This window comes from Antedon bifida, chromosome 8 (assembly GCF_963402885.1).
Source record: "Antedon bifida chromosome 8, ecAntBifi1.1, whole genome shotgun sequence".
Classification (NCBI taxonomy): Eukaryota; Metazoa; Echinodermata; class Crinoidea; order Comatulida; family Antedonidae; genus Antedon; species Antedon bifida.
In genome coordinates this window covers 11,282,249-11,766,104 of record NC_136233.1, presented here as the reverse complement: position 1 = coordinate 11,766,104, position 483,856 = coordinate 11,282,249, and the positions used below count along the sequence as shown (strand labels likewise).

The 483,856-nt window shown below is 33.0% G+C and overlaps 20 protein-coding genes, 1 long non-coding RNA gene, 3 other non-coding genes and 2 pseudogenes across 40 annotated transcripts; 11 read left to right on the top strand and 15 right to left on the bottom strand.

The window, feature by feature from the left end:
- Positions 1 to 5,606: 5,606 nt before the first annotated feature.
- On the bottom strand, positions 5,607 to 5,725 carry LOC144851202 (5S ribosomal RNA). The gene has a single exon (XR_013614162.1). It is a non-coding gene; the product is annotated as a 5S ribosomal RNA (ribosomal RNA).
- A 368-nt stretch (positions 5,726 to 6,093) lies between these two features.
- Positions 6,094 to 6,212, top strand: LOC144851199 (5S ribosomal RNA). The gene has a single exon (XR_013614161.1). It is a non-coding gene; the product is annotated as a 5S ribosomal RNA (ribosomal RNA).
- Positions 6,213 to 6,523: 311 nt separating this feature from the next.
- Positions 6,524 to 6,642, top strand: LOC144851184 (5S ribosomal RNA). The gene has a single exon (XR_013614156.1). It is a non-coding gene; the product is annotated as a 5S ribosomal RNA (ribosomal RNA).
- A 1,200-nt stretch (positions 6,643 to 7,842) lies between these two features.
- Positions 7,843 to 23,788, top strand: LOC144849733 (vang-like protein 1). Its single transcript, XM_078706760.1, has 3 exons — positions 7,843 to 7,946; positions 18,540 to 18,843; positions 20,464 to 23,788. The coding sequence occupies exons 2-3, from the start codon at positions 18,598 to 18,600 to the stop codon at positions 21,850 to 21,852; spliced, it is 1,635 nt and encodes a 544-aa protein (XP_078562886.1). The 5' UTR covers positions 7,843 to 7,946; positions 18,540 to 18,597; the 3' UTR covers positions 21,853 to 23,788.
- A 6,106-nt stretch (positions 23,789 to 29,894) lies between these two features.
- LOC144849503 (uncharacterized) lies at positions 29,895 to 42,489 on the bottom strand. The gene is made up of 12 exons (XM_078706431.1): positions 42,147 to 42,489; positions 40,245 to 40,679; positions 39,553 to 39,921; positions 38,414 to 38,800; positions 37,834 to 38,196; positions 37,255 to 37,611; positions 36,676 to 37,032; positions 32,354 to 33,142; positions 31,745 to 32,119; positions 31,160 to 31,319; positions 30,642 to 30,806; positions 29,895 to 30,403 (listed from the first exon to the last, which is right to left on the bottom strand). Exons 1-12 carry the CDS (start codon positions 42,202 to 42,204, stop codon positions 30,262 to 30,264), a joined length of 3,957 nt encoding a protein of 1,318 aa, XP_078562557.1. The 5' UTR covers positions 42,205 to 42,489; the 3' UTR covers positions 29,895 to 30,261.
- A 2,448-nt stretch (positions 42,490 to 44,937) lies between these two features.
- LOC144850970 (uncharacterized) lies at positions 44,938 to 45,762 on the bottom strand. Its single transcript, XM_078708491.1, has one exon. The coding sequence runs from the start codon at positions 45,760 to 45,762 to the stop codon at positions 44,938 to 44,940; it is 825 nt and encodes a 274-aa protein (XP_078564617.1).
- Positions 45,763 to 47,057: 1,295 nt separating this feature from the next.
- Positions 47,058 to 47,995, bottom strand: LOC144850566 (uncharacterized). The gene has a single exon (XM_078707861.1). It carries the CDS (start codon positions 47,959 to 47,961, stop codon positions 47,173 to 47,175), a length of 789 nt encoding a protein of 262 aa, XP_078563987.1. The 5' UTR covers positions 47,962 to 47,995; the 3' UTR covers positions 47,058 to 47,172.
- Positions 47,996 to 48,989: 994 nt separating this feature from the next.
- Positions 48,990 to 61,008, bottom strand: LOC144850943 (coatomer subunit alpha-like). The gene is made up of 24 exons (XM_078708461.1): positions 60,856 to 61,008; positions 60,118 to 60,386; positions 59,793 to 59,869; positions 59,593 to 59,702; positions 59,214 to 59,329; positions 59,003 to 59,102; positions 58,583 to 58,801; positions 58,103 to 58,320; positions 56,000 to 56,075; positions 55,786 to 55,868; positions 55,261 to 55,486; positions 54,815 to 54,953; positions 54,458 to 54,720; positions 53,836 to 54,072; positions 53,491 to 53,586; positions 53,234 to 53,322; positions 52,788 to 53,102; positions 52,433 to 52,576; positions 51,968 to 52,104; positions 51,646 to 51,832; positions 51,199 to 51,312; positions 50,926 to 51,087; positions 50,215 to 50,327; positions 48,990 to 49,672 (listed from the first exon to the last, which is right to left on the bottom strand). Exons 1-24 carry the CDS (start codon positions 60,893 to 60,895, stop codon positions 49,531 to 49,533), a joined length of 3,672 nt encoding a protein of 1,223 aa, XP_078564587.1. The 5' UTR covers positions 60,896 to 61,008; the 3' UTR covers positions 48,990 to 49,530.
- A 100-nt stretch (positions 61,009 to 61,108) lies between these two features.
- Positions 61,109 to 91,804, top strand: LOC144851093 (ATP-binding cassette sub-family G member 1-like). Of its 2 annotated transcripts, XM_078708617.1 has the most exons (14): positions 61,109 to 61,182; positions 67,147 to 67,828; positions 77,325 to 77,507; positions 80,107 to 80,224; positions 80,338 to 80,527; positions 80,918 to 81,063; positions 87,299 to 87,422; positions 88,085 to 88,199; positions 88,482 to 88,729; positions 89,098 to 89,193; positions 89,623 to 89,791; positions 90,118 to 90,218; positions 90,720 to 90,878; positions 91,125 to 91,804. In XM_078708617.1, exons 2-14 carry the CDS (start codon positions 67,252 to 67,254, stop codon positions 91,470 to 91,472), a joined length of 2,574 nt encoding a protein of 857 aa, XP_078564743.1. In that variant the 5' UTR covers positions 61,109 to 61,182; positions 67,147 to 67,251; the 3' UTR covers positions 91,473 to 91,804. The 2 variants fall into 2 exon arrangements, with proteins under 2 accessions (XP_078564743.1, XP_078564744.1); XM_078708618.1 differs by lacking the exon at positions 61,109 to 61,182 and having other exon boundaries at positions 67,118 to 67,828.
- A 2,558-nt stretch (positions 91,805 to 94,362) lies between these two features.
- Positions 94,363 to 106,270, bottom strand: LOC144851087 (uncharacterized). 2 transcript variants are annotated; one of them, XM_078708610.1, is made up of 16 exons: positions 106,136 to 106,270; positions 105,183 to 105,600; positions 104,648 to 104,781; positions 104,138 to 104,333; positions 103,586 to 103,701; positions 103,399 to 103,429; positions 103,118 to 103,310; positions 102,561 to 102,758; positions 102,181 to 102,397; positions 101,754 to 102,034; positions 101,333 to 101,465; positions 101,070 to 101,130; positions 100,800 to 100,974; positions 100,329 to 100,556; positions 100,020 to 100,087; positions 94,363 to 99,934 (listed from the first exon to the last, which is right to left on the bottom strand). In XM_078708610.1, exons 2-16 carry the CDS (start codon positions 105,576 to 105,578, stop codon positions 96,806 to 96,808), a joined length of 5,556 nt encoding a protein of 1,851 aa, XP_078564736.1. In that variant the 5' UTR covers positions 105,579 to 105,600; positions 106,136 to 106,270; the 3' UTR covers positions 94,363 to 96,805. The 2 variants fall into 2 exon arrangements, with proteins under 2 accessions (XP_078564736.1, XP_078564737.1); XM_078708611.1 differs by having other exon boundaries at positions 106,148 to 106,221.
- LOC144851099 (epoxide hydrolase 1 pseudogene) lies at positions 102,517 to 109,406 on the bottom strand (annotated as a pseudogene). 2 transcript variants are annotated; one of them, XR_013614145.1, is made up of 2 exons: positions 107,049 to 109,406; positions 102,517 to 102,527 (listed from the first exon to the last, which is right to left on the bottom strand). The product of XR_013614145.1 is annotated as an epoxide hydrolase 1 pseudogene, transcript variant X2 (transcript). The 2 variants fall into 2 exon arrangements; XR_013614144.1 differs by lacking the exon at positions 102,517 to 102,527 and having other exon boundaries at positions 106,906 to 109,406.
- A 10-nt stretch (positions 109,407 to 109,416) lies between these two features.
- Positions 109,417 to 110,870, bottom strand: LOC144851100 (epoxide hydrolase 1-like). The gene has a single exon (XM_078708627.1). It carries the CDS (start codon positions 110,795 to 110,797, stop codon positions 109,427 to 109,429), a length of 1,371 nt encoding a protein of 456 aa, XP_078564753.1. The 5' UTR covers positions 110,798 to 110,870; the 3' UTR covers positions 109,417 to 109,426.
- A 151-nt stretch (positions 110,871 to 111,021) lies between these two features.
- On the bottom strand, positions 111,022 to 114,148 carry LOC144851104 (glyoxylate/hydroxypyruvate reductase B-like). 2 transcript variants are annotated; one of them, XM_078708634.1, is made up of 5 exons: positions 113,859 to 114,148; positions 112,586 to 112,951; positions 112,186 to 112,363; positions 111,782 to 111,960; positions 111,022 to 111,657 (listed from the first exon to the last, which is right to left on the bottom strand). In XM_078708634.1, coding segments are annotated over exons 1-5 (969 nt in total). In that variant the 5' UTR covers positions 113,860 to 114,148; the 3' UTR covers positions 111,022 to 111,412. The 2 variants fall into 2 exon arrangements, with proteins under 2 accessions (XP_078564760.1, XP_078564761.1); XM_078708635.1 differs by having other exon boundaries at positions 112,586 to 112,848; positions 113,859 to 114,146.
- A 176-nt stretch (positions 114,149 to 114,324) lies between these two features.
- On the bottom strand, positions 114,325 to 118,030 carry LOC144851103 (glyoxylate/hydroxypyruvate reductase B-like). The gene is made up of 5 exons (XM_078708633.1): positions 117,912 to 118,030; positions 116,293 to 116,664; positions 115,675 to 115,852; positions 115,194 to 115,372; positions 114,325 to 114,865 (listed from the first exon to the last, which is right to left on the bottom strand). The coding sequence occupies exons 1-5, from the start codon at positions 117,913 to 117,915 to the stop codon at positions 114,621 to 114,623; spliced, it is 978 nt and encodes a 325-aa protein (XP_078564759.1). The 5' UTR covers positions 117,916 to 118,030; the 3' UTR covers positions 114,325 to 114,620.
- A 1,729-nt stretch (positions 118,031 to 119,759) lies between these two features.
- On the top strand, positions 119,760 to 124,546 carry LOC144850969 (uncharacterized). The gene has a single exon (XM_078708490.1). It carries the CDS (start codon positions 119,834 to 119,836, stop codon positions 124,544 to 124,546), a length of 4,713 nt encoding a protein of 1,570 aa, XP_078564616.1. The 5' UTR covers positions 119,760 to 119,833.
- Positions 124,547 to 132,018: 7,472 nt separating this feature from the next.
- On the bottom strand, positions 132,019 to 134,153 carry LOC144851098 (epoxide hydrolase 1 pseudogene; annotated as a pseudogene).
- A 267-nt stretch (positions 134,154 to 134,420) lies between these two features.
- LOC144851107 (uncharacterized) lies at positions 134,421 to 157,439 on the top strand. 2 transcript variants are annotated; one of them, XM_078708639.1, is made up of 2 exons: positions 134,421 to 134,470; positions 155,960 to 157,439. In XM_078708639.1, exons 1-2 carry the CDS (start codon positions 134,459 to 134,461, stop codon positions 156,611 to 156,613), a joined length of 666 nt encoding a protein of 221 aa, XP_078564765.1. In that variant the 5' UTR covers positions 134,421 to 134,458; the 3' UTR covers positions 156,614 to 157,439. The 2 variants fall into 2 exon arrangements, with proteins under 2 accessions (XP_078564765.1, XP_078564764.1); XM_078708638.1 differs by lacking the exon at positions 134,421 to 134,470 and adding an exon at positions 155,336 to 155,529.
- Positions 135,496 to 138,840, top strand: LOC144850423 (death effector domain-containing protein-like). Its single transcript, XM_078707699.1, has 3 exons — positions 135,496 to 135,853; positions 136,230 to 136,559; positions 136,885 to 138,840. Exons 1-3 carry the CDS (start codon positions 135,514 to 135,516, stop codon positions 137,253 to 137,255), a joined length of 1,041 nt encoding a protein of 346 aa, XP_078563825.1. The 5' UTR covers positions 135,496 to 135,513; the 3' UTR covers positions 137,256 to 138,840.
- LOC144851088 (immunoglobulin superfamily member 10-like) lies at positions 140,661 to 154,358 on the bottom strand. Of its 2 annotated transcripts, none has more exons than XM_078708612.1 (21): positions 153,978 to 154,358; positions 153,583 to 153,876; positions 153,185 to 153,318; positions 152,699 to 152,956; positions 152,293 to 152,446; positions 151,583 to 151,873; positions 151,086 to 151,177; positions 150,068 to 150,245; positions 149,650 to 149,784; positions 149,156 to 149,290; positions 148,580 to 148,891; positions 148,085 to 148,363; positions 147,543 to 147,797; positions 147,165 to 147,289; positions 146,594 to 147,062; positions 145,502 to 145,572; positions 143,858 to 144,071; positions 143,287 to 143,497; positions 142,081 to 142,329; positions 141,680 to 141,786; positions 140,661 to 141,418 (listed from the first exon to the last, which is right to left on the bottom strand). In XM_078708612.1, the coding sequence occupies exons 1-21, from the start codon at positions 154,312 to 154,314 to the stop codon at positions 141,015 to 141,017; spliced, it is 4,704 nt and encodes a 1,567-aa protein (XP_078564738.1). In that variant the 5' UTR covers positions 154,315 to 154,358; the 3' UTR covers positions 140,661 to 141,014. The 2 variants fall into 2 exon arrangements, with proteins under 2 accessions (XP_078564738.1, XP_078564739.1); XM_078708613.1 differs by having other exon boundaries at positions 143,287 to 143,494.
- A 495-nt stretch (positions 157,440 to 157,934) lies between the features above and the next one.
- LOC144850638 (protein turtle homolog B-like) lies at positions 157,935 to 199,259 on the top strand. Of its 4 annotated transcripts, XM_078707976.1 has the most exons (18): positions 157,935 to 158,374; positions 173,321 to 173,641; positions 180,431 to 180,694; positions 181,637 to 181,924; positions 182,104 to 182,254; positions 184,163 to 184,296; positions 185,355 to 185,470; positions 187,585 to 187,735; positions 188,546 to 188,657; positions 188,991 to 189,169; positions 191,294 to 191,356; positions 191,987 to 192,277; positions 192,443 to 192,622; positions 194,064 to 194,106; positions 195,157 to 195,479; positions 195,703 to 196,674; positions 196,836 to 197,510; positions 197,856 to 199,259. In XM_078707976.1, exons 1-17 carry the CDS (start codon positions 158,266 to 158,268, stop codon positions 197,489 to 197,491), a joined length of 4,353 nt encoding a protein of 1,450 aa, XP_078564102.1. In that variant the 5' UTR covers positions 157,935 to 158,265; the 3' UTR covers positions 197,492 to 197,510; positions 197,856 to 199,259. The 4 variants fall into 4 exon arrangements, with proteins under 4 accessions (XP_078564102.1, XP_078564101.1, XP_078564105.1 ...); XM_078707975.1 differs by having other exon boundaries at positions 196,836 to 199,259; XM_078707979.1 differs by lacking the exon at positions 180,431 to 180,694 and having other exon boundaries at positions 196,836 to 199,259.
- Positions 199,260 to 199,558: 299 nt separating this feature from the next.
- Positions 199,559 to 207,266, bottom strand: LOC144850639 (double-strand break repair protein MRE11-like). 2 transcript variants are annotated; one of them, XM_078707980.1, is made up of 20 exons: positions 207,132 to 207,266; positions 206,212 to 206,344; positions 206,061 to 206,098; positions 205,838 to 205,938; positions 205,303 to 205,463; positions 204,874 to 204,961; positions 204,551 to 204,692; positions 204,174 to 204,288; positions 203,850 to 204,035; positions 203,307 to 203,466; positions 202,983 to 203,063; positions 202,679 to 202,805; positions 202,444 to 202,547; positions 201,970 to 202,137; positions 201,641 to 201,706; positions 201,050 to 201,305; positions 200,566 to 200,615; positions 200,424 to 200,464; positions 200,308 to 200,326; positions 199,559 to 199,790 (listed from the first exon to the last, which is right to left on the bottom strand). In XM_078707980.1, exons 2-20 carry the CDS (start codon positions 206,238 to 206,240, stop codon positions 199,740 to 199,742), a joined length of 1,983 nt encoding a protein of 660 aa, XP_078564106.1. In that variant the 5' UTR covers positions 206,241 to 206,344; positions 207,132 to 207,266; the 3' UTR covers positions 199,559 to 199,739. The 2 variants fall into 2 exon arrangements, with proteins under 2 accessions (XP_078564106.1, XP_078564107.1); XM_078707981.1 differs by lacking the exon at positions 207,132 to 207,266 and adding an exon at positions 207,027 to 207,045.
- A 7,716-nt stretch (positions 207,267 to 214,982) lies between these two features.
- On the top strand, positions 214,983 to 249,789 carry LOC144851095 (dixin-like). 4 transcript variants are annotated; one of them, XM_078708623.1, is made up of 19 exons: positions 214,983 to 215,130; positions 233,661 to 233,790; positions 234,099 to 234,224; positions 239,274 to 239,517; positions 239,904 to 239,972; positions 240,140 to 240,282; positions 241,419 to 241,543; positions 243,335 to 243,424; positions 243,663 to 243,767; positions 243,972 to 244,076; positions 244,316 to 244,462; positions 244,618 to 244,722; positions 245,032 to 245,124; positions 245,291 to 245,392; positions 245,645 to 245,707; positions 246,086 to 246,106; positions 247,649 to 247,715; positions 248,114 to 248,234; positions 249,525 to 249,789. In XM_078708623.1, the coding sequence occupies exons 1-19, from the start codon at positions 215,047 to 215,049 to the stop codon at positions 249,706 to 249,708; spliced, it is 2,124 nt and encodes a 707-aa protein (XP_078564749.1). In that variant the 5' UTR covers positions 214,983 to 215,046; the 3' UTR covers positions 249,709 to 249,789. The 4 variants fall into 4 exon arrangements, with proteins under 4 accessions (XP_078564749.1, XP_078564746.1, XP_078564748.1 ...); XM_078708620.1 differs by lacking the exon at positions 214,983 to 215,130 and adding an exon at positions 230,018 to 230,427; XM_078708622.1 differs by lacking the exons at positions 214,983 to 215,130; positions 239,904 to 239,972 and adding an exon at positions 230,020 to 230,427.
- A 5,135-nt stretch (positions 249,790 to 254,924) lies between these two features.
- On the bottom strand, positions 254,925 to 266,558 carry LOC144851110 (uncharacterized). Of its 3 annotated transcripts, none has more exons than XR_013614146.1 (5): positions 266,214 to 266,558; positions 262,231 to 262,251; positions 257,458 to 257,588; positions 255,648 to 255,984; positions 254,925 to 255,615 (listed from the first exon to the last, which is right to left on the bottom strand). It is a non-coding gene; the product is annotated as an uncharacterized LOC144851110 (long non-coding RNA). The 3 variants fall into 3 exon arrangements; XR_013614148.1 differs by having other exon boundaries at positions 255,648 to 255,979; positions 257,454 to 257,588; positions 266,214 to 266,557; XR_013614147.1 differs by having other exon boundaries at positions 257,454 to 257,588; positions 266,214 to 266,549.
- An 8,339-nt stretch (positions 266,559 to 274,897) lies between these two features.
- LOC144850351 (paired box protein Pax-6-like) lies at positions 274,898 to 278,197 on the bottom strand. The gene is made up of 6 exons (XM_078707616.1): positions 278,140 to 278,197; positions 277,269 to 277,406; positions 276,866 to 277,021; positions 276,394 to 276,711; positions 275,928 to 276,151; positions 274,898 to 275,443 (listed from the first exon to the last, which is right to left on the bottom strand). Exons 1-6 carry the CDS (start codon positions 278,153 to 278,155, stop codon positions 275,237 to 275,239), a joined length of 1,059 nt encoding a protein of 352 aa, XP_078563742.1. The 5' UTR covers positions 278,156 to 278,197; the 3' UTR covers positions 274,898 to 275,236.
- A 9,430-nt stretch (positions 278,198 to 287,627) lies between these two features.
- LOC144851086 (uncharacterized) lies at positions 287,628 to 422,347 on the top strand. Its single transcript, XM_078708609.1, has 88 exons — positions 287,628 to 287,759; positions 291,438 to 291,545; positions 292,093 to 292,272; positions 301,111 to 301,236; positions 301,503 to 301,676; positions 302,630 to 302,755; positions 303,021 to 303,188; positions 335,646 to 335,768; positions 336,080 to 336,253; positions 336,473 to 336,589; positions 337,973 to 338,092; positions 338,402 to 338,575; positions 339,253 to 339,363; positions 339,665 to 339,787; positions 342,270 to 342,395; positions 343,616 to 343,738; positions 344,742 to 344,864; positions 345,174 to 345,296; positions 346,413 to 346,535; positions 346,684 to 346,806; positions 346,955 to 347,077; positions 347,226 to 347,348; positions 347,497 to 347,619; positions 347,739 to 347,861; positions 348,628 to 348,750; positions 348,894 to 349,016; positions 349,360 to 349,482; positions 349,678 to 349,800; positions 350,059 to 350,181; positions 350,400 to 350,522; positions 350,703 to 350,825; positions 351,630 to 351,752; positions 351,859 to 351,981; positions 352,125 to 352,247; positions 352,591 to 352,713; positions 352,909 to 353,031; positions 353,350 to 353,472; positions 353,790 to 353,912; positions 354,925 to 355,047; positions 355,381 to 355,512; positions 355,696 to 355,818; positions 355,967 to 356,089; positions 356,649 to 356,771; positions 357,080 to 357,202; positions 357,450 to 357,572; positions 357,866 to 357,988; positions 358,208 to 358,330; positions 358,623 to 358,745; positions 358,900 to 359,022; positions 359,427 to 359,549; positions 360,083 to 360,202; positions 360,469 to 360,591; positions 361,034 to 361,156; positions 361,583 to 361,705; positions 361,991 to 362,113; positions 362,461 to 362,583; positions 362,929 to 363,051; positions 363,491 to 363,613; positions 364,033 to 364,155; positions 364,590 to 364,712; positions 365,115 to 365,237; positions 365,425 to 365,547; positions 409,437 to 409,559; positions 409,683 to 409,805; positions 409,922 to 410,044; positions 410,226 to 410,348; positions 410,752 to 410,874; positions 410,992 to 411,114; positions 411,488 to 411,610; positions 411,878 to 412,000; positions 412,094 to 412,216; positions 412,461 to 412,583; positions 412,676 to 412,798; positions 412,912 to 413,034; positions 413,125 to 413,247; positions 413,477 to 413,599; positions 413,698 to 413,820; positions 414,163 to 414,282; positions 414,784 to 414,903; positions 415,571 to 415,687; positions 415,883 to 416,002; positions 416,101 to 416,220; positions 416,429 to 416,548; positions 419,682 to 419,795; positions 420,244 to 420,333; positions 420,707 to 420,739; positions 421,025 to 421,171; positions 421,479 to 422,347. The coding sequence occupies exons 1-88, from the start codon at positions 287,696 to 287,698 to the stop codon at positions 421,664 to 421,666; spliced, it is 10,935 nt and encodes a 3,644-aa protein (XP_078564735.1). The 5' UTR covers positions 287,628 to 287,695; the 3' UTR covers positions 421,667 to 422,347.
- A 36,242-nt stretch (positions 422,348 to 458,589) lies between these two features.
- Positions 458,590 to 460,256, top strand: LOC144850422 (uncharacterized). The gene is made up of 3 exons (XM_078707698.1): positions 458,590 to 458,674; positions 458,793 to 459,031; positions 459,315 to 460,256. Exons 1-3 carry the CDS (start codon positions 458,590 to 458,592, stop codon positions 460,254 to 460,256), a joined length of 1,266 nt encoding a protein of 421 aa, XP_078563824.1.
- Positions 460,257 to 483,856: the final 23,600 nt, after the last annotated feature.

Sequence of the window (483,856 nt, the reverse complement as noted above, 5' to 3'; positions counted from 1 at the left end):
AGTATTTGCCTAGTACTAGTATATATTCATGTCTATGGAACACCATTTCTATATCATTACATAACCTTGAAGGTGCAGTTCCATTAAAATATTTGAACATTAAACGTGATATCGCATAATTTCTTCTTATTTGAAATGTTTTCCGAGATAGATCGTTTATTATGTCGTCACCATGTGTTGTTTTATAATTAAAATTGTTTGTAACAATGCGTGCAGCTCTTTTTTGTAATTTGTTGTATTTTCATTTGATTCTCTATGCTACAATTACCCCAAACTAAAAATATAAAATTTAATCATTTCTTTTGTACGGTTGTGACGTCATGGATATATACGTTAAGTTGTAGAGACTGAGGCAGTGATTGGACTGTTGTAGAAGATTTCTACAGGTTTTAGAGCTGCTTTGCAATTTCATCTGAAAATTCAGACTTTGTGATTGGTCTGTTGTAGAATATGTTTGTCTGTGGAAGCGAAACTCCAAAAAAGACAGGAGAGGGACTCTTTTATTGATAATGATGGAGGTGGCGGGTGAAAATTCATCTTTGTTTTGTACCTAGATTGTAACTATCACCAGTTTAACAATTGCATTTAAAAACTAACCTTAATATGATATAGTATATAGGGGAGTTCTAATAGCCTCTCCTTCTGCCAACGTGGATGGGAACTGGTTTCTCTTTGACTGATAAAAGCATTGAGTAGCCACTTTACCCAGCCTACATCATTCTCCAGCAATATTTGCCAAATGTTATCACTATGCTTGCTTTCCAAAATAAGCCGCATTTGTATTTTTGCAGTCATTTCAGTTGACTCTGACGACATTATCCGCTGTGTCGGAACTTTCTTTGGAAGTTGGCCATACTGTATATAAGCGCTTCTTTAAAGCACCTCAATTGTGCCACTCCAGGCCTATATGTGGGTATTGATGTTGCCTCAAATGACTGATTAAATTCTGCTTCAAAGTAAATGTTTTACCATATGTAACGCATACGAAACGCTTCTCATTATATGTCTTTATGGTGCCTCGTTAAATTTGATTTCACAGTGAATGATTTTTGACATTGCTATTTGTATGACTGTTTCTCCATAATTATTACCCGTTTGAAATAAAATAAATGGGTTACAACTGCTGTATACTTAAATCAGTCAACAGAATGTAGGTTGAATATTAACAATTTAATGTAGATAGATAAGATAGCCTAGGCCTACCGCCAAGCCCCTAAACATATTAAATACATCTTTCATTCATTATTCCCATATTTTTAGGCCTAAATAATAATAATACAATTTAGGGCCTAGTCTAGCCCAGCCTACAACCTTAATTTTATAAATGCCTACATTTTATATTAAATACAAAGGTAGAAATTACAGGTTGCACTAGGCCTAGGCCTAGCAGCACAAAACAAAAACTGAGAATTTGACAGGTACCCCCGGCCCTTCTTGATTGTGTGGTTGAAAGCCTAGCCTAGCCTAGCCCTGCATTCCAAGCATTCTGTAACCGATTGGAGCATCGGATATCATCAGCTGTATAAATATTATTTCGATTGAACGTTGGTAAAGTTAGGTTGTAGATACTCACATCAAATGTTTTACTTCGTATATACTATAAGTTTACCATTCACATCATCAGTCGACCGCCGTCCAGGTCTTTGGTGATCGCGAGGGTCCTCCTAAATACCAAGACCTACCAAGACCTACCAAGACCTACCAAGAACTACCAAGACCTGTCAATTTAAAGTGTTAATTTAACGAAATATGATATATATAGACTTCTAATAGCATTTCCAACAATAAAACCTCAATTTTAGCGCTATATAGACACCAAAAATGTTAAATAATCGACAAGCTTCGCGTTCGCGAAACGGGTCCTCCTAAATACCAAGACCTACCAAGACCTACCAAGAACTACCAAGACCTACCAAGAACTACCAAGACCTGTCAATTTAAAGTGTTAATTTAACGAAATATGATATATATAGACTTCTAATAGCATTTCCAACAATAAAACCTTAATTTTAGCGCGATATAGACGGGTGTGTAGAAAGCGACGACCTCGAATTGGACGACCCCACCAACGACCCGGGCGACCTCGAATTGGACGACCTAGAATTGGACGACCCATAACACGAAACCGACGACCCCTATAGCCTAGCCTAGCCTAGCCTAGGCCTAAGTGTGGTATAACATCCCGAAGCCGAACATAGCCAAAGATCTTTAAACCATACCTTATATAATACTCGTAAGCAAGCAATTGATTGAAAAAATACAGAAATATCGCCATTTGATACTGAATGTGTCGACACGAACAAACGAACATATATGGAACGCCAAGAGTGCATCATTAAAACTGCATTCGACTCGATTAGCACACAAAATATCATAAACATGGGAAATCAGGTCAAAACGGCCCCTTTTTCAGCGGCGGGTAAGGTGATTTGATTTGATTTGATTATTTGGGTTAGCGATGTCCAATCCACTGAGCAAACCTTACCCGCCGCTGAAAAAGGGGCCGTTTTTTTACCCGGTTTGCCATGTTTATGATATTTCGTGTGCCAATCGAGTCAAATGCAGTTTTAATGATGCACTCTTGGCGTTCCATATATGTTCGTTTGTTCGTGTCGACACATTCAGTATCAAATGGCGATATTTCTGTATTTTTTCAACCAATTGCTTGCTTGCGAGTATTATATAAGGTATGGTTTAAAGATCTTTGGCTATGTTCGGCTTCGGGATGTTAATACCACACTTAGGCCTAGGCTAGGCTAGGCTAGGCTATAGGGGTCGTCGGTTTCGTGTTATGGGTCGTCCAATTCTAGGTCGTCCAATTCGAGGTCGCCCGGGTCGTTGGGGTCGTCCAATTCGAGGTCGTCGCTTTCTACACACCCCGATATGGACACCAAAAATGTTAAATAATCGACAAGCTTCGCGTTCGCGAAACGAACTGAGTTGATGCATACATTGCGTCACAAATGTCCGTATTGCGTCAACTAGTATGACCAACCAAGACCTACCAAGACCTGTCAATTTAAAGTGTTATTTTAACGAAATATGATATATATAGACTTCTAATAGCATTTCCAACAATTTCAGCGCGATATAGACACCAAAAAATGTTACGAAAATGTTAAATAATCGACAAGCTTCGTGAAATGAACTGAGTTGTTGATGCATACATTGCGTCACAAATGTCCGTATTGCGTCAACTAGTATGGCTCACTGACACTCGACGCAGTTCTCCTGTCATAGGCCACTGGGTCGTAGGCCTACATTTAACATTTTTGGTGTCTATATCGCGCTACAATTGAGGTTTTATTGTTTGAAAAGCTATTAGAAGTCTATATATATTATATTTCGTTAAAATAACACTTTAAATTGACAGGTCTTGGTAGGTCTTGGTTGGTCATACTAGTTGACGCAATACGGACATTTGTGACGCAATGTATGCATCAACTCAGTTCGTTTCGCGAACGCGAAGCTTGTCGATTATTTAACATTTTTGGTGTCTATGCTAAAATTGAGGTTTTATTGTTGGAAATGCTATTAGAAGTCTGTATATATCATATTTCGTTAAATTAACACTTTAAATTGACAGGTCTTGGTAGGTCTTGGTAGTTCTTGGTAGGTCTTGGTAGGTCTTGGTAGGTCTTGGTATTTAGGAGGACCCGTTCATTTCACGAAGCTTGTCGATTATTTAACATTTTCGTAACATTTTTGGTGTCTATATCGCGCTGAAATTGAGGTTTAATTGTTGGAAATGCTATTAGAAGTCTATATATATTATATTTCGTTAAAATAACACTTTAAATTGACAGGTCTTGGTAGTTCTTGGTAGGTCATACTAGTTGACGCAATACGGACATTTGTGACGCAATGTATGCATCAACTCAGTTCGTTTCGCGAACGCGAAACTTGTCGATTATTTAACATTTTTGGTGTCTATACAGCGCTAAAATTGAGGTTTTATTGTTGGAAATGCTATTAGAAGTCTATATATATCATATTTCGTTAAATTAACACTTTAAATTGACAGGTCTTGGTAGTTCTTGGTAGGTCTTGGTAGTTCTTGGTAGGTCTTGGTATTTAGGAGGACCCGATCGGGAAACTTTATGCCTGTGATCTGACGTTTCATAATGACGTAATCCATTTTTTGCTCAACGATTTGTCTGTTTAGTAAATAAAACATCTGCTGAACAGGAGTAGATGATTGGTCTGTTGAGCAGATTGTCTGCTCAACGGAACTCAATGATTGGTCTGTTGAGAACCCGGTTAGGACCTTGGCTGGATATGAACGCCTGGTGGGGAATACCCGGTTGCTGTAGACTTTTTTTCGTTTTTAGTCGCGACTCTACATACAGGTTATGTATCACGATTATGTGGTGCCCTCTGTAGTAAATAATATGACACCATATTAAAGTTGTCTACGGCCATACTACGTTGAAAACACCGGTTCTCGTCCGATCACCGAAGTTAAAGATGTATTGTCCCTTTGACTTATTCTAAAAAAATAAAGATTTTTACAAAAAGTGGATCATTTTGAAGCATCATAATAGTTATTAACTTTCACCAAAAATTAGTCGAAAAATAACCATTTAACTGAAATACAGACTTTTTTTTGTTAAAAAAATAACTTTGACTTTCAGTCTAAGTTTTCGATCAAAACAAATCTCATAATGCAACGCGCTTGTATGCATAATCATAAAACTTCCTCGCGATTTGTGTGAAAATATCTTCTCAACCAGGGAGATTTCATTATTTATTTATTTATTAATTTACTACTCCCTGTTCTCAACCGTGACGAGTTGTAAACAATCCTAATTAGCACCATGCATAATGCATACTCGTGGTTTAAAATCTTTGTTTACTTTCGCTCTCGCGACGATTTTCCCGACGAAATGTAATCAAATTAATTTACCTGTCAATTACGTAAACTTGTTGTTTTTGGCTCGAATTTTTGACTTAAAGTGTATAACTTTAATATTACTTTGATATGGCCAATTTAAATTTAGAATATTTTGACCTTCATTTTTTGTGTTTCAAGGGACAATACATCTTTAAGCAACGTCGGGCGGTCCTACTAAACACCACCAGATACCACCAGATACCTACTACTAGAGCAATAAATCTTACCACCAGAGAGCAGCCACCTGTTTGGAATTGATTATTAAGGGTATATTGCAAATTTCAAAGCTTAATTCTGTCAGAAACTGATAAAAATTGAAGTTTAAAGTTGAATTTCTCGCCGTCGTATTCCAGAACCGAATGCGTTTCATAAACATTATAGCAACGAAACGAACGCATTCATCCGTGTCTCTCTCCAAACAGGTGGCTGCTCTCTGGTGGTAGGATTTATTGCTCTAGTAGGTATCTGGTGGTGTTTAGTAGGATCCACGTCAAGTTGCAACAAACATCATCTACCGATTAGTGTATATTAATTTCTGAATTTATGTATTAAATGTACGAGTTGCAGAACAAATAAATCAACAATTATTTATTTTTAAATAGTGCACCTTTGATACGTTGGTTGTCAACAAAAACATGTTAGCTACGGCAGTACTAACAGGTCTGATTATAAAAAAGAGTTTAGAACTGAAACGAAAAAAAAACGAAAAAAAAGTCTACAGCACCCGGTATTCCCAGGCGGTCTCCCATCCAAGTACTAACCGGGCCCGACGTTGCTTAACTTCGGTGATCGGACGAGAACCGGTGTTTTCAACGTAGTATGGCCGTAGACAATCAAGGTATTGCACTATGGTGTCATATTTCGTACTATAGAGGGCACCACATAAGCGTGATACATACACCACCACGGACCCACCCCCCCCCCCCTCCCCCTTACTATCAGGTTTAATGATGGTCGAAAATATTGCAACAAACATCATCTATCAATTAGTGTATATTAATTTATGAATTTATGTAATGTACGAGTTGCAGAACAAATAAACCAACAATTATTTATTTTTAAATAGTGCACCTTTAATACATTGGTCGTCAACAAAAACATGTTAGCTACGGTACATGGGGGGAGTGTTGTGTATGTATAACGCTTATGTGGTGCCCTCTATAGTAAATAATATGACACCAACGTAAAATACGTTTATTGTCTACGGCCATACTACGTTGAAAACACCGGTTCTCGTCCGATCACCGAAGTTAAGCAACGTCGGGCCCGGTTAGTACTTGGATGGGAGACCGCCTGGGAATACCGGGTGCTGTAGACTTTTTTTTCGTTTTTTTTTTCGTTTCAGTTCTAAACTCTTTTTTAAACATGTTTTTGTTGACAACCAACGTATTAAAGGTGCACTATTTAAAAATAAATAATTGTTGGTTTATTTGTTCTGCAACTCGTACACATTACATAAATTCATAAATTAATATACACTAATCGATAGATGATGTTTGTTGCAATATTTCCGACCATCATAACCTGATAGTAAGGGGGTGGGGTTTTGGAGTTGGGTGTATGCATCAAGCTTATGTGGTGCCCTCTATAGTACGAAATATGACACCACCATAGTACAATACTTTGATTGTCTACGGCCATACTACGTTGAAAACACCGGTTCTCGTCCGATCACCGAAGTTAAGCAACGTCGGGCCCGGTTAGTACTTGGATGGGAGACCGCCTGGGAATACCGGGTGCTGTAGACTTATCTTCTTTTTTTTTTTTAAAGTTAGAGAACCCCATGACATTGTTGATTATAAGCCTATCATTTTTATTATTAACGTTTATTGTATATCGTATTCAGAACAAAATTTTCATCGCCAGAGGATTACTCATTCAGAAGCTATATCAAGCAGCAAGTTATACTTCTAGAGCCTGACGTTTTTGATAATTTGTAAACTAGGACGGGTCATGCTCAAATTACAAACCCCAGAGCACGTCTGAGAGAAGAGAGTCTATGAAACATTTGCTGATAATACAGTATTATATAGATGCATGACTGACTGTCAATCTAGGCCGATATTATAATACTGTAATTCGCTGTCAGATCTGATAATCATTGAATTATTATCAAAACAGTCCACCATATAGGCGGCCCTACCTAATAGTTAAATTTTTGTTTGTAATAGGATACAATTTGTTCACGCTTTAAGCATCTAGGCTTGACCTTAGCAATAAAATAAACTAAAGTGACAGAAATTGAGTCTGTCTAGTATAATAAAGCAATTATTTAGACATCATTTTTATTTAAATTATTTAATAAGCACATCATCTTTTACAGATTCAGTATTTTTTATTTTTCAATTTCAATTGCACAATTATGACATATCAAAGTATCAATTCTTGTTGTATTTTACTTCAAATACAAAAGTTATTCACTTCTCTGTAACAAAAAAAAAATATATTTATTCACTCTTATAAAAAGAGAAAAGAAACGTTTAATTATAACCCAAAAACCACAAGACAATTTAAGTATTTTTTGCTTTAAATTACATTTTTTCAGGTAAATAATTGTTTGGTTAACGTGAATAACTATTATGTGACAATAAAATGACACATTAAAAAACTAATTGGAAATAAAAAATATTTCTATAGTACAGTATTATTGATCCCATGTATGTAGGCCTACTAAACATGCTTCGGTTTCTTTATGTACAGTAATTAATTTGTATTGTTTATAGACAAACGATTGACCAGGTGACCATGATTATATCGGCATGTCATCAAATGTTATCAGAATAATACGTGTGATATACATCACATTATATAATTCCTTAATTAAAGACGTGTTATTTCGTGTTTTTAATCCGTCATAAAACATTAAGAGATTACGTTTTTAGTGGCCTATGTTTTTATACACCCCTACTAATTGAATGGTTTCACCTATACAAATCATTGATGAAAAGGAAGGTTTGGTTTTGGCGTCGTCGTCGCGAAGAAGAAATATTTTGGGCTAATGGATGTTACTTGTTTTGTGGAATTTCATCGTTATTTCGCCAGAGTTGCATAGGTAAGACATCACATTTGAATAAACCGTATCTGTAGTTTAATAATAACAACAATACAATATATTTTGAAAACCAATGCGTCGAAGATGTGAAGTTAAGTTGATAGTTAAAAGTGTGTTCTCAATGTAGTGCATGGTATGCTAGGTAGCTGAGCATCGGTCGGTCGCCTGCGGTTGGAACAATGTGAACAAGCACACCAAAGCAAGCTAAGATTCAACAATCTAAAAACGCATACGATATAGCAGGGAGGTATCTCCCTGGGAGTATGGTCGAAGCGGCCGCCAACCAAAGCGGCCGCCAATTTAATATCGTCATTTGTATGGAACGCCGTGTGCGCTTTAATCTTGGATTGATGTTGTCAACGCCATGGCCTATAGCGAGTTGAGTTACAGCTCTTCTTTATATTTCTATAACAAGTTGTATAATAAGTTTGCCGGCCGTTAAATCAATGTATATTTTATATGTATTTTAATATTAACTTACATGCTATCGAATCTTATATTCTATTTTTAATATTTACATACTATCAAATCATTTAATAATTTACGTACTTTGTATATCTCATTATATTGGTAGTGAAGGGAAAATATAACGTTGAACTGACACGACGTTTCTCGACCCTCTCCTATCGAATCTATACATTAATAATTTACGTACGGTATTGTCGAATCTTTATATCTCATTTACATACTATTGAATCGTTATACAGTATTGCATTAATAATTTACGTACGGTATTGCCGAATCTTTATATCTCATTTACATACTATCGAATCGTTATACAGTATTGCATTAATAATTTACGTACGGTATTGCCGAATCTTTATACCTCATTTACATACTATCGAATCGTTATACAGTATTGAATTAATAATTTACGTACGGTATTGCCGAATCTTTATATCTCATTTACATACTATTGAATCGTTATACAGTATTGCATTAATAATTTACGTACGGTATTGCCGAATCTTTATATCTCATTTACATACTATCGAATCGTTATACAGTATTGCATTAATAATTTACGTACGGTATTGCCGAATCTTTATACCTCATTTACATACTATCGAATCGTTATACAGTATTGAATTAATAATTTGCGTACGGTATTGCCGAATCTTTATACCTCATTTACATACTATCGAATCGTTATACAGTATTGAATTAATAATTTACGTACGGTATTGCCGAATCTTTATATCTCATTTACATACTATTGAATCGTTATACAGTATTGCATTAATAATTTACGTACGGTATTGCCGAATCTTTATACCTCATTTACATACTATCGAATCGTTATACAGTATTGAATTAATAATTTACGTACGGTATTGCCGAATCTTTATATATCATTTACATACTATTGAATCGTTATTATACAATATTGCATTAATAGTTTGCGTACGGTATTGCCGAATCTTTATATCTCGTTTACCTACTATCGAATCTTTATACAGTATTGCAATAATAATTTACGCCAGTCGAGTTATTAGCAAAAATTGGCGTAATTAATTACCGTACCGTACAGACACTTGCATCTTATATTAGTATTTAAAACTCATTTTAAATTGATTTATATATCTGAAGGTATAAAATCATGTATATTGTAAAAAAAATTAGAAAGAAGAAGAAACTACTAAAGTATAGTTACTTTACTGATTAATTAATATAGGCTACAATAACAAAACTATATATTGTGATATACTTTATTGAAAAAATGTATATCATTCTTAATAATTGGCTTATTATACAGTATATTATATTAATATACAACACAAACACCACAATGAATGTTATTGACTTTATTATTAAACATATATATCATTTATTTAAAATCATTTAGTTAAAATAAGTAGGCTAATCATCGATTCGCCATTTCGTTTAAAAGAACGTATCACATTCAATCTGTAAAATAAAGAGAATAAATTACATTACAATAATGTAGATTGTTATTTACGTCCGAGTAAAGAAAACCTGTCGAAACAATGACAATCAAAGATTACATTACAAACCAACGACAATCAAAGAGCACACGGCGTTCCATACAAATTACCGTTATTGAACTAGCGGCCGCTTTGGTTGGCGGCCGCTTCGACCGTAATCCTCTCCCTGGAAATACATAAGTATGTTTCGGTCTAAGTATATCGTTCGTTCAATTTACTTAACTTCCCTCTTTCACGCGAATTTGACTACATTAACAATTTACAAAAGAAAAATGTGTATCTGGTATTTTAAAAGACATTCAATCGAAAATATACTGTCTGATGAGCAAATGCTTCTTCTTCACCATTCTGTTTACCATCTAGATAGATAATAGGCCTATTTAGAAATCTAGTATTTTTTCAACCATGTACTCATTTACAGTGAACTGGTACAGTATCTTGTCAGGAATTGATGTCTTTCTGTGGTTCACGCTTTCTGTATGACTAGGAAAATGTCCTAACCAATTGGCTACCGCAACTCCTACAGTACAGTTTACTTATTTTTTAGCATTATTCTAGCACAATTATCTCACACCGTATTTCTGCTACGCTATCATAATCTGAAGCTGTTTAGATTCAGACTTTATTCAAACGATATTAAAAGAAAAAAGAAGAAAATAAAAAGTGTAATTATTGTCTAGCCTGCGTTCATCTTTTTCTATTTGTGTCTCACCACTGTTGTTGGATAATAATCAGGTATTTCAACATTGTTGAATTTATTTTATTGCTTTCAACTTGGCCTATATTTTATTTTTTTACAAAATAGGTAGGTATTTATGTCACGGTGAACTTTCGATAAATGATGGAAGTCCTCTCATTGTCAAGTATGTTTACTGAATCTTTTTAAATGATACTATATTTTAAGCAATTTCGATTAAGCATGACATTCGGATGTGGCTTGCCAAATATGATTTTATCCTCCAAGCTCAACATCTGACAGATACAGTAGGAACAACAAAGGATTGACAATGAAAGAGTTGTCGGTTAGTTAAAGAGAGTAAACCTTGCATTATCCAATTGTTAATTTAAAATATTGGAAGATTAATATATTATATATTATTATATTTTTTACTTTATTTTTGGCATTGCCAGGGTTATAACTCTTTCAACTCCACTTCCTTAGACTCAAATGAAACTTAGTTTAGAAAGTTTCTAAACAAAAGCATGATTATGAAATACTGTAGTTTATCCATCGAGTATTTGGCGAGTTGCTCGCTGTTGGATACGTAAATATAAAAAAAAACCATTATAAATGGTAATTTGGTTTAACCATGAATTTCTAATTTAGCTCATGTTACTTAGTGAGTTAATTTTGATCACAGAATTTCATTCTAAAACACAGTGCTTGTCTACAACAACAGTTTGAATATGTTTTTGTTGTACAAAATACACAATAGGGTGATTGTTAAAAGATAAACTTACCAGTTATTTTATCATAATGCAAATATTAGTTATATTAGCTATATATGCTAATGTTTAAACTTTAGAAGGTTCAGTGTGTACTACCTGATTACAGAAATTCAAAAGATACTGTAGGATAGTACTGTAATAACTGACAAATGTAATGTTAATAATACTGTGTTAAAGTAATGTACACAATTCTCTAGTATAATTGTATTTGTATAGTTTTATTTTTCAGTGAGTGAGTCTTCTTTGATGATTTTTTATAAACAAATGGATAATAATTTGTTGCCAGTAAAAATGAGGCTCATAAAAATACTGTACACTGCCATAGTGTACATTATTAATATTTCTCTAAATTGTTTGTTGATTTTATTTGGTGTGCACTCTATTTCGTACATGTTCTATACAATACTTGTATACATACATGTACATATAGTACATGTACTGTCAAGTACTGTGCATTTCAATAAAAAACATGAATTGTGTGTATCTGTTGTATAATGCTATAGTTTTATTGCTTATTTTAGTTAACATGAAGTAGAAACAGGCCCTGGCTTGTCAGGGACATTTGTAATTCTTACCATTCAAATTAGTTACCGAAAACATGAAAGGATATTTTTGAAATTCAGACATACAGTAACTTTACCTGTGTAATGTACTCAAGAAAATTGTAGGTTGGTTGAAAAACCTATACACATCCATGGACAATATATACAAAGGTAAAAGAGATAGCCATCTTAATTGTACTTACCAGCTTATTGTTTACAATATTGGAATAACGAAAATATTAAGAATAGTACTTTATTTTTAACCACAATCAGATTATTTGATTTCAATAGTTCATTTGCACTATATAACTACCTTATCTACTGTACCATACCTATTTTTACTGACACAGTTTTGTGACCTTTGTTTTGAAAATCATAATCCTAAATTTGTAAGACTTTTATTTCTTTTATTATATCTTTTTTAAGACGTTTATCTTGACAGTACAGTAGTACTGTAATTTCTTTCTTTTCAAATATGTTATAAGACTTGGGTATGGTACTATACATAAGAGTTTAATTCCACATACTGTACTGTATACTTTGAAGATAATTCTTCCTACTTTAAATTCTGAATGCAACTAAAGCAGATACGTACACAAGACCATGGGTCAACAGTATTACTAAACACATGGACAGGACGCAAGATTACTTTTAAAATAAACAAAGATTTGTTGAAATGAGATGAAATGATTGGCTTTTTTGAGTTTACGTTTTATAAACTTCAAATATTGCAATTTAAACTTTTACAAATGCAATTTTTTTTAAGGATGTCAAGATAGTTGTAATTTTCACAGATAGAAATGGTTTACATAACCACATCAGCTCTGATCTGTAAATATGATAGTACTGTGTTTATTTTCTGAAAAATGAAACTCGCACTTAAATGCCAAAAGTTTTGTGCGGAGTTATTTTTAATTGCAACTAAAGATCTTTTAAATTCAAATATTTCAACATTATTTTTCAGTACATTAACAGCTTGAACAGGTTGTAAATTATTCTATGACCTGACTGACCCTACTAGAAAAACAACACAAGTTTCCTGAAACCAACAGCTTAGTAAATCAAAAAGTTGATCAGAAATACCTTTCAGGATTGTGTTTGTATCCTCCACTCAAATTCATAGATATTAGCAGGAACAAAAGGCTTACCTTAGCAATTGTTGTGCTAACTATAGGCTCAGGAATTTGCAAAAGAACAGGTGTAAACAAAGAAATGGTTTTGATGTAAGAAAGGTGTTTTGTGACTGTCCAATTTGTCATAGTTTTTAGCAGGTAGTGAGTTTATTCATGCGTGTAGTTTGGCACTGTAAAAAAAATTGTTCTGACATTTTTTATTAAAATACTGTAATTTTTCCAACACAATACAGTGATTTCTAAACAACTTCAAACAATAAAGTACCACATCATTCAAGGGAAGTGCTTGATCGAATGTACTCATACAGTTACTGTACTGTATGTACATTTTTAACTATCAGCAGTGGCCTCCAACACTGGGTATTGCATTGTACTGCTCATGTTTAGATATCAGAGAGTTAACTGATCACAAGCACTTGCAGCAGATGTAACTCAGATACGCTAGCATTTATATTATAGACTACCAACACCACTTTGATTTGTGTAATTTATTTGATTTACAGTACTGTATATTGGAGACTCAACATAACTACAATAAACTGAAAATGTACTTAAAATAAAATCATTATACAGCAAGAAACCATAAAGAAAAATAGAACTTGAAAATACTGTACTGTATGAATTGTTTTAGATGTTTAGATATTATAAATCGGTGTATTTTTCCTAGCCAGACATTGTTTTTTGCAGTTGTAATATTTCATAATTGTGAAAAGTTTGGTTTGGTTCACACTTGAACACAACACAGGGATTACAGTAAGCCCTGCAAGTAATTTGACAAATCATGACCTGATAGATCATATAAACTTCTGCTTGTGATTGGTCAACTCAAGTGTGTCGTGCCTACAATACATTGGAAAGTGGGAAACATGTTTAATTTGCAATACCTTTGATTATATAGCATATCATTAAATTATTTCATATTTTTGACCTTGGATAAAGTTGAAATAAATAAATTGTGTCACCTTGCAGATGTACTTGTGTAGTACAGCAGTATTTTAGTAGTTTGTTTATTATCATATTGCTTCCTATTCAATTACAAAAGGAAGTAATTAATATTGTTGATTGTTTCTATGAGTGTATGATTACTTGACAACTCATTTTTCCCAGCTTCTGATTTCATTTTGTCAAATTTAGCGTCGAAATCGGAAAATATTTTCTACTGTATTGCATTTACCTTTGCTAGTGAAATACAATTTTAAATATTAATTTGTCTTTGCCACAGTAAGCATGCTTAAAATTTGTTTCTGATGAAATTATATTTAAGAATCTTCTTTAGCATAGTTGTTAATTTTATGTTTACATGCTTGGTTCGCTCTATTCTAGCATAATGTACACAATTATCTACAGTGACTGTTCAAACAATCTGCTGCATAATAGCTGTAAATTATTCTAAATAGATTGAATTGAAGATGGTATAGAGAACTGTTTATAATTAATGTAGTTTATTACAGGGTCAGTATCAAGGGGAATGTCTGGTCTTTCTTGAAATCTGTTCACAAAATGTACAGTAGTAATATTTGGATACAATATACTGTACGTACAGTAGTGTTGGACTAACTGGAGATCTGCAATGTGGTTTTAACTGTTGAATGGAATCATGGGAAATGGCAATGTTTTTCCATAGGGAGTGGTAGCGATAGTTGTAATTAAACTAATGCATGCTTTTTGTATTAAATCTTGGTTGTGTGAATACTGCAATTTGTACTACAATAAAGCATAGGTATTGGATTTCAGCAGAATTATAACCTTTTGTGAAGCTTAATTTCACTAAATACCGATTTGAAAGATGTTGTTTTGCGAGAAAGAAAATTGCAAATTTGTAGTATGTACTGTTTAGCTTTAGTTACACTTTACAGTACAGTAATGTATCAACACATTTTTTTATTTGGCCTTGGTACAGTACTGTGTTCTAAAGTCATGTGGTGTAGTGTACAATGTTGAATATGAGGTGCCAAATGATTTAGTCAAGTGTACAGTATTTTTGCTAACACCAGAAGGAATTTTTAGCCTGCACTGCATACTGTCATGTAATCTTATTCAAGCACAAAACCGCATTGCTTCATAAAGTAGAAGTGGATATAGTTTACAGCCAGCCTGGCATTAATTGTAAACATACAAGGCTACCGTAGGCTATAAATCGTGCTTAGGGAGAGGCAAAGAAAGCAGTTTATAAGCTTTATGCCATCAAGTTCAATAGGGGTGATATTTAAGTGATAATGTTTAAAAATGAACTACAGTAATTGACTGGCGGCATGTTAAAAACGAAATACCTGCTTCTACTGTAAATCAAGAATAATAGAAAACTGTACAAAAAAACATTAAATACAACTTACAAGTGCAATTTTTTTAGTGTAAAATAATTAACTAGATTCACATACAGTTCAGAGTTTGGTACTGTTAAGTGTATTGAAATATGAATGCTTGATATGCTTGAATAAATTAGTAATATTTAGATATTCTGTGAATTTACAGTAATTCATTCATTAATAATTGCTAACACCGTCTAATGTTACAGTATTTGATCTAGATACATAATTTCAACAGGTCATATTTGCCAACTTATCAAAGTCCAATGATAGTATACAATACAGTACATATGTACTTATATAAAATCTGGCTTGTTACCAACAAATTGATTTCTGTATCTGTCAATCTTTACAATATCTGCCATAACAACACCGCACATTTGAAGAGAATCTTGCGACTTTAGTGTTCCGTAAAATCTTAAAAATTACGCAAAATAATAATTAAACTTTAAGGACCTGAGCACAATGTGTGTTGCAGCTGGCGATGATTTAGAAAAGGGTGAAGTGTTTGAGCCGCCAGCCATGCAAAATGCGATCCAATCGAACAATTTTGCAGTCAGGCTTACTCTATGTGTGCGTAAGAAAAAAATATAGACAATTGCTTTCTACCAGAAACAATACAGATAATGTTTGCCATCATTTCTAATATTAATTGTGTAATTGATTTAATACTGGCATGATACAGTAATCTCTGTTTTCTTCCTTTTTACTTAATGTGGCATATACAGTACATACATACACACATCTGTAGGAGCATAGAGCAAAGAACCTGGTAAAGAGAAATAGGAGAGAGTACAATACAATAGCCCTAGACATTGTCTGCATTGTTTCCTAACAAAGCAATCTGCATAGACATGTTTACCTGACCAGGCATTGGATCAATAAACCAACAGTAACATTAAGCTTGGTTCTTAAGTAAAACATTCCATGCTTATTCATGTCCTTATGATAATTCTGAAGCTATGCAACATCCCTCAGGGATGATATGATCATTCAAGTTGTCTGAAATTGAAAGGCTGTACTACTTTTGAAGAATTTTAATTAAAAGATTGTGATAGTGGTATGAAAAGTAGTTACAACTCTTTAAAGCGGATATAATATTTGGTTCAAATGTACATAAATTGATAATGTGTAACAGAAATCATGGCGAAAAAAAAAATACACTAGATAGGTACAGTACTGTAGTACAACCTGATGGTGCCATATTTGGTTATTCCACAGAAAAGGAAAAAGTTTAGATCTCAATGGAGATGCAAAATAAAATAAGCAAAAACCTAAATAAAAACCTAAAGCAAAATAGTCAGAAAAATTTGCAGAGCTTTCGGGCAACACTAGCCCTTCATACTGATCAGTGAAAGTTATATTTACCAGGTTTTTTCCCACACAATTTATTTTTTTTTTTTTTCAATGCCCTTCTATTTACAGTATTTGTATACAATATTATACTGAAAGTGCTTACTGTACTGTAAAACTAGTTCATATCCATTTTTTGTGTTTATTATTCATTGGAAGACAGTGGGAGGGAAAGTCATTCCTTTTCAAAATGCTTTGCCAGATATTTGACTTCCTTGGCCTTGGTGTTGGCATTGACATTGTCTGAGAGGAGGCTGGTATAAATGCTTCATGATGAATGCAAGGCCTCCTGGGGTAAGCTAAGTGGATCTATTACCTGCACTGTGGTTGGTCATATCAATTGGGTCAGGTTGCAAGATATATTTTCATAGCATTCCATTATGTGACTGGTTCAAATTTCACATGAAATGTCAAGTAGTTTCTTTAACATCTTAATTTATATGAAGAAACATGCATATAACAGTTCTGTAAAGCAATAAACTTTAGATTGATTGATGGATTGATTGATTTTTTTACTTTCAGAAATAAATCCATATAATAATGTTACCAAGAAAATACTCAAATTGTATTCACAGTACATACATAGTTCAATTTTCCATTTAAAAGAATTTTTGTTGACAAGCAAATGTTCAGATAAGATACAGTATTACTATTATAGTGTTTTTAGGCTTTCAAAATGTCATAATAATAATATGATTAATTTGGCTGTACACTAAAAGCTTTTAGCTGTGGCAAACACCTGTTCAAATGCAGGGTCATTGTCTATGAAACGCTTCCTCTATTGGATCATTATTGACATTCTTATTTGTTTTTTTCTTTAATGCATACTTTCTTTACGATAATCAGGCACGTTTCTTCTCCCTTTACTATAGAGTGTATAGAAATATAAAAAACAAAATGAGGCTTCTAAATAAAAAAAACAACCTGAGAAAGAGAACTTTAATGTTAGAACATTATCATCTGTAATTTAGTAAACAGTTTCTTCATTTTGTGAGAAACTCATATTTTATTTATAGTTTGCTTTCTCATCTTTTTCAAATATTTTGATCCTTATTGGAAAAAAAATGTTTATATTAAAGACGCATATAAAGAAGAAACATACTACAGTATTTGTTTTTAAAAACCAACAATTTATTTCAAAGTGATGTATTAAAAAAAAGTGAATATAGATTAGAAAGTACAGTATGGTTGTGTCTGATGTTGGACAAACAGCTGAAATACTCATGCAAAGTTTATATGTGGTAGTAAAAGTCTACCCATGTCTGATAAAGTTGGTGATCAGACCATAAAATATATAATTCTGCATTGATGATTCCGTACCTTGCTGGTGTTGACCAATGAGCAACAAGTTTTTCCTAAAATCTTCAAAAGTTCTCTCATTTTACTGTACTGTATACATTATACAGTACTGTAGCTCATGTAGTACATCATTTTATTCTAATGCAGTCAACTAATTATTTTTACTGCAATATACAGTTCAATATCATAGGAGAACAATTTATTTTTAATAATATAACTGTTAAAACTAAATCAATCATCATGTTCAAGTACTGGGTAAAAGGTTGTAAACCCTTCTTTATACCTGACTGGGATGTTCCATTGTTATAAAAGGGGTTATTTTTAAACTACAGATAATTATTATTATTATACAGTACACGCTGCTGCTCATCCTTTAATTCTCATATGTGATATTATTGACTTTATAGTGTCAAGTCTTTATTTGAAAGTTGACTTTTATAGCATGTTGTACAGATTTGTTGCAATTTTTTTTTCATGTTCATGTACTGTATGTACAATCTGAACATCTGCCTGTATCCATGGTACTGTAGATTGAATATTTACTATTTTCATCTTCTTGTTGCAGATGAATTAGCAATCTGTCTCTAACAGTAGGACTTGCGCAACCCTCCCTCCACACCAACATGGATTCGGACACAACTATTCAGTCCGAAAAAAGCAACCATTCACGGAAGAACAGGCGTTACAAGAACCGGGACACCGACTGTGACGATGACAGTGATTATAACTATGGCAGACGAGGGCGGCGTTCACGCAATCATGAGAACTCGGATCATGAACCATCAAGGAGAAGGAGTGGGATGAATAAAAGCGATCGATCGGTGACGATACAGACACCACCAAGATCAGAGGGAGATGATCGAGATGAGGTAGAGTAAACTACTGTAATACTGTATATGTAAAATGAAAAATAAATCAATTATATCTATTTTTATTGTGAGTATGGTCCTGTTTATGCTGCATAATGCTGAAGAACTATTTATTTGAAAATAGATTAAAATATTTATGTACCAAGTTTGTGATTTTTAATCTATTTTCACATTGATACGCAAATGCAACTCAGACGGTCGAAACGGTACAGTATGATAGTTGCTGTAATGCAAGGTCAACAGTGGTCAATTGAAGAACCATTATTTTTAGTTTAAGCTGTCCATTATATGACAAATAAATAAAAAAAAAAACTTATGAGCGTATGAGAGTTGTGACTGTGAGGGTTGGGAATATTCTGTAAGAAGTTTATTGCATGTTTAAACACAAACCCAAAAATAATATTTTTAGAATCAGTATTACCATAGAGTAATATCTTGATGGTCACAGTACTTTATACTGGAATACAATAGGCTTACAGAGGTTGAAGATATCCATATTAATAGGCGCTGAATGACCCAATGACACACAACTTGAATCGCGTGCTGTCATCCACTTGGGCTAGAAATTAGAATTTGAATCATCCTGCATCTAAATTACTATTTAATGAGTTTGGAATAAACAGTGCATAATTTGATGATAATTATGTGGGTGATAATGTTATACAATGCCTTGTACTTGAACTAAGAGAGAATGAGAATTTGATGCTATGCTGCACTGTACTGTACGTATAAAGAGTTTGAATAAAAAATGCATATTTTGATCATTATCATAAAAATATGTCATCTGTTTAGTAATAACTACTTACTAATTTTTTTTTAATAACAATTGGTAATAAGGGTTATTGTATGAATAATTGTACAATATCATTGTACACAGTAAATAATGTATGAAATTGATGCACATGAGTAAACTTTAACAGATGTTACTATATTTATGGAAACTTACTGTACATACAGTAGAAAGAAAATATGCATTAAAATATTACTAAATGAGGGTTGCTCTTCCCCAAAATAGCCTACTGTACTGTACTGTAAATAATTCAACACATATTATTGAGATAATTACACTAGAGTAATGACCATGAAAACATAATGACTCATGCACTATACATCGATTCACTGAATCTATGGATGTGGATTGCTAGATAAAAATAAAATAAATATTACTAAATGAGGGTTGCTCTCCCCAAAATAATTCAATAAATAATATAGAGATAATTACAGTAAAGTAATGACAATGAAAACATAATGACTCATGCACTATACTGTACATCGATTCACTGAATCTATGGATGCGGATTGCTTGATAAAAATGGAAGACTCGATGAATCATCCATTAGTACAAACGTTATGATTACGTAGTTCCAAGCTGTTACCATGGAGAGTTAATTTATTTGTATTTTGTATAGTTAATCTTGCACTGCACTTATTTACTATACATTAATTAATATTAATTTGTTTGGTTGATTTTAATTTTTATAAAGGATAAACTACTTTTTTTAACAATTCAAAAAAGAAAGAGCACTACTGTAGGGCACAGTTGTTGAAATACATTTCGTTTACCAGATAAAAGTCAAAATATTTACAATTATTAACACAATTGAAATATTATTTTTGTAGGTCATTGAAGTCCAAATTTTACCTCAAGATGATAACTGGGGAGACAACACAACTGCTATTACCGGAACCTCCGACCGTTCGTCAATGGACGACCTCACAAGGATTGCCAAAGGTATTGAAGATAGTGTGGGATTTGACTGTAGTCGTTATTTTGGATTATTAGTAACAGGAATATTGTCGTTTATTGCATTCCTGTCACCAATTGCATTTGTTGTAATACCACAGATTATGTGGGCAGACGAACTTTTTCCATGCGATACCTCTTGCGAAGGTCTTTTTATAAGTATGTCGTTTAAGCTGCTTATCTTAGCTATTGGTAGCTGGGCATTATTCTTCCGAAAACCAAAATCAACACTGCCACGCATATTTGTTTTTCGCATGACACTCATGGCGCTCGTATTTGTATTTCTCGTCACATATTGGTTGTTTTATTGTGTTCGGATTGTAAGTAAGCGAGACAGTAACTATTATGGGATTGTTCTCTATGCTGTTTCGTTAGTCGATGCTCTTGTATTTATACATTACGTTGGAGTAATATTACTGGAATTACGACAACTTCAAACTTTGTACACACTTAAAGTTGTGCGTTCACCAGATGGAGCTAGTAAGTTTTACTCGGTAGGACAATTAAGTATTCAACGAGCTGCTGCATGGATCTTAGAACAGTATTACCGTGACTTTTCCATTTATAATCCTCATTTGTTACGAGTGCCAACTTCTCGTATTGCTAAACGACTCTCAAATTTTAAATTTTACAATGTGGATGGTCCTGGTAACAATACAGCAGAACGGTCGCGTGCTATAATGGCAGCATCTGCTCATCAACGAGACGCTCGCCGCAATGAGCGATTTTACGAGGAAGAGGATTATGTTCGCCGGGTTAAAAAGCGACGAGCACGTCTTGAAGTTGCCGCAGAGGAAGCCTTCACACATATCAAGCGACTGCACCAGGATAACGGACATCATCAAATAATGAATCCAACAGAAGCTGCACAGTCAATCTTCCCGTCATTAGCGCGAGCATTACAAAAATATTTACGTGTCACGAGACAACAGCCGAAATGGTCTGTGGAAAAAATTATAGAGCATTTAGCGACATGTATCAGCTACAATCTATCGGCAAAAGCTTTTCTCGAGGCATTCCTTCAACCAGGTCCATGTATAGTGGAAACGCATCGTGTGGAATCAAAGTGTGAAAACTGGGAACTTGTGTCAGACACAGTTGTTTCACGTCCATTAAAAGCAGATCATACATTTCAATTGCGGCAAGGGGAGGTAATGCTACAAGTGTTTGTGATGAAAACTCCGCATTTTAGAATGTTTGAAGAAGCGTACGATTATAAAGATAATAAATTTACATTACGTCTTCAATCCGAGACCTCAGTTTGATCAGAGCTTTTAGAAGTTACAAATTAAAAAGAAAACAAATTTTGCCATCTTGATTCATATTATTAGATATACTGTACCCTGTAGCTCCAATTGTGTCACCAATCAAAGATAATTTTTTAAAGAGTTTTTTTTTTACTTAAAAATCTTATCTTTTAGTTTTTACATAAATTCATTCAGAAATTGTATTTTCTATGAAAAAGATCAAATTAAATGTCGCAAAACAATGTTGGATTTTCAAATTTAAAAACCTGTAAATATAAGATTATTGTTTTTGATCTTAAAGGCAACATTTAAACAGTTTACTGTATTTTTCATTTGGATACTGTGCACGTTTTCAGAAGTATCAATTATAGTACATAATTTCTTTGTAAGAGTAACATTAATAATTGTTAATAATTTCCAGCATAAACTAAGAGATATCTTTTCAAAATAATTATCCTAAAATTAGAGTTCTTTAATATTGAAGACGTACAATACTTTGATTGATACTTTGATCCCATTCTGCAGTATACCAAATGGTATCTTATTAGTAATTGGTTTAGTTGAAAATGTTGCTCAGTCATTTTTGTTTTCAAACTAATCCGGCCTAGGCAATTTTGGTTAAATTGTAACATTTTTAATTGCTATTTTATATAATTTTATATTTTAAAATTTTTTAATTTCAAAAAAGATTTTAAACATAATCAAATGGTTACGACATGACAACATGTTTTTATTATTAGAGTGGGTGAATCAAAGGAACAGCAATTAATGTAAACTAGAATTTGGGCTGAATACCTGTGTTTGGCCCTACAGTACATTATATTTTTGGAACAAATAACAAATTATTTACAATAAGTAAAGACCTATCACTGTAACAGGAGGCTCATTTGTATATTTTAACATACAACCAGTGGTACAAAGTGCTACAAGAATTTATCTTGTTTAATTACAGTACATTAGTTCATTAAAAAAAAATCGGTTGTTGAAAACTTTTTTATTAATAGTGTCAAATTTACATAACAATTTGCCAAGAATGCTTCCGAACCAACCTGCAGATCCTTTTTTTTAAATTCTTTTTTTTTGTGTAGTATTTGTACAAAGATTAAAACAAACCAAACGATGTATATAACTTTTTTTTAGATGAATATTATAGAAATGTGTTTTTGTTGTATTTTCTGAAATGACAGTTAAATAAATGCATTATCTTCTTGTAGTAATTTGACATTTGACCTTGCAGTATTGTATCCAAGATATCATTATTTGAAAATTGATGATACAACCACACTGTCATTTATTTTATGTTGAATACAGTGAGAGAATTTTAAAATTATTAAATGTATTCATTATGGTTATGAACACTATGAATTGACATATTAATACCCTTTTCACACCTGCATAAATTGTTACAAGTTGTAAGGAGTTCCCGACTTATTACATTTTTCATACACGCATATACAAACTGTGAGAAATCTCGGAAGAAAGCATAGTTGTATGCTATTTGATTACTATTATTGGTCAGTTTGATACCAGGGCAACACACGCGTGCGCAGTTGCATCTTAGGACATCTTAGAACAAATGCAGGCCTCTTATAAGTGAGTCCTTTTTGAAATTTTGGAGAATTTCTTTACACAAAACCTGGTTACAACTTGTTACTTTTTGCAGTGTGAAAAGGGTATTTTGATTGATGTTACAGTAACATCCATTACTTGAAATGCTGTACTGTACTTCTCTCAATTATCTTCCATTTGAGTAGTCTAACAGCTACTGGACCAAATTCTGGGCCCTATAGCCTCCTTACCCTGACCGCATGACCTCTTAATAAACATACCTAGGGACCGAATGCACACCCACTTAATGTGCTACAGTTAATTAACCTTTTTCATGTTTGTTAATATAAACCATGTCCAACTAATAGATGAAATAAATGTGTATGTTCTTGTAGAGAGATCTGAATATTTGTGGAGATTTTGTATGACTCAAAACAATGCACATACAAGCCAAGTTTAATAAAAAGCATAGACTTCACTTTAATATCATAAATGATTAATAGGCCTACAGTCCAGTTGGCCTACTACTGTATATAATGCAATGCCATACCTCATAACTCCTTTATTGTAACATTAGAAAAGCTTAAAATAACTTGTATCTAAAACTATAGCTACAGCTGCATAACAAAAAAAGCAATTGGAATGTTTTATTTGTATTGTATCCAATCTAAATATGTTTTGTATTCCAAAATTCATTTCAGAATAATAAATACTGCATTTCACCTAATATTCCAATCTTGATTTCAACTTGATAATAACTTCTGATGAATATTGGTGACTATTTGTGGTTATATAGGGTCTTTGATCCTGGCAGCTGTGGATAACATATTACTGATATTTCTGTTAAACAAAATAAACACACAGTTAACATGCTTTTAACAACAACAGACCAATGTGCATCTTTTCATTCAATCACCATAAAGTATATTTTATGACTGTTATTCAGACATACATCACATTACGATGAGGTGGGCTTCAATCAATTGCAATCACAGTGCAAAAAGTAAAGCAAAAACAACAGTTACAATACATTTGTTTTATTGATACATTAATTTTTAAACATACTACAAAACTATATTCAGTTTAATCACTACAGTCTACAATAATTACAAGAGAAAAATAAAACTAGAATTTAATTCGTCACTTTGACGAATTATAGGTGATCATTTTTATCATTTTACTGAAATTAATTTTTTTTAAACATGCACGTACGTTAACATACGATCGGAAAATGTTGATGTATGCCATCCTATTATATGCTTATAGTGCTGAGTTGTGCCTATATGCCATATACAATATGTACAGTATATACTGTATATCTATATACAGTGTAGCATAGGTGAAATTACGGGACACACATGTTCTAATTTTTTGGCATGATGACGTTATCAAACTAAACTTTAAGATGACAATTTCGAAAGATAATTAATTGAGCAAAAAAATATAAGATTTGGAAAAAAATTTGGCACGTAGAAGCGCTGTGCGCGCTCTTTGAATTGTGTATAACTTTGACGAAAAATATGAAAAAACTACTTTTTCACTCCAACTGGCCATATGTTAACGTCACAACATCCGATAGGCTTAATTTTTATATGAATTAATATCTACATTTCATCAGCTTTCATAATAAATTATAATCATCAAGGTAACCTTCAATTCTGAAGAGCTGTAAGATATTCAAATTTACTGCGAAGGTGAAATTACACGGCCTACGTTATTCAAGTTTTTACGCGTGATGACGTCATTAAAATGAAGATAGTGTCAACTCATGATAAAGCTAATTAATTAAGCAAGCACATACTGAAAGTTGTGCGAAATTCGAGCACACATAACCAAGATGCGCTCTGTTGAATGTGATAATCTACACAAAAAGATAACAAATCCTAATTTTTAAATTCAAGTGGCCATTTGATGACGTCAAAACATTTTGTACGTAAAATGTGTACATGAATTCATATCTACAACTCAATGGCTTCCAGAATAAGTTAAAAAAATCGGGGGTCATCTTGCATTCTGAAGAATTATTTTCATTTTAAAAAAGACCTATTTTTCACCATTTTCAGAACTTTTGTAAAATTAATGTGCGCATTTTGTCATTTTTAACGTGCTCGTATAGTGTTATTTTAAGTCGGAACTGACTCAAATTTGGTGAATGTACTAAGGATGGCGAGTAGAATGAGATTTGTAAAAAAAATTCATATTTTTTACGCTTTTTAAGTATCGCGCGCGCAAAATTTTTTTTTGCGCAGTAATTTTTGGAAACACGCAAATGGCCTAATTCATGCTCTAAATTGATCAAAACCTAATTTTGCGCGTTTTAAATTTTTAGCGCGCGATTTCACATGCATGACCTTGAAACGCGCAACTTTTTATTTGCTAATATTTTTACCCTTGATCTGAAGTTTACGTGTAGTGAATTCCATTAATATGTGATAATGAATTTTGGAGATATGATTGATAATGTGATTTCGCAAAATGGCGTATAAATGTCGTCACGGATGAGTGATCACGCTGGAAAGCTTATTAGGATTAAGTTATATTATTTGAAAGATATTCTGAAATTTTTGTAATCATTGACATTAAACTTTTTTAGATAATTGTTACACAAAATAGTGTACAGAAACAATAAAAAGAAAAAAAAGAAAAAAAATAAAAAAAATAAAAAAAACTAGAATTTAATTCGTCACTTTGACGAATTATAGGTGATCATTTTTATCATTTTACTGAAATTAATTTTTTTTAAACATGCACGTACGTTAACATACGATCGGAAAATGTTGATGTATGCCATCCTATTATATGCTTATAGTGCTGAGTTGTGCCTATATGCCATATACAATATGTACAGTATATACTGTATATCTATATACAGTGTAGCATAGGTGAAATTACGGGACACACATGTTCTAATTTTTTGGCATGATGACGTTATCAAACTAAACTTTAAGATGACAATTTCGAAAGATAATTAATTGAGCAAAAAAATATAAGATTTGGAAAAAAAATTTGGCACGTAGAAGCGCTGTGCGCGCTCTTTGAATTGTGTATAACTTTGACGAAAAATATGAAAAAACTACTTTTTCACTTCAACTGGCCATATGTTAACGTCACAACATCCGATAGGCTTAATTTTTATATGAATTAATATCTACATTTCATCAGCTTTCATAATAAATTATAATCATCAAGGTAACCTTCAATTCTGAAGAGCTGTAAGATATTCAAATTTACTGCGAAGGTGAAATTACACAGCCTACGTTATTCAAGTTTTTACGCGTGATGACGTCATTAAAATGAAGATAGTGTCAACTCATGATAAAGATAATTAATTAAGCAAGCACATACTGAAAGTTGTGCGAAATTCGAGCACACATAACCAAGATGCGCTCTGTTGAATGTGATAATCTACACAAAAAGATAACAAATCCTAATTTTTAAATTCAAGTGGCCATTTGATGACGTCAAAACATTTTGTACGTAAAATGTGTACATGAATTCATATCTACAACTCAATGGCTTCCAGAATAAATTAAAAAAATCGGGGGTCATCTTGCATTCTGAAGAATTATTTTCATTTTAAAAAAGACCTATTTTTCACCATTTTCAGAACTTTTGTAAAATTAATGTGCGCATTTTGTCATTTTTAACGTGCTCGTATAGCGTTATTTTAAGTCGGAACTGACTCAAATTTGGTGAATGTACTAAGGATGGTGAGTAGAATGAGATTTGTAAAAAAAATTCATATTTTTTACGCTTTTTAAGTATCGCGCGCGCAAAAACGCATTTTTGCGCAGTAATTTTTTGAAACACGCAAATGGCCTAATTCATGCTCTAAATTGATCAAAACTTAATTTTGAGCGTTTTAAATTTTTAACGCGCGAAATCACGCGCATGAACCTAGGTGCGCGTGCGTTTTTATTTGCTAATATTTTTACCCTTGATCTGAAGTTTACGTGTAGTGAATTTCATTAATATGTGATAATGAATTATGGAGATATGATTGATAATGTGATTTCGCAAAATGGCGTATAAATGTCGTCACGGATGAGTGATCACGCTGGAAAGCTTATTAGGATTAAGTTATATTATTTGAAAGATATTCTGAAATTTTTGTAATCATTGACATTAAACTTTTTGAGATAATTGTTACACAAAATAGTGTACAGAAACAATAAAAAGAAAAAAAAAAAGAAAAAAAATAATAATAAAGATTTTATACAATAACAATAGGTGATCATTTTATTCTAAATGATCACCTAATAATAATAAAGATTTTATACAATAACAATAGGTGATCATTTTATTCTAAATGATCACCTAAAAAAACTAGATTTGAACTCGTCACTTTGACGAGTTAGTTAATAAACCGAACAACAAACGCAAAGTGCATGTCATACATTAGAAAATGCGCACCGCCAACAAAGAGGCACTACTGCTGTTTCGCACCACACCGTTATATCTTCGATTTCTCATACAATTTTTCTCACACTCGCATCATACCATTTTGGGCCATTATGTTACATGTTCACATGATAATTGCCACCGTTAATTTACCATTTTGGTATATAAGTACTCTAGGCGTTGTTTTCTGTGTTCTGATGATGAGAATAGTTTCTCGAAACATGTCGAGACATTTTATGGCAGCTTGCCTATTTATCAAATGCCTCACAATCGACAGTTTGGTGGAATCATACATGATTTATCTAAATAATAATTTAAATATGAAATGTGTGGAACACAAAATTAGGAAAACGAAGTCCAGCTGCATAAATGTGACCAACTCATGTGCGACTATTATACTGAAATGAGGTTCTGCAGACTTCACAGTACAATTATATAGGGACTTTTATTTAGATTGAGTGAACGTGCACACGACGGTTCTCATCAACAGATATATGAATAATTAGATAGTGGACATTTACGTTGACGTAGTAACCTTGGGATCTGACCTTGTAATCTCCATAGTAGCACTCGTCTTTGGTGCTATTTCACCGCGCTGGGTCGGTGGAAGTACACGGGCTTAGGCCAGGCTAAGTGTGTAGCTTAGGCATAGCTGGGCCTCTACTCTAGCATAGATCCTTAATCCTTTCTGAACAAAGGCTGGCGTCCTAGTGATAAGAAGACCCAGGCCATAACCTGTATTATTAAAAGCTTTATTTAAAATAACCAATACAAATGAATAGTAATACATATATATACAAATATAATTTGACTGAAATTCACTTTACTACATTCTCAGAAAATCATCGCGAGATTCTCGACCATGATTTTGGGTAAACTTTTGCAGTGTTATGACGTCATATACGTCCACTGGTACTCCCAGAGAGCGAACGTCAAAATGCCACTGATATGAACAAAAGCGCTCAAACTTGCCAGCAGTCGACGTACCAGTCGCTTAGCGCAAGTTAAGCGCGTATCATAAAAATGACGTAGGGTAGCAGTCGACATAGTCGACGTGAAAATCTAAAATCTATACATTGACATTGAGGGGAAGATGTTGATGATGATGATGATGACAGAAAATTGCCAGAAATCAATGTATGTTTTATTTATATTTTTTTAAAATTTAAAACTGTAGAGGGCGGTAATCATACCACATGAATAATAATACTTTATGCTGACGTACGTAAAACGAGAATAAATAAAATATTATTTTGTTTTTTAAAAACAATACTGTTTTAAACCATAGGCACATTTCAAAATCATATGTAAAAAACGTTTTGATTTTTAATTAAGTTATTATCTAAAATCGTCTAATCATAGATGGGGCAAATATTGCTAATCCTACGTCGTATTAACAAATTACAGAAAATGATTTTTTGTGTTAGTGAAAGTATTGTCATTGATTAGTGACTGAGATTAATTTTATTGTATAGGCTCTAGGCCTAATACAAATAATAATGATAATATATTAATAATAATTTATTGGAAGTTTCACTTTTACAACAGTGGCACACTTATGGTGATAAAGGTGCGTCCAAATAATAACTTAAATATTAATTTAACTTCTATTACGCCAGCTGAAAAAAAGTTCTTGCCTTTTTCAAAACTGAAAACAAACAATATTTTGTCGTCTAAATTTATTAATATTGTTAAATAAGATAATAATAATAATAATAGGATTTTTATAGCGCACATACCACTCAAGAGTGCTCAAGGCGCATTCGAAAAAAATAAAAAACAAGTCATACAAATTCCTGACAAATAAAATTTCTTTGGAGGGTCCGAAAATTCCGCAGTATGTTGTTGACAACGAGTTCAGTATCGTTTAAAATGTTTTGAAAGGTATTATTATTTTTTCGTGATGGTTGAATGTTGTGAGTGTGAAAAAAGTTTAGTGAGAAATCGAAGATATGGCTGTGTGGTGCGAAACAACAGTAGCGCCCCTAACTTGCCGAATACTTCATTGTATAGGCCTAAAAATGCCAAGTCAGACAGCGCCGTACGACGAGTCGTCTCGTCGGGAGAAATATAAACATGTTTGATTCGGACTACGTGCAAGTTTTGTTTCAGTTTTATTTCATACATACAGTAGTTTTATTACGTACATAACCAATATGTCCACTATAGGACGCAACGATGTCGTATGCGCAACACAAGCGAGTTAATCAAATGGTTCGGACAGTTGTAATTGATTACTTGCGTTGCGTCTACGTGTTTGCGTTGCGCCTACGTGTTTGCGTTGCGCCTACGTGTTTGCGTTGCGCCTACGTGTCCTATGGGAACCAAGTATTACAAAAGGAAATGTTGTTATTGATATGTGCCTATTTTACTGGACTTATTTCTGCTATTAATGTTGCAAATGATGGTAAAATATACAATAGTGGAACGGCCGACAGATTAAGAATCAATCTAAGAAAGGTTCATCTTTAAAGTGGCTCATTGACGTGGTCCAATGAATGGATCAAACTGCTCTATGCCACAGCCTTTAACGTCCACTCTGAATTCTTGACCACCCATAAATCCTTCAGCCATTGCAGGTATACAAGAGATGTATAGTTCTTGGTCACGATAAACACACCTGTTTAAATGTAGATATGACATTTCCAATGATAAATAATCTTTATTAAATGCTCATTATGATACAGTATCAAACATGTGTTCCTTTGATGTAGGTGAGTGGATATTTATTAGACTCTGGTTTGCATTTTCTATTTCTGTACAGTATTTTCAATGAATGATTTGTAGTTTTTGTGTGGGGTTCTGCCAAAGAGAGCAATGTTCATGTATCAAAGATTTGATTTTGATTTGAAATTTACCTGCAGTAGTCATCTCGTCCGTCTCCATTTTGATCTCGAACATACAATTCTCCGGGACGACCTGGTTCAAACATTCCATCAAATCCATAATTGAATTCACTCACACCTTCGCTGCCAGCTAGAGCGCAAGTGAGGTCTAAGTTGTTGTTTTCATCCCTAATAACTCTGACAAGAAAGAAAATGATATAATATTTGTCATTACTTCAGTAAGATCAAGTTTGCGACAATGGTTTCATACTCGTTGAAACCTACGTTACTGCAGCTGTCATCATCACAACTTGTTCAGCATTGTCCACTCTGTTATTATTATGTACCCAATTATTTTTGATTTACAATATTGATAACACAATTTTCAAATCATTACGATTTCGATTTGCGACGACCAAGGATATGACTCCATGTTATTTTATTTTGGTTGGGCAATTGTTAAGTTGTCAATTCAATGACGTAATGCACATTTAACGTATTCGGAAATCGAAAGCTCCATATAGTGTATATTATCAGAATACTGTAGTTACCTGCAGTAATCATTAGCAGCTCCCTGTCCTTGGACATCCACCCAGCCTCGGAAGTATTCCGACAGGCCAGGAGTAGTGATGTCATATCGTCTGGATTTAATTTGTACACAATTTGAGGAAGATGATTCTTCGCCATCAATAGGTTGGTCGATGCTCTCTTCTGTAAGTGAAGCGTGAAAATGTCAGTCTCCAACATAGTTAGCCCTACCATATGTTATTATTATAGCACATCGAGAACTAGCACGGCGGGATAAACGAAAGGGCAAAGTGCCTCGCGGTCGTTTTCAAAAGACGTTTACATTAATCTTTTGCTTTAGCTTTAACGTTGAATTAGGGCAATTAATGACAGGAACGATTTACCAGAGAAGGCAGTTAAGGTATCATCTGTTAATAAAGTCAGAGGTTGAGAAACTGGTTAAATCATCCACTGAAGTTCAACCAATAACAACGCGTGGGAAGGATTGCTAGAGGGAGGGGCAAGCATTTACTACGCCTAACAAAGTAAAATCTCAAGGTGCCATTACGTTCCGTCTCAAAACAGAAAATATAGTAGTGTACATTAACATTAACAAAAATATTCTGTACCATTATCTACTGATCCTGTATTGCAATTGTCGGCAGGCATGAGATGACATTGAAGAAGTTCACTTCCACTCTGCCCCAAAGATGCAAATGCATTTCCACATTTACTGGCAACTGCTTCGCACAAGCTGCGACAGGGAAGCAGTAGTGGTCTATCTGTACACGGTGGGGAAAACATTGAGCAGGCATATACTTTCAAATCAGGAGCACAGTCCGATGAGATAAATGGAAAAAACGATCCCATAATACTCGCTGCTTCATCTTGCGATGTACTTCCGATGAGGTTTGGAACTCGTGTTGTATTATACGACAATCCTTCACAGTATGGATTTCTAAGTGGTTCACATCCGCCCTGTTGAAGATTAGGCACTGTTGGACCTGAAAAGAAAATGGTCATATTTTACTTATGGTAATTTTCCATGAATATGAGAAGGGCTAAAATGAATTTAAGCCAAATAATTGTTTAGTGTATACAATGTCGAACGCACCCAGCGACGTGAAACCCACACACATCCCATCGGCAGGAGACTCAAAATTCATTTACAACAAGCTTTCAAAACTCATGGATGTTCGATAACATAGGCATCTATATTGAAAAGATAATGTGCTTACTTGTTACCGTGACATTCTCAACATTTATGTCTTCATTGCATGTATCTTCCTCATTCGTAAACTTCGAACACTCCAATTCTTCAGGCCATTTCATGCCCACTAGTGACAGAAAATCCTGGCAATCATTACTTACTCGTTCACACATGTTGCGGCAGGGTTTAGCGCTGCCTTCTGGCGTGCACTTTGGTGCGTATACTGAGCACAGAAATGAAATCATCTCGGTTGAGCAATCTAAGCCAATCAGCATAGTGTTTTCAATGAAACCGTTCATGGCATCGACCTGGGACGTGTGCCCTAAAACGTTTGGTAAACGTGTCATGTTGTATGCCATATCAACGCATACGGGTAACGCCATATATTGACAAGAACCGTCTGCAATAATCCCAGTATCTGAACCACCAACGACTTCTTCAACTGTGATTCCACCATCATAGCAGCCTTCGTTTGGCAAAAATGAACACTCTAATTCATTAGGCCAAGCAAATCCAAACTGATTCATCAAAGATAGACATCCATCTCGTGCCATTTCACACAACCAACGGCAAGGCTTCATCGGTGCGCTTTCAACGGAGCAGTTTGGAGCATAGGCACCACACAAAAACACCTTCAAGGCAGGCGAACATTCAATTTTAACTAACGGGTAAAATTGATTGATAACAAGTCCAGCCGTTTCTTGGGTTCTATGTGTGGCCATGTTGGGCATCCTTGTGTGAGTATAACCTATATCTCTACACATTGGAATCGTAATAGGTTCACACTGATCATCGACTTGAGGTGGCATTGTTGATACTGGAAAAACAAAAATATTACAATATTAAATTTCATGTAATTTACCATATGATATATCATAACGTAAGTTATGTAATGTTATATAGTTCTTTCGCCCTTATCATGCTTCCGAGTTTTCATTCTCTCAGGTGGCATAATATCAGTCTTTTTCGAAACAAAGATGATTTTTTACTTAGCACGTTTAATAAATCTGACCCCTGATGCTTACTACTGTACTGCACTAGAATCTTTTAACCTACGACAATACACTAAAGGCGACGAAAAACGAATACGAGAATAAAAAGTACGCTACACTGCAAAGATATAACGAAACGAATAGCTGACTTGTTGTCAGGTACATTATGGATGTATGTTGCGTCTGTTTTACCTGCATCATATTCTGCACATCCAGGATATTCATTTGTGAATTGTGAACATTCCCATATCTCTGGCCACCTTATCAACACCGTCTCTCGGCACTCATTCTGCACACGTTCACACAAATTACGACATGGTTTCGCATATCCTTCTGTCGTGCACTTCGGGTGTGTATAAAGAACATACGAAGGGTATCATCGACGTTGAACAGCGAGTTGCAAGTATCTGTGTGTTATCAAATAAGCCTGCAAAAGCTTCCTCTTGTGTTGTATGACCATGGATTAAAGAATAGAAGGATATGCATCGACGTGAGATCAAGGGTTCCTTGACTCTCGCCGACAGACCGCGGACCACCCACAATGTTACAGTTTAATTAATAGCATGGTAACAACGAAACGGTCGCGTGCCTCATATTGTTTACTGTACATGTGCAACGACATTTAACCTTGTTGGCTACGCTTCTTTCGCGTGTTCTTTGGTGGCATGATGTTTTTAGCGCTAGCAACAATACATATTTGAACAGTATAATCAGTGGCGAACGGCTATGTGCGCTCACTGGCTAAACCCAGGGGCCCTGAAGCTTGGGGCCCATGAGCAGTGCCCAGAGGAACAGGCATAAAATATGTGTAGGTCTACTTCATCAATATACCAGATAAAAACAATACTAATTTAAGATCACAAACTATATTTAATGTAAAAATAATACTATATGGTCCTATTGCGATAACTTTTTTCGTCTTTAAACGGTTAAAAATGTGAAAAATAAGTCGATTCTAATAATTATAGCGGCCCGCTATAAATCCCAAAATGCATTGCGCGCGGATTGATATTTTTGTTTTTCACCTGTAATTCGCCCACTTTTCGATCGATCGTGAGGCCAAAACAAATGGAAGACTCCTAACTTTTCAGCGAAAATACCGGGTTTTCCCCAATTTGATCAACGGAGTCTGGCAAAAATAGAAAGACAATTAATGCAGCAACTATACAACGTCAGGCTAGGTATATAGCTAGCGTACGATGTTTGTACGTTACCGATGTTTACCAGCTAGGCCTACAAAACTAAGCCTAGCTAGGCTAGGCCTAAGACCGTCCACGAGAGGTCGATCGCCGCGAGCTACTTAGGTAGTGCATTGTTTCTCACTTTTTATCATAATTTACCATAAAACGTACATTTAAGACAAGGAATGACATGGTTTAATGTTTTTAAAGTGATATATATGTATTATTTTTCAAAAAACGTCCAAAATTGCAGGGAAGGGGTCTTTAAGTGTAGTAGATACAACGTGTAATCATGATCTATATACTCACCGTTGTCTTACTTCTTGTGTGAATAATAATAGGTACTTCGTTTGTTCGTGATTAAGTTTGCCCTGCGTGTACTTTTCAAAACGACCGCTAGGTAACGTATCGCAACTATACATAGCCAGCCAATCCCGGATCAGGGATCGCTGTTTTCATTCAATTAGGCCCGGTGATTGGATGTGATGTGGATGACATAACCACTAGCCAATCACCAGGCACTACAATTTAAATATAATCACATCGATAATTAAGGAGATTTATGAAGAAACCACTGCTTAGCCATATATTAAAAACACGATTGTTGTATATGTGAACACCGGCCACGCTAACAACATACATGGTCAAATGCATAATTTAATATTCTATAGATTAACGCAATTTTTAATGACAGAAGATGGCAGGCAAATAATGATAATTCAAATATAAAAAATGCATATTTTATTAATATTACCAACTACTTAAAATTACCAGTCGTAAGAAAGTGAATTTTTCGTAGTCCGATTGTGATGAAACTAAAACAGAATTGTTCAGCAATATATTTTTGTTGTCAAATAATCATCGACGCAGACATGTCAATAGAACATTCAGACTGCGCATACGATTTCTACATGGTTACGTTTTGGTCTAAAAAAAATGTAACAGTTGATTCGCAGCGTTCTACAGAGGGCCGCGGTTAGAGACACGGAGTTCAATGAGCGTGTTTGTTTGATTGGCAGCAGTGCTTTAGTATAGGCAAGCGCGTTGTAAAATCGTTTGATGTCACCGTCGATGCATATCCTTCTATTCTTTAATCCATGGTATGACCAAACATATATGGCAGACGTGTTTGCTTGTATGGAACACAGTGAACACGTGAGCAAAGTGATGTCTTCACAAACAGGTTCCACAGTGTGTTCAACTTCTCTTTTAATCCCACCGTCAAACAGTTTTCGTTTGGAAGAGACGCACAATCATAGTATCCACCATCAGGCCACTGGAACCCGTAACTGGGCATCAAAGGTGCACATCCAATCTTCGACATTTCACACAATGATCTACACGGTATTATTTCAGCATCGGTACACTTAATTTGGTGCATACATCGCACACAGGTATGGTTGCAGTGCTAATGAACATTCAATTTCCACTAGTGGCCAGAATTGATGAACCTGCAAAACTGCTGATTGTTGGCTGTATTCGCCAAATAGGTTAGGAACCATCGTGTGCTTATAGTTTAGGCTTTAGCACATTGGGATTATCAGTGGTTCACACTGAAGCGGTCCTACCGCAGTTGGTGTTGCTAATTCTGCAAATGTAAATTAAAAGAAAATATACATGCATACATGCCTGTTGGCATACCGTTGCCTAAAATAGGACTACATATTTTGAACGGGTAAAATTAATCCACTCAAAGTTTAATCGTAACATTTACCTTCCCTTGAGAATCCACCGTCAAAGCACTTTTCTGTTGGTAGTGCTTCGCAGTTTAGTTGTGGCGGCCAAGCAAATCCAAACTGCTTTAAAAGTGATGAACAGTCACTTTTAGCCTTTTCGCAAAATGACCTACATGGCGGCTGTGCAGGTGTGCCTTCAGAACAGCTTGGTGCATACATAGAACAAAGATATGGTTTAAATGCTGGAGAGCATTCATATTGAATAAGTGGTGTCAATGACGTCATTACAAGTTGAGCATCTTGTTGAGACATTTGCCCCATCATGTTTGGCACCACGGTATGAGAATATCCTAGAACATGTGATGCGCACTAACAGCAGTTTGTGCCACATTGTAGAGTCATATGCATTTTCCGAGCGAGTAAGTCCAATCACTAACATATTTTTCCTTTATTGTAGAGGACATCTTCATAACCACCGACAATGTAAAATTTAGTTCTTACCTTCTTCATCTTCGCTTGAGATTTCACCGTCAAAGCACTCTTCTGTTGGTAGCGCTGAGCAGTTTAGTTGTGCCGGCCAACTAAATCCAAACTCCTGTAAAGCAGATGAACAGTCACTTCTCGCCTTTTCACAGAAAGACCTACATGGCGGCTGTATTGGTGTGCCTTCAGAACAGCTTGGTGCATACAGAGAACAGAGGAATGGTTTCAGTGCTGGAGAGCATCCGTATTGTATAAGAGGAGTAAATGACGTCAGTATAAGTTGAGCGTCTTGTTGAGACATTTGCCCCAGCATCATGGTTGAAGAATATCCCAGATCTTGACAAGTTGGAATTGTCAAAGGTTCACATTGTGAATCTAATTTAAAAAGTACAATACATCATTATAATAGTTTTTTACAACTTTTTTCTGTGACAGTACGAATAGACATAAATGTGATACGCAGTGCGTGTCAAGTTTGTGTCTCATCGTAGAGCCATGGCAATTTTCTACAAAAGTTAAAGTCAAATCACGAACAACTTATTTTGAAATTTTAAAGACTTCTTCAGAGCCATCAACAATGTTAAGTCTAGTTCTCACCTCCTTCACCTTCGCTTGAGGTTCCATCGTCAAAGCACTCTTCTGTTGGTAGCGCTGAGCAGTTTAGTTGTACCGGCCAACTAAATCCAAACTCCTGTAAAGCAGATGAACAGTCACTTCTTGCCTTTTCACAGAAAGACCTACATGGCGGCTGTATTGGTGTGCCTTCAGAACAGCTTGGTGCATACAGAGAACAGAGGAATGGTTTCAGTGCTGGAGAGCATCCGTATTGTATAAGAGGAGTAAATGACGTCAGTATAAGTTGAGCGTCTTGTTGAGACATTTGCCCCAGCATCATGGTTGAAGAATATCCCAGATCTTGACAAGTTGGAATTGTCAAAGGTTCACATTGTGAATCTAATTTAAAAAGTACAATACATCATTATAATAGTTTTTTACAACTTTTTTCTGTGACAGTACGAATAGACATAAATGTGATACGCAGTGCGTGTCAAGTTTGTTTCTGATCGTAGAGCCATGGCAATTTTCTACAAAAGTTAAAGTCAAATCACGAACAACTTATTTTGGAATTTTAAAGACTTCTTCAGAGCCATCAACAATGTTAAGTCTAGTTCTCACCTCCTTCACCTTCGCCTTCGCTTGAGGTTCCATCGTCAAAGCATTCTTCTGTTGGTAGCTCTGAGCAGTTTAGTTGTGCCGGCCAACTGAATCCAAACTCCTGTAAAGCAGATGAACAGTCACTTCTGGCCTGTTCACAGAAAGACCTACATGGCGGCTGTATTGGTGTGCCTTCAGAACAGCTTGGTGCATACAGAGAACAGAGGAATGGTTTCAGTGCTGGAGAGCAGCCGTATTGTATAAGAGGAGTAAATGACGACAGTATAAGTTGAGCGTCTTGTTGAGACATTTGCCCCAGCATCATGGTTGAAGAATATCCAAGATCTTGACAAGTTGGAATTGTCAAAGGTTCACATTGTGAATCTAATTTAAAAAGTACAATACATCATTATAATAGTTTTTTACAACTTTTTTCTGTGACAGTACCAATAGACATAAATGTGATACGCAGTGCGTGTCAAGTTTGTGTCTCATCGTAGAGCCATGGCAATTTTCTACAAAAGTTAAAGTCAAATCACAATCATTTTGAAATTTTAAAAACTTCTTCAGAGCCATCAACAATGTTAAGTCTAGTTCTCACCTTCACCTTCGCTTGAGATTCCACCGTCAAAGCACTCTTCTGTTGGTAGCGCTTGGCAGTTTAGTTGTGCCGGCCAACTGAATCCAAACTCCTGTAAAACAGATGAACAGTCACTTCTCGCCTTCTCACAGAAAGACCTACATGGCGGCTGTATTGGTGAGCCTTCAGAACAGCTTGGTGCATAAACAGAACAGAGGAATGGTTTTAGTGCCGGAGAGCAGCCGTATTGTATAAGTGGTGTAAATGTGCTCAGTACAAGTTCGGCGTCTTGTTGAATCATTTGACCGAGCATGTTCGGCATCATGGTAGATGTATATCCCAGATCTTGACATGTCGTAATCGTCAGAGGCTCACATTGTGAATCTTCTGCGGTTGCTATTGTTGAAACTATAATTATAAAAGACAATGTTATTCAAATTAGTGTTTATAAAATAAAATTATGCTACCATAAACTAAATACCGAAGTTGAAAAAATAAAAACCCGGTTTTAATTGTATGTAGTTTATTGCAATGGAGTATCGTACGGTAGGTACGTGCCGGTTACTGGAAATAAAGTAATTTGTAAAAATGTAAATAGTGCAAATAAAACAGAAAAGAGAAAAAAAGAGGAAAAGCACTAAAAAAGAGAGTAAACAAAAAGCACGGAAAATGCTATACTATACAAGAAAATTGTTATTGAGTTGCTGGTGATTCTTTATATTTATTGATAATGTTTATATGTAATATAAATGAATGATCTCTTGCAGAGTTTTTTTTTTAAGATGTAAGGGGAAACTTAATATTTATAAATGAAAATATTTATTTATTTATTTAAAAAGATAATACACAAATATAAAAAAAAAATTGTTTATTAATCAAAATGATTATATTTTGAAATGAAATAAAGGTGAGTGAACCTCACAAAAGAGAGAAAAAAAAGGTACGTGCCCAGGGAAAGGATATATTTCACCAAAGGTTTGAAAAATCTTAAGCCGTACAAATATTTCGAGTAATTCAGCAAAATTTCCATTGATTCCTGCGTTAAGATTTTACACGACGCGCCTGCTGTGTCGTGAAAACAACAACCTACCTATTGCGATTAGGTGTTGCTTCAACCGTTAAAGGTGGATGACGGTTGTGCGTGTAAGATATCAACTTACCTGGTTCACTGGCATCAGAACCCTTCGCAGGAAAACCAGCGTCGTAACAATTATCACTTGGGAGACTTGAACAATTTAAATGATCTGGCCACTTATATCCAACACTTTCCATGACTTGAACACAGCCGTCTTTCGCAGCCTCGCACAACGATCTACAAGGAGTTGCCAGTGAGCTTTCTGGACAAGGAGGCAGGTAAGACACACATAGATAAGGTTTCAATGCCGGTGAGCACTGAATTGTAATCAAAGGAGTGAATTTATCCACCTCTGATCCCGCTGCTTGCTGACTTGTTTGATTAAATCTGTTAGGCATCATGATGTCGCTGTATCCTACGTCATTGCATTGGGTGTAAGTAAGAGATTCGCAGGCTAAAAGATACAGGGGAAAGAGTGTATTAAAAGAGACTACACAGAACTGAACAGTGTTATCGATGTTGTAAACATTTCTATAAACATATCACAACAGACAAACATTTATACAGCTTTGTTGCATCATGATGATGATTTATTCAGTTTCAAAAAAATTGGAAGTGATTCTAATTTTCAACTAGCAAGTCTAAAATATATTGAGATATTGCGATAAATTTCAGTTGCATATAGATTCACAAATTGCGCGAGAAACACACATCTAATAAACTGTACCTTTAATATATGTCATCTGCTGAAACAAACAAATCATAACTGTTACTTACCAGGTGAAGCTAGAGTTGCAAGCTGGCTAGTAGGAGCCATGGTTGTCAGAGAAGACGGTACAAGCTCATCCATAACCGTTGCACAACCGCTTGTTGGAAAAGAACCGCATCGAAGTTCAGATGGCCATTTAATTTTCAGGCGTCTAAAACTTAGTTTACAGGGTTTGAACGCGCTGTTGCAGAGTTTTCTGCAAGGGTTAAAAAGAACATCTACTCTGACGTTATTTTCTAAAGTGCACCCTGGGAAATAAGCGGCACAGACGAACTTTCCAAAGTCGTCTGAACATTCGCCATCAGCTGCAATGAATCTTTCAAATGCAGTTACGGCTTCGGAAATGCTTCGGTGGTAGAAATGATTCGGGAAATACGTTCCTGTAAAGCCTAGTCGACGACAGTATTCAACAGGAACATCGATGCATCTACCTTCTGTGGTACCTGAAGTAAAAAGCAAAATATTGATTATTGATTGATTGAGTAGTCAATATCGATCAAATGTAATTAATATATAATTGATGTCTATTAAAAATGATCAATCTAGTAGGCCTAATCGTAAAAGCCATTATAATATTATTCTTGGCTTTAATTAAATATCTTTGTAGGGATCATCCAACTTTTTTTTATGTAATTTCTTCTTTCAAAGTTCAAATTCCTTTATTGTAATCAATTGATTGTATAAAATACATAGAAGTTGAAAAGAAATAAAAATATTAAAACGTTAAGATAAAAAAGTAACACTAAACAGTTTTTTAAAGTAATACATTGTTGAGTCAATGGATATTGGACATTTTCATATTAACATAATTTATTCTTATTTATTTCACATCTTCAAATGTTTTGTTTGTAGGCGGTAGGCTTATTTTCCCGTTATGCCTTCGTTGTAGGCCTATATATCATACGTTTCCCTCTTTTTTAACAACAGTGTATTTCATGGAGAAATAATCTCCATGGTGTAACCTAATCAATCAAATAGAAATCACATGTCAATTTTAATCAGACATATTATTTTATGTATGTAATGTGCAGATTTCCCATTCCATTGTTTTCACAATCTTGTGCCTACTCATGTTTGGTTTGAAGGTCGTATCCCATGTGTAAAGATACCAATCACTGTGGGTTATGTAACTGGTGTTGATTACATTAGGAAGCTACAAACAAACATTGCTATATTATACCTTTAAATTGTTGTTAAAAAGGTTTTAAGTAGCCGGGCTACTTAAAGCCTTTTTAACAACAATTTAAAGAAATAACATAACAAAAACAATTGCCGTTGAAACCACTAAAAATGTATAATTAATATACAGTAATCATTACAGATACACTCTATGCCACCCTATTGCTACACAAAAATGATATAGCCACACAAAAAAAGCAAAATACTGCAAATTCAGATTTTTATTGTTTCGCGGTATATTGCTAAAATCGACATTTTATACTGAAAATGTTCGTTGCAATGCATGTAGTAAAATATATATTATTTCCATTAAATATGGTCGTCACTCACATTTAATTTTAGGAGAGGTAGGTAGGCCTACATTGTAATTTGTTTTTATTTCGATTTTATACAGGCATAGAGTAACAACATTATTAGTAATAAGTGATCATGGAAACATTATTTTACTGCATTTTATTGCAATCGTAAAATTGTTAAATGTTTTTTTTTTCAATGGAGCAGTAGAAATATTATATGATACATTTTGATTACAATACAATAATGTGTCTAATAATTAGTCTAACTAAAAGTTTTCTAAATAAAATTGCATACATTTTACTGCAGCAACTGTAGTAGAATAATGATCCTTAGAGTCGGAATGAAAAGTTAAGAGTAGTTTATTTAAAGAGATAATTCAATAAATATCGACCGATGATAGATGTGGAATGGAGGAAGATGGTTTAAAAACATACCTGATAAACACGCAGCAACAAAGAACAGTATCGAAAGGCAAACTTGGATGGTCGTCATCTTCAAACGTCTGATGCGTTTGGAGTCTGAATCAAGTTTGATTAAACTGGGTGATGACTTCTGTATAAATGCCAAGCCAAACTGAGCCTAGTGCCTTATAACATGAAGCAAGCAAAATACCCGCAAGTTAATAGGCTATTTTGTCCGGACTTGCTAAACAATGTCGCAGGTACAGACTTATTGCGACTAGTCCATGTAACGGAAGATAATCGAATGACACTCAGCGCCAGGTACTAGCTACTATTACCTTGACATCCTCCGCTTACAGCATAATTTAACCTCCTGAACTATTGAGTATTATCGGATTTTAATGAACGGGACCTCACACATAGCATCTCCGGGCCTACCCACTCATCTCCAACAAACCGGGCATGGTACTGTAATTCTCCGCGTAGGAGTTTCAATAATAATTTAAAAAAAATGAAGATGCAACATAATAACACATTTTGTTATACAAATATTGTGAACATCCTATCCTCTGAAACTACATTTTAACGTGTTTTTTAAATGTTTGTATATAACCTAAACCATAAACTCGCCATTCGCCACTGATAATAACAGACACCGATTAAACTATTTGTTCAGCACATATAATTGTTTTTAACTGACAAGAATTACTGTACCATTACCGACATTTATATTTGAAATAAAGGAAAGATTGATTGATTGATTGATTAAATAATTGATTAATTGGTTGGTTGGTTGATTGATTGATAAGTTCAACAAAAAGTTAGGCCTAATTATATTAAACCTATAATAATTCCTCCTCTCATATTCAATCCCTGTTTGTTTCTTCTGGATGGAAGCTGCAACCGGTTGGGGTTATTTTACATAAATTAGTTGACACGTCCTTCAAAAAGTATGTAATTCCATACTACAATGTATTAGAGGACAGGAAGTGGGCCTATTTATGCATTGAAACATGCTGGTAAAAAAGACTGGAAAACTCATTAGTGGGTTACAGATTCCAGGATGTATAAGGGCCTATTTATAAATATATTGATATTAAAAGCAGAATTCTTGGAAAAAGAAAATAATTTATAATTTGTTTTGATATAATTTCATCGAGAAATCAGGGTTAGGGATGATAATAATAATAATATGCTAATTCCTACTTTTTTTCACTTTACGCCTATTAAAATATAATAGCACGTGAACAATTTTCCTCATAAAAATTGTTGTATGTGTTATTATATTTAAAACAATCTCCTTTTGTGTATCTATTCTTGTGTCTTTCACTTTACTCCTCTTCATTTCCTTTCTCACGGTTCCTAATGTTATCCAGATAATCACAGCTCTTATCTGATCGATTAAAGATGCACTGTCATTCCCATGCACTATACGAGGACTTATTTTAATTGCATTCATATTACTAAACAATATTTTAAAATTCCGGGCTTTTTCGTATTGTAAGTAAGCTACATTTATTGGCGATGGTCTTTCAAACATTCGACCGATCACGCCATCGTAAAAACAATAAAACCGTGAAACTAGTTTATCTCATCATTCCGTTGCTAGGCAACATTTGTAAATAAAATCCTGTAGCCCGGTTTTTTATTTATGTCATCTTGACTGTTGTCAATCCACTGTGGAGTAGACTTCAGTGTGTTAATTGTAAAGGTCAAGGGTAGTATCGACGTACCGGTAGTTATTAATACTGTATAAATCATAATCAATAATTTAACCATGACTTGATTTTATTTGATGAATAAATCATCCAAAGGGATGGAGTTCGCATGTTACAGGGTAAGCTGCTACTTAGCGCATGTTTTAGTAACAAGGCCAACAGCCATAAGTCGCGTGCTAAAACGCATAGTGATACCGGACCGACAGACAGACCGACAGACCGACCGACCGACATAGCGAACTATAGAGTCGCGTCCACGCGACTAAAAAGCAACGACCATGGGTTTATATAAAAACAATAAGGCTACAATAATGGAATAACCCTTACTCAATTATTCCTCTGTCAGGTAGTCTTCTAGCGATTAAGCGATTCGGCTTGTTGGTAGCAATTTTCGTGTCATACGTACTACTCCAGCTTTCGGTCGCGCTTGACTGCAACATGAAAAAAAATATAACTGAAGATTTGGGCAAGTCTAACTGTCAGGAGACATAAACAACCAATGTTGTATGATCAGCAGACAAGGCACATGGCTGTTTATTGTCGTCATCAGGTGTAATACCGTACCGTAATGAATATTCAACATACTTTTGAAAGAATTCAGAAAAATAATACTCAACATAGCATGAATTTGTGATTTCAATAATGCATTTTAATATAAACAGTAATATCTTATTTGTCTATTGCTTTATTTAAATCATTTACCAGTAATAAATGGAATAGTCCAAAAAGGAAATGGAATATTCTCAGGCGCATCAGTATGCAGCAATTAACTGACAAAATGTTCTAAAGTATCGTAATAACTATAACTATAACTATTATAAGATATATTTTTCCCCTGACATTTTTTTCTCAAATATGTCATCCAAAATTTGGAATGAAAAACAATTATTTAATTGAAAAACCTGTAACCTAAAGCAAAAAATAGTCAAATTGTCTGATCTTGTCTGAATTTAAACGTTTGATTTGTCTTTTATAAGTGAACATTTTCCATGTTTTTTTAGGGCATTACTTCTAGCTTTAAACTTACAATTAACACATTATTAGTTCAATAATTAATTAGATACGATTAATATAATATTAGGTAATTGCTCAATAGCCTAAACAAATTACACTGTTTCGTTTGCTAACATCTTATTGTAATGTTCAACAGCAACGGAAATCACCATCTTGAGCATTTCTGGAACTTCTTTGTTGGCGGAAGATTCTGTTGCTACAGATGGTACAAAGCAACAGCTATCAAGGGCCTTTTTGTAAATACCCGTCTTTTTGTTCAACACTGTCTTTGTCTTAGACACCCTCCAATTATCTCCGACACCCGGTTTCCAATGTAGAAGGTTTTCAGTAAATTCTAGGCCTACCTTGGTGCAAAACTTTCTCATGACAGCCTCCGGGTCTGCGATGAGGTCTTTTGTATCAATAATCATCGGACTTTGGCCTAGAACAGTTTTTATATGTTCCATAAGTTTATACAGGTCAGTAAAAGGACTGCCTGACAAATAATCTTCAATTGTAGTTTTCGCAGTGTTCCCGACATCCGTAAACTTATTTTGTAATGCCATAGCTTTGGTCGCTATTACAAGTGGATCCCGAATAAGAAAAACATGCGTGAAGCCTTTTGGTAGATATTCATATTTACCTGTCATTGCTAACGCACTATCTCTAGCAAACACGACGTCGTGTTCTGGGAAATCAGCCTCTAACATCCGTTGTACGTTTTTGTAGGTGTAGTCTGTTTCTACGCCGCATGGTAGGTCTTGTTCTGTTGTATTGTGCTTTCTATCAGGACCGTATAAATAGGCTGTGTGGAACGGTTCTTGAAAGACAACGCATTTATCCAGATTGGCGACTGCTTTAGTAAAAACCGTTGAGAGACTTCTTGGCGATGTCCAGAACATAACTTTTATTGGTTTAGAAGAAGGCGTCTTAGCCATATTGATGTTTTAGCTGTTTTAAAGATTAAAATAGAGTTATCTTTATCAAATCGAAATTTCTGACAGAAACAGCTAACTTGCCTAGGCCTAAGGTAATGTCCAAAAACAATTATTCATATGCCACCAACATTATAAATAGCTATATCGATAGGAATACCTGGTACCATTTCCTATTAAGTTACTATTTGTAATTTGTTGAAGGTACTGTGGTTATACCTACCGTTAACAGAAGATAGTTTCATGTTTCATTGGTGCCACTGCGCCGGATTGATCGTCGACGAAGGCTCGTGTGTGCGAATCATCGTCTTGTTAATTTCTGTTTACACTGTCAAACTTTATGCAAAAAATGTGATGTGCCCATATATGGATACGATGACGTGATATCACTGCCATATTTGGACACATCACACTTTTGTTGTCAAACTAGTTTGATAGTGTACACTGCGTGTTTCGCGTGAATGAGTTCCCTGAGTTCTTTGCATCATGTTTAAGGCTATTTTAGTTGTTTCTAAAGTAATGAAGCAAACCAAACACCAGTTTCTAAATGTTATTTATTATCATGGAGATCAACTTTATACCTAATGTATTCAATCCTAAGTTGATAATATTATTAGAGTTATTATATAGGCCTTCATACTGTAGACATTACAATTAAAAACAAATAAAAATGGCCTAAATGAATTTTAGTTTACAAGCGATAATGGAATAATCCACAAAGGATGAGAGTAAAAATGGAACTATCCCAAGCGCATGAAATGGAAAAAAACAACTGTTGTGTATAACATTTAAATGGTATATTTTTAATATTTCAAGTTGAAAAATGTTCGATTCTTCCATCGGAAAGTCATCGCATACGATGATGACATAAAATAGTGGGTTGTAAATTAAATTATACAGAGAAAAACAATGTATTAAATTGAAAATGTTCACGTTTTTTAATATCTTACCGAATACATTAATTAAAGTAAACCAGTAATTGACATGAAATAAAATAATCCACAAAGAAGAGCAAAATGGAATATTCCCAATAAAGCAACTGTATGGAAGTTAAAGTATGGTGCTTTTCCGTATCTAACCGCTAAATAGTTCTCATTTATCAAAAAGTGAAAGTACGTAGGCTACAATTATTCTTGTTATTCATTTCATTCATTCATTCAATCTTTTATTTCGGAAACTCTGGTCCATAGAAAGTAAATTACATATAAATGAAATAAATAAAATAAACAAAATTACTACTACTCATCTCAGGATGGCATTCCATCTGGAGAGCATCTTCGACTTAACTAAGACGTTGCTTATACATACAATTTAATCGTTAGTTAGGTTAACTTAGTTCGGTTTCGGTAGGATTAAACTTCTGTTCACACTGGACATCTAACAACAATGACGTTTTCCATGGGCTAAGAAGATTTATACTGATTCGTTTGCTAACATCTTATTGTAATATTCAACGGAAACGGTAATGGCCCTCTTAAAATGTTCCGGAATTTCTTTGTTGCCGGAAGAATCTGTTGCTACAGACGGTACAAAGCAACAGCTATCTATGGCCTTTTTGTAAATACCCGTCTTTTCGTTCAACACTGTCTTTGTTTTAGACACCATCCAATTCTCTCCAACACCCGGTTTCCAATGTAGAAGGTTTTCAGTAAATTCTAGGCCTACCTTGGTGCAAAACTTTCTCAAGACAGCTTCCGGGTCTGCGATGAGGTCTTTTGCATCAATAACCATCGGGCTTTGGCCTAGAACAGTTTTTATATGTTCCATAAGTTTATACAGGTCAGTATAAGGACTGCCTGACAAATAATCTTCCATTGTAGTTTTCGCAGTGTTCCCAACATCCATAAACTTATTTTGTAATGCCATGGCTTTAGGCGCTATTACAAGTGGATCCCGAATAAGAAAAACATGCGTGAAGCCTTTTGGTAGATATTCATAATTGCCTGTTATTGCTATCGCACTATCTCTAGCAAACACGACGTCGTGTTCTGGGAAATCAGCCTCTAACATCCGTTGTACGTTTTTGTAGGTGTAGTCTGTTTCTACGCCGCATGGTAGGTCTTGTTCTGTTGTATTGTGCTTTCTATCAGGACCGTATAAATATGCTGTGTGGAACGGTTCTTGAAAGACAACGCATTTATCCAGATTGGCAACTGCTTTAGTAAAAACCGTTGAGAGACTCCTTGGAGTTGTCCAGAACATAATTCTTTTTTGTTTTGACGAATGCGTCTTTGACATTTTGAAAGTAGAATATCTTTAATATAGTGTTTCTGGTTGGAATGGTAAGGCAATTCGAAACTCCTGGCAGCATTACCTTGACAAGTAATATATACAGCTCAACTTGATTTTATATAGGCCTACCGATAAGAATACCTGGTACTGTACCATTTCCGTACTATATATTAAGTTACGTAGGCCTAATTTTATAATATAATAATTCATGTTATCTTTTGTCTATAGGTCTATTACGGTTTCACGTTTCGTTTATGACGCACTCGATATCGGATGCATGTCAAATTAAATAACTTGACTACACTATCAAACTAGTTTTTTTTATAGTGTAGACAAGGCTTTAGTTACAAGTTGTTGCAAACAATTTCTATTGAGCACACATCACATACATAAGTTTCCACTTTTCATATTTTTTGTTCCCTATTCTTTCGTAAGGTTGTAAAAAAGCATAAAAAAAACTTATGGCAGAAAAATGTGTTTTATTCAACTTACTTTCGCGATATTATCAAAATCATTCACCGTATACCGACCGACCGACCGACCGTTACAAATTATCTGTATTTTATTTTCATTTTCTTAGGAGTCATCCGATATGGATAAACTACTGAAAAAAGTTTCTGCCATTTTTTTATTCATGTTTTTTTCGTTGTGGTATATGTTACACATTTTAAATCCATGTACATTTAAGTGATTAAATGGTATTTATTCTGGTTCTCAAGCGCAGCAGCAAGTGCCTCCGAAATTAAAGCATGTAGCAGCTGAGGTTATTTTTATTTCATACGCATCTTCAGCTCACTATGTCGGTCGGTTAGTTGGTAAACACTAACTTGAACACGCGACTGAAGCCATGTAATGGCCTTGTTATTTTTTATTTCATACGCATCCAACAGCGAGTAACTCGCCAAATACAGGATGGATGAGGGGGTGTATGATGGATATGTTGTAGTGTCAACGAAATACTGTATTATCAGAAACATATGCAAGTAAAAAAAAACACATTCATTGGAACAATAGTTTATTTATTATACATTTTGTTAAGACCGTCACCTTACGAATAGCAGTACAGTATAAGATAAGTCTATTTTTCAGTACAGATGTTGGCCTTAATATTTAATTGTTTCACATACTGTCATATAGAGTCGAGCCCAGTTTATGTGGTTCACGCAACCAGTTTTGACCATACCAAAATCATAGTGCTTTAAAGTAGGCCATTTATTCTTTTCATTACCATATCTTTATATATTTTACTTTTACACATTTTTCACAAGTGCAGTACAGTAATGCAGTAACATTTCTTTCATTACAGTATTTTGATATTTCAGAGATAGGCAATATAACATCACAAACATTACCATTTATGTTTATGTAAAAACTTTACCTATAAGTAGATTTATATGCATTGTATACTATAAACTACTTGAAATTTAATAGTGGTTTTATATTTTATTATTGTCATGGTTTCAATAATGGATCAAAGTTCACATAAAACATAAAAACACATGTGAGGTTTTCGCATGATAAAAGTTCTAAACGTGTGAATTATCTGAATTGAAGAATACTGATACGAAGGCCCTTTGTGTCCTTACCAATTTCTGTGCATAACGTCACATTACAAATTTCACCTTTGAACTTTGGAAGGTAACATGTTCCGCTGAGTGGGCATTTTTCAACTGGCTTTCCTCTGTGAATAGAAATAAAAAGGTTGAACATTAAATAGTTGATATGGTTGGTAAGTTGATATGCAATTGAAGCCCTTAAAACAAACTTTAGGCAGGTAGTATCAAGTCTGCTAAGCCTTGCATTAGTATAGTTAGAATTTGATATGGTTAATAGATTATAATTCTGTTGAGTTTGAAGGCCTTACCACCTTTAGGCAGGTAGAATCAGTTTGGCTAAGCTTAAGTGCAGTAAACTTAAGATTATTTAACAAAATGCTGGTATTAAACAATCCGATGCAAGATTAATGAAATTATATGATCATAGTTTAAAGGTCAATGAGAAAATGAGATATATTTCAAATGTAATACTGTACATGGTTAACAATAAAGAAACTAGGTATAGTTTGCAAGAGCAGAATAAGAGTGGTTTAGAAGTGAACATGCCTGCCTTACAATAGTAGAGGTTTTGGTACACATCCAAAATTCATCCTGTACTAGTTATCTTACTGTGGTAATATTATTATGGATATATGTAGTAGTAGAAAAAATAGACTACTATTTATACCTGTAGATTGGTTGATAACTGCTGCCACAGATATCAAATGGGTTATGCTCATCATAGTTCAGTTTGTGAGCATCAGTCGGGCTCTTCTCGCATGCCTGAAGAATCTTTCTTGTCTGAAATAAAATAAATAAAGAAAATATAAATAAAAAATAAACAGCAATAAAAAGCAGGTTTTTTGTCCATTTTATTTTCCTTACTAATGCACTGGAATAGTTTTATTATAGGTGTTCATTAAACAATTATGCATCCTACAGTGAGAAAGAATGGGATTTTAATTAATTCCTTTAAAGCTTTAACTATAGATCGATAATTATTGGTCAATAGAAACTTTATGCCTGCACCTGGCCTTTTATGTAGAACAATATTTAAGGCATAAGAGCTTCAGAAATGAACTTTAGTATGGAATGTCTTGAACAGAAATATTTATATATAATATATATATATATTTTGGATTAATATATATATATATATACTTGCACTGATGAAGGGCTAGTGTTGCCCGAAAGCTCTGCTAACTTTCTGGCTGTTTTACTTTATCGTTTTGATTTAGCTTTCCGCTTTTTTTTGTATCTTTATTGAGATCCACCCACTGATACCCACAGCATTGTCATTTTTTCAGTAACTTGCCTTTGGATTAATATAACAAGTGCTATGGGAATTTCCCTTGTTTTCTTTGAGGGAAAATTATTAATTGTGAGTTTGGAATCTTACCTGTTGGGCTACGTCTGGTTTTGGCCCTAATTCTAATAGTCTTCTAGCAAATGATGCAGCAGTTTTGAAGTTTTTTAATTTAAAGAAGAGATTGAGAGCGGTTCGTAAGGTCAAGATTTGATGAACTGGTTGTAAATTGCAATGTGTGAAGTATGCTGCCATCTATAGTAGAGAAAAAAATAAAACAAAAATAATAATCCATACTTATTTGGGCCAATGTACATAAAGTATTTTTCAAAAGTATATTTCAAAGTATTTAAGGACACAACTTACCTCACAATTCCTCTTCATACCTTCTATTCCACCTCCTTTGGGCATTTCCTTTCTTTTTCTTTCTAAAGATAAACCTAAAATGTATTCTTTGCAGATACCTATTAATTGCTGGGCCTGTTAAAAAAATAATTGTTAATTATTTACAACAACCAGGTCAATTATTCTTAACTAAACAAAACATTTTATTTATAAAATTTGTGATTTGTGAAGGGTAAACATAGCGCTTAGTAGAACTGTTATTCAAGACTAGGCATGAAGAAATATTGTTTTATGCTTCAATGAACACAGATCTGTTTTTAAAACGCTTCTTGTCCTTAATACCTACTGCAACAACCATTTCATCTTGTGTAACACTTGGTTATAAGGTTATTGTGCTACCCATTACCATTACTGTACTTATTCTTTCTAACATAAGGTACAATTCTAGTATAAAACATGTTGACTTACTTCTGTAATGTCTTGCTTTGTGTCAACAACTAGTAACGGAACACTCAGCAATATTGATCGGAATTTTTCAACAGCCTCTGCAAATTTTCCTTGCGTTGTACATTGGTAAGCAAGCTGTAATCGCTGGACAAGGTCGTTCAACTTTAAACCAACCGCCGCCATTCCACTTCTAGCACCGGCTTCACGCCTTTAAATGAAAGTACTGTATTAGTTTACAGGACCATGCCTAAATATTCTACTACACTTACTGCAGTAACTATATTTTCACTTTTTTAGTTAGCTTCTAATGATATGCACTGTTTTATTTATGGATTTTACTTACCAATTTCTATGTGGATATCCCATGAGAGGTGGTAGGCTAGGAATGCCCATATAACATGTTCTACTTCTTGCATATGTTTGAATAAACAATGACTTGTACGGAGTGAAATCAATGACGCCAACTTGGTCGTGTAAAAGCTTTAAAACAGAAAAAACAAGGAATTTGTTAGCAACAAAATAACCATGTTAGTACAATAAGAAGGTATTTTGCTCTAAAGGTTTCAATGATTATACAATTGAAGACCCAATAAGGTGACACCTTCAGGACCCCAAAAAACCTTCCCTAAATAAGGATGTCCTCCCAATAGGCTGTAGTGTTAAAACATATATTGTAAATTTCTGTAATTTACCTTGAAGGTAATCCAAAAAATTTAATTTTCTTTTGAGGATCTAAGATGCCTTATGTCAGATCCAACTTGTCCAAATACATCCCTGAATATATATTACCCTAGTATTCAGTACTCACCCTAGTTGCTGTCTCGAATGAGCCTGCTAGTATGTGGTCTACAGGTAGCTGTGAGTTGCCGGTCCACACTTGTGTCTGGCTCATTCCTTTAGTAGGAGGCGTAAAGAAGCCTTCGTCCCCTCCACCTGGCATAGGACCAACGTCCTGAATAAAAAATAGAATCATTTTTTTTATGAGAGAATAGAGAATAGTTAATAATAATCACAAAGGTGCTCTATACAAACAAAGCATTATTACAAGTCTTTGGGAGTTTTCTGTCATCAGAAAAAAACCCTGGCATCTGACAGGATTTGAACCCAAGATGCTGGGATTTATCTCAATAATTTGTATCCATTAAATTTTAAAATAGCCTTACAAGATCTGGAGGCAGATCCAGTTCATCATCATCCACATCCCATCCTCCTCCTTGTTCGTCATCATCCCCGACCAGAAGTCCGTCATCGCCACCCATTTCATCATCCACGTCCAAATCAGCGTCGGCACCCCAGCCATCTCCGCCGCCATCATCAGCAGCTGCAAAGTCGGCATCCATAGCAGTGGAGACTCCTCCTTTTTTAACTGAGCTGTCGAAGAAGCCTTTGGTGACGGTGAGTAGAGGCCAATTCTCCTCAGACTGTAACACTGGTAGGCATGGTTGAAGGAGCTCTGCATTGGGATCAACTTCAGGAATCTGAGAAAATAAAATGCAAAGAAATTGAAGCCATTGAAATTATCTAAACCAATGCTTTTATGAGTGTGAACGCAATTTGTATTCACACATGTGCACATAACTGGTATGTTTAACTATCAAATTTTACTGACCTTATCTGTCTCTGGGTCAAATTCTGCTTTAAGTTCTTCAGCTTCATCCTCTAGCCCGTGAGTTGCTGCTGTTAAGTAGGCAAGAGATTCTAAAGAGAAGAAATAAAACTAATGTAAACTGTCACACATGTATCATATGTATTATGTTAAGGTTCTGGCTTATGATACTTCCATCATATGTGATATATATGACACTGTATCACAGCCTTTGCCTAAGCTGTACAAATTATAGATATAATACTTAATGTATTACTAACTTTGTCCACAGGTCTTTAAGATCTTTACACGTTCATTGACATCGCCCAGATAGAGGGCATTCTGGTACTGTCCACTCGTATCTTTTCTGATCTCAGCTATTTATAAAGAAACACAATTTTATTAAACATTGAATAATAGAAGATATATTTTGAACAAGGATAAAATAAAACAATTTATATTAGCTGTTTTTTTCCCATGATGTATTCTGTATCTTTAATTTTTCGTTTGAAAGTTTATGTACCTTCTTTATGTTTTTCCTATATAATGAACAGTTTGGATATCTGTGGTTCACTTTTAAATCTGTATTGTGATACTAAAGGTGTTATCAATACATAAATACTTACCAATCTTCATCATTTTACGAAGCTTCTCCAAATTGCCAGTGATCACATACAGGAATGACAGTTTATCAAAATTCTTGGTTCTCTGGTAAGCCATCTCCACCACCTGATGGTTACCCTGCAAGAGGGCTGCTTCTCCAAGCTTCTCCCAACAGGCTTTATCATCAAGTGATTTAGCAGAGTCTAATGCTACCTCAATGTTGCCGCATTCAAGTGCAAGAGCAAATCGGGTCTTTTCATCTAAAAATAATAAATCCATCAAAAAATAAATTTAGTTAGCTATTCAAATTCTTTTCTCAACATCATCATTAAAGTCTGCCTAGACTATCACTATAACATTATATGACAAAAAATGTGATGGTAGTAATATAACATCATGTCATTACCATATTTGGGTACATCACATTTTTTGTTGTCATATAAAGTTTGATAGTGCAGTATCAAACTGGTAGTGATGTGCCCAAATATGGTAGTTAGATGACATCATCATGTCTATATACAGTAAGGGCACATTTTTGTTGTCACATAAAGTTTGATAGTGTAGACACATTTATGTTGTCACATAAAGTTTGATAGTGTAGACAGTACAGTACTTAAATTTGGTAACTACAAAATTATTAATTACCTTTAACAAAATGCAAGGCCACCTCTGGATAGCCTTTCTTCTGGAGGTAAGCGATGATTGACTGTCCAACCAGTTTAGCGTTACGTACCATATGCAACACTTCATCGTATTTGCGATGAATCAACGCCAATTTGAATTTGAACTCTGTTGGGTCGATTGTAAGTACTCTGGTTCGGCATTCACGGTCAAGACAGTACACACTTTGACCTTTGACACGAGTGATGTAAATGGGAACGTCTAGTGTTCTGATGATTCCATGATCACTGTACGGTAACAATTTGAAATTATAGGAGAGTAAGTCTTTTGTAAGTAAGCAAGGTAGGAGGCCACAATTACATGATAAAATGAGATACTTACCCATTGGTGATAGCATATTTTATGTGGTTACTGGTGGTGTAGATGAACACCCCACTCTCATCCCAAGCACCGCTCTTTACACGGATATTCTCATGAATCGTGCAGAGGCTTTCCAACTTGCGATTACAAATTGCAATAGCTGAAAGACAACAGTTCGAAAAATCAGTTTTTGGACTTTTGGACACCCTGATTGAGGGCCCCCTATTAGGAGACAACTGTAAAACAAGCAAGGGGGCGATATGTGTTTTAAGACTTTGGTCAATACCTATTCAAGGAACAATAGAAGCCTCTTTTGGACACCACGATTAATGGTGACACACCTGTGAACAAGCAAGGGGTAAAGTGTGTGTTTTTAATTTTATGGTCAACACCTATTTAAGGAACACCTCATTTTCATTCATGCGAGATAAATCTTTATCTAAAAAAAATGGAGCCTTATAACTTACTGTGTTTACTGAGCAGGGCAACATGTGTCATATCAGATGTCCAGACAGCATACTTGGCCTTAGCAATCTTAACAGAGCCTAGGCTACGCTTCTGTTGGACATCAAACAAAGTCACAGCATCAGGGTCTCTCAACAGCAACATTCCAGTTCCTGCATAAAAAATCTCATCACAAGATGGTGTTTCCACTTTCTTTGTTACTTCGTTTTTCAAGTTCTTGATGATAACCTAAATGAGACACAATGATATCGTTCACTGAACGGCAAATGGAAATACAGCGATTACTCTACATCCTTTAAAACTACAGTGGAAACTTCTCTTTTGGGACACCCTATTCAAGGGATACTCCTCTTAAAGGGATATTTTCCAGTGAAATGAAAAGGGGCAATACATGTTTGAGTACTATGACCAACTCCAAATCAGAAGACACCCCTATTAAGGGGACACTTTGTTGGTTGGTTTGTTTGCCTTACCTTAATGAGGCATTAGCTAAACTATAAGTCTAAACATCTACTAGGCCTACTTACAGCATGAGACCTATCGAGCACAGCAAATCGGTTTCGAGCAACCCACACAGCATTCAGGCCTGCTGATCGTTTGCCTTCTGGAACTAAAAATAAAAAGTGTGATGTACCCAAATATGGTAGTGATATGCTTAAATATGGTAGTGATATGACATCATTATGTCCATATATGGGCACATATGTTTATTTGATGGTAGTATAAAACATAGTTACTTACAATCTGGACTAGCTGAATCCACATTCTTGGGTACTTGATAAAGGTCGTATGTGCTGTTGTCCACTTGAGGTGTTCTCTGTAAAATTACATATTATGATCTCAACTTACTTGATATATATATGTGACCCGATCTCGCAAAACCCTCTCTTTGTCGGCAATTCAAAATTCACGTAATCAGTCAAAATACGTCCAAATCGACTACCCTGGCAGATTACATGTTTTTGCATTTTCGAAATATTTCACTATTTAAGAATACGTCTACCTGATTTAAACTCCCGAAATTTAATTAAAATTATGAAAAAAGAGAGTTTTAAAAACATGTATTTTCCTCAAGCCTAACAATTTATTCACGATCTACGCTAAAATTTTGCGTAAATTCAGTTGATAGTTGCCGAGTTTGACGACATTTTGATCGCCAGTTCGCTGCACAATGTTGAAAGGTCACACATCAAAATAAAGCTCATCCATTTGACATTCCAAATATGGAAGTTTTAGGGCGGAGTTTAAAGAAGGAACCAATGAAAACTTTGATTTACTATGACATAATTTCAGAAAATCCGGTTCTTCGAAGTTTCTGGAACGAACAGCGAACTGCGTGTGTTGCTATGGCGCATCATCGCAATAACAAACGTTATTGGTCAACGCGCTAGATGTTATACGCTCTACGCGCGGAAATAAAAAGTTGTTTACATTTTTGTGAGGTTATTTTCATTTTACACACAGCATGTCGTAAATTGGAATAAAAACGATTTTAATATTCAAAGTAAAGTGTTCGGCGTGTTCTGCAATAGCTGTAGCCTGTATTTGTTTATTCCATAGTAAAATAGACATGTCAAAAACAATTCACGTCATAAATTCAATTGTATTTTCTATATTTTTTGGGGCTAGGCCTTAATTGTATTATGGTTGTACGCCTACCACTACTGGGCCTAGCTTTATTGTCAATAAATAGTTTTCTTTATACATTTTATATATCCAATCGGCTCTTAATTATTTATTTAATTTATTGTCCAGTCCTTTCATCTTAAATTGGATTCAAGTCCAAACATTACAGCGAATCTTCCACGTTATAAAAAAAAACAAATGTATTAAATCGTCAATACAATGTTAGTAGCTAGCAAGCTGTGACTCTGCAAGGCGCCAAACTTGTCTAGGCTAGTTTACTACTAACGCCAGCCCCAATGTCGATGCACCGCTGCCATACACGGCCTGATGAACACCCATGGCATCAGTGACAGTAGGTCTTACAGGCGATGACGGCGAAAATCTGAATAGGCCTAGCTAGGCCTAGGCCTCCTTGGTTTTTCGCTGTTGATATCGTATCGTAAACACCTCCGAAACCAGTTAAAATCAGCTTGACGTTATAATGCTGCTTTTCAATAGTGCAAAATAGTTAATTCGAGTGACTAAATAGGTTAAAACGGCGTCTGAAATCAGTCAAATTGACTATGATGTGCACGCTGCTATTATATCGCACACACTTCCTGGTATGACGTCATTGTGCCTTAGACCAAAATACCGCGTTGCTACGGAGTTAGTTTTCAGCGCGTATCAAAAAGAATTTCATTGCAAACTTCAAACGCGATTTTCTCGTAAACTAATTGAATGATTTGTAAGTTTTTAAAATGTAATAACTTTTTAAATATTTACTCAATTTTTATGAAATAAACACCACTACAAAGCTTATGATTCAAGTAATCCAAATATATAAAAAAATACAAAATGAATATTTCCGACAAAAGTAGGGTTTTGCCAGATCGGGTCACATATTTTCAGTTATGGATATTTATAAAATTATTAGGATTAAATGATGTAATTTATTTATTCAGGTATAATTTAAACATTTTACAAAAAGCAGACATTTGTCTATTTTGTGTATTGTATTCACACAAATTCACAAAAAACACTTCCCATCAAAACTACATATAAAATTTAAACATACAAAAAAGATATTGAAATAGATATTTAATTATTATTGAATATTGATTTTTTAACGGTCCTTACTATAAATTCTGAACTTTCAAGCTTCCATATTATGGGATAATTACTTAGGTTCATTTTAAAATTCATACAGAACTTTTCAGAAAAAAACTGAATACTTACAGTAATAACAAGTATAGCATTTTCGGCTTGATTATATGACATGCTGACTATCGTTCCTTTGTTTCCGCTGCGTAATTGCATCATGGGAACGTCTTTGGATGTTGTGGAATCAAAACGACGAAGGAACCGTTCCTTGACATAGTACAGAAGGTTTCCTTGTACAGCATATGCTGGTCTTTCACGCTCCAATTTAAAGACAATCATACCACTGTCGTGACCTGAAATGTCAGACAGAGTTTTAAATTAGTAAGCTTTTTGATGTGGGGTCAAATTGCAGTCCAGCTCCCGGTCGAGTTCATGTTAGATCACGTATATAACATTAAAAAAATTCGCTTTTAGGAACTGCAACGCAGCATATCACGTAAAAAGTTTGGTATGAGTCGTGTCATGAAAACGAAAGATTGAGACTAAGATTATATTTGTCTCCCCGGTGCCTGAATCGGAGATGTGAAAGGGCCTTTAATCAAAATGCGCACATACCTGCTGCAAAGAGGTTAAGAGTAGGATGAGCGTTCACAACCCAGAAACGGTCATGTTCTCGACGGAATGTGTTCAGGCAAGACCGCTTGGACATGTCCCAGACTCGGATGCTCTTGTCCTCTGAGTTGGTAATGATCAGTTCCTGTCTCGGGTGGAACAATACACATGAGACGTTGTTGTAATGACCTCTACACGTGTCTACCTCCCAAGCCTTGGCATCTGAAATTAAAAAAAAAATCTTATTAGAGATATTATACGTATGATTTGTCATCTTCAGAAATGAAGATGAATAAATTAAGTTTTAAATATAGAATCACAATGGCTTGCGGCTTGTTTTTTTTGTCAACAATTGATTTATATCATCATATTGGTATTAATTGGTAATTGGTATGACACTATACACACTGCTTCATAACTCACCATTCATTCTCCACAATTTGACATAACGGTCGTCTGCTGCTGAAACAATCAATGGCATTGTGGGATGGAAGGCAACCCAGTTTACGCCTCTATCATGACCCTAAAGAATAAGATAAAACATTGAATACAACTTACAGTATGGATAATAATGAATAAAATGAGCTTTTGTGTACACAGCATACTTTTTTTTCTAAACCTTAGAAACACTTACCTCGAGGACATGTTTAACTGTAGCATCGCTTGTTCCAAAAAGATCAGGTGTAATTGGGTTGCGTAGATGATCATCTAGGCCTGCTGGTCCTGGTGCTACATTTTTCTTCCTAAGGCCTAACATAAATTTATTAAAAACAATTGTGTCAGAATACAATATATCAAATATATGAATAAAATTACACAAACCAAGTGGTGTTGGTAGTCTATGAGTGCCGCTTATCTGGATAAACCAAAAATAGCCTATCCCTCCGAAAGAGGAATACATTACAAAAGGAACTTTAACATAAAAATATATCGCACCCCCTTCGGAAAATGGTATAGTCCATTCCAGAGCGTCAAAAATGTTTTGTTTTATTCACTTCAGATTATTTCCTTACCTGAAATGTCCCAGACACGAACGGTTTGATCCAATGAAGCAGACACAACAAGATCCTCAGTTGGGTGAAAGTTTGCACACATTACATAATGATTATGACCAGTCAAGACACTGAAAAAGAACATCAATAGAACTGTTAGCCTTTTGAGGGATACATACATTTTAACAGTAACCTGAGTTGTCAGTTGTAACCCTACTTACCAAATACAACCTCTAGATTGCCAATTCCAAATCCTAATTGTCTGGTCATCAGAAGCACTCAGAATCCATGGATACTCCTGCAAACAAAACAAAAGAACTTATTATTTACATGAGGACTAAGACTTTTGATGTCATATGGAAGTACTACTATCTGCATATTACAATTTAGTTTGGCAATTTTTCTCAAGTCGTCAGACTCAATTTGATGGAAGGTCTCTAATATCATAGATTTTGAACTCATGCTGTGAATTTCTTTCATCGTTAAAAAGTACACTAGCAAACGTTCACAATCGCCTGGGCTAACAGAATTAATATGATAACGTACATGATGGAAGAAGGTTGTTCTAATGTAGTCAAGATGTCCCAGCAATGTAAACAGGCATCGCTTCATTTTGTAGTTCCACACTTTGATCTTGTAGTCATCACCTCCGGAAACGAAGAGAGGTTGCTGAGTGTGAAAGCAAATACCACGCACTGGGCCGTCATGCTCATCAAACTTTTCAAGAAGTGTGCACATACGGTAGTCCCAAAGTTGGATTACACCATTGTGAAGACTGGTAAGGATCCATGGTCTGTTCGGGTGAAAAGACAGTCCTGTAGGAAGGGTAGGGAAAAATATGATGATGCAGATGTTGAAAGATGATGACTTGAAATATTATTTAATTAGGCCTAGCTAGGCAAACAAAGTACAGTAGTAGGCCTACCTACGCAATCTTTCGTTTTTGTACTGCGTGTGTACTGTAAACTTACAAAAAAACATGGAGTAAAGAATTAAAAAAAAACACTCACTGCTGTGAATGGCGATGTAAAATCGTTCATGCCTAACTCTAAAGCAATCTTATTTACAGCTGGCTGTTCTTTCTGACTAGCTATCCTCGTAAGACATTTCGATTTTAGCCTAGGCCTAACTACGCTAGCTAGCCTATAATGCCTCTACTAGGCCCTCTAAGACTAGGCCATAGGCTGCTATAATAGACCCTACAAACATCACTTTATTTATAGCCTTGCTTGCCTAGCCTAGCTAGCTAGCTTAGCAAACATGATTTTTATGCTCTAAAATTACCTTTTACCCTTGCAGACTTAGTTTCAAATTTTGTCAGCATTTTATTTATGTTCGCATGTGTCTTTAAAATCTCAAATGCATAAAAATAACGTAATTTTACCAACTTTAACCCGGCGAGTATGTCTAAAAAACCCCACCGATAATATCGCGAGACACGTCACACTTTACACGTGAACTTATCAAAAGAGGGCGCTGTGTAACAAAAAAAAACTCCGTCACAAAATATTATTCATTGCTGTCAAAAAAAAAAAAGTTTCAAGCGTGTAACAGCACCTCGGTGGCGACTGAGCAAGTACTGGATTTCTTTAAAATTATAACTAAACAATGGTATGTATTATTTTATAATAGTATAAAGTGTGTGTACATTTATTTGCTTAAATTTTACAATTGTATTTTTAGAGTTACAACAAAATATAAAATTGATCGGTTGATCGTCTGCATCTGCAGTTGAGCACACCGTATGTACTTTAGTCTAGTGTGCTGCATGTCGCACAAAAGGAACAATACAATGAATGGATGGGTTACGCAACCTCCAATCTGGAGGATTGTCTGCAGGGGCCTACATCCAGGGCCATATGGCTATGTACTGTACTACGTCTGTTGTGGCTCTTTAATAAGCATCTTTTAGTCACTGGCTGATGTTGCCTAGCCTATCCAACCTGTGCTCACAACAGACAGTGCCTCCGCTGACAGTAAAGTGTACTGGTTCATCATCATCCTCATCTTACCTTTCTTCATCAATAAAAACAATTTTTAAGACTATGAATCAAAGAGTAAACTATGAAATACTAAAGTTTCGACATCTCAACTCATAGACATAGGTGGATTTACAATGTAAAGTTGGCCTGATACGCCCTCATAAGTCTCAGGAGTAGATGTGTTACTTTCGCGTAAACAAGGAATGTAATGATACGCGCTACCGAAATTACTTTAAAGTTTACAAGTAAAGATTATTTATATTATGTGTCAACATGATTGCCGCTTTCCACTTCCAGCAAATTTGCACCAACTGTAATAGTCTACTTCAGGAAAATGGGGTGATGTATCGTATTAATTAGCATCGTGTGGATGTTCATCCATAATTAATTTTTATGTTTGATGTAACTTTTCAACAGACTACAGTATTATAACTATACTATCATGTTAATTATTGGTTCAGTACACCTATTATCAAAGAACCTTGTTCTTATTTGCATTCAAAACAATAAACCAACTAATTTATCTGTTGTAATCTTCAAACTATTTCACTCAAGAAACCTACAGTACAAGGTCCATTTAATAAGATCTTTCCTTCAAGACATGCGCAGAAAATAAATGGTAGCAAAAATGAAACTAACAATTTACTATTACGTTTTTAGATACCGGTAGGCTTACTGTACAGTAGTTATTCAACAATTTCCGCTACCTTTTTCACAGTTGAACAATCCAGCCGATGACATCAATATTATATTGATTCTTTAAAACCTTCTGTTCTAGTTTGCATTGCCCATTAAGTATTATGTATTGATTGATATTGTAAAATAAAAATGTATTTCAATAATAGGTATGGTCTTGTACGTGTGACACTTGTTTAACCCAAACACTTAAATTAATACGGTTCAGACAACCTTTTGTCTTTGATATTTCATTCATTCTAATAGTGAACATGAAGCATAATAGTTTAGGCCTATGTGCATTGAATTATGCCAAAATTATTCATTACTGCAACAACAAATTTATGTTATTATGCAAAAAAAACCCAATGTATTTGCTGCAGTGATGATAGTAAAACTGCAGTAGAATACCTTTGACATGGTCCCTAAAGTAATTTGTAAATTAAACATAGTTTTAGTTTCAGGTATTATAGGTTGATACTAAACACACCCATTTTAAAAATTAATATTACTATATGATATGATATTCACTCTGTTTACTGTGAATTTCTTACTGTATTTGAATGACTAACTGTCAACATTTTTGCTGCAGTGATGATAGTAAAACTGCAGTATAATACCTTTGACATGGTCCCTAAAGTAATTTGTAAATTAAACATAGTTTTGGTTTCAGGTATTATAGGTTGATACTAAACACACCCATTTTAAAAATTACTATATGATATTCACTATGTTTACTGCGAAATCCTTACTGTATATGAACGACTACTGTAAACATTTTGAAGTTTTGCTTTAATTCAAAATGTTCTTTTTTATAGTCTGGTAATTTCCAGTCATTAAATCCCTTTACTTCCTTTTTCAGTGTACAGGATTGACTCACTTAAAAAAAATGTTTCTCAAATAGTCACATTAATTTTGGTAAAAACTGTGTTTCTTACAGTAGATTACGTTTCGTTTAATAAATAATACACTTTAGAACAAATTAAAACCAAATTGAGCTTCGGAAATATTTTGATTTTCGCCATGAATATACATACTGCTACTAGGTTTCTGTTTTAAATTGTATATATATTTAATATTTTTAAAGGTATTTCTTAGCTCTATCTATTTAAATTAACAATATTTTATATAATATGCAATTGCAGAATAACTTTTTATTTTAATGTTATAGGAACTGATGTTTTTTATGTGTGTAATTAATTTTATGTGTGTATTTCTATTTGGAGAGAGACGGTTATTTTTATTTATAACTTTTAGGTGATCCTGCCTCATTGATTTACTTTTGTAATGTTTTTATGTCTTTCTTTGTACTTTGTTTGGCGAAATAAATGATACGATATGATACTATACAGATGAGTACAGTATGTGTGTCCACTGTATAAAATCCTTGATATTTGTATGATCTAATTTTTAAGATTATTTTTAATTAGATTTGCAGAAGTGTTTTTTTAATTCATATAGCAAATTTCCAGGATACTGTAAGACACTTGATACTAGTATCCTAGTTATTGAAAAATGAGTAGGAACAAAGAACAGGAAATCCCTGAGATACTGTAGTATATTATGTCTGTTTTTCCCAGCTTTGTTTTTCCCACATCACCTTTTTTTTTTATTTAAAAAATAAATGTATTTAAAAAAAATTAGTTCACAGTTTATAATAATGACTGTTTTTTAATGAAACTTAATTTTAAGTTCTGTCTTGCAGCTCTAAAAAGCTATATTTGTTGAAAAGTTTTAAGAAAAAGTTTTAGTTGGCTGATGAAAAGTAATATAAGTAATTGGGTACTCTAAACAAGCTTAAAATCAGGTTTTATGATAGAGAAGGGAATGTGAATTGTTCATTTGTTTATTTACTTTGTTTCCCCATAACAAAACATGTCAGAAAACGACCAATAGATTTCGTAGTATCAAATGAGACCATAAATGAACAATGGTCTACAATAGATAAATTAGATGACATCATCAACTCCTTAATTATATCACTGTCACCATTATCACTATGTCACTATCTATACAATACCGCTAATGTTGCTTAACACTACATGTATCTTATCATTATTTTATTTATTTAATCAAAGTGTAGTGCCCTTTATCTTGTAATATTAATATTATCATTACATGTGTAGATAAGCCATTTCAAAACTTACTGTACAGTAGTGTATGTACATATCACAGTTTACCATACAGCTGACAGTGATGTAATCTGTCTGTCATTCTGAAAAAAAAATAACTACAAAGACCTTACAGAATATTATATTGGTTCCACCTTGTTGGTTAGGACCTTATCATGAACTACCCTGTTTGGTCCATATTGATAATAGATAATTTGTTTGTTTAAGCTGAGTAATTTAAATAAAAAATAACTTTCAATTTCTTTTTAAGGAACAAGCCCACAGAATTGTATTGACATATTGCAATAATTTTGTCTACTTCACTTATTTTTAACTGAGGAATTGAATATAAATGACGCAATACTCTTTGTCTACAATTTCAATCACTTTGTACAGTAGGCCCTTTGGATGACCTTCTCAATTTACTCATACTGATTTTCTAAAAAAGACCTATGCATGGATACCTCCATGACCTATAGGAGATTGTTCAGTACTTCCTATATCAATTTCATATTGAATTGTACACAATTATTTCATATAATTTCAGTTGTAATACTAATAGATTTAGAGTCGAATTAATATATCAGTCAACTTTCATAAAAAACATCCTGATATATGCAAAAATGTTGATTAGGTCCAAATATCTTTGCTAAAGTCTATTTCCTTAATGAAGCAGAGATTTTGGTAAAACAAGGGTCTTTTCACTATTGAAAAGTCTCAAAAGAATGGTTTTCTCCTTAATAACTGGTTTTGGTAGTTTGTACTCAAAATAAAACTGGTTTCCATCTGTGACTTTTGAGTAGACAGAATCAGTTGTTGTCTGAAATCATTTTTAGAGTGGGTTCTTTTCTTTGGTTTTTTGTGTTACAGACCAATTTCTGTTGACAACTGAAAAGAACGCTCTTAAAACTGTATTCTTTCAATAGAAACGAGCCACTGTATGAAAAAAAAAAATTGCATTTAGTAGCCTTCAACTATGAAGTTTGCTCCTAAATGGAAGAAAATCTTTGATTTGATTTAAACTATTTCGGGACAACAAAAATTACAAAATACAAACAATACACAGTAACAAATTACTAAGGAATCCCTGTATGAAGACTTTTCTCTATGTAACAAAAACTAATTTTATTTCCTTTATTACAGTAGGACAGTCATATGAATCAGTGACTCAAGTTTCTGTAATATAATGATGTAATGAAGAAGATCAACAATGAAATGTTTATGTACTTTAGGTACTGTACGACCATAAATCTCCATGGAACTCCCAGGGTAGTTCGATGTTATGAGAGTGTTTTATGTAGGAAGTATTGTGTAATGCATTGAGGTTTAAAGGTTGCATAGACATCACTATTGGCCAATATTAAATATGAAAATTTATTGAGTTGAGTATTGGGCAATATAAAGTTATGGTCACATGCACTAGTAGTGTTAACCATGCATAGAATGGATTTAAGCCGATCCGAATCGTACTAGACGATCTGAACTTGACATATGTCCTATATTATTGCATTGTAATTAATATCAAATTTAGAGCCCGCCTTGGATCACATATATGTACTCTACAGCACTACCGGGCATAGATATTGTACTGTACATAGATATGGCTGATACTTTATGTGGAGCCATTTTCTTTTCACTGCGACTGTACTATTTCTTTTCATTTATTAAATTTAAGTCAAACCTAATAATTCATTTCATGATAAATAATTCAGAATTTCTAATCTCAAGGTTGTTACAAATATTTAAGTTTAGATTCTTTCTTGTTTATCAAGTTTAGTTTTATAATTTTTTAATAAGTTGGATAAATAATTTATTGCTATTCAATTTTTCTGTGATGAAATGCTATAAATTAGTTATGATAAGTGCAGTAAAGTAGCAATTAGAATATCGCTGTGCTTTCATGCATTCAAACCATATTTTTTTTAAATGTGAAGTCTGTCTACAAACAATGATGTCATACCACTACCATATTTAAGCGTATCACTACCATATTTGGTCCATTTTGGTCTACTTTGTTAAGTGTAGACAAGGCTTAAGTAATAGTAATACTCAAACAATTCTTGCTCTGTGCAATGATAAGTACGAGTTTATATTTTGATCGCTAGCCAACCTGCTCTTCAACCTTGATAAAATTTCATGATTTTATTTTGGACTGTAAAAGATTATTTTTTTTATATTCCTTTTTCTAGACTCGATGTTCTTAAAAACAGATTTACTTGTAGATTACCGAGATACTTTGACTCCACTATTGATATTTTCTTTAATTGTAACTTGTTTATCTTATTATTCAAATCCAAAATTAAGAAATGTTTTTAATTGGTTTTTGTGCCCTTTGTCGATGTTCTTTTATTTCATGTTTTATGTATTCTTCCAGTCTGTAAATGGCAGGCTCTCCGCTGTTGATTGTGTATTGAAATTACATTTAACAAAAAAGTGAATAAAATGAGAAGTGGAGATCATCAGGTAGACGATAGATGCTACTGTAAATTACCGGACAGAATTATTGCCGATTTTGAACACGTACAATGCATTGTTAAGATGTTGACATCAATTGAATACGTTGAAACTGTATCAACTATCACACCATGTTGCTTTGAGTTTACTGTAGTAATATAACAATCGTATTTATGTTGTTGGTCTGTATAACCTGATTGTGCACCAGTAGGCCTATTATATTCATATTCAAAAGTAGCCTTACTTTTGCCTGAAACAACCAGAACATCAACAAATTCTTTAATGTATTTTGTTTTGGAAAACTGACTTAACTATTAATTTACTATTACAAATATTCTTTTTATTTCTTTCAGATGGCTTTTATAAATCTAGCCAGCAAGTGATCTCATCATTGAAGTGCTTGTTTAGGAAACTGTTGTTGGGTTTTATAGTTTTCATTCCAATATTTATGTTTGGACATGTCTGGTGAGGGTCTATTGTATCCAAGTATAGCCAGTACTGTGTGCAGAAAATCTGAGCGTCAAAGTGATTCAGAAAGTAGTAATCCAGTGATACAAACCACGCAAACCGACATGGATTCTTCTGACGAAAAAATGGACTCTGTGATTTGCGATCTTACTGAAATGAATGATTTATTAGAAAAAGAAAATCATGCAGGCATAGTAACACGACCGGCAGGGACCGACGTGGAAAACTTAGGGAAGGATGGTGGTGGTGATCGCAAGCACATTATGAGTTCAGTACACACACTGATGAGCCATATAAAACAATTAACAGATGCTACGCGGGATTTAGCGCATGAGGAACTGAGCTTACGTGGTGAAATGGAGCGTGTCGCTGAGCAAGTCGAACAGCAATGTAAACAAGAAAAGACGACAAAGTTGCAGGAAAGCTCCATGTTGATTTTACCAGATGTAAAAACAATCATGCAGCCAGAAGGTGGGAATTTGATTGGTCAGTGCATGTTTCATCAACACCAATGCGATTGCCCACCACAACCTTTGACCTTGCACGTAAACCCCAATACACATATTGGTGAGTTTCCTTTACTTTTCGTTTATTTCTTTTATTATTACTATCAGAAATTTTGTTATTTTTTGTTTATTTTTATATAAAAATATTTCATTTTTACACAAAACATATCTTCTTTTAACTGATATATTTTCTAAATTTTATATATTTTGTTGGCAATTTTTCAATTACTACCTTTTAAAATTTTCTCTTTTCATCCAAACCCAATTATTTTCTGCTTTTATCACTTAGTAATAAGTGCAACCTTGGTGGCTATTTGCTTGTTTGAATACTAATCACATTTTCCTGGGTTGAAACCCATCTCCTTAGCTAAATACAGTGTCACTACAATCCTCATATATATGCGCGAGCAGCGTCGTGAAACAACTAAAAAGTTGCTAATGCAATCTGATGCGAACCTGAACTGGAGCTGGTATTATAGCAGATGTGAACAACCCTTTACTCCATTACATGATAAAGATGATCCAAATCATATCTGCGGATAACACACACACTCTCTGAACACTGTACCACGATTGACAGATTTCAGAATGTGACATTAGGCGAGCACTTTACATACGTACGGATGTTTACCCAGTGTTTGTGTTTTAAGACTTTAAACAAGCTAAACCGCAATGTAACTGTGCAGTGATAGAGAAAAGAGCGTTATTTTTGTATACTTGGTTAAATTTTTTATTGAATTTGATTTTGCATGCTCAGCTTACAGGTATTTACAGTACATTTATGATTGGAAATGTCTTGTTCTACTATTACAGGCCTTTCAGCTGATTCATCAACCTCATTTGCATAAATCTTTAGGTCCTTGTCAAAATGTATGCTTTTAATATTCATTACAAATCAATCATTGTACAACGAAAATTAAAATGATATTTCACTATAAAGGAACATTGATTTACTGTAGTCATTTTAAATTCCATTTCAAACTTATGAATTAATGTTGGAACCTTAAAAATCTTCTTATTTTGCTGGTTCATGGAACTTTGGAATTTGTAAAGTGCATTGTTTATTCCAAAGTACTATAATGAAAGACAAGATAAATTGTTTATTTGTAGTTTTGTTGAAAGAAAATAACAAAATATTAATATTCTTCAGTAATATCTGGTATAGAAATGATAGAAAGGGCAGTAGAAGAAGAGGTTTAGGAGTACCAGATCTTAAGGAGGGGAAGAGTTTTAAAGTATTGTTTGAGGAATAGAAACTAGTGTCATTTGATTTTGTTTTGTATGGATCCACCACCGTTGAAGATCCATAAAATGTTGTTCTACAGTAACCAAGAAACTTCTTTTATTGAACATTCATCCAACTAAAGTAATAAAAGTAAAACATCCACTTCAACTGCTTGTTTACTATTTAATTGATACTAAAGTTTAATTATCTGTTAAAAGTTTATTATTTTCGTGAGAGCTAGCAATATAACATAATTTGGATTAAATTTAGATAAACTAAACTACCAACTTGACTATTAACTTGATAATACAGTACTGTAATTTAATTGCCTATTTCGTCAAACAAAGACTGCTTTATGCTGCAGAAAGAAAGCTCTCTCTCTTTCTTCCACCTTTTTCCTTCCTCCAAATGGAACATAATAATAACAACTTTATTTAAAAACGGATGCAACACTTGAATCACCAGATTTGTGTGTTTCACAGGGCCGTTACTTACTATAAAACTATTTACACAAGTTATCATTTACAGTACATATGATTAAAAAACTATACAAAAAGAGACACAACTGATACAATTAAAAAAAAAATGATTTCATGAAAAACATAGAGTTTCAATTATATGCTGCTAAAGATATTACCCATATCAAAGTGGGAGCAGCAATCCACATAAACGAATCACCTTTTAATATTATTCTTTCTGAAACATTAATGATAAAATATGTGCTATAAAATCAAGATTTAAAAATAAGAATTTAGATTAAATTTATTTGAATATTCTCTCATTGATACATTATCATTTTATTACAGTATAGTTTATTTAGAGAAATTCTTGATGAGCAATTTAAAATCTACATCATTAACGCACACATGTTAGTTACCACGGTAACTGATGTTAATCAAAGCCATTTAACTAAAAACAGCTAAAAAAAGTCGAATACATTGTATTGGATAAGAGCTGATCTAGGTAAAGACTGGTCAATATCGTATGATAATTTTACATGGGATTGGCTTTCTACTCTCTACTGTGATATGCATGCATGCTGCTTTAATTATTAGGAGTTATCGGTTGAGTGTGCACGAGCAGGTTAGATGCTGACAGTGATAGCTACAGTATATTTCTTCAACATAATAGCCGGCTTTGGCCTAGCTATAATGTACTAGTGAGTATCATTTTGTGTTTTCAACATTTAGATATTCACTGTATTTAATTTTCTATGTGTGTTTTTGTCCGATCTTATCTTACTGTATCTCCAGCTCAAGAAAAATGATGCATTGACTGGCCCATGCTCCTTATATTCCAGGATCGGCTTAACCCCTTCAGTGTATATGGTAGCCATCTTTTAATGTTCCATATCCGGAAAAGAACTTCCAGTTTTTCTTATACGTTTTTCTGTTTGACTGTATTCTGATCAAGGTAGAATTTAATTTCATTTTTTTAGGCTTTATTTCTGTGCTCTGTTCTGGGTTGATCAACTAGCATAGATGTTTAGCACCTGTTTGGTCTTTCCTTGCCTTTTATATTTGTTTTGTCTTCTTTGTATTGTATATGGCAGAAAATTGAATAAATAAATAAATAAGAAACCGTCATTTATTCATATAAAAATCTTATCCCCACCTAATACTTCTATGAAATTTAATACTCAACAGTACACATTTATGTAATTTAAGAACATGTACAAGATTGATTCTGTACACCAGATGCTATATTGAATTTGCGAAAAGGAATAAACAAATCTACTTTGCATATAATTGACTAAATTACCCACAATTATTAGATGTTGAACTTTGTGTACTTGCGTACATTTTTTGTAGATTAGGAATGAAATAGTCTTTTCATGATCAAGTAAAAAATGTTAATTAGCAGATTTTAATAGGCTTCTGCAAGTGGAAAATAGCTTACAAAAAGACAGAAAAAATGTGAAAATGCGAACAACATAGGCCTACTGTAGTCTCTGATGAGTTTGTAGATTTTACCTGGTGTGTGGAGGTTGTACTCAGTGCCTTGAGGTTGTGCCAACTTGGCAATTTCGTGTTTTCCTTATGTTTTATTGTGATATGTCATAGCCATGTTCACATTGAAGAACATAATGTTTTTTTCTTGGGCTTTGCAAAATTCCACAATGCTCGATTTCATGATTTCAAACAGTGCAACATTCCTAAGTGATCCATATCTATTAGAAATCTGCATGATTTATAAACTAAAAGAAATTTTTTATTTAGGTAGCAACAAATTTGACACGTTCAGTGTAATTTACCTTGTTTGACTGTAAACATTTTGGCTAATATTTCATTTGCAATATTATTTTTGTTCTAAGTGATTAAAATTACATTTATGGAAAGAATAGTTCAACTATTAGCTTGGTCCATTTCGGCTGTGGTGTCATCAAGAATCGGAACAAACAGTACTATAAGTTTGACATTAATGACCTTTACTTTCTTGAAATACAGGCTCAAGATATATAAACTTATAATCTTAAGTTGCAATCATATTTTATATCTTTCAATTCTCTTAATGGTTATGTATAGTATGGGGTGATGATGAAATAAAAAAAAAATTAATTAATTGTTTCTTGGTATTAAGAATGTTTCAGGTGTCCATACTTAGAAAAATTAAATATTAAAATCGGTAGTGAGAAACCATAGCTGAGTGATGCTATAATAAAACTTAGTACTAGGTTTCACTTTCAGTTTAAGAAAAAGGAGGCCGACACAATATATAACAATATGAAACTATCAATCCAATGTATTTATGGTTTATTTACAAGATAATGCAAACTATGACATTCCCTCATAACTGATATTTATACTACTGTACTTGTTATTGTTTCGAATGCTAATTTCATTGTCGCCATTATGGCAATAGAAAGATGTCATCTTGAAGTATAAGAATGAATTTGATGAATTTGAATTGAAGACCATCCCTTAATATATTTCCTCTTTTACCTGCGAAGATAAACATATAATTTAGCTTGTATTGTCAATTCACCTCCCTGTGGATATAAATTATTTAATGTTAGATATGTAATCATCTTTTAAGTAAACATTGAACATAGTCATTGCCAATTCATATACTTGTGGACGATATCAATATTCTATTTTAATATTATATTTATTACTTTATTTATTACTGGTGCCGGTAACAATTCAGACAAAGCTGTGGTCAATTTACATTAATGTAAATCGAATACAATCTTTAAGGATTAGGGACAAACTATTGTTAAAAACTCATCCCTCTTTTATTTTGTCCTGAATCTCCAAAAGAACAGAGATTATCTCATTTTTAACATAAAGTACCACTGATAAATTAGAAGTTATAAGGAAACAAATTAATTACAGTGATTTATGTGCTGGTAGTATGTGGGTAGTTGTCATTGACAATGGTTTAAAATGAAATGAATATTAATATTAAAATGCATGCGTTTTGTATTTATTATTGCAATGAAATGTTGACACTTAGGCCATGGCAACTGAAAGAAATTGGCCTACCTTAAAAAGGTAATTTCATTTTTAATTCATTTCTTGACCTACCTAGGTAGGTTACAGTACACCTATGCAGACCATTGGTGAGGCGGATGTTTGCTAAAGGTTGAGAGGTTCTGATAATGAACAGTCACTGCATTCAATAAACGCGGTACATCTGGCTAAAAGCCTATTTCAATGGAGTACACAGGTGGTTCCAAATCTTTTTGTGTACTATTTATTCATTTTACCCATTCAATTGTTTATTAATTGCACCTTTTATTAAAATAATTTTGCTTCAATGATTAAAATGTAAACAGACAAAAAATGTAAAAAGCAATAAAAAAATATGAATATGGATTGTGTATTTTTTTTTCTTTACAACATAAAGTGATTGTATGTTGTTTTGCTCTGATATTGCCTGATATAAAATGAATGTGGTAATTAGTATGTATTATCTATTAGAGTTGATCTTGGGGAAATACTGTATAAATAATGACTTCTTTACTTACTTTAGAGCCTTGTCAAGTCTAATTAAAATTTATAGTGTTGTTTTTGTTCATTTTTTTTTATTGCCAGCTCAGATAATCTATGTATACATTTTATTATGCTCATCACAATCTAGAGATGATCTACTTGATTCATTTTGCACAAATTGAAAGTTTATGACTGTTATAATATTAATAATCACCAGCTTTGTTAATAATGAAATGTTACTTTTTTTCACTGTCTTACAAAATATACAAAAAGATAATATTGTCTTTCTTTTGTAAAAGAAATTCAATGACATTCATTGCATGTCTTATAGTAAACATTATTAAAGTATTTCATGGTAGATGTGCAGTATGTTTATTGGAAACCTAATGAGATGGTTTAATGGTAATTTTGATCGACAAGTTTAATCATGAATAAACAGTAAAAATGCGTGAATATTGACCTCGGTTATAGATGCTTTCAGATAGAAAGGTCTTGGTTCAAATCATGGTTTGGATATTCTTTTATGAACAACACATTTCTATTCCCAATGACCTTGTATTTTAAAACAGTTTTATCTTTACATTTGTATTTATTAAATGTTTATTTTTCTTATACTACAGTATTTGCATCATTTGCCTCTACTCATCAAGCTTCCTTGGTCTTCCTTCCTCACTTGTTTTTACCCTTCCTTCATTTGTTCTTCCTTCCTTCATTTGTTCTTCCTCACTTCATTTGTTCCTCACTTCATTTGTTCCTCCTTCCTGTAGTCTTCCTTCCTTCATTTGTTCTTCCTCCCTTCATTTGTTCCTCTCCTTATTTGTTCCTCCCTCCTTGACTTGTTCTTTCCCTTATTTGTTCCTCCTTCATTCATTTGTTCCTCCCCTTATTTGTTCCTCCTTCATTCATTTGTTCCTCCCCTCTTCACTTGCTTATCCTTCATTCATTTGTTCCTCCTACTGTACCTTTATTCTTCCTCTCTTCATTTGTTCCTCCTTCTTTTATTCTTCCTCTCTTAATTTGTTCCTCCTTCATTCATTTGATCCTCCTTCCTTCATTTGTTCTTCCTTCATTTGTTCCTCCCTCCTTCACTTGTTCCGCCCCTTATTTGTTACTCCTTCATTTGTTCTTCCTCCCTTCACTTTTTCCTCCCCCTTCATTTGTTCTTTCTCCCTTCATTTGATCCTCCTTCCTTCATTTGTTCTTCCTTCATTTGTTCTTCCTTCATTTGTTCCTCCCTCCTTCACTTGTTCTGCCCCTTATTTGTTACTCCTTCATTTGTTCTTCCTCCCTTCATTTGTTCATCCTTCCTTAATTTGTTCTTCCTCTCTTCATTTGTTCTTTCTCCCTTCATTTGTTCTTCCTCTCTTCATTTGTTCTTCCTCCCTTCTAGTTGTTCTCATCCATCTTTGAAATATATTCTCCATTTGCTTCTTTCATTCATACATGTTTCACAAGCTTTCTTTTGTAAAAAAAAATGATGTTATCATACTGCTCTTTGTTTTAATATCTAATCACTACCTTTGGGATGTACACCACTGCAAGGTTTGATCTATTTTGCCCATTAAACTTAGCTTAATTAACACATGTCAGTAGATATAATTAAGCTTGTAAATAATGTAGGATTTCATTGTGCTAAGACTCATAATGTTAATTGTTATCAACGAGGAATGTTATGTAATATTATGTTGAACTTCAGCAAGTAAATTTAATTACATTGAGTTGATGAAGATGAAATGATGGCTTAAAGTTAGATTAAAATAGCATACCAAAAAAGAAAAACTCCTGCGGAAACGAATGATGTATTGTAAGTATTTGTAATTTATCATGCAAACATTAGTTATAGCATGAGCTCCACATCTAATGCAATAAATAGTTTGACCTTTTCAATTTTACAATATAATTTTATAAATTTATTTTTAGCACAAGCTTTTAAAATGGAACATTCACCTGTTTAGTAATGTGAAAATGATGTTCAGAAAAAGTATAGCACAATTTGATTCGTAATCAAACCTTTCCACAATGATGAGTAAAGTATTAGTTCTTAAAAGCATATTGAGTCATTTAGCTGATATACTATAGATATGTAACATGCAGTGTACATGTGGAAGACATGCGCACTGCGTACGCCATTAGGGACTTTTAGAAACATGACGGGAAGCCACAGGACGGTGCTCATGAATAATTTATGCATAAGCTTTAACAAAGTGGGCGGAGCTTAGCGTGAAATCCGTCGTCTTAACTTTTTGAGGACGATAAAGTTGCCATTTTCCTGTTTACGAGGAAGGGCTAGAAATAATGTAAACCTTAACCTTAAACTTAAACGTGGAATTTTCAAAACTCTAAATAATATTTGAACTTCCAATTTAATTGTTTAATGATATAACATTTTGATTGGGTTAAAATGGCTGTGTTAAAAGCGGCGTTTTAATGCAAGGCCCTAGCTAGGCCTATGCTGTATCACCAGAGTCAAGCGATTTAGAAGGGCTCCGCGACACGAGACAGGGGAGGGATCGGAGAGAGATACTGCAAGTCGTCGTCTTCGCGCAGTGTGCGTAACTAATAAAACGGCTATGTTGACTGTATATGATTTTATGCTCTAGCGAACACAGGATATTCGTCGTCCTCCCCTAACCGTCGTGTTTCGTAAAGTCCCTCTTACAGTAGCTACTGTAGACAGTTATATAAGTATATCAATTTGATAGGCATGTAGGGTTCATTCAGGCTTAGATTTACCTGGGAAAGTTGGTGACATAACTACCAAGTTATTGGTAATTGACACTTGAACTTTTTCTTTGTTGCTATTATTTATACCTAATTGTCAACTTCATCACAGTATACATGATAAAGTGAATAAAATTGGGAAAAAAAAATTGAACTGGAGTGTCACTGATTGGGGCTTCAATATGGAGTGTTTTGATTAGTTGTCAAAATCATTGATGCATGACTTTCATATCATATGCGTCAAAAACGAATCTTGTACCTTGAGCTGTTGTAACGAATGAAACGTCAGTGTGAAAGAAGTGGCTTCCACTAAATCTTTACTGAATTCAAACATTGAGTTGTACATAACCTATGATACGAAAGCATAACTCCGTACGTCTGAACAGGCCCTTAGTTTGTAGTCACACCATGCTAAAAAGCTAACAGCTGTTAACAACCAAATACTGTAACTAATAAAACAGTTCAGTTTGAAATCACATATGTACTTTTGTAGTTGCGTCTCTGGAAATAGAAAATTGTACCTGCATTATTTTAACACAATAGTACATACTTTCTGGTTATTGTTTATCTATTATATTTAATAAATTACTACACTCCATAAATTTACTGGTAGTATATTTATTATATTCTTAACAAATATTTAACAGCTACTTCCTTTATTTAACAAGCTCTTGTTATAAAGCTTACAAGGCAATGGTATTGTTTTCTCCATGAAACAATCCTGGTTGACCGACACCACATATACATATTTACAAAATAAGACAGTTGTTTACAGAAATATGATATCATAAATAACTAATTATGACTAATATACAAATGTCCAACATCAAATGTCAAGTTTAATCTAAAACAGATGCAGCTCTCAGCCTACTATTGTCACGGTTAGAACTATATGGATTTATTAAGCGCTTATAGTGACCTAAATAATATTTACAGTAATACCATAGCAATTAGTTTGTAGACAAATTTTAGTAGAGAAAATAAAAGCTATTAAAAAAAAAGCTATTCTAAACAATCATATTGTACATAATATAATATTTTAATTTATTTTATTTCAAAACCCAAACCAATAGCAAAATTAATTTTCAGTGAGGAAATAATTGTGATTTATTAATGATCATTAACCTGACATGACATCCCCTTCCTACATTTTAAACAAAGCCATTTGTTTTAACATTTCCTTTTATCACAATTGATTAGAAAATGAATGTTTTATTGGTTTATTTATTTACCTAGCAACTTTGACTTTGACAATGACTTTGACATCTCTGTGTAACCAAATTAGGTTGATCCTTTTCTTAGAATTTATCTTAGAGAGGGGTAAAAATAGATTTCGTAATTGCTTTTTTGTTGTTGCAGATTCATGGTTTAGCAGTCTGTTTCGTTCCTAACTTACCTGGATAAACAGACAATAGCCCTTGCTCTCCCAGAAGAGAGCATTTGATATTTTTGTACAAAAAATATTTTATATTTCAACTTTTAACTGGACTCCATTTAATACTTACAATTTATTTTAAGGTTTTTCTTTTGAGTTCCATTTTATTTTTTATTGTACTGCTCTTTTTTATGAAATAAATAAAGATAAAGATAGAATAAATTGCTACTTATTGCTATTTATGATGATTTGTGGGGGAAATTGGGTACTGTGTATGAATATTTCCTGTTGTTTGTTTCAGATCATGAACCTAAGGGGATTGTACCAGTTGCCACTGCCACCAACGGTGTTCTCAAGAAAGTTGACAACCGAACAATGGAGGCACAGAAGTTGTCACATCTACCAAACAGAAATCCAGTATCATTAGAATTCCGCAATATCTCTTACTATGTAAAAGAAGGTGGATTTATGTGCCGAAACAGAGGTAAGGAATTGGTTTACTATGACTTTTCTCATATTAAGCCTTAATTTTAATTCTTGATTATATATGTTTTCATTGTTGATTTGTTGTATACAAAAAAATAAAAACATTTCTATTGCAATTTTTCTTGTATATTGGATCACTTTATCTTGAAGTATATCTCTTTTGTTGTCTAATCCTATGTTTCAGGTCTGGAAAATATTTGAATGGCCATAAAAGATAATATTTGTTATTGAAATGATTAATAATAATTGTTCTACAATTGTTTCCTGTCCAGATTGCCTGGATAAACTACTGTAATATTATTATTAAAGCCACATTCACACTGGGTTGTAAACAAATGGAAACATTTAAGATTAAATGTTCATTTGATAGCAGCACTGTTTCAATGCACATCATTGTTGACCAAGAGCAATGTTAAAACCTGTGCAGACAGGCCTCACACAATCAAGACTTGTTGTTGCCTTAGGGCAACCAGTGTCTGATATTTGGTTGCCCTCTCAGTCACTGTTGTATTCCACAACTGATGCAAAAGGTTGTTGAAATCTTTTTTTCTGGACTAACCCTTTTAATTTTTTGTTGCCCCAGGACCGAGAACTATTAAACTACTGTATGTACAAAGATATTTGTCTGCGATTGCTGTTATTGTCTAGAAATTTGATACATAGGCCTACAGTCAGTAGTAACAGACAAATCTGGTTATGATTTAAAACTAATTTTAGAATTTTTTATTTAATTTAATGACATTGCCAATACATATAGCTCCAAAAAGTATACTACGTACGTATATGTACTTTTAGATTTCCTCTCAATCTCCAATCCTCTTTCCCCTTACAGTCTCCACTCCCCTTTCTCCTTACAGTTTCCACTCCTCTTTTCCCTTACAGTCTCCACTCCTATTTTCCTCTCAATCTCCACTCCCCTTTCCCTATACAATATCCACTCCCTTTTCAAACCCTCGAATAGTGAAACAATGAAGGAATTGTTTAGTATTCAAACCTCAAACCTCAAAGTGGAAGCACAATCAACTTGTATGATGCAATGACAAAAAAAAGATTGCAAGAAAAAGAAACCGTCTGTCATATTACATCAGTAGGAGAAACTGTAGTGCACATCATCAAGGAGTTAAGTAGATTGTGCAAAAAGGTCACAAGGTCAAGTTAAATTGCACCAATAGGATGTTCTGATATGTCTAGATACCCATTGTATATTTATATTGCTTTCTCATGCTTGAATATATCTTATTTTACATTGTATTCTGATCCAGCTTTCCTTAATTACAGCTCTGTCCCATTAGGTTTGGTAATAATGTGTTTACAATCATTCTGGAGTACCTCCTGTGTATGTTGCAAATTGATACCACTAGGTTTTAATATCATAGTCTACATTGCAATGTACTATATGTACTGTACAGCCAAATAAACCCATTAGTGAGAGGTTGTTTCTTTATCAGATTAGGAAGTATAACAAAATAAAAGAATAATAAAAAATATTATATAATAAATAAATATAATTTTGTTCATATTATTGAATGGACCAATTACATAAGATTGTGTTATTTTATTTTATCAAAGAAAATAACATTCAGTTGCCTGCTGTGTTGTCTCGAAACATTGCAATTAGTTGCCTAAGCTACCAATACCCGGTGGGTTACAGTTTATTGAAATCCATATTTTTGTTTAAAATGTGTTTCAAATATAGTTTAAAAACAGAAATTGGAGGTGTTTACTTTACTGCTACAATTAGCTGAAAATGTTAAAATATTTATTATTTTATGACTTATTTATGAATATTCTTGTTGATTACATGTTCTTTTAACCTTTTAATCAGTGTCCTATTTCAGTTTACAAGTAATTATTGCCAAGGTTTCATAGATCATTTCCAGACTACTAATTAAAAGCCTTTGCTTGATTCACCTGCAAGATATACCTTGGGTTTACCAGCTACCCTAGATCTAGGGACCGAGATAATCTATCTCTAGATATAGATATTTTGAGTAGTATACTGGCTAACCTAATATTAACAATTCTGTGATAGTCTATGGTGTAGGTTTACATGTTAACTACAAAAACATGGTCAATTTGCATCAAGTAGAAAAATGAATGATATCTATGCAATTTTGATTGTCATGCTGTTTTTGTATATGCATACAGTAATAATTCATCAATTCACACAATTATTTATTATTTGAATACAAACACATTACATAGGTGTTCAGTATAATATTGAATTTTTTATAGTTGGCAGAATGAACAGTAATTATATTTTCTTTTATTGCAGTAACTACATTTTTACTGCAATAATGTGTGTTTTTAGTTTGTTTGAATGTTGAAGGTATCACTGCAATAAACAGCGAGTATGATTATCAAAAGGAAGCTTGCTAAATAATTGCATGTAACTGTATATAGTTAAGTACTGCAGTAACTGCAGTGGAATAATGTTCCCTTAATATCTTATTGTACTTTGTTACGATTCCATGGTGATCAGGAGAATAAGGGATTTTTAAGTAAAATCTTACAGACCAATCAGTTTTAAAAAAAAAGTATCTTAATCTAGGCCTACACACATTATTAATTAACATATATTCGTTTATATGTTGCAGGCAATAAGACAATATTGAAAGGGTTATCTGGCCACCTGAAACCAGGAGAACTTGTGGCTATCTTGGGCCCCTCAGGGGCAGGCAAGTCAACGTTTATGAATGTGTTAGCTGGCAGCAAGTATGTCTTTCATTATTTACAAGTTACAATAATTTGCTTTTGGGGCACATTATTATTTCATTGATAGTGTGATGTATGATAATAATAAACATATTCGTATTTGTACATTGTAGGACACAGAATATGCGTGGTGACATTCTTGTTAATGGGAGACCACGTGATCAGAGCAAGTTCCGTAAGATCTCATGCTACATCATGCAGGACAGTCATTTACTGCAGCATCTGACAGTAATGGAAGCAATGATGGTGTCTGCCAACCTGAAACTCAAATCTACAGTACCAACTCCAGATAAAGAAATTGTGGTACGTTTACACATTCAGCATTCATTATTCATTGTCTGAGCATAGAGTATCATCAATAACATCACCACTACCATCATCATATTCGTCATCATCATCATCATTTATCACTGTTATCATTGTCTCGGAATACAGTATCATTAATAATATCATCATCATTGTTTCATAATTCAGTATTAATACAATCATCATCATTTATCACTATGTTATTATTTTGTCTCGGCATACAGTATCATCAGTAACATCATCATTTATCACTATGTTATCATTGTCTCATTATTCATTATTATCAAAGCATCATCATTTATCATCATGTTAATATGAGTGCCTCCTTCATTTTTATCAACAACATCATGTCATAAAATATTTTTATATCATTTTTATATCATCAAGGTGGAAGAAATAATGAGTCTGCTGGGACTGCTAGAATGTGCCAAAACGAGAACAAGTAACCTTTCAGGCGGTCAACTGAAGCGGCTGTCTATAGCAGTAGAATTGGTTAACAACCCGCCAATCATGTTCTTCGATGAACCTACCAGGTAATAATAACAATTTTATTATAGGTTGATTGTGCCAAAGCTTAATGTCATTTTAATGGATGCTACAATAAAATTTAACTTTAATGTCTGATTTTACCTAGATTGGTGGTGGATTTTTCTATTTGTACATGGGGGTGTTATTTTTTGTTGAGATGGGGTTATCTTGTCTACCAAAATACAACCAATACCACAGTTTTTGATTTGTGTTCAATCTCTTTTGGAAAATAGATTGACATAAATTATTACCATTTCTTTGAAAGTCAGCTCAGAACATAAAATGGTGGTAAACAACTTAAATCACCTCCCATTGGGCTCAATGTGAACCATGGAGAACATAAGGTCACAGCATTGGCAGTTGATGTTTTGATTCTTAATATTTGGTCAAATTTTTTTTCTTTCCTAATTTTGCTTTCATATTTAATAAAATACAAATAATTGCCTAAAAATGATACAGTATATTAAACAAAATGCACTTACTGCAGTAACTGCAGTAGAATACTTTTGTCATGCTCCATTAGAAAATATTAAAAAGCTATTTCTGATTCTACTGAGAATATATATATTATCGTTTAACTATTGAATTGGCTACTGATTGTTTATATATTGATTTTCTTGTTGAATTACCCTGCAGCAAAAATGAATACAGCACAGTTTACAAACAATTTGAAATAATACCTACATATGCAATTCTATTTCTAGTTCAAATAATTTTACTCAATTTTGTGAAATTTGCATCATTAATTTTCAGTATGACATTTAAGTCTGGTTAGCAATGTATAGGAAGCTGAATATTCACACACTTTAGGATTTTTCTATCTTCGTTGACGTCACAGAATCGTACCATTTCCAATTTAAGAACAGACGCATCGCAAAAAGCAGTTGTTATACTTGAGAGATTACATAGCTTGGAATAGCCTTTTATAATAACAATAATAATACTTTTAATAATTTTATTAAATAAAAAAAGAAAACAATTATAAAAGCTGAGGATCTTCAAACTGAAATCAGATTTTTTCAACTGAAATCCTTTAAATTTATTAGAGTTTAGAAGGAGTTTTAAATTTTTGCGACAGGACCAGGTTATAGTACAACCTACAGGTATATCAATTTGTATACAAGTGAAAATTTAGTACAGTGGCATTTCAAAAAATAAATACAATTGAGAATTTCTTGATGTTTTGATTGTGATGTTCTTCTACAATCTTCTTATCTGTAGCATAAAGACTAAAATATCACATTCTTAGCTCTACAATATTTTCTTTTCGGAATCACATGGTGTACCTCAAACCTTTATTTTACTAATTGTTTATTTGCCATACAAACCAACATTGCGAGATATTAGATTAGAATTCAGATCAATTATTTCTTTAAGCGAAGTAAAGGTATCACATGATATCATGACATCACGGTTTTGTATTCTAGTTGGATGGTGGTAACGTGATTCACAACTAATTCAAAGCCACCTTAAGAAAAATATTTTAAATTAATAGGTTAATCTAAGTATCTAACACCCATTATCAAGCACTTTCCAAGTGCGAATTATTTTTTTTTAAAGGTTAGAGTATTAATAAGTACGAGCAAATCAATAACTTGGTGCTGAAATGGGTTCCGAACCAAATAGCAGTCAGATTGATCAAATAAACAAGTAGAACACATGCTGAAGATTTGATTATGTATAATTATGATACTCGAGTATTGAACTCATGACGGCGAACGTTGTGTTGTTTTGATTTGAAATTGCGTTATGTAGTTATTAACTCAAATGAACCTAAGTGCCTTTGAAATTGCATATGAAGTTATTAATATAATATTAAATAGGATGCAATTACATGTAAAGTTAATTCTTGGTATATGGTTGTAGTTTGGATCAAAAGCCAGAGAGCAGCTTATGGTATGCCTTTTTTAATCAGCAATCAAATTTAGAATACTGTGTATTAAAAAAACATGTAGTAATCGGTAAATATCATGAAATAAGATCAAAATTGTTCAAGCACCACTGGAGTTTAACTCCATGGTGTTGTTTAAGATGGGGTATAGCTGTAGGCTATGATACGCTAGCCTTACTCCAGCCTTAGTCCGTCTGTGTGAAAGTCTACCAAGATTAAGAAAAACAGAATTTAGTTTGTATACTGGAATTGGTATGTCCAAAAACTTAAGAGACTCTTCTTAGGAAGATAAAGTTGTTCTATGCAACATTATCTTGTGGCTACATCACTCTGTGGTATATAATTACCGGTACCTAATATCTACAAACATTACTTTATTTATTTCCAAATTTGTCATTTTTATCAACAATAATAACTTAATCAAAATTCGCACTACACAGGCAACTGTGCGTATTCGAATTCAGGTATTATATTCTACCATGTAAGTGTTACAATAATTGCTTCGGGCTATTCTTACTTCGTAAGATACATACACTAGTAACTGTATAAACGATGGAATCCAAAAGCAATTAACCCTAAACCATTATCCATAGCGATCTTTCACTTCGAATATTGGAATATATTGAGGTTAATCTTGCTTTACAATAATTATATTCATTGTATTTTCACATCATAATAAATTATGACCTTTTTACTGATGGATATTAAACAATATGATTATTGTTATTAGCTTAATTTCAATATTTATGAATGTTTTGTGTATATTTTCCAATTTTAATAAGTGCATTGTAAACCTATTATATTTTCCCCAGCAACATTATAGATTTTGTTCATAAAAACTAAAAACTAAACTGAGTGTTTAGAATATTACAGTTATCAGAGGTGGATATAAGAGATAAGGTAGTGGTTGAGAGTTAGTCTGGCATTCATTTTCTTCCATTTTGTATTTTCTACTTCATTATCTTCTTCCCAAATTTTTTCTAACAGACTCGCCACATCCGAAAGTACAATGTTTGTAATATATAAAAATAAACAAAATTGGTTAATTATTAATAAAATGAATGTACTAATAACTGTACAAACTGAACATTTTATTATGTGTTAAATCACTCCTGATAACAGAAATCTCATTTAAATTATTTTAAAACAGTCCACATAATATGAGCAATTACTGTAACAAAATTAGCAAATGTATAAAGATACTGTACAGTGTAGGATGAACGAGGTATTTAGATTAGAAGTAGAGATCTTGACAATCCCCAAAAGACACAACAAAAATATTCCAAAATTGTACAATTGTACTAGAACAGAATTATTACTATTTATTCAATTTTGCACAACCTGAGAAATAAACAAATAAAATAATACCCCAAATGAAGAGCGATACATACATGCTGACATATCCCTATGGTATAAAAGCAAATAAAATAATACTCCGGTAAAATGTCCTTTTGAATGGGAACAGCGATAGTGATGTACAATATACACAGTACAATACACTTGGTACATTTTATCTTCAAACACACAGCCATATGGATTGGACCATTCTGTATTCCCACACATATGCCATCTTCAAAAATCAATTGTAGACAACTATTCAGGAGTCTGTTGTCTGTTTGTTGATTTATTGATATTTGCATGTCCACCATTACAATCGACTTTTCAGTATTACATTATTGATGAAAGCTAACGTTTTATAGACGTTATCTTTATTTATAGAACTCTAAAGCTATAAATAAAGGAAACAGCTAGAGGGAAATGCCAAACCTTTATCATTTAATATTATTTATAACCAAATATAGAGGAAGCGAGAAATGAATAATACAATACGTATTGTTATTATTGTGTTTTGACGTTAATGTTGTATTGGATTTTGTCAAAAAATAGTCACTGCAGTAACTGCAGTAGAATGATTTTGACATGGTCCCTTATACTATGGCATCTTTAGAAATGTACATCAGCTTATAGTCTAGTTTCTATGACATGTAATAGTGATCCTAAACCTAACTGAGTGTTATTGACTTGTTATTAATGGTTTTCATCTACTTTGTCAATGTTCAATGAAATCTGTATTTATTTTGATGGTTAGAATTTAAAGATACACTGTTACTTTCTTTAATCTTTATTACAATAACAATACATTATAGATATTGTAATGTTAATTGATTGATCACTTTATTTCAGAATAACAAAATTCCATATCCAAAAATAATAATACAAAAAAACGAAAATCACACTAAAATAGGATTTTCTCCCCTTAGTGAAGATTTGATAACCCTAAAGCCTTGTCTACACTATCAAACTTTATTTGTCAAAAAAGTTTGATGTGCCCATATATGGTAGTGCTATGCTTAAATATGGTAGTGATGTGACATCATCATGTCCATATATGGGCACATCACATTTTTTTGACACATAAAGTTTGATAGTGTAGACGAGGCTTAACAGGTAATGAAAAATGAAAGTGCAAGATCATTTTCACTATTAACTTTCTTTTTTTTCTTCTTATTTTGTATTTTATTTACTTTACTAAATTTGTCTATAACTACTGTAGCCTAGACAAATTAATTAATTTATACATGTTGAACTTCACAAAAGGCTGACAGCCAATTGAAGAGATTGCAACAACAGTAACTTCAATTTATAATGATAATATTAATATAGGAATATTATAAAAAATATAATGTCATCTACATTTGTTTACCCGAATAAAACAGTTGAATCTACATCCTGCTCGAGTTTGGAATACAGTGCAGTACACAAAAAAGGCAACAGACAAAAACCATCAAAGAAAAAAAAAGCTGTCATTTAAAAAAAGCCAGAGTTATCATCTGAAGTTAACAACTTGTGTTAAAATAGCATTTCAGAGAATGGCATCTTTAAATGATAAATGGAATACAATAATGATAAGTATGCTGTAAAGAGCTTGAAGATTAGAGAAAATCTGAAAACATTTATGAAAAACATGTTTCTGCCGAATAAATCAAGTAATCATAATGCTCTTATACAAAACATTAATGCTAAGCTTAAAGAATAAATCCTTTGTTGCTATGACAATTAAGTAAGTACAGTTCAAAAATCGAATAAGATTTTAAAACTTTGAAAGTTTGATATTTTGTGGGTTAAATTTTTAATATTTTCCTACTATGAAGCACCTACAAATGCCTAGAAATTTAAACTGAAACAAAATGTAGTTACTACAAATGGTTGACATGGCCGATATGCTCCATGTTATAAGCTGCTGAACTATGCTACAGGCTATAATGATCCACAAATAATTTATATTAAATTTCATTAAAGCAATCAGAACATTTGCTCATTAAATGACGCAGCCGTGTGTTGCAATCATATTTTTCTACATACTGATTTAATGGCATTTTACATTGACATATTATTTCAGTACAGTTACGCGATTATGATAATTATTGTAGATGATGATATGCGACATTCTACGCATTACATGATGAATGAAATCAAACGAGCATTGTGCAAACAGATAAAACTGTCTGAATGACGAACTGAGGCACATTATTTTCTTTTTCACATAAGATGTCACGATATTATAATTAGATTATATAATATGAATTTGTGCATCAACTAATCCTAAATTGCTTTTTAGGAATATATTGAAAAGAGTATTTAATCTTTAAGTAATGTGTACCAAACCGAGACAGAAAGGAATCTCCTCCAGTCAATATATATTTATAGACCGTGTCATATTTATTCTACTGCAGTTACTGCAGTAAACTAAATTTATGCAATTAGCGCGAGCGTACCATTAGTAATCATACTTACTACAATGGCTCAAAAACCTCTACATTGAAGAAAACTATACTCATATGTTCCTGTAGTAACAAAAAATGTAATTACTGCAGTAACTACAGTAGAATGTTGAAATGGCCTTCTTAAATATAAGTAATACATTAGACACAGCGAGACGGAAATCACATTTTCCTATAATGCATTAGAATAAATTATATTAATAGTATTGATTAATTTCTTGTCATCTGTAAAATGGAAGTTTATTATGTATTGATTTGGTTAGAATGAATTTAAAATCATTAAAATAGTTGTTGGGTAACTATGAACATTATGTATTTAAAAACAAGTACCTCCTAAATTTTGAGGAGCAGAATGAACAATAATCTAGCATAAAATCAAAGCATAAAATGTTAAAAAACTAGTTTTAATTTCTAGTCCTTATCCGAGAAGACTCATTTTACCACCTGAACCATGGAGCGAGTGAGCTTCGAACCCTTGCCCGTGTTATGGCTATGTAATTATGGCCACTCAATTGTAATGTATTTCTAATTTTTTTATTTATATTATTTGTCCTTTTTTTCTTGCAGTGGTTTGGACAGTTCTTCTAGCTTCCAATGTATTTCCCTACTCAAGTCTCTAGCTCATGGTGGTCGTACAGTCATCTGTACCATTCACCAGCCCAGTGCAAAACTCTTTGAAATGTTTGATAAGGTATAAATCATTACCGTTAATATTTCTTATTAGTTGGCAAAAGTACTTCACTCAGTTTATGAGTGCTTTCATTATTTTGTTATTTTCCATATTTGACCTTGTATAATCTCATGGCATCTGGCCAAGCACCTTGACAAGATTTAGGATGGGATTAGATATTGAAAATTAATAATTATGCCCATGACTTTAATATTATAGTGTAACTGAACAAGATCAGCTAGACTTCCTCAGGTCAAGCCTTGTTTCTCAATAATAGGCCAAAGGAGTTGTATTACGGGGATTAAGGGGAGATATTAGTAGGAGATACCACAATATCTCTCCACCCAGGTGTATAAATGGGTACCCAGTTTTAGATCAAGGCACAACTTTGCGCTGATTACTAGCCGCATTATGGGAGTATGTTTCCACACATATTTGATTTTTTTAAAATGGCCGGGGTAATAATGTGGAGCACTTAGAAGCATTGTGCAATAAAGCGCTATGTAAGAACGAATATTATTATTATTTCTATATTTATATATCATCATTATCATCAAATGATGATCAGAATGATGATCAGAATTATAATGATGCAATAGTAATCCATCATCTATAAATCATTAGGTTGTGCTCAAACAAAACATATATAAAATAATTTATTTCTACTTATTTTATTTCTTTAGTTGTACATCCTTGGTGAGGGTCGTTGTTTATACTACGGATCTGTGAGGTCATTAGTCCCGTACATGAGTTCCCTCGGGTTCACATGTCCGCCCTATCATAACCCAGCGGACTTTGGTAAGTAGATAATTGTGTTGTCAATCTGTTAATTACTTTTTTTTTTTAAAGATTGTTAATGTTGTGTTACAGCCAATCAGCAACAGGATATTTTACGTTTTAGTATGCATAGTAGTTTAGTAGTTACCTTATATGTGCATATTATTTCATAGCATAAAATATCACAAGGTATAATTTGACAGTTATATATTGTTATATATGAACTTTGATTGAACTGTGATATAAACTGTATAATTTTTACACCTAATACAAAACAATATATATTTTTTTCTGAATTCTTAGTGATTGAGGCAGCCTCTGGTGAATATGGTGATGCCGTTATGGCAATGTCGAAAGCCGTGCATGATGGCGTTTGTGATGAGTACTGGCGCGCTGATCAGGAGAAAGGTTGTGACTTGGGTAACCTTGCAGCAGCTGGCTCTGCGTCGTTTCTTAAGGCTAATTCAAACCTGTCGCTAAATGCGATCAATGCCGCTCACAGAATAAACGGGAATGGTCATCGCTTTAACCCAACTAAGTTAATGTCACAGGTTTGTTTAAACTTATTTTGTATCATGTTTGTATTGTATATAAGATTTTCAATTAATATATCTGACTTAATATTTCTTCTTTATACTGGGTGACCTCTTTTCAGTAAAAGACTGTTCTCTCAGTACTATACAGGATATGGACAGCACACTGGGAGATTACCCTCCACTCTTTTTTTTAAATAGTGTACCCTGTTTTTTATCGAACACATGTGCAGTGTATGTACACAGGATATCACAATCGAAGTATGAGGCAATAGAAGTAATGTATTTTAGGACACAAGCAATATGGCACATAGGTCTCAAAGTCATGCCTCAATACCTGCTATTATATTGCATGTGTTTTTATGATTATTTTTCTTGTTCTACAGGAAAGTGAAGAGGATATTGCTCATTTTGCCACTGGCTTCATGACTCAATTCTGGGTTCTTTTTGTCCGCTCAATGAAAACTATTATTCGGGATCAGGTTAGTTCACTTTGCATGAGAAAAGTATGTTTATTAGATTCATCATAATGATTAAAAATTAATGTTAAATAGGAACCACATGACAAGTTACTATGTGGAAATATAAGGCCATGGATATAAAGGGTTATATAAGCCTTGATCGCACTGGACTTAATTTGGTCAAATTAACAGACTCGCCAGCTAAAGTGATCAAGAAACACATGACCTTCAACATGCGAGTCAATCATAGTTTTTCAGAATAAATTTTGGTGAAATTATCCAAGTTCGACTAATGGACAAATTTTCCAATGACATTGAGTAAAGTTACCTCAATTGGTTAAATTTACCAATTTTCAAGTCCAGTGCGAACAAGGTTTTACTGTTCTTTCTCTTTCAAATGCAAAACGACAAACATTTTGTTTGAGACCTTCAATCAACATTTTATTTCAGGTTCTGACACATACTCGTCTGCTTTCACATCTTGGTATTGGTGTTTTGATTGGCTTACTCTACATGGGTATTGGTAATGACGCAAGCAAGGCGTTCAACAACTCGGGATGTCTGTTCTTCTCAATCCTGTTCCTCATGTTCACAGCTCTTATGCCAACTGTCTTAACATGTATGTATATCTACTGTGTAAACAAAGTTGTTTAATTATTTAATGGCTATTGGCTATGATCTCTCGCTGGCTAACCAGGTGCCCCAGAGCTTAAGTCCAATGCAACTACCTAGCGTTGGAGGGCTGGTACTGGTACTGAACCAGGGCCTTTTCACCCTGTGTTACATCACTGACCAAGAGCAATTAAACCATTTAAAACTGGTTTTTTTTGTTTATAAATGATATTTATCAGAGTTCCCATTAAAGGTGCAATATCTCTACATTGTTATGCATATTCAAAAAACACCTATTATTATTGTTTTTATAATTAATTTTTTTTTCTTAAGTTCCAACTGAGATTCATGTACTATTAAGAGAACACTTGAATTACTGGTACAGTTTGAAAGCGTACTATTTTGCTAAAACAATGGCAGATCTACCATTCCAAGTAAGTGCATGCTTCTATATTTTTTAGAGATAATACAGTAACTACAAACCTCATATTTAGTGTATGTTATACAGCCAGATGAGTTGCTGAATTATGTTAAAAGAAAATAATTATAATTTAACTTGTCTTGTATCAAATGTTGTGATCTACCATTGCTGGAGAGGAGAAATTATGCACTGTACAATATTTCAGTTTATTTCACAAGATAACTGTGGCATTTGTTCTTCTTCTCTTCAGTAAAAACAATAATTAAGTTTGTTTGTTTTGAATTCTACTTTTTCAGTGCTTACTTTTAACCAATATAAACCAATTTTTAACTACTGTATTTTATACTAACTTTTAACCTGGAAGTTGTTGTATTAAATCTGTATTTTATTTTAACTTGCACAAACACCTAGAATTTCAAATCATGTGTGCTTGACTTGAATAGTAATAAATGAAATTAAAACTCATACAAGGAATATTCACCTATTTTGACTGATATTGTGTTTGTATTGACAGGTGGTGCTTCCTGTTATTTACTGCACTATAGTCTACTTTATGACAGGACAACCCCATGATGCCGGCAGATTCTCTATGTTTGTCGCGATATCAATATTGACGTCATTCGTCGCTCAATCTCTTGGTCTGCTTATAGGAGCAGCTGCAACAACAATGGAGGTAACATACTTAATAACAAACAAACATTAACTCGTATAAATATTTAAATGTTTTGTATGTTTATGAAAAAGTATTTTAAATATATTTTAATTACCTGCACTAAAAAAACACAATTCAGACTTTTTATTAGTTTTTATCAAACTTATTCTCGAATTTAAATAATTTAAATTTAATTATCTGAATCAATTCGGTTTGATTTTTTTTGTAATCATTTTATTAACATTTAGTACTTTATCATTTTTCTAGCTTGCTGTGTTTATTGGACCAGTTAGCAGTATTCCTGTGCTTCTTTTCTCTGGATTCTTTGTGACGTTCAACACAATACCAAACTACCTTCAGTGGATGTCCTATATATCCTACATACGTTATTCGTTCCAGGGTGTCCTCATATCCATATATGGTAATGACCGTGGGGATCTACATTGCGAAGCTGGTGATGAGTGCTTGTTCAAAACAAGTGAGGACGTACTGAACGAGTTTGATGTCAATAATGGCAAAGTTTACGTCGCATTCCTTATACTTTTATCGTTCTTTGTTGTATTGCGCTTTTTCACATACATTGCGCTACGAATTCGCTTGAAGGTTAGCCAGTAATATTACAGTGTTTTTAAATTGGAATAGTCTCATACAAATATTGGCTTATACTGTTTCCTTTTACACATTTACAAGGGAAGGCAATATAAACAAAATATTTTCATTCAGTTATACAATCAGTCATAATTCTACATACTGTATCACATTAAAAAAATCTCTGACTGCAACCTTTTGCAGACAGACTATTGGATATTGGCTACAGTTAAATATATCCTATGTATAAAAAACCAATCACAATCACAATTGTTTGCAGTCAAACTTTTCTATGTTATTTACATTATGTTGCTAACATCTGTAAGTGTGCCTATCAACAATAGTTAAAGTCAGCATAAAATGTGTACAAAAATGTTCTTGAAATGCAGCTTTTTGCAGTCAGACAAAACTTTTGTACAACATGGATAAAGTTTCTTTCTCCAGGGTTTATAGCAAAGAAAACATTTTTATTATAAGAAAGTACTACAATGTATCTTCACCTGTCTGCAAAGGACACATCTTTATTAAACCACATGCCTTCTAAAGAGAGGAACAGGATTCCTCACAGAAAAAAACAAAGTTGTTCAGACCGAGGGCAACACCTATTGTTCCTTCATAATAGGAAATGGTATTACTAATAAAATACAACGCTGAATTGCACTGTATGCTAAACAGTACAGTAGACTGTTTCACTAATACAGTTCAGCGTTGACATATAATACTCACTGTACAGACACAACAGCGTAGTATTCTTAAACACCGTGTCTCTAAGAGTGTGAACAGAGTCTAAGATTGAAAATGACGGATTCCATGGCAATAGTGTGATTGAATGTTCCAACATTTTACAGCCAAATGTAAATATTGAGTTGTCCAGCCATCGCTTATTATATTCTTGCCAAACTTTTTTTTTTTTTGAAAATTATTTTAATCTTGAGGCTGATACAGATAACTGTTGCAACTATGTTATTCAAATTTATCAAGTACAATTGCTTACCGATAATTGTAATTTGTACATATATTTAGAGTGCTTACTTGATTTGATCATATATTATTATTGAATAATAATTTATCTATTATAATAATATTGTACATTTAGGGGAACATTCAACTTTGACCTTCAAATATGATATGTTTTATCCATCCATAGTTGTATGTATTTAATTGTATATATACAAAATTATGTGTGTCTAAATTGAAGTTTGCAGAACAATTTTTAGAAATATATAAATATATTTTATTAAGATATAATTGCCTTTGTGAGGCAAATTTTAATAATGATTTCATGAATCAGCTATTATTATAAATTTGTAGAATTTCATGTTATATATAGCGCAGCTCACCTCTTCAAGATTTTTTTTTTGGATTTGCAAATTTTACGGAATTACAATCAGTTTTAGTGTATAAATATAATAAGTAAAAGCCTAGTAAATAAGCATATACTGTTGCTGTTGATTCTTTTTATGCTTTACCATTTTGTTCTAACTTATTTAGTGCAGGTCATTTGCTTTAACCTTCTGCAATTACAACCTTAAAGATGTATTGTCCCCCTGAAAAAATAATTCTTAACAAAAATTGTTTTGAATATTCCATTTTAATGTAACATACTTTGACCAAAAATTGGATCAGAAAAAAATGTATTTGCCTGAAAAAATGTAATTTAAAGCAAAAAATGGTCAAATTGGCTGTCAGCCAATGGATTTTTGGTTGAATTTAACCATTTATTTTGTCATTTTACAAGTGAAAACATTATTTTTTTCGTTTTTTTTTTCTATGGAAGTGATTAACTTTATTTAAAAAATAACATATTCAAAGTCTGATTTAATTAATCTTCATTTTTCATGTTTTTGGGGGACAATACATCTTTAATCTTTATCCAAAGATGAAGGAACCCTCGATCTTCAGTCTGTTAAAGTGGATGTTCGGTCTCAGATCAATTTTTTACCTTCTGCAATTAGAACCATTAAAACTTATTGTTTAACCAAAGGTGATGGAATTACATTTGACCTAAGATTTCAAATCATATATTGACCTTTAACCTTCAAGGTGAATAGGTTGCATAACCGTTCATTTTTAGTCTGCATTTATTGAACATTGCATAGCTGTACAAAGTACATTAGGCTAATTTCTTCTTTTCTTTTGTTTAGTATAGAATTATTGAACATAATATTATCATTTACTCAATAATTATATATGGTATATTTAGCAACTAGTAACAGAGTGGGCTAGAATAGATCAGTTGATAACATATTACATGTTGATGTTCTATATAAGTATGCCTATCAATGCAATGTAAAATTGTACTTGTTTGAGATTTTCAAACACTAAAGAGTTAATTAGCTTAAATTTTATTATTTTATGTAGGCTGTAATTTCAAGTATCCTGTGTTTTATTGGATGATTTGAATAGTTTTTACTTATTTTAATTAATATTAGGAACCAATGAAAATCATTGGTTCATAAAATATAAAGATGGTTTGGAGAAGTGTGCTCTTTGGATTAATCAGTAGGCCTAATATTTGTCTCTACATTTATTTTAATAGAATGTAGGCTATAACTAGGAAAGCTGTATCCAAGTTTCTACTGGTCTACAAATGTTAAAAGTATTTTGGTCAGAGAATGTCCAAGTTTTAGTTGGATGATTATTACTTGTTATGATGAATAGATTTCATAATGTGGAAGACAAGTTATCATTCATATTTTAGAAGTATTATTTGGATAGGCTTAATTGAACAAAGAAAGTCTGCGAGAAGAATATGAGAACTTTAAACAATAACATAAAAACCCTGCTATAAAAAAACAACCTCAATCTTATAATCAATGCAAAATGTGTCTGTTATTTTTAATTAAGAGTGTGTTTTGAAAAAAAATCAACAATTACAATAATTGTAAATAGTATAGGTGGTTTTAAGTAATGCATATTAATTGTATTTGCTAGTATGAGTGTGCTACTCTATTCAGGACCAAACATTTACTTTGTTTTCTTTGTTTCATCAAATTATCTTGTCTGTATAGGGTTGTAGATTTATATAATCTTTTATCTTGGTAAGATTTGTTTTTACTTATTCAATTGAAAGGTTATAGTTTTGGAAATTGTAAAGGGAATACTTAAGGACTACTGTAAGTGCAGTACATGATCTTGGAAATATAGAATTTCCTACAAAATTATTATTATTATCAAGCTTGATAATACAGTGGCAAGTTATTTTTAATGGAGCTAGGGGATCTTTGGTTGGAGACCAACTTTCCTGCCTTCTAGAGTTTGTTTCTAGTGTAAGTGTGTATAGAAATCTACTGTATGGTTGGGGAGGTGGGTAGTGGGAAGAGGAATTGTAATCCTTAAATATGCATATGAGTAATTATAATATATTGATTATTATTGGTTTTCCTATCTTCTTATAAACCATATAAAACCAATACCTGTTGTGGTGGTAGTGGTTCGTCACTATAGTGATGTCTTAATAGAAATGTTGTGTATACAACTGTAGAATGATACTCTTATATTATAAACTTATTCTACCAAATTTTAACCAATAAGCATAGGCCTAAATACAAAAATCCCCACAAATGTATGTTATGCACAGTCATATGACAATCTGATTGGTTTATGTTAAACTTGGTATTGTTACCTTTTATTTGTCTGAGAAGAACGAGATAATCCCAGTCCCTTCATCATATTCTCTTTAGGTTGGTATGTCTATAATCTTGAATTTAAACTATATCTATAATTGTATACATTTTATACACCTTTCTACTATGTATTTGCATTTGTTTGTTGCAACTTTTATATAATAGTTCATCAGTTTGAACATAGAACTGAACAATCTTCTACTGCAGTAACTATTTTGCATGGTGTCTGCAATATTATTATGTGTACAGTAAAACAAAAACAAAAGAAAGTACTGCAGTAGAATAATGCATGCTTCCTAAAGCTTGGTTTTCACAAGGACGCAAGCGCAACACAAGTAATTTGAACAATCACGATGCAATGGATCCTCCAAACTGTCGTAATTCGACTAACTTGCATTACATGTACTGTGTGAACCAAGCTTGAACAAGATTTGTGCTGGCTGAAAGAAAATTCTTGCCAATGTTATATAATTACCTCAATTATATCATGCTAAAGTGATCTCTGAACTTTGAACCCTGATATGCATTATTAGCATTGGGATGAGATGGTTTTGAAGAGTAAAGCTGACTATTACAGTCTCTCACTCTTGTTAATTCTTGATGTTTGTTAAGCAGCTTTAAATAGGAAGCTAGAAATATTTAAGATTATTCGTTGATAATTGTAAATACAAAAATAAGATTGGATAAAGTACATGTAATATTTTGTACATGTAATTTAGTAATGATGCCTTTTGGTGAAAAGAAAATACATAGAAGATTCTGTTGCGATTAACAGACTTTTGTAATCCAAATACTCCTTTCTGTTGTGGAAAATCTTATCAAGTTTAGTTTTAAACTTTTAATATTATTGGCAGGATACTATTACGATTGATTACTTCTGTGGTTTGATTCTTAAATTGCTATCCATGAATTTCTAGGTAACATAAATTATCTAATAAATTACTTTATAAAAATATTTGTTGACACATAACTTATAATGCTTTTATTATATGAAATTATACGAAAGATATAGTATAAAGAAATATATATAAACTATATATGTATAAACTACATAGTCCTGTAAGAGTTTTAAACTAAATTTAACCTTTGAACTATTCTATTTGAATAGTAAAAAATTGTATTGGTGGTGAAAAAGGCTGAAGTTAAATTCATACAAAATATAGCATGTACACAAAGATGGGCTTGCATTTAAAAGCTTTTTTAGAGTGAATAAAATGTTTGAAAGAGATCAAAATATGTTGTAAATTGTTTTTTGGGGCGGATGCTGCACTACGGATTTGGAATTGCTTTGACCGTCTACCCAGTTGTTAAGAACAGTAGCCTGAACTTATATAGAAACACCTATGACCTTTGGAATAGAATAATGGTAGATGGAGCATAAGAAGAATGCAATCAACAGTACAAGTCATAGTGTCATGCTTTAATAAAAATATATTCAGGAACATACAATAAAAAGCATTATTATACATAATTTATTATCCCTGTTTAAATAATACATTTCAAGCACATTGTGTAAAAAATTAATTAGTTTCTTAGAATAAATGTACAATATATGTACCATAGTCAACATCCAAAAGGTCCCACATGTTTTCTTACTCTCTAAAGTTTCCACTGCAGGCAGCCAGCAAATGTGTGTCTGGGAGAGATGAAAATTTTAGTAGGTTAGTAACAAAATGAGCATACTTAATAAATTCCTGGTTAATATCACATTTCATTATTCTTTCGTTACATTGATCAGGTCTTTTTTTCGACGTCTTTGTTTTTAGAACCCTTTTGTACCCCATATTTACTGTTTTCTGTTCCTGAACCACCTGACGGATTAGAGGCGGCTGCTGCTGCGGCGGCAGCTGCAGCCGCGGCAAGTCTAGGTGATTTCCTTCCTCCTGTTGATGAAGGAGGTGTCTTTGAAACTGATATTTGACTTTTTGTAGGAGTAGTCGTATCGACAGATAGTGCAAAACTTTTGACTGGATTAGTCTTGCATTGCGCTGCAACTGCTAAAGTAGGCATTACTGATTCACCAGCAATAGTGGTTGATGGTGGTACAGATGTAGATACAGAGGTTGTCGGTGCTGGATCACTTGGTGTTGTCACAGCCTTTTCAGAAGATGTAGAGACTGCAGATTGCATTTCAGATGTCACTTTCTGTTTGGTGAAATCTATATTTGAGGTTTTAAGCACCTGTGCCTCCTTGGAACCACTTGATGTTGTCGGGACTTGTGTCAGAGTGGACGAATAAAGTACACCCGCTTGAGACCTAGTGATTGCTAGAGCCTTAGTAGACAAAGGAATAGATGTCAGCACATGACTTGGACGGTGAATACTCTGACCGAGTGCAAGTTTCAAACCAGAGGGAGTTACTACAGACTTGGAGACAACTTGGGGCACACCATGTGTAATCTGAGTGACACTGGAACGTGGTCCTAAAGTTGAAGGTTTCACCTGTGATTCCAATTGTGCAGTTGACAGCTGTAGATTCTTAGCAGTTGGCAATCTGTGAATAGTCTGTGCAAAACATTTCTGAAATGCAAGTGCTTCAGATTGCACAGGTGTAGAACCAGATGAAGTCTTAACGAAAGAAGAAATGGCTTTAGGTACAGGAATAGGATTTGATATCATTTGTGTATTCCCAGTGATTGTTTGTGTATTCCCAGTGACTGATGACAGAATTATGTTCCTTGGCCCAATATTGATAGCACCACTCACTTTGGTACGTTTAGCTACCAATTTTGCATCAGATGTGGTCATAATACCAGTACTTTGTGTAACAGTTCCAGAAGCCTCCTGGAATGAAGGTTGTTTACTTGTTAGCCTAACCATAGATGGTGTTGGGATTGTGTGCGTCAATGATATTCCAACCTGTCCCATTGACAGCTTTTGTAATGTATTAGACCCAGGTGGTCTGATGAAAGAAATAGGTTGCATAGCAGTAGAAGCGGGTGAGGAAGCTGAAGCACTGGATATTACTACATTTGTAATAGGTTTGCTTCCTGGTGGGAGAAATTGACCTTTACTTAAGGAGAATGTACTGAATGAAGGAATCGTTCCTTTTGTTTCCATTTGTAAATTTTGTGATGATGCAAGTGATAAAGGATGCCTTGGCGCCTGCTGATGAAAGCTTGAGAAAGGAACAGCCATCACAACCTGCGGTTTAGATATTGATACTTCTGTGGCAGGACTAGTGGCAGGACTCTCAGATCTAGTCGAGACAATTGGAGACTTCTTAACAGTTGCACCAGCAGCTAACATGTTACTTATTAATCTTGGGTTGGCTTGAACTAGTTTGGCTCCAGGAATATGTAAAATCATTTCTTTTTGATTTAGACTTGTAGTACCATGAATCACAGGATGGGATCCTTTGGAAATATTATCAAGCGTTCCAGATTGAGAGCTTTGTAAAAGTAAAGATACTGGTACACTAGCAGTCTTTTTTCCATCCACTGAAGTCAAAACATTTACATTAGCATGCAGTTGATCCCCTGACGCTTGTTTAAAAATAGTTGAAACTGGTGGGATTCTAGTCTGTTTAGCTGCTGTTGAAGGTGTTTCAGACAGTGGTGAGGGAACTCTTACTTTTGGAAGGGTACTTTGAACTGCTTGCAATGGTATTTGAGCTCTCTGAGCTTGCTGAATAATAGCACTTACTGTAGCCTGTTTGCGACTTGTAGAGCTTTTTCCAAGAGCAGCTGCAATGGCACTGATTGTTGCAGATTGGCTGTCAACAACTGGTGGTGATACAATCGTTGACGTTGGTGTTTTGACTCTCAAAACAGGTGTTGGCTTACCACTAGTAAGTTGGATTGCAGCTGGGGTGCCACCCTTACTTCCAAGTACATACATCTTTTGTCCAGCTGATGTAGCAAATACATTTGTAACACCAGCCGGAAGTGATGATGCAACTTTCTGTTGGTGCTGGACAAGTGACGTTACTGCAGAAGTGTTTTGAGTGGGTTTTGCTTCTTGAGCAGCACTGGAATTATTATGAATCATAGTCCCACCTGTAAGAAGACTTATGCCACCTTGGTGAGCCAATTGTGATGTTGCTTTGTTTATGTTCTGTACATTTGCTTCTGAAGTGACATTACCTTGAAGCCCTGCAAGCGCAAGAGCAATATTTAATTGTTGTGGAAATACCTGATGTAAACCGTCTTTCTTTAGACCCAATCCTTGTTGAAAAACAGCGTTGATCTGTGCAGCTTGCTTTTTGGCTTTATTGTCTTTATTTTGAGTTGGCATTGGCGGAATCATACTTGGTGGTTGTTCCATTCTAAGGTTTTGATAATGCATAGCTTGAGTCTGAAGAACTTCTAACGCTGTTAGGTTTCCTGTTGCGGGCATTCTGACCATAGGTCTAGGTTGTGTACCGCCAATAGGTGACAACATACTGGAAAGCGGTAGTGGAGAAGTTTTCACTACACCAGTTGTTACAGGAACATCAGCCTGCCGTGATTGTTGTGCCATAATCTGAGCTTGAATAGCTGAGAGAGATGCTTGAGATGCACTTAATTGAAGCTGTTTAGCTTTCCCTGCTTGTAACGCAAGCTGCTGAGCCACTGTTTGCGCTCCAGAAGAATTATGGCTTGACTTTTGTGGACCTACACTGCTGGTACTACTGTAGTGAGAGCTACTAACGTTCGTCAGTCCTGGCATGCTAGCTGGGGGTGTGGTTGCTGGACTTTGCATATTTATAAGAGAGCTCTTTGAGGTTAACTGATGGCAAAGAATAGATGACACTGGAGAAACACCATGGGAACTGTCTAATGGAATACTACTGCTTGCCAGACTATCGTTACTACTATCACTCATAACATTTGGAGGGTGGTTCTGTGGTGCTTTCATCAAGGCGTCTTTAATAACAGATTTCTATAATATAAATCAAACATTTGAAATTAGCATCTATTTAGTGATTTGCTACGTGAAAGAATGCCTGAATAAAATGATTACTTACCACTTTAGTTTGCTTCAACATTGCTTTCTTAGCTTTTGCAGCTGCTCCTTGTTCTTGATGGATACGCTCTGTAAAATTTATAAATTGTATACAGTAATAATTCAATTGTTTGCCAAATGTATCAAGAATTCTGTATATCAAGTGTTTTCATGGACTTAACCAGACATACATCCAAAAAAGAGAATACAATTAAGTAGCACACTACCTTATACATTGTGGCAGAAGAATAAGTATTTTCTTTTTAATTCAATCTGTGTATACTAATACAGAGTTGTATACTAATACAGAGTATATATTATTTTTCCTTACCAAATTCTACTTCAGATCGTCCTCTGTGTAAAAAGATCCAGAGCCTTCTGTTGACATCAAATTTCACACTTGGGTCTTTCTCGTAGTGTAACCTATCCAGAGCACCACTTACAACTGTATTTATCTGCACATCAGGAGCTTCTGCTAGGAACTGAGAATCCTTAAGCAGTTCACAGACCTCTGCTCTTGTACCTTCTCCATTTGGTAGTCTTGCCACAGAATCACGAACTGATGAGACATAGATTTAAAAGTGACAATTGACTTCGAACAATTTACATCATTGGCAGCTTAGTTTTAGAAGACCACTCTAATTTAAGCTCTTGACTCAGACATTTTGATAACATGTTTAATTTTAAATTTTATTTATTTATATTTCAAAACAGTACTCTAATTGTTATTATTACTTTGAAATATACCAGTGTTAATGACAATCTTACCATAGATTTGAATTATGGAGTATTTAAAACTTACCAAGGCTAAGAATCGTAACATATGGTGGTCGTTTTGAGACAAGCAAAGAATGTTCCCTAGCACGATTCAGAGACATTTCTTTAGCAAACACTCCTTTTACTGGGCCAACGACTGATTCATAGCCATGCATACGATATGTGAAAGCTTTATGTGGTTGTTCATAGCGCAGTTTTTCCTATTACAAGAAAGCAAAAATATCTGTTTATAAAAGCAAGCATATACAGTTTTTTAAACATTATAATATCTATAAAGTATGATAAAATGCGTCACCTGTTCCCTAAAAAATGCTTTCTCTTCTGCGGTAGTTGGCTTCACAACATATTCTGTTTTTCTGTTGAAAAATGACATCTTAATACAATTAATCATAATAAAAATAGGAAAGCATTACGCTATTACACCATCACTTATTACACATCATTATCATCATTGATGTGTTGCCATTCCGAGATGGATTTCACAATGCAATTCATCATCTGAATCAGTAGGCCACGAATGAACTGGTTGGTGTCTCTTGCAACAAAGAATTAACTTACACTCTTGGGCTTGGTATGTGGTCTTTCTTGTCTGAAGTGTCTGCTGTAAAGTTGATTTTATCATCAGTTGAATAAGTCATCCATTGTTTAAAGAGGTTTGCTAATTCATCTTCACTGTCTCCATTTCCAGTTCCTGCAAAAGCAGAATGTGTAAAAAATAAAGGCAACTGCTGCAGATACAAAGAAAAGCAATTAAAGCTTAAAACTTGCAACTTTTTTACCTACAATTTTGAACTCTTCTTACATTGTATCTAGTGGTGTAATGGCTATGAGCGCTCACTGGCTAAACCCAGGGACCCCAGAGCATGAGCAGCCCACTGCATCTACCCCCAGCAATGGAGGGCACCTTGGTGCTAAACCAGGAGGCCTTTGCCTCTCGCGTTAATGCCACTGATTGTAAGGTTAATATAAAATACTATACCTATCCATGTCCAGTGTAGTGGCTCTCCTGGTATGAATTGAGCACGAGACACCAGTGGTAGGGACCCTTTACGCTCTCTGCTCAGGTAAACTAGGGCTTCTGTCAGCACCTTGCACCATGATGACTTTATGGGGTACCAGGGATTCAACATGCTCGTTGGAGATTTTTCCCACACTTCTACTCGTTCTTCAAGACGACTGTGCTGCATACGCTTCTCTGGGTTAGATGTTATCCACTCACGAAGAAGGTGAAAGAAGTTGGTATATAATCCGTAAGGTTGGCTGTTTGAAATAATAATTATATGTATATACTATTATATGAAAATTACAACATGTAGTACAGTAATACTTATGGGCAGCCTTTAGTGCCAAAATTGATAACATACAAATATTACTGAAATAATGTTTATTGTTGGAAACAAACTTACAATCTAGCTATAGGCTGCATAGGAGGTTTAGGAGGTATTTCTTTTATTAGCTGTATTTGAGGTGGAGGAATCTTTTGCGAACTTGCCACTTCATCAAGTTTACTCAATAATGAAATATCTACGGGTTTTGTAAACTTCCGTTTCTTCTTCCTTAACTTCTCTTTTTCTCGCTCTTTTTTCCTCTTTTTGTGATGCAATGATAGTATTGATGATTGTACTGTTGAAAAATAAGATCAAAATGATTAGAATATTTCTATATTATTATATGTTCAAGTTTGTAATCTAATCTATGAATTTATTTGGATTTTATTTCACTTTTTTTAAATGTATGTAAGAAGTTCACTATTGACTAATATTTGAACTCTACTGGCGACTCTTACCTGGAGTTCCTATTGGTGATTTCTTTTGCATATAAGTTCTTGCAATCACATCTTGTAATTGAATCATGTTGGTATCTAACTCTGGGTGTTCCTCATTACGTGCACGTCTTTTACGATGGCGCTCAACGACAGCTGCAAGGTTATCTTCTGATACCTCAGCAGGGGAATGAGTTCTCAGTTCACTTATGTGACCTTGGGCTGTAAATGTGAAAAAAATATGATTGGGATTAAGGAAGAATTATTTTTAACTTGGGGCACTTGGTACAGCTTCAACTTCATGATTACAATTTGTTTTGTTAAACTCTGTCATTATGTGACAACAAATGTGATGTGCCCATATTATATGGACTTGACTTGATGTCATATCACTACCATATTTGGGCACATCACACTAGTTTGATTGTGTAGACAGAACTTAAAACAACTCAATTTTTGTCTATCCATGATTAAACAATAGTGAGTACAAAAGTACTCTACTCTGGATGAGCTATCAAATCAAACGTATAATCATTTTGCAACGTTTTATTAATTACTTATTTGTTATTGTTATGACTTGCCTTTTTTTGAAGCTTCACTGGGATTAGGTTTCGCAGCATATGTAGATTGAACACGTGGAGTCAAGGGAGTAGGAGGGAATTCTGGGAACGGGTTAAATGAACAATATAAATCTTCATTGTTGACCTTTGACATCTGTGCCTCATTTTGATAGCTGTCAGCATCTGGATCTTCATCTGAAGATGTGTCCAAAACCTTGGAAGAAAAAATGTATTCATGTTTTCAATTTAAATTATTTACTTTGGCAATCCATTCATTGAAACTTTATAGTATAAAAACTTACCCCTGCTTCTTCACGGCATTCTCTCAACACTCTGTAGTCAAAAATAGTAATTAAACTCTTGATTAAAAAGTAAACAAAAATGCTAACAAATTGTAATCTGTGTCTTATCTTTAATCTAAATTTAAATCCAATCTCATTTACTGGTTGAGCTATTGTAGTACATCAATTATAACAAACTTAGACTTACTGTTTATATCGGTTGTTGGTATTTTTCTCCAATTTCAGGTGCATTTCTGACTGTTGAGGCTGCTTTACAATGATTGGTTCTTCTGGCGCTGTACTCAAAGCAGCAGCAAGAAGTTTCTGAAATAAATACAATTTTACCTGTCACCAAAGCTAATTAATTGCTACCAAGCAGTGTATTTGAGCTAAGGATTATGATCATCAACAGTATTAATAGAATATGGTTGTTTAGCTAATTATCAAAGTTAAACACAACAGTAGTAAATGTACTAGAATCAATGACTGAATATTTGAGTTGAAAGATTGACTGTTAGATTTTCAATTAAACAGATGTTTCGATCTTAAATCTAGGCCATGCGATGTACAGTTCACTCTATGGATGGATTTTCACGTCATGCAATAATCAGCAATTTCAAATTTTATACAAAATGTTGACTGTGCAATAGTAAATTTAATCATTGAAATAACCAAAAACTGCTTTGCTCCTGCAGTAACAATCCGAGATCTCTCCATTCAACTCATAAACATTCATTATTTGTAATAATGCAATAATAACCTGTCTTGATATCAAAACATCTTTCAGCAATCTGTGATGATACTTCTGTTGCTGAAACTTGTATTCACGATACTTAGCCCTTCGGCTAATCTTCACATACTTAGCAATTTCTGGGTTTAAGAAGCCATTGTTCAGCTTCTTACCGAACGTGGTTAAAGGATTTCCAAATTTGAAATTGTCACCTCTGAAAAGTTTTCTGAAAAATTAAAAATGTCAACAGATTAAATCATTATTTAACACAGTTTATAAAAAGTATGCTAATAATAAAGAGCATTTAATTTGTGATGACAATTTTATATTGTAAACACAACAGAGGTTCAAATGTGCATTTCTGTGATTACAAGGGTCATCTTTACCTAGGCCTAGAGTCAATTAAATTGTGCCCGGTTGCCAAACCACACTCAACACTTGCAAATAGTACCTCCATATGAAATCCTAGTCCCTGATCCTACAGTAGATCAATGCAAAAAAACCTAAAAGCTCCCTAAAGTAAAAACTAATAAAACTTACTCAATGGTAATTTCTTTTTCTTGTTCATCATTTTCTGGAAACACAGGAAGCAACTTTGATAACCTCTGTCTCTCCTCATCAGTTAAATGTGTCTTCCAGGTTTCTAAGCTCATTATTTGACTAAATATCGATGGCTATGGAAAATATATAAATCTATTATATTTCTCCATTCATGGCTATTACATTTCAATGAAAAGTTTTCACCATACAAATCAGGATTTTGTCAAAATAATATGTTTATTACTAATAATGTTTATTACTTTAACACTAATAAATAAATGTACGACCTAGCGGACAAAATGCAATTGGTGAGGCATAACGCAGAGGCGTAACACAGAGGCGTAACACAGAGGCTTGAGGCCGCTAAGTGGCACTCCCAACGCTGGAAGCATTGGCCCATTTTTAGCCCTTTTAAACATATTTGAATGCTTTTTTTCGCACTGGGCCCTGCTCAGGGTTCCCCATAAGCCCCTGGGTTTAGTCAGTGAGCGCTCATAGCCTTTACGCCACTGCATTGTTGAATATGAAAGCTTACATTCTGTGCTATTTCAACTGGAACCATCAGTGTCGTTTTTCCTAAGAGACAAGCTTCCACTTTTGGTTCTTCATCATCACCATCATCTTTTTTAGCATCGTCAGTTTTTGGCTTTGTTTTTCTTTTTGTCAACTTTACTTTCTTGGGCTGTGACTGGCTTTTATCATGCTCACCACTTGATTGGCGATCCAGGTCATCTTCTCGTTTTCTTTTATGCTTATCCTCAAGAGTAACCTTTGATCCTTCCACTGAAGCATCAGGGCAATTCTTGTCATCCTCTTGTTTTATTGATTTTTCCCTTTCATTCTCTATATTGATTTTTTTTTCTGCTTTTGCTTCTTCATTTACAGTGGTGGCTTCCTCTTCTTTCTGTGTTGGGGTTTCTGTTCTATCCATCCTTCACCTTTTACTGGATAATCTGAAAGTGAATTTTTGTATTTAGCAAATCAGAATGTTGGCAGTGTAGCCTCAACATTTTTAACATAGGCTAGCTACCAGTTTGCTAAACAAAAATGGCCTATTTTATATTTTGTTAAATGTTATAATATAATAGGCCTTGCTTGGCCCAAGGTCTACTACTACTTTACTAACTAGTACGAGCCTACGTACAGTACACAATAGGCCTATATTAGTATTATTGTGTTTTATTGGGTTTTTTTATGTGGGTGAAAAACCTACTAAAAAGAAAACACTATACTGCTACCAAGTCTAGGCCATATGCAGTAGGCCTAGTCTTCCTAGCAATCCTAGCCGGCGAGCCTAGCTAGAATAAAAGAAACAAAAGAGCTAGCCTAGCCTGTAAGTGTATATAAACTAGCCTTTAGTTTAGGGCCTAGGCTAGGTAGGCCGGTTCCTACCTAGGCTAGTGTAGCCTGTGTATGGGGCTAGCCTAGTAGTAGGCCTAGCTCTCTAGGCTAGCTAGGCCGTTTAATCAAAATAAGGAGAAAACTTACCTGTAGATTTACCTTACATCATATAAACCATTATTTGAGTAAATCTAGGCCTAAAATTAACACAAATAAAACCAAGAATGCCCTGTCTGTCTGTTGAACTTATCTTTGGTTTTGTTCATTTATTATTTTCCTCCATGAAAAGCAAATCACGCCCTCTATTGGCGACAAACTTGTTGGGGGGGTGTGGTGTGGCGGCGGCGGCGGTGCTGGGGAGGAGGAGCGCGACGCCGCATCGCAGAGTGAGAAGGGCCAGCAGAGCAGTACAGGGGGAGTAGATTGGCATAATGAGCTGCACGTGGTTTATAGTGTGTAAAGCATAGTTTAGGGCCTACAAAAACAGTGTAATAATTTAAGCGTAACATTTTATATTAAGAGTCCGTAGGCAAGTTTAGTAATAATAAAGTTTATACAGTAGCATGTATTGTTGGAGGCGGAGATTAATATAAGCTTTGCATCTCTTGGAAACCAGCATTTAATGTTGATGTAAGCCCAGCTAGGCTAGTTCAGGTTAGTTACACTTAGTCTAGCCACCCTAGCTAGGCCACCACATGTAACCTGTAGTTAAGGCCCCCAAGGCCTACATTTTATTTTTTTTAATTTCTTGTTCACCCCTTATTATATAGGTAGTAGTAGTACTGCATTGTGATTATAGAAATTTAATTTACACAATATACTAATTATCAATTAAAGATACAGAGAAACAGCAATCATTGATGCAATCGGATCTTCATTGATTAGCCATCAATCAAGAAAGGAGGCTGGTTATAATGTATGTTTTCATTATCACTCTTTTATTGAATAACCTGTTGCAAATAAGTTGTCATTGTCTACTGCAAATGTTTTTGATCATTAAAACCTAATAGTTAAAAAAAGGTAGATTTAAAAAAAAAATTAAATTGTTCACTATTATATGAATTATTATGTATTTTAAGATATGTGTGGTAGGATATACTGTATGAAGATCACAACAAGCCAAACAGCTGTACAGTTCATGGTTTCTTTACTTTTCTCAATTCTACGCCAGTAACAAATTTACAAATATCATCTGCAAGTAACTGAGGTTCTTCAAATGCTGCAAAATGGCCTCCACGTGGCATAGTAGTATACTGCATGAGGTCAACATACTCTTTACGAACCCATGGTTCTGGTGTACGAGACAACTCCATCGGGAAATCTGCAACAGCTGATGGAACATTTATTTTATAAAACGGTTCCTGAAGAGCATTTGCAATGTTTTCCTTATAAAATCTCATGGAAGGAGTTATGGAACCTGTCATCCAATATAGCATAATGTTTGTTAGTAGTTCATCTAATTTCCAGTTTTTTTCAATGCCACCGTCATCCATATCACGACCTTTAGGGTCTGTCCATGTCGAAAACTTTTCTAATATATATGCCGCTAGTCCTATTGGAGAATTATTAAGAGCGCTGCTTACAGTATCTGGTTTTGTTGCCTGTATATGCATGTATCCAGTTTCAAGCATAATATGAGCCATCTTTTCACCAGCAGGAAATACCTTATCTTGATCTTCTTTTGAACTAAATATCAAACTGGGGAAGTAACTACCAATCATTAAGAAAAGTGGCTGGAGGGGAAGTCGAGTAGTTGCCATGTTGCTGTGAAGACCCAAAATGGAACTTGGAGTGATGAGTGCAATTTTAGTAATTATATATGCTCCCCAATCACCACCTTGGATGTAGTACTGTCTGAAACCAAGTCTTTTCATTAGTTTGTCAAAGATCCTTGCAACTGCCAAAGCATCAAGACCTTTTTTATGCGATGCTTCTGAAAATGTGTACCCTGGAATAGACGGACATATCAGCTCAAAAACAACATCAGATTGGTCATTGGCCTTTGTCAACAAAGGAGCAATTTTCAAGAATTCATAAAAAGATCCGGGCCAACCGTGAATCATCAATAATGGAACCGCTTTCTGTCCAGCTTTAAGAGTTGGCTTGACATGCATAAAATGTATATCCAAGCCCTCAATGTTGGTTTTAAAATGATCAAATGTGTTTATCTTCTCTTGCTGCTTCGTCCAATTATAACTACTTAGCCAGTATTTTGCAACCTTCCTCATGTACTCTGGTCGTACACCATAATTAAAGCGACTGTCCTCAAGTCCTTCACCAAAACGAGTATTCCGAATCCTAGATTTCAAGTCGTTGAAAACAGACTGTTCAAGTTGAACTTCAAATGGCACTATGGACTCATCCGGAGGGGTGTTAGGTCTTTCACCCTTTCCCCACCAGCCATCTCCATATTCTGGTGGCTCGGGAGCCGTATCAAACACTCCACCTAACATAAGAGCAATAACAACAGCTAGAAGCAAAACACAAACAGATATAACTTTGAAAATCATTGTTATTTCTTGTTCTCTACCGATTAATATAGAGAAAGAAGTTAAGCTGACAAACGTAAAGTGTACAATCGTACCAAATGTTTGTTTTGTATTCAAGCCTACAATGGGTTTTATCACGCTTGATTTGAACTATGAATGTTTATCGTTTCCATAGTCCATGGTTCTCGGTTATCATGTGTGCACAGCACAATTAAAGGTCAATCACAACTGCTGGTAATTGTATGGGCGGCCGTTAGTGCCAAAACAGACAATACATAAGAAATTTCAGTGTTTTGATTTTCTTAAAGGCATAACTAACTTTATTGACTTTGGTGTGTATTTAAATGCTACATTTAAGACGTTTGTGGAATACGTGTTGACCTAGTAGTAGGCTAGGCCCTCAACGGTCTATTTAAGATGTTTTTTTCTTGATTTAGCCCATATTATAGGCCTAATGTTGTACTGTACTTAATTTATTTTACATGTAATTTACATTACATACAGTAATTATCAATATAAGAGATCACAGTTATTGTTTACCATCAATTATCAACAAAGAAAAGAAAGGGTAAGACTATCAGTGTCGTATGTTTTCATTTGTTAACTCTGTTTTATTGAATAACCTGTCACAAATAATCTGTCATGGTCTACTGTAAATTAAAACATTTTATAACACCTGATTGTATTCTTACAATGTGGTTGGTCAATTACGAATTACGTGTCATTTGGAATTAGCCCAATCTAACGAAAAAGTGATGTATAATGGTGATAATTAACGCGCTCACCATCAACTCAAAAATTAATTATTTTTATAATATTTCATGTTATTTGGATCATTAGAAGATAAAATTTAAAGGTAGATTTTTACATGAATTCAAATTGTTTATTATAATTATTTTAGATAGGTGGTAGGATATAACTGAAGTTCAACACGAGGAAACAGTAACGTTCACGGTGTTTTTGTTCTCAATTCGACGGCCGTAACAAATTTACGAATATCATCTGCAAGTAACTGAGGTTCTTCAAATGCTGCAAAATGACCTCCACGTGGCATAATAGTATACTGCACGAGGTCAACATACTGTTTACGAACCCATGGTTCTGGTGTACGAGCAAACTCCATCGGGAAATCTGCTACAGCTGATGGAACATTTATTTTATAAAACGGTTCCTGAAAAGAATTTGCAATGTTTTCCTTATAAAATCGCATGGAAGGAGTTATGGAACCTGTCATCCAATATAGCATGATGTTTGTTAGTAGTTCATCTAATTTCCAGTATTTATCAATGCCACCGTCATCCATATCACGACCTTTAGCATCTGTTGCTGTTGAAAACTTTTCCAATATATATGCCGCTAGTCCAATGGGAGAATTATTAAGAGCGCTGCCTACAGTATCTGGTTTTGTTGCCTGTATATGCATGTATCCAGTTTCAAGCAACAAATCGGCCATCTTTTCACCAGCAGGAAATACCTTATCTTGATCTTCTTTTGAACTAAATATCAGACCAGGAAAGTAACTACCAATCATTAAGAAAAGCGTCTGGAAGGGAACTCGAGTCGTTGCCATGTTGCTGTGAAGACCCAAAATGGAACTTGGAGTGATAAGTGCAATTTTAGTAATTATATATGCTCCCCAATCACCACCTTGGATGTAGTACTGTCTGAAACCAAGTCTTTTCATTAGCTTGTCAAAGATCCTTGCAACTGCCAAAGCATCAAGACCTTTTTTATGCGATGCTTCTGAAAATGTGTACCCTGGAATAGACGGACATATCAGCTCAAAAACAACATCAGATTGGTCATTGGCTTTTGTCAACAAAGGAGCAATTTTCAAGAATTCATAAAAAGAACCGGGCCAACCGTGAATCATCAATAATGGAACCGCTTTCTGTCCAGCTTTAAGAGTTGGCTTGACATGCATAAAATGTATATCCAAGCCCTCAATGTTGGTTTTAAAATGATCAAATGTGTTTATCTCCTCTTGCTGCTTCGTCCAATTATAACTACTTAGCCAGTATTTTGCAACCTTCCTCATGTACTCTGGTCGAACACCATAATTAAAGCGACTGTCCTCAAGTCCTTCACCAAAACGAGTATTCCGAATCCTAGATTTCAAGTCGTTGAAAACAGACTGTTCAAGTTGAACTTCAAATGGCACTATGGACTCATCCGGAGGAGTGTTAGGTCTTTCACCCTTGCCCCACCAGCCATCTCCATATTCTGGTGGCTCGGGAGCTGTATCAAACACTCCACCTAACATAAGAGCAACAACAACAGCTAGAAGCAAAACACAAACAGATATAACTTTGAAAATCATCGTTATTTCTTGTTCTCTACCGATTACTACAGAGAGGGAAGTTAAGCGGACAAACGTAAAGTGTACAATCGTACCAAATTATCGAATGTTTGCTTTGTATTCTAGCCTACAATGGGTTTTTATCACGCTTGATTTGAACTATGACTATTTAAATAGTGTACACATTCCACGGTTCTCGAGTTACAGAAAATGTATAATCTATAGTAGTGTGCACAACAAAAGGTCAATCAGTAGGTAATACTGGTTATAGTTTTATATTATGAGCGGTTAGTGCCAAACAATAAATACTGTACATAATATCTGTACCACTAAGTGTAAGTGTAATTCATAAAGTCAAATGTAAAAGGCCAATTCTACGTGTAGGCATATGGCCTGTATTATGGTTAGATCTCATGATACAAATGTAACCGCAAAATCTATGTGACTTAACAAGTTTTAGACACATACTGATACCTGGTTTTGTAGCATACAAGTCATGTTCGATAGTTTACAATTTTTAGAGCAATAAACATATAATGATTGCTTTTTTAAATAAGGAAACCATGCGAAAACAACATAGTGCATTACAACCAGACTTATCTTTGTGCATTCTACAAGCGGTTCAGATCATATTATTTAAAGTTCAATGTTCATGACTCCTCCTGAAAGACCCGCTTTTAAATTTTGAACAGCTTGTTGATTCATCTCGTTAATGCATTCCACCGTTGCCGTTGCACTGTGAGGTGTTATTATAACGTTCTGCATGTGACGGAGTGGATGATCTTGTGGTAGAGGCTCGGGCTCTGTGACATCCAGGCCAGCAGAAGAGATTGTCCCGTTTTGCAAAGCTTCAACTAAATCATCAGTGTCAACCACGCTTCCTGTGGAATACAAAGAAACCCTATTATATTGATACAGTATATTGATGAAAAAGAAGAATGACGTCACAATGTGGATGGCGATGATTATTTGTTTTTCTGTTACTAGTGTGTTTGACATGCTTACCTCTTCCAACGTTTATAAGTATTGCTGTAGGCTTCATGAGAGCTAATTGTGGCTGTCTTATAAGTTTTCTGGTTTCGGCTGTTAGTGGCACAGCAATCACAAGAAAGTCTGCCTGCTTTAGGAGTGCTTCTAATGTATTGCAATATTTAGCATTCACACATTCTTCGTCTAATTGTGATCTATATACAGTAAAAATAACCATACTGAAGTCTTATGTTTAATTATCATCTCTCACTCCGACTTCGTATATACAGTAGGCCTATCAAGCTAGGTTTTTGGTTGTATAATCGTCGAAATTATTTACTTTTCTAAACTTAGTGTTATCTTTATCACTTTTCCATTTAACTGCAACTAAAATTGTCTTTCATCTTTTAATATTCAGTAAATGAAAATATATCACTAACCTTCTTGTTCTATTGTGATACAATACTTTCATTCGAAATCCCATTGCTCGTTTCGCAATACAGTAGCCTATGTTACCCATACCAAGGATTCCGAGTGTTGCTCCAGTGACATTTCGGCCTATTAGTTTAGAGTAAGCCGCATCTATGGTTGCGGAGCCTTTTTTTGAAATTTCAAGGGCTGTAAAGATAACTTACTTACTTAAATCGTAGAATACAGTTTTAGTTTAGAACTTATTCCTAGATCAAAGAAACATCTAGTAGGCCTATTCTATCATATGGCTATTTTTCCCCAAATTATGTTCTTCTTCTTATTTTACTTCTACACTGAAACAAAACTTAATGTGGTACAGTGCACATAACATAATTTTGACATGATCCATTAGTATTTTACATGTTCTACCTTCAGTGAGATTTCTAGCCGCAGCCAACATCATCATATATGCAAGATCGGCAGTTGGCTCAGCAGTGACCTGAGGAATAATCGACACACGGACTTTCCGCTTACGCAGCTCCACGACGTCCAAACCATTTATTCCGGCGCCACATACACTAACAGCTTTCAAGTTGGAGAACGACGAGATGTCGACACAATTCAAAAATTTCGAAATGTCCATAGGAGTAAGGATAATTCCCTCGACGTCATTTAAGTGTTGTTTGATATTACTAAAAAACGTATCAACATTAATCACCGTAAAGTCAGTATTCAAATCTACGGTGTTAAACCTCTCCAGTTGTTCCCAAATTAACACAGTTTGTTTACATGCCACTATAAATATTGAACAGTATATTACAGTATTGTATGTATGTATTTTGGCCGACGTTTGTCGCAAACGACAATGTCAATTAGATGAAACTAAGCCAGGACTGTTTAAAGCACCTTGTTGTTTGGTCCTATCATTGATCAAGGGCTCTTCTCGTCCAGTGCCCACCTTAAAGATGTATTGTCCCCCAAAAACATGAACAATGAAAATCGGACTTTAAATAGGTTATTTTGTAGTTTTAATAAAGTTAATCACTTCCGTAGACAAAAACGGAAACAATAATGTTTTGACTTATAAAATAACATATGGTTAAATTCAACCACAAAAATCCATTGGCTGGCAGCCAATTTGACAATTTTTTGCTTTAAATTCCATTTTTTTTTTCAGGAAAATACATTTTTTTTCAATAACTACAGTATTATGTGACATTAAAATGGCATATTAAAAAAAAAAAAAAAGTAAAAAATTATTTTTCAGGGTGACAATACATCTTTAACCGGAGGAGAGGAAGCCCACGTCTGAGGCAGATACTAGAAAAAGCTAAATAAAAAACGATAAAGCCAGCCAGAAAGAAATTGCAGAGCTTTCGGGTAAGTTAACATTATTAAACCTTCCTCAGTGCAACGTTTTAATCAATTGTGGAATAAACGTTAAGGAACCATGTCAAACTTATTCTACTCCAGTTACTGCTTTGTATTTGCTGCAATAACATTTTGATTATAGTTTCATTGTAGAATTAATGATGCAGTCATTTCAATTAATAAAGAGTGTATGATTTCCAAAAAAGGCTTGGTAAATAGTTGCAAACTAAGTTGCAAAAGGAAAGAGTAAAAATATAATTAACTGCAGTAGAATAATGTTTCATTGTCCCTAATCTGTCGATGTTTTCTACAGTATCAAATAAATACTTACTGATTTTATCAAAATTTTAAATAAACCTGCCGACGACTGCTCACTTTGCTGCTACAACATTATAAACGTACTGAATTTGTTGTTCTGGTTTATAATTGCTACCACATGCCTACGTCACAGATCGTAGGTGCGGGTAGGCGATTTTATAAAGATGCTCTAACGAAACATATGTCACAGATGTTTGTGCATAAAACCAGCAGTAGGATGACTCATGTAGGTTAGAGACGGCGGGTCCCCGTTTTCAGAAGAATCTGGTCATCGAGTCAGGTGGTTTCATAATTCTAATTTGTTGCTCTAGGTTTGTATAACTGATGAAAAGCACAATATTAGCATAATCTGTCACTCAGGTGGTGTATGCATTTAGATGCGTCTTACACGACGAGTAACACCACACAATAGTGAGATCTAAAGAGAGTGCAGTAGTGTAATTGTAGGCTTATTGATGCCTGACGTGTAATGTTTTATTTTCAAATAACACAGTGCAATGGTACATACATCACACTGGTAGGCCTACAGTAGCGCGTGCAATTTTGTATATGGCTCTTCTCTCTTAACTTTAAGCCAACCACTGAACAATGTACTTGAAAAGAAAATAAGCTGTGGCCATGGTTTATTGAAAAACTTAACACTCAGCTCACCGACTAACGTGCTCCAGAACACATGTGACTGATTGGAGTATGGCATACATTTAGAAACATTCATAATTCAAGGCAAATAATGTAATTGATTGTGTCTTAAAAGTTAACTACAGTATGAATATAATCAAAGTTCAGTGTTTATGACTCCTCCTGAAAGACCCGATTTTAGATTTTGAACAGCTTGTTGACTCATCTCTTCAATGCATTCCGTCGTTGCCGTTGCACTGTGAGGTGTGATTATAACGTTCTGCATTTGAAGAAGTGGATGACCTTCTGGTAGAGGCTCAGGTTCTGTGACGTCGAGACCAGCAGCTGAGATTATCCCGTTCTGCAATGCATCAACTAAATCATCAGTGTCAACCACGCTCCCTGTGAAACAAAATATTTGTTTGTATGCTACATCAGAATATGTAGAGATTCTTGGATTAGAGTTATTAGGCCGACTACGGACTAAAAATGGCACAGGTTTGTCGTTACAGTGTAACAGATATGCCTACTTACTTGAGAATAATACATTTTTATGTAATCTAAAAAGGACATGTCATTAAGACGTGGGGAATTTTAATTTATATACGCAGAGGGACAAGACAACGACAAAGCAGAATAATGTCAGGATAACCATCGTACAGGTATAAGCATGCGCAGATGATGAAAGCATATGCTGTTTGCTTTTATAGAAGTATTTTGTTATACTCACCTCTTCCAATGTTTATTAGTATTGATGTAGGCTTCATGAATGCTAATTCTTTTTGGCCAATTAGCTTGTTGGTTTCTGTTGTTAGTGGCACAGCAATGACGAGAAAGTCTACCTGTTTTAACAGTTCTTCTAATGTTTCGCAGTATTTAGCATTAACACGTTCCTCGTCTAATTGCGATCTGTTTCATTTAGATATTTAAAAACAAATGATTATATTAAATTAACACATGCATAGGTTGACCATTAAGTATGTCTTTCTAGACTACTAAAGGACTATTGATATAGATAATTGCATGAAGCTATGGCGAAATTGACAACTTTCAAATGCCACCAGCAACGAGTTCAGTACGGTAGTAATGGATCTAAACTTTAACTTTCATAGATTTTGTAGATCAAAGGTTTTATGTTTGGTTGCGACACGATCAGTTTCACGCCCCTAAACAGAAATCGAAAACTCATGCCTATTAAAATGAGAACATACCTTCTTGTTCTATTATGGTACAATATTTTCATATTAAATCCCATTGCTCGTTTCGCAATACAATACCCTATGTTACCCATACCAAGGATTCCAATTGTCGCTCCAGTAATGTTTCGTCCTATTAAATTGAAGTAAGCCGAGTCGTAAATTGTTAGACGTCCTTTTGAAGCTGTCACGGCTGCAAAAAAAATGTAGATGAGAATATAAGCTGAGCGTCTTTGCTAATTTACCATTTTACATTGAATTGAATTCTTTCACCTCAAAGAGGGAACAGTTTGACATCAAGTGACAGATGAGGAATTTTATCATTTATATTGTAATTGCCTAATATAAAATTATTGGTATCGATTTAATATTTATAATATATTGCCAAAGATACACATGCAGTGAATTCATCATTCTCTATCTGACAATGTATTCAAAGACAAAGTGGGTAATCCACTTGATAGTTGATTAAGTTTACTTTTTAGATTTCCTTTCCCTTTGAATGAAACCAATAAATGAAATGGAAAATGAGGAGAAAAAATAAAGGCTACACACTCTACAAAGTCTCAGATTGGAGTTTCATACTAATTGTAATACTTTAATTATAGATATTTTATATGAATACCGAAGTACCTTCAGAAAGTTTTCTGGCCGTAGCAAGCATCAGAACGAATGCAAAATCGGCAGTCGGTTCAGCAGTGACTTGAGGAATCGCCGCTATACGAACATTCCGCTTACGGAACGCCACAACATCCAGACCATCTACTCCAGCACCACGAACGCTAATAATTTTCAATTTTGGAAGCGAATGAATGTCGACTAATTTTGGTAGAGTAAAAACATCAAGAGGAGCAAGAATAATTCCTTCAATGTCGTTGGCGTATTTTTCCGTATTTGCACACAATTCATCTTCATAGATTACCGTAAATTCAGCTTCGAGGCTCGATAATGTTGCCATGTATCTCTTCAGTACTCTACCAACTAGCACAGTTTTTTTGAGTGACACTAAAGTAGAAAAAAATAAAATACCGTTTTACAACATAGTTAAACCAGGGAAGAGTTAAATTAGAAAGCCACTCCGAGATTGCATACCTCCGCCTACTATAAAATTCTTCTACCTGACAAAATGGAACTTTCGCCGATGAGGAGCTATATGCTCTACGCGATTATGAGATCATGTTCCGAATATGAGCACTGTTTCAATAATTTGATTTATATATAAATCATACTGTCAAATGAAACAGTGCTCATATTCGGAACATGATCTCATAATCGCGCATAACTCATTGGCGAAAGTTCGGTATTTTTTAGTTGTATGAAAAAGTGTCTCTGGCGGGATTCGAACCTGCAATATTATTTTTTTTAAATTGTTGCGTATTTAAGTTTGAATGCGTTTGTTGTGTGAGTGTATCTGGTGGGTGAAAATCTGTGATAATACCATAGGCCTACTATATGGCTGTGGTCTAGTGGTATGATACTCGCCCTGTAAGCGAGAGGTCGCAGGTTCGAATCCCACCAGAGACATTTTTTCATACAAATTTCAGTTTACTTTAAGACCGGCTTTTGAAAATTCTGTCGTATCTTTTAACAATACCAGGTCTGAAAATAATACTAAAAAGTGGTCCAGAATTGGGACCGTGGACCGGATTGCCTCAAACATTTAATGGAGTTGTCCTTAACCACATATCTATCTGTATTTTCATTTTGGAAAAAGATCTTGCAATAGCATTTTGATTAATCCTGCTAACAAACAGACAGAAAACAGACAAAAGACACACGCGATCGATTACATATACAGCACCTCCTTGCCGGAGGTAAAAAAAAAACAACAAAACGTCAACCCAAACAGGGCTACTAGTGTACGTAACTATAACTTCGTTATTGTATTTATTCATTTCATTTAGCATCCATTCAATACATTTAAAATACATAACAAAGAAAAAATACAAACAAAATTGGAGTATTAAAATTGAATAAAACCAAAGTGAATGGATGCATATATATTGTGTATATGTAAATCAATTGTGTTGCCTAGCACAGTGTAAATTATATATAAATCATACTGTAAATTATAAAAACATGCTCATATTCGGAACATGATCTCATAATCGCGTCGAGCATAGCTCATTGGCGATGCCTATATAGTGTAATTTTGTGAGAACCCTGTGGCCATTTTGCAGCTGATATTGTAGATATAGCAGTTTTAGTATTAGGCCTATACTGAAACTTACGTTTACCTGAAATATACTTACTCATAAACCGTTTCAATCTCACGTACAATTACCGTACAAGCCTGGTTTTATTCAATTGTGTTACAAACTAATCATGTTTTCTGCATAAAGTCGTTAAATCCAACATAAAATTATATAATATCATCCCGCCACATCAGCACGTTCATTGTATGCAAGTAAACGGATATACGGTTCAGTTAAGTTAAACATCGACTAAGCATGCCAAATTAGTCACGTCAAAATTAATTTCTCAATTATTTTCAAAATTCTACATAATTGGTTAAAAAATACATGACATAGTAAACAATATATATATATGTTTTACTTTATCGTTTTGATTTTTTTTTCTCCATTGAGATCCAGCCACTGATACCCACAGCATTGTCATTTGTTCAGTAATTTGCCTTTGGATTTATATATATATATATATATATATATAATATATATAAACACAGTAGGCAAAGAACATTAATTCTAAACCGCCCGGTGATATACTGAAATTTAATTAATTAATTTGAAACGATAAAGATGAGGAAATCTGTGAGAATGAGAAAAAGTCGCCCCAACCGAGACAGACGGTCCGAGTTCGAGTCTCGGTTGGGGCGACTTTTTCTCATTCTCACAGATTTCCTCATCTTTATCGTTTCAAATTAATTAATTAAATTTCAGTATATCACCGGGCGGTTTAGAATTAATGTGCTTTGCCTACTGTGTTTATATATATAAAAGTATCTCTTCGGAGATCCCGCCTCGTGAATAAAAATACTGAAAGATGAGGGCGTATCAATTTGATCTCTGTTGCGCGTGCGTACAACTGAGGACTAGTGCTGTTCCGCCGTACCACGCCGAGAATGTTAAAGAGTCGCTATCCAGTCGGAGAGCCGCGTTGGGAAATATGACCGTTATCGCTGAATTTTCGACTTCGCATGACGTCATAAATTTTAGAAGCCCTCTCTCGGCACAGAAGCATCAACGTTTCGCGCGAAAACATTAGCATAAAGTATACATCATTTAATAGCTGTTTAATAAACATTAGTAGGCGAAAAATTAACCATATATGGTAAGATCAGTTCCTTATATGTTTAAGATGTCGCAGGTCACCTAATTTTCTGAATAATTTGTTGGATTTGTTGTCGGCGACAATTTCTTTCCAAAGTTCGTGTGCGTCCGTCAAAACTGAAGTTTTCTAACAGGTGTTTGTTTACAAATTTTCTATTAGTGGGATTTGCATCCCATACAGTGAATTACCAAAAAACCGACGTATATGGATAGAGTAAGTATCAATAGTCTGTTTTACGTTAAAATTGGCTTGAAACCCTATTTAAGCTTCCTATAGCGAACATTTTAAAAAAGGTCCTCATGTCTAATTTGTTTTGTGTCAGCGTAGGAGAGAAGGCAAGAAGGAACGATATTGTGGACATTTATTATTGTTTAATTATTCATCTTGTGATATTATTGTATTTGAAAGGGGGGGGGTTTCGGGGATTTATTTAAAAATAAGAAGATTGTTGATATTTTGTTTGGAAGGATTGGGAAATTCGGGGAATTGCATAAAGTTGTGGGGAATAGGAATACGGTATCATTGTTTGAGAATTGGTTGGGTTTTTTTTTGTGGGTTTTTTTTTTGGGGTTTGAATTATAAAAGAAAGAATTGGTTGTCAAAGATTATTATTAAATTTTACTTTTTACATTTATATGTGTACGATTGTGGCTATTTACCGTTGTTCATCGTTGGTTACCGGCAATTACATGTCCGAAAGAGCCGTAATTGCGGCTGTGTGACATTTATGGGGGCTCGTCCGGGAGATTTTGTAACCTAGCGTGAACATTGGTAGATGAAACAATTGTACGTGATTCTTGGATTGTTTATTTGCCATATTATTGGCATACTGTATACTTATATTGGATACTTATATATATATATTTTTTTTTTTTCTTAAGAAATGGATCTCACTAAAATTGTTGACGCAGGAAAAGCGTTGGGGTTAGATGGAGTGGAATTAAGAGAGTTTGTGGAAAAGAGAGAGGAAGCTGCCAGAGAGAGAGAAGAGAGAGCACTAGAGAGAGAAGAGAGAAACAGGGAGAGAGAAGAAAAACAGCGAAACAGGGACAGGGAGAGAGAAGAAATGGAGCGAAACAGAGACAGAGAGAGAGAGGCACTAGAGAAGGAAGAGAGAGAGAGAAGAGAGGCACTAGAGAAGGAAGAGAGAGAGAGAAGAGAGGCACTAGAGAAGGAAGAGAGAGAGAGAAGAGAGGTATTAGAGAGGGACGAAGCAGAGAGAAAAAGAGCGAGTGAAGAAAAAGAGAGAGAAAACGAACAGGCCTATCTTATAGAAATGCGAAGGTTAGAAATCCAATTAGAACAAGAAAAGAATCGGGCACGGCCGGGTGGTAGAGTATTACCCAATCCTGAGTCACGGGTTAAGGCCAGTAAACCTAAATTACCCCCTTTCCATGATCGAACAGATGACCTAGATGCCTATCTGAAAAGGTTTGAACGGTATGCGACTAGTCAGGAGTGGAAAGAAATTGAGTGGCCGGTTAACTTAAGTGCCCTACTAACTGGGAAGGCTCTCGAGGTTTATTCCAGGTTGTCGTCAGCTGAAGCTAACGATTACAAACTGTTGAAATTGGCTCTTCTAAAACGGTTTCAGTTAACCGCCGATGGATTTCGACATAAGTTACGAACAGCTAAGCCCGAATACGGAGAAAGCGGCCCGCAATTTGCTGCGAGGATAAGCAATTATCTTGATAGGTGGATTGACCTAGCAGAGGGGGAAAAAACCTTTCAGGGGTTAAAAGATTTATTGCTGCGAGAGCAGTTTACCGATGGGTGTGGGAAGGACCTAGCTCTGTTCCTAAGGGAACGTCAACCGAAAACGATACAAGCGATGGCTGAAATTGCGGAGCAATATTTGGAAGCTCGTGGGGGATTATTTGGTAAACCAATAGAGTTTAAACAAAAAGAGCCAAATTCTCCTCAACTCTCCTCTAATAATGTTCCCAGTACATCCTCATCACAAAGCCCTTCTAGTTTCCGTAGTCCAACTTGTTTTATATGTCATCGTGTAGGTCACCTAGCTAGAAATTGCAGAGCCTCAACTATGCATAAGCCAAACTTTCCTCCAAAATGTTACCGATGCTTAAAAACAGGACATATTGCCAGAAATTGTAGACAGGACGCCAACAGTTGCGCTGGGTTGTCTACTTCACCACAAACAGAGTCTGATTGCCAGAAATGTACAAAACAACACGAATGTAAAGCCAAAGAAGAAATTCCCGATGTGGGTGCCAGTATGGTTACGAAAATGTCAGAGTCTTTAAATCAATGTTGTATCAATAATGATGGTGATAAGGTCACTCTTCAATGTGGGCACTGTCTTCCAATTATGACAGCGGCTCTAAATAATTCAATTAGTAAAATGCCCGTTTATACAGGTTGTGTTGGGTCACGCTGCGTCTCTGTTCTTCGTGACAGTGGCTGTAGTGGGGTGGTTGTGAAGAAAGATCTTGTATCAGCCGAACAACTTACTGGGAAGGAGAAAACCTGTGTGCTGATTGATGGCACGGTCCGCAACTTACCGGTTGCATTAATACATGTTAATACTCCATTTTTTTCAGGAAAGACGTATGCACTATGTATGAATAACCCTATTTATGACTTGATATTAGGTAATATTGCAGGAGTACGAGCACCAGGAAATCCAGATCCCACATGGACAGAGCGAAATCTTCAAGGATGTTCTGTTGTTACCCGGTCTCAAGCTAACACTATGGATAAACCATTCAGAACACTTAAAACTACAGAAATACACAAGCAAATCATCACAGCGGGAATTATGAAAACCGCCCAGCAACAAGATATCAGCCTTGCAAAATTCAAGGATCTTGCAGAGAAACAAACTACAACTGTGAGTAACAAACAAGCCGAGGCTAGGTTCATTTATCATAAAGACCTATTATATAGGCAATTTTCCTCTCCTAATATTGAACACGGGGATAAGTTTACCCAACTAGTAGTGCCAGCTGACTATCGACGCCAGGTAATGCGCCAAGCCCATGAAACCTTATTAGGAGGACACCAAGGGGTAAAAAAGACGACAGATAAAGTGTTGACAACATTTTGGTGGCCTGGGGTAACTGCAGATATTACTCGATATTGTCGATCCTGTGACATTTGTCAGAGAACTGTACAAAAAGGTAGAGTTACGAAAGTGCCTCTAGGAAGCATGCCTTTGATCGAGGTGCCGTTTGAACGGATTGCCGTTGATATAGTTGGTCCCATTTTCCCCATGTCTAAAGGTCGTAATCGTTATATACTCACAATAATAGATTTTGCTACTCGTTATCCAGAGGCAGTGCCTCTACCAAATATTGAAGCTGAACGGGTTGCTGAGGCCTTGGTTGGTGTTTTCTCTAGACTTGGTATCCCGAAAGAAATGCTTACCGATAGGGGATCACAATTTACATCTGAAGTCATGAGGCAAGTTAGTAAGTTGTTGTCTATACGTCAGGTAATGACATCTCCATATCACCCAGCTTGTAATGGTTTGGTCGAACGGTTCAATGGAACACTCAAACAAATGCTGAAACGTATGTGTGCAGAAAGGCCTACTGATTGGGATCGTTACATTGACCCACTACTTTTTGCGGTTAGGGAATCTTCACAAGAAAGTTTAGGGTTTTCTCCTTTTGAACTGTTATATGGCCGTACCGTACGAGGACCCATGTCCATCCTAAGGGAATTGTGGACCGAAGAAATCGAAACACCAGAAACAAAAACCACCTACCAGTACGTTATGGATTTACGGGAACGACTACATGAAACCTGTCAGATGGCTCAGAAGAATCTACAAAAATCTAAGGTCAGGTACAAACAATATTATGACAAAAAGAGTAAGTCTCGGGAATTTGAGGTTGGGGATAAGGTACTACTTTTATTACCCACAGACAAAAACAAACTATTGCTTCAATGGAAAGGTCCTTTTAAGGTTGTAAAGAAATTTGGGTATCTAGACTACCAAATTGACCTTAACGGGAAATTCAAAATATTTCACGCCAATCTCTTGAAAAAGTATTATGAGCGAACCGCAGACATTAGTGCTGCCTTAGGGGTATCCGAGCCTTCTGGTATCCTTGAATTAGCTAGCACCGCTGTTATTGAATGCGAACCTAATGAAACATTTACAAATAACCAAAATTATCATCTATCGAATGAGAATCTTTTACAGCTCCACCCTCTACTAGCAAAAGAAACAACAGCCGACATCCACATCAACGAAAGCCTGGATGATACACTAAAGCATGAGGTGCACCGACTTATCGGAAACTACAAAGATGTACTGACGGATTTACCGGGTAAGACTACACTTGGGCAGCATGAAATCAAGCTGGAAACTGATGATACAATCCGTTCCAAGCCCTATCCACTTCCACATGCGTTGCGAGGTACCATTAAGGATGAGGTAACTATGATGTTAAATCTGGGTGTAGTGGAGCCTTCAGGGGCACCGTTTGCCTCTCCAATAGTATTGGTAAAGAAACCGGATGGGTCAAATCGATTCTGCGTGGATTTTCGGAAACTTAATCAGGTTACAGTTTTTGACGCCGAACCGATTCCGGACCAAGAGGAACTGTTCACAAAGTTGGCCCATGATCATTATTTTACTAAGATAGATTTAAGTAAAGGGTATTGGCAAGTTCCCATGGATGAAGCGTCAAAACCTTTAACAGCCTTTCTAACACCAGATGGTTTGTTTCAATTTAATGTCATGCCGTTCGGCTTAGTCAATGCACCGGCTACTTTCAGTCGTATCATGAGAAAATTACTCAAAGGAATGGATAATACACTTAATTATATTGATGACATTCTAATTCACACAGCTTCTTGGGATCAACATATGAAATGTTTGTCTGAATTGTTTGGACGTCTCCGCAGGGCCAATCTAACTGCTCGACCAAGCAAATGTTTCATTGGTTATGAAACAATCGAGTTTCTTGGCCATGTGGTAGGGAAAGGACATGTTCAACCTCGAGTGGAGAAGATACAAAGCATCTTGTCAGCCAAACAACCAGAAACAAAGAAACAACTCCGGTCATTCCTTGGGATGACCAACTACTATAGAAAGTTCATTCCTAATTACTCTGTGATTGCTTGTCCATTAACCGACAAAACGAAGAATCGGGAACCTAACCGAATATGTTGGGAGAAGGCCCAGGAAAGTGCGTTTGTTAAACTTAAGGAAAAATTAAACAGTACTCCAATTTTATGCCTTCCTAATTTAAACAAAGATTTTATTTTGAGAACAGATGCGTCCGAATATGGAGTGGGAGCGGTTCTAATGCAGCAGTATGGTGACGTGAAGTTTCCCGTGGCGTACGCTAGCAAGAAACTGCTTCCTCGAGAAAAAGCATATTCAGTGATGGAGAAAGAATGCTTAGCCATTGTATGGAGTGTACGAAAATTTGAGTCTTATTTATATGGACGAAACTTCACGTTGGAAACTGATCACCAGCCGCTTGTGTTTATGCACAGAGCGAAATTGTCCAATGGGCGAATTATGAGATGGGCCCTGGCGCTACAACCGTACAAGTTCCGAATAGAGGCGATTAAAGGCAGTGAAAATGTAGGAGCTGATTATTTAAGTCGAGTGTAAATAGGACCCGTCACGGTATGGAGAAAATGTTGATACATTATTCTTTTAGAGGGGAGTAAATGTCACAAGTGACATATAGTTGTGTATATATTTTGCAAGTCATTCTTACTTTTCCTTTGTTTTCACTATTTGAACCTTTCTTTTGTTTTAGGAAGCTATTGTGTGAAGCCAGTGGAGCAGAGTTTTTGTGTTGCAGAGAAGGATTGTGTGGTGTTTGCTGATTGGAGGAGAGGTATAAGAGTTAAGTTAGTGTGTGAGTTGCTGATTGGTGGAGAAGGATAAGGTGGTGATATGTGGAAAATTGAGGGAATTTTGAGGTAGATGGAAATTGAGAGGAGACAGAGAAGGAGGGCTATGTTATGTTAAGCCAGAAAGGGATAGGTGAATATTGATATGAGAAACTAAGACGTACAGGAGAAGAAGTAATTGAATTATGGTGATATAGAGCTGAAGCAGAAAGGAAATAAAGAGATATACATGAAGTTAATAAATTGTGAGTTGGAGATAATTATGGTGATATAGAGCTGAAGCAGAAAGGAAATAAAGTGATATACATGAAGTTAATAAATTGTGAGTTGGAAGTAATACTATAAGGCTGTACTTAAATGTAGAACTGTTAATTGTTGAGATTACTGAGGATTAATTTAAATTGTGAATGTACATTGACGGAAGAAATAACTGTTGGAAACAGCAGACGTTGTTGCATGTAAAGAATTGTTTGGAAATATTGAAGAGTAACTGGATTGATACTGATATTATTTTACGTGGAAAGGAAAAAGAAATAATTGGTCGGGGAGCGGATTGCAGTGCAGAACGACATCAAGAAACAATTTAACTTTATATTTGATTTATTTATATGTCAGAAAATAGGAAGAATTATAATTGATAATACAAGCAGAACGGGAGCAGAGGCGTGGGAGTTGTTTATTTGCGGAATCGCTTTAACTTTTATCTTTCTAATTTGTTTTGTGTCAGCGTAGGAGAGAAGGCAAGAAGGAACGATATTGTGGACATTTATTATTGTTTAATTATTCATCTTGTGATATTATTGTATTTGAAAGGGGGGGTTTCGGGGATTTATTTAAAAATAAGAAGATTGTTGATATTTTGTTTGGAAGGATTGGGAAATTCGGGGAATTGCATAAAGTTGTGGGGAATAGGAATACGGTATCATTGTTTGAGAATTGGTTGGGTTTTTTTTTGTGGGTTTTTTTTTTGGGGTTTGAATTATAAAAGAAAGAATTGGTTGTCAAAGATTATTATTAAATTTTACTTTTTACATTTATATGTGTACGATTGTGGCTATTTACCGTTGTTCATCGTTGGTTACCGGCAATTACATGTCCGAAAGAGCCGTAATTGCGGCTGTGTGACACTAGCTAGTTTGTTATGTTTGATGAACAAGGCGCTATTTAAATAAAAGCAAGTTTTTATATACAGTAGTAGTATTTACTATTTATATCAGTATTGTTTGAAAGATATTTGTATTAAAAACTGCTTTTCACATTCTGTATACGTAAAAAAAAAATTGGTTGCTTGTGTGAAATGCAAGTTGTATCTAATAAAGTAATATTTATATACAAGTGTGACATTTACTGCCAGATACTGAAATACTGAGTACCAACCAATCACTGTAACAATACTCAAGTAAATGATGGACTTATATTTTTATATCTTGGTTTCAGCTGGGCCCATAATTATCTTTTTTTAAAACATGACCATATAAAAATACACGTTTGAGTCTCTGAAACAAACATGCCCGATTTTAAAAAACATTCCCCATATATAAATTGAAAATGGGTTATTTTTTTTGTTTTTCCATTTATTGTTTTTTTAACAGTTTTTTATTTGTTCTGGGCCTAGTTTCTCTCTCAGGCTTCTTCATAGTTAGGGAATTTTAGGTAAAAAAAATGCCAATCTGTGAAATAATTATTAACAAAGGTTTTTCAGTGGATTCATGTTCTAATGCATCCCAAGTCATCCCAAAAAATTCCTCCATGAATTTTGACCTGGGGAAAGGGGGTCATTTTGAGGTCAAAGGTCATTTGGTGTCAAATTAGAGATACGCCTGTTATTGTTTTAATAACGTTGTGAATTTTGAATGTACCTCATTTTATTTAGTATCAAATGATAGCTTACTAAATTATCTTTATTTTGATATACAGTTATGCAGGTATATATTTGGTTATAGTATGAATTTTGGTCAATTAATACTAATTTATAAGCATTTTTTCCAAAAAAACAAAAAAATTATATATTTTACACCAAAAAAAAAAATTAAGGTAGCACTCAATGGTAATGAAACTTCTCTAAAAATATCTCTCCAATATAATGATCATGTGTAAAAAAATTTGAATCATTTGATATTTGATTGTGGACATGGGTGTAGATTGAAGTTATTGAGACTAAAACTAAGTTTTTCATGTACTCTGTACTGTTTATCATGTAAACAAAATGGCCACTATTTTCATACAACATGCTATATTGTATTGAGTTAATTTTGGTGTCAAATTGTTCACAATGTATATGTTAATATTAGTTCTAATAGAAAATTTTTTTTAAAATTGACCGGAAACCCCATTTCCAGCAATTTTGACCTTTGACCTCTTTTCGCCATATCTAAGTAACGGCAGGTCGGAGAGAATTAAAACTAGGAGCAAATTGTTCCCAATATGTATATTTATATTCAGTTTAACAGAAGATCTTGCTTGATAATGACCGGAAGTGTGGTTATTGACCTTTGACCTCTTTTCGCCATATCTAAGTAACAGCAGGTCGGAGAGAATTAAAACTAAGAGCAAATTGTTCCCAAGATATATATTTATATTCAGTTTTACAGAAGATCTTGCCTGAAAATGACCGGAAGTGTGGTTATTGACCTTTGACATAAATTTATAGTTTATTTATTCTAGTATTACTTCTATCACCCATTTTTTATGAAATTTTAACCTTTGACTTGTTTTTCTCATCTAAATAATGACATGGCATAGACAGTTGGAACTAAGCGCAAATTGTTTATAATAGATATATTTATATTTAATCTAATGGATTATATTGTTTGAAAATAACTATACAAGAAGTACATAGGAGCCTCTCGGGATGGATTTCAATTCAAAGAGGTGATGGGGCGGGGGTGTCTGTGTGGTGGTTGTTTGGTAACATATAATATTATATCTTAATTTAAAGAAATATTTACAGAATGGTCAGAAGTTATTGGACAACATAATACAGTGTTAATATGTCTTATGTTTCCGATTCAAGGCCAATTTATAGGCCATAGAGTACCCAAAAGGTTCATTTGGGCAAATCGATATGAGTTCCTTAAGAATCGTATGTAATAGCTTTTTCCTATATGGTCGAATCCATATTATAAGACAAACAGTTTCATCCAGATATCCATGTATCTCCAATAAAGGGCATGTATGGCCATAGAGAATCCAGAGGTTACCCCTGGTTCATTTTGGCAAATCCATATGGGTTCCTTAAGGATCAGGGTTGCACAGATAGGCTGGAATCCACAGTTTTACCCGATATATTTCTAATACAGGGCCTTATGTAGCCAAATGCATTGATCTGATACATGGGCTAAATGTAGAACTGAACATAATCATAATAATAATATCCTGGATTTATATAGCTCCTAATATTGTGAAACCTCTAAGCGATGTACACAAACTAAGACGATTAAAGAGATTCTAACCATGCCAAAAATAAAACCCAAACCGAAGTAAGGGGATACGCTCTCGTCACTAACCAGAGATCGGTCTAATTGAACCGCGGACAGCACCAGTTGTGTCTCGGTCATCCTGGACTTGGGCGCCTCCTGCCCTACTTAAACTAGATCTAAAAAAATCTAGGTGGCATGGAAAAGGAGAAAAAAGGGGAGTAATATGCTTTATTAAACAATATATATAAAATATGTCTTTTAAGAAGCCTCTTAAAAAGAGCCATTGACTGTGCATCTTTAATGCAGTTTGGAAGAGAATTCCAAAGTATAGGAGCTGCATAAGATAATGCACGGTGACCATAAGATGGTCTTCACTTTAGCAGGAACAAGATGATTCTGAGAATTGGAACGAAGACTGTGACAACAGGATAGTGGAGTGAAAACATGAAGAGATTTATATGTGAGCAGCAATATCTTGAAGTTGAGACGCTCCTTCACAGGAAGCCATGAGTGCAGTTCATGCAAGATAGGTGTTATGTGGTTCGACACACTATACGGGCAGCACTATTTTGTAACATCTGCAACTTCCTAAGCAGGGTCTTGGGCAGTGCGACATGAATACTGTTACAGTAGTGCAGACGTGATGATATAAAGGCATGCAGAAGTCATGTAGTTGTTACCCTATCCAGAAATCTACAAATTAGACCAATCTTCCTAATCCCAACCATAGCAGAACGATGGCATTGATGTTAGCACCCATCTGTAAGTGGGAATCCATGTAAACCCCAAGATTTCGAACTTCTGGGGATGGCTTAAAATCTAATACAGAAGAGGGTTGCAATGGCAGAGATGATGTAATATGGATAAGCATACAGTAGAGAACCACGGAAGGGTCTAAATAGATGACCTGCTGTTGGTTCATTTTAGGCAAATCCATATGGATTCCTTAAGAATCGAGAGTGCACAGGCAGCTTTATTCCATGAACCCACATTGTCATCCATTATATTTCCAATATGGGGCTTTATGTAGCCCCAGCCACATAGTGAACCCAGAAGGTATCCATGAAGGACCTGCCCTTGGGTTAATTTGGGTAAATCCATAAATGTTCCTTAAGTATCGAGGGTGCACAGGCAAATTTATTCCATGGACATATCTATATGAACCCACATTTTCATCCCACATACAGTATTTCCAATATAGGGCCTCTTGTAGCCCTACATAGAGAACCCAGAAGGGTCCATGGAAGATCGGCCCTTGGGTTCATTTGGGCAAATCCATAATCAAGATCAAGGGTGCATATTTAGTTTTATTATATATGGTCCAATCTATGAACTATTTACCCCATATTAATTACTAATAGTAATACAGGGCCTTATGTAGCACACCACATCATAGAGATCCCAAAAGGGTCCTTAGAGGGTTCATTCGGGCAAATCCATATGGGCTAGGTTTTTCTTTTTTAGTTTATCCTGTTATGAGACAGACTATATGGGAAATGTTTGACCCATGTCCATTACAGAGCCGGTATGGCCCCTGGATATATTATGTGAGATTAGGAGGAGACAAAATTAACTTTTGGGATAAGGGTACTTTATTATACAATAACAAAATATGTGAGGTCAGAAGACATAATTAACTTTTTGGAATAGGGATACATTATGGGTGTGTGTGTGTAATAGTGTTTTGTTTCCAACCTTAGTTAATATATCCCACTCAGACTTGCCTTTTGGACTTTGCCACCTTCTTTTGCTTTCTATTTTTTATTACACAGAATTGAAATTTTGACATTCTTTTAATGATTCTCTGATGAAACTTTATTATATGCCCATAAGAAACATTAAGTCTCTACGACCAATGATCTTCAGAATACAGCTTCATGACCATCTAAGGTCATGATTTTCCACCATTTCTAATTCATTATTTATAAAATACTTTATTACAAGTAATATAAATATGCATATAAGAAACATTTTGATGCCAAAAGTAAGTCTCTAGGACCAAGGATCGCCAAGATACATGTGTTATATGCCTTAAAAGGTCAAAGGTTATTTTCCACCATTTCTAATGAATTTTTGAAAAAATACTTCATTATAGAAAATATAAATATGTATATAAGGGACATTTTGGTGCCAAAACTAAGTCTCTAGGACTATGGATCACTGAGATACACCTGTTATATGCTTAAAAGGTCAAAGGTCATTTTCCACCATTTCTAATGAATTTTTGAAAAAATACTTCATTATAGTAAATATAAATATGTATATAAGGAACATTTTGCTGCAAAAACTAAATCTCTCGGACCAATGGTTACCGAGATACAGTGTCATATGCCTTGTAAGGTCAAAGGTCAAATTTAACCACTTTCCCCATCCCCTGATGTCTGGAGGAATTTTTTGGTGTATATTGGTATGTGAAAGAGTATGAATCTGCAAAAAAACCTTTGTTAATAATTTTTTCACAGAAAAATCAAGATATTCCCTAACTATCAGGCTTCTTCTTGCTTGGTATATGAGCAGAGCTGGGATAGACCTACCACCAGCCTAGACTATAGAATACCCAGCTACTATTATTAACACTCACTAGGGTAGGCCTACCTATCTAATATTAGTATTATATCAGAATTACTCAGCCTAGCTAGGCCTAGAAAATACTATTTTTAGGCCTAGCTAGGCTAGAAATCAAGTAAGTAATTATAGTAGGTAGCCTTTCCTAGCTCAGAAACCAAATAGAACAATAATCGGGGAGCAAATTGAAATCTTAGGCCTATGACGTAATACGCCTGCATGAAAACCGTATTGAACACAGACACGATTCGGTCCGGGACGATTCGTACCAGCTTCGTAAAACGTAAACAAAGTTTCAAAATGGCGATTTTTCGATCGAAACAGAACAGAAATGTAGTAGGTTTGGTTTGATTAGTGGGAGTTGCATCCCAAGAAAGCTTAAAATTAGATTTTTATTTTAATAGATAGCTTAATAGTTTATCTTGAAAGGATTTTAAATTCGCTTTGAAACCTTATCTAGAAAATATGAAATTTAATGATTTTTTACCATCATTTAAAAAAAAATTAAAGTAAAAAAGTTTATACATAAAATAATGATATTTCTTGAAACAAAAAATCTGTGGAATTTAGATCACAGTTTTTATCATTATTTACGCTTGTAGTTCAACTATTGAAATACGTTTATTGATTTCATTTAATATCAAAATTATACCATTTTCTAAGTGTACTAAAATAGCAAAAATTCCAACATTTTCCACGAAGCGCGCCCTCACAATGAATGAAATCAGTGATGCGTTACCAACGCGGCTTTCCGACTATATCCAATCGAGTTTGAACAATACCATGAAAGCCCCAGTGGTCTAATGGTTAGGTCAACTGCATATCAAGCAGACGGTCCGAGTTCGAGTCTCGGTTGGGGCGACTTTTTCTCATTCTCACAGATTTCCTCATTTTTATCGTTCATATAATATTGTATATCCAATCTGCAGACAGTACTGTTTCGATCTTATTAGATCTCGTCACGTCAGTGCAGCTCAGGTTTCGAAATGAAATGTACCGCAGAACTGGCACAATATATTTATTAGCTAAGTAGAAAGCCAGATCAACTGGAGCAAGTGCTCAATACCTGGGTAGAGCTTAATACAATAATAAATATATTTATTATATATATTATATGGCTCAATATTTCCGTATATCTGAGAATTTAGCTCCATGATCTCAGGTAAGTAAGAGTTGAATTTAATAGTGTTTACAAATAGGCGAGTTATTAAAAAGAAAATGTTTGTAGGATGTATTATAATTTGTTTACAGTATTTCTTTAATCCGGTAGGTCTACAACAAAACTCTACCAAAATTTAAAGCATGTCTTAAAAAGTATGCTGCAAAAAAAAACTGGGGTTCAAAAGTTACAAACAGAGTAAAATAAACGAGTCCCTTAGGCCTAAATTTACCCATCTGAAATCATAATTAAATCAAAATTGTATATTAATGTTTCCTAAAGTTTTGGGATCAAAATTTAGTGATCATAACTCCAGCTGAACGATTTTAGATTCAGGAAAGATGTTGACTCATAGTCGCGTTCCTGTACTTCGTTGCTGTTGCACTGTAAGGTGTTAATACAACCGTCTCTGAGTGTGAAGAAGTGCTCTTGTGACGTCCAAACCTGCCATCACGCTAAGATGATCTCGTTCTGTAAAGCTTCAACTAAATCATCGGTATCAATTATCAAAACATTTACAACATATAATACCCTTGAACCATAGTGTAAAATGCAATGTATGTCTCTATTTAGAGACTATGGTGTGCATTGTACATTGTACCATATAGAACATTACATGCTCCAAGTTGTACCTCAAATTCAAATATAGGCATATTGTACGTAATGTTTAGATTGGGTGTTATACAGTAAGTAGACCTTTTAACTCTTCCCTGACCTGATTAAACGTGTTTTCTCTTATTTATCGCCTTAACAAACTTTTTAAGGTCTTCTGCTAACAAACCTGGAACCTCCAAAGCAGCAAAATGTCCTCCGCGTGGCATAATAGTATATTGTACAAGATCAACATACTGTCCATGAAGCCATGGTTCTGGCGGTCGTAAGAGCTCGTCTGGAAAAACTGCAACAGCTGATGGAACATTAAATTCATACATAGGATCTTGAAACACCTTTGGCATGTTCTCCTTGTAAAACCTCATTGCCGTTGTCATTGAACCAGTCATCCAATATAACATAATATTTGTCAGAAGATCATCTAAATCAAATTTTCCTTCAATGCCACAGTCATCCTTATTTCGATCATCCTTATGTTTCGTTATCGTCGTAAATTTCTCCAACATGTAGGCAGCTAATCCAACAGGCGAATCGTCAAGCGCGTGACCAATAGTATCTGGTTTGGTTGCTTGTATGTGTGAGTAACCGGTTTCCTTTATAAGTTCCTTCAACAGGTAACCCGCTGGAAAAACCATTTCTTGATGTTCTTTGGAGCTTAACACCAGACTTGGGAAATAACTTCCAATAACGAATCGAAGCAATTGGAATGAAACAAATGGTACTGCCATATTCGAATGTAAACCTAAGATTGAATTCGGTGCTATTAGGGCCATCTTAACAATTACGGTAGCTCCAAAATCTCCACCTTGGATGTAGTATTGGTTAAAGCCAATTCGTTTCATGAGTTTATCAAAGATTCTTGCAACGACGACAGCGTCGAGACCCATTTTGTGAGAACCTTCTGAAAAAGTAAAGCCTGGTATTGAAGGACAAATGACCTCAAAGACCACATCTTCATCACTACCATCCGTGGATTTTGTAAGCATTCGAGAAATCTCAAGAAATTCATAGAAAGAGCCAGGCCAACCGTGGATTAGCATCAATGGAACCGCTTTCTGTCCAGCTTTGAGAGTTGGTTTGACATGCATAAAATGTATATCCAAGCCCTCGATGTTGGTTTTAAAATGATCGAATGTATTGATCTCTTCTTGCTGCTTCGTCCAATTATAACTGCTTAGCCAATAGTTTGCCACCTTCTTCATGTACTCTGGTCTTATACCGTAGTGTGACCGACTGTTTTCTAGTCCTTCGCCAAATCGGGTATTTTTTATTCTCGATTGCAAATCGTTCAGAGCAGAGTTGTCAAATTCAACTTTAAACGACGTTATAACATCTGATGGCAGCGTTGTTGGTCGGGGCCCTTTACCCCACCATCCGTCGCCATACTCGGGAGGCTCTGGTGGTGAATCAAATACCCCAGCCAACAGTAAGGACAGTACAATGGCTAGAACAAGCACGCATATTGATAATACTTTACAAAACATGTCTGCCCGGCGGTCGTGTCAGTGTTTACTCGTGTGAATCGACGTAAACTACCTCTTTTCACCAACACACGATTACAATACCTTATAGGTACCTGGACGATCGAACGTGCAGGTCATGTACAAAATAATGCTGGTTTAGTCTACTTACTTATGTAAATAATGATTATGAATGCTATGCAACGGTTAAATCGGATCCAATCAAAACTGACTGAACGGGTTAAAGGTTGTCTGTAAAAGCAATTACTCAAATACCCGACAGCTCTATTTAAATCAAACAATACGTTATTTCCGACTTGGCTTCAACAGATCGTGGTGGATCAAACTTTGTATAGTTGGCTATTGTAGTCTATTATAAATATAAATTGCCATTGCCTTTTTGAAAGGCAATGGCAGTAGGCTTGGCTACCAGCACTTAACCTGACCATATGGACGTTAAAGTAGGTCTACGAACTTATTCATCAATATTCAACTTGAATTGCTTTTAGTTCGGAAATATTTCATCCTCAAAAAACTCTATAATTACAAAAAGAAGAACAAAATTTAATATGTCTCCATCTACAATACATTTTGGCAAAAAAACATTCGTATCTGTGTGAAATGCACTGCAGTAAAAATAATTAGTTTGAGAGAAAAAATAAATGAATGAATAAAACAACGGGTCCGCTATTGCATATAACATTTATTTAATAATACAATTTTATTTAAATTTTTATATTTAAATTTTATTTTTATTTAATTTTTTATTTAAAGATATATTGTCCCCCTAAAAAAATATATTTTTTTAAATTTTGTTGTTGAATATGTTATTAATAATAGTTATTCACTCTCACAAAAAATTGAGTCTGAAAAAAATTTATTTACCTGAGAAAAATGTAATTTAAAGCAAAAAATGGTCAAATTGTCTGGAAGACAATGAGTTTTTGGGTAATTTAACTGTTTATTTTGTCTTTTTATAGGGGAAATAATTTTTTCCCCCGTTTTTTTTCTTATGGAAGTGAACAACTTCATTAAAACTGCAAAATGGCCTATTCAAAGTCCGATTTTAAAAATCTTTATTTTTCATGATTTTGGGGGACAATACATCTTTAATTTTTATTTAATTTAATTTTAAATTTATTATAATTAAACCGGTAACAAAAACACGTTACGTTCCCAACATAACAATGAAATAATTAATGTTTGTTATTCGCGTTTACACATGAGAGCCATAGGAGCAATCAGATATGTAAATCAAAAAACTAGTTTGACAAAAATAGTGTGGTGTGCCCAAATATGGTAGTGATATGCCCAAATATGGTAGTGATATGACATCATCATGTCCATATATGGGCACATCCCAATTTGTGGTCACAAATTTTGATAGTGTAGACCATAGGGACAGAGCTTAAAGTTTTCACGGGTCGCGCGCAAAATGCATCGTAAATTCCGCCCTCTGGAATACGCCTGCAACATGCAAAATTCAATCAACAACAACAGAGAAATGGCGACTCTTAAAAGTTGCAAGTACTTTACTAAGTCAGGAGAAACGTCAATGCACACGTTAGATGAGTTATTTCAGAACATTTCAAAGCATCTGACGTTGAAGAATTTTGAAACGATAGTTTCGGTTTTCATTAGTGATCCTAAAGGTGAATGGTTGGAGGATTTAGATAAGGTTGCCGAGGACAAGGCTAGGGTGCGAAGCGGATACGATTTGTTCCTCGCCCTCAGAAGACAGGGGATGTGTGATGAAGGCAACTTGAATCATCTGTTGACAGTGCTGCGTGTAATACGACGTTATGATCTCACACGACTTGTGACTCTTGCTAAACCCTCGACAAGTACGATATTGGTGTTAAACTATCGCTTTCTATACAATACAAGTAGCCTAGGCTAGTTTTAAATAAATAAGGGCTAGAAAAGTCTGGCCCTAGCCCTAGAGGCTAGGCCTAGGAGGCCTAGTTTGTAGTACAGTATATAAGGCCTAGTAGAATGTAGAGGGCGTGTTTCTATTATTATTAGAGGTACAGTGTATAGGCCTAAAATGCTGTCTAAATGAGTCAACACTCTCATGTACCCAATTCTATATGTAGGACGTGCCACGTGGCCTATATACGTATCATATGGATTTTGTTTACAACATAATTATTAATAATAATAATAGACATTTGAAGACTATTTTTTTTAACATTTTACAATTAATAATCTTTTCCATAGTTTTACCAGATCCAGTGAATGAGTATTTATCAAAGACGTGTTTGAAAACTAAAAGATATCAAAATGAAACGTCTGACACATCATCATCAGAATCGTCATCATCAGAAGAAGAAACGGACAATGAAAGAGACATTCCTGAGCATGAACAATCTTCCTCTAGTAGTTTTACAAAAAATGTTAGAAAACGAAGATTAGAAAAAAATGTAAAAATGTCATCGAAAAGACGGAAACATTGCAAGGATAGTACTGGGAAGAAGATTAAGGGCTGTCGGAAAGATGAAACTGTTGAAGATTCTTTACAAGAGAAGTACTTCATACATGTGGTACATAGTTTCCATAGAAATAATCAAAACAAACTAATTTAATATTTAGTTTAATTTATCTAATTGTTAATACTTTATTTAGGGGAGACTTTGTTGAGTCTTAATGTTGCACCTTAAAAAGGGATTTACTGCATTTCATTTTATTATGATGTATTTAATTATGTTAAATGTTTTATGTGTGCCTTATCATTATGTATAACTTAAAAACTGTAAAATGATTTTTAATATTAATCACCATCTACCTACTGTATACTGTGCAAAAACTTACTTGAGTATAGTCTCACATTGGTTAGTATTATAATTAATAACTTATTATTCTATGTCTTATCCAGATGTGAAGCTAAGAGTGAGAGCAGAATACATCCGCCATGATGACGAATTACACAATCACATACACTCCAACAAACAACACCGCAAAGAAAAGCAATTTGAGCTGTTTTCCCAGGCAAGCACAATCCTGCGGACAAGAGATCTTGGCTCAATCGTCTGCGATATTAAATTCTCCGAGATAACGTATCTAGATGCTTTCTGGAGAGACTATACAAACGGCGCTTTGCTAGAAGCGTTGAAGAGCGTGTTCATATCGGAAGCGTTGAAGGAGGAGATTGGTCATAATGCCATTCGGTTGTTAGTGAGCGTCGATGAAAATGACTATGATAGAGGCCGTAGAATTCTTATTAAAAATCTATGCACAGAAGTATAAGTTCAGTGTCAAATCAGATTGTTAAATACAAATTCTTGCAGTATGCTATGTAAATGTGAAGTTACACCACACAGATAGAGTTGGACCTACATTTTACGAACTGTACAACAGTGGAAAGTAAAAGCTTCATGCCTTTACACGACCTTCTTTCCAAAGTTTTAGTTCTGTGTGGTTATCACATTCTGTGGCAAGATCTCGCAAATATTTCTACCCCAGAACTTTTTACCTAGAAAAATGTTTTAAGAATTTTTCTGGAAGCAATTATACTATATCAAATACATAGTAGTCAAATATATTTTGCTTTTAAATATTTAATTAGATAATAACATTATATATACTTATGACAATGAAGATGAAAAAAATCAGACTTTGAATTGACCATTTTGCGGTTTTACTAAAGTTATTCAAATCCTCATGATAAAAAAAATGTTTTCATCTTAACAATAAACAGTTAACCAAAAACACATTGTCTGGCAGACAATTTGACTCATTTTTGCTTTAAACTACAGTTGCATATTTTATTTTTGGTTAAAGTGAATAACTAATGTGATAATTAAATGGCATATTCCAAAAAAATCTGTTTTTCAGGGAGGGATCATCTCAAAATTTACTCAACAGCGGTATTTAACTACATTTTTTTTACTACAATATTGGTTTTAGTTAAGTTTTTTGTTCAAAGTTTGAGGCAGTCTTTGCAATAAACTGCTACCTATATTATATTGATTTTATAAATACAGCCCACATAGAATATTTAAAGCAGTTTTATGAACAAATGATTTTTCATTTTAGATTAAGAATTCAACATTTTACTGTTTGCCATACATATTAGATTATATGAACTAACTCTTCTGATTTTGTTTCAATTTAAAAATATAATTCTGTTTATACTTTGAATAAATATATTCAGTTCAACCATTGCTTATTTGCTGAAGTAACTCGTGGAATTCACTCTTCTCACAATATCACAAAATGACAGTCCCTACGTTGGCCTTACCACAAGTCTCTTATCACCTTTTTTATAGTGTTAGTAATATTGTGTGAGTGCTATATCGGCTATTTTTGTTTCAGTCTGTCTAGATGAACTCAAATATACATGTATTTAGCTTTTTACCAGTATTAAGCCGAATCGATGTTTAGAGCCTAGGCAACCATAGTCTAGTTATGTCACTTCACATGGTGCCACCAGTTGCTGTTTTGATTTAGCTAGCAATATATGTAATATTATTTGAAATACAATGTGTACCAAAATCTTTCTACGATTATTAATCAAGTCGCCATCAAGATCCTAGACTACAGTAGTAGTAGTACAGTAGTTTCGCTTTACCAATCAGCATTTTAATTCTAGACCGACTGAAATAATGCAAGACACGCCATGTGTGTACCAAAATGTCTTTCTACAGATATTAAGCCGTCTGCTGTCTAGACTATAGTCTTGTTATTGTTTCGCTTAACATGGTGTCGCCAGAAAGACTTTTTTTTTTACGAACCAGTTTAAGTGTAATTATATGCATATTATATGTGCAAAAAATGTTCTTTACAAATATTAACCCGAATCGCTTTCTAGAACCTATAATTTTTACACAGTAACAGCAATGTTCATTTGTTTCTATTTTATCTATTCTAAAAAGAATATACATATATATCATGAAACAACAACAACAGTTAAAATACAAAAATAGGTTATGTTTAGTATTTATTTTTCAAAAAAAGACCTCAATTTTTAATATTTTTTTCATGCTGAAGTATTAAGGCAAGAAAATATGCTGCTATAGATCACCCTGCGTTAAAAAAAAAAGACAGACTAAATCTAGTGGACGGAATGCTAATAGAGTAGACATTGTAGCACCCCTATTAAGAGGAAACACTTGGGACAAACAAAGTGTCCTCTGAATAAGTGAGTAAATAGTGATATATATTTTCCCTTCTTCGTTTCACTGGAATAAATAGTGTATTATATAAATAAATGAAGGCATAAACACAAAATACCTTGTAGAGACTAATATTAATTGTGGACGGAATTCTATTTTATCATTTCTTTTCTACTTTTACCAGAGCTTCCAAGCTATCACATTGTACTGTTACAAATGGGCTAATTTAAATATCTACGTTCATATTATAAAAATTACTCAATATATAATACTATATATAATTTAAGTACAGAAGGAATGCATGGTCATTGGACGGAATATTTATATACAATAGATATATAAGTATGTTAGTAAGCAAAATAAATATATAAAACAAACTTGCAAAGGAATATATCATAAAAGTTGAATGGAATACAATATTGTAAATGATTTTGTAAAATTTAATTGAGGAAGCAAATATATCATCCGATGATGTATAATGCACAATTAACATTGTGCATCACCCTGTAAAATGCATATATAATACTAATGTTAAAAAACAATGGTGTTTGCACAAATGACATAAATGCAGACACAGTAGTTTCACTCATCGATGACATCACAGGGTACACACATTGGTTTCACACATTGATGATGTCACAGAATGCACACACATTGGTTTCACAAATTTATGATGTCACAGAATGTACACACATTGATGAAATCACAGAATGTAAACATTATTTCCACACATGGATAATATATAATGCCAGTACGCATTGGTTTCACACATTGATGTCACAGAATGTACACATATTAATGAAATCACAGAATGCAAACATTATTTCCACACATGGATAACATATAATGCCATTACGCATTGGTTTCACACAAGGCACACTAGATTCATGTTTGTCAAAAACGTTTGATGACGTCACACACCTTTGAAACATTATTTCACACACATTGATGAAATCACAAAATTAACATGTTGACAAGAACGGTAGAAAACACACAATACATATAAATATGTGTACAAATTAAAAATATATGTAGCACTCATCAAATTTAGTAAATGATGTTTCTATATTTTTTAAATCAAAATACAAGCGATATATTATTATTGATTGTATATTACATGAATAAAATTGGTTAATATTTTGTTTATCACTGATTTAAACATTAAAATCACACTTATCAAGGCATTAATGATTGTCCAACTTAACAAAATGTTAAAACGAAAATAACTAATATAACTCAAGCAAACACAGGTTAAAAAGCATTATTATTATTAATAAAATATATCGTAATATACTGACAATCCTAAAATTGTAATGCAATAAACATATTTGTAGTATTTCTATGAACAAAAGGAATGAGAACAATTTTACAGTACAGTAAATAATTTTTGTAAAAAAAAAGTAAATTCTAAAAACAAAACATTTACTTTACAATAGTACATTGTATTGTACAAAGCCAGCAATACTGTTTTATCTAAAAATTCATTATTTACATTAAATGTACAGTAAGTAGAAAATACTATACAATAATGCTGAAATTATTATTAAAATTTCCCACCCATACATAACATGTTGTTGATACAATATTAATTTGTAATCTCAACATAAATATGAAAAAAATTGTATTTATGATCAAAATAAAATAGGACTGATATCATTAAACAGCTTGGCTGCCAAACTCTTTATCTTGCATCATTGTAAAGAGTAAAGCTCTGTCTACACTATCAAACTTGTTTGACAAAAAAGATGTGATGTGCCCACATATGGCAGTGATAATGTCATCATGTCCATATATGGGCACATCACATTTTTTTGTCACATAAAGTTTGATAGTGTAGATAGAGCTTAAGACTGAAGATGCTGGTGGTCTAAATCGTGAAATTACACTACAATTAATACAACCCAGCTTCTTCTGTTTGTCTTTTCCACATAGATTCCAAATCCAAATCAGATCCACTTTTTTCTAAAGAACTTTCGCTGCTTCCTACTGCACTAGCACGTAACCTTTCACGATACTTCTCCTGCTTCCGTCGATGTTTATCAGCATCTCTTTCTGAACGATCCATGCTTTTTTGTGCTGCTTTCAAGACTTTTTGTCTTTCACGTTCAGCCCTCTCCTTGATCTTTTTATGTGTCTGCTCTAATCGATGTCGTGCTGCCAAGTTGTGGTCAATTACCTTCCGCCCATAGACATGTGTGTTTGGAAATATAGGTTCTGGTTCATTTGTGGGATTTTTGTCTGGTGTCTCATTACTATCTAAAGAATCACCTTGTTGGTCTCTTGCATTGGAAGTGCCTGGTGTATAGTAATAAAAATAGCATAAATGATCGCCATATTTATCATCATAAAAATATGCTGTATACGAGATATCCCAGTTTGTTTTTTTATCCATTTTTGACAGTACATCCCATAATAATCGTTTATGCATGCCTTCCCATGAACCTTTTGTCCACTTCCTATATTGTGCTACATGACTACTTAAACATTTGATACATAAAGTTGAATACATTTTCAGATATTTTACCTTTATTTTATTCGAATATGTAATAATCTTACCTTCTTTTCGTTCATTGAAGGAGTCCATTTTTAATGATTGGTTATTCTTGTCTGGCGTGTCTTCAATTACTGCTTTACCAACAAGAACGACACCAGGATCATGGGGACTGTATTGAAAGCAAAATCATATAAATTATTATTAAAATATAGTAACCATGTTATCTCTAAAAACTTGTTATTGCCTGCCACAAAGGTCCTGATTATCATCAGATGTCTGGAGATTGGTTGACCAGACAGCTGGCCTTCATTTTGAAGAGAAAGTCTGAGATTTTCAACTAGAAAACTTCAAATTGTTCTGCCATTAAGAAATGGTCTACTGTAAGAAGGGAGGAAAAAGTGTTCAATGTGCAATTTATCACATTAGGTTGACTTATCTTCAATATCATTTTCAAAAATCTTACTTTTTATAAAGTATATCTTCGCTTCCGTCCAAAACAAGTTTTCGTTTTGTCGTCAGCCAACTTCTTCTCTTTACTATTTTACTTCCCTTTACTTGTAATTGTGACTGTGAACCAACACTTCCTTCAGCAGGGACATAGCCCTCATTGTTGTAGCTGATTGCATGGTTCTGATTCATACTGTAGCTTCCATATTGGCCAGACTCGGTGCTTCCAATTGAGCCTTCAGAGGAATTCTCTCCAAACATATTACTAAAATGTAGAATTTTCATTAATAGTAATTTTTAATTTATTTTAAATTATTTTATCATTGCCATTCACCAGGTTTCAGTCATTTATTACCAGCTCTCATTTTCAGGTCTCACTCATTCCTTACCAGGTCTCACTCATTCGTTACTAAGTCTCATTAAATTATTACCAGCTCTCATTTCCAGGTCAAAGTCATTCATTACCAGGTTTTAGTCATTCGTTACCAGGTCTTACTCATTCGTTACCAGGTCTCACTCATTCGTTACCAGCTTTCATTTCCAGGTCTCACTCATTCGTTACCAGGTCTCACTCATTCCTTACCAGGTCTCACTCATTCGTTACCAGGTCTCACACATTTATTACCAGCTCTCATTTCCAGGTCTAAGTCATTCATTTCCAGGTCTAAGTCATTCATTACCAGGTTTTAGTCATTCGTTACCAGGTCTCACTCATTCGTTACCAGCTCTCATTTCCAGGTCTCACTCATTCGTTACCAGGTCTCACTCATTCCTTACCAGGTCTCACTCATTCCTTACCAGGCCTCACTCATTCGTTACCAGGTCTCACACATTTATTACCAGCTCTCATTTCCAGGTCTAAGTCATTCATTTCCATGTCTCACTCATTTATTACCAGCTCTCATTTCCAGGTCTAAGTCATTCATTACCAGGTCTCACTCATTTATTACCAGCTCTCAATTCTTGGTCTCACTCATTTGTTACCAGGTCTCACTCATTCTTTACCAGGTCTCACTCACTTGTTACCAGGTCTCACTCATTTAATACCAGCTCTCATTTCCAGATCTAAGGCATACACTATCAGGTTTTACTCAGTTCTCATTCATTTATTAACAGGTCTCATACTCATTACAAAGTGTCACTCATTTATTAACAGGTCTCATATTCATTACCAAGTGTCGCTCATTTATTAACAGGTCTCATATTCATTACCAGGTCTTACCCATTGCTGATCCAGTATTTGTCAGGAATCATTTTCTTCCTTCTTCCATAAGTTGAAATGTGACCAGTTTTTGTTGATCTGAATCTATGCCAGACAACTACGGTAACAACAGCGACAAGTATAATGAACAATACGGCACATCCTATGATGGCTGCAAGTAATTCGGTGGTTATTCCGTCACTTGTATTTGCACTTGTTTCTGTTACTTCTTCTATAAAAAAAAAGTATGGAAATAAGTTTAATTCTATCAAATAAATTAAGCAGTTTACATACTCGTTTTGGTTAGGTGTAGCCAAGTTTATTTATTTTCTTATTTAGATTTATTTGATACTTTTATGAAGTTCATTTGAAGTTTTTATGTGTTTCCTTTTCATCTCTTTATCAACCTATTTTTCTGATTTCTTTATATTTATTTATGAATAAAGTATATTTGATTGATGTAGTAGTAACACAGTAATAGTTTTTAACAACTATCATGGTTTAAATTTGTCAGATTTTAGTGCAATTGCTCCAATATTGTCAGTCTTTTTTGTATGCACTGCCACATAATGTATGATATTATAATATTAACCTGGATCTGTGGTAATGATCACTTCATCTGAATACAACCCTGTACTTGTCCAAGTTGAAATGGCCATCTGAAAGCCATACGTTGTGTTTGATTTTAAGTCAGTGATGATTCTGCTAATTGCGGTAGGCTCAGATTCGGACAACATAAAAATTTCATTGGTATCCAATCGGCGGTACTTAATTGCATAGGATTTAAAAAGTGATGCTTCCACAGCCTAATGTTAACAAAAAGTTATATAAAACATTGTAATATGTTACTACCAATAGCAATTAAGGCCAATTTACACAGACGAGCAGTAACAGCAATAAAAATATAGAATTTATGTTATTCCTTATGACCATGTACACATAACAGGGAGGAGACGGGCGGTTTCCGCTCAGGAGAGATTCAACGTGGAACAAGCTATGTGGTTTTCCGCTTACCATTACTGCTCGCCTGACCTTTATCCTGTGCAAAGCATTGAACTATTGACCTTTTAGGTCCCTGGTATGAATTCCGGCTGCTGCTGCTCTCATTATAATAATGCATTTTATATAACACCTAAATAAATTCCTGTCATTTGATTGGACGATTGTGGGTCACATGGCGTGCAATAGTACGCACTATTAAACGATCGTTTAATAGTACTTTTTTAAACATTTTGTGTACGAAAAAAAAAAACGTTTCGCGGATGAAAAAAAATTTAGAATACAAAAATTACATTGAAATACAACAGCGCCACCTGTCGTCCTGCCTCTGTTTGTAAACACCACCGCGAGATATGCAAAAGCAGCAGATTTTTGTGTACGATTTGGAGATATATGTACTAATTTCATTCAAAAAGGCATTTAAATTAGCTTTAGATCGTTTTTAGGATTTTGATTACTTAATGGGGACATCCCTACAAGACGTGGAATCGTTGTAAAAACCATAATTAGTCAAGATAAGTTCCAATTGTCTGTCGAAGTTTTGCCTTTCAGCCAATCTAGCCTAGTACTACTACACTAGGTCTAGCCTAGCTAGGCCTGTTAGTATTAGGCTAGGCCTAGCCTAGGCGTTTTAGCCTTGCTAAGCATAGGATTATTTGGTTGTTTGTTGACATAATTAACACTAAAGTAGGTGTGTTTATAAAATCCATATAAATATAACATTAACATTTAATATTATAATATTACTGTTTTAATCAATCTGAATGAAATGTAGGCCTCTTGGCTAGGGCTACCTTATATTTGATTCAAATGACAGGAATCTATTTAGATGTTATATAAAACAAATAATGAATGTTTAATATTCGTGTAATGGTACAAATAATGGCATTTGGTGAATGATGAAAGGTTACATCAACTCGGCGTTGCCTCGTTGATATAACCTTTCATCATTCACCTCATGCCATTATTTGTACCATTACACTCATAAACATTCATTATTTGTATATTAATACATTACCATATTTCGTATTTAACATGTACTAAATGAATAATGGAACTCGTAGTTATATAAAGTACAACACATTCAGTTCATATTTTAAAAAGTCATTACATTACATCATTCACAATGCCGTCATGTTTTCATTTATTCTTTGCCGGTACTCTTATGATTAGAGCAAACATAATACATTAGTTACTTTCTTTTCAAACATAAATTATGCATTTAAATTGTCCTTACCATCCATGATAGTCTAACAGCATCTGTTCCGAGGACAGCAACACGCACACCTTGCACTTTTAATGTCAATACTAGAATGGAATAATAATGTATAGTAAAGTAGTTGATTAATTAGGTTTCTTAAAGATGTATTGTACCCCAAAAACATGAAAAATGAAGACTTTGAATAGGTTATTTTGTAGTTTTAATAAAGTTTATCACTTCCATAGAAAAAAAAAAAATGTTTTCATTTAAAAAATAACATAATGAATGGTTAAATTCAACCAAAAATGTATTGGCTGGCAGCAAATTTCAAGTTTGTTTGCTTTAAATCACAGTTTTTTTCAGGTATGACATTAATGGCATATTCCACAAACAAAATTTTTAAAATTATTTTTCAGGGGTCAGTACATGTTTAATATATAATTTAAGTTTCAATTAAGTATTCATTGAATAGCTTATTGAACAGTTTAAAGATGTATTGTCCCTTTGTCAAATTCCAAAAAAATAAAAAATAAAAGATTTCGAAAAAAGTGGGTCATTTTCAAGTATCATAATAGTTATTAACTTTTACCAAAAATTAGTCGAAAAAAAAAATCATTTAACTGAAATACAGACGTTTTTTGGTTAAAAAAATAACTTTGACTTCCAGTCAAAGTTTTCGATCAAAACATATCTCATAATGCAACGCGCTTATTTGGCTACTATGTATGCATACTCATAAAACTTCCTCGCGATCTGTGTGAAAACACCTTCTCAACCGTGAAGAGTTGTAAACCGTCCTAATTAGCATCATGCATAATGTATACTCGTGGTTTGAAATATTAGTTTACTTTCGCTCGCGACGATTTTCCAGACGAAATGTAATCAAATTAATTTAGCTTTTAATTACGTAAAATTGTTGTTTTTTAATTTTTAATTTTACTTTGATATGGCCAATTTAAATTTAGAATATTTTGACCTTCATTTTTTTGTGTTTCAAGGGACAATACATCTTTAACAATTATTTGTTACAAATGGTATCAGCACTTATTTAGTTTTGTACGTATCCTCACAAGGTCAAACCATGGAGGCCAAACAATAACCTACTTTGTCTTTATATATTATACTTACCGTCTGCTTCTGTTTCAGCAACCAGTGTTACAAATTCACTCCAGCCGTACACCTCCTTATTTCCAGCACGTATGCGCACTTGGTAATACATGGCATACTCCAGATTCTCAATAATTGTTTCTAAAGGTGGAACATTCTCAAACTGAACTACAGTCTCCTGAAGTGTAGAACTATTTAATCGGTGGCGTAACTCATATATTATGTTGTCTGCTGGGCCGTTTAGTTCTTCAGGCTCCCTCCATTGGATACTGAAAGAATTTGCTTGTGCTAAGATGTTGAGATTGTATGGAACGGTTGGTATGCTTTGCTTTGTAGTTACTTGTACAGAAGGGTTACTCATTGGGCCTGATCCCAGATCATTGATGGCCCTTACGCTGAAAATGTAACTGGTATATGGTTTGAGGTCAGTTACTGTCGTTGTTTGCTGTACAATTATTTCTGGAAGTTCCGTGTACACAATGCTGAGGATCTAAAATTAAACATTATGAACAATAATCATATTATAAAGATTAATAATTCATTATTTACAATATGATGATGTAATTACAATACTAGCGTAATATAATATTACCTCTTTATATAATACTTTAAAACCTGTGACCGGCAAATCACTATTAGAGGGAGGTAGGCTCCAAACCAAACCAACAGATGTAGACAAAATGGAAGTTAGGCCTGGTGGTATTGGTGCTCCTGGAACTGGAGAAAAAAACAAAGAAATGTTAGGAATATTTTAATCTATTGTAAGGATTTCAGAGCCTTGGATTAACAAAATTAATAATAAATAATATTTGATATGCAACAGAGAAACAGATATAATGGAAACTAATTTATAAACACTGAAGATGAGGAAATATGCAATAATGAAAAAAAGCTGCTCTACCTCATTTTCACAGTTTATAAATATAATTTGAATGTACATCACTCTAATCTAAAAAATTAAAACACCAACCTTTCAATGACCTTTGATCACTACCTCTTGCATTCTGGGCAAGGCAGGTATATTCATTTGTCTCCACTAAATCCAGACTGTCGACAAAAAGAGCTCCCTCTGTTGTAATTAAATGATTCTGGAAGCCAGAACCTGTAAGTCGGATACCATTCACATCCCAAGCGATTGTAGGCTCTGGTGATCCAATGGCATTGCATAGAATTGTCAGTGAGGTTTCTTGGTGGGTTATTTGGACTTTAGTTATAACTGGTGGGCCTGCATAAAATAATAATACAATACAATAAGAGCATTAGATTGTACATTTGACTCTTAACAAAATCAACAAGAAATTCCTTTCATTACTGTAGTTATTTACACTGGTATACTAGTGGTGGTGTAGATTTAGCATTAGCACAAAGTGAATCCCATATTTTAGGTTAGGATTTAAAAAGAGTAAGTTTAGTTAGTGTCGATTGTGCACTTTTGTGGGTTATTTTGTTTAATACTATTGGTAGATTTATGTGCTTTCCTAGATGAAAAATTAAAACAATGAATTGTCTTACCTAATATTGTGACCATAACAGACTGGTTCGCTATTCCTAGTTCGTTGGTAGCAAGACATGTGAATTCCCCATGATGCGCACTGACTGTTGGATTACTGATTGTTATAGACCCTTGAACTCCTACGATGCTAGCATCACTACTTGTTGGTTGCCCAGATGGAAGAATCCATTCTATATGTGGGGTTGGCCTTCCTTCTGCTATGCATTCAAGTGAAAGCTGGTCTGTTCCAGAATCTTGGGTGTATGTTACTGGAGTTATTGGAATAATTCTAGGTGGAACTAAATATAAATGTGTGATTCAAGAATTTGACATTGATACCAGAAAAATAATCGAAAAATATGGGAGAAGAAGAGTACTTTGTGTCCCTAATTTCCATCAACTAAAGCTATATGGACATATTTGGGCACATCACTTTTTTTTGTCAAACTAGTTTGATAGTGTAGACAGAGCTTAAGTTGTAAATATGAAAATTTATGTAAAATGTTTTAACTTACAATTTACTGCCAAGTATGCCAATCCTGATAGTGTTCCTACAGAGTTTTCTGCTTCACATTTATAAAAAGAACTATCAACCTCTTTCACAGATGCAAACACTAGAGAACCACTAACTGAGATAAAGGTGCCTTCTCCAGGCATATTTGAGCTTGTGGTTCCAGTACCAACAGCACTCAACTGACTGCCATTGGCATCAGAGACATACCACGAGATAATTGGCCTTTCTCTTGCAGATGCCAGGCAGATCAATGAAGCTGGGTTTCCCAGATTGGATGTAACATTAGTAGGTGGGGTTATAAAAACTGGGAAATCTGCATTAAAAATAAACATGAGAAAACAAAAATTATTAACTAATCAAGGAGCACAACTGACATTAAAAACTGGAAGTAGTCGGTTTCAATATCCTGTCTGTCTTGTGTAGTCAATCTTCTCCTCCATCCATGCCTCCGAGAAACATACCATGGAGAAACTACATCTGATTCCTCTAAATCTAAACATCTGTTTCTATTTGCCCCTAACATTGATTTTGATTTTTTAATTTAATTTAATTAGTAATTTTAAATTTCCAATCATACCTAAAGTTAAAATGTTGACCGAAATTTGGTTGGAACCAGCACTACTAGTAGCTACACAAGTGTACGTGCCTAGGTTCTCCTCTGTAGCACCATTCACTACAATACTGCCATTCAACAGTAATTGTAAATTATTCACTGAAAAGAATAAGATATTATTAGTTAAAGCCGAGTTTTTGAGACAAGGGCACTGCAAACAACAGCCACAATATGGGCACAGGTTCAAGGCAGTCTTTGATCATAGTCTGTAATAGATAAAGACTTGGTGTACACACTGTCTTTGTGTGCACTTACAAGATCCCAGTGCATCTTTCGGAAGAGTAAGGGGTTACCTCAGTATTCGGCTGAAATTTCAGCCCTTACAGTTTACCACTGCATTATTAGGCAAAAAAACTTACCAGTTGAATTGTTACAGAAACCCCAAATGAGACAATAAATATAAATCAATCTCAATCTCTCTTTTTAAAAAATGTTATATATAATGCTTGCGGGTTTACCTAAAATCAGTTCCTCTCCATCTTTCATCCAAGACACCTGCGGGCGTGGATCTCCATAAGCGACGCAGTCTAGAAGAAATGACTGCCCAAGAGTTACCGTTTGTTCTTGAGGGCGTACACTGAACTGTGGTGGTACTGAAAATGAATAATAGTTTTATGGAAAAGTGTTAATAGAGCTATTGGCATTGGTGTAATGCTCATATGATAGTACATAATTAAACAGTATTTTTCACTGATTTTTGGTTTGTCTTGGTAAACCTTTAGTTGACAACAGCCTAGGAAGTCAATCAACCTTACAACTTCACCTTCAACTCCTAACTTATGTACTACTCTCTAGGAGGGTGACATTTATCTATTTATAGGGTTACAATTATACCTCGATGAGGCTTGCGTTTTATCGGTGCAACAAAATATTTACTTAGCACTGATAGATAGAACTGAGTTTGATCGTAACCCAGTAGATTAGATACTTCGCATGTGTAAATGCCTTCCTGGCCTTTTTGTATGTTGTAGATTACTAGGTCACCATTACTGTATAACTGATGATTAGGGTCACTGGTTATCTGCTGCTCTTGGTAGAACCATGCATACATAATCTGAGAAGAGAGCAAAATAGAGAGTACTCTATATATTTATATATAGATAAAAAAGGATGATGGCTTCTAACTCCTATTAAGGGGTCACTTCAGGGCCCGAAAAAGTGTCCCCGTAATACAGGTGTCTCTTGAATTGGGGTTAGCAATGAGCGTCAACAAATACTGTATATTGCCCATCAATCGTTTCATAGGAAAATGTCCACTTAATAGAGGTGTCCCTTGAATAGGGGTTGGTAATAGTGTTAACAGATATTGCCCCTCATTCCTTTCACAGGAAAATGTCCCTATAATAGAGGTGTCCTTTAAATATGGGTTTCCTGAAGGGAGTACTACTACATACTGTCCTTTAATGCCTTTTCATACTTCTTTTGTTTAGTTATGTGCTAAGATTTCTGATTCATGCGAGACATTATTTTGGTACTTTTTAAAGTTGTGAATAGGACTCTTCTATTATCTAGGTTTTGTGTTATTTAATACTAATAGTAGTACACTATTAATTTTAGTTTGTAAATGCTAATACTTCACAACATGCTAAGTACACAAATCAATAAAGCCAGAAATAGGTTATATGATACACAATACCAAACCAGATGGTTTTGAAAGCAAGTAGCTATTGTGTGAAGGTAGTACTATGGTTTGAGAACTGACAATTTCATTATGTAGGTTTGAATGGGAAAGATGGTATATATTGCTTTATAGGGACAAAGCAAAAACATAAACAAAAATATTACTTTATTTTTATCTCACAAATTTTTAATATGCTTGTAATCGTTTAATTGAGGATAAGTCCGTATTTTAGTAACATTTTTAACTTAAAATACAACAAGTAAATCTTCGCACCTGAGGATTTCCATCAGCCCTGCACTGTAGTGTTGCTGTTTCTCCCTCTACAACTTGTTGATTTGAGGGTAAAAGCGTAAACCTTGGGGAGCCTAGAAAATAAACAGATTTTTAAAACTTGATTTGTCTAGTGACAATTGTTAACTTGAAGAACGATGTTGACCATGCATAATCTAGAATAATCTAAAATAATTATTATTTGTTTTTTGAAAGATTATGAGAATTTTTGTTATCAGATACTAGGAAAATGAGTGGTTTGTTATTATTCCAGATGTTCTAACCTAATTGAAGGCCCAAACAGATAATAGTGTTGATTTTGAAACTCTAATATTTCATAGTACAGTATGTTGTTTTATTGAATTTATCAGATGTATAACACACAGGGAAGGCATACTATATGTATTTTTGTTAATTAAATGGCCAATATGAAATTTCTATTCAAAAATTATAAAGTAAATTGAAAATATAAATGTTTATAGAATTTAAAAAGACCTTACTTTGAACTGTGAGTACTGCTGATGTTGTATCTCTCCCAACTGTATTTGTAGCACTACAAGAATATGTCCCTGACTGATCTGTGGTAGCGGACATAATGACCAGTGAACCATTGGTCAAAACTTGGAAGCTTTGACCATCACCTCCAGGGGCTGGAATTGGGGCTCTGTAAGGGTCAGGTGTAGTCCATTCGATGAGTGGGGTTGGTTCACCGCTGGCCTCACAGTGTAGTGTGACAGACAATCCCTCCACAACAATTGAATCTACTGGTTCCATTGTTATTACAGGAACAACTATTTTGAAAAGATAAGCAAGCAAGAAATAAATAGAAAAACATGTTGCATTTATATTCTACCAAATCTGAGTGTACTGATTGTTATAAATTCCTTTTATTAAGATAAATCTAGACAGAGTCACTACCCTTTGGTACAAAAGTTGACTTTTAATTCAAATATTTGTTCGGAGTGAAGTCTTGTGAGAAAGAGTAATGAACATTCTTCAATTTGTAAGGCAACTTCTGAAACAGATCTTGTACCAATTGTATTGTCTCCCTTTCCACTGGGTTCCACTAGCAATGGCAAGATTCCTGACAACTTAGGAGTTCAATATACTTTACTCAGGTATACTTGTAGAGGTCACTCTGTATGATGGCTTATGAATGTCCATAGTCATTCTTTACTGCTGAAGGATGCCTGATTGATTGCTATCATACCTTGAATCATAAGATGTGCTTGTGCTGACCGGCTTGTGTACCCGTTACTCGCTGTGCACTCATACACACCCTCATCTTCCTCAACAAGGTCCAGAAGCCTGAGCCAGCCCTGTCTAGGTTCTTCCATTCGATCAGCAAGTATGACACCAGTTGTCTAAAATGAAGTGAAAAATCTTTCTTAAATTTCAAATATTTTCATAAACAGTAAAATATAGAACCAATATGAAGGGGACATCTTTGTGACAATAAAGCATCCTCTTATATCTTAATAGGGGTGTTCTACTGTATACAAATACAAATACTTGTGCAATAATACCTTGATTTCAACTAGTAGTAAAAAATAAACTATATTTATGTAATTATATTTAACTCAATAGATACAACATTTCTGTGCAAAGAATACTACCTTTCTCCACACTATAGAAGGTGTTGGGCTCCCCGTCGCCTCACATTTGAAAGTAACTCTGTTTCCAACCAACGCTGACTGATCTGTTGGACGTAGTGTCAGGGTGACATCTTGAAGTGGCGGGTCAACAACGAGAAGTGCTGAAGCACTGTTTTCACCCCAGCTATTAACGGCTGTACATGTGTAATAGCCAGCATCTGACTGCTGTATATTGGTGATTGTCAGGGAGGTAGACGTGATGGTATAATGACTGGAAGACTAAAAACAAGAGAAGTATTATATTGTTATAAAGTTAGGCCTAGGATGCAACACAAGGAGGTAGACACAACGCAGGCAATTCGACCAATCAGAACCAGAGAAATGTTCAGAACTGTTTCTTATGGTTGGTCACATTATGTTGCACTTGTCCTAGTGGTAACGACGTTTAAGCAATACTACTTGGTGAAGTTTCTCTGCTAAGCTGCGTACCTTGTGTTACTTTCTTACCTGAATTTGTTGTCCATTATTATTTAGCCAATGGACAGTGGCTACTGGACTTCCTATTGCGATACATGAAAATGATACACTTTGACCTTCCGGTGCACGTTGACCTTCAGGTGGCTGGAGAAATCCTGGTCGCCCTAAAGTAAAACAAAAATGAAAGTGAATTATTAACTATTAGACTATTTTTCACATAACGTTTTGCTAACTAACTGTACAATAATTTCTTGAAGATGTATCAACTACTCCCTAAAGGCTAGTTCAAATGAGACTTTGTAAGCATGATATAGTTTAACTGTCTTGTAATTGGAAAGTTCCTTGCTGTTCGATATTATGCAATTCTTAAGCCTCATTCACACCGTTGTACCTGCGTTGCTGTGCGAACAAAATGAATAACAAATTACCAATGAGAGTTAATGTAGCAGATTCGCTGATAAGCTGTAACTGCAACAACATATTTTCAGCAGTACAGGTGTAAGACCCCATATCTTCATGATTGGGTGACAACACTGTCAAGCTGCTTGATGTCACCATACCAACACTTGTTGTGGTAACAGACGCTTGTACAAGATCTTCACCATTGAGTTGCCACGACAATGTCGCTGGTGGGTTGCTATTAATACTGCATTGGAATGTTGATGTCTGACCTGTATTTGTGGTCACAGAGGATGGCTGGGTAATAAACGAATCTGAAAAATCTGTTTTATAATTCAAAACCATTAAATGACAATAAGGTGACTGACAATAAATAAAAATTTGAATTAATTAATCAATGCATCTGTAAATTTGTAAAACTTACGAGCTAAACTAAGAGATGACCTCTGACTTGTGATAGTCTCCATGCCAGAAGTTGCCTGGCACATGTAATTCCCAACAGCATCTTGAACCACACTAAGAATATGCAGCGTACCATTGGGGAAAGTTTCAAATAGACTGCCTCTGACTGGCTGGTTATTGAACAACCAGGTAATGGTTGGTTCAGGATTTCCTCTGGCAATACAATGCCACCAAACTGGCTGAAGCTCAATGGCAACAAGTGGTGTTGGTTCCTGGATAAACTGCAGAGGAAGGGCATTGGTAATAATGCTGCAGATGAGAAGTAGTTGGATGTGGTATCTGCTTTCAAAACTGACCATTATTGTTACTTGATTGCACTGGTCACATTCCTAAATGATTGGTCTATTAATAAGTTATCTGCAAACAAAAAATATATATTTATTATACAGTATTACTATTATTATTATTATTATTAAATATAATGAATAAAATGAAAGAATGTTAAAAAATATATTTGATTTTAATTTAGTAAATACAATTTGTTTAATACAACTTTCGATATCATTTATTCTAGGCCTAGCTAGGCCCTATACTATATTGGAAAATTTCTTTCTACCACCAGCCTGCCCTTGCCCTTGTGTTATTTACTTTATTTATGTGATTCAATTTCAGTTCGACTGATCAATGTGCAGTACTGTGTTACTAATAATAATGTTTGTTTGGCTAGGATAGGCCTACCACAAAACAGTTTCTTTCATTTTTGTTGACTTAATTTATTTTAAATTGTGTGTGGTAGTGTACATTAGGCCCTGGCTGGACATAGAACTAACTGGGACCAGGTAGTAGATATTCAAATTTTAGTCTATACCATAGATATGCAACACAACACAAGGCCACCACCACTAACTAATCAGGCCAGCACAGGCATTTGTGTACGGAGTGGAGGGAGCGCGCGAAGCGACGACTGTTCTGTCATCACACTCGCTTCTTGCTCAAAATCCAGTCGATCACTCACTAACTGACTGAACAGTTTTATAGCGTACCTGGCAACAGCCTATATTTCACTGAATAACACATTATTTGAAGCCACATATAGTAAATTTAATATAAATATGAAATATAAAATTCACACACTACCTTTACTTTAAATTTACATTCGTACTTCCTCATTTATACATTAGGCCTAGGCTAGAAAAGATCGATTACATTTCACGACAACAACTTTGTTTGCAACAAATGCCATAAATTTAATATTGATGTCAAAGGTTGTTATATAGCGGTAACATATGGTACTAAGCGGTCTATATCGATCCAAACATAAATCGGTACGCGAACATGTGATACATTTCGTTCTTTACAATTTTCTTTGGGAAATTCTTCACTCTCATCTTTTTTCGTGTGTCGTCGCCGCGCTCTGTTTTTTTAAGCTAAAATTAGGCCTTATTTTAACGATTTAAACCCCTTAAATTTAGAAATTAGCAAATATGGACGATGACAAGGCTGATAGAACCCTTTATGTAGGAAATCTTGATACTGAAGTTACTGAAGATATCCTTTATGAATTATTTTTACAGGTAACCCAACTTTAATCTGCTGGTGAGGAGGCTAGCTGCTATAGCTAGGCCTTCCTACGCCAGACCTGAACAAAAATGTATGCCCGCTTCTTTCCGTGGTTTGCGTACACATTGAAGAATTCGTGTCTGAATGTGGGCCTAGCTGTAGTAGGCTAGTTTTAAACCATACCTCCATGCTTAAACCCATTTGGTGTGATCGTTTAAAATGTGAGGCCTTGTCGAGAATATAATTTAATTTGATTTCTTTAAATTAAATGTGGCATAAATAAGTAATGAAATAAAATTTAAAATGAATTATTATATTATCATGATGATGGATATATTATTCATTCTTTATCATATGTATATATATATGTATTCATTATACAACTAAAAACGTGAGGTATAATTCTCTAACCCCAGAAGGTAATACCTATGTTTTTTTTTTCAGGCTGGTCCTTTAGTTTCTGTGAAGCGTATCATTGGTAAACCATTTGCCTTTGTTGAGTTTACGCATGATGTCTCTGTACCTTACTCAAAGAATATTATGACAGGAACGCAACTCTTTGGAAAAGAATTACGCCTTCAATTTCGTTCTGGCAGTATCCATGAACAGCAACGGCAGCCACAGAATCTTCAGCGTTCCAATTCATATCCACATCCGACTCATCAAGGACAGCAGTCATTTTCTCCGCAATATCAGCAATTTCAGGACCAAGATCCTGTACGAGCAATGTACTATAGACAGCAGCAGATGTGTGACAATTATAATCAGTATTTTCAAAGAGAAATGGAACGAGACCATAACAATGATTTTAGAAGAAGCCCCCACTTGCATAGAACCCAAAGTTGCAATGAACAGGAAGACTCTAGAAGAGGTCATACTAATTACGATGGTGGTAGGTCGCGACACCATGATAGAGGTCAGGATGATCATTATAGGAATTCGGGAGGCAATAATCGCGGTCATCACATGCGAAACGAACCTCAAGAACTCATTGAAAAAAAAATGCGTAGAAGTGCAGAGTCCGGAATGAAGCATTCATCTTCTAGGAATTCATATCAGGATTCGCGATCTGGCGGTGGACATTATTATAGGAGGTAGCCTAATTAACAGTGTGATTTCAATTAAATTCTTTTATTTGCTATGCATTATACTAATTTGACAAAACTTGTAAGTTAAGAAAAAATAAAGTATTGGTATTGCATTTAAAAATTAAATTAATATTAGTCAAGTTATTTAATAAAGGTATTTTAAAATTTCATCAGAATTCATGGAATTTCTGATTGGTCATGCATGACTGGAATTTTAAAAATAATGGTTCCAAGTAAGGAATTTTAGTTTTAAGTTTAATTTTAACCCAAGTCTTTTAATTCTCAATATTTTTTTATCTTGTACCAAATATTGTAACTTGTTTTAACGACTTGTCACAATTCTTTTAGGAAGTAACATTTATTTAAATTTAAACCTACTGTACTTTTTAAAATATATATTGTTATATAGTTATGCCATAATTTTATTGATCAACTAAACTGGATTGTTATGTACCTGTAGTTGTCACCAAAAGATTTTCTAAAGAAAAAGTGTATTCATAAAAACTCCAAATGAGCTGTGATACATAATAAAAAATAAATAATAACACAATTATGTAAATGTAATTTATACTTTACATTTATTTATTTATTTTGTTTATGTTTCAATTGTACCTTTTTGAAAATGTTAATTTTTTTTTAATAAATGCACAGTCATATCTGAACTCTATAATTTAATTATTACAGTTATTTATTTTTACAATAACACTTTTAAATGTTTCTCGGTTTTATCATTTCTAAATGTGTATTATTTATGATTTAATGCTTGAGTTTTCATTGTAATTTTTTTCATTTACAATTTATGTTTAGATTTAAAAATAAATTGAGGCTGAGAATCCTTTATTGTTTGCTGTGTGTTTATTTGTCAAACTTCAGAAGGGTGAATTTTCGAAGGGTGCGGCTTTGTTGACACTAAGAACAATACTGTTTAAAATAAAAAATTGCCTATATTGATAAAATTTGTTGGAAGATATGATTGTTTCCCCATAGATAATAAATTGAGTTTTAAATCAAACATTTATTTATAGTATTGGTTGGATAGAGCATCAAAAGTCTCTTTCATTTGTCCATGGATGGAGTTTTTTTTTACCATATGGCAGTTTAGAAGGCTTTGGCCAAATTAAATTTAAAATAATTGGGAAGTAACTTAATATTTAATGTATGCTTAACTAAATCCTTAGAATAATAGTACAGTACTAACTTTATAGAACACTGATGATAACAATTGTATGAAATAACAATTTATAGCATGCATCATTTTAATTGTTGTCACATAGTATTAGTACAGTATTAGTATACAGTATTTTCCTGTATTTAAATAGCGTCCTCTTTTTTAAAAGAGCGTTCAATAGGAATCTGATTGGATTATCGCTTCCATCCGCTTACTTAACGGCAACTGTGATTGGCTAAGTGTTTATAGACGTTTATCAATGGGACCATTTGTATAGCGGCTTAAGCGGTATCACTGAACGGTAATGAGTTTGCGGTTTGATCGTCTGCTGTCAGTCACCTCATCAACTGTCAAGTTATTCCAAAGTTTAATATGATAACTACAGCGACTCTTTAGGAATGATATTGTGTTTTTAGGCCTAAGATATCGCGGTTCTAATATTTAAGCTTGTTCAAATGGCGTAGGTTGAAGTTTTACGTGCTTAAGTGGCACTTATGATGGAAGTTGCTACCGTGCGTTTGTGGTGGATTTGCATGTTGTTGCTCGCGTGTGATGGAGTAATATTTGCCCAGGAGGACGGTGGGACCAGCACGGCAACAACAGGTAAGCATGGGGCTAAAACGTAGTCTAACTAAGCATCGTCTAATTTATCCTAATTGCGATCATAGGGTGTTCAATTTGTTGTCATTTATTTATGATAATAATATTAATAATATGAATATCAGAATTGTTAGTAAATTTATTATGATTTTTATTTAAATTATGGATATGCATAATTTAAATATAGATAGGCTAATTGTGTTGTAAGCCCCATCCATTGTTTGTTAATTCTGTAAAATATTAGTTGTTAACATCATTATGTTTGTCATATATATATCATTATTATTTGTTATCATTAAGTACAGTATAAGACTTTAAAATTTACAGATAAGTTTTTTTGCATTAATTTTATTTGATTTGATGCTTGGAATTGAATTTTATTTTTCATAATTATTGGTTTATCTTTTTATATTGTTTTAAACAGTTTTAGGACTCTTGCCTTTGTTTATAAATTTGAATATTTTTACCGTTGTAACGGTTTTAAAATGTATTTCTTTAAATGTATTGTATTTATGCATCTTGAAAATTGGTATAGTTAATTTTAGTGTAATAGTGCGTATGTAATGTGTATTATAAATAATTGCAAATGGGACAATCATTTCCATTTGGTTCGTAGTTGCACATGTTCTATGCTTAAACTACAATAGTAATTACATAAATAAGTACTGTCTTATACTTGAATTAACTATCAAAAAGTATTTAATGGTGTGTAAAATTTGGTTTTTTTAAAGGTCTGTTGAAAATCTGTTGTAATAATCATTTTTATTTTAGTTAAATGTTTGTTTTGTTGTTTATGGGTTCTTTGCTTTATCTTTCTTTTTCCAACTATTTGTATTATTAAAACTACTTAAAGTTTTTATTGTAGAACATACAGTGTGTTAGTATATGTAAGCTACTATTTTGACTGATTAAGTAGGTACCTGGTGTTTTACCTTATTCCGTGGAAAAATTATCTGTTCATGCTTATTCTGAAGATAAATAGTTTTGGACCGGTACATTTTGATTAAATCTTTACCAATGAGTATGTACCTTAAATTACAACTACAAATGTATTTATTTTTGGAACTCAATGGAAATAGACAAAAAAGTGTTACATTACAGGCCCAGCAATATTGTTAATGCTGAATTCAATGTGTAAGTGTTATGCAGAAAAATTATTAATTTGAACCATAATGTAATGAGTTTGATATTAATAATCCAAAATAAATAGATCAAAAGCCAAGCTTACAGTAGTAACCATAATTGTTTTGATAGAAAAATTCTTTTAATAGTATAGTCAATTTTGAGTTATTAGTTGAAGTTAAGGAGATTTTGGTCATCAATCATCAGGCATATTTTCAAAATGAGCATAATTTGAAACATTCTGGAGTTGTCTGGAGACATCTACTCAAGGACGCACTGTATACAAATAGCAGAAAGCTAAAAAGAAAAAGAAAATCTCTTCTAATAATCCCAGAAAGCATTGAAAATAAAGGTCACCTGCGTAGAGTTCAGTGAGCATTTGCATTTGGCCCCAGGACCTCAGAATCTACAGCAGCTTACTGTAGCTACCTGGTTTAAATCTTTAGGGATGACATTTATCGCAGGGCCTGTTTCTGCAAGAATGTGAATTTTTTTGGCAACAGAAACATGGCTAATCCAAACTTATATAGTCTATTTTTTTTTGTAAAATAAAAAAGGTTGTTTCACTTAAAGAGGAGCTATTTTAGAGGTGTGTCTAGTCAGCTGTCTCTCCCTTTAATTGGCACTGTTTATCCTGTGTGTCTTGTCAAGCAGCTAAATAGATAAAAATAACTAATTTATTTAATATAATTTATTAATTACAGAATATCTTCTGTTCCATGAAATAGAGTAAGTTTGAATACAGAATAAAGATCCTATTCCTGTCATTTTTCTAGGTTTTTATAATTCTAGGAATGTAGAATATTCAGTATGATCATTGTAAATCACAAGTGCTTGTCATCTACATTTGCCACTTTATATTTGATAGTACTTTATTTACCTTTTTATAACCTTTCTTTTCATCCATTTATTACCCATAAAATATGGGGATATTGTAAAAACATACAGTTTAATAACTCATTTAAGTGAACTGTTCTAAAAAAAATGTGAACACTTTGTACTTTTACTAATAAATTATGATATTTTTCAACTAGTTCTTCTGCAGTCCACACTTTTAATCCACAGAAAATTATTCTAGAAATTAGAGTCAGAATTAGAATAGCCAGTATAGGATGCATCTTGCCAATAGGAAAGTGTCAGATTTAATTTTTCACATTTCTTGGAGCTGTTACTCTTAATTCTGTATTTGAAGAAGATAAGAAGAATGAAACTAGCAAGTATTTAAAACGGTATAAAGAAGATTTTAACTTAGGTTTGATCTAAGTACATTGTCTGTTCAATTGTTGGTATCCAAAAATGTATCCAGACAAGAGTTTTCAATTTCTTATTTTCAATTCAACATGGTTTAATAAATATCCAAGTAGGTTTCTACATTAAAGGTATTTAAAATTTAACATTGATTAGGTTTTTGGTTTTGGTGTCCATATGGTAATTGGTTGATGATACAGCAGCAGGAATCCATCTAAATGACTTTGTGCATTTTATATGATTCTAAACTAACCTTTCTTTAGTTTTTTGTTTTGTTCATTGGCAGATGTTATACTGTCCTATCATGTATATCGTTTTCAACCTATATCTTTGTGACTGTATACAAATAAAACACATTTTAACTATCCAGTTCTTATTGCTTCAGGCCTTCACACTATAGATAGTGAAACTTTTCCATTTGTGCGGAGACTCACACTCACAGTATTGCTTAATATAGCTGATACTTGATTCCACTAAATAATCCCAGGACACATAGTATAAATATGATATTGATCATTTCATCAAACACATTTACACCGATCAAAGGATATTTAACGGCTGTATTTACAGTGTTCAAATGATTTCTGAGCAAATGGAAACTGTACAGACTTTAGAGTGATATTCTATTGTGTAAATATCCTTAAGATGTGGTTATTGACTTCAAATAGAATACCATTGAATACAGATGTAGTGCCTACTTAATAAATATTCTGTATGACAAACATCACTTCCTCTTTGTTTTGGACCAACTTCAATCTTAGGATATTTGATAATGATTCCAAATCATACCGTTGGATGCACATTATTTAAAAACATTTTGGCAAATACTGTTAGTTTTTCTTTATTTTAAATATCAATTTCACATTTTCACTAGTGATTACCAAACCATTACAGATGAGAACAAATTGTTTAACCATTACGTTATTTATTCTAAATATAGATGACTTTCTCTTTGTCTTGGAACAACTACAGTACAGTAAGTTGTATTTCCTCAAGATATTTGACAATCAACAAATAACAAACCATTATATGTACTGTAGATGACAAACAGTTGTTTGGAAAATGAATACTGTTTAATATTTAAAGATCATTTTCACTTTGTTTAGGACTGGCCAACTTGTATTTCCTACAGTGAATATAAATGGTTAACCGTTAGATGCAGATGTTTTTGTTAAAAAGTGTTACTATAGTATTATGCTCTTTAATTTATATTTTAAAAATCATTTCTCTTTATTTTGGACCTACAGACTTCCTCAAGGTATTTGACTATTTTAAATAGCAAGCTGTTGATGCAGATGGTGATACCCACACTACAGTGTCAGTTGACTCAGTTTTTCTTGTTTACCTGCTAACAATGAAATAAATGTTCGCAAATATTTAATGTACACAAATTGTTTATTCATTACTGGTGATGCGAGTAACTTAGCGTGTTATTTCTGTACAGAAACTCTGCTGCAGTAAATTAGCCCAAGTTGAAGCGTGTGTTTTATTCTGTCATTATACAAAGATGTTTTGTATTTAATTTGTTGAATAAAGGATTTAAATGTAGGCTTTTGTGTTTTAAGGATATTGATTCTCTGTGGTTGAATCCAGGGTGCACTTCAGCCACAAAGAGTCAAAGAAGCTTATTTACATATAACGGTTTGGATTGTCTGACAATGCGACATTTTAAATAAGAAGACATTTTGAGGCCAAATAAAACAAATTTTGCATCTTCTTAGATCTCATTAAACTTTAGAGGTTCATGGAATTTAGTACTACAGTATTTATAGATTTTAGGTTTTTTTCCCCTTACAAAATCTGACTTGCGTAATAAAGAAAAAAATAAATGATTGCTATGCCATTGTATTGCTCGTATGTTGGGAACAAAACTTTATAAAGTGTCTATCATGCAAATCATTAAACAATAATTATAACATATTCACCCAATTTGGTAATAAGGTGGGATTGTTATCATGAATACCCTAATGAAGCAAAATACAATAATGTGGCTAAGCTACTGTAATCTCCTTATTGTAGCTAAAAATTCACTAATAGTTCAAAAAATGTTCTTTTTGTTTTCTGACAATAAACGAACTTGGATTCTGGAATGTAGTATACAGCTCAATAATGAGTTTAATACTGAGGTCATTATTGATAGAATTTAACCTTTAAGTAATTATACTATCATTGGGTTGATTGATTTTATTGGAGAATTTGTACTTTGGAAGTCAACATGATGCATCTTTATCATCAAGTTTTAAAGCCTATTTTACACTAGCAAACTTTAGTTTGAAAACACAAGCAAACCTAACAAAAAGCAAGGTTTACCGGTACATGCAATTTACAAGTGTACCAGGTTTACCACACTATAAAGTACATACAAGTATGTAAGTTAGAAAACTTTATTACTCTTTATATCTGTTATTTACAAACTAGCTATGAGTTTGCTCCTGTTTGGAAAATAAAGTTTTCTCCGGTAAATCAAAAGAAGTATATCAAAAAGGAACTAAAAATAAATTTGATTTTTTTGTCAAAGTACATAGACATTGACAGGAAATATCAGACCCTCAATCAAAACCTAGCTGGGTTTGATAATACCAATATGCTGAAATTAAATAAACATGATGTTTGTTGGTTTTCGTGTAATCCAACACGTTCATCTTTATATCAAATTGAAAAGGTGTGCTTGTCATATGTTTAGGTAGTCACTAATCTGTCATATGCTCCGTTTACGATTAGCATCAACAAAATGGTGCTGAGATATTGATCTTTTCAGGTGTTAATTCAATCTAGTAATCCTATTAAAAATAAAACCATTTTACTATTATTTCATTGGTTTAATTCGTAGATAGAACCGGGGACATATAAATCTCCCTGGATAGAATAATGAAAATTTAGGACATTTGTTTTATAAGAATCAATGGCACAGAATGCGTTTTGGTATTAGGGGTAATAGTTTGTACCAGTTGAAATATGTTGGTTTGATTGAAATAGTGCTTACCAACAAGTGTTGTGTGTAGTTAACCACCAACAAGACAATGATAAGACATTGATAAACTTTATAGTTAGTTAGTACTAATCAAATCAAATTTTCATTTTGTGGAGTTCAGTTTTACAGCTGAACAGTAGCAGGGTATTTTAGATTAAATCTATCTTGGGTAGACTACACTTTTCTACCTATATTAAAGTTTGTAATTTAAGAACTACCACTTGAGGAATTGAATTGCATTGTTTATATTCTCTAAAGAAATAATGAACAATATGGCTTGTGCTGTGGTTTGAGGTTACCATAGTTCAGTTCTTGTCAATTCAATATTTGTGTGTTGGCACACTTCTTGCCTGATATTTCTTTTATACAGGTATTATATTGAAACCCATTGACAATTTGTTTTCCACTATTCTTTCTTCGTTATAGCTTCAAGGGATATTGTAATATTGTCTTGCTTTCCATCCACCAAAAATGGAATGTGTAAAGATTTGAAGTCTAAACATTTTTCATATTCTTCCATCTACCTGTTTTATATCATTCATTTAGTACAGTTTTGATAAAATGATAGAATATAATATAGCAATTGAATACCCGATAATTATGTAACTACAGTAGCGACAAAAAAATAGCATGCTCTTCTGAAACTTAAGTTTTTCGTTTTATTCTGTTTATTGATTGCATCATCAAAAAAGAAAATCCTATAAAAAAAACCTTCATTATAAAATACAGAAGGTTATACTGTACTTCAATGCATTACTGGTACTGATTAACATAATCATAACAAATTTTACAAAAAAATCAAATGTGTTTTAATATTAATGATTCTACATCCTTGTGGATTGAAATGTTTATTTCAAAAGTCATGAAAAACATAGACCTCACAGAACAAGAGTTTGATTTGTTTATTGTTACCCAAGTAGATGACCATGAACAAGGCTCTCATCTTTGATGTTTTAAGGTCAAGAGATGATGGAATTATCATGCTGGGTTTGTCACAATAGGTTTTTATTGTTGATCTTGATCAATCACAAGGTAATTGATACCAGAAAACCCTGTTCTCTTTGCTTTACTTTATTCATAGAGATATTATACAGTAGTGTAATATCTCTGCTTTATTCATGATATTTTTACAACAAAGTCAAGATTGTTTAGCACCAAATATGGAAATGTTGTTCCAAATATGGACGATACTGATCCAAATATTGAAGATATTGTTCCATTGACAATATTCTCTCAAATATTGTCTGGGTTTTTTTTTCAAACATTGAAGCTGATTTACCGAAAATGGAATTAATACCAGATAAATATGGAATCTGTTTTTACTAAATATAGAATTTGTTGTTTATCAAATATTAGTTATTAAGTTATTTTTTTATTAGTGTTTTATATCAATATAATTTATTATTCTGTTGGATACATTTCCTTCTGTATAAATCAATGTCCAGTTTTAGCATATTAAATATCATAGAACTGTCTATGTCAATTTTGTATGAACAAATTTATGTATTTCAATGTGTGAGGTAAGTCTATAAGGGGTTATTTTAGTATTCAGATTTACATATTACACCATATTATTCTACTAGAAAATATGTTGATTTTACCAAGTTTCTACAGACATTTTGTCAAAAATGAATTTATTGAATATTCATAAAATGGTTACTCATCCATAGTGGGACAGTATCATATCTGATTGCAAAGTAAATATTTACATTGTTCTCCTAAAAAAAATCAATTTGTGGATATTGATACCGATGTATTTAAAATGGCTCCAGCTACTATGAGTATAGTATGTAATAATATGATTCTTTATATATGTATTATTGATGTCGCTGTACTGACTTGAATAAACACAACTGTACTAGCTGGACTATGGGATGCCTAATCTAAATAACCGTACCATATCATATTTTGGACTTGGGTCCATGTTTGATCCACATTATTATGAATACACAATTTTTTATGATTTAATCTACACCTACATACAATAAAAACCATCTTTTTACTGTAGTTCTTTGAATAATAAATGTATCACAATAACAAATTTCTACTACTTACAATTTTACATATTTTTGTATAATTACGAACTATTCAAAACTTTCTAATAATTGTTTTTAATGATTCATCCACTCAATACAATACTTGCTTGATTGAGTATTTATTCGAAGATGGGTTTGAAGTTTAGAAATGAAATTACTGCAGTAATGTTTACATTTTCTCTCATCATAACAGTACTCAATGTGTGGGCTTAAACTTGCTAAATTCAGTGTTTTCATTATTCTCAAAGATGGTTTTGATTAAGAAATGAACAACTAATTCTGTAATCATGGTAATAAAGAGCTGACTTGCTATTCCAAGTATTCCTAGTAAGATACCCTTGAACTACCACCAGGCTGATTGCATTTAGTCCAACCTCCTGCCTAAAAAAGTAATTTTCTTTGCCCTCTAACCCACCCATGGTGGTTTTCCTCTGTTGGGATTGTTGAAGAGTTTCTTGTCTAACAAGGTGTGATTTTTGAACAAATTGGAATTTAAAATGACCTTTGAGATTATATTTATGTAATTTTTACTTGTTAGATTCTCTTTAGGGGAATTCAATCAATCAAAACACTTTCCTTGAAAGTGAATTTTAAATGTACCGTTATTATTTTTATTCTATAGACTTTATTTGATTTTGACTATCAAATGTTTACATAGGCTGTACTATGTACATTAAGGTCTAGGTGTACAGTACAACCCCTTATCTGCAACACTAAAATTCAAGGGATACTTTCCTGTGATAATAATAATACGAATATGAGGCAATACACTAAAGTAGGCCTACAACCAAACCAACAACCCCCCTATTCAGAGGAAACTTCCAAGTACATTTATGTTGAATCCAAAGGTTTTCTAGAGTTCTTATGGAGTTGAAAATAACTTGTCTTCCTTAAAATAAGATAAAACTTCATAAATAACTATTCTCCTAGAAATATTGATAAAAGTATAGCCGTTAACAATTTTGAAAAATAGTTTTTATACATTTTTAAATACAATTTTAATATGTGTGTTGAGGATTATATACAGTACCATATGCTACACCCCTGTGTAGTAGCCAGCTACCATATCTACTGAAACACCAACGTAATATAATTTTGACTTGATATTATTTTATACCACTTTATCTCATAAGTGGCTATTGATCCCAGCCTTTGGCAAAACAACTTAATATGCAAATTTCATGTAATACATACTGTTTTGAGATATCTAATTTATGGTAACCACTTTTCATAATATTTTCTCATGAAGCTTATCAAAACATATTTCTTATTTTAGCCTTGGAAATATGATTTAATGTGTTTCACAGGGATTAATTTCCGTAGGTCTTAATGTAGAAAAAATAAACAAAAACATGTTTTGTTCTTAAAATCTAATCTGATTGACTATATCAAGTTAATGTTGTTTTTTCTTTCAGAGTACAACCCCCTATTGAGGGGACACCATTGGGACCTATAAAGGGTGTCTCCTGAATAGCTTTGTTAAAAAAGTCAATGATTTTGCTTAAAGTCAATATTCAAAATAACCTATAAGAAGAACATGTTTTGATAATTATAGCCTCAGATTTTCAATCAAGTAATTCTTGGCTTGATCTTGATTTGATATGCCAGTCATCTATATTTAATTAATATAAATTAAAAATATAATATAACCAATTTATTTTAGGTGGGACAACCAACAGACATTTTTTTAGAAAATTGGTGTAAGAAATAAATATGCAAATTAAATCTCATCTTTTCTTCTTTAAATATTTCTCAGGCCTATATCCCACAGAACTATATGAATTATTAACTAAAATAGAAAATGCCTTATCACTAAAAATTAGGACAGTATAATAATTGTCCTCGCATTTGCAAAAAAAAAAAATAATAATTTGGGTCTTAGTCATTATAAATGATTCATTTGTCATTAAGCAAAACACAGTTGTACAGTATATTTAATGTTGATTGCATATTAGTTATGTGTGTCACATACAGGTTGAAAGCTTTGAAAAATGAAACTACTAAATAAATTACAATAATTGATATAAAGAAAACATTACAACGCCTGAGGCAGAAAATCTGCAATTTTATTAGTTGGAAAAAGGTAATTATGTCATAAATGTTATTAACTAAAGAATGATTTGACCAATTTCTCAAACCTTTGAGTCATTTATTAATATCGTATAATTTAAAATGTGCATTTTGTTTTAGAGTTTCCATTCAAGCAGAATAAATTTAAATTTATTCATAAATACCCAGCTATTCCTTAATTTAATTTACAATTTCTGTATTTATTTCCTTATTTATACAGACTTGTATTGTCTTGTTATTTGCTGCAGAAATTGGATGCTATGCCATCCTTAACTAGCACATTTGACCCCTTTTACAAAATATATTCTGTAATTGCTCTTTTTTGAGTATAATGTTTAGGCAATTTACCAATTTATTTATCCAATCACTCCTACTTGTATTTTCATTGTCTACCAAAGAGTGGGCCAAGATTATAGTTTGTAGGTGTTTTAAGTTTCTGGCATATTGCTATATGTGTACAGGTCAGTTTAAAGGATCCTCTCAGTCATTGCCCTTTGGCAGCATTTTTTGTCCTATGGCAACATTCAGTTCTCTATAATTATAGCTATTGACAAGAAAGCTCAATTTTACAGTAGGTCTATAATAGCATGTCTGTTAAGCTCTGTTTACACTATCAAACTTTATGTGATGTGATGTGCCCATGTATGGACACGATGACATCATATCACTAACATATGATATTTTGGTCCATCATGCTTTTTTTCAAACTACTTTTATAGATAGATTTTTGTAGATAGCTTAAGATCAACATATCTTGTTGTGTGTATGTATATATCTTGTTGTAAACGTATCTAGGATTGCAGTGAAGCAAAATTTTGTTTATATTTTTTTTTATGAAACCACATTTACATTTAAAAAGGTGGGCGATTGAAATCTTCAGTTAACATACTCAGTGAGTGCCAAGATAGCAATAAAGGTTATAAGAAGACATTTCTCGGTTCATTGTTTTTATGTCAGCCATTGAACTTGGATGAAGACACTGGAAACTTGATCAGGATTAACCCAATTAGTTAATGAATGTAATCGCATTCACTCAATGTAGAGTCATGCTTGCTTAAGTATTAGTAATGAATCTAATATTAAATTGAATTTACTTTGTTTAACGATACACAAGCGTTTTATTTACAGATATGTAAAGATTTCATAGTCTGTCTGGTTTTTGTGTAGTGAATTATGGTAGATATTGGAGTAAGTAAGCAAACAAATATACATTTACTGCTTTTAAGATATTATTGGTCTAATACACTATACTGTACAATGGCAACATTTATATTGTAACACTTGAACTCACTTGCAAAGGATGGACATTTTTTAATATGTGGATGGGCACATTTGAGTCAATGATACTTTCGCCTTCAAGTAACTTAAAAAATAAGAAAAATATGGATAATATATAATATAATACAGGCTGTGTGTAGTAGGAAATGGAGCATATATACACCTTAAATATTCATTTCATCACTGTGTTGTCGAATCCTGTAAATAAACGTTTACTATGAATCAAATAAAAAATGAAAAATTCATAGAATTGAAATAAAAAGCCTGTTTTTTTAATCGAAAGCCTTTTAATTTCCTCTCCTGCTGGTAATTTTACGGTAAATTAGATCCTTTGTTGGTGAGGGCCATCAGCTCAACGACTCGTTCAAGCGTGTCACTATGGTTCTGTGCTTTACTACCTTTAGGCAGTAGGCTATTCATACTGTGTCAAAACATTTTGTAAAGATCAACCCCTCACACTTCATATAGTAGCAGATGCATTTTTGCAAAGTGTTCAGTGTAAAACATTGTGACAGAGATTAAAAATAGAATCTTTATTCATAGTTCAATTATTTATGAAATGTGTTTTTTTTTTATTGTTTATTTATATATTATTGTAAAGATTCAATAAAGTTACGAGTATTAACTATTAGTGACATGGTTGGAAACTGCTGTTAATATTTAAAATGATGCGTCAATATTAAGGCAGATTTTATAGAAGCCGACATTGTTGAATGATGTTGAAATGTCTATATATAAATATGTAGTGGCACTGTTGATTGGTGGTTCACATACTTGCTTTCTTATTCAAGGATCATTGGTTCAAATCCTGTCAAAATTACAATACAGTGCCTTACAAAGCCTATCATATGAGTTTTAATCCTGTAATTAAGTCATGTGTCTATTGCATGATAAATAACGAACCATATAACATGTTAAATAACTAAAACAAAAATATTGATTATTTATTCTTTGTCAGTAGGTTTTTTTAAACCATAGCGGACATTCATTATATCCATCCTTACCTTATATCTCTCCTAGATTCACCTTTCTTTCATTTTAAAAATTCTAAAAAAAAAAATTTGAAATAAAGTATGTGACAAAGTTCACAGGATAAAAGTTAGATTATGTATGCCTACAGTAGTTCATACAGTAGCCGACATATTTAAAAGGCCTCTTTGGATTTAGGTGCATAAACTGATTATTATGTATTATATATATAGACCTAATAATACATAGGTGACACATTTTCAAAGGCCCTTTAGGTTTAGGTGCAGAACTCAGATTAGCAAGCTGTTGGGATGTGTACAGTACAATGATTTACACCACAGACACCTGTTGAATTTCAATCAACTGTAAATGAACAACAATTTAGAAAAAACATGAAGAGCTCTTTAATTGATGGTGTTTTCATTTGATACACTTCAGTGAAGCGGCTCAGTGAAGCCGCAAGATATAATATGAAAAAAAGATATATAAATGTGATGATAGCTATAGTACATGATAATAATTATATGCAATAAAATTTAACATAAGTAGGAAGGCTAGATATATTTATGAGTAGGGTTGCACCAAGATAAATTGTAAGCTCAAACACTGAAATAGAACATTGTATCTTATAAAATTAAAATAATGAATTATATCATATATTATTTCATATTTTTAGCTGGCCTGTAAAATATTTTTAAAATGTCATAAGAACTTTATCCAAAGCTAGTAAAATAGAAATACATAGAATACAACAATAAAATTCAAAAAAATATTTATCCTTGCAAAATGAAATGAATAAATAAATTCATATTAATACAGAATACATAAACATTATAAAAAAAACATACAATGTCATTATCATATCAAAAGGGCATTAATTTATAAATAAAAATAATCAATTCTATTGAAATTATTTGTAATTCAGTGCGTGACGTACCATTATATCATCAATTCACTGTAAACGTCACAATATTATCCAAGTATTGCTTCCATGTATCAAATTACTATTAAACATTATTTGCAATACAGTAGTTGTGAATAGACGCCTACTTTTGATGGTTATCGAATAAGCATTTATAATGACTCAAATTAATTTCACTGTATATTAATGGAAAGACTAAGGTTCTATATTACTGTTATACTATTAAATAGTGTTGAGTCGAGTGGTTCACTGATTAAGTCAGTGGGCACTGCAAACCACTGCCATGACATCGGCACAGGTTCAAGGTTCTCTTTGACCATAGTCCTGGTGGTAGGACAAGTCTTCTCAGATAAAAGATGCAAAACTGGAGGTCCAATATGCATATCTGGCTTTATGTGCACTGAAAATAACCCAGTGCATCTTTTAAAATGAGTAAGAGGTTACCCCAGTGTTCTGGTGGTCCATTTCAGCCCATGCCATTTATCTCTGGCCTTGCCGTATATCTCTGTATTGGGAGTATAATCACTATTTGTTATGTAACCAGAACATTATGGAACTAACTCACATACTATAGTATATACTGGTATAGGCAGGATCAATGGAGAATTAAATATACTGCTGTAAATATATTGGTACTTGTTGTAGTTTCCTCCCACTGTTTAATTGACGATGAATTTAGTATTGAACCCTTCAATAGTCAATACCCAGACCTTGGTGGTTTATTATGCAAGAAGAAACATTAGGAACTGTTGTCATTAGTTTCTATGGCAATCTCTGTCTATTGTTAAAGTGCAGATGCATCGTGCGATTAATTTGTTTAGCGAGACAAGATAGGTAATCTAATGATTGAAACGATTTAGCTGATTATAAAATATGTGAATTTTATGTCATAAATTAAAAAGTTGTCAATACATTTAAAAGACTTGATTTTAGAATGAAACTGATGTTGGTTATATTTTTTGCCAGTCTTACCTGGACAAAACAACATTAGCCCTTTTCCTATGAAGTGGAGGAAAATATGAAAAGACAAATTTTCAACCTCACAGTCGCAATGGGACAGTCTGCTAGTGGGAGTGATGGTTTGTGTATTTTTCTCTCTTCTCCTTCCTCTATTATTCATAATTGCCTCAATCTCTCTCCACTCTCCTTGTCTTGCTACCGGTTGTCTGACCTTTAAATGACCTTATATTGCATTAGTATGGATATTATATACTATATATAGTATATCATATATCAATTCAACATTTATTATAAAGAATTTGACAGATTAAGACAGGAATTATGGAACTGATATATTGGTTATGATAGAGAAATCAATACATGGATTGTACCATCACAGCAGCTGGAAAATTAGAGGTATTTCCCAAACAGGAACCAGGAATGTCAATTGTCTATTAAATTAGTATGTTTAATTAAGTTTGGACTTTCAAAATAGCCATACAAGGAGATGTTTATCACATTTGGCCAGCTCATCTTTGCACTACAGTACTTATTCTAAACTGTAATTAATTACAAAGGTTATTTATGAAAGTTTGTAGGAGTAAACATTGTTATGACCATATTTATTACAAATTAGAGTCCAATAATAACAAACATTATGTTGTGATTTATAATAAAGTTGATCAATCAAATAATATTCTTTTTATTTGTACTGAATTGTACTATGAATGTTGACATTTTTGCAAACTACTGATTCTATATCTTTTGTAATAGAAATTCTGATTGGTAATATTACCAAGTTTAAATGTGTTTCTATTTACACAAGGCTAAAGGTCAAATAAACAACCAAATTGCTTTTTATAGCAATAGCCATGCATTCTCTCTGTTTAGCCTTGGTAGCGTTGTTGACATAAGAAATTGACCAATGACTATTACAACATGGTTATATCACCATTGAACTTGTTTGAGACTTTTGTGTTTCCCAGGCCATGTTGTAGTTCCACCATCAGCTATACTGACCCTCAGCTAGGTTGACCATGGCAAATCTGACCATCAGATATGCCATAATAATTGGCACAGTTCTTTTAGTCTATTTCGTGCCTAGCTTACCTGGATAAACCAACAATAGCCCCTTCTCCTCGAAGAGTGAGATATAACTCGAAAAGTAGAAGTTGGTTTGTGTAATTAACTGTATTGTTGATCATAAAAATGTCATATTCATTTGATAAATCAGAAACAACCTGGTAACATCTCTAATGAGATACATAATTAACCATTTTTAGGTTAAACAAATTGATGAATATTTAAATCTTTAATTAAGTATACATATTTTCTGCAGAGAATAGTATTTGTTATTATTATTAAAACAGTCAAATGTTAATTTTTTGTTGTAGGTGAATCTGTCAAGATTGTAGAAATTGGTCTTGGAGAATCTGCCATCCTTCCATGCTACCAACGTGCCACTGGTCCTTTCCTTCTGGAATGGAAGCGCAGCGATCTCACCGAATCCATATTCATTCTACTAAGTCCGAAGACCACCGAACCACATATTGATTCACGATATATCGGTCGTATTGACATAGTCGATGATGGCGTCTCTCTACAAATGGATGACATCAGAGTAGAGGATGCTGGGAGTTATCAGTGTACAGTCAACCCTCTTACAAATTGGGATCGAAGTTCCAATTTTACTTGGATAAATTTAGTCATCAAAGGTTGGTATTGTAAATGGCTTTTGTCTATCTGTTCAAGTTTCATGGCTTGGTTTTCTATTAACAGTTTTTAATAGGAATCTGTCATTCGTAAATAATTTGAATGGAATGCGTTTTTCTTGAAGAATGAGAATTAATGTAATCAGGCCACCACCTCTGTAGGCCTATATGAAGTGTGTTTGGCTCGTTCATTTGTTGTCCCATCTCAGCTCCTTTCAAGTCTTGTTCTCATTGAACTTGAAAAAGGGTAGATTTAAGAACAGTAAACTTAACCAAGACCAATTAAGATTTAATAGCAACATTTGAATTTTGGAGTTTAACCAATACTTATGGGCCTGTTCAGACCTACAGAGTTGTTATGCTTTCGTATTGTACGGGGCGTACAACAACTCCATAAGTCTGAACTAGGAAAGGATTTGTGGAAGCCACCTCTTACGACACTGATCTTTCGTTCGTTACGACAGCTCAAGGTACAAGATTAGTGAACGTCGCTTACGATACGAAAGTCATGCATAAACGATTTTGACCTCTAACCAATCAAATTCACTCCTGCATACTAGATGTTCGCCCAAATCGGTCACTTCAAACGAATGCGTTAGCAAATCTGAACACTTTGCTGTTACGACGCTAATTATAATATGAAAATTGCTTGCGTAAATAACTCCATGGATCTGAACATACCCTTAGTAAGTTGTACTCTAAATACAGAGGTCAATAAAATTAACCATTGCACTTAATTTAACCCGGTGGAAATTGTAGCCAGAATTTGAATTAAGATTTTTTTTTATTAACTTAGCTGACGACTAGTTTAAATTGATCAAATTAAATCTAGTGGAGCACAAGTACTAGTTCAACCCATAGTTCTAGGCCTAAATTTTATTTCTAATATCTGCCCCTCAGTAGTTTTTCTTCACTTCATTTTCGTATTTAGTAGATATGTGAACATCACATAACAAGTCTTCTCACGAATAAGCAATCAACAAGTCTAGTTTCACAGTTCATTGGCTATGTAATGTGAAAAATGTTGTTATTAGTGAAATGATAAAAACATTGATTCACAAATCAGCAACAGATTAAACGCTTTAAACATAGACTTGATTAATCTTGGGATTTAGCTGGCCTCACATATACACTGTTCTACTTTTTAGATCTATAGTGTTTTTTTGTATTCAAGAGGAAACCATTCATCCCATCTACCAGTCCGCCTCCCCCATCCTCAGGTTAAAGAGTTTAGAAATAATTACTGCATTAGAATAATATGGTCCTAAAAATAAAATCAATAACAATGATTGTTTTATAATAAATTTAGCATGAACATAATAGTGGATTTTGCTGTAATTTTCTTTTCAAATTTGTCTTTCTTTTTTTTTGTATTAATATTAAATGTTTTATTAATTAATTAATATCACCATTTTGTAATATATAAAACTTGTTTAAAAATAATCAATGTTGATTGAACGAGTGGTGCTGTATACACCAGTGAATAAATAAAGTTGATATATATATATATTTTGAGGTTCAGAAATATAGATTTGAAATAGTGTGAAGGAAATTGAACTGCATCATGGCAGTCTAGTTTCTTTATTTGATGATTATTGAACACCACCTTATTTAATTATTATTGATTATTACATGGATACTAGGTGGTAATTGAGATATAAATATTGACATAACATCCTAGGATGAAATTGCCTGATAATTCCTGTTGAGTGAAAGCTTTATGATGGAGAATGCAGAAAATCACCTTGCCTAGGGGGTGGGTTATGTCAGCATGTGGCTGTCGCCCTGGGGTGAGGATGTGTGACTAAATTGGTATTATTGTTACTCTCAGACAGGTTTATAAATGTTTTGTTTGGTAATTTTGAGAAGCATGGTGAGACCAGGAGTAACAATTTCTTGGAAAAATAATATATAATGATGTACTGTATACACTTTTGTGTGCAGTACTTTGATAATATTAATATTATAAGAACTCACTTTATTTAGAACAGTCAAGTTAAAAATGCCTGGCAAAAGAATAGTGTTTTCTGAAAGCTTGTAGCTTTATCATTTTGATTTGGCGTTTTGCTTATTTTTCTCCATTTGAGATCCAGTCTAGAATTGTCATTATTTCCAGGAATTTTAATAAAAAGCAATTGAAATATAAAAAGAAAGCCGTAAACAAAAGTTACAATTCAGAACATCTGAGGACTGGAAAATGAATTGATTCTCATGAAAAGTAATGAACAACCGTTATACATACAGTATACACACACAGTATTATATACACACAGTATCATACACACAGTATTATACACACAGTATTATACACACAGTATTATACATACAGTATTATACACACAGTATTATATACACACAGTATCATACACACAGTATTATACACACAGTATTATACACACAGTATTATACACACAGTATTATACACACAGTATTATATACACACAGTATCATACACACAGTATTATACACACAGTATTATAATAAAATATACACAGTATTAAATTATTTGTTATCAGATATTCATTAGCCATACTTTTTTAGTGTTCTAGTAATTTGAAATTGATTTTAAATAAAATGCAAGGAATAACAATGTCTCCACATTCTATAATTTAAATGGATTTAATTTAAGTTTTTAGTATCACCAGATTTTCAAGTTTAGAGTTGATTAATTTTAAATGTCCTACAGGTGTAAGTTGCTTATTTATTACAAAGTGTTGAGTTAAGAACATTTCACCTCTTGCTCTCCTTCATAAAGAATCTGTGTCTTCTGGTGGTACATATATTCTTTGTGCTGTGACGTAAATGAATTTGCTGGTTCTTAAATTGTGTTTCTGACATTCTACTAGGCATCCTACTTTAAGGCCTCAACAAAATACTTCCAACTTGTTGACTCCACATCCTCCCCATGATGTCCATCCTCATCTATTTCTTTTTTTAACCACCCATCTCCATGTTTTTGTTTTGTCTTGTTCATCTTTGCTTTCCCCCATGCCAAAGCAATTTTGCACTTATTCCTTTACTTGTTCCTTTCTTCATATATCCTATATAGAGATAGCCACTTCCACCTTCTATATATTTCTTTTCCTATTGGTAATGTATCAAGAAGCTGGCAATTAATGTTAAACAGAACACACCATAGTGATGTTTTAATTCATGTACAGTATGTATAAACATGTTCTGTATTCATAAACAGGATGTAGATGTAGGAGTAAGTAGGTACAGACAGACAGTATTCATTATTTCACCCACAGTATTAAGTCATGGAAATATAATGACCTTTCTTGGCCAACTTTTGGCAGATACAGAATTTTGAAATTGGAAGATCTGAGGGCTTAGTTATTAAATTGAAATTTGGAAATTAACCCTTTAGTGTTTTTTTTATTAATTAGGTGGACGATTCCTCTACCGACACCCACACCCCCACCATGGGATTTGCATAAGTCTGTGAACATTACAAAGATAAATTGATTAAACCTCATAAAGTGTATGGAAAATGTTTAGTGTTCTTTATTTCATCAGAAAGTTCTGGCAAGCTGAATGTTAAGCTTACTATGAACATTAATAAGTCTCGAAGATTAACTACCTATAAACGGGATTATTGTATATCAGACACAGTGAAAGTCCGGGGCTGAAGGGGTCACTAAATCTCATAAATGGTTGTAAGAGTGTCCCAATGGTTAAAATCTTTCAGATAGAAGAGACTAATGTTAGTGCAACATGTGCATTTGTTTAAAATTTATTACACAAGGGGCTTGAGATTAACGTTCCAATCATTCTATAAAATGAGACAGATTACACTTAATGTATTTTTTTAAAGATTTCTTTTTAATTTGTACAGAAATTCTACCAGCTTTTTTGAAAGCTAAAGTCATATAGCTAATCATTAGATCTACCTGAGTGATGCTCTTTTAAAATCTTTGGTGTTATTTTATCCTTCGAGGAGCAATCAGAATTAAATTCAAGATTGTTTTAGTTTGTATACTGTTACATTGATGTACTGATCTGTAATTTGAAAGTAATTTGCAGTGTCCCAACAAAACAAAAGATATTCATTTACTGAAGCTATCACAAATTATTGTTTTTAATTTTATTTTTTCCAGGTTGCAATTGGACCCAGTACACAGTACAGTCATATTTTCATCCCCCTCCCTTTGTATTGTGATGTACTTACAGCTATGTATTCCACACAAAATACTGACGTTTTGTACATACAGTATGAAATAAGCCTACATAAAATATCCATCTAAACCTGTTGCAGTTGTCTTCATATTTTCATCCTTTTGTTTTGACCGTTAATTGACCTTTCATTCAAGTACAAGGTGACAACTCTACCATTGTCACATTGTACTTGAATAAAAGGTGACAATTTTACCAATTGTTGAATAAATTGATTACACTCCCAACTTCACACTTCCAGAGCATCCTATAGTATGACAATATGCAGGTGTGAAATCATTACAACTGTTTGCAAATAACAAATTACATTTTGTAATTAGCAATAGAGGTTACAATAGAATGAATTCTTTTGTATATTTTTTCATTGGTGCCTATACAGTACTAAGTGAAAGTTGGTGTTTATAGCAAATTAATTAATATAAGGGAAATGTTTGATTTTAATCAGCTCTATCTACACTATCAAACTAGTTTGACCAATCAAATATGATGTGCCAAAAAATGGTAGTGATAATGCCCAAATATGCCCTACTTTTAAAATGGCTAAATACTATGTAAAATGTGTGTTTTATCACTATTATTTTAAGGTAAATAAATGAAAACAAAAACATTTATTATGTACTACAGTAGAATCCCCATATACACTTGGATAGGGGCTTCCATTTACACGAGAAATACCGGTATGGTGTACCCTAAATAGAAGTGTCAGATGAAAGGGATTCTGCTGTAAATTTTTTTCTTTTCAATTTCAATTTTTTCTATCTTTTTTGTCATATTTATATGGTGTTGTTTTTTTTTGTAATATCATGAACTTGTGTAAAAACAATCAATATTGATTGAACGAGTTGTACTGCACATCAGTCTCGTGAATAAATAAAGTTTATATATATGTATGACATCATCATGTCCATATATGGGCACATCACATTTGTTGTTACATAAAATCTGATAGTGTAGACAGGCCTTAAACTAGTTATAACAGTTATAAAAAATTAATCTTATTTTACTTTTATATGGGAAAGTCTAAATCTAGATGCAAGACAACAATTGATTTTTGTAAATCACCGTAATAATATTACAAAACATGTACATTTCAAGAATACAGTAAAACACAATGTATGAAAGGATAAAGGTCATTAAGTCTAAAGAAAATAGCAAACAGTGATAGAGTTTTAAGCTACTTTAATTAATCTGTCTTTAGTTTTCTTTAATTCACCTTCAATCTTTAAATCAACAAATTTGGTTTATTCTTCTTCAATATCATTAAAAGTCATATAAATTACACAGTATACAAATTCCCATGTCTATCAAGCACGATTGCACAATAGACAAAACTTTTAAAAAAGTTGCTAAATTTTAGTCTATTTTGTGCTTATCTTACCTGGATAAACCGATGTTGGCCCTTATCTCCGGACCAAGAAAATGATAGGAAATAAGAATTATTAGGTAGTTAATACCTATACCTAAAAATGGGACAGTCACATTTTCCTCCCTCCTCCATATCCCTTTTTCTAGTTGGAACATCCCAGCTTAAAATCTCGAAGCAGCTGCAGTACAATATGACTTTCATGTCTGTATCACAAATTTTTTTTTATCTCAAGCTGTGTGGTTGATACTTCATCTATGCTTTTCACTCTATCTCTTTGCTTATTTCACTATTGATACTTTGAACTATTACTTTCCTCTGTTTGTTTCTGTGTGTTGTTTTTATCTCATGTTGTGTGATTGATATTTCATCCTTACTCTCTTCTGTCTATTTTATTGCTTGACTATTGATACTATTAACACAGTGTGCTTTATGTTTTTCTTCTCTCATGTGGTATGATTGATATTTCATCCTCACTGTCTATTTCTTTGCACGAGTGTGACTATTTTCATAGCAGGTATTCCTATTCTATATACTTTACTGTTTTTTATGTATCTTTTCACAGTGTGTACACACTGTGAGCACATCCTTGGATCGATTAGCATCAGTAGTTTTCCAGTCCAACCTGGCTTATAAAAACATTTATCCATCTCAATGCTCATCCTAAGCCCCATGGTGTTAACTAAATTAATGCAACATTTGGTTATATAACAATAAGATACATATATAATAACATGGACAAAGTCTAAAGTTTGGTAACCTCAAACCTCAGATTGTGTGAGAGGATTACTACCTCCAAATGGAACGCATTTTCAGCTCTTTTCCCTGCTTATTTACAACATATCTCTGGTCAAACAGTGTTGACAAATCAACCTGTAGGTGTCTATATCAACTTTTAAAGCTTTAATAAAGTGATAATATGGACAACACAAATTAAAAGTTTCCAAACATTTCTTTACCAACAATTTAATTGAAATTACAATCATTTCATCTTCTGTTAACAACATTTACTGGGCCAAATGCAATGATTATTGTGTTTACACAGATTAAATATTGGTCAACCCTTTGATTAAATATACCACATTATATACATTCCCGATGTACAGAACCTCCGATTATGTAAGATTTTTCCACATACATTTGAACGAATAACAAGTAGGCCTAAACTAATTGATTTGTTTAATTTAAAAATAGAATGTAAAGACTTTAATCTGTCCTTCACTGACTACATTTCTTTTCTTTTCTCTTTACAGCACCTCCAGTCTTTCTAAGCACCTCACCCTATCGCACCGTAGTAGGCCTAGGATCAATTGTCAACCTCTTCTGCATAACTGACTCATCAACTACAATAACATGGCTTAAAGACAATAAACCACTAGTGTTGGAGAATCGCTTTGAGATACTGTCCGATTCTTTGACAATATATCATCTTGTTATGCGTGATGGGGGAGTGTATACTTGTCAAGCAGAGAATGCCCTGGGGACTTCAGAACATGATATGCTACTTATTGTAGAAGGTATATTTTATTCTTGAATTTAAAGTCTATTTCAGCTTTGAAGAAATATCTAATAGAACCTTAATAGAAAAAGGATACCTTTGGAAAAACAATTTGTTGTTTTAACAGGAAAGTGTCCCTTTAATAGTGTGTATCCCCTTTTGGGTATTGTCTAAAGGAGGGGTTCTGCTTTATTAAAAATTGTATAATAAATTCATAGTATTAGCAACAATCAAATTTCAACTGGCGATATTTCAGTTAATATGTTTGTAATGTAACTGGTTATCATGGTGCTTTTTTTTTTAGCTGTAATGCAAACTAATACTAGTTTTTAGTACATCGGAGTTAAAAGAAATCTTAATGACATTTTTACACAACCACAGGCTATCGACAAATACAGTACACATTATTTGGGAAGTTAATAGATATTTTTAGTAGTACTAGTAGCTGATTATTTAATACTAATTGTAAGGTATTTTCCCATGACTACATAAACTTTGTGTATTGTAGAAGGATACATGGCTTGAATGCTCAATGAAAAACTTCTACAATAGGTTTTGCTTGTAAACAACATTGTTAATTGATATCAATGAAATCAGTCTCCCATGACTTCTGTTTTGATTCAAAGAGATCTTTAAATTACTATGTTATTGTTACACAATGATTTTAGTAACTCTGTAAGTGATAAACAGAGTAAATTGTAAAAAAAGATGGTGAACATAGTATTGAACAATGGTGTAACGGCTATGAACATCCTGCGCTTACTGGGACCCAAATGTTTCGAAAGGCTAAAAATGTCAGAAGCCTCCAGCCTTGGAGGACTTGGGTCCCTAAACCAGGGGCCTTGGCAGCCTTGGGTCTCTGTGTTACGCCACTGTACAGATATGATGAACATAGTATTGAAATAGTGTTATTTAGATAATGTTGTATCACATTTACCATATTTGAAATTTATATACACAGGTGCCCCTTACATCGTCAACCCACCACAAAACGTAACAGTACGTGAAGGTATGTCAGCTTTGTTCTCGTGCGGATGGGATGCATCACCGGATAACGTCACCGTTAACTGGTTCTACGACAATGAACCAGTACATTCACTTGCAAAGTTTGGTCTTTATGCTGATATTCTACCTGATGGATCGTTATACATTGGTGATACGGATAAAGCGTTTTCTGGTTGGTATACATGTAGTCCCAGCAATGGCATTGGCATGCCACCATCGGCAAAAGGATTTCTTTCTGTGCAATGTAAGTTTACATAGATTAATGTATACCACAGAGGACAGTAAATCGGTTCTTCTTTAGTATGATTTAAAAGTGTATTACAGTACTATACTCACTTAACCGATACATTAACTATATTTTAAAACCTATAACATTCTAAAATATTTTTCTTGATTTTATTTTTTATATTTAATTGATTGTAGATCCATCAACCCCCCAGCCTATGCCAAGCGAGATTGTTGGAGCTTTAGGTTACTCTGTTACTTTAAACTGTCATGCGGACTCGAACCCAGCCATTTCAAATACAATATGGCGCAAAGATAGCATCACACTTTATCCAACTGCAGATCAAAGGTACGGTATCTTAAGTTTATGTAGTGTTTGCTTTTAATGGTAACCATAGTTATTATCACAAGCTCGGTGGCGGTCTAGAGATATGAACACCAGGCTAGTGATCAGAAGGTTGTGGGTTCAAATTAAAAGGATTACTTTGGAATTGGTTCGCAAATGTTCATTGATTGTCCGTTGGATATTGTGCTCCGCCAACAGAGCAAACAGAATTTCTATGTTTTTTCTTAAAACAAATGACAATAAATGATACTTGACTTGACTTGATTATGATAAAGCCTTTTAATAGCTTTTTATACACTATTTATTTAAAGATGTATTGTCCCCCTGAAAAATAATTTTTTACAATTTTTTTGTTGCATATGCCATTTTAATGTCACATAATAGTTATTGACTTCGACCAAAAATTGGATCGAAAAAAAATTTATTTACCTGAAAAAACTGGAATGTAAAGCAAAAAATGGTCAAATTGGCTGCCAGCCAATGGATTTTTAGTTGAATTTTACCATTTATCATGTTATTTTATAAGTGAAAACATTATTTTTTTCCGTTTTTTTTTCTACGGAAGTGATTAACTTTATTAAAACTACAAAATAACATATTCAAAGTCTGATTTAATTAATCTTCATTTTTCATGTTTTTGGGGGACAATACATCTTTAATACATATACATCATTAGAGAATAGAATATGATATGAAAAACAATGATAATACTTTGAATGTAGATCTTATTTTATGTAACTTAAAACAGAAAAATCACAGTTATCAATCAGTTGTGAATTAATAGCAACTTACTGCTATTAATCAATATAGCTAAACTACACGACATATATGAGTTAATAAATCAGACATACGTACACATATGAATTTAAATTGAAACAAGAGGTACATGCAGCAACTACATTTAACATTTACTACAACTTATATAATATGTCCCTATTGCATGTTGATGTATTTTATCACACTAGTGGGGATCGTAACTTTTTAATGATACTACCCATTTATTGTATTTGATTTATAAAGCTTTTCTGCATTACCACTTGTCATACTGTAGGGACTTCAAAGAAGGAATTGTGTATGTAATGAGAGTGTGCTTGTTTAATATGAAATATGAAAGTATTTTCCTACAAACTTTAATTCTGATGCCCTCTTGGTCACAGTTTTATATCTCAATATCGAAGCTCTGTTTACACTATAAAACTAGTTTTGCAAAAAAACTGATGTGCCCAAATATGGTACATATAATATCATGTCATTTTTTTGTCACATAAAGTTTGATACTGTATACAGAGCTTAAAGATGTATTGTCTCTTTGACTAATTCCAAAAAAATAAAAAATAACAGATTTCAAAAAAAGGTGGGTCATTTTGAAGTATCATAATAGTTATTAACTATCACCAAAAATTTGTCGAAAAAAAAAATCATTTAACTGAAACACAGACGTTTTTTTGTTAAAAAAATAACTTTGATTTCCAGTCAAAGTTTTCAATTAAAACATATCCCATTATGAAACGCGCTTGTTTGGCTACTCTGTATGCATAATCATAAAACTTCCTCACGATCTGTGACGAGTTGTAAACAATCCTAATTAGCATATGCATAATGCGTACTCGTGGTTTGAAATCTTTGTTTACTTTCGCTCGCCACGATTTTCCAGACGAAATGTAATCAAACTAATTTACCTGTTAATTACGTAAACTTGTTGCTTTTGGCTTGAATTTAACTTTAATATTAATTTGATATGGCCAATTTAAATTTAGAATATTTTGACCTTCATTTTGTTGTGTTTCAAGGGACAATACATCTTTAAGAATCAGTAAACTACATAGGAATTTCTATTTCTGTCAGGGGTCTAGTTTTGTATGTAAGTAAATTAATAATGTTAATTAAATATTGAAATGTGTATTTTTCTAGGTTAAGCCTCGGTAAGTCTGGATCTCTTACCATAAACGAAGTAAAGCAAAGCGACGAAGGCTTCTACTCCTGTCAACCGTACAACTCACTTGGATCTGCCGGTGAAAGCTCCAGCACATACTTACTCGTCAGAGGTTAGTTACCATGACAACAACATCATCAGTCACTTCGTTTTTTCGAACCTAATATTTCATTTAATAACAACTTTTAAGTGATTGGTAATAGTTACCACATGTAGTTAGAAATGGTTAGTCGCTAATGTGTCTCCAATTTTCTTACGGAATGTAGCTTAGTTCGTAAACCAAGTAGATGAGTCAGTCTTGGGAATATCCATAATTAACAATCCATGGAATAACAACTAAAATCATGGAAAATTGCAAAGGATATCAACGGAGATCAAAGGGCTCAAATTGTTAATAGCTAATGTGTCTCCAATTTTCTGAAGGAATGTAGCTTAGTTTGTAAAGTAGATGAGTCATTCTTTGAAATATCCATTTTATTATTGGGAAAATCATGGCATGGAATAAAATACATGGAACATTCCGGGAGGATTAGTAGGAGTAGGACATTAAAGAGCTTGTATGTCTGGTTCACAGAAGGGCATTCTGTCGATATACATTGATTAATCGTAGAGCTATGTATGGATAAATTATAATTTACAAAAATAATAAATGTTTTAATAATTAATATGTATTGCCATAGCAAATAGAAATCTCTAGGGCATTGGAAATCCATAGAAATCTCCAGGGAATTGATTTACATTCAAATACTTCATTTATATTAGAAATCTTTGAATTTGTGTATTATAAAGTTGACATTTAAATTTAACTCAAGTGCAACTATGTTTTTAACCATTCACTAACTGTTGATCTCCATTTAATGTCCATATCAATCAGCTTATGAATATTTTATTCCAGAATACATTCCATATAAAACTCACAAAATGCATAAAGAAAGTGTTGAAGAAACACACCTTCTCCAAGGGGACACTTTCCCTTGAAAAAAAAACAGAAAAAGGGAACAGTAGCCTATATGTTTTAACACTATGGCCAACCACACTGATCATGAGAGACCGACTTTAAGGGGAAAAGTTTTGGACACAAAAAAAGTGTGTGGTTTTACTGTATTTTGGTAACACAAAGAAGATTTATGTAAATGCATTGAAGAATAATAAAAGTGTTTTGGTTTATAGATGCACCCATATTCACCTCAAGACCAAAGGCATACTACCAAAGAATGGCTGGGGAGGAGATTAGCATTCCCTGCACAGCTTCTGGCTCACCACCACCGACTGTAACATGGCGTAAGGTAAGGATTATTCCAAAGAAAATGAAGATATCACTTAATTTTTATACCCATGCTTCCTCTATACAACATTTCAAGATCTATGCGTGTTATTCTATAACTGATCCTCATTTAAAAAGCACAATTTAACTAGAGTAAATATGGAATATAAATATGTAACCTAAATGTTTGCATTTATATCTATCGATTTTAATGCCTTTGCCCTTTGCTCTGATTTTGATTGTGAATATGCAAACATTTTATATTTTAGAATTTTATAGTTTTATGCATTATCTATTTATGTCTTTATATATTTTTATATTTACCTGTAATTCGCAACTCGCTGTAATAAAATAAAAAATTAATTTGAATTAAAATAACAACATATTAAGAAGGATCTACATAGTTGTATAAAGGTATGTTTATTTTTAATATATGTATTTTTATATTGCAATTCGCAGTTGTATTTGTATAGTATTAGGTGTAATTAAAATAAAAAATAGAAATTAATTTGAAATAAAATAAAGAAAAAAATTGAGATAGTTGTTCAATGGCTATGAAGGTATGCATACCAAAATGAACTTGTGAGTTGTTAACACAACTATATTAATACAGGTCGTTTCAACTTGACAACTTTCGTCTTTTAGTTATTTTAGCGTAAATGTATTTTTATCTTTGGAATAATTAGTCTCCGCCAGAAAGACAACACTTCTTAACTGATTAACACACGATGTTGTGTAATGTGTCACAGGTATAATGTTACGCAGAAACATTGAATTAAGCGTCTCTACACAGAAAGACAATACCCTGGCGTCCAGCTGAAATACAGTGAGAGAGAAAGGGGAGATGGTAGTGAACAATGATTCATTGTGACACAATTTCAACAGTAGTTGTAATATTCATAGAATATTACCTGCTTTAAAAATCCATAATGATAGTTGACCTATTACAACATTGTCTCACTTCAAGTTCAATAGTATTATATGTAATACATTTTTTATTATGATTAGAAAAAAAGTGATAAAAATGATTGAACGTTTGCTAATTAAGTTTTGGCATACTTTGATTTCATTAAAACTTAGATACATACAAAATTGGAGATAATACTATTGAAATATATACTGAAAAACTCCGGTAAAATAGACTTCACACCATGAAAAGCCTTCCTTTCATATTTTTCACAGCAGTAAAAGTGTTAAAACACATTGTGGTAGCTTCATTTCATGCTCTAAGCGACTACACAACTGTCAATTCATTTTGCGCACTCTCAGATATCTGCGTGTGCAGCACATAATGGCTGTTTGACATGACGCATAAAAAGCTACTGACATTTTCTATTTACTATGAAAAGACTACTGAAATCAATTGTAGCAAGTTGATTGACTGTCTGCTGTAATAAGTTACAATCAGTTATGCTGTGTTTTAAACATGGAAGTGGCATAGATGTAATGGATTGAATATTTAGTGGTTTGATAGATAAGGTGTACAGAACAAATTCATTCTCATTCATTTAGTGATGAGAATGCCAACTTATAATTTATGAGACATATGGGATGCATGTTTGACACGATCTTCGCTTTTTTAATGTTTCATCTCATACGTGGAAAGACTATCTGACTGTTCTTTGATAAATCGCTGCCATTTAAAATTAATTTCACTTCCTTTTTTATTTATTTTTTTTTATTTTAGAAATTTTTTTTTGTAATACATGACTATTAAGAACATTAAAAGGATTAGATGTACTAACAATTCATTTTCCTTGGCCTTATTATTACTTAAACCAGTTGAATCATCTTCTGACATTAGTTAAAGTTTGTATTACCGTATATCCTTGATACCACTATGGGTCTAATCCTACTTTATCTCTGATTTCATAAACATGCATATCTCCGGGTATAGTCCCATTAATTACTTTTGGTCTGGATGTAGGCCTCTCTCTAGCCAGTTCAGATACTTTATACCAATCATTTTTTCCTGAACCAGACTTTCCTTGGGTATAGTCCCACCCCACATAGTTAGCCCAATTTCATGTTCTATGGGGGTGGGATTATACCAGAGGATATACGGTATATGTTTTTTGTATAAGTATGATGCTCTCAAGATTGTTAACTAAAGTTGAATAATGATCTTGTTTGTAGGTTGATGGTATGCTCCCCAGGTCACGTGCAACCACGCTGGAAGGCACTTTGCGGATTGTCCAGTTGCAGAAAGAAGACCACGGATTGTATGAATGTCTAATCAGTAATGTGGTTACCACATTGGTGACCAGTACTCAGTTAATAATCGAACGTATGTCCAACATGAAATCATAAATTTTTATTGAGAGAGGGAAGCAATCTAAAATACTTGATTTGATTTGATTTATTTGCATCTCCCTTTTAAATCATAAACATTGAGTCTAATGTAACGACGTACAGTTTCATGGTCTGTATGGCCTAAGTCTCTTATGCCAATAATTGTCTAATTTAAAAAAAAAATGTTCAAAATGTTAGTGCACTGACTGCTGTCTTGAAAGGAATTTAACTGGTTAATTATTTGACAAAAGAAACTAAAAAGACAAATCATTATGTCTTTACTAGTGTAGGATGACTAATTAGTAATAGATTGAAAATGAATTAACTCCATAAAACCCATGTAATTGTAGAGTAAATATCAGATTACATGTAAGAGAAGAAACGGATAAGCCTACTGATAGACATTATAACGTGAAAATGAATTATGTACTGTATGTGACAAAGCAATTAATATAACAAAATACTTTATACACACTTTGAATGAAAATAACTTATAGATTGGAAACTACTGTAGTAGCCCTAAATTCTCCTGATACGGTAGTTCTTTGGGAGACTCCTATTCAGTGGACCCTTCTATAAAGTGGACCCTCCTATAAAGTGACACTTTCCCATGTTATGACTGAGAAGCAATATATTAAGGGGACACTTTTTGGAACCCATATCCCCTTAAAGGGCATTCTACTGTAGTTTTGGATACACTAGTAAATGCAACCCTGCAATATTTAAAGATTAAGTAACTAACGAGTCAGTAATGGCTATTACCGGTAATTGCCATTTAATTTAACACTATACATGTTTTTTACAGAAACATCACCTCATGCACCTTACAATGTCACTGTGGTAACAACAAGTAGATCAGCAGTGATATCCTGGCAACCAGCATATGACGGAGGACTAACTCAAAGTTATACTGTCTGGTATGTATATTATTTTTCCTCATAAAATATTGATGATTATTGTATGTCTTATTATTTATTATACAGTTAATTTACTCTACTACTACTCTGCCCAAGAATACAACAATACTACCTGGCCTCAATCATTTATATTCTCACAGCTTAATTTCGTTTCATCTTATTCTCATTTAAACATCTTTTACGCTGCTCTGTTCCGGCTCCGGCAAATATAATTGAACCTCAATGTGTCATTTTCACAACGCTCAGAACAGCCATATGCCCATGCACTTGGTGCGTCATGAAAACGAAACATCTAGCAGGTGTAAAAGACCATTTGTCCATGCTCATTCACAGGTTTCGTAGTCACAACGTTGATGATTCCGAATGGACAACGCTCTCACTACTACCAGAAGACGTCACATCAGCAACGCTGTATAACCTTCGACCCAACACTCAGTACGAATTCAGCGTGATTGCTAGCAATGAACTTGGCAAAAGCATGTTCAGTGAGGTTGTGATTGCTAGTACTAAAGGTATGTTTTATTCCAGAGGCTGACAAAATTTGTTTAATTCTGTTGTCAATCGTTACAGGAAACTATAGTTGCATGATCAAACATTAGATGCACTGTGCTGATAAAAAATAAAACTATAAACCATACCTGTTGATATGATATCATTAATAATTTTACATGTATGCAGGGCCGTAGCTACCAGAGGTCATATGATAACCCTTTGGCCAGCACAGAAATTGACCTATTTTCTTATGATCACCAAACCACGTTATTTCTTGTGGCTACGGCACTGGTATGATACACACAAATCCTGCACACACCTTTATCACAATGCATTTGTGTGACATCTAATGTGTTTGTCACATTGATGGTAGGAAGACATATTACAGTGTTATGGATTTTTCACTTCCAGAAGCGAAATCTATGTGTCTTTTTCACATACTTTACTTGAACTGTGAATAGTGCCAAGCAATATGTCAATCTATATAAAACGTATATCCACATTATACAACATTTAACATTATGTAGTTGAAACCTAATATTGTCATAAACAATACACATTTAATTAACTATCATGCTAAGAAAGGAAAGAAACATCACAATGTTAAGCTCTGTCTACACTATCAAACTAGTTTGATAAAAAAAAGTGTGATGTGGCCATATATGGTAGTGATATGACATCATCATGTCCATGAAATATATAGGCACAACACATTTTTGTCACATAAGTTTGATAGTGTAGACAGAGCTTTATGGAGTGTCAATTCTAGAATTGAAAATCTTCACTTTTGCAACACTTTTCTTGATGAATGCTCTAATAAACTCTGAATATAGAGGCAAGAAATACATAAATCTAAATACTATCGTTGTACACATTATAGTATAGTCAACCTAATATGGTCATAAACACATCATACATATTTAATCGACTATCTTGCTAATAACACTGCTTTCTGACAAATACAAGCTAATTAATTGGTACTACACAATTAATTCATGCAGAAAAGATAATATCTGTATAAAGGTATTTTGCAATTAATAATTCACGAGAAGTGGTGATGTTTGCTGAATCACTACTGTGTGTGGGCTGTTGACATCAAACGTAATATATTTTTTTTGGGCTTTGATACGATCACAATAAATCTATGATAGTCCTACATAACACTAGGCTTGTAAGGATGTCATTCCACTATTATCTTACCCATTTGTCTGGTTAGCCCGTCTAAATCCAGCCATAGTTGTTTTCTATATGTCGGCAGAAAAACAACTTTGTTATTGATGATCTAAAGGTATTGTTTTGCCTAACTAGCACTCAAGATTATTAAAATCATTTCTAAAACTCATATGTGAAATATGAAAAATCAAAGATGTTTATTGTAGTAATATGTCTACTTTTAGAGAAAAAAAAACAATTTTGTGGCTCATGGATGTATAAAATTAACCACACTAGTTTTATACCTCCTTAAGTTCTCCATAATTTATATTACTCCTTCCTACATTCAGAAAACTTTTAAACTGCTAAACATTAATAAATACTATCCCAAGTTATTTATTGCAGTTTGCATAATTCATGTCATCATAATGATGCAGTTACAAAGCTGGCCCTGAAGTACCAGAACATAGATCTTTAATTTTAAAGACAATTATATTCTTTCAACTTTGTACATTTTCCTTTGGGTATTTCATCTAAGTTGGCTGGCTGGATTGTATATACAGTAGTTAACAATTAATATCTATAATCTCTTTCCCTTGTAGCTCTGTTGACATTCAGTAGAGAGTATTATTATGTTATCTCTTGTTTTTTGCATGACATTCTACCAAAACATTAATCTCAAATCCTCTTAACAGATTATTTTAAACTGTGCATTTTCTATTTGATTAAATGCTGTTGAAAGATATATTTTGTTTTTTCATAATCAGATATGTGTGAATTATTATTGTTGAGAAGTTATTTTTAGAAATAACCAAATGGATGCATTGACGTCAAACATTATGCACAGTTTCAATTGAGATAATGTTTTAAAACCAATAATTTCATTTATCATTTTGTACTAATGAATTATAGTTTGTTTTGTATTTATATTGTTTTGTTATTAACCTCTGCTCTCAAATCTTTCTCTATCATATTTCTTACTAAAATCATAGATCCTGATAACATAATCGTTCCTACTGACACTTCGGGACGAACGCTCCTACCGGCTTGGAGTGGTAAGTTCTGCTTTAACACATTCACACAGTACTCACTGCTATTCATTGTTATGCTCAAAATGAAATAAATATAAAAAACATTTAAATACTGTTAATGGAGTTGGACGCTGTTTAAATAGGTCTACTGTTAATTATATAGAAATTTATTATTACAATAAATATTATTATAATAAATATTATTTAAAATATATATTAAAATAATGTTGAAAGTTGGTTAAATGTTCTTCTATTGGTTTTTTGGTTCTGGGTTTTACTTTGAGTCACTTAAATTACTTTAAAAAATATTTTTTTGGCAACAGAGTATTGTTATTTAGTCACTTATGTAATATCTTTTGAGTACAATTGAAAAAATAGAAATATTAATATTGAATTCTTACTAATTGTATTAACATTCACATTACTAATGTCTATTAATCATTTTCAGTGTTTATGCATTTTATTGTTTTATTCATTCACTGTCAACAGCACCTTTGCTAATATAATGGTTCTTTATTTGTTATGTTTAATTTTGTTATTTCAGTTCTTTTTAAAATCAAAGGGAATAATTTGTTTGAATTGAGACATGCATGCAAAACTAGGCCAATATTAAAACTTAACTATTTAATTAAAATACTTTATCTTTGTTTTCAGTATTAAGCCCAGGCCCTCCTGTATCTGTCACAGTCAACAGCACCTCATCAGCCTTAATACTTAAGTGGGAGACCCCTCGTGAGTATCCAGAACTTGTCAGCTTATACACCGTTGAATACCGCATCAATGGAGAAATTTATTGGAAAGTTCTTATTGATGACATTTCCTCGGAAACCAGAGAAGTTAAACTGACCGGTCTTAAAGCTCAGACTTGGTATGATTTCAGGATGTTTGCATTTACCCCAGGATCGTTTAGTATACCCAGCAATATTGTTACAGGATTTACTGGTGGTAGGTAGTTTGTGAAATCTTAACAATTCATTCATTTTTGTATTTGCCTACTTACTTAAGTCAATCATCTAAAAAATGCATGAAAATATTAAAATGTATAGTCGACAATGTATCCAAGTAAAAAGTTAAAAATTATAAACAACATCCTATTTATCTATTCCATAGAACTTAGTACTTATACAGTACTTGGAGAGGATGATAACAGTGGCGGCATAGAAGGCGCTGTGCTGGCTGGCATCATATCTGGTCTGGTCTTTCTCATAATTGCTCTGATACTAATGATTACAGCAGTGGTCATTGTTCGACGACGGCGGCAGAAGAAGAGGGAGTTACATGAAATTTTAGGTATGATAGTTTCAACTTTTATGCAGATACTTTTGTAATGTGAATTTGTGTTATTTTTATTGTTTTTTTTTATTGGCATTGGTATTAAATGGTTTTCAATTCTAAGATTTCGTGTTTGGTGTTTTATATTTCCATATATTCAAGTTTTAAGGCTGGTTTCTTAAATCTAAATACAAAGTCATTTTTAGTAAATTGATTGGCTTATTCCTCCTTTCTAAGTACTGTACATCCGAGTTCTACTAAATGCCATTTTTATTCGAAATATTTAGGTAAAAAGAATTCCTAAAAAAATATCATGTTATTGTTTCTAAAATCCACTCCTCTCTCATAAATACAGATAACATGATGTTCACACCGATCAACAAAAACCCATATTAATCCAACTTCTCACAAATGGAACCTCAGTCCCCACAGGGGTAGTTTTCTTGTCGAAACCAGACCTTAAATGAATGTTTTGAATTACCAGATCCATGTATCAATGTACTCTTATTGTAAATATAAATAACTTTAACCATCTGTTGTATTTGTGAAGAAGTAGAACAGTATAATTAGTTCTAGTTAATCATGAATGCTTGATATGTTCATAATTAATAATTAGTATTTCATATGTGTGAACATGAATTAGATATAATACTACAATATTTGTGATGTAATGTATTAATTTTTGACAAAGTAATAATATACTAGATTACAACACTCCGCTCCCAAGCCCATCTCAAAAACATAAAAATAAATAAGTATAACAACCTGATTGCTGCTATCTTCAATATATATATCATTTTATCTTTAACTCGATGCTCACGTAGGATATAGGTTGTAAGCAAGGTAAAGAATGCTTAATGGCGTGACATACTTAGCTATTTAATACAATATTGCTTATACTAAGCCTTAGGGATAGATCTTTTTAGTTGTAAGCAATGTGTTACTTGACAGAGCTTGTAGCATAGGTTGTATGCCTTTACTACCCACCTATATATCATATTCTACTCATATAAGACATATAAGAAATTTTGTAATTGCATTACACGGTTTTCTAGGAACAATTTTTTTGTAGTGTAAAAGATTATTGAAAATGTATGATGTGTGTATAAGTCTGTTTCGGTTATCATAACTTATTTAAGTTTAATTCAATAGGGCAGACTTATACCATTATCAATATTAATATTAACAAACACATTGTATATATATGATTACCTTACTAACTATTTCAATGCTTTATTATGTAGTAGATACAGTTGATCACATGTAGTACAGTAGGCCTATTATATTATACAGTAGAACCCCATTACAAGGACATCTTAGGGACCCAACAGAGTGCCCCCTTAATAAAAGTGTGCCCTGGAGAGAGATGTCCTAAAGGAGGGCGTTCTACTGTTATAGTTGCTTCTTGCTAGGCTTTAGTTGCCTTGCTGAAGTGCTTTGTAACGCATATGTCTTACAGGTTTTCCATCTTATGTGCAACCAGGTCATAGTTCAGCAGCAACGTAAGTGTAGTATGCGCATGTATGTGCTGTAATAAAACCCTAACACTAACAGTTTTTTGCTCGTTTTGTGATTGGTTGAAACTCTAACACATTAGTTTATGCCTGCGTCATGATTGGTAGAAAACCCTAGCACTAACAATTTGTTTATGTCTGTGATTGGTTGAACACTAATAATAACTTGATATGATTGGCTGATTATTGTAGAGACTGAAATTTACCCTTCAATTTTTATTTTGCACATATGAAAGTTATGGTTTTAAAGTATATTTATTCTATTATACTCTACTATATTTCAATATTAACAACCACTCATCTAATATGTTTTCTTCGACATTTTGTTTTCTTTTCTTGGTATTGAATATTTTATTTTTAACAATAATATATTTGCCTATTTATTATTATTTGAATCCTTTGTATCATTGTAGATCATGTATCAGTTTGTTTTTAAAATTTTCTATTTAATAGACTTTAGTTTTCAGTGGTTTTTAAAAGTTGCATTTAAAGTGTGTTTTAGTCTATGTCTTATGTGGCCTATATGTGTGTAGATTATAAAGATAAGAAACTAACATGCAATAGTAAATACGGTTACTCTGAACTGAAGTAAAATAAAGTCACTACTGACTGAGAGTGAAAAAAGTCACTCTGCACTGGGATTGAAATAAAGTCACTACAACCTGACCGAGAGTGAAAAAAGTCACTCTGCACTGGGATTGGAATAAAGTCACTACTGACTGAGAGTGAAAAAAGTCACTCTGCACTGGGATGGAAATAAAATCAATACAACCAGACCAAGAGTGAAAAGAGATCAAAAAAAATATTCACTGCACTGATTGTTAAGTCTTTTTACCATCTTTATACAGTAAAATTAACACATGTTTTGAAACAACAGTACGCCTATTGGGATGGATCAATAACATTAGATATTTTGGAATATTTATGTATTACATTTGGACTAAAACCAGGTTCACATTTCATTCCTCTTGTATTAAATGCATTCTACCCGTGTTTGCATTAAAGAATTAATTTGTTAAATCTCATTTTCTTTTTCAGGTCGGCGCCCTCCTTTACTTTACTTAGGGAAAGTTACTCGAGTTTAAAAGCTAAATTTAGTCCAGTAAAAGTTAATCCCCCAAAAACTAGAAACCGTGACGATCACGGTTTAAAACAGCGTGTTGTTCATAAATCAAGAACCAAACATATACGAAAGTCTCCGAGGTCACTACATTTTGATGACATCACCGAACCTTCCATGGTAAATAATAGTTTACAAGATAGGGTGCTAGCAGTTGAAAATAGTGGAGAGGATTATGAGGATGGGACCAGTAGACATCGTCTGGTGTTGTCACCTAGACCAGATGAGGTCCTTAGTACAAGTAAGTGGAAAAATCAATAGAGTTGCCAGTTCACTAGTATATGCAGCTTTTGAGTTTGAGTAAGTAATTCTGCCTGCTCTGAGAAACATGAATGACTGTTAGACTCAATAGCCACGTTGTTGAGTGACGACTATTTTTTGTAATAAAAACAATATCATTTATCATGGCCTACACATTGTAAACATGCATTTTACAATAAACATAATCCATGTTTTATTTATAGGTGAATATGCATTAGAAGTTGACATAAACGATGAGGTATTCACCCCACCTCGTCAGTTTGCTGATGATTATGGAAAGACGTCAAGAAACACAAACAATGTCCAATCACAACACCAGCTTGTAAGAGCTGCTTCTGGTGCTCCGAATAAACCTGCCCGAGTATTTACAACAAGCAGTCCACTAAACGATATTACACAGTGGAGTTTCGCATCAGATAATGTGAGCTCTGTGCGTCATTCTTCGACGAGTGTTAAAGGCTACTTTGAAAGTGGTACCGGTCGGTTAAAAACCGATCAAAATTATTATGCAAGGAGGGACGAAAACGTAAATATGCATTCCCGTAACCGTGACAAAACTATGACCATGAGGGAGTTATCGTTACAAAATAGCCAAAGAACTAAACACTATTCCGAAAATGTAGATTTTTCACACCAAAGAGCGTATAAAAATGATCAATCAAATGGAATGTTTGTATTGCGTGGAGACAACAGTACTAATTATATTCGTAGAGAGAGAATTGCTTCTCCAGATTCTGCCGAATTTTATCGGCGTGAACATAAAGTTTTTCGTCCAAAAAATCCAAGCAATCTTAGTTTAATACAAGAATCTTCTATTGACCCACCTACAACTCAAAAGGTATCTGCGGATGTTCATAATAAAGTGTACACCCCTATTAAACCAATAATGGGACATTCCAAACAAGTGGACACCAGATATGATGAGTATAAAAGGACTGCACCATTTTTAAAGCGGAGGCGAAGGACTCAAGAAATTGATACATCTCGTTTACCGCAATTGCAAAATAGTGATTATTCTCTGGATAGAAGGAAAGTTAGGTCTGTTGGTGATTTGAGAAGAAGTACGAGGGAATCGAACCCAGGACAATTGAATTGTGAAAATTATAGGCCTACAATTAACCCCAGAGCATATGGACCGCTCAACCAAAGGAATTATAATACAAGTGTAAATCAAGGTAATGCATTGTAGAATGCATGATAAATTTTTTTTATAAAGAAGGCTTACTTGATTTTAAAAAGTTTAATATTAGAAAATTTAGTTTTATTTATTAATTACAAAGTAAAAAAAGTTAGTTTTATCACCATATAATTTAATAGTATTACCATTTTACTTCAGATTTCAGAATACCATTGCGGTATGAGTTACCCCATGGCGAGCGTTTACCAACCATAAATCTACCGTACATGCAACCTTCACCGAATGAACATGACACTTTAGAAGTTTCTCCCAATTATAGTGGAGTGTCTTCATCGACAAGTGGTGTAGGAAGCATGGTGCCATCTCTGAACAATGTTAGTCCCAGAACTTCAACTGGTCCACTATCTCCACAAAGTCAGGGCAGTAGTGGGTACGGCAGTCGAAATACATCGCAGAGTGTTTCTGTAAACGGTCGTAATAATAGTGTTGTGAGTAATAGGCCACATGTATCGAATAGCAGTTCCTTAGATAGTACATTTGAGGAACCACTTCAAGTCATCGATACTTACACCCCATCGGGTTATCCTTCCACATCTGGTGATCCCTTTGATGGAGTTACAGACATTCTGCAAGAACGTTACCACAGTTTTGGTTCCGAGTCAAGAAAAGCCAGAGTTCAAGATGAAAACATGAGAGTTAATGATAAGCCCAGAGTTGTCCACTTTGATAACAATTTGATAGTTGAATCACCAACGGAAGAGGAACGCTGGTTTGCAAGACTCAAAGAAGAGTTTAACGAATACAAAAGACAACAACAGGTCATTCATAGAAGGAAATTGGTTTCTTCTGTGTGATTTTCTGTACCAAAACTAAGTACGCCTTCACCATTTTGCCTCAACCATTTTATTGAAAAGCAAGTCCATTATTTTGTAATTATCAACATAATTTATTTCTGTATGTAAAACATTCCATCATTCCATTTTTTTCCAATTTACTTTATTATTGCTAAAGTTTTATATTATTAGTATGCATTTATTACATAAAAATGATGTTTTTATGTTTTATACATTTGGTAACTAATACACGTTAAAAGGTAAGGCATTTTTGGCTGGCAAAGGACCAAAATATTTTGTTATTATTAAATATACAATATTTATATTAAGGAGCAATATGTGCATGGCTAATTTGCATATATTATATTTTTACCTTTTTTTAAAGGTAGGTGGTGTTGAAGACCATAATGAAGATGAAATTCCACTGTATGCAAATAATTTGCAGCAATAATTTGCATATGGGGATTATGTGCAATGTTATGCAAATCTTTTTCATTTTTTGTCATGATGATCCCAGAAAGGAGGTCTTGAGATAAAAATTGAGGATAAAATAAACCAGAAAGCAAAGACTGATATTAAGAAAAAGAAACCGATTATTTTTTTCTAATTAAAAAAATATTATAAACAGGCTTTCGCTTTATAAATATAGAACTCTATATTTTTGCAAATCTGAAATTATAAGGGAACGCGACTTCAGTATGTTTGAACTTTTTGTACTTTTGATAAATGTTATAACAGATTACCTCTAAAATTATTTTTAATGCATATAGTTCATTGAATACTGTACTGTATATTTGTTATCTATTGTTATAAAGTTATTCATTTTTTGCCCTTAAATTCTATTCAGGCAAGTCCAACAGCAGTCGATTTTCGTAGGTCAGTTCAGACAAAAACGTGTGTATGACGCGTACATAACTCTGCAGACGCCACAAATATGAATATACAATTCTTTTTTAAAGCAGAATAGTTTTGTTTACACTTTTGAATACAATACAAAATCGTTCACTCTACTACACAGAGAGGTTTATATTGCTTAATGGTCATTTCATGTGCGGGACAAACCAAAGAATGGATAACACTACATTGGGCATTGAGACATTGATAGCTAATAACTAACAGCAGTCTCTACATTGCGAGTAACAGTAGGGCTAGTCTAGGTACGATACTGTATTCCACCTTAACATTGGTTGGTAAAAAGATAAATATTTTGGCACACATGCCGTTCCATATGTATAATACTTGAGCATCAAACAAAAAACGAAATGTTGTCTGGTGGACTAACATAAAAAAAGACGGGTTAGCTTGATGAAAATCACCTATTCAAGAGAAGTGGAAGAATAGTCACATGCAGCCTAATCTTCCAGACAGATTTAAACATTTTTTTGACAGTGATTTTGCTAATATTTGTAAAGACACACATGGCGTGTCATACCTATACTTGAGTTTGACAAAAGAAGAATAACTAATGTTGTCTGGTGAAAATTATCTATTCAAGAAAAGTGGAAGAATAGTGTCGCATGCAGTCTAATCTTTCAGACAGCAAGTTTACATATTTAAACATTTTTTTAGACAGTGATTTTGCTAATATTTGTAAAGACACATGGCGTGTCATGCCTACTTGAGTTAATTAATGACAATAGAAGAATAAGATAACAAACAATAACTAGAGACTTAGAGCAGAACTGAGCAACATTTACAACCCAAATCAATACCAATGCTTCCAATTATTTTATAGAAAAGTGAAGTTTAAGTTACTAGTGACCATACTTAATTATTTGTGTGTGTACTCATTACGTCTCCTTTAAGGATCGTTACTGCCAAATTGTGTGTGTTTTTTCTTTAATTAGAAAGGTAATGCAAGAAATTACTTTTAGGTGGACTAACATTCATCTATTGAAACATTGTAAATAAAATTGAATAAACTAAGTGTTTCTGTGATGGTTGTTTTAAATTCAATCAAAATAGACAACTAAAAACAGTATCATTGTTTAGAATTTATTACTGTAATTTCAGCATTTACTTGAATTTATATATACAGTAAATTTATTATTATTCAAAATCTACCTTTTTCTATTTACTATGGCATTAAAATGTATGACACACAAAAAATCTTTCCAGGCCAAAGCTGATAAATCTATTGTATTATATATTTAACAAATGTTGAACAAAAAGCAAGCAATAAATATAATATTTAAATGGAGAAAAGATGATATTATTGTCACTGGTGCTGAGACAACTTGGCAGAGATTGCAAAACGCAGCAAATGCATTCATCTCTTTCGTTTTTTTGAAGCACTCTGCATTGAAAAGAAATCTTCTTCCTGAATAATGAATATACATAAAAACAGTATTTAAACAAGCACAGTGAAACTGGTTTTATGGAATCTCTGAGACTCTAAAAATGAGGGGCTCATAAGCAAGTAAAAAAAGTAATTCCAAACCATTGCCAGTGTGTCTCTCTATGCAAAGGTAACTTTAATTTAAATGCAGTGTATAACCAAATGAGTTATTCATTGTATTACCTGTTGAAGTCTTCTCTACATGGTAAACTTGATTTTCAAACTCAAGAAAACTCAAAGTTTGTCAAGAAAGTTTTCCAAAGTTTGCTAGTGTGTACCGAGCTTCTGAAAACCGTACAAGCAAGTTTACAGACATCAAGTTCAACTTTATTTAACCATGGAGGCCTGGATCAACACAAGGGGCCGTGCAGTGTACACTATCATGCTAAAGTGTGATAGTGTAGACTAGGCTTTAGTATTTTAATGAAGTGAAATGGTTTGTAAATAGATAGAGCAAGCTACATTACTCCCTTTGAAGAAATACACTTTTCTTACTTACCTCTGAATCACTTATAGCTCTGAAATTGAAAAAGGAAAACACCATCAACTTTTTGGACATAAAAAGTAATTAACTAGTATACTTTATAGATAAACACAAGAAATATATGAAAATACCCAGTTTGTTTTGTAGATAATGCTGTATCGGAATCAGAATCCTAGAAAGATAAAAATATTTAAAAAAATAATATTCAATATTATCAAATTGTATAAGTCTGAATAACTAAGTATGAATTGATTAGTAGTTTAGTAGCCATACCTCAAACTGAATTCCTCCTTTAGGTTGTCTTGTTTTCTGTGCATTAATTGCTGTTAAAATAAAAAGACAATGGAGGATGTACTTTATCGTTGCATTATCATTTTACTGATAAGGAGTTTCTAGGAGGCAAATATTTTTGCCCAGTAGTAATAGATTATGGGAGTAATTTGTGAATTGCTAGGTTAGATGTATTTGTATATTATGCTGTATCAAGCAGACGCGTCAAAGATGATCTCAATCATATTTTGAGACAGATGGAGGTAGCCATCTGTTTGACAGGGCTGTGATATACTGTACCATAATACAAACCCCCTACACTAGCCATATGTGTACACTGAACCCCCAATTATGGTTCATATCTAAGAAGACATGTTGTCAAGAAGTGGGGTCAGGGAGTACCTGGAACTTTGAATATTATGGCTAATGTATATGTTGTGATTTAATATTAATGTCTCTCTTTATAAACAGTTTGTATTGAACATACAATCTACAATGGAGCCACCAGTTGATACCGCACTTTTCCTTCCTCTTGCAGACCCACGAGTGGATGTAGTAGTTTTGGCACCTCTCCCTCCACGTGACCCACGGCCACCTCTTGACCCCCGTCCTCCTCTTGACCCACGTCCTCTACCCCTTCCTCTTGTGGTAGCCTTTTCGCTATCCGAGCCTGAATTGTCATCACTGAATCCTGTTAATTCTTCACCTCTGTCTTCTCTATTTTTTTTTACTTTTTCCATGACCTGTTGATGTAAACAAATTTTGAAGCATTAAAAAAACTATGTGTATTTCATGTGGTTAAGTTATCAGATAGTCTATGTTATTTGGACAACTCTTAACTCACTTTGTAACATGACCAAAGCCATTTTTCCCCTAACTGTTAATTGTAAGGTACAGTATGACACACAATGTGATGTGTTCAGAAGGTGTCTCTTTAATAGAGTTCTACTGTATCTCAAACCTGAAATATTTTGTAATTTTGAACATAAAGAGATTATTCTCAAACAGTTAATAAAGAAATTGAGTAACTGATAAAAAAACCCTTCCAAATGTCCACTTAAACCTGTTTAGAGCTTACCGTACTAACTTCCTCCATAACTTCTTCTTTGGACATTTTTTTTCTTTCGGTTTTCAAATATTGTATCTAAGAAAAAGCAATCCTAGTTCATTATATATCAAAAGATGTGTTATAAATATGCATAAATATTGAATTAGTGTTGTTCGCATTTGAACCATACCATATTAATGTCTGCATATCAAGCAGAAGGTTCTACATTTGAATCTTTCTTAATACAACTTTTCTTGTTTCACATTATTTATATATATTATAAATCAATTTATATATATATAGAACTATATATTGTCCACAAGGCGAGTTTCTATTGAAATAATCCTAACCAGTTTTACCTCATCATCTATAGTTTCTTCTGTTGGTTGTCGTTTATGTATATACCCCTGCGTCTTTTGTAGCTGATAATGTACAAGTTCTATAATTGCTTCCTTCTCTTCTTTGTCTACAAATTCTTCCACTGCTTTTCCTAATCCCTTTTCAGACAGTATATGAAGCTGGTTTTTCTATTTAATAAAGTTTTTAAAGTACAATTAAAACAAATAGTTTCATTCACAAACTTACATTGAGCAATTAGTATCAATTAGAAACCTTGCCGAAATTATTCTAATGCAGTATCTACTCTTTTTGTGTAATCATGACTCTATTAACATTATGTTAATGTGTATAGCACCAATCAATGGTGCTGTGGCCTCACTTTTTAACTACATGCTTCTCCCCAAGGTCATGTCAATCAATTCAAGCGCTCTCTTCTGCAGTGACTGCAGTAGACCATTTTGACATGATCCCTTTGAACATAATCTAATAGTTACCTCTGTTGCATCTTCAAAGTATTGTTTGACAAGATCTTCAACTCTGGTCGAGTCTAATGCCTCTGGTTTTAAAAACTTATCCAACTCTTCTTTACACACTTTACCTGTTTCAAATATAAAATATGAATGGTAAACATGAATTTTTGAGGTTTTTAATGACCCATGAATCCTGCCAGAAATTTTCAGAAGAATTTAATATGTTGAATTAATTAATAATAAGTATGTATTTTCTCACCTTTAGTGGCATTTACTTCTTTTTTCCTATGAAACGCAAGCATGTCTTTTGGGTTTGCAACTCTTTCTACAAACCTTTGTCCAAATCGAGGATTGTTTATCACATCAAATCCACCACTATAGTCAATCTAAATAGAACAATAAATACAAGACTTTTTCTTCCTTCCTATCCACTTTATTATTTCACCCAAGAATATCTACAGATGTTTATATTCCTGTGTGAATTGAACAAAATTCATTGTCAAGACACCATATTTGTACTGTACAATGAAGTCACATTAGTGAACATGAGTTATATACTGTACCTTGAGTCGTATCAATGGTTTCTTTGGTTGTTTGGGGTTTCCTGTGTGTTCTTCAGCAGCTCTATCTAAAAGGTTTTCAACCTAAAATAATTGAGAATATCTATATTATTTTTTATTATCAGGATGATAATTCTCTTTTGTTTGTGAACAAATGTGCCTATAATTCTTGGGTGGAGTGATTCCGACAATCTCCCGAACACTAGCCTGGTATTCATATATCTAGACCACTAAGCTGGTGCTGATGGGTAAGGTTAGATTTGAGCACAAAGAAGGAGTTGGAGCTACACCAACATGATAAATTATAACCATCATGTGAAAACAGACCTTCTCTTCGCAATAGATTCTCAATGTCTCAACATTATCAACTGGATCTAGGCTTGTCTCGCTCAGTACAATTTCTTCAAGGTAAAACTGACGGACAGTCTCAAGTCGGATCTTGGTACACTTCATGGCTTTGTCTCGTATCTGTAGTAAGCATACATGCCTATCAAAATGAAAAACAAAATAGTTAGCATTTTCCCTGAATTTCTGAAAAAGATTTTCATACGACATCAATACTTTCAATATTATTAACTTTATTAGGCATTTCTCATTAGTCTATTTAGACTAGATTATGTTGCGTATATATTAGATCTTCGTCTACCAAGTACCCAAGGTCATAAGTTCAAGTATCTTCTTATATGCAAGAATATATGATGCAAATGAAGTATTAAAATTATGCAATTCTGTTAAGGCTAGTGTCTAGTCTATTATAGGAAATAGAATCTTTTTTAATATGTACCAAAGTAAAATCTTTATTTTCTAACATTCATTCTATGACAGCTGTCATTCTATAACTCTATCTGTAAATTTATCTAAAACTCTCACTTCTGTTTGGATTCTCCTTCACTCAGTGACGTTGCTATTGAGCTTCCAGGTTGACTAACAAAAAACTTGCGTTCTGGATTCCAGCTTGGTTCAATCTTGCACTCATGCTCATGACCCCAGATGATGAGGTCAAGAAAGTTGTCTAGGAATTGCTCAGGAATGTAGTTAGTTTCACCATGTTTCGACCTGCATAGATTTTGAGCAATTATTCAAGTCAAGTCATTTTTCCTTCTGATTGTTTATGTTATTTACAATTATTATTTAGGCTTTACTACTAGAAATTTCTAATAAAACGAAAATAGTACTAATAGTTGATAGATTAACCTATTTTGATGAAAAACAAGAACATTGAACCAGGAGTCTTTGTCTTCTTTTGGCCGCAGCATGGACAAGTTGCCATCACGGAATATCCGATGTAACCTTTCATCACGTATACTGCCTGTAAATGAACGAAATGTGCTTTAGTTAATCCTCTTTTATAGCGACATGGGAACACCGTTAAACTGGCAAGATTGTTAGCAATTGTTTTAAGCTCTGTCTACACTATCAAACTTTATGTGACCAAAAAAGTGTGATTTGCCCAAACAGGGTAGTGATATGCCGAAATATGGTAGTGATATGACATCTTCATGTCCATTTATGGGCACATCACATGTTTTTGTCACATAAAGTTTGTTAGTGTAGACGGAGCTTTATTTTACCTAAACCGTATAAAGCAAGCTTTGTTCTTCCTTTCTGTAGTAGAATTGGTGACATCTCCACTGATTCCAACGATGTTGCTTTCCCAAAGTAGTTCACCAGGCCAGCAACACTTAATATGTCCAGAGCACACATGTTACCTAACTGCTCTTGCAAACAAATATAATAATTACTGTACAACCAATTGACTGTAGCATTCTTTTCTTTCATCTGCAATGAGGCTTTTGAATATTCTGTTAGAAAATATTTCATACTGCAAAGAAATACTCTAAAGGGAGTTTATAAAAACATTTGTTGAATAAATTATTGGTCCAAGGATACTTACTCCAGATGGGTCGTCATGATTACCATGTATAGAAAACACTGGTATTGAAACATTTAAATTTGGGTCTTCATAATTCACATGTGCAAATCTAAAATACAAATATACACAAATTGTATTGACTGTGGAATCTCTATTTGAAGGCACATCAGAAGGATAGGGGATAACATTGTAAAAGAGCTTTGATTGTAGTTAGTGTATAAATATATTCAGCCATCAACATTGTACGAGTACCAATGAATTTAGGAAAATGGATGCTTTGACTGATTTACCATGAGGTTAGGAGTTGACTATCAATCTCTCCACCATAGTATAAATGGATGTCAGGAAGTATGAGAGAAATGTTAGTCTTTGGAGCTACTGTACATGGCTTGGACAATGATTTAGATTATTACATTTTGATATTAGAAAATTACTTATGATAGTACGCACTTTGATGATGCGAAGTTGACACACTGATCACTGAGAAACTCAATCTGGATTGGTTTGTCTCCCATACAGTATCGTCTAATGAGTGCCATAACGCCGTGCATTGCTTTCCGGGATGGTTTATTTTCATGGAATAAATCACCACCGAGTAATACCATATCAACCTATGTAAAAATACGCTTTTATTTAGTAGGAATGATGTAATATTATCCTTTATGTAAAGTAAAATTGGCCTTGTGCTTTTTACACCAGGCATTGTATATATAACCTATCTAACGGTAGTAGACAATAAGACGAAGATAGTTTTTTCAATTGCTACAGTTACCTGAAGAAATCTAGATAAAGGCTGTACACAATTGGCAACTTATGTTATCTAAATACACAGCAGAACCCCTATTATAAAGGGGATGTCTTTTAGGACACAGCAAAATATACCCTCAATAGGGATTGGTCGTACTGTTAAAACATGTTTCCCCTTGTTAGTATCACAGGAAAGTGTCCTTCGAATAGCATTTCCCAAAGGAGGGTTCTACTATACCTCATTCTTTTTTGCATGTTGTAATATTTCTTCAAATGTTACCAACGAGTCATTACAACGTTCAGGATCTTTATCTTTATACCCAATGTGACAATCTGTGGCTAAAGAAAAGAAAACAGACATTTGTAATTGATGATTTTTTCTCATCTATATTCTTGTTTAGAAATAGAACTCTGGCATAACATCTCAATCTTGTTGGGTTTAACTGAACAACATTTCTTACCTACAAGCAACTTGAAAGTGTTTTCGCTATCATCATCACTAAAAAAGGAAATAGAAAATTAGCATTGGTTTTGGTTTGTTATGAGGGGTTCGGTTGGTAAAATATCCTTTGGTTGGTAAAAATGTGTTGAATGAAAAAAACATAAACATACCCATTTGCTGAGTCTTGATTGTTCGACATTTCAAATCTTTTAATACAAAACAATCAATGATGAATGATGTTTAGTTCATAAACAATAAATTTTTATTCTTCTGACCAGCTGTCCACTTCATTCAGATGCGTTTCTAAAGTAAATAAGAATGCACAAGACGCATGCCTATTATTAGTAGGCATAGTAAATATCTATATAATTAATAGATTACATAATGACTTTAAAGCCTTCCTCCCCAGTACTTCCTGCACTAGCCTAACCACTAGTAGAATTTAGGAAAATGGATGCTTTGACTGATTTACCATGAGGTTAGGAGTTGACTATCATTCTCTCCACAATAGTATAAATGGATGTCAGGAAGTATGAGAGAAATGTTAGTCTTTGGAGCTACTGTACATGGCTTGGACTTGCACTAGTAGTAAGAGCTGTAAGCTCCCATCATTCAGCAGTTGAGTTAGTTGTTGGAGTTTCTTTAATTCATATTTTTATTTTCTAAAACTTGCTTATTTTCAATGATTCCCTTTTCAATATATAGCATAGCCTCGACTCCGGATCTCGCAAAGTAAGTAGGCCTAGTAATAATTAAATAGTATAGGCCTAGGCTAGCTAGGCCCTATTTATTATATTTTAGTCTAGGCTAAATATAAAAATAAGGCTAAATGCTTTTTATTCTATTATAATTATATTTATAGGCCTACACCAGCTAGCCCAATACAGTATAAGAAATGTCTAGGCCTTATATGCCTAGGGCCTAGTCTAGCCTACTACTAGTATACTAAAAGAAAGTGGGCCTAGAGGAGGCCTAGCTAGACTACCTACGGCCTAGGCTAGGCCTAATGCAATGGAATGGGTAGGTCCAGGCCTAGCTAGTTTTTCTTTGTTCTAGGATATGATCGACAGCATGACAATAATTGATTTACACCACTAATACAGTAATGAATACTAAGGTTTGTATTGTCTTGCTTTTCAAGTTTAGTAATACATAATTGGCTTATTTAGAGAAACTTATAAATGTAAACACGCCGATCATAACATGTGTTGGTGGTGTGTGTGTAGACGGAATTTCCGCGAAAAACCGCCCTCATCGTTTGATGAATTCAGAACTTTTTGATCAAAAAATAGCCAATCCAAAATGAGTATTCGATCTTTGGCCTATCTGTTTTTTCTATCAATTTTTAAGGTTTAACATTCCACATTAATATTCATAAACATCTCCTTGGGGCAAAATATAAATGCATGGTGACTTCAAACAGCATACAGAGCATATACATATTATTATTAAAATGTGATGTTTATTTTTTTAGTTATCAAAAAGGAAGTTTTTACTTAGTCTATTACATTTAATTCGGTTTCTTCTAACCGCTCTCATCAATTTCAATTTGTAGATGGAAGGACGATAGAATGCCTTTTCGATATTAAAAATGTGTATGCCTACAAGCTATATTATTCGGTATTATTTTGAGCCTGTAAATGACATTATTCCTTGTTAAGTATCTGTGCTTACAAGTATGCTAAACATGATTACTTTACAAAGCAAGGACTTATTATTACTAAGTATCCATTTAGTAACAACAATTCAATATCTTTGTCAATCGATACAGATTATGTAAACAATATAACTACAACTCGTCGTTAAACATTGCCAACGGCGACTGGACCCGTAGAAGGACGAATGTTATGAAAGATCCAGTTTCAGTAACGTCACAGAAATGAAATCTATACTCTTTTCAGTTGATGGATTAAGCTACTGTTTCTTATTTAATACGTTTTTGCGAATCATTCGAATTCATTATAATTTTTAATACGGAATCTAAGGCTTGATTTTGTTCATAGCACTGTGCAGGAGCAAACACTGCAACTCCGTACATCAGTAGGCCTACGCATGATCTTCAACTGAAACAGAAGTACTTATGATTTAATACGGTATTAGTTGGGTAATTGAGACAACAAGATGTTTGATATATAACTTTACTTCTAAGGTATGTAGGCCTACATTTTCGATGATCCATTATGCCATGATTTTTTCAGGAGTGTTCTGTTCAGAAAATTTCATATGTACTGTTTATACTGTCAAACTAGTTTTACAAAAAAAGTTTGATGTGCCCAAATATAGTAGTGTCATCGTTTCTATATATGGGAACATCACATTTTTTTTTGTCACATAAAGTGTAGACAGATCTTTAGCTATTCGTGTTACATCTCTGGTCTACTGCGCTCGCTTTTTGAGACGGTTCATTATAAGAACACAATAGGCCTATCCATTGCATTTTTGCAAAATTTTGAAAATAATTTCGTCCAAGCTTTTCTGGTTATCTCTATTCTTCTTGGTTAATCAAGTATTGGCTGACGTAACGTGAAACAGAGATGGTGGTCCGAATAGTAGAAATAGAAAAGTAAAATTATCTTACTAATCAGTCGCTAGACCCACAGATACTTTAACACCACTTTATGTTCTATTTAAATACTAAACTTATTCCTTACTCTATTTGTGATGCAGGCCTAATGTGCCAGTCAATGAATGTTGATTTCTGATAAAGTTAACGTGTTTGAATGATTACCGCCGCGGTTTCTGCAACACTGACATGTGCACGTGAGAAGATGAGAATGTTTAAAGATGTATTGTTGAATGTTTATAAATGTATAATTCTCAAACATTTTTTGTTGAATATGCCATTTTAATGTCACCTAATGGTTTTTCACTTTGACCAAAAATTTGAGCGAAAAAATGTATTTACCTAAAAACTGTAATTTAAAGCAACAAATAGTCAAATTGGCTGCAAGCCAATGAACTCCTGGTTGAGTTTAACCATTTATTTTGTCATTTTATAAGAGAAATTTTTTCCGGTTTTTTTAAAGTCTGATTTTATTAATCTTTATTTTCATGTTTTTGGGAGACAATAACTCTTTAATGAATTAGCGCAGTATAAGATTCGATCATAATAGAGCATCTTGTAGGCCAACAAACACCCAGCTGTATTGAAACAAATCCAAACGAGCTTGACCATCAACTGACACTACGATGTTATTGCTAGGCAACAGTACACACCAGGCATGCATGTAACTACATGGGTTATGGGGTTAATGTTTAATAATACGATTCATCGTGATGCTCTTTACATTGGCGTTTGTTTGCTGTCATGTGGACTTTTGATGACAGATATAGATTGGTAAAACAATATGCAACTAGTGTTTGAGCTTAAAGCCAGCTCTTATTTTCCTTTCCACATTTTTTATTAATAGAATTTGCTTAAAATTGAATCGGATGCCAATTCACAGAATATGTTTAAATAAAATAGTATAAAACTGAAACTAAATAACGATAGGCAAGCCGTGATTCAACGTTTCGATCTTTATTTGATCCATCATCATCGGATGCCTTTAGAGACCGAGAATATACAAATCGAAATAGTGAAGCTTCAACACAGGCGCTACTCATATGGTAGGCCGCCTACTCGTTTTATGTTCTGTTCTGCTCGGTTCCTGGGTTCAAATCCAGATTGTTTTCTTCATGAAAACAAAATCCAACTGCGTTGTGAACCGATCACACGTAGGCCTATGTCAGACATTATACCGTATTGATAGAATCGGCTGACAAACATTATACGGTTCGAATCGTGTCTGTGTATATTGTTGGCCGTTGAGTTTTGTTTAATTATCATTTGATTGAATCAATAGAATTAACAATTCGCGCAGCCTTCCCTAGGGTCTGCCTCTCATTCACTTCCATTAGACAAATAAGTATCGATCTGTCCATTCATCAACCCATTTAGTTTTCAGTCTTAGCGTCTTAATTGTTCACAACCTTTTGTGTTGTTGAAGTAGGTTGACACAGTTCGTTTCATCCACAATAACATAACTGGGTAGGATATGTAGGCCATTGCATGCATTTAGCTTGGGAACATTAATATACATCTTTGATTTACGAGGATATTACTTTATAGCGGATATTAAACCGATGTCGAATACAGGTAGGTGCTTATATTTTATCTATGCCGTATAAAGTGAATGTTTCTTGGTTAAAAGTCAACACAACTCCGTAACTAGGATGAATGCAAAATGGGGGTTTCTTAGTTAGCCTGCCCGTACTTAAAATAAGTGACGAATACAGAAAGTATTATTTTGACCATTCACCATGTCATTCATAGCATTGATGATGGTGGCAACCATTTCCCCGACAATAATGGTAGTCTATTAAACGAGGTGTTTGAACTTAACAGACCTACTGAATCTATGTATCGTATAATTACATTGAGTTAGTTTTTATTATTGGAGCTATAATATTATCCATAACTATCGATACGTATTTATAACTACAGTACTAGAAAACTACAATCTGATTTTTTATTAATTATGATTTTTTTTTCGGTTTAAATAATATTTTGGATTATATTATAGGCCTATTCTAATTATTTTACCACGAATATTACTCAGGATGTAGATGATAATTCAATTTCAAACGTATACAATGAATCCATTATTTATGTTTTATTATAACCTCCGCACGAACAATAGTACAACGTGGAGCAATGTGGTGCAGGTACTCCAAAATTTACTACTTTTAGTCTAACAATAGAAAAGGTGTAAACCCGAGCGAATATCTAGGTTAATGCTCCTTAAGTTGTTGTTATTGATATCGTGAATCAGTCTGGCTTGATTTATTACTTAAAGAACATTTCGACGATCTTATTTAAATGTAATTTCACAACGGGCTTAATGTACAATTACGTGCATCATTTACAGAGACACTTACAGTAATTTAAAGTTAGCAGGACAAACTAGAATAGGCCTACTATCAAACTCATTAATTATTAGGTTTGTAAACTTGGCATCATTGCATATCATACAGTACTATTTGGCCGTCCCTGCTGAATAAAACTAAGATATAATTATGACCAAATAGGCCTATAAAATGATACAATGATGTTATGACGTAGTTGAGACGTAAACAGTCATTTTTTGGCATTGAGACGAATTCGGTTTTTATATGACGAGTTTTAACCATTAAAAGATGCCGTAAAATGTTTGCTCGTATAACTTCGAATGAGAATGTTCCATTTTTCGGTTGCTTCACATGCGGCACATTTTTATAAATATGTCATCAATATGATGCCAAACCACCAACCAACCATAATATTTACTAACATGAATGCGCATTTTGATAGATTTACTATTATGTCAAAGTATGGTGTTGTAACATAAACACTCTTGTATTGGTTGGAATGCATATAAACAGCCAAATTTAATGACAAACTGTTTTCGAGCAAGAAGCCTACTATGGTCTATTCACTTTACCAGATTTGTATTTCGGAGTTGCTCTAGTTTGCAAACTAAAATTTGCTAGTTTTGTCTTTTTGCAAATACGGTTTTCTGTTAGAAGTTCAGTTTGTCAACTGGTCTATACGTTGGAAAACGGACACGGACATTCATTAAAACTATTATCCGTTTTAAAAGAAGGTTTTTATAGAGCCTCTAGACTTGTTTTAAAAAAAAAATCAATAAGGATTTAAAAGTAGTAGCGCCTGTCGTAAAAATGTGTTAACTGCCACATGGAACCATTTTGGAATTTAAGTAGAAGAATTGCTATAGGCTAGCTCGAACGTGACTGGACTATTATTAAACCATAAAACCCCCATGAGAGGTACACCATGCTCGTGACGGTTGTCACTATATTGTTTGAAAAATCCATGCTTGAATGGATTTTGAATTTAAAGAAGGGAACATGTACTGTAAACATCCTTGCTATTTAATAACGGATAACTCTAGTAAGTACTGTCGTTTCGGATTTGGTCATTACAAATATAGGTAAGATAAGTTGAATTATTAAATTAAGCCTCTATATGAACTTAAGCAAAGTTGTTCGAGTAAAACGGGAATGCCGCTTGTGGCCACATGACTTTGGTATTTGAAAATCATCGTAAGTTAGAGAAGTTATTCAATTATTAATGTACGACAGTGGTATGCGAGTCTACCATTAAAGCTAGACTTCAAAAGAAGTTATGTATAATTATAATTATATACAGTATGAACCAAGTTTAAAATTATATGAGAGTGAGGGCAATCCTAGGCCCTATTAGTTGTAGTTGGCTTGACCATCTCCGGATGAGAGAGCAATCGTTTACGTTTTAAATATGAATAGTGTTCTGATGAATTAGCCTACGGTTTCTTGGAACACCAAGTGAATTCAAAATAGGCCATTGAATGTTTGTTTTCAATATCTGAGAAGTCCCACGACAGAACTGTTATTATGTTCGATGATTCTCGCCCACCGTGCGATACGGTGCAGTACATGCATGGAAGTTGACATGGGAAAGACATTCTAAAATCTTCTTTAAAACCTTACTCAAAATAGATTGGTATTTGTAATAAATATTGGTTCTAAACTGATTCTGTGAAGATAACATTAAAACATCTTTCACTTTATTATATTAATAGATTTATTTCGATTCAATTTGAGGAAGTATTCAAACAAATGGAACTTGTAAAATCAGGGAACAGTAGCCTAAACATTTCATTCTTCATTGCATACTAATTATACATACACCTAAAATGTGCTCAGCTGTTGCGATACACCATGGATATTGTTGTTAATATTCTGTACTGTATACTTAAAATCTTTTTTACTATACAATTTTGTTGAGGATTTATTTTTTTGGTCTATATCTAAAGACGAAGTGTATACTTCACCTATCTTCTTTGTGTGACGATCATAGATGGATTTTGTTTAATATTATTTAATTCTCTCTACAATTTTAGGATTTCACTAGAAAAGTAGGTATATGTCTAAAATGGAAAGTTATAGACGTTCACCCGATGTGGTCGGTGTTCGCAGCGGTGGCGACGGGTTTCACTCTTCATCGGAACAACTTTCTTTAAACTCAACCTATCCGATGACATCGTTTCAAAAGAGTTTTACTCCTCCTCCACCATCTCAAAGACTTGCCAATGGCAGAATAGTTTACCAGCACTCCGTTGATGACACTTTAAATGGTAGTCCTACAAACTACATCAGGAATTACGCCATGGAACGTATTGAAAGACATTCCACTAACGGAAATAATAATTACAGACGAAGCCATGAAGAATGGGATGTTGCTAAAACACCACAAACTAAGACACAGAAAAACGAAGAACAACGCCAGGTAAGATATCCCTCTTGGCAGTCTGAGTTTGAAAAGAAAGTCAATCTGCTGATTTTAGTTTTTACAATTTATTTGAAAATTATTTCTAATGTGTATTCAAAATTACAAAACCAAAGATTCAAATGTGAAGAAAACTAGAAATGAGTAAATTTTATGAACGAATGAGGGCGACATTTGCACAACAACAACAAACAAACAGGAGAGAATTAAGAAGAGAGCCGACGAAAAATATTGTCCTGCAAGTTTTTTACCGAGAAAGTGAAAAAGATCTTCTATCAACTTATAAAACGTGTTTAATTGTAAGTTTTTCAGCCTAATTTCTATCAGAGTTCCTCTTATGTCTTGTGTTTGTTTTTGATTACTAAGAAATGATTAGTTATTAGTCATAAATGCTAGGCTAAATAGCATTAATATTTTAGGCCTAGGCTAGGCCTGGCCTAGGCTAGAGGCTAGGCCTAGGCCTAGTTAGTCGTGCTAGCTAGGCTGCCTGGTCACACAACCGAGACAGGGCCCAGTCGTTCCCCCAGTCGAGGGTATTTTACATGCTTGAATGGTCGAAGTGAAAGCGTCATTTTATGGGAAATTATTTATTTGCCATAATAACAGGGCTAGATAATGATGTAGGCCTACTAGCTATAGGCCTAATAAGCCCTAATTATTTTTATAAATTCTAGCTAGGCTAGGCCCTATAATCAAGGCCAGGGCATGGAGGTACCTCCATGCTCCAGGGCCTATCTATATTATTAATAACTAAGAAGGGCAAGGAACACCTAGGGCCTACCCTTTTAAAATAGGCCTAGGCCCTAATCAGATTATTTTGTGGTAAGAGTTTGCATAATTAGCAGACAGATGCTACAGGGTGTTCTAAAAATATCTATCTTTTTTTCTTGCAGAATTAGGACAATTTTCACCTGCTGCAGCCATGAGCAAGTTGTAACTGAGCAGAACATTATGTGCAATATACACAACACCTTGATATAGCTAAAGCCTTGAAACGTTGCATTACTTTACTATCATAAATCCAAATTAAAAACATAAAATATACAACAAATAATAATTAAATGCTGCATGTATGAAAATTTTTTTTTATCAAACAATTAAAATTACAAATAAAATTATAATATAATTTAAAAACCAATAATATAACATTAACAATTAAGTTTTAAAAACGTGTGTTCAGTAAAAATGTTCATTTTTACTGTAAGGACTTAAATTAACATGTTTATTTGCAATTAACAGCAAAATATAAAGTAGGTCTACTGCAGTAGTGTAATAGTTATTTCCACACTCAGTTCTTAAATTGAATAAATAACTTTAAAAGTGGAATTTAAAAATTTAAATATGCCATATTGTATAATAATCAAATTCATAGTAAAAATCCAATTTTAAAGAATACAAAATTTCCCAAGCATTAAATGTTTGTGAATTACTACTACTGTATATCAAAAACTCTTAATCTGATCTGGTTAAATGTTTAAAAGTTGAAAAACAAATCAGACTTACAAAAATTACCTCGAACAATTGAAAACACAATTTTGAATTTAGTTCATTATTGACATACACAACTGTGCAACTGAATATATTGGACTGTATTTTGAATCTCCTTGGATATTTATAAAGATGTCATCAGTGTACTTTTTTATGAAAACGTGTTAGAATTGAATAACTTTATGCCAGTTTGAAGAAGCGGTGAAATATGAATACCAATGGTCATCGTAGCTCACCTGTCGCAGGAGCACGGTCAGTGAAGGGAGCATCGGCTCAATGGCAGGAATGGACAGTAAGTAGAATCTTGTTCTTAATAATTTCAGAAATAATCACTTTTAAATATTCATAATTTTGTATGCAGAATTGCAATCAACAGGATTTTTTAACATGAATTGTAAAATGAAAAGTAAGTTTATTATTTGGAGAGATTTATGTTGTAATTTTAAAATTTATCAAGCTACTGTATAGTTTAAAAATTCACAAGAGAATTAAAAAATGTTCTAATACATTTATTCACATGGCTTTAATTATTAATTCTGAAATCTTTAAAAAAAACCCAGAATAATACCACAAAATACTAAATGTATAATTGTTGCTATTGCTAAACTCAAATTGTAATAGCCTGTACAATAAACTCTAGTTTAAAAACTACAAGCAAACATACTGTAGTTGAATGTTTAAGTTCAGAGAATTTCTACATTTACAGCACTGAGATGAGGTAATTATTGAAGGTTGTGTAGCAATATGCAATCATTTATCATTAGGTTACAAATTGATGTGGACATTTCATTCAAGTGATACTCCTGCTTTTCAAGCAGATTTAAACATCGTTTTGGAAATATTTTACATCCCAAGCGTAATCCCCAATGTTTGCCATTAAAACAGCTGTCTAAAGGTTATTTATCAAATACTACATAAATTACCATTATTTCTATTCAAATGATTATTTACTTTATCTAATTAATACTGTACAACATACTGTGATTCAATATGATTGACAATAAAGCATACTGTAGACTGAACATTCAATAAAACATTGTGTATTTTGTTTTGATATTGTTGTTTCATTTCAAGTTACCAACTTTGGATATTTCCTTTGGGGGACTGTTTTCTGTGAAATGCATGAGGAACATGTTTTAAATAACACTACGGCCAACCACTATTCATGGGGCTCCCCTAGTAATAAGAGTACACTTTGACCCAAAAGTGACCTTATTATTAGGGGTACAAACTGTAATTGAAATTTTTTTATTTTAAATATTTTTGAGATCCAACAAAGTAATCTCAAAATCTAAAGTTAAAAGGTAATAAGGTAAAGGTATTTAATATCTTCCTCAAGCTTAAACTGAAAACTGATGAAATTCAAATTACTGTAGGTTCTCCATGCCAGCCAGTAGTGCAGCGCCTGCCAGATCAGCACACATCTGTCTGAGTGTTAACATGGTGAATGTGCAGTATATTACTGGTTTTTGAGAACTACTGTATTATTAAGGTCACACCAGATGAATGGATACAGTACCTGGGCCTAAAGTATCGTACAGTAATAATACTGTAGCGTGATATTTTTGTATTTAAGTTGGATATCTTGATCCATTCTACTGTACTCAATTACTGTATAAACAATGGATTATATTTTAATTTCAATATGAAGAACATGTCTATACTCTGGTAAAATACAAACATGTCAAGTGTTTGCTTGGCCAAAGTTCCGGAATGCTCACCAACTACCTTCAGATTTTCATCAGTATGTTATTCAATGCATCCATACTTGATAGACCATAATAGTCATATTACATACCAGTCATGTTAAACTACAAGCCCAGCCAGATGGTACTTTATTAGCTTTAGAATTAATCTTTAGAATATTCAATATGAATATTCAATTTATTACTTGATGAATTAACTGACTGATATAAATTATGAATCATATTGAAATAACCATGCTACTGTAGATTTTCCATTATTCCAACCACTCCAAAATAGATTTAATGATACTGTATTGTACAGTAGTTCTAAATTCATGGAATTTTTAGTTAAATCGTCAACTTGTATGAATTATGACTTATAAGAACATGGATTGAAAACTAAGAACATGGATTGAAAAATAAGAACATGGATTGAAGAATACGAACATTGATTGGAAAATAAGAACACGGATTGAAGAATAAGAACATGGATTGAAGAATAAGAATATGGATTGAAAAATAAGAATATGGATTGAAGAATAAGAAATGGATTAACAAATAAGAACATAGATTGAAGAATAAGAACATGGATTGAGGAATAACAACATGGATTGAAAAATAAGAACATAGATTGAAGAATAAGAACATAGATTGAAAAATAAGAATATGGATTGAAGAATAAGAACATGGATTGAAAAATGAAAACATGGATTGAAAAATAAGAACATAGATTGAAGAATAAGAACATGGATTGAAGAATAACAACATGGATTGAAAAATAAGAACATAGATTGAAGAATAAGAACATGGATTGAAGAATAACAACATGGATTGAAAAATAAGAACATAGATTGAAGAATAAGAACATAGATTGAAAAATAAGAACATAGATTGAAAAAAAGAACATGGATTGAGAAACCTACATTTATTATGTCGTCTTCCTAGTTCTTGTTTTTTAAAACACTTTGTTCTACAGTTGTACTGTATCCACTATTAAAGTACTTTTAAAAATGATTTTGCTGATCATATTATTGATCATCTTCTTTGACATTTTCTCCTTGAACAAACCAAGTCAAATATTTTAATTAACACTATTATTGTATTGCCAACCCCTGTAAGTGTCAATGACAATTAGGCTTCTACTTAATGTCATTGTCAATATTGTATAATCATGGACCTACTGTAAATAGGTCCATGTGTATTATTTAGGTGGTTGTTCTTTGTGCACCTCTCTTTCTGTGAGTATGTATATTAGAATACAAACTAACAGTATCTGAGGTAATCTCTCATTTAGCCTTTCTGTTGCTATATATCCAGGATGTAGTCTCGCATTAATCAAATGTGTCATTTTGCTTTAATGTTTAAATCAGTCAGCCTGCATATTTATCTCTAATTTATTAATGCCTTTGCTTTAAAATATTCCTCATTATTCTTGTCTAGAATTTTAATATACTCTATACAGGAATAAGTGACAGTATTAAAGCAATGTTTTGACTGTTACACTTTTTGTATAATGAGTGTATTTTACCCTTGGGAATTTACACTTTTTACAGTAGTAGTTTCACTCAGTTCAAGGTTGTAATATATCTTGGAATAGACAATAATTGTCATGAGCAGTAGTTGAATTAGATAGTTCCTCCTTTGACTCCTCTTTTCTTCATATGCTATACTGTGTTACAAAGCCTGTGTTAGCTTATAAATGTTTTACTTGTGAAGTTCTGAAAAAAAGAGTTGTCTATTGTACTACTAGTGTAATGCTAAATTTCTTAATATGTTTGATTATTATCTCAATAATTTGTAAGTTGCAGCACCCCTTCCTGTGAATACTGCAAATATATTTTGAACTAACGTACACACTAACACTACTGAAGGGATTCTACGTGGAAGTTTGTTCTATATACAGTAAAAACTTTCCTTTTGTATACTGTATTTCTTATTACTGAATACTGACTGGCCTCAGGTCTCTCATTAGCAACATTAGTACTCTACTACTAATTATTTTCTAATTATAAAGCTACAGTAGTGGAATCATTACTATGGGATGGTTACAGTAAAATCTAACCATCCTTATTAGGTGTGTGTAAATAATATTTTTACGAGATGACTATGCAATGATTCATAGTGTCTACTCAATTTGTATTCTCCATTCTGTTGCAATATCTCAATATATTAACTTTTATCAAATGTTATGGCATAATTTAAAGCCCTTTTTTTTCTCATTTCAACAAACATTTATGGTTTTCCTCATTTCAACAAATCATTATTTTATTTCTTGGCAGTGATTGATCATAAAACGAGAATGTTTTCATCAATTTTATGATGGATGTATAGAAAAAAAATATCGGCTATGTTATGGTTGTTTATAGCATTTTGAAAGTTTCTTGTCGTTTTAAGATTTTTTTTAGTTTTGTAAAGTTTAAGGGGCCTGTAGTAATCTTCAATCAACTATACTACAGTAATATTGAAATTATTCAAATAATGAATGTTTACGAGTTGAATGAGGAGAATATTTGTATGAGTTGACAGTGTTGATTGTTCAATGAGTAGTAGTAGGCTACAGGTAGTGTTAGTAAACTTTTATTAAATTTAGTAATCAGAAGATTCTATCTTAAATCAAATGCCAAAGACAATTCTATGCATGAGTTTGGTACTCAGTCAGATTTTGTCTGCAGGACCAGAACAGTATAGAAGGTGTACTCTACTGTACAGATGTGTTTCCCATAAACTCAATATTCAGGCTAGGGAAAATTTGCTACACAATACCACCTTATTGCTACTGTACAATAATCATAATCATTTATCAAATGGTATAGCCTAAAATTAAAATACAAACATTTGTTTCCTGCTACAAATTCAGTTTGATAAGCAGTTAAAGCCCCCTTCCCTACGTTTTTTAGATCTAATTTAAGATCACAAACTATATTTAATGTAAAAATAATACTATATGGTCCTATTGCGATAACTTTTTTCGTCTTTAAACGGTTAAAAATGTGAAAAATAAGTCGAATCTAATAATTATAGCGGCCCGCTATAAATCCCAAAATGCATTGCGCGCGGATTGATATTTTTGTTTTTCACCTGTAATTCGCCCACTTTTCGATCGATTGTGAGGCCAAAACAAATGGAAGACTCCTAACTTTTCAGCGAAAATACCGGGTTTTCCCCAATTTGTATCAACGGAGTCTGGCAAAAATAGAAAGACAATTAATAATGCAGCAACTATACAACGTCAGGCTAGGTATATAGCTAGCGTACGATGTTTGTACGTTACCAATGTTTACCAGCTAGGCCTACAAAACTAAGCCTAGCTAGGCTAGGCCTAAGACCGTCCACGAAAGGTCGATCGCCGCGAGCTACTTAGGTAGTGCATTGTTTCTCACTTTTTATCATAATTTACCATAAAACGTACATTTAAGACAAGGAATGACATGGTTTAATGTTTTTAAAGTGATATATGTATTATTTTCCAAAAAACGTCCAAAATTGCAGGGAAGGGGTCTTTAAGGCTAATCAACATTTTGTAATGAAAACGTTCCTTATCAGGCCTTTTCTGTAGCAATCTAAGTTGGTTTATAAAATGTATTTTGTTGTCATTTTTTAAAAATACTTTTGTTTTACTTTGCTTTATTTTAACAGCAATGATGGTTGTTTATAGTTAGTATATACATACTATGTATTACCTATTAGTAAACGGAGAACTGAGATATCTACATGTGCCAAACACAATACATTACTGTTCTGACCAATCTCTAAAGAATTTTATCAATGGATCTGTACAGTACATTACATCATCTCTTTTGTGTCTATCCAACTGGGAAATCTGCAGGACAATGCCATCCTCTTAAAGGATAAAAGAATAGTCGGATCTCACTTAATGATCAATAATATGTACTGCTTGTACTGTTGAGTCTTCCATGTAGTTCTAAATTGTGTTATTGTTTTTTTAAAAAAGTATATAAGTGATGCCAGATGGGAAGAATATAGTTAAAAATCATAGACAAGAAAAGGCATAATAACAATTATAATTTGTCCTCCAAACTATAATGATACTCTTCATTTGTTCATTATAAAAAAATGTATTGTAGTATGCACGTAAAATTAAAATAAGAAAACAAAATTTCATTTCTAATCTTGATTTCAACTTTACTTAAAACATTATTTTGGCGATTCTTTTGATAACTTAGTGAGTTAGTACCTGTACCTATAATCATGGAGGTAACATTTTTTTTTTAACCTCCATGCTATAATGCATTTATTTAGAGATCTTTTATAGTAAAATAAATTGTTATATTTCAACATTTTTCTCATGGTAAAAATGAGTTTTAAGATCAGGGAGTTGTTAATTAGTTAAATCTAAAGCTCTGTCTACACTATCAAACTTTATGGGACAAATAAATTTGATGTGCGCATATGTTGTATTATGACGTCATATACCATATTTTGCCATATCACTAATAATATATTTGGCACATCACACTTTTTGTAGTTTGATTGTGTAGACAGAGCTTAATATCAACTCCATGCTAAGATTGACAAATTCCAGCTAAGAGTTGAAGATTAACTTAAGAAAAATATGTAGTGAAATTAAGCACTCATTGAAATCCCATTCATAATTTACAGTGTTGACATTATACAACAGAATATATGACTCAACCACCTTCCACACACCCAAACCTTTACATGACATAATTAATTGAATATCATGTTGTTGAAATAATAAATTCCCTTTGTTTGGTGAATAGAATAGCCCATTATGTTGCCATGGAAATTGTACACAGTACATTTGGGAGTTAACCTGGTGACTCATTCTGACTTTCAATCATTGTTAAATGCTGCCCTCTATAATTTTGTATTCACTGAACATTTTTGAAGTGCGATATTTCTATATTGATAATATATGGTTTGATGTACGCTTTGGTGTATACACACAATGAAATTGATATTCTTTTTACCACGTTTTCAGATTATGCAAACATTTTGCAGTAAATTAAAAAAATTAAATGAAAATATTAATTAACAACATTTCTTTTCAGAACTAATACACGTGGTGTACCGCAAACTTTATATCAACATTTGATTTCGCCATGCAAACCTTCAAACAATATATAACAATTTATTTTGAATGATGATTCTGTTTTGAATATTATATTTAGAATATAAAATAATATTAATAAACGGCCTATTTGTGTCATTAATTGAAATGTAGCAGAACCCTCCTTTATGACATCCCTATTAAAAGGAACAATTGCCCATGAAATGAACAAGAGCCAATATGTTTTAATACTACGGCCGACCCCCTTTCAAGGAACATCCCAATTTAGTAGGTATTCTATTTGTAACAAGAGAACATTGTAGGATTGGGTGCATCATTTTATTCATAGGGGACAAATGATTTAGAAAAAATCAAACTATTGATTAATCTGATTAAGATATGAAAACAATGATGATCAGTATCCCTATTGATTGAATGGACTTTCCTAAAATTATAATAAAAAAGTAATTTAACCGAATAAATACTGTATTTCATCTTTTATATCCCACTTTGCACAAGTCGTTCAATATTGAAAGTAATGTTTAGTCATAACATTAGCTTTATTGCTAAATGATCAATATTATTATGTCAAAGGTCATCAGATTATTCCATTTTTGTTCATTATCATGTGGTAGATTGAAGTATCCTCACGCATGACTGGTTCCAGAAGATTGAGTTTAGTTTGATTGAGTGTTTTGATAAACATAGTGGTATTGGACTGTCATCTGTTAGTCTGCCATACTTTAGTTTATGGATTTTAAATATCATTTTTCGTAACAAACGCATCGCTAACAATACTCTGTATTCCTGTTTCTATGGATGTCATACTTGGATATTTTTACTTATAATACAGTATCTTGTCAGGATTTGGATATATCTTTGACTCTTAGTTTTTGAGTTCGCAAGTTCAAACTATTTTTTTTTTTTATGTAATTGTAAGTTCATTATGATTTATATTATGGAACTTATGTCTTTATTGTGGAACATCATTTCAGCATTTTGGTTAGTCTTTATTATTTGCCATTCTGAGTGGATTTTAATATTCTGACTCTGAGTTTTTCAGCATTCGACCATGGAGGACAGTATATTTTGTTACCTCTATGATTGGACCACTTACTGTACTTCACATTTGTCACCCAGTTGTTATTTCTGTTCAGAGGACATGTTTTTACGTTTTTCCATTTCCAATTTTAATTGAAGTTGAATTATCTCTTATATTAATATCTGACAGTCATCAGTAATCATTTTTTGGAAAGTTTACACTGGTACAAAATAATTTATTAATTCACGCTTAGTAGTATTAATCTTAAGCTCTGTCTACACTATCAAACTAATTTGACAAAAAGTGTGATATGCCCAAATATGGTAGTGATATGACATCATCATGTCCATTAAAAGTAAAGCTTGATAGTGTAGACAGAGCTTTAAACCAGCTGTGATGTACCCTGTACAGTAGGTATCCATATTACTTTACTATATTGTATTGTATATGGTGGATATTATTGTAACTAATAGGATAAACATTTACAGTGTTTTACTCTTTGTATATATCACCTGTATCACTCAGGTGTCTAAGTTGTATTTTGGTTGTTACTTTATATAATCGTGTCATTTTAAGTTGCATAATGAATGAAGAGCCACTTAAATTAGTCTAAATATTGAGGTATTTTTTTTATTTACCTCCATGACTTAAAAACCTGGTGTCAACATCTTGTCAATCGGTCATTAGATTTGAATGATACAATTAAGGAATAACATTTATCACATTTAACTTTTAACATTTATAATATTTTTTCATTTCCAACCAATTGTCTTATTGTTCCACCTGTGGAAGTATTTACACTTTTTACAACCACCATGGTGTTATAATTTTTTCATGTTCCAACTGGGTTTGAAGGTCAAATATGCGAGAGAATTTTACAATTGGCATTAAAAGAACGTTATGAAAATAATCCGCTGTAGTGGGCCAAGAGGCGGTCAGGATTAATGAACCATTTGACAGCTGTAGCAATTGTAACAAAGAAAATAGAAATATACTTTTAGGGGTTGAGAATAAACTTGTATTTTAGTACAAGTGACGAAATTCTACAGTAAATACTATAGATTAGAATAAGTGTAGAGGAATTTATACTTTGTGTATTTCAACAAACGTCGCTATATACTGAATGCGAGTGTTTTTCTGTGGTATACTTGGTAGACAGCCCACTAAGGCACATGATTGGTCATAAGGGTCCATTCCCAACACCATAACTGACAATTTTAGTTACATAAAAAAATTAAAATAATAATAACAATTGAATGTTAAATTTAATATAGTACACAATGCAGTGCACCTCAAGCACTGAACAATCAACAGAAAAAATACTATAGTGTTCTCTTTCCTGACTAATGGCATGCTAATGGCACCTTGCTGTGTGTGCTTTGGTTCTTAATATATTTTTGTCTCTACTGATAGTCTAAGACGATTTGTGGCAATGGTCACTTTATTTTGGGTCCTGTACTGTATATACAGTAAAATAAAATGAAACACCCAGTTAAATTCTTTGTCCGGTTATAAGTATTCTACTACCATCGAATATAAATCATAAATTTATCTAAAATTAGTTTTAAATAAAATACTGTGTTGTAAAAAATTGATACATTTTATTGTACCAGTCAAAAAAAACAAAAAGCAAAGGGTCATAAAAAGATGAATTGAAATGAAATGACATAAACAATTAATCAATGACATTAATTAAATGGTTATTCTTAGATTTTTCCATAGCAGAGAAGACTGAAATTAATTTTACACTCTTGCCTATTCTGTAGTTATACCACATTGGTCTATAAATTATCAATTTCCATTAATTATCTATATATTCATTTATTTATCATCATATTACTGATTATTCTGTTTGAAAATGTAAAACATTTTTTAGTAACTATTATATCAAAAGTCTTTGACCCAGTTATCAGACATCAAGAGGCATTTTAACAAGGATCCTATCAGTAAAATACATGTGTCTCTATTGGTTACATTTGTAAAGCGCTGACCTTGACTTGCAGTTGTCAATCAGAAATTGTTTGGCTGTAACGGTTTGTGTGACTTTCCAGTCATAACTCCAGTCAACCAGTAAGTACTACGGAAATATATTCTTCACACAGTTTTACTACAGTAGACATCAGGATTATTTATATAGGAAGTAATACATTGAATTGGGATATCTACAGAATTTGGATAGTAATTAACACCAAGTTTTATTTTGAATTTTTCTGTAAGCCAAGTTTACAGACATGTTCTTCAGGATTATATAGTGACGAGGAAATTGATTTAATTGGGATAACTACAGAATTTGGATGCAGTAATTAACAGCACATTCTATTTTGGACTGTTCATATGTTGTAAGCAAAATCTAAGGAAATGTTTTTAAGATTTTAGGATTATATAGGAGACGATAGGAAACATGTATTGGATAATTCAGAAACTATTGAGTTTGTATATTCCCAACCCTTTCAAAATTCAACATCCTTTGGCTACCACAAAATGTCTGGGTTTTCTGGAAAGTATGGTTTCAGAATGTATTTTTAAATACTTATGGTTTTGACCTCGTCTAAGGTGTGCCATCATCAAGTGCCTTCTTCCACAGTCTTCTATCATGGCTGTCGTCTTCTTGTAATTTCAGGTAGAGCTATTCATTTTGGTCTCTTTTTGCCAGATTTTCTTAGGTCGGCCTATTTTGCCTCTATATTTCCAAGGATTATTTAATAGTCAATGTAACTGGACTTGATTTTACATTTAAAACACAAATTGGAATTCCTAAAGTCTGGAGGATACAAATACAAATTTATCACTACTTCGCCAATTTGCTATCGCAATAGAATTGTCGATAAATAAATTGATGCTGTATTGAAATGCTGTTTTAACCATGTGAATATCTCGTTTTAAAGTTACTACTGTAGCATGTTCATGCAATAATAAATATTTATAGAGACTTGTTGAAAACGTGGAGACATGGGAATCGACTGCTTAAAAGCTCAATGGCTGCTGTGTTTATTTCCTAATGTTAATTCATTAGCATTTTCTTTGACAATTTCAAAAGTGCCTTTACAGTATTCTGTAAATCTAGCATACATACTGTATGTTAAATACTAGTATAAACTAGAATTGTTGTTGTTAGTGTATTAATATCTGGAAAACTGGACTTTTTGGGTAGCCAAGGGACTGACATGTAATTACTAATTGCGTTGAATTTACAGTAGTCTTTCTTCCATTTTTAGACAATAAAAATTAATTTGGGTGACTCATGTTTTTGTATCAATTACTACTAAATGTGCAATGAGCATATTAACTTCTGTAGGCCTTTAGTAAGAATATTGTGCTGTGAAATGTTTGTGTTTTTTTGTTCAACGCTTATAGCGATCATTGAAATATTATCTAGTTTACTGTAGTGTAGTCCTCTTCGTCAACACTAAACAAATTGACAAAACATCTTATCTGATGTCATTGTTATCCAATTGATACCAAACTGAATATAGCTTCATATCATAATCAACCTCTGACATGTGACAACAGCTTGAACATCTGATAATTTGTAGTTGTTGAACACATTTGTACAAAGAAGTACTTTAGGGTGTTTTATTCACTTGCTACTGTTCGGTGAGGAAAGTATATCTATTAATGCTAAATACAGTGTAAGATCAAATAGCCAAGTGAACTAGATCTTGTTAATTAGCCAACAATTCTGTTCTTATACTTTGAAGCAATTAAAAACTCAATTTGGTCTTAAAAACTTAATTCATTTGAAAAATAATTTATTCAATATTCTTGTTATTGATCTAGACTACAGAATTATAAGTCCTAAAAATGGTTTCATTTACTAATTATTGGACTGTGTAGAGAAGTAAATTAGCTTATCTTTTAACTCCTACATAATTCTAATTCTAATCTATACTATCCATCTAATTCTACTCCATGTTTGTTTTGAAATCTAAAATCTTACATAACTATGTTGTCAAATTTGTGTTAAAAACCGGCTTTATTTGAACTGAGAAGGAACTGTAAAATCGTAATAAAACATCAACTTTAAGCCTTAATGTACATTCTACAATCTTTATTACACAAGACATACAACAAAAATTACTTTGTCTTCAAAAACAATAAATTAAGATCGTGCCTTAATACTGGCATGTTTTGTTTATAATTTTTTTTTGGTATAGAAAGTAATGCTTACGTGACATAGTGATAACTTATGCACAATCAATGATAGTAAATCCATTAGTAATTTATTGGGAGGTTTCGTCAGGTACAGTATTTTTAGTAGTGTTGTGTTCATATGGATTTCAGTAAGCTACTGGATCAGTGAGACTATAAAAGATGTTCATTATGCTATAATTCTTATAGCCTTCTATATTAGCACTCTAATAATAATAATAAAATCAATAATTGAAGTTCCTAGTACAACTAAGATATATTTATAGCATTTTCAAAGAATAATTTATTATTTTGTAATTTAAAACATGGTATTAAAGGAAAAGGAAGGAAAGAAAAGTAAAGAATAGTATCAAAGTTTCGGTTGTTATGCTCTGTAGTGTCAGTAGATACCAAGGAGTAATGCTAGTTTATTACACCATGCAAACCATTTAATTACATTTATAAAGGTAGCCATAGAGAGGCTCAGTTGTGTGTGATTGACAATGACATAAAAGAAAATGTGTAGGTTGTTTAATTAATTTAGTATTGGAGCTAGAGCATAATTACATCCAATTATTAATTAAAAAATTGTGTTAGCAAGTTGGACTTTGTCCTTGCACTTGTTAAATTATGTAAATTAGTCAGTCTGATCGATACAAACTTGAGTTAAAAATATTAAATTAATTCCACCAACTGTTACTTTGCCCATCTAGTAATAATAATATTAATAATTACTCCAAGGGGGCTTAAAATATGAGCTATGGTACATTTTTAGCATTTCTATTGTTATGATGAATTATGTTATGAATTTAGTGTCATAGTTTCCATGGTGACACTACAGCATAGTTATAAACTCTTCTGTTTGTTGCATTGATAGATAAGTAATTGTACAATTAGGATCAGTATTTCAACATTTATGAAGTCATCGTCATTGTGTAAAATGAATAGCAAAAGCACTTACGTGTTATACATACAGTATTTATGTTTTTGAAAACTTTTCTGTAAATGCCATAGAAGATTATTTAGCTCAGGTATGCTTTTGTGGGCTTAGGTATAGTGGGTTACAGTATAGATGTTAGTTTCGCTTGATTGCTTTAACAACCAGGATCTATCTGCTGTAAGTTGTTATTATTTTTTAATAGTCATTTTGTAGTTTAGATTTTAGTGTTACTAGAAACTATACAGTAGTTGATTTCTTTCAATGATATTAAATGATTTGTCTATATAATGAGTGTTATTGTTTCTAAAGCTACACTATCAAACTTTATGTTACAAAAAATATGTGATGTGCCCATATATGGACATGATGATGTCATACCACTACCATATTTAAGCATATCACTACCATATTTAGGCACATTTTTTGTCATTGAACTAGTTTGATAGTGTAGACAGAGCTTATATAGTTGAAGGTTTTGATTGCAGAAATTTGATTTCTAGAACTTCCTTCTTCCTTCTACGGAGGAATGAATTTCCTCAATAATTGAACATACAATTATAGCACCCTAGGATCTACTGTATTCAAACAGTAAGGTAGGCCTACTAACACTACAGGTTGTTAATTAGTTACCATTAAAAACCAATCATTTAATCACTCTCTTCCTGCTTAAGATTTTACTGTTAAACTCCAAAATGGAAACCATACCATCACTGCAGGAGGTTTCAATTGATTCCTTGTTGAAAATAGAATTTCTGAACATGTGTATGCATTTAGCAACGATTTATATTTAAATTTAGTTTTACTTTCATTATTTTGTTTTGATAACATGTTATTAGGAAGTGCTTGCTCCTTCATATGAAAGTTGTTAGTTTACAGTAGGTCTTTTGTACTATGGTACCCTTATGTCAGTAAACCATCATGTACAATGATGATGTGTTCTTCATTATAATATTGAGTTCTAGTAGTAGAGATTTTCTTGGTAAATATGAAAAATGCAAAAATCATCATAACTGACTCGAACCCGGGCCTTCAGCTTGGCATGTCGATGCCATACCATTAGACTACCATACGACTTTAGGTTCATTAGACTGGGCTCTCTCATCTATTTATTTCAAAATTGTTTACTGTAGATCCATCGCTGATTGAACCCTGACCCTTGAGATTAGAAGAATAGTACATTAACCACCAACCTACAGCTCTTTTCCTTTTTATAATATTCTTAATTTTCAAAATGTGACAGTTTAGTCTTGTTTTTACATAATCGTGCTTTTAGTAGATTCAGATTGGTTTGTAGTCTTAAATTATAAATTCTACTTACATTTGCCTTCCTAATCCATCCCACTCTGACACAAATTAATTGCAATACTAATTTACTATTGTCTATGTCATGGTTACCATAGTGATATTAGCTCGTAGTATCAATTTTGATCTTTTTATATATTTATTTTGTTCTTAAATTTCTAAATTTTAATGTCAGTCCTCAAAAGATTATTTTACAATTGAAATTTTGTTTGAAAACTGATTAATAAGATAAACAATGGTTAATATACATTTAAAATATTTTATAATTCTAATGAATGTTCTCGGACCCATATTTACAGTTTTTAAAATTTAACCATTTACTTTATTATTGTAAATATTATATAATGTTTTGACAGTTAGATTTCTTTAGAAAATGTGATCATCTCTCTTTAATCATTTAGAAAGTTTTTTTATTTATTTAAACCAATATTAATATTATTAAACTGCTTGACAGTTTGATTAATCATTCCTATCTTATTGAGAGTTTTGACAACCAATACTTTTAATTTTGAGAGTTTTCTTCTTGCATCTTTCTCTACAACCATGATGTAGTAATTATCTTTCCACGGTACAACACATTGGAGCCTGTTTTCAATGTACAAACATAATTGATTTATTAATTACTGTATAAATGTAATTAATAAATTGATTAATATATTTAATCTACTAAGCATAATTATTAATTGGTGTATTTATCGCTCACTTAGAGCCAGTCTGGAGCCTGTTTTACATCTGATTGTCATGGATGAGTCCTCGCAATGTTGAAGCCAAAGTCGTGTACGATTACCAGGTTGAAGGATTTCACGCAAAAGTATAAATCACGGATTGATGAATAAACATTCAATTATTGTTCAGTTTTCCTGTGTGAATGCGAATCAAACTAACAATGAGGGTCACATTCACATTGATGCTATTATTTCTGTTCAGTGATTAGTTATGTTATGGAATTAGGCTGGTCCTAGTTACCAAGAAAAAACAAGGAATACGTCCACACATACTTTCCATCGAGTTTGATATGATTCACTATTATTGATTATTTATTGACATTCCAAGACATGGATTTTTATTAATTATTGATTGACATTCCAAGACATGGATTTAGCTGGTTCTCAGTGTCATCTTTTGATTGATTAATCTATGTATTGATTAATATTGATTATTTATACATTCCATGACATGGATTTCTATTGACTATTATCAATTATTGATTGAAATTCCAAAACATGGATTTAGCCGGTTCTCAGTGTCATCTTCTGTTTGAACTTGAACAATTTGATTCACATGACGAAACCAGAGACTCGTCTCCTGAACATATCAAACAATCGGATTCCCTCCTTCGATTTAAGAGGGCGCACTTACGCAAACATGCGCCAGGCTCTGTGTGTGGCTTGGTTCGTTCGTTGTACCAAATTTTAAAGGCGAGATGGAGCATATTACATGCATGGAATTTATATCAAAAGGTAAGGTGTACTAAAAGAATTCAAACTTTAACTTTTTTGCCAAAGACTCTTTAAAGGAGACACATTCAAGACCCAACAAAGTGTCCCCTTAATCTGGAGACACCCATATTAAGGGATACATTGTTATGTTCTAAATAGTGTTAAAATGCATGCCCCTTGTTCGTTTTACAGGAAAGTGTCCTCTTTATGTGGGTGTCCCCAACTAAAACTGTAAGTGTTAAAACATGATTACCTTACTGTAGGTTGTTTTGAAAGAAAACATTCTCTTTCTAGGGATATCACTCCCCTGATATTGACGATAGTGTTAAAACATGATTACCTTACTGTAGGTTGTTTCAAAAGAAAGCATTCTCTTTGTAGGGATATCACTCCCCTGATATTGACGATAGTGTTAAAACATGATTACCTTACTGTAGGTTGTTTCAAAAGAAAGCATTCTCTTTGTAGGGATATCACTCCCCTGATATTGACGATAGTGTTAAAACAAGATTGCAGTACCCTACTGTAGTTGTTCGTTTTATAGGAAAATTCCGTCTTAGTAGGGAGGTTTACTATAGCATGTATTTACCTAGTACTGTATTAGACCCTTAACTGATTAACCTTGTTTAAAGTGGGAAAAAGAATGTCAGAAGTATGTCATTTGCAGCATGCCATCTGCTGCTGTATTGTTTTAATGGTATTTATATTTATGATTACCTTTGGAATGATGATTTATGGTTAATCAACAATCCTGAATATAGATTTCACTGGAAAAAAAAATAGTCCGGACCATTTGATCATGGTGTGTAAATATATTCTTTTTAATAATAATTGGCCTCTTTTGGTTTATCCGTGTACAATTAGCATTTACAGATATGTAAAACATAAATTTTGGTTTAATGTTTACAATTGCATTGCAGTAATAAAATTAACTAATTAACTTTTTGAACGATATTCAATTTTTTGTCTACAAACAGAATTCAATATATTACAATTCCCATGTGACTCTTGGTTTTATGAAAATCAATATTGCTATGAGTCACTATATTAATCACTCCTAATGAGCACCATTTTGTTCAAGTTTATTACCTCAACTTGGAAACGATGAGTCATAGAGTAGTGTTATTGTCGTCGTAACGTGTTAAAGTCTGTTACCGTAGCAGGCTACTGTACGTAAAGATGCAGAGATCTGAAAATCAATAAATATTGAGATCAATATTATTAAGGCTGTGTTTGTATCAACAGCTGTGTGTAATGGGAAAATGAATCAGTCTTATATTAAATTGAGATGAACCCACAACTTCCCTATTTCACAATTCATGCATCCTCATCATATTGAACTTTCGACAAGTACACCATTCTCTTTATATCATCATTTTGGCACACCTTAAAAATCTTTTGACAATAGCTAAATCTTTAGTAGTCATTTGTAATATCCTGAAGTGAATTTGTTTTACCTTTTTTGTATGTTGGAGTTGTGATCAATGTACTACTCCAGTAATACGAAGCGGAAACCAACCTTTAGGACAACCCTATTTAGGGGAAACTGTTCCATGAAATTAACAATTATGTTTCAACACTGCTGTAAACCTCTACTCATGGTACAACCACTAGTTAAGGGACATTTTGTTTTTGTCCTAAATGTGGCCCCTTGGGAGGCACGGGTTCTACTGTACTATGGTTTTTTAAAATACTTTTATCATTTTTAAATGATTACTATACTGTACATTTATCTTTACTTCATTTGCTGTAATTTGTAAACAAATTGTACAAGTACAAATATCACATTTCTCTTTATTACAGATTGATTATAAAATCATCATTTATTAATATCTGAAATTTCTGAAAAAGTAACAGGTTGTTTCCGCTTGAATGAGTCTGAACTCAACACATGTCTGTTTCACAATAAGATCTCTGGTAGAACACAATACCTATAACAATGCTCTTTGTTCATTCTAATATCATATTGAAGAATGGACAACAAATGGAGCAGAAATAATGAATATTAGATGCCAGTTCCTACTGTAACTTCTCTTTTTACATGGATATGTTATTGTAATCTCTCAACATACAATGCCATACTGTTGGTGCTATAAGTAATGAAAAATTATAATAAATATTATTTATAATTATTTAATTTTCTAAATAAAATATTGTAACTGTAGAAAAGTTAATCAATTGACTTATTTAATAATTTTACATACAGTATTCAAACTTATGCAACTAAAATGTACTACTATGCACTTGTCAATAAATAGATCAACATGTTCATAGACTTCTTTTATTTATGATCCATACATATGACATAAACTGGTACAAAATTGTAAAAGTAACAGCAACACCACCTTTCTCAACTATCAAATTCAAGTTTAAATAATAAGAGTGTCGTTAGATAATAACAGGGAATATTTTCGCCAGTGTAGCATACAGTAGCCAAATGCTGCACAATACCACCTTATTGCTTACACATTTATCAATGGTATACGCAATTTTAAACGCAATATAAAACTCTTTCCTACTCCAAATTTAGATTAATCAGCACTTATTGATATCACAATTTTGTAATGAAAATCCCAGTGAAATTTGCTTCATATTTTAATACTGTAATTGCATGTTTTTTCTACTGTATGATATTTGAGAATAAAATTGCAAATATTTACATTAAATACACTATTTGTGTCGTTTGTCTGATTTGCTTTTGTTGTGTGTTTATAAGAGATTCACCATCTGTGTCAAACTGTGTAAATACAGTCATGATACTTATTATGAAAGGCAATACATTGAATTGCATTGACGTAATATTTGTTCTATGTCTGAAATGAATGAATCAATTCAAAGAAGCTTTTAAATCTGAATAATGTTAACCGTTTGAATGTATTCCATTTTTGTTGAATATGTTCCTATTAAAACATTCATTTTAAATAATAAATTTTGAATATCTTCTCCTTATCATGAAGAAATAAGAAATAATTATTTCTTCATGACATTGGAAGTGCAAATGTATACACTCCTTTCTGTTGGTTTATTAACATGAGGGAATAGTTGGGTGGCACATGCAGCCACTTCTTTGACATCAAAAATTTAATTCATGACCAACACAGTTTTGCCTTAATAATAGGGATGTACCCTAATCTATATACAGTGTTGTTTATTAAAGGTGTCCAAAGATGTACACTACACGTACCACATCAAAACTTATGAATTGAAGGCCTTAGATATGTTACAATTCATATCATTTTTTTTTACAATTACAGCAACAACTTCAAGCATACGTAGCATGGGTAAACTCACAGCTGAAGAAACGGTCAGGCTGTCGACTGGTGGAGGATCTACGCCGTGACATGCAAGATGGCGTCGCTCTTGTTCACCTCATTGAGATTGTCTGTAAGTTGAATTAAATGTTTTCTAAATTGTGTTCAACGGGGTGTGCAAAATATTTACACAGTCTTTGGTGTCGCACCAAGACATACAGTACAGTATGTAGTGGAGACAACATGGGAACAAAAATACTACACTGTGTCAGTTAAAATGGTTCATCTTTTGGTCAACATAGTGTGCCATACGTTTAGGTGTTACAACTTACACTCAATATAGTGCAAATTCCTGAAACAACTTGATAACCCAACATAATATGCTTTGAGTCCATGACCAGTGTACATAAAGTTGCAATTTATAATGGTTTTTTTATATAGCTGGAGAGACACTAGCAAGAGTGGACTACAGTCCGCAGACACCCATTGCAATGCGGGAGAATGTAGAGCGTGTGTTACAATTCATGGCATCTAAACGAATACGAATGCACCACACATCATCTAAAGGTACAGTATTAAAGTTAAAATATAATTGTTTTATCATCTTGCTATGTTGTGTTTCTTCTCTAGCCTTCTACTATTATGTTATGTTTAGTAGAAGAATAGAGAGTGTGAATACAGAGAAGTACGCTCTCTATCCTTCTACTCAATATGTTATTGCTATTGAACCACTATGGACAGAGCAACACAGCAAAGCCAGATGTCAGCTCTCTAGCCTTCTACTATCTCTATATAATCAACATAATTTATTGTAAAATCTACATTACTATAAAACATGGAATAAAGAAATAAAAAAAGATGAAAACAAAGAGATGATTAGCATGGACCCATAAGCAAGCCTGTGCCCTGTAGCCAAGATTTTTGCAGGAGGGGTTTTTTCCGCAAATAGGAGCAAGTGCAAGCCTACATAGTAAATGAAAATAGTGTTCCTATGTAGGATTTCCACGACTTAAGCCGATTTACTATTACTTTCAATGTTGAAGATAAAAATGGGGGTTATTTCGAACCCCGCTGGCTACAGGCTTGATAAGTGAAGCAAATTAATGTAACAAGTCTGTGACCCATCTTCAGAAAGGTGTTGCCGTTCTCAGAGAGGGTTGCTGTTCTGAGTAGAAGTTTTGATCTGTTTCAGAAATGAAATATTCATTGTACTTTCAACCATAAATCATAGTAATACAATTGCATATTTCCAACTGTAGAAATACTAAATCGTATTGTTCAAAGTCTCTACATTGATGTCATCTATGTGGGTGACATAATAAACTGAATTCACATCAATACTGTCATCAATTATAAATTACAGAAACAGGAAAGGTGACATTTATATTAGAATGACATCAATACAGTTAGGTACAATGACGTCTATAGGTAGTTATAATTAAAGATTTACGTACATTCAGTTTCAAGATTAATATCTACTGTCTTAACAAAATATAGATCACCTCAAATAATGATACTGTATTGGAAGATACACTTAATAAGTTTAGAAAAATAAAACAAGGATTTACTTAAAATAAAGAGAATTTTAAAAATACTGTATATATATATAAGTATATGAAAAGATAATTCAAGCTCGTTGACTTCTTTAATAATATGTGTTCTGATTTTGAGTTACAATATACTGTACTGTACTCCATAATGTAGAATTGAATTATAATATCTGGTTTAGCTTAAAAAACCATGAGAAAAATTATCATATTTCTATTTCTGTTACTATTACTGAATAATAATACTAAAATTTTTTTACTGCAATAATAATAATGGATGACTTACGGTAGTTTGTTTTAATGTACATGTTTATGAGGCAGTTGCTGCAATAAACAGTATGACCCCCAAAAATGCTTGCTATACAGTAATAGTCCAGTGGCAGGAGGGGGGAATCACCACCCGAAAGGGGACAAATTGCCATCCAACTTTTCTAGACCAGAATTTTCCGTAGATTACGAATATGGAAGGTAATCGATCAGGATAGGAAGCGTTTTCGAGATATAAGGGGTCAAAGTTCAAAATTGACCAATTACAACAATGTATTATGTATATGTATTATAACAAATTTATTGAAGCACAATTTGGTCTTTTATTACATTTTTATGATTATAAGTGTCTATTCAATCACCTTGTGAAAAAAAAATCTTTTGTAATTAAGGGTCAAATGTCAATATTGACCAATCATAGAACGTACCTCTAAAACCAAATAAAAACTTATATTAATAAAAATTGGATGTTTTCTTATCCTGTTAATCAATCATACGCAATGTAAAAGAGCGAATACATCATTTCATCAGTTGACATAAGGTCAATTTCATCAGTTGACATAAGGTCAAAGGTCAACATTTTAATACACGTATTAGTTAACAAATAAATGCAAAGTTGTCCAAACTATGATTTTGATGGTTTTACAATTAATCAAATTATTTGATTAGTAAAGTTATGTTATTTCATTATAATTTTGATTAATATAATTATAATACTGTTTTTAATCAAATCAGACTTCGATCAGGATAGGAAGCGAATAGGAAGAGATAAGGGGTCAAAGTTCAAAATTGACCAATTATAACAATGTATTATATACATATGTATTATAACCAATTTATTGAAGTTCAATTTGGTCTTTTAATACATTTGTATGGTTATAGGTATCTATTCAGTCGCCTTATAAAACAAATACTTTTCAATTAAAGGTCAAATGTCAATATTGACCAATCACACAATTTGCATATAAACCCAAATAAAAACTAACATTTAGGACAAAATGTTATGTTTTATCATTCTGTTAAGACATCTATCAATCATACACAATCAAAAGAGCACATTTATCATTACACAAGTTGACATAGGTCAAAGGTCAACATTTGAACAAGTGATATACTAAATAATGCAAAGTTATGAGATTGATGTTCATAAATGTAATCACGTTATTTGATCAGTGAAGTTATGGTATTTTTATATTTTTTCTAGTGCGCATTATTTTAAATGTATTAAAATAATACTGTAAAATAAATAATAAAATTATTATTAATATTATTAATATTATGACGGTTAAAATGTTATGATGTTAAAATGTTACGCTGACCTTCAATGATTTGCCACTATACAGTTGCATTTATTAGAGCTACAATATTCGTTTTTGGAAAATAAACTACTATTCATCAGAACCAGAGAATACCAATTCGTACAGGATAGGGCATAGGCAGATCCAGGTGGCCAAACTCAATCCACAACTCAATACACAGACAGACCACAATTTGTATATAGCCACAGATAGTTTGGCCCATACAGGAAAGAGTTTCCGGTACACAACAGATTCTAAAATAACCCATATGGATTTGCCTGAATGAACCCTCTAAGGACCCTTTTGGGATCTCTATGTGGTGTGCTACATAAGGCCCTGTATTAGAAATTAATATGGGGTAAATAGTTCATAGATGAACTATGAAATAAAACTAAAATGTTCACCCTCAATCTTTAAATAACATTTATGGATTTGCCCAAATGAACCCAAGGGCCGATCCTTCATGGACCTTTCGGGGTTCTCTATGTGGGTCTACAAGAGACCCTATATTGGAAATAATGTATGTGTGGTGAAAATGTGGGTTCATAGAGATATAATAAATATCCCTGTGCACCCTCGATCATCCATAAGGAACATTTTATGGATTTGCCCAAATTAACCCAAGGGCCGGTCGTTCTCCATGGATGGACATTAAGCCCCATAATGGAAATATAAGAGGTGACAGTGTGATTTCATATAGACAGGCGCGGCCCATGGAATAAAGCTGCCTGTGCACTCTCGATCCTTAAGGAACACTTATGGATTTGCCCAAATTAACCCAAGGGCCGGTCCTCCATGGATGGACATTAAGTCCCATAATGGAAATATAATGGGTGACACTGTGGGTTCATATAGACAGGCGGGGCCCATGGAATAAAGCTGCCTGTGCACTCTCGATCCTTAAGGAACACTTATGGATTTGCCAAAATTAACCCCCCAAAGGCCGGTCCTCCAGGGATGGACATTAAGCCCCATAATGGAAATATAAGGGGTGACAATGTGGGTTTATATAGACAGGCACATGGAATAAAGCTGCCTGTGCACTCTCGATCCATAAGGAACCGATTTGGATTTTGCCTAAAATGAAACAACAGCAGGTCATCTATTTAGACCCTTCTGTGTTTCTCTACTGTATGTTCAGTTCTACATTTGGCCCCTGTATCGGATCAATGCACTTGGCTACATAAGTTACTGTGTAAGAAATATATCAGGTAACTAAAACTGTAGGTTCCAATATTAAGCCATGGGAAAAGCCTGTCTGTGCACCCTCAATCCTTTTAAAAGGAACCCATATGGATTTGCCAAAATGAACCAAGGGTAACTTCTGAATTCTCTATGAACCGTACATTCCGTTGGAGATACATGGATACCTGATTGAAATTGCTCAAATGTTTCTGAAAGACATTGTACTGTATAGTAGTAGTATTCCCCTTCCACACCTCTTTGCATTAAATCTGCCCGATAGGCTCTTATGTACAGGATTTCAAAGCAATAATCACACTTGTATTTTTCAAGCAGTATAATCTATTAGATTGAATAAAAATATCTATTATAAACAATTTGCCGTTAGAAATCTCTATGCCATGTCGTTATTTAGATGAGAAAAACAGGTCAAAGGTTAAAATTACAGAAAAATAGTGTTTCAGTCACTTTTTGAAAAAAATGTTGCATTATGGCAAGTATAAACATATATATTGTGAACAATTTGATACCAAAATTGGCTCCTTACGACAAATATTTATTAATTTATGTTTTTATAACCTTATTCAATTATGTCAAAGGTTAATAACCACACTTCCGGTCATTTTCAAGCAATATCATCTGTTACACTGAATATAAATGTATATCTTGGGAACAATTTGCTTCTATTTTTAATTCTCTCCGACCTGCCGTTACGTAGATATAGCAAAAAGAGGTCAAAGGTCAAAATTGCTAAAAATGGGGTTTCCGGTCAATTTTACAAAGAAAGTTCTGTTAGAGCTAATATATACATATACATTCTGAACAATTTGACACCAAAATTATCTCACTAGGTCTAGAATTTCCAGAGATATAGCATGTTTTTATATTGGTCAATTTTGAACTTTGACCCCTTATATCTCGAAAACGCTTCCTATCCTGATCGATTACCTTCCATATTCGTAATCTACGGAAAATTCTGGTCTAGAAAAGTTGGATGGCAATTTGTCCCCTTTCGGGTGGTGATATCCCCCCTCCTGCCACCGGACTATAAATAAACATGAACAGGTTACAACAAAAATATTTACTGCAGTAACTTCAGTAGAATAAGTTTGAGATGATATCTAGTATTTTTTTGGCTTTCAGTAATTTGACAATATTATAATCGGCTAATACTCTGTGAAAAGGAAAATAATATTGTACAGTAAGCCTTAACACATTTGCATATTAATGTCAGTAGATAATAATTATTCCTTGTTGTAGTTGATTAAGAATATAATCACTGAATAAATTAACCACGGTTAACGTGTCATTTGTTTTTGCAGATATTGTTGATGGTAATTTGAAAGCTATAATGCGTTTGATTTTAGCATTAGCTGCTCATTACAAGCCTAGCAGCGTGAAGCAAACACCACAGACCCCGCAAGGCACGCCACAGAAGCCTCAGAGGCAGCAGTCGCTTGCTGCTATGGCTGCAGGAGCGGCAGCGGCAATCAGAGATGCTCGTAAAGATGTCCAGATGGCAGGCGGTTCATTAAGAAGGTCAAAGGGGAAAGATCCGTCAGCTCGGTAGGTTTATTTGTGACCGTGACAAACTGCAGTAGTTTCATCATGTGCGCATGAAGGAACATTGGGACATGCTTCTTTGCCTGATTCCTCAGCATAGTTTTTCTGGATTTTTGCTCCAGAGGACAACCAAGCAAGTGTAATGCTTTGTAATTCATTTGTTGTTGTCTTGCTGCATCTACAGTACTTCCATGAATTTAAAAAGTTTATATTTTTTAACCTAAACTAATGTTGCTTTGTTGAATTCTGTACGATTATTTTTGTTTTAACTATGAACTAATTGATAACTAATCTTTTTAAAGCATTTTCAGTATCTTAGCTTGTTTGTATTGTCCTTGCTTGTCTGTATTGCTTAACATTTGCTTTGCATGCTTTGTGTATTAATTTAGCTTGTATGGACATTCCGGCCTGTACCGGTCAAGTCCAGCTCCAGTGGAAAGGTCTAACATACATAGAAGGTAAATAACTAATGGTACATAAATGTAAAACTAACACTTCTCCTTTGGCACCTCCCTATAAGAAGATAATTGCTATTGTTATAATTATTTACAAGATAATTTTTAACTGTGCTACGAGAATCCAAGAATACAAGCATTAACAGTGTGTCTTGTTCTTTCACTTTTAGCCCACATGGCAGTCCTGCACCTTCTGCTACCAACACTCCTCTACATAGTAGGACAGCGACACCAGTACGTGCCTTGTTAGAGGCTAGGAACAGTCCCTATCCCTCCAGGACTTCAAGCTTTGCATCGGATCATTCAGATCAAGGTATTTTATGTACAAGATTACCACCATCATCATCATCATCATCTTTTATTTGAGTGGGCTTTCTTCCTCTTCCGAGAGGTTGCTCATTCCAGACTGTTACACCATCTCTCCACTTCTACCTGTCTTGCCATCATTTTCCTCCAAACCAATTTTCCTTCTTTCTTTCTTTACCATATTTTTCCATGTCACCTGTGGCCGTCCTCTTTCTCTTCTACCTACAAATTCTAAATACCAAGCTCTCTTACTGGTTCATCTTTTCTTAGAATATGTCCCATCTATCTCAAGCTACTCCTCCCTCATATACGATTAACATATAATAAAAAAAAAACATGACAGAAATGAAGATTTAGCATCATGGAAGTAAAGGTGCATTTATAATATCATTTGCAATGTATGTTAATAAAAACGTAATAAATACTGTAACAGCAATTGACTATAAAACAAACCAAACTAATGTTAGATTACATTTCAACATACATTAAAATGCCATGTAACCAGTGAGATATATATACCCTGAAATTTGTGAATTTTGGAAAATTAGTATTAAAATAATGATCATGATTTATTTCCTATTTCTTCAATTAAAATAATTTTTTTCTAATTGAGTAGTTTACAAATGTTGTACTTAAGGAACTCTTAAAGTCTCAATGATAATCCCACTTTAAGATTTGGTTTAAAATGTTAAAAGCCTACTTGAACATCCAAATAAATTTTTTATTTATTATTAGTTTCCTGTAATGTAAGTGTAATATTATTTTGTGTTATACAATATGTTAAGAAAGTGAAATATTATATTTAGCATAATGAAATGCATACACAGTTTGGCTATGTTTGTCTTCTTAGATCAACACATAAAATGATATAATAATCTGTTTATGCTGCGTTTGGTCAATGTTAAAACAGTTTTCTTGGTGTACGTTGTCGGCAGTAAAACCTCGCCCATTGCTTTTTATAGAGCAGAAAACTTACCTTGTTGAAAGATTCTTTCTTGTCGTTTTTAGATTCTATTTAAAAGATATATACTTGTGGTATTTTCTTGTGGTGAAGTTATCAGTACATCGGAAGACAGTTCTAGAGCCTAAAGAATATCCATTGTAGTACAAGTACTGACTTACACTAATTACTTATCTCAACAGGCAGCGAATGTGGCTCTCTTCCAAGAAGAGGCTCAATGGCATTAAGTGACGTTGAAGATGATCATGATGCTATGCTAGTGGATGTTGAGGATACCAAGAAAATGCTACTAAGTCTCCAAGAAATGGTAACTTGTTATAATGAAAATTTCTGATTCTTCTGAAAAATATGAATTTTGTCTTAAGGCCCATTTACATTAGGACGATAACAATCGATGATAAATATATAAGCATGCATTTTTATTACATAAAACAAAAGAGATGAGAAAGGTTTTTGTTGTAGAACTATAGGATAATCATTTATGCTGTCTTTGATAAAAATAATATTTTTAAAATTCCAATCAGATGTCATGATAAATAAAAACAATACAATCGTTGTATTGTCACGATATTATTGCTCTTACTAATCATGACGTCATTTGATTGGACGTGTGCAAATATCATTTTCATCAAAGGAAGCATAGATGGTTATTCTATAGTTCTAGAATGAAAAGTGTTTATATTTCTTTTGTTTTATGTATGAAAAATGTCTATTATTGTCTATTGTTATCGTCCTAGTGTAAATGGGCCTTTAAGCTGCTTTCACATCGCACCTGGATTCGGTCCAGCACCCTGAGAAAAATATTGTGTAAATTGGTGAAGTATAGGATTGTTAACACCAATTCGTACCAGATTCTAACTCCGAATTCGGAGTGTTGAATCAAGAATCCATTAGTTTCCAGAAATCGTACAATTTTTTCTTTTGACCAATCAACATTGAGCATGAATGACGTCGATTGACAACGAATAAACGGATTCATGCTCGATGTGAAAGCATGTTTAATGTTTGCGATATTTTTCTCAGGCTGCAATGTGAAAACGGTTTTAGGCTGACAGTAAATGTGCAATGCATGTAACAAAATTACCATCAAGTGTTCAATCTATGGTAATTTGCATGTTTAACCTAATGAGTGCTCGCTATAATAGCAGGGAGAAATAGATGTATTATATAAAAGAAAAAAGTAAAACTGTTTATTGGATTGAATAAGAAGAATTGTACTTGAATTTGGATATGCAAATGATTATATGCAATGCAATATGCAATACATTAATGGTCTCCACACTTTCTTATAATGAGTAATGAACTAATTGATGTCAGATTAATTAATTATATAGTGATTGTTGTGAATTCACAAAATTTATCGTATATACTTTGAAAATCATAATTTATCAAAGATAATTAATTAGGTAAAGGTCAAACACATCTAGTAAATAAGGAGAAACAAATGCATGGGTCTTAATTGACAAATTACACATACAAAATAGGGAATTAATTATACATCATACATTATGATGTTAGAACATACAATTATGCTGTGAGAAAATCCATTATGTACAAAGTTTAAAGGTAAATATAGGACAATTTAATCAATGTATGAAATAGCCTCAGAGAAAAATGTCCATTTACCGTAATTGACTCATCCATTCACTCAGACTTTAAGACGTTATAAAGGTATGAAATTAACTTGTCTACTGACAATACAAAATATATATTAATCTGAAAGGCATTTTTTAAGTTTGAAATATGAAAAGAATAAGAAATGCAATGAAATATCCAGATATATTAGAGAATCGATTTTGTAATTTGTGACTCAATTTTCATCTGCCAACATTAATAGAAAACCAAAATATAACATAAGTAGTTATATATTAAAATATAATATGAATATACATAATACCTGTATCATACTTTTCTTTATAGAATACCATAAGAAATAACATAGATGAAATATATATAATTGGTTCTTGTTTATACAACTTTGAAATTCAATTCAGTCCTTGAAGGGTGGGTACCTGCTGTTTTGAAGTTGGTTGTTAGACATCCAAGGTGTTTATTAAATGCTTCAATTTAAATCTTTCTATAATTTTCTCTCTATTAGTTACTCAGTGGCAAGGCAGCAGATGAGGAAGGTGCTGGCTCAGATGCTGAGGAGGATCAATTTGATAGTACTGCTTACAAAGACTATGTGGTATGATACAATTAATCACTAGCATTGTTACAATTGCCAAATATTACAAAGTGTATAATAAGAATCAGGTGCTAGGCTGTGGTCTTTGATGCCCAGTATCAATGAAGGCCTACAAGTACAGGATGCATTTGTCCTCCTTACTTTAGGAAGCATTACTAAGTATAAAATAAATAAGCACCATTAATTTTCAAATTCTTTTGTTAAAATGGTGACCTTTTATTTTACTTTTTTTTATCAGGTTGTTCTTCAAGCCAGATTAGACCAACGTCAAGCAGAGCTTAAAAAAATAAAAGCTGAGCTATCAACAACCAAACAGGAATGCCGAAATCTACAGGGTACAAAGGTAAATATTTTAAAATTTATTAAATAAAATTAAACTTGACAGTAGTTTTTTTAAGTTTTTCTTTTTAGGTGTCTATTTTGTGCCTAGTTTACCTGGATAAACAGACAATAGCTATTGCTTCTCACAAGATAACAGATAAAGATCCTTGAAACGAACTACTCCGACAACCACAATGTTACTTTTTTTACTTTTTTTGTATTGCAGGCTGGTTTACAATCCAGATTAACAGATCAAGACAATGCATTACTACAGATGAAGGCGGAACTTTTGAGGGTTGGATTTACACATCAAAATTTAGAATCAGATAATGTAAGTGTACATAATACAAATACATTGAAAAATTGAAAAGATAAAAGACCAACAAACAATTTTGTTTTCTTTTAAAAATTGAATAGAGGTCAGAACTTGCTCTGAATCCAACTTCCACTTTGGCTACCAACATCCACAACATGCAGCATATTTTCACACTGTAATGCATTTATTGATACTTTCCTGGCAATGTTTGTTCAAAAGATTGCCATCCTTAATTAATGTCTTGTTTTTATTAGGCCGATTTAAGACGGCAACTGGAAGAGAAGTCAAGAATTGCAGAGGATGTCACGAAGCAGCTACAGCATAAAGGCAAGTTCTTGATGCAACAACAAGATCAGATAGAGATCCTGACACAGCAACTGCAAGAACTGAACTCTCTAAAGGTATAGCCAATTTGCATTAAGGATGGTTGTGATGGTGCTAGTTACTACTGTTTCTTCACCATGCAAGCATTTATTACAAAGAAAACGTTTTGCAACTTTGAAAAATAATTTCCTCCAAACACATGTCCTGAAATATTATGTATTTATTGTTTTAGACCGATCTTCAAAATAAACTTGAGGAGCGTGGTGGCAGTGTGCATCAATTTCAAAGTCAGATACAACAACTCAGTGATAGGTTAGAAGATGTCAACTTGGCAGAGGTATATATCTTTCATTCTTCTCAAACTTAAATTTGACTTCCAACATTATTGTCTACTGTGTGTGTCACCAGACTTCCTCTTCCATACCCTGATTTTTTTTAAAACAAAATATGCCAACTTTAATTACTTTCATTTATAATTTAACTCAACCCAAAAATCACAGATTTTAAGTTGAAACGTTTTAGGGTGTTTTCCCTCTACCTTATGAGACACCACTAATCTGGTATCTTGTGGCCATTTTTTACTAAAACTGTAGTGTTTTCATTCTGTTAGTTAATTCTTCTGTTTATATTCTGTTTCTTTCCGTAGACCAACTTAGGAATGCATATCACGTCACAAGATAACAAACTTAGCAGTATAGAAAGTAGATTTGGTCTGAAAGACCAAAGTACATATAGAGAGGTAAACAAACTATTCTGATTGTGAACAATAATCAAATCTTATATTAACCTTTTTTTGTAAATCAAATTTATTACTGAATCTATTTTAAGAAAAATTGTTTTATGAAACTAAGATTTTTATTCTTCTTTTAAAACAGTTAATGAGAAATGTTTTTTTAAAATTGCAGTCATCTGAAGAAATGCAAACATTAAAGACCGCCCTCAGGAGTTTACGATCTAATATGAATCTTCATGATCCCCAACATCATGCCTTGGACACATTAGAACAGGTGCGTAAGAGAAGGAAACAATTAGGTGATAGTAAAGTGCGCTCTCCAAAAAAATATTCAAGGTTGAGGAGAAACTACGCACTCCCTGAAATGTATTCTTACGCCTAAATTTTGATTTTCAATTATTTGTTTGTTTGAAAAATTCATAGACATGGTGGTAAGAAAAAACAAATTTAGAAATTGGAATGGAAAGTTAAGAGAGTAATAGTAATTCAATTATTTTACATATGTGTTTTTTTTAATTTTATTCAGGGTGTAACATCTATAATGGAAAGGCTGCAGTCTGGCATTGCCTCAAGTAGAAACAGTGATACAGTAGGTTGCATTCAAGCTCAATTATGACGTTCACATCCTCATTATAACCTCGTACAACATGATTTCATGTCCTCTTTATGATATGATGATTATATCTCATAGCCATAGAGAGATATTTTGAGCTAAGACAAGTTGTATACTGCCCTCTACTTTTGGGTGATGCTGAAGAAAGTTTGGAAATAATGCATAAGTTGTACTGCCCCCTATTTTAGGCATAGAAATTGCATTAAACGGCTCTCACCTGAAGGATTTTGTTTAAATAGTTTGATTTTAATTGCAAGAGTAAACAGTCACATGTCCTTGTTTTGGTGAAATATTGCTATTTGATACATATTCCAGTTGTAGTCTTATAGCAGCTTTTTATTCATTTTCATGAAGGAAGAAGTTTTAATTGTTCTGGTTTGTTATCAACTTGTTAATATTTTATCAACCTAAAATTTATCAACTTGTTAACATTTTATCAACTTGTTAATATTTATCAACTTGTTAACAATTTATGAACTTGTTAATATTTTATTAACTTGTTAACATTTATCAACTTGTTATTACATTTATCAACTTGTTTTTACATTTATCAACTTGTTATTACATTTATTAATGGGATAACGTTTATCAATTTAACATTTATCAACTTGTTAACATTTATCAACTTGTTAACATTTATCAACATGTTAACATATTTTAATTCAGAACATTTGATTTTTAATTGATATTCTGTTATTGTTGCAAGTTTATACATGTTTTTACAGTAGTCTTTTAGTAGACCATTTATTATTTCTATTTAACTAAAAACCTTCACTACGAATATTTTATATTTTACACATTTTTGTTCTCTATACAACTAACTAAAACAAATCAAAAGGAATTTCCTGTACTACTTATTTTGAAAGTTTGGCCGAAAATTTGAATCTGTAATTATTCAAATTTAAAGTTTTGACAGGTCTTCAAAATCTTCAATCAATCAATTTCCATTTGAAATTATAAATACATTTCTTCTGATAAAATGATAAAAGACATGGAGGAGATAAAACAAGAGGCAGATTGCCAGTACCACCTTTTACACAGATTAATCTATGCCATAACAAGAAAGAAATCAAGCTTAAACAAACTTGGCAGAGATTTCCTGTAAAAGCAATGCCATTAAGATTTATAACCATCCACTGTATAGTTTATTTTAACGTGAATTTATCCATTTCTCGAATTGTGAAGCAATTTATTTTAGACAATTGGATAGTATTTAAATTGTGCTATAAATTTAGAATAATAAATCTTTCAACTTACTGAGACAATTTTTTCATATCGTTTGAAATTGAAGTTAATTCTCATCATTTATCTAATGCTAATAGTCATCTCATCTTCCTTTTTTTACATCATTTTTTAATTTTAAATACATTGTTTAAGCAAATGTAATTTATATAAAGAAGTTGTGAAATTACAAACTTAATTCATAATCATATCAAATATAACTCATCAACTAACATTTAATTTTTTATGTCAGTTGATGTTGAATCCTGCTACAGATGCATATAACGAAATAAAATGTTAATCTTCATGTCCCCTTGCTTTCATTTTAAACATTTTAAATAAATATTGTCAACCATAAAAAATAGACTTAATATTTATTTATTTTTTATGTTTCGGCTACTTGCATTGGTAGCTAACCTAAATCATTTGAAACCTGTTAAGTTTACAACCAAAATGTATTTTATACAAACAGTTGTGAAATTATGAACCTCATTCATAATCAAGTTGAATATAAATCATCAACAAGGTTCCATTTGTTCAAATCAGTTCATTTTGCACTGGCAAGTGTGGACCTAACCTGGTGGGTGTATTTTTCCACTTACGATATTTACGTTTCTTTAAATTTGTTATTACTAACATTCAGTAACCATTGCCTTGTTTTGATTGATTTATGCAATTGTATTTTTTATTTTGTAGAGCTCAACCGAGAGTGCACGTCACGCATCTCCTCGCAGAACGCCTCGTGAGGAAGCAAACTCACCGAGTAAGTGCTCACTCGTGTGTCCGTAAACAAAGTCGTTAAATCTGTTCTGTGTATTATTAAGCATGTGAATTTAATAACTACGTCATAATATAAATACCTACATTTATCTGCATTGAACATTTATTATATTTAGAGAAAATACTACAATAAATTATTTTTTTTAAAACTATGAATATAACTGTGCTTTGATACAATACCAGTACCTTGTAAAACTATTTCAATTGGTTTTGGGGAGTTTACATTTTAATAGAGTTTAGTATTGGGAAAGTCAACTGTAAAAATATCTTTACAGATCTTTTTTTATCTGAGATGAATAAAAGCATAACCATATGTTACTGTATCTTTCCACATTTTCTAGTGCTTCAATATTAACTTACCTATCATCTTATCTCATATAGGTATAAATTCATTAGATGCACATTCAGCAAGTAATGGCGGCCCGCCTGTTATAAACTCTACGAAGGTGCTGTATTTCACAGAGAGAACCGTAACCCCTTTCATGTCTTCCATACCAAAACCGTACGTATATTTATGTCAACTCAATTGTTATCATGTACATAAAATCTAAGTCAATCACTAAATCTTGATTCGCACTCGCAACAGGACGCAGATGCAACGCAAGCGAGTTCAATACTTGTAATTTGTCAAACGTCTTGCGTTGTGTTACGTCTCTACTGGGAACCTAGCAATACAGATCCCATCAGAATTCAATTGCAGTTACTTCAGTAACTACATTTTTGTTTACTGCAATAATGTAAGAGTTTAGTTTCAATTTAGAAGTTTATGAGGCAGTCACTGTGATAAAACAGTGTGTGTGGTTACCCAACATAAAAAGCTTGCTAAGTAAGGTTGCTAAATATATGCATAAACAGGTTAAAGAGTAGTTGTGTATAAACAGGTTAAAAAGTAGTTGTGTATAAACAGGTTAAAGAGTAGTTGTGTATAAACAGGTTAAAGAGTAGCTGTGTATAAACAGGTTAAAGAGTAGTTGTGTATAAACAGGTTAAAAAGTAGTTGTGTATAAACAGGTTAAAGAGTAGTTGTGTATAAACAGGTTAAAGAGTAGCTGTGTATAAACAGGTTAAAGAGTAGTTGTGTATAAACAGGTTAAAGAGTAGTTGTGTATAAACAGGTTAAAGAGTAGTTGTGTATAAACAGGTTAAAGATTAAACAAAATGTAGTTACTACAAATAATGTTAACATGGTCCCTTAGTATGTGAAGTTTTTCCCATCACAACACTTAGAATACTTTGTTTTGTCATAGTTGTAATTGGTCTTACGGATATATGCTACTTTACCTGAAAATGTAGTGGTCATTTGTATTTGTCTTGATTGTAGTCCAACTGGCCAATGGCTAATTACACAGTAGGTGTCTGTCTAGTTGCATTCAAAATCTTAATTGATTTTAAAGCATTTTGGCAAAGGACTTAACGCATCAACTACCTTAATGTCCACAAAGAGACTTGGTCGTAAAATATACTTGTATGTACGGCAATAACTAGATTGATTGCCTCTAGACTAATTGCATAGTTTTTGGACTGTGACCCACTATCTTCTTAAAGGGATAAAACACCTTGGTCGTAAACATACTGCTATCTATGTTAATAGTTAAAACGATTCCCGTGAGTTTAATTGCATTGTTTTTGTTCTGTTACATTGATATGATACTTAAGAATTCTTGAAATTGAAACTTTGATGACGTAAGTTTTTATAGAAATTTATTATGAAAAGTTAACTTTTGGTATTGATAATTCCTCGATTTTGGCAATAGAATCATTTTTGTTTTTGCCTATTTTTTTTTATATCCAGACTTGGTCAAGTAACACTACGAGACTTCAAAAAGATATTTGACCGTGAGGGTCCTTACCGATATCACTTCAAAGCACTTGATCCTGAATTTGGAACCGTGAAGGAAGAGGTGGTTGATGATGATGACATCATCCCTGGCTGGGAGGGAAAAATTGTGGGCTGGGTTGAAGAGGATATAGGATGAACCAGCGGGGAAGAATGATGGAAGAGAAACCTGTTGGCTGAACCTTGAGAAGGATGTGTGGATGACCAAGAGTAAACTGGGTGGTGGGCAAGGGATGTATGTTATGGGGGACGGGAGGGGTGGTGTTTTGTATATGGTGTAGTAAGACATATTTGTACCCACCTACAACACACTATGTGATAAAATGCAAGCATAACACTGACTATATACAGTATGTCTGTCACCTATTATTACATTCCATACTAATATATTATGCCAGATACATTAAGATACGATTATATTAAATATTATTCCAACGATTTTTTAAAAAAACATTCAACACTGATTTTTGCATCATAATTCCATAAATTATTTAAGATTTAAATTTTCATAACAATGCAAATCAAACTATTATTTGATGATGGATATTGTGATTATTGTCCATTTTTGTTGCTGTTTACAAAATGTCTGTTACGGTGAATGATGTTGTTTGATTATTAACTTATTTTTGATTATTGTGTTTGGTCTATTATAAGCTAATGAATTATTTAACAATATGATCGTATCCACCGAATTAGATGTCCTCAGAGTAATCATATAGTATTTGGTACTACTAATAATAATACACTTTCATTGCCATTCCTAAAAACCCTATAAAATAGGTGCTACATGTTATATAAAGCCATTCAGTGTTTTAAAATATTATTTAAAAAGTCAGTCCAACAGCCATTCTGCGCATTTTTTTCTGAGCGTACGCAGAATTTCTGAGCGTACGAAGAATGAGCATGTAACTCAATAGGCGAGTAGACGAGAGGTCGCTATTTCGGTATCACCGTTTTATATATTATGTAAGATAATAATGGTAATGTAGTGTATTTTCATTTCTACAACGGCAACGTCTTCATTAACAGAAGGCCCTCAAAATTAATTGAACATTTTTAAAACTAACACCTTAAAAATCAACAAGTTAAAATGATTAAAAGAAATGACAAAATATTTTGTGACCATGCAGCCACAGCTACATGGCATATGTTACCAAATTAAACAAAGGTACATATAAATAAAAACAAAAAAATCACAATGATTATCCGCACTAATGAACTAAGTAGTTGCACTCAAATGCAACGTAACCATGAAACCAACTTAGCTGATAGCCCTATTTTCGTTTTCGCGTCATGTTCCCGGGAATGCCCCCTATTTACCTTGTATCGTGGTTTAAAAAGTTAGCATTTGATATTTTATGATAACGATTTTAATATAATTATTATTATTATTAATTGGTCACATGTTTTGCCCTGTATCCGACCAATTACCTCAGCTCCCTGACGCAAAGATAATTCGCAGTAGTTAAACAATCGTCACTATTAATATAAATTGTTTGAAGAACATTATCATTATTATTTCGCATATAAATAAATGAAGATTATTTAAGACCGTATAATTAATATAATATCTTGCTTAAAGATGCTAAATGAAATAGATATATTATTATAACTGCTTAATTTATCAATAATTGTGTAATAAACAATAGCTTAAAATATAATTATATTTAATTATTAACTTCTATTGTTACATATCTTGATGACGTAATTATGCTAAGTAGATATCACATCAAATCAGATATATTAATTTACTAATGTTAGTTACGGTATATGTTTATAGCTTAAAAAATATTACATACACAGTCTATATAGGTTTTAGAATGGATCCGAACCGCTGTGGATATTTTACGAGTTTATTTCTGTAGGCCTACTTTTCTTCGAGATTATTTCTGTAGGCCTACTTTTCTTCGAGATTATGTTGTTTCATCGAGTATCTCTTGACTAAACCTGCTGCGAATAATATATTATGTATATAATATTGTATCAGTATATCCATGAACTGCGCAAGTAACCGAACTTATCGAATCATGCAATGTGGAATAGCCTACTCATCTTAAATTCTTATCTGTGAAGAAGATGGTTTAAGCATACGACGATGAGACACCCACATTATTTAAAATGTTTTTCTAAATCTCGCTGACGATCCAACGATTCTCAAATACATTCGAATTTATTATTAGAATTATTGATCCATGTTACAGAGTATTTTTGAAATGTATTTGAATTTTATGTTTGTGTTTGATAAAAGTATAGATATAAAGCAATAAAAGGGCAGTGGTGTGTTTTTAGTCCCACGACGAGAATTACAAACGCGGTTAAATAGTTTGTGGTATTTATAGCTTTTTACAAGGTGTATTAAGTAGATTTTAAAAATTATATTATACACTTGCCTATTTGTACGATGACGTACAAATAGACATTTAAGCAAAATGTATCTATTGTGAAACGTATGGTATCTATTGGTACATACGTTGTGTCGGGCCGGGAATTTATTACATTCTTTTTTAATATATTGTATATTTTATCATTCCATCCATACAAGCTCGTTTAGTTTATGCACATTTACCCGATGTAAATACTGAGAAGATACGATAATAATTCATGTAAATACGTTTGAGCAATATCTATCAAATATTTGTGTTTTAAATTATGTAACATGTTGGTTTGTCTTTTAATTTTGTTTCATTCTAAGTATTTCCATTAAATATCAAGTGTGTCTTTATAATTATTTGTACTATAATTACATTTATATTGTGGTAACGTTGGTTTATAACGTAGTTAACTTACCGTACCGTACACGCCTGTCTTTTCGTTGGTGGTTTAACGGTGGTACACCGTCGAGTTTTGAGTTTGGAATGGTTAACGTGTAGTCTACCAAACCGTACACGTCGATCTTTTTGTTGGTTCGCGCCATAATCACACGAATACGTCGGTGTTTCTCCGTAATCGATTTTTTTCTCCAAATTCGGTATTCTAAAACATTGTTCGGATCGTGTACAAGTACCGTAATGTATTGATGTGAACTCGTTCTCGTTTTAATGTACTTTATATACAGTATTTAAGGCAAAGCATACAATATATTATAACTTTTGTGTTTATATTTATGGTAAATGTCTTAAAATACTTACGTTGTTTAAATTAACGTCAGTACTCGGAAGATGGCCATGTCTTGTTTTGACAAATTTCAATTTAAAAGCCTTACAAGCAAGAAAGAGATTATAATATAAAGTTTTGTGTTTGTAATATCGCTCCTCTACAGCTTAAACATAACCAATATGACAAGGATAAGTGAAGAAGTCAGGGCAAGGCAATGGAAATGGATAGGACATGTGTTCAGAATGGAGTATAGCTGTTTCACAACATGATGTCCAGAAGTCAAGAGGATAGACGTCCTGTTGAAATAAAACATGGAAACGGACTGTTGCAACCAAGATTTACATCCTAATGCAATGCCAGTTATTCCTCTTGAAGAGGAGAGAATGGTATTGGAATGGGTTGGAACGAAACTCTAGGCAAGGCAATGCAACTGGATTGGGCATCTGTTACGAATGGAAGATAGTTGCCACGACAGCTTCAACATGGTGTCCAGAAGGTAAGACGTCCTAAAACAACATGGAGGCTGATGCAAGAGGAGAGAATGGCATCGGCATTGAGATCTTAGAAAGAAGCAAAGATTGTCGGCTTTTGCCAAACGGGCCGAAGAGGATTAGTAAGGTAGGTCTTATTTTAATGCTAGTAGGCCTATATAGTAGGTTTTGTATTTTGTCAATTTACGTTTTCAGTTAATGACGTGAGTCATGCCATGGCCATCGGTCGCTTCTTAATACGGGTGCACATAATCTGTTGCATTTGGCCCATTGAGGGTCACTCCCTTCTACTGACGTCGAGTCAAAACCTCTCCATTCCCAGACGACTTATGTCCATAATGTTTTTTGGCATGCGCGAGTACATCTTTATTTTAAAATTAGCGTTAGTACGCGCGATGTCGTACTTTCATACACTAATAATTTATTCAAAATAAACATAACGAGATTTATTGATTAAAATCTTAGAGGCATTCTATTAAATCCGTAAGCACAATAAACCATAAAACGAAATCTCGTTCAGACGAGTATTATTGCATAGCACATGTATGGTTTTATATTACGGCAATTTCCAACACATTGTTAACGATCTCGTAAAACAACCTATTTTATTATAAACATAATTGTATTTCCTGTGATTTTCTTGTAAACATTGCTGGAGGCCCACGCACCAAATCAATTTGTAGATTCATCTGCTATTGTCAAGCCCGTAGGCTTTTATATGATTCTTTTTTCGACAGAAGTGAAAAATCGTCATGAGTCGGTTAGTTACTATGTAGGCTAATCTTCGTTCAACCCCTTATCTTTTTCTTCTAAATCATCTTCTCGTGTAATATACATATTCAGACCCGAATAAAACAAGTTGTAACAGTTTTAAAGATATATTGTCTTCCTAAAAAATTTGATTTATTCACTTTAACCAAAAAATAAATAAATAAAAAAAATATTTACCTGAAGAAATTTAATTTAAAGCAAAACATTTTCAAACAATGGTTTTTGGTTAAAATTAAACGTTAATTTGAGCATGACCCGTCCGATTTTACAAAATTCCAAAACTTTCAACCTCTAGAACTATAACTTCCGCTTGATATAGCTTCTGAATGAGTAGTCCACTGGGAATATAGCTGGCTAAAGCCGCGGCGCGAAAATCTGATTAGAGATTTTCAACGGATTAGTGTGCAAAATGATTGAATATCTTGTCTTGAGAACATTATAACTTTGGTCTTATTTCATCCACGTTTTTCGGTCAACAAAGTTAATGACATAATATACATATCATTTTCTATTTTAGATTAGCATACTGTGGTTATGTAGTTTATTGGTAATCGGATCTTAAAGTGTACGTGCACAATGCAAAAGGAGGCAACCTAGATGGCTCTCTGTCTTTCAAACCTAGTTACGTTCCATCACTGTAAACCTATGAACTGTTTAGTACTTCTGTTCATTTTGTTAGGGAAGTTATTGTAAGGCGTGTAGGGCGCAGTGTGTTTGACGATGGACTACTGATCGTGAGTTCGAATCCAAATTTGCAGCATTGCTTGTATTTAGGCAAGACATTTTACCTACGTTTGCCTCTCTCCACCCAGTTGTGCAAATGTGTACCTGGTATAATAAGTCAAAAAAACAAACAAATGCGCTGATTACGGCTGCAACATTATGGGAGTATGTTTCCATACATTTGCATTAAGCGCTAAATAATATATTATTATTGTCGACAAAATCAAATACGCCATAAAATAAAGGAAACATACAATGTAAAGTCTATATAAAATTTGATATCCAGGTTTATTGTATTTTAGCAGAATATTTGAACAGTATAGTATTATATTTTATGAGATAATCAACGCATCTAGTTTCGGTTTGTTAGACACTATTTGGAATGAACATTTTGTCATGAGATACTTTAAAAACGGGGTCATTTGGTTCATTATTTGACATCTATTTGATAGTTGGTACGTAAATCTTTCAAATAACTGAACTTGCTACACATTCTTCTCTATGATGCCAAATATAATATATATAGGAATAACCAGTGTATACGATCATTTGTTCTCATACATTTTAAATGTTCTTGCTCAGACTATTAACTTTCGCAAGTTTTACCTTAATGTTTCATTTATAGCATCATCATTGGTACATATCTGAATTAGCCTGTGAGTGGCGTAATGTCAGGTCTGCAGGGTATATATTAAGCACTAAGAACATGTTGTTGATACGTGCACGTCGCGTTCGTTTGCGAGCCACCTAACTCGTCCTGGTGACGACTTAATCTACACTTCCGTGTATTGCCTGACCTACTATGACCTAGCCGATTGTTAATGTGATACAGTCTTTAAATATACATTTTGCCTAAATTATAAATACGATGATACATTTTATTTGTAACATCATGCACACAAAACTATAAACTTTATTATTGCAATAAAAATGTATTCGTTTAATCAGTCAAAGAGTTGAATAATCTTCAATAATAATCAACTAAATAATGCAATACATTCAATAAAATGATTTGGAACAGTGACGTATTCAGGATGTGTGTAAACGGTTGAGAATATCATTGAGTTTCATGTTGATCTATGCAACTTTAAGATCGCTGGCAACCTTTCTAAAGAGCTTTTTAGTTATATTTATAGTATAGTACAATTTCAAATACATATTATTTATAAAAATTGGGTTCTTTAGAATTCCGACTGGATGATACATCACGAGATAATAGCTGTTAATAATAGAAGTTATTTACATGGAATTATACAACATCTATAATTTGCAAAACTAATAATTCTAATTTTAAAGATCATCTAAAGAATAACCTTCGTAGATAGTCATCTTTTCTGAAATAAAAAAAAAGAAATATTAAAAATGATTAATTGTAGACAATACTGTCTTTTCTGGTGTTTGGAAAAGTTCATGTTTTTAGTACAGTCTGAGATAATGATTGGAAGAGACATTTGTAGAATACCAAATTAAGAATACGTATATATTTTCTACAAATATGTCAACAAAAGTTATCTGGTTTCTGAAGGCTTTGTTGATATCACTATTTTCTGTCATGCATATTTTAAGGTATTCTATCAATACCATTATTATTTTTCAGCTGTGTTTTCTCTGCCTGTGGAGATGACAATCGGCTATTCTTGATTTCGTATCGTATGTTCCGATGTTGGAGCAAATGTGAATTAATATTAATCGCATCATCTTTCAGTTTTACGTAACTTATATGATAAAAATAAAATCTGACACTACTATTCTATATTGACAAAACTATGTTGTTAAGCATTAGTTCGTTTCTTTTAAAGTTTGTTTTGAAAAGAATATTTCTAGAGACTGGAAAGAAAGAGTGTTGTGGTATAATCGATCCTGTTGTTAGTCGGGATCGGTGTCTTGTCATGGTATCACAGGTAACCTGTTTCAGACGTATAATGGTGTAAGACATGAGGTTTTTCTTACAATTAAACGTTGCTAGGGCTGTAAATAGATACCGTTCCTAGGTTTATTCCACTTTTCAGAAGAATGAAGTTTTGGATTGGTTCATAGCGTAAGTCGACTGAAGTGTATTTTGTTTGGTCCAACTTTTCCGACATTTCTTTTGCTCTCATGTTTTTAGTACAGTCTGAGATAATGATTGGAAGAGACATTTGTAGAATACCAAATTAAGAATACGTATATATTTTCTACAAATATGTCAACAAAAGTTATCTGGTTTCTGAAGGCTTTGTTGATATCACTATTTTCTGTCATGCATATTTTAAGGTATTCTATCAATACCATTATTATTTTTCAGCTGTGTTTTCTCTGCCTGTGGAGATGACAATCGGCTATTCTTGATTTCGTATCGTATGTTCCGATGTTGGAGCAAATGTGAATTAATATTAATCGCATCATCTTTCAGTTTTACGTTGGTGTTTGGTATTCTACAAATGTCTCTTCCAATCATTATCTCAGACTGTACTAAAAACATGAAGAGCAAAAGAAATGTCGGAAAAGTTGGACCAAACAAAATACACTTCAGTCGACTTACGCTATGAACCAATCCAAAACTTCATTCTTCTGAAAAGTGGAATAAACCTAGGAACGGTATCTATTTACAGCCCTAGCAATGTTTAATTGTAAGAAAAACCTCATGTCTTACACCATTATACGTCTGAAACAGGTTACCTGTGATACCATGACAAGACACCGATCCCGACTAACAACAGGATCGATTATACCACAACACTCTTTCTCTCTTATATCTACTCTAGTTCTGAAGCCTATTTTCAAATAGTGTGCCCGGGGATGTTCTGTCAAAGTGGCTACGTACCTACCGGAGGTCTTCTAAGCAGATAAAGTTACGGTCTTTTGGCGAATAATCGCAAATGAAACCATCTGTGCAAACGCATCGAAACCGGCTTCTAACTCGTCCACCAATGCATGGCATATACGGATCAGCAATGCACTTTGGAAAGAAAATACAATGTAATGTTAGTTTTCATCTAGGCCTATATGCAATTTGATTTTGTAATTTATGTTGTGCTTTTTGATGTTATTTATATAACCTTTATTAAGGAAAGACTTTCAGGACCCAACAATTATCCAATAGAGGTTAATATGCGTTATAACCCTTTGTGACGTAATAGTGTGATCATTCATACTTAGTTAATAAGGATATCTCAAGTAACCGGTGGACTATTTTCTTTCGAGATCGATGTAAGTTAAAAATATCTCTATTGACCTGTAATTATCCATACTGTTTGAATAGATTAATGCGCATCATACAAACATAACGAATACAGTAACCAATTTGACACATTGATTTATTCGATTTCTCTGCTCGTATGAAAAGTTATAAATAGAACAAGTAAAAGATGTATGAATTTCAATTCAACGAAATTGATGAAACAAAATCTATATCCAACCTAATAGTCTTATTGCAGCTGATAAAGTTCAAACTCTTGATTCAATATTGTCGCATTGTGCGATTAATTAAAGTTGTATAAAATGCTCAAGAAAAGTAGGTCCTTTTCAATGTTCGGTGTCGATCTACTTAAGTATTATTGAACGTGGTGTGACGTGTTCCTAGAGGTTATTGTTTGTGTATTTGTATGAGGTTTGGTGCCACTGGATAGCATTACATAGTAAATATTTGTCACCGAAAGCTATCTGTTATTGATAGTTTTGGTATTTAGGAATATGTCATTCCTAAGAGAATTAACTAAGCCAAAAGTAAAGAGTTTTATATTATTACGACTTTGTACTATTACTGTAGTGCGACTATTATTAAATATTAGTTTATTATGAAACAAAATCATAAGCAATGCAATCAACAAATTGACAATCATGTTAATTTTCAGTGATCGAAAAACCAAAGTTATGAATTCAGCAAAGAAACCAATAACACTAATGGTGATATAAATTAGATGGGCCTACCTAAATAGGTTTAAAAAATTGTCAATCTATTTGGTTAGCCATTCTTTTAAAAGGTGAAGAATTTGAGATTTGAAAAAATATAAAAGTTAACAATCCATTGTGTAGACATCTAATGTATAGTTGTGCATTCTATCTGGTGTCCCTTCTATCTAACAACCCAAGTATTTAGATGTCTCCCTCATTCAACACATGTACCATGTGTTTGCATTGCATTCGGGTTCAGCTCAGAAGAACCCGAAACAACGCACCCCAAAAAACTGACCCGAACAACAGAATATCGCGTCAATGAAATTGGTCCCTGGGTGTGAATGCAAGTGATAGAGAAACACATTCATGATGCAATAGTCACGTTCTCACAAGATAAACTATCTAAGGGATTGAAGTCTGATCGGCTAAAAGAGATAATATCTGCCATAATATCTACAATGTGATGCCATTACTAACTATCCAAGGTTAATAACTATAATAATGGATGAACAAATGTACAAATTAATTACCTCAAATATAATAATTAGAAATTAGTAATCTTTTCCTGAAAATAATTGTGTAATTTGTCTGCTACTTATGTGCAGACGTGCAGTTAATTATTAAGTATGAGTTAGGGGAGTGTTTTTTTAATCTACAGTTTTTTAATCATTCAGATCCATTCACGATAACTAGATTTAAATAGTTTAGTGCGAACTAAGTTGCAATTAAGTTCACTAGCTTATTAAAACAGTTAATTAATTTAGTGCTTTTTTCTGATTTGCTCAGTTGCACGCAGAAATATCCAACTTTGTAGTCTGATCTACTATCGAAATGTTAGTGATATTACTATTGTGTTGGTATGTTACCGGATTCTCAGTGCTGTATCTCTACAAAATATTTTCCCAGTACCACAGGATTATAAATTGTTCACAGAAAGTCAATTTGGTAATAAGCTAACTAGTTTAAATAAGCTAACTAGTTAAACTAAGCTAATTTAAATAAGCTAACTAGTTAAACTAAGCTAACTAGTTAAACTAAGCTAACTAGTTAAAATAAGCTAACTAGTTAAAATAAGCCAATTTAAATAAGCTGACTGGTTAAACTAAGCTAACTAGTTAAAATAAGCTAACTAGTTAAAATAAGCTAATTTAAATAAGCTAACTAGTTAAACTAAGCTAACTAGTTAAAATAAGCTAACTAGTTAAAATAAGCCAATTTAAATAAGCTGACTGGTTAAACTAAGCTAACTAGTTAAAATAAGCTAACTAGTTAAAATAAGCCAATTTAAATAAGCTGACTGGTTAAACTAAGCTAACTAGTTAAAATAAGCTAACTAGTTAAAATAAGCTAATTTAAATAAGCTGACTGGTTAAACTAAGCTAACTAGTTAAAATAAGCTAACTAGTTAAAATAAGCTAATTTAAATAAGCTAACTAGTTAAACTAAGCTAACTAGTTAAAATAAGCTAACTAGTTAAAATAAGCCAATTTAAATAAGCTGACTGGTTAAAATAAGCTAACTAGTTAAACTAAGCTAATTTAAATAAGCTGACTGGTTAAAATAAGCTAACTAGTTAAACTAAGCTAATTTAAATAAGCTAACTAGTTTAAATAAGCTAACTAGTTAAACTAAGCTAATTTAAATAAGCTAACTAGTTTAAATCAATACTTTCCATTAAAGATGTTTTAAGTATTTTGGTTCCTTTTTTATTTTAATGGCTGTGTTGAAGCTATCTAATATAGAAATATAATAGGCCTATTGTTTTGAGAATTTGTATAATCTAAAACAGAACAGTTTACCGTTAAGTACACCATGTTATTTCTATGTTTGACAAAGAGTATTTATTAATGTAGGTTAAACTTCTCGTACTCAACTCAATAAACGAGTAAGTAGAATATAATTTCGATTCTTATTAAATTGTAAGTCGTATAAATCACTACGCACTTTTACTGCGTCCTTAATTACATGAACCCGTCCTACCCGCGTATGATGTTCCGCGTTTGAAGTAATCTTCCGTCATTGAAATCGAGGAAAATAAGTTCAAGTAATCTCATTACAATAATCAATGTGTCACAAAAATAGAGCTGTGTTTTATTGCTCCATCAGCTTGCCGTTCAGAGAAGGCAGTGAGGTAATTACTGGAAGAACGCGACGTTAAGTGACTGAATTTGAGACGCTTAAGTAGATTTCATAACATCGTCAACGTTTAAGTGCCGGACTTCTATCTACACAAGGATGCAAAGTGTGTTTGGTCTGTAAACTCATATTCATTTGCATTGCTTCAAGCTATTAATCTAAATTAATTATTCGTTGATGAAGATGATGCGAGAATTAGCACTCTCCTGTGTGGCGACAGTTTAAGTTCCATTGAAAATTAGGTTTTGCGAGTTATTATGTCTACTTGGTGTGCAAGTATTTTGCATGTGGAATAATTATGACTTAATTATGAAGTACAAAAATTATAGACTTTTGTAAGAGTATATCTACTGAATATGATTTGCTTTACACATTCACCAAAACATCTCCTTTTGTCTTTCAATGGATACTTTTACAGTATCGAAATATAAGAAAATAAAGTTTGTTTTGAAATCATCATCGTCTGCCATGGTCGGTCCACTGGTGGAAGAACTCTTAGAATGTCAAGAGGTCTCGATATCCGTTGTCGTCCGCCGCTTCTTTGTCTTTCTATTGGTATCCAAACTGTCAGTATTGTATACTCCATCTGTTCTCAATCTGTGACATGCCCAGGTCCATTTCCTGAATTTGACATACATAATGTTGATTTGGTTTCGTTACACGCCCATTTGTTAATTTGATGGTATATATCTGTATGTTATTTTGAGTATTGTACTTTTCAATTCATGGTGTACTATGTTGTAGAAAGTTTCTTTCAATGTTCGTGGTTAGTGACCAGGTCTCTGCTTGGTTTGCAAGTTACAATTTGATTATAACTTTCCTTTTCAAGCATGTTGGTAATGAGGTTCTCCTATTAGGCATATTTTCGTATTTATATCAACTGATTAAATTAATAGGCAAATTGTTGGTTTTGAAAATGGCAGCTTAATTTGGGCAAAAATGATAGGATAACATAGTGAAAATGAAAATAATCCTTTTAAAAGTAGTAGTAATGGATAGGAAATTTAAATGAGGACATGTATTAGATAATAATAGTACAACTTTAGATGAGGGTATTTTTTAGTGATTGTAATTATCATATACTGTAGTTTTTCAATCTGAGATTTGTGTTTCCAAGTATATATCGACCTAATATAACCAACCGTAATAAAACGGGAAGAGCACAACTGTTCTGAGTAGTGTTTCTGCTTTAACGTATGTATTTCAACAGTAATTGATGCTTATGGAAAAGAATGGCACGAATTATATGACCACTACTGTGTTCAAATAACAACGCTGTAATTTATGACCATGCTATGAATGGTCTGCAATTTATGATATGAGTTATATGTACTTTGGAAAACTCGAACGATGTCATAAAATTAAAACATAATTGAGGTTAGATTAATAATTGGACCTACTTATGTGGCCAATGTAGTCAGAAAATAATATTCTCACAACTCAATACGTTTAATTCGTCAGTTTCTAGTACAACCGTCGGATGTAGCCTAATAGTAATAAACCACCATTAATGATTATAAATGAATGCTTAAGTTAATTTATTTATGAAGTTTTTAAACAGTACTTACCTTGTATCCATAGTTTTTATACTGAAAGAAAAAAGAAAGAAAATGTTTTGGTTTATTTATTATCTCATTTTTATTTATAATATACCATGTATCTAATCTGACCAATGATTAACTTGCCTATTTGACGCAAAGCTACTTCGCAGTATTTATAAAATTATCCAAAAAATGTTATAATTATTATATACAAATAATAATAAAATGTTTATGAAATAAGGATTGGTGTGTATATATAATTATTGTATACGTGTAATATTTTAAAACAAGAACAAATTTCCGTAAAATATGAAATTAATTAATTAATTGAATAGAACTAACTACATAAACTTTTATAACAGTTTTACGATTCTTATAATACAGCACTGTAGTAAATACTGTCGCTCTGTAGCGGATACGATACTGTTGATAGAACGTGTCATGTATTTTATTTCTTCTATTTATAAAGATCGTATTTTGTTTGTGAAGATATTGGAAGCTTCACTCCAACATTTTTAGATTTAGTTTCTAAGTTTGTATATTTTTAGTATCATTTACATGCCATATCCACAAGGGCTTTCAATGACTACAGGTCAAAGTTCAGTTTCAGGAATTAATGTTGATGCGACAAATCTGACAACATTTTTTTCATGCAGGTTTAATTGCCTAATGGGCACTTAAAATAACAGCAGGTGTTTTCTAACACATTAAAAGACATCCCCAATTTACTCTAAGATCACTGCGTCTTAAAACAACTTCTCACGTTATTATGGATCATGGATAATTTTATTACTACAGTAACTTCTGCACAAATTATTACGCGTTATGATTTAACTGAACATTTTGACAACTTCGGTAGATATTAAATTATAATAAAATGTTGAATTTGTCCTCAAGAAATCGTAACATTAATGATGCGAATTACAGTGTAATGGAGTTCAGGTAATCGGTGTAGAAAGCTGTCATTGAATATATAATTCTTGATTGAATAAAAATTCTTAAAGTTTTCTAATTTTGCGTAGAATCATTAGAATAATCATAGAAATCTTGAATGATAACATGCACATTTTTTAAAACTCGGAATAACTGGTTTATTGAGAATGTTCAGGTAACTGTTAACTGAACTTTTCTGAACAATAGTTGCTGTTATTGTTCAGATGTTTCATCCATTTTGTGTTTGCGTGGAGTTCAAATTTAGTTTTATTTATTTATTTGACACGACGATAATGGGGTTTGCAAACCAGATTTGCCTTAATCTTGTTTCCCACTAGGACGCAACTCCAGAAAGTAAGCCGCAACTCAAGATAATTGACCAATGAAAAGGAACAGTTCGAATAATCCATCGCTTTTGATTGGTCAATTCGCTTGCTTTGCGGAACACTACAAAGTAATTCTAGAAGGTTGCCATGTTATTGTTTACTATTCCTTGTTTGCATAACTGCGTCTCTTGACAACTATAATTGAGTTGCTAATGCCATTTATTTCTTGATAGCCACGTGTACATCATTAATTTGTGATTATTGACGGTAATTGTCGAAAACATTGCAAATTAATATGTAAATTCACTATGTTTAATAACAGTTAATTGCCTTTGTTTACGCATCGTAAGATTTCCCTAAGTACGTTATTTTCTTGATTACGTAAGTTTAGGTAAAGGTATTGATGACTGATCAGATTATTTGAAAAATGCATTCCCATACATTATTGTATAATTATTGCCTCGTTATATTACACTCACGTAGACTGTAAAGTAACAAAAATACAAAATGTTCTTATATCGACACTTAATTCTAAACGTTTTGTGATTGTAGATGATGTTGGTCGATTATAATATAGTAAACACTCTTAGACGGCTAATGTTTATCAATTTTTGGTTTGGAATTTTCTACGAGCTTGCCTGTCCGCAGGGCCACATAGACTGTTTAAAATCACATCCAATACTTCTTTAAATATATTGATTACCATCTCCCTTCTTATAAATAATAATAAGAATAAGCGTTTATTTATATTTTTCGATATCTAAGCATCTATATTTTTTGTTTTTTGTCGTCTGTTATGTTGTCTAATTTCGTTAATGGTAAAATCCTAAATGGGTAAGTATTATATTTTGCATTCTTACTCAGATCAGTAGATTATTGTGTAAGAAAAGTTGTCTTTTGAATATTATCATTGATAGACGATTATTCGTATTGGAAATAACAACAATGCCACCCACAAATTGATTACGTAGTTGTAGCAGTATAGTACAGTTATTACTACACATATAATTCAATGAATAATGCCATTTTAATAATAACGAATAAGTGAATCGTAAATCAATGACATTAATTACAGAATGAAAAATCGCTCCTGATGGAACTGATTTTAAATTAACCGTTTTGTTACGTCACAACGAAGACCAAAACGAATGATAATTTAAAGTGGCGTTACTGAATGTGTTAATATGTCAACACTAGACGCCTATCTCGCTGCGTTACGGAAAAGATAGATAGCATTTAAAAAAAATGCCTCACATTTACACAATAATCAAATTACATAAAAATAATATAACATTTACCTAATGCCTTTTTATGGTAGTTATGTTTGTTACACAACGAAGACCATAACATTTTAAAACGTGTCGATAGGTCGACGCTTACTCGCTGCGTTAATGGAAACATAGTTAAAGGTTTCTTTTAATTTTCATCACATAAGGCCTACACAATAATCAACAATAAAAAGTAAATAATATGAACTATTTACCTATAGAACAAGGAGAGAAAATAACCAGATACTGTATATAGGATTATAGACAAATTTAGGCTCGAATTCTTTTTTGATTGAATTTGGCATTAAAGCAGCCGTTTCTCGGTACTGTTTCTATTTCCGAAGTATAATATGAATATTTGGTAATACAACATGTGTTTCACTATATGTAGTAGTAACCTAACCCTTAACATAACCTTGCGTGATACAAGCAGCACATGTGATATAAATGAGATACTGTATTACCAAATATTCTTATGATACTTTGGAATTAAAGCTACTATTCACACTTGTTCCGTTTCATTGTTAAAGAACAAGTGTGACGTTAATGTAGCTTACGTTACTTGTTACGGGAGTTATTATTTCAAAACTCAAGTTAGTCTACCTTTTGAAATAATAAATATGAATTAAATCTTAAAATCAATTTATCTTTTGAAAATGATTTTCTGACTTTCCGGTTAATAACCTGTCAAAGATTAGAAAATGTGTATTAAAGTTGTAATATTTTGGAAATATAATTTAGAATTTATCTTATAAACAGTTTAGACAAATGAAATACTTAAAGAAACATTCACTTAGTACCATGACAAAAACAAAATCAATTTTCTTTGGATAATGAAATAAAATCGTCTTTTTTATTGGTTTTCTGCATCACTGAACAGTTTTGTTATTAAACTTGCGATAACAAAATAAAATTCTACAGTATAGGCCTAAAGATAATGGAAATTGTTCCGATATACTGCATATTGGATAACGTTGTATATTTGAAAAGTAAACATCACACTTATCCGAACCAGTCCTGTTTGTTATCGATTTTATAATGTAGGCCCATTTTTGTGGTTTTTGTGTATTGCCATAAAAACATGAAAATGAGGAGGAATAAATCAAGTTTTGAATAGAATGTTTTGTAGTTATAATCACTATAGTCACTTTACTTTTTACAAATTATTAATTTCGCTTATAAAACATTTAAAAGTCGTTTCAGAATACGCTTTGTAGTTTATGTATAGAAAGTTAGGCATAAATGCTATTTTTTTTATTTACGGTAGTAGGTAGTTGTATAAATCTGATATGAGCAGCTTTCCAACGTAGATCAGTACCAACTTCGATAGGAACGATGATTTAACGGTTTCCAAACAAACGTAGACATAATGTTCCTTAAAAGGCCAATTTGACAAATTCAAAGTATTTTCTGGAATAACTAAAAATAACATACAACATTCATTATGCCTAAATTAAACTTATAGGGAAAAAAAACAACTTACCGGTGCATTTCCTATTGCGTTTCCGCCGCCACCGTATCCCTGTGAATTAACAATATAAAGCGAGAATAAGACGCAAATTAAGACAACTTTCGACATTATTATTATTCTTTTCCTCTTTCACTTCACAATATGTATTTCTTGAAGAATTCCTATTTCTTAGATGCGTAACGTCACCAGTTTCAAAGAATGTTCTCAACCCTAGCGATGTTGGCGTATGAATGACGACTTAGCGTTTGCATTGGCTATTTATAGATGTAAAACTCGTTGTACAAACTCTACCGTCAATATTTTGATGAGTGGTTTGCAATAGTCAACTCAGTGTGAATTGTTAGCAGCAATGACAGAAACGTTTCAACAATTATGTTAGAAATTGGCGTAAAATATAATATTTACACACGCTCATTAACACAGTAATTCCATCAATTATGATAATCTTAATCGTTCATAATTATCGATTACGTAAATGCATGACGAGGAGTCAGGCAAAACGGGTTAACTGTGTTGTTTAAACCTAATGACCAAGACTATAATTGATATTGTTCATTCAGTTTTTATCAAATACAATTAAAATAATTAAATTCACAGAATGGTTGAATAAGTGAACAATTAATGAGTTACTTTGAAATACTCCAATGCTAGTATCGGGCGCTGAAAGAACATACCAGTATTAGTCAGGTGTTTTTGTTTTTATTGAAACACTGTAGCACATCAAATTTGAGCACACAAAATAATATTATAAGAAAAAGTATTGATAACAAAAAATTAAAGCTTAAAAAAAAAACAAAAAACATTGGACTCGCATACGAGAAATACGTGAACATTGGCCTATTCAGCAAAAAAATAAATAAAAACAATAAAAAATATTAGACAATTAGTGATAAATTTGAAAACTACCTGTAGCTTTATATTTATATTTTTTCTGAGAAAAATATGAATTATTTGATTGCATTTGAACATTTGGATTTGCTTCCGTTTGAATCACCATAAACACTTGAACGAGTTGTTCTACTTAGAGTATTCGATGTAGAAAATGGAGATGAAACACATTCCGTATAAATTATTACCTTAATCGCCAACCTCAAAGGAAAGCAAAATAATAAATTATATTAACTTTTAAAAGTTCACACGTGACGTCACAGAAGCTGATCTGTTATGATGTATTTTTTCTTAGAAACTCGGTGGTTATTTGTGCGAGTCTCCACTAGACTGTTTGTAAGAAATAGATTGTAATAATTGTGTCGTTTCTTGAAATGTTTTTCTCCAATTGATGTCCTTTATTCGATATTAAAGTTGTATAATTCAATTCAACTTTATTTAACCACGGAGGCCCAGAGATCAACCCATGGTTGCTCTTCCCTGGGGCCGTGCACATACAACACACAACAATTTCAACAATGTATGTACAGGTATATAAATATATTTAAAAGTGTTAATGAAGTTATGTTTAATCGATTGTAGGGTCGTGGACGGAAGACGATGTCGAAATCCACATGCACATGTCCATAATCGTTAGGTTTATAATTCAAAATAATATTATTGATATGATTTTATGTTTATATGTGGGCGTTTGCGGGGGAGAGAATGATGGTGTTACATCAATATATGGATTAATGTTTGGTCGAAAAGAGAAACCGATATTATCAAAGGAAATTGACCAACTTAAATAAAGGATATATAATCCCATATAGAATACGATATCGGTGTGGAAGACTATCGAATATTTTTAGGCTACACCTTCCAGTTCTGTTATTTTGTTGGGTAGCGTACTTTAGAGTCACAAACACAGAGTTCAGATCATTTATCAGTGGCCAGAGTACCACTACGATTTTAAAATAGAGTTTTAGAATGCATACAATGAGCTAATACCGGATTACAAAAAGCAATAACACATTTTAACTAGCGCGTGAAAACGTTGTACATGCCCATGTTGCATTTTTGTTGTATGTATGAATCGGGTATTGTAAGGTAATATTGGCCAAACTTTGAAACGTTTACCCTGTTCTTCTGCTTGATACGTTTAGATATTCAGCAACGGGTTAGGTCTTAATTTTGCTTTCATCGTATGCTTGAAAGCCTCTGGATTGGAATCCGTTCAGCCTCAGTAGTTTACGATACATGTGCTCTTTATTGGAGGTGTCTTGATAGAGATTTAGCTTTAACTGAAGCTAAATCACTTAATCTCGTAATGTTGTTCCGATATCGTCTGAGATTACTATAGCAATCTCAGATATCATTATGTCTGTTAATGCTAGCAAAAAGAGAGTTTATTTGTTATTTTTTCAAATTGTAACATATATAGTAGCGATACCGGACCAAGCGTACCCAAGGGAGATACATATTGCTTCTACATGGTTTAAGCTTAGTAACGGATTTAAATACTCGGTAAAAACGTATCAAATTTGAAATTTTAGACTCGGAACACCAAGTATATTTGGTTAGCTATTTATTATAGATCTATCACATACAGTTATGTTTTTATAATAACGTCATGTTGCTATTTTGTTACTGCCAAAAGCTCAAGTTGATGCCCATAAAATTGCAAGAAAGCAATAATAAGAAAAGACCTATATCTTTTAGTATATTATGTGCTTAAAAGGCGATTAAAAGAAATAAAAACTGAACTATGTATTTATGGTATTTAATATGTTATGTATTAAAAAAAACCGATATTATCATATTATTGACGTCTAGGCTACATACACACATCTTCTAGAAAATTGTACATATTCAAGTATGTGCTTTTTTTACATTTGACCTGGTAATGGCACTCTATTGATGGCAGACAGCAACCTTTGAATGTTATGAATTTGTCGATTCAGCGTATCACTTTGTACGTAAATCATGTTGAATTAGAGTGCGTAATTTACACATTATAGACAGATCTTACAGACTAATTAAAACGTTCCATGCTTTACGAGATAAACAACATAATATTTATTTGTATTGACGTATAGTTTTCAGTTGCTTCACTCCAATTTTGGAAATTAAACAGGTAACTCAACAAAAGAATGGATGAAACTAAAGAGTAAAATTCAATAAAGAATAGAAAGAATGTTTCTGTCAAAAGACGCGATGCTGCATTATGTTTATTGTCTCTAAACGTGATAACGCTCATGTATCGGGTGGAAAGTATGGGTTGGACAGTGTATGTAAATAGTAAGACTACCATAAGATATTTCAGTTTAGCTTTGAAGAAGAAGTACATGGCAAAATAAAGAAGCCTTTGGCAGACGATCAAAAGCCACGTTGATAGAAAACGTGATTAGTTAGTGCCTATCATTATTTTGACGGTGGATATTATTACTCGGAGGCAAATACATATATTTTTTTTAATGTTTCAAGATTTTTAAACATTTTCAGCAGTTTCGGTCGGTAGGTCGGTCGGTCAGTATACACTGACTCAAATTTGCGCACGCGACTGACTTGTATAATGGCCTTGTTCCTTTTAGTGAGGCGATAATGAAACATAAACGACATCAACATTCATTTTACTATTATTATTCTTGAGAATAATGACTCTTACTTATTTTAAAACTGTCATCATCTTTATCGGCTCAGACGTAACTTGGGCCTGAGACGTTAAACTGCTTTATTCTGTGTTAATACTTGATTCACAGGAGAAACAAATAAGTAATGTTTACGTCTTGTTTATATAACATTCCAGCCGTAATATTTTAGTGGTTAATTGATGAACTTGTTTCTTCAGCACTCCTGAATAACAATTAAACGAGTGGATATTAATAGTGTAATAAAGTCACCAGCACCACAATCATGTAAATTACTTACTAATGATATCAAATGGTCAGTAAGGATCAAAAGCTGAAGTAAACCGGACATTGCATTTTAAAGAGAATATTTCCATCCTAGTATGAATAGACTGTTAGTTGTTATTTGATTTGGAAAAAGTATAACTAATTCTTTGTTGTTGATTACAATTAGTAAGCGAAGTTGCAATTAATTGAATCGGACCGCTTTAATGATTGAGTGACAGTGAGCATTATTGAGTAATTAATCATTGTTTTCTAATAATGCTTTTAATGACCTCCTCTTAATTTCAAATCAATTTGTGATGATGTCATCGGGAAAGTCGATGAGGTATATTAATTAGGAATGACTCGATCCTATCAATCATGATGAACGATACGAGTTGAAAAGAATAGCAGTACATTCACCATAAAACGGAGATATTCGATTGAAATTCGAGCGCTACACTTCTCGTGTATACTTTATGCTACCGTGCTATAATATTTGTATAGGCTAAATTTTCCACATCACTTCTTGAATTAAACTAAGTACCTGTATTTTGCAATCAACATTAGAACACAACAACCAACAATGTTTTTAAAGTAGAAAATATATGAAATATTGATACAGTAAACAGAGAAATATTTAATTCAAACTTATATATCTGCAATACTTTAATTCAACAGAAACTTACCTTCATTTCTTTAGTTCAACAAACACTTGCCTACAATACTTAAATTCACCAGAAATTTAACTGCAATAGGCCAACTTTAGTTTTATTGAAGAAATATCTTCATTTTCTCATCTTTTGTTTTCTTTCATCAGCAGTTTCCAGTATGCCCTACATTGGGATGTGAATAGCGGTTACTATTGTCATTATTACAGGATCACAGGAAAGATCGCTTTACAAAATAACAGTTGCAGTAATACTATCGTCTACTAATTTATATTATTACGATACCAAATAACCATTGATGATATTAACTCGTCACCAGGACGAGTTATGTTATTTTTACTATAAAAAAAAACTCTCATGTTATAACACAGTGATTTATCTTATGAAATAAAATTGAATTGAATGTGACCCGCGTGGAAATACTTTAAAATACCAAAAAATGAAAATGTCGATGTTTCTTTACTTTATAAATATACTACTATACTATAAAGACCGAACTTGTCTGTCACAAACCAAAAAAATTAAAAATGGCTACAATATACATATCATGCATGCCTTAAAATAGATAACGTGCAATGTAGGCCTAACTGGTTAGATTAAATTATATTATATACAAAGAAATATAAAATGTTGAGTGAAATGTTGTTGCTATAAATTGACTATAGGCCTATTGACGAATATTAGGAGAAAATGTAGTTTTTATTGCTTGACTTGTCCTAATCTTTATTTCCACAATGCTAATAATATACTTGTTTAGCTGTCTAAGCGAGTTTTGCAATAAAAATATTTGTACGATCGATATTGCATCGACCTCTCACAAATCCCAGTACACCCATGAAATAAGTCTAGAAATTACAAATGATCGTGTCTAACATTTAATTTGAAAACATAAGTACGTGCGTGTTGGAATGAATTCTTTTCGTCAATCCATTTTCCACTAATTGTGAGGGCGCCAGTTTGTATCAGTGTGTTGTTTTAAATCTTATTTTGAGTAAGCAAAAAAAAGGTTTGTTATTGTAAAACCTGTAACGGATGACGCCGTAAAAATACCAATGTTTTCTGTATTAAAAGCAGATCCATGTAAATATTTTTACTTCGTTTTGATTCGCGGTTTTTAATTTTAAAAACATTTATGAAATATATTACACGCACCATGGTGAACGAGCCCACGTTTCTCTACATGTTATTACGTTGTTTTGTAAAGTGTACCTACCCCGCCGGCGGCAAACACGTTCGTTCAAAAACAAAAAAAACAAAATACTCACAACACAGGTAAGTTACATCGGCACTTTTTTCCGAATTTCACAACTACCTCTAGTTTCTTCCACTGTGTAATACTTTACAAAATGAATGCATGTACTGTATTTATTATTATTATAGTATGTATTGTACATGTGGACAGCAGCCCCAGCTGCATCCAAATGAACTTACAATTGTTTCACCGGCACTTCGCCATTGTATAATTTCGTGCATATCTCTGGCATGCAATAACCATGATGCTGGTAACTCTTTATATAATAACGTTCATTATTAGTTATCCGCTTGGTATACCAAGCGGATAACTCCTTGTAATTGTATGAGATCAATATTTTTTTTCTGTATTATTCTTCTTTCCTTCCTTCCTTTTTGTGAGTCGTGTTCCTCTAAAATGTGTAAACATAACATTTCATAACTTTGACAACATATGGGCATTTACGTGAAGTTGTGCACCTCCTATTTTTGAATGACGTCATAGTTGCGCAACGTGACTTATGCGCAATTTTATGAATTTCAATGATTGATCATAGATTAAAAACCAAAAGTCATTTAGTATTGACACTTTGACAAAATTTAAGTCATATCAGGGGCAAACTTTCTACGGATTAAAAATGGCATGTTTGACAAGAAGTTACGCGCGCACGCGCATTTAAAATTTCAAAATGCGCAAAATTAATTTCTAATCAACTTTTTACGCGTTTCTTGTCATTTTGAGCATGTCAAAAATTCCCACGGGCGCGCAATTTTTTAAGCGCGCGGTGCGCACATAGCGTTAAAAACATATTTTTTTCTCTTGAATTATATTTTTCAAGCCTTTCCCAGTGATTTTGAAAACAATTTAGACCTTTTCCAGTTTAAATAACGCCATACGAACACGTTGAATTAGACAATTCGTGCGCGTTTTTTATGAAAAAGCTTAAAAAATCGTCAAAATTATGTCTTTTTTTAAACAGTCATAGTTTCTAAAGTAAACCGTTAACCGTTTATTTTTATTACAAAATCTAGAAGTTGATGAGTTGTAGATATCGGATCATGCATCAATAAGGCTAAAAAAACATTGTGACGTCATCGTATGGCCACACGAATGTAAAATATAGGATTTTTGTCTCTTTCGTTATTGCTCATCACATTCAATGGAGCGCATCGCGCTTATCTGTATTCCTTTTTCTCCTACATTTATATATTGTGTAGGTCAATCAACTTTCTTTAGCATGAGATAAAAATATTTTAATTTTTATGACGTCATCATGCCTAAAAATTTTAATTACGTGGGTCATTAATTTCATCTTTACAGTAAATTTTAATCTGTAATAGCTCGTAAGAATAAAATGTGATAATCACGATTAAAACGTTTTCTGGAAGCTATTGGATTGTAGATACGAATTCATGTAAACATTTTGTCAATCGGATGTTGTGACGTCATCATATGGCCAGTTGAATAAAAAAAGTCGTATTTTCATATTTTGCGTAATAGTTCATCACATTTAAAAAGGTGCGCATCTATATTTTACGTATTCAAATTTCTTCTACACGTTAATATGTTGTTCCTGAGATAATTTCCTTCTGAAATTGCTATCTAAGTGTTTCATTTTGATACCGTCGCCATGTTAAAAATTGGAATAAATGGCGGGTCCCGTAATTTCACCTATTCTACACTGTATGTAATATGTATACAGCTTATACTGTTTGCATGTATATACTATATGACACAAAATTCAGCACTAACAGCATGTCATATTCTTCAGTTCTTGTCATAATGCCATAATCTTTATCTGTGTGCAATATTCCAACGTATGACGTGCACGTGGCGTTTGTCGTGGTGCGGATAACTAACTCGTCAAAGTGACGAGTTTCATGTCTAGTTAAACATTTGACTTTGGAATATGAGTATTTTAATTGTGCCATTTACAATGGGTAATAGGCCTTAAGTTTCTTCTCCGTGTTTGACAGATTATGTTGTTTCTTATGTTGAAATACTGAAAAACGGAAACATTTCAACATATAAGCTCAATTGAATTGTTGGCCCCACTTTTTTAAACCACCATTGTGCATGCCTTATATTATTGTCTTCGTACATTGAAAGAGGCACGGTTTCACTAGATAGAGAAATAGACTATATAGAATGATTGATATTAAATGATCACATTACACGGTTTAATAGTATGCTGAGATCGATATTTTGTTGAGTTTTCTTCTGGTTTCACTCATATACGGGGGTGTGGAAATGGCCTGGGGCGGTTGCCATAAAACAGAAGTAACGTATAATCTAGGCCTGATAATTTAGTACATGAACCAAAACTGTATAATAAACTTTTGAAACAAGTTGAATCAAGAATTTAATTTCAAGAACATAATACATTCGGACGAGTACACTGTTTTAACGTAAACTTGTATCCAATTATTAATCCGCCACTTTCATATTAATCAACGTTCAAAGTCTGGACGGGATGTTATGCCATTCAAAATGTCAGCGCTCCAATTATTAACGGAGTAGAACTGATAGACGGTACACACTACAGGTTGGTTTTCAACGCCGAGAACAATTGCTAACCGCGCGTAGCACAGAATTATATTTTTTAAGAAAAAGCTGTCGTGTAATAGAACGATTAAATTGAAACTTCAGTAGAACTCTTACTGAACGGCACGTGATAGGAATGGCATGCATACACTCAGGTGTGTTATAATTAATGGTATTCAACTACTTTTGTGCTACTTTAACGAGCGGTTCCGGTTTGGTAATTGAAGTATTGCTGTAGGCCTATATTGAACCAATATATAGAAGTAATGACAATGTCTGTAGGCAATGCAATGGCAATAGTAGGCCTAGGCCTATATAGTTCATTCCCTTTAAGAAAATCTAATAACGACATAATTACACGAATCAAGAGACGGAAATGGGTAATGACCATTGTTAATAACACAGCATAACAGAACTAGAAGGAAAAATGTCACATTACATTTAGGTTACAACAAATTTATTTATTGATGTTTTTAATTGATAGCGAGTAATTGCTTGTTAGCTACGATGCAAAAATAGGTTGCTCTGACCTCTAGTAGTATTGGAAGACATTGATTTTGTCATAATTATCAAGTACTTTGTTCCTGTACCTTTTTTGGTATTTAACCATATCTCTAACATTATTCTACTTACAGTTACTGTAATGACTAATTATTCGTTACACTTTACCTGATTATGGTGTTATTAAGAAAACTTCCTTTGGTTAATAAGCTTCTACATTAAACATTATTAACTGTACAATAATGTTGGCACGTTCTATTCAATGTTAGTAAGTTATATTATATACATGTTTACCGAAGAGAAAATGTTTTTTAAATGTTAATTATATTACTTAGTTGAACAAAACGCCGAATCTCGAGAGGGCGTTAGTACGAATGGCTTGTTGATCTGATGGCGAGACTCATGATCGTAATCTTGAAAAGGAGTGGATGAAGATGATGACATATTTATGATGGAAGTTGAGAAATGATGCTGTTTATGGGATTCGGACTTCTGATGACGTCTCCATTTCGCTCTTCTGTTTGAGAACCATACCTGAATAAATTAGAAAAAAATGGAGATTGAACTATACGCCTACTTCTGGACAAATGTATAATTTGAATTTAAATGACAATTAAATTCTGTTTAATCGTATTTAGAGGATGTATTGTTGGGACAGGCGTTGTAGCCCAACCACAGAATTCAAGATGTCGTGTCGCGTACCTTGATCGTCAATGGTATTTTGCCTTAAATTATTTCTCTAGTCTTAGTTTCCTTATTATATTCTGCGATTCTCAAAATGTCGCCATTTGTAATATTTAAATTAATCCCCGTCACCTATATGATATCCAGTGGTAAATTATATGACAGGCAAGAATACATGTGTGATATACACATTAAATCATCGAAAAGGTCGAGATTTGGGCATTCATTTGTTTCATACTTTAAACTCAATTCTACCAACAAATATATATAGTTTATATAGCAAAATCTTCGAGATCTTTGACCTTATTTTTTTTAATAACTTCCTAATCCTTACCTGAACTCTGGCTTCTGACAACTGTGTCAGAGTCGCAACCTCTTCACGTGTATTGACACAAGGATAATGTGACTTACAAAATTCCTTTTCAAGTATATCTAGTTGTTCGTTAGTAAAAGTAGTTCGGCTTCTCCTCAGTTTACGCTTACAGTCATCGTCATCTAAATTAGAAGTTAATGCGCCATTGAAAAGTTTACTCTGAATGTGATCATCTTCTTTGTGACCTTTGGGGACAAATAAAGTGAGATTAATGAACTGATTTTGTGATACAAAAGTAGGCCTACGTAGGCTACTGTCTCTTGATTAAAAAATGGAGGACAATTGGTAGCGAATCTACCAGATACACAGTTGGCAAATATGTGTCATGAATGGTCAAATTACTTGCGATGTGTTTACGTTTTTGCGTTGCGTCTAAGTGCAAAATTTAAACCAAGCTTGATATCCAATGTAACGCTATCCTACCAACCTTGTGACGAGATTGCTCCCGTACGTTTGTCGTCAAAAGAGTAACGGTTCTGACACATGGTAGACGAACAAAGTGTTGCTCTAGGCCTGTGAATCAGTACACGATTACCCGAATCTGCCAAGTTCCGATTTTGACTGTATAACCCGTTATAGGAGCAGTGAATTCTTGGTACGGTGATGTTAGGTAGGAATGAATATGAGGAGACAAGTGCTTGCTCTGTGGCTCTGGCGTACTCTGTGGCAGCACGCTCGGCTGCTCGATTACGAAGAATACGGTTGATGGAACTAACACTAGGTGTGGTTGATGCTGTACAAACACCTAATGAATAAATCGAAATAAAAAACATTCAAGTAACTGTGTAGCATACATTAGTATTACACAATATTTTCACACAGCATGATTTTATAATATAGACTTACATTTTCTCTTACGTATCTTCTATCTATTATATGCTCCTTTTTTATGAACTTACCGTCTGCCATGAGCTTATCGCGAATTTCCCACGCAAAAATGGACGGGTTTTCCTGTTTGTATTCTTCGATTTTCCCAACAACTTCTGGAGTTGCTACTTTGGGTTTGCTTCCGCCAATTGATCCATTTCTGGTGTTTGTATCTAGGTAACGTTGACCTATCCAGAAAAAACGTCTTACTATTATCAAAGTAGACAGAGTTTTGACTTAATATTAGTTAAAAGATAAATATTTATGACGTTTCATACGTGTACTACTTGAGCTTGTAAATATCGAAAAGCCTCGAAATAACTACAGACTTGGGGAAAGTCTATAATCAAAGCTCTTGTTAAGTGTATCTGTGTATCTAAAACAAAGTTTGCACATTGGATAAAGAACCGTATTCATATGAGTCGATTTTCTTACCGAAAAGTTTGCTAAAACATTCCTGTGACATCATCAGCTGCCGTGAAAGTTCATTGTAACGATTCGACATCATCCTGTGGCGCCCTACGTCAACATAGTGAGCGTTTCCAATGTGGAATGGAGAAATTGTATTGAAACCTACAGATATAAAATAATAATTGCCAGTGTGATTAATGTCTGAATTATTCTTAAGTTTTGCACACATAATTGGTGTAACGTTTCCCTATCGAGGTACCAAAAGCGCTCTATTACACGAGTGTAACTCGCGAATTTGTTTATGGATAATAAAATCAGTACAATTAGGCCTATTTACATTTCTGTGGGTTGTTCCATATTTCGTTTCGAATAGAATTGAGACTTATCTTTTGTGTTGATACAAAATAACATATCTAGCTATCGACTTCTTTAAACTAATGTAGGCCTACTTTACTCGTAATAATACTTAATATAACTTTTCTGAAAGAATTATAAACTGTTCTGGTTATATTTAACTCATCCTAGAAACTGTTTTAAACGTTAAATTAAGTTAAACCACCACTTATTGAATAACGTTAAATATAGAAATTATAAGTAGTATTACTCTTTAAGTAAAAATAAACAAAATATATAATAAAATTAGTGGAATCATTAAAGATATTTTTCCCCTGAATAAATAATTTTATTTTTTGTTGGATAATAATATTTAATCATTTTGACCACAATTTGATTGTTTTGTTTTTTGTTTTTTTTTAAAAAGTGAACAACTTGATTAAAACTATGTTTTGTGAGGCAATATACATCTTATAACACCACTCAAAACATTCCAATTAAATTACTTTTAAATGTAAAACTTAATACAAACAGTATAATAAAAAGATAGATAGTCTCTTACCTGCTGAAGAAGCCATTGAAGTGCGAGAGGGATTAGCTGACAAGTAGATGTACTTCAATTTATCTGACCACCAACAAGTGGTTTGCAATCTCGCGTATCAAATCTTATATTTATAATATTCTCAAACAATGTAGGGATCTGTCTATTGTTCTTCCACAAACATATCGTATTTCATTAATTAGCTCATCTCATCCATAGATATATACTGAACAATTGGGTACAGAAATCAATATGTGGTAAATATGTAATTAACTATGTGACGAAGTGTGTAATTGCAGATTCGTTTACAACCGAGGTCCACAACGATATCAATAATGATACGAAAGAGACCCTAATTAATAGTTGCAATAAGTAAGTAAAGGCAGGTAATTTAAGTCTTAATGATAATAGTATGTTCACGCATAAACTAGTAAATTGGGCCTAAGCCTAATGGTATTCAAAATGAAGTAGCCCGCGCGAATGTATACGTTTTAAAAATCTTTCACCCGGTAAAAACCAGCTGATTATCGGTCAATCTTCATCATAGGCAAATTTAGTATTCATAGGCAAATTCCGTGATACAATGTTTCATGTTTTCACATGTGACGATGTAACATCGTGCACATGCACTACACGTGAAACAAAAAACATTTCGGAATTGGCCTATGATACTATTAATAATATCATATGTGGAGATAAAGCACAAATCGGGTTCAAAAGTATCCAAAAGTTCTCACCCGACGCTAATGATTTGCGGTGGTGTAGGTCTAACTCCAGGCTTCATTGTCTATACGTACTACATCTACCTCAGCAAAACTGCCTGTCAAAGCAAAACAGCAGTATAGGCCTTTTTGATTATTTAATTCCCTTTTTATTTTGCAGGGCTGTTCAAATCGTTCTATAAGTTATTGATTGTTTTTATAACACATAGGCGAGTTATACCAATTAGTAACGTTGTTTGCTATTTAGTGCAAAATCAGAGCAGCCAACACGAATTTAATTGATAAATGAGACAATTAAAACATTTTCGCTTGTACATAGTGTATGTGAAAAAATAATATTTATTCTTTGACTTTCATACATTCATTGATACTGCCCTATTTCTGTGGTTTGCTTTATCGATACAGAAGCGTGTGTCGTGTGTGAGTAACGCTGTTATAAACGAATGCTAGCTGACGTTTTGCTTACATTGTACCCAATTATAAAGCGATTAATGAAAACGAATTATTATGTTTTTTCACAGTAAATTTGATGCATATATTAAAGAAAAATTTTTTTTCACATTTTTTGTTGAATATGCCATTTTTATGTCACGTAATATTTATTGACTTTGACCAAAAACTTGATCGAAAAAAAGAATGACCTACCTGAAAAAAAGAATATTTTTAACCAAAAAAGTACTTAATTTTTTTATTTTTGGTTAAAATTAACCGTTTCATTTGTCTTTTTATAAGTGAAATTATTATTTTTTAATATTTTTTTGTTACAGAAGTGAATAACTTTATTAAAACTGCAAAATGGCCCATTTAAAGTCTGATTTTATTTATCTTCATTTTTCATGTTTTTGGGGGACAATACATCTTTAATTTATATTATATATATTAGTAATGAGGTATAATTACTGTTTTCTATTTCAAACTGATATATATTATTGTAGATGTATTTGTATTTATTTTATATATAATATTATTGAAGATGTCTTTTTTATTTATTTGATTTATTAATTTGAGGTTTAGTTTTTAAGTATTGAATACAACTACACGCCTTAATTACCATGTATGATAACAATTGAATATTAATAATTGTAACGGAGATTACTATCCTATTTTGTATTCATGGGAAGGAAAACATTTCATTAATAAATTAACAGATGAGAATTGCTTGCTACAAAAATCGATGCGATATATTTTGTTAAATAATAATATTTACTCGTTTTTACGTCATTAATTTATCGCGATTGACCCGGATGACAATACTACTACAGAGCGCCTACACTGAAATAACACGGCGCTATTAAATTACTAGTGTTATTACAATTGTAAATTAATAAACTAATTTTGAATTGGAATTAAATTGAGATTAATAATAATAGACTTGTATCTAGATAATGGGAACAATTCAAAGCTTTATTGGTTGAACAACTATTGGAAAACGTTCAAATTTAATGAATTCGTTTAGTGTAAACAAACGAGCAAATAGCAAGATTTACTTTCATTATCATCAGTGCTTTGATTTGTATAACCAGGGAGTTGTTATTAGATGGAGTAACAACGAATTTATCAACTGATCTACAGCCAATAAGCGACGATGATGATTTAAGTAGGTCTGACGAAATTAATGATTAGATTGTTTTGGTAATGGACGAAACAACTAGGCCTAATAATTGTAAAACGGTGTCAGACGTCACACTGTATTTATGAATTGTCATGGAATACAATATACAGTACATTATAAAATTTGGTCTACACATTGTCCAGATGAATACCATATATAATGCACGCAACAGCCTGCAGAATTAATACGGCAATCTTCGTCCAACATCGTCTGTGATGTTATTTAGAGGGTTAGATAGGTGTAGGTTTGACACACCTTAATAAATATAGTTTTGGTAAACTTTATTCAACGATATTTTGTCATCTATATTATTATACAAATAATGAATGTTTATGATGAAACAGTAACATTTATTTGGGTTTTTAAAATAATATATTAAATATAATATTTAAGCGCTTGGACCTCGCCTAATACTAACATGCATGCCGCTACCTAGAAAGACAGCGATACCATTACGAAACTTCGACAGGCAACTGGAACTCATCTAGGCTAATTCCGTTTTTTTTCCAACGATTCCACATCTTGTAGAGATGTTCCCATATTAATCAAAATTATACAAAGGATCTAAAACCTAATTTTTAGATTTTTTAAAATGCTTTTTTTGGTCTAAATTAGTAATATGTCTTCGTCTCCGATTCGTGGAAAATTCCATTCATTTCAACAATAAAAAATACCCTACCAGTTTGCGTTCAAGAGTACAACCTGCTTAGTTTTTAATATGAGTACTGCTTTCTATACACATAACTTTTGATTTCTGCAAAAAAAAAATTCTATTAATCTGGTTATTACATAACGTTACGTTGTCTCCAGATAGGAACCTAATTAGAGAGATATCGTGTATTAAAAGTACTACAGTCAGATATAATAATAATTAGTTAATGTATTGGAAACTTCACTTTTACAACAGTGGCACACTTTGATGATAAAGGTGCGTCCAAGTAATAACTTAAAATTTAACAAAATAAATGTTGTGTGAAATACAGCATACAAGAATAAATAAAATTATTATCTTAAAAATGAGTCAAAATAAATGTAAAAATAATAGAATGTAGTGTGAAATACAAAACATAACTCTTACAAAAAAAAACAAAAAAAAACAAACTTAAAAAGAATAAAAATAAATAAAAATGTTTAGCCTAGATACACGCAAAATAAATAAATAAAATTAATTTCATGGAATGAATCAAAATAAAGAGTATAACGGTGTGTGTAATACTCAACACTAAGACAAAAAAAGAAAACAAACATACTTAAAAACGTATCAACATTAACTAAACAGAAATCAAAATTTAAAAGAGCACAACGTTTCTTCCATAAAGATTTAGCCAATGATTTACAGAATGTGTCGATTAAATAAATCATGGTCATTGCCTAGAATAAGAAGGGTTTTGTTGAATAAATATAAATTGTGAAAATATTCATAGAAATAAAAAAGATTACATTCCAAAAGTTCTTGTTGGAATTTAGCAATTTGGTTTTTTTCTCTCTTCTTCTAGAGTGGTACATGTTAACACAAAGTGCATAATGGTTTCTTCTTCATTTCTGTTGCACAATTTACAACAGCCATTAGCATTAGGGTCATTTGACCATTTAGATGTTTTTAGTCGCGTGGACTCGACTCTATTGTTCACTATGTCGGTCTGTCTGTCGGTCTGTCGGTCTGTCTGTCGGTCCGGTATCACTATGCATTGTAGCACGCGACTTAATGGCTGTTGGCCTTGTTCTTTCAAGGGGAAGGGTGTTTAATTTTTAACGATGCTCCTTCAAAGTCAGTTTTATCAAGTAGATACTGTTCAAGTTTTGGTTCATTTTTTATATACATATAATATTCAATTGACGTTTTACATTTACCGTCTTCAACTCAATGAGAGAGAGAGAGCTAGATCTTTCATAATTATTTTTGTATTGGAAGCCCAGTTGGCATCAAAGTTATCATTACCATTTCGAATATCAGAAAAAATATCATGTGTACCACAATTATCAATGATATTTTGAACAAATAATGGAATTTTAAATGATAGATCATTAAAGTTCTCTGTCAATTTAACTAGTGTTTTCAGTAATATCCTAGGCCAACGATCGTCTTCCATCTTTAAAATTCTTTCCATTTAATTAATTCTATTTATATTTTGAATATATGAGATTTTTGACCACCCAAATTCCCCATAAAGAGTAGCACAGGGGGTATTCCGAGAGACCTTGCCATTTGTAAAGTGTAATCTTTCAATTCCTTCACAATCACTTTTGCTGCCAACCCAAATAGTACTACCATAATTTATTGATGGGAGTGCAATTGTTCGCCAGAGGATATCACCATAATATACTCTATTAAAATTGTTTAAATTACCAATTATGGCTTTTATATAGCCTATGAGTCGGATACATTTTTGTATAACGTATTCTACATGGCTATGGTCATTTGCACCTCCTGATATCATTACACCTAGATATTTATATGTTTCACACTCGGTTATCGACTGGTCTCCTAATTTCCATAACTTGTGTTTATCTATTTTCTTACCTACAAGTACATTTGATTTACTTTGGGTTAATTTGCATTTTCCAATCAATGGCAAATTTTGCAGTTAGTGAGTCATTTGTTGCTTATTTTCAGATAATAGCACAGTATCATCTGCCCAGAAAAGGGCTCCTTGCCATATGTTATTAATATGTACTCTTACATCACTTATTTTTAGAATTTTTGTGAGCTCATTATACAAAACAGAATAGGAGATAGCATACATCCCTGTCTAACTCCTTGTTCAATTAAAAATGCATTAGTTACAGTATCCCCATATTTTACTTTCTTTTGACATTTGCACACATGTTATCAATAATTCTCCACAAACGCCCTATTATACCTATATTCCATTTGGCTTTCAGGAGCCCATCTCTCCAAAGAATCAAATGCCTTTCGGAAGTCCAGGAAAGCCAAACCCTCTTTTTTTCTTAAAGCAGCTATACTTTTGAAAAAAAAATATGGTCTTCACACGTCCTATGATCTTTCCTGAAATCACTCTGGACTTCCGTCAGTGCATTATCACTTTCCAAATAGTTTACATTCATTGCAATTACTCTATTAAATAATTTTGATACACAAGATGTAAGAGAGATTCCATTTTTCAATTCTCTCTTATCACCATGTTTAAAGATAGGAATAATTAAACTTAAATTCCAGTCTTCTGTTGGGTGTTCAAAAAGGATGATTCTATTATATAAATCTAACAGAGATTTTACCATAATATGACCACCATTTCATTAGTTCATTAGTAATGTTATCTTCACCTGGAGATTTACAATTTTTTGCAATACTTAATACATATTATATTGTGCCTATTGTTAGACCTAAAAGAAAAATGCCGCCATGGTTTGATAATGAAGTTAGAGTCGCTCTTAAAAACAAAGAGAAATGTTTTCATATCTCTAAACGACTTAATACACATGAATCAAAACATGCTTTTTCCGTTGCCAGAAAAGAATTTAAAGTCCTTATGAAACTTAAATATAAAAGTTATATGCAATCACTCTCTGGTAATCTTAAGGCAAATCCCAAACGCTTCTGGTCGTGGATAAAGACCAAAACTAAATCGTCTTCTTATCCGTCGGTTATGTCGCATGGGCACAAGGTCGCGGAGACAACTAATGATAAGGCTGCTTTATTTAACAGTTATTTTCATTCAGTTTTTAGATCTGGACCTTCTGTGACTGATGAACACCAACGTCTGCCTGAGGCTTCTGTCGGCATTCTCAATGCTCCAATTATTCAATCTGAAATTGTTAACTCGTTACTGTCATCCATTCAGACTCATAAGGCATCTGGATGTGATAATCTCAGTAACCATGTTCTTAACGTTTATTCTCGTCCTCTTTCTATTCCTATTTCTTTCCTCTTTAATAAATCTCTTCAAACCGGTAAATTTCCTTCCGTTTGGAAACGTTCCAATATTGTTCCTATTCATAAGGGGGGGGGGGGGGACCAAGAAATTGATTTCTAACTATAGACCTATCTCTCTGTTGCCTACCATTTCTAAATTGTTTGAAAAAATTGTTTTTAACCATATTTCGACTCATGTTTCTCCTGCCATTGCTTCCTGTCAGCATGGCTTTGTAACTGGTAGGTCATGTGAAACAAACCTTGCCACCCTGTTGACCACAGTTTACGAAGCCATTGATGGCAGGAAGCAATGTGATATTATTTACACTGACTTTTCTAAGGCGTTTGATCTTGTTCCTCATAATTTACTCTTATTAAAATTACAACGTTTTGGTTTTCATAATGATTTTATCTCCTGGTTTCGTAGTTATCTTAATGGTAGGTTCCAGAGAGTGGTCATTGAGGGTATATCCTCTGAATGGCTTCCTATTCAGTCCGGTGTCCCTCAGGGATCGATTCTTGGTCCTCTCCTTTTCAATCTTTTTGTCAATGATATCCCAAAACTCTTCACCCACTCCAGATGTCTTATGTTTGCTGATGATGTTAAGCTATACAGAATTATTGGTAGTGTTGAGGATGCTGACAGGCTTCAGGTGGATTTGGACAAGCTATGTTATTGGGCTGCTTTATGGGGTATGTCCCTCAATCCAGTAAAGTGCAATATTTTAACTATTACTTTGAAAAAGAACATTTTATTTTATAATTAAATAACTTAATGACAATCCCATTAATAGGGTGCAATCGCAAAAAGATCTTGGTGTTTTTATTGATAGTTCCCTTTGTTTTTCTTTTCATATTGATTATCTTGTTGGCAAGTGCAATAGACTGCTTGGGCTGATGTGGCGTAATTGTAAACATTTTGACAGGCAAACCAAAATCCACCTTTATTATTCAATTATCCATCCCATTCTCAACTTCAGTTCTGTTATTTTTAATTCTATTTCGAAAACTCAGTCTACGCGCATTCAGCGTCTGCATAACCGTTTTTTACGCTACATCAGCCACAACCAGAATCCTGACTTTCATTTCCATGTCCGATCTCCTGAGTCTCGTAGAACCTTTTTTGATCTTGTTTTTTTGTATAAATGTATTAATTCTTTATTTGACTGTAACTTAGTTAGTAATTTTTATCTTAGAGTCCCTAGTCGTCGTCTTAGAAGAAATACTACTTTTCATATTTCTTTTAGTAGAGTAAATGTTTTAAAAAATGGTTTTATTAGTAGATTAAGTCAAACTTACAATTCTTTTACTTTAAGAAACCCTGAGTTAGATATTTTTAGTAATAATTTCCGTAAGTTTCGTAACATTGTTAGTAGTTTAGTTTAATGTTTGTTATTGTATATGTTCGTGTTTGTCTGTGTTCCCTCCTGTAAGTGGTGAACCATGAGCTCACTGTTGGTTGGGAAATGAATAAATAAAATAAATAAAATAAAATAAATATTTTATACTTTCAATATCAATAGAAATATCACATAGAGGATCTGTAGCCTCATCATCTCTGAACAAGTTGTTTCTAATGTTTTGTATACAGTTCTCAGCAATGTATATATTATTATTGAATGTAATATTTTTAGAATACTTAGTGATTCTCGATAGTTTTTTAATGTTTCGGCTTTTTTTCAACGCTAGTAACAACTTATTCAGACACTGGAACCTTAAAACAATCAGTACTTTGTTAAAGTTAAACTTTGACCCTCTAATTGTTTGCCAGAATTCCTTACAATTTTTACCTCCTTTGTTTGCAATAACAATTAATTGATTTATCTACCCTCATTTCTAATATCTTTTGTTTTATCAAATTCTCAGCAAACAACCGCTTTTGTTGGTAATTCTGCCAAGGAAGTCACATGTTGCAGCATCTTTGTCTTTTCTTTTTCTATGAATGTGTGTTGCTTTCTTTCTATTCTCAATTTCCTTATCAAACCATGGTTTAGATTTCCCCCCAACCCCTTTTTTTTACCAATGCCTTCTTCTGCGCATTTAATTACAATAGACTTCCAGGAATTCCATAAGTCATTAACATTATCAAACCTATTTGCATCCCATTCTTTAAAATTCCTTTCTAAATAGGCATTATACTCACTAAAATCTTCACCAAACTTAATGTTCCATATATATTTCTTACTACACCTATTATCTTTGTTTTTCGAGTTATTTAAGTAGTAACATATTATGGTCACTACCCAAGCTAAGTTGTCCTAATTCGTCCATCTTCATTTCGGAAATAGTATTATCATTAAACATGTTTTTTGAGGACAAAATATAATCAATGGTACTTTGTTATTTGCCTCTACAGCATGTGATTTCGCCTTCACAGAAAATAGTTACTAAACTCAATTAATCTATTACCATTCGTGTTGACTATTGGGTCGCCCCCCATTACAAAACTACCTATTCTAGCATTAAAATCGCCTAAGATTAAAATATTAGGCTCTTCTTTTTCTTCATGCATGTTTTTAATTTGAATGACATCTGATAATAATTGATTACATAATTATCTGGTAGACTGACTACAGTCTTCAACAGAGACTCTCGTGACAGCCACAGACTAGGGTGTTATTTTTAACAGTTGCTTCAACTTGTTATGTTAATTTTGAACTTTTCTTGTAATAGTCTACGATTAAAGTTCTAACCGTGCAGAAGAAATATTGAAACAAATGTTGTGGACCAATACATTGTTTTCAGTGTAGTATATAACAAATACATTTTATAAATTCACTGTTAATTACTGAGAACAGGTTGTAGAATGACAGTTGTTGGATTTTGTCTTTGTAGCAATTGCACATTAAGAACCTACTAGGACGATGACTCTGGTGAGATTAAAAAAAGAAGGAATAAGTAGAAAAGAAAAATGTATTTATATGAGTGATCGTTCTATAAACTTGAGGCTTGTTTTCTCAGTTTTGTCTGGTACCCACAGGTACGGGATTTGTTTGTAATTCGTTTATATATTTCAACCGAAGCGTAACCTATTCATTGAATATCTACTCTATTGTTTAGCCATCAATATTCTGGTACTACATGGCAGAGTGTAGCTCACCAATCAACGCCAAGGCTTAGATATTCCTTTGTGGTCTCTAGCCTACTGATCATTTTACTTATTATTATTACTATTATTATCATTATTATTGTTATAATAATAATAATAATAATAATAATAATAATAAAATCTTTATTTTTAAAACGGAGGCTCGTTCACAACAAAATTTATTCTTCCACGAAGTAGTTTAGGGTTTACTAGGTTGGGAAAAACGATATATTCTACGCACCTGTACGTTCGTAGGCCTATTTTCATTTCTGCCGTTCACAATGGGATTTTCGGGAGCATTTATGATATTTTTGACTACCATTACTTTGGTTAACTCTCAGACAGGTAGGCTACATTTTTTGCTAGTTTCAACTTAGTTATACACAACACGTTATCGATGACCCAGTTACCTTGTACTTTGATGATGAGACAATGTGATTCATTATTTACTACCCATAATCGGCGTTATGTTTAAAAAAGCAAGAACATTACTGAGCAAAAAGAGGTCTCTTTTGTAAAAACCAAGCGTTCCTGATAATTCCTTTCCTTTAGAATTGAACTTGATTGATTTCTTTAGCGTTCTATTCAAACTGTTATTCTGCTTTTAACTTCTTAGTAGTGTAGTGCTAAACAACTAACCAATAATAATAATAATATAATAATTTATGTGGAAGCTACACTTTTTGAAACAGTGGCACACTTCCTGAATGAAGGTGCGTCCAGAGTAACAATAACAATAGGCCTATTTACAGTATAAGGAAACTTAAACTAAATTATGTACAAGATATAAAAAAATAACATTAACAAAAGTAATAGGCCTACTTTTGAAACAGTGTCACACTTCTTGAATGAAGGTGCGTCCATAATACAGTAAGTAAAATAAAAATGAGTTAACAATAGGCCAATATTGTAGGCCTGAGTAGGCCTACTTGTACAGTAATAGGCCTACTGCTTAGGAAGCAGAGCTGTAATTTACCTCCGCTAACAAGGAGGTTTATGTAATCGATCGCGTGTGTTGGCCAAATTGAAAATTGGCCAAGTATGTTGATCTGTTCGGTATGTGTGTTTGTTACTTGGCCAAATTGAAAATTGACCAAGTTTGTTGATCTGTTCGGTTTGTTTGTTTGTTTGTCATCACTCTAGCGCTTACAATTTTAATTCCAATAACTCCACATTACTACCATACATATCGTCTGGTGCAAGGACGACACTGTCCAATTTTAGTGAAAATCCGGACCACGGTCCCAATTCTGGACCACTTTTTAGAATTTCTTTCAGACCTGCTAGTGTTAAGAGATAGGACAGAATTTTCAAAAGCCGGTGAGCAGTCTTAAATTAAATTAAACTAAAATTTCATTTTCTCGAGAACTACTATTCCAAAAAACCTCATTTTTGTACAAGAGGCAAGAGTTATAATTTGTGATTTGTAATTTTAAAACATAATGTGATTTAATATACAAGTTTTTTCATGCGAATAGTTTAAAAAACCTATTTCTTTTCAAATTTACCCGTGTGTTTTTCGCGTTGCTGTTCTAATTGTTAGTCGACTGAAGCTATTGTTAGTTGAAATGCTGGTTACATAACCTTTACACCAAACTCGTATACACATGATTGTAGTGAAATTAGCCTAAATCACACAGTATATTTCCTCCATGGTATAAGACAATCGGGAAAGAAAAAAAAACCGGGTCAAGGTCAGGAAGCAATTTTGATTTGGCCAAGTATCGTGCTATGCGCGAGGGCTAGTTTGTCTGTTACTTGGCCAAATTGAAAATTGGCCAAGTATGTTGATCTGTTCGGTTTGTGTGTTTGTTACTTGGCCAAATTAAAAATTAGCCAAGTATGTTGATTGGTGCGGTTTGTGTGTCTATTGTTAGTCGACTGAAGCTATTGGTAGTTGAACATAACCTTTACACCAAACTCGTAAACACATGATTGTAGTGAAATTAGCCTAAATCACACAGCATAAGACACACACTTTTGGTGAAAATTGGGTCAATGTCAGGAGGCCAATTTTGATTTGGCCACGTATCGCGCTATGCGCGAAGGGTAGTTTGTTTGTTTGTCATCACTCTAGCGCTCACAATTTTGATTCGAATACATGTCCCCTGGTGCAAGGACGACACCGCCCAATTTTGGTTAAAATCCGGACCACGGTCCCAATTCTGAACCACTTTTAAAAATTATTTTCAGACCTGGTAGTGTTAAAAGATAGGACAGAATTTTCAAAAGCTGGTGAGCAGTCTTAAAGTATCAAGTAAAATTGCATTTTCTCGAGAACTACTTGTCCAAAAAACTTCATTTTCGTACAAGAGGCAAGAGTTATAATTTGTGATTTGTAATTTTGAAACATAATTAGATTTAATGTACAGGTTTTTTTATGCGAATAGCCTAAAAACCTATTTCTTTTCAATTTCACCCGTGTGTTTTTCGACTGAAGCTATTGTTAGTTGAAAGGCTGGTTACATAACCTTTACACCAAACTCGTATACACATGATTGTAGTGAAATTAGCCTAAATCACACAGCATTAGACACACACTTTTGGTCAAAATCGGGTCACGGTCAGGAGGCCAATTTTGATTTGGCCAAGTATCGCGCTATGCGCGAGGGCTAGTGTTAAGAGATAAGACAGAATTTTCACAAGCCGGTGAGCAGTCTTAAAGTAAAAAGTAAACTTAAATTGCATTTTCTCGAGAACTACTTGTCCAAAAAACTTCATTTTTGTACAAGAGGCAAGAGTTATAATTTTTTATTTGTAATTGTAAAACTTAATTAGATTTAATATACAGGTTTTTTTGATGCGAGTAGTTTAAAAAACCTATTTCTTTTCAAATTCACCCGTGTGTTTTTCGCGTTGCTGTTCTATTGTTCGGTTTGTGTGTGTGTTTGTTTGTCATCACTCTAGCGCTCACAATAGTAAATACACAGAGGAATCTTTCTTCAAATGTTAGTCAGTTGTGTATGGTGTCTACAGCATTCAAGTTACCAAGATCGAGTCTCAACTTGGGAAACGAAACGAAATCGTTGTTTATTTCATAGTATATAAATTATACGCCTGATTTATAATGAAATCTAGAGAAATTATGTCTCTATATTTATGTAACAAGGGAGGTTTATGACATATACATAACTTTGATCGGGTTAAAATCGGTCAAGGTCAAGTGTGTCAACTTATCAATCCTTCTGAATGCAAAACAATAGTATACTGATTAAAATATATATGGGTTGATAAATGAAAATAAAATGTTCTCTCTTGTTCTGTCTTGATTGTGCTAGGCCTACCGTATGTTGTTATTCTTTTTTGGTATAATGTTAATGGTCTATAGCTGCTCAGAACTAGCTATTACAATAGTACTCTCAAGGAACTTACAATAGAAACGAGCATAATGGTTCATTTGTTCGATCGTCTTTTCTTCTAAGGTATTTAGAGGTGTGTGACCAAGAATGTTCTTTTGTATTCTACTTCATTGCCACAGAAGAATAGATATCTGTAGTATCGGAACTTCTGCCATCCAATCAAAATCGTTGATTCTGTTTAACTTATTTCTACGTATTAGAAACTCTGATGAATGTGGTATTTAAGCTCTGGTTATATATTCTTTCTTCGGTTTTATTGTCAATCCATGAATAGTCCCTGTGATCGTACGTTCTTTTGGTCATTGGTGGAGATTGGGGCAGTCCCGGTTACCAATCAATACACCGGCATTATCTGAACAAGAGTATTCAGAAAAATGATTACTGTATGACTTTAAAAATATGCGATTCTCAACTGAAGATCGCATGCAATGCATTTCAGAGATTATTTTTCTTGTTTTGTCAAATAATTAAGGCCAAACTATGCATGCTTTATACATAGAGATTTTACGTCTCCCTACCATATACAGTATAGTCTTGCGGGAAAAAGTATGTATATTCTGTTTTCAATGCTGTATAAATGCTGTTTATGATGCTGTATCATGCCTTGTTACAGAGTATGTTATTTACAGTACAAGAAGGTTAAAGTATAATATTCTTTTCTTAGATCCATGTACCAGTAATCCATGTCTTAACAGTGGGACTTGTAGCAATGGTATTACATTTTACACATGTGCATGTACAAGTGGATTTAGTGGAATAAACTGTCAAACACGTAAGTCTACATAACATTTGGTTTATTTTAGACTTTTACTCCACTTAGGCTGTATCCACGCTAATTTGGTACACCATCATTACCTAATGGACGGTGCCTAAATACCTAACATTTAAAAGAAAATAGTACCCGTACAAATACGCTAAGAGCAATTAGTAATTGCATAATATGTCTTAGAAAGTTGGCAATGCTCAGTCATTAAATAGTGTCAAGAAATAATTGGACACATTTTGGTCATCTAAAAGAATATTAATTTTTTTACATGTATTCATCTTTTTACTGTTTCTTAACATTAAGTAGGCCCAAATGTTTATTTTCCGATGGCAGACATTTTATTTTTTAATTCGGGAGACTTTTTTTAACAAAATAAATTGGTAACCTGGATTACATCTGTAAAGAAAAAGAAAATAATAGGCATATCACATTTTTTATTTCAAAAAGTAAATACAAGAACAATTTGCTGGAATGACAACAACACATTTGCTTTCCTTTTTTGAAATATTGTGAGAAATTGCTAATCATTAAGATCATCATCTTTAAATCACAGCTACAATAACGGATGCATGCACATCACCACAGGCCGTGACTGATGATCAAATTACTTGTGGAACAAATGGTCTACTAAGATATTACTACAATGGAGCAGAATGTGTAGCATTTGCTTTTTATTGCAATGGAAATGGGAACAACTTTGTAGATATTGGGTCATGTCAAAGTACATGTGTAGGTAAGTATTAAGTGGTTGCCATTGTCTAAAGATCAGGAGGTAAATATTTAAATTAAATTCCATCAGTCTACTTCAAAGATTTATAAGTCTAAGTTTAAAATATAATTCTAATGCATTAACCATTGAAGGTTTTATTGATTTTAATTCCATCTGGGTTTTTTTTGCGGAGCGCATATTAAGAATTGTGTACATTAAGTGAAAAGGATAAACTGATTATGGTTTGTTGCCCTAATTATATTATATTGTACAGTGAACTATATAAGTACCACCTCGCATGTTACCTGATTATTATCAACATTATCTTGGGGTGATTCCACTCCTTTAAACTATTCCATCATTGTGTGATTATCTTTAAAGAATGATGAGTCTTCTGCTCAAAATCTGAAATAATAACTATTTTGGAATAACTCACTTTATTATTTTATACCCGTTGTGCTGCTATTAAATTTAATTTCAGGTAACTCTGTGGGTTCTTTAAAATGCACATGGATGAGTCAGTGTTCACGAAACCGCATGAAAACCTTTTTTCTTTTTGTCCGGTTTTTTACAAAAATTGTAGGCGAAACATAACCGATTTTCTTGACTGTTGTACCCTGTGATCCAAGAATATTTAAAATAACAGTTTAAATACTGTTGTCATCATAAAGGCTGTATGCTATCTTATTATTATCATTATCTTGTGGTCAGTCCACTGTTGGACATTACTTCTCCAACCCAGCATGTTTCTCTGGAACATCCTGTGAAACAGGTATGATAAAAGACAATGACAAAACATGGTTTTACTATAAAGTTGTCTTTATTATATTTTAGCTTTGACTGTTTTTTTTAAGCTGTTAATAATAGGTAATTTTACAGTTTCTTGCTTTTTCTAACGGACAGAGTAGTATGTAGTCGTAGTATGACTCAGAATTGTTTAAATATATCCTGAAATTGGTGTTTAGGATGTGGTATGATTGTATTCCTAGCTATGGCAAATCCATGTGATTCAAATTTTTGTCAGAATGGAGCCACCTGTTTCTTAGTAGCTGGTTCATGCACTGATTATACATGCACATGCCCTGAATGTTATTCCTCAGTGAATTTTTGCAAAATTGGTAAACAAATTCTTTGTGAATTAACTGCATTATCAAATCTCCTAATCATAATCTTATCATCTAAAGCTTATACAGTACTTATAGTCTCTTGACCATAATCCTATGAGTCTAAATTTCAAGATCTTAATCTTCATATTCTAAATCTGAAGATCATAATCTCATATTCTAAATCTCATGATCATAATCTCATATTTTAATTCTCATGATCAAAATCTCATAATTATTTTAAATATATCTCATGGTCATAATCCCATATTGTAAATCTTATATTTTAAATATCATAGTCTCATAATTATTTTAAATCTCATATTCTAAATGTTACGATCATAATCTCATATTCTAAATACCATGATCAGAATTTGTGTATAAATCTCATGATCCTAATCACATTTAAATTTTATAATTCTAATAACAATATAAGTATCATGACCATAATCTCAGTATGATGCTCATTATCATAATCACATAGCCTTAATCTCATTGTTTAAATTTCGTTTTCAACAATTTATTGGAATTTTATTCATGAGGGCCTACTTTTCAATCGAATGACACTATGTCGACATCCACTACCCACTATTTTGCATAGTATTAAGATCTGTACAGATCATATAGACTTAATTTATATTATATTGCTCCTGCAAATTATAAAAGTATAACCCCTGTAGCAGTCTATTGCTTCTAATCAAAGACTTGCTAGTATAAGAAATAAAACATTATCATTATTTATTTCATAGACTATTATTCTATATTGTAATATTATTTTGTTTGTCTTTGCAAGTTTTGCTATTTTCTATTATTCATATTTCCAGTCTTACTAATTTATTTATTTTTATTTATTTATAAACATATTTCCACTGGATAACAATATCAACGTTGTCCCACAACGGGGAAATTGTTGTTTTCAAGGTTTATATATAAAGGTTACATAATATATAGTAGTTTCTTAAAAATAGTAAAAAAATGTTAACAGTGTCGATTCAATGCGTTATTATAATAATTAAACAGTCTAAAATAATACTAAAATGTGAGAACCATACAATAAAAATACAAAATTAAGATTAAAAATCAAAGTTAAAAAATATTCATAAAAAAGAATACACCACATAAAAATATACATTGAACAGATTTAAAATTTAAAAAAAGTATTTCCCTAGATAAAAAAAGTGTTTTTATAACTCGATTTGAACGCATTAATGGAAATTAAATTTTGAATGTCAAAATGTATGTTATTCCATATGTTTGCCCCTGCGACCTTCAGTGATTGTTCTTTCATTTTATTCGTGTTTGGTATCGGGGGAACAACATCAGAAGCTCTCGTGTTATATCTATGTCTGTCTATTACCATCTCGATTTCATTACAAAGTCTATCTGGTGCAGCACCAAAACTTTGCCAAGATAATTGTTTAATTATGTTTTCACCTCTACTGTTTATGAAGTCGTGGTTCTTTGTAATTATTCTTGCCGCTCGTTTTTGAAACCTAAAGATTTTACTTATTATGTGTTTCTGATGTATTACCCCATACAGAAATGAAATAGTCGCTACATGGCTGTATAGCCATTCTGTAAATTTTTTCTAGAAGGCTTTCGTTTAGAAATCTACTTACTTTGTTAAAAATTGTAATTTTGTGTCCAAGTGACTTACACAGATTCCTAACATGATGATTCCACGTTAAATGTTCGTCACAATAAAAATGAATATAAACACAAATAAATTCTATTGTTTATAGATGTTTGTGTATAATATTGGCCTTCATAATCTCAGACTATTTCTGCAACATCTTGTGTTTTTAATTATTATATGCAGGAACGTTTCGAATGCTTGACAAGAAACAACATGTCATTTAACATAAGGCTTTTCCTCTAGATATATGCGCCCTACCACTAGTACCTGGAACATGCTCCGTAACTCCAGTTCTGCGGTATTACTTTGACGGCACGACATGTCAGCCATTTGCCTTTTATTGTAATGAGAATGCCAACAACTTTCAATCAAGCGAAGATTGTGAAGAGGAATGCGTAGGTAAATATATGTGAACACACAAGAACATATGCCGTACATAAAGGGATTTTTCTATTTGCGACTACCTATGACTTATGTAAATTATGTAAACTAGATGGTACGCTCGCTTCGCTCGCGTACCATCTAGCTCGTGTCCACAGATGGTTCTCGAATACACAGTAATTTCAGCGTCAAAAACTGGCGATTTCAAATGTACGTTCCGCAGGACTATAAAATACATTGTCGTTTTCAGAAACGAATAAATAGACACAATGATTAATGTAGTCAACTAAAATTAGCACACTGTTACAATATTGTCAAAGTATTGCAACGCTAGATCTCAGTTTTAAGTTTATTCTCAAAGGGCCCATAAATATACCTACTTGTGTTAAACCATGGAGGGCTCATAAATTTACTTACAAACTGGGAGTCTGAGAGATTGGAATGTTCCATTCATCGCAAATCAATACATTTGTATAAACGTATATTAAATCTATCAAAATAGCATTTTTTAAAGAAAATCGGCCTGTCTTCAACATTATGATACTGTACTCGAGCTGTTCAACTGGTTTTCAACCATTAAAAGCAATTATCGTAGGAGGAGATAGGAAAATGCAAATTATCCTCGTATTATTGTATGCGGGTATTTTTCAAGATTAACATGCATTAGACAGTGTATACCACGATCGGAAAACACCCCTATTTGGGGCAAATCGTTGAACCTAAATTCGTTTTAATTGTCAATAACTAATTATCTAACTCAATTTAATTAGTAAACAGGGTTACATCTGGTGGTTTAAATCAGTATCGAGATTCTAAACAACTTTATATACCATCTAGTAAACATCCTAGAAATAACGCGCGATTTACCGAATTTTGCCCTTACGTAAATTTATATATAGATCATTTGTCCCATGTCATCTTCCACTAAAGTCGGTTTAGACTTTTTCACCACGACTGTGTACTAAAAATAGTTGAAATGCGAATGCTTTTTAGATACAGAATCCAACATCGCCATGTGGACGTATAATCGACTAAATTGTGTCAGACGACATGGCCGAAATTCCCAAACCAAATTCAAATGCATGCGCACAATAACCCTCTGCGTTCTAGGTAAATCGCTCACTCACAAACATGAATTAATAAATGCGGAGATAAAACAAATTATTACTTGGCAAAATAGAATTTTGCCAAGTATAGTACTTGCTTTGTTTGTCTGCACAATAGTGCCTAAAATATTCAAGTTATCATTCTAAATTTTTCGGAACATGCCTATTACAGTTTTTTAAAATCGGTTGATTACTAACTTTAATAAATTGTATTCTTTTAACATGGGCCGAGATATCAACATGCGCCCTCTGTGTGGCTATATTTTACCGAGTACTTCATATCTAATGCATTAACCATTGAAGGTTTTATTAGTTATCCGCACTATGGCGGATAACTCCTTGTAACTGTCCTGTTTCATCATCTTATTTTTTTTTTAGTTATCCGCACTTGGCGGATAACTCCTTGTTATTGTATGGGATCAATATTTTTTTCTGTATTATTCTTCTTTCTCTCTCGCTATTTTTGTGCAGCGCGTTTCTCTAATTAGTTATCCGCTTATAGTTATCCGCTTAGTAGCGGATAACTCCTTGTTATTGTAGTGGATCATTATTTTTTTTCTGTATTATTCTTATTTCTTTCCCGTTTTTTTGTGGCTCACGTATCTCTAAAATGTGTAAACATAATATTTCATAACTTTGACAACATGTGGGCATTTACGTGAAGTTGTGCACCTCCTATTTTGAATGACGTCAGAGTTGCGCAACGTGACTTACGCGCGATTTTATGATTTTTAATGATTGATCATAGCTTAAAAACCAAGCGTAATTTTTTTTTTACCCTTTATGAAAATTTAAGTCATATCAAGGGCAAACTTTTAGTTAACTAAAAATGGCGTGTTTTACAAGAAGTTACGCGCGCACGCGCATTTAAAATTTTAAAATGCGCAAAATTAATTTCTAATCAACTTTTTACGCCATTCATGACATTTTGCGCATGTCAAAATTTCCCCCGCGCGCGAACAATTTTACGCGTGCAGTGCGCACGCAGCATGAAAATCATGTTTTTTTCTATTAAATTGTGATTTTCCAGCCTTTCCTAGTCATTTTTAAAAAGATTGACATCATTTCAAATTAAAATGACGTCATACGTACACGTTGATTTAGACCATTTGCATGCGTTTTAGTTGCAAAAGTTACAAAATATTGTCAAAATTATGCCTATTTTGAATCTATTATAGCTCCTCAGGATCAACCGTTACCCCCGAGTTTTTTAACTTAATATGTAAGCAGATATGTTGTAGATATGAATTCATGCAGAATTTTTTCCTTACGGATGTTGTGACGTCATCGTATGGCCACACAAATTTAAAAAATAGGATTTTTGTCTCTTTCGTTATTGCTCATCACATTCAATGGAGCGCATCACGCTTATCCGTCTTCCATTTTCTCCGAGATTTTAATATTATCTAGGTCAATCAACTATCTTTCGCATGAGTTAAAAATATTTTAATTTTTATAACGTCATCATGCCTAAAAATTTAAATTACGTGGGTCATTAATTTTATCTTTACAGTAAATTTTAATCTGTTATAGCTCGTAAGAATAAAATGTGATAATCACGATTAAAACGTTTTCTGGAAGCTATTGGATTGTAGATGCGAACTTATGTGAACATTTTGTCAATCAGATGTAGTGACGTCATCATATGGCCAGTTGAATAAAAAAAGTCGTATTTTCATATTTTGCGTCATAGTTCATCACATTTAAAAGAGCGCGCATCTATATTTTACGTATCCAAATTTCTTCTACACGCTAATATGTTGTTGCTGAGATAATATCCTTCCAAAATTGGTATTTTAGTGTTTCATTTTGATACCGTCGCCATGTTAAAAAATGGAATAAATGGCGGGTCCCGTAATTTCACCTATTCTACACTGTATGTAATATGTATACAGATTATACTGTTTATACTGTATATACTATATGACACAAAATTGACAGAATTCAGCACTAACAACATATCATATTCTTCAGATCAGGTCATAATGCCATACTCTTTTTCTGGGTGCAAAATTCTAACGTATGACGTGCACGTGGCGTTTGTCGTGCGGATAACTAACTCGTCCGTAGTGACGAGTTTCATGTCTAGTTTTTTCTGTATTATTCTTCTTTCTTTCTGTCATTTTTGTGCAGAGCGTATCTCTAAAACGTGTAAAGTTAACATTTTATAACTTTGTCAACATATGGGCAATCACGTGAAGTTGTGCTTTCCTATAATTGAATGACGTCAGAGTTGCGCAACATGACTTACGCGCGTTTTTATGAATTTCGCGTATTTAACATAGATCGAAAACCATATAACAATTTAAATTGAAACTTAGCAAAAGTCTAATTTATATCGTGCGCTAACTTTTTGTGAACTAAAAATGGCATGTTTTACACGAAGTTACGCGCGCACACGCGTTTAAAATTTTACAATGCGAAAAATCAATTTCTAATCAACTTTCTACGCGTTTCATGTCATTTTGAGCATGTCGAAAATTCCCACACGTGCGCACATTTTTACGCGCGTGGTGCACACGTAGCGTTAACAACGTCATTTTTTCAAGTGATTTATGTTTTTTCAGCCTTTTCTAGTAATTTTACCAACTTTTAAACCATTTCGACTTCAAATTACGTCATACTTGCACGTAGAATATGATAATTTGCGCGCTTTTTTGATAAAAAACTTCAAAAATTCGTCAAAATTAAGCCTTTTTTTAAACAATCGTAGTTTTTAAACTAAACGGTAAAAATTATTTTTATTAAACATTCTGGAAGTTGATGAGTTGTAGATATCAGATCATGCATTCATTTGGCTAACTGGACATTGTGACGTCATCGTATGGCCACGCGAATATGAAATTTAGGATTTTTGTATCTTTCGTCATAACTCCTCACATTTAATAGAGCGCATCTCCACTTATCCGTTTTCCATTTTCACCCCGATTTTGATATTGTCTAGGTCAATGAACTATCTTTAGCATGAGTTAAAAATATTTTAATTTTTATGACGTCATCATGCCTAAAAATTTAAATTACGTGTGGCATTAATTTCATCTTTACAGTAAATTTCAATCTGTTATAGCTCGTAAGAATAAAATGTGATAATAACGATTAAAACGTTTTCTTGAAGCTATTGGATTGTAGATACAAAATCATGTGAAAATTTTGCCAATCGGATGTGGTGACGTCATCATATGGCCAGTTAAATAAAAAAAGTCGTATTTTCATATTTTACGTCATAGTTCATTACATTTAAAAGAGCGCGCATTAATATTTCACCTATTCAAATTTCTTCTACACGTTAATATGTTGTTGCTGAGATAATTTCCTTCCAAAATTGCTACCTTCGCGTTTCATTTTAAAACCATCAACATGTTAAAAATTGCAATAAATAGCGGGTCCCGTAATTTCCCCTATTCTACACTGTATGTGATATGTATACAGATTACACTGTGTATACTATATATGAATCAAAATAATAGAATTCAGCAATAACAACATATCATAGTCTTCAGTTCAGGTCATAATGCCATAATCTTTTTCCGTGTGCAATATTCCAACGTATGGCGTGCATGTGGCGTTTGTCGTGCGGATAACTAACTCGTCAAAGTGACGAGTTTCATGTCTAGTTGATTTTAATTCCATCTATCCTTTTTTTTGCGGATCGCATATTAAGAATTGTGTACATTAGGCCTAAGTGAAAAGGATAAACTGATTGTGGTTTGTTGCCCTTATTATATTGTACGGTGAACTATAATATATAATAATAATAAGCACCACCTCGCATGTTACCTGATTATTATCATCATTATCTTGGGCTGATTCCACTACTTTAAACTATTCCATCATTTTGTGATCATCTTTAAAGAATGATGAGTCTGAAGTAACCGCCTTCTGCTCAAAGTCTGAAATAAGAACTATTTTGTAATAATTCACTTTATTATTTTATACCCGTTGTGCTGCTATTAAGTTTTATTTCAGGTAACTCTGTGGGTTCTTTAAAATGTACATGGATGAGTCAGTGTTCATGAAACCGCATGAAAACCTTTTTTCTTTTTGTCTGGTTTTGCATGAAAAATGTAGGCGAAACATAACCGATTTTCTTGACTGTTGTACCCTGTTTTAAAATTGTCCAGGTTTCTCTTCAATATATTTATCCTGCTCACGATGAGTATCAAACATATTTACGGGTTCTGTTTCTGTCAATAAGAAAAACATGCTAAGTACTAATTGGTTTTCATTGTCAAAAGATCACATGATAAACGCAATTAATAATAAATTATAAGTGATCCAAGAATACTTAAAATAAAAGTTTAAATACTGTTGTCATCATAAGGGCTGTATGCTATCATATTAGTATCATTATCTTGTGGTCAGTCCACTGTTGGACATTACTTCTCCAATCGTATCATCATTTGGCCATTTTGAATTGTCTGCTAACCATTAACGACAAAGGCGGGATGAACAAGACCAGAGTATCCCCCTACTATTTCCTAAAGATTCACTGAGTTATTTTAGGTTAATTGTGGTGGTTTTATAGCTATAATGGTTTGCAGTACCTTTTCCTTCTGCTCAAAATCTGATAACAACAACTCTAATAACTCACTTAATTATTTTATAACCTTTGTGCTGCTATTGAATTTGATTTCAGCTACTACTACTACTCCTTGTACTACAAACCCATGTCAGAATGGTGGAGCATGTACTGCTGTAGATGGTTCTTCATATTCGTGTACATGTGCTAGTAGTAGATACACAGGAACAAACTGTGAAGTCGGTAAGTGTCTTAAACTCTCACTATATTCAATGATGTACAGTAGATCTTGCTTTAATTTAATTTGGTAATTTAAAGTGTTAAAGTTATACTAATAAAAATAGTTTTCACTGTTATTGTTACAATTATGATAAATATATAGTAGGATAGATATTTAATGTTATTGAGGTGTTATTGCCTTCTTTTGTAATTACTCATTTTTTATATTTACTTATATTTTCTTTGAATAAATAAAATACTTTGTAAAATGAATACATGTTTTTTTTCAGATATCTGTACATTAACACCACAGGCCACTGATGACTCCACTACCTGTGGAATAGCTGGTCAATTAAGATATTCCTACAACAGCCAAACTACAAGCTGTGATGCATTTGCTTTTTACTGTAATGGAAATCAAAACAACTTTTTGGACTCTACTTCATGTGAGAATACATGTGGAGGTAAATATCTAAATTAAGTTCAATCAGTCAACTTCAACGATTTATAAGTCTAAGTTTCCAATAAAATTCTAATGCATTAACCATTGAAAGTTTTATTGATTTTAATTCCATCTATGTTTTGTTCGCGGAGCGCATATTAAGAATTGTGTACAAACTGATTATGGTTTGTTACCCTCATTAGATTGTACGGTGAACTACAGTATATAAACACCACCTCGCATGTTACCAGATTATTATCATCATTATCTTGGGGTGATTCCACTCCTTTAAACTATTCTATCATTGTGGGATCATCTTTAAAGAATGATATATCATCTCACATGGATGAGTCAGTGTTCACGAAACCGCATGAAAACCTTCTTTCTTTTTGTCTGGTTTTTCATAAAGAATGTAGGCGAAACATAACCGATTTTCTTGACTCTTGTACCCTGTTTTAAATTTGTCCAGGTTAAATATATTTATCCTGCTCACGATGAGTATTAAACATATTTACGGGTTCTGTTTCTGTCAATTCAAACATGCTAAGTACTAATTGGTTTTCATTGTCAAAAGATCACATGATAAACGCAATTAATAATAACTTATAAGTGATCCAAGAATACTTAAAATAAAAGTTTAAATACTGTTGTCATCATAACGGCTGTATGCTATCATATTAGTATCATTATCTTGTGGTCAGTCCACTGTTGGACATTACTTCTCCAATCGTATCATCATTTGGCCATTTTGAATTGTCTGCTAACCATTAACGACAAAGGCGGGATGAACAAGACCAGAGTATCCCCCTACTATTTCCTAAAGATTCACTGAGTTATTTTAGGTTAATTGTGGTGGTTTTATAGCTATAATGGTTTGCAGTACCTTTGCCTTCTGCTCAAAATCTGATAATAACAACTCTAATAACTCACTTAATTATTTTATAACCTTTGTGCTGCTATTGAATTTGATTTCAGCTACTACTACTACTCCTTGTACTACAAACCCATGTCAGAATGGTGGAGCATGTACTGCTGTAGATGGTTCTTCATATTCGTGTACGTGTGCTAGTAGTAGATACACAGGAACAAACTGTGAAGTCGGTAAGTGTCTTAAACTCTCACTATATTCAATGATGTACAGTAGACCTTGCTTTAATTTAATTTGGTAATTTAAAGTGTTAAAGTTATACTAATAAAAATAGTTTTCACTGTTATTGTTACAATTATGATAAATATATAGTAGGATAGATATTTAATGTTATTGAGGTGTTATTGCCTTCTTTTGTAATTACTCATTTTTTATATTTACTTATATTTTCTTTGAATAAATAAAATACTTTGTAAAATGAATACATGTTTCTTTCAGATATCTGTACATTAACACCACAGGCCACTGATGACTCCACTACCTGTGGAATAGCTGGTCAATTAAGATATTCCTACAACAGCCAAACTACAAGCTGCGATGCATTTGCTTTTTACTGTAATGGAAATCAAAACAACTTTTTGGACTCTACTTCATGTGGGAATACATGTGGAGGTAAATATCTAAATTAATTCCAGTCAACAGTCAACGTCAACGATATATAAGAACCTTTATTTCACTCGACTAAATACTATTTAGTTAACCATTGAAGGTTTTTATGATTTGAATCTATTTTGAGTAAATATTTAAGGATTTGGTACAGTAAGTGAAAACGATAAACTGATTCATTATGTTTTATGAAAAAACATATTATCTTGGAATGAGTCCATTGTTGGACGTACTCCTTTTTAAGATGGTCTGTGCCAACTATTTGACGTCAGGTGTTGACGTCCTAAAGACTATGTGGGTACTTTTTAAGTGCACATAGATAAGTCAGTGTACAACAATCAGTAAGAACACCTTGTTTATTTTTACCTTGTTTCGGATAAAAATTGTAGGCGGAACATAACCGACTTCCTAGACTTTTGTACAGTTGGTGGATGATGTATGATGAACCATCATATAAACACCCTGTTTTCAATTTTTCCAGGTTTCTCTTAAATATATTTATCGTGCTCACGATGAGTATCAAACATATTTACAAGTTGCGCTTCTGCCTATTAAAACATGCTATAGTTTTCACTGAATACACATACAGTTGGTTTATCAATCATAACATATTTAATAATACAACAGCATTTTTAAATAGGAATGATGAGTTTGAAAAAACAAACATTTGCTATATTATTTTATTTTTAGTAAATGTCTGCTCACCAAACCCATGCTTCAACAGTGGAGTTTGTAACGTTGCTGGTTCAACATATACCTGTACCTGTCAAGGTTGCTTTGGAGGAACCAACTGCCAAACAGGTTGGTTTGTTTTTAACATTATACAGTAATCTTAAAAAGAAAGAAAATCAGAATCACTTTGGGAATTCATACTGGACTTTTTAATATATTTTGTTTTATGTAGAAAAAATGTATATTTATCTTGGTTCGGTATCGTCCTAGTATAAACGGGCCATAGTAGTAGCAGGAGTTGAAATGATAAATTAAATGTTAATCTGCAATTTATTTGACTGTTTTCTGATATATTTGTTCATTGTATTCTTTAAACAAGGAGGTTGAAAACATGATTTTAAGAGTGAATTGTATTTATATGCATTTCATTTCAGCTGCTGATGGCTGTTCTAACAGTCCTTGTCAGAATGGAGGTGTTTGTAACGCTGTTGCTGGTTCCTGCACTGCTTACACATGTTCCTGCCCAGCATGTTTTTCTGGAACATCCTGTGAAACAGGTATGATAAAGAACAATGACAAAACATGGTTTTACTATAAAGTTGTCTTTTTTATATTTTAGCTTTTTTTAGCTGTTAATAATAGGTAATTTTACAGTTTCTTGCTTTTTCTGACGGACAGAGTAGTATGTAGTCGTAGTATGACTCAGAATTGTTTAAATATATCCTGAAATTGGTGTTTAGGATATGGTATTAAGATATATTGTTAATAACAAATGGTCGAAAGCCCACAAGTAGAGACAATTAATAGACGATACTGGATTTTATTTCCCCAAAATCCTGATCAGAGGTATAGAACCTCAGTGATTGTTGGAAAACAAAGCAAGATCACAGTATTACCTAACTAGCAGGCAGCTAGATAATCACACTACTTTCTGCCGAAGACATACAAAACAAAAATTTGCTTTTGTTATTACTGCTATTTTAAAATAATTGTATTCCTAGCTATGGCAAATCCATGTGATTCATATTCTTGTCAGAATGGAGCCACCTGTTTCTCAGTAGCTGGTTCATGCACTGATTATACATGCACATGCCCTGAATGTTATTCAGGGAATTTTTGCGAAATTGGTAAACAAATTATGTGTATTATTGCATTTTCAAATCTCCTAATCATAATCTCATCATCTAAAGCTTATAAAGTACTTATAGTCTCATGACCATAATCCTATGAGTCTAAATTTCAAGATTTTAATCTTCATATTCTAAATCTGAAGATCATAATCTCATATTTTAAATCTCATGATCATAATCTCATATTTTAATTCTCATGATCAAAATCTCATAATTATTTTAAATATATCTCATGGTCATAATCCTATATTGTAAATCTCATATTTTAAATATCATAGTCTCATCATTATTTAAAATCTCATATTCTAAATGTTACGATCATAATCTCATATTCTAAATACCATGATCAGAATTTTTGTATAAATTTCATGATCCTAATCACATTTAAATTTTATAATTCTAATAACAATATAAGTATCATGACCATAATCTCAGTATGATGCTCATTATCATAATCACATAGCCTAAATCCCTTAATAGTACCCTCATTGTTTAAATTTTCATAATATCAACAGCAATTTAAACAACAATTTATTGGAATTTTATTCATGAGGGCCTCCCTTTCAATCGAATGACACTATGTCGACATCCACTACCCACTATTTTGCATAGTATTAAGATCTGTACAGATCATATAGACTTAATTTATATTATATTGCTCCTGCAAATTATAAAAGTATAACCCCTGTAGCAGTCCATTGCTTCTAATCAAAGACTTACTATTATAAGAAATAAAACATTATCATTATTTATTTTATAGACTATCATTCTATATTGTAATATTATTTTGTTTGGCTTTGCAAGTTTTGCTATTTTCTATTATTCATATTTCCAGTCTTACTAATTTATTTATTTTTATATATTTATAAACATATTTCCACTGGATAACAATATCAACGTTGTCCCACAACGGGGACATTGTTGTTTTTCAAAAGGTCCATATATAAAGGTTACATATATAGTAGTTTCTTAAAAATAGTAAAAAAATGTTAACAGTGTCGATTCAATGCGTTATTATAATAATTAAACAGTCTAAAATAATACTAAAATGTGAGAACCATACATTAAAAATACAAAATTATGCTTAAAAATCAAAGTTAAAAAATATTCATAAAAAAGAATACACCACATAAAAATATACATTGAACAGATTTAAAATTTTAAAAAAGTATTTCCCTAGATAAAAAAAAGTGTTTTTATAACTCGCTTTGAACGCATTAATGGAAATTGAATTTTGAATGTCAAAATGTATGTTATTCCATGTGTTTGCCCATGCGACCTTCAGTGATTGTTCTTTCATTTTATTCGTGTTTGGTATTGGGGGAACAACATTTAATGTCTCAGAAGGAGTGGAGTTGTGGCTTGGTGGTTATGATGCTTGGCTACCACTCCAAGGGTCCTGGGTTCAAGTCCCGTCACATGTCAGGATTTTTTCTAAGGACCAAATTACTCCACTCCCAAAGACTTGTAATAAGACTTTGTTTATGTAAAGCATCTTGTGTATATGTTTGTCTTGTGAACCTCTGAGGGTCCCTAATGATCAGCAATAGCTGGATGGATCACCCTCATTAAATATGGTTAAAAGAAAAAAAAAGAAAAGAAGCTCTCGTGTTATATCTATGTCTGTCTATTACCATCTCGATTTCATTACAAAGTCTATCTGGTGCAGCACCATAAGGGTAGCAAGGGAGTAATTTCTTCTCTGCTCAAAACTTTGCCAAGATAATTGTTTAACTATGTTTTCACCTCTACTGTTTATGAAGTCGTGGTTCGTAATTATTCTTGCCGCTCGTTTTTGAAACTTAAAGATTTTACTTATATTTGTTTCTGATGTATTACCCCATACAGAAATGACATAGTCGCTACATGGCTGTATAGTCATTCTGTAAATTTTTTCTAGAAGGCTTTTGTTTAGAAATCTACTTACTTTGTTAAAAATTGTAATTTTGTGTCCAAGTGACTTACACAGATTCCTAACATGATGATTCCACGTTAAATGTTCGTCAATTTCCACACCTAGATATCAAGTGTGCTTAGAATTTTCAAGCTTTTTACCATTTAAGAAAATATTAATATCACCATCTGGGCTAGAACGTTGTCCTCGAATTAACATAACTTTTGTTGCCCTCATACCATGAATTGACATTATCCATAATAGTTTGAAGCTTTTGATTGATTTCGTTTGTTGAACTCCCATTAACATGTACTGTGAAATATCATTAATAAATATTAAAAATTTAATAGGACCTAACGAACTTCTCTGCGGTATACCTATGTCAATATTGGTTGCTTTGGATTTACTACCGTCGCAAACGACAATTTGTTTTCTATTGCTTAGATAATTTCTGAACCAATCTATTTCGACGGTATTGAATCCATAGTGTGAAAGTTTATTTATTAAAATTGAATGATCAATGGTGTCGAAACAATTAGCAATTTACTATCAAAACATAAACATATCATTATTGCTACTATCCGGTAGACTTAAAACAGCTTTAAATATATCTTCTTCTGTCAATTGTTCAAGTGAAAAAGAATTTCTACAATTTGGATTTGTCCAATCTAGAGTCGTGTTATTCAATTTACTTGGGATGGTTTGTCCTATGATTGCAAAATAATCACTAATTGCGTCGCAGTCAATGTCGGGATGAATTGGCTCTCTCTGCTTTAACAGTAATTTGATTTAGTTCGCGCCACAGCTGTTTTGGGTCATTTTTAAATTTGTTTCCTATATTATCGTAATAGCTAGATTTAGCATTTTTTATACTCTTATTCACTAAATTTCTAATTTTACGAAATTCTTGTAGATGGTGTTGTGTTTTGTGCCTATCGAATAGTGTCTTACAATAATCACGTTTATATATTAACTTAATACTATCGGGTGCCATCCATGGGTTATATCTATGTTTTACTCTAGTTGTTATGAATGGTGCATGCTTGTTACAAATAGCTAAGAATGAATTCCGCCAATTTGTCCACATTTCATTTATATCTAAGGAAATGTCGATATCTTGTAATGATTCGCATTCCCGTATATCATTGATAAATGCATTTTTGTCGAAGTTTTTGAAATTTCTAAAAGTAACAGTTTTATGTTTAATAGGTTCCTTAATTGACTTCAAACAAGTATATACCATGAAATGGTCACTGAGAGCAACTTTGGCTACGTCACTTATAGAATGTTGGTCAGGCATTGAGCTGAGAATAAGGTCAATACAAGTTGACGTTGTTTGAGTAACTCGTGTTGGTTTGGTAATTAATTGTTGCAGAGAGAACACATTAACTAGGTTCTTATATAGATCCTCATCAAATTTATAATCAAATTTATAATCAATATTTAGATCACCCAAAATAATTATTTCCTTGTTTTCAGCTGATGCCGTTTCAATAATATCAATTATTCAAAGTAATCACTAGTACTATCCGGCGGACGATATAATGCATAGATTAAAATATTATCGGATTTTTTTCTTGTTAATTCAATCCAGACACCCTCCACAACGTCATTACTTAAGTCATGTCTTTCTTTAAACGATATACCGTTTTTAAGATATATGTTATATATATGTCTATCTCTTCTATCGTGTCTAACTATATTAAACCCATCAATACTGACAAAAGCGTCGGTAATATTCTCGTTTAGAAAAGTTTCGCTGATGCAAAGAATATCAATGTTTAGTTTATTTAAGATAACTGTAAGTTCATCCATTTTATTTACAATGCTCTATGGATTTAAATGACCAAGTTTTAGACCTCCGGCTTTTGCCATTTTCGTAGCACATTGATCATAGCATGACAGTCTGTTAACGCTTTGCCTGTCGTTTATGATAGGTCTAATAACATGATTATCTAAGTTGGAGTTAATTTTGTCATTTACAGATTTAGTTTCATTGTTCTTACTTGATAGTTCTGCTGGTTACCCGGCACTCGTTACATGGCCACTAACCTAGTTATGGTCTTGATTCACAATATCGAGCCAAGTGACTTGATTACATTGATAATAAGTTGTCGCAGTTAAAGCACCCTCTATAGTTCCGGTTAAAATTCCGGTTGTTTTGACGGTCCGCAAAGTTCTGGGTTCTTTGGTTTACAAAATTGGAGTTTCTTTGATTCGCGAAGTTTAGACGCTTTCTATTGTCATTGCCTTGAAATCTTCCGTTTGGATTATGTTGTCGTCGTTGTGAAGGCTTGATGAGTCTATGATAGCTATTTATTTTGTGAAGGAGTTTTCTCGTACCTGCGTTTGATAGGTGTAGCCCTCTCCTGTCGAGTCAATTTCGATTTATGCGCGATCCTGAGACAAACATTGCTGTGTTATCTACAACTAATCATATTACTTTCTCCCATCTCTATTTTGTTTGTTTCCAAATATTTCATCTTTGTTTTCTCATATCATTTTAACCTTTAATATTCTATAATAACTATAATAATAACTCTTTTGGAATATATTACTATTTTGGTGAATCTAAATATATTCCGTTTAATTTTGGTGAGCGGTTATCATTTAAGTATCATTTAATCTAATATTTCTAACACTTCATGTCATTTCATTATCATTGTAAATTGTAGTTCAAAATCCGTGCAACGGAAACTTGTGTCAAAACGGAGGGGCTTGCACCGCCTTTGCAGGCAGCTGCACCGCATACACTTGCGTATGTCCATCATGTTTCAGTGGAAGTTTCTGTCAAACAGGTATTGTTTACCCTGAGATATTTTCCACGGAAGCGGAAGCAGAAACAAAGGGTTACATCAATGGTTGAAGAGTTATCAGTGGGTGGAGAAGAGTTATCAATGGGCGTAGAAGAGTTATCGATGGGTGTAGATAAGTTATATCAATGGGTGTAGAGGAGTTATACCAATGGGTGTAGATAAGTTATATCAATGGGTGTAGAGGAGTTATACCAATGGGTGTAGAGGAGTTATACCAATGGGTGTAGAAGAGTTATACCAATGGGTGTAGAAAAGTTATACCAATGGGTGTAGAAGAGTTATACCAATGGGTGTAGAAGAGTTATACCAATGGGTGTAGAAGAGTTATACCAATGGGTGTAGAAGAGTTATACCAATGGGTGTAGAAGAGTTATACCAATGGGTGTAGAAGAGTTATACCAATGGGTGTAGAGGAGTTATATCAATGGGTGTAGAGGAGTTATATCAATGGGTGTAGAGGAGTTATATCAATAGGTGTAGAACCGTTATATCAATGGGTGTAGAGGAGTTATATCAATTGGTGCAGTATTGTGACATCAATGGGTGAGAAGAGTTATATCAGTGGGTGTAGAGGAGTTATATCAATGGGTGTAGAGGAGTGACATCAATGGGTGAGAAGAGTTATATCCGTAGGTGTAGAGGAGTTATACCAAAGGGTGTAGAGGTGTTATACCAATGGGTGTAGAGGAGTTATACCAATGGGTGTAGAGGAGTTATACCAATGGGTGTAGAAGAGTTATACCAATGGGTGTACAGGAGTGACATCAATGAGTGTAGAAGAGTTATACCAATGGGTGTGGAAGAATGACACCAATGGATGTAGAGGAGTTAGTTATATCATGGGTATAGAAGAGCGAGACCAATGGGTGTAGAACCGTTATATCAATGGGTGTAGAAGAGTTATATCAATGGGTGTAGAAGAGTTATATCAATGGGTGTAGAAGAGTGACAATGGGTGAAGAAGGGTTATATCATGGGTGTAGAAGAGTGACAATGGGTGAAGAAGGGTTATATCAATGGGTGTAGAAGAGTGACAATGGGTGAAGAAGGGTTATATCATGGGTGTAGAAGAGTGACAATGGGTGAAGAAGGGTTATATCAATGGGTGTAGAAGAGTGACAATGGGTGAAGAAGGGTTATATCATGGGTGTATAACAACTTTATATCAATGAGTGCATAAGAATTATATCAATGGGTGTAGTAAAGTTACACCAATGGTTGTAGGAAAATCTATTGATTATTATACTAATTTCCTTTTTAAATAACTTTACATTAAAAATTGTTTATGACAATCCTCTGATGTTATGCAGTATTAATAAAAATAGAATAAAATTGCTCTAGTTTTTGGTATTCTTCACATTATAACATTTATTAATTTCTATCGCACTTCGATTCCTTTTCTACCATCTGAATTTGCTATTAAATTCGATATTACTATTGTTGAAGCAAGCAAAAGGATTGACTTTTTTGCATTTTTTAGAAATATTACCTCCCCAAACGTGACACAGTCTGTTAGAGAGATGGGCTTATATTAGAGTATATGTTAACTTTCTTTTTCCAGCTTATTCGAATATTTCTTCTTATTTAAATGTTTTAACTACTGTATGCTTGGTTATTCTGAATGTAATTTCTTTATCTGATTTCTAGTTTACATGATTTTCTTTTCTCAAAAACTATTTGATCAACCATTTGGTTAGTTGCATTGGGCTTTTAAAGCTTTTTAAATGGATGAGAAAATATATCCTAATTTACGGGTAGCCTAATGTATTGTAGATCATTTTAATTACTATCATTATTTCTTTGATTCCTTAGCATACTCTCATATTTTATGAGATCCTACCTAATGTTGACTGGTGGCATTTACCAGGAATGTATACACATCGAATAGATACAAAGGAAAAATGCAATTCTTCAGAACGGCTCCCTTTTCTTTTTTTAGGGTTTTTTCTCTAAACTTAATGGCGTCTGTCCTCTAGTACTCTTACAAAATATAATGTTAAAATTGCTCATTTTATATGAATGACAGTTCAACATTTACCTTTTACAGTATATCTATTTTAAAATTACAATATGTTATTAGATAGTGAGTATAGATAAAATGTTTATTTTGGTTCTGATTTTTTTTTTCAAATGAGCAATTTTAAATCATTCAACTTCCCATAATATAATAATAATAATAGTACGAATTTGTAACGCGCCAATTCCAGCAGTAAGTGATCAACGGCGCGGTGTATGAAAGAGCTCAATCTGAATAGACGAACATGATCTAATAGAGGCTGGTAGGTCATTCCATAATCTTTTACTGCATGTGTTTTTCTTAGGGCAAGTTCATTTGAGCAATTTTTGAATGTTTGTATTATGAAAAAACTGTATGCAAACATGTACAAATTGCTCTGATGTTCAACAGTAGCCTTTACTAATGTCTTTGCTTTTACGTGTACCTGTAAATGTATGTGCTGGTAACTTATGTGAAAATGGAGGAGTTTGTACTGTTGCTGCCGGTACCTATAATAGCTATTCTTGCTCATGCCCTTCTTGCTATAGTGGCATTTTCTGTGAAACAGGTACACAAATAATTGCTTTTACTTAAGCTACATGTTCTAACGAATGTGCTTTTTACAATTATCAAGATTTATAATCAAACATATACTGTACCATCAATGTACATTCCAAAAAGGTAAAGATAAACACCAAAAGCTACCTACACCATAGATGAAACATTTTACTATTTTCCTAATTTAACTATTAAGGCGCATTATTTGTTTTATTTAAATTACCACTCTTATATTGTTTATTATGTTTTTATTATGCTAAATGTATAAATGTAAGTAATATCAAACGTTTTTTATTTTAACTAAATGTTTTAGCTGTCAATGTATGTGCCAATAATGACTGCCAGAATGGAGGAGCTTGTAACACTGTCGCTTGTACTGCTTACACATGTACCTGTCCATCATGCTTCACTGGAACATTCTGCGAATCAGGTAATCTTATATCATATGTATTATTAAGGCACGTCATTTATTTAATTTAAATTGCTATTACATTTTTTTTTATTATATTGTAATTATTTTTAAATGTATGAATGTAAATAATAACAAATGTCATGTGATTTTTCATTGAAATGTTTTTAACTAAATGTTTTAGCTCTCAATGCCTGCAGTGGAAACCTCTGCCAGAATGGAGGAGCTTGTAACACTGTCTCTGGTTCTTGTACTGCTTACACATGTACATGTCCATCATGCTTCACTGGAACTTTCTGTGTAACAGGTAATCATATATCATATGTATTATTATGGCACGTCATTTATTTTATTTAAATTACTATTACACCTTTTTTTTATTATATTGCAATTATTTTTAAATGTATGAATGTAAATAATAACAAATTTTATGTGATTTTTCATTGAAATGTTTTAACTAAACGTTTTAGCTGTCAATGCATGTAGTGGAAACCTCTGCCAGAATGGAGGAGCTTGTAACACTGTCGCTGGTTCTTGTACTGCTTACACATGTACATGTCCATCATGCTTCACTGGAACATTCTGCGAATCAGGTAATCATATATCACATTTAATTATTAAGGTGCATTATTTGTTTTATTTAAATTACCACTAATATATTTTGTATCATGTTGATATTATGTTAAATGTATGAATGTAAGTAATATCAAATGTTTTTTATTTTAACTAAATGTTTTAGGTGTGAATACATGTGCCAATAATGCCCGCCAGAATGGAGCTGCTTGCTGGTTCTTGTACTGCTTACATATGTTCCTGTACATCATCGTGTTTTACTGGAGCATTCTGTGAAACAGGTAAATATACTGGTTTGACATTCAGTATGATTGCTGATGTTTCGGTTGGTACTTAATTAAGCCTGGACGGTTTCATGATTATGTTTGGCAACTTGCACTCCACTTTTAATTCAAAAGAAATGCTTACTCTCTCTATGAAACTCTTTTAACTACTCATTTTTAAAATAACAATATACAATTAAACCTTTTCATAATACCATAAAAGGTACTATTTATTTAAGTACTTCAACGTGAACATTTGAGATTTTATTAACAGACCAGGGGTGGATTGCTATAAAACAGTCTTAACTGATGGTCTTAACTCCCCGATTAAAGCCGGCTTTATCAGATAGACGGTCTTATTAAAGCCACTCCTGATAGACCATTGCTATAAACCAGTCTTAGATAAGACCGCGTAAAGTAACAAATTGAGGGCGTACTTTGCGCGTAGAATACCAAATAAGGTAATGTTCGTCACGCTTGTTCAATTCACAATCATAACAGTACGTACATTTCTACGCGAGAAAATCCATTCTAGGCCTATATAACAATAAAATCACCGTTATTATTTGATTTAACACTTAAAACTCGTTCAATTGGTTTTCTTTGACGATAAATAATACGTAAAAGCAACAAAAAGAGAGGTTTAAGACTGTTTTAAGACTCCTTCGAGTAGGCTTTAATTTTAAAGACCGTTTACAGGTTAGACCGCGGTATAGCAATGGTCTATAATATAAGACTACTTGCTACGTCACGAATTATAGCCGGCTAAGCGCTAAGACCGGTTATAGACCGCTTATAGCAATCCGCCCCTGTTCTTTTAAATTATGGAATGGACTTGGTTTGTTTTGAAAACTGACTTAAGCAAAAACATTGACTTAACGTTAACGTTATTTTTTTCATTTTTTAGAAATATTACCTCCCCAAACGTGACACCGTCTGTTAGAGAGATGGGCTTATATTAGAGTCTATATTTTAAATTTCTTTTCCCAGCTAATTCGAATATTTCTTCTTATTTAAATGTTTTTACTACTGTATGCTTGGTTATTTTGAATGTAATTTCTTTATCTAATTTCTAGTTTACATGATTTTCTTTTCTCAAAAACTATTTAACCAACCATTTGATTAGTTGCATTGGGCTTTTAACGCTTTTTAAATGGATGAGAAAATCCTAATTTACGGGAAGCCTATACATTTATTGTAGATCATTTTAATTACTATCATTATTTCTGTGATTCCTTAGCATACTCTATTTTATAAGATCCTACCTAATGTTGACTGGTGGCATTTACCAGGAATGTATACACATCGAATAGATACAAGGGAAAATGCAATTCTTCAGAACGGCTCCATCATATTTTCTTGTTGAGGGGGTTTTCTCTAAATTTAATGGCGTCTGTCCTCTAGTACTCTTACAAAATATATGTTAAAATTGCTCATTTTATATGAATGACAGTTCAACATTTACCTTTTATATCTATTTAAAATTACAATATGTTATTAGATAGTGAGTATAGATAAAATGTTTATTTTGTTTCTGATTTTTTTTTTCAAATGAGCAATTTTAAATCATTCAACTTCCAATAATATAATCTGTTACTGCATGTCTTTTTCTTAGGGCAAGTTCATTTGAGCAATTTTTTAATGTTTGTATTATGAAAAAACTGTAAATGCAAACATGTAAAAATTGCTCTGATGTTCAACAATAGCCTTTACTAATGTCTTTGCTTCTACGTGCACCTGTAAATGTATGCGCCTGGTAACTTATGTGAAAATGGAGGAGTTTGTACTGTTGTTGCCGGTACCTGTAATATCGATTCTTGCTCATGCCCATCTTGCTATAGTGGCATTTTCTGTGAAACAGGTACACCAATAATTGCTTTAACTTAAGCTACATGTTCTAACGAATGTGCTTTTTACAATTATCAACATTTACAATCAAACATATAGGCTATACACTACAATGTACATTCCAAAAAGGTAAATACCAAAAGCTATATATATCAATCAATCAATCAATCAATCAGATTTATATAGCGCCAGTATCCATAATAATGTTCAAAGGCGCGGTCGCGTTTGAAATCGGTCGCGATAAAATCAACTTCCGGTATTTTGTATGGCGCGCCGCTAGAGCTAAGACGTTTGATGATATCGGTCGCGTTTAAAATCGGTCGCGCTATTTTGTATTTAGCGGGATGCATGCTAGCGGGATATACATTTTCTTCGTTTATATAGATTTAATTGATATTTTTTATTTGGTTAATAAATATTTATTATCAATCATTACTTTTTTTTTTAATTTTACAGGTCTCGGAAATATATTATATAGAGAACATACGTCTGTGTCTGTTATCATGCAAACAATTACGAAAAGAAAACAATAATTTTACAATGTATAGCCCGTAAAGCCAGCATACTGTGGCAGATACATCATACAATGTTGTTAGCACCATATTATTCGATCACCTTATTTTTATTTATATTTTATGTCCCTTATGTAGGATAATATTAAGTTTATATTGATTATTGTTGAGGCAAATCACGTGTATATTTTTATTTATAATGTTTAAAATAGTTTAAAATGATCATTATATGCGGATGGTTAATTCAATTATAAACCCCCGAATAAGCCATATCGGAGATGCGCCTTCTATGATCGTGCAGATGTTTCCTCTATAACAGTACGTTATTTTGCTGACGGGGATTCCCCTTTTTAAAAAAACACTCAAGTTGTTAGTGTGTCAAATCATGTACAAAACACGTACGATCGTTGTCCATGGCCAGGTAAAGATGACGTCTATTACTAATAACCATACGTTTGAAACGTATATAGGCCTCCTGCACGTGTTTTTGTGAAACGATGTATATAATTTACGTATATTCGTCGGCGATACTATAGTTTTTAATGTGAATATCTTTTATTTCTTCATTTATAATAATCATTTAATATAAATAATTAAGTAAGTACAACTCAGTGTCTCGCATCCATACGCCGTTCGTAAATCTAAATGTTTAAGTTTATCTGTGTTTTGTTGCCATAGTAACGGTCATTTTTTAAATTACAGCATTTTCCTATTATTTCACTGTCGGTAAACGTTGATTTTAATTAATTCTTACACGGATTGTTGAAATTTAATTTTAATTTTTAATATAAGATGATGAAAGACTTATAAACAAACTGAAAGCAATAAAGTGTTGGTCGGTCATGGGAATGGACCGTACCATTTATTTTCAATAGGGGTATTTTTACTTGTGGTAAAAAATCCAGTTTTGGCTAAAGTTTGGAGCTTCAGCTTCTATGGTAACACTTAAATTGCGTTGTTCTTGATTATATATATTCTATGGACCTTGTGTGAATGGATAAAAGGCAAACAACTTTGGGGAATACATTTTTGTTATACTGATGTTGTCACCAAAGTTTGTATTTTTTCTGATTTCAGGATATGTTATATGTAAAGTAATGGCATACAATTTGAACTGAATTCAAAGTGAATCAAATATTAAAACCGAAATGTAGAGCAGACATTACTCTATACATTGATATAAAGAATTAAATGTTTGAACAAGAAAAAATGTACTTATGGCTATTTTTTTATCAAACCCTACCCAAAATTGTTTAATAATCTAGAACTCTAGAAAGTTGTGTTTACTTGTGTACGTACATATTCATAGCTATAAACATGTGCATAACGATGCCTAAATGAATCAGAGTATAGGCCTATATTATATATATATATATATATGAGCATTTTAGATTAAATGTTCATTATTTAAAGATGTATTGTCCCCTGAAAAAAAAATGTGTTCTTGTCCACCTTTATTATCCATCCATTATTATTTTCACATCTATAATATTGTAGGCCCGGTTGATTGATTTATAACGGCATTTTATCTATATATTTTATTATTATCCTAAAACCATGCTCACGTCAGAGTGGCGGATAACAGCAAAAAATTGATTTTGTATTGATATAAGGAAGCAAAAAAAACATTGTTGGCATAGTGAACATAGAGGGTGCAGGTGAACCCTTTCTGGCTCCCCAACTAATTAAACAGTTATTACGTATTAAAATATGTTTGTTTAAATAATATTTGTGACTGTCCCTTTAATTGAATATGAATAAAGGAACTAGGAACTAGTAGCCAACTTCACAGACATCCCAACATATTAGTAACTTTGTTGTTTGCTATTTAGTGCAAAATCAGATCAATAAATCAAATACGAATTTAATTGATAAATGAGATAATTACAACATTTTCGCTTGTACATAATATATGTGAAAAATAATATTTATTCTTTGACTTTCGTACATTCATTGATACTGCCCCTTTTCTGTGGTTTGCTTTATCGATACAGAAGCGTGTGTCGTGTGTGAGTAACGCCGTTATAAACGAATACGAGCTGACGTTTTGCTTACATTGTAGCCAATTATAAAGCGATTAATGAAAACGAATTATTATGTTTTTTCAGTGTAAATTTGATGCATAAATTATATTAAAGAAACATTTTTTTCACATTTTTTGTTGAATATGCCATTTTGATGTCGCGTAATAGTTATTGATTTTGACAAAAAACTTGATCGAAAAAAATAATTACCTACCTGCAAAAAAGTAATTGAAAGCAAAAAAGTACTTAATTTTTTTATTTTTGGTTAAAATTAACCGTTTCATTTGTCTTTTTATAAGTGAAATTATGATTTTTTAATTGATTTTTTTACAGAAGTGAATAACTTTATTAATACTGCAAAATGGCGCATTTAAAGTCTGATTTTATTTATCTTCATTTTTCATGTTTAAAAAAAAATTACATTTTATATATTAGTAATGAGGTATAATTACTGTTTTCTATTTTACTGATATTTAATATTATTGTAGATGTATTTGTATTTATTTTATATATAATATTATTGAAGATGTCTTTTTATTTATTTGATTTATTATTTGAGGAAGTATTGAATACAACTGCACGCCTTAATTACAACGTATGATAACAATTGAATATTAATAATTGTAACGGAGGTTACTATCCTATTTTCTATTCATGGGAAGGAAAACATTTCATTAAAAAATTAACAGATGAGAATTGCTTGCTTAAAAAATCGATGCTATATATTTTGTTAAACAATAATATTTACTCGTTTTTACGTCATTAATTCATCGCGATTGACCCGGAATACCATACTACTACAGAGCGCCTACACTGAACAACTAACACGGCGCTATTAAATTACCAGTGTTATTACAATTGTAAATTAATAAACTAACTTTGAATTGGAATTAAATTGAGAATAATATTAATAGACTTGTATTTAGATAATGGGAACAATTCAAAGCTTTATTGGTTGAACAACTATTGGAAGACGTTCAAATTTAATGAATTCGTTTAGTGTAAACAAACGAGCAAATAGCTAGATTTACTTTCATTATCAGCGCTTTGATTTGTATAACAATGATTTAAGTAGGTCTGACGAAATTAATGATTAGATTTTTGTTTAAAATGGACGAAACAACTAATTATTAAGTCCAGTATCATAGGCAAATTCTGTAATACAGTTTCACATGTATCACGTGACGGCTGTATCTATATATAAATTATGGTTAATTCTGACATAGGCGAGCACAATGCAAAAACTTCGGTACAAATCTCCGCCTTGGATACCTACCTTTTCTATCTCAGATGTACCGCGAAACGTAGATTTGATAACATTAATGTGCAGTTCGACGCTATTTTTCCATATTTCTATCTTAGCAAGATATTATAAAGAGTTTTTTAACAACATTTATGATTTCAACAGTAGATTTTCTACTCAATTTCAATTCTTGGCGGTCAAGTTATTTCCGGGTTTATGATAAGTTCACCTTGCAGCAACTTGGTTTCAACTATTTTCTCTCTTTTATACACAAGGGAGCAGTTAAAATAATAGATTTGACCCTAAAGGTGACTGGAAACAGGCACTTTCCATCAATCAATACAGTGTCCCTTTGGAAGACGGAAGAAAAAAAACAGATACTATAGTAGGACTGGAGCTTAAGTTGGCCATTAGTCATAGCCATTTTAGTTTTTTGTTTATTTTAGGAACGGACCGCGCGTGTGAAAGGTACAGTAGTTAAAAAATAAAAATTATACTGCAAATTAATAAAGATCAAATTAAATATACGCCATAAAGAATCGGAATATATTGTGGGGAATAGTATTATAAAATTACATAGGGAGATTTGATGATAAGACATTAATCGAGTGAAATCCCGATAGCTGAGTTTTTATTAAATAAGCTGGCAGGAATAACTGTAGGCTATCTGTGTCCTGTTAGGACCGAGATGTCTGCCCATGTTGCAAGCCGTAATGTTTTCTTTCTTGGGCCGAAATGGCCCACTCTGTCACGGCAGTTAGTTTCAAAAGATGTTTAAATTAAATAATGTATTAATACTTATTAGGATGATATTTATTTGAATAAACGCCTCTCCAATAAAACATCACTTTGAATAATAATCACCCCCCACCCCAAACCCCATCCACATTTTTAATAACACAATTATACTATTTGTAGTAGAATTCATCGCACTGTTATCTACAATTTACCAAGCATTTGTTATTCCTTTTTTACCACTTTTCATATCTATTAGATAGAGGATTTCATTTGATTATGTTACCATATTATTAAAACTAAAAAATTTAACATATATCCCTCGAATAAGCCCCTCCCTCGAGTCAAATGAACTCCGCCTCCTCACCTCCGCCCTACCAAATAATAAAGACTATACTTTAAAATGTTATTAATCATCTAAGACACTGTGAAACAGAATAGTTTAGTTTTACGAATGTCAAGCATTTTCAATAATGGTAACCGACAGAAAACGTAAAAGAAGAACATTATCATTCCGAGAACCATCGTCTACACTTCCTAGAGGGGGAGCGAGCGAAGCGAGCTCACCCTCTAGTTATACTAAATTGGGTTAGTAGGTTTATAACAGGTGCATACAGAATTTGCTTATGATTGTAAAAACAGTGTCGGACGTCACACTGTATGTATGGCGCCCCCTTTCTTCTATTGGTACACCTTAATATCGTTTTGGTGAACTTTATTGTCTCTATCAACGATTTTTTGTCATCTATATATTAGTATACAAATAAATCCAAAGGCAAATTACAAAAAATAATGACAATGCTGTGGGTATCAATGGCTGAATCTCAATGGAGATACAAAATAAAATGAGCAAAAAGCTAAATCAAAACGATAAAGTAAAACAGCCAGAAAAATGAGCATCTTAGCTTATTATACAAATAATACATGTTTATGATGTAACGGTTATGTGTTTGTTTTTTTATATATTAAATATTTTATTTGGATTTTTTTAAACACACCTAATGTAGTGTTAATTACAATCCTAATGCTAGCTAGGCTAAAGCGTCTAAGCCTAGCCTAATACTTTACTAACAGACTTAGCTAGGCTAAAGCGTCTAAGCCTAGCCTAATACTTTACTAACAGACTTAGCTAGGCTAAAGCGTCTAGGCCTAGCCTAATACTTTACTAACAGACTTAGTTAGGCTAAAGCGTCTAGGCCTAGCCTAATACTTTACTAACAGACTTAGCTAGGCTAGAATGGCAGCGATACCATTACGAAACTTCGTAACTTCGTTCTTGTGAAGATGTTCCCATTAATTAATCAAAATTATACAAACGATCTAAAGCTAATCTAAATGGTTTTTCTTTGGTCTAAATTAATACATATCTCTCCAAAAATGTACTTCCGTCGCGATACCCATCACACTGAATCTTCGCGGCGGAATTAAAAAATAGGTGGCGCTGTAGTATTTAAAAAACAATAGTAAAATGTCCAAACGCGTAGTACAATTCAACGACCGTTCAATAGTGCGTACTATTGCACGCCATGTGACACATAATAATCCTATCAAATGACAGGAATTTATTAAGGTGTTATAAAAGTGAATATTGATATTCATAACACCAGAATCAACTAAAGCATTTTTCAACCGGCGTCACAGGAACACTTGGTCCAATTTCATAAATAAGGTCTTTGATTGAAAACAATTTGGTAAAGTTGTCTAGATATTGTGGACGCGATCTCTTACAAAAATCCAGACTAATTGTTATTAATAAGTCTGTATATGATACTGTAATTGGATTTTATATGTAAATAGTGTTTTTCATAACCACCAAATGTATTATATTTTTATATTATATAAAGGAATTACTGACTCATTGAGTCATAGTGGCCTATGTCGCTTTTTTTTTCCTGACCTGTTTTTATTGTTGTTTTTGGTCATTTAAAAAAATGAAATAAAATATTAATTATAATAGTTATGATTTTAAGCTTATCATATTTATCCTTATGAAAGGAATTTGCTATTGGGACAATCTTCCGTATATGAGTATGATTGACGGCTAATTAATAATTAAAGATATATTGTCCCCTGAAAAAATAATTTGTTTAAATGTTTTTGTTGATTTTTTTACATTTTAATGTCGCATAATGATTATTCGCTTTGACAAAAAAAAATTGGATCGAAACAATTTATTTACCAGAAAAAATGTAATGGAAGCATTTATTTATTTTTAACGGAATTGATTAAATTTTTCTATAATTTTCATTTTTAAACATACGATGATCCATAGGGGAAGCGGCTATTATATAGTATGTTCACTTGATCCATTTTAGTATAGCTTTCATTTTACATTCCTAGAATATACAATATAGTATAATTATGTGAAACTGACTTTTCATCATCTTTGTGCTATCAAGGCTAGAAAATTAATTAGTAACTTAGTGTTACTACAATACTGTATTGATATCACGTATTGTTGGTTGATATTCAACTATTATTTTGACCTAGACCCACTAAGTCACACCATATCACCAAGATAATTGTTAAGAGTGCGGTACCTGCGCACCTTCGAAGCGAATAATTGATCATTTGTGTGGTTTACGAAAGTATTTTGGGATTGGCTACATCAATAGGCATGCCCATTTAGATTTAGTGATATCGGCACAGATTGGTACGATGTTTCCGGCTTAAACAAAAGAACAGGATCATTAGTAGTCCTTCCTAAAGCTCGAGTAAACTTTAGGGGTTAACATTCTTGAATATTTTATATGAATGGTACTTGCGTGTCAAATGATGCACTTTTCCTCATAAAGCACTCTAAGTTTCAGTGGCCGTATTCACAGTTATTTCCATTAAAAATATTACACTTAAGTAAGGGATTTTCTAAGTGTTATTTTTTATTTAATATTAATGGTGTTTTCTTTAGCATAATGCTAGGCTAGTTCTCATTAGGACGCAAGAGAAGGATGTAGGCCCATCGTAAGTAATTTGACCAATCACAACGTGATATGGATCATTTGTGAACCGCCGGTTGTGATATGTCTTGCCTACGTAATTGCATTGCGTCAAATACGGGCACAGATATCACAAAATAATGTATGTAATGAGTAGGTGGTCTTTCCAGAACGATCAACGTTGTGTAGGCTTAAGAGATTAGATTTAGTCTGAACGATTGCTGGGGTGCAGCTTTTTTATTCTATTCGTTTTATGGAAACAATACAGGGTAGACTTACACTATATGAAGGCTAGTACAATTCGGCAGCAATAACCTTTATTAAACCAGGTAGTAAAAAAAATCAGACTAGACGCATTCTCTTCCTCAGCGTGACCACTGCTGGACACTATAGCTAAAACGACCTTGGTTCGGCCCACGTTTTGTCTAGATTCAACCAGGTGTATTATATTTGTTACCTGTGTAAACACATAATAACCTATAGTTTGGCAAAAGTGGTGGACACACGTACGTCATAGCTTTGTGAAAACAAATTTACCAAGCAACAAGCATTTTCTTGAACTATTTTTAGTGAATAAAAAAAAAGTTGTGTGACCACAGAAGTAGCCTACATTTAAGCCCACAATAAGCGTTTACACAAAATTTCACCATTGTCTATAGTATATATAACAATAATCACTTTTCATTTCATAAAGCTTGCATTACGTTCATTATGCACGTATTCTATTATGCTAGACAAAGGCCTTTTAAGGACACAAACAGAATGTTCGAAATAGGCCTACTTTTCCACTGTTTCTTTCACTAGATTTTGTAAGAATTATGCACATCAAGTAATAATATGACATATTTAAGGCGTAGGCCTTTAATGCTTAAATCCTTTCTTTTGCGGATTACAGTTAGTACAGTCATGGAGAAGTATTAATTCTACATGATACGCCTGAATGTTGGGTGTATATAATATGCTGTAAGATGTTACATCTAGTACCAGACAATAACGTTTCATGGATCAGTACCCTTTTGAATCAGTGCCATGTTGTGCACGGGACTTATTATCTGCCAACACAATCATCTATGTTTAGTCCTTTATTCTAGGTATACAACAAAAACTGAGATAGGACAAATATGACAGACATTTCGAACACAGAATAGATTGAAATGCACACTATATACACAATGGTTGAACGTATTCTTAGATTGTTATGCTTTCTTGACATTATGTAAAATCCACATCACTTGCATTGATAGTAATTTGCTGCGTTGTGTACTCGTTAATACTCTGCTCTTGCGAGATTCAGTAGAAACTTAACTTGAGGGCGTACTTCAGCAATTATGTGAAGATGTTTAATATTGTGTGTTTACGTAGAGTAAAACATGGAGTGGCTGCAACACCACATCAATCAAATTAACCCATTATTATGCTATTTATAAATCTACCGTATATTGTTTTGCAATAAGTATTCTATTTGTGATAACCCTTACTTTCAAAGCCAGATCTCGAACATCGTAGACACTTCCGCTATATTTATGTTGAAACTTGAATGACAATCTAGGCCTACTAGCTTGATTGCACCTGATTCGCGTTTTGTCGCTTTATAAAAATTTGAAGAAAAAAAAATCGTTGCAATCTCCTTCTTTAGATTATATCATTAGTAGAATGTTAACTTAATAACCTTTGCTTGTGTTATGGTATCACCACTCCCACATTTAATCCTGTACATGGACGCTTGTTTTTTTTTACATTTTTATTTTATATTTTAATATACTTTGTACGTAGCCTAACATAGAAAACAAAATCATTGAATAGTGGAAAGAAATGTCAGAAAGTCTCTTTCTTTATTTACAACTGCAAACCATACTAAATAATTTCAGCTTATAAATAAAAAAGAAGCCTGATCAATCAGGTAGGCCTACGTGTTGTTTTACTGTTTGTTAAACTGTAGGCCTATTATATTTGAGGGTGGAGAAGGATTATTAACTGCCAATCAACAATGGAAAAAACACTCTTGTATAGTATAGTACAAGCGCAGAAGGGTAGGATTGGAAAAAATGTCCCCTTTTCGTTTAGTAAGATCGTAAAACACGTTGTAGAATTGTTATTTCAAAAGACAACAATAGTAGCCTACATGGGCCTAGCCTAATATTTGATCATTCACTCCTTCAAAAGATTAAAAACGGTTACAAAAATAATGTATTTTTGTAGCCGGTCTTTATTGAATTTTACTCGAATAATCTCGCAGTGTCAACGTTTAATGCTTGACCTTTTTTCTGCTTCTGTCAACTCATGTTTGTTGAGGAATTATAGAGTATTGTTAAATCAGGCTAGACTCTATTTGTTAAAATGAATAGAGTCATTGAGGCAGTTGAGACTGTAAAATAATAGGCCGCACCTTATAAACTATTGTATGTTGTCGTTAACGCCAGAGAACAATGTTCACTCACCTAAAAAGCTTTCGTAAACTCTCTGTGACTTGATTTTCTTAAAGATTTTTTTAAAGCGTGGTAAAATCCTGTCAAATATTATAAAAGGCCAGGGCCATGTTGTTTTGAGTGGAACGAGTTTATGATATTTCAAATTTTGTTTTTAGTTAAAGAAAACTACTGTATACCATGGGGTTATGACCAGATTCTTAGTTATGTATCTTCTCATTTTCCAGTAGATTTCGTCGCATGTGTTTCACATGTGATGTTTGTATCATGGAATTCTAGACAAAGGGTTAGGTTAGGATCTATGATACAGGCTTCAATTGTGATTCACATGTGATGTTGTAATGTGACTGTGGCACTGAATAAATATAGATACAGATACCTAAAATGGGCTAGTTCAGCTGCATATTACTTCCAAATGAAGGCAATAATAACTTATTAATGTTTATGTACCCTATTCACATGCTACTGTATATACTCGGTAAATAAAATGATGTTACTTATGGTTCTAGGCTGGTTACCCCTGGACATTTTCCTCCCCCGGACATTTACCCCCAATAACCCCCCACCCACCCATCCCTTGTGACATTTCCCGTCCCCCGAACATTCCCCTCACCACATCATTATTAGTCGCGTGCAATCGCGACTCTAACAGCTCACTATGTCGGTCGGTAAACACTAACTAAAATTTGAGTACGCGACTGCAGCCATGTAGGCTATATGGCCTTTTATTTTATTATTATTCAAACAAATTTTTATCTAAAAGTACAGTAAGACATATTTACACAACTCAAAGACTACTGTTTCAATAAAACTCTTCATTTCACACTACTCCCTCAAATTGTTCATACTTTTATTTATATACTATAGTTATAGTTTTTACCTATCTCTATTTTGTTTACGTATGTTCACCTTGATGTTGCATATGATTTTGTCTTTGCTATTGTGTTTATTGTTGGATAGCAAGATAATGAATGAAATACCCAAATGTCTTAGGGTGGCAACGGTCCGGGGAAAAATAGCAACCTGTTCCCGTTACGTAAAGAGAGTTACGCTGCTTTAGCCCTATGGTCTGTTTGTTTATAAGGGGTTACATATTTCGTTTAAACCCATTTGTTACTCAGCATCTGAATGAAACCTTTTAAGCTTGCCTCAATCATTCGATCTCCATTATGAATTTTTCAGTGAAGCAAGTAAACAATTTTACTATGAGTAGTAGTAGTAGTGAATTTAAGGAGTGTCATTACCTTTTCCACTTGGTGACTTTGGAAAGAGTATCTCGATGTGTAGATATTTTTCTAGTATGTTGTAGCAGTGGTTTTAGGGATGAAAGCGGCAAACAGCGATTGAGTTACAATAATTTCAATAGCTTAACATCGTTTATTGAGTCTCCAAACACATTTAAATTGTTTTGTTGCTTACTTTCATACATATTAATTATTCTTTAAAATCAATTACATTATTGATCATAATTTTATTTGTCAATAACAATCCAACTATGTATGTAAATATTAATAAAGAACCTACGTTTATGATGTATCGCCTACATATGCAAATTTGTTGGCTGTAGGTAAAGAGTAAAACAATGGAACGTATTTAAGAAAATTCGCGGAAAGTATACATGCACATGTGCAGAATTATCACAATTTCGAAACCATTATATTTAGCCGTAGGATCGTGTAGACTTGTATCGGTACATTGTTTTGTAATTTATTTACATTTACATTTTTAATGTAAATGTTAATAATGTTGATGTACTAGAGATGGATGTTGGTATACAGGGAGAAGACCAAGCTGTCATAATGGGAGATTTTTTGGAAGAATCTAGTCATATAAGTTCTGGTATGTAAATAAACATATCAAACTTGCTAGTAAAATTTCTTTGAGATTCTCACTGACATGCAAGAAATTCGGCCACCCACAATTTCTATTTATTAACTGTTGTTAATTCAGGTATAACAGTTTATTAATTATTTCTCTATTTTGAATGTCTTTGTTTATTCCACCCGATAGACTTCGGTATCATGTCTAAACAACCGATTGTATCGTGGCTTCTTGCAGCAACCCGCATCCCAGTGTGCGAAGTTGTATTTATCTTTGTTTTGTATCCCTTCTTTCTAAATAGGAATTTTGTTAATTTTAGTAATGCTATTGATATGAAAATAATTTGACGGTAAATTTATTCCTAACACTTAAAAACCAAATATTAGTTATCGTTTCCCACTAAACTGTGTTAACGTGTGAAACGGTGTGTAATTCGCTTTTAGAATCAAAACAAATAATTTAAGTAATTGCACCCATAGTTTTTATGTAAATGTTATGATGCATGATGCGTTCGAAGTTATCATAGTACTGGGATGTTATTCAAAGGCACGGCTTACGGGCCTTCAACCTTAAGTCTATGGCGACAGTGATGTAACAAGCACACAATACAATACATTTATAGGCTCAACAAAACATAAACAAAAATACCGCACTCTTTTTCACTCGCAATAATATATTTAAAACTCATAGATCACAACTTTTTCACCGTCTTATACATAATCTAATACTATTGTAGATCTCTTTCACAATATAATGCTCACAAGTGAAATGACTCCATGGTCTAGAGATATTCATAGAAAAGTTTACACAATGCTAGAAGAGAATACGACTCCATCAAATTACATTCAAGCACCATGTCAGCACCAGGTTAACATTCTACTAATGATATAATGTAAAGAAGGAGAGTGCAACGAATTTTTTTTTCTTCAAATTTTTATAAAGCGACAAAACGCGAATCAGGTGCAATCAAGCTAGTAGGCCTAGATTGTTTACACAATGCTAGAAGAGAATACGACTCCATCAAATTACATTCAAGCACCATGTCATTATACCTCAAATGGTAGTCTAGCAGCTCCAATTAAACCAAATTAATTCATGTATGTAAAAATCGTTAGTACAGTATTAACACATTTGAACGTAGTTATTCTTCTCTTATCCACTTATCATGGGCGTAATAATGTATGGTTGAAGAAATTATCTTAAATTTAGTTTAAAGACTGGTGCATGCGCAGCAATTACTAATTAAGGAGCCATCGGTTATATTAGCGCAGATTGAAATGCTTAGAGTGTTTCTTATAATATTATACTTTCAAGCTCAATTCTTATTTAGAAATGCGTTAAGTAGGCCTAACTGGTTCAGTGGAAAACCTCTCGTCTGTTTTGTGAAAATCCTCTTGATCGGACACCACTTGATTGTTTTGTCACAACGACTGGTTTGTCACAAATAGCCCCTCCACTAGATTGTCACAAAGAACCTCTCTGGTTTGTCACGCTTCTTTCGACTGTCTGTGAGCCTTAGACAACACTTTTTTTAATTGTCTCAGATTTAGAAAATTCTTCTTAGATTATTTGTGCTGTTTTACGGTGCTTTCGTAATGTGACGGAGCGCTTTATTTGTTATCATAATACCAAACAGTTTATTATAAGCACACTAACTATCTCTTTTATAGTTCTTTATTAATAACTCTCTATAAATATATCTTTCTATATTGAATACTATAGTCTTAGTATATGTGTTGCTATAACATAGTGACGTTGCAAGGACGTGTAGCTTCGTCCCCGCATTGGGCAAACGACGTCTCCGAATAACCTCGTATAAGTTATATAACTAACGAAAAAGCATTTTTACGGTTTGTGAGTGCTTATTCGGACGGGTTGCTTAATCATTGTTTACCCATTTAAGGGAGTGGGTCCATTTTTTGAAATCATTCACGAGTGTAACGTAGAACTTTATTATAATGCAATAATTTCGGAGTTTTTTTATGTTATTTTATAAAGTATATCAAACATAATGTTAGAACAGCTATATAATACAACCTTTTCATTGTTATAAAAGAATCTCGACACAATATCCCACAACATAACAATGAAGACTTTAAACCTTTTTATTTTCCTCAGAATGAAAGGGACTTAACTGCTGCTAACCCTTTGAAAGAAAGACAGAAGAATAATACCGGTTAATAATCCCATCACAAAGGTATCAATAGTTTACTCCATTTGACAAAACTATGCTGTTTTTACTTACCGTAGTGTTTGATTTCTCTTGCTCCCGTCATATGTCTATGCAGTGTCAGACTACACAGTTACCTCCAAGGCTTTAGGAAGCAAATACAGATGATATTGAAGAACACAAATAAAATATTAGTATAAAGTTTGTGGTTCACCACGTATGTACAGTATTTCTTAAAAGAAATTGCGTTTCTCGACGTTTTGATCAATATGCTTCGATCGTCCGCATATGTGGTGTACCGCAAACATTGTGTTCGTCATGCAAACCTTCAAACAACAAAAATACACTTTCTAATATAATAGTAAACTATGATTAATCGTGACTATTTCAGCTCTTTGGAAAAATTCAAACTCGTATAGTATTGATAATCAGCAAAATTGATATATACTGTATTTGGTTGAAAACTTTTTTCTTAATTCAAACTAAAATGATTAGAAAACCTGATATATAGACATTCGGTTACATTGTATTAGGCATGAGAAAAGTAACTTTCACACGAATATCAAATACTCAGTATAAAGGTAATTATTTTTAACAGTTGCTTCAACTTGTTATGTTAATTTTGAACTTTTCTTGTAATAGTCTACGATTAAAGTTATAGCCGTGCAGAAGAAATATTCAAACATATGTTGTGGACCAATACATTGTTTTCAGTGTAGTATATTATAACAAATATATTTTATAAATTCACTGTTAATTACTGAGAACAGGTTGTAGAATGACAAACAGTTGTTGGATTTTGTTTTTTTAGCAATTGCACATTAAGAACCTACTAGCTTGTCATTTGGTGAGATTAAAAAAAAAGAAGGAATAAGTAGAAAAGAAAAACTTATTTATGTGAGTGATCGTTCTATAAACTTGTTTTCTCAGTTTTGTCGGGTACCCACAGGTACGGGATTTGTTTGTAATTCGTTTATATATTTCAACCGAAGCGTAACCTATTCATTGAATATATACTCTATTGTTTAGCCATCAATATTCTGGTACTACATGGCAGTGTAGCTCACCAATCAACGCCAAGGCTTAGATATTCCTTTGTGGTCTCTAGCCTATTGATCATTTTACTTATTAGCTAGGTGTGTTCTAATTCCGGAGTACTTTAGGGTTTACTAGGTTGGGAGAAACGATATATTCTCCGCACCTGTACGTTCGTAGGCCTATTTTCATTTCCAACTTGTGCTGCCGTTCACAATGGGATTTTCGGGAGCATTTTTGATATTTTTGACTACCATAACTTTGGTTAAGTCTCAGACAGGTAGGCTACACTAATATCACTTTTTTGCTTATTTCAACTTAGTGGTTCGTCTTATACGCAAGACGTTATCGATGACCCAGTTACCTTGTACTTTGATGATGAGACAATGTGATTCATTATTTACTACCCGTTTTTTTACGTATTTACATTGTGCAAACAATAGATGACGGTCGTCTTCGGTTTGGAGAGTTTAAGTTGGGAAAGACTTGTGCAAAACAAAATGACGTTAGTCGTTTCTAAAATAAAATATGAACACAAATAATGATAGTTATGAAGCTGCGTAATCGGCGTTATGTTTAAAAAAACAAGAACATAACTGAGCAAAAAGAGGTCTCTTTTGTAAAAACCAAGCGTTCCTGATAATTCCTTTCCTTTAGAATTGAACTTTATTGATTTCTTTAGCGTTCTATTCAAACTGTTATTCTGCTTTTAACGGCCAACTAGCCAATATTGTAGGCCTACTTGTACATTAATAGGCCTACTGCTTAGAAAGCAGAGCTGTAATTGAAAGTGTATTTCATTTTCTAGATATTAAGAGATGCACGTCCAATGTTATAATATTATTGGATATTGTTATTGTTTCTCTCAGTTATTAGCATTGTGCTAATAACACACGTATATACGTATTATTTAAATTGGCATTGAGCCTAAATAACATAATTTATGAATGAATGTACTACTATTATATATACAGATACAGTTATTTATTTAGTTTTTGACGTTTCATTATCAAACATTCTTAACTTTTTACCAGACCAAGCAACCGGATTATTTGAATTTAATGTACCCTGTGGTTGTAGGCAAATAATGGTATTGTTTAAAGTGTAGACAATGAATTATATAATCTTGTTACTGTACAGTAACTAGGCCTATTTATTTCTTTCTTATTTTTCTGTATTGTTTGAAGGGTCTAATTCTAAGTGTAAAAGAATGTGTTACAACAACGTATAAACCTTTACATGCGATATCATGCAAATCAAATTTCCTAAGATTTTGTTTCGCCCAATATTATATAAACTTTGTATGCTAATACAAGTTTAGATAGGACCTTGCCATCCGATATGCAATGTGGAATAAGATTCAAAATTAATGTTAATTAAAATGTATTTTACTTTATTGAAACTTTTTTTTCTTGGCACATTAAACCATATGTTGCGGTCGAATAGGAGTCCTCTTTGGAATTAATAATTTCACAGTTATAAAAACTAAATACTATAGTTCTTTATATTCTTTGTCTTGCTGCAGCATAAGTCTCAGTTACTGAATCAACGTTCTAGTCTTCTGATAATGGCTTCTCTAGATATAAATATTCTATATACCCTACGGAGTAAATACAGAATCCTGAATATAATACATTAGCTTACAACAGAATAATCCTTTGATAATACAGCCTTGTGCTTAAGAAGAATATGAAAGAGTCTTGGAGCTATGAGAAGGTGGAACTTTGTGCACAGATTAGGGACAAGAAACTATAGCTTTCTTTCAAGTTTATTTTGCTTGCATATTTTACTCTTATCGATTAAAGATATGCCTTCATAGAAGAATGTGTCCAACACCACACACTAGACGCAAATAATACACGTTAGTACTTAACCCTAAATAATCAACCTAACTCTAACTAAAGAACTGAACAAAAACCGTCTCAATAATATTCTCCTCTATAGCTCCTTCGGGTCAGCAAAGAAAACTAAAAACTACAATTACAATCCTGTTGGTGCAGTACCCGCTGCTTACTTGGGCTCGAATCTAACCACTAGCCATTAGCGCAAGCTCGGTGGTCTAGAGGTATGAACGCCAGGCTAGTGATCTGGAGGTCGTTGGTTCGAGTCCCACCCGAGAACTACTTGCGAATTTTTTCGCAAGTATTCTCAAATGTACTTAGTATAAAGTACAAATTACTAAAAATGCTAATCCATGGTTTCACTGAATTCTTATTCCATAGAGAATATTATAAAATGACATAAGTTATACAAAACATGTACAATAGCCATATATATAATCCAGGATAGTTCAAAAGCGCATGTTGCTATTTAATATAAGTTTTGCTTCAGAGTACTCCATTTTGTATAACAGATTTTGGATTTTATTCGGTAAATGATTTTCCTTTCTTTTCTGAACTTTTCTTAAACTCTAAAAGGCAGTATGTATAGTCTAGATTCTTATATAATAATATAAAAAAACTTATCAATCCTTCTTAATGCAAAACAATCTTATACTGATATAAATATGGCTTGATAAATGAAAAAAAAAATGTTCTCTCTTGTTCTGTCTTGATTGTGGTAGGCCTACAGTATGCTGTTATTTTGTTGTTAATGTTAATGGTCTATAGCTGCTCATAACTAGCTATTACAACAGTTCACTCAAGGAACTTACAATAGGAACGAGCATAATGGTTAATTGACATCATTTGTTCGATCGTCTTTTATTCTAAGGTATTTAGAGGTGTGTAACCAAGAATGTTCTTTTGTATTCCACTTCGTTGCCGCAGAAGAATAGATTTCTGTACTATCGGTACTTCTGCCATCCAATCAAAATCGCTGATTCTGTTTAACTTATTTATACGTATTAGAAACTCTGAGGAATGTGGTATTTAAGCTCTGGTTATATTCTCTCTTTGGTTTTATTGTCAGTCCATAAATAGTCCCTGTGATAGTACGTTATTTTGGTCATTAGTGGAGATTCGGGCAGTCCCGGTTACCAATCAATACAGTACACCGGCATTATCTAAACGAGAGTATTAAGAAAAATGATTACTGTATGACTTAAAAAATATGCGATTCTCAACTGAAAATCGCATGCAATGCATTTCAGAGATTATTTTTCTTGTTTTGTCAAATAGTTAAGGCGTTATACAGAGAGATTTTACGTCTCCCTGCCATATACAGTATAGTCTTGCGTGAAAAAGTATATAAAAATGTTTTCATCACTAGGACAAGTGTTGCATACGTTTACGTTTTATAAAAGCTACATTATTTATTTTAGTACCAAAATAGAATCCAATCAACCGTTGAATTGGTCATATATATTACATTTAATACACACCGGTACATGTCAATGCTGTATAAATGCTGTTTATGATCCTGTATCATGCCTTGTGACAGAGTATGTTATTTACAGTACAAGAAGGTTAAAGTATAATATTCTTTTCTTAGATCCATGTACCAGTAATCCATGTCTTAACAGTGGGACTTGTAGCAATGGTATTACATTTTACACATGTGCATGTACAAGTGGATTTAGTGGAATAAACTGTCAAACACGTAAGTCTACATAACATTTGGTTTATTTTAGACTTTTACTCCACTTAGGCTATATCCACGCTAATTTGGTACACCATCATTACCTAATGGACGGTGCCTAAATACCTAACATTTAAAAGAAAATAGTACCTGTACAAATACGCTAAGAGCAATTAGTAATTGCATAATATGTCTTAGAAAGTTGGCAATGCTCAGTCATTAAATAGTGTCAAGAAATAATTGGACACATTTTGGTCATATAAAAGAATATTAATTTTTTTACATGTATTCATCTTTTTACTGTTTCTTAACATTAAGTAGACCCAAATGTTTATTTTCCGATGGCAGACATTTTATTTTTTAATTCGGGAGACTTTTTTTAACAAAATAAATTGGTAACCTTGATTACATATGTAAAGAAAAAGAAAATAATAGGCATATCACATTTTTTATTTCAAAAAGTAAATACAAGAACAATTTGCTGGAATGACAACAACACATTTGCTTTCCTGTTTTCAAATGTTTGTTGAGAAATTGCTAATCATTAAGATCATCATCTTTAAATCACAGCTACAATAACGGATCCATGCACATCACCACAGGCCGTGACTGATGATCAAACTACTTGTGGAACAAATGGTCTACTAAGATATTACTACAATGGAGCAGAATGTGTAGCATTTGCTTTTTATTGCAATGGAAATGGGAACAACTTTGAAGATATTGGGTCATGTCAAAGTACATGTGTAGGTAAGTAATAAGTGGTTGCCATTGTCTAAAGATCAGGAGGTAAATATTTAAATTAAGTTCCATCAGTCTACTTCAAAGATTTACAAGTCTAAGTTTAAAATATAATTCTAATGCATTAACCATTGAAGGTTTTATTGATTTTAATTCCATCTGTTTTTTTGTTGCGGAGCGCATATTAGGAATTGTGTATATTAAGTGAAAATGATAAACTGATTATGGTTTGTTGCCCTAATTATATTGTACGGTGAACTATATAAGCACCAGCTTGCATGTTACCTGATTATTATCAACATTACCTTGGGGTGATTCCACTCCTTTAAACTATTCCATCATTGTGTGATCATCTTTAAAGAATGATAAGTCTGAAGTAACCGCCTTCTGCTCAAAATCTGAAAAAATAACTATTTTGGAATAACTCACTTTATTATTTTTATACCCGTTGTGCTGCTATTAAATTTAATTTCAGGTAACTCTGTGGGTTCTTTAAAATGCACATGAATGAGTCAGTGTTCACGAAACCGCATGAAAACCATGTTTCTTTTTGTCTGGTTTTTCATAAAGAATGTAGGCGAAACATAACCGATTTTCTTGTCTCTTGTACCCTGTTTTAAATTTGTCCAGATTAAATATATTTATCCTGCTCACGATGAGTATTAAACATATTTACGGGTTCTGTTTCTGTCAATTCAAACATGCTAAGTAATAATTGGTTGCCAATGCCAAAAGATCACATGATAAACGCAATTAATAATAAATTATAAGTGATCCAAGAATACTTAAAATAAAAGTTTAAATGCTGTTGTCATCATAAAGGCTGTGTGCTATCTTATTAGTATCATTATCTTGTGGTCAGTCCACTGTTGGACATTACTTCACCAATCGTATCATCATTTGGCCATTTTGAATTGTCTGCTAACCGTTAACGACAAAGGCGGGATGAACAAGACCAGAGTATCCCCCTACTATTTCCTAAAGATTCACTGAGTTATTTTAAGTTAATTGTGGTGGTTTTATAGCTATAATGGTTTGCAGTACCTTTGCCTTCTGCTCAAAATCTGATAATAACAACTATAATAACTCACTTAATTATTTTATAACCTTTGTGCTGCTATTGAATTTGATTTCAGCTACTACTACTACTCCTTGTACTACAAACCCATGTCAGAATGGTGGAGCATGTACTGTAGTTGGTTCTTCATATTCGTGTACATGTGCCAGTAGTAGATACACAGGAACAAACTGTGAAGTCGGTAAGTGTCTTAAACTCTCACTATATTCAGTGATGTACAGTATAGACCTTGCTTTAATTTAATTTGGTAATTTAAAGTTTTAAAGTTATACTAATAAAAATAACAGTGACCACTCCCATAAACTGTATATCTAATGCTGTTTTAATGTTTTCACAGTTATTGTTACAATTATGATAAATATACAGTAGGATAGATATTTAATGTTATTGAGGTGTTATTGCTTTCTTTTGTAATTACTAATTTTTTATATTTACTTATATTTTCTTTGAATAAATAAAATACTTTGTAAAATATATACATGTTTCTTTCAGATATCTGTACATTAACACCACAGGCCACTGATGACTCCACTACCTGTGGAATAGCTGGTCAATTAAGATATTCCTACAACAGCCAAACTACAAGCTGCGATGCATTTGCTTTTTACTGTAATGGAAACCAAAACAACTTTTTGGACTCTACTTCATGTGGGAATACATGTGGAGGTAAATATCTAAATTAAGTTCAATCAGTCAACTTCAATGATTTATAAGCCTAAGTTTTCTATAAAATTATAATACGTTAACCATTGAAGGTTTTCTTGATTTTAATTCCATCTATTTTTTTTACGCTTTACGCGGAGCGCATATTAAGAATTGTGTACATTAAGTGATAACTCACTTTATTATTTATAACATTTGTGCTGCTATTGAATTTGATTCCAGGTACTACTACTCCTTGTACTACAAACCCATGTCAGAATGGTGGAGCATGTACTGTAGTTGGTTCTTCATATTCGTGTACATGTGCTAGTGGATACACAGGAACAAACTGTGAAGTCAGTAAGTAACTTAAGCTATGTTTACACTATCAAACTAGTTTGAAAAAAAGTGATGTACCCAACTATGGTAGTAATCAACCCAACTATGCTTGTGATATGACATCATCATGTCCATATATGGGTACATCACATTTTTTGTCACATTGATTTGATAGTTTAATCAGAGCTTTAAACTCTCACCGTATTCCGTGATGTACAGTAGGTCCACAGTATGCATACCCTGTGACTAGGGCAGGACAAACGCCATGTAATTAATATTAAAATTATAGGCTAATTTGATTGATGCAAAAATGAAAATAAGATATTCTTACAACAGCCAAATTACAAGCTGCGATGCATTTGCTTTTTACTGTAATGGAAATCAAAACAACTTTTTTGTTTCTAATTTATGTCAGGATACATGTGGAGGTAAATATCTAAATTAATTCCAATCAGTCAACGTCAACGATATATATGAACCTTTATTTCACTCGACTAAATACTATTTCGTTAACCATTGAAGGTTTTTTATAATTTGTATTACATCTATTTTGAGTGAATATTTAAGGATTTGGTACAGTAAGTGAAAACGATAAACTGATTCATTATGTTTTATGAAAAAACATATTATCTTCGAATTAGTCCATTGTTGGACGTACAGTACTCCTTTTTAAGATGGTATGTGCCAACCATTTGAAGTCAGGTGTTGAGAGGAACAGATCAACAGGGTATCTCCTTACTCTTTCGAAAGACTCTATTGGGTTCTTTTAAGTGCACATGGATGAGTCAGTGTTTACGAAACCGCATGAAAACCTTTTTTCTTTTTGTCTGGTTTTTCATAAAGAATGTAGGCGAAACATAACCGATTTTCTTGACTCTTGTACCCTGTTTTAAATTTGTCCAGGTTAAATATATTTATCCTGCTCACGATGAGTATTAAACATATTTACGGGTTCTGTTTCTGTCAATTAAAACATGCGAAGTAATAATTGGTTGCCATTGTCAAAAAATCGCACGATAAACGCAATTAATAATAATATAAGTGATCCAAGAATATTTAAAATAAAAGTTGAAATACTGTTGTCATCATAACGGCTGTGTGCTATCTTATTATTATCATTATCTTGTGGTCATTCCACTGTTGAATATTACTTCTCCAATCGTATCATCATTTGGCTATTTTTAATTTTCTGCTAACCATTAACGACAAAGGTTGAATGAACAAGACCAGCGTATCCCGCTACTATTTCCTAAATATTCACCGAGGTATTTTAAGTTAATTGTGCTGATTTTATATCTATGGTTTGCAGTGCCCGTGCCGTCTGCTCAAAATCTGAAAATAAAAACTATAATAACTCACTTATTTGTTTTATAACCTTTGTGCTGCTATTGAATTTTATTTCAGGTACTATTAATCCTTGTTCTCCAAACCCATGTCAGAATGGTGGAGCATGTACTGTAGTTGGTTCTTTATATTCGTGTACATGTGCTAGTAGTAGATACACAGGAACAAACTGTGAAGTCGGTAAGTGTCTTAAACTCTCACTATATTCAGTGATGTACAGTAGACCTTGCTTTAATTTAATTTGGTAATTTAAAGTGTTAAAGTTATACTAATAAAAATAGCAGTGACCACTCCCATAAACTGTATATCTAATGCTGTTTTAATGTTTTCACAGTTATTGTTACAATTATGATAAATATACAGTAGGATAGATATTTAATGTTATTGAGGTGTTATTGCCTTCTTTTGTAATTACTCATTTTTTATATTCACTTATATTTTCTTTGAATAAATAAAATATTTTGTAAAATGTATACATGTTTCTTTCAGATATCTGTACATTAACACCACAGGCCACTGATGACTCCACTACCTGTGGAATAGCTGGTCAATTAAGATATTCCTACAACAGCCAAACTACAAGCTGCGATGCATTTGCTTTTTACTGTAATGGAAATCAAAACAACTTTTTGGACTCTACTTCATGTGGGAATACATGTGGAGGTAAATATCTAAATTAATTCCAGTCAACAGTCAACGTCAACGATATATAAGAACCTTTATTTCACTCGACTAAATACTATTTCGTTAACCATAACCAGGTTTTTATGATTTGAATCTATTTTGAGTGAATATTTAAGGATTTGGTACAGTAAGTGAAAACGATAAACTGATTCATTATGTTTTATGAAAAAAATATTATCTTGGAATGAGTCCATTGTTGGACGTACTCCTTTTAAAGATGGTCTGTGCCAACCATTTGACGTCAGGTGTTGACGTCTTAAAGACTATGTGGGTATTTTTTAAGTGCACATAGATAAGTCAGTGTACAACAATCAGTAAGACTGTTTCTTTTTACCTTGTTTCGGATAAAAATTGTAGGCGGAACATAACCGACTTCCTAGACTTTTGTACAGTTGGTGGATGATGTATGATGAACCATCATATAAACACCCTGTTTTCAATTTTCCAGGTTTCTCTTAAATATATTTATCCTGCTGACGATGAGTATCAAACATATTTACAGGTTGCGCTTCTGCCTATTAAAACATGCTATAGTTTTCACTGAATACAAATACAGTTGGTTTATCAATCATAACATATTTAATAATACAACAGCATTTTTAAATAGGAATGATGAGTTTGAAAAAACAAACATTTGCTATATTATTTATTTTTAGTAAATGTCTGCTCACCAAACCCATGCTTCAACAGTGGAGTTTGTAACGTTGCTGGTTCAACATATACCTGTACCTGTCAAGGTTGCTTTGGAGGAACCAACTGCCAAACAGGTTGGTTTGTTTTTAACATTATACAGTAATCTTAAAAAGAAAGAAAATCAAAATCACTTTGGGAATTCATACTGGACTTTTTGATATATTTTGTTTTATGTAGAAAAAAATGTATATTTATCTTGGTTCGGTATCGTCCTAGTATAAACGGGCCATAGTAGTAGCAGGAGTTGAAATGATAAATTAAATGTTAATCTGCAATTTATTTGACTGTTTTCTGATATATGTGTTCATTGTATTGTTTAAACAAGGAGGTTGAAAACATGATTGTAAGATTGAATTGTATTTATATGCATTTCAGCTGCTGATGGCTGTTCTAACAGTCCTTGTCAGAATGGAGGTGTTTGTACTGCTGTTGCTGGTTCCTGCACTGCTTACACATGTTCCTGCCCAGCATGTTTTTCTGGAACATCCTGTGAAACAGGTATGATAAAAAACAATGACAAAACATGGTTTTACTATAAAGTTGTCTTTATTATATTTTAGCTTTGACTGTTTTTTTTAGCTGTTAATAATAATAATAATGCTTTTTCTGATGGACAGAGTAGTATGTAGTCGTAGTATGACTCAGAATTGTTTAAATATATCCTGAAATTGGTGTTTAGGATATGATATTAAGATATATTGTTAATAACAAATGGTCGAAAGCCCACAAGTAGAGACCATTAATAGACGATACTGGATTTTATTTCCCCAAAATCCTGATCAGAGGTATAGAACCTCAGTGATTGTTGGAAAACAAAGCAAGATCACAGTATTACCTAACTAGCAGGCAGCTAGATAAGCACACTACTTTCTGCCGAAGACATACTACGATACAAAACAAAAATTTGCTTTTGTTTCTCAATAACACTGCTATTTTAAAATAATTGTATTCCTAGCTATGGCAAATCCATGTGATTCAAATTCTTGTCAGAATGGAGCCACCTGTTTCTCAGTAGCTGATTCATGCACTGATTATACATGCACATGCCCTGAATGTTATTCAGGGAATTTTTGCGAAATTGGTAAACAAATTATGTGTGAATTAACTGCATTATCAAATCTCCTAATCATAATCTCATCATCTAAAGCTTATACAGTACTTATAGTCTCGTGACCATAATCCTATGAGTCTAAATTTCAAGATTTTTATCTTCATATTCTAAATCTGAAGATCATAATCTCATATTCTAAATCTCATGATCATAATCTCATATTTTAATTCTCATGATCATAATCTCATAATTATTTTAAATATATCTCATGGTCATAATCCTATATTGTAAATCTCATATTTTAAATATCATGATCATAGTCTCATAATTATTTTAAATCTCATATTCTAAATGTTATGATAATAATCTCATATTCTAAATGTTATGATAATAATCTCATATTCTAAATATCATGATCAGAATTTTTGTATAAATCTCATGATCTTAATCACATTTAAATTTTATAATTCTAATAACAGTGTAAGTATCATGACCATAATCTCAGTATGATGCTCATTATCATAATCACATAGCCTAAATCCCTTAATAGTACCCTCATTGTTTAAAATTCGTTTTCGTAATGTCAACAGCAATTTAAACAACAATTTATAGGAATTTTATTCATGAGGGCCTACTTTTCAATCGAATGACACAATGTCGACATGCACTACCCACTATTTTGCATAGTATTAAGATCTGTACAGATCATATAGACTTAATTTATATTATATTGCTCCTTCAAATTATAAAAGTATAACCCCTGTAGCAGTCCATTGCTTCTAATCAAAGACTTACTAGTATAAGAAATAAAACATTATCATTATTTATTTCATAGACTATTATTCTATATTGTAATATTATTTTGTTTGGCTTTGCAAGATTTGCTATTTTCTATTATTCGTATTTCCAGTCTTACTAATCATATTATTTTCTCGCATATCTATTTTGTTTGTTTCCAAACATTTCATCTTTGTTCTCTCATATCATTTTAAACTTTAATATTCTATAATAACTATAATAATAACTCTTTTGGAATATATTACTATTTTGGTGAATCTAAATATATTCCGTTTAATTTTGGTGAGCGGTTATCATTTAACTATCATTTAATCTAGTATTTCTAACACTTCATGTCATTTCATTATCATTGTAAATTGTAGTTCAAAATCCGTGCAACGGAAACTTGTGCCAAAACGGAGGGGCTTGCACCGCTGTTGCAGGCAGCTGCACCGCATACACTTGTGTATGTCCAGCATGTTTCAGTGGAAGTTTCTGTCAAACAGGTATTGTTAACCCTGAGATATTTTCCACGGAAGCAGAAACAAAGGGTTACATCAATGGATGAAGAGTTATCAGTGGGTGGAGAAGAGTTATCAATGGGCGTAGAAGAGTTATCAATGGGTGTAGATAAGTTATATCAATGGGTGTAGAAATGTTAAAGGGTTATATCAATGGGTGTAGAAGAGTGACAATGGGTGAAGAAGGGTTATAACATGGGTGTATAACAACTTCATATCAGTGAGTGCATAAGAATTATATCAATTGGTGTAGTAAAGTTACACCAATGGTTGTAGGAAAATCTATTGATTATTATACTAATTCAATTTTTAAATAACTTTACATTAAAAATTAATTGTTTATGACAATCCTCTGATGTTGTGCAGTATTAATAAAATTAGAATAAAATTGCTCTATTTTTTTTACTCTTCACATTATAACATTTAGTAATTTCTATCGCACTTCGATTCCTTTTCTACCATCTGAATTTGCTATTGTTGAAGTCTTATTCAATAGGGTATAATCAGTGTAAATTTACTTAACATTCTGATCATATTTATCTATTTCCAGCTGAAAATGCTTGCAACAATTATGTTAAATGTTTGAATGTAAGTAATATAAAATGTTTTTTATTTTAACTAAATGCTTTAGGTGTGAATCCATGTGACAATAATGCCTGTCAGAATGGAGCTGCTTGTGTTACTGTTGCTGGTTCTTGTAATTCTTACTCATGCTCCTGTCCATCATCATGTTTTTCTGGAACATTCTGTGAAACAGGTAAATATACAGGTTTTACATTCAGTATAATTGCTGATATCTCATGTGGTACTTAATTAAGCCTGGACGGTTTTATGGTTATGTTTGGCAACTTACACTAAACGTTTAATTCAAAATAAATGCTTACTCTCTCTATGAACTCTTTTAAATACTCATTTTTAAAAATAACAATATACAATTGAACCTTTTCATAATAGCATAAAAGGTACCATTTGGGAGTACTTCATGTGCCATCTTCGCGTTTGGCGTCAAGATAGTTACGAAGTACTTCAACGTGACAAATTGAGATTTTATTAACAGACCTGTTCTTTTTAAATTATGGAATGGACTTGGTTTGTTTTGAAAACTGACTTAAGCAAAAGGATTGACTTAGTTAATTTTTGCATTTTTTAGAAATATTACCTCCCCAAACGTGACACAGTCTGTTAGAGAGATGGGCTTATATTAGAGTATATATGTTAACTTTCTTTTTCCAGCTTATTCGAATATTTCTTCTTATTTAAATGTTTTTACTACTGTATGCTTGGTTATTCTGAATGTAATTTCTTTATCTGATTTCTAGTTTACATGATTTTCTTTTCTCAAAAACTATTTAACCAACCATTTGGTTAGTTGCATTGGGCTTTTAAAGCTTTTTAAATGGATGAGAAAATATATCCTAATTTACGGGAAGCCTATAAATTTATTGTAGATCATTTTAATTACTATCATTATTTCTTTGATTTCCTAGCATACTCTATTTTATGAGATCCTACCTAATGTTGACTGGTGGCATTTACCAGGAATGTATACATATCGAAGAGATACAAAGGAAAAATACAATTCTTCAGAACGGCCCCCTTTTTTTTTTAGGGGTTTTTCTCTAAACCTAATGGCGTCTGTCCTCTAGTACTCTTACAAAATATAACTTAAAATTGCTCATTTTATATGAATGACAGTTCAACATTTACCTTTTATATCTATTTAAAATTACAATATGTTATTAGATAGTGAGTATATATAAAATGTTTTTTTTTTCTGATTTTTGTTTTCAAATGAGCAATTTTAAATCATTCAACTTCCCATAATATAATTTTTTACTGCATGTCTTTTTCTTAGGGCAAGTTCATTTGAGCAATTTTTGAATGTTTGTACTATGAAACAATTGTAAATGCAAACATGTAAAAATTGCTTTGATGTTCAACAATAGCCTTTACTAATGTCTTTGCTTCTACGTGTAGCTGTAAATGTATGCGCTGGTAACTTATGTGAAAATGGTGGAGTTTGTACTGTTGTTGCCGGTACCTGTAATACCTATTCTTGCTCATGCCCATCTTGCTATAGTGGCATTTTCTGTGAAACAGGTACACAAATAATTGCTTTTACTTAAGCTACATGTTCTAACGAATGTGCTTTTTACAATTATCAAGATTTATAATCAAACATATACTGTACAATGTACATTCTAAAAGGGTAAAGATAAACACCAAAAGCTACCTACACCATAGATGAAATATTTTAATATTTTCCTAACTTAAATCTACAAAACATATACGTATGTACCATATTCAAACATACCTGGATAAAAACAGTTCAATTAAAAGTATGATATATCTCAGAGAAACAATTATACAAAAGTGTTTTTATGTAATTTATGACTTTCAGTGCTTTCGGGAAGAAATATTACAAAGAATATTTTATACTAGAGACACGAATCAGTGCCCTCGGGGAGAAAAAAACTATTTTATTAGAGCGTGATGGCTCATTATTTGAGTTTCTTTATTTATTCTATTTCTGCTTCAATTTCTACGGGTTTCTTAAAACTTTTTCTTATGTATTACTTTTCTGTGTAGACTTTACAAAAGTAATATTTCTATCTATTTTTATTTAAAAAAAATATTGTTGTAAACATTAGCATACATAACCAAGTGAAAGACCCTTAAAAGGCCTGTCCAACTAAACTTTTCAATTAAACTTCTAATTACTTAATCATTATTACCAACTCTTCTTGTATGACATGGAAATAATATACTATAGGCCTACTAAAAGCACAGAGCTGGAATTATCAATCAATGCTCAAGTAAATAAAAGAGGCTTTGTTTATCAAATATATTCTTTTTATCTTATATAATCGAGCTCATCATCTACGAAAGTTATTTTGAGATAATTAGTTGAAAACAGATTTAAGATGATCACTTTGCTAATGTTATGTTATGTTATGATACCTGCTCTATACAACCGGTTGTGAATTAATGACAGAGTAATTGTAGTGGTTGTATCTAGTTCTGTACTGCCAAACATAATATGCTGTGTAAATATGAATACTTTTTACCTAAGTAATTTAATAACATATATGTTTGTTATCAGCTGTCAATGCATGTGCCAATAATGCCTGCCAGAATGGAGGAGCTTGTAACACTGTCGCTGGTTCTTGTACTGCTTACACATGTACATGTCCATCATGCTTCACTGGAACATTTTGCGAATCAGGTAATCATATATCACATTTAATTATTAAGGCGCATTCTTTGTTTTATTGAAATTACCACTATATCTTATATAATCGAGCTCATCATCTACGAAAGTTATTTTGAGATAATTAGTTGAAAACAGATTTAAGATGATCACTTTGCTAATGTTATGTTATGTTATGACACCTGCTCTATACAACCGGTTGTGAATTAATGACAGAGTAATTGTAGTGGTTGTATCTAGTACTGTACTGCCAAACATAATATGCTGTGTAAATATGAATACTTTTTACCTAAGTAATTTAATAACATATATGTTTGTTATCAGCTGTCAATGCATGTGCCAATAGTGCCTGCCAGAATGGAGGAGCTTGTAACACTGTCGCTGGTTCTTGTACTGCTTACACATGTACATGTCCAACATGCTTCACTGGAACATTCTGTGAAACAGGTAATCATATATCACTTTTAATTATTAAGGCGCATTTTTTGTTTTATTTAAATGTATGAATGTAAATAATAACAAATGTGATGTGATTTGTCATTGAAATGTTTTAGCTGTCAATGCCTGTAGTGGAAACCTCTGCCGGAATGGAGCCGCTTGTAACACCGTTGCTGGTTCTATACGTATACGATACAAAAATATTAAAATCTTTCCGATGCTAGATGTCTCCGTACCCGAGGCTGTTTGCCGTTGAAATAGCCCTTTTGCGTCAGTTTATTATTACAAATGACCATAGAAATGACCAGAGTGTTGATCACGTGGCCTCATTACGTCCCTTAGCATTCAGGGAGTGTGTTTAGGCCAGTTAAAATAGTCAATTTGCCGTCTATTAGCCCGCGACTCAACACGACCTTCTATAGTCCGAGTTTACATGTTATTGCAAGTAAACAAACACAGCGGTCAACATCATAACATCATTAAAAGTTATTTTAGGTTCAATGAAGTATGCCTCAAACATTAAATACCCGAATGTATTATTAAGTAAAAATGTATTCAGTGTTTTGGGGGTTTTTTTTTGCAAATACAATGTTTATTTAGGCCTAATAGCCTAAAAACAATAATACTAATCAATAAATAATTAATAATATAATTCAATAAAAAATATTCATAACTAAATGAAGAAAAGAAAATTCGACAATTGGTAAACAAAGAAAATAAAAACAGTATATGGACGAGTAACAACGAACTATGAAAGAGATTCCAATTCAATATTTTAAAATTCAGATGGTCATTAAATTAAACATTTGGGTTAGTCAAACAAAAACATTTAGACCGGCGAGAATGAGGATCTGTAAATTTATAGGTAAATGATTACCTTGCGATGGTAAGGTACATTTGTCTCCATTTGTCGCCTACTTGTACTGCTTACATATGTACCTGTAGCGGATGTTTCACTGGAACGTTCTGTGAAACAGGTAATCATATATCACATTTAATTATCAAGGCGCATTTAAAAAAAATTGAAAACCCCACTCTTATATTGTTTATTATGTTGTTATTATTTTAAATGTATGAATGTAAATAATAACAAATGTGATGGGATTTGTCATTGAAATGTTTTAGCTGTCAATGCATGTAGTGGTAACGTCTGTCAGAATGGAGCCGCTTGTAACACCGTTGCTGGTTCTTGTACTGCTTACACATGTACCTGTAGCGGATGTTTCACTGGAACGTTCTGTGAAACAGGTAATCATATATCACATTTAATTATCAAGGCGCATTTAAAAAAAAATTAAAACCCCACTCTTATATTGTTTATTATGTTTTTATTATTTTAAATTTATGAATGTAAATAATAACAAATGTGATGTGATTTGTCATTGAAATGTTTTAGCTGTCAATGCATGTAGTGGTAACGTCTGTCAGAATGGAGCCGCTTGTAACACCGTTGCTGGTTCTTGTACTGCTTACACATGTACCTGTAGCGGATGTTTCACTGGAACGTTCTGTGAAACAGGTAATCATATATCACATTTAATTATCAAGGCGCATTTAAAAAAAATTGAAAACCCCACTCTTATATTGTTTATTATGTTGTTATTATTTTAAATGTATGAATGTAAATAATAACAAATGTGATGTGATTTGTCATTGAAATGTTTTAGCTGTCAATGCATGTAGTGGTAACGTCTGTCAGAATGGAGCCGCTTGTAACACCGTTGCTGGTTCTTGTACTGCTTACACATGTACCTGTAGCGGATGTTTCACTGGAACGTTCTGTGAAACAGGTAATCATATATCACATTTAATTATCAAGGCGCATTTAAAAAAAATTTAAAACCCCACTCTTATATTGTTTATTATGTTGTTATTATTTTAAATGTATGAATGTAAATAATAACAAATGTCATGTGATTTGTCATTGAAATGTTTTAGCTGTCAATGCATGTAGTGGTAACGTCTGTCAGAATGGAGCCGCTTGTAACACCGTTGCTGGTTCTTGTACTGCTTACACATGTACCTGTAGCGGATGTTTCACTGGAACGTTCTGTGAAACAGGTAATCATATATCACATTTAATTATCAAGGCGCATTTAAAAAAAATTTAAAACCCCACTCTTATATTGTTTATTATGTTTTTATTATTTTAAATTTATGAATGTAAATAATAACAAATGTGATGTGATTTGTCATTGAAATGTTTTAGCTGTCAATGCATGTAGTGGTAACGTCTGTCAGAATGGAGCCGCTTGTAACACCGTTGCTGGTTCTTGTACTGCTTACACATGTACCTGTAGCGGATGTTTCACTGGAACGTTCTGTGAAACAGGTAATCATATATCAAATTTAAAACCCCACTCTTATATTGTTTATTATGTTTTTATTATTTTAAATTTATGAATGTAAATAATAACAAATGTGATGTGATTTGTCATTGAAATGTTTTAGCTGTCAATGCATGTAGTGGTAACGTCTGTCAGAATGGAGCCGCTTGTAACACCGTTGCTGGTTCTTGTACTGCTTACACATGTACCTGTAGCGGATGTTTCACTGGAACGTTCTGTGAAACAGGTAATCATGTCACACTTAATTATTAAGGCGCATTTTTTGATTTATTTAAATTAAAATAATATTTTACCATTTTTTTGTTTAATATGCCATTTTAATATCGTCTAATAGTTTTATCCAAGATTTGGGCTAAAACAAAAAAGTATAGCAAAAGCAAAAAAAGATTTAAATTGGCTGCTAGACAATGTTTTTTTTTTGGAAATTAACCGTTTATTTTTTAGTTTTTTCTATGGAAGGGATTAACTTTATTAAAACTAAAAACGGCATATTCAAAGCATATTTTGTTTAGTTCAAATTAATAATACCATTATTTTCATTGCAATGTGTTGGCCTAATATCTTAAATGTGTGTTTTAAAAATGCTAAATGTCTATGATTGGTGTTTGTTTATTTTAACCGTTCAACACAATATTTTCAATGCCATGTTCAATCAACTGTAAATAGCAAACTATTTTGGTGTAACGCTAATTATGGCAGAGATTACCTTTTAACATTCTCCATGCTTCTGGTGGTTTCCTAGTTGTTGTTCGTAGATCTGTGTCTGTTTGAGGTTTAGCGTTTCCTATCATAATCCTATGGTGATGTTACTCAAGGCTTCTTTCACTTTGTATCTTTCTTTAACTTTGAATTTTTATAATTTTCTCAAATTAGAAACCAGCCAGGATGTTGAAGAATATCAGTGAAATTTTAAATACAACCAACGATATCGGATTGTATATGGGATAATATATGATTTTAATTACTTGGTTTTTACTTTGAATTTTCATTAGCCGTCAATGCTTGTAGCAACAACGTTTGTCAAAATGGAGCTGCTTGTAACGCTGTCGCTGGTTCCTGTACTGCTTACACATGTACCTGTCCATCATGCTTCACTGGAACATTCTGTGAAACAGGTATCTGCTAATGGTTTCTCCAATCCGTGAGAAATATTTAATCCCAAAAATTATGTTGTGTGTAAACAAGCAACAGACATCACGTTTGTTGCAGTTTTGTGTGATTTGTATTTGCTTTAATGTGTAGTGATGTTTTATTTTAGCTATCAATGCCTGTAACGGTAATCTCTGTCAGAATGGAGGAGCTTGTGGTACTGTTGCTGGTTCTTGTACTGCTTACACATGTACCTGTCCATCATGCTTCACGGGAACATTCTGTGAATCGCGTTAGTGCTTTCTTTATTTTAATTCACACATTGTAAATATTGATAATGATTTCACTGATATAACAGATATAGTTAAGTTTCAGATCTATATCAATTTAAAACATGTTCTGATAAAAAAACCCGAAAAGTCTATTCTATCTGCAGAAATGTTTAAATATACAGTGTCTAAACAATAGGCTTAGCTCCTACGTAGAGGTGTATTCATTTTATGCAAGAGAAAAGTAAGATACAATAATGACTAGATAGCAGGACATGGTTTTAACCATATACCAGTTATTAACCAATCAGTTGGCTTACATTAAGCACAATGGTATACTATAATTATTTATTTGTATTTTAACAGCTGTAGATGCTTGTCAAAACCACATTTGCCAGAGTGGAGGAGTATGTACTGTTGTCCCCGGTTCTTGTACTCTCTACACTTGCAGCTGCCCATCGTGTTTTACTGGATCATTCTGTGAAACAGGTGAATTATTACATTTTATTTCTAGATTTTCTCTCAATTTAATTATTTCTATTGAATTCACATTGAATAATCTTTGAACAATTCGCAGTCATTTTGTTTTTTTAAATTAATTTGTTATGTATTATAGGCCTATGTTTAATTGGATAATTGATAATAATAAAGATATGAAATGAAACAATATTCATTATTTTCTAGCTCTAAATGCTTGTAGTAACAACGTCTGTCAGAATGGAGCTTTTTGTAACGCTGTTGCTGGTTCATGTACTTCTTATACTTGTGCCTGTAGCGGGTGCTTTACTGGATCCTTCTGTGAAACAGGTATTGATGTTATCCGATTTTTGTTGTATAAATAAATTCAATATATTATGTATTGTCAAATGAATTATGCTATTTTGCACAAAAATAAAAATTGGCATTCTTACACATGTACCTGTCCATCATGCTTCACTGGAACTTTCTGTGAAACAGGTAGGCATACTGCAGCCAAATATTCTTTTTTTTTTATGGACTGGGATAGAGAAGGGATTGCTTTAAAAAAAATTATGAACACGCGTATTAATTCTCATTACATTTCAGCTGTCAATGCATGCAGTGGAAACGTCTGTCAGAATGGAGCTGCTTGTAACGCTGTCGCTGGTTCTTGTACTGCTTACACATGTACCTGTCCATCATGCTTCACTGGAACATTCTGTGAATCAGGTATGTGCCAATGGGTTCTTCAATCCGAAAAAAACAAAACTAAAAAAACTAATATTTTAGTGTTTTAATATCGTTTCAACAACCCATTGTGTTTTTTGTTTGTGTCGCTTTGGTCATAATGACCTTTGGTATATGTGTTAATTTGCATTGACTATGTGTTGCTATATTTGACTCTTGTGAACAAATGTTTTTTTTTAAAACAAAATGAATGTTTTTAGCTGTGAACGCATGTGATGGTAACCTTTGTCAGAACGGGGGTGCATGTGCTATTGTGTCTGGTTCTTGTACTGCTTACACATGTACCTGTCCCGCCTGTTTTTCAGGATCGTTCTGTGAAACAGGTAAAATTATGTTCAGTCAACAATTTTCCTTGAAATCCTGATGTTTTTCTGCAAAATAAAAAACTAATATTTTACTGTTTTAATATCGTTTCAGTAACCCATTATGTATTTTGTTTGTGTTGCTTTGTTACTTATTGTTTAAATGTAACTGTTTAAATGTTTTGTAACAAAATGTTTTAGCCGTGAATGCATGCGATGGTAACCTTTGTCAGAATGGAGCTGCATGTGTTACTGTTACTGGTTCTTGTACTGATTACACATGTACTTGTCCATCATGCTTTACTGGATCGTTCTGTGAAACAGGTAATCAGAATAACAATGTGAAAATTGGATTGGAGAATAGCATGCTGGTATTTTACGCCAAACTGTTTATTATTCTGAAGTAAATTTTCTGTTATTTGTAGACAATCAATCAATTATTATTCTGTGCACTAGTCTTTATTTGCACTTAAGACTTAATTTCTTTTGTTACATTTACCTTCTTCGTGTTACTGGTGTGCTTCTATAATTATGATCTTATATTTTTCTCTGCAAAGAGCACTCCTATATCTGGTGTTTTTTGGTGAAGTGTTTTCTCTGGGATGGAGAATACCCTTTCTTTTCTACATTGTATCCATGCTTCTGTTGTTTGTATGTGTTTCTAGTTTTTATTTTTAGGTTTATTTCTGAAGCTTTGTGTTATATTAAAGGTGTACTTGTTGCTATCATAAGCGTATCGTGATTCCCATGACTGTATGGATTATAATTGTAAATTTTATTTTTTACTCTGTGAAAAACACTTTATATTTTGGTGTAATGCTAACTGTGGCAGAGAATACCTTGTTTAACATTCTCTCCATGCTTCTGGTGGTTTCCTAGTTTTTGTTCGTAGATCTGTGTCTGTTTGAGATGTAGCTTTTCCTATCATAATCCTATGGTGATGTTACTCAAGACTTCTTTTACTGTGTATACACAGAAATGAATTCATCTCTAACTTTGAATTTGTATAACTTTCTCAAATTAGAAACCAGCCAGGATGTTGAAGAATATCAGTGAGATTTTAATCGGATTGGATATTGGATAACATATGATTTTAATTACTTGGGTTTTACTTTGTATTTTCATTAGCCGTCAATGCTTGTAGCAACAACGTTTGTCAAAATGGAGCTGCTTGTTTTGCTGTTGCTGGTTCTTGTACTTCTTACACATGTACCTGTAGCGGATGCTTTACTGGAAATTTCTGTGAAACAGGTAGGCCTACACTGCAGTCAAATATTCCTTTTTTGGATGGGCTTGGATAGAGAAGGGATTGCTTAAAAAATTATGAACACCCGTATTAATTCTCATTACATTTCAGCTGTCAATGCTTGTAGCAACAACGTTTGTCAAAATGGAGCTGCTTGTAACGCTGTCGCTGGTTCCTGTACTGCTTACACATGTACCTGTCCATCATGCTTCACTGGAACATTCTGTGAAACAGGTATCTGCTAATGGTTTCTCCAATCCGTGAGAAATATTTAATCCCAAAAATTATGTTGTGTGTAAACAAGCAACAGACATCACGTTTGTTGCAGTTTTGTGTGATTTGTATTTGCTTTAATGTGTAGTGATGTTTTATTTTAGCTATCAATGCCTGTAACGGTAATCTCTGTCAGAATGGAGGAGCTTGTGGTACTGTTGCTGGTTCTTGTACTGCTTACACATGTACCTGTCCATCATGCTTCACGGGAACATTCTGTGAATCGCGTTAGTGCTTTCTTTATTTTAATTCACACATTGTAAATATTGATAATGATTTCACTGATATAACAGATATAGTTAAGTTTCAGATCTATATCAATTTAAAACATGTTCTGATAAAAAAACCCGAAAAGTCTATTCTATCTGCAGAAATGTTTAAATATACAGTGTCTAAACAATAGGCTTAGCTCCTACGTAGAGGTGTATTCATTTTATGCAAGAGAAAAGTAAGATACAATAATGACTAGATAGCAGGACATGGTTTTAACCATATACCAGTTATTAACCAATCAGTTGGCTTACATTAAGCACAATGGTATACTATAATTATTTATTTGTATTTTAACAGCTGTAGATGCTTGTCAAAACCACATTTGCCAGAGTGGAGGAGTATGTACTGTTGTCCCCGGTTCTTGTACTCTCTACACTTGCAGCTGCCCATCGTGTTTTACTGGATCATTCTGTGAAACAGGTGAATTATTACATTTTATTTCTAGATTTTCTCTCAATTTAATTATTTCTATTGAATTCACATTGAATAATCTTTGAACAATTCGCAGTCATTTTGTTTTTTTAAATTAATTTGTTATGTATTATAGGCCTATGTTTAATTGGATAATTGATAATAATAAAGATATGAAATGAAACAATATTCATTATTTTCTAGCTCTAAATGCTTGTAGTAACAACGTCTGTCAGAATGGAGCTTTTTGTAACGCTGTTGCTGGTTCATGTACTTCTTATACTTGTGCCTGTAGCGGGTGCTTTACTGGATCCTTCTGTGAAACAGGTATTGATGTTATCCGATTTTTGTTGTATAAATAAATTCAATATATTATGTATTGTCAAATGAATTATGCTATTTTGCACAAAAATAAAAATTATGTTATTTTGAAGAAATAAATTGAAAGTCTGTTTATCTGAATGAAAAGCAAGTTTTATTTATAGTAAGATTAACTGTTTGATTGTACAGCCTGTTTCTATGATGTATTACAGTTGCTGTGTTTCCAGGAACACAACATTAGAAACGCTCAATCTTTTTTACTACGAGATAATACATTTTTAAATGATTTATTATATAAAATTACTCTTTGTGGATTGTTTAAAGCTATCAATGCCTGTAGTGGAAACCTCTGTCAGAATGGAGGTGCTTGTACCGCAGTTACTGGTTCTTGTACTGCTTACACATGTACATGTCCATCATGCTTCACTGGATCATTCTGTGAAACAGGTATATAGAAAATGGACTTTTTATCGATTATTATTATTATTATTATTATTATTACTACATTCAAATTATGTCTGTTTTTCAGAAAGCCTGTTTAACAAAAGGCTCTTTTGGCCTACACTTCTACCAGAAAAGTCTGCAACCAGAATCATAATGTCATCTTTTATTGTCTTAATTATGCCAAGCAAAACAAATTTCCATTTTAAAGTGCACCAATAAAATTTCTTGAATCTTATCGACACAAAGTAACAGTAAATATGTTGTCTAGTTATTAACGCATGTTACTGCCATTGTTAATTGTTGGATTTTACCTTCGATAGCATCAAACCCGTGTGAATCGAATGCTTGTGAAAATGGAGCAGCTTGTGTGCCTGTAGCTGAAACATGTACTGACTACACATGTACATGTCTAGAATGCTATTCTGGAATATTTTGTGAAACTGGTAAAACTGCCATGGATGGTTTTATTTGTATTTTCCGTTGATCAAAGCTTCACTTCCATCAGCTGTCTTCGTAATTCATTTTTGTTCAATCTGCATACTTATAGCTCTACAAGTACAATTATGGTCTTCCAATTATTCATCATGAGAAATTGTATTCACTCTCTCACATCAAGTGATTCTACTGCACAATCTCATTTTACAGTAGATTTACAGTCTTCCAAACAATATAAAAATCTTATTCATTCTTTAATTTTGTTTTCAACCGACTGACATTTTCCTATAGCACAGTGAATTATCCAGTAGATTTATGGTCGTTCGAACAACATTCTTTTTTATTCACACTTTTGTTTTCACGTCAAGTTTTCCCTCTGCACTCATTCTACAGTAGAATTATGGTCGTTCAATATGGACTTACCACTTTTGTTCTCACATCAAGTTGTCATACTACACAGTCTTATTCTATAGCCTAATTAAGGTACATTACTTGGCTATCTTCAAATTTTCAATATTTGTTTCATGATTTTTTTTCTAAGTAGACTACTTTACAATTTCATTTAGTATTTGCATCATAGTAATTTCCACTGTTCATCTGATTGTAAAGCACTACATTTCAATCCAACGTACTACTAGCATTGTTGTTATCAATAGTGATCTCTGTTTTCACTTATAATATCTATTTAATTTAGTTCTTGTTCTAATCTCATTTTCCTATCTTATTTAGTCTTAAACCTCCTTGTCATTTTACTACCTGTGTATATGCTAGTTTTCATAAAAATTAATTATTGCTTTTGTAGCATTTGTATGTAAATTTGGTTACTACGTAATTTTATTAATTTTACTGTGCCTATGTTAATTAGTTAATTAGTGAGTTTGGCGTTCAGTCACACTGCGGTATTGGTTGCTTACAGACATAGTGATTAAAAAAAAATCATCCGAAAAAAATGTCCGAGTGATTTTATAGAGACTAAGTCAAGTAATGTTAATATTATTAATATTGAACATTTAATTCTAGCTATCAATGCTTGTGATAATAACCTTTGCCAGAATGGAGCTGCTTGTTTTGCTGTTGCTGGTTCCTGTACTGCTTACACCTGTACATGTAGCGGATGCTTTTCTGGATCATTCTGTGAAACAGGTAGGCCTATAAAGTATTTTCAGCTTGTTCTTTGTATAGGCCTAATACACTTAGTAATGTATCTTCCACTTGTGTACACACTTTTCACTGCTAAATTCCAGTTCCAGTAGTTATGTAGTGTTGTGTTTAGTTTGATAGTCGAATCCGATTGTCGAACCTTGCAACACCATCTGTTGCAAATGATTCCAATCTTATTCATTCTATCTTGTCATTTACTACGCTCAATAAAAAGTGTACCGTATGAAATATTAGCATATTAGAAAGTTGATCAATGTAATTAAGATACTAATATAGTACCCTAACATTTATGTTACTTTGTGTTTTTTAAACCAGCCATCAATCCATGTAGCAACAATCTCTGCCAAAATGGAGCCATCTGTAGCAGTATCACTAATGTTGCCAACCAATGTAACCTTTATACATGTAGCTGTCCTGATTGCTTTACTGGAACCTACTGTGAAATAGGTAATTTAGTTTCTAATGTATTATAATACTACTATTATAATGCATATCTGATTTAATATTTATTTTTTATAGAGGCCTCTGGCCCATTTACATTTAAATTACATTTTTTATAATACGGTCTTAAATTAAAATATTTAGAATTTAAATTTAGTATATTTATTGACTCAATTATCTTTTTTGTAGCTGTAAATGCTTGTAATGACCATGATTGTCAGAATGGAGCTGGTTGTAATACCGTTGCTGGTTCTTGTACTGCATACACATGCGCCTGTCCAGCATGCTACACCGGAGCTTTTTGCCAGACTGGTAAGTACTTTGAGCAAGACTAGCCGGCATGTCAAATTATTGAGACAATTCCAATTTATTAATGATTGTGTATAACTTTTGCACTATACAGTGTTATTTTACTTTTTTTATTTCTCTTCAATGCAACATGTTTTTTTCACATCAACAGCTGTGAATGCTTGTGATAACAACTTATGTTTGAATGGAGGATTTTGTAACACTGTACCTGGAAGCTGTACCCTGTACACTTGTTCGTGTTCAGGTTGTTATAGTGGGCCTTTCTGCGAAACATGTAAGTAAACACAATTAATCATTTTAGTTATTTTAGGTCGACACGGAACTAAAAACAGGTCAACTTAACTGAAAGGGACTGATAGCATAAGAGCACTCGAGTCGACTGAACAGGTGTGCACGGAACTGAAGGAACCAAAATTGTCATGTGTGCAAGGTCTCATGTCGACATGACTAGTGGTAGCTACCAATACCGCAATTTAAAGAAGAACTAATGTAGGCCTATATGTTATCGTATTTCACATCAACTGATTAGGTTCAACTGAACGCAACTCAACTCAAATACGTTCATGACTGTGTGTTACTTTGTGTTGCGGTCAGTTGCAGACGGACGGAAGCTGCCCATGATGAAGATCTTTTTGTCTGATTTCTTCCTAGACCATGTTGTTATAACTTTTTGTTTCTAAAATAACAAGAACACAGTGAAAGGAATTGATCAAAACGTCTGTCAACATTTTCGCCATGCAAACCTTCAAAACATATATAATTAGGATATTAAATATGAATGAATAGGCCTAAAGGAAAGAATAAATATTATCATAATTTATAATTCTTTACAGTAACGAGTGGATGTTCCAATAATCTTTGTCAAAATGGCGGAGCCTGTAATGCTGTTGCAGGATCTTGTACATCATACACATGTACCTGTCCATCATGCTACACCGGAACTTCCTGCGAAACCCGTATGTAAACCCGTATTTGTTTTTTTAAAATATCAATTGCATAAATTCCTTTAATTTCTTTTCTCGTGTATAACCCGGCAGCAAACAGTCAGAGACCGTTCTGAAAATTCAATATATAATTATTAGGCATGTTTTTATTTATATTTGCATTATTTTTCATATTTTACGATCAGAATTGTTGAAGTACTGTACTGTATTTGTTATAATTAATTATAATCATTGTAGTTATTATCTTAATCCCCCTCAAATAAAAATGAAACATTACTATGTCAAAACATATACACATGTTTTCCTTGTCTTTCTTTTAGTTCTTAATGCATGTAGTGGGAATGTTTGCCAGAATGGAGCTGCATGTGTTGCAGCAGCAGGATCATGTACTTCTTACTCATGTATATGCCCAAGCTGCTTTACCGGTTCTTTCTGTGAAACAGGTAGTTGTTTATAGGATTACGTTGAAATATTAAGAATAAATACAGTATTACATTTCGACAATATAAATGCAGAAAACAGAGGTTCTTTTGGGCGAGTCTCCCAAACCTAAACCCGCAATCTGTTAGATCTGCTTTATACACCAACTGCCAATCAGAATTGTTTCTACCTAACTTAAGATGTCTTGCATGATAGCAAAAACATGATGTTTAATTTCAAGATAAACTAGGTTGTTTGTGTTTTCGGTAGCTATTAATGCCTGCAGTGGTAATCTTTGTCAGAATGGAGGAGCTTGTAACTCTGTTGCTGGTTCCTGTACTGCTTACACATGTACATGTCCATCATGTTTTACTGGAACATTCTGTGAAACATGTAAGTAATATGTTTAACATTAATGTAAATAGTGATGTGAAAAAATACCCAGTCAAAAAAAATGATTTGTAAAAATTACCTCTTCGGAGAACAAGAATTAGTTTCTATTAAAATTATTTCAGAACATTGTTCGTAATCAAGTGTTTAACATGGGGTTTTCTCCCAAACAAACATGCGAGCTAACGGAAACACTACGGATTAGAGATGACCAAAGCTACGGATACAAATTAGTTTTAGGCCTAACATAAAATATGACATTTTAAAGAAAACCTGTATTCTCATTTTTTTTCTAGCCGTCAATGCCTGCAGTGGTAATCTTTGTCAGAATGGAGGAGCTTGTAACTCTGTTGCTGGTTCCTGTACTGCTTACACATGTTCCTGTCCAGCATGCTTCACTGGAACATTCTGTGAAACAGGTAATCTTTTGCGGTTATAAAAGCTTCAGTAGTTTTGTTTTTTTCCTTAGTTATATGTTGAGCGTGACCTCGACAAATAAATGATATTAATTGCTGGTGTGCATTACCAGTGGTTGTTTTCATGTCGTTATTTGTTAACACTATTTTGGAGATAAAGAAGATAACAAAATTTGTAATATCCGAAATCTGCTTAACCTTGTATTGATGTTTTATGTTTAGCTGTCAACGCGTGCAGTGGAAACATTTGCCAGAATGGAGCTGGCTGTAACACTGTTGCTGGTTCTTGTACTGCTTACACATGTACCTGTCCCACATGCTTCACTGGAACATTCTGTGAATCAGGTACGATGTGATTATATTCTAGTCTATAGCGTCATGACAAGTGCATTTCTTTAACCCATGTGAAGTCAGCTATAACCAGGTTTTCTCATCCATTCATTATCTGTGCATTTAGCTACCAGAGTACAAGTTTAATTCTAGTTACTGCTCAACTAACCAACCTTTGATTGTTTTTAGTCACACCACATGTTATCTCAATAAAGCTTTTTATCGAGCTAATGCAATGCTATAATACATCATGCAAATCTAAACTAATATGATACTCAGATTAGGTTAATAACTTTTGATTTTATAGCTATCAATGCTTGTACTGGAAACCTTTGTCAGAATGGAGCTGCTTGTAACGCTGTCACTGGTTCATGTACTGCATACACATGTACTTGTCCAACCTGCTACACTGGAACATTCTGTGAATCCTGTAAGTATTTATGCTTCAGCAGTTTTAGCCCATTGTAGACTTGTCCGTATAAAATGCGCTGTTTTAGAATTTTATCATTTTTCACTAAAGTGCCCGATTGAATCATTGGCCAGTAGGCCTAGTACGTGACGATTGCTTTCTTTTTCTTCTGCAGTTATAAACTCATGTAATAGTAACCTCTGCCAAAACGGCGCTAATTGTAGTCCTCTTTCTGGTTCCTGTACTGCGTACACGTGTGCATGTCCCACGTGTTATTCTGGAAATTTCTGTGAAACAGGTTAGTTCTTCTATTGCATTGACCTCCTTTTTAAAGTTGTAAGCATTATTGTAGTCTATCGCATTATTACTATTATAAGATTTCACCGGATACGCTGTACTGTATCCAATCCACTTAATATGTTCAGTATCATAGGCAAATTCATTAATACAGTGTCACTTATGTATCACACGTGGTGCCTGTTTTATGTTAAGGTTTAGGCATTTGACTTATGATACAATTCGCCTATTGTACAGTATTATTCAATATAGATAGGCTTCAGTACTGAAATTCGGCTAAGCGTTACACTTACACTCCGGGTTAGGGGTATACTCTTAGTAGTTACCATTATTATTCATGGAACCTTTTTATTAATATTTTGATAGCGGTATAGAAATTAAAGGTCATTTATCAATCGTTTTCAGCACTGAATGCCTGTACTAACCATCAATGTGCCAATGGTGGAAACTGCATCGCAGTAGCTGGATCATGTACAGCTTACACATGTACTTGCCCAAGCTGCTTTACAGGGGAGTTCTGTCAAACGGGTAAGAATACTAAACCTTAATATAGTCATAATATTTTTATTTGTCCATTAAAACTGAAATTAACTGAAATTTGCTTTGAAAATCTGGCATATCATCATATAAAATATAAATAAAACAGTAAAAATATACAAAAAATTGCACAACACAGAATAGCATTATAACAACACAGAAACATTACAATTCTCTGATAAAAGATTAAAAATTACTTATTATAATAATGATTCAATTTTGCACATTAATTGTAGTTAACATAAGTTTATATGTTTACAAGAGTACAATAACACATAAAAAATGCACTCTTCTATTTACCGTTTAATTTTAGAGTTTTGTAAATGTATTGCATTAGGTACAAAAGAGCACCTGAAAAGTTTTGTTTTCGTTTTTGATTTTTGATACATAATTTAATGCAAACTACCCCGATTTAGCCATCAATTAAATTAAAAAGCCTTGAGCACTCTTGAGTGGTATGTGCGCTATAAAAATCTTATTATTATTATTATAATCAGAATTTAAATATCTATTTGGTTCTGTAGCCATCAATGCTTGTGATAATAACATCTGTCAGAATGGCGGCTGTAACACTGTTGCTGGTTCTTGTACTGCTTACACTTGTAGCTGTCAATCCTGTTTTACTGGATCATTCTGCGAATTAGGTATATACACATTGTATTATATATTTGTTTAACAGCTAAATCTTTGAAAAAACATAATGATTTTTGCAAAGACTTTCTTTAGGAATACATTTTATAAAGTTTGAACGTATTTTCGAAATCTATTTTTAAAATGGAATTTTCTTCTGGGTACGGTGTGCCTTTAATAATTGAAATCGTTGACCTTACTGAATTATCTATTCCTGTGTTCCACCTAGAAAACAAAATGTGTATAAGTTATATATTTTGTTGTAATTATTTTAATACAGCTGTCAATGCTTGTGACAATAACGTTTGTCAGAATGGAGGAGCTTGTAACACTGTTGCTGGTTCTTGTACTGCTTACACATGTACCTGTAGCGGATGTTTTTCCGGATCATTCTGTGAAACAGGTAAAAACTGCATTTAGCAATCTCTGCTTGTTGTGTTCACAAAACTCCCCACTATTGATTATTAAACTTTTTAACAATCACATATTCAATTATTTCCTATAGTCAGTCAAAAGGTGTTTTATTTATGACAACTGTTAGACTGTTAGTACAAGTGTCAGTGCGGCTTGAACAACTCATATTCTTACACTAACGTTTTAGTCTTTTTTCTCTGATATTCTCAGCTGTCAATGCTTGCAATGGTAATATCTGTCAGAATGGAGCTGCTTGTAACACTGTTGCTGGTTCCTGTACAGCATATACGTGTAACATCACTTTAGCAGTTATTTTCTTATCTTAGGAGGATGGATTTGTGATTGCTTGGATATTTTTTCCGAATAATTAAAATAATTGTGTTTTATTAAACATATGTAACTTAAGACACTGTTTATTCCATTTTATTCAGCCATCAATGCGTGTAGTGGAAGTCTCTGTCAAAATGGCGCAGTTTGTAACGCTGTTGCTGGTTCATGTACTGCTTACACATGTACCTGTCCAACATGCTACACTGGAACATTCTGTGAAACAGGTACAAGTCTTTATTTATTTTGAATTATTGCAGTCAATTCTCGAAAAAGTTGCCCGTAATATTCAGTGAAATATAATTATAAAATAATAGAAAAATATTTTGTTTTATTTATTTATCACAGTAGAACCCATAGCAAGAGCACACCGCCATAGGGATACAGCTAATAGTTAAATAGTTGTTCGTCATAGTGTTAAACCTATATTTCTCCTTGTTCGTTTTACAGGAAAACATCCCCTTATTGGGATTCCTCTGAAAAAGGGTGACACAAAGGAGGGGTTATACTATTATAACATCACTTTAGCAGTTATTTTCTTATCTTAGGAGGATGGATTTGTGATTGCTTGGATATTTTTTCCGAATAATTAAAATAATTGTGTTTTATTAAACATATGTAACTTAAGACACTGTTTATTCCATTTTATTCAGCCATCAATGCGTGTAGTGGAAGTCTCTGTCAAAATGGCGCAGTTTGTAACGCTGTTGCTGGTTCATGTACTGCTTACACATGTACCTGTCCATCATGCTTCACTGGAACATTCTGTGAAACAGGTAAATTAGATAAATAGACACCATCTACAGACACAATCTTCATATTATTCCTTCAGCTTAATGAATTCTCACTTCTTGCTGTTTTAACCGTTGTTTTGAGAACACAATTAAAACCGGTTATTTGAAATTTGTCCCGATTCTCTGCTGCCAAGGAATGGGAATATTTATTCACAGGGTTAAATTAATCGGTTATATTTTAGCAGTAGAAACAGACACATACAGAGTAAACTTATATTTGTTTATAATTGTTTGTGATTCTGGAATGTCATTTTTTTATGGTTACAGCTGTGAATGCATGTAACAATAACCTATGTCAGAATGGAGCAGCCTGTAACACTGTCGCTGGTTCTTGTACTGCTTACACTTGTACTTGCCCAGCATGCTACACCGGATCATTCTGTGAAACAGGTATGTCCACATCAACAGCAAATGTTTATAAAAGTCAGATAGGTAGGGTGCAAACAGTTTTGATTCTATTTTGTATAGGATATGAAACCACGTTAGGGGCGTTACCAACAGCAGCAAGTACTTTCTGAATAATTTAAGCATAATTGAAAACCCTCTAGATACCTTGACCATTAAGCGCAGTCTAAATATCTTGACCACAGAAGACCTGGCTAGACTTTTTCACCAAAAGACAGATGTTAGATATAATCATCGAGTTCCTCGATACTAAACTTATGCTGATGATGATTATGATGTATTAATTCTTCTATAAAGACAGTTATTTTTTTATCACAATGTATTACTTACAGACGTGAATGCTTGTTCCAATAACCTCTGTCAGAATGGAGCTGCTTGTTTTGCTGTTGCTGGTTCCTGTACTGCTTACACATGTACCTGTCCAACATGCTACACTGGATCATTCTGTGAAACAGGTAATCATTTTATATATAAATATCAACTTTTTTTTTATCAAATCGTACTCAATTTTAATAGCTTTTTCAAAATTTGAAATCACATTATCATAAATGAATGTAGCATAAACCTAAGAAATTATTACCGGGTATTTGTGTAATTAGAACAATTTTCATTAACGAATGTGTTCACAGGTTATACGTTGCTTACGTTGCACCAGTTTCTGCAAAATAGCACAGGGAGAAAATACATTTTAGATAACAATTTAACAAGAAGACATTTTAATTTGTTATATAATTTGAAAGGCATTTTATACATTTTGAACTACTTTTAACAATTGGTTGACAAAATCCTACTGTTTTTAGATGTTAACGCATGTGATAACAATGTATGCCAAAATGGAGCTGTCTGTGTTGGGGTAACAGGATCCTGTTCAGCATACACATGTGCATGTCCCTCGTGTTTCTCTGGAAATTTCTGTGAAACAGGTAAAGCTATAGTACAACTACTGTATATTGACTAAATTTTTAACTGAAAGAGAGAAACTCGATCTGGTTAAAAATCTGCAAGAATAAAAAAAGAACGCTATTATTTGCAAATCCCACGATTTATTTTCATTATTATTTTTAAGTTCAAACTACAATAGCAGAGATATGCAATTTTAATTTTGATCATAATTATGTCTGCAAGCACCTAAATACATACCTTATTTCATTAACTGTAATTGGTTGCTCATTTTCTCTCCTTCAAACTATTCATTTTATTGAAGCAAACATTTAAGGAAACGTCACAGAAAAGGCTTTGGCCAATTGAAATATCTTTGTGCAATTAAATTCTCTAGAGAAAATACAAGCTTTACATTCGCTGGAAGTCTTTATGGACTATTGTTTGTTCAATTAATAAAAATATATTGTTTGCTTTCTTTAGCTCTAAATGCTTGCTCCAACCACTTGTGTCAGAATGGAGCTGCCTGTGTTGGAGTTACTGGTTCTTGTACTGCGTACACATGTGCCTGCTCTGGATGTTTCTCTGGAGCATTTTGTGAAACAGGTAAATATCTCCATTAAAAATTACCTAGATATCTGTCAATGTATGTATATAATAATAATAATAAAAATATATACTTTTTAAAGGCAAAGTATGTCATACTAAATTTCACAAAAAGAGAGAAACAAAAACAATAACATCAACGGAGCACTTTCAATGTTATATATAGGCCTAAGTTTTGTATAATTTGTACAGCTATCTTGATAAAAATAAAACCAAGGACCTGCCACGTTGAATTTACTACTGTATAATCCCTACTTTGGGACACTTCCCCATGAAACGAAGACGGGAAAACATTATTGTACTTAGACACTCCGGCCAAACTCAGGGGACACGCATATTATGGCGAGACATTGGGTCATCCTATAGAGGAGTTCTACTGTAGTACATTTTTCTTAACCTATTGATTCTATTTGTTGTAGCTATCAGTGCTTGTTCCAACAACTTGTGTCAGAATGGAGGTATTTGTGTTGGCGTTACTGGCTCTTGCTCAGCATACACATGTAGTTGTTCAGGGTGTTTTACCGGAACATTCTGTGAAACATGTAAGAACAATAGCCTTCTATTTACTAATCAATTTTGAAAATATAATTAATGTTCTTTCTTAATAATATTCTTTTGTTAGTTAATCTATGTATTAAGAAGCCCTATATTACTCGACCAAGTCCGTAGTTATATGTTTATTAGGCCTACTGAGTGGTTCTTTTTTCGGCTAAAGGGAAAAACTTATTAAGCCTATTGATCATCACTTATTCTGCCGTCTCTATTTTGAAAAGAACTCATCTTGTTTTCACGTGCGCATATGGTTAGCATAACAATATTATTATGCCTGAGATAGTGAAGACAGGAAGGTTGCAACACAGATACATCTGCTAAGACTTTCTGTAACTACATTTTTTTTACTGCAATTGATATATGATTATATTTTTTAAATGTCACTACAACCAGTTAGCACAGTTACTGCCATATCTTTTTGTAGCTATCAATGCATGTAATGGAAATCTTTGTCAGAATGGAGGAGTTTGTAACACTGTTAGTGGTTCTTGTACTGCTTACACATGTACCTGTAGTGGATGTTTTTCTGGATCATTCTGCGAAACAAGTAAGCCACTTTTAGCCGAGTATATGCTGAACTGGGGTCTTTAAATGTGGTGTGTTGTAGTACTTCTAAAAACTTGCTATAGTGTGATTGTTGCTTTACTGAAAATAGCAATACAGTGACGAGATATTTATTGAGATACAAAATAAACCATACCATAACATAAAAAGTAGCATAGATAGATGGACATAAAGGAAAGTAAATATTAGACATTATACTGTATATATAATAGACAAATAATTGAAAAAATGACAATGCTGTGGGTATCATTGGCTAGATCTCAAAGGAGATACAAAATAAAATAAGCTAAATCAAAACAATAAAATAAAACAGCCAGAAAAATTAGCATATATATAATTATTACGCTATTATTCAATGAATCTAAATATATTGGTTATTTTTTAGCTCAAAACGCTTGTTCCAACAACATTTGCCAGAATGGAGCTGCCTGTGTTGCAGTTACTGGTTCTTGTACTGCATACACATGTACATGCTCTGGCTGTTTCTCTGGAACATTCTGTGAAACAGGTGATTATCATATTAATATATATTATTATACATTTACATCTTTACATAGGCTTTAGTGAAGCATTATTGTGAAACATGTAAGCACTTCTTGTTTCTTTCTTTCAGCAAGTAAAGGTTTGTAAAAAAACTATAAACTATATTACCTATGTTACAATTATCTATTTTGAATGTATTTTATTATTGTTAGCAATCAATGCCTGTAGTGGAAATCTTTGTCAGAATGGAGGAGCTTGTAACACTGTTGCTGGTTCTTGTTCTGCTTACACATGCACCTGTCCAACATGCTTTTCTGGATCATTCTGTGAAACAGGTAAGTACTGTAATATTAACATAATTATTATTATACATTTACATTACATTACTATTTAAGTAATATTAACATGCTATAGTTTGTCTGATCCTAATAAAATTAAATGATTTTAATAATGGTTACAAATACAATTTTTTCTGTAGCCGTCAATGCTTGTAACAACAATCTCTGTCAGAATGGAGGTAATTGTGTTGCTGTTGCTGGTTCCTGTACTTCTTACACATGTTCCTGCAGCGGATGCTTTTCTGGAACTTTCTGTGAAACACGTAAGCAGAATACTTACTTATTTTTTTCCCATAATGCATAAGCACGTCAGTCAATTTAAAGTATTTATTTTATAAATACAATTTACTTTACCAACACTTTTCTTTATAATTACCTTCTCTTTTTATTCTTTAAATTCAGATTCTGCACTAACTCTATATTAAAGGAAACAAATAGGAAAAATAAAACCTTATATTTGACAAAATAAAAAATAACTACATAGCATGCAATAAAGTATTTTGAGTTTTTTAGCGCCTATTTTTTAAGCATGTTGTACTATTGCAATATGTCTTGGTCTTCTTGATGTGTGTCGTGATATTTATTAAACCACCAGTCCATAGCATCACAATACCAAAGAGTTGTTGTTGTTTCGAATAAATTCCTGATAATGCCATCATATATTTTGTTATTTCTTGTATCTTTAAATGTTATTGTTAGGCCTAATAGTTAGTATAGTTCCTCTTATTTGATCAATCTGTGCTCTTTTTCATCTGCAGATTCTAATACAAATTATATTTTGGTGTTTCTGTTGTATTTGATTTAAAAAAGGAATTGTATTGACACTGTTCGCTTAGCTGATAATACTGTACCTACATTTGTATTGATACATCCCTGGCTATGGCGGCAGTGACAATCCTAGGCCTAATTCACTTTGTCCTATACGGCATAATCTTGTATTTGTTTTGTTACATAGAACTCAATGCCTGTTCCACCAATTCTTGTCAAAATGGAGGAGTTTGTAACACTGTTAGTGGTTCTTGTACTGCTTACACGTGTGCCTGTCCATCATGCTTCACTGGATCATTCTGCGAAACAAGTAAAGCTAACTACAGTATTTAAAAACCTCAATGGCCATGTATAATATAATAAATTCCATTTCACAAATTTCACAATTTAATGGAACATTCTGCCTAAAGGGCGAGCAATTTACGTTATCAATACAAAATTTATACTGTATAGAAGAAACTGCAAATATGTAAAATGAATACCTCTCAAAATATAGTAGAATATTCCAGACGAACGAATTAATAAATGATAAATTTATCATTATTTTAGGTGTAAATGCTTGTGATAACAACTTATGTCAGAATGGAGCTCCATGTGTAGCCGTTACTGGTTCATGCACATTCTATCAATGTTCATGTCTTTCATGTTACTCCGGACAGTACTGTGAAACATGTAAGTACCTCAAAATAACGCTCGCCGTATAAAATATCTTTCGATTTGATATTTTATTTGGCATCATATAATGATAAGAAACAAGATAAAATGCAACAATATAAATTTATGAAAAAGAGCATACATAAGACAGACTAACGAACAACACACGATACTGTGATATAATATAACCTAACTAGAGGGTACTCCGAGAGTACAAACCTCCGCCTACTGTAAAATTCCCCTACATAAAATGTCCCCGGAAAATGAATATATTTTTTTTACATTATTTTTTATTTTTTCTAAGTGTAAATAGGCTAAATGCACACTATAAAGTTGTGGATGAGAGTTTGGTGTAATGGTTATGTATTCAGCCTCTCACAGTTGAGATCGCTGGTTTACAGTCCCGCTGAGTTTTTTATTTTTTTTTTGTATTTTGTTATTTCTTTTTTTTTGTGGACCTTGATCTTTGACCTTTTCCCCTCAAAGTCGAACTCGTCCGAGCTTTTGAGGCATAGATCATTGTTACCAAATTTGGTGAGAATCGGATAAAAACTGTTGCCTCCAGACTGTTCACAGACAGACAGACAGACACACAAACATACAGGGGTGATAATATAACCTCCTTGGCGGAGGTAATAATAGTTGTATATGTATTGTTTTTTTTACAAATTATTTTTATACAGTTACGCCTGGTGGGTGCAACGTGAATCAATGCCAGAATGGTGGTATTTGCACCGCAGTGTCATCAACATGCACATCGTTTACCTGCACATGTCCTTCAGGTTTCACAGGAGCTTTATGCGAAACTTGTAAGTATTAAATGCATCCATTCCCTCTACCTTCAATATATACCTTTTTGACGGTAGTATATAGGTGATAAGTTTGTGTCTTACATTTTTGTTATTCAGATGAGCTGTGTAATATTCTTCGATAGATTCCAAAAATAATTATATTTATTCTAATTAAAATATACAGACCTAGATGTGTTTAATATTTTATAATAGGTAGCTTTCGCAGGAACATTAACTTTAACCGCGATGACGTCAGCATTCCACTCATTTGCATAACAGCGTAGGCTAGGTTCAGTCAATAGTTGCGCAACGTACTTGTTCTTTTTGATTTCGCTTAGACGGAAGTGTAGAACGCAATGTGTGTGTCGCGCACGCAACATACGCCGCTTGTACCTTTGCCTGTATTAAAATAAATCATGGAATATCCTGGGCCTAGATACTAGGCCTAGCAGGGCTTGTTTAATCATGCATTATTGGGTGATAAATAAGATATTGCTATAAACAATTCTTATGGTTTGGCTTAATTAAAAACATCACTTTAAATTTAGTAATTGTTTTCTTAATCATGATTCTTCCATGTTTCGATACCCTTCGGTTAACGTTTTCCAATGACGCTACACAGTTTCATCAGTCGTTTTCCATTGCCATGTTTGTCTTTTCTGTGTCTTGTACATCCCTTTTCTTCCCATTTTTTCCAGCAACAACAGCATGTTCATCTTTCCCTTGTCTAAATGGTGGCGCTTGTTCAATTACTTCCACCAATGGATATTTCTGTACGTGCCCATCTGGTTACACAGGAACACGATGTGAGACCGGTAAGTTATGAGTACACAATTAGGTATACTCTTTGATTACAGGGTGTGACGACAAAGAATGAATAATAGTTGGAATTCCTGACTTTTTGAAGCCATGCTACTTACTTACAATTTCTAGTTCAAATATGTTATAAGGTACTATACGTATGTCATGTTATTTATTTTACCATCAGTCTATTGCAAAGTTTCATCAGCCGTTTTACATTGTCATGTTTGTCTTTTCTCTGTCTTGTACATTTCTTTTCATTTTTCTTCCAACATTTTCCAGCAACAACAGCATGTTCATCTTTCCCTTGTCTAAATGGTGGAGCTTGTTCAATTACTTCCACCAATGGATATTTCTGTACGTGCCCATCTGGTTACACAGGAACACGATGTGAGACCGGTAAGTTATGAGTACATAATTAGGTATACTCTTTGATTACAGGATGTGACGACAAAGAATGAATAATAGTTGGAATTCCTGACTTTTTGAAGCCATGCTACTTACTTACAATTTCTAGTTCAAATATGTTATAAGGTACTATACGTATGTCATGTTATTTATTTTACCATCAGTCTATTGCAAAGTTTCATCAGCCGTTTTACATTGTCATGTTTGTCTTTTCTCTGTCTTGTACATTTCTTTTCATTTTTCTTCCAACATTTTCCAGCAACAACAGCATGTTCATCTTTCCCTTGTCTAAATGGTGGAGCTTGTTCAATTACTTCCACCAATGGATATTTCTGTACGTGCCCATCTGGTTACACAGGAACACGATGTGAGACCGGTAAGTTATGAGTACACAATTAGGTATACTCTTTGATTACAGGTGACGATAAAGAATGAATAATAGTTGAAATTCCTGACTTTTTGAAGCCATGCTACTTACTTACAATTTCTAGTTCAAATATGTTATAAGGTACTATACGTATGTCATGTTATTTATTTTACCATCAGCCTATTGCAAAGTTTCATCAGCCGTTTTACATTGTCATGTTTGTCTTTTCTCTGTCTTGTACATTTCTTTTCATTTTTCTTCCAACATTTTCCAGCAACAACAGCATGTTCATCTTTCCCTTGTCTAAATGGTGGAGCTTGTTCAATTACTTCCACCAATGGATATTTCTGTACGTGCCCATCTGGTTACACAGGAACACGATGTGAGACCGGTAAGTTATGAGTACATAATTAGGTATACTCTTTGATTACAGGATGTGACGACAAAGAATGAATAATAGTTGGAATTCCTGACTTTTTGAAGCCATGCTACTTACTTACAATTTCTAGTTCAAATATGTTATAAGGTACTTCACTTATGTCATGTTATTTATTTTACCATCAGTCTATTGCAAAGTTTCATCAGCCGTTTTACATTGTCATGTTTGTCTTTTCTCTGTCTTGTACATTTCTTTTCATTTTTCTTCCAACATTTTCCAGCAACAACAGCATGTTCATCTTTCCCTTGTTTAAATGGTGGCGCTTGTTCAATTACTTCCACCAATGGATATTTCTGTACGTGCCCATCTGGTTACACAGGAACACGATGTGAGACCGGTAAGTTATGAGTACATAATTAGGTATACTCTTTGCTTACAGGATGTGACGACAAAGAATGAATAATAGTTGGAATTTCTGACTTTTTGAAGCCATGTTACTTACTTACAATTTATAGTCCAAATATGTTATAAGGTACTTTACTTATGTCATGTTATCTATTTTACCATCAGTCTATTGCACAGTTTCATCAGCCGTTTTACATTGTCTTGTTTGTCTTTTCTCTGTCTTGTACATTTCTTTTCATTTTTCTTCAAACATTTTCCAGCAACAACAGCATGTTCATCTTTCCCTTGTCTAAATGGTGGCGCTTGTTCAATTACTTCCACCAATGGATATTTCTGTACGTGCCCATCTGGTTACACAGGAACACGATGTGAGACCGGTAAGTTATGAGTACACAATTAGGTATACTCTTTGATTACAGGTGACGACAAAGAATGAATAATAGTTGAAATTTCTGACTTTTTGAAGCCATGCTACTTACAATTTCTAGTTCAAATATGTTATAAGGTACTTTACGTATGTAATGTTATTTATTTTACCATTAGTCTATTGCAAAGTTTCATCAGCCGTTTTACATTGTCTTGTTTGTCTTTTCTCTGTCTTGTATATATCTTTTCATTTTTCTTCCAACATTTTCCAGCAACAACAGCATGTTCATCTTTCCCTTGTCTAAACAATGGAGTGTGCTCTGACACTTCAACTGGATACTTATGTACGTGCCCATCAGGTTATACAGGAACACGATGTGAAACTGGTAAGTTATGAGTACAAGATAAATCAAGGACTTTTTTATTACTAAATATAGTGACAAGATTACGAATAAAACGTTGACTATTTGTCAACTGTCAACGGGACTTATCAACTCTCCTAAAACCAATATGTTCTTCTACAGTCATCCTAAAGGTCCAAATTGTCTAAGAATGAGAATTTTTGAAGATACGATTATTTGGGCCATTCCAATGGTGTGCCGTTTTGGTAGAGCTTTGAGATTATTTTGGACATTAAATAATTTTTTTTACATCCTATATTCTTTCTTTACGCATCTCATTTTATTGATGTTTTAGTGTTTCTCATTATTTACTTAGTAGGCCTATATATGTTTGTAAGTATGTGCGTCTTTGCTTCTGTTATTGTTAAACATTCTACATTACTTACTTTATACTATAAATTTGTGGAAGGAATGTCTACATATAAGTCGAAAGCAATAGAAATTGAAAGTATGTACGTGTGTGAATGTTGTCAAACTAAATTGTGGATTGAGTTGCAAAAATGATACATGTATGTTCTGTTGTCTGGAAAAAATCCAACCCTTCTATGTAAACTTTTTATTTAAAAAATGTTAATGCATTGGTAAGTAATTGGTAGATGCATACCAGGTAGAACAGTTTAATGATTGGTTGTGGTTTCCTAACCTTTCATGTTGGTTTTTAATCTTTTTGTAATGGTATTATTAATTTATTTTTAATGAGTATTTTTAAAACATACCCTTTTGTTGTATAATTAATTGTTAAAATGACAGAACTCCCAACTCTCTTTCATGCGAAGTAGTACACTCCTTTACAAACAATTTATTTTCGAAAAAAATTTTACTCTTAAAAAAGCAATAAAAAACAAATTAATAAATGAACAATTAAGATTCTTTCATGAAATAAGTATATTATTATAGGATGGTAATTGTAGAGTAGCTTTGCGTCAGGGAGTTGAGTAATTGGTCATCCTGTTAGTAAACGCTGCTTAGTTAAGCTTGAATCTAACCCCTAAGTCCAGTAGTTTAAAGGTATAGTGTTCTGGAAGTCATTGGTTCGAGAATTACTTGCGCAAGTTTTCTCAATGTCAGAGTAGGCCAAATATCTCACCTAGTATATTATAATAGATTATATAACAAATCAGTTGTTTTGTTTCATAGTTTACAGACCTGTCTGTAATTTGCTTTTTATTGTTTACTAATATTACAAGCTTTTTGGTATGTTGAATTTCATGTTTGTGTGCAGTCATTGGCTCCTGTAGCAACAATCCATGTCTCAATGGTGGGACATGTACTGAAGGAGGATCACTGGGTTACACATGCCAATGTGTTTCACCATTTACTGGCGATAACTGTGACGGTAATTTGTTACTAATCAATCATGTTCAAATTGTTCTACTGTAGTAAAATACATTTTTTACTGTGCAATAACGTATAATGTATAATGTTTCTATAATAAACAGCGCTTGGATTACCCAAAATAGCTGGCTAAATAATTGCATAGACATATTACATAGTAAACCAAAATTACTACTGTATTAACTGCAGTAGAATAATGTTGACATGCTCACTAACTAATCTTGTTTTGTTGGACCAACCCATCTCAAATTTTAACAAATCATGGACACCATTTGTTTCATTCGGTCTTACCCACATTTTAATCACATTTTATGCTATTTACCATGGCAAATGAACTGACTTTTGTTTATTTCTGTGTAATTCAATAAAAAAAACTGAATGAGGAGAAAATTGTCATTCTCTATAATTATATATAATAATTTATTTTTTCCTTTATTCCAAATTTGAATTGGCTTATAATTAATGCTTGCAATGTTTGTATTTATAAATAGAAATGTTAAACCTGGCATCACATAATAAATAACAATGTTTTTTGTTTTGCTTTAGCTTTAGAAATCTAAAAAAAGTTTATTGAAATTGGGCCCAATATACTATTACAGCAAAATTATTTTTGTTAAAAATATTTATTGCTTAATTGTTAATAATACTATGTTTGTGTTGTAATTACTGTTGCATGGTGAATTTTTGAGGGAAATTTATACTAATAGTTCATTTATGCAAGTATTAATGAGAAATTTGTATTTTATACAGAACTTTCTACTTAGATTTCTGTTATGGCCTGACATACATAAAATATTCATAATAGAGTTAGACTATGATTAGAATAAGAAGAGGAAAATCGATTCTATAAAGGAAGTACAGAAAGATGATATTTTGTCTCATAACAAATGATTATATTGACATTATTATTTTGTTTATTAATTCAGCTAGCCTAGCATGTAGTAACTCACCATGTCTCAACGGTGCCACCTGTTTCGACATTTTTGATTCCTACATTTGTGTGTGTACATCTGGATACGGAGGAACCAATTGCGGAACATTATTATGTAAGTGAACCTACTACGAAAACAATTGTTTGTTTTGTTAATAAAATGTACATTTTATATTGCAATGGTGTTAAACTCACGAGATATTGATTGTACCTGAGTCATGAAAGAGAGGAAATGGTCATTCTTTAGCTTGTTTATATAGATTTGGCTACTTACCTACCTACAGTACCTACCTAACGACCGAATAATAATGTAAATATTGTACTCATCTTATAACATTTTAAAAGTATCTATACAAATCCTAATTTGATTTGATTTGATTTGAATTTATTCGGAAGTACACAAATATTTAACCTTTACCTCGTAGCCTTTAACGTTTCATCTTTCCAATATTGTAGCATCCACTCCATCTTTTGATGCTTGTTCGAACAACAGATGTCTTGCAAGCTCTACATGTTACAATAGCTACAATCAAGGCTCATCTCTAGCACCATCTGACCAATACTCATGCAAGTGTGTGACTGGTTACACAGGCCCATTTTGCCAGTTTACTATCAGTATGTATTTTTTTTTTTAATTTTAAATATTTTTTTATTTGATACAAAATCGATTGAAATAACAATATAGAAGACAGATTATTGAGAAGGAAGATATTTTCTAAATGTCGTGGTAAGTGCGCAAAATAATGAAATTAACTTCCACAATTCAAACTTCAGCGTTGGTGCAACACGTTTTGGTTGGTGATTGTGGAAGATGTTAATTTTCTGGTTGATTTTAGTTTCTTTGTTTTCTATGTTACTGTTATATGGATGTAGGCCTACTATCCGAAATATAAGAGATACATTAATGAAATATCATGATTTCCCAAATTGAAAGCTGATAAATAACTTGAATTTAATATAAATATATAATAATTAATATACAGTATATAACTAATGTAATACAATTTTTTTAGTTCAAGTACCATCAATGGATGTTTGTACAGCGGAAGCAAATTCTAGCCCATGTCTTAACTCTGCAACTTGTAACAACATGTATCACAGTCAGTTGCACAGCACATCGATGCCAGTGCTTAAGTACTGTACATGTACCACCAATTACATCGGAGATCGATGTCAAACATTTGGTAGATATAGATATAACCTTATTTTTCATTACAAAATAGTTCTGTCACATTCGGAGTTGTTATAACTACATTATTATGACGCTTGATTACCTCCATGTAAACAATAAGTTATATATTGTTTTTATTTATTTGATTTTTATAGTTGGAACAGATATTGACAGTATTTATATTGTAAAAACCTCACCACACAGAATACCGTACTGTACATATATAAAAGAATAATATAAAGAAATTGATCGATTTTTACTTTTGATGTCTTGACTACTGTAAAGACTGTAATCTATGGCTTCTATGGAGGTCCTCATCATTGTATTTTTGTAGGCTACGTTGTTAAAAATAAATAAATCACATTTCTGCTGGGAACAATTTTTAATTTGTTTACACACTATTCTTTTTAATGATCAATCATTTATCTTCATATTTTATTCTTGAACTTTCCTTTCAATAGTTACAAACAAGGACTTCACATCACACAACTGAAATGTAAATGTTAGAGTAAATGATAATTCCTTGAATCTATATCATATGTGCAACAAATAGAAGACGAGTATCACGTTTTTCTTATAAGGCGCAAAGGGAAACATTGCTGAGTCTTTATTATTGGCGTAATCCCTCTTATTCAAAGTTATATAGGTTACTAACAGACGTAAATGTTTACGTTAACCTGTCAAAGTATCTATTTGTATCGTTAAATAAGAGAGAAACAACGTCACTGTAATAATTATGAATCTATGGGCCCATGGCCTAAAGATAAAATAAAGGCAGGCAGCGTTGCCTGGAATGAATGAAATAATAATATGTATGAATAAGTATTTTTGTTTTTTTTAAATAGTTTCTAGCAGCCCATGTAGCAGTGGACCATGTTTCAATGGAGGAGGATGTAATGACTTTGGAACATCATATACGTGTACTTGCCCGACTGGCTATACTGGAACACGATGTGAAACTCTAGGTTAGATTTAGAAGAGTTTCTAGTTTAAGATGTAATAAGAAACGCGTCAACAATTGTAACTCTTCAATTAATGTATTCGTAATCTTAGCTTCATCAAACTGCTGTTGAATATTCAACCTTGATTTTCTACAATTATAATTTAAATATCGCACATGTTACGATTTTTGTAGGCTAAATAAGAGAGAAACAACGGCACTGTAATAATTATGAATCTATGGGCCTGTGGCTTAAAGATAAAATAAAGACAGGCAGCATTGCCTGGAATGAATGAAATAATAATATGTATGAATAAGTATTTTTGTTTTTTTTAAAATAGTTTCTAGCAGCCCATGTAGCAGTGGACCATGTTTCAATGGAGGAGGATGTAATGACTTTGGAACATCATATACGTGTACTTGCCCGACTGGCTACACTGGAACACGATGTGAAACTCTAGGTTAGATTTAGAAGAGTTTCTAGTTTAAGATGTAATAAGAAACGCGTCAACAATTGTAACTCTTCAATTAATGTATTCGTAATCTTAGCTTCATCAAACTGCTGTTGAATCTTCAACCTTGATTTTCTACAATTATAATTTAAATATCGCACATGTTACGATTTTTGTAGGCTAAATAAGAGAGAAACAACGGCACTGTAATAATTATGAATCTATGGGCCTGTGGCTTAAAGATAAAATAAAGACAGGCAGCATTGCCTGGAATGAATGAAATAACAATATGTATGAATAAGTATTTTTTTTTTTTTTTAAATAGTTTCTAGCGGCCCATGTAGCAGTGGACCATGTTTCAATGGAGGAGGATGTAATGACTTTGGAACATCATATACGTGTACTTGCCCGACTGGCTACACTGGAACACGATGTGAAACTCTAGGTTAGATTTCTATACATTTATTTCATAATTGTTTGATTTAAGATTGCTTTCAATAAGTATCTTGACACAATTAACCCTTTCTAAAATGTTTTTTTGTAGGTAGTAAAATTTCATTACCATTATTCTGAAGTAGCTCTAAACAAATTGAATTTGTTTATTTAATGTTAACAGTTAATCAGTTTTTCAATTCAAGCACAATCATACTTGACTTTAGGAAAACACTTTGTTGTGTAATCTTTACTTTCTATTTTTTTTCTTTTAGTATCTGACGCATGCAATCCAAGCCAATGTCTAAACGGAGCGACATGCGTGTTGTCTGGAACAGCTTACACTTGCACTTGTCCAGCTTTATACTCAGGAACTAACTGTGAAATCTTTAGCAGTAATTATACACTTAAATTATCTTTATATTATATCTTATTATATTATATTATCTATCTATCATCTAATATAACTTGTAAATAAGAGAGAGAATCCAAGACAAACAAGAGTGTATGGTTACCTACACTGGTCATATTTTGATGGCACTGTTTTACTAAACACCAGAAAATTAAAGACACAATATATTTACCATATTCCTTTTTGAAAAATATTGCATCATATTTCACAAATGATTGTCACAACAATCAAGATTATATTGTTTACCTACACTGTTTTAGTTACTGTTTTTCATTGTTATTTTTTATCACATCACATTAATCATAAATGATTTTCACATAACAGATTAGATAAAAAAATAATTCTAGTTCAAAATTTAATATTGGAAATAACAATACAGTGAGTATACACATAATTATTCATTTTAATGTCAAAATGAAATTTAACGGTACAAACAATTTAAAAAAAAATCGTCGAAGCCAAACCGCAGATCAAAGTTACGATAACCTGTATTGGCAAGTCGAGATCAGCGTCCTGTTTGATTACCTTGATGCCGGCCTCAAGCCACAGACTGAATTCATATGCACAATACACTATATAAAGATAAAACCTATTTTTCTTTCTTTTTGTAAAGAAAAACAATTCTTAAAACGTATTCAAACTTTTCTTCTTAACATCAGGTTGTTATATGTTTAATAAGAGTTATTTTTACTAGAATCTTCTTACATGTTTACTGGTACCTTTTGACAAGTAGGCACTGGAGTTTTCAAATTTATCAATTACTACTTACTTGAAGCCATATATCAGCGAAGTTTGTAGTGTTCAACACCAGCAAAATTGCTAGTATAGACCAACTCATGACAATTTCTGCCCAAATTTACATATAGTTAGCATGCATCTCACGTCCAGGCCAAAATCAATCTTTTCTTCAGTATCTTCACTGTAGGTCTGGACTTCTATCCCCCACCCCCTTTTTCTAGAAATATAATCGAATCCTTCGGTAATAAAACAATAAAGTGCAAGGTAATTTTATTCTTGAAAATACATTGAATTTGAAGTCTGTACTAGAAGGAAATAATAATAATAATAACAATAATAAAAATAATGCAGATTTCTAGAGCGCACTAAGGGGCTTGTGCAAAGTCCAGGAAAAAACATTTAAAAAAATGATTAACATAGAAAAAATACAATATAAACTTAATCAAGATTTTTTTGTAGATTTGATATTTACAAAGTTAAAAGTTGTAAACTCTTGTATATTATTTTGTTTTACACATTTGTACAAGTGTTTCTTTTTTGATTAATTAACATTGATTAAGAATTGGATGTTTTAAATCTTATTTTGAAATATCAGACACAGGTCTTTGTAATCCTAGTCCATGTTTGAATGGCGGTATGTGTACATCTTCTGGAACTTCATATACCTGTATGTGTAGTACAGGTTTCAGTGGAACGAACTGTGAAACAGAAGGAGACACAGGTATGTTATTTATAAGCGATATGGTGTATATTACTCGTGTTGTATCTACTGCCTCAGTAGGTAATAGACATTTAACTTTTACCACCACTATACAGGTCAACAAAAGCCTTCAAAATCATAGACTAAAATATTTTTCAATCACGGAAAATGTGGCTTTCTTTAAAAGTTATGAGATGAAGAAAATAATTATGCCATTTTATTGAACTGTCATGGAACATGTCATGAAATTTTTACTAGAAACGTCATAGAAATTTACCCTTAAGAATTGTGTATAAATCTCGAAAATACCGTGAATAGGCTGTTTTGTAGTTTAGAATAACAATAATGATTTCGCTGTTGTTTTCCTTCTTAGACAATCCTTGCGACAGCAACCCCTGTCCTGCTGGCGAAGAATGCTTTTTTACTACAGCCAGTTTTATTTGCATGGGTAATGTGTTTTTTTGTTTAACGCATGCTCTGTTTTATACAGTAGTTGACAAATTTTAGCATAGTATTTTGTTTGTTGTTGTTATTTCTTAGGTTATGGCACAATATAAAGGCTAGCCTCTACCCCTGAATGGAAACAAAATAAATATTATGGTATAGGGTTCATACTTTCTAATATGATTTATTTCTTCCATGTTGGTTATATCATCAATCAAAGTAAAATAAAATGTTTTCCAGTAAGTCATTTTAGGTGAAATTTTAAGTCAAATGTCATTTAATTTGCATATTATCTACTTTTAACAAATTTGACTATAGTCATTATGAAAAGCACTTTATATCATTTTGTTAAATGTTTCATTTTTAAATATATTTTTACATACTTAAAAGTTTTTTTTCAGGTAGATAGTATAATAATTATCTAAATTGTTCAAATTATACCAAAATATTATTTTGTGGAAAACAATATGTAGGCCTATTTGTAGGGGTGAGAGCTAGCCTTAAAATCATTATTCAGAAAATCGATTTAAATACGTCATCCTACCACAATACGATTTGAAAAAATAAAAGTTCAAAGGATATTGATATAAATCATATTTATACAAATAATGAATGTTTATGAGTTGTATGGTGAGAATATTTCACGAGTTGAAAAATTGACTGCTCTATTTTAAACAACAACATTAATTAAATAAATTGATTTGTTTATTCTCCAAGTACAAAGAAGATTATTTATAAATTGAAAGGTTTAAAGGCGAAGCTATACTTATTCTGAAGGAGCTAATAATAATTAATAATTTAATTTACGTAATACAAATAAACTTAGGAAAACGCTGATTGTATTGTAGTTTAAGTTTTTTATTCGTTTACCGTTATGTTTAAATGGGAGCATCTTATTGAAGTTCTATAAAAGCTGAATTACACTTTAAATATTTTACATAATTTATTTAATATATTGATGTTTGTGTTGTGTTTTAAGCCATTGTTTGTGTTTCTGTAAACAAATATTTGTTTTTTGTTTAAACGTAAAATGATGCTTTTGTTATTATATATCTCATTTTTTGATTAGCGCTTCTCTTTTTCAGTTGTCACATATATTTATTACCATCTCTTTGCGTGTGCCCATCGCTTTGATAAAATGAATTGTTGCTCTGCACAGGTTTAAAAAAGTAGAAATAAATCGTACATCAATCAAATAGATTTTTTCATACACAGTATTCATTTTGCTAAACATTATTTTATTATTCTGTGTGCTTATCATATCATATCGCTATCATTAAATCATCCTCATTATTAAATTATTCACATTATTTATTTACAGTATCTGTATGTTAACAAAAATGGTGAAACATAGAATACATTGGAAATATGACATGTGTTGGTAACACAATACATTCTTGTGATTGTCTTGTTTCATTATTTAAATACATTATTAATATCGCATTTATATTACACGTGTATACATTTTGTTACTAACAATACACCGCCTATGTGTCTATTTTACATTACTTTAGTGGTGATTGTTTATAGTTTTTAAATAGCTTGTAGCGAGTTGTAGTGACTCAAATATTTCCAACAATTAAAATACTATAACAGATAAAATTATTTTTATTTTTGTTCTCAGCAACAAGCGGAAGACGACGTAGAGATGCTAAGAGCATTGACGAAGGTAATGGTTTGTTGTCCTATCGTTTATGTTACTATTACACGGTAGTTTTTCTAATATCATTAATTTCCAGAGTATGCTTCTGTTAACAATAAATATATTTTTCAGAATTTCCAACATACTTCAGTGTCTGTTCCCCTAATCCTTGTGCCAATGGCGCAACATGTCACGCATTCAACCATGACGATCAGGAGTATTTTATGTGCGAGTGTGCAGCAGGTTGGACTGGAACAAACTGTATGGATGGTATGTTTATTTGTTGATTTGATAGCAAATCAATCTAATCAAACGGTCTTAACTACATGTTAGAAAACCCGTTAAAAACATTTTGTTTTCACGACGTTCCACACTCGAATACGCAGCTACTGAAACATCATTCTACGCATGCCCAAAAACATGTGATCATGCGCATAAACAAGCTAAAAATACATGGCGACAACAATATTTTAGTGACATTCCTATACTCTATATTGTAATATTTATTAGACATAATTATGATATGAATAATTATAATGACCAACAATAGATGAGTAATATAATTTGCAAAGTTTAGCAAAATAGATGACGTGGATGATTTCTTCTGACATCCGATTTCCTATCACGTGGCATCTCTTTTAACCATTGTTTTTTAAATGGGCAGGTGTAGTCGATAATATAGTGTGCCTCTGACATGGTTCCTGTAGAGGGAACATTATTAGGTTTTATTCATAAAACTCGTGACTTAAGATTCATTGTTTCGGTATGTGTTGTTTGTGTAGTGTGGACAATTTGCTCATTTTAATTTTTAAATCACCAACTAAAATGTTTTTGTTGTTGCAGTCACGACTCGAGAAAATCTGACTTCTGACTTAGACGATCTTCATGAGGAATCTAACTACGTCCACTGGGTAATGGGCATCTCACTTGGCGCTCTCATCATCGTCATTGTAGGTCTGCTGATGATGCTTAACCGTCTGGTGACAGGAGTGAAACAACGTAACATCTGCAAAGACGAAGTTGCTTTGGTCAACTAAAAATATCAATACAGTCGGGACGTTTTAAGTTCCCAGACTTGTTATTAATTGTATACTAATTATATACTGGTAGATTTTAGAAAACAAATAAAAATGTAGTAAACAATACGATTTCACAATATATGTTGAAGTACGGTAGATTGGTACATAATAATTAGAAAATAGTTCAATATGTTGGTTAGAAAGCAAAAATGTTTATTGACTTTAATATGTATCACAAGATATTATTTGCTTAGAACATCGAATAATTTATACATTTTATGTGTAAAATTGTACGTAATTTTTCTGCCTCTTAGTTATTTTTTTTATTTCGAAATTATCATAAAATTAAAATTTTCCAAAACCTTGATGTACGTACTTAGTGGTTATATTCTTGAACGCTGTACTTGGAGCCTAGCTGAGATTGTTTGATATTTTTATATTAGGAATTTTCTATACTTAGATATTCTTAGTAGCTTTTGTAATAAAATTGGGATTATTAAGAAACATTGTTCATGTTTTGTTTTATACTGTTTTTCATTTTTTTTTTATATCTAGTTTTCCGCTCGATAGACTTTTTTTCCGTAATTCGGTAAATCAGTAACAGTAAATCAGTAATCGGTAACAAAACGTGCGCATTCTTAGCGTACTGCAATATGTGTGGAATTTCTTAGATAAATTGCGAGCTCGATTTTTCACGAGGCAGCTTTTGTATGATGGGTTTCAAGATATTATATGTTCATATTTCGATTGCTCATGCGAACTAGTCATTAAAAAAAGTGGGTAAAATTGGCTTTTTAGAGATAATTGAGATTTCTGTTTATGAGCGCAACGAGAAAAAAGAATGACAGTGCCAAAATCCTCTCCTTTCCGAAACATGTATCTCAAATAAGTCCATTACTTGATTGAGTTGTTCAGAAAAGTTACCTTGCAATATTATCAATGTATGTTACAATCGAAATGCTAAACATTTTTAATGACAATGACAAAAGCAAGTCAATGACAACCGGTTATTTCAGAAATAAAATAGCAAATGGAGTAGATATTATCTTATAAATGCTGTCTATTATAGTACGATTTGAAACGAGTTGTTCATCCAGATCTACATCAACATATTATGCTCTTCGACCAGGTGCAGTAGCATACCTTGATCAGTGTACCGTGCACATGTGTAAACGATGGTTCAACACTGCATTAACGTGATGTGCACAACCAGGTGCAGGTCGGAGCATGCCATAATCAGTGTACCGTATACATGTGTAAACGGGGAGGAAACCATGGAAGTAAGTCTATAAAAGAAAATCATGTCGTGCCTGTTAGGAAAAATAACAGACTTATGTTGTACCTTGATGCTGAGACAGACTGTCTTTCGTTTACAGTTGAACAATTATCTTCATTACATTTACACTTATAAAAACATCCGGAAGAGAATATTGAGTATTGAAAAGTGGTAAGTTTATATGTTTTTATTTTGATCGTCGTCGCATACATTGAGCTTGTTATTGTGTTGCCGTGGTTAGGGTTCCGGAAACGGAAGTCAACTGCCCATCGTTACAGATTCGGACAGACGCTAACGCTGAGACTTTTACCACCCATTGATTATAGTCTACTGCGTGTTCGTTCCTTTAAAAAGCCCATCCTAAGGCCTATCCATATTTTATTTCATTGTAATTACCTCAGCCAGAATAGTGAGAGTTTATGTGTTTCTAGAGTTGTTAGTTTTTTAGCAGGATTACTCAAAAAATTTTGGATTCAATTCGGACCAGGATCCCAATTATGGACCACTTTTTGTTATTTTTACTAATTTTAAGCCGTACGATCTTTATCACGATTCTTTATCCTTTTTCTCTTTTTACTTCTAGTTGCTTTCTTGTTTTCAAATCAACCGATTTATTATATAAACGATTTAACTTGAGTATGCCAACCACAACTTTCGTGTTTTTTTTTAAATTTTATTTCAACAATATTCTACGAGGGTGGCCCATCCAGCCGAAGCTGATCATTAGGGACCCTCACATAAATACATCATGACAAGACATGTAGCAATAAAAATTAAATTAAATTAAAATAATATAATTTATAAAGATAAAATAAAGCATAAACAATAAATTTAGAATAAAAAATTAAATAAATTAAATTAAATTTTATCCTGTAAAGGATCTTATAATACTACAGGCTGCAGAACCAAATGTCCCATGGATATGTATGGCAAGCCTCAGCTGTCTGAAGTATTCAAAATATTATATTATTATATCATTTTTTTATTATATTATATATTGTATTGTAATGAATTATACGTTTTGCATTATATTACTTGGTTTTAGCATTATATTATATCTATTTCTAATATATTATGTGAAAAATGTAACAAATTATTGACTTTTTGTATTATATTATTCGGTTTTGGCATTATATTATGAACATTTACTATTATATTATTAATAAAATACATTATATTATAATATAATTGTATTATATTAAACACATTTACCTTACTTTATAACATACAACATTATTATATTATACGGATTCGTTAGTTATATTATTATTTTGTATGATGTTTATTATACGTCACGGCTCATTTCAGTTCTTCTAACTCTTTCTCTCCCTCCCCCTGTTAACTAGCAATCAGCGGCAGAATCTGAATTGTGTGACTGTTGAAGAATAACTATACTACGTACTAGGCCTAGCCTAGGCCTACTAGGGGATCTAGCCTAGACGTAGCTAGTTAGACAAGTGACCAAGGACCACCGGACAGCTACAACTAATACTACAATACAATAATACTACTAATGCAATAACTACTACTGCTAATACTTAGGCCTAGCTAGTAGAGTACTAGGTAGGTTAGCTACTACTAGGCTCTAGGGGGGTTAGGGCGTATGTATGATGTTAACTACTAGGCCTAGGCCTACTAGTACTAGCCTAGGCTAGGCCTAGACTTAAGTTGTAGTAGGCTAGGGCCGGGCCTGCTGCCTTAGGCTAGGCTAGGCTACTACTACTACTACTACTACTAGGCAGCCAGCCCATGATGGTTACGAGTAAGCCAACATTTTGGATATAAGTAAACCAAAATTTGGGTACGAGCGAGTTGGCATGGGTACGGGTTGACCTGTATCCTTCTTTCTAGCTAATCGTACTAGGCCTAGGCCTCAAGTAAGTCTACGCTACCCAGTCCGGCTACAATATGGTCTATTTTGTTTTATAGCTTTATTGATAGCTGGGTTCAAATCTGGGTTGGGACGGCTTTTTCTCATTCTAAAACAGAGTTCCTTATCATAATAAAATAATATATGAATTTATTTGTAATAGTACCTAGGCCCTAATTGCCATTGCATTTATTATTATTAATTATATATTATACGGTTACCCCTTAATTATACTATAGTATAATTTCCTTGTTATATTTTACAATATTTTCTTTATAATTCTACAATTTTGTCTTTCACAGCACAAATTTATCATACTGTATTTGTCCAAGCTACTCCAGCTACATGGTATTGCCTTGAGGCTAAACTACACGGTATACTGGCACTACCATCATTCCTGGCTCGTCAACCTGGACCACATAAGCACAGTTTCAGTTTCAGTTTATTTACCATTTCAATTTCTGAACATAAGAGATGAACAACTTATATGGATGGATAACCATAAGAGCGAAGCTCGTTTACCGGTCACCCGTTAGTGCAGTGACATTACGGACAACATAAAGACAGGACAAAGGTGCAATACATAACAAGACATGTGAACACTTGTGTTTGCAACCCCTTGGATAAAATAATATATTTATATAAAGGAGAAAGATAGATATTATAATATTTCTTTTTTATCATACAATACATAGTACCTATTGGTATTATATCTAAAAATACAAAGGCGGCTCCATCCATATTGCAAAAAAAAAATAACTATCAAGCCATATCACTGATTTTTTAAATTTACGTTTTTACAAAATGTACACTTATGAAAGACTATACAATTCCAACTCATTTTTTTGAAAAAACAACCAACAAAAAACGTTCATGAATGCAATTTTGTTTCTGTGAATAGAGCAACCTATAGTGAACATTTATACCAAGTATCATCTGTTTTTGAATACGAAAAGTATTTTTTATCGATGTTTTTTGTATATGTTTTTAAGCAAAATTCTATCCAAAACCCGAATTTTTTATGTTAAATGTGATATTTAGTATTGAAGTGCTTTGAATACGTTGATGAAATTTGGAGGTATGAAACTTTGTTAGGAGTAGAACCAGTTTCCAGCATTGAATGTTAAAAATATGTTCATATTACTCATTAATTAATAATAATTGTTAATAAATTAATAGAAAACTATAGAGGGCACTTTTCGACAAGAATATGAGTGTTTTTTTATGTGCGTTATTTTTCCGCTCGAGTTTATTCAATGTACTGTAATATACACTGTTATACTATTTTATTGGAAAGTAATTATTTTTGTGTGAATCTTCTTGGAATTGTTTGAAAGCGTATCCTCTTACTTCTTTTCTTCAGAAAACATCTAATTTAGGTCTTAAAGTGACAAATATACACCTCACACCACCAACCTCCAACACACCAGATGCCCACACACATTTCATATCCTGAACTAACATAGTACAGTATAAGTCAAATTAATTGTTTTAATTTTTTTTTATTGCTGCCTCAAAATATATTATAAAATAGTAACAATATCAGAAAGGTAGGTATTGTAATAATTTTTAAATTTAAAAATGTGAAAAAAAACTTAATGTTTATACATACATTACAAATGAAATATATTAACTACTTGGTTATTTTAGTAATGCATACTCAAGTACAGAATATCAGAAATCAATGAATCATGTGTTTAAATGTGGCATTATTAGGCTAATTTGCGTTGAGAAAAACATTGATGCCATTGGCCTATACAAAAAATCAAGGCAATTAGACAAAATATTTATATAAACAATTAATACTAAGTAGGCATAAAATAAGTGTATATAAACTTTCCTTAAATAATAACAGTATAGGGCCTTACCAATTTATTCAATACATAATATATGAACTATATTACACAAAAGAAATAATGATTATCAAAACTAGTCAATATAATTAAATTTTAAACTCATTACCAGCATTATAAATAAAATTTTTTAAAAGATGAGAATGCAAGTGAATATCAGATTCTTAGTCCTCATTATACACAATGATTTTCTACTATCACATATTAAAATATAAAACAAACATATAGCCTTTAATGAATTTACATGAAGGTCTATTCAAATAAATTTAAATAAAAGGGTCATAATATGTCTTCGTCTCCAGTTGTTGCAAAGAAGTTAGGATTCCATTCATTTCAACAATAAAAAATATTCAAAATATCCTGCCAGTTTGCGTTCAAGAGTACAACCTGCTTAGTTTTTAATACGAGTACTGCTTTCTATACACATAACTTTGATTTCTGCAAAAAAAAAAAAAAAATCTCTGTAATAATGTACTTTAATTACTGTAATAATCTAGGTATAGATTATGTTGACCGGGCCAGTGAGAGGGCGTTCGACTGTACTACAATAAGTCCTCTAGGTGTATACAACTTACTTCTTGTCTACAAAGTGTATAGTAGTATGCTAATAGTACTATTATTAGATTAGGTAGATTGGAGAGATACATCTATTTATAAGAGAGTACTGTATATATGGAACTATCTGTGTTAGCCGCCTTTGTATTTTTAGATATAATACCAATAGGTACTATGTATTGTATGATAAAAAAGAAATATTATAATATCTATCTTTCTCCTTTATATAAATATATTATTTTATCCAAGGGGTTGCAAACACAAGTGTTCACATGTCTTGTTATGTATTGCACCTTTGTCCTGTCTTTATATGTTGTCCGTAATGTCACTGCACTAACGGGTGACCGGTAAACGAGCTTCGCTCTTATGGTTATCCATCCATATAAGTTGTTCATCTCTTATGTTCAGAAATTGAAATGGTAAATAAACTGAAACTGAAACTGTGCTTATGTGGTCCAGGTTGACGAGCCAGGAATGATGGTAGTGCCAGTATACCGTGTAGTTTAGCCTCAAGGCAATACCATGTAGCTGGAGTAGCTTGGACAAATACAGTATGATAAATTTGTGCTGTGAAAGACAAAATTGTAGAATTATAAAGAAAATATTGTAAAATATAACAAGGAAATTATACTATAGTATAATTAAGGGGTAACCGTATAATATATAATTAATAATAATAAATGCAATGGCAATTAGGGCCTAGGTACTATTACAAATAAATTCATATATTATTTTATTATGATAAGGAACTCTGTTTTAGAATGAGAAAAAGCCGTCCCAACCCAGATTTGAACCCAGCTATCAATAAAGCTATAAAACAAAATAGACCATATTGTAGCCGGACTGGGTAGCGTAGACTTACTTGAGGCCTAGGCCTAGTACGATTAGCTAGAAAGAAGGATACAGGTCAACCCGTACCCATGCCAACTCGCTCGTACCCAAATTTTGGTTTACTTATATCCAAAATTTTGGCTTACTCGTAACCATCATGGGCTGGCTGCCTAGTAGTAGTAGTAGTAGCCTAGCCTAGCCTAAGGCAGCAGGCCCGGCCCTAGCCTACTACAACTTAAGTCTAGGCCTAGCCTAGGCTAGTACTAGTAGGCCTAGGCCTAGTAGTTAACATCATACATACGCCCTAACCCCCCTAGAGCCTAGTAGTAGCTAACCTACCTAGTACTCTACTAGCTAGGCCTAAGTATTAGCAGTAGTAGTTATTGCATTAGTAGTATTATTGTATTGTAGTATTAGTTGTAGCTGTCCGGTGGTCCTTGGTCACTTGTCTAACTAGCTACGTCTAGGCTAGATCCCCTAGTAGGCCTAGGCTAGGCCTAGTACGTAGTATAGTTATTCTTCAACAGTCACACAATTCAGATTCTGCCGCTGATTGCTAGTGAACAGGGGGAGGGAGAGAAAGAGTTAGAAGAACTGAAATGAGCCGTGACGTATAATAAACATCATACAAAATAATAATATAACTAACGAATCCGTATAATATAATAATGTTGTATGTTATAAAGTAAGGTAAATGGGTTTAATATAATACAATTATATTATAATATAATGTATTTTATTAATAATATAATAGTAAATGTTCATAATATAATGCCAAAACCGAATAATATAATACAAAAAGTCAATAATTTGTTACATTTTTCACATAATATATTAGAAATAGATATAATATAATGCTAAAACCAAGTAATATAATGCAAAACGTATAATTCATTACAATACAATATATAATATAATAAAAAAATGATATAATAATATAATATTTTGAATACTTCAGACAGCTGAGGCTTGCCATAGTGTTAAGTGTTCATTATTATTTGAGAGTGACAAGGAGTGGTGTTTAAGAATGTGTACCTATTCAGACGATAATTATTGATGTTTTTGTTAGTATTACGCTTCAAATGACGTTGAGTTAGGTGAACTAGATCATACGTCATTACCATAGAAAACTCTTTTCAAACGTATATGTAATTTCCATCCAGGGTACTTAAATATATCAACCATAAAATGTTTTTATAGTTATTATTAAATTTGTTTAGTTCATTCAGACATGTAAGTTTATTTTCGGGGTATATAAAGAACAACGAGTGGGATTTGCAGTTAAAGTTCTTTTATTAAGTTTACCGGGCGTTCGTATCTGGAGGATCACAATGGATATAACATTTATTAAGCATTTTATCGTTTTGGCTCTTGTTGCTTCGGTAGACAGCCAAACAGGTATGTAATTCATCTTTTTAAATATTATTCTTTATTTCAAGTACACATCAATGCCTATATCCAAAGGCAAGTTACTGAAAGATGATAATGATGTGGATATAAGTGGCTAGTGGTCTGAATCTACTTTGTAATTAAAAAAAAAAATCTACTTTAAACGATTCGAAGAAAATCATCATTGTTAACTTCAACATTTGGAAATTTACCGTTCTCCTAATCCTCAAAACCTATAACATTTGAATTCATTTTATTGTATTAATAATAATGAGAATAAGAAAGAACGTCATCGAATAGTTATCTTATTTGGTTGATAATTGTTTGTCTGTAAAATTAACCAAACTATACTTTTATCTGCCATTTTTTCTGTTAAAAGTTGACTTATATGTTATTATAATAGCAGTTTAAGTTACTAACAGTGACAATGCATCTTTCTGATAGTCTCTTTAAGCTATCAAATTGGTCGTTTAGGTCCAAGTGTCCATAAACTGTGTGTAATTAAGTGTGAAAACACCCATAAAGCATTTTGTTGATGGAATCAACCAAACTAAACTCACTATGGAAATACAAATAAAATTCATACCCATGGTTGGATCATGGGCTAAAGAATATTCTTCAGTCCATGCTTGGATAGAGAACAAGGAATCTCACTTCTATCTTCTTAATAATGATGAATCAAATTCATACTAAATTGAACTACCGGAAAGTAGTAGTAACCTTTATTTGTACTATAACAATTAAAAGTTGCATTCATAATGCGACATAAATTAATGTAGCATAATATAGCATTAATGTAGCGTCGTACTAATTCAAAGTTCATTCAATTCCGCTTTATAATCGAATACTGTCATTTATATATAGGCTAACTACATTTATGTCTTTGGATATTTATGAGTATTATTATATCATAATAATATAACACTAGACGGGAAAACATGGAGCCATAATCAGGCCCGTAGCCAGGGATGGTTTTTATGGTTCGAGCGAACCCCTGTTAACCGACTGCGACCTCCATCCCCGACATGCCCAATACCCTCATCTCATCTCTGAAAATACGTGCCACACATTACAAAAGGTTATTCGTAAATTGAAAAAATCGTAAACTTCTTCCTTGTATGAGCGTACGTCGAGCGATACGTGTCTGTACATATTTCAAAGAGTAGCAAATGAATTGCCGATTTTCACTTGAAAAATAAATAATCATTTTTGGTCCCTGGGATATAACATGATTTTGACGCGAATACTGCACTACAGCGAGCTAGGCCATGAACGATTCGTACAAAGTACACCGCCAGACAACCGCGTACCCATTGTTTAGATCACTGGCAGTCAGCATGCATTAAGTATATAGCCTTCTTCCGACGTACATCAAAAAATGGAACGCTGCGGTTATCTACAGTATTTATGTTTGGCTATTAAGTATAGTGTATCATCATCATAGAGCATTATAGTGCCAATTAGAGGTGCCATTTATCATAACTGCTATGTGCGAGAGTACCATTTCCGGCCATCTGGGGGTGTCATTTATCAAAATTCGCCTCGCCTCCACCCAAATACGTAGTGTCCGACCCCCCCCCCCCCCACTTGACAGATCCTGACTACGGCCCTGAATCAACTGGTCTGAAATAGTATAGAATTCAAGACTTTTGTTCGCAGTGCAGATTTTTTGATCTTAACCGTTTTCAAATTGTATATAAAAGTAATACCAGGAAAATGTACAGTATAGGAATGACTCGACTTACGGCTTTTGTTCCCTGCCTCACCCAACATACCGTCAAACTATGAGTGTTCCTTTCGACTATTAAGCATTCAGCAACCTTCATACAGAGTAGTTTGTATTCATCATTGTTGGTGTTCATTGAAAGTTCTCGGTTTTTATATGTACTGATTAATGTATGTCACTCAAGTCAGAGAAATGTAAGATATACTTAAAAGTGTACCCTTTTACTTATTTTATATTCAACTTTTTTTTATGGTGAACCTAAACAGTAAATCCTTCACATAAACCTTTAAAATCAAACCCTCAAACCAATCGCTTTTTTGATAATAGCCCTTAACTCTCTACCGAGCCTTTTTATTTTTTTTATTTATTTCATTGAGGTAGGTGCTTGAGAATGTAGAATATCAAAGAGATTTTGCTATTATAATATGAAAAGTGGTAAAAAAGAATAACAAATGCTTGGTAAATTGAAAATAACAGTGCGATGAATTCTACTACAAATAGTATAATTGTGTTATTATAAATATAATACAATATTGTGTGTATAAATGTGGATGGGCGTTTATTAGATAGTTGGGTTGGGTGGGGAGGGGGCGATTATTATTCAAGGTGATGTTTTATTGGGGAGGCGTTTTAAAACTCTTTATAATATCTTCCTAAAGATAGAAATATGGAACAATATCGTAATAGTGAAAACTAATGTTATCAAATTTACATTTCGCGGTACATCTGAGATAGATCAGGTAGGTATCCAAGGCAGAGATTTGTCCCGAAGTTTTTTTTTATTGTGCTCGCCTATGTCAGAATTGGTATTTTCTAAATATAGTTTGTAAAGATAAGGCATTATTATTATAATGAATAATGTTCGCCTTTTAAATGTATAACAATTGGCGCTAAATTAGCTCTAGGGCACGTGCTGTCAAGGGAAATCATTCAGCCAAGTATAAAGTTGTATAATATACAACGACAAATGAGACTCGAACAATCTAGAAAATGTGATTAACACTCTGCATTTTTTACTCTTTAATTATTTCTCTCGTTTCTTGTGGTTAGTTTTGTAAATACATCAGTTTTTAGTCGCTTGCAATGCGACTCTACAGCTCACTATGTCGGTCGGTTGGTCGGTCGCGATTGCAGCCATGTATATGGTCTTTTTGTTAAAATAGGTAGCAGAGGCACAATAGGCGGATACAATGCGCCAACCCACCTCTTTAAAAAACTATTTTTTCAATATATTTTTCAAATTATTAGTATATTTTTAATGATATTTTTCGGCCGTTCTCTTCTCTGTACCATATGGCTACTAAATTCCAATAATTACCATACGTGTCGTTCATTATGTGTATACTTCGTGTTTTTTGTTTTGTGTTTTGTTCTGTCTTTTTTTTATTACTCACAATGCTTTACATTTATTACACCGGGCTTGTCCTCCACAAGTATCAATTAGAGTAATCCAATTGATGTATTACTTCTAGGGATCTAGCCTCTTCTTTTTATACATATTTCTAAAATTTTATATTTTGAATCAAATTATTTATTTTAGTACTTTATTTTGTCAAATGTTAACGTTTTATTTGAAAGAAGTAATAAATGTTACTTGAAATTAAATGAAATATAGGGTATTTTATTTTAACAATACCAACCGATGGATCCGCACTGAACACCCGACGGGATACATTCGAAATCCCTGTTACTACTCTCCAATTCCTAAATTATACATTACTGATACAATTTAAGGCTAGCCTCTACCCCTATCAAAGAAGTCCTGAATAGTGAAATATTATTTAGAACCGTAGGCTATTTAAGGAAAATATCTCACTTAAATGTGATTTGCATTGACTCTGTAGTCAGCATTTCGTGAAACATATAATAATAATAATAACTGGTACTTGATATAGCGCATTATGCTGAAAGCCTCAATGCGCTTTACAGAGACAGAAAAATTTAGAACAAATTCTATTGAAAGCCTGACGGATTTCAATAGGCAACGCATTCCATAGAGAAACGGATGCCGAAGAAAATGAACGATATCCATAAAACTTAGTGGAAGGATGAAATATATGGGCAAGAAGAGACTCAGATCTAGATCTCAGAGACCGCTTAGGAACATAAGGTTGAATAAGTTCAGAAATGAACTTAGATGAAGAATTATGAAGTTCAAGTTTATTGTTTCACACAATACAATATACAATAATAGAACTTAAATTTAAAATTATAATTGTGTGAAGAGGACGCATTTTAATGCGTCCTCTTCACTTAAAAGTATTTTTTCTGTTTCACAAGCTTTATTTCTACATTACCAGGCATATTTGAATATTGTTTATTTTTTTTAAAGCGATATGAGGAAACACTCAGTTAACTAATAATTCTGAATTTTCACAGATGTTTGCACCCTACCAGCTGATTCTGGAGCATGCGCAGGAACTGCTGCAGTGGTGCGATATTACTTTGACGGAACGACATGTCTGGCATTTGCCTATTTTTGCGATGGAAATGGAAACAACTTTTTAAGCACATCAGCATGTGCAAATGCATGCCAAGGTAAAATGTGTGATCCCTAATCTAAGGTGTTTTTACACTTTTTAAATGTAGCTTGAACATGCATAGAAACTTTAACGGTGTGATGATTGATGGCATCACATGTGAACAATTTTCATGGAAACATTTTATATACCTAATCACGCATTTGAAATGAATATTTTACATTTAAACATGCTCTCTCCATGAATTATGTACTGCTATAAATGATATGTCTTATGTTTTATTTTATTATTAGTTACAACAACTTCATGTGATAGCTCTCCTTGTCTTAATGGAGGTACTTGTACCAACACTGCTACAGGCTACAGTTGTACATGTACAAGTTCGTACACTGGCACCAGGTGTGAAACACTAGGTAAGATTACGCTAACAATTCGATATGTGATATTTGATGGCATCACAACCATTTTCCTCAATATCATAGTAATAGAAAATGAAACAATTTATATGCCTAACATATTTAAAAAGGATATTACACATTTTTACACTTTCTCTCTATGAATTGTTCATGTACTGTTATATTTTTATTTGTTTATTAGTTACATACTGACTTATAGCTTCGAACTTGTCACCCATTTGTATGTTTCAAATTTTGTATATTATTATTGGTCTGAAGGTACATGCTTGTAAAAGTTACCCACAATCTGGCCTTTGGCCACTAGTGATAACTTGTTGCATGATTGTTTTTGGTTTGCCCCTTTTTTAATGTTTTATATGAAATAAAGAAATAATAATAAATAAATAAAAATAAAACACCACTGTTAGTAGTAGTTCATCACTGTTTTATATTACGATTCCGTGTTGATTTTTATTATATTTTCCCGTTAAGTATATTACGTGTATTACCGATGTTGGTACGAGGTATTGGACAGAAAATTGTCCTGTATCATGTGGAAAAGAATTTATTTTTCTATGGTTGCAAATGTATTTGCTTTTATAGTGAGTATTTGCGTTAGTTCTAACTGCCAACTCTTAAACATCTTCCAGCCAGTCGTTTACTATTATATCGTAATTTTCTATGTGTCATCTTTATTAGTTACAACTCCATGTGATAGTTCTCCCTGTCTTAATGGAGGTACTTGTGCCAACGTTGCTACAGGCTACAGTTGTACATGTACAGGCTCATATACTGGCACCAGATGTGAAACACAGGTCACAGGTTAGTTGGAATCGTATTTCTGTCCTCGTAATATTGTTATAGATCGCAGTGTGCTCTTCATCTGCACCAGACTTTTTAATAAACTATGCAAAAGAACAACATTTATTTTACCTCATTCTGAATTTTCCTAGATGTTTGTACTTTACCACCTGTATCTGGAACATGCGCAGGAACTCCAGTGGTGCGATATTACTTTGACGGAACGACATGTCTGGCATTTGCCTATCTTTGCAATGGAAATGGAAACAACTTTTTAACCACATCAGCATGTGCAAATGCATGCCAAGGTAGAATGTGTGATCTCTAATCTAAGGTGTTTTTACACTTTATAAATGTAGCTTGAACATGCATAGAAACATTAACGGTGTGATGATTGATGGCATCACATGTGAACAATTTTCATGGAAACATTTTATATACCTAATCACGCATTTGAAATGAATATTTTACATTTAAACATGTTCTCTCCATAAAATATGTACTGTTATAAATGTTATGTCTTATGTTTTATTTTGTTATTAGTTACAACAACTTCATGTGATAGCTCTCCTTGTCTTAATGGAGGTACTTGTACCAACACTGCTACAGGCTACAGTTGTACATGTACAAGTTTGTATACTGGCACAAGGTGTGAATCACTAGGTAAGATCACGCTAACAATAGTAGTTTATCACCAGCATCAAGATACTAATAAGAGGTAGAAGAGGTTACCTAAAAAATACCATTGTCCATTGTTTCATACACTACTATAATAATTGTTAAAGAGTTGAAAATTACTTCAATTACTGAACTTACTATTTGAATTATCTGACATTTCCATGCTATGATGTAGGCCTACTTCTGGACTCCATGCCTCTCATTGTCCAACATAGACACTTGCACCCGTTCTGTAACAATGTTACCGTTGTTTATTATATTATTGTAATTTGTTTTGTGTGTGTTCTTATTAGTTACAACTGCGTGTGCTAGTAATCCTTGTCTTAATGGAGGTGCTTGTACCAACACTGCTACAGGCTACAGTTGTACATGTACAAGTTCGTACTCTGGTACAAGATGTGAAATACTGGTTACAGGTTAGTTAGTATTGGTTTGTAATCGATAACATTTATGAACAACAATTTCAATAAATGGTTATAGTTTTAGATGTCAAAATGTTGTAAGTCACAGTCACAGTACAAAAACAGGGACACTACCTACCATTAGTTTAGAATAATCCTGTGTTTAAATATGCCAACATATATATATATAGAACAAGGCCATATGCAGTCGCGTGCGCAAATTTGAGTTAGTGTTTACCGACCGACCGACATAGTGAGCTATAGAGTCGCGTTGCACGCACGCGACTGAAAATACAGAGTTATAGTGATGCTGGTAGAAGCCGATAGTAAAGTTATTTATCAGTTTCTTCATTTAAAGCATATATTTTACATATTATTTTCATTGGCCATTTAGCTTGTACTAGTAGCCCTTGTCTTAATGGAGGTACTTGTACCAGTGTGACCACGGGCTACAGCTGTACATGTACAAGTACATACACTGGCACAAGGTGTGAAACGCTCGTGGAAGTAGGTAAGTTTTCTATTGCTTCAACAAGTAGAAATATATGGCTCATTGCTTATGTTTATTGGTGACTCTGCTATACTAGATCTCTTTCAATTTACTATATGCTATATAGTTCAAAACGAATCATCTATAAGTATAAGAGTATGTTGATCCAGAAACAGAGTGTGACCTCAACCCACAATTTACAACATATTGAATACATAAACATTGTCTGCAAACATAGGATGAGGATCTGAATAGACCTACCTGTACAAAATGCCCAGTCCCATATACCATTTTGGCCCTTACTTTAGCACAGAAATGAAACCACATTTTTAATAAACAAGCTACACACTTGATATTAGTTTTTTACTTTTCAATAGATCACACTTACTATAGTTTCTTATGACCTCATTTTTCTATAATTATCTAAATTGGTAAGATGTGTGTGCTCTTCCCGTTGAATCTGGTCCATGCGATACGCAAGTCGCAGTTGCGCGATACTATTACAACAGTGCTGTGGCAGCTTGTAATGCATTTGCATATTTCTGTGAGGGAAATGGCAACAACTTTGAAAGCATGATGGATTGTGAAACACAATGCAATGGTAAGAGTTTTCATTAACTGTCTTATGTTCGTTTGTTTTCCCTAGTAATCGCCATAATACATATACCATTTGAATTATGCAACATTGAGTGAACCACAAAAGGTCACAGTAAATTGAATTTTAGGAGTCTCCATTCAGTGTAATGGTACTGTGGCTATTCAGAGGACACTTTCTCGTGAAATGAACGAGAGAAAATATATATTGTAATGATACGGCCAACCCATAATCAAGATACACCACTCAGGAGTCCAGAGGTGTCCCCTGTTAGGGTTCTACTGTAAAAAGACTATGGCTATCCTTGCCAGCTGATGAGAAGCACTTCTTAATTGTTATGGTGATTATTAATCAGCTAACTGTGTGTTAATTGTTTGCTGATATGTATGATTGGTTATTTTCTTAAGGTCTAATGTATAAACTATTTATTATACTTAGAATTAGATAATTAGGTAGCTGAACTAAATCACTTCATTATTATGTTATTTCTATAGTTGCAGCAAATCCATGCAGCAGTTCTCCTTGTCGTAACATGGGTACCTGTAATAATATGGGAACAGCGTATAGCTGTACATGCATTAGTGGTTACACTGGATCAACATGTGAAACTGTTGGTAAGTAGGACAGGGTGGAGCATCATTTTCCAGTTAAGCTTGAAGACCAGACTTTTAACTTTTACGTCGTATGCATAGTCTAAGACTGACGGATACCGTTTCACACTTATCTACCTATCTTTACAAAATACGCCTACGAGAAATGTTAACATGTGTGGGTGAACAAAAAGATTTAGCATTGACGAAAGATAGAAAAGAAAATTCACATTTGAAATTACACTCCCAGGTTTTATAAATAATACTTATCGTTCAACCTTATGTAGATCTACTGTACAAATGTATTTGTGTGTTTAATGTAAACTTTACCTATTCATGTGCATGAAAACAATTCTTTCTCAATCTTTCTGCATTGTAGTCGCAACCCCATGTGATAGTAGCCCCTGTCTTAATGGAGGTACTTGTATCAGTTTGACCACAGGCTACAACTGTACATGTACCAACTCGTACACTGGTACAAGATGTGAAACATTAGGTATGTCTGTAGTAACATTACAGTTATCTTCAGGAGCTGAACAATAATTTCTATCACAGCAGCAACTTACTATCACTATCATCCTCATCTTTACCCAACATAATTTTTATTTTGAGAAAATGCATTTTGTATAACAAGAGTTTGCAACGAGAGTTAGTAGGCCTAATAAGCGAGAGATCGGAAACGGAAGAAAGACGACATCTGTACACAACTACCTGTATGTTTTAAATTAACAATAAAGTATTGTCATTTGTATATTATTATAACTGTTTCGTCTGTCTACGTGTCACCTACCATCTATTCTTATTTTATTGTTAATGTTAGTTACTACTCCATGTGATAGCTCACCTTGTCTTAATGGAGGTTCTTGTGTCGATGATGATATAAATTTCAGTTGTTCATGTACAAGTTCATATAGTGGTACAACATGTGAAACACCTGGTACGTTTTTCTGATTGTACTCGCAATATTTAATTTTGTTTGTCTTATTGCAAAAAAACAATCAGAAACAAAATATACACTTACAATACTATTAAAAAAACCAATGCTTTCTAAACTACTGTTATTCTAATATGATGCTAAAGTAACGCATTCTTTAATTCGAATTGAGAAACATTTTTGGTGACATAGCAAGGATTTGAGTCTAAGACCCATATTCACCTTAACAGATATGATTACACATGTGTTACTATATTCAACTCATCAATTATTAACTTATATTTAATTACCGTTACTTAGTATTTAAGGGAAATATTTCACTAGAATGGTGATTGGAGAATGGCCACTGGGATCGGTTAATTTGAGGAATACAATACTCATACACAAATCCAATACTACCCAGGCTACAGTGACACTTATATCATTGCTCTTAGTTCTCACAAATGTCAGATGTTTGTCTTCATAATCATTATCTTCTTATTAAATCGGCACCATTACTATACCTATTTATTATTTTATAATTTCTTTCATTATATTGTAGTTACCAATCCATGTGATAGTTCTCCTTGTCTTAATGGAGGTACTTGTACCAACACTGCTACAGGCTACAGTTGTACATGTACAAGCTCGTACACTGACACTAGATGTGAGACAGTCGTAGAAAGTAAGTTCTCACATATTAGATGCTACTGTAATTTTTATTGTAAATTCGGATCTAAAAAAACCCCACCCCACCGACCTCTCATCTTAGTGAGACATTTAAAAACAATTAAGGCTGTCGGGTACCCGGAGATGGCACTTTACATTTACATGATATGTTGAAATATGAAACAAAATGACAAGACTTCAACTGTACCATGGTTGGGACTGAACTAAGAACATTTTCAAAATTAGAGCTAGGTCTCCAGAAAGTGCACTTATACATTTAAAGTCTCCAGGACCAGGACTTCTACTTTGAAAAGCCCTACTGTAGGCCTAAACAAGTGGATCTTTTTTTCCTTTATTTGGGAGAGGGCGCAGCCCAGCCTACGCTCTGTGCTAAAATGCCATTATGAAATAATAATATAAATACAATTATTGTATTAAAATACATATAAGATCATCACTACTTTTAAATTCCAGATGTATGTAACGTACCTTATGATTCTGGTTCAAATTGTGGGAATGCAATCTATGTATTGCGATATTATTACGACAGTGGTTCGTCAAGCTGTATTGCATTTGCATATCAATGTAATGGAAATGGCAACAATTTTGATTCATTAGAGTCGTGTATGAATGCATGCCAAGGTAAGTTAAGTGAAAGCGCATATTTATTTACAGTTTATTTTTTCAAATAATACACACCAAAAGAAAAAACAACGCAACACATTGTGATTGTAGATCACCACATCTATATGATCGTTAGATATCTGCTTAGTGAAACCTGACTAAATCTAAAAATAAAAGGGACAAAAGAACAGCCAATATTCCAAACCAACATCGGCACCCCTCAAGGTGATAGCTTAAGCCCGGTCTTATTCACTGTTTACCTTGAGTCTGCCCTACGAGAAATCCGAAAAAATAACCAAACAAAAATCCTTTAAGAGATAACATATGCTGATCATGTAGATTTTTTTAGTCTAAACAGCAAGCATAACGTAAACGAATTAGAACGCCATCTATCAACTTTCAACTTAAATGTAAATTAAAAAAAAACCAGAACACACGATCGTAAGACGACAAAAAGAAGACATACAAGAACAATGGAGAAACACAAAAAAAGTAGGATCGCTCCTTGGTGACAGACAAGACATAATTAGAAGAAAACAACTAGCGCGTGTAGCAATGACCAAACTAAACTCGATGTTGCTTCAAAAAGATAAAATCAAATTAAAAATACGTATTAAGCTTTACAACTCACTAGTAAAGTATATTACTCTACAACTCCGAAACATGGGGGATCACAAAAGAAGAAGCACATAAACTTGACACATTTCACAGACAGCAACTTCGCAAAATTATAGGTATCAGGTTTCCAGACAGGATATCGAACACAAATTTATACAGGACAGGAACAAAACAATTTCGTTAGAAATAGTCGACGCACGATGGAGATTATTGGGTCACATACTCAGACAAGACCCATGTAAACCAGCTAACACAGCAATAAGCTATTATTTCAGCAACACTACCAATATAAAATTTCGAGAAAGACCGAGAACCATCCTACCAATAACTCTCAGCCACGACCTACTGTACTCACCCTTTATAAGCAGAACACAAACATCATGTATCCCAGACAATTGAAAACCAAGAAAGACATCAAACAACTTAAACAACAAACCAATGAAAGATCCGATTGGAAGAAACTGGTAAAAGAGATATACGGAGCAGTCGACAAACTTTTCAGTGGAGAGGCAGTAATCATCATCATATATTATGGTCATAATTATATTTTATTAAATGTGTTTTGTCTCTTTATATTAGTAGTCGCAACTCCATGTGATAGTTCTCCTTGTCTTAATGGAGGTACTTGTACGAACACTGCTACAGACTATAGTTGTACATGTACAAGTTCGTATACTGGCACAAGGTGTGAAACACTAGGTAAGATTACATTAAACACCAATATCGGCTAATTAGCTGAATGTCTTGGTATATATCGTGTGGTATCATTGTGATCAGATACACCTTAAATTACGTCACTAGCTAGTTTCGATACAATGAAAATGAATATAAACACATCACAATTAAACATAGTTTTATTGTTTATAGATGTTATTATTTTCCAGTAATGAATGATGAGCGGCACTTGATGAAAGATTTGTAAAAATATTGTGCCACGCAATTTTATTTATACTGATTTATCTTAGCAATAGTAGCTGGGGCATGCGCAGTAGATCTAGTGTACGATATTAGGTACATTATATACAATAAAAATGAATATAAACACAAATAAATTCTATTGTTTATAGATGTTTGTGTATAATATTGGCCTTCATAATCTCAGACTATTTCTGCAACATCTTGTGTTTTTAATTATTATATGCAGGGACTTTTCGAATGCTTGACAAGAAACAACATGTCATTTAACATAAGGCTTTTCCTCTAGATATATGCGCCCTACCACTAGTACCGGGAACATGCTCAGTAACTCCTGTGCTGCGGTATTACTTTGACGGCACGACATGTCAGCCATTTGCCTTTTATTGTAATGAGAATGCCAACAACTTTCAATCTAGCGAAGATTGTGAAGAGGAATGCGGAGGTAAATATATGTCGTACATAAAGGGACCTTTCTATTTGCGACTACCTATGACTTATGTAAATTATGTAAATCATTTGTCCCATGTCATCTTCCACTAAAGTCGGTTTCGACTTTTTCACCACGATTGTGTACTAAAAATAGTTGAAATGCGAATGCTTTTTTAAATACAGAATCCAACCTCGCCATGTGGACGTATAATCGACTAAATTGTGTCAGACGACATGGCCGAAAATTCACAAACCAAATTCAAACGCTTGCGCACAATAAATGAACATGACGTCCTAAGTCATATGTCGTCTTCGAAGGTTCCTTATTTTTTTTAGTAAAATGTGCACACTCTGCGTTCTAGGTAAATCGCTCACTCACAAAAATGAATTAATAAATGTGGAGATGAAACAAATTATTACTTGGAAAAATAGAATTTTGTCAAGTATAGTACTTGCTTTGTTTTTCTGTACAATAGTGCCTAAAATATTAGTTATCATTCTGAATTTGTCGGTGTCAATATGTATAAACTTACAGAACATGCCTATTGAAATTTGTAAAAATCGGTTGATTAATAACTTTAATAAATTGTATTCTTTTAACATGGGCCGAGATATCAACATGCGCCCTCTGTGGCTATATTTTGCCGAGTACTTTCATTATTATTGTTATTACTTAAACTAATGGTCTATCTTTTACATTGTGTTCCATATGCGATTTGAATAATATCAAGTATATTGAGAAAACCGGAAAGCTATTTAAATATAAATATATACTTAATTTGCTTGAGAGTTGCGATTTTATAATACACCTAACGTTTCAATATATTATCAATTTACCACCACATATATGATATGATTGGTCATAATTATATTTTATTAAATGTGTTTTGTCTCTTTATATTAGTAGTCGCAACTCCATGTGATAGTTCTCCTTGTCTTAATGGAGGTACTTGTACCAACACTGCTACAGACTACAGTTGTACATGTACAAGTTCGTATACTGGCACAAGGTGTGAAACACTAGGTAAGATTTCATTAAACACCAATATTGGCTAATTAGTTGAATGTCTTGGTATATATCGTGTGGTATCATTGTGATCAGATACACCTTAAATTACGTCACTAGCTAGTTTCGATACAATGAAATTAAATATAAACACAGTTCTATTGTTTATAGATGTTATTATTTTCCAGTAATGAATGATGAGCGGCACTTGATGAACGTTTTGTAAAAATATTGTGCCACGCAATTTTATTTATACTGATTTATCTTAGCAATAGTAGCTGGGGCATTCGCAGTAGATCTAGTGTACGATATTAGGTACATTATATACAATAAAAATGAATATAAACACAAATAAATTATACTGTTTATAGATGTTTTTGTATAATATTGGCCTTCATAATCTCAGACTATTTCTGCAACATCTTGTGTTTTTAAATATTATATGCAGGAACTTTTCGAATGCTTGACAAGAAACAACATGTCATTTAACATAAGGCTTTTCCTCTAGATATATGCGCTCTACCACTAGTACCGGGAACATGCTCAGTAACTCCTGTGCTGCGGTATTACTTTGACGGCACGACATGTCAGCCATTTGCCTTTTATTGTAATGAGAATGCCAACAACTTTCAATCAAGCGAAGATTGTGAAGAGGAATGCGGAGGTAAATATATGTGAACACACAGAACATATGCCGTACATAAAGGGACCTTTCTATTTGCGACTACCTATGACTTATGTAAATCATTTGTCCCATGTCATCTTCCACTAAAGTCGGTTTCGACTTTTTCACCACGACTGTGTAATAAAAATAGTTGAAATGCGAATGCTTTTTTAAATACAGAATCCAACCTCGCCATGTGGACGTGTAATCGACTAAATTGTGTCAGACGACATGGCCGAAATTCCCAAACCAAATTCAAACGCATGCGCACAATAAATGAACATGACGTCCTAAGCCATATGTCGTCTTCGAAGGTTCCTTATTTTTTTTTTAGTAAAATGTGCACACTCTGCGTTCTAGGTAAATCGCTCACTCACAAAAATGAATTAATAAATGTGGAGATAAAACAAATTATTACTTGGAAAAATAGAATTTTGCCAAGTATAGTACTTGCTTTGTTTTTCTGTACAATATAGTGCCTAAAATATTCAATTATCATTCTGAATTTGTCTGTGTCAATATGTATAAACTTACAGAACATGCCTATTGAAATTTGTAAAAATCGGTTGATTAATAACTTTAATAAATTGTATTCTTTTAACATGGGCCGAGATATCAACATGCGCCCTCTGTGGCTATATTTTGCCGAGTACTTTCATTATTATTGTTATTACTTAAACTAATGGTCTATCTTTTACATTGTGTTCCATATGCGATTCGAGTAATATCAAGTATATTGAGAAAACCGGAAAGCTATTTAAATATAAATATATACTTAATTTGCTTGAGAGTTGCGATTTTATAATACACCTAACGTTTCAATATATTATCAATTTACCACCACATATATGATATGATTGGTCATAATGATATTTTTATTTAAATGTGTTGTGTCTCTTTATATTAGTCGCAACCCCATGTGATAGTTCTCCTTGTCTTAATGGAGGTACTTGTACCAACACTGCTACAGGCTACAGTTGTACATGTACAAGTTCGTATACTGGCACAAGGTGTGAAACACTAGGTAAGATTTCATTAAACACCAATATTGGCTAATTAGTTGAATGTCTTGGTATATATCGTGTGGTATCATTGTGATCAGATACACCTTAAATTACGTCACTAGCTAGTTTCGATACAATGAAATTAAATATAAACACAGTTCTATTGTTTATAGATGTTATTATTTTCCAGTAATGAATGATGAGCGGCACTTGATGAACGTTTTGTAAAAATATTGTCCCACGCAATTTTATTTATACTGATTTATCTTAGCAATAGTAGCTGGGGCATGCGCAGTAGATCTAGTGTACGATATTAGGTACATTATATACAATAAAAATGAATATAAACACAAATAAATTATATTGTTTATAGATGTTTTTGTATAATATTGGCCTTCATAATCTCGGACTATTTCTGCAACATCTTGTGTTTTTAAATATTATATGCAGGAACTTTTCGAATGCTTGACAAGAAACAACATGTCATTTAACATAAGGCTTTTCCTCTAGATATATGCGCTATACCACTAGTACCGGGAACATGCTCAGTAACTCCTGTGCTGCGGTATTACTTTGACGGCACGACATGTCAGCCATTTGCCTTTTATTGTAATGAGAATGCCAACAACTTTCAATCAAGCGAAGATTGTGAAGAGGAATGCGGAGGTAAATATATGTGAACACACAGAACATATGCCGTACATAAAGGGACCTTTCTATTTGCGACTACCTATGACTTATGTAAATCATTTGTCCCATGTCATCTTCCACTAAAGTCGGTTTCGACTTTTTCACCACGACTGTGTAATAAAAATAGTTGAAATGCGAATGCTTTTTTAAATACAGAATCCAACCTCGCCATGTGGACGTGTAATCGACTAAATTGTGTCAGACGACATGGCCGAAATTCCCAAACCAAATTCAAACGCATGCGCACAATAAATGAACATGACGTCCTAAGCCATATGTCGTCTTCGAAGGTTCCTTATTTTTTTTTTAGTAAAATGTGCACACTCTGCGTTCTAGGTAAATCGCTCACTCACAAAAATGAATTAATAAATGTGGAGATAAAACAAATTATTACTTGGAAAAATAGAATTTTGCCAAGTATAGTACTTGCTTTGTTTTTCTGTACAATATAGTGCCTAAAATATTCAATTATCATTCTGAATTTGTCGGTGTCAATATGTATAAACTTACAGAACATGCCTATTGAAATTTGTAAAAATCGGTTGATTAATAACTTTAATAAATTGTATTCTTTTAACATGGGCCGAGATATCAACATGCGCCCTCTGTGGCTATATTTTGCCGAGTACTTTCATTATTATTGTTATTACTTAAACTAATGGTCTATCTTTTACATTGTGTTCCATATGCGATTCGAGTAATATCAAGTATATTGAGAAAACCGGAAAGCTATTTAAATATAAATATATACTTAATTTGCTTGAGAGTTGCGATTTTATAATACACCTAACGTTTCAATATATTATCAATTTACCACCACATATATGATATGATTGGTCATAATGATATTTTTATTTAAATGTGTTGTGTCTCTTTATATTAGTCGCAACCCCATGTGATAGTTCTCCTTGTCTTAATGGAGGTACTTGTACCAACACTGCTACAGGCTACAGTTGTACATGTACAAGTTCGTATACTGGCACAAGGTGTGAAACACTAGGTAAGATTTCATTAAACACCAATATTGGCTAATTAGTTGAATGTCTTGGTATATATCGTGTGGTATCATTGTGATCAGATACACCTTAAATTACGTCACTAGCTAGTTTCGATACAATGAAATTAAATATAAACACAGTTCTATTGTTTATAGATGTTATTATTTTCCAGTAATGAATGATGAGCGGCACTTGATGAACGTTTTGTAAAAATATTGTCCCACGCAATTTTATTTATACTGATTTATCTTAGCAATAGTAGCTGGGGCATGCGCAGTAGATCTAGTGTACGATATTAGGTACATTATATACAATAAAAATGAATATAAACACAAATAAATTATATTGTTTATAGATGTTTTTGTATAATATTGGCCTTCATAATCTCGGACTATTTCTGCAACATCTTGTGTTTTTAAATATTATATGCAGGAACTTTTCGAATGCTTGACAAGAAACAACATGTCATTTAACATAAGGCTTTTCCTCTAGATATATGCGCCCTACCACTAGTACCGGGAACATGCTCAGTAACTCCTGTGCTGCGGTATTACTTTGACGGCACGACATGTCAGCCATTTGCCTTTTATTGTAATGAGAATGCCAACAACTTTCAATCAAGCGAAGATTGTGAAGAGGAATGCGGAGGTAAATATATGTGAACACACAGAACATATGCCGTACATAAAGGGACCTTTCTATTTGCGACTACCTATGACTTATGTAAATCATTTGTCCCATGTCATCTTCCATAAAAATAGTTGAAATGCGAATGCTTTTTAAATACAGAATCCAACCTCGCCATGTGGACGTGTAATCGACTAAATTGTGTCCGACGACATGGCCGAAATTCCCAAACCAAATTCAAACGCATGCGCACAATAAATGAACATGACGTCCTAAGCCATATGTCGTCTTCGAAGGTTCCTTATTTTTTTTTAGTAAAATGTGCACACTCTGCGTTCTAGGTAAATCGCTCACTCACAAAAATGAATTTATAAATGTGAGATAAAACAAATTATTACTTGGAAAAATAGAATTTTGCCAAGTATAGTACTTGCTTTGTTTTTCTGTACAATAGTGCCTAAAATATTCAATTATCATTCTGAATTTGTCGGTGTCAATATTTATAAACTTACAGAACATGCCTATTGAAATTTGTAAAAATCGCTTGATTAATAACTTTAATAAATTGTATTCTTTTAACATGGGCCGAGATATCAACATGCGCCCTCTGTGGCTATATTTTGCCGAGTACTTTCATTATTATTGTTATTACTTAAATTAATGGTCTATATTTTACATTGTGTTCCATATGCGATTCGAGTAATATCAAGTATATTGAGAAAATCGGAAAGCTATTTAAATATAAATATATACTTAATTTGCTTGAGAGTTGCGATTTTATAATACACCTAACGTTTCAATATATTATCAATTTACCACCACATATATGATATGATTGGTCATAATGATATTTTTATTTAAATGTGTTGTGTCTCTTTATATTAGTCGTAACCCCATGTGATAGTTCTCCTTGTCTTAATGGAGGTACTTGTACCAACACTGCTACAGGCTACAGTTGTATATGTACAAGTTCGTATACTGGCACAAGGTGTGAAACACTAGGTAAGATTTCATTAAACACCAATATTGGCTAATTAGTTGAATGTCTTGGTATATATCGTGTGGTATCATTGTGATCAGATACACCTTAAATTACGTCACTAGCTAGTTTCGATACAATGAAAATGAATATAAACACATCACAATTAAATTAAATTTTGTTGTTTATAGATGTTCATTATTTTCCAGTAATGAATGATGAGCGGCACTTATTAATGATGAACGTTTTGTGAAAATATTTGCTTAACCTTACTAATAGTAGCTGGTAGCATAAAATGTATAAAACAAAATACATTGCACATTGGCCGTCGTTCATTCCAAATGTCTAATATTAGTGTTTAAAAAAGAAGTAATTTCATATTGCTAATATTGTTAATTCTATGTTGTCTCCTAGGCCTAGACATGCAGTATAGCTCTTAGGCCTAGCTAACCGAAGTTATTCATAATTTCCCGGTTTACGCACTTATTTATATGTTGACATTTTAAAATTGCAAAACAAATAACAATTTGTTGTTTTATTTATTTTTTGTTTGTTTTGCTATGTCGAAATTTCGATATAGCTATATTTATATTCATGTGGCAGGATTAGGCTTTCGTAAAAAGAGCTATTTCTGCAACATCTTGTGTATTTAATTACTACATTATACAGGAAATGTTCTAATGCTTGACAAGAAACAACAGGTCATTTAACATAATGCTTTTCCTCTAGATATATGCACTCTACCACTAGTAGCGGGAACATGCGCAGTAGATCCTATGTTACGATATTACTTTAACGGCACGACATGTCAGCCATTTGCCTTTTATTGTAATGAGAATGCCAACAACTTTCAATCCAGCGAAGATTGTGAAAGTGCATGCGGAGGTAAATATGTGAACTCAAAAGAACAAATTTTAAAGAAAAATGCAATATTTCTTCAAGGAATAGTTAAAGATTTTAAGCTGTTTTTATGAACTTTTTTTTATTTAATTTTTTACTATAGGCGTTAATCCATGTAGTTCTGCTCCTTGTCAAAATGGTGGGGTATGTAATACTCTTGGAACAAGCTTTACCTGCACATGCTCTGGTTGTTGGACTGGAAATAACTGTGAAATAGGTTTGTTTCTTTCGTATATTTAGTGCACGCCCGTATCCTCCAATGAGCTTTGGTGGTCTCTAGTTTGAAAAAGGCACTAGAAGAAAAAGAAGGGTTCATTCGTTAGCTTATTTACAAGTTATCGACGTCTGTTTGTAAAATACTTATATACCAGATCATGTCTGCCGATTTTTAAGCAGAAATGATAGATACTTTCACAAAAGCATATTTTGTTTCTAAAGGAAGATCTTCATAACGTCAGTTGTTATAGTACTTGTAAACAAGCATACATTTTATTCCATTTCATTTTCATTTAATTTATTGCAAAAATAAAATAAATATAAACAACAATGGTAACTTGAGGTTAAAGGGAAAAAAGTATCTTGACAAGTAAATATAGTAAATAATAATTGTATTAGAATAGTAATGAAAGGAAATCCAGCCACAATCAATTCAAATTTGGTAAACCTAAACTTGCATTAAATTACTATACAAATCGAAGACAAATTTTAGAATTCTGGATTTATGTTGTAAATGATCTTTTTTCCATTAGCTCAAGATGCATGTTCTGGTAACCTTTGTCAAAATGGAGGAACATGTAATGCCGCTGCTGGTTCCTGTACTTCTTACACATGTACCTGCACAGCATGCTTTTCTGGAACATTGTGCGAAATAGGTAGCCATTAATTGTCTCTGGGAATTAAAGGGTCATTGGTTTACAATTTTAGGTTGAAGGTCGTTCTCAATCTGTGTTGTTGAATTCCAGTACCAGTTAAAGTGTTCTGTTATCAATGGCCATATACCATTAGATGGAGATTACTGGAAAATAATAGGCAATATTTAGATGGGTTTAACTATCAAAAGAGAATTATGATATTTGAGAGAAAGTTTTAAAAATTAAGTTTAGAAAGGTTGCCCTTATTTATTAATTATTTATTCTTCAACGTTTAGGAGATGAACCTGATTAGTTCTGACTATTTGTTAGCCCTTCCCTTAATATATTATTATGTTTTATTTATGTTTACAACTTATTTAACTTAGTAAATAAAAGAAAGAAAGAAGAATAAATATTCAACATAGCATACCATTTTACAAAATTTTATGGCAAAAATTGTTATGTTATTTGAAAATATTATAGCCTGATGTTGTGTTCTTTTCCTATTAGGTCAGGATCCATGTGCTGGAAATCTTTGTCAGAATGGAGGAGTGTGTACTGCTATTGCTGGTGTTTGTACTGCTTACACGTGTTCATGTCCAACATGCTTCACCGGAGCTTTTTGTGAAACAGGTCAGTGGCCTACCAAAATTTGCAAGAAAATAATTATAATAATTGATATAATCAACATAATGATTCTACTCTTTGATTAGAGAGTAATAATTTATTATAACATTGGTATTTTGTTTTCACTAGCTCAAAACCCTTGTGTCAACAACGTTTGTCAGAATGGAGGAGCGTGCGTTGTAGTATCTGGTTCCTGTACTTCTTACACATGTACCTGTCCATCATGTTTCTCAGGAACATTCTGTGAAATAGGTAATTATACTAAACTATTAGCGATGTGCATGCCGCAGACTAGGACTATGCCCTCTTTCTTGATCAGTGTAAATTTGAATGAATACAGGCCATTAAATAAATGGTTTTTCTATTAGGCCAGGATCCATGTGCTGGAAGTGCATGTCAAAACGGAGGAGTGTGTACTGCTATTGCTGGTGTTTGTACTGCTTACACGTGTTCCTGTCCAACATGCTTCACTGGAGCTTTTTGTGAAACAGGTTAGTGGCCTACCAAAATTTGCAAGAAAATAATTATAATATTGATATAATCAACATACTGATTCTACTCTTTGTGAAACAGATTAGTAACAACGATTTGCAAGAAAATTGAATTAATTTATTTTTTTTTAAATTAAAGGACATAAAGTTCTACTAATATTTTGATTTTTGTTTTTATTAGCTCAAAACCCTTGTGCCAACAACGTTTGTCAGAATGGAGGAGCTTGTGTCGCGGTATCTGGTTCTTGTACTTCTTACACATGTATCTGCCCATCATGTTTCTCTGGAACACTCTGTGAAATAGGTAATTAAACTAGCCGATTGGCCATGTGTATGCCGCCGACTGACTATAGGGCCATGCTCAGTGTTGGTCAATGTGTTTTATAATTAAAAAATAAGAACAATCCATTTATATATATAAAAAAAATTCTATTAGGTCAAGATCCATGTTCTGAAAGTGCCCTTATTTATTAATTATTTATTCTTCAATGTTTAGGAGATGAACTTGATTAGTTCTGACTATTTGTTAGACCTTCCCATAATATATTATGTTTTATTTATGTGTACAACTTATTTAACTTAGTAAATAAAAGAAAGAAAGAAGAATAAATATTCAACATAGCATACCATTTTACAAAATTTTATGGCAAAAATTGTTATGTTATTTGAAAATATTATAGCCTGATGATGTGTTCTTTTCCTATTAGGTCAGGATCCATGTGCTGGAAATCTTTGTCAGAATGGAGGAGTGTGTACTGCTATTGCTGGTATTTGTACTGCTTACACGTGTTCCTGTCCAGCATGTTTCACCGGTGCTTTTTGTGAAATAGGTTAGTACCCAAAAAAAGTCTACACGACAATTATATCAATATGTGTTTCACAATAATCGACATATACTGTAATTATACTCCAAGTATACATGTTTTGTAATTCTTTGTTTTTATTAGCTCAAACCCCCTGCGACAATAACCTTTGTCAGAATGGAGGTGCCTGTGTTGCTGTTACTGGTTCCTGTACTGCATACACATGTATCTGTCCAACATGCTTCTCTGGATCATTCTGTGAAATAGGTAGGCTGGATAAGTAAACATGAATGTAAATGTTCATCTAGTTTGTAAGAAAAATAAATGAATGTATTCTATTCTTGGTATCAAAGCAATGGTAAAATACGAAAATAGATGGTAAATACCTTCTTGACGGTTCCGTTGTTCATTACATGGATGGATAACTAAAAATTTACAATCTACAGATTTCAGAATAATGGCAAAGCTCGATCAGTGGGTTGTATGATTTTCTTTCCTTATCACACGCTCACAAATTCATTACACTTCTTTGAATCATTCATTGTCGGTGCCAATGGCGTTAATAATACTGATTCTGAAATGTTTTCTGTTTGCCTATTCGCATTCCAGTTATAATACTGAAATATTTAATATATTTTAGGCCAGGATCCATGTGTTGGACATCTTTGTCAGAATGGAGGATTGTGCAATGCTATTTCTGGGGTCTGTAATGCGTACACATGCACCTGTCTAGGATGTTTTACTGGTTCTTTTTGCGAAACAGGTTAATCAAAAAGCTTTTACTGTATATACTTATTTATTATTATATTATTTAGATTTTTATTTGTGTTGTATGTAATTTTTTATTTTTGAAAATCTCTGCCAGACTTGTTCCTGCAATATCCTGTTCCTGGCCAGCTTAAATTTGCCTTCCCAGCTTAAATTTTCCTGCCCAGGTTTAATTTGCCTGCCCATTATATTTCTTTAACTCATCTTCAACAAAAGTAAATGATTTTCAGCAATAATTTGATACACATGTACGTTTTTTCAGGTCAGAATGCTTGTAGTAACAACCTTTGTCAGAATGGAGGTGCTTGTGTTACTGTTGCTGGTTCCTGTACTGCTTACACATGTTCATGTAACGGATGCTTTACTGGGACTTTCTGTGAAATAGGTAAACAACATAACTATCTTAAGTTATGTTATTCATAGGCAATATAAATACCATTCAGCAATAACTGTACACAATGTTTTTCTTCGTTTTTAGGCCAGAATGCTTGTGCTAACAATATTTGCCAGAATGGAGCTGGCTGTACCGCTGCCGCTGGTTCTTGTACCTCTTACACTTGTACCTGTCCATCATGCTTCTCAGGAACATTCTGTGAAATAGGTAATTACTAAACTATTAGTTATATAAGTATCACAGCAGACGTATTACGGGCATGAACTCTCTTCGTCAGTGTGTTTTAGAATGTATACTTTCTCAACCCAAAGCCCATTTTGGCTTATTTGAGTAACCTCACATAATATGAACTTATTAAATATGTTATTAAAATGTTTTATTAATTAAAATGAAACAATAAACGAGTGAATAAATACAGGTTATCCAATAAATAATATTCCTTTCTTATTAGGTCAGGATCCATGTGCTGGAAATCTGTGTCAGAATGGAGGAGTGTGTACTGCTATCGCTGGTCTTTGTACTGCTTACACGTGTTCCTGTCCAACATGTTTCACTGGTGCTTTTTGTGAAACAGGTTAGTGGCCTACCAACATGTACAAAACAATTGTATCAATATTTTATACTTGATAATCAACATTATAATTCTAATAAAATTTATTTCCTTAGCTCAAAATTCTTGCGACAATAACCTTTGTCAGAATGGAGGTGCCTGTGTTGCTGTTACTGGTTCCTGTACTGCTTACACATGTATATGTCCGACATGTTTTTCTGGAACATTCTGTGAAACAAGTAAACAATTATTATAATTATTTCTATTCTATTATAAATATGTTAATTTTACCTGAAGTAATATAAATAACTTTTAATAATAACTTGGTAAACAATTAATGTTTCCATTTTAGGTGAGAATGCTTGTGCCAACAACCTTTGTCAGAATGGAGGTGCCTGTATTGCTGTTACTGGTTCCTGTACTGCGTACACATGTACATGTCCAGCATGCTTCACTGGAACATTCTGTGAAACAGGTAATCATTAATTAATTCTCTTTAGTTATGTTATGTACCCATAGGCAATAAAATAGCTTCTAGCATTTCACAATGCTTTTCTTTTTAAAGGTCAGAATGCTTGTTCTAACAATATTTGTCAGAATGGAGGTGCTTGTGTTGCTGTTGCTGGTTCGTGTACTGCATACACATGTTCCTGTAGCGGATGTTTTACTGGAACTTTTTGTGAAATAGGTAGACCTTTGAATTATTGTAGACTTTAGGCCAAAGTGATATTTTTTTTATAGATTTTTGTGATAATAAACTCTTTCATAATTAAACTGGTTGAGTTGCTGGATCGTGTACTGCATGCACGGGTGTATGTTCAATATGTTCTTCCTGAACATTCTATGAAACTCTTATAGTTATACATTAGTTAGGCATTATTACTTTCAGCAATAACTTTGTCCACTACCTTGTTCAGGTCAGAATGCTTGTGACAACAACTTGTGTCAGAATGGAGGTGCTTGTGTTGCTGGTACTGGTTCCTGTACTGCATACACATGCATCTGTCCAACGTGCTTCTCTGGAACATTCTGTGAAATTGGTAAATTCAGTTATAGTTAAATGATAGTATTATCGTAGGCATTATAACTTACTTCTAGAATACAGTAACTTGGTACACATGTATTGTTGTTTGTTTAGGTCAGAATGCTTGTGTCAACAACATTTGTCAGAATGGAGGAGTTTGTAACACTGTTGCTGGTTCTTGTACTGCATACACATGTACCTGCAGTGGATGTTACACAGGAGCATTCTGTGAAACAGGTAAACAATTATACTTTTAAAGTCATTCTCTGGTGTGATTCTAACGTCTAATAGTCTTCATTCGATTAACACAAAGATCTGCTACAGTAATGAATCTACATGTAGCACTGTTTGGATATTGTACCTGTTTTATTCAATAGAAAAGTAATACGTGTATTCTGCTGCTCAATGTTTATCCTCCAGATATTTCATGTTCAATTCATATTTATTTAAAACACTGTAAAAGGTAAAAAACAATAATTCAATGCAAGTTAGATATTCTGAATGCAATTGCAAATGCAAAAAAAAAAATCTGTAAACATGAATGAATGTTAGATTTAATTGTGTTTTTTTTTCAAACAGATACCAGCGCTTGCGCAACAGATATTTGTCAAAACGGAGGAACCTGTATTGTTGGAGCTACGTGTACACAATTCTCTTGTTCCTGTCCGGCCTGTTCTAGTGGTTTCATGTGTGACGTCAGTAAGTTTATATGTATAAGTAACAACTTTTATCTGTTGTTTCATATGCGCAACCAGTAAGTTCAGAGACGTAGAAAAAAAATGCATGTGGTGACATTGTTCTTGCATATCATCGTCATCCACATAATAATAAATGGAAAAAAATGCATGAACATGTAAAAATTGACTCATTGAACAAAGCAATTTTGTATAAGATGTAATGGTAATAATTTAAAAAGATACACTTTTCACTCCTCACCCCCTAACAAAGGATTTGTTTTACCAAATTTCTTTCTGTTTTATAACATCGATTTAGGTTTTTACTTATTTTATGTTTATCTCCCTTGAATAATATACAGTAACATTATTGCTATTTAAAAAATAATGTTTGTAAATATAATTATAATAATCTAAAACTAATTTCTTCTGGTACTTAGTTGATTGATTTAAATGAACGAAGTTATATTTATTATCAAATTATTATAAAAATTACGATTGTTTTGATTATTTATGAACAATTTAGTTACTAATGCGTGCAGCAACAACCCATGTTTGAACGGTGGACAATGTCAGACATCAACCGTTTCATGCAATGCATTTTCATGCATTTGCCCTTCTAGCTTTTCTGGTACAATATGTGAGGGTGAGTCTTATTTATTTTTTTTGTTGTAATGGTTGAGTTAGTTTAACTAAATGTTTAGCTACAGGATGCTGTAGCTAGCACCTGGAGCACTTTATGGATATGTGCGCTATATAAGTTTTTATTATTATTGTTATTACTATAAGTTTCTTTGTCATCAAAACAAATATTTATAAGAAATAATACATAAAAAGAAAAGCTCGAAACAGCTTGCGCAAATTTGAGTTAGTATGTACCGACCGACCGACCGACCAACCGACCGACATAGTGAGCTGTAGAGTCGCGTTTGCACGCGACTAAAACAATTAACAATACTCCACAATTATCAAAACTGCACAGTCTTCCTTATCTAAATCGTTGTGTACGTTGTATTCTGTGAATCTGTGAAAACATGTGGAAATAATTACCTAGGATAATAATTAGTTTTATAATTTGTGAATTCCTTTCACAAGATGTTAAATTATTTCAAATTGAATAAAAAAAAAATAATAAGTGTAGATATTATTCATATCTAACGTTGTAGAAACGATGGTATATTTCATTATTTTATTGTTTTTATGTGTCCCCCACACTATATTTAATTATTATTATTATTGCTAAAGATACTTTATAAAAATAATGTAATTCAAACCAGTAATTCAAATAGTAATATTAATTTTGTATTTAATAGTTTCAGGTCCCTGTAGTAGTTCTCCTTGTCTGAACGGAGGTCAGTGTACTGACCTTACAACATTTTATACCTGTAGCTGTCCAACTTCATACACTGGTACAAGATGTGAAACATTTGGTAAGTTATTTCACATTAAATATCGTGTGTAAACATTCATATCTAAACAATTTTTCTGTAAACGCTAATTTATACAATCGTTTCTTTGTGTGTGTAAGATTTAAGTCAAAGTAAAATATTAATATACATTATAATTATTATAATTATATATTCTTGTTAGAAAAATACTTTACTTAAATGGTGGTATTTTTATAGTTACAACAGGTCTCTGTAGTAGTTCTCCTTGTCTAAACGGGGGTCAATGTAATGACCTTACAACATTTTATACCTGTAGCTGTCCAACTTCATACACTGGTACAAGATGTGAAACATTTGGTAAGCTATTACATTAAATCTCATTAAAAAAAACCTAATTATATTTGTACACATTCTTGTTTAAAAAGTTATTTACTTAAAGTGTTGTATCTTTATAGTTACAACAGGTCCCTGTAGTAGTTCTCCTTGTCTAAACGGAGGTCAATGTAATGACCTTACAACATTTTATACCTGTAGCTGTCCAACTTCATACACTGGTACAAGATGTGAAACATTTGGTAAGTTATATTGAAACTCTCCAAATTGTCTAAAATTAATGTTTATTGTTTCATAGTACAGTATTAATTTTAATTTTAAGATAGTTCGTCTTGTGTCTTTTTTTCTGTTGCAATTATAACTCCTTAAAAATCTTCACACAAGCAATGTCTGATAATGACAACAAAGCATGATCATTTAAGTTAACAATATTATTTTTCTTGTTTATAGTACAACCATGCAGTTCAAACCCCTGCCTTAACGGTGGTGTGTGCCTTCAATCTGGAACAATGTACATGTGCGCATGTGATACTGGATACATTGGCACGAATTGCGAGACTTTCAGCGGAAGTAAGTATCTCAACAAATAAAAACAAAATTAGTCATTGTTTTATTTTTCTATAAAACCAACAAAATAAAGATTTAAAGATATTTTGTTTTTGAGTTATTGAATTATTTTAGTGGAAATTAATTAACTTTTTAGAAACATTTATGTTTATTGCTTCTGTTTATTGTTCGCCCTTTTAAAGGGGGATTCTGGGTTTAAAATTGCTTTTAAATATCGTTTATTTATTAAATAAAAAATATTATAACAATATAGACATGTCATAATGAAGAAGTAATAACGAGAAATTAAAAAAATTAAATTTCATATACATTTTAGGGTAAATTCATGGAAAGTCTGTTTTTCAGCAGCTTAGGGAAGCTCATTAATATTCATGAGATATTCACAAAATCACGTCATCAGTGGATTCCAAACTCGCGACGTCAAGCTTGTACGTTGTGTTTGTCAACTTGCATCTCTAGCTCTCCCCCTGTCAAACGACGACCACCCGATCATTGTGAAATACATTTTTTGTAGATTTTCTAAGCTAGGCCTAAAGTGTAATAATAACAGTAGTAGCATATATTTATTTGACATTTAATGAAATACAAAATTTACTAGTACAGATCACGGAGTCATAAATTATACTATTTTTATACCTCGAATAGTACAGATCGTATATCGGCTTCACGTACTAGGCTAGGCCTAGCCTAAATCATTTTATTCATGGGTAAGAGCCATTTCTGACTAGGGATTCCATGCCACGATGGCTACGTTAAAACATTGGGGCCATCATGGGCCTAGCTAGCCTACTACTAAACGATTGGCCCATAAATAACACAACTCAGTGGATTCCAAACCCATCCTATCAACCAAACTCCTAAACAATCTAAACCTAAAACGTTCTACAAAATCGGCTGTAAATATTGAGGCAAAACGAGGTCCGATCGCCTTCCGCACGTATGGTGTTCCGATCGTCTAATAAGTAGGCCTAAAATAGGCCTAGTTTACTCTCCAAAAAAAGCGGATACTGCATCAAGCAAGTTAGTCTGGGCTCCAGACGGAGTTTTGTAAAAATATAAATATTTTTGCACATATGGCGTTTCATACGTGTATTACTTGAGTTTGGATACTCCGTCTGGGGAAACACGCATAAGTCACGTGGTTTGACACCAAGAATTCTTGGTGCATAAATTATCCAGTTGACTAGTTTCAGCCGCATGCCATTGGCTACTCACTCGTACGTCGTTTTAATATTCATATTTCAGAATTTCAAAGACTCAACATCTAAGACGATGCGCATGCGCTATGTTACGTTTAGACAATGTGTACTTGAGTACATTGATGAAAGTTTTTGAAGGCTAGAAATGATTTTATATGCCTAGTAAGTAGTAAACATTTGATGAGATTTTTCCCAAGAACATGAAAACTCGTCTTGATATGATAGGCTAGCTTCTCCGCCAAATCAAACATTGAATGGATCATTTATTTAATTCCCACCCAGACCCTGTCCTGTTCTGTGTGGTGGTGTAGCCCTGTTGTGTGCCCGTCGGTGGTGGTATGTACCTTATTGGCGTTTTATTTGGCAGGTCGTACGTACAAGTTGAGTAGCCCTACGAAGGAGGCCTAGGCCAGGACTAAACAAAACAACTTGGCAACACGATTTTATATTTCAACAGTTGTTCAGTCTCGATCGTACATTCAGCACTGTACGTACGTACTCGATCTTTTTCATTTTGAAACAAAATGATCATTGGTTGATTCGAAATCCATATTTACATACCGCCCGCCCCATATAGCCAAATACGGTATGATAACCTACGTCATTCTTATCGGACGTTTGCGGTCTGCAAATCGATTTCTATACGTGTTTCACAAGTCTGTATTTTCAGACAAAAATCGCGGTCGAAATGAAAACAAATAAATAAAAAAAAAAGACAATAAATACAGACTTGGGGCAAGTCTACAAGCAAGTAGACCAGGTAGTAGGAAGGAGACCTAGCCGATCCGGCCCAGTTAAAAATTGAGCTAGCTAGTGTAGTAGACCCTATGCGAATTGATACTACCAGGCCTTTTACTATAGGCTACACTTGTTAAAATTAGCAATACTTATGTTTACAAATATTCCAACTCTCTCATTCGAGCTATATTATATATACCATTCCGGTAGGTCGAGTCGACCTTCAATCAAATACTGTACATCGTTCATGTTGTGATTATAGACGGGGTATACTCGACCCAACCAGTTTGGTATTGTATATTGTATCTGCTTATCACGTGACGATGCCAGGCATGGGTGGAGAGAGAGCACGTGTATCGTCGTCTCGCTCTCCTCGCTCAGGAATGTATACGTTACGCTTCATTGATTTTGAAGGCTTTCCCTAAGTCAGTGCGAAAATCGGCAAACGTAAAGTGCAAACATATCTAATTTTTCACTGTTTTGATGGATTTTCATAAAAAATTGACTTTATAAATGGGAAGACCGACTAAAATTACATCAGATAAGTATAATTTTACAAAAGTAATTGATATGGTTAATGATAACGAGTCGTCGGAAGATTGACCATTTCACGAATTTCCTATTCTGTAACCACAGTGTGATTTTGCCGTAGCTGCACTTGTAATCTGGCCTCATTTCACAGCCTTCGTTCTGCTTCACTGGGCGCTTATATAAATTGAAACTTTTACCGTTCAAGAGACAAACAAATATATTTTACATTTTTTACTATTCATTTTAAACCCGGAACCCCCCTTTAAACTCTTGGAAATTAAGTTACTTATAAATTGATTTCTAAATACTCATAAATTGATACAATTATCCAAATGAATTCCTTCCTTCCTTCGGCAAATTAAGTAGGAGGTAGTATAGCATAAGTAAATTCTTTCACTTTCAAATTAAAGAATTTTCATTGATACAAACAGTGTTTGGTAAAGGTTCTATAATGGGAATATATTGAGAAACTCAAAATAGGCTTAACAAATGACATTATTGACTGATAACATTTGAATGTGACAACGTAAATAGGCCTAGTGTATTACTGAGTGTTAACTTCAATAACCCAACCAACAAATATGATAACAAATAATTATTTGTTGCTATACAAAATTAAAATTAAAATTAAATTTAAATTTAAATTAAATTTAATTAAATTATTGCAGCGAGTCCATGTGATTCAAATCCATGCCAGAACGGAGGTGTCTGTAGCCTAACTACTACATCAACTTATATGTGTATGTGCTCTGGAAGTTACATAGGAACCAACTGTGAAACATGTATGTAAGATGTTTTTTTATGATTTTTTTGTTGGTTCAAATTTATTTATTGTACTCTTGTAACGTAAAACATAACAACTAAAGACGAAGCTTAATTCCATTTTACCGTCCAACTCTGTCTGCTTGACGTTGCCAAAGAATAAGAACATTTTTTTTCTTTATATTCAAATGTGAAGTTACATCAGGGAAGAGTGAAATTACTCACCCTTTCCTTGTTAAATGAACTGGTTAACAGGCACACAAATATACTTAAGATACACAGCGAACAATGTTTTTTCATCATTTCTTTTAAAATTAAAGATAAACACAAAATTAGCTCGGCCTATTTATCATACCTTGCTGTTGATTTCAAACTTCTCTACGCTTTGCCCTGGCTTGATTGTCGTAACTTGAAGTTAATTACCCGTGCAAAACAGCAAATAAATGTAATACTTGATGTTTTTCTCAGTTTCTGATGTCAACCCATGCGAAAGTAGCCCTTGTCCAGCTAGTCAATTATGCTTCTATACACCAGAAATGTACCTTTGTACGGATTCAGGTAAGCCTATCCAAATTTCAATTGATTCTCAGTGCTGTGTCTCCACATATGGCAACTTGTGTACAGTATCATAATATAATTCCGTAATTACTTTTAAAAAATCTGTAAAACGTTATGCTCAATATTTTATCTCTTACTTTTTTTTATTTTTTTTTATTGTTTTATAAAGTATTTCTTTTTATGTATTTTTGCATAGGCTCTATTTATATTGTAGGGGCCCTCATGAGACAAACTATTGCTTCTAGTGCGGGCCCCAGTTATTGTCAAATAACTGAATAAATGTGTATGAATGAATGAATGAATACAGGACTCATGTATATGTACTATGTGATTCCTGTATCATGTCATTTTTATTTCAATATTTTCGTTATAGCTACTACTGGAAGGCGGCGCAGAGATGTTGAAAGTGAGTTTTCATTGCATAGTGTTCATCTTTTCTATATAAAGATGTTTTGTTGAATATTCAATTCAAATACATTTATTTGCATCCAAAAAAGTAGGGTAAACTGCAATTAGTGAAGGCAGATTCCCAAAAAGTGCCGAAAAACAAATTGTATTCAAAAGGAATGCAATTGTAAAAATGAAATTAAAAATAAAATAAATAACTCAATAAATAAATACTTAACCACAATCATAAAATGATTAATATATTTTAAAAAGATATTCATCACTGTGCAAATGATTGTTTCAGTTTCGTTTGAGTTGCAAGGTTATTCTAATGTTTGCTCTCCCAATCCATGCAATAACGGTGGTTCGTGTGACCCTCTTGAAGTTGATGGTCGTGAATTCTTTCTATGTCAGTGTTTACCTGGATGGAATGGACCAAGGTGTATGAATGGTAAGTACACGTTGGGTGTAATCACATTCCTTTTTTTGTTATATTTGTAGGTCTGTTTATCCACGTACAAAATTAAGGTTAGTTAATGAGGAGGCCGCTAAATTAGCCACTAGCACTAACGGCTATGTTGCTATCTAGCCTATTGTCTCCAAACCGTATAAATAAAATAAAATATATAATAATTCAAGTAGCTACTTTTGATCGAAAGCAATTTCTTAAACGCGCTACCGCTATACAGGCATCTCACGATATTCAAATGTTCTGCCACTACCGCCTAAATGTAATAAACGTCATTGATTGGTTACAGCTGTGGAAAACGGTACGTCTGATCGTGAAGATCCGCAACATCAAGATGAAGATTACATCCACTATACAATGGTGATTGTACTTTGTACATTGGCTGTGGTGGTATTGGGGTTACTTCTGATGTTGAGCTGTGTCATCATGACCAAACGAAGTAGCATAGTTAAGGACAAGATTGCTTTGGTCAACTAGATTCGATATGTCTGTTGGGTTGGTTGGTTTGTCCACAGTCGGTTAATGTTTATAATCATATTATACCACCCTCGTATTACGATAATGTAATAATAGTGATATTAAATAGCAGATACGAGTTTTATTTTAGACAATGTTTTTTTATATATTTAAAAAAATTACTATTAAAATGGTTGGTATGCTAACTAAATGGTTGACCAAATTTAATAAACTATGTTATTAAGATATGTTGGAGCTCATTAAATGACCCAAACTTGTTAGAAATATTTAATATTTAATTACATGATATAGTTTTAGGCAATGTACTTAAATAATATAATAAATGATAATATATTTTTAGGCGTAGAACATATTTGCAACATTTAGCTTGGTAATAACGATAATACTTATTGTAAAATGGATGTGGCAAAATATAAATGATCTGACTTTCACATGCTAGTTCGAGACAAAAAGATATGCGCAGATGTTTTTACAGTGTTACATATTGAAAGAATGTTGAATTGCATATGTGAATCGGGTATTTAGCTCTTTCGGTACTTTCAATCTTCGTGTACACAACCATAAATAAGTAATATTTAATATGCCTATTTTGAGTTAAATGTAAAAAATAGAAAATGTATATTAGGCCTAATAATAATATTATTCAAATGTTACCATCGCCATTCGCTAATCATTTTTCATTTCAATATTAATATTATATCATTGTAGCTATAATAAATAGCTTGATAATGCAAAGTAAATATATATGTTTTGGTTTTATTTTTAGTGATTAGTAATAGAAACTAAAACAACAGCTAATGGTGAGCAAACAATCTAATTACTGCTCATTAACATAATAAGAGTAGGCCTCGGTAGATTATAATATCATGATTTTATGAACTGGATGACTAATGTCGAAATGTATATGTATGTATTTTATTCAAACTTTGCTTCATTATAACTTACACACCATCAGAAGAAAGCGCTGTTTTAAGACATAATTATTAACTCAAATATATTATTAAATCAAATAAAAAATATTATACATTTAAAATACTTTTTAAAAAATATACAAATTTGTCTTTTATTAAGTGCTTAATACGGCATCGCTACATGCATAATTAGTACAGGGATTTTTTCCAAAAATTGCCAAATTTCGACCTTTTTATTTTTCGATAAAACTGGTTACTGTAGCATAGTTGACATGCGCAGAACCCATTATTTGACTCTGCGCATATTTTTTGTGCTATAGTAACCGTTTATGTCCAAAAATAAAAGGGTCGAAAAATGGCAAATTGTCGAAGATTTCCCTGTACTTATAATAGTACAGGGATTTTTTTTCAAAAATGGCCAAATTTCGACCTTTTTATTTTTCGATAAAACTGGTTACTGTAGCATAGTTGACATGCGCAGAACTCATTATTTGACTCTGCGCATGTTTTTTGTGCTATAGTAACCGTTTATGTCCAAAAATAAAAGGGTCGAAAAATGGCAAATTTTCGAAGATTTCCCTGTACTTAAATAGTACAGGGATTTTTTACAAAAAATAGCAAAATTTCGACCCTTTTATTTTTCAATAAAATTGGTTACTATAGCATAATTGACACGCGCAGAACCCATTATTCGACTCTGCGAATGTTTATTGTGCTATAGTAACCATTTATGTCAAAAAATAGAAGGGTCGAAAAAAGGCAAATTTTTGAAAATTTCCCTGTACAGGCATTTTTTTCCAAAAATGGCCAAATTTCGACCTCTTTATTTTTGATAAAATTGGCTACTATAGCATGATTGACATGCGCAGAACCCATTATTTGACTCTGCGCATGTTTATTGTGGTATAGTAACCATTTATGTCCAAAAATAAACCATAATACAGGGATTTTTTCAAAAAATAGCAAAATTTCGACCCTTTTATTTTTCGATAAAACTGATTACTATAGCATAATTGACATGCGCAGAACCCATTATTCGACTCTGCGCATGGTTATTGTGCTATAGTAACCATTTATGTAAAAAATAAAAGGGTCGAAAAATGGCAATTTTTTGAAAATTTATCTGTACTATAGTACAGGGATTTTTTGCAAAATATGCCAAACTTCGACCTTTTTATTTTTCGATAAAATTGGCTACTATAGTATGATTGACATGCGCCGAACCCATTATTCGACTCTGCGCATGTTTATTGTGTTATAGTAACCATTTATGTTAAAAAATAAAAGGGTTTTTCCTGTTCTATAGTACATGAATTTTTTCCAAAAATTGCCAAATTTTGACCTTTTTATTTTTCGATAAAACTGAATACTATAGCATAATTGACCCGCGCAGAACCCATTATTCGACTCTGCGCATGTTTATTGTGCTATAGTAACCATTTATGACAAAACGAAAAGGGTCGAAAAATGACTATTTTTTGAAAATTTCCATGTACTATATTACAGGGATTTTTTCCAAAAATGGCAAAATTTCGACCTTTTTATTTTTTGATAAAACTGAATACTATAGCATAAATGACATGCGCAGAACCCATTATTCTAATCTGCGCATGTTTATTGTGCTATTGTAACCATTTATGTCCAAAAATAAAAGGGTCGAAAAATGGCTATTTTTCGAAAATTTTCCTGTACTAATAGTACAGGAAGTTTTCGAAAACTGGCCAAAATATCAAGTTTTTAAATTTCAATTATTATGCGTTTATATTGCTGTATGATCATATATTTATTTACGATCATCTTATAGTACCATAGACACCAGTTTTGTAGAAAAATATAAAGGTCGAAAAATGGCAATTTTTTGATAAAATCCCTTACTATAGTACAGGGATTTTTTCCAAAAATGGCCAAAATATCAAGTTTTTAAAATTCAATTGTTATGCAATAAAACTGCTCTATATGATCATATATTGCTTTATCATCATCTTAAAGTACCATAGACACCAGTTTTTTCGAAAAATAAAAGGGTCGAAAAATGGCCAAAAATGGCCTAAATATCAAGTTTTTAAAATTCAATTATTAGGCGATAAAACTGCTCTATATGATCATATATTGCTTTATCATCATCTTAAAGTACCATAGACACCAGTTTTGTCGAAAAATAAAAGGGTCGAAAAATGGCCATTTTTGGAAAAAATCCCTTACTATAGTACAGGGATTTTATCCAAAAATAGCCAAAATACCAAGTTTTTAAAATTCAATTATTATGCAATAAAACTGCTCTATATGATCATATATTGCTTTATCATCATCTTAAAGTACCATAGACACCAGTTTTGTCGAAAAATAAAAAAGTTGAAAAATGGCCATTTTTGGAAAAAATCCCTTACTATAGTATAGGGATTATTTCCAAAAATGGCCAAAATATCAAGTTTTTAAAACTCAATTATTATGCGATAAAACTGCTCTATATGATCATATATTGCTTTATCATCATCTTAAAGTACCATAGACACTATTTTTGTTGAAAAATAAAAAGGTTGAAAAATGGCCATTTTTGAAAAAATCCCTTACTATAGTACAGGGATTTTATCTAAAAATGGCCAAAATATCAAGTTTTTAAAATTCAATTACTAGGCGATAAAACTGCTCTATATGATCATATATTGCTTTATCATCATCTTAAAGTACCATAGACACCAGTTTTGTCGAAAAATAAAAAGGTCGAAAAATGACCATTTTTGGAAAAAATCCCCTTACTATAGTACAGGCATTTTTTCCAAAAATGGCCAAAATATCAAGTTTTTAAAATTCAATTATTATGAAATAAAACTGCTCTATATGATCATATATTGCTTTATCATCATCTTAAATACCAGTTTTGTCGAAAAATAAAAAGGTCGAAAAATTGCCATTTTTTGAAAAAATCCCTTACTATTAGTACAGGGATTTTTTCCAAAAATGGCCAAAATATCAAGTTTTTAAAACTCAATTATTATGCGATAAAACTGCTCTATATGATCATATATTGCTTTATCATCATCTTAAAGTATCATAGACACCAGCTTTGTCGAAAAATGGCCATTTTTTGAAAAAATCCCTGAACTATAGTGCAGGGATTTTTTCCAGAATTGGTCAAATTTCGACCTTTTCATTTTTCGCTAAAACTTATTACAATAGCATAATTAACATGCGCAGAACCCATTATTCGACTCTGCGCATGTTTATTGTGCAATAGTAACCATTTATGTCCAAAAATAAAATGGTCGAAAAATGGCTATTTTTCGAAAATTTTCCTGTACTATAGTGCAGGGATTTTTTCCAGAAATGGTCAAATTTCGACCTTTTCATTTTTCGCTAAAACTGATTACTATAGCATAATTGACATGCGCAGAACTCATTATTCTACTCTACGCATGTTTATTGTGCTATAGTAACCATTTATGTCCAAAAATAAAAGGGTCGAAAAATGGCTATTTTTCGAAAATTTTTCTGTACTATAGTACAGTGATTTTTTCCAAAAATAGCCAAATTTCGATCTTTTATTTTTCAATAAAAATGATTACTATAGCATAATTACCATGCGCAAAACCCATTATTCGACTCTGCGCATGTTTATTGTTCTATAGTAACCATTTATGTCCAAAAATAAAACGGTCGAAAAATGGCTATTTTTCGAAAATTTTTCTGTGCTATAGTACAGGGATTTTTTCAAAAAATGGCCAAATTTTGACCGTTTTATTTTTCGATAAAACTGATTACTATAGCATAATTGACATGCGCAGAACCCATTATTCGACTCTGCGCATGTTTATTGTGCTATAGTAACCATTTATGTCCAAAAATAAAAAGGTCGAAAAATGGCTATTTTTCGAACATTTTCCTGTACTATAGTGCAGGGATTTTTCCCAGAAATGGTCAAATTTCGACCTTTTCATTTTTCGCTAAAACTGATTATTATAGCATAATTGACATGCGCAGAACTCATTATTCTACTCTGCGCATGTTTATTGTGCTATAGTAACCATTTATCTCGAAAAACTAAAAGGGTCGAAAAATGGCTATTTTTCAGGAATTTTTTCCAAAAATAGCCAAATTTCCACCTTTTTATTTTTCGATAAAATTGACTACTATAGCATAATTGACACGCGCAGAACCCATTATTTGACTCTGCGCATGTTTATTGTGCTATAGTAACCATTTATGTGAGAAAATAAAAGGGTCGAAAATGGTTATTTTTTGAACATTTTCCTGTACTATAGTATAGGGATTTTTTCAAAAATAGGCCAAATTTCGACCTTTTTATTTTTGATAAAATTGGCTACTATAGCATGATTGCCATGCGCAGAACCCATTATTCGACTCTGCGCATGTTTATTGTGTTATAGTAACCATTTATGTCCAAAAATAAAAGGGTCGAAAAATGGCAATTTTTTGAAAATTTTCCTGTACTATAGTACAGGGATTTTTTCCAGAAATGGTCAAATTTCGACCTTTTTATTTTTCGCTAAAACTGATTAGTATAGCATAATTGACATGCGCAAAATCCATTATTCGACTCTGCGCATGTTTATTGTGCTATAGTAACCTTTTATGTCCAAAAATAAAAGGGTCGAAAAATGGATATTTTCAGGAAATTTTTACTGTACTATAAGTACAAGGATTTTTTCCAAAAATGGCCAAATTTCGACCTTTTTATTTTTCGATAAAACTGAATACTATCGAATAATTGACACGCTCAGAACCCATTTTTCGACTCTGCGCATGTTTTTTGTGCTATAGTAACCATTTATGTCGAAAATAAAAAGGTCGAAAAATAGTTATTTTTTCGAAAAATGTCCCTGTACTATAGTACAGGGATTTTTTCAAAAATAGGCCAAATTTCGACATTTTTATTTTTGATAAAATTGGCTACTATAGCATGATTGCCATGCGCAGAACCCATTATTCGACTCTGCACATGTTTATTGTGTTATAGTAACCATTTATGTCCAAAAATAAAAGGGTCGAAAAATGGCTATTTTTCGAAAATTTTTATGTACTATAGTACAGGGATTTTTTCCAAAAATGGCCAAATTTTGACCTTTTTATTTTTCGATAAAGCTGATTACTATAGCATAATTGACATGCGCAGAACACATTATTCGACTCTGCGCATGTTTATTGTGCTATAGTAACCATTTATGTCCAAAAATAAAAGGGTCGAAAAATGCCTATTTTTCGAAAATTTTCCTGTACTATAGTGCAGGGATTTTTTCCAGAAACGGTCAAATCTCGACATTTTTATTTTCGCTAAAACTGATTACTATAGCATAATTAACATGCGCAGAACCCATTATTCGACTCTGCACATGTTTATTGTGCTATAGTAACCATTTATGTCCAAAAATAAAGGGGTCGAAAAATGGCTATTTTTCGAAAATTTTCCTGTACTATAGTACAGGGATTTTTTTTCCAAAAATGGCCAAATTTTGACCTTTTTATTTTCGCAAAAACTGATTACTATAGCATAATTGACATGCGCAGAACCCATTATTCGACTCTGCGCATGTTTATTGTGCTATAGTAACCATTTATGTCCAAAAATAAAAGGGTCGAAAAATGCCTATTTTTCGAAAATTTTCCTGTACTATAGTGCAGGGATTTTTTCCAGAAGTGGTCAAATTTTGACCTTTTTATTTTTCGCTAAAACTGATTACTATAGCATAATTGACACGAGCAGAACCCATTATTCGACTCTGCGCATGTTTATTGTGCTATAGTAACCATTTATGTGAGAAAATAAAAGGGTCGAAAATGGCTATTTTTTGAACATTTTCCTGTACTATAGTATAGGGATTTTTTCCAAAAATGGCCAAATTTCGACCTTTTTGTTTTCGATAAAACTGATTACTATAGTATAATTGACATGCGCAGAACCCATTATTCGACTCTGTGCATGCTTATTGTGCTATAGTAACCATTTATGTCAAAAATAAAAGGGTTAAAAAATGGCAATTTTTCGAAAAATGTCCATTGTACTATAGTACAGGAATTTTTTCAAAAATAGGCCAAATTTCGACATTTTTATTTTTGATAAAATTGGCTACTATAGCATGATTGACATGCGCAGAACCCATTATTCGACTCTGCGCATGTTTATTGTGCTATAGTAACCATTTATGTCCAAAAATAAAAGGGTCGAAAAATGGCTAATTTTTGAAAATTTTCCTGTACAGGGATTTTTTCCAAAAATGGCCAAATTTCGACCTTTTTATTTTTCAATAAAACTGATTACTATAGCATAATTGACATGCGCAGAACCCATTATTCGACTCTGCGCATGTTTATTGTGCTATAGTAACCATTTATGTCCAAAAATAAAAGGGTCGAAAAATGGCTATTTTTCAAAAATTTTCCTGTACTATAGTGCAGGGATTTTTTCCAGAAATGGTCAAATTTCTACCTTTTCATTTTTCGCTAAAACTGATTACTATAGCATAATTGACATGAGCAGAACCCATTATTCGACTCTGCGCATGTTTATTGGGCTATAGTAACCATTTATGTCAAAAATAAAAGGGTCGAAAATGGCCATTTTTCGAAAATTGTCCCTGTACTATAGTACAGGGATTTTTCAAAAATAGGCAAAATTTCGACATTTTTATTTTTGAAAAAATTGGCTACTATAGCATGATTGACATGCGCAGAACCCATTATTCGACTCTGCGCATGTTTATTGTGCTATAGTAACCATTTATGTCCAAAAATAAAAGGGTCGAAAAATGGCTATTTTTCGAAAATTTTCCTATACTATAGTACAGGGATTTTTTCCAGAATTGGTCAAATTTTGACATTTTTATTTTCGCTAAAACTGATTACAATAGCATAATTAACATGCGCAAAGCCCATTATTCGACTCTGCGCATGTTTATTGTGCTATAGTAACCATTTATGTCCAAAAATAAAATCGTCGAAAAATGGCTATTTTTCGAAAATTTTCCTGTACAGGGATTTTTTCCAGAAATGGTCAAATTTCGACCTTTTCATTTTTCGCTAAAACTGATTACTATAGCATAATTGACATGCGCAGAACTCATTATTCTACTCTACGCATGTTTATTGTGCTATAGTAACCATTTATGTCCAAAAATAAAAGGGTCGAAAAATGGCTATTTTTCGAAAATTTTTCTGTACTATAGTACAGTGATTTTTTCCAAAAATAGCCAAATTTCGACCTTTTTATTTTTCGATAAAACTGATTACTATAGCATAATTACCATGCGCAAAACCCATTATTCGACTCTGCGCATGTTTATTGTGCTATAGTAACCATTTATGTCCAAAAATAAAACGGTCGATAAATGGCTATTTTTCGAAAATTTTTCTGTGCTATAGTACAGGGATTTTTTCCAAAAATGGCCAAATTTTGACCGTTTTATTTTTCGATAAAACTGATTACTATAGCATAATTGACATGCGCAGAACCCATTATTCGACTCTGCGCATGTTTATTGTGCTATAGTAACCATTTATGTCCAAAAATAAAAAGGTCGAAAAATGGCTATTTTTCGAACATTTTCCTGTACTATAGTGCAGGGATTTTTTCCAGAAATGGTCAAATTTCGACCTTTTCATTTTTCGCTAAAACTGATTATTATAGCATAATTTACATGCGCAGAACTCATTATTCTACTCTGCGCATGTTTATTGTGCTATAGTAACCATTTATCTCGAAAAACTAAAAGGGTCGAAAAATGGCTATTTTTCAGGAATTTTTTCCAAAAATAGCCAAATTTCCACCTTTTTATTTTTCGATAAAATTGACTACTATAGCATAATTGACACGCGCAGAACCCATTATTTGACTCTGCGCATGTTTATTGTGCTATAGTAACCATTTATGTGAGAAAATAAAAGGGTCGAAAATGGCTAATTTTTGAAAATTTTCCTGTACTATAGTACAGGGATTTTTTCCAGAAATAGTCAAATTTCGACCTTTTTATTTTTCGCTAAAACTGAATACTATCGAATAATTGACATGCGCAAAATCCATTATTCGACTCTGCGCATGTTTTTTGTGCTATAGTAACCATTTATGTCAAAAATAAAAAGGTCGAAAAATAGTCATTTTTCGAAAAATGTCCCTGTACTATAGTACAGGGATTTTTTCAAAAATAGGCCAAATTTCGACATTTTTATTTTTGATAAAATTGGCTACTATAGCATGATTGCCATGCGCAGAACCCATTATTCGACTCTGCGCATGTTTATTGTGCTATAGTAACCATTTATGTCCAAAAATAAAGGGTCGAAAAATGGATATTTTTCGAAAATTTTCCTGTACTATAGTACAGGGATTTTTTCCAGAAATGGTCAAATTTCGACCTTTTTATTTTTCGAAAAAACTGATAACTATAGCATAATTGACATGCGCAGAACTCATTTTTCTACTCTGCGCATGTCTATTGTGCTATAGTAACCATTTATGTCGAAAAACTAAAAGGGTCGAAAAACGGCTATTTTCGAAATTTTTCCTGTACTATAGTACAGGGATTTTTTCAAGAAATGGTCAAATTTCGACCATTTTATTTTTGCAAAAACTGATCACTATAGCATAATTGACATGCGCAGAACCCATTTTTCTACTCTGCGCATGTTTATTGTGCTATAGTAACCATTTATGTCGAAATAAAAAGGTCGAAAAATAGCCCTTTTCCGAAAAATGTCCCTGTACTATAGTACAGGGATTTTTTTTAAAATATGCCAAATTTCGACATTTTTATTTTTGATAAAATTGGCTACTATAGCATGATTGCCATGCGCAAAACCCATTATTCGACTCTGCGCATGTTTATTGTGTTATAGTAACCATTTATGTCCAACAATAAAAGGGTAAAAAAATGGCAATTTTTCGAAAATTTTCCTGTACTATAGTACAGGGATTTTTTCCAGAAATGGTCAAATTTCGACCTTTTTATTTTTCGCTAAAACTGATTAGTATAGCATAATTGACATGCGCAAAACCCATTATTCGACTCTGCGCATGTTTATTGTGCTATAGTAACCTTTTATGTCCAAAAATAAAAGGGTCGAAAAATGGCTATTTTCAGGAAATGTTTACTGTACTATAAGTACAAGGATTTTTTCCAAAAATGGCCAAATTTCGACCTTTTTATTTTTCGATAAAACTGAATACTATCGAATAATTGACACGCTCAGAACCCATTATTCGACTCTGCGCATGTTTTTTGTGCTATAGTAACCATTTATGTCAAAAATAAAAAGGTCGAAAAATAGTCATTTTTCGAAAAATGTCCCTGTACTATAGTACAGGGATTTTTTCAAAAATAGGCCAAATTTCGACATTTTTATTTTTGATAAAATTGGCTACTATAGCATGATTGCCATGCGCAGAACCCATTATTCGACTCTGCACATGTTTATTGTGTTATAGTAACCATTTATGTCCAAAAATAAAAGGGTCAAAAAATGGCAATTTTTCGAAAATTTTCCTATACTAGAGTACAGGGATTTTTTCCAGAAATGGTCAAATTTCGACCTTTTTATTTTTCGCTAAAACTGATAACTATAGCATAATTGACTTGCGCAAAACCCATTATTCGACTCTGCGCATGTTTTTTGTGCTATAGTAACCATTTATGTCTAAAAATAAAAGGGTCGAAAAATGACAATTTTTCGAAAATTTTCCTGTACTATAGTACAGGGATTTTTTCCAAAAATGGCCAAATTTCGACCTTTTTATTTTTCGATAAAACTGAATACTATCGAATAATTGACACGAGCAGAACCCATTATTCGACTCTGCGCATGTTTATTGTGCTATAGTAACCATTTATGTCCAAAAATAAAAGGGTCGAAAAATGGCTATTTTTCGAAAATTTTCCTGTACTATAGTACAGGGATTTTTTCCAGAAATGGTCAAATTTCGACATTTTTATTTTTCGACAATGACAATGACAATGATTCTTTATTTCTTTATCGACCCTTCTTTCAATCTACAGAAACAAACTAAACACTTCCAGACATAAATATTTGGTCTTAATAAATAATTAATATATCGAGAAACAACATCTAACTAAAACAAATACAAAATTTTATGAATAAATTTAGCTAAGTTTGATAGTTTTTTTTTTGATCTGGTATTAAGTAATTGGTGCATTTTGGTTCTATTTGGGCGGGTGATATAATACTTTTGAATGTAAATTTGGCGCATGGGAACAAGTAAGGGGCAAATAAATAAATAGTGGTATTCGTCTCCAGTCTCGTTTAGGTTACATAAAGTACATTTGGTTTCGTGTTCATTACTGTATCTTTTAGAGATTGGAAGTCGATGATTCCCACACCTGAACCTGCAGAGACCAATCCTTTCATTATCTTTTAGTAAAATTAATGACTGTTCGAATACTAAAACATCCTTAAAATATCTATAATTATCACACATTGAATTAGAAAAAACATCATGACGCCATTCCTGTTTTGAGATGTCACTCAATCGGAGATTAATACTCTTTGCTAACCATTTTTTATTAAAATTATCGAAGTCATTCCACATTTGGGACATACCACAATTGTTGAGTACATTTTGAATTTTGCTAGTCCATTGTGAGAGATAAATACCCTGATCATGTAATTTTTTTAGCAACCTGAACATAATATTTGACAATTTGCTTTGTTTGCTACTTATGATGCGTACCCAAAACTGTAACATTCTTTTATCAATTACTAATTTAATATTTACTCTACCGACTTCACCATAAACCATGCAATTTGCAGTGGATTTATTAAGTTTGAGAATATGCTTTAAAAATTTTCTGTAAAAGACCTCGATCTGATCAAGCTTTTGGAATCCCCAAACTTCGCAACCATATACCAAAATTGGCAAAACGAGCTGGTCAAAAAGTTCACACACAATGTCTAACGGAAGATTTAATTGTTTGGCTTTTGTTAACATACTGTACATTGCTCTTTTGGCTTGTGTTACTTGTTTGTCAATAGCTTTATTAAATTTGCCATTAAAATTAAAGGTTGTCCCTAAATAAATGTAATCATCTACAATCTCAATTTGTTCATCACCAAACATAAACATGGGTTTATTTCTAACTTTCCCTCTAGAAAAAATAATAATTTTTGTTTTTGTCGTGTTAACTGTGAGGTTCCACATACCACAATAGTTATGAATAGCTTTTAATGCTTTCTGAAGTTCTATGGGACTTTCTGCCATAACAATTGTATCATCCGCATACAATAAAACATATAATTTGAGGAAAACTTCTACATCCTCATCACTTAAAACCTTGTTGAATTCTTTGGATAGGTAATCTAGACCTTTATAGTAACGACTAACAAAAAATTCGAAATCATTAAGGTAAATCGCAAACAAAAGTGGTGACAAGTTTTCCCCTTGTCGTACTCCAATATTACATGGGAAACAATCGGAAATTAAACCATTCAATTTGACACAAGACTTGGCCGTTGCATACATATTATAAATTACAGTAATAACTTTACCGTTTATGCCACATGAAATTAATTTGCTCCACAAAAACGATCTGTCAACTAAGTCAAACGCTTTCTTATAGTCGATGAATGCGCAAAATAACCTTTTGTGTTTGTTTAAATATAATTCAATTATGGAGTGTAAAACTAGTATATTATCATTAGTTGAGTACCCATCCCTAAATCCTGCTTGTTCTTCGCCCATAATACCTGCACCTTCAATGTAAGAAGAGAGTCGATTGTTAATAGTTGCCGTAAACAATTTCCCCATACAGCTAAGTAGGGTGATCCCTCGATAGTTATCAGGATCATTGGGGGAACCCTTCTTTTTGTAGATGGGTACAATAATTCCGATGCACCAGTCTTGTGGCACTACACCCGAATCAAGAATCAGGTTAAATAATCGAGTAATTAATTCAATTAATTCCACAGGGCTGTTTCTTAAGTATTCGTTGATTATGTTATCAATACCAGCTCCTTTATTGTTACGCAGTTTGCTAATTGATATTTTAATTTCTTCTGCAGTAAATGGCATATTAATGTGTTCATTTATTGAATGGTCTATTTTCCTTGGGTCAAAATCACTATCCTCGTTATCTTTACTTTCACTTAATTTTTTAAAGTGTTCTCTAAATATACCTAAACTTATATCTGCATTTTTTACATCTTTATTTTTGTTCAGAATAGCCCAATAATTTTTAGGATTTTGTGTTTTTAGATTTCTTAATTTCTTGTTCAATTCTTTATAATATTTTTTTTGTTCGCCCTTAATGAATTTTTTATATACTTTTGCTTTATTTTTTAATAGTTCTGTTGCCTCTGTTGAATTAATTTTTTTTTAAGTTTATTTTTTGCCTTTACATATTCAGTTCGTTTGTTTTTACATTCTTTATTAAACCATGGCTTGTTTGAAATGGGCTTTCTTTTTTTAGCAGGAGAAGTATTAGGTATATTTGTTTTAAGTATATTTAGTTTTTTAGCTGAAACCATATATATGTTATTTAAGTCCTTAACTAAAGAATCCATCTCGTCATTTGATATATTATTAGCTTTCATTTTATACATTTTTGTGTTCAGGTTAGTTATAGCAACTCTATCGCATGCATCATGCAATGGCATTGCAAGACTGTGATTCCAGGTGGTCTTAACAGTTACATAATCGTTATTTCTAACAATGGTATCCTTTGTCTTAACTAAAGGCGAGGAGGGGGATTGTGAGTGGGTTTGGTTGGGTTTATTTATTTTAATAGTTAGTTTTAATGGTGAGTGTATATCCGATAAGGTCTTATCTAGAGTGTCAATCTCAAAAAATACTATTTTAGGAAATAGTCTCGGGGAAGCAAGTACATAATCTACAACACTACCACCACCTTTGTGGCATGTTACTTTACCAATTTCCTTATCAACACCACATCTCCCATTTACAATTAAAAGGTTTAAATTTCTACACATTTGAACCAGCTTTCTACCATTGTTATTAACTAGGTGATCATTATTAAATCTTCTAACTTCAATCCCAAGGTCTTCCAGTTTTGATTTGGTAGAGAATATGTCCTCTTCCTCTGTGTCGATACCAGATACATCTGCGATTTCCTGTTCAATTGCAAAAAAATCATCCAATACGCCTGTGCGCGAGTTGAAATCTCCCATCATTACTATGGGCCTTCGTGAGGAACATACAATGAACCTAGCACAAATTCAAGCCCGTATGCCTCTTTATCTACTTTAATCCATAGAGCAACTTCCGACTTACATCCAGATATCAGATTACAGTATTGGGCAATATCTTCTTTTACAAGGATACAAAGACCGTGAAAACCACCAAAACGCTCGCCCTCGCTAGCCAGTTTCACAAATGGAACAAATCCCTCAATATCATTAGCATCAATTGAATCCGATTTCGTTTCCGAAAGCCATACGAAGTCTGAATTACATAAATATTGTTCTAACACACCCAGTTGGAGTTTACTCCTCAGTCCACACAAATTTAAGCTAGTAAAATGAAGACTATTCGATGTAGGAGAGCTATAGGAGTGATCCGGTAAAACACTTAAAGGGTCGAGCCTGTCCTAGTCGATAAATAGGCCAAGCTCTTTCACTTTATCTTCTTGCCATCCAATCTTAAACAAGTCATCCGGTGAATCGATCGACAGTTTTGTTTCCTTACCATTTTCTAAGGTTTTACAATATACACGTCCACCGACAGTCCAAACTTGTTTAATTTCTTCATCTCGTTTCAACATACGCACAATCTTACTTCTTAGTGGGGTCAAATCATCTTCAATGTAAACTTTCTTCCTGTTTTGGGTTTCCTTTAATTTTCGTTTATTTAGCATAATGTGTGTTTTTGTTTTACGTTTAACGAATTTTACTATGATAGGTTTGTTAGTTCCCCGACTAGGCAGTCTGTGACTGACGCTAATGTCGTTATGTGTAATATTTACACCTATTTCAGCCGCTAAATTTATAACTAAGTCGTCCGTGGATTCATTACTAGCTTCTGGTATGCCATATATTTTGATGTTGTCTCTTCGACTATATTGCTCTAATCTATCGAGCGCAAATCTATTTAACTGTACTTCACTTTTAATTCTACTCACAGAGTTCACTGCTGCATCTATCGCCATGTTCCTTTCTTTGTCACCCTTTCCGAGAAGCTCGATCATGTGTTTGGTCGACGCGTTCACAGCTGCAGACACAATTGAAATTAGCATAGGTTGAATTGTAGAAATAACCTTGGACAGTATCGCGTCTAAGCTTGGTCCAGTATCTTTACCACTTCGTAGCTTTGATGTTGTAGGTAAAGCTTTTGTCGATTCAGATAAAGCAGTATGAATTGCTTTTAAAACGGCATCGTCAGATTCTTCCATGTCTGGAGTTGATTCGAGTAGCGAGGCCATTGGCTTTTGTTAGGATGAGGCCTGGGGAGCGAGCAAAAAAAACACGTCTGTTCACCACCACCGCTACTCGAAAAAACTGATAACTATAGCATAATTGACATGCGCAGAACTCATTTTTCTACTCTGCGCATGTTTATTGTGCTATAGTAACCATTTATGTCGAAAAACTAAAAGGGTCGAAAATGGCTATGTTTCGAAATTTTTCCTGTACTATAGTACAGGGATTTTTTTCCAAAAATAGCCAAATTTCGACCTTTTTATTTTTCGATAAAACTGAATACTATAGCATAATTGACACGAGCAGAACCCATTATTCGACTCTGCGCATGTTTTTTGTGCTATAGTAACCATTTATGTCCAAAAATAAAAGGGTCGAAAATGGCTGTTTCGAAATTTTTCCTGTACTATAGTACAGGGATTTTTTCAAGAAATGGTCAAATTTCGACCATTTTATTTGTCGCAAAAACTGATCACTATAGCATAATTGACATGCGCAGAACCCATTTTTCTACTCTGCGCATGTTTATTGTGCTATAGTAACCATTTATGTCGAAATAAAAAGGTCGAAAAATAGCCCTTTTTCGAAAAATGTCCCTGTAATATATTACAGGGATTTTTTCCAAAAATGGCCAAATTTCGACCTTTTTATTTTTTGATAAAACTGAATACTATAGCATGATTGACATGCTCAAAACCCATTATTCGACTCTGCGCTTGTTTATTTTAATATAGTAACCATTTATGTCCAAAAATAAAAGGGTCGAAAAATGGCAATTTTTCGAAAATTTTCCTGTACTATAGTACAGGGATTTTTTCCAGAAATGGTCAAATGTCGACCGTTTTATTTTTCGCTAAAACTGATTACTATAGAATAATGGACATGCGCAGAACCCATTATTCTACTCTGCGCATGTTTGTTGTGCTATAGTAACCACTTATGTCCAAAAATAAAAGGGTCGAAAAATGGCTATTTTTCGAAATTTTTCCTGTACTATAGTGCAGAGATTTTACCCAAAAATGGCAAAATTTCGACCTTTTTATTTTTCGATAAAACTTAATACTACAGCATAATTGACCCGCGCAGAACCCATTTTTCGACTCTGCGCATGTTTATTGTGCTATAGTAACCATTTTTGTCAAAACTAAAAATAGGCCAAATTTCGACCTTTTTATTTTTGATAAAATTGGCTACTATAGCATTATTCACATGCGCAGAACCCATTTTTCGACTCTGCGCATGTTTATTGTGCTATAGTACCATTTATGTCCAAAAATAAAAGGGTCGAAAAATGGCTATTTTTCGAAAATTTCCCTGAACTATAGTACAGGGATTTTTTCCAGAAATGGTCAAATGTCGACCTTTTTTTTCCGCTAAAACTGATTGCTATAGAATAATACCAATGCGCAGAACCCATTATTTTACTCTGCGCATGTTTTTTGTGCTATAGTAACCACTTATGTCCAAAAATAAAAGGGTCAAAAAATGGCTATTTTTCGAAATTTTTCCTGTACTATAGTGCAGAGATTTTTCCCAAAAATGGCCAAATTTCGACCTTTTTGTTTACAATAGCATAATTGACATGCGCAGAAACCATTATTCTACTCTGCGCATGTTTATTGTGCTATGTAACCATTTATGTGAGAAAATAAAAGGGTCGAAAATGGCTATTTTTTGAACATTTCCCTGTACTATAGTACAGTGATTTTATCCAAAAATTGCCAAATTTCGACCTTTTTATTTTCGATAAAACTGATTACTATAGCATAATTGACATGCGCAGAACCCATTATTCGACTCTGCGCATGTTTATTGTGCTATAGTAACCATTTATATCAAAAATAAAATGGTCGAAAAATGGCCATTTTTCGAAAAATTTCCCTGTACTATTATAGTACAGGGATTTTTTAAAAAATGACCAAATTTCGACCGTTTTATTTTTCGATAAAACTGATTACTATAGCATAATTGACATGCGCAGAACCCATTATTCGACTCTGCGCATGTTTATTGTGCTATAGTAACCATTTATGTCCAAAAATAAAAGGGTCGACTCTGCGCATGTTTATTGTGCTATAGTAGCCATTTATGTCAACAAATAAAAGGGTCGAAAAATGGCTATTTTTCGAAATTTTCCTGTACTTATATACAGGGATTTTTTCAAAAAATGGCCAAATTACGCACTTTTCAAAATACTAAAGTACAGGGATTTTTTCAAACAAGGCCATATACATGGCCGCATTCGCGTGCTCAAATTTGTTTTTACCGATCTACAAACCGATCAACCGACCAACCATCCGACCAACCGACCGACATAGTGAGCTGTAGAGTAGAGTAAAAATACTACAGTGGATGCTGCAATTTGCTTTAAAGGAGAAGGTGTTAGATGAAAAAGGAAATCTTACAGATTATCAGAAGAGGTGGCAAGAGGAGAAAATCAAGGGCTGAAAAGAGAAAGCCCTACATGTAGATTCTTGATGATATTATTAAGGATAGGTTGTAAAACAGAAATCGGGCAAAAAGAGTGCATATTAAGTTTTAACGCGGCAATTTTTTTAAATGCTTAAAATTGCCTGAACCGTAGGCCTATTCTAATTTCATTGAAAATATATTTTGACTATTTTAAGCGCGCGTACGCATGCGTTATATGCGCTACGCACGTAATTGTATGGCCATATGATGAAATATGACCTGAAATTTATGAGTCATCTTATAGACATATATAGTAACCATTTATGTCAACAAATAAAAAGGTCGAAATTTGGTCATTTTTAGAAAAAATCCCTGTACTATTAGTACAGGGATTTTTCAAAAAATGGCCAAAATATGCACTTTTTAAAATACTATTATTATGCAATAATATTGCTATATAATGCGCATATATTGCGTTATTATCATCTTATAGACGTATAGTAACCATTTATTTTAAAAAATAAAAATTTAGAAATTTTGTAATTTTTCGAAAAAATGGCCAAAATAGGCACTTTTCAAAATACTATTATTATGCAATAATATTGCTATATAATGCGCATATATTGCGTTATTATCATCTTGTAGACGTATAGTAACCATTTGTGTCAAACAATAAAAAAGTCGAAATTTTGTAATTTTTCGAAAAAATGGCCAAAATAGGCACTTTTCAAAATACTATTATTATACAATAATATTGCTATCCTATGCGCATTTATTGCGTTATTGTCATCTTATAGACGTATAGTAACCATTTATTTAAAAAAATAAAAATTTAGAAATTTTGTAATTTTTCGACAAAAATCTCTCAGAGAATTTTTCAAAAAATTGCCAAATTATGCCCTTTTCAAAATAATTATGCGATAATATTGCCATTTATGCACATATATTGTGTTAACATCATCTTATAGAGCCATAGTAACTAGTTATGGCAAAAAATAAAAGGTCGAAATTTGGCCATTTTTCGATAATTTTCCTGTACTATAACAGGCCTACATAGATTTTTTCTCTAAAAATTGCCAAAATTACCATATTTTTCAATTCAATAATTATGTGATAATATTGCTATATACGCATTATATTGCAAATAAGGACAGTTTATATGTGGAGAAAATAATACTAGCAGTAACCCGTGCTCCACACGGTCTTTTTCTGCCTTGATATGTGGTTATACTTTGCATGGGTAATAAAAGAGCGCTCTGATAAAAGTACATGACAAATTATTAAAATAAAAACAAATTGTATCACGAATAAAATTCAGAACTACTGCCATTGATTTGTTGTACACTATCTCTTCATTTTAAAATATATGTAGGCTAAAAAATTAAAGCATTAGTGGATATGGAACTTTAGACTTTACTTTTGACTGTTGAGACTTTACGAAAATAAAAGACGCTAAAGAAAAATTGTGCTGTGTGAATTAGATTTGTGCGCAAACACATAACGAAAGTATAAAATGCCAAACTATTATTTTTTTATTGGGTGTTTTTCGTAGTGTATTAATTATTTGATACATTAGAGATAAAATAAAAAAAGTGGACAAAAATCGAATGAAAAACACATTGCTGCGGAAACACGAATTGTTAAGTTTATTCATTTACATTTTATTTGTATTTCACTGGTTTTGATATTTTGCAATTTTTTTTTGTATGGGAGATTTGTTACCTACTTGCTACTTTGTCTACCTTAATAATAATTCGCATGACATGATATATGCGCACTTTTCCCGGCCCCTGACAAATTATTTATAAACAAAAACAATTTGTCAAGAATACAATTCGGAACTATTTACGGCCATTGATTTTGTTATACACGGAGTAATTCCTTTACTTTCTTTTAGAAATATATGTAAGCTACAAAATGAAAGCAATACTGGAAATGGGACTTTGTGCTGTGTGAATATCAATGTACCGCCTTAGAAAGAGCAACGTGCATGAGAGGGACATGCATGTGCATATAACGCATGCGTACGCGCGCTTAAAATTTTCAAAATTGTCAAATTTATATTCGATGAAATTAGAGTACGTTTCAGGCAATTTTAAGCGTTTAAAAAATTGCAATGAGTCCGCAGATTTTTGCATGCGCACTGCACGTTAAACGTTAATACGCACTCTTTTTGCCCGATTTCTGTTTTACAACCTTTCTTTAATAATGTCATCATATTTGATTCACTTTCCAACTCAAAATTACGTTATACGAGCACGTCAAAAGTTACTACGCACGTGTAAATTAAAAAAACATTTTCAACATTTTTAAACATTTCAGCAATTTCGGTCGGTTGGTCGGTAAACACTAACTTGAGCACGCGACTGCAGCCTTGTTTTTTTGGTGTATTTTTCGTTGATATTTGATATTTAGCGGAAACACGACACCCATTTGGATTCGATTTATTTGTGTGTGTGTGTGTTTGTGTGTGTTTTTGTTCATTTACATTTTTTTTTATTTTGTGTTTTTTTTGTGTGTGAGGTTTTGTATCCTTTTTGCTAGTTTGGTAATTACATTGTGGTCTAGTTTTGATCTTTAGCTTCAAGCGGGGATACTCATTTATTACACCTGTCGCGGATTCGAACTCGAACGTACAAGCATTGATATCAATTGCCACGGCGTTTTACTCACTAAGCCAAACCGTGATTTACGGAAATCTATTTATTAAAACTTCAACGACGCGATCATTCGATACGGTTGACTAAAGACTGTTTTTTGGCGGCCTGGCGTGGTATTTGTAGATCCGGCCATGGCGGTACACAACATAGGAGGTTGCGTGTTTATACAGTGACGTAACATAGTCGATGAGACGTCAAATTACTGCTATTTTAAGTGTTTATCCTTAAAATTCAGGAAAGTGATATAGCCTATCGTGTGCGGCCCCTCAATAATCATCAGTGTGCCAAATGTGAGCACGTACCATTCAGTGGCTTAGGAGGCGATACGTAAAATACGCGACAAATTTAGTAGCATTAATATATAGATTCTCTCGGTTTAATTAATAACAAAGATTCATTTTACTGTCCTACTGTTATACATATTACCAACCCACCATTTCTATCTTTAATCGGATGTCACGATAGATTTTCGACGCGGAGAAGAGCCAATATGAATGTTGCACTCTACGGAGTGATTTTCAGTCGGTTGCATTATTCATAGCTCTTCGTACGTGTGGCTTACAAATCTCACATTTTATCATCTACAATTTGATGTTGTTCTGTTTAAAAGGGTTAAATTTCCTAAACGATTCCGTGCGTATCGACGTAACGAAGGAATGCGTTGCTGTCACTGGCTGCAACAAGTTTGACTCAATTGCTTTTGAACTGCCTGATGATTCTGGAAGAGTTGCCATTATTGTTTTGAACAGGTACAGTAAGAATAATTCGATAAAACTGATTTACTGACTTACCGATATCTATCTACAATAGCTATATCAATACTATCAAACTAGTTTGACACAAGGGGGTTATGCCCATGGTAGCAATATGACGTCATTGTGTCCATATATGGGCGCACCATTTGTGGACTCTATAGCTCACTCTGTCGGTTGGTCGGTCGGTAGGTAAACAATATCTCGAATGTGCGCACGCGACTGCAGCCATGTATATGGCCTTGTTTTTAAAAGTACAAGATCTTATGTTAACGTCTTAATATATTATATTCCCTAACGATTTTCATTACTAATTGCAATGTGATATTAACAATATTTACATTTATGAGGTTTAGTCTATTAACTCGTTCGAAAAGAGCTGCAATGTAGATTTATTTCTTACATAACTAGATTTAGACGAGGTTCGTGTATATTATTATTTGTGACAAATTTAATTAAAACCAATAATGCCGAGAGCAAAAGGTATGAGCCCAGCATTAGGTCCTCCGATCTTATCAGATCTTATCAAATTCGTCATCTTTTCCCCGGAGCTTCTTATTTTCCATGTGCGGATTTTGCAATTCAAACGCTTATCAACAGTATTCAATTGTTCATTGTTCCATTATTCATTAATTATTATTCATCCATTATCATTATTATTTATTAACTCACAGACTTCCAGGCTCCTCGTTGACTATTATTTTAAAACACTTTTAATATGTACGCTATCATTGATTAATTATATTAATTTTTGTAATGGTAAATGTTTCGAACGTGTACACGCAACCTATTATTTGACTTAATAAAAACAAAATCAATGTCCATTAAGTATAATAGAAATAACGAAGCAAAATCTTTGTCCCAGGAAAGTGCATTGTTTTGTTAACTTCCACTTGACCTGTCATAACTTAATTAATTCAGAAGTCAATCAATAATTTTTTGATATTATTTACAGCCCAATTATGTTATATTTAGGTCATCAGATTGCATCTAACACATTTCTGGTCACAATATCTTCGACAATAGAAGTTTCATCAACCGATTTAGGAAAGCGTTTCTGGACACTATATTTTTTGAAAATATGAGTTTCATCAACCGATTTAGGATCGCGTTTCTGATCACCATTTGACAATAGAAATTAAATCAACCGATTTAGAATCGAGTTTGTGATCACCATATCTTTAACAATAGAAGTTTTATCAACCGATTTAGGATCTCGTTTCTGATCCCCATATCTTTTGACAATAACAGTTTCATCAATCGATTTAGGATCTCATTTCTCATAACCATAGGAGTTTCATGCCCCAGTTTTAGGGTCTCGTTCCTGGTTACCATACCTTGACCGATTGAGTTTTTTTGGTAAGTTTACAATTTTATATATTCCTTTTTCAATCTATTTTCTAATCAATCTATCAAATAATGTATACACAAATACACAATCCAATAATTTATAACATTTTATATAATTATATTATACAATTAATGAATGTTATTCACTCGCGTACCATCTAGGTCGTGTCCACAGATGGTTCTCGAATACACAGTAATTTCAGCGTAAAAAAACTGGCGATTTCAAATGTACGTACCGCAAGACTATAAATACATTGTCGTTTTCAGAAACGAATAAATAGACACGATGATTAATGTAGTCAACTAAAATTAGCATCCTGGGAATTAGGCCGACTTCCGAAGGAGAAATTGTCTTAAAGATGTATTGTCCCCCCGGAAAAAAAAAATCTTTAAAAAATTGTGTTGAATATTCCATTTTTTAAATGTAACATAATAGTTTTTTGACCAAAAATTGGATCGAAAAAAATATATATTTACCTGAAAAAATTGTAATTTAAAGCAAAAAATGGTCAAATTGGCTGCAAGCCAATGGCTTTTTGGTTGAATTTAACCATTTGTTTGGTCATTTTATAAGTGAAATCATAATTTGTTTTCGTATTTGTTTCTATGGAAGTGATTAACTTTATTAAAACTACAAAATAACATATTCAAAGTTTGATTTAATTGATCTTCATTTTTCATGTTTTTTGGGGACAATACATCTTTAAAAATGAGTCCAATTTTTTTATTTGAACTCATTTAAACAAACCCAATTTGTGTTTTGTATATAACATTAGAGTTCAGGGATGGGGAAGAGGATGGGAAGAACAATTTTTAAAAATATTCTTTATCCACTCAGTAACGAAATATAGTTTTAAATGTTTTATAATCCTATCAATAATATACCACTAAACACAGTAAAACATTTACGATTTAATACTTTTTCAAAACTGTCCCTGTTATAGTCGATTGAAATAGTAAAGTACATGTAACGATACACAACTACGACGTTTATTATTTTATAATTATTAATTAATACAAACGTTGAGAAGCAACTGTCAGTAACAAAGTTTTTATTTGTATATGTATATTTATATCCAGCGGTGGAGCCTACCCACAGTCACAGTAATAAATGTTCTTTGTATATGTGTTTATATATCTAAAAGTAACCACATTCACAGTAAGAAAATTTCGATTCAAATGGCGACCAAAAATGGTTAATACGTATTTAAATTGTTAAAGTATTGCAATACTATATCTCAGTTGTAAGTTTATTCTCCAAGGGCCCATAAAATTACCTACTTGTGTTAAACCAAGGGTTCATAAATGTACCAACATCATCAATATATTAAATCTATCAAAATAGTATTTTTTTACGAAAATCGGCCTGTCTTCAACATTATGATACTGTACTCGTGCTGTTCAACCGGTTTTCAGCTATTAAAAACAATTATCGTAGGAGGAGATAGGAAAATGCGAAGCATCCTCGTATTATTGTGTGCAGGTATTTTTCAAGAGGACATCCATTAGACAGTGTATACCACGATCGGAAAACACCCCTATTATTTGGGGCAAATCGTTGAACCTAAATAACTAATTATCTAACTCAATTTAATTATTAAACAGGGTTACATCAGGTGGTTAAAATCAGTACCGAGATTCTAACTTTATATACCATCGAGTAAACATTCTAAAAATAACGCGCGATTTACCGAATTTTGCCCTTACGTAAATTTATATATAGATACTAGCACAATAAGCATAGTTTGCATAAGGAATACTATTACATGACTTGTTTATCAATTTTTCTTGTTCGTTGTTTTATTTATAGTTTTATATTTTGTTTATCTCGACTTATGTGCCGATGGAAGAAAAATGTCCTTATTAAGAGTTTTGAAGGACAACAAAGTACTGTATCTTATCTAATCTCATAACACATTTTAATCTTGTGTGCACTACTGTACAGCACTTCAATGGTACAAGGATTAATTTAAAATAGGCAAACCTTGACTTATTAATTCAATATAATTATGTAGTTTAAAAATACTGTTCTTCTACATTGCCTCTTATTGTTTTTAATCCACAGCATTTTTGTTTAGCTTGCTATTCTGTGATGTTTTCAAATAAGTATTGGATAGCAGCCTATCTGTTACTATCTACAGTACAAGGTAATACAATTTCAAACATAAAAAAAAGAAGAAACAATGAATTTACGGTCTAAACTAACATTGAAACAGCAATGAGACACAATTTACACCTCGATGAGACATATATTTATACCACCATAGAAAACCAATTTAGTACGATGAGAAAAAGATAATAATGAGACAAACATTGACACTACTACAGACAAAACTAACACTACGATTAAAAAAACAAATTTACACGACGATGATACCATACAAATTGAGAAAGATAAGAAAGACACCACTATAAGAAAATTAATTTTCACGCCGATAAAAAAACAGTTGACACCAGGATGAGACAGAAAAGGACACCACGAAAAAAAATTTACACCACACATAATTAAACCACGAAAATTACACGCGTGATATCAATATATTTTATTGATATTGCGAGCGTATGATAGTGGGCTTTTCCCATTTGGATGTAAATAAATGATAAACAAAGTAGATCATCTAAAAATAATGATAACAATGTTGTGTTTAATTTCAGCTACTACACCTGGGCTAAAATCAGTACTGTTCGTAATTCGTACGAATAATGGATTTTTTCCAGAACAATCGAGTAATCGACCAATCAGAATTCGATGTGCACAAGCATGTTTACGGTTAGGTTACGTCGAATGTAATTTTTTTAGGGTTACAGGAGGATTGTCTGGATGCGAGACTAAATATCCAGCAGCGGAAAATGAAGTGACCCGGGAGTACGAAATCAAGGTACAGTAGGCCTAAAATGTTTACTCTATGTATTGTTGCTCATTCGGATATGACGAAGTTTGACGGGGAGCTCACGACATGCATTTCTTTTAAAGTATACAAAATTGAGTTCAGTTGTTGTACTACATTTTCCATTTGTTATGAGCCCCGGGTCTCAACACCATCGTTTTCGAAATCCCAAACCCGCCACTGATAAAAGGGCGTAAAATGAGGAGATTTGCAAGGTTACATCTTTACACACATGTCTTGTTACTATCCTACTATTTTGTTTAAATATATATTCCCTACAATTTATGACGTTTTGTAAAAATAATGCATATATACATTACTTTAAAAACATTAAACCAGATCATTGATTGACTTGAAATATGCGTTTTATGGAAAATTATGCAAGCCCGTAGCCAGAGGCGTTCGTAGGGTTCGAACGAACTCCCCTCTTTTCCTGAAGTGCCCTTTCAAACGGGACTAGGCATAGCCCATGATGATATTTTGCCTATTCTGTAGTATAGACAGCAGGCAAATGTAACTTTTATTATTACTAAATAGGAGGCCTAGAAAATAACAAGATAATCTTATAAAACTGCTAATAATCCCGCCGCCTCCAGTGTATTTCCAATTGCTTTTTATTTTACCAAAGGAAATTCGTGATTTTACATTTTTCGCCGTCGCTGGGGTATGCAGCACAGAAAAGTTTCTTGAGGTTCTAGGCCCGATCGCCTCTGTTCCGGATCGTCTTACAATGGCCCCAATCGTCTGTTACCCTCCTGGACGGCCTTTCGGCCCAGCCTAGCTTGGCTTTTGTAGGCCTATCTGGTAAACATAAGAAAATACGAACATCGACGCTAGCAATAGGGCTATAGGCCTAGCCTGACGTTGTATAGTTTTTGCTTTAATTGTCTTTCTATTTTTGCCAGACTCCGTTGATACAAATTGAGGGAAACCCACCATTTTTGTGGAAACGTTAGGAGTCTTCCATTTGTTTTGGCGAATCGATCGAAAAGTGGGTAAATTACAGAACAAAAACAAAAATATCAATCCGCGCGCAATGCATGTTGAGATTTATAGTGGGCCGCTTAAATTATTAGAATCGACTTGTTTTTTTACATTTTAACCGCTTAAAGGTGGGAGCCAATAATCAAATTTCTAACACTGCATCACCATGTCAACTAATGTTAATGAAGGGAAAATAAATGCTCAAAGTAAAATTCATTGTGTTTTGTCTGGTTGTACAATGTTTACTCCATGGAGGCCTACCTACCTCTCGCGATGTATTTTATGAGTTTTGTCAAATTGGATAGAAAACAAACTCCCTAGCTACTGTAATTTTAGCTATTTTGTATATTTATTTAATGAAAATCATGTAAAGTTGGTCCACATACAAAATGGCCTATCCTTTACAAATTACCTAGCTGGGCAAAGTTTGACAGCATTGTCCTTAAATTGCATTCACATTCATTTTGCCAATCAGAATTTCCATCTCTTATAAGACAATAAAACAGTTTTCTCAATCGGACCATAGTGTTTATTTTTACATTAAATTAAATCTAAAAATCGTAAGGAATGGGACTTTAAAGATTGCAAAATTAATTGAAAATATTTGATCATGTAACAGTTGTTAAACGCCTCGGAATTGTTGACAAAGAAGCGTGTGTTATGGTGATTGCTTGGGTTTAGGTATTAAATTTCAGTTTGATTCTTATGCGTTTTTAATTTCATTTTAGATGCAAGATGGGGCTTTCATCAAAATAACAGGTGACGTGAACTACCAACAAGCATTGGATCAGTGTCTGCAACTGAAAGGAACTCCTGCGTCCTACGAGCAACTGGTGTCTGCCATCAAATACGGAATGAATATGACATGTGATCAGTGTTGGCTATTCAGTGGAGAAGTAACCTTCAGCAATGAAGACACCGGGTGTGATCTTGTGGATGCAGCGACTCGCTTCAACCTGTATCCAGAACGTGATGAACTCTATAGTTGCTTCTACTGCTACATTTACTCAGACCAGGCAAAAGACAAGCATAGCTACTACCCTGCTAGCAAGCTTCTCCATCTTAGAAGAAATAAAGATACAGGGTATAATTATGATGAAGCGGAAACCCGTTGTCAGGACGAGTTTGGAGGTCACATGGCGCTACCTATGGAGGTGTATAATGCTAGTTTAAGTGGTGTTGACAATTGCATAGGAGGACGATTGTGGTTTTCACACAATATGTCTGGAAAGTGTTGCTATGAAGACTCTAATGTTACATGTTGGTCTAACATTTTAGTTGGTGGAACATTTAGAGTAACGAATCTTCTAGATAAATCGTATGGCGTGTTTTGTTCGCTAACAAACGACAATCTGAACGAGTATCCATATCTATCTCATAGGGTACTCTCAATTAGAGGAGAAAGTACGAACAGTTTCACATACGAAGAAGCTGTGGTAAAATGCGGTGATATTGGCGGTTCAATTGCAACGAAAGATCAAGTTAACCAGGCTTACATGATGGGTTATCAATCTCAAATATTTGGTTGGGTTGCAGAACAGGAAGCAGTGAAGTCATGTTCCGTGTCCACCAATAACTGTCCATCGATAGGCTTACTTGAAGACATGGTAATCAATCCAGAGTACGACGCATTTTGTTACATTCCTCCTGATAATTTTTAGCAATACAATTCCAACATTTTTTTTGTAAAAACTGATATCATACTATAGTATTTACAAACTGAACAACCAGTTATAAAATGTTCAATTAGTGATTCACGTACGTGTATACTATACATTCAAACATACAGGGAGAGAGTCTAGTCCTACAGAATGTATAAAAAACAAACAAAATGAAGTTGGATATTGTAGGCCTATGGTTTAATTGCTCTTTTGTGTATTTGAAAACAAGAATAGGTCTATAGTAGAAAATCTACCATTGCGACCTTAAAAGTATAAATACAACATACTAAACACCACTTTATTTATTATTTTCTTTATTTTTCATTGTATGTGCTGTATCAATATTAAGTTTAGGAAATCTATTTTGCACGATTTTTATAGGATAATTAGCAAATAGATTGATTGGTGTTAAAATGAATACATTTTCCAACACAACACAGTACACTGTAACGATAGTAGGACTATTACTGTACTTGCTAGACCAAACACAAATAATATATTGATTTTTTTTTATAGGAACAATTGTTGATTTCTTGAAAATGTGAATTATAAGTGTTAGTTATTTATTACAGTATTTCATTCATATTATTTTTAATATGTTTTGCTAAATTATTGATAGTAAATCAGTACATTTGAACTTGACATAATGGTTACAAGCTATGAAAATGTACGCTTTTTTAAAGTTGGAGTTGTAGACACTTTTTCATTAACTGTCATCGTAATTTGTTTTAAAATAGCTAGTGATTAAAATGTTTAATTAGATGTGGTCATTAGTATTCAAATCATCTAAGTAATCTTTTTATAAAAGTCATCGGTCAACTTTTACGAAAGTTATATTTATAAAAATAGATATAAAACCAATGCTGACACATTCAAGCGATAAAAATGGAATAGCAAACAGTAAGACAAGTTATACAAATATATAACATTTATAAAGCTTAAAATCAGTAGTAAGGTAGGCCTACATCAAGAGATGTAAATAAAACAAAGAACAATTATAGGCCTACTTCTAAATTTAAGGTCACTATGAGTATAAAACAGAACGACTGAGGTGAGTCTGAAGACTGTACTGATTAAATTATGGGAAATAAAAAATCTGTGGTTTCGCTGGATATTCGATCACTACATTATTTGTAATAAAACTTCAATTTCGCAGGTCGTCCGCCACAAACTTATTTATCATATCAATGATAGTATTCAGCTAAGAACATTCCAATGTTTAGAAAAATCTATCAATAATACATTGAGTATTTAATATAACTTTATGGATTTCCCGACAAAAACATTTTGCCAATTTGAATTTCCAACTGATTGATATTTTTATAATTTTACTAAAAAGAAATAACAAGCAATGTGTTAACTTCGTTTTAAATTAAATAAAACAAACAAACAAATAAATAAAATGCCGTTTTATTTTAATTTCTGTTTTGTCATATTATTAAGTAATTCATCTGGTGAAATTAGTGTAAACATTATCGTCTTTTTAGAAACCGTGTTTGACGCCGTTGGTTCACCGAGAAGGTTTAGGAATTTGTAGTAGGTACTGGTACTGGTTCAGGTAACCGTCTACATAGAGAGACATTTGGTAGCCAGTGACATTAAGTTGGCATTTTTAGATTATATATAAATATAAACACCACAGGCATACTGTAGAACAATTTATGAACCGCCAGGTAAGTACGACCTCAATATCTCATAAGTACAGTACGACTTTACAGTACTATATCATAAGCACTACTTTACAGTGATATCTAGTAGGTACGACCGTACAATGACATCTCGTAAGTACGACATTACAGTAATATATCGTAAGTACTACTTCACAGTGATATCTAGTAAGTACGAACGTACAATGATATCTCATAAGTACGACATAGTATCTAAATAAAATGAAAATAAAACTTTAATCTAAGTTCCATTATATTGTATTGCATTTCAACGAGAAAAATCGTTAGTAAGTACACGCTCACAACCGATTACTTTTGATCACTTAATTTTATGATGATTGCTTTTCACATCAAATACGTACATGAAAAGTAAATGTCTTTATATGAGAAAAATATTTATTGTGAAGTTATTTCATAACTAGGCTATTCAAATTCAAAATTTAATTTAGAAATGTATTAATGGTATAAACGAACAGTTTTAACCCAGTGAGATGTAGCAAGGGCAACCAGTATAATGTTTATGTCTAACAAATAAATATATCCAATTGTATGATTGGTAATAGAAGTTTCAGCAAATTATTTCGTTGCTGGTAAGAATTGTTTTTATGTTCGTTGTACAGTAAATATAGGCCTAAAGTAAGTAAATTTACATTACATTTATATATTTTTATTCCTTTTAAAAGTCTATAATATAGATGGGTTTGTCGCAAAGAGCAAAATAAAAAACAATTCGTCATACAATAGAAAAAAAAATAAAAAGTATAGAATTGTTGAATTAATTCATTTATCTTATTAATAATAATATTTATTTTCACAAATAATAGAGCAAAACACAGAGTAGTGGCACATGCAAGCGAAATCGGACATCGTAGATTTATAGTGACAGCCAAAAACAATAAAAGGCTGATTTTTTTTATTTTTTGCAGTCTATTTCCTATTTACGTTCTATTTCCAGTCTCTAAATCTAAATTATATTATATGCGCTTACTGAACCCGTTTGAAAAATGAAGAATCTTGATATGATATAAGTATAATAAGACCGATTTGACGCCGATTTAGAGAACTCCGTACTAACAATTTAAGGTTTATTACGAGATGGTGCGTTTATCAAGGTAAAAGGTGACGTAAGATATCATAAAGCATCATATTAGTGTCTGAAACTGAAAGGGACTCTTGCATTCTACGAGCAACTGGTGTCTGCCATCAAATACGGAATGAATGGGACATGTCATCAGTTTTGGTCAGTGGAGAAGTAACCTTCAGCAATGAAGACACCACGTGTGATCTTGTGGATGCATCGAATCAGCGAAGGAGTTTTTGCTCACTTTCCAACATCGATCTAAACCAGTACCCTTATCCACCTTATTGGGTAATAGTCATTAGAGGCGTCGGCAAAATTTGGTGATATTGGTGGTACACTGGCGACGAAAGAGCACGCTTACTTGATTGGGTATTTATCTCCAGTATTCGGTTGGATCGCAGAACAGAGAGTAGTCACTATCAAGTCCCATAGTGCATGGCAAAAACTGTGAATTTATAGGTTTGTTTGAAGAAACCAAAAACCCCACTTTAATTCAATTCAATTCATTTATTTTCCAGAAGACATATAATACAATCAAAAATACAAACACTAAAAAATCTGACACCAGTCTGGCGGATTGTAGAAAAGTGACGAAGTCACTATGTGAGTACTCTCCTTCTGGTTATGACGTTTTTTATTATAATGTTCCTCCTTGTGGTATTTAGCACTGGAATCCGGTCTGGAATATAGAACAAGAAGGTTAGCTATTTCCCCCGTATTCTATGAACAAGCAAGGTGTAACTAATACGACACTGCATGTTTTGATATTTGCTATGTATAAATAAAAGTCACGTACGTGATTGGAAACTATATATTTTACTTTACTCTTTATAGATTTAAAGCTCTATTATAAATAGTATTATTCATATTTCTAGCGAAGTATGAGTAATTAATGAATTATAATAACTCATATTATTGTAAACTAAATATTTACAGAGTTTTTGACTGTTTATTATACCCATTTTCAACTATTAGTTTGAAAAAAAAAGAAATGTAAATTTGAATTGCATTGAAAAGTATCTCATACGCAAAACGTTCTTTTATTCGACTTCTTTTTAATATCATTTATTGAATATCAATTAAATAAAACCTTTAATTTTAGTTCAATTATGTTGTATTGTAATTTAATAAGGAGAAAATAGTTATTATGTACACGATCAACCGATAATATTTGCTCACTTAATTGAATTATGATTACTTTTAACATAAAATACGTACAGGAAACATAAATGTCCTTATAGGAGAGATAGAAACAAACATTTTTAGTGATGTCAACTCCTGACTAGGCAAGTGAAGACTTAATTTAGAAGTAAATCATTATTCATACACACGAACAGGAATTCCAACCCGGTGATATGTAGCCAGGACCACAAGTATATATTTACAACTAACATAATATCCCATTATATGATTGCTCTTAACATATTGATGCTGCTAAATAGAAGTTTCAACAACTGATGTTCATCAACTGTTGGTAAGATTATACTTGTTTTTTTTAAATAATCAAGTTTTCTATTTTACAATTATTTTATATAAAGAATATTTATATAATATATATATTTTTTTACCATTTGTTGGTAAGAATATATTTTGTTATTGGATTTTTTTTTAAATATTGTAAATCGAAAACTGCCTTTACAAATACAAAGTATATGCATTATTTAATATCGAGTTTTTTATGTGCAAATAAGATGGAACATGTGTGCACATTTTCAAATAATTATTTGGTGTTGAAACAGAAATACTATATTTTTTTTATATTTCATTAATTAATTTATTTTTCATAATTAAATTATTCGCTATTGTTATGTATGTAAATATTGGTACCACCTGGTATTTTGCCACCCGGCCTATAGCCACCCAGCCTTTCGCCACCCGGTCTTTCGCCACCGGCCTATTGCCACCCGGCCAATTACCACCCTGTCCATTTCGCCACCCGGCCTTCAGCCATTTTGGTTTTTGCCACCTTAGGCCTTTTGCCACCCGGCCAATTGCCACCCGGCCTGTTACCACGTTAGGTATGTTGCCACCCGGCCTTTGTCACCCGGCCTATTATTGCAGTTGTGTAGTTATTATTTTAAATGAAGGCAGGTTGTGTATTACTTACTAAAATATATCTTGAAATAAATAAACTGATTCTTTATCTCAATACTATTGTATTATATAAATCTGAAGATGGACTAGATTGAAACACCTATTCTTCACGTTCTTCAGGCGCCATGTCCTAAAAGAACGTTGATGGTCATGGCTTTCCAATAGTTCTAATTTCAGCCAACTATAAATCTCAACATGCATTGCGCGCGGATTGATATTTTAGTTTTTCTTCTGTAATTCACCCACTTTGAAGAATTGTCAATTTTTCGCGAAAACACCAGGTTTCCCCCAATTTGTATTTAACGGATACTGGCAAAAACAGAAAGACAATTAATGCGGCAATTAGACAACGTCAGGCTAGGCCTATAGCTATTGTACGATGTTCGTACTAGTCCGGTGGCAGGAGGGGGGATATCACCACCCGAAAGGGGACAAATTGCCATCCAACTTTTCTAGACAAGAATTTTCCGTAGATTACGAATATGGAAGGTAATCGATCAGGATAAGAAGCGTTTTTGAGATATAAGGGGTCAAAGTTCAAAATTGACTAATATAAAAACATGCTATATCTCTGGAAATTCTGGACCTAGTGAGATGATTTTGGTGTCAAATTGTTCACAATGTATATGTTTATATTAGCTCTAACAGAACTTTCTTTGTAAAATTGACCGGAAACCCCATTTTTAGCAATTTTGACCTTTGACCTCTTTTTGCTATATCTAAGTAAAGGCAGGTCGGAGAGAATTAAAAATAGGAGCAAATTGTTCCCAAGATATACATTTATATTCAGTGTAACAGATGATATTGCTTGAAAATGACCGGAAGTGTGGTTATTAACCTTTGACATAATTGAATAAGGTTATAAAAACATAAATTAATAAATATTTGTCGTAAGGAGCCAATTTTGGTATCAAATTGTTCACAATATATGTGTTTATACTTGCCATAATGCAACATTTTTTTCAAAAAGTGACTGAAACACTATTTTTCTGTAATTTTAACCTTTGACCTGTTTTTCTCATCTAAATAACGACATGGCATAGAGATTTCTAACGGCAAATTGTTTATAATAGATATTTTTATTCAATCTAATAGATTATACTGCTTGAAAAATACAAGTGTGATTATTGCTTTGAAATCCTGTACAAAAGAGCCTATCAGGGCGGATTTAATTCAAAGAGGTGTGGAAGGGGAATAATACTATTATATACAGTACAATGTCTTTCAGAAACATTTGAGCAATTTCAATCAGGTATCCATGTATCTCCAATAAACGGAATGTACGGTTCATAGAGAATTCAGAAGTTACCCTTGGTTCATTTTGGCAAATCCATATGGGTTCCTTTTAAAAGGATTGAGGGTGCACAGACAGGCTTTTCCCATGGCTTAATATTGGAACCTATAGTTTTAGTTACCCGATATATTTCTAACACAGTAACTTATGTAGCCAAATGCATTGATCCGATACAGGGGCCAAATGTAGAACTGAACATACAGTAGAGAAACACAGAAGGGTCTAAATAGATGACCTGCTTTTGTTTCATTTTAGGCAAAATCCAAATCGGTTCCTTAAGGATCGAGAGTGCACAGGCAGCTTTATTCCATGTGCCTGTCTATATAAACCCACATTTTCACCCCTTATATTTCCATTATGGGGCTTAATGTCCATCCATGGAGGACCGGCCTTTGGGGGGTTAATTTTGGCAAATCCATAAGTGTTCCTTAAGGATCGAGAGTGCACAGGCAGCTTTATTCCATGGGCCGCGCCTGTCTATATGAACTCACAGTGTCACCCCTTATATTTCCATTATGGGGCTTAATGTCCATCCATGGAGAACGACCGGCCCTTGGGTTAATTTGAACCCACATTTTCACCCCACATACAGTATTTCCAATATAGGGTCTCTTGTAGACCCACATAGAGAACCACGAAAGGTCCATGAAGGATCGGCCCTTGGGTTCATTTGGGCAAATCCATAAATGTTATTTAAAGATTGAGGGTGAACATTTTAGTTTTATTCCATAGTTCATCTATGAACTATTTACCCCATATTAATTTATAATACAGGGCCTTATGTAGCACACCACATAGAGATCCCAAAAGGGTCCTTAGAGGGTTCATTCGGGCAAATCCATATGGGTTATTTTAGAATCTTTTGTGTACAGGAAGCTCTTTCCTGTATGGGCCAAACTATCTGTGGCTATATAAAAATTGTGGTCTGTCTGTGTAGTGAATTATGGATTGAGTTTGGCCACCTGGATCTGCCTATGCCCTATCCTGTACGAATTGGTATTCTCTGGTTCTGATGAATAGTAGTTTATTTTCCAAAAACGAATATTGTAGCCCTAATAAATGCAACTGTATAGTGGCAAATCATTGAAGGTCAGCGTAACATTTTAACATCATAACATTTTATCCGTCATAATATTAATAATAATATTAATAATTTTAATTGTATTATTTATTTTACAGTATTATATTAATACATTTAAAATAATGCGCACTAGAAAAAATATAAAAATACCATAACTTCACTGATCAAATAACGTGATTACATTTATGAACATCGATCTCATAGTTTGAATAACTTTGCATTATTTAGTATATCACTTGTTCAAATGTTGACCTTTGACCTATGTCAACTTGTGTAATGATAAATGTGCTCTTTTGATTGTGTATGATTGATAGATGTCTTAACAGAGTGATAAAACATAACATTTTGTCTTAAATGTTAGTTTTTATTTGGGTTTATATGCAAATTGTGTGATTGGTCAATATTGACATTTGACCTTTAATTGAAAAGTATTTGTTTTATAAGGCGACTGAATAGATACCTATAACCATACAAATGTATTAAAAGACCAAATTGAACTTCAATAAATTGGTTATAATACATATGTATATAATACATTGTTATAATTGGTCAATTTTGAACTTTGACCCCTTATCTCTTCCTATTCGCTTCCTATCCTGATCAAAGTCTGATTTGATTAAATACAGTATTATAATTATATTAATCAAAATTATAATGAAATAACATAACTTTACTAATCAAATAATTTGATTACTTGTAAAACCATCAATATCATAGTTTGGACAACTTTGCATTTATTTGTTAACTAATACGTGTATTAAAATGTTGACCTTTGACCTTATGTCAACTGATGAAATTGACCTTATGTCAACTGATGAAATGCGTATGATTGATTAACAGGGTGAGAAAACATCCAATTTTTATTAAATATAAGTTTTTATTTGGTTTATAGGTACGTTCTCATGATTGGTCAATATTGACATTTGACCCTTAATTACAAAGGATTTTTTTCATAAGGTGATTGAATAGACACTTATAATCATAAAAATGTAATAAAAGACCAAATTGTGCTTCAATAAATTTGTTATAATACATATACATAATACATTGTTGTAATTGGTCAATTTTGAACTTTGACCCCTTATATCTCGAAAACGCTTCCTATCCTGATCGATTACCTTCCATATTCGTAATCTACGGAAAATTCTGGTCTAGAAAAGTTGGATGGCAATTTGTCCCCTTTCGGGTGGTGAGTCCTGCCACCGGACTATACGTCGTTGCTGTTTACCAGCTAGGCCTACAAAACCAAGCCTAGCTAGACTTGGTTTGGTCCACGAGTGGACATTCACCGCAGGCTACTTAGGTAGTGCGTTGTTTCTCTCTTTTTATCATAATTTACCATAAAATGTACATTTAAGAGAAGGGATGACCTGGTTTAATATTTTTATTAATATCATATATTGCATTATTTTTACAAAACGTCAACAATTGTAGGGATGGGTCTTACAGTTCATAATACAGGCGGTTGTGTCGCAAAGAACAAAAAAAACAAAACAACAATTAATTGTTAAATTTATTCTTTATCTTTTCATTTCCAGTGGCATTTCTTTTTACTATTTAGGATTGTACAGGTATTATTTTGGCTAATCGTGATCTAAGATGTTGTTAATGTATTGGGTAGCTGCAGTCATTTTAATTGCTACGGCACATGGTAACTAAAGTCTGATTATTAAACTGACAACTATAGAATTGAAATGACGAAAAACGAGAAGGAAGAAGAAGATGACGATGATAATGATAACGGTAATGCCGATGACTATATGGTGATGATGAACCAATGTCGGTTAACGTTACTAAAAGTAGATATCCATAAAATACGAAGGTGTTGATAACGATAAAGAAAAAATGCTAAAAACGATGAAAATAATAGGTATAACAAGATTCCTTCTCCTTTCAGCTCGAACACCAGGGCTTAGAACAGTGCTTTTTGGCATTCGTACGAAAACTGGAACCATTTCAGCAAAAATGAGTGATCAACCAATGAGCATTCGATGTGCACAAGCATGTTTAAGATTAGGTTACGATGCATGTGATTATTTTAGGATTAGTAGGCCTTTGGTTGAAGGAAGCGTGCCTGGATGCGATATTAAGCATTCGATAGCAGATAATGATGTGTTGCTGGAATACGAAATTAAGGTATGTGCTTAATATTCTAGGGCGATTCTCAAGAAGGGTGAATGGGAAGCAATTGAGTGCGCAAGGGTACACATTATCGCCCCCAATAACTATAAATAACACAAACATACTTTGCCTACAATTTCATTCCAATGTAAAAATATTCGTGTAGATCTCCGAATAATGATTTGTGTGTGTGTGTGTTTGTGGTAGTAGGCTACTAAACGATTAAAATGTTCTGGTAAAGCACTGAGCTTGATTCTTGCGGTAGACAACATAAACGTTTTAATTTTCATTATTACAGTTTCAAGATGGCGCATTCATAAAGGTAATGGACGAAGTAAACTACCAGCAAGCATCAGATAAGTGTCTGCAATTAAAAGGAACTCTTGCATTTTACGAGCAATTGGTGTCTGGCATCAAATACGGAATGAAAATGACATGTGACCAATGTTGGTTAATCAGTGGAGAAGTAACCTTCAGCAATGAAGACACCACGTGTGATCTTGTAGATGCATCGACTCGTTTCAACCTGTATCCAGAACGTGATGAACTATATAGTTGCTTCTACTGCTATATCTACTCAAATCAACCACAAGATACACATAGCTACTACCCTGCTAGCAAGCTTCTGTACCTTAGAAGAAATAAAGGTACAGGCTATAATTACGTTGAGGCAGAAACCCGATGTCAGTCAGAATTTGGAGGACACCTGGCTCTACCTATGGAGGTTTATAATGCTAGTTTAAATGGTGTTAGAATGTGCTTGGACAACAGATTTTGGTTTTCTCACAATATGTCTGGAGCTTGTTGTGTAGAAGATTATATTGATACGTGTTGGTCTAACATATTAGTTGGAGGAAAATTTAAAATCACAAATCTTGAAAAAAATAAGTTACGAAAGGCTTTTTGTTCGCTATCAAACATTGATCTCAACCAGTACCCGTATCCATCTCATTGGGTAATATCTATTAGGGGAGAACAAGAGAGGAGTTTCACATTTAAAGAGGCGTCGGAAAAATGTGGTGATATCGGTGGTAAAATTGCAACAAAAGAGCAAGTGAACCATGCTTGCTTGAAAGGATATTTCTCTCCCATCGGCGGTTGGATTGCAGAAGAGAGAGTAGTAAGGTCATGTTCCATAGTACACGGCTCAACCTGTGAATCTATCGGTTTATTTGAAGTAACCACCACCACTTCAGCTGAGTATGACGCCTTTTGTTACGTTCCTCCTGATGGTATTTAACAATATGGAATACAGCCTCCGTTGACGCCATGCACGCTCAGTCTTTATAACAATTATCGGGATTGAAATGATAGTAGACATGTGATGCCACTTGTATTATGCTAATTTGTTACATGTAACTTAATTATATCAAATGGGTAGCTGATAAGAACTCACATTACATTTACATCTAATATTGATGAAATTACTTATAAGTGAATTATTTGTTTTATAATTACTAGTATAACTAATTTTACTATAATTAACAAAACAATTAGGAATTGTGTACCATAAAACAGTTTTCACTATATATATAAACGTACTGTACGCTTACTATACAATACTGTAATATAATAAGTAATACATAAGTAGTGACTAACTAACATTATGTTTACAAGATAAGTAATTATGTTAACTGTATTCAGAGGCAATAATACATACTGTCATCCGTAACAATAGACTACCAATTATTTGTATAGTGGGGTAGTACAGTATGTAATTAAGATTATTATTAAGAGTATTCGTATTTCTTTAGTCTTTATATACACGTCGAAATTAAATCTAAAATTTATTTCTTGGAAAATGATATGAAGAAAGAAAGCTATTTTTATTGTTGTAGTTTCGTTTAGAGATTAATACTGTATACACTTAACATTTGTAGTAATACACCTCTCCACATCTTACTTCAATTGATTCTCTATACAATGTAAAAAAATAGTATAATTTGTTGTAAGTTTTGTTTAGTTTTTAATGCTGTTTACACACATCCTTTCTTTATTATTTTTGTAGAAATTTGCAACGGATTGATTGGAAACTACTGTTTCTTATATATTTCAAACTCAACTGTAAATCCTTTCATAGATTTTTTTTTCAATCAATTATAATATAGCCTATTGTGCTGTATACATTGCCTATGAAACATAAATGTGGCGATACAGCACTGTGAATCAAGTGATGAGCCTACCATTATTGTTCCTTGGAGGTTAATGTATTTCGTACGCATGACTCGCGGCAGTAGTATCTCGACCAACCGATTCATTATCTCGAACGAATTACACATAATATATTTGATATAGTTTAGTTATATTATAGTTAATGTTAAGGTTAATATTTTTTTTTTAAATTGTGTTTCTTTTCTTATATATTTAAAACCTTTATTGTTAGTAGTGTATTACACACAGAAAAAATGCGAATTTAATTAAAGTATAAAATGCGCAACCATCATGATTACTTTTTACATCGGCTTGAAAAGGTAAAAACATAAAACGAATCAAAATCTTTTGTACGAGATAAAACTAAACACGCCATAACATAATTTAGGTCTTAATCAATAATAAATACACGAACAAGAAGTTATTATTTGGTGACGTGCAACAAGGACCTCTTTATATTCCAGAATTTCGCAGATAATTTTTAGTAATCACATCTTTGATACAAAATAGGAGTTACAACAACTGGTTTTCTTTGTTGGTAAGATCATACTTTGTTTTTGTTTAAATAAAATACTTTTTAATTAAACACAATAAGTAAATTTTACAATTATATATTATTGTTATAAGCCAATTGTTTTAGTTAGATCATAATCAATTCATATAGAATCATTCTTACATAACATACATGAATATGTATCTTTGTTCTTTGCAATTTATTTAGTAACATGTCGCTCAGTATTAGTTCTAGTAAAGAAAAAATATAAAATAGAGAGAATGGATTTTTGTTTGTATTTTTGTGCAAAGCGAACATACAAATTTGACGCCGTATATCTGTAGCCTGTTTTCAAAATAAGAGCTTTCTTTTAACTTTTGTAAAAGAGTTTGAATGTTACCGTTTTATACATTTCAGTACTATTTTTGGCATTTTTTAGTCCGTTTATGCAACCGATTCTATCGGTTTCCGAAATATCATAGGTAATATACAACATCACATATGTTTAACATGTAACATAACCCGAAAGGCCCATTTACACTAGGACGATAACGATCGACGATAATAGAAATATATGCATTTTTCCTACATAAAACAAAAGACATATAAAAACTTTTCATTCTAGAACTGTAGAATAATTATTTGTGCTGTCTTCACACGTCCAATCAAATGACGTCATGATTAGTAAGAGCAATAATATCGTGACAATACAACGATTTTATTGTTTTTATTTATCATGACGTCATTTGATTGGAATTTTAAAAATATTATTTTTATCAAAGACAGCATAAAAGATTATCCTATAATTTCTTTTGTTTTAAGTAAAAAAGTAAGTAAAAAAATGCATGCTTATATATTTATCGTCGATCGTTATCGTCCTAGTGTAAATGGGCCTTTAACCTAACCTCACATGATACACGCACCACATGTTATACAAATGAGACGCTGTATTACCAATTAATATTCCTATTGTGCAGCACTGGGAATCGTGTGGTTTATGTATATGTATTTTTTAAAATCTTTTTGACGAAGACAAATAAAGTTTCTTGCAGCTCGTATCTTGAAAATAATTGGATTCTGGATTATTGGGTGGCTCATATCAAGCTCTGTCTACACTATCAAAGTTTATGTGACAAATCAAATGTGCCCATATTGGACATGTTGATGCCATATCAATACCATCACATCACTCGTGCAAATTTGACATTTCTATTAAAATATTATGTTATTTACTATAGCAATTTAGCTATACCATCGGTAGTGTTAGAAACACGCCTATCTTATCATTTTAGAAGTTCGTAATAATATTGTTTGATAATATTATAAAGTCTGAAAGTTTCTAATACAGAAATATGAAGCAATGGCTAATCAAAACATTTAACACAAATGTATTTGTTATTTTCCAGAAAGCTGTTTTTTCCATCATTTTTTTTATCCAGTTTACAAGTTTTGTTTTGGCTAATCACGTTTTGTGATGTCAATGTTTTGGATAGCTGCAGTCCTTTTACTTTCTCGGCCTACAACACAAGGTAACTATAGCACTGGAATTTGGTAAAATTAACCGAGTGCCCGACTAAAGTTCAAAATCCAATGGTTACTTTTATCACCTGCCCAGTGGAATTTACCATGCTCTCAATAAAACTAACTACGCTGGCTAAAAAGACAAATAAAAACGTTCGACTCGAGGTAATACATGAACCTCGCCAGGCGAGTCAATCGTATGTTATAACATCATGATTAAATTTCTTTTAAACCATGGTAAAACCAACTGAATGAAAATATCAACAATAGTCGAAGTTTCCAATGAAATTGGGTAAAGTTAACGTGATTAAATTCACCATTTAAGGTAAACCATAGACTAAAACCATAAACTATAGAAAATGGATTGAAAAAACGATGTGGATAATAGCGAAATAAAGACCCAGTATCGGCGGTCAACATAACAAAAATGAGATATCCTTTAACATACAAAGATGTTATTAGTGACCCATACTGTAGTCGTAATATCGGCAAGGCTTCGAGGCTCGCTCGCTCATGGTTCTGGGTCCACGGACAATTTTAAAGAACCTACAGTAGAACATCTTTCGAGATGATAGAGTGTGACCGCGATGTACTAGTACACACACAGCCACTTTCAAACATGGTCCTTCAATGGGTTTTCGGCAAATGCAAATTCTTGGGCAAATGAATAAAAATAAATTTTAAAAAAATAATAAAATATAATAATAAAAACGGTAATAACAATAACTATGACGACATTCGTTTTACTTTCAGCTCGTCCACCAGGACTTAAATCATTATTGTTTGTAGTTCGTACGAAGATGGGAACTGAACCAGCACAAATAAGTAAGCAACCAATCAACATCCGATGCGCACAAGCATGTTTAAGACTAGGTTACGATAAATGTGATTATTTTAGGATTGGGTTTTCCATTTCCGAAGGAAGTGTGCCTGGATGCGGGATTGAATACGTAATAACAGATAAAGAAGTGTCACGGGAGTACGAAATCAAGGTAGGCTTGATCTCTAAAATGTTTCACAACAACCATAATGTTGAAACAACAAAACATTTCACTTACATTTTATTATCAAACAAATTGATATCAAGCGAAAATATATTATCTACGTGTGTGTTTCAAATTTTGTTACGTCATTTGTTTCTAAAAAAAAGGCCTACTTTTAAAATAAATTAAGCAGACAAACAAACAAACAAAATAAAACAAGTACAATACTTGACAAAGTTAATTTTTTTACTTATTTTTAGAGAGGCAATGTATATGCTTATCATACCATATAACATTATAAAATCAGTTAACGTATCTTCTATATTGGTGACTGTTAGGACAATGTCGTCTGACATAATTATACCTACTTTTGCGACATTATTGCGAAATAGTTAAACCCCTTTTCTGCATATACACCATGCGGTCATTCAACCAACGTCAACATTTTTTACACAAAATCAACAAAAAATAGTACGCTATATACTAACAACCTTTGCTTTTTTAGTGAAGCACAATCAGTTGTTTGTCGGTAGTTATGTGAGTTTAATTAGACAACACTTTCATTTTCATTTCAGTTTCAAGATGGCGCAATCATAAAGCTAGCAGACGACGTAAACTACCAGCAAGCATCAGATAAGTGTTTGCAACAGAAAGGAACTCTCGCATTTTACGAGCAATTGGTGTCTGCCACCAAATACGGAATGAAAGTAACATGTGACCAGTGTTGGCTAATCAGTGGAGAAGTAACCTTCAGCAATGAAGACACCGGCTGTGATCTTGTGGATGCATCGACTCGTTTTAACCTGTATCCAGAACGTGATGAACTCTATAGTTGCTTCTACTGCTACATCTACTCAAATCAACCACAATATGCACATAGTTACTACCCTGCTAGCAAGCTTCTCTACCTTAGAAGAAACCAAGATACAGGCTATGATTACCTTGAGGCAGAAACTCGATGTCAGAAAGAGTTTGGAGGTCACCTTGCCCTACCTATGGAGGTGTATAATGCTAGTTTAAGTGGTGTTAAAATGTGCTTGGACAAGAAATTTTGGTTTTCGCACAATATGTCTGGTAAATGTTGTCTGGAAGATTATAATGATACATGTTGGTCTAACATTTTGGTTGGAGGAAAATTTAAAATGACGAACCAACAAGAAGATAAGTTTCGAAGGGCTTTTTGCTCGGTATCAAACATGGGTCTCAATGAGTACCCTTATCCACCTCATTTTGTAATAGCCATTAGAGGAAAAGATAGGAGCACACTCACATTCGACGAGGCGTTGGTAAATTGTGGTAATATTGGTGGTACACTAGCAACGAAAGAGCAAGTGTACCAGGCTTATTTGATGGGGTATATATCTACCACATTTGGTTGGATTTTCGAACAGAAAACATTAAAGTTATGTCCCATAGTGTATAAAAGTAATTGTATGTCGATAGGTTTATTTGAAAACACAGAACAACCCACTACAGGGCATGACGCATATTGTTACGTTCATCCTAATGATATTTAGCAGTAGAATTCAATACATTTTGTAACGGCCCTGTGAGTGACAGAACGGTTAAGAAAATGAAACCGTTAAACGTAGCCATATTATCGGAAGGGTTCGAGCCTCATTCGCTCCATGGTTCTGGTGGTAGAACAAGTCTTTTCGTCCAGTGTACAAAAAATGCTCATGTCTACTTTAAAGAACCTTGTACATCTTGTACAACAAGCAGGGATTATTCACAGCCACTGTCGCACAATCCATTTCTTAAAATTAGGCCTTCTAGTAGGCCTCATAGTTCCGTAATAATCAAATTTTTGATTGTGGAGCTTGCGACGATTCAGATGATATTAGATACTATTTGTTTATGTTCAATATTTTAAATCCAGTTTATTAGTGGTGGTGGATTTCACATTTTTGAATATGACTGAAAATAAATAAATGAATAAAACAAACTATGCCAGATTAGTACAAAGCCATCTTCATATAAAAAATATAGAATGAGCGAGACATATATTGATCATATTTCTTCTTAACGCCGTTCCGCTGAATAGTCTTCTCCGACTTTTCCGCCTCAGCCGCTCTGTTTATTTCCGCTGTAAAGTTTCTCGAAAGTTTTCTGTTTAATGCTATCTTCTTTTTTTCTATTGGTCCGTTGCGGTTTTTAATGTTGTTTGTAGTGTATATCATTCCATACACTATGTCCACTTTGTATTGTTCTATACCTGGGCTAGCTGAATTTGCTTACTGTTATTCCTAAGTCTTCTTACATTAAAAGTCGCAATTTTAAATTCAGTTTTCTTTTTGAATTCAGTTTTCTTCATCTTTGTTTTTATTGGGCGTGTTTCTTTTGTGTTTAATTGTGTAAAATTAGAACTGAACTCTTCCGAGGAGCTGGAGCGGCGTCACTCGCTCCACCAACAACCTCCACCAACAACCTCCACCAACAACCAACTATGTAAATATTTACATTATTTAACATCAACACTTTTAAAACACGACTAAAAACCCATTTTTACACAGAGGCATTTCCTGCTTAACTTTGTCAAGCGCCTTTGAACATTATTATGGATACTGGCGTATTATAAATCTGATTGATTGATTGATTGATTGATTTTTTAAAAAAATGTAAACCTCTAAATGAAAATGGAACAGTTTACACGTAAGATAAAACACTGTAAAATGTACACATTGAACTAACAAAAATAAATTGGCCTATAATTGTTGTTTGGTTCTTATGTAAATAAGAATATATACTATACTATAATACAAAAAAAAACATTAACGTAAGTCTACACATTTTTTCACTTTACATTAATATATCCTTATTAAATAGATTACGTATCATTAATATAAAAATCTTACAGTAGGTTATAAATTAATTATTTATTATTAGAATGATAAACATTGTTTTGTTTATATTGTATATGTGTATATTTCAATTTGTAAAAAAAAAAATTAAGAAAATAGTAATTTTTAACAACAACAAATTGTAAAGGCAATGATATCATAATCTCAATCTGTTGTATCTTTTGAAAATGTATTATTTCTCATGAAATGTTAAACCATTTACAATATCACTGGTAAACTTTTTCCAAATAAAAAATCTTGAATAACTAAAATAATCTGTTTCAGTGTGGCTTCTGTAGATATTATTTTGTTCCTAATTAGCACCGGTGCCTCTCCGGAAGCTACCTCCTCAACTAACCAACAAGCCATCCGGAGTTACTTCAACCATGCTTTAACGGCGGTAGAGGATCGAGTTTGTTGAACCGTAGATTCCAGGAGTGGTATTTGCTATATAACGAGGATTACCGCTTTTAGTTCATAGCAACGACTACTGTATGCCGGGCAGCATTATTTGTTTTCCTATCCAATTAAGCCAGAAATCATGAATAATTCATTACCTTAATTATTTTCTATTATAAAGAATTGCAAGATAGCTGATCTACTTCCTAAATATACTGAACCTAACCCTCTAAATAATCTTTCAACTATTGAAAACAAATTTTCTTGAAAGACCTCGAACCATGTAATAGGTTAAAGCCTTTACCACTAGACCAAACGCAAATTATTTAATCTCTCTGCATGCTTATATAGTGCCCTCTATAATGTTCTATATTATATCGTGTCCACAAATGGTTCTCGAATACACAGTAATTTCAGCGTCAAAAAACTGGCGATTTCAAACAAAAAAAATACGTTAAAAATATAGTATTTTAACGTTATTTCATGAAGAAATATTACGTTATTTCAACGTTCGCAAAACTACACAAATTCACGTTTTGAAAACGTTTAATCAAAACGTTTCCAAAACCAAACCATTACGGTTTTATAACGTTTTATTAACATAAAATTGTTAGCTGGAAAGTCTGCCCTTTTTCACAATGATTTTGACACTTTATTTAACTTGTTAAAACCATTTTAATCTTCTTATTATGATTCGTGTAAATCTTCATTCTGATTCTGACCTACAATAGTAGCTATTCGTGCAACCTATTATTATTCTGCTTTTCAAAAACATGTTTCATATATAATTACGTAAACGAATATCAAATAAAACCGTTAGTAATAAGTAATGGCAAACTACTGTATATACAAAACAAAATAATCATAATAATGTTTATATTTATTTGAGGAGAAAATGATTATTACTTACACAAATCAAATCAAAATATTAGAGAAAGTAATAAAACAGAAATACATTTCTTAAACCTAGTCTATTCGTGGTTCCCACTAAAACGCAACGCAGCGATGTATTGATGCAAAGTGCTGTATTGCGTAATCACAAGTGGGAACCGACGACGCAACAGTGCTGCAAACATCGCATGTTTTCTTTCACGCAGGCGGGAGCAAACGCTTGAAAGGGCATTTTCTTACGATGCGTATGTTGCATTACGTTTCCTCGCTAGTGGGAACCAGCTTCAGGGGAAAATCAATATTATGATACACGAATCGGAATTGATATATACTTTATATAATGTGAAGTTCTCGATTTGCGTACTTACTTTATATTTATAATTACTTATATACAACTAATCATTCTGCTTCTCCAAAATGGGTTTATATATAATTTTGTAAACGTTAATTAAGTAGTTGAGACTACATACAATAACAAAATAATTATATCTGTTTTGTGATGTGAGGAGAAAATAGTTAGTACGTACACGAAATCTATATTACTTGCTTACTTTAAATTCGAATTTCGATTACTTTCTAAATTACTCTTCCTTGGTAATACGTAGAACAAATCAAATTCTTTGTATATGGGTGAAAAGAAAAGAAAAATACATTTCTTTAATCCAAAGCAATAATATTATGATACACGAAAGGAATTAATTGGTCTATAATCACGATGAAGCAATTAACATCAGTATATTTGCGTCAGATAGATAAATGTACCACATTACGTTCTGCATCTCGTACGTACTTATTTTTCTATCTTTGATGCCTAATAGAAGTTTCCTGATTTCCTTCATTGGTAAGAACATTTTTATTTGTTATTGTTAGACAATTAAATGTAATGGTTGACAAAATACAATACGTATTAACTGCTGCTGGGTATGGCCGCGAATATTGTGTCAGCTTAATTCTTATTGTTACCTCCGCCAAGGAGGTTATGTTTTCACCCCTGTATGTGTGCGTGGGTTTGTGTGTGTGATTTGATTTGAATTTGAATTTATTTGGAAAATCATCATAAAAAATACATACAAAGTGATAACATAAATTACGGACATTACAAATAATACATTTATAAAAGATTTTCCAGGATAGCCCAAAAAGCTTATCAGCTTATTTCCATTGGGATCCTTTTACAATCTAAAATAAAAAATATAAACATTACAAAGTATTGCATTAAACACGTAAATATAACAAAAACAATAATATAAAAAACAAGTTAAATTAAAGACTATGATTGACTTATATAGTTATTTGGTAGAACAGAAATGTGATTTAACATTTTTCTTAAAATTAAATTTGTTTTCTATTTGTTGAATGGAATGAGGTAGGTTATTCCATGCCTTTATGCCTGTATAATAAAACGTTTTAGATATTTGACTATCAGATTTAGGAACTGAAAAACCATTGACACTACTTCTAGTCATATAATGGTGGTTAGATGAAACTCTTTGAAACTTTTCAGTTAAATAAGGTACTAATTTTCGATAAAAAATCGTATGAACATGATTAAGTTTGAGTTGGCAAATTCTATCCTCTAGACATAATTGACCGATTTGGTTCAGTTCGTCTTTACCAATATATGCACGATTATTTTATGTAATATAAACCTAGCAACTTTATTTTGACTGGTTTGGAGTTTTGACTTTGTTTAAGTTTTTTAGAAACACCTGAAAACCAGGAGCAACATGCATAGTCAAAGTGACAAGTAATCAGTGCCGAACATAGAATTTTACGAGAAAGAAATTTAGACATGCAGAATGTCTATACAAAATTTTAAGAACCATAGATTCTCCAGACAGGTCTTCATCAACCAAGATATGAGATCATATCCTCTTACATATCAACTTATTTTTAAACATAACAGCAAAATCATGAACATTCTTAAGTTTTCTTTTAGTACCAAACAATATTGATTCAGTTTTATCAGGATGTAATGATAGTTTGTTGTTTATAAGCCAGTTGTTACATGATTCCAGGTTTGAACTTAAATCATTAGCTATTTGTCTAATATCATTACCAGAAGACAACAATATTGTATCATCAGCATATAACATAATAGTGTAATTTACACTAATCGGGATGTCATTCATGTAGACTAGGCTATGAATGAGGTAGGTGCCACCCGGAGAGGTAGAAATTCTCATATGACTTTTCTAGACCAGTTTTTTCTGGGGAATCCAAATATATTGGGTAAACGGGCTGTAACCTGAGAACTTTCGCGTGAGGGCGCTTTTTTCAAAATGGCTGCCAGTTACAGTAGGCTATGATATCTTGGCAACCACTGGTCATAGAGAGTTGATTTTTGTGTCAAATTGTTCGGAATGTACATGTTCCTATTTGATTTAATAGAACATTTTGTCCGAAAATGGCCGGAAATACCTATATTGACCTTTGACCCAATATCTAACAGATATCATATCTCCGTAACTACTCGACACAGAAAGTTGTAATTGGTGTCAAACTCTCCAGAATATAGATGTTTATATTCAAACTAATAGAACATTATCTGTAAAAATAACCGGAAATAACGTTACTGACCTTTGACCCAAAATGAAAAGACATTTCTCCTATCTGATCACGTTAATCCTGTCAATTAATTCATTTTGTGCCAATTGGAGGTTGACATTCTCATATTATTTTCTGGACCAGTTTTTCATGTGCAATCTGAATATATGAGATAAATAAGCCATAACAAGGCCAAGAATTTAATTCTTTTACTACATACATGCTTCCCTTTAGTGTTTCAGTCTGTATGTCGTGTATTAATCTTCAAGATCGCTCACATCACTGCACTCTGAAAAGTTTTCCTGGACATCCGTGGGCATCACTGTCTCAATCCATTTAGGCTCCATTTGTTTGTTCCATCCATTGTGTGTACTGTTGTTGACAAAATCATTGACGTCTGCTGATTGCCATTCTTTAGTAATGAAGTTTGCTCTAAGTATATGAAACTCAAGGGTCTGCTGACATGGTGGCAGTAATGATATATCTGTAATCTTGTTGTGTCTGGAAAACTTTCTGTTGAAGATAGCATATCTTGCTTGATTTACACTTTTCCCCTTCACTCCATACAATAGTGAAACATACTCTTCAAGTTCCTCATACAACTCTGGGGACCCCTTTGGAAACAAGCCTCTGGGCTTAAAGGGCCATCCCCTGCTTTCCATGCTTTTTTCTTGTTTTATAGTCTTGTATTTTTATATTTAATGTTTCTCTTTTTATTTCATTTACATTATACTGTTTTATAAATTTGTACTGTATTTGGAAAGCAATAAATATTACTTACTTACTCTTTTGATGGAACATCTGACACTCCAAGGTTGCAGAATGTGTCAACAAATTTTTCTTTTGATTCCAGAAGCTTCCAGCAGGTACGTTTTCCTTTCCGAAAGAAAGCGGAGTTATAATCGTTACCTGTGAAAGCATGGAATCCAATAAGGGATGATTTCTGCGCTTTTGTTAAATCAATGTCACTCAATTTCAGTACCTTTCGGTATTTCCCAGTGTTTGTATCAATAATTACCCTCTGCCCATCATCTATGAAATGAGATAGTTCAATGACTTGAATATCAATGTCTCCAGAATGGGAACGAATTATTGCTACGCCTTGAATATTATTTGTTAAAGCATGCTTTGCATGCAGGATGACTTTCGTGTCGGCTTCTTCCTGGCTACTATTAAGCTCCGGAACCAATACAACATCTCAGTTAGTAACGTAGATGCATTCTTTGTACGATGAAAAGTAGATAACATCACTCCTCATATCTGTTAGAATGCTTTCTTTCTTTGACACTAGTACACAGCGAATAAGCTCAATCAATCTGGTCTTGTTCTCGCCGTTGGCAAGGAAATTGTTGAAATCAATGGGCAACTTTGATATTGTTGAGCTTACAATTACTTTTGGTGCAATACCGTGTCTGTTTCTCTCAATATACTTAATGCTTTTTGGCAAGTATGCATCGGTAACAATATCAACACGCTTGTATCCTTTAGGGATGCTGTTGAAAACTTTTGCTGCAAGATCCTCGTACGTATCAGGGTAAGATGTAAATGTTCTGATTAATGCCATCAAGTCAACAACATAGGCAATGACAGTAGCCTTTGCTGGCAGTGCTCGACCAGGATCCATAACATCATCTCACTTTATTTTCGAATAGTGGGAAGAAACTCGAAATCAAGGCAAATGGGAAAGTAAAAGTAATATAAGCTAATCGGGATGTTTTAGGAAAGCTTCTTGCCACCTCAACAAAGCATGGTAGAATAATTGACTTTAAGAAAGCCTTTGAGTATCCACTTACCCCTGTCCCGCTAAGCCTGGCTAATGCAGATGGGACAAGACGAACAACTCAGAAAAGTGTCCTAATGGAAATTCTCATCGAAAGTTCAACAGATGTTATGGATCCTGGTCGAGCAATGCCAGCAAAGGCTACTGTCATTGCCTATGTTGACTTGTAGCAAAGGTTTTCAACAGCATCCCTTTACATGCTTTAACAAATAACAATCAAGGCGTAGCAATAATTCGTTCCCATTCTGGAGACATTGATATTCCAGTCATTGCACTATCTCATTTCATAGATGATGGGCAGAGGGTAATTATTGATACAAACACTGGGAAATACCGAAAGGTACTGAAATTGAGTGACATTGATTTAACAAAAGCGCAGAAATCATCCCTTATTGGATTCCATGCTTTCACAGGTAACGATTATAACTCCGCTTTCTTTCGGAAAGGAAAACGTAACTGCTGGAAGCTTCTGGAATCAAAATTTGTTGACACATTCTGCAACCTTGGAGTGTCAGATGTTCCATCAAAAGAGTTGTATGAGGAACTTGAAGAGTATGTTTCACTATTGTATGGAGTGAAGGGGAAAAGTGTAAATCAAGCAAGATATGATATCTTCAACAGAAAGTTTTCCAGACACAACAAGATTACAGATATATCATTACTGCGCATGCCACCATGTCAGCAGACCCTTGAGTTTCATATACTTAGAGCAAACTTCATTACTAAAGAATGGCAATCAGCAGACGTCAATGATTTTGTCAACAACAGTACACACAATGGATGGAACGAACAAATGGAGCCTAAATGGATTGAGACAGTGATGCCCATGGATGTCCAGGAACTGTTTACACATAATGAATATGAAGACTTTTCAGATTGCAGTAATGTGAGCAATCTTGAAGATTAATACACGACATACAGACTGAAACACTAAAGGGAAGTATGTATGTAGTAAAATAATTAAATTCTTGGCCTTGTTATGGCTTATTTATCTCATATATTCGGATTGCACATGAAAAATTGGTCCAGAAAATAATATGAGAATGTCAACCTCCAATTGGCACAAAATGAATTAATTGACAAGATTAACGTGATCAGATAGGAGAAATGTCTTGCATTTTGGGTCAAAGGTCAGTAACGTTATTTCCGGTCATTTTTACAGATAATGTTCTATTAGTTTGAATATAAACATCTAAATTCTGGAGAGTTTGACACCAATTACAACTTTCTGTGTCGAGTAGTTACGGAGATATGATATCTGTTAGATATTGGGTCAAAGGTCAATATAGGTATTTCCGGCCATTTTCGGACAAAATGTTCTATTACATCAAATAGGAACATGTACATTCCGAACAATTTGACACCAAAATCAACTCTCTATGACCAGTGGTTGCCAAGATATTATAGTCTACTGTAACTGGCAGCCATTTTGAAAAAAGCGCCCTCACGCGAAAGTTCTCAGGTTACAGCCCGTTTACCCAATATATTTGGATTCCCCAGAAAAAACTGGTCTAGAAAAGTCATATGAGAATTTCTACCTCTCCGGGTGGCACCTACCTCATTCATAGCCTAGTCTAATGTAGCATATGAACAAAAGAGGTCCTAAAATGCTACCTTGCGGAACTCCGCTAGATATAGTACATGGTTGGGACTGAACGCCATGTACTGATGTAATTTGTTTGCGATCTTTCAAATATGATTCAAACCATAATAAAGAATCTTTATCAATGCCCATATGAACCAGTTTTTGCAATAATATCTGATGGTTGACTGTATCAAAAGCATTTTGTATGTCAAGGACCACCAAACCTGTAAAGTTACCTTTAGATATTTCAGATCTTATATGATCGGTTAATTTAAATAAAGCAGTATCAGTAGAATAATTTCCTCTAAAACCTGATTGAAAATCATTAATTACATTGTTTTCATTGAGATAGTTATGTAATTGTACAAAAACAGCTTTTTCGATTATCTTAGATATTACTGGTAAGATGCTAATAGGTCTATAATTACTAACTTCCTGCCTATTGTTCTTTTTAAATAATGGTGTGACCTTAGCAAATTTCATATCATTAGGAAAAACCTTTAGAGATAATGATAAATTAACAATATGTGTTATTGTCTGAACAATAATATTAGCTCCATCCTTAAGAAATCTAGAAGGAATGTTATCAAGTCCTGTACTTTTGCTAGGATTTAAAGAATTTAGTTGGTCAAGTACAAAATCATTAGATATAGTTTGTAAAACGAAACTGTTCTTCTTTATCCCTTTGTTCTTATAGTATTGTTTGAAGGGTGTAGTATTAACAAAAAATATATTATTACAATTTGGTAATTTATCAGTTAACAAAGAAGCAACATTAGTGAAAAATGTGTTGAAGAGATTAGCTACAGAAAATGGTTCAGTGCATGGATGACCATTATTATTAAGTACAATTGTATTTTGAGATTTACTTTGTTGACTAAAACCTGTAGATTTTAGGGTTTGCCAAAGTTTTTTTAGATTACCCTTGTTTTCCTCAATCTTAGTTTTGAAATATTCTGACTTAGCTTTCTTAACATCTCTTTGTATCTCATTTCTTAATTTACAATATTTAGAGCACATGTCTTTACAATGGTATTTCTTAAATAAAAATAGGTGTTTGTCTCTTTGACGAATATCCAGAAGGATATTATCATTCATCCAAGGTTCAGTTCTACATTTAATTCTAACTTCTTTCACAGGAGCTATTTCGTCAATGACACCTAAAAATACAGTTTTAAACCTAAACCAAGCCTCATTTACTTCGTTACATGATAAAGTTGACTCTCAATTAACATTAGCAAGTTTGTTAAGCAAAGACTCCTTATTGTAATGTCTCATGCTACGAATACGTATTGTATTATGTCTGTTAATTTGACATCTCCATATTTTACGGGTACAATATGTGATCAAGTGATCACTTAGACCAACATTTAAAGTACCATATTGTAATATTTTTTCTTTTGAATTGGTAATTATATGATCAAGAGTAGTAGCTGTAGTATCGGTTATTCTAGTAGGGATGTCTATAATTTGAGAACAATTAAATAAACTTAATACATCTTTATACCTTTTCAATAGTGGTTCATCTTGACTATTAAAATTAATATTAAAATCACCTAAAAGATACAATTCACAATCAGATCTTAAGTTTAAGAAGGATGACTCTAAGTTTTCAAGAAATGCTTTACAAGTGGGAGGGCGATAAAAACATCCAACAGCAATAGGTTTCGACTTGGGTAGCAATATATCAATCCAAATTGATTCTAGACTGTCAATATTCATTTCAGGTTTTGTATTGAACGATACATCATTTCTTATGTTGATACACACTCCTCCTCCAATTCGATTTCTGTCTTTCCTTGTGATTGTATAACCTTGAATCTCTACTTCAGCATCTGTTACACTGTTGTCTAACCAAGTTTCAGATAATGCTAATACTGCCGCTTTGGTTTGTGTGTGTGTCTGTGAACAGCCTGGAGGCCACAGATTTTATCTGATTCTCACCAAATTTGGCCACAATGATCTATGCCTCAAAAGCTTGGACGAGTTCGAATTTGAGGGGAAAAGGTCATAGGTCAAGGTCACAACTAGCAAAAAACTATTTTACTGCCTGGAGACCACAGTTTTTATCCGATTCGCACCAAACTTAGCCACAATGATCAATGACTATCATATAATTGTGGTTAAATTTTGAAGGGTAAGGGTCAAAGATTAAGGTCCACAAAAAAAAAAGAAATAAAAAAATAATAATAAAAAAAATCTCAGAGGGACTTGAACCAGCGATCTCAACTGTGAGAGGCTGGATACATAACCATTACACCAAACTCTCATCCACAACTTTGTAGTGTGCAGTTAGCCTATTTACATTTAGAACTAATAAAAAAATTTTTTTTTTAATATATATATATTTTTCGGAGACATTTTATGTAGGGGAATTTTACAGTAGGCGGAGGTTTGTACTCTCGGAGTACCCTCTAGTTTTGTTTATGTGTTTGTGACAAAAGAAAAACAAAAAAGAGGAAATATCACTTAAATCTGTTAAAATTAATTTAGAGAGATATTATAGTTCACTATAATATCTCTATATGGACGTATTGAATTGTACTTCCATTCATTCTACTTTTGTGAAAATCAATCAGTTTATTATGAAAATAAAACACGGGGATATTCTTGGGAAAAAGTTAAAAACTGTTATTTATTTCTTATAACTCGCTGAATGATGAATGAACTTTTTTTCTTTGAATCTTTATTATTCAGGAGTGTGCTGATATTATTCTGGCTAATCGGGTTCTGTGATGTCAAATATGTATTGGGTAGTTGCGGTCATTTTACTTTCTACAGCACACGGTAGGTAGGCCTAAACATGATAACGAAAATAATGGAAGTTTTTTTTCACACGATTTGGGACACAAATATGACGCGTGCATCACAAAATATGTATAATTTGCTTTAAAAAAAAAATTGAGACTGGCTATTTAAATATTTACCTGAATTGAATAGACATATATTATTGTAATGACGATGAAAACAGATAATTGTGAAATAATGACTATAATGAAGATGGCGTTAATCGGACAGTGATGATGGCCAGATATGACAATCAAATAACGGTAAAGAAGATAACTATATACAATAACGATAACATTGATATCAATAATCATTACATTCCAGAACATTCTTGAAATAGGTTACTAAGGTGGTGAAATATTCAAATGAGAATCATGATGAGAACGATGATGATGATGATGATGGTGTTGATGATCGATGACAAGGATTTAGACGAGTTCTACCGCTGCTGATGTAGGGGTAGAGCTATGCTATATGCAGAAATATTTAGTTCATTAGAATACTAGATGACGACGGCACGGGGATAGTGATTTTGTAGGCAACAATAAACTAAGGTGGTGATAATAATATTAATAAAGATTCAAGTGATGAGAATAATATCGTAATAAATTTCGTTTTACTTTAGCTCGTACACAATCAGGGCTTAGATCGGTTATGTTTGCTACTCGTACAAAGACTGGGCCTTTTCCAGAACGCACAAATGATCAACCGACCGGCATCAGATGCGCACAAGCATGTTTAAGATTAGGTTACGATGAATGTAATCACTTTAAGATTAGTAGTGGTGAAGGAGAAATGTCTGGATGCCATATTAAATCTCAGAGAACGGATGGTGAAGTGGCATGGGATTACGAATTTAAGGTAACAAGTAACTGAAATGATGAATTTGACATACATTTTTTACGGTAATGAATCAGCCACTTGTGAGGCGGCTGCTGTTCGTGCGGTTAAAGTTTATATCTTTCCAAGCGACAATGTGGCGTTGATATGATGTTTTATTAAATTTCATTTATTTTTAGGATGGAGTGGTCATTAAGGTAAAAGATGATGTAAGCTACCAGCAAGCATCAGATCAGTGTCTGCAACGGAAAGGAACTCTTGCGTTCTACGAGCAAGTGGTGTCTGCCACCAAATACGGAATGAAAGTAACATGTGATCAGTGTTGGCTAATCAGTGGCGAAGTAACATTCAGCAATGAAGACACCGCGTGTGATCTTGTGGATGCATCGACTCGTTTCAACCTGTATCCAGAACGTGATGAACGCTATAGTTGCTTCTACTGCTACATCTCCTCAAATCAACCAACATATAAGCATAGCTATTACCCTGCTAGCAAACTTATCTACCTTAAAAGAAATACAGATACAGGCTATAATCACGCGGAGGCGGAAACCCGATGCCAGGACGAGTTTCAAGGTCACCTGGCCCTACCTATGGAGGTGTATAATGCTAGTTTAAGTGGTGTTAAAATGTGTATGATAAAAGGACGTTTTTGGTTTTCTCACAACATGTCTGGACCTTGTTGTCTGAAAGACTCCAATGATGCATATTGTTCTAACATTTTAGTTGGGGGACAATTTAAAATAATGAATCTTCAAGAAAGTAAATATTTTAAAGCCTTTTGCTCGCTATCAAACATCGATCTCAAACAGTACCCTTATCCACCTCATTTTGTAATATCTATTAGGGGAGAAGAAGAGAAGAGTCTCACATTCAGCGAGGCGTCGTTAAAATGTGCCGACATTGGTGGTAGACTTGCAACGAAAGAGCAAGTGCACCAGGCTTACGTCATGGGGTATTTATCTGTCGCCTCCGGTTGGATTACAGGAAGTAGAGTAGTAAGATCATGTCCCATAGTGTTCGGTAAAAACTGTCAATCTATAGGTTTATTAGAAACCGATACCCCTAATTCAGGTCATGACGCATTTTGTTACGTTCCTCCTAATGGTATTTAGCAATGGAATCCGTTCTCGTGGAATATGAAACAAGAATGTAGCTATTTCTGTGTGCAAACATTGTGAATCCTTGGGTTTAATTGAAAAACACATTTCAGTACGACGCATTTTTTTAAGTTCCTTCCAATGCTATTGTTTTTAGCTTGTCTCACCCTGCTTTTCACACCTATCAGAAACAATGCTCTTCTATAGCAAGTTTCCATTCACTATTGTTCTTGAGAAACAATGCTCTGCTATAGCTAGTTTCAATCCCTCCCACTGTGTGAACTTGCCATTGTTTCTGGCTTTCACACCAGTCCCACCCGTCCCACTTATATTCCAAGTTTCCTGGACTTTCTGCATTCTCACTCCTGAGGACGATCAAAGTATATTGATCGAAACGTCGAGAAACTCAACAGTTCTTTTCAGAACTAACACACGTGGTGTACCGCAAACTTTATATTAATAAACGTAAATAATTATAACTTAACATAACCCTCGAAATAATCTCTCCCATAAACTATTAAAACAACACTGTTAACACTTGCTGACATTTTGGTTTATGTTCATGTTAATATAACATATTAAAGCGACCCCTATAATGTCATAATGAGGATCATGAATTATTCATCCAGGATGGACAACTACATCTTCTAGGACAATTCTACTTAGAACCCCATGGCCAACCACACCTCTAGGATAACTAATCTAGTATGACTGCGTAATTACACCTTCGCTCGCGTACCATCTAGGTCGTGCCCACATATGGTTCTCAAATACACAGTAATTTCAGCGTAAAAAAACGGGCGATTTCAAACGTACGTCATTTACAGAAACGAATAAATAGACACGATGATTGTGTAGTCAACTAAAATTAGCAGCCTGGAAATTACTTCAAAACAATTTTAACTCATTTAAACAAACCCAATTTGTGTTTTGGATACATTAGGGTTGAGGGATGGGGAAGAGGATGGGTAAAATGTGAAACAATTTTTAAATATATTCTTTATTATTAAAAGAAAATCGGCTTGTCTTCAACATTATGATGATGTACTCGAGTTGTTTAACCGACTTCCAGCTATTAAAAACAATTATCGTAGAAGGGGATAGGTAAATGCGAAGCACCTTCGTATTATTATGTGCTGGTATTTTTCAGCACGGACATCCATTAGACAGTGTATACAAGGACCGGAAAATACCTCTATTTTGGTGAAAATCGTTGGACCTAAATTCATTTTAATCGTCAATAACTAATTATCTAACTCAACTTAATTTGTAAACAGGGTTAAATTGGTGGTTAAAATCAGTACCGAATGTATGAACCAACTTTATATTATACCATCGACTAAATTTTGAACTTACGTAAATTTATTATATAGATTTCTAAAAATTGATTTAAATCTGAGCTTTATACAAATAGAAACAATGTTATTGTTCATAGAGATAATAAACGTAATTGTTCATAGTGATATAATAAACGTAATTGTTCATACAGTGATATATTAAACGTAATTGTTCATAGTAATATATTAAACGTAATTGTTCATAGTGATATAATAAACGCAATTGTTCTTAGTGATATATTAAACGTAATTGTGAATAGTGTTAAACGAAATTGTTCATACTGTAGTGATATATTTAACTTAATTGTCGATAGTTTTAAATAAACGCAATTGTTCATATTGATATTAAACGTATTGATCATAGTGATATATTAAACGTAATTGCTCATAGTGATATATTAAACATAATTGTTCATAGTGATATATTAAACGTAATTGTTCATAGCGATATATTAAACGTAATTTTCCATAGTGATATACAGTATAAAACTTAATTGTTCGTAGCAATATATTAAACGTAATTGTGCATAGTGAATTGTTCATACTGTAGTGATATATTTAACGTAATTGTCAATAGTTTTAAATTAAACGCAATTGTTCATATGGATATAATAAACGTAATTATTCATAGTGATATTTTAAACGTAATTATTCATAGTGATATATTAAACATAAATGTTCATAGTGATATAGAAAGTAATTGTTCATAGTGATATATTAAACGTAATTGTTCATAGCGATATATTAAACGTAGTTTTTCAAAGCGATATATTAAACGTAATTGTTTATAGTGATATATTAAACGTAATTGTTCATAGTGATATATTAAACGTAATTGTTCATAGTGATATATTAAACGTAATTGTTCATAGTGATATATTAAACGTAATTGTTTATAGTGATATATTAAACGTAATTGTTCATAGTGATATATTAAACGTAATTGTTCATAGTGATATACAGTATTAATCCTAATTGTTCATAATAATATATTTAATTGAATTTGTTTATAGTGACATATTTTAACGTAATTGTTATTGAATGCAAAATATTTTTTTTATCCGAATGAATTTATTCTTGTTATTTTTATATAAAATTGTGTAATGTAATATAAATTCAATTCAATGGCAGCATTTAATCAATTAGCCCAATATTATTATACACTAATAATGATATTGAAAGATTGAGGGCTCAATCGTTTTTTTAACAAGCGTGCCTGGCAGCGAATTGTTTTCTAGTAGGTAAGTGATGTAGAAATCATGGATTATTTTCTATGTGAAATAATTACAGGAAAGCCGACCTACTTTCAAAAAATAACCTAACTTTCTAAGTAATCCTTCTCACTATGAAGTAAAAGTAAGTTTCTTGTAAGATTCAAACCCCGAAAATGGACAATCAAAACTCGATGGAATGCTAATTATAAATAATGAATGATTTATGTTTTCTGCATCTCTTACATACGAAAAATATATTGGCCGCATAGCCTTGGCTTATTTAGATCACCCCACCCGGATGTATATTATTGTTCTTTTGTATTATTGATTGTGAATGCATATTCGGTATTTTTAACTCAATAAATATTACCAAAAAAACAACCTAACTTTTTGATATGTTTTGCCTCAAGTCATGATCAGTTTAATATTAATAAAACATATTTTGCACGATCCACACTTTGATTATAGGACACAATTTTAGTACATTTAGCCTATATCAATTTACTTAAGGGTAATTCAACTTGTGTAGTCAGATCAACGGTATAAAAAAGTTGGTACATACTAAGTTGAGTTAGGTAATTTAGTATCTCAACTTAATAGTGAACTACATTGTAATGATGTCCCGCAGGCAGAAGAATCACTATTAGTATGTAAAATATACGTTATTTGAATGTATTGGTTGATAATGAATAGAACTAAACTATAATTGTAAACTTTTATGTCTATTATTCATATCAGCTCTACAAAGTAACCTAATAGAAATAGGTTGCAATACTATTCGTTTTATTATAAAAAACATTACTCATCAATAAAACAAAAAAACATGACGTATAAACATTTATATAATTTAGTTATTTACCAACTTTGTAAGTCTATTATTATGATTTTATGATATAATAATTTATTCATTCCAGGTCTACAAAGTAACCTAATAGAAATAGGTTGCAACACTATTCGCTTTATTATATAAAACATTACTCATCAATAAAACAAACAAAAAACATGATATATTAACATTTATATAATTTAGTTATTTCCCATCATTAAGAATTATGTTATACTGTTTCAAAGAGTGAAAATGGTTACACATGTTATTTTGTTGTAAATTAAGTCGAAGTTCCATTGCCACTGGCTTATTTCTGTTAGAATCTTAAGAAGCATTATTATCAATACTCATTTTATTACAAGTACAAATTATCATTTGTATGAAACAAATTATTATGCAATATTATACAATTATTAATAACTTAGTTATTCATAAATAACCCCATAAATAAGAAGAAAGTCAATTCTTGTCACGTCAGACGCTTCTTGAAATAAATTACGTCGCGTAAAATTTTATAAAAAATAATAATTACTTTTCTCCCTTTTATTCCTTTTTTTGTTGGCTAAAGTGTATCTGCTGTCTTTAATTAAATATTGATTGTTTAAATAATTAAATACAATATTAAACATGTTTTTAATTCCTGTACACGTACACTGAGCTCTTTTGCAAAAACCTCTATTCATGCTAGACTACTGTAATTATAATTCAGCAATTCATCAAGGGTTGTTTGCAATACAACAGCAGTCTACCATGAAAAATGTTTTAACGACATTCAATTTCATTAAGAGTTCTTGAGCTTTTCATAAAAACGATGCAATGCAGTATGAGAAATACGCAAAAAATATATCATCGTAATGTACTTTCTAATGGTTTTCCACCACACATCACATATATAAGTGATGTAGAATAAATTCGGTTTTTCATTGACCTACAGTTAAGATTGACGGCACCATTTTAAGTGCAGTAGAGCTTGCCTAACAACAAGTTTCCATAACATGTACCTTAACATTTAAGGTACAGTTTATGGAAGCTCTACAAAAAAATTGTTCATAGTAATATATTAAACGTAATTGTTCATAGTGATATAATAAACGCAATTGTTCATAGTGATATATTAAACGTAATTGTGCATAGTGTTAAACGAAATTGTTCATACTGTAGTGATATATTTAACTTAATTGTCGATAGTTTTAAATAAACGCAATTGTTCATATTGATATTAAACGTATTGATCATAGTGATATATTAAACGTAATTGCTCATAGTGATATATTAAACGTAATTGTTCATAGTGATATATTAAACGTAATTGTTCATAGCGATATATTAAACGTAATTTTCCATAGTGATATACAGTATAAAACTTAATTGTTCGTAGCAATATATTAAACGTAATTGTGCATAGTGAATTGTTCATACTGTAGTGATATATTTAACGTAATTGTCAATAGTTTTAAATTAAACGCAATTGTTCATATGGATATAATAAACGTAATTATTCATAGTGATATTTTAAACGTAATTATTCATAGTGATATATTAAACA

Coding starts and splice junctions, on each gene's coding strand:
- LOC144850422 (XM_078707698.1), top strand. CDS start 458,590: ATGACGAAAAACGAGAAGGAAGAAGAAGATGACGATGATAATGATAAC. Junction 458,675..458,792: donor TATGGTGATGATGAACCAAT/GTCGGTTAACGT, acceptor TTCTCCTTTCAG/CTCGAACACCAGGGCTTAGA. Junction 459,032..459,314: donor TGCTGGAATACGAAATTAAG/GTATGTGCTTAA, acceptor TCATTATTACAG/TTTCAAGATGGCGCATTCAT.
- LOC144851103 (XM_078708633.1), bottom strand. Junction 115,853..116,292: donor GGCCAGAAAACTTTCTGAAG/GTACTTCGGTAT, acceptor TTTTTTTTGCAG/CCGTGACAGCTTCAAAAGGA. Junction 114,866..115,193: donor ACTAATAAACATTGGAAGAG/GTGAGTATAACA, acceptor TTTGTTTCACAG/GGAGCGTGGTTGACACTGAT.
- LOC144851104 (XM_078708634.1), bottom strand. Junction 112,364..112,585: donor GGCTAGAAATCTCACTGAAG/GTAGAACATGTA, acceptor TTATCTTTACAG/CCCTTGAAATTTCAAAAAAA. Junction 111,961..112,185: donor TATCACAATAGAACAAGAAG/GTTAGTGATATA, acceptor TACTGTATATAG/ATCACAATTAGACGAAGAAT.
- LOC144849503 (XM_078706431.1), bottom strand. CDS start 42,204: ATGACGACCATCCAAGTTTGCCTTTCGATACTGTTCTTTGTTGCTGCG. Junction 38,197..38,413: donor AATCTCAAGCGAAGGTGAAG/GTGAGAACTAGA, acceptor TTTTTAAATTAG/ATTCACAATGTGAACCTTTG. Junction 37,033..37,254: donor CTCAAGCGAAGGTGAAGGAG/GTGAGAACTAGA, acceptor TTTTTAAATTAG/ATTCACAATGTGAACCTTTG.
- LOC144850969 (XM_078708490.1), top strand. CDS start 119,834: ATGGATCTCACTAAAATTGTTGACGCAGGAAAAGCGTTGGGGTTAGAT.
- LOC144850970 (XM_078708491.1), bottom strand. CDS start 45,762: ATGGCTAAGACGCCTTCTTCTAAACCAATAAAAGTTATGTTCTGGACA.
- LOC144850423 (XM_078707699.1), top strand. CDS start 135,514: ATGGCGACTCTTAAAAGTTGCAAGTACTTTACTAAGTCAGGAGAAACG. Junction 135,854..136,229: donor TCTTGCTAAACCCTCGACAA/GTACGATATTGG, acceptor TCTTTTCCATAG/TTTTACCAGATCCAGTGAAT. Junction 136,560..136,884: donor CTTCATACATGTGGTACATA/GTTTCCATAGAA, acceptor TGTCTTATCCAG/ATGTGAAGCTAAGAGTGAGA.
- LOC144851086 (XM_078708609.1), top strand. CDS start 287,696: ATGGGATTTTCGGGAGCATTTATGATATTTTTGACTACCATTACTTTG. Junction 363,052..363,490: donor TGGAAATTTCTGTGAAACAG/GTAAAGCTATAG, acceptor TGCTTTCTTTAG/CTCTAAATGCTTGCTCCAAC. Junction 413,248..413,476: donor TGGAACTTTTTGTGAAATAG/GTAGACCTTTGA, acceptor TACCTTGTTCAG/GTCAGAATGCTTGTGACAAC.
- LOC144849733 (XM_078706760.1), top strand. CDS start 18,598: ATGGATTCGGACACAACTATTCAGTCCGAAAAAAGCAACCATTCACGG. Junction 18,844..20,463: donor AGGGAGATGATCGAGATGAG/GTAGAGTAAACT, acceptor TTATTTTTGTAG/GTCATTGAAGTCCAAATTTT.
- LOC144851088 (XM_078708612.1), bottom strand. CDS start 154,314: ATGGTCAGTTTTGAAAGCAGATACCACATCCAACTACTTCTCATCTGC. Junction 149,291..149,649: donor TGGAGAGGAACTGATTTTAG/GTAAACCCGCAA, acceptor TATTCTTTTCAG/TGAATAATTTACAATTACTG. Junction 141,419..141,679: donor CTTCAATGAACGAAAAGAAG/GTAAGATTATTA, acceptor ACTATACACCAG/GCACTTCCAATGCAAGAGAC.
- LOC144850351 (XM_078707616.1), bottom strand. Junction 276,152..276,393: donor GGGAGCAATCTCGTCACAAG/GTTGGTAGGATA, acceptor TTGTCCCCAAAG/GTCACAAAGAAGATGATCAC. Junction 275,444..275,927: donor TGTCAGAAGCCAGAGTTCAG/GTAAGGATTAGG, acceptor TAATTTATTCAG/GTATGGTTCTCAAACAGAAG.
- LOC144851095 (XM_078708620.1), top strand. CDS start 230,191: ATGGATTTAGCCGGTTCTCAGTGTCATCTTCTGTTTGAACTTGAACAA. Junction 244,463..244,617: donor AAGAACTGAACTCTCTAAAG/GTATAGCCAATT, acceptor TTATTGTTTTAG/ACCGATCTTCAAAATAAACT. Junction 248,235..249,524: donor ATGTCTTCCATACCAAAACC/GTACGTATATTT, acceptor TTTTATATCCAG/ACTTGGTCAAGTAACACTAC.
- LOC144850638 (XM_078707976.1), top strand. CDS start 158,266: ATGATGGAAGTTGCTACCGTGCGTTTGTGGTGGATTTGCATGTTGTTG. Junction 185,471..187,584: donor CGACTGTAACATGGCGTAAG/GTAAGGATTATT, acceptor TCTTGTTTGTAG/GTTGATGGTATGCTCCCCAG. Junction 189,170..191,293: donor TGTGATTGCTAGTACTAAAG/GTATGTTTTATT, acceptor CTAAAATCATAG/ATCCTGATAACATAATCGTT.
- LOC144851100 (XM_078708627.1), bottom strand. CDS start 110,797: ATGATTTTCAAAGTTATATCTGTTTGTGTTTTGCTTCTAGCTGTTGTT.
- LOC144850943 (XM_078708461.1), bottom strand. CDS start 60,895: ATGCTGACAAAATTTGAAACTAAGTCTGCAAGGGTAAAAG. Junction 53,587..53,835: donor TCGTAAAATGATGAAGATTG/GTAAGTATTTAT, acceptor CTTTATAAATAG/CTGAGATCAGAAAAGATACG. Junction 51,088..51,198: donor GTATGAAGAGGAATTGTGAG/GTAAGTTGTGTC, acceptor TCTCTACTATAG/ATGGCAGCATACTTCACACA.
- LOC144850566 (XM_078707861.1), bottom strand. CDS start 47,961: ATGTTCTGGACAACTCCAAGGAGTCTCTCAACGGTTTTTACTAAAGCA.
- LOC144851087 (XM_078708610.1), bottom strand. CDS start 105,578: ATGGATAGAACAGAAACCCCAACACAGAAAGAAGAGGAAGCCACCACT. Junction 104,782..105,182: donor CAGTTGAAATAGCACAGAAT/GTAAGCTTTCAT, acceptor TATTTTCCATAG/CCATCGATATTTAGTCAAAT. Junction 101,466..101,753: donor ACTACACTGGACATGGATAG/GTATAGTATTTT, acceptor CTGCTTTTGCAG/GAACTGGAAATGGAGACAGT.
- LOC144851107 (XM_078708638.1), top strand. CDS start 155,440: ATGGACGATGACAAGGCTGATAGAACCCTTTATGTAGGAAATCTTGAT. Junction 155,530..155,959: donor TTTATGAATTATTTTTACAG/GTAACCCAACTT, acceptor TTTTTTTTTCAG/GCTGGTCCTTTAGTTTCTGT.
- LOC144850639 (XM_078707980.1), bottom strand. CDS start 206,240: ATGTCGAACAATCAAGACTCAGCAAATGG. Junction 204,693..204,873: donor ATCATGACGACCCATCTGGA/GTAAGTATCCTT, acceptor TTGCAAGAGCAG/TTAGGTAACATGTGTGCTCT. Junction 203,064..203,306: donor GAATCTATTGCGAAGAGAAG/GTCTGTTTTCAC, acceptor CAATTATTTTAG/GTTGAAAACCTTTTAGATAG.
- LOC144851093 (XM_078708617.1), top strand. CDS start 67,252: ATGTCTGGTGAGGGTCTATTGTATCCAAGTATAGCCAGTACTGTGTGC. Junction 80,528..80,917: donor CTCCAGATAAAGAAATTGTG/GTACGTTTACAC, acceptor TATATCATCAAG/GTGGAAGAAATAATGAGTCT. Junction 90,219..90,719: donor TGGCAGATCTACCATTCCAA/GTAAGTGCATGC, acceptor TTGTATTGACAG/GTGGTGCTTCCTGTTATTTA.